The sequence below is a fragment of the Pelodiscus sinensis genome, chromosome 8 (genome assembly GCF_049634645.1).
Source record: "Pelodiscus sinensis isolate JC-2024 chromosome 8, ASM4963464v1, whole genome shotgun sequence".
Lineage (NCBI taxonomy): Eukaryota > Metazoa > Chordata > Testudines > Trionychidae > Pelodiscus > Pelodiscus sinensis.
Window position 1 is genome coordinate 52,689,464 of NC_134718.1, and position 496,920 is coordinate 53,186,383.

Sequence of the window (496,920 nt, forward strand, 5' to 3'; positions counted from 1 at the left end):
CTGGCCAGTCTGTTAAAAAAATTTACTAGACAAGGGATTGGGGGGAACGTGTGTAGTCTATAATATTAACCTATAAGCTTTTGCGTATTGGCTAATCAGCTAATCAACTACACTACTACATCCCTAGTAAGAAAAGGTACTTTATGTGAAACAAAGGGTGCCAAAACTGACAGGGGGGAAGAATAAGAGAATAAAATCAGTGTGAGAAGACATGACTGGAAAAAGAACCACAAAGAATTAAAAAACACAGATGCCTTTAAAAGGAATATCATTTTAAAAAATTCAAAATATGACTAGACAGGCATTGGCTTACATGGAACAATCTGCAGCAGCAGGGCCTATCTTTGAAATACCCAGGGAGTCTAACAACAGCAATTTGATTTGCCACAGTACCACCACATCCTTTCTTTCATCTAAGGTAGATACATTGAGTTTTATAAAATTGATTGAGAGTCATCAGTGAGAAACCAAGATTTGTTTTGTTTGAAGGTAATGAGCTTTAATGTTTAATGGAAAACTTGTTGTAGACCTTTGGCCAGAACAACATGCACTACGTTTTTGCAAGTTTGCTGCTGTCCTCTATCCAAGAAGTGATTAACAGAGCACTCTGGATTTCTTGGGAAATAAGACCTCCATTAAAATAGATTCACTTTAACCTCCATTAAAATAAACTGAATGGACAGGCATGATCATATTCTCAGTTCACTCATTTGTATACTTTGGAGGGAATGTGGTGGATTCGCATGTGGTTCTCTCTATCCAACATGGTGAAAACAAAAAATAGAGCAAGTGGAGAGTACTTAAATGCATGATGCACATCACAGCATTGAAATGCATTGCCAGCAGCATACAGGAGCATAAAGAGGAGCTGTGTAAAAGGCATTACTTTTTACTTTTGTACCCTATGTTTGGGAAAAAAAAACTTTCAAAGGACTGAAAAGCTATACCTTCTACTGACTTATTGGGGCGCTATCAAAGAACTTTTTGCTTTTTGGACACATGTAGATTGATGTTTTTAACCTTCATTGTGAAGTTATTGGGATACATAAAATAAATCATCCCGTCAAAAAACAAAAACAAAACAGTGATATCCCTGATTGAATTTTTAAAAGGTTGAAATGATCAGAGAGTCAATAAAAACTCCACGAAAGAAGAGCCAGGGGATCAGGAATAATCATAGCATAAAGAAATATAAAGCTACTTGGACAATCTTAACACCCACCTGAAAAGTGTAGTTGTACTTAGATGAGGATATATTGATTCAGAAGTTTTCTGTTTTTAGGATATTTTCCCCAAATACTACTTCATCTTAACAACCCTACATAATAATTCTATAGTAGGGATGGGAAGCCAGACAAGATCTGGCTATTTTGGATTGTGATAACTTGCAAATTCCAAAAATCATTTTCTGTTATTGGGTTAGCTTATTTAGTGTGCTTCATGCTGTATAATACATGGAAATAAAAGACCCAGCCTAAAGTGGTTTATCAAACTGTGTAAGTTGGGATAAGGTATCCACTAATGACATACAATTTAGATAAAGGGCAAGCAAAATACAGCCCATGTGCTGGATCCAGCTTCTTACCATCCCACAGCCCAGCAGGACCTTTGGGAAATGGGTGCTGCCTGGACTGTGTTTGTGGCACAGGCAACAGGTGCAGAGGGGTGCAGAGAGAGCACATGGCCCCTGGAGCCAGCTGCTCTGAGCAGCATGTGGAGGTGTGGCACATGCCTGAGGCTTCTGCTGGTCTGTTAGCTGGGGCTGCCTAAGGTAAACATCTCCTGGCCAGAGCCTGCACTTGGCACCCCAACCCTCTGCACCTTTGCCCCAAGTAACAACTCAAGCCCTATACAACCCTACTCCTGGCACCCATACTCCATCCCAGATCCTGCACCTGAATCCCCACCCCAGAGCACAATCTCATCCTACATCCTGCATCCCCTCCTAAATGCCTCCTCCAGGTCAGAATCCTATCCTGTATACCTTCCCAGACCCTGCACCTGATCCTGCATCCCAATCCACTATCCCAAGTCACAACGCCTTTGTTCACCCAAATTCCCTCCCAGCCTCAACAACTTCTTCTGCACCCCAATCACCTACCCCAAACTTCTGCACAAAATCTCCATCCCAGACCCCCCCCCCCACCTTCTCCATCAATATCATAGAAGAGTGTGGCCCTTGACCATTTACCAACTTCGTAGAGTGCCCCCTCATATAAAAAATTATTGCCCACCCCTGGTTTAGATACAACTGAAATTTATCCAGATTTCACCTGAACAAAAAAGAAAAATGGACAAAACAAAACTATATTAAAATTGGTGACATTCTATCTGAAACACATCCTTGCTCAACTTTTCAAGTGCTCTCCTTGTCTGTGACTCCTTCAGAGAATTTTTTAATGGGGGTGAGAAGTGCAAATTAAAACTCTGAAAATGAGTGAAACAGAATTCTGCAAGTGTTTTGACATCTTTTTATGGTGATGGGGGAATATCTTAAGTCTGAGGAGACTAAAAGTACTAGTCCAATCCCATTTCTTATCAGACTGTACAAATTTCTCAAACCCAGGTGAAGAAGATGCCCTTCATGGCATAATTACTGTCTTTAAACCCACTAGAACAATGGTGCTCAACCAGGCATATGATGTTCTCTGGGGGCTGTAAGTAGGTTTCAGGTGGTCCACCAGCATTAGAATCAATAGGGCTCGGGGCAGAAAGCCAAAGCTGCCCTGTGAGGGAGTGCAGTCTGAGGCCCATGAGCCTCATGGCTACATCTGCACTACGAGTTTTCTCTGCAAAAAATATGCTTATAAGGGACTCATTAGCATGAGTCACGATCTCATTTGAATATTTTCTGCTGATCTGTTTTTGTGCTGGGATTTTTGTGCAAAAACAAGCAGTGTGGACATTTTCTTTTTGCGCAAAACCCCCATTTTCCGCAAGGTCTGTATACCTCCTTTTTAGGGCATAAGGAAAAAGCAAAAGCCTCTTGCGCAAAAAGTGGCTGCTCATTAATTATGCAAATGAGGCACAGCGATATTCCACACTTTGCCTCATTTGCATATTTATTGGCCAAAATAGTGCAGTGTAGACATAGCCATGTATGTTTCCAGGAACAGGGTCTTTCTTTCTCCCTTTCCTGGGAATCCATGGGACCCATCAATCACTGTCTGTATGTGTTTCAGTACTGGATTCGGGGTTTGATGGGCATGGAAAACTGTCTCTTTGTTGTTTCTTAGTCAACTGCTGACAGTTTGAAGGAGGATCTTTGTAAAAGACAAACTATTTTGTTTGTTAAATTTTTAAACATTACAAAGTAACAGCCCAGATGATCAGCAGTAACCTACAATAATTACGAAACCAATGAAGAATGTATCTGTTCTTATCACCTTGCTTTCCAGAATAAGACGCCACCATACTATGTGCAACAGAAATCACTAACACGCATACACAATGCAACCCTCCATGAGCTCGGAGAAGCTTAACCCATATCACTTATCATAAGAGGGAGAGCTTTTTAACACATGTACTAATCCCTCCAGCAAAAGAGGGGGAGATTTTAAAGCCAGCAAAACTTAAAATTAATCCCATAGGAGGAAGCCTTCTTTGAACTAAAGGAGAGGTCTGGGAACGGGGATGTCGTTTTTTTCAGGACCACGTCCCCGTGCTCGAGTAACCTCTCCTCAATAGATGAACTGTTGGCGTATGCACGAGGGAAGCGGAGGGCGGTAGGACCCCGCGGAGACGCCGAGGGGGGAGGCAGGAGGACAATAATTTGTTCCATTGTAATGAGAACTGTAAATGTTGGCACGGGGCAGATTTCACAGGCAGGCCTGCCTTCTTTCTCCAACGATCTTTAGTGCCTCCCGCTAGCCAACTCGGACAGGCTGCTCATTTATTGCAACGGTCAACAGATTTTTCTTGCCAAAAAAAAGCCAAACCCCAAACAACTTTTTTTTTTTTTGAAAAAAATATATAAAAGCAAAGCCCCGCTCATCAGCAACCCATGCAGGAGCAGGAGGGGTTTGGGAGTTAACTGCATGCAGGAAATCTCTCACATCCTGAATCCCAGCTCTCTCCTCTCTGTTACTGTATATGATGGTGCTAGTCTCCAGCCCCAGCTGATGAAAGTTTGTCTCTTGCAGGCTGGGCTAAGATGTCAAAGCGTCTCCATGCAGAGCACCGGCGCTTCCCTCTTCCTCACCCCCCAGCCCAGATATTTTCGCTGCTGCTGAGCCTGGGCTGGCTCTTTATAGCATCAGCCAGGGCGCAAGGTAAGTGGACGGTGCTTTTCTATACAGCCGCACACATTGCAAGGGGCACGAAGCAGCACAGGGCCAAGTGTGGAGCCCGCGCCGACGCGGTGAGGAGCAGTTTCCCTTGGCATTGCCCCACCACCCTGGGGCTTTTGCATAGTTGTATTTCTCACCCCCCCCCCAACCCCCGCCTCTCCTTACTGCTTTGCAAACGTTGCAGCCTTCCCCTCCCAGTTCCCATCCCCTCCCGTCCGCTCTGCAAATCCAGCTCCTCCCTGCGAGCTGCAGCCGCCTCGCGTTCTCCAGGCTCCCCGGCTCCCTTTTCCTCCGCTGCTGTGTTTGCGTGTGAGGGGGAGTTCGCTAGTCCAAGCTGCGCCGGCTGCTTGTGGCAGCCCAGCGAGCTCGGGCTGGAGGATTCCTGCTGCTTTGCTGCAGCGCCCGCTCTCCGGGCGTCAGGCACCCGGGTTTGTATTGTCCTGACGCCTCTCCTGCCCCACCCCCCTCCTGGCAGTGTGGCCGGCGAGACTTTGACATGCAGAGGACCCCGGGAAGAGCCCCCCACCCCACCCCTCACACACACGCCGTGCCAAAAAGTGAATCTACCGGGAGACCGAGTTCTGTCTTTGCTTTCAAGGGTTGCCTTGACAAACTCTAGCCGCTCCTTAAACAAACCAGACCTAGTCTCACCTAGCTGGGGGCCGGGGGAGATCTTTAGAAAAAGCCTCTCTCTTATTTTTGGGACTGACAGGTTTGCTATGTGACAATACCGATTCCACGCGAGATTACTTTGAAATCTCATCTCGTTTAAATTGCTCTAGTATCTTGAAATACAGACCTGCAAAAATTAGCTCAAGGAGAGTGAATGTAGTCACACCATAGTCTCTTTCTTTTGGGTCCTTTTCCACTATGTAGGGAAACTTCAAACTTTCCATCCTCCCGCTTAAGCCTGTTCCTATGGGTTATTTGCCTGGTTTCTGTTTATTTTATAATGAGCCCTCACATAGTTAGTGTTCAGTTAAGGATTTAAAAGAACTTTTTATGGAAACTTTAGCCGTACAACATCCCAAATGAGTTAAGTAAGAATTATGTAGTGAAGGACAAACAATCTTTAATGAGTAATATATTCAGAATACTTTGGTTCTCTATTTATGAATTTTCTGCACTTAAATTGGTAGGGGAATGGATTCTTCACTTAAAATCAGTTGTGACTTCAGCTATTAATGCTGTGTCTGTAGAATCAGTGGAGGACAGTTCCACCTGAATATCTGAAAGTGGTTATTTATGCTTTGCTGGTTAGTTTCCTGGGTCATGTGGTATTGTTTCTGGTCTCTGAATGGATAATTTCTGTAAGTAACCACCAACAGTAAGAATTTTGAATTGCATGTTACTGTAGAATTTGAAATCTGAACTGTTGGTCAGCTGTGATTCATAATCCACTTTAGATTACTATTTGGCTAGTTCAGGCTTCACATCTGTTTTTTTCCTCATTAGTGAAAGCTTTTATTTTCTAGCTAGAATATTTATGCTAAGTGAACACAGAATTTATTTAAATATTTGAATAAATATTTGCTTAAAAGGTTTAAAGTATTGGCTTAGTTCTTATGCACATGTCACAGATATCCTTGGAGTCATCTTGTCCCCAATTCACTGAATCCTGGTTCCCACTAGGGAGTTGTTTTGAAAGAACTGGCTAGTTATTCTGAAATTTTTACTCTTGCTTTTCTCAGGGAATAACGCTTATTTAAAAATTATTATTTTCAAAATAGCATTAGTGTGGACACTCCGCTGCTGCTATTTTGAAATAACTATTCCCTAGTGCTTCCTGGAGCTCTATGTCAAGGTGGTGCATCCACAACAGAGGCTTCCTTGTGGTGTGGATATGCTATTTCAATTTTTTTATTCTGGGAGTTAATAAATCAATTTTCGTTATTTCAAAATAATTTTCTAGTGTAGCCATGCCTCATTGAGTTAGTGGCAGAGTTTGGAATCAAACCCAGAAGGCTGACTCTGTTCCCTGTTTTAACTAGTTGCTGATACTATGTAATTTATGAGAGGTTTTTTTTTAATTGCATAAATACATAGCACAACAATGAAAGAAGCACCTGTTTCTTCAGACCTGCATGTGACTACAGTTCCAATTTGAAATTTAGCTTTTGTAGTCTCTAAATGTATGCATTTATACTAGGTTGATGGCTTTGCCTTTGCTAGGCAAAATAAAGATATGTTATTTTATGAGGATTGACCCACATTAGTTAATGTGTTAAGAAAACATGCCTTTATCCACACAGTTAACAAAGGTTAACCCATGTTAGTTAACATCTTTTCCTAGTGAAGATAGAACCATAAGTCCAGCATAAATAGAGCTTCATGATCCACTTCATTGGAGAACACACATATTCTATGTAATTATATATAAGGGAACTGGGGTCACTATTTTAGCCAGCTGACATCTGATAGTGAGCTAGGAAGACACCAACTGGTCACTGTCAACTGGCAGTATACAAATACATCAGATGTGAGAACTAAGGCCCTAATTCTTGTGTTCAGCTGATCTCTCTGTTGTCCCAAGGGACAATAATGCATATGAATTTGTGAGATTAAGAGCATGTCTAGAGCATACATTGTGTTGCATCTGGGCTGAAAACTTGCTTTGCAGGGTTCATAATATAACCTGCTTGATTTTGGTATTTTGAGGAGGGAACGATTGATACATCTGGGATATTAAACCATATATAGTGGTTTCTGTGCCAGTGGTACTTCACATGGACATTTTATGAGACTTTAAGTGCCTAAAAATTTATACAATGAAAGTTATGTCTCTGAGAGTTTAAGAATATGGATGAATAGCAATAAAGTAAAACTTCTCTTAAACATCTGTGAAGAGCCACTTATTGGATTTGGCTCTTTCCTTGTAGCTTCCCAATTCCAATCCTAACCCTTCTATTTTAATAACCATTCTTACAATTTCCAGTCTCTTACAGCTGCTGTTTTCATGTGTCCTTCTCCCACTTCTACCCCCAATCACATTTTATCATACGTTCTCTTCTTTCTTAAATCTTATCCTCTTCTGTGTTGATAACTTTGGATGAAATTTATCCTTTCTCTTGGTCCTTAGCATGGGAACTGGATTTTGTCCTTAAACCTGAAAAATTACACACTGTTACCCTATTGTTATATTATTCAGTCTAGAGTCTTTTTGGAGTCAGTAGAGAAACGCCTTTAGAGTGAGCCTTGCTTGATTCCCATGTGACCTAAAAGTTTTTAGTGTCTTTTTCTGAAACTCTTGTTGAGTTTGAGGAGGGATAAGCTTGGACACTGTACAACCACTTGAGTCTTGTCTACACTATGGAGAAAATTGATGCTGCCACAGTCCATCATCCAGGGTTTGAATTAGCATAGAGGTGGGGAACCTTTTTTGTGTCACAGGCCACTGACCTACAATAAAATCAGTCAGGGGGCTGCACACAAGTGAAAAGAAAACCCTCACTGATTTGGCCCCTGACTGAGAAGCTGAAAAACACTTCTCACATTCCCCTCATACACCAGAGCCTTGAGGGGCCCAGGCGAGTAGATTTTGTGTGCCCAGGGATGGCGTGGGACTGGAGCACCAGCACAGGCTCCCCAATGGTGGGACGGAGCGTGGAGTCCTGAGCCTCAGGGGCCTGATACAAGGAAGCTCAGGGCTGCATCCTGCCCCCAGGCCTTAGGTGCCACACCCCGAAGTAGCAGGTCTGGTGAAGACCTGCTAATTCGAACTGGGAGGATACTCCCATCAGCACCAGTAGTCCTGCTCCTCATGAGGAGTAAGGGACATCAACAAGAGCATATGCTCCTGTTGACCTCCTGCTGTGTGGATGGCGCCAACACGTGATTTAAGATACTTCAACTCCTGCAACATAATTAACGTAGCTTGGAATTGTGTATCTCAAGTCGACTTTCCCCTTTAGTCTAAGCCTGGCCTGGCTGATTTGACTGTTGGCCAAACTGACTTTCCTACAGATATCTTGGCCACCCTGGATAAGATCTTTAACTGGTGTACACAGGCTCGGCTCCCTGATCTTTAATGGAACTTTGCCATCTTACACCAGCTCAGGATGTTTTCCTTTCTGTCCCTGTCCTGAAAATGCTCTGTTCCAACTGATCTGGTTTGTTTCCTCTACTTACAGGGGAGATAGCCAATTTGTTTGTTTTGTCAAGTTTCTGATCTCCCTTTTTCCCTGAAGGTTGTTGGAAAGGTTGCTACCTCGCTATAAGGAACAACTTCTAACTAATGATCTATCGCATACATTTCAGACTCCTTGTCATCCTGCTCACAGCGCTGAGACTGCCTCAGTGGCAGTTCTCTAATGATCTGTGAGTGACTGCAACAGATCAGGGTTATGTTTATCTGTTATTCCTACTGAAGCTGTCAGCTGGAGTTGACACATCATTGATCACAAAATTCTGTTTAAAAAGTCTGAATTCCTGTAATAGTTTATTTGGCTCTTCACCAGCCTGGTTCAGTTCTCACATTTCCTAATCCTGACAGTTTTATCACTAGTGGCCCTTATACTTCTAACATATCTCAAATTGCCAGTGCAAATTGTCCCTGGAGTTTGCCAGGGTTTCATTTTATTCAGTATTTGTGTGCTCCCTTTTGGGCAGTATCGTTTGTATTAAAGGACTTCCTTGCAACATGCAAATTGACAAAAGTGAGGTCTATTTTTCAAGCAGTGTGTCGCTTTCAATCCCTTGCTAGTTCATAGCCAGTAGGGGCAATGGAGCAGTGTGCATGTTCTGTATCTATGACAAACCTTGGGTTTTTTGTTGTTATTGCCAAGCCTTGAATCTGAGAATCTGTTAGAGCCTGTGTCCCTTAAGGACCAACAGGATGATTTTGTTCTTGGCTTTTTAGAAAAAGGGCGTCAAACTTCAAAATGCCATTTCTAGGGGGTGCTTTTAGTTTAGATTTGAAATATTCTAATGCTTGCAAGGTCTTGCTGCGTTACGTGGACAAGATTTCTTTGTTGCTCTCATGCAACAACCACTTCTGTTCATAAGGTCTGATTCTCTCCTTGGTATTCATATTGGAGGAATTTCTTGTGTGCTCCGATTCCTTTATCTATTTTCGTTTTTTTCTTATTCTGTTTTTGCTTTTTACCAAAAGCCTACCTCAAATATTGGGATTTTTTTTAAGTTTTACATTCAGCTGTATGTAAACATATACATTATATATAGAAGTTTATCATTTTTATGTCACATTTGATATCTCTAAAAATACAGGTTGGATCTCTCTGGTCCGGAAAGCTCAGGACCTGACCAGTCCCGAATGAGGGAATTTGCCAGACCAGGGGAGGTCCCCTGCTTACCAGACCCCCAGCCCACCTCCCCTCCCCCCTGCTGGCCTAACCACGGCCCTAGACTGCCATGTTGCTGCGGCCCTGGCAGCCTGGACTGCCCCATCGCTGACCCCTCTACTGGGGCTGCCACAGCTGCCACATCCTCAGCCCCGCCTCTTCTGCCAGGGCTGCTGTGGCTGCTGCATCCCCAGCCCTGCTACTGGGGCTGCCATGGCCCTGGCTGTGCTATCGGTCCCAGGCCCAGTGCCACCGGTCTCCGAGCCACCAGTCCCCTTGCTCTGGGGCTCCCACCCAGGACTTCGTGGTCCAGGAATATCCGTGGTCCTGCTGGATCACGGATGTTGCCAGATGAGGGAGTCACGTGTTTTTTGGAAGTTCAACCAGTAATATTAAAAGGGACCTCGATCACAAAAAATCTCTAAGTAGGGTCCGAATTGTGCCTGATAGGCAGAAACTTTCATTTGGGTACTAGCGAGTCTCCAACAGAAGCTCCAGGAGAATTGGATCAAAATCGCAACCTTCTGAATTCATTGAGAGTGTTGCTATTGACTTCAATGGATATTGAACAACAGGTTGGACTTCCCTGGTCTAGCACCCTCAGCATCTGACCAGTCCTGAATGAGGGATTTTGATGGACAAGAATTTTGTCCAGGCAGCTATGCGCTGGGTCTCCCAGCCCCTCTGGTTAAACCCTAGAATGCTAATTAGCTTCTAGTTTATGTGTCAAATGGCTGTTATTAATTACATTAACTTTTGTTTTAAGCAGAGATGTAAAAATATGTTTAAAAAGGTAACTGTAATTGCTAAAAATCATATTGGTTACGTGGGCTTATTTAAGCTTTATACTGCAGAGCCTACAGTGAAGCCTCCCTGGGTGCAGGACCAGCAGCAGCCCTGACCCGTCTCCCAGGGAGGCGGCTTCGCTGTGGGCTCTGCAACTGGCTCCCAGAGAGCCAGCATGTAATCTGCGGCAGGGAAGGTGGAGACAGCCAGGCCTACCATGGACGAGAGCTGCTCCATTAGACCCCACGGAATTAGAGCAGCTCCCTGCCCAGGTTGGGTGGAGAGCTGCTCCAGCCCTACTGGGTAATTGGAACCAGTAAGCATCATCCATGAAGGGTGAAGCTTACTGGTTAGCCTTTTACATCCCTAGTTTAAAGGACTACAGGGAATTAGAAAAATGCTGTTGTCTCTCAGAAGAATCCAAATCTCTTGGTCACAGTTTTAACCCAGATTACATTTAGAAAAACTAACCAGGGATCTTCAGCTGCAAAATTTCCTGCATATAACAATCTGGTGACGTTTGTAATTGTGATCCTTTATACATCTGTCCCTATCATAAGCACAAACAAAATACCTTTCTTCTCTGCAATAGCTGCATTTCATAGTGACAAAAGTTCAAGATAACTTCCAAGAGTTCTAATGCCAATTTTAATAGTTAACTCTCCTGATGGCCATTGGAAGGTTCTAAAGCTTGTGATCATCTTGTGTGGTAGGCCAGCTGATAATCATTCTTTGTGGAGACTTGGGCCTTGTGTAGTTCAAACTTAAATTGAATTTGAGGCCAGGATGTTTGGATGAAATACTATATCCTGTGTCATGCAAGACATTAGATGAGATGGTGACAGTTGTTCTTTCTGCCAGAGATGTAGTGAGGGGAAAGCGGGGGGCAGGGGACACAGTTGCCCCTGGGCGCCACGCTAGGGGAGTGCCAGGCTGGGCTGTGGTGAGGGGGGAGAAGGAGGTGCGGAGTGCTGGGCTCACCTGGGCTGCAGGAGGAAGGAGGTGCCGGGAACCTGGCGCTGGACTCAAGGGAAGGGAGGGAAGGGCAGGGAATTAATGCTGGCAAGGGCGGATATAGGGCAGGGCGAGCGCCGTGGCAAAGGGGGACCCTGCGAAATTGTGCTGCCCTGGGCCCCGCAAAATGGTCATCTGCCCCTGAGTGCTGGGCTCAGCATGTCTGCGCAGTTTGGGGGGAGGTGCAGGGAAACGGATCTCAGCGGGGCTGCGGGAGTGGGGAAGTGCAGGGGGCTGGGCTGGGTTGCAGAGGTGGGGCGGAGGTTACTCCCGGGAACCAGGGTTAGACCTAAGGTGAAGGAGGGGCAGGAAATCAGAGCTGGGCTCAGCAGTTTTGTGGGGTTTTGGGGGAGGTGCAGAGAAACGGGGCTCAGCTGTGCTGTGGGGGGCAGGCATGCAGGGAACCAGTGCAGGGCTCAACTGGGCTGAGGTGGATGGGGGAAGGCATAGGGAACTGAAGGGCATCTCAGCTAGGCTGTAAGGGGCTGCAGGGAACTGGGGCTGCACTCCCTTGGATTGTGGGGGATGGTTTGGGAGGAGGTGCAGGGAATCAGCGGGGGTGGGTAGCTCAGTTGGGTTGCAGGCGAGGGAGGTGCAAAGAAGCCTAGTGGGGAGGGGGGGGAACCAGGAGCCCTGAAATGACCTCCCCTGGTCCAAAAAATCCCTCATCTGGGACCAGTCCAGAGGGTGCCAGACCAGGGAGGTCCAACTCCTACTCAAGTCCCCTCCTTGCACCCTCGCTCCTAGCCAGATATACTACCCCCAATCTGGTCCTGCTCCCTCCCCCTGGCCAGACACCGTACATCCAGCCTGCTTCTGCACCCTACCAACTACCCAGACCTTGTCCCCTTCCGCCCCCACCTCCCTCCCAGATCCTGTCTCTATCCCGCTCATTGGCAGCCCTCTCTCACACACTGCATCCCTTATTTTTGTCCCCACTTTAGAACCTCAGGGGTCCATAAAATTCATAAGAAAAGCAAAACTAGCCTATGGAAAGCCCTGAACCTCAGTCCTGCCTGTCCCTTCCCCTAGCCCCTTGGGGCTGGAATGCCAGAGGAGTGAGGTGTCTCAGTTGGGGCCACCTAAGTGAGGGTTGGGGTTTTGGGAGGAGTGTTTTTGTTTCTCACTTGTGTGGTTCCCATCTGATTTTTACGTGGATCAGTGGCCCCTGATCCAAAAAAGGTTGCCTACCCTTGCCATAAGTAAAGAAAGCATTGAGACCTTTTGTATTGGACATAAATTAATATTTTACTTCATTTAAAATGAAGTTTGATGAACGAACATGAGAAAGTTAACATTTACTCTGTTTAATAATTGAAATTAAACCTTTCTCTCCAGCTGCAGCACTAGCAAAATGGCTTGGGCATAATTGTGTAATTTAAGGTGGGTTTCCATTAGCAACTGGCCGTCTGCAGAAAGTTTTATATTGAGTCATGTGGTCCACGGGCCAAAAAGCTTGAGAACCACTGGAATAGAGGCACCCCTGGACTCTGCCCCCAAGAGACTGCTGCAGGCTCCCTGCTGCTCCACAAGAGCCCAGAGAGAGATAAGGTCTGTTACCAAGTGGTAAATCACCATGTTGCTCCAGTGTGGATGATGGACAGACTCTTTGTGAGTCTTCCTCATCCAAGAAGTCGATTTAAACAGCATGGTAAGATGCTACATTAAAACATTTGGTATGTCCACCGAGAGGCAGGACGTTTTGTCTCTCTTCAGAGAGAGTTGTCATGACTTGTGTCTCTGGGTGAACAAGACCCTTTGTGAGCTCTGTGAAGAGGTGCGATGTTTTGACTTCCAGCTTCAAGGGATTTGTTCTTCTGTCTTTGGGATGAAAGTTGCTTTGACCTGAATGGAGTTAGCAGTGACAATGCATTTCTGTGTTATTCTGACACAAAGTGAAACCTGTGCTGAAGACCCCACATGCAGTGAGAGAAAGCACTGCTGTCAGAAAAAGTAAATTCAAAGTCTCTCCAATTTTCTTCAAAGATCACCTCTACCAGGCAGTGGGGCTTTTACTGATTGGTCCTTTATATGTTTGAAGGGTGACTAAATGTTATCTGGATCTTTTGGGGTCATATCAACAGATTGTTTTGGGCTCAATCCTAGATTAAAATTTAAATTGTATTAGGCCCTTTGTAAGCAGGTTGGGAAGTGGTCTCATTTGTCAAGTATTATTCGGTATTATTTACATAATATACACATTGCCATTTTGGTATTGACATAGACATTTCTCAGTACCTTTACATATAAAATAGCCCAGCCCCATTGACCTCCATGGGCAATGTACCTAGTAAGGAGTGATGGGGAGATGATGAAGTTGTTTAAACAAATATGTTGCAATTGTAGAAAAAAAATTGTGTCTGAAAACTGTAGGTACTGGGGGTACTTATAATTTTTTTAAGTGATATTTTATTTTAAAAAAAGGTTGAGAAACACTGCTCTAAACCATTCCTTTTGGCCTCCCTGTTTCCTTTATCCTTTGACAAGTTGGACATGAAGCAGTTTTGGTAAAAAATATATCAGACATGTGCATGCAGTGCCCACTCGATCTCAGCTGGTGCTGGATAATCAGAGCCTCAATTTAAAATAGTTGGCACTACCAAGGTGATCAATCCTCCCATGTTTTGTTGTGGATTTTCCAAAGAAAATGCTGGTGTTTTCTATAGGTCACCCACATCTCTCAGTCATAGCAGAGACTTGGGATTAAACATGGCTTTCTCAACTAAAACTCTTACACATGTTTGGACGTTGTGATTGTGAATACCTGGTGAGGCAGTCTGCCAAAGGCAAGGCTGGCCTTGAATCTTGATATCAATGGCTTCAGTTGAATGGCTTGTGTGAAATTTGGAAGAGCAGCTCAGAGAGACCTCTCTCTCCTTTACTTAAGGATAAAATCTCACAGCAGCCTGAAGGAAAAAGTCCTCATGGCAGACTGAAAGCCTCGCTTGTAGTGTATCCTCAGTCTTAGGCTATTTATTGCTTCAAGAAAGCGAGGGCGATTCTCGTGTTGTGTGTTAGTTTTATTTGAAAGTTTTTTTTCTGAGTGTTATTTTAACAGGTAAGTTAATCTCTTATGTTCACTGACATAGCAAAGAAGGTGTGTGTATGTGTGTGGGGAGGGTAATTGCCTTTCTGCTCCCCCTATCATACCTCTGCTCGCCTGCTCCTCCTCTATCCAGCACCGCCTGCTGAAGCCTCCTTCCTGCCTCTGCACCCCCAGCCCAACCTTCTTCCCTCTTCAACAGTGGGATAATGCCCACCCCAAACTGGAGGGGGTGGGGGAAGACACGGTACAAGCTACCCCGCCCCTGTCGGGCTCAGCTGTGCCCCAGGTTCAGGGTCCTGTCACGTGGTGGCAGGTTGTGGTGGGGGGCGCAAATTTTGCTTTTGCCCCCGGCGCATAACACCCTTGCTACGCCTCTGCTTTCTGCCTTTAAAAATCTATGATTCTACATTGGTTTGTACCTGTTCTGTATTGGTGCAAACCCCTAGTGTAAATATAATTTACACTAGCGTAGCATAAAACAATATTACTGTAGGACAGGAAAGAACCTCAAAGTCATCTAGTCCTTTCCCCCTTCCTTGCCAGACATATTTAATCCTAATTAGGACCAGGGCATGAATTCTTCAGGTGCATAAGATGCAACAATATAAATCGTTGTCCAGGTGGAAAGTATTAATTGATCCTGTCCATGTGGCAAGTTTCTCTAAATTAGTCACAGGTTTAAAAAGTTGTTTGTGTTTTCCTCTCTCATGGGTTTCTGTTTAATTAAAGGGATCTGTTTTAATGTTTTTACTCAATCTTATGAGATCTTTATGACCTAGTAACTAAAGTCATTGGTCAGATAAGATTTTCTTTACTAGATTTTTTTTTTTTTTACCTTCAGTTATCTACCCATTCACTAGATGTAGTTAACAACTGTAGAGGCTAGTCTGCCATTCTAGAAACTTCTCTACTAGATAACAAATGCTTGTAGTTTACTCTTTATTGATCCGGGGATAAACCACAACTGTTTGGGCAGTATCTAGACTAGGTTATGCAAAGTTGCTAACTCTTAGTGAAGTAACTTGAGGTAAAAATTATAGTACAGATACACCCTAAGGTAATTCAAATTTTATTTTACTTTACACAGTTTTAATTTTAGTAGCAATTTCTTTTTTATTGTCAAACAAATGTAAGAAATAATTATACTTACCTGGCAAAATGGTTTGCCCCTACAGAATCAATTGCTGGTACTTTCAGGATCAGAGTCCTCAGGACTCTGGGAAAGAGATTACAGATCACTTTGAGACTCATTAGGTAAACTTTACAGTAGATGTCTGCATAATAATATAGCATAAGGAAGCCATTTATTTGGCTGAGAGCATTTGTCACTGGAATAAATGTTATCATGAGACTCGAGTCCTGAAGTTCTGATTCTTACTCTGCAATTGCCTTGTTTTGTGACCTTACCTAAGTCACTTAGCTTTTGCCTCAGCTTGTCATTTGTGAAATGGGCAAAATTATACTTATCATAGAGGACTGTTGTCAGAAGAAATGTATCTAATGTTTACACATTACTTTGAAAACACACTGCTATCTAAAGTGAAATACTAGTGTCCAAGGTTCAGTGAGTGACTTAACAACTTCTGAATCTAGTCTGTAAAAGCTGGGCCCACTGTTCCACATAAAATCTTTAAGCAAAATTGACCAGTGCTCAAGGTAATTCAAAAGCCAAAAATGCACAAAAATGACTTAATTTAAGTTGCCTCCCTGGTTTGGAACTTGAATAAATATGAAAGAACTGTGGTTTGATTTTTGCTTGTTTGCCCATCCAAAAGTTCAGCATCATGAACCCATAGATTGGATAAATGCATTCTTTCTTGAACCAAATATATGATCTAATATGGTAACAATGGAACATTTCATGGCCTGTTAACCATGCTGGCTATTATACAATGAGGCATACAAAAGCTGGATGCAGAACTTGGCAAAAAAAAGGGCCCTCAGATAGTTTATTCCGCAAAATATTTGTTAACAGTTAACATTTGTCATTGTTAAAAGTATGTTGTAGTTGTAAGTATGCATTAAGGGAAAAGGTCTTTTCTGACAAAATGGTAGCAGTTTGCTATTTTCTATGTGTTTTTACAGTTTCTTGTTATGCTATAGAGAACAGCTGATGGGGTCTGTGAGGGAAGGGGGTGGGGAGAGAAAGCTCACGTGGCAGCTTATCCATGAAAGAAGTGTGGTCTTGAGTATTCATTAATTTCTTAGTGTGCCTAACTCTGTGGTACTTTTGCTAGTTCATTAAATATGAGCATGGTGCATGTATTATTTATTTAGGGTCTCAATTTTGTCATTGGTTTTATCCATTAAAACTGCTAACACTGCACAACCATTCATCCATCCATCCAAAGATATCTTAAAAGTCCAATCACCAGACTTGGGTAAATGCTTCCCCCTCAAAAAAAATTCTCTTTAACATTTACTTGAATTAATGCTGAAATGTGCTTCAGCCATTTTTCTCTCCTTTCGGTGTGCTTTCTGGGAACAGTGGAGCACGTGATTTTCATGCACACGAATGTATGTGAGAAACACATCTGAAGCTCACACTAAGTATTCCTCACTGCTAGTGGTATATGGATTAGAATGCTGCCTGTTACAGAGGAGGTCAAGGTTCACTTCATCCCTCAACAGCGGGGGAAGAGGGTAGTATCCTTCAGGGAAAATCTCACTGAGATTTCCTCCCTGTTAGTATTTTTCTGGTGTTTTGTTTTGTTTTGTTTTGTTGGATGGGACAATCTGGGACCAGCCCCTGTGTCAAATCCTGTTTTTTAACTCTGTTTTCTCTAAGATCCCATATGCTGCTTTCTTTGCAGGCCTCCTTGGTTTTGAATCTTGTACTTCAGATTCATCTGAGAGAGACTGAACTCCAGGAGGTGGAGCTCTTAATTCTTCCATGTAATGGGAAGCACTGCACACGTGGAACACTTTACAAACAATAACTCGGTTTACTGAACATATTCTATTTCAAACTCTTTATAGTCTTTCCCTCTCACTCAATTCTGAAATGCTCAATCCAGAAAGAACCAGAATTCTGTTCTTTCACTGATCTTGATTCAGAATTCCTTTGTCAATCACAACCATGTTGCAAACAGGAATGGGCAACAGTTTCCATGCGTGTATTTGTGTGTTTTCTCACTATACAAGGAAACTAAGCATAGTTCTTATTTGAACTATTACACCACTGACTCCAAGCAAATAAATGACAAAATGTTATTCTCAAAACCTCATTTGTCACAATTAATTGTGATGAACAGACAGGATATTGAAATATACAAGACTTTTTCTGTTTGAGTGCAGTAGAATAGGATTTTTGTGCATTTCAGTATCCATTCTTCATACTTACATTACTTTTGTTTTAATCACTGCAAACACTCCTGTTTGCTTTATTTAATTGAACGACTAATTGTATAAGGTGAACATTGTTTTGTCTGAGAACAAAGAAGAGAATCAGTGCACTGTACTGACATTCAACTGAAATATTAGCGTTTGTAATTGTCCTGGCTTTACTATACAGCCATCTAGCAGAGAGCCAAAATTTGAATTTTAGCCATATTAAGGATTTGAGGAAAAAAATAGACTTTCTGGAATCAGAACAGTAGGGTGATCAAAAGTTATTGTTAAAGTTGTTTACATGTGAGGGCTGTCAACTTCAATAGTTCCTTTTAATTGTCTTTAATTTTGGGGGCATGTATTAACTTCGAAAAAGTCTCATGTAGTCTAGTGCAATAAAGATTACTTTGTAGTTTAACAATGACATGATATGAGAACTGAAAAGTTATATAGCTATTACACCAATATATAAACCATGTGTGTTAGAAAGACAAGTTCAGTTTTGAAATATTTGACTTAAGTATGCTTTTCACTTTCAATCTGTGCCAAACATGTGCTTGAATGACTGATGGAGTCATATGGTTCCCTGAATAAAGCACTTTATTGTGCACAGACTTAGAGCCTTCCAACTGTTGTATTACAGAAGCTGGGAGATTAAGATGATCCAACGTCTTAGGAGGCACGTTCCACAATGAACATTTTATTTTTCTGGAAAGGTATTTCCCCCGTCTTTTAAACTGTCATTGGTTTGTTCAGCTGGCCAGTCCAGTGACACTGACCACACTGCTCTTCAGCTTAGAAGAATAGCAAGTACTTATAAGCTTTCATTTCCATATTCATGCTAATTTTTTGAACACATGACATTTTACACAAAATGTATGGGACTGTGTTGGGGTGCTTTTCTCTTTTCCAGACTATGTCATTGGCAAAAGTTAAATTTAGGAAGCGCGAGTGGTAACAGGAAATATTTCTTAGAATTAGAAAAACTGAAATATGGATGGTAATGTTTTAAATGCTGCATTTGTTAAAGAGTTAACTCATATTTCTCATCCAAGCAGTCAAATCTCATGAAACTGAGCGGTGTGAAAGATCAAGTGGACATGCTACAAAACCATACGCAGATTAGTTCAAAGTTGGCAGACCTGTCAAGTTAGAGAGAGGATCTTTTTTGATTAGAAGCAGAAGGAACAGAAAATTAAATTCAAAAGTGCATGGAGTCCATCTCTCTGCTGATTGTCCTGAGGCTTATCAGAGGTCTTTGACTTTTTTCCCCCCCATTTTTATTCCAAAGTGATTAGTTTGCAGGGGAAAGGAAAGAAGACAGGATTGATGCACAAGACAATTTACAAAATTGTTTCTCAGAAGGTGCTGATACTCAAATGCCTTAGGGGAGGAGAAAGAGAATTTTACAAATCAATACAGTTCTGTGTGTGGTAGATTTTTTTAAATGTGTCTGAATACTGCTAATAGGGTAACTGGAAGTACCACAGCAGACTGATAGGTCTCTATTGTTTAAGCTAGCTGAATAGTGTATATTTGGGCTGGTGGTTAGAAAAAATATTAGATGGGTTGTAATCCAAGCCAAACTACTGATCATTTGACTCTGTTATCTGTGCCTCTGAAACTGAAGACAAATATGCACAAGAATTGTTACACTATTTTGTTGTACAGGCAGTCCCCGACTTACGCGGATCCGACTTATGTCGGATCCGCACTTACGAACGGAGCTTTCTCGCCCCGGAAGTCGGGGCGAGAAAGCCCCGTTCGTAAGCTGCTCCGATGCCCCTGGTCTGCTGGGGCATGATTCTGTATGTAAGTCAGAACTGGCGGTCAGTTTCAGCAGTGTCTGAATCTGGACGCCAGTTCCGACTTACATACAGATTCAACTTAAGAACAAACCTACAGTCCCTATCTTGTACGTAACCCGGGGACTGCCTGTACTGTATTTTCTAGTGAATCTTATCTCTCAGAGAATGAGTGCCATCTTTAAAGCTAATCTGTGACATACTCTTCCTATCTGTCATGATGACCATTTGGTTCTTATTTCAAGATACAGTGAAATCTTTATATACAGGCAGTCCCCGGGTTACGTACAAGATAGGGACCGTAGGTTTGTTCTTAAGTTGAATCTGTATGTAAGTTGGAACTGGCGTCCAGATTCAGCGGCTGCTGAAACTGACCGCCAGTTCTGACTTAGATACAGAATCAACTTAAGAACCCCAGGCGTCCCCAAGTCAGCTGCTGCTGAAACTGATCAGCAGCTGATTCCAGGAAGCCCGGGGCAGAGCAACTCTGCCTCGGGCTTCCTGTAGTCAGCGCTGGTCAGTTTCAGCAGAAGCTGACTTGGGGACGCCTGGGGCAGAGCAGCTGGGGTGCTGCTGGGTTGCTCCAGTAGCGCCGCTCCTCGGTGCTACTGGACCAACCCAGCAGCACCCCATCTGCTCTGCCCCAGGAGTCCTGATTCAGCCGCTGCTGAAACTGACCAGCAGCGGCTGAATCAGGACCTGGGGCAGAGCAGCTGGGGTGCTGCCGGGTTGGTCCAGTAGTGGCCAGAGCGGCGCTGCAGGACCAATTGGCAGCGCCCCAGCTGCTCTGCCCCAGGGTCCAAAACAAAAGCCTGGTCTGCTGGGGGGGGCACACTAGCTGCGCCCCCCCCCCCAGCAGACCAGGGACACGGGAAGCAGAGCCACAGCGGCAGCGGGGTGCCGCGCCTCTGAGGCTTTGCTCTGGCAAAGTCTCAGAGGCGCGGGACCAGCCGCGGCTGCCGCTTCAGTCCTGGTGCCTGTGGTCTGCTGGGGACTGTCCCCAGCAGACCACAGGCACTGGGACTGAAGCGGCAGCAGCAGCGGGTTCCCGCGCTTCTGAGGCTTTGCCAGAGCAAAGCCTTAGAAGCACGGGAACCGCCGCTGCTGCCGCTTCAGTCCCGGTGCCTGTGGTCTGCTGGGGACCATCCCCAGCAGACCACAGGCACCGGGACTGAAGCGGCAGCCGCGGCGGGTTCCCGCGCTTCTGAAGCTTTGCTCTGGCAAAGCCTCAGAAGTGCGGGAACCCGCCTGGTGCCCCTGGTCTGCTGGAGACAGTCTCCAGCAGACCAGGGGCACCGGAGCAGCTTACGAACGGGGTTTTCTCGCCCTGGAGCTTGCAGGTAGCAATCTGCCACCTCGACCTCCGGGGCGAGAAAGCCCCGTTCATAAGTGCGGATCTGACATAAGTCGGATCCGCGTAAGTCGGGGACTGCCTGTATATCCATTTCACGTGTTCCATGAGTTAGCGATATTTTACAAATAGACTTTGTTCTACCTTAATGTCAGGAAAGCATCATTCCCTCATAAAGTCTGTATGGCCAGTATGAAAAAGCTGAGTCATCTTCTCAAGAGCAAAAACCATAAGGGCCTTATTCTGATCTCACCAAAATAACTTGTGCAATTCCATTGAAGTTGGTAAAGTAATAACCAGTACAAGTGAGATAAGAATCAGGGCTTTAATTATCAAAAAGCGAATCAGCTCTGAAATGTGACTATATAAAAATGGCTCCTTTTTACTCATTAGAACTTCCTCCTTTGTGTATTCAGGATCATGTCTGCTGACTTTCATGGTTAAAATAACATTTTACTTATTTTCACTCTTGTCAGTCCTGGAGAGTCAATCTTATAGAGAACATAATTGGAGATGAGTAGGCTGGGCTGAGTTGTGAAGGGCCAGGAAGGTGAGGTCAAGAAATTTTAATTTTCTTCTGATGGCCAAGGGGAATCCAGTGAGGCAATTTAAACTGTGGGATGGGTGACAAGGTGGAGCTAATAGATGAGGAAATGTTTTTGGCTGTGGCATTTTGGAGGACTGGAAGACAGTGAATTTGTTATTTAGGAGGCAAGAGAGAAAGGTCATAGTAGTCAAGTGGCAGATGACACTGGGGTGGAAGAGAGTTTTACCTTTGGGGATAGAAAGTAATACTGTGGAAAAAGTAGGATCAATATTTATGAATATATGAGAAGAGGGAGAGGTCAAAGGTGAGGCTGTGGTTGTGAGCCTGAGAGACAAGGAGAATAGTGGTGACAAGGACTGAGAATAAAAAAAAAAGTTCCATTTTGGTCATATTGAGCATCAGCTGATAGTAGCTGTCAAAGGTAAACATATTAAAGAGATGTAGGCCTGAATGCAGAAGAACAGGACAGGCTCAGAGAGGTAGACTCCTCTCTATGCTGCCAACTCACAATAGTAGAAACAGTGGGAGCAGGTGAAGTCTGCAAGGAATAAGATGCAGAGTGCAGAAAAGGCAGAAGCAGGGAGAGAGCCCTGTATGGCTTCTATGGAGACAGAAGAAGGAAGAAGAAGAAACACTACCAAAGGAAGCAGTAAAAAGGATAGGAGGAGTAGAGAAAGAAAGAGAACAATGTGGGGACTGGATTACAAAAGTGAAAGGAAGATGAGGAGTTCCCAAACTATATGGCTACGTCTACACTGGCCCCTTTTCCGGAAGGGGCATGTAAATTTCATGAGTCGTAGTAGGGAAATGCGCGGGGGATTTAAATATCCCCCGCGGCATTTAAATAAAAATGTCCGCCGCTTTTTTCCGGCTTTTAAAAAAGCCGGAAAAGAGCGTCTACACTGGCCCCGATCCTCCGGAAAAAGGGTCTCACCAGGAAACTATCACATCAGTGGATACTACATTTCAGACTTTTTCTCCACTGTAATCACTTTGCTCAGACCTGTATGTAAAGACTGGATTTGGCTGTGAAATGTTCAGGGATAACTTTATATATGGATGATTCTGTATAAAAACAACATGTGCTGGAATCTATAGAATACTATATGCATGATTCTTATGTCCAATCCAATAGTTTAATTCTGTTGATGTTGGGAGAGAAGAATGCAGTCATTTGTCTAGCACTGTTATGGGTTCTGGTTTCATGTTGACTGCATTAAGATCTGGAGTGTTTTGTTTTTTTTACCTTTACTATTGTGCATTTTTTATTATAGGCTAATGAGTTATGGGAGAAGGTTTGTCTTTTACTGGTTGCACAGGGGCACGCAGACAAGTGACTGACTGAGTTTATTAGAGATCTTGAGCACAAGTGAATATGAAACACATCTGTATTTCTTCAAGGGACAGCAACCATTAAAAATGTCAAACTACTTGCTTAGAAAGATGATTATTTTTAACAGAGGTTTATAGTTCAGCTTCTATAAATAATACAAAAGAAAAGTCCCTTTTAAACTTGTGCAATCATTAAATGCCTTTTTTTTTGGTGTTGTGGAAAGAAAAAAAGAGCTGTAATAGTATAGTACAGATTAATATAATTTGAATGTTAACTGCTCCAAAGTTGTGCATGTGGAGGAGAGGATGAACTGATTTTTTCCCTTCTATCTGTAGCTTATTATCCACTTGTAGAAAATACTTTATCTCTTGGCTTTTATGTAACTGAAAAAAGAATAAAGGGGCACTGCATCAGGTTGTGGGTTGAATAAGGATCATAAGAGTTACCTTCAGTGCATGCTGAAAATAGAAAATAAAGTTAGCTATGACTGTGACACTTTTCTTCATGAACAATGTGAGACATAAGCCTCAGTGAAGTAGAAATAAAGAGAATCCTGCTAAAAAGGAAAATAGGTGGGTTGTTATAACAAAAGGAAACTAGATCTAATGAAGGCTTAGGGAGATAGAAAGCGCCTATGAAAGCTTAGGGAGATACAAAGGGTCTGGTCTCTCCTTTCATGCAGTTTACCCCAGTCTAAGTTTGCTGACTTATTTTATTCTTTTGTGTTACCGTGACACAGAGGGTACGTCTAAACTACATGGCTCCGTCAACGGAGCCATGTAGATGAGTTTACTCGAAAAAGGGAAATGAAGCGGCGATTTAAATAATTGCCACTTCATTTAAATCAAAATGGCCACCAGACTATGCCAATCAGCTTTTTGTCCGCACCGTGCGGCAGTCTAGACGGGGATCTGCCAACCCCAGAAGCCTTCGTCGGCAGATCCTTTATGCCTCGTGAAACGAGGCTTACAAGATCTGCTGATGAAGGGTTCTGGGGTCGGCAGATCCTCGTCTAGACTGCCGTGCTGTGCTGACAAACAGCTGATTGGTACAGTGTGGCAGCCATTTTGATTTAAATGAAGCGGCGATTATTTAAATCGTCGCTTCATTTCCCTTTATCATCCTGCCTTATATACATGGCTCTGTCGATGGAGCCATGTAGTTTAGACACACCCAGAGAGTCCCTCAATGAAGATCAGAACTTGTTGTGCTAGGCACTGCAGAAACCCAATGATAGTCCTGGTCCTAGAAACTTTACAATCTAAATAGACAGAGCAGCCAAAGAATGGAAGAAAAGAATGATAATGAGAAACTGAGCTACAGAGTGATGAAGTTACTTGGACATAGTTGCACTGGCATTCTGTAGCAGGTCTACTTGGGGCTAAAGCCCAAGGGTAGTGGGACTCAGGGGATAGGCCTTCTACGTGGGGCTGAAGTCCTGGGATTTCAGTTCTCCCTGCTCAGGCTTTGCACCCCCTCATCCACAGGCCACAGGGCTCAGGCTTAAACTTTGGTCCCCCCTTTCTGGAGTCAGAAGGGGGTCGGGGGGGTCACAGTGGAATGAAGTTTGAGAGTCTTTGGATTAGGCTAACTAAAGAAAGCAAGCTCTGGGAGTCTTCTATCGTACAGTAGATTTTCCATTCCTTGGACCATACTAGTAGCCCTTCTCTGCACCTGTTCCAGTTTGAATTCATCTTTCTTAAACATGGGAGGCCAGAATTGAACACAATATTCCAGATGAGGTATCACCAGTGTCTCATATCACAATACTAATACTTCCCTGTATTTACTGGAAATACCTTGCCTGCTGCATCATAGGACTGCCAGGGCTGGATTAAGGGGGAGGCTAGCCAGGCAGGTGCCCGGGGTGCCAACCTATGGGGGGCGCCTGATGGCAGCTGTAAGGGGCGCCACGCACCCGGGGCCGGGGCCACGCATGTGCCGTGCGCCCGGGGGCTGAGCCGTGCATGCGTCGCGCGCCCGCAGCTCAGGGCAGAGGAATGGCTCGAGCCGGCCCTGAGGACTGCATTAATCTTTTTCACAGCCACATCATATTGGTGGGTCATAATCATCCTGTGATCAACCCATTCATCCAAGTCTTTCTCCCTTCTCTGTCACTTCCAATGATAAGTCCCCAATTTACACCAAAAATTCTTGTTAATCCCTAACTATACGACTTTGCACTTCTAATTTTTATCCCATTTCTTTTACTCTTGTTTTCAAGGTCCTCCAGATCCTCTTCTATAATATTCTGGTCCTCCTGTATATTAGCGATACCTCCCAATTTTGTATCATCCTCAATTTTTTTTTAGCACAGTCACTCTTTTTATGCCAAGACCACTGATGAAAATGTTAAATAAGATTGTTCCCAAGAAAGATCCCTGAGGAACTCCACTCTCTAGCATGACACATCACCTTTCAGTATGACCAGTTGTTGTCTCCTCTTTAACCAGTTCCTTATCTGCCTTTCAGTCTTCTCCAGTGTAGCTAATAGTTTCCCATGTGGAACTGTATGAAATCATTGAAATCCAGATAGAAAGGATCTCCTGCATTTTCTATATCTAAAAAAATTAATTATCTTCTCAGAGGAGGAGAGGACATTGGTCTGGCACAATCTAGCTTTTGTAAAATCGTATTGTATTTTATCCCAATTCTTGTGTACCTCCACTATGTCCGAAATCTTTGTTCCAAGACCTTGAATGCAATTGAGATAAAACTATATGGCCTGTGGTTTTCTGGGTCACTCTTTCCCCCTTTCTTAAAAATAAGAACGGTATTGGCAGTTTAATCACAGTATATGAGCCCCAAGCTTACAGATTTTTAAATAAATCTTTGCTATTGAACTTGCAATTTCATATGTCAGTTCCTTTAATATTCTTGAATGGAGATGATGTAGGCCTCTTATTTCAGTCCCATTAAGCTATTTGAATTTAACTACCACTTAGCCACCCTTATCATCCCATGATGAGCCATGCCTAGATTATCTTTAATCATCACTCCATTAATAGATTTAGGAGAATGCCAGGTAAATCAATAAAAAACATACATATCTCCTGATGTTTTTTTCTATTTAAGCTAGCTAATGATTGTGTTACCCTTATACACAGATTCTCTCATTACTCCACTCATGGCAAAATCAGCCAAATACTCCTTGACTTTTGTCTGCACCCCCTTTGTATTGGATTGTTATGGACTCTATTTACCCATCTCTCCACCAGACACCCTACTTACATCTATAGCCCTTTATTCAATACAAGCACCAGAGCTCATTTTCATAGCCACACTGTTTCTCCTCTTATAAATACCTCCGCTCCCTCTACTTTCTTCATTAGCTCATTTTGTGTCTGTCCAGGTTATACTTTAAAGCACTGCAGTTGCCTGCCTGCTACTGGAAGGAGGCTACTCTAGCCCTATGGGGCCCATAGCAGGCAGTGGCACTCCAGCCAGCCCCAATCCACAGCACAGTGGGGTACTCCAACCTGTCTGCAGTGGGTTGGGGGCAGTGCTCCAGCCCAGCTGCCTGACTGCCCCATCTTATATCAGTTTAGATTTATTTTTAGCACCAATACAGAGCTTTACAGGGATTTTTAGAGCTGTTCTCTCTGGTAAGCATAATGCCATTAGTATATTCAGAGAAAAAAATGCCCAGTAAATAAATAGTGTTGCATGCACATAGCTTTTTTATTTTTTTACAGTATATTATGAATCTGAGTAATTGGACAGTGTCGGTCGAGCACTAACTCAGGACTTATGTTTTCTCAGCTCTTTTCTTCCCTAATGTGCATCCTGGGCACCTCAGGATGAAATACTTTGTAACCTGCATGAGTGTCTAGATAGAAGAATTTGAGACCACTGCAGTAAACGAGTATGAAGGCCTTTGGTGAACAAAACTCATATTAACTTGTTAAGTGGAGCACAACTAGAGATTTCCACATGGAGAAGGATAACATGGTGTAGATTAAAAAGTATTGAGGGAATAATAAAAAGTCTAGGATTAAAATTGCTAAACCCCTTTGCTCACAATAAATGTAGAGGCTTCAGTAACCTAAAACTGTAGCATTATGTCTGTGCAATGACTCAAATGTTCAAACTATGAGGACGAACTGTCTCAGCCAAAAAAATGGAAAGAATATAAGAGGAAATCTGTGTTCATCATCTATCTTTTAGGGAACTAACACTATGTAACAAGCATAGTCGGAAGGTTAAATTACTCAAGAGAAATCATGGATCTGGTTGTACAGAAGAGACATGACAACTACAGGTCAGACCTCTCTAGTCTGAAACTCTCTGGCCTCGCAACATTCATGGTCCAGCAGGACCTCAGATGTTGCTGGGCCAGAGAGCTCTGGCAGCTTGGAGTGAGGGCTGGCTGGGAGTCTGATGACATTGTGGTCCGTGGCTGGGAGCAGAGCTGGGGCCAGGAGCACGGCTGGAGCTAGGAGCGTGGCCAAACCTGGGATTCAGGCCAAGGAGTGTGGCTGGACTTGGTGGCCAGGAACATGACTGGGGCCTGTGGCCAGGGTCAGGGCTGGCAGCCAGGGCTGGGGCCAGGGCCAGAAGCACAGCTGGGAGAGGAGCCTGGTGGCCAAGAGGCTGGTGGCCCCCCGGGAGAGCTTAGTGGCCAGCAGCAAGGATCAGAATTGACCTCACTTGGTTTGGCAAACTCCCTTATTCAGGATCAGTTAGGTCCCAAAGGTGCTGGACCAGGAAGGTTCAACCTGTACTTTTTTTATGTCGACTGTGGGTCTGATCATGACAACATGCTGCTGAAGGGCAGTGAACCATGCCCCTGTTACCTTCTTATCTTGGATATGGGATAAAAATCCATCGATCACTACTTCATTCTTCACACCCCTCTTTAAGACTTTCCTTAGCCATGAGATCTGCCGAGCCCAATCTATTGCTGGTGGCTAGACAGACCTGCTATGCCTATTCCACTTGCCCTTCTTTCCTTCTCCTATTCCAAATTCAACGAGACGAAAAATAAGTACAATATATGTAACTAACAAAGCTGTGCCAATCCTTTACTGGATTCATTGCTCTTCATGTTGTATCTCCAGTCCCTATCCTTTGTCTTTGTTAGACGGTAAGCCTTTAATGTTAGGGATTGTCTCTTTTCTGTGTTTGTGTGGCATCCACCACAACAGGGCCTCAAAACTGATTGGGATCTTTGAATGCAACCCTAATATAAATATTTATTATAACTACTACCTCTGTGTTATGTTAAATAGAGGCTGCTGTTAATAATTTTTTGCAGTGTGGAGTGGGGGGTACAAATGATGTTATGGTACCAGAGTTACACTTTGGGTTTTAAGATTGGGAGTTTCAATGGCACATTAGCTACTACTGCTCTTGCTCTGCTACCTCGAGCCACTGAATCCTTCTTTTTACTCTCCCATCCAGCCTACATTTTCATTAAATTTTTTAAAGAGTGCAGAGTTTGCTGAAAAGTAGAAGTAGTAACAGCCAGAGGGTTCTGTCCCCTGTTCTCTTAGAAGTCAATGAGGGTTTTGTCATTGATTTGAATGGGAAGAAGCATCTGCCCATTATGTTGTAATGTTTCATTCTTCCTTGAACTTACTGTGCTTTGAAATATTCTACCAAGTCACCTTAATAAGGATTATGTTGTCAGATGCTATTTCCTATTAACATACAACTTTTCTTTTCTACCCCAGGAGAGAATGCAGACAGTAAATTGGAGTCCTCCAGGCAACAGATGTTAAAGAACCAGTCAGAACATTATGAGATAATAGTTCCCTACATTTTGAATGGAGAACAATGGAAACCAATACAAAGTATTGATTCAGAGGTTAGTTTTTTATTTTGCTAACTATTATAGTACAACATTATGCAGCAACTGGAAGATTTTAAATGAAAACAGATGACTGTGCTTCATCATCACTGTATCATCTTCCCATTTATTATATTTTAATAAAATGTCTGCCAGCAAGACATGATTATTCACCTAATTTGAATTAATTCTTTTTTTAAAGGTGAGATCTTTGAGTGGTTAAAATGAACACTTGCCTGAGTTCAAAGTTATATTTTATTTTTGATAGAAAAATACATTTAAAAAAAATAGATATTCTGAGAGAAGTTAATGTTAATTGCTTGAACTCTGTTGACAAACTGTGACAAACATTTGTGGGGGTTTTGTTCCTCAGATAGGAATCTTGAGGAAAAGGCATAGGGATGACTTTGGAACAGAAGACTCTTGAAAGGTTGCTTAAGGAAGATTATAGGAAGGTTATAGAAAATATTTTAAAAAAAAGACAAGAATGGGTTTAGTAAAAAGTCAGTGTAGGCAACTTACTATATGCTATTTTTATGTACCCGCTCCCTCACTAAGCCTGGGACCATTAACCCTGGAGTAATTTAGAACATTTATGTAGATATTCTGTAACAAGGACTGCTCTCTGTAGCTTACAGTAATATTGCTTGTTAGGGCCCATAAGAAGGGGTTGCACTGAGTCGTGTTGCCCAAGGAGCAGTCAAGGGAAGGAATTCTGACAGTCACTTTGTTCCCTGCTTTCCTGTTTAAGGGACGAAATAATCTACAACTGGCTGTAACCAGTTAGATTGCTTCCTTCTCAAAGGTTGCTCAGATCTGTTGGTCAGTACTATAGAGGAAGGTGGAGACAAGCCACTGTCTATTTCTACTTCACCCACATTTCACCCTCCTATATGGTGGAGGAGGACCAGCCCAACTGAGTTTTCTCTCCCCTCTGGTGATGCAGGTGGACTGCAGAAAGGAATGAGAGGATATTTTATGTCCCCTTTGTCTTCCATCTGGGCATATAGATCAAGTGCCAAACTTGCTATCTAAGGCTATGTCTACACTATTTCCCTCTTTCAAAAGACAGATGTGAATTAGACAGATCAAAATTGTAAATGAAGCTGGGATTTGAATTTCCTGTGCTTCATTTGCATAATGGTGGCTGCGCATTCTTTCGAAAATGGGTGTTTCAAAAGTGAAACCACCATCTAGATGTGGTTCTTTCAAAAAAAAAACAAACAAACCCTTTTTCGAAAGATCCTGTACTTCTCAAAAAATGAGATTTACAGGATCTTTCAAAAAAGGTGGGTTTTTTTTTCAAAAGAACCACGTCTAGACGGTGGTTTCACTTTCGAAATACCCATTTTCGAAAGAACGCATGGCCGCCGTTATGCAAATGAAATGCAGGAAATTCAAACCTCAGCCACATTTGCAATTTCAATCTTTCTAATTTACATCCCTCTTTCAAAAGAGGGATGTAGTTTAGACATGCCCTAAATTTCACATGCAAATTTTTGTTTTCTTCCAATTCCCTTTTTGAATTATTCTAAAAGTCATGTATCAAAAATGTGTAAAATGAAACAGAAGCTTAGCCAAAAAAGTAGACCTGTACTGTAATTTAATAACCCTTTACAGCAAAATCATATTAAATTACTGTAAGTGCTCTCCTTTTGAGGGATATTGCTTTTGAGTTATGCTAAGTAGCAATTGACAGAAGTGATGTGAACAGATTTTAAAGTCATGGATGAGACTTATTTTAAAAATTCATATTTAAATTTTGCTTCATATTTTTTCAAATTAAAAGGGAAAAAAGTCATATTTTTTTTAATTTGAATTTCTGTCCTGATAAGACTATTGTTATCGTGATTCTATAAAAACGTGCAATATTATGATAGAGAGCTCTGATGGCTTTGTCCTAAATGTATGTGCAAGTCTATTTTTAGAACATTTAATTGGAAACAGACATTCTCCTTGCAGAGTACTTTAGACTGCTGAAACCCACTGTAGTTTTCTGCAAAGGTTACAATGGAATACCTTTTATGTAATGATAATGATTTATATTATTAATTTGTTTCCCAGATTTTCTTGCAGTTTAAGATGAACATTAGAAAAGATTTGTGGTTTGGTAGGGAGATCCATTTGCTGTGTCAGCACTTCTTAAAAAATATTGCTCTTCCATGGAAACTGTTATAAATTAAATACGTAAGTGCAGATCAAACTGTGGGAAGAACAACAATGTTAAACTGGTTGAGGGAGAAAAATTATGAATAGCTTGTCATGTTGTTGATCAAAAGCAGGAAAGTTAAACAATGTGTTGGAAGTTAAATAAGATCTTTTGGTTTCAAAAGAGGTAAAGAACATTTTTGTTTTGTTTTTTACTGAATATTGTGAGAAATAACCAGGGAGTTACACTGTAGTAGAAAATTAGAAAGGTAAACCAGTATTGTGTGTGTAATGCTGGCATATTAGTTACTTGGGTATGTAAATAGATACTTACTTTCCACTGAATTCATCCAGGCAGTAATGTATTTTGATCTCTCAAACTTTAAGGTAGGTTGATCCTGCTTATCACTTGTATGGAAGACTTTTGAATTAAAAACGGAATTGCGTTGGTCATTCAGTAGATTGCATTAGCTCCATCCTCTTAAGGAAAGATTCTCTTCTCAGTTATTCCAGTGCTTGGTGGAGATATTCATGAATTAGAGTGCTGAGATCAGAATCTGGTGCTGAATTAATACTGAAGCAGTGTCTGCATGCAAGGGATCAACCATGCAGAATAACAGCAGAACTTGAACGATAGTCAGACTAGATGATCATAATGGTCCCTTCTGACCTTAAAGTCTATGAGTCTATGAATCTTGATTTAGTGAAATCAGTTATGCTGTTATTGACATTGGGACTATATTTTCAGCAACAAAATATGTCATTGCAGCCTATTTTATATAAATATAAGTAACACATGACCTTTCAAGGATACTTAACTATATGGGAAGTTCGGGAGGCTGAGGGGGGATTATCTGCCATTTTCAAACAAGAGGGGATTTTAAAAAGTGTGGGGGGGAAAAATTTCAAATCAGGATAATTTGAAATGACCTATAATTCAAAATTAATTCACTGATTTTTTTTCAAACTGTGCAGAAATAAACTAAATGGAAACGGGAACATTTATATGGATATATATATATATATATATATATATATATGCACACCCACAAACTAACATCATTTTATATTTAAAAAAATAAACTAGGTATCTTTGATATAAGTTATATCTTATATTAGACGTATATCTGTGATTTTGAATATACAGCTCTCTATGTTTGTGATTGTTAGAGAGCTCCAATGCTGTATGCATTGTTGTTGGCGCGGTTTTGGTCCCAGGATATAAGAAAGACAAAGTGGGTGAGGCAGTATTTGTTATTAGACCAACTTCTGAAGTTAGTCCAAAAAAAGATTTTACCTTATCCACCTTGTCTCTCTAAAGATTCACAAGACATTTTTGATAAAGCTGTTTGTTAGCCCCACTGTTTTCACTAATCTCCAGTTTGAGTATTTAATGTGGCCCACCGAAATTCCTTTCTTAGTTTTAAGTAGACATAGTATTTAATTTCTTGTACTGCCCTGTGACTCAGTTGTGGAAAAGCTTATTTCCAGGAGTAGTGTCTGCTATTGTGAGTAATTCAGTTATCCTCAGTGGAATTACCGATGAGTAAGGTTGTTCTTGTGTGTATTTACAAAATCAGGCCTCTAAACAGTTGTTAGGCATTGATAAATGCTTTTAAGCAGCTTTTACGTTACGCCCAGATATGGCTGCTTTTTAGTGTGTGACAAAATTGTTCTTATATATGTGTGCAGTAAAGAAGGTGCCGATAGGTATTATATTTTAAGGCTGACTTCCAACTTCCATTCTAACTTCCCCTTTTTAGTTCTTCATAACTTTTCCTATCAAATCCATTTTAGTGCGGACATTTTCCATGCTTGGTCTCACTCCAAAAGGTGTTAGTAAAATCATTTCAGGTGCTTTTGTTTTTATGCAAGTGAAGAAAAAAAACCCCTCTCTTCCCAGTTATTTCAGGCTGAATTTTTCCTTCCAATCTGCTTTGAGACTTAAAAATCATGCCAATTTTGATTAAAGTTGGACCAATAACTTTACCATGCACAGTAGGAATTTTAAAATAAGGTCTCCCTCAGAACTTTTATTTATGCTAAAATTCAACATGTTGCGAATGGGCCTTAATAGAGATGATAATTATCTTACACATTACAAAGACAGCCTTCCCACCTTTTGATATTCGTAGTGTCCCCAGATAAGCCACTTAATTGGCTCTCACAGTAAGCAATTTCCTCCTTCCTTGTCCCTTTCCTCTCTGACCCCACCTTCTGTTCTATGCAGCTGATTTGTTAGTTTATAATTTTTTTACCTTCTTTCAGTGTATCCCTCTGTTATATAATGGTCATGCCTATTCACTTGCAGAATTTGATCTGAAGAAGTGGGTCTGCCCCACGAAAGCTCATCATCTAATAAAACTATTTTGTTAGTCTTTAAAGTGCTACATGACTGCTTGTTTTTGTTTTACAAAAGAGTGTATGGTCTGCTTAGTTTGCATTTAAGCAGTAAATAGAGCCATCCAGCAGGAAGGGAAACTCATTATAGGTGAGTAAAAACCTGCAGGGAACATCCTTCCTCATTAACGTTTTGTCTCCTGGTATCTAGCCAGACATATTTTTCAAAAGGGGGACTGAAACTATAAAAAGGAAGAGTAAACACTGCATGGTACCCTGCCCCTCCTGTTTGTGGCATTTTCTATATCTGAAGCAAGAAAGGAAGCCTTTATTGGTTCTGGGAGAAGAGGTCCAAAGGGTTTGGTCAGTAAGACTGCTGAAATAATATGGTGAGAAATTTTGCCTAAATCTCTTAAAGTTGAAGTTAGGCATCAGTAGTATATTAAGGTTTTCTTATAACCATTTCTGATTTTTATGCCTCACACCCTGTTATGTTTCAAACCCATATTTGCAAATCAGTTGCCGCTTGTGACCCATAATGAAAGTAAGTCAGTATCAAACTTCAGAACCAATAGAGAATCCGGTTTGGCTTAGCAGGCAGAGCAGTGGACTGATTGTTTTTCCTGGTTTTGCTAGTGGCCTTTTGGGGGGACCTTGGGCAACTCACTTGTCCTCTCCATGCCTCAGTTTCTCTTTTGTAAAATGGGATAATGATATTCGATCTCCTTTGCACAGCATTCTGATATTTACTGATTAAAAGTGCTATTCTAAAGTATTCTCAGTGTTTAAAAGTGCCTAATGCAGTACTTCCGATATTAAACTGCAAAAAAATGCATTCTTTAATACCTATGTGCTAAGATCCCTTTAGATCAGTGTTTCTCAAAGTGGTCCTCAAAACCAATTTGAGAGACCTGGTAACTGACTGTTCTGGTATGTTTACTAACTTGTTCCATGGCCATGGAGCCTCGTGGCTCCCATTGGCTTCGATTTGCCATTTACAGCCAAAAGGAGCTGTGGGAAGTGGCAGCCTGGCCCACACCACTTCTTGCGGCTCTCCTTGGCTACAAGAAGTGAAATGGAGTAAACGGGAACCAGAAGGCTCCATGGCCGTGGTGTCAGTAAGTAAATACACCGGCATGGCTAGTTAGCAGGTTTCTCAAAGTGGTTTCACAGACCACTTTGAGAAACACTGCTTTAGATTTAACAAGTTATGGAGTGTTGGACTTGTGTTCTTAAAATGGAAATATCAGAGACTATTAAGAAGTGGTGTTCGTAATTCAGTAGGGGATATTGTTTTCCATGAATCAATCCTGAACCAATGCCCCAATTTCAACTGGATATAGTGTTCATTTCCTGCCTCTGAACTGCTGGGGTACCGAGAGGTGTTAAAGTGTTGTTGAGTTTCATTCTACAGCATGATGCAATGTGTTAAGTTTGTGAAGTTCTGTGGGATGCTTAAGCTTTTCATAAAAAGATCTTGCCATTAAGAAGCCTTGCTGATTTAATATACAGAAAATAGGGAGAGGGGAGTTAAATTACATAATTTCTCAGTCTCTTCATCAGCATTTAGCAGGCCCCTGTAGGGTGAAAATCTCTTCCATAAGAGAGATGTCATGCTGAGAAACTTGGCTGGAACTTCGTCCTACTTGGCCAGTGAAGGTTGGCAGTGGTATAATGATCTTGGCCAACTCAGTCTTCCCACTGATCCTACTACCCCAGCTGAATCTGCCAGAGATTGTTATATCTAATGGCGTTCCTCAGAGAGTCTTTGTCACATTTGTTGCCTCTGACCCACCAGCTATGAGGTAGTGTCTCAGTCGTAGGGCTCAGAATCTGTTAATACATTCCTATGTAACATGATGTAGTCTAAAGAACATCACATTAATGTGAATTTTCAGACTGGTATTAAAAAAATCCCCAACTCATATTTTCCATGATCTTACTTAGAAATACAGTTCATGCCTGTAACCCAATAAACCTTTAACATCATATTAAAAGCTTCAGCTAATTTGCTGCAATTTTGTTGTATTATTCTGAGTGTGTTAAAAGGCTTGTACTGAGACATTTTCATATTGAATTAATTTAGCCCATTCTTGGCGATTTCTTTCTTGTAGCAGACTCTATGAACATAAAGCATGAATTTTGATTCTGGAAAGTAAAGTCTTATTTTATTCCAGCTGTGAAAATGTGATCTGTCCTCTATAGGCAAAAAGGAATGTCTCCATTCATGGCAGCATACTTTTAGTGCTTGGTGGTAATAAAACACATGGGCCACCTCTAATAAAACTGAATTCATTCTGCGTAAGATTCCTGCCTGTACTAATGAAGTTTAGAGATCATAAATGTCCTAAGTGCCATTGCAGCTGAGTAATAATACACATCTCACAGAATTGGACCCTTATCTCAGAGCATCCCACAGATTAAGCTCAATACAATGCAGCTGCCTATCTTTGAAGAATGAAGGGTGGAATTGAACTTGTAGCTCCAGTAAATCCAGCTACTATAATAATAGAAATGTAGCCGTGTTAATCTGGTGTAGCTGAAGCAAAATGCAGGACTATGTAGCACTTTAAAGACTAACAAGATGGTTTATTAGATGATGAGCTTTCGTGGGCCAGACCCACTTCTTCAGATCAAATAGTGGAAGAAAATAGTCACAACCATATATACCAAAGGATACAATTAAAAAAAATGAACACATGAAAAGGACAAATCACATTTCAGAACAGAAGGAGGATGCGGGGGAGGGGGGCGGGCGGGAAGGAAGGTAAGTGTCTGTGAGCTAATGGTATTAGAGGTGATAATTGGGGAAGCTATCTTTGTAATGGGTAAGGTAGTTGGGGTCTTTGTTCAATCCCCCCGGAGAGTGTCGAATTTTAGCATGAATGACAGTTCAGAGGATTCCCTTTCAAGTGCAGATGTAAAAGGTCTTTGTAGCAGAATGCAGGTAGTTAAGTCGTTGAGACAGTGTCCTTTCTGGTTGAAATGGCAAGAAATTGTTTTTTCTTTACAAAGAAAATTTCTTTAAAAACAATTTCTTGCCATTTCAACCAGAAAGGACACTGTCTCAATGACTTAACTACCTTCCTCCCCCCCCCCCTGCATCCCCCATCTGTTCTGAAATGTGATTTGTCCTTTTCATATGTGTTCCTTTTTTTTAAATTGTATCCTTTGGTATATATGGTTGTGACTATTTTCTTCCACTATTTGATCTGAGGAAGTGGGTCTGGCCCACGAAAGCTCATCATCTAATAAACCATCTTGTTAGTCTTTAAAGTGCTACATAGTCCAGCTACTATAAATGTGATATCTGTCTGATTTACAAGTCCTATAACATCATCCCTGGTTTCTGAAAGCAGCGTAAGAAAAAACAGGCATGGTATATGCAGTTAATGGCTTAATCATGGTAGTAAATGACAGTCAATGGATGAGAATAAGGTTATTTTTACAATAGAACACTTATTTTTTAATTAATTGGAGACTAATATCTCCAGTCCAAAGTATAATGGTACCGCACATGAAGCTGCAATATCATCCACGGCATCCTTGTCTTCTCATCCTTCAAACTACTTCAGAGTGGTTTCCAGTTCATTGAAAGGATCAAAACGTGAAAGGATGTGAACTTTATCTTTAGCAGCAATATTTTATGGGATTTTTTTTTAAATTCAAGCCCTCACAGTGTGTAGACAAGTCTGAGCTATGTTCTAAAATGGCTTAAAAACTCCATATAGCTTAGATCCTAGTTTGGTGAGCCATTTTATAACACAATTAAACTTGGTTGAGTGTTTAAATCATATTAAAACTTTTCTAGGAGAAACTGGTTTTGCAAAACTGATTCCAAGGAAGCTGCTAACACAATTAGTACAGTTTTTATGTACATGGTTTAAATGTGGTGTTGTTCCATGTGTTGGGGGAGGGGAGAGGGCACTTTTAATTGTACACGGTTTCTGCCTTGAAGGAATTCTGTGTCTTTTTTTTTCTCCCCAAGGATGTAATTTCAGAATATGCTTAAGCTTTAAAAGTTCAAACTATAGCAAACTAAAGAGCAATAGATCCTGTGGAGCAATGAGACTTAATGAACATAAAATATGCTAATATAATTCAACTTAATAGGAGTTGTGGGTTTTTTAAAATACTTCTGCCTTATTTCACTTACAATGTCTTTTTTACTGCTTACTTTCAAGGATTCAAAGGCCTTGAAGGGACACCAGCCCACAGTCACTAATTTTCACATTATTTCCAAACTGAATTTGCTTCATTTAAACTTTCAGCATGTAAATTATATTATTCTTTCCTCTGCTAAATAGAAAAGCCTGTTATCAAACAGTTGTTCCCCATATAGGTACTTATGGACTGTGTTCATGTCACCCTTTAACTTTTTCTTTGTTCAGATAAATAGATTAAGCTCTTTGAGTCTCTCCTTATAAGAAGGCAGGTTTTCTAGCTCTTTAATAATTTCTGTGGCTCTTCTCTGAACCCTCTTTTTATATCTACATCCTTCTTGAATTGTGGATTCAACAAATGAACACAATATTCCAGTAGTGGTCTCACCACTGGCTGAACAGAGATAAAATAACCTCTCCGCTTCTACTCAAGAGTCCCCTCTTTACATACACAAGGCTCTTTTGGCTCTAGAGCCACATAAGAGGTTCATGTTCGAGTGGTTATCCATTGCAACTCCTCAAATATTTTTCAGAGTTGCTGGTTCCCAGGATGGGATCCTCCATTGTGTAATCATGGCACACATTCTTTGTTCCCCGATGTACATATTAGGGATGTGAAAGGTTAACCCGCGATGGGCAATAATTGTTGCTGGAAGCCACTCCAAGAATTTGGAAAGTAGGCAAGGGCCGCACTCTTCCATGATATTAATGGAGGTGTGAGGCCTGGAATGGAGGTTGGGTGCAGAAGGTAGCATGCAGTAAGGAATTGGGGTGCAGGAGAGAGCGTGGTGTCTGGAAAGAAATTTGGGAATAAGAGGTGGTTATGACCTAGGACAGGGGACTGGAGAGCAGTGGTTTAGATTGTGACCTGGGGCAGGGGATTAGGGTGCAGGAAGGAGTGCAGGAATTTGGGTTATAACCTTGGGCAGGAGATTGGGGAGCATGAAGGAGTGCAGGGGTTTAGGTAATGACCCAGGGCAGGAGATTGCGGTGCAGGATCTAGGAGGAGGTATAAATGCAGGAGGAGAGGAGAGGGTTTGGGTTATGTGGGGTAGGGGAGGCAAAAGGTTGGGGTGCCAGAGGCAGGCTCTGGTTGGGAGACTTACCTGCCTGACTCCCTGCTAGCAGCCTTCTAAGGCTGACTCCCTGCCTGTCCTGCCCCTGCACTGACTGCAGGGTCCAAGAGGACTTTGAATAGCTACAAACCTAAGAGGAGAGGGGAGGACGGTGCTTTGCAAGCTGCCTGTTAACAACAGGCAGCTCCCATTGGCTGTGCTTAGAACCGTGGATAATGCCATTAAAATCCTTTTGATTTTTTTATGGAAGTTACAGAACAGAAGGGGAAAAGGTTAAAGCATTTGAAATGTAAACTGTTAAGTAAGGCTTTCATTTTAACATCCCAGGTTCCCGTTTTCACTAAAGACAGAGGTTTTTAAAAGGAACACCATCAGCCCCACCCTGCTGACTTGACACTCTTAGATTGTATTACTAATGGTAATAATGGTCCCTTTTGAGCAGGGGAAGAAAAAATAAGTTGAGATGGGCTGGAGCTGGTTAGTAAGGTTTGGTCCTGTTTCCTAGAGGATGAAACAAGACAATATAAACAAAAGGGGAAAGAAGAGAACAACAAAGATTTAACACACAACTTCTGTCTCTGGTGTATGTTGACTTTCACTTGCAATCTGACAGGTGGAAAAACACAAGCAGAGCTCACAGTTTTAACAACTGCTCTAAGACCTGCAAACTTTTATATGCATTGCGCTGTGTTAGGTCATTGCTTTTAGCTGCCTTTTCTGGTCACTGGCTCAAGGATGTGTTGCAAAAGATGTAGTATGACTAAGCCCAGACTCCTATTAGACAGAAAGAGAAAGGAGAGGCATAGGAAAGATAAGAAGTAAGGTGGAGGAAGGGAAAGAGGACCTGGGGAGGGTAGGAGGGCAAAGCCCAACTTCCCAGAGAGTGTTCAGGGTAGTGATGTTAAATTTCGGTTATCTGACTAATGTAGTCAATACAATTTGTATCGACTACATGATTAGTCGATAAGGACCCCCTCTGAGTAGTCCCAGCTCGTGCTGGCTCTGGGAGCCACCTGCACTGTGGTTCTGCATTTTAAACATAGTAAGGGCTGCCAGGCTCTTGCTTCATTTAAAATGCAGAGGTGCAGCATCCCAGAGCAGCATGAGCTGGAACTGTTTGGTCCTGGCTCGCACTGAGTCCAGCAACCCCTATTCGCGGCAACCAGCCCTGCAGTGGCCATCAAGAGATGCTTCCCACCTGGCCCCTATCTGCTGCAGTTATATAGGCCTGGGGTAGTCCATTCTCAACAGGGCAGACTGCATACTGACCCCCTTATCCCCATATCCATCTCAGAGCAATGACCGAAATGAAGGAAAACAAACCTTTTTTGAGTTAAGGACCTGAGCCATTCCAGGTAAATCTTTCAGTCTCTCCATATATTTTAGAGTGTGACTGTGAGTCCGACTGTCTATGTTTCTGTGAAATCCATTTGTTTAAGAATTCCTCCTAAACAATAGGAGTTAGGGCCACCAAATTCAGTATGCAGCTTCCTCTTATCCTAACTTAAAGCAAGGAGAGGATTTCATCGTGCCAGGAAAACGAGAAATCCCTGGAATGGGACTGTTTTCTATAACTTGGGCTATGTCTAGACTGCAGGCTTCTTTCGAAAGAGGCTCTTTCGAAAGATCGCGTCTAGACTGCAGGCGGATCTTTCGAAAGAGAAATCCGCTTTTTTGAAAGAGAGCACCCAGTGAGTCTGGATGCTCTCTTTCGAAGACGGCCTCTTTACATTGAAGAACGCCTTCTTTCAAAAGAGGAACTTTCGAAAGAAGGCGTTCTTCCTCGTGAAATGAGGTTTACCGCCATCGAAAGAAAAGCCGCGTTCTTTCGAAATAATTTTGAAAGAACGCGGCTTGAGTCTGGACGCAGGGGAAGTTTTTTCGGGAAAAGGCTACTTTTCCCGAAAAAACCCCTGAGTCTGGACACGGCCTTGGAAAGGGAGGGGGCAGAGAGGAGGGATGTGATACTAACAATGGTCCCTGGAGGCACTGAGCGCAGAGGGGAGCTATACTGCAGAGTGACAACTGGGGGCAGCTGCACCACCAAGAGAGTGGCCAACTGGGGCTGGGGCTTGCCATCTTGCCCACCATCAGACCAAGTTAGCAGCCCTCCTGCCCCAAACTCTTCCCCACCCTGGCCTGTGGCTGCAGTGTTGGAGGGGAGGGAGCCCTGTCAGATGGGGGGAAATGCCCCAGAGGGGCTGAGGGGAGAAGGCGGCCTCTGGGGGAAGAAAAGAGGCCCGTGCCAGATAGGACCCTCCCCCCAACCCTCACTCTTGCACCCCCATTTCCTCAGCCCTCTACCCTGAGCTCCTCCTCAACTTTCCACCCTGACTCCTGCCCCCCCAGCACCTCCATTCTCCTGCCCTGCCCCTCACATTCCCAGGGCCATGCCCTGATTTCTACACCTCCACACTACTAGCCTTCTGTCCTGAAGGAACCAAGGAGTGCTGGATAAATCTCAAATTTTAACAAATAAGAATGAGACCAAAGGTCATACAGTCATCAAATAGCATTAGCAACATTTCCCACTTAACAGGGCTGTTTTTCATTGTCAGGTATTGCACTTCTGCCTTTTTCAAACTGGAAAGGAGTTTCTGGAAATGAATCTGTCACAGGAAAAGGTGCAGAATAATTCTATCCTCCTTTGAGCGCCACACAATTATACTCCCATTTTAAATACTGCATCCTCCACTTATGTTGACACGGTCACGTACATTTAAAGTTAGAGAGAACAGGAGAGGTACATTGAAATCAAATACTATAACCAAATACAGTTTTGTTGGTGACAATATACACGGTATAAAACAGGAGGGGTGGGTTTGGGGTTTGGGTTTTTTTTTTGCATTTATGAACATTACTATGGAAGAGTTGGCAAGGAAAATTGACAGATGGAAATAAGTTGGAGAAGCTTTAATCATATGTTTTCTGTAAAATAAATGTCCAGAACCTGTGTAAATGTACTCTTCTTAGTTAAACAAATTCCTGAAACACAAAAAATGTACATTTTTTACTGAAACCATAACAGTAACAACTGTACATGTCCTTACTCAAATTGACTCAGCAAACAGACCCCTGCATTGCATTCAGACTAGCCTATTTTATATTAGCTTGAAAGAAAACTCTTTCAAATCAGGGCAGAATAGACTTAACCATTTATTGCCAAAAGGTTGGGATGCCCTCAGAGTGCTAGTACTGAAGCGTAGACATGCCCTCAGAGTGCTAGTACTGAAGCTGTTGGAATATAGGGGAGAACATCTGCAGTGAAAATGCAGCATAAAAACTAATAATTCTCTTTTCAGGGAAATAAAATATTTCATTGATACTTAATTTGGCAATACCTGGGTGAATTTTAGAGATTCATAGTCTCTTGAAAATTAGAAGAAAATCAGCACAAGTATGTTCTTCAAATTATTTTTCTTGGATAGCTATTCTCTGATCTCACTCATGCAGCTCCCTGTTTTCTGTTTACTATGAGCAAACTCTTGTTTTCAGTACAAATACTGAATGAGCAGGCTGAATAACTGGGGTGTGGAGGGAAATAGGGGTTCAGAGGAGTTATGTGACGAGTTACACAGGGCAAAACATTGGTGAAGTAATCAAAGGACTTAGATTACTATGGTGATTGTGTTTCCTGCTGCTTTTTATTGTTAGTTCTAACATGGTGATTGAGTTTTCTTCTAACTACTGTATACAAAATTCAGAGCGGCTCCAGAATCCTGACTCCTTTACAGATGTGCATGCTTTTTAGCATACTGAATTGCAATAGGTATTATGGTACAATACAAAGATAGTAATGTCAGACTGTATTGATCTTCATTTTACCAGTCTAAGTTTAACCAATAAGAGCAACAAAGACCAGTGAGCTGTGAAGCTTAAAGTATAGTGTAGCATTTCCGCAGCACCAAGATGTGTTGATATTGAGCAAAATGTGTGCTCTAGAGTCTATTGCTGGAATGGCTTAGCCCCTGATTGTGAAAGCTATCTATGAAAGACTCTCCCCTCCAAAAGATCAAACCCAGAAAGGCCAGTTTAACGAAAGGATAAAATATTTTACTATGTAATTTTATTATTTAGGTATCTGGATTTTAGGAATAGCAAGTTCTGTGCTTTGTTTAAAAGCTGTGCATTTGGACAAGTCGCAAAAGAGGATTTTCAAAGACACAATGGCAGTTGGATGCCCTAATTCCATTGATGTTGAAATTGGGCACCTAACTCCTATCTATGACTTTGATTTTCCGTGGTGGTCTCTTTGCCTCCAATTGTAAAATTGAAATTTCATTTAATTGCTTTCTGGAGTTCTGTACAAATCAATGTTTATAAATGGCTTTTAAAATTAAAAGTATTATGAAACTATATTATTTTTTATGCTCAGAATATCGAGGTGGCCAGGAATATGTGTTAGTTCTGGGTAAATGAGAGATATTTTGCAAGGACAGGGAAAACTGTGTGTGCTATAGGGATGTTAATTTATGTGTCTGAAGAGTTCAATGAGTGTTGTGTGCATTGTGTTGCATGCAAATAATTCAATATTAAATTATGAAACAGTTTGTTTTATAGACAGTTAGTACCAGGAAGAATGTTAATTGGAAAGTTATAGTATAGGCGGACCCCTGTACTTGTTGATTAGGGTTGTAATAGTCTAGTTGATTAATCGATTAACTGATAAGCAAAAGCTTATGGGTTAATGCTATAGACTACACACATTTCCCTCCCCCCACTCTTGCCAGTACATTTTTTAGCAGGCTGGCCAGCAGCCTGGCTCAGTTCTGGCTCGTGCTGGGTCTCCGTGCTCAGACCCCCTGTAGGTAGGGGCTGCTGCCACCCCATGCCGCTGCCTCTTTATCAGATGCAGCAGCACTGGATGACAGGCAGCTGGTCCACAAGGGGCGCTGGCTTGTAAACTGGCTCCCCTCATGGACCAGCTCCCGCCTGGCACCCTGCACTGCTGCCTCTGATACAGTGGCTGCTGGCCCTGCCCCAAAGAACTATAGAATAGACAACTAACTGATAAAGATTCATAAGGTTACTCGACTATTCAATTAACCGATATTTAACATCCCTAATGTTGATATGGGCTCCCCTGTAAAATCCTTCAGTTGAGCTCCATTCTCTCCTCCAAGGTCCAGGGCTCAGTATGAACCTTTCCTGTGGTCTGTCTTTGACTGCTATGTTATGCAGGTTAGGATGGTCCACTCAGGGAAACAAGAGGAGCAGGGAAAGTCAATAGAGAATATGCCTGCAATGGAATATGCTGGAAATGATGTGTAGAGATTTGTTAGAAAGGTGTCATTTTCCCATCAAGGGCTGTGTTAAGAGGTCAACATTCTGATTTTGCTGGGCTCTCAAACTGTAGGGTCTTCAGATTGAAAAGTTTTATTGATCAAATGTTTCAGAATCAAAGCACATGTTTAAGAGGAATAGAGTGAATGTGGAAATCTGGGGACAAGCATGGGGTTGGGAGAGGTTACAGGGGTTGGAGTACATGACAAACATGATCAGTTACATGGTGCCTCAGTTCAGTGCATGCAAGTGCTTTACACATGTCCCCAGACTGTTTTGCATACAATAGAAGATCTAGAGATCCTGCATTGCCCCAATATATAAGTTGTAGGTTAACAAGGTATATATGCATATTCTGATGGGTGACAAGTTCAGGGTGGGTGAGTGGGGAAGTTACATGGGGTATCTGGTAGGATTCCCAAAGAGTATATAGAATGTAGCCCACATTGCCCTGGATTGAGGTGGCTAGGTGTTGGAAGAAACTTAGATTATATGAAGTTTTGGGGGATCTTGCAGCTTGACCTAGCTGAAAATTAGGGTACGTCTACACTGCACAGCTATTTTGGGATAGTAGAGGTATCCCAAAATAGCTACCCCACATCTACACAAGCCAACTATTATTTTGAAATATGTTTCAAAATAACAGGCACACTATTTCGCCATCCTGGTACACCTCGTTGCATGAGGGATAAGGGATGGCCCAAAATAGCACATTATTTCAAAATTTGGTGCTATGTAGACACCAAATTTCAAAATAAGCTATTTTGAAATACATTTGAAATAAGATACACAATTGGCATAGCGCAAATTGTGTATCTTATTTCGAGTTTAGGACGTACCTTTAATCTCACCCATTCTATCTGTGTCCTGGAACTAAGATTCCATATTTAAAGTGCTTTTTGAGCCTCCTTAAGAGCTTCCCTTTTGTTTTATGCTCACTTTAACAAGCAAAGCATTTTATTTGTTTATATCATGAGGGTAGAGCTATAGAAAGGTGACTGAGCTTTTAGAACATGATTGCAAAAGACGAGATATTTTTCCTTCTGTTATCTCAGACTGCTGTAGTGTATTGATTTTTGTTTTTCCTCTACGGGGCTAAAAAGTTTCAGCAGTGACACCGAAGCTAGCTCTGATAATTGATGATCCATTACCTGCTTATTGGTTATTTTCCCTCATGCCCTTCAAATGGAGGAAGGATGTGCTATTTGAGTTGGTTTAGCATGAAGGGCTCTTTTCTGATCTACAATATATTAGTTTCCATAACCTTACTACAAGGACTTACTTTTGTATGTACAAACTTTTCTGATATGTCATGTGAGAAAGCTTGTCCTAGAAAATACTATTTTGTAGGTTTTGTCTTTGAGATTTGTGGTCTATTTTAAAATATGTATTAAAATAGAATCTCACTCGTAAAACTTTAGGAAGATATTTATTGCACTGTAACACTTTTTGATGTACTGATAGAATAATAGAACACTAGAACTGGAAGGGACCTCAAGAGGTCATTGAGTCCAGTCCCCTGCCCTCACAGCAGGACCACATATTGTCTAGGACATCCCTGAGAGGTATCTGTCTAACCTGCTCTTAAATATCTCCAGTAATGGAGATGCCAAACCCCCCTTGGCAATTTCAGTGTTTAACCACCCTGACAGTTATGAAGTTTTTTGTGATGTCCAACCTAAACCTCCCTTGCTGCAATTTAAGCCCATTGCTTCTTGTCCTATCATCAGAGGCCACAGAGAACAATTTTTCTCCCTCCTCCTCATAACACCCTTTTACATACTTGAAAACCACTATCACATCCCCACGCAGCCTTCTCTTTTCTAAACTAAACAAGCCTAGTTCTTTCAGTCTTCCCTCATAGGTCATGTGCTCTAGACCTTGAATCATTTTTGTTGCTCTTCTCTGGACCTTCTCCAATTTCTCTACATCTTTCTTGAAATGTGGTGCCCAGAATTGGACACAATACTCCAAATGAAGCCTAATCAGCGCAGAGTAGAGAGGAAGAATGACTTCTTGTGTCTTGCTCACAACACTCGTATTAATGCATCCCAGAATCATGTTTGCTTTTTTTGCAACAGTGTCACACTGTTGACCCATGTTTCCATTTCCACTAGCACTCACTAAGGGTATGTCTACACTACAATGCTAATTCGAACTTAGTTCGAATTAGTTAATTCGAACTAAGCTAATTCGAACTAACGCATCTAGAACTAAAAACTAGCTCGAATTAGCGTTTTGCTAATTCGAACTAGCGCGTCCACATTAAGTGGACCCTGAGGCGGGGTTAAGGATGGCCGGAAGCAGTGCCGGCAGGGCATCAGAGGAGGACTTAGAGCGTGGAGATGCTGTCTCAGGCTAGCCGAGGGCTGTGCTTAAAGGGTCCCGACCCCCACCCCGGACAGACAGTTCTCAGGGGTGCCCCGCTTGCAAAGCAGTCCTGGCTTGGAGTGCCCGGAGTGCCAACACTGGGCACATCACAGCACTCGGCCATCAGCCCGGTTGCACTTGCCGCAGGCTGCCATCTGGGGAGAGGGGGCTGTTGGGGGGCTGAAGGAGAGCTTCCACCCCCAGAAGCCTGCAGAGCCAGCCCAGTCCTCCCCATCGGGGGCTCGTGTCCCATTCCACCCTCACCTCCTTCCACTTACCTTTCCCTAACCTTCTTCTTGATGTACAAAATAAAGATAACGTGTCTCCCAAAATGGAATCTGTCTTTATTAAACAAAACTGGGGGAGACTGGGAAAAGGAGGTGGGAGAGGGGAAGAGAGGCTGGGAGAGGGGAGGGCAACTAAAATGATCAGGGGTTGGGAACAGGTCCCATATGAAGAGAGACTAAAGAGACTGGGACTTTTCAGCTTAGAAAAGAGGAGACGGAGGGGGGACAGGATAGAGGTCTCTAAAAGCAGGAGTTGGGTGGAGACGGTGCATACAGAAAAGTTCTTCATTAGTTCCCATAAAGGAGGACTAGAGGACACCAAAGGAAAGGAATGGGTAGCAGGCTTCAAACTAGTAACAAAGTTGTTCTTCACAAAGCAAAGAGTCAACATGTGGAACTCCTTGCTGCAGGAGGCTGTGAAGGCTGGAACTAGAACAGAGTTTAAAGGGAAGTGAGATCAAGTCATGGAGGTTGGGTTCATGGAGTGGTATTAGCCAGGGGGTAGGAGTGGTGTCCCTGCCCAAGGTTTGTGGAAGGCTGGAGAGGGATGGTACGAGACAAATGGCTTGGTCACTGTCTTCGGTCCATCCCCTCCAGGATCCCTAGGGTTGGCCGCTGTCGGCAGACAGGCTACTGGGCTAGATGGACCTTTGGTCTGACCCAGGACGGCCATTGTAAGCTCAGGGCTCAGGGTCGGGGGTCTCAGTGGACCCCCTTGATTCTCTTGCACACCTGCTCATGGGTGGCCAGGCTGGCAGCTCTCCTGCCCTAGACGGCCACTTTCCTGTGCCTAGTGCGGAGATCGTGGACAAGGTCCACGATCTCCGCACTAGCCCAGGCAGTTGCCCGCCTCTTGCGGTCCCGAGCAAGCTCCCGGGAGCCACCAGCCTGGTCCCGGGAAGAGGGGGAAGGCTGGGGGGCATCGGGTGGGTGGCTCGATCTGTGCCAGGTGCAGGGTCTACTGGCTGGGTGCTGGCAGGCTTGCACCTGGCACGGGCACCGTAGCCAACCCGTGCCCCTTTAAGGGATCCGGGGCCGGGAGGGGGGCAGACGAGTTTCCCTGGTGTTGGCCAGAGTGGCCACCAGGGAAAGCTGGGGAGGGCTAGCCTCCCACTAGTTCGAATTAAGGGGCTACACACCCCTTAATTTGAACTAGCTAGTTCGAACTAGGCTTAATCCTCGTGGAATGAGGATTACCTAGTTCGAACTAAGCGCTCCATTAGTTCGAATTAAATTTGAACTTACGGAGCGCTGGTGTAGTGCCTATGAAAGTTAGTTCGAACTAACGTTGTAGTGTAGACATACCCTATGTTAGGCATTCCATCAACATCCATCTTCTTGACGAAAACCAAAACAAAGTAATTAAACACCTCTGCCATTTCCAAGTTTCCTGCTATTATTTCTCCCTTTTCACTGAGCAGTGGGCCTACCCTGTCCTTGGTCTTCCTGTTGCTCCTAATATACTTGTAGACCTAGTGTGAAGGGGTTCACTCACCACCATAGCACCCCCTGCCATCTGTCCTAGGAATTAGCTCTTTCTGCAGGCAGGGTACCTTCCCTCAGGTGATGTTTCCCCTCTTTTCTCCAGGTCGCGGCGTTCTCTTCAGGACACTGCCCTCCAGCAGTGCCCACGTCAGTCTCTGAGCCCCCCTTCCGGGGGTGGTTGTTTCTTCAGCGGGCTGTTCTTCAGGCCCTGCAGTCTGGGGGTTTGCTTGCCTTGCCCTGCCCTGCCCTAGCTCCAGGAACCTCCTACTTCCCCAGCAGCCAGGCTCTCACTGGGAGTAGTAGCCCATCCTCTTATATAGCTCCCAGCTGGGCCCTAATCAACTAATGCAGCCTCAGCTGGGGCTAAACTCCCAGGCCCTGCTCCAGGCTGGGGTTTGCCCTTAAAGGGCCAGTGCAGGGCGAACGCCCTGTCACACCTAGTTTCCACTTTTTGTATGACTCCTTTTTAATTTTTAGATCATGTAAGAGCTCCTAGTTGATCCAAGGTGATCTCCTGTCATACTTTGTATCTTTCCTATGCAGTGGATATTGTACAATGGTTTGAAAAGTCTGAGGGAAATCTCTACTTAAAATACCTCAATAGTGCACCTGTAGCTTTTCAGTAAAGATACTACAATGCCAACAAGAGACCTTCTCCTATCAGCATAGTTAATGAACAGCTATCAGTAGCTGTGACTACAAGAGATGCCCTCTCATCAACATAGCCCTGTCTACACTCGGAATATAGTTGCGTTGCTGAGATGTGTGGATTTTTCACACTCCTGAAATTATGTAGTTATATCAATGTAAGTTTTTAGTGTAGATGTGGCCTGATAAAGTGGTGTCCTTTCCATGACATTAATTTATGATTAAAGTAATGTTCAAGTTATTTTTTACTAGCTCATTTAGCACTTTAAAATGATTTGAGAACTTCTCTAAAGCAAACATATTTATGTGTTACTGCTACAAAAGCTGCCCTTAAAGATAATTTCTACATATGTTACCCCTTTTTTCACCCATGTGGCTAGCCAAAAGTTCGATGCAGTTTGGTTTATTTATGAAGAGTGTGAAAAGTGATGTGTCCCTGAACAGAGAAGGGCTCAAATAGTGAGAAACACAGCATAGACCCAAGAGCACTCTCACCAGCCTGTACCCCAAACCCAACAACCTTTTTCCAGGTTTACTCCAGGTTCATACACCATCCTTTCAGCAACTCTTTCAGGTTGTCTTTGTGTTTTCTTGGTCCTCTGTCTTTTTACACACAACACAAGCCCCTTTCCTGCACACACATAAAAAATCTCCTGGATGGATTCACTTAACTCTTGGGTCTTAGGTGGGGGCTTGTGAATAATTTATTCTTAGTTATATTAAATGAAGGCTGCATTCCCACTATCAATTTCAGCAAGTGTTTAAGTGGACCCATAACGGGTTTTGTCTAGGGATGTGAAGAGGCAACAGGTTAAATGGTTATTCACTAAGCATCACCCTTAATGGTTAACTGGTTCCCCAGGGAATGGCCCCACTACCCATGACCTGCCACAAGCGGAGGGCTGCTCCACTCCTGCGTGGCAGACAGCTGGGGCTTGAAGTTGGCCCCGGCAGCCAGCCCTATCTGATTGGAGTGGGAGCCAGCAGCCGGCCCTGCCCCAGCACGGGAGCTGAGAGTTAGCAGAGCCAGCCCCAATGCAGGGGATAGCTGGGGAGACTGGAGTGGTGAGAACCCACTAGTCATTTAATGATTAAACATTAGGTTAACCTGCCATTTAACTAGTTAACTGATTAACTAGGATTTTACATCCCTAGTTTTGCCCAGCTCATAACATTATTAATGACTGGAAGACACACAAATTGTCAAAAGAAAATTAATATTGAAAGATAACAAAAAATGTGTATCCAGGTCTTTTGTGAAACCATAATTCTCCTATGATGGCCACTAACATTTTGAGATATGGGATATTTCTCAGAAGAGAACAGTGTTTGTTTTCTTTACTGAAAGAATCCAGACTCTGCCCTTTTATCCTAAGGAATGTTCTTTTGGACAACAGTTTCTGAGCTGTCTAGGTTAGTTAGTGTCAGTGATTCATTTTGTACATTTTGTATGAAGATGTACAAATGAGTAATTTCGAAATGAAACCCATTTCTAATTACTCAGAAAAATGTGGGACTACAGTTCATGGAATGGTATAGCCATTCATTTTCCTAGAAAAGCTACAGATCTTTTTTTCTAGTAGAGCACAGTCAAGGATATGAAATGATTCATTGACCTTAGGAATGGAGCTTTGGAAAGTTCCTCGATGTAGCCTGAGATGAGAGGTGAAATCTCCTCTTCCATTAGCTTATAAAAAATACATCATCTTTTTTTTTTTTGGTAGTAACTCATTTATCATCTTTAAAAGATCATCAAAGACAAACTGCAATTTAAAGGAGGAGGAATTAGATACTGACTCTTCTCTTCTGGCTCACATTCCATTATTTCTCATGCAAAAAAGAACATTAATCCAGAAGCACATCTGTGATTGCAAAAACAAATTAGCAAGGAAGATTTAATCTAAGCCACGTAGTATAGAGGGATGTTTAAAGAGCATGAAGTCTGAATTAAGGGATTTTTGGCACACAACTGGTGACTGAAACAGTGACTGGTCTGGAGTGAGGAGGATCCAAAGGGGGCAAACAACATACAAATTGTGCCAAATGATTAAACAATTGAAGGATTCATCTGGGCAACCTTAAGAGTTCATTCAGAGAAACCAACTGTGTGTTATTGCTACTCCAGGGACTGTTGAACAGTTAAGTGTATTCAGGATATTAAATGCATCTATTTGGGTATGTGAGATTTCTTAAATTTCTCAGAGTTAGTCTTTTGTTACACTACTCAGACCCCAAAATCTTAAAATCAAATGATTTAACCTTTATAATATTGATGGTTGGTATTCCAGTGGTATTTTAAACCATAGTGACCTGAGCCAAAGGTTCACATTCCCTAACGCAAAAGTGGACAATAATTTTTAAAAAGGGGCCACTTCAGAAATTTCAGTGGCCACCCTGGAAGGGGTGGGGCTTCATGCAGAAGGGGCGGGGCCAGGAGACTTCTTGTGCTTCCTCCACCTCACTGATTGGCCTGAGGTGGGAGAGTGTGAGAAGTCTTCCCTCTTCCTTCCCTGCCCCGCACCCTAGAGAGACACGCCAGCTGTTTTAAAACAGCTGGCAGTTCCCTGTAGATGCCTAGCGGGCGGAGACCTCACACGCTCTCCCTGCCCCCAGGCCAATCAGGGTCTGGGGGTGGGAGAGCGCGCAAAGTCTCCTTGCCGCTCCACGTATGCATAGCAGCTACAGAGTTACGCCAGCTGTTTTAAAACAGCCGGGGTGTCTCTCTAGCCCAAGGGTGGGAAAAGGGCCCCCTGTGGACCAAATCTGGCCTGCGGCTGTCCTGCCAATCCCCCACCCCCAAGCCAATCAGGGCCTGGGGGACGGGAGAGTGCCCAGTGGCAAGAGAGACACACCGGTTGTTTGAAAACAGCCGGTATGTCTTTCCAGCTGCTATGCACCCCTGGCAGGGAAGGACGTGAGAGACTTCATGCTCTCCCCACCCCCAGGCCTTAATTGGCCTGGGGGTGGGAAGTGGGCAAAGCTCCCCCCGCCAAAGGTGTAAGGAATAAGAGCCCTAACCACAACAACATTAATAAGTTATCAATTATCCTTTTATTAACCATCATTTTAAGCAGATAGACGAAATCTCAACCTGACATCAAAGCTTTCATACACCCATTTCTGTTATACCTTTGTTATACCTATCTCTCCACAGGCAGAGGGTTTCCTAATAGATTCTTCCTCTCTATTCATCTTGGGGAGAACCCCTTTTATTCTGTTACACACATGCCTATAACCCTTATGCAGAGGCATGAAGGTTGAAACATGTTTTCTGGACTTCCCAGAAATGTTGAAATATCCTGCTTCTCCTTGGCTATCCTGTTTGTTCCCCATATCTTTATTAACATTTATGTCAATAAGTCTCATGGTAATTTATGATCATTGCAGGATTTCCCATATTGTTATAATCTGGCATTTTGTGGAAGTGACAGATATATTATAGTGCACTTTCCTAAACATTACCCATTGACATGGCTGTTATGAAACTTGCAATTTTGCTGGTACAGAGTTAGCCCTGTGTCAGCTAACACAGGCCTGAAAGCAATTACCATAAGCCCTGATATATTAAGCTGAAATTTGACAGACCTCAAGCGTGCTTTACAGGCTGAGTTCTATCCCTTGCCAATAATATATCCTCATCAATCCTATACACCTATAATATATTTCATATTGCTACACTTATACCTACCACTTAAATCTATTCATAACACATAGATTACATCTGAATTAATCACAACAATAGGTAACACAATTAAATTATTATATAAGAAGATGAGTTACAGTGAATTAATGCAAATGGCAACATTGGAACACCTTCCTAATTAGGAACTGTATGTTTTGAGGAATACAAAAGGACCTAATTTAGAGAATGATGTTTGGAGAGCATGAAATGTGGCGTGAACAAAATATGTGTGTAGTTCATAAAGACTCCTGAGCCCAGCCAAATTTTGGGTTTGTGGGAGAGGTGACAAAGTGTCTGCAATCCTACCCCCGTGGTTTTAAAAAAAAAAGTTATATTGCTCTTTTGAAATATTCTGTATGGATCATTAGGACTCTTCTCCATCTTGGAATGAGTAGCGGACTTCAGTCCAGTTCCTACTGGCCATGGGTCCATATCCTTGAATCACTTGTGCAGTAATCACCATAGCACCACTAATTAGCAGCTAAAGGTAGTTGATCATTTTTTTTATCAAAATTCTGTTTTTCTGACCCCACCTTCTGCTTCGTTCCCTCCAGCCACTTTGGTTCTCTACCCTTGGAGTGGAGAAACTGCTGTGTTAACACAGAAGAGGGAAAAAGAGTGTGAGGATCAGTGGGCTGATAAGAAGTGGACAGACTTCAAAGATGATATCACAGTCTACTGATCCCACCCCTCTGTTTTCCCCCATGTGTGCAAGTGTGCGCCCATTGACCTGACCCCCATCTCCCAAGCCAGCTCCCCACTACGGCCAGGCCCCCGCAGCAGCTCATTTCTTTTGATGTTCTGCTATCTTCCATCTGTTTGTGGCTTCTTCCTCCTTCCCAACACAGTGTATGAGTTACATAGAAAGGTATTCTTCTCTCCCCTGTTAGGATATGTCGGGCAGATAAGAACTCAGCACTCTGAAAAATGATTAAGAAAGTGTGTTATTCTTACACGTGCGAACCTTCAATGAGTGTAATTTACATCGTAAGCCTTTTCCCTTACCATGCCCACATGCTAAAGGGATGTGTGTGCAATGATAAGCATGCTTGTAGGGTGCTGATGTTATTGTCCCATTCACTATTCAGTTACCGGTTTGTGAAAGTGTGTTGGATTCCTGGCGATGTGGAGGTCTAGGAGTGACAGGGTGCGCTAAAGGATTTTGGATTGCAAGATGTGTGGTGAATACTAGCGAATGCTCCTCGGATAGTCAAGTAGCGTCTCAGGTAGCCTCTTCCCTGCCCCCCTTGTTGCCTCTGTCAGAGAGGGGTATCAAGGTGGGGGAGCAGGCGCCCGTCTCAGCGGGGAAGGCAGGGGCTGCAGAGGCACAGCGGGGAAATGGCATGAATGAGGACTGCTTCAACCTCTCTTACACCAGTTCCCACTGCAGGCACGTCTGCTTTTGAAATTTACAAGAGCCCTGTGGGCTCAAGCAGTCCCCGCTTGCCCTGTGCTGCCTCTATGAGAGGCAGCAAGAGTGGGTACAAGAGCCGGTGCTGGGGGAAGCTGGCATAAAAGCGAAGCAGCCCCTGTCTGCAGGGGTCCCAGTGGGGATTTGGGCCCCCCCACAAATAGCCTTGACTGCCACGAACAGGGGCTGGTGCTGGAGCAGTCTTCCGCAAATGGACGGATTCAGCATGAGCCAGGACTGAGCAATCCTGGCTCACGCTGATTGCTGCACCTCTACATTTTAAATGTAGTAAGAGTCCAGCAGTTCTTACTGGCTGTGTCTACATTGGCCCCTATTCCGTAATAGGGATGCTAATGTAGCACTTGGGAATAGGCAATTCCGCGGGGGATTTAAATATCCCCCGCGGGATTTGCATTTTCATGGCTGCCGCCAGTCTGGACGCGATCCTCTGGAAAATAAGCTCTTTTCCGGAGGATCTCTTATTCCTACTTTCAAATGCAAATCCCGCGGGGGATATTTAAATCCCCCGCAGATTTGCCTATTCCCAAGTGCTACATTAGCATCCCTATTACGGAATAGGGGCCAATGTAGACGTAGCCACTATGTTTACAATGCAGGGCCACAGTGTGGGTGGCTCCGGAGCTGGTAGGAGCCAGGCCTGCTCAGTCTGAGCTCAAGTCGGCTCCTGGAGGAACCCCTCTGTGGCTATGCAAAGGGGGCACTATTGTATCGACTACACAGTTAGCCCGATAATCACATTTTAACATTCTTAGTGAATACTATTAGTAGGGTGTTAGAAGCTGCTCTCCATAGCCCTTGACTTGCCTAGTCAGTGTTTGAATTTGATTTACTGTGTTCATTTTTACACTGATGACCCTTCTTTGTGCAGAAGGAAGCATTAGAAATGGATCACAGTATCTTTTGTCACTAGAGGAAGGGAAATGAACTTTTAACATTCTGCATGATGGATCATCTATTAAATGTGAATCTTTATATTAAAGATTTTATGAAAGAAGTTAGTCAGATTTTAAATAAGTGGTTATCATCAGCTGCTTGTTCCCATTACAGTTACTCAGGTTGCAGTGGTCCTTGTATATCAAGTTCTGTTTAATAACTGACAGATAGAAAACTCTGGCTTTCTCACTGCCTGCTCGGTTAAGTTTTTGTGTTGTTCAATTTCACTATAAAATAACATATTTTTTCCCCTGTACTGGCTTATTCAGAGCATTGTATAAGAAGGCAAAACATGTTTCAGCAAAGATGTATGTTTGTCTGTTTGATAGCAAAGTGAAGAAGTGTGAGTCAAACATGCAGTTTATAAATATTGAATAATACCCATGAATTTTACTTAATAAAAACAAAGTCTTGAGAAGCCCCTCCCTGTAGCGGATTTCACTTCTCTCACATGAGGCTGAAGTTTGTCAGAATTCAGACTGGGCACAGTGCCTTCTGCGTGCTCTCTCTCTCTCTCTCTCTCTCTCTCTGTCACACACACACTCACACAGAGGCTACGTCTAGACTGCACGCCTTTTTCAACAGAGGCTTTGTCAACAGATACTGTCAACAAAGCCTCTGTCGAAAAAGCGTCTAGACTACGATCAGTATTGTCAACAAAGCAAGCCGCTTTTTCAAAAGAGAGTCTAGACCAGTGGTACCCAACGCGGTGCCTACGGGCGCCATGGCACCCGCTGGGGCATTTGTATGCGCCCACCGACAACCTGGGCCGGCCCCGCCCCGCCGCGCGGCGCACTGGAGGCACCGGCCCCAGGCGTGCGACACGCACCGGCGCCTGGTGCGCGGCGCTCAGGCGGCCCCAGCCCCGGGGCATATGCGGGCGCGCAGCGCCAGTGCCGGCCCCAGGCACGCGGCTCGGGCGGTGGCGCCAGTCCCGGGCCCACGGCACAAAGCACTCGGGCGGCCCCGGCCCTGAGGCACATGCTGGCGCCAGGTGCAAGGACATCCCCGCCCCTGGCATGCCCCAGGACGCGCAGCCCTGCCCCCGGGTGCCTGGTGCATGAGTGGCCCCACCCCCCCGGGCGCCCGGCGCGTGAGTGGCCCCGCCCCCGGGTGCCCGGCGCGTGAGTTGCCCCGCCCCCAGGCGCCCGGGAGCCTCTAAAGGTTGGGGACCACTGGTCTAGACACTTTCTTTTGAAAAAGCACAGCTTGCATGCAATAGCTCCTTTTTTCAAAAGAATACTTTTGAAAAAAGGTGTTATTCCTCATAGAATGAGGTTTACTGCTGTCGACAAAACTGCTGTGTTCTGTTGACTTACTGTCGATAGAATGCAGCGGTAGTTTAGACGCAGGTATAGTTTTGTCGACAAAACCCTGTAGTCTAGACACACCCCGGGTATGTCTACATTACAGCACTAATTCGAACTAACTTAATTTGAATTAGTTAATTTGAACTAAACTAATTCAAATTAGTGCATCTAGACCTAAAAACTAATTCAAATTAGTGTTTTGCTAATTTGAAATAGCATGTCCACATTGAGTGGACCCTGAACCGAAGTTAAGGCTGGCCGGAACCAGTGCTGGCAGGGCATCAGGTTAGCAGTGTGGAGCTGCTGCCTCAGGCTAGCCAAGGGCTATGCGTAAAGGGACCAGACCCTCCCACTCCGGACAGACAGTTCTCAGGGTACCCCACTTGCTTGTCTACCTCGATGAGGGACAGCAAAGCAGTCCTTTCTTGGAGTGCCCTGAGTGCCCTCACTCGGCACATCACAGCACTCAGCCATCAGCCCGGCTGCACTTGCCGCAGGCTGCCATCTGGGGGGGGGGGGTCAGTCGTGGGGCTGTCAGGATCCAGGAGGCACTGCAGGAAAGCTTCCACCCCGAGGAGCCCACAGAGCCACCCCAGTCCTCCCCATCAGGGGCTCGTGCCCCATTCCTTCCTCACCTCCTTCCACTTACCCTTCCCTAGCCCCCCTTCCTGATGTAAAAAATAAAGGACACGTGTGTTCAAAAATAGAAACTCTCTTTATTTAACAAAACTGGGGGGGGGGGAATTAACCTCTGGGGAGACTGGGAAAAGGAGGTGGGAGAGGGTAAGAGAGAGGGTGGGAGAGGGGAGGGGGAAACCTAGGAGGAGAGAGCTGGAAGGGGGAAGCCAGGGGAAGAAGGAGGAGGGGAAGTCTAAAACTATGGTACGCCATATCTTCAGTACTGTGTACAGATGTGGTCTCTTCACCTCAAGAAAGATATTTTGGCCTTGGAAAGGGTTCAGAAAAGGGCAACTACAATTATTAGGGTTTTGGAACAGGTACCATATGAAGAGAGGCTAAAGAGACTGGGACTTTTCAGCTTAGAAAAGAGAAGATTGGGGGGGGGGTATGATAGAGGTCTATAAAATCATGAGTGGTGTGGAAAGGGTGAATAAAGAAAAGTTCTTCATTGGTTCCCATAATAGAAGGACTAGAGGACACCAAATGAAATGAATGGACAGCAGGTTTAAAACTAATAAGCGAAAGTTCCACATAGTCAACCTGTGGAACTCCTTGCCACAGGAGGCTGTGAAGGCTAGCACTATAACAGAGTTTAAAGGGAAGTTAGTTAAATTCATGGAGGTTGGGTCCATGGAGTGCTATTAGCCACGGGGTAGGAACGGTGTCCCTGGCCTCTGTTTGTGGAAGGCTGGAGATGGATGGCACGAGAAAAATTGCTTGGTCATTGTCTTTGGTCCATCCCCTCTGGGGCACCTGGTGTTGGCCGCTGTCGGCAGACAGGCTACTGAGCTAGATGGACCTTTGGTCTGACCCAGTATGGCCATTCTTATGTTCTAAGCTCAGGGCTTAGGGTCACGGGTCTTACTGGACCAACTTGATTTTCATGCAAACCTGCTCCTGGGTTCGCATGTGGCCTTTGGTGGCCAGGCTGGCAGCTATCCTGTCCTAGACAGCCGCATTCCTGTGCCTAGTGCGGAGGTCGTGGACGTTGGAGGCCTCCCCCCAAACCTCGATGAGGTCCACGATCTCTGCACTAGACCAGGCGGGTGCCCGCCTCTTGTGGCCCTGGGCAGGCTTCTGGGAGCTGCCAGCCTGGTCCTGGGAAGAAGTGGAGGGCTGGGTGGCAGCAGGTGGCTGGCTCATCTTGTACCAGGTGCAGGATCTGCTGGCTGGGTGCTGGCAGGCTTGCAACTGGCACAAGCACCGTACCCAGACCATGGCCCTTTAAGGGCTCCGGGGCTGGGATGGGGGCAGAAGAGTTTCCCTGGTTTGGCCCAGAATGGCCACCGGGGCAAGCTGGAAAGGGCTAGCCTCCAACTAGTTCAAATTAAGTGGCTACACAGCCCTTAATTCAAACTACTTAATTCGAACTAGGCGTTAGACCTTGTAGAATGAGGTTTACCTTGTTCAAATTAAGCGCTCCGCTAGTTCGAATTTAATTCGAACTAGCGGTTTGTATGTGTATATGCTATTAAAGTTAATTCGAACTAACGGCTGTTAGTTCAAATTAACTTTGTAGTGTAGACATACACCCAGAGAAAGACACTCTCTCTGTCTCTCTTTTCCGGTTTCCAGGTACCAGTGGTTGTCCCACTGCCATAGTTTCATAGAGTTCATTCAGCAACTGAGACAAATGTCCCTCTCCTTGGTTATGGTGGTTTCACAGGATGGCTATGTCTAGACTGCAGGCTTCTTTCGAAAGAGGCTCTTTCGAAAGCATCTTTCGAAAGAGCCTCTTTCGAAAGATCGCGTCTAGACTGCAGGCGGATCTTTCGAAAGAGAAATCCGCTTTTTCGAAAGAGAGCACCCAGCGAGTCTGGATGCTCTCTTTCGAAGACGGCCTCTTTACATTGAAGAACGCCTTCTTTCGAAAGAGGAACTTTCGAAAGAAGGCGTTCTTCCTCGTAAATTGAGGTTTACCACCATCGAAAGAAAAGCCGCGTTCTTTCGAAATAATTTCGAAAGAACGCGGCTTGAGTCTGGACGCAGGGGAAGTTTTTTCGGGAAAAGGCTACTTTTCCCGAAAAAAACCCTGAGTCTGGACACGGCCGATGTGTCTACACAGCAAGGCTTAACTCAAAATGATCTATGCAAATTGAGCTACGTAATTGCAAAGCTTGTTTCAAAATAGCTTATTTTGAAATTGGGACCATCTACACAGCACTTATTTCAAAATAGAGCACTCTTCCTCTGACTTCCCTTATTCCTCATACAATGAGGCTACGTCTACACTGGCACCCTTTTACGGAAATGCTTAAAACGGAACAGTTTTCCGTTATAAGTATTTCCGGAAAAAGCACTTCTACATTGGCAGGCTGCTTTTCCGGAAAAGCACTTTTCCCGGAAAAGCGTCCATGGCCAATGTAAACGCGCTTTTCCGGAAAAAAGCCCCGATTGTCATTTTCGCGATCGGGGCTTTTTTGCGGAAAAGACTACTGTGCTGTCTACACTGGCCCTTTTCCAGAATAGTTTTTCTGGGAAAGGACTTTTGCCCGAATGGGAGCAGCATAGTTTTTCCGGAAAAACACTGACAATTTTACAGTAGATCGTCATTGCTTTTCCGGAAAAGCAAGCGGCCAGTGTAGACAGCTGGCAAGTTATTCCGGAAAAGCGGCTTCTTTTCCGGAATAAGTGGCCCAGTGTAGACACAGCCTGAGGGTTACAGGAGTTGGAGTAAGAAGTCCTTCAGCTTGACAGTATTTCAACATTATTTTGAAATAACTGACTGCTCTATTGACGCAGACTAAGTTATTTTGAAATAACGCTAGTTGCTGTGTAGACGTAGCCTCAGTGATAGTCCTTCAATGAGGCTACATTGCTATTGACTGTTGTATGTATGTTCAGCACATAGTGGAGGTTACAATACAAAGTGGAGTTCACAATTCAGTGCAGACACATTCTTCTCTGTCACAAATATATGCCTTTTTTCCTCAGTCTTGGCAAACCTGAATTGTCTTCTCCATAAAACTCGTGTGCAATTCATCTTTGAAGTAGCTGCCTATTGAAAATGAATGCAGTGAACTATATTTTTCTCTAAAGGTATTCTGTCCTCTGTAGCTTATGCTCTTTAGCACTGGCCACTGGGACCATAACATAAGCAACTGGGAAATAAAGAAAAACTTGGAAGGAATACACTAAAATGAACGATGGGATTGTAGGTGACATTGGGTTATTTCACTTGCATCTTGAGATAACTATTACAGCTTTATCATCCTCTTTGGAAGGCTTCATTTCCACTGCAGCTCATAAACTACTGTCATTTTTCTGTTTTTACAACCAAATGAACATTGTGAAGGAATATCTGTAGCTGTTCACAGAAGCCTAAAGATTTTGTCATAAAATAAGTAAACATCTAACTCTTTATTCTGGAAATAATTTCTTTTAAGTGGTCTCTAGTAAAGGTAAATGTCTATAACTTGTCCTTTTTGGTTATCACTGGAAAATGAACCCTTCAATCCTGGAAGCTGTAGCGGACTCATTGTACTTTTTGCACAAAGCGGGACAGATAGGACATACTGAACAATGGGTTATGTTTATAATTATTGCAAGGATGGATGTGGGGTTTCCTTTATCTCTGACCGGATGTTTTATATTGTTATAGCAGATCATAGGATTGGACCCTACCCTATGGAAGGTGAGCACTCCTAATCATAGTGCTTATTAGACTAAGGCTACATCTACAATGGCATGCTACAGCGCTGTAACTTTCTGGCTCAGGGGTGGGGGAAAAAAATCCTCCCCCTTCGCCCCCCCAAAGGGAACCAAGTTACAGTGTTGTAAAACACCAATTTGACAAGAGTGCTGTTAGCTACTCCCCTCATTGAGGTGGTTTACATAGAGAGCTAGGTGAGCTCTCTCCCAGTGCTCATGCTATGACCACACTTTCAGTTTAAAGTGGAGGTGAGGGGTTGGAGTTGAAGATGGCGTTACCACTGACAAGTCAAATTTTGTTTGGAAATCTGAGGAGAAGCGAGGTGAATTCAGCATCTCTTCACTGGCTCCTCTCACACGCTCCCCTTCTGAATCATGGACTCCCAATCCATAGCAGGGCTACTGTGGTGTGTGAAAAGCACAGGGAACGGGGTCAGAGTTGCTGCTTGCCCTCCCTCACTGCTTTGGGCCCTAATATGCCATGAGTTGTTAGTGTGTACATCACATAATAGGGGGGTAGCATGTGGCTCACATCATGTGCACAACCCTTAGCTGTTATCTGTGGTGCGCTTACAGTTTGGGAAGCAGAAAAGGAAGCGGAAAAGCTATGAATGTTTGTCGACTTCAAGTTGCCTAAGTATAATAGGAGAGGAGGAAGTTCTAGACTGGATATGATGGTTTTCCAGTCATTAAGAAAAAATATTGTAAATGTTTTACTGTGCATGTTTGTGTACATTTATCATTCCATACGTTTTGGAATTGAAAGTATTTTTAATATCTCTGAAAGAAAAAAATTGGGAGAGGGGTTGTGAAGAACTTCTTCAGGTTCCTACATTGTCTATAGGACTGCCACTTCCTTTAAAATGAATTCTATTTAAAAATGCTGTGTTCTCTTTTGGTATTAGTTATTTACTTCCAGATACATGAGTGCATTGCACTTCACCAAACACAGTAGAGTTCCCTATGCTGAGGAACTTGCAAAATAATATAAACCTAAATATTTATATTATTTATGTCTGCTTGAAATATCATTTGGTTCTATAGGTGTTTGCAGGGAGAGTACTCTGTCTGTGTTTGTTTAATTTTCTGTGGTTTTAGTTTTGAAAGAAGTTTTAATGGGAGAGTGAAATAATGTCTAGGGTGGAAAATATTGCAAGCCATTTGTGATACTCTGTTGTAATTATCTTAAACACATTCTTGTTAGATAACTTGTATTTGTGTGGTTGCATTTTATTATTACTTAGCAAAGCACTGCAGCTGCTCTACCTCAGTTTCTCACAGTGGCGGCCTGTCAGTACAGGAGAACTAGGCGGTCACCTAGGGCACCAAGATAAACGGCCATTGAGGGCTTTGGAGGCGGGGGCGCCAATCGTGCTCTTATTGCGCATTTCGCCTAGGGCGCCAGTTGCCAGCAGCTCGTCTAGGGCTGCTCCTGGTTTCTCACATAGGATTTCTAGCATAAGCTGGTAATTTGTGGCTCTGCCTGCCATCTTTGTCACAATGAAAAATCAACCCACTTCTGAGGTAGCGGAGGCCAAAGCCATACTCCCAAAGAAACACAAAATAATGGAGTCTTTGTCCTAGATTAAATGAATTCTCAGCCCTTCTGGTGGTGTTTGTCCATTCCTTTCCTGTGCTCAACTCTGTTCCCTCACTTCCCTTCAGGTGGATCGCACACTGCTGAATCCCGCTTAACAGCTGATAGATCCAGATACATACAAAGTCCAAAGTCAAGAGACTGCCTTCCTTTCAGGAAGGCAATGACAGGCTGGAATTGTATCCGTTCCTGGACCCAGCCAGGCTTCTCACTGCAAGTTAGAGTTGTTGGTCTTCTCCCTTTGCCTGCCAGCTCCAAACTAAGGAGAGTGTTCCCTTTTTAATCCCATTCTTCAGGCCTGATGTAGTGGGTGTGGGCTGATAGAACTCACAGCAGTTCCTTGACCTTTTCCAAGCCAGTGTAATGTTTGTAAACCCATCACAGTGCTTTTCCCCCTTACTCTCAAACTTCCTTGTTGTATAATATTTTACTTTGACCATCAGACTGTCAATTAGATTGTGATCTTGGTAAGTACTTGCTAAAAGTATTTGCCAATTGGTGTCCTGTCATAGTTGAAATGGAATAGGGGAAAGGGTGTCACAGTCTAGTTCCTGGTCAACAGATGTCCATGTTAAAATTGACACAAATTGTCACTGTTACTGGCAATCTCAGCAGAGTTTCAGAGGATCGGCATAGATGCTCAGCTTGTTCACTATTAGAGGTGTACTCTCAGGTCAGATTGTAGGAAGTCTTGTAAGATGGTGTTTGGGATTGTTGTTCCAGGCATATAGTCCCCATCCAGCAAACACAAAGACATCTGCTTTCTTCAAAGCTTTTAGCAGGGACCTAAGTGTTTTGTTGGGTGAGAGCTATAAGATTTGATTTAGAGTTAACGGCAATTTTCCATTTTGAATCAGGATTACATAACTTTAGGCTGGTATTTTCAAAGAAAACTGATGAAGTTAAATCCCCAACTCACACTGAAAATAAATGCCCAATATTTAATTAATTCTCATAAGGCACACCTACACTGCACAGCTATTTTGGGATATCAGAGGGTTAAGGGATGTCTTGAAATAGCACATTATTTCAAAATTTGGTGCTGTGCAGATGAGCCAAATTTCAAAATAAACTGTTTCGAAATAGATTTGAAATGTGATATGCAATTTTCATAGTGCAAATTATGTATCTTTTTTCGAGTTTAGGGTGCTGTGTAGACGCACCCATAAGAACTACATCACTTGCTTTCCACTAAGGTCAAACATGGGAGAAAACAAAGTGTTCATTACCATTATTGAGGTGATAGGCAGATTCTTGCGATGGGTTAGGGATCTAAACCACCTTCAACTCAAAACAGGAAAGACTCTGAGTTGAATATACACTAGAGGAGCATTAGAGAGTCCATGATGAAACCAAAGAGATGTCTGCAAATCATAGAAGTAGAGCCAATTTCTAAATAATGTCTTCAGTGATTTATGCCCCAGTGAGAAATTAACTTCTGACTATAGTTTAAATTATATTTCTATATGGTTTTATTCTAAAGATTTTTGTTAATTTAGATTTTTATGCTAGTTTATTTAAGATTGTTGCTTCTCCCTCTTTTTATTTCTAAACTTCCATTAAACACACACTATTTTACTTTGCACCAATCATGTTGCTATATTACAAATATTGCACATGACTACAACCCCTCTTGATTGGCTCTTTTTTAACACACAAACCATTCTCCAGTCTCATATGAATGCTAGTTGTGTACTGGAAAAAAGGATGTATTGGTGAGATATTTTAGTAGAATAGGTCAGAAAGCAGTAGGCTACTTGGAAAAGCAGTTATAGACTTGACCGGTCTATAGTGTTTTGTTGTAGTGTAAGTAATGTTGCTTTAATAAAAGCATTTTAGTTTTACATTTTGTAACATTGAAGGTTCTTGCACAGGGAATAAGTGGTGTCCACATGGAAATTAATGGTCTATATCCATCGTTATTTTTGCTTGTGCTTTACGACAAATGACTGCAAACATTTTTTAGTGTTTTCTAAAAGAGACTACATAACACTCTTTATATACCACATTGGTGTGGGCTTTGGGTTTTAAGCAGAAAATATATAGCATTTAACTGACACCAGCATTTATCGAGAGTGGGATTGCTAATGAATCTTGCAGCCCACTTTCAAAAAGTTGTCTCAAAGTGGAAATTATTATGCTGTGCAAGAAGCAAACACAATTTTAAAAGATGTGCAACAACAAATACACAAATAGTTTTGGGAACATTAGTATAAGATCCTAAAAACAATAATGTTAAACATATTTCAGAGGTTTATACATTCAACCCCCTCTTTCTCAGAATAATATCTGATTCTCTTGCACATTTGAAATATATCTATATAAGATGCTTGTATAGCCTCTGTTATCTTAATATCTGAACACCTTACATCTCCAGCCTAGTTATCCTCTCAACATCCCTGTGAGACAGGGAAGTGCTGTTATCTACATTTATTTTCCATATCAGGAGGAAAGCCATAAGGCACTCTGGACACACAGGAAGCCTATAGAGGAGTTGGGAATTGAGCCATTGTCACCGATGTCCCAGTGAGAACCCAAACCACTGCACCATCCTTCTCTAGCAGTGACAGAAGGACTCAATATTATGGATGAAATATTATTTTAAATTAGCCGTGCGCCTTTTGAAGAGTACCACATTTATCTTTTGATGGTATATTCTCTTTTGCCTCATTTTTATATTACAGCTTGCTAATGTTAATTGACTGTCAATGAAATTTTATTATGAACTCATGAATAAACATATCTGTCATTTACATATTAACTAAAGAGCCTTAAGGCTAGGAGAACACATTATGCTGCTGCAATATCTTAATTCTTTAGTGTGTAACATTATAGTTAATTCTGTTTTGTCCTTTTTAAATTCGGTATCTTCTGGGTGTTGGAATCAGTGCACTAATATTAGAGTTGTAATCAAAATTACCTCTAAATATTCATGCAAATAAATGATTCCCATGCATCTGGTGAATGCCAAGGCTGCGATCAGAAGCATTTATTTGGTATTCTAAAGGGATCTACTTATTGCAAAGTACACTAGGATAGAGCACTTTCATATTGTTACTGTTTTGAAAGGGAGGGAGGGGGAAAGCTGCATGTGAATCTGCACTAGTGATATTTAAAATAAATAATTTAAGATTTAAAGGAGTAATACCTTTTGAAAGTAAAGTCTGTACTTAACAGTATGTTTGAGAGAGTTGGAGTTTTGCCACATTTTTAATATAGTTAATTTGTCACTCCACCACAGCCTCCCAGATGCACACATACAGCAATTTTACCATCATGATTTTAATTTTCATGAAGAGTTGTGATTGTCTAGATCACTTATAAATTATCATACTTCAAGGACACGTTGTCATTCAGTGAATCTGAGACAGAACAGACTCTCTGGCCAATAAATCAGAAATTTAGAAGCATTTCAATATAAATCAGTGAAATGCTAAATCACGTAAATTCAAGTGTTTTAGGTCAGCCAATCACAGCTGAATTTTGCCAGTTTTCAAAAAGTAAATTAATTGTGCAGGGGACCCACTGACCCTTTTAAATTGCAAAGAGAATTTCAAAACAATGTCTAGCCTAACAGCTCATCTAAGGTTATTTGTTAAAGCACAAATTGAGCATCAATGGTCTGTGATGGGTATACCAACCTGACACGTGGCAACAAGAAGTTAAGGAATGCTCTGGACTGTGTCAGCTCTGCCCCACTGCACTTGTAAGAGATGCATAGAAAGCTGGAGGAGAAGATAAAAGGGAGCAGTATAGTTCACTTGCAAGCCGAGGCATAGCCATGGAGGGCCTGAGTGGGCTGTGACCACCTCTCTTAGCATCCAGGGCCACCCAAATCACTGCTGGAGCCCACTCCATCAACAGACTGGGACTCCCAAACCCAGCTTGATGTCCATCAGCCAAGCAGTGTCCCTGCCAGGACTGTGCACTGCTGCTCCAGTCTCTACCCCCAGTGCTAGCCTTATGGTGGTATCCTTCATGGGGACGGGTGTGGGTGGGGCTAGCCCTGGGGCCAGAGACTGGAGCAGAAAAATATGGCACTTAACAGGATGGGGGGGACACATCCTGGCTGAAGACACCAAGCTGGGTTTGGGCGGGGTGGCAGGAACTTGAGCCCCTGCACTGCCCCTCCCTGTGTATGCCTACCACAACTGTGTCCTGCGTGCTTGCAGAGTAGTAAGTGGCGTGAGGGGATATGGGCCCCTCATCTCTCTTGCCCCCTCCCCAGGGCACCAGGTCTCTCCTGCCTGCTTAACATCCTACACTCCTCCCTGGTGCCTTCCCCACATGGTTGCCCACTCCCCCAAAAACTGGATCCCACCCAGTTTTCCTGACCTAGCTATGCCACTCTTTGCAGGTAAACAAGGGAAGAGAAAGGACCTCTGCCTTGCAGCTTCTGAGGAAAGGGTTGAGGGAAGGGAGCACCTGTTTCCATTATTCTTGCGTGGGAGGCATTTCCTCCTTTTGCATACTGACTGTGTTTGTGTTACTTTCCTTTGTGTTGTGTATGGACTATCTGGAAAGGGGATAGGCTTAGAACAGATCTGGCCACCCCAAGAGGGAGAAAGCTACCACAGCACCCCCAGCTGAGAAGAGGCACCAAACGATGATTTGATTCCGCCTTTCCACCTTCCTCTTACAGGCTGTAAACTTGGATGCTAGAGGAGTGGTAGGGAGTAACCCAGGGAGGGCAGCCTTAAGGTACTCCCTGAGCATCTGTCCCTTTGATCTCCCTCACAGAACCCTCAGATGGAGCCTGGTGGAAGGGGAGGACCTTGGCTCCCCTGCCATAACCCCCCTCTGCACATCCAAGGGCCTAAAGCCCTGATGAGTAGGCAACATTCCTCACAAATGGGATGGTAACATGTTCCTTAAAATAAATGTGGGCTTTGTATTAGGAATAACTTTGTATATGTTAACTGTAATTCAGCATTCAAGTGCAGCATTCATGAATTACTGGATTGGCTCACTAGGCAAAGACGTGTTTTAATGTCCTCTCCTCCGCACTCCTAGAAGCTTATAATAGTTTATTTTTCAGGCCTTATTTAACCTTTCATCTAGAATCTCTTTTTAAGGGTATGTCTACACAGTAGCACGTACCTCAAAATAAGCGATGCAAATTGAGTTATGCAAATTACGTAGCTTATTTTGATATAGCTTATTTTGAAATTTGGCACTGTCTCCGCAGCACTAAATTTTCAAATAAATCGCTATTCGGGCATCTTCCTTAATCCTTGTGCAACAAGGTTTACAGGAAGCCAGAATAAGAAGCCCATTATTTTGAATGTATTTCAAAATAATGGGCACAGAATGCTATTTCAGAATAACAGACGTTATCCCAAAATAGTGCCACTGTAAAGGTGTACCTTCAATGAATTTAACCTCACATTACCTTGATAAAGGAAAAATTATGATTTGGAAAGCGGGGAACAGAGAATTAAAGATTTTGCCCAGTATCAAACAGAAATTGTGTCAGAGCTGGTCATAAAATCTAGGCATCCTGATTCCCAGTCCCACAGTGGAATTTTTAATTTTTTTTGGTGCTCTTTTCCAGTGGACATCTACAGAAAGTTCTCCTAAATATTTGTGCACTCTCAGTGGTGCTCTATAACTAGTGAGATCAAAGAGTTTGTTTTCACTGAGGGTATGTCTACACTACAGCGCTAATTCGAACTAACTTAGTTAGAACTAAGCTAATTCGAACTAACGTATCCAGACTGAAAAACTAGTTCGAATTAGCGTTTTGCTAATTCGAACTAGCATGTCCACATTAAGTGGACCCTGAACCGGGGTTAAGGATGGCCGGAAGCAGTGCCGGCAGGGCATCAGATGAGGACTTAGAGCGTGGAGCTGCTGCCTCAGGCTAGCCGAGGGCTGTGCTTAAAGGGACCCGACCCCCACCCCGGACAGACAGTTCTCAGGGGTTCCCCGCTTGCAAAGCAGTCCTGGCTTGGAGTGCCCTGAGTGCCCACATTGGGCACATCACAGCACTCGGCCATCAGACCTGCTGCACTTGCCGCAGGCTGCCATCTGGGGAGAGGGGGCAATTGGGGGGCTGCAGGAGAGCTTCCACCCCCAGAAGTCCACAGAGCCAGCCCAGTCCTCCCCATCGAGGGCTGGTACCCCATTCCTCCCTCACCTCCTTCCACTTACCCTTCCCTAGCCCCCCTTCCTGGTGTACAAAATAAAGAAAACGTGTGGTCAAAAATAGAATCTCTCTTTATTGAACAAAACTCGGGGAGACTGCGAAAAGGAGGTGGGAGAGGGGAAGAGAAAGGCTGGGAGAGGGGAGGGCAACTAAAATGATCAGAGGTTTGGAACAGGTCCCATATGAAGAGAGGCTAAAGAGACTGGGACTTCTCAGCTTAGAAAAGAGGAGACTGAGGGGGGATAGGATAGAGGTCTATAAAAGCATGAATGGGGTGGAGAGGGTGAATAAAGAAAAGTTCTTCATTAGTTCCCATAATAGAAGGACTAGAGGACACCAAAGGAAAGGAATGGGTAGCAGGCTTCAAACTAGTAACAGAAAGTTGTTCTTCACAAAGCAAAGAGTCAACCTGTGGAACTCCTTGCTGCAGGAGGCTGTGAAGGCTACAACTAGAACAGAGTTTAAAGAGAAGTGAGATAAAGTGATGGAGGTTGGGTCCATAGAGTGGTATTAGCCAGGGGGTAGGAGTGGTGTCCCTGCCCAAAGTTTGTGGATGCTGGAGAGGGATGGCACGAGACAAATGGCTTGGTCGCTGTCTTCGGTCCATCCCCTCCAGAGTTCCTAGGGTTGGCCGCTATTGGCAGACAGGCTACTGAGCTAGATGGACCTTTGGTCTGACCCAGGACGGCCATTGTAAGCTCAGGGCTCAGGGTCGGGGGTCTCAGTGGACCACCTTGATTTTCATGCACACCTGCTCCTGGGTGGTCAGGCTGGCAGCTATCCTGCCCTAGACGGCCGCTTTCCTGTGCCTAGTGCGGAGGTCGTGGACGAGGTCCACGATGTCTGCACTAGACCAGGCGGGTGCCCGCCTCTTGCGGTCCCGAGCAAGCTCCCGGGAGCCGCCAGCCTGGTCCCGGGAAGAGGGGGAGGGCTGGGGGGCATCGGGTGGCTGGCTCGAGCCGTGCCAGGTGCAGGGTCTGCTAGCTGGGTGCTGGCAGGTTTGAACCTGGCACGGGTACCGTACACAGCCCCTTTAAGGGGTCCGGGTCCGGGAGGGGAGCAATAGAGTTTCCCTGGTGTTGGCCAGAGTGGCCACCAGGGAAAGTTGGGGAGGGCTAGCCTCTCACTAGTTCAAATTAAGGGGCTACACACCCCTTAATTCGAACTAGTAAGTTCGAACTAGGCTTAGTCCTCGTAAAATGAGGTTTACCTATTTCGAACTAAGCGCTCCGCTAGTTCGAATTAAGTTCGAACTAGTGGAGCGCTAGTGTAGCGCCTATCAAAGTTAATTCGAACTAACGTCCATTAGTTCGAATTAACTTTGTAGTGTAGACATACCCAGAGACTGTTGTGATTATTATTTTGTTTATTCATGATCACTCTGCCCAGAATGGTGATGGTGATGGTGCTTGATTTTTTTTTTTAAGTTAAAAACCTTCAGTGGCAGCGGTTGGGTTTTTCATTTGTTTTTTTTTTAAATAGAAAGCTTACAAAAATACCTGTTAAAATTTACAAATATTCCTAGGGGAAAAATAAAATAATTCAGCAGTGTTGCACTTCCCTCTGGAATTTGAGCAATAGCCATAGGTCCATGCAGCCCAGGTATTCTGCAATATAAGATCTGATTCAGCACAGTACTTTAGCACAAGCTTCAAGTACATAAGTATTTTGTCTGGAGCCATATAGCCTACTTCCCAATCTCAGAATCACAGATTTCATTACAGGTGAGGAGGGAACTAGATGTGACTATGAACATCTTAATTGCAAACTGCCCTACAAGGCCTAAGGCTGGTAGCTCATTTTAAAAATGATACAGAGAGTGAGAGCTTTTCATGAGTCATTTGTGGCAAGATGTTGTTACATCAGTATTCGTAGAAGAAAAAGACTGTTTCTATGTGCTGCTGTAGTTCTGTTTTACACAGTGAATCAGAGCTATATTCCTGCCACAGTTTGATTGCTTAACAAGCATAGAGTCTTTCCTCTTTGTGAATTAAGTGCGATACCTTACCACTACTGATGCTGCCATTCTATCTGTTTATTAAGAGAGAAATATTGCTTCTGTGATTTTGCATTGCAAAGAGTTTATGTTCTCTCAACTTTACATTGTCTGTTTTAACAACAAGGACCCTATCGTACCAGGTCCTGACTTGCCATTACATACAGCGGGATTTGCATGCTCAGCACATTGCAGCATCCGACTCTAAAAGAATATTATTGGCATTAAACTTAGTTGTCATCTTTTTCATTTTTCAGAGTCACCCAGCACTGCTGAAGTTTCTAATACAAGCTGAAAGTAAGCAACTAGTCATCAGTCTGGAGAGAAATGAGTAAGTAGAGCTGATTCATATTCCTTGCACACAGAAGGTGCTAGTGGAGGGATTATAGTCTTAAAACTGATGGGGTGTGTAATGCTTGGATCTGTGGGAAAGTCTACCTCCTAGTGCTTATGGAAACAAACTCCTGCCAATAGTGTTTCATTCCAGTTTGTATTTTGGCTCTTATAAATAATTCTGGTTACTATATGGTATGAATCTAGTATCTCTGTATATAACATTGAAAAGAAAACCATCCCCTCTCAGTGTTTTCCTTGTTATCAGCCTTTTGTTTTTCCTGTGGTAACTCCCTCTATTTACATATTAAAGGGAACCCTGCAGGTCCTGGAGCATCTTCCTGGAGGGTCTGTTCTTTCCTGATTCTCCCTGTTGCCATTGGCTGACTGCCAGTGCACACACACCCTACCCCTGAGATGCAGAGCATGAGTCAAACAGTCAGTATTATCCCCTGCTGGAATTTTCAATGGAGGTTCCACGGATTTCTTGGAGGGGGAGGCAAGATGAGGCCACATAAAGCAGTTATCCTCTCTCTTATCCCTGGCAAGATGATACTCCCAAACTGCAAAGCTCCAGCTGTGTGGTGTTCATGCAGTATAGCCTCTTTAGGGGTGGTTAATTATTCCTGTTCAACTCAGTTCTCTTTAATCTGCGCTTACCAGCCACATCGACTGTATTTGTGAAAGTTTCACCTGCACTTGCAGGTAGTTGTACTATGTGCTCATAAGTAAGTAGGACAGAACTGTGTGGTTTTCCTTGGTACTGCTAGTTCAGTCCATTATTATGAAACTGAGGTCAGGGCCCCCTGGTGCTGGGTACCCCCCTACACACACACACATGGTCCCTGTCCTGAAGAATTTACAGTCTAATTAGACAGAGACAGACAAGGGGTGAGGAGCAGAAGTACAGAGGAATTAATGGACTTGCCCAGAGTCACTGAGGAAGTCAGAGCCGGTAATTAAGCACAGCTCACCCAAGTTTTAATCCTTTACTTTAACCATGAGGTCACACTTCCTCTTTCTTCTCATGCCAACAGTAACAACCACATTCTGGGAAGCAGACAGAGGTGGAATGATCCAAGTTATCAGAAAACATCCTATGTGTCTCATACAAAATGCTATACAGTATGTGTAACATTGCAGATCAGGGTTCTGATGCTTTCTGTGATCACATTTTCTTAAAACTATCGAGTGGGGAAAAGGATTTGTTGCAGGAGAACTCTAGCAATAAAAGTTTCTTGTCATTGAGCAGCGAAGCTGTGAGCACAGACATACAGTGGCTGTATAAACTTTTTTGGGGGGTGCACGGAGAGTGTGGGGAATAAAATCAAATGTCCACATTACAAAGCATGTGTTGTGCTGAAGCTGGTAACAAGTAACCAGCATGGATTTCAGTGAGAACACCTCTATTACTTCATGGTAAAACCAGGAATAAGGCATTGGTTGACCTGAACACCATCCCTCTGTGGCACAGTGTCAACTTTGCTTTCCTAGTCAGTATTATACCAAATCACAATGGTCATTGATTTTCAGCACTTCTTACTAGTTCCTTTTCTCTGTGTGCAACAAAGATGCAGATTGCAGCATTTTGAGATTATTCGGTTCCAATTGTTCCTTGCAGCTAAGAGAAGACTGAATTTGCTCAGTAAATATGGAATTACTTTAATATTATTATAATCTTTGACAAAGGGGATGCCTAGTTTCCTAAATGTAGAATATGCTGCAATTGAGGAAGCTATTCATATTATCTGTCAAAGATGTAAAAGAACATAAAACCACTAATACTGACATTAGTGGATGTATTAAATCCTGTTTTACTTATAATTAACAACTAGATTTAGATGTCTTCAGGACTGCAAGTCATGTTGACTTTAACAGATAAGCACATGAAAGGACTCATTTGCAGCACTCAAGCTCGGAGAAGGAGGGGGAGGAGCACAGACTGAGGATGCTCTGAGGAAGAGGCAGGGAGCTGTGGAGCACCTTCCCCTGAGCTCCACTCTCTCCAGTTCCAGTTGGCCAATGCTGGCCCCTCTGTAGCTGCCGGAGCAGAGCCCCTCAGCTGGTAGCAGCAGAGGAGCTAGCATTGTCTCTCCTTGATATGGCAGATTCCCTGGTTCAGGACTGGTCAGATTCTGAGAGTGCTGGACCATCGAGGTACAACCTGTAACTTGATCCTATAGTTCCAGAAAGGGGTAAACTAATTCTCAGAGTCTGAACCCAAGGTTGGGTCTCTGGGGGTCACATCTAACATCCATAAAGAGTCTGACTTAAAGGGAGATATGAGAATTATCCAAGTTGGGAAGACAAAATCCAACCAGAGATAAGGGGAGCAGTACTTCGTTCAGAGCTAGACTAGGTTTCTTATCTACACCCCAAAGGAACAGTCTGAAAACATTTGAAATTCTTAAAATAACTTTTGAGGAACAGAAATAGGGAGGCCCTGCTGGACATACAGAATTCTGAGAAAGACATTCATTTTCATTATATTAAGTTTATCTCTCAAACTGAGGGTTAATGAATGCCAGTTCCTCAAATTGTTAGCCAAATGGTGATTATTTGGTTGTGTATTTATCTTAGGGATGTTCTGAATGGGTATGTCTACACTACCCTCCTAGTTCGAACTAGCGAGGTAATGTAGGCATACCGCACTTACAAATGAAGCCCAGGATTTGAATTTCCCGGGCTTCATTTGCATAAGCGGGGAACCGCCATTTTTAAAACCCCGCTGGTTCGAACCCCATGCAGCGCAGCTACACGGGGCACGAACTAGGTAGTTCGAATTAGGTTTCCTAGTTCGAACTACCGTTACTCCTCATGGAATGTTACTTCCACGAGGAGTAACGGTAGTTCGAACTAGGAAGCCTAGTTCGAACTACCTAGTTCGTGCCCCGTGTAGCCACGCTGCACAGGGTTTGAACGAGCGGGGTTTTAAAAATGGCAGCGCCCCGCTTATGCAAATGAAGCCCGGGAAATTCAAATCCCGGGCTTCATTTGCAAGTGTGGCATGCCTACATTACCCTCCTAGTTCGAACTAGGAGGGTAGTATAGACATACCCAATATGTCTTCAAATCAGTATTCCTTTCTGAGAACTGGAATGCATGTGAGTCTGGGGGTGAGTGGGAGAGTGGTTAGTACATGTGTGTACAGCACCGTCACAGTAAGTTCCTAATCATAACTGAATCTCCAGCACGACTGCAATACAATACATAAATATTACTACTTATCCTCACTTCTGGAATTTGTAACATTCTAAGCTGTTGAGAGACCCCAGACCACATAAATAGCTGGCCATAGATCTTGCAAGTGTTACTTTTTCCTTCTTTCTGCTATTGACTTACTTAAAGACAAATAACTGAGTCTTAATGATTTTTTTGTTTAATTCATATTTATATTTTTACTCTTATTCAGGAAATGAAAAAGTTAAGAATACAGCAGCAAAATTAATGCTACTCACCTCTTATGAGCTCCTCCTGACGGAGTGCACTTGCCTACAGCCTCTCTCTCAGTTTGTGGTGGATCTTTGATCCACACAGTCTACAAAAACAAAGCAAATCCCTTCTGAGGTACTAGTTCAACAGGGGCCTCTAAGGGATCTTTCGGAAAAGGCTTTATTTTCTGAAAGATCCGCATCTAGACTGGCGCTTTTTTCCGGCAAAGCTCCGAGCCGAAAAAAAGTGGCAGCCATTTTTATGCTAATGAAGCGGGGGGGATTTAAATCCCCGCTTCATTAGCAATTGCGATATGTCTAATTTGCATCCCTTTTACGAAAAAGGGATGCAATCTAGACGTAGTCTTTCAGTTTATCCCTGTTCTGGAACAGAGTGGTGCCTTAGGGGTCTGTGTATGGAGGCAATGTCTTTGCCCTCTTAAGGCCTTTCTGGCTTGGCCACTGCAGTTCATTTCCCCTTCTGGGGTGCCTCAAAGTCCAGGCTTCCTCCCTGCAGGAGCTAATGAGAGCTATGGGGAACCCAGGCATCCCGCATAACTCAGTCCCACCCTATGGACCCTGTTAATAGCAGCTGTCTGCTTCGTCCATTCATTTAAACCCCTCTGCTGCTCTAATTCCCTGGAACACTACCCCATGGCCCTGAGCCATCTTTTCCCTTACCTCAGGGTTTTATCCAAATAGAGTTCCAGCAACTACCTCAGGGCTTCTTCTCAGTCTCTTCAACTCCTGGCAATGGACACTTTGGATGGGGCTCTGCAGCTTTTCTGACCAGCTGCACTATCTACACTCCTACAGCTCCATTCAGGGGCTGAACTGGGTCTGGCCCAGCTTCTCGCACAGCTTCTCCAGGGAGCTTGACGGAGTCATGGGGTCGGTAAGTGGCCTTGGGGCTAGTTCATCCCACCACACTTGGTTCAAATACATATTGGTGACCACCGGTTGCTTCTCAGTGTGGATACTGGATGAATATGTGTGTGCTATTCAGTATTACTGCTGACATGCATGGCACTATGCGGATATATAAGAAGAAATAACCTATGCTTCCCAGAGTTTGCAATCTAAGGAGCTGATGTTTTCCCCACAGACATCAGTGGCTACATTTCCACTGGTGTTAGTGGCAAACACGGAGTCAGGACCAGTGTGGCAATATATAGCTATGAAAATGGTGGGAGAGAATGTAACACGCGCTCTTGAAATGTGTATTGTTTAGAAGCTGCCATCTTGCTTACCTTTGTTTCCAATAATTTTGGGAGGCTGTTGTGGCTGGGTCATGAAAAGAAGACGTTAGAAAAAAAGAATAGCATAGGCAGGATGTTTAACTAGGGCCAGAGCATACCCTAGGCAAATTATTGCCATTAGAATTATTTTGTGGGGATAAACCCACCCATCTCCACAGAGCTGGTTGGGGTTTCATTTCATCTGTCTCCCCTAAGGATCTGCAAAGGCAAAATGCAGCTGCTATACTTGGTCTGTCCTTCTCCCCTTATGCATTTCAGATCCTTGACAGCACAGCTTCCTGTACAATCCATGCATCTAAGAACCCCTTCACTGTCCTAGGATCTCCCTGAAAGGGCATTTCCAGCTGCAGACATGAAACCTAGTCTTATTTAAAATAGGTACAGTAAACTTCCAATAATCCAGCACCTTTAGGACCCAGGGGGTGCCAGATTATCAAATATGCCAGACTATCAGAAGGGGGGGCTATGAGGGGTCTGGGGTGGGGTGGGGGAGGGGATTCCACCCCAGAGCCCTCATAGCCTCCCCTTACGGTAGTCCGGCTCTGCCCCAGGCATCTCTGATTCAGCTGCTGCTGGTCAGTTTCAGCAGTGGCTGAATCGGGGAAGCCTGGGGCAGAGCAGCGGGGGTGCTACTGGGTTGGTCCGGTAGTGCCGCCCCTCGGCGCTGCGAGACCAACCTGGCAGCACCCCAGCTGCTCTTGAGGACGCCTGGGACATAGCAGGTAGTGTGCTGCCGGGTTGGTCCTGCAGCGCCGAGGGGCGGCACTACGGGACCAACCCGGCAGCACCCCAGCTGCTCTGCCCCAGGCGTCCCGATTCAGCCACTGCTGAAACTGACCAGCGGCTGACCAGAATCAGCCGCTGGTCAGTTTCAGCAGCGGCTGACTTGGGGATGCCTGGGGCAGAGCAGCTCCAACTGTCCAGCAGCTAGAGCACTTCCGGGTTCCTGATGGTGACCATCAGGAGTGCCGGAGCATTGGATGCCGGACCAATGGAGTTTTACTGTATATGGGTTGATAGGACATGACGCCCTTGACTCATTCCCAGGATTGCCGACGGTGGGGGGGGGGGGGGGGGGAGGAGTGGTGGAGGGGTCAGCTGTCCCAGGACCTGGCAGCTTAAAAGGGTTTGGGGCTCCCAGCTGCTGCTAGTGCAGCAGCAGCCAGAACACTGGGCCCTTTAAATCACCAGAGGAGCCCCACGCAGTGCACTCTGGGCATCCTGAATGGCTGGCTGGGGGAGGCTAGCCCCAGCCACGCCCCTTCCACCTGAGGTCCCACTGTTCTGGCCATACAGAACTGGGCCCTCTCCCACTTTGCCCAGGGGCCTACCAAGTTTCTGTGCAGCCATGTTTGTTCCACCCCTTTTCTAGCAGCACAGCCATAACCCAGTAGAAGGGTTTCTGTGTGCTGAGAATAGGAGGTGCGGAACAATGTAGGTCAGCAGCACCGTTCCCTCCCACTCTCTCCCAGTCTGGGATGTAATGGTTTCCCTGTAACTTCTACTTGTGGATATGAAACACATGATACAGCTTTCAGTGTTTATAACTGCTGGGGACTAGGAGCTGGGTGACTTGGATTCTATTCCTAGCTGTGCCCCAGACTCACTCACTCTAATAGTGATTTAAATCACTTAGCCCAGGGGTAACCCTTTTTTGGGTCATGGGTAACTGACCCACAGAAAAATCAATCGGGGGTTGGGGGTTGTGGGAAGCAGTGATGGGGGAACTGGAGTGCCGGCACGGACTCTCCAATGCTGGGGGAGGCGCTAAGCCTCATGGAGCAGATCCAGACAATCCAGGGGCTCCATTCGGCCCCCAGGCCTTAGGTTCTCCACCCCTAACTTAACCCCTCTGTTTCCATTTACAATATGGAGATAAAGCCACTTGCTTCAAGCAGGCATTGAGGCTTAATTGACTAATACATATAAAGCATTTTGAAATCCTTAGTTGAGAGGCACTAAAGAAACAGCAAGTAGAAAGTACCAAAATTAGCCTTTTGGAAAATGCAGTTTAATATATGAAACACAAATTGCTTCCTACAAACATGGGCATTCGGAAAAAAAAAAACCATTGCTGGTATACTTGAGATAAAGTGGAATGCTAAGTACAATTACCTTTACAATTTGTCATTAAACAAAATGCAAAGTCCCGACAAGTATGTTCTGTAATGTTACTGTCTATAGTTTCATGTAAAATGTGCTATCCCTTGGAGAATTGGGAGGCAAAAACCTAAAAGACATAAGTTCTGCATTGGACTATACAAAAACCGAATACAGTTTTCCATACTTAGCAAAAACAGCTGCTTTGCTTAGCCTTCGCATTAAAACCCACTTACTGAAAACTATAGAGATTTTCCAAAGCTAGAGTTGTATTTCAAAAAATGATTTCAGATGCATTAGCTGACCCCACTGGGGAATGACGTGTTAAACCATCTGTTATCAGTGAAATATTTAATCTGAATTAAATAGTTTGTTGATCTTTTGTGGTTCTTTTTTTATGTAGCATTTATAGTTGGCACTGGGAGGGATTATTTAAATACATATAGTAAGATCAGGGCCTAAGGCATAAGCCTGGTATAAGGCCTAAGGCCTGGCCAACAATAGCCAAGACTTTGCTAATATAAACAAAGCAAAGTCATGCGAGGCAGGGATGATAGTGCAAAAACAGTAATTGGTACCAGGCACAGGCTGGAAGCACATTCTAGAAGGAAGGTAAGAATACCTCGTTAAGAAGCATTTTGGTACGAACACACACCCCACAGATAATATGGACACACCAACCCAGGTACAGGACAGGATCTAAATTGCCAGCATGATGGATAGAGATGTTTTTGATCAAACCACAGGTGCAAGGTAATGGGTGGTATCTAAGTAACATCTGAGGGTGGCAACCTGATAAGTCAGGAGTGATGGGTAACTTCTTTGTACCTGTGTATAGAGATGTGTTTTGTAGGGGCTGTCTTTGTCCAGCATAGGTTAGCAGGACCACCTTCTGACTGAGCTAAGACTATTGTAGGGAGCATGCCTGTGGTAGTCTAACTGTAGATGTCTGATCCAGGGAAGCTGAGACTATGCTTCGTTTACAACAAACCTAGCCTGCTGCCTTGTCTGATTTTGTGCTTTGTTAGCGCTCTCGGAGTCTGCTATCCTGGCTACCTGTGCAGAGCCAGTGCAACACACAGGGGGAGCAAATGCACGCAGCCAAACAGTTATCATCACTGAATGGAGCAGAATATCTGTCAGGACACCCCACTGGTGACTTCTGACCACAATACGTATTCTTGGATTTCAGATTTTGTGGATGTTCTTCAACTGTTAAGTATAATTTAAATCTTCCTACATAAATGTTTGCTCGGTATTTGAGAACTTTTAATTTAGTGACTAGTCTGTAGACAGAAGTCATAATTGCTAAAAGCAGAATTATTTGCAATAAATTCTGTCTTAGAGGATTAACTTGGGAATGCATTTTGCAGGCACATCATTATTTAGTTCCAGAATATGACTGCACTCCTGGGTGCTTTAGAGTTATGCAATACTTCAAAATGTTTTAGAAATACTTGTCATCTGAGGAGACTTTCAAAATCAGCAAATCATCTACCAGCTATGAAATAAAATTTCCCTTGAAGTACCTCTCACTGTATTATACTGCATTACATGAAATAGTACCAATGCCGTTTTATTGTGGAAGCTACAATAATTTATGCACTTGCAAATTCCATTAAAGTTAATGGAAGTTATGCATGTGGTTTAAAGGGAGAGCAAACTTAATCTATTAAATGAAACTAGAAAAAATAAAATTTAATCTGGGTTTGTCAGTGGAGTGGTATGTGGCAAATCTGTAACTATTTTCTAAGTGCACTTGTACACTGACAGCAGAAACACACTGTATGCCTATGAAAAAATAGGCCTCTATTCAGCAAACCATTTAAGCACATGCTTAATTTGAAGCATGTGAATAATCCAGTAGAAGTTATTCTAAATTCTTTGCTAGCTTGGGTCATAATTAAGTAACATAGCTTTGAACAGATGTTAGCACTTTTAACTTTGAAGCACATGTAGTTAAATGGCCTATCAGACAAAGATGGAAGCTTAAAAGAGGGTGGTAATTATATAATAAACTAGAGAGCATTTCAGGGAAGAGTGGGGAAGAAGGATGGCTTTGTACTGAGGCCCCTCCCCTAAGGCTCAGGATATCTACAGCCACTTCCCAGCTTTACTACAGACTTCCAGCTTGACTTTGAGCACCTCACTTATTATGGGAATGATAATTCTCCCTGATCTTAGAAGCATGCTGTGAGGCTAAACCTCTCCGTGATTGAGAATCACTTATGTAATAAGACACATCTAAATGGAGATATGGAACATACGGATTTCACTGTCCATTTCCCTTCAAGTCTGTGTTGTGTTAAGACCAATGTTTCCCTTCAAGTCTGTGTGTTAAACCAATGTTTAAAGTATTTTAACAAGGAAAAAACAAAAAAGAGATCAGTTCCTTTACAAATTTCCCAATGTCTTTCGTATGATGGGGTGTAGTCTTCCCCACTACAGAAGAAACCAACCATCTAATCCTTGGAAGTCTAGATACCCAGAAATCTAGGGCCATCTCTTGACTATTCAGCTTCACTGTGTCCTTGGCAGTAATACTATAATGGAGACACAATCCCAGGGATTCCTCTTGTCTGTGAATACCACAAGGGTCCCAGAGCAGAAGTTTCTCATAGAAAAGACAGTTCAACCCTGGTATGTGTTAACTTTTCCCCTGTCAGCTACTAGGGTCTGGAAAGAGGACAATGTTTACGTCCCCATTATTAATATAATTTATTATCATTTGTCCTTGCCAGGCACAGCTTGGAGGCACACTCCTTCCCTGAGATTCATTGGATATAGGATGCTATTACTATATGTATATGGGTGTTTTTATGGTTAAAATACAGGCCTAAAAGGCTGTAGCTAGGCTGTAGACTTCCTCTGTTACCTTGGGCAAATCACTGACCTTGACTATGCCTACCTTTCTTCATCTATAAAATGGAACATTTGGGAAGGAAGAAAAAAACTAAACCAGAAATGAAATACCCTCTTGAAAGACTAACACTAGGCACATAAATCCATATTTGAACTCTTGCATTTGAGATTTTGGCCTAACCCATCCATAGAATCATTTTGTACTCCTAGAAATACTTTGTACTTTTGTAGGCAAAAAATTCCTCTGTTCCTCCCAACCTGTCCTTTCTGAATAGGAGTCATGACTGGCCTGCTGACAACTCTCTGTCTGGCATGATTTAAAAGAAAATAAAGCACTTCCACTGCCAAAAAAAACCAAAAACTGACAATATTTGTTAATGAATTGACATATTTGTATATAATCATTGACTTATAATGTGGATAAAGAAAATGAGTCAAAACAAACAAAATAATTGAATGGAGAAATAGGGCCTCCCGGAATATATTTACTATCATAATTCACTGCTTAATTTGGTCAAAGAGATTGTATTTCCCTGATTATTTACCTACAAGTACTGAAGGTAGGAGCCATGCTGCAGTATTTCAGAGCATGATGACAATTGGAGTTACACTTCAGTGACAGTAAAATATTCTGAAAGTCAAATGCAATTCACTTTCACACTGGTACCAGTTTAAATGTGTGTACCCCATTCAACTATTGGGAGTCAGTTATTACCAGTTAGTGGGAAAGGGTAGCATTTATACCATTGTTTTATAATTTTTTACTTTAACGGAAGGTCACCTCTTCTTAACATATGTACAACATCCTCAGGAGTCATGTGAGCAGGATTCATCTCTGGTTTGCTTGTTTAATCATTGGCTTCACCAGCCCAGGCTGGGTACTGATGGGTAATACAACATGAACACTGATCCATGCCCCCAATAAAGTCACTTGCAACAGTTGTTTGGTTGTATAATGATTGTGTGTTGCTAAAAGTAAACCACATAGTTGTTTTCTAAAGTTAACAATTATTCATTGATGTTAAAATGTGTGCTTTGATCTTTTCTGAAGGTGGGGTTTTTTAATTAAAAATGGGAATAGTCTCAGAGAAAAAAGCCCAAAGTATGTCTACATTACAGAGTTTTGTCGCAAAAACGGCCGTTTTTCTGACAAAACTTGAGGAATGTCCACACTGCATATGTGTTCTTCCACAAGAAAATCGAAAGAACAGAGGCGGTTTTCCGACATTGGTAATCCTCATTCTATGAGAGAGAAGCCTTTTTGCGAAAGAGTTCTTTCGCAAAAAGGCATGTATGGACGAGGAAGAAGGAGTTCTTTTGGAAGAAGAAGAAAGAGGAAAAAGCACAGGTGCCCTGGTGGCCATTCCGTCTATTGCAATCACAGCTTACATGCGAGAGAGCGTCCATTCAGTCTGGATGCTCTCTTTCGAAAAAGCAGATTGCTCTTTTGATGCACTTTTACAGTGTAGACGCTCTTCTTTGGAAGAAGTTTTTTTTGGAAGATCTCTTCCAAAAACAGCTTCTTCCGAAAGAAGCCTGTTGTCTAGAGCCCCAGAGAGGTATCTTTCCTGATCAGATGGCTAATGATGATTACAAGTTTCACTAGTCTCATTAGCAACTGGGATAAAGTTGTTAATTATCCTGTAAAATTATCTAGCATAAGAACTGGCAAACAATTTACTAACTGTAGGCAAAACTGATCATAAAGGATAGAGTAAGACTTCTCATATAATGACTGTATGAGAAAGTCTCATAACTTTCTGAAAGAAAAAAAACTTTTTGATGAAATTGTTTGTTCTTGATCTCAGCCCATAGATTATATTTTGCAGGATCTGAGCAAAATCTAATTTACCAATTTTTGTTTTATGGGGAAGAAAATATATATATTACTTCTGCTGTGTTAAAACATTTCTCCCCATATACTAGAAGAGTGTCTGGATTTTACACAATGAAACTTCGCAGGTGGCCATTCTTCCCCAAGTCTTTGTACAAATAATGAATGACTAAATATTGGGGTTCCAAGTAACATGGAATTTGTACATGCATAATTTGAAATTTCCTTCAGTTTCATGGCCAGATTATTCCACAGTCCTATAAATAATATTGTAAATTGGTAGTAGCCACATGGATTTGGCTGCTACTTTGCTGTGTAGTTCCATTATTATATCAGTTTTGGACTATGTCAAAATACAGTTACCCAGGAGAGAGATCTGTGGTGGTTTGATGTGTCTCCTCTTACCCCCCCCCCCCTTTTTTAAATCCACAACAAGGCAAGCTGGGGAAAAGATTATTTGCAAATATTTTCATTAATGTATCACTAAGAATGGGAAGGTGAAAAGAACCAAACTGCTGTTCCAGTGCCACTGTTGTGACTCTCCTGGGTGATTGCAAGCTACCATGCCATGAACACATTCATGCTTTCTTTATCGCATGTCCTCCAATATCCTGGGAGACAGCTGGACTGTTTCACACAATGAATTTATGGCAGTACATGCTTACACTAACCCTAGGCCAAAAGATTGTGGAGCCAGCTAGGGTATGAAGACATTTTCTATCCCAGGATGATTCATTAAGAACATTAATTTTAGATGTTGCAACCAGATAGTATTTTTGAATCAAGACAACACAAGTTATTAATTTGTGCAAAGTTTCTCTGTCACACAAGTATCAGAATATTGCAGAGTTGTATCTGCTAATAGCATTATAAAAAGTATGAGGAGAATATACTTGCTAGTGTGTTTAACAAGATAAAGGAATGTTAGCTTTAAATTCTTACTTCCTGTCCTTTTTGGAACAGCAGAATATCATGTTTTCAGATAACTTTATTCTAACATCACTTAGTAGGGAAGCTAGAGAAGAGAATCAGCTGTAATAATGCTAGAGGAATGTCTGCTCCCCCTCCTGTGGTTTGTCAAGAATCATCACTGATGGTGATGTTAATAAAAACATAGAAAAATAGAAAAATCCGTGACTTCAAAATAAATAACTAGGAAAGAGGCGTAGGATAAATATATCTTTGCTTAAACCTTATAAACATCAAACTAATTATTATGTTCCAATATGTGTTATATGAGCACCAGAATTTACATGAAGGCCACTGAGACACCACCAAAATCATTTTTCATTTAGGCAGTTGACACGTTAATGTTTCCAACTAGCACCACGCTTGTTTGAAAAACTTCCAGATGACTTTTTGATTATTTCCTCAGACCCTTGCCATCTCTCAACCACATAGATCTCAGTGTTTGGAATCATTTGGATTAAAGTAGAAATCAAGCAAGCTACTTTTGCTTAGGTGTTCAATGTTTTAGTGGCACTCAAAGTTAGGTGGCAACTTTGTCTTGCATTGTCTAGTGTGTTAAAATGTTATGCTGAAACTAAACAGTCATCTGCATCTCAGAAAAGTTGGCGGGTACTACATTTTTGCTCTGAAAAGACAAAGAGAAGTGTAAACATTCAGCTCTGTTTTTGAAAACATTTTAATTAATTTACTACTGGGTATTTTTATTTTGATGCTCAGTTCTTATTTAGATTCCTGGGACAGATATGACAATAAGTCCAGTGGCCTCTAGAATTTATCTTCTCTTTGCTCCTAGTGACACTCTCCCTGGGCTTGTATTCAGTTTATTAGAATTGTTAGCCTCTTCCAAAAGTTCATAGAAAAACAATGAATCTTGCTGACTTTATAAAAAGAAAGATGCCAGCTGCTTAATTATCTTTTATTATTCACTGTTGAATTTTGTATATGTATTTTAAAGGTGTTAGTGAATACAAAATGCACTGAAGTGCAGTCCATCAAGGGAATTTTCCCATTATTTTATGTAACATCAGGAGAATTAAGGAATCAAATAGAATATTTCAATTCACCCCCCATGCCTTCTCCTGGAACCCAAGCTACAGCTACACCATGTGTGGAACTCCAGTGAGTTTATCTGGAAACTAAATGCAGTTTCACTCTTGTGCCCAGGAGGACAACAGCAGCTAAATTACACTAAGCTAGTAGCTGTTGGTCTTTTTGTCCATGTCTGATTTCAGTAGTTTCCCCACTGTCAGCAAGGGATTTGCTGTTGCTGATTTTTTTAGTTATGTTGCTTAAGACTGAGTGGATGCACTTGCTCTTCCACATACCTTTCTTCCCCAACTATCATTCGTACTTTATCATATGTATTTGTTAATGTAGCCAGAATCATGTTCTAGATTGTACATCATTTTAAATATCTGTGCATACATGTGCTACAGGATATGTCCACCTTAAAATTCAAAACAAAGTGCAACTCAAAGATTTCTGTAAATAAGTAGTGAACTTTATAGTCTTCCTAAAACTGCATATTTTAATACAGTATGTGGTTCAATCCATTTATTTTATCATAATATTATGGCTACAACACCCATAAATATTCTAGATCTGTTCATTTCCAATTACAATCATGCTCCCTCACGTCAAAGCTTAAATACATTTTGTGTTTGAGTAACCAGGTGGAGGTAACACCACAGAAGAGAGAGGATAGCTGAGGAAGGATGAGAGCTATAGTAACTAACACTACCGTGTTGCCAACCTCATGTTGTTCTACTATTAAGCAAGACCGCTAACATCACAAGCTTGCTTTAAAAATAGGAACTTTAAAAAAATAACAAACATTTAGCTCTTTTTAGTGCCTTCTCAGTTTTGAGCCTGAGGGTACATGTTTTAAAGCTTGTCTCACAATCATGAGCAGAACCCTGCAAATCCTCAGATAACCACTTTATATCCATGGGTATCCTCATCAGCAAATGTCAATGCAGATATCTGCAGCTCATTTACATGAATATGCACGTGGATATTGTATCTAGAACCTAGCAAATTTGCAGATATCCTCTTTATATCTGCAGGTATTTGCATCCAGGATGTCAGTGCAGATATCTGTGGCTCATTTTTGTGGAAACAGATGCAGATACAGATACAAAATTTTTTATCTGCACAGGACTTATAACCATGAGGGCTGGAAAATTAGTTGTGTCTTTGAATGGGATTGTTCCTGGCCATTTATTTTTTCTCAGACCTCAGTGGATTAGATCAGGGATTGCCTGTTCTTTGCCCTGACCCACATATTTAATCTGTCTAATTATTGTTTAGTTATAGATAAGGGGTACATTGCCATACTCCTACTTTGTGTTTAAGAAAGCACAGCTAGGGATGGTTAGTGCACTATGCAGCTTTGATGTAGTATTTTACCTGACTGCTGTGGCAGATAATATTTTTCTAAACTTTCACTGTTGTTTTTAAAATGATGTTCAAATGTCAATAAAACAAGTTTCTAAAACATGTGACATTGGAATGATATGTGTCAAGCTCTCCTAACAAAATAAGGGTCTCCTGTCTAGATAAGTTATACTTGGCCTAACTTTTATAGAGCTGTTTTGTAGAGCCAAATTTTAATCATAGAAACACATATTGACTTCCGTGGGAATGGTGTGCTGTTCTGGAAGGCGTTATTCCTCATGGAATGAGGTTTACAGAAGTCAGAATAAGCCATCTGTTATTTCAAATGTATTTCAAAATAATGAAATTGCTATGTAGACGCTCGCATTATTATTTCAGAATAACGGCCGAAATAATGCAGCTGTGTAGATGCACTCTAAGACTGTTACAGTGCTTCTATTATAAAATAAATGGCAAGATTATGTCTAGGATTGAAAGAGAATTATGGCTCTTTGAATGTTGAGATTTTTGAAAGCTGCATCTTTTTTTTTTTTTTTTTTTTTTTTTATCATAGTCTTACCAGGAATGCTGCTTCTTCCTCAGTTTTCAAAGATGTAGTTTTCATCACACTACCACAATTCTTCATATAAGGCTTGGGATTTCATTCTGTTTCCTTCACTATTCATTTTGTCAACATAGTTTTCAGGGATTGTAGTTGGCCAAGGGGATTGTTCTCTATTAACTCAGTATAGAACACACTCCAGGACAATGTTTTTCTTCTCTCCCCGTTAGATAAAGCAGGTCCTATATTTCTCAAAAAAACATGCTTGTTGTAATTCTAATACTATGGCAAGAAGGGCCTTATCAGTTCTAAAACAGCAGTCTGGATAATTCTAAGCAGATGTTTCTCTCTCTTTAATCATAACATCATTTATTTCTTGGACAGTCCTGATTAGCTGATTTTTACATAATGAAAAAGGATAGTTAATGGCCACTCTTATGTGGGGGTGAATGTGCTAAAAAGAACAACTTACCCCCTTGAGAACAAAAGACTGATGAGCCAGTAAAATTAAACTAAATAGAATGTGTCTTCATTCTGAGTCATTAGAAAAGATGACACTTTGGAAAAGAGATGAAAAATCTTTGAAGACCTGTTGTAAAAGCACAATCTGATTCTTAATAAATACATCATGGAGAGACACACATTCTATGTATGCATTTATTTCTTTGCAGTAAATGTCAGGTTTGATGAAATAACATCTTCTATATTAGATATGATTCCAGCTGAGTATTGGTTTCGAAGAAACACTTTTAAAATTTATTGGCTGCAAAGATTAGTTTAACACTGTAATTTAGTAACTATATCAAAAGCTGGAATAACCGTGTTTAGACCCCTCTATATTCTGTTGGAAACAGGACATTACAAATACCCATTAATAGGCAAAGTTTTGCATTATGGATCTGCTGTTTCAGGGTTTGATAGAGAGAGAGAGAGAGAGAGAGTGTGTGTGTGTGTGTGTGTGTGTGTGTGTGTGTGTGTGTGTGTGTGTGTTAATTTGATTTACATTTTCAAATGCATCTAACTGCATTTTTTAGTGGTGGAGGTGATGATAGAATGGTTGATTTGATAGCCCTTAACTGGCTTTAAATGGGATTTTTTTACTTTTTATCTTTTTCAATTAATTGTATTTATGAAATGCCAAATATTCAGGGTGCTACACAAGGAATTAAAACAGAATATATTTCAAATTATCCTAATTCAGATTGGATAAAACCAGTTAAAATAATATAGAACCACAAATGGCCTCATTAGTAGGGGTTTGGAGTAGGGTCAACACAGCACTGATAGTAATTATGATGGAAAATACTTCTGAAACAAACTTCTGCATGTGTGTGAGATATTGAGAAGGAGTGGGAGCATGAGGGGTTTTTATGAAATTGAATGTCAAATGTAGCATCTACTATTTCCAAAGACTCATTCACTTGCCAAACTAAAGTGTAATGTTGCGGCCCCTAAAATGTAATGTGTCTAGTACATAGTTTTAAGATGTGGCTAATAAATTGTAGTGAAAGATTAATCAGCTATAGCATATACTGGATAATATTTTGTTTTGGAAGGATGACTGGGGAATCACTGGTTAAAACTTGCTCTGATTTGATCAAGACTCGACTTATACTTTAAATGAAAAACACTATTTAAAAACAGAAAAATGTTTAATTTGTTAAATATATAAGTATATCATTGCTGGTCTGTCCTAATTTGAATAATAATCTCTTATTCCATTTGTGTATCTCAAAGTACTTTACACACCAATTTACATAGCAGGGTCCATGTTTTAGAGATGAAGAATATGAGACTGGAAGGGGAAAAATTATTAGTCTAGGTGAGAGTATAACCAAGGTCTCCTGACTCCCAGTCCAGTACTATTTCTACTGGATAATATTTTGCTGTAGTGTCCTATTTCAGCAATTTTCTAAATTATCACGAAAGAAAGCAATGCTTAACTAAGACATGTACTTGATTTCCTGTAAATTCACAGGTATATTGATTTAGAGTGCAATAATAAGGCTTATTTGAAATCGACTTTTCATAGTTATTACTGAAAGGGTTTCAGCTCAAAGCCATTTTCTGGTCTTTTTAAGAATAATTGGTATTATTTTCAGAAGAGACATGGTTGTGTACATATATGGAGCCTTTTCCATCAAAATTGTAAGTGAATTCTTCTAAGAGGGTCACAAATGCATGACCATGAAAATGGCTTTGTATTAGGGAAGTTTGATGGAGTGGTATTATTATCAGAGCAAAGATGTTGTTCTCAATCTGACAATTCTTAGAGGAAATATACATAAACATTCTCTTGGCAACACCAGAACTGTGGCACTTCAGTGTGCTTGGAGGCAGGGGGATATGCTACTTTTGTTTTCAGGGTGGAGAAGTTGGCTTGCATTGCAATGTGTAGTAACAGACTATGGATTAATGTCACAATTTCAGGAGATATCTGTTTCCTTGCTGCTGAGAATGTAGCTGCTGTGAATTAAAGGAGTCATGCTAATTTTAAAAAAATACCCTGAATGAGGGGATGTGACACCCCCCAAAAAAAATTATCTAAGAAAGGGTTATTGCCATGAAGAAGTCAGCGATTATCCTCCACCACAACTGAACATGCATGTTAGTGACTAGCAGTGGACATAAATGGCATGAAAAAGGACCAGCAATAACTTTATGCAGATAATGAATTCACTTAGTAGGAAAGGGCAGAGTAGGGATTGAATTGTTTAGTGTACTAATGTTAATGCTTTTCACTCCTTGCTTATAAGCCTTTTGAATCCAGAGCGTGCAGTTCATGTGCTGACCAGAGCCACATTTTGTTTATGTACATGGAATATATTTCGTGTAAGATTTTTCCAATTCCCATGCAGATAGCACTGGTTTACTTAGCATGTAACGAGAGGCTTCTCTGATGTGCACGGAGGAGAAGGGGAGCCCACACAAATCAAAAGAACTGCTGTACCAGCACAATTTTTTGGAACAAAGTAATAATCCCTCTCTCTGTCTTCTGTAAGCTCTCCACGAAGAGCTGGATTCCAGTAATCTTACTCATGCTAAATAACACCTTTCTTCCCAATAGCCCTGCTGGCATCTCTGTTTTCCTAGGGAGTATTGCATTACAGTATCAGAATCTGGCCTTCACTATGTAGGAGCTGCTTCAACTGAATTAGGCCAGCTACGTTTGCTGTGTTTCGATATGTTTAGGAGGGCAGAATGGCCGCCCCCTGAACTGGAGGCAGAGGAGACCCTCCGGGAGCCATTTTGGGCAGAGCCTAACACCTCCCAGTCATCTGACCAGAAACCAGGAGGCATGGCCAGGACTATACAAGCCCAGCCTGAGGGTTCAATCTGGGCCCAGCTTCTGGAGGAACCAGAGTTTTGCCCTGCACTCCCTGCTTGGGAGGCTGGGGTTTGGCCGGGACTACCAGATGTTCTTGACCTGGAGGATGGACCTGAAACCCCGAGCTGACCTGCACCCAAAGGCATGTCAGGACCCTCAGCCATGCCTGACCTGGAGGACCGGCCTGACCGCTTAGTCCGACCTGCACCTGAGGACTGGCTGGGACCAGTGGACCTGCAAGTGACTGAGAACCGGCATGGACCACCGGGACCCAGCTGGACCTGACCACCCTCAACTCCCCAAGAGACCTGCTGGAAGCCCAGGTATGCGCTGAGGGGGAGAAGGGATGTGGCCCTGGGAATACTGAGGACAGTGAAGTGCCTCGGGTCAGCGCGTTGCAGGCTGGAGCCTTGCTGACCCAGCAGCAGACTGCGCTGCTGCTATTAGGGCCCTGGACTGGGACGCAGTGGAGTGGGTATGCCTGTGTCTCCCCCACCCCCGCCACCCACTTACTTGGTGGCAGTCTTTCTCCGCCACCACAGGCGAGTTGCCTGAACCTCTCCTGAACAAGGAGACAACCCACCTGCTACTAAACTGCTAAGCTGTTTGTTTGCTTCTCCGCCCTGACCTAGGGCCAGAGCTCTTTGAACCAACTATGTGTGTTTGCTGCCCTGCCTGAAACAAGGCTTGGGCTCCTGAACTGCTGAATTGACTATGTTTAGATGCTGTCCCGCCTGAAACAAGGCCTGGAACTACTGTTTATACTGACTGGAAGGGGAAAAAAGGCTGTTTGTTTACTGCCCAGCCCTGACCTAGGGCCAGGGCTTCCTGAACTAACTATGTTTGGTTGCTTCCCTGCCCTGAACCAGGGCCAGGGACTCTGAACTGTGTTTGTTTGCCACCTCACAAGAAGCAAGTCCTGGGCTACTGAACTTCTGTACTAATTATGTTTATTTGCTGCTCCGCCCTGACCTAGGGCCAGAGCTCTCTGAACTGACTGTATTGCTTACTACCCCACCCTGACTCAGGACTAGGTCTTCTGAACTGACTGCTTGTTTGTCACCCCGCTTGGAACAAGGCCAGAGACACGGGACTACCAATTGGCCCCTCTTTGTTGTTGCCGCTTGAGACCCGGGGTTGGACTATTGACTTGGAGGTTTGTTTTAGTGCCCGCAGTCATGGGGCAGAGTGGCCGCCCACCGACCTGAAGACGGAGAAGCCCCTCTGGAAGCCCTAACTGGCAACAATATCCAAGGAAAGAGAGCCCTGAAACCCAGATGGTGCCTGTGTATAAAAGCTGGGGAGCCACGAATGCTACAGGCAGAGTTTCACTTCCCCTTTGAGAGCTGGTGGAGAAAGATCATGATCTGGGCCCTGAAACTCTTTCCCTAAGCTAGTGCCTGGAAGGGAGAGGAAGGCAACCACTAGAGGCTTGATTGTAACAGCCTGACTCAATTGCTCAGGGAAAAAAGCTCATTTGCTTGGCCTCACTCATGGGAGTGAGGCTCCCATGATGGTGAGGAGATCAGGAGCTACATGCCTGTTATTATTCATTGTGAGCCCTGGCTCCATTTCTTTATTTACAACCTATTGCCGCTGACTGGGGCTACATTTAGACTGCAGGCTTCTTTCGGAAGAAGCTTTTTCTGGAAGAGATCTTCTGAAAAACTTCAGAAAGAGAGCATCCACACTGGCCAAGTGCATCGAAAAAGCGATCTGCTTTTTCGAAAGGTAGTATCTAATCAGTCTGGACTCTATCTCGCATAAAAGGCCACCCGGAACCACTTCAGGTGGTGCTTTAGGTTCACCAGTTGCCTCCGAGTGCTGGTGCCAGAGTCTAGCACAGACACATGCTTAAAGGGACACGCCTGGACAGCCGTTTCTCTGCTTCTGCTGCGTGCTTGCTACCTCTTCGAGGGACAGCAAAGCTCTCGCAGTGCCTGCTGTGGTTGCCCAGCTTTTTTGGATGCCACAGCTTTTGTCTTGGTTCCATGGAGCTGGAGCTGCCCCTGGGCATGTGATGGCCCCACACGGCCATGTTGCAGTTTCTGCAGCACTTTGTGCCAGCTGCCTTCCTGGTCCTGCAGGAGCTCAACCCTGAGCTCATTTTTTGGACTGTCTGCCTGGATGCGGGAGCAACACCCTCGCAACCACAACCCAGAGTGGAGAGGTGTTTCTGGAGGCAGGACATCAGTTCCGACTGGTGGAACCAGCTGGTCATAGAGCAGTGGGATGACCAGGAGTGGCTCCAAAACTTCTGCATGCGGAAGGCCACCATTTTGAAGCTGTGTGCCTGGATTGCTCCTGCCCTCTGACGATGACACTGACCTGTGGCCCGCCATCCCCCTGACGAAACGGGTCGCCATCACCATATGGAAGCTTGCCACCCTTGACAATTATCAGTCTGTGAGCAACCAGTTCCACGTAGAGAAGTCCACTGTTGGGGTAAGGCACTCTGAGGGTTCAGTCCCTTCCGGGGGAGGGGGAGTAGAGTCTAGGAAAAGGGGGACCCTTGGGAAAGGGGGGTTGAGGGGTGTGGGAGAAGCCCCATCCCCAGGGGGTTGTGCCGTCCCGCCCTCACACAGTCCTGCTCCTGGGAGGGGGGGCTCCTGAGGTGTTAGGGGGGAGGGCATAGGAAGGGTACGGGCACCTCCCAAGGGTTCAGGCACCCTTTTCTCATTCTCTGTTTTGTGTGCTTGTTTGTCTCCTTCTGCAGATTGTGAGGGCCATTAACTCAACTTGGGTATGTCTACACTACCACCCTAGTTCGACGAGGTGTACAGATAGTTCGGAATAGGAAGCCTAGTCCGAACTATCTAGTTCATGCCGCGTGTAGCCACGGGCACGGAGTCCGCACTAGCGGACATTTAAAAATGGTGGCGCCTGGCAACATGCAAATGAAGCCCGGGAAATTCAAATCCCAGGCTTCATTTGCAAGTTCGTATGACTACATTAACCACCCTAGTTCGAAGTAGGGTGGTAGTGTAAACATACCCCTTGAGAGTTTCTCTCAAGAGCCCCAGTAACTCTCCCGAGGGCCTCCCCACTATGGGCCTGTGGCTTGCTGCAGTATCCCTTTCACATCACAACTCCACCCTTCACCCCTTCCCTGACCTCTCAATAAAGACATCTGTTTGGTTTTGAACAAAACAAACTCTATATTGATCTTTCATTAAAAAAAGCTGGGGGGGGGATGAGGACTCATAACCTGGAGGGGGAGGGGGACGCGAAGTGGCATATGGGGCAGATGGATGTGCCACCTCGGTGCAGGGACCTTTTTGGACTTGGGGTTGGGTGAGTCCTGGGACAACAGAGGCTGGGCACGAGGGACGGCTGGAGTGGGATGGCAGGGGCGTCAGGGGAAGGGGACATAGACACCACTTGAGGAGGGGTATGGGCATTACTTAGGGAAGGAGCAGAGGCATTGCTTGAGGAGGGAGCAGAGGCATAGCGGGGTGGGGACAGGAGGGAGGTAAGCAAGAGCAGCGACAGCAGTTGGGTGTGCCATCATGTCATGCATCATGTCCACGTTCTGCGCTTGGAGCGGAGATCCTGCAGTGTCTTGTCCTCTCCCCAGAGCTTGAGGAGGGACACGCTCTCTGCTCCAGACCAGGAGGATGCCCATCTCTTGGTCCCCCTTATGGGTCCTGGGAGCCCTGCTTATGCTCCCTTCAAGGGCCAGGGGAATCTCAGGGGGACTTGTGTCTCCGCCATTACTCACAGTCTAGGATAGCAGGGAGAGCCACTCGGTCAGGTGCTGCTCCCCAACGCTTATCCAGGGTGCCTGCAGCTTTAAGAGAGGCCAGGAGGCAGGAACTATAGAGATGCGATTACTTTGGATGGAGTGGCCACCAGGGCACCTGTATTATTTCGTGGAGGCTTCTTCTTTTGAAAGAAAACCTTCTTCCCCGTCCACACACGCCTTTTTCCAAAAGAGCTCTTTCAGAAAAAGGCTTTTTCCTCGTAGAAAAAGGATTACCGCTGTTGGAAAAACCCCTCTTTTTGTTCGATTTTCTTTTGAAAGAACGCAATTGCAGCGTGGATGAAATTCAAGGGTGTATTTGAAAAATGGCCGTTTTTCTGAAAAAAACTCTGTAGTGTAGGCATAGCCTGGGTCTGCATGGTGAAGAAGCTGCTTCACAAAGCAAAAGGGGTAGTGCAGCTACCTGCAGATCTTATGCAGGGCAGATTTTAAGGTTACTGTGTAGCTTCATAAGTAATGATTTTGGGTGAGATAGTGATTCATTTGGGATTACTCAAGGTATGGGGTCCAACTGAATATGAGGAAGGTTGGCAGGATCTAGTTCAAGCTGAATATTGCTTCATCTGCAGTCCCCACTGTAGTACAGGTTGGGCTTCCCTGGTCCAGCACCCACCAGGTCCCACTGGTCCCGAACGAGGAATTTTGCTGGATCAGGGGATATCCCCTGCCACCAGCCTCCCAGCTCGCCTCCCTCCCTGCTGCCAGCCCCGCTGGGGATCTAGTATTATCTAGTATAATTGTTCTTAAACTTTTTTTTTCATGGCCTACTTCAAAATTACTCAGATCTTGATGGATCACTTAATGATCTTTCCAAAAGTTTGTACCATTAGCTATATTGTAGAGTGTTTTGGATGAAACTGCTGTATAAAAACAAACCTTACTGATAATTAATGATTTTTTGTTCTACGCACAACTCATATTTTAATATCAATAGGAGTCTCTCCCCTGCCACAGCAGCCACAGAGCTGAGGCTGGGAAGGAGAACATCTCTCCCCGGCAGCCACAGCCCTAGAGCTGGGGAAAGTCACTTCTTTCTCTGGCTGCCACAGCCCTGCATATCCCAAATTCCCCACCCCCTCTTCTCACCCCACTGTCCCCTTTATTTTCCCCAAGGCCACCATCTCGACATACATGTGAGGGTCCAAGGTCTAGGTACCTAATTAGTGGAGCCACACCTGCAAGCCACTAATTAGTGTGGCAGCCCTTCATTCTCTTGTGTGCAGCTGCCCACGTACACACCTGAGAGAGAAATATTCCACAAACCACAGTTTGAGAACCTCTGATCTAGTGGATAAATAGTTGAAAGCACATAATTCCTAAGAAAGTCATGAATGTGATAAGTGGTGTTCTCAGTTAAAGAGCGGGAGTAGCTCTTCTCTCTCCCCAAAATAGTAGGAGGCATTAGACAGCTCAGAAATTCTAAAACTGGGAATGTTTTTCACATAACCAATGAATAACCATATTATATTAAGTAGTTTTGCATTTTAAACCACTAGTAGTATTGCTACTGAGTATGTTAAACAGAACTAATGCAAACATTACATAAATATTTTAATAGTTTTTTAACTGCATTTCTTTAGAAAATATTTAAAGAACCAACTAACGTATGGCAGTAACACTTCATCTCCTTCTCCCTCTTGGTTCTTTCTTAATGGCTTTATTAACACTGTTAAATTGAATATTGACACATGGCACATTTCTGCACAAATGTTATTTTATGTAGGGCTTTCACATGAGCCATTCAGATGTTAAGTAGGACAGCAGAAGATGTTGATTTATTGCATGTATATTTAATTGTATTTTAACCAGTTCACTATATAAGGTAAAACACTGATGTTGATATTATTCCTAGGGGTTTCTTTTCTGATTAATTTTCACTGTTTTATATGTATACTTTATACCTCTTAATTTAAGTACATTTCGGTTTACAAGATGCCCAGTTAGCCTGTGTGGTCAAACTCAGAGGCAGGGGTCTAAATATTTTAGTTTATTAAATTTTCTCCCTTTTATCGCTCCTGTAATTCACTTGCCTGCTTATCTTCAAAGGTGGATCCTGGTCTGAATTAAAAAGATGGGGGGAAGGGGAAGGAGAGGAGAAATGTATACAGGGAAAAGTAAGTGCTACAGTAGTGTTAACTTTGCCCTTAAAAGCCATTCACGCAGTATAAAGGGATGTAGATAGACAGATGCATTGTCTTATGTCAGCTGGTTCAGTAGTTTCCTCTTGTGGATGTCCTTTGCATGCTAAAAGAGGAAAGACTGTCAAGACCATATATATTTAACCATATTAACTTGATTGCTTTTTTCAGGTTAAATGGATTTTCTTGCTCTTTTGCTCAAATCTTTGTAGAAACTTCAGATAGGATAAAAGTCAGTCCAGCAGCAAGGGGACCATCCAAAATCATATGCAACCTTTAAGCTGCTCATTAAGAACATAAGAACAGTCATACTGGGTCAGACCAAAGGTTGATCTAGGCCACTATCGTGTCTTCCAACAGTGGCCAATGCCAGGTGCCATAGAGGGAGTGAACAGAACAGGGAATCATCATTCCACCCCATCACCTATTCCCAGCCTCTGACAAACAGACTAGAGACACCATTCCTACCCATCCTGGCTAATAAGCATTGATGGACCTATCCTCCACAAATGTATATAGTTCTTCTTTGAACCCTGTTAAAGTCCTGATCTCCAGAACATCCTCTGTCAAGGAGTTCCACAGATTGACTGTACATTGCATGAAGCATTTCAGAGTTTGTATTATGGAGTATCTTGCATGGGCCCTCTGCACTGGGGTGAATGTTACCTTTTTTAGAAGAATTTTTGAGCCCCTGAAAATGAATTTTGTCATGCTTAGCAAGAAGGTTGAAATCATGATCCTCCCTCCCCTTGAGTGGTCATATCAGTCACCGGACATGTGCATTCTGCATTTTCAGCTTTTAGTAATGTGTAATTAGGACCCTCAACATGTTCTTTGGGAGGATTCAACTGCCAAATCTTGTCAACCTCTATGATTTTGGTCCTGTGTTAGATAATATACCTGGGGCATATTTTCTAGAAATTTGGTGAGAGCATATGCACCTATACAAATTCTGCACACACAGGTAGAAAGCTCATGAGAGCAGCAAATCCCATAAAACTTCCAACACTTTAGACTGAGAAGTTTCTTGAGAAGCCTTTGGAGTTTCAGTGATGCTGAATTTGAACCTGAAATCATGCTAAGCTGGTTCCTGAAATATAAAATGTACCCTAACCCTGACCTACCTGCATTCCTGGCCCCTAATCCAGTTGTTTTAATTCAGTCAACCAAAAGACTAAATTATTACTTATGATGCTGATATTTTGTGCATTGTTTTAATGCTCTTGGGAGATTGTAAAGAATACCATAACTTTGCTGAATAGTGATATAAATGTAGCCGTGTTAGTCTGGTGTAGCTGAAACAAAATACAGGACTATGTAGCACTTTAAAGACTAACAAGATGGTTTATTAGATGATGAGCTTTCGTGGGCCAGACCCACTTCCTCAGATCAAATAGTGGAAGAAAATAGTCACAACCATATATACCAAAGGATACAATTTAAAAAAATGAACACATATGAAAAGGACAAATAAAATTTCAGAACAGAAGGGGGATTCGGGGGGAGGGGGGAGAGAGGGAGGTAAATGTCTGTGAGCTAATGGTATTAGAGGTGAAAATTGGGGAAGCTATCTTTGTAATGGATAAGACAGCTAGAGTCTTTGTTGAGCCCCCTGTGTAGAGTGTCGAATTTGTTGGAGGAGGGTATTGATGGGTAGAATTTAAGGCCATACAAAAGCATTAGGTCATCTAGTCTGCCTTCCAATATATCACAGACCCTTAAATGCCTTCCTATTATTCCTGTATTGAGCTCTGTAATTTGTGTTGGACTAAAACACAACTACAAGAAAAATATCCAGTCTGGTTTGAAGACATCAAGAAATGGAGACTCCACCACTTACCCTTGGTAGCTGAATAGGAGCAGAGTAGCAAACAATTTCTGCTCCCAAAGAGTTTACCATCTAAATATACAAGACACAACCCTTCCCCCAATGTGGATATAGGTAGAAACAGAGAGAAAAAATGTGATGTCAGTAAATGTCATGTTACAGCCATAATTTTGTGGGTTTATGAAAAAGTTGATGAACTATAAGGAAAGAACAGGGAAGGGGAGGGGAAGGGAGCGCATGAGTGGTGAGTGTGGAGTGAACATAAGAACATAACATCAAAGCGGCCATATTGGCTCAGACCAGCTAGCCCAGTATCCTGTCTTCTGACAGTGTCCAGTGTCAGATACCCTAGAGAGAACAGGTAATCAGCAAGTGATCCATCCCTTGTTTCCCATTCCCAGCTTATTTATTCCTCTTTTTTCATTTATTCCTTATTTATTTTACTATCGGTGTCGGTTGGATCTTTAAGCAAAGTAATGGATTTTTGGGTTTGTGTGGAAAATAAAAGGAAAATGAACATGGTTTAGATAAATGATTGTAGTTTTCAAAAATGAAGGGAAAAGGAAGATTGTATTAATAAAAGGAAACAGTTCTTGCGCAAGCCTGCAGTGTAGACATAGCCCAAGAGAGCTGAAGGCAATCCAGAAGTCTGAATGAATAGATTAGCGATAGGGGCAATTCACTGTTGGGGAAGGATAAGAGAAGCAAGAGATAGTAGAAGATTCAGGCACTGAGACTATTGACAGCTGGATTTGTGGGAGCCAGAACACAGGAGTGTCTTTCATATGGGGCACGAGGCTATGAGGTCTCATCAGATTAACATATATCCTTGTAAGAAGTGCTCAGAAGAAACCCAGGACTGTGGCTCATCTTGGCAATAAAAGGAAAATTGTAGAAATAGATCGTGGAAACTAACTTTAGATTTTTAGGTTTAGTCTTTCTGGAAGTGGTATCTGTCCTAAATGTATGACCATCTAGACTAAAGAATACGAGTATATTAGACAAGACTATAAAGAGGAGAGGTTCAAATTCATTACTACATTCAGGAATATTTTGAGAAAGGGAGGACTTTTCTGAGGGAGATGGTTTCCACCAGGAAATGCTGGCCAAAGAAATATGTCAGTTTGGTGGAAAGGTGCATATTTTAAACCTAGAAGTGATATCATCATGTAATCCACCCAGTCTGCCTACACAAAAATGTTGTTGACTATGTGGTATCCTGCAGGGCAGTTTGGAAAGAATTTGATAGGAATCTCATAATCCAGCAGTCAGACTACGTCTAGACTGCAGCACTTTTCTGGGATAATGGAGGTATCCCAGAAAAGCAATGCCGCATCCAAGACACGCGTCCACTTTTCAAAAAAACATTTCGGAAAAGCAGATGCGCTCTTTCCCCATCCCTGTAAACCTCATTCTGCGAGGAAGAAGGGATGTGTCAAAAGAGCAGGTTTTTCCAAAATATGCCACCGGGTAGATGAACCAAATTTTGGAAAAGCCTTTTTCAACAGAAAAGCAGAAAAAGATACACAAATTGCAAACTGCAGTTTGCATATCTTTTTCTGACTTACCTTTGTAGTCTAGATGTAGCCTAAGAAAAAAGAGGATTATGAATTGTATACATCATTTCAAGAAAAAGTGGAATCTCATTTCAATAAAACTAGTGGGTATGGAGGTATTGTTTGGATTAAAATGTGAAAAATATTTTTCTGCTGAATGTTGCAGACGAAAATAAGGTAAGAATGTAAGCTGATTTTGGAAGATTGACATAATTTCTCAGAGATGTGATGAGATGAAATCAACCTGAAATGATGATTCCTGACTTCAAGTTGAACAGGAAGGATGCTCAGTCATATGGAAGCATTACTAATTCAGAAGACCATATATGGTAATAAAAAAGTTGACCATGGGACAGAATCTGTTAGTTTATAAACCCCAAGTAACATAAAAACACAACTGGGATATTGGTGCCTACTGCCTATCTCAGAAAAAAATAAATAAAACCTAGTAGGTTTCCTGTCAGAGCCCCTACAAGACAAGAGGCAAGTCTGCTTTGGCGTGTAAGATGCACAGTTTTTTTAACAGGACATGAATGTACATGTTTGTAACAGGGTGGCACAGTTCCTCTGTTGACCCACTCTATTAAAAAGTGTTAGAACCTATGGGAGAAGTGACTGAGTAAATTCTGCTGACTTTTTGTTGCGAGTGTGTCTTGTTAATTTCCCCAGGCTGTAAAGGAGAAAAAAGGAGACTGGGTACTGGGGCGGAGGGGAGGCGGAGACAGAGATTTTTGCAAGGAAGCACTGGGAGCATCCAGACTTATGAAGAAGGATTAGTTTGAGTTTTATGATGTGCCATTGTTGCGTTAACTATTGATAAATCCAAATGTCAAGAAGTAGGCAAGTTTGGACTGTATAGTAAGTGTATTCTAAATATTTACTATATATTCCAGAGGGGTATGTCAAGATGACATCCCTCTTTCGACAGAGGGAAGTAAATTAGACACTTTGAAATTGCAAATGAAGCTGGGATTTGAATTTCCCATGCTTCATTTCCATAATCTCTCTTTCGAAAAAGTGCTATTTCGAAATTTAAACCGCAGTCCAGATGCAGTACTTTCGAAAATAGAAGTCTTTTTCGAAAGATCCTGTAAACCTCAAAAAGGGTGTGACTAGACTACACCTCTCTGTCGACAGAGAGATGTAGATTAAGCACATCGAAATTGCTAATGAACCAGGGATTTAAATATCCCGTGCCTCATTAGCATAAACATGGCTACCGCTTTTTTTAAAGGGAGGTTTTCTTTAAAAAAAAAGGCAGTCTAGATGCAGCTCTGTTGAAAAATGCTTTATTTTCGACAGATCTGCGTCTAGACTGCCATTTTTTTCCAAAAAAACGCCATTTAAAAAAAAAAGTGGCAGCCATGTTTATGCTAATGAAGCGTGGGATATTTAAATCCCTGGTTCATTAGCAATTTCGATGTGCCTAATCTACATCTCTCTGTCGACAGAGGGATGCAGTCTAGACGTAGCCATAATGAGGTTTGCAGTATCTTTCGAAACCTCATTTTTTGAAGTTTACAGGATCTTTTGAAAAAGGCTTCTATTTTTGAAAGAACCGTGTCTAGACTGCGGTTTCAATTTCAAAATAGCGCTTTTTCGAAAGAGCACCATGACATGATTATGCAAATGAAGTGCAGGATATTTAAATTCCAGCTTCATTTGCACTTTCGAAGTGCTTCATTTACATCCCTCTTCCGACAGAGGGATGTAGTCTAGACCAGTGGTCCCCAACGTTGCGTGGCTTCCGGGCGCCTGGGGGCAGGGCCACGCACGTGCCGCGCACCCGGGGGCAGGGCCATGCACGTGCCGCGCGCTTGGGGCAGGGGCCGGCAACGCACCCCCGGCCGGCACCGCGCATGGGCCGCGTGCCCGGGGCCGCCCACGAGCCACGCGCCTCAGGCCGGTACCGCACATGTGCCCTGGGGCCGGGGCTGGGCATGTGCCGCGCGCCCAGGGGAGGGGCCGCCCGTGCGTCCCGCGCCTGGAGCCGGCACCATGCATGTGCTGCGCGCCGGGGGCGGGGCCAGCCCAGATGTTTCAGCGGGCGCCCAGAAATCCCTCAGCGGGCGCCATGGCGCCCGCGGGCACCGCGTTGGGGACCACGGGTCTAGACATAGCCGAGGTGACCAGACTTACTGGCCCTCTGGGCCGCATATGACAAATCTTTACAAGTTCAAGAGCTGTGGCACACCTAGCAGGGCTCAGGGCTTCCGCCCCATGGGAGGTGCTTGCTGAGACTTCAGCCCCACTCCTGCTGAAGCTCCAAGCCCCAGCAGATGCGCCCCATGGGGCAGAAGTCTCTACCCCACCACTCCACTGCAAAGCCCAAACTGGTAGATGAAGAATGGGGGGATGTCATGGGAGTCTCCATGAACCTCAGTTTAATGGTAAAAGATCCACAGTTTAGCCATCCTTGGTATATTCTGTACAGAGCAAAGTGGCAATTCCACTTACTGGGCTTCAGGGGAAAACTGTGATCATTGTACAATTAGATGAGAGCTACTTTATTATTTAGATAAGGTTTATATCACTATAGTAAATGGAGGCACTCAAAGTGACATTTCAGTCCTATTTAAATCAATGACAAAACTCCTATTAACTTCAGTGAAGCCATGATTTACCTTCATATGTTTTAGTGCCCTTTTCAAGCTAATACATCTAAACTGCTACAAATTACCTTTAAAACATTGTATGAAGGCTTAAACTGATGTTTATTTCCACAGTTTTTGTCAGTGTTGTTTATAAAATATATTTTTATTATATTTTGTTTGACTGTTCCTCAGAATTCACCCCCAACAGATTTATATAAAGAAAAAATGAAAAGTCAGTGACATTTCGTTCCTATAAATGAGGAATGTTTTTTCTATATCATTTTAAAAACAATCTCAGAAGTAATATAAAAGAAACATAATTTACTACTGCATCTTATAGGTTGGATTAACCATGTGATATAAAGGATATAAATTGCATGGTGGGATTTTCAAATAATTTCTATAAAACCCTTCAGTTTTTGAGAAAATATTCAAAGGCAAAACGGATAGTTGGGCACTAAAAGTCTCATTTGTGCCTTTTGAAAATCTTTTCCTTCATCACATACACTATATTTTTTTTGTAAGGAAAATTACAAAATGTGCTGTAAACAGTAGTTGTGGTAGTTAAACTTCACTAGATCCCTGTGAGGTAGGTAAATTTCATATCTCTTTTCAGATGGATAAAGAGAAACAAAGGTGAAGTGATTTGTCCAGCATTACAGAGTAAATGTGGCAGAACTAGGAATAAAACCCACAAGAACTTGCTCCTAGTGACACTGCTCTCACTACTAACCAATGCTTCCCTTTGTGGCTAGATTTTTATAGAAATAAGATGATATTGCAGCTTACTTGAAGGTAGCATATAGTGAATGTATTTTAACAGGAGGCTATCCTGACTTCCATGTATAATCAATGCCAGTGTAATAACCACTGGCAAAAAGTAGGAAGTGCTAAGAGGATTTTTTAAAGCAAAAACAAACAAAAGCCTATTATTTTTCACATCCTCTCAGCTACAACATTTAATCTTAGCTGTGTCTGAATTTGACTGATTTTATTCAGTTGCCCCAGCTTAGCAAGAGTATGTTGTTGCTAGGACACAGCTACTCCATGTGGTACTGCTATAATCTGTGTAAAATATTAATTCTAAAATTGATTGGCATATTTACACTCTCAAAGATATTTTGTGGTGGTGTCTTAAAGACATATGAGCACTGTCACCATTCTAATTTTGCAATGAAAGCTTCCATAGACAGTGGAGAGAAGCTCCTTTTTGGAGTGGGGATGGGGGAAAAAAAAGTTCCCTGATAAATATAATTAATTCTTCTACTGCTTAGAGCACATTAACGTATACAGTACATCATTATCTAGATATTATTATTTGGGGAAATTAATATAATTTAATATTGCTTCCATTTCACTGTATTTGAAGGATCTCTTAATATTATTCATTTCTTCTACAGATCTCTCTTCTTATGACAATAAACTGTTTATTTCCAAGAAATGACTCATCGATACTGGCTATGCATTCCCTTGTAAAATAGCAGTGACCTCATACAGCTTACTCCTTTTTCTGTTATCACCCAAAGAACTTGGCTGCATGTGCATGTACACATACACATACACGCGCACACACACTTATTACACGTATTAATCTATTTATGCTGATTTTCATTTCCAGTTTTGTAAACTGTGGAGAGATTTTGAAGCAAGCACTGAATCTGGGATTGTTAAAAAGTCTGATGGGAGTTTGGTGCCCAAATCACATTGAAATTCAGCTGGGAGCCTGACTCCTGTAAATGCCTTTGCAAATACCAGTCACAATAAATAAAACCTGTTTACAAAGCAAAGTACCATTTTCAACATAATGACACTCTATGCAGGCCATGGGAATTATACACATGGTCATTCTGGGGAATCAGTGTCTGTGTATCCAGAGGAAATAAGATTATCTACTATTGTTTGGTTTGAACTGTCACTCAAATTCTTGATAGTATAAATAGCTAGATGGGGTGCTCGATATTTCATTTAAATTCAGGCTTATCTTGCTTCCATTTTTTTTAAACGTCTGATCTAGTTACAAAGTTACAATACATTTTGAGCTAGCTTCGTTTCAGGATTGATATCCTTACCTCAGTAATCAGACTTTTTCACCTGAGGAACAAGTGACTTTTAATATTGATTCATTAAGACTCTATGCATTAGTGAGGAGTCTGCCAAAATGATGGTCCTTCTTGAAGATCTGATAACTTATTGTGAGGCCTGCATTGTCATACAAAATATTTTGTTTTAAGCTCAGTCTTGATTTAGCATATTTTACGTTGTTAATATATAGTAAGATGGCAGCACAGTTACAACAGTGAAAACTTTTATATACTAGCATTTTTTTTATTATCTAATCCAAATGTATTTTGTCCACCTAACCCAATCCATCCAACTACCTGAAGCATCCTGATCTAATCTCTGCATTTATCTTTTATTTACACTAATGGTATCAGAATACCTTAGAAAACAGCAAAGTCAAAATTCCATTTGCAGTTGATTTTCTTGCCCCTTCTCTGTTTTCCATGCAAGTATGTTATTTTGCTCTCTTTCACTGTTGTCTCTTCAGGAACCTCTGTTAATCTGGTGGAATATTGGGCCAACTTCTCACCTGTCCTGAAGTCTCATTCAGATGAGATTTTGTTCTTTTACCTCTCTTGGGCAGTGTGTAAAATGGGGCGGTTAGTAGAACTGGGCCATAAAATGTGGGGTGGTGGCTTGTTTGTTTTTGGTTTTCTGTTATCTTTTGCATTCCTGCAGAAAACTTATTTTTTGATGAAAAATTGAAATCCAAAATATTTCAGCTGAAAACCAAAATATTTTTATTCTGAATCAAATGCTTCTGAGTGAAATTATTTGATCTGACTGGAAGATCCAGTTTCATCAGGTTTTGTTTAATTTTTTCCAAGACCAATGTGAATTCCACCAGGCTATGTGGTTCAGTTGCTGCTGACAACTAACAGAGAAGTAGAGGTAAGAAATAGGTAGGGAAATATTTCAGAAACATCATAACTTTGTTTATGTTTGCATGAATTTTGGGATAATAATATAATGATACATGGGGTTCCTTCTGCACTATCAGTACTCCACATAAAATATCTAACTACACCTTGTATCTTTGCATATAGTTCTGGAGGACCTGGCACTAGTACCCTACAGACTCTGCCACTCTGCTGTTCCATTTCCTGTTCTGGGATTGCTCCGCCCATCACATTGTGTTAAATGCCCTTCAAATACGACAATAAAATATTTAGTGATGCATTGATTCCAACCTATGATATAATTAAATAATATGTGTGATATACATTAGCTTCATTCAAATTAGGGTACTGTGACGTAGTGGGGGTACTTGCTGGGCTGTGGTGACCCCTGCTGTCTGGAGCAAGACACAGCAGGGAAAATCTCGCTAGGCAGAGATAAGGCCAAACTTGTCGAACCAGTGGCCAGACACCCCCCATGGAGAGGAACAAAGGAAGGTGAATGCTGCCCTGGACTGGGGGGCAGGGCTGCAAGGGAATTTAGTTGTTACTGTGGGAGAGCATGGAGGAGACAGCCTAGGGAGAGGAGCTGGAGTTTAGGGGCCCAGTCTCCCCCCAACTCAAGGGGGCCTGAGGCATCCTAGCCCAGTTCTGTGACCAGACTACATCTGTGCTGTGCTGTATCCTGGAGAGGCAATAAACTTCCTCTATTCCACTGGCTGGTGCAGTCTGTTTGTGCCATCTCGGGGTGCAGGAGACGTGGAACCCCCAACACGCCGTCACAGGTACAAATCCAGATGACAAGTGCTGTTGAATTTGTGCCAAATTACAATTTAAAACTTACAACATTTTGTTATGTAATTGATACAAAACAACAGGAGTTCATATGTCTTACAAATGCTGCCAAAATACAGATTTTGCCTGCTATGTTTGTTTCTTGAGTTTGGGAGTCGTTTTCACTTGCTTAGTCTCATAGTGGACAATAAATACTTTTCCTCTTAGCCGCCTCTAGTTTCCACTTCTTTCTTTCACTGCCCTGTCCTCCATAAATGTGTTTCCTCGGGATAATTTTCAGCCACGTGACTCTTAGTCTTTGGTTATTATTATTAAGGCTGAATCTAATATATAGCTATAAAACAGAGATGGATTCAGACTATAAAGGTTAGATTTAGATCTAGTTTTAAACACCCCTAACATTTTGGACATGTTTGAGTCTGAAAAATTGGGTTTGGCATGTTAAAAAGACAGAGGCCATTTGGAAAATTGAGATCTAGATTGAAATTTGGATTTTGATCATATCCCTAAAGTTTGGGAACTGTTTACAGGCAGTCCCCGGGTTACATGGATCCGACTTCCATCAGATCCCTACTTACAAACGGGGTGAGGCAACCCTGCACTAGCTGCTTTCCCCCAGAAGACCAGGGAGACGTGAAGCTAGCGCCCCCCACAGCAGACCAGGGAGACGCAGAGCGGCTTTTCTCAGCAAACACCTCAGCTTGAGAATAAAGGACTGAGGGAAGTGAGGTGTGGGAGAATAAAACTGAGCTCTGGAGAAATGTTTGGCTAGAGTTTCCCCTACAATATGTACCAGTTCCGACTTACATACAAATTCAACTTAAGAACAAACCTACAGTCCCTATCTTGTATGTAACCCGGGGACTGCCTGTATTTGTGTCCATTCCTATTTAAAAGTAAAACCCAACCCAACAAAAAATAATTTAACGAAATTGTAAAAATTTATTGGCATACGTAGAAACTGATACTGCAGTATGCTGCACAAGGGTGGACCCCTGTTCCCACGCATGTGCAATGTATGATAGGATCAAGGCCTTAGGACTTACCTACATGGGCAGTTATTATGGAATAGTTGTTCCTAATTAATTCCCTGTATGGATGTTCTTCCAGAATAAGAGTATTGTATTCCAAATTAAATTAATGAAGTTTATAAGTGGAGTAAGCTAATTTGGAATAAGGTACTTTTATTCTGTAATAAGGGTACTTTTATACTGTAATAAAAAAACCTCCACACAAAGAATTGGCCAGAAATTGTCCTGTCACAACCAGTAGTGAGGAAGTTTGATTAACTGCAGGGGAAGGACACAGCACTCAAGTGTATGTGTGTTGGAGGGATGTGTGTGCATGTCTCAGGCTGTGTCTAGACTACATGCCTCTGTCGGCAGAGGCATGTAGATTAGACACATAGGCAAAGGCAAATGAAGCCGCGATTTAAATGATCACGGCTTCATTTACATTTACATGGCTGCCACGCTGAGCTGACAAACAGCTGATCAGCTGTTTGTAGGCTCGCGCACTAGTCTGATCGCTCCCCTGCCGACATCAAAGCCCTTTGTCGGCAGCCCCGTTATTCCTCGTGGAATGAGGTTTACCGGGGCTGCTGACAAAGGGCTTTGATGTCGACAGGGGGAACGTCCAGACTAGCGCGCGAGCCGACAAACAGCTGATCAGCTGTTTGTCGGCTCAGCGCGGCAGCCATGTAAATGTAAATGAAGCTGCGATCATTTAAATCGTGGCTTCATTTGCCTTTGCTGAACAAACAAATCTACATGCCTCTGCCGACAGAGGCATGTAGTTTAGACGTACCCTCAGAGTGCAGCAGTACTACTTTCTCATTGCTTGAAGATGTGACAGTTGGCTAACTGAGGGTATGTCTACACTTGCACCCTAGTTCAAACTAGGGATGAAAATGCAGGCATTCAAAATCGCTAATGAAGTGGGGATTTAAATATCCCGTGCTTCATTGGCATGATCTTGTCAGCACACTAGTTCGAATCACAGCTGATTCGAACCAGGAAGTGCGCACCAGGACGCGTTAGTTTGAACCAAACCCCTTGGTTCGAATTAACGGTACTCCTCAAAAAATGCTAATAATCATGCCAATGAAGCGTGAGATCATGCTAATGAAGCGTGGGATATTTAAATACCTGCATTTGCATCCCCAGTTTGAACTAGGGTGCAGGTGTAGGCATACCCTGATTGATTGGGTCCAAGGTCTCCCCTTGCTATTTGTCAAAAGCCTCTTGTTCTGGCCAATTACCTCCCCATCCCCCCTTTCGGTATGAAGTCAGTACTCTTGTTTATGATGTTGGCGATCTTACCAAATGTCTGTTTTGAATCACAAAAGAATTTTTCCTGTTGGCAAAATGCATGGTGGGCTTTTTCGCCTTCCTTTCAGCAGCTTGGAGAGACAGCTGTGTTACAACACTGTTTTAGCTTGTTGCAACTTATGTCCAGTGAGGATAAGGAAAAAAGCAGTACAGTTACCCGAAGTAAATGAACCTTGTGATTGCACTAGTGGTCACATTAGTGATTAGAAAAGGAGAGACTTGAATTGTTCATAGTCTGAGATCTTCCCTTAGGAACTTTATAAGAGACCCTAAGTGGGAGCCCTGGGGACTCTGCTACAAATTGTTGGTTGCATGGCAGAAGTCCTGACCAACAAATTGGATCCAGTTACATGCCTGGGAATGCCTCTCCCAGTGTTAAATCATCAAATTGTGGAGTGCCATTTAAATCCATCCCATGTTATTCTCTTGCATGTCTGATCCATAATTATTCTGCTTTAAATTCACACCCTATCTTTATCCTAATAAATTTACCTGTATAGACAAGCTTTTAGTAATGTAAAATAAGAGCATTTAGTATATTGTCCGGCTGTAGATTTCATGTAATACTGGCAGAAATTAAAGATATATGATAGTGAAAGCAATGGGAATTTATTAGAACCATTCACATTCGTCAGTTGCCTGAAATTAAGGATGTTCTCTTATAAAGTGTGAATTATGTTGGAAGCTCTGACAGCCCACATCTTGTTAGAGATAAAAGACTTAGAACGTGATAATGGAATAGTATTTCAGAGAGATATGACGAGATGAGAATCTATTGATTTTAATATCAAATCTCAGTTTTCTTTATCTTTTACAAGAGGTAATTTCTTTGATTTTCTGTGAGCCATATTCCACAACTCCGTTATTTCTTTGGATTTTTGTGTAACCCTTGCAGGAAATGTTGGGATGCATTTTTAATATGCTTGAACCACTTTTTGACATGTTTAGATGAGTTCTTTAAGCAGGCACATTTCAGATAGATTGCCAGGTGTCTAGTTTCAATTGGAATGCCGAGTTGAAAAGGGAGCCAGGGGCTCCATTCAGTACTGCTGACTGGACTGTTGAAAGTCTGGTCAGTGGATGCCAGGAGATAAGGCAGGCTTCCTATATGCTCTGGTTCCATGGGGCTCCCAGAAGAGGCTGCCAGCCCCTTTGCACAGGAAGGTCTCTGCATTGTCCCCACCCCAGTGCTGGCTCTGTAGCTCCTATTGGCCAGGAACCACAACCAATTAGGGACGCTAAATATCAGTTAATTGAATAGTCAAGTACCCTCATGAATTTTTATCGGTTAGTCGACTATTCTGTAGTCCCCAGGGGTGGGGCCAGCAGCCACTGTATTAGAGGCAGCAGTGCAGGGTGCCATGCAGGAGCTCGTCCACAAGGGGAGCCAGTTTAAAAGCCTGATAGAGGCAGAGACCTGGTGTTGCAGCAGCCCCTATCTGGGGAGGGAAGGGGGAGCAGGAGGTCTGAGCTCTGGACTCAGCGTGAGCCAGAACTGAGCCAGGCTGTTGGCCACCCCGCTAAAAAGTTTCCTGGCAAGAGTGCAGGGAGGGAAATGCATGTAGTCTATAGCATTAACCTATAAGCTTTTGCTTATCGGTTCATCGGTTAATCAACTACACTATTACATCCCTACAATCAATAGGAAATGCAGAGGTGGCACCTGAGAGCATAAGGGTAGTGCACAGATGCTCCTGGGCTACGTAGGGGTTCAGGGACCTGGCAACCACCTCCTAGGAGCCACAGCAAGCAATGGTGGGGGGGAGATGGATTGAGTGGCAGGCAGGCCCTCAGGGAAGGGGCGGGGCAGGGTGTTTGGTTTTATGCAATTAGAAAGTTGGCAGCCCTACATTCAGATGCAGGATTTTGTGTAAAAGTCGGGTGTTTCTCTTCCAGCATGTAAGACAGATGTACTGAAGGGAGAAAGGGACAATTTATATTCCAAGAAGCTCTTATTTCTTGAGGGTGGAGTAACATCTGGGACTACAATACAGATTCAGAAGTTTTGAAAGAATACAAGCAGTAATGGTTTTATCCAGAAAAAATTAAACTGATGTATTGCTAATAAAAAAAATATTTGTGTTATCACCCTTGGCTAACATCCTGACTTATTTTATACCCATTATTGAAAATGGTGTTTTTGTGTATTATCCCTGAAGAACACTGTTTATTATTCAGAAGATAGCTAACATATGTACAGCTGCCAGCATCATCTTTAGAAGATATCATCTTTTTACTCTTGCTGTGTCCTTAATACAGTGTGACACGTATTAGGGAGAGAACAGTATATCAGATACTTTACATTCCATACCATGCTACCTTTGTAGACTGGCACTAAATAGCACTTCCTAGGATGTTACTTGTTCTTTATTGACACAGGAAGAATTTACTAACAGAAGGCTGACAAAATGTAAGAAGCATGCTGTTCTCTGGGCAAGATACTTAGTTGGTGTAAATCAGTGTAGCTTGATTGACTTTAATTGAGCTGTGCCAATTTACATTAGCTGGGGATCTGGCCTAATAGATATTAAAATAAACCTAGGCAAAAGCAAGCAGATATCCTCTAGCAGTTGTTTGCTAGAGAGAAATGACCTGCTCCGAAGAACATTCAGGCTCATCATTAGCTGAACTGATGCATGCATTGGGTCAGTCATGCAAGTACTGAGTCAATATCATGACCTCCATATTATGACCTGAGTAAATGTTACGCATTGCCATCTAGACTGACATGTCAGAGAATAGCTATCCCTGAATATATGCTGCTACCAGTGTGGTCATACATGCAGTTCCCTGCATCATAATTTGCTTATTAGAAGGATTATTAGGACCACCATATTCACCTCTTTAAAATAGTAAAACAATGTACACCAGAATAAAGCATTTTGCACATAAGAAATGAATGGTTGTAATGGAGAGATTGTCAGGTGGTTCAGATGGAAATATCCTGAGTTCTTTTGTAACAATAAATGATGCATTATGAAAATTTGATCCAAAAGAGTCTGAAGCTGTTAACCTTCACAACATGGTGCAAGGCTTATCACTTTAAGAGGGCAGCTAAACAAGCACATGTTGTTCTGAAGTGATGTAAAGGGAAAATGGTGTCAGGGTTGGGAGAGTGTTTTGTACTGCATGGCTTTTCATCCCTGTTAATTGTGGAGATGCTATTTATTTTTATTATACTGATTTGATGTATTTTTAAAATATTATCAGCATTCTGATAAGCACCTCTCAATATTTTAGAAATCTAAATAATCATCTCTGTGTTTTGAGGGTCAGATTGTGAAACTTTTATTCCCATCATGAGTCATTACTCACATGAGTAGTTTATCTGCCATCAATGGGTCTGCCTTTGTGAGTAACTTTTCACCAAAGTGAGTAAGGTGTTCACAATCTGTCCCTGAGTGAAATATCAGGATTTATTGTTTGTATGTATAAATATTTCTGTTTAGGGTAAATACAGATTAATATTAACTTCGACAGATATCAGTAGTTGTTAATAGTTAATGTGGACCTGATCCTGCAAATGGCTTTGGAAGTTTTGTATCCCAAATTAACTATTGGAATAATTTATCAAGGGCTAGTGTTGCCAGCCTTCCAGGATTGTTCCTGGACTCTGCAGGAATTAAAGATTATTCTTTAAGTAAAGATTATATTATGTGTTGAAACCTTCAGGAATTTTCCAGACAGATTTGGCAACCCTACCAAGGGTGAGGGAGGATTCTCCAACACTGACACATTTTAAATTAAGATTGATTTTTTCCCCTAACAGATCAGCTTGAGAAATTATTTTGGGGAAGTTGTCTGGCCTGTGGATATATAGGAGGCCAGACTAGATGATCACAGTTGTCCCTTCTGGCCTTGAAATCTTGGAATCTATGGCCCTTCCATTAATGTTATTGGGTGTGTTGCATGTGGAATGAGTAAACAATGAGGCTATATTTTTATTAGGTCATCTTGGGGGAACAATAACTTGTAGGAAAAAGTCACATGGATTTGTATAACAATGTTTGCTGTATAATAAGATGGGCCTGGAAACTGCCACATCTCATGTTCTTCCCTGGTAACAGTGGAATTTATCTATTTGAGGGTGAGATTTTTAAAACAGGTACCTAATTCCTACTGAAGTTCAATCAGATTTAGACATCTTTAGGTCTCCTTGAAAATCCCAGCTTTAGGCATTTTTAATAAGGAACTGGTAGGCTTTTTCTACTACATAGATTAATGTCCATTAGAGAGTAGGGATGTAAAAAGTTAACTGGTTAACTAGTAGGGGCTGGAGGAGCTCCCACCTGCTCTGGGCAGGGAGCTGCTCCAGGCCTGCAGGGCCCACTGCAGGTGGGAGGGAGCATCCCTTGTCTGTGACGTGGCTGGATTGGCCTCCCCATTGAAGGTTACATGCTGTGGCTCCCCAGGAGTGGGGCCTGCAGGGATTCTGGCTCACTCCCGGGGAGCTGGCTGCAGAACCTGCAGCAAAGCCTCCTCAAGAGGGAAGCCAGTAGCACTTGCCAGCCCCACACCCAGGGAGGTGGCTTTGCTGTGGGCTCTGCAGTATAAAGCTTAGCTGCAGAGCCCGCAGTGCATGTAACCACTAACATTTTAGCGGTTATACGGTTACCTTTTTAAATGACTTTTTGCATCCCTATTAGAAGCTCAATTCTGCTATAACATGTAATATTTTTTCCTAAAGGTGTACTTTGCACTTAATTTTTCAGAATATTATTTATACAGTAAGCCAGTGATGGGCAACCTAGGCTAGTGTGTGGGCCACATGAGTGGCCCTCCTTTATCTCAGTGAGTAGCAAGATTGTCATAACCAAAAGACAGGACTATGCAGCACTTTAAAGACTACTAACAAGATGGTTTATTAGGTGATGAGCTTTCGTGGGCCAGACCCACTTCCTCAGAATAAATTGTGGAAGAAAATTGGCACGACCATATATACCAAAGGGATACAATCAAAAAAAGTGAACACATATGAAATTGACAAATCAGATTTTAGAACAGAGGGGGGATGAGGGAGGGAGGTTAGTGTCTATGAAATAATGATATTAGGGGTGATAATTGGGGAAGCTATTTTTGTAAAGCTCATCACCTAATAAACCATCTTGTTAGTCTTTAAAGTGCTGCATAGTCCTGTCTTTTGTTTCAGCAAGACCAGACTAACACGGCTACATCTCTATTAATGTCATAACCAAGACAGTCTCCTGAGACCAGGTGGTTTTGCTAACTGCATGTGTGTTCCTAGAATTTGCGGGGTGCCAACTGAACTGTAGCAGCGCTTTTATTGGCTACAAAGGGTGCACGCAACTCTCACCATCAATGTTGGGTATATACAGCATGCACCTCATTTCACGTACCCTTGCTTTACATGTGTTTCACTTTAATAATACCAGTTGGGGGAAAACACCCTACACAGATGGAAACCAGTGGAATCTGATACCTCTGTGGTGTGGGCCACACATAGAACCCTGATAGGCCACATTTGGTTCCGGGCCACACACAGCCCACCACTGAACTAAGCTCACACTGACAAACAATGTGTATATGAATATTTCCACTCCAGTTCATCTAATGAAGTGGAGTTTACCTATAAAAGCTCATGATTCTATATATTTTTTTTAGTCTCTAAGGCTAAGTCTACACAGCAGCATTATATCGGAATAACTAATGTTATTCCAAAATGACATAGTCTGCATCTACACAATAAGCAGTTATTTTGACATAATGTTGAAATAACATTGAGCTGGAGGACTTCTTACTCCAACTCCTGTAACCCTCATTTTACAAGGAGTAAGGGAAGTTGGAAGAAGAGTGCTCTTCCTCGGACTTCTGCTGTGTAGAAAGTGCCTAAACCCAAAATAAGCTATTTCGACTGAAGCTACACAATTGACGTAGCTTTAGCCCTGCTGTGTAGACATACTGTAAGGTGCCACAGGACTACTCATTTTTTTTAAAGTTACAGATTAACACGGCTGCCTCTCTGAGACTTTTTAATATGTGTATGAGTTTGGATTGGCAGTTGCAGTATTGATCAGTACTTTTGCACCCAACACATAAGGATTTCAAAATAAATGTTAAATTTGTGTGTGTATGCATGCACTGCCTATGTAAGTTTTTGTATGCAGCAATGCAAAGATGTCTTCAGGGTGAAAAATCAGTGAATGTAAAATTCAGGGTCAGCTTCCTAAATTATATATCTATATCAATAATATTTGCAAGCAGCTTTGAATGAAATACATGGCCTCCCAATAGATCAGCTTTTTCTGCTTATTGACATAATGCTTTTATTTAATAATTAGTCATATTTAGCCAATCTCCAGTGAAATGTAGATGTTCTGCTATGCTTTTCTCATTATTTTGAAGCTAGATGTTTTCAGCTTTATACAAGATGAAACCAATCACTTTTCCTTTCTAAAACAGAACTTCAAACATGTCAGGTTTCCTTTTTTTTCTTTCAGTTTTTAATAAGTGATCAATTGGACTGAGCATGACATCAGATTTCTTGGTCGTGCTACAGGAGGTGTAAGTCTTTCAAATAACTGGCTGTAGTTTTGGATAACTGCAGGCAAACATGGATTTTCTGTGGAGCCAAATGAGATTCATTGGCAACACAGTGATCAGAATATTGTCAGCAGAAACATGTTGTTGTGCAACAGCATCTTGCAGGGTTTGGGCAAGCATGGCCTGAAGAGGAAATGTTTATTTTTAAAGTGATTTTAGTCTTTGAAACTAAATTGCATCTTAACAAGCCTGTTCCTAGATTCATAAGGCTGAAAGAGACCTCTGAAGCTTGCGTCCAACTCCCTGCTAAAAGCCTCTTTATATATTGATATAACACCAGCTAGTTACTTTGAAAGGTATCTCAGTGCCTGCTGCTAAGCATACCAATGCCTTGCATCCATTCAAAGTAGGCATTAGTGAAAATCAAACTATAAGTTTTTCAGCCTAAATGGTAAAACAAAGACCTTCCTGTTCCAAACCTAAAACCTTAGAATGGTGGGTACATTAGACTGCATACAGGTCAAAAGCTTGATCCAATGGTTAAGATTCATGTTGTATGTGGTCTCCACGGAGAACAGTCTATGACTGGGCCCAACAATTGGATTCCAAGAACCGGCAACTGGAGCAACAAGGCAGAGTGTGACTTCTGCAGGAGGGGATGTGGGGGCGGAGGGAGGAGGGGAATCTCTTATATAACTAGTTCTCAGGCCATTAAAGCCCTTGCTTGTAGCCAACACTTTGAAAAGCTAGCCAGTACAAAGTACAGATCATCTGTGCTGTATGCTCAGAATAGCTCACCCAATTTTGAAGGACACACTGCTATATTTTGCCTTCGCAAATACACTGGGTATCTTGCAAGGATAGCTTCAAGAGGCGTATAATACAGCAATGGAGATTTGAGATAAAAAAAAACTCAATTCACTGTGACAAAAGTTTTCAACCATTGTTGGGGAAAGTTACTATGTGCTATATTCCAGTGGTAGTAATGGACCTGATTTAAACTTAAAACTTCAGACCCGGACTGTCACCTCCAAATAGCTCTGCTGTGTACACATACTCACAGTTTCCATTCCACACTACGGTCTGATCCATTTTGCAACCATCCATTTCTCTACCTTTATCAGGCATTAAGTTGTGCATAGGTCTTGTACCTGGCCCTCAACAGTGGTGAATTTTAGCTCAAGAGAGCATGGAAACCACAATATCTGATTCTATGGAAATGAGATATAAAGCTGGATGCCATTGCCTGTGGATGAAGTGACATAGCAGGCCAAAGTGTAACAGAGTTCCCATGAAAGCTTTGGAAGCCTGGATCTAATCTGCAGATGAGTTTTGCTATGTAATGGATTATTTGTAATTTAACAGTTTTTCATGGTTGATTATGCTAAAATGTTTTGGATTTTAGTGCTTTTAAATTTTGCTGAAAAATTGAATGGAAGAGCATGTGTAGAACTGAAATGACTTGAAAGATTAACTATCAGTGATGGTCTAGACAGTACTAGGTCCTGCCATCAGAAGAGGGGACTGGACTTGATGACCTCTCAAGGTCCCTTCCAGTTCTACTGTTCTATGAATCTATGATTATTTGACTGTTCAGTACCCAATCAGAATCATTACCCATGCAGCCTTTCATTTGCCTACAAAGGGAATAAATATCAGATGAATAAAGAAAGCACTCAAGGTTCGGGGTTAACAGTGCTGTAGCATTTGGTAAGAAAAAGATTCTAGACCTAGACAGATCAAGACTGTAAAAGGAGCTGAGAGAACTATGCAGATAACATGGTCTGTGTTTATAATCTGGTTTGGCTTCAGGGAATTAAGAATTGATCCATTTGGAAATTCATCTGAAACTGATAATATTACTTATATAATAAAATTTCATCCAAGTGGGTGTTATTACTTAATATATTGCATGGCAAAATACCTTCATTTGAAGTTCTGTAATGATAATTGAATATGTGATTTTAAGGAAATATGCTGTAGTGTGTTGAAGCACGGTATACAATAAGACTGTTGGTTTGGAACTCTTGCAAACAATAAATAAATGTGAATCAGGAAACCTATGCAGCAAAATGGACATTTCTCAGTTTGGCCTGTGAACCTTCAGAATATGCTTCTTTTACGTGGACCAAACGAGAGCAGTAACATGATAGATGAGTGTTTCCAAAATATTCGTCACTGACCTACCTTATCTTCAGTTGAAGTCAGGCCACATCTTCACTATGTGGAAGATTGACACTGCCATGGTCAATTTTCTGGAGTACGATTTAGTAGGTTTAGTGAAGACCCGCTAAATCAAACTCTGAGGGCGCACCTGTCAGTGCTGGTACTCCTGTTCCTCCCATTGTGTGGATGGCACAGAAATTTAATTTAAGATACGTTGACTCCGGCTACATAATTAATGTAGCTGAAGTTGCGTATCTTAATTTGAACTTCCGTAGTAGTGTAGATCAGGCCTTTGAGTTTTACTATTGCTTCTAGTGGGGCATCCAGTAGTTTTTGGAATAGTAGTATGGAAGACCCAGGGCCAAACAGATTGTTTCTAGAAGGTCAGAGAGCCACCATCAGTATGTTAGTATAGATTATCTGGCATTTGCATTACTCTGACGGTGCAAAAACCTCCCATGAGTCCCCTGCTGCTCATTCGCCCAGTAAATCTGGCTTGCTACAGCCTCTCATGTGGGAGGCATGTTAGAGGGTAGAGATAGGGACAGGAAGTGACTGGTGTGTGCCATTCTGCAGCTATCTCTAGCTAACATAGTAATGTTACCATAGGCAGCTAGTACAAGTGCAGGAGGTGAAACTAGTTTTGTTCTCAGCTTCTCCTCCTCCTCTTCCTCCCCCTTAGCTGGGACTCCCTGAGAGACTGAGTAGAAGTGATGGGGGCAGACTTTGATAGGGCTGTCCCTAGAGTCAGTGAGGGTATGTCTACCAGAGCCATGTAGATTAGTGTACTCGAAAAAGAAATGGAGCGACGATTTAAATAATCGCCGCTTCATTTACATCAAAATGGCTGCTGTGCTGTGCCGATCAGCTGTTTGATCCATGAGGCATAACGGGGCGGTCAACAAGGGGTTCCCTTGTTGACCGCGGAGCGTCCAGACTACCAGCTGTGCCACCAAACAACTGATCAGCACAGCGTGGCAGCCATTTTGATGTAAATGAAGCGACGATTATTTAAATCGCCACTTCATTTCCCTCTGTCTAGAAATCTAATCTACATGGCTTCATCAACGGAGCCACGTAGTCTAGACAAACCCTAAGAGCCAACCTACTTTCCTTGGGACCGTTACAGACTGGCAAGGAAGCAGACAATGAAACCAGCCAGAGTGACACTGTTCTGTCTTTATTGGCCACCTGCTTCATCGCAAAGGGGGAGCTGCTGTGCAGCTGCAGCAGAGAAGGAACAGCAGCTCCTTTCTCTCCCCAGAGTTGTTCCTGGAAAGGAAGACAGAGCCGTCTTCTGTTTCCTTTCAGTGACCCTTCAAATGGTTCAAGACAGAGTTGCAGGGTGCAGAACAGGAAACAAATGTTCAATTCATAATCAAATCAAATGTCCTTGTTTGTCTAGTCACCCTTCTGGACCTCAGTTAGTAGCCTCAGTGTGTCCCACAGACCACAGGTTGGAAACCATCTTTTAGAGCTCTAAGAGTGGCATCATCAGTACCGTGAGCATGGAAAGACCATTTCAAATCCATTTTCCACCCGCAACTGTGAAACCAGCCAGCTCCTGCTCTCTACTGTCCCTATGTGAGCTGATTCAGTGTTTATGTAATGTACTCAGGGTTGAAATTTGTGCAGCTCTTTGATATGATTAACAAAAGGGAAATCCTTCTGATATTTGTATCTGAACATAACAGAGTATAGTTGGTCAAATCAGTCAATATTTTGCTAGGTTTTGAACATCCTCTGGTTTGGAGCTTAGATGGGCAAAGTGTATCAATTTGAAGGCACGGTTACATAAATTCAATACTGAGAAGCCAAGGGGTCAAAGTAAACTCTGTGCAGAGATAAGTGTGGAACTTGCTTTGTAAGAGTATTTCCTGGATCCTCTCTGCCGCTGAGAACATTTCCTGTGTATCGTATAGTATGTTGTGTGTCAGCCTTTTGCAGCTATTGGCAGGATGCAGCTGATACAAGAGATGTAGAGTGGGTTATAAACTCCAGAATAAGCATTGTCTGACATTAAAAAAGTGTTTGTATAAAAAGAATTAAAATGCAATACAGTTCCCCCCCCCCCCCCAGCAAACCTTTGTCCTTGTGTGCATGATCACATGGGAGAATGGGGGCAGCTGTCTTTGCCCTCACCTCCCTGTGCCCTACCTTAGAAACAATGTTTTGTGTCCCACAATTGTTTATCCCTTAACATTTCAGTAAACTGGAAGGGACATAGCCCAGACTACAATAGGCTGGTCTGTCTGTGGTACTTGCATGGTTCCTGTTACTGTAGTAAAGGTTGGACATCTCTTACCTGACACCCTTGGGACCTGACCAGTCTCAAACCAGGGAATTTGCAGAACTAAAGAAGGTTCCCTGCCACAGCCTCCAGCCACCAACTCTGCAGTTCTGAGGGTGGGGAGGAGAAGTGGGGGAATAACTCTAGCCCCTGCCTGGCTGGGCTGCCTGCTGGGTAGCTGCCCCTGCTCCGGCCACACTACCTACGATGCTCCAGCAGCCCACACAACTGCAGGCTGTCATAGGCTCCAGCCCTGCCCTGCTGGTGGCTGGCTCTGGCCTTGGTCAGACCCCTGGAGATACAGGCAAAGTGGAGCCATTTATCAACCCTTAAATAAAGATTTGGCTTGCAATGGTGATTTGGATGATTTTCATTGGAGTAGGGAAGGCAGTTGTTACTGTTACATTCACACCTCTCCACCCATCTCTACTGAGAGACACATAGATGTTAATTTAGGGACAGAGTTAAGTAGCTCTGAAATACTTTAATGACCTTTGCCTTCAGGAAGAGTGGGGTGATCCTCATTGCAATTTTGAAAGAAATTGTAATTTCTGATAATAGTGAAGAAAATTGGTTATTTTTATGGGTTTTACTACAAATCAATAAAAAGCTAAACTTAAAATAAATTAAACGTTATGCTGAAACTGTTATTTTACTAGCTAATTAAAATGTTAATTAAATCAGCATTATCAAATCAGAATTAAAATAGAATTAATACATTAATGAGTTAGCAATAATGTGAAATGCAATAAACAATTGAGCAAATCATTAGCTGACTACAATCAAGATTTAAATCATGACATTAACATGACATTCTATCCTGGAAACATTCTATAGTCTACTTCTCAGCCCTCAGTATCAGTATCTAGACTCCTTCAAGGTTGGTGTTTACTAGGTGACTTCCACAGTTGACTCTTTCTCTAATGAATTTATGTCTGCTATAATACAGAATGATTAAGCACCCATAATTTCCCTTGTGAGAGTGAAGTGATTTCCGCACACAAATTTTTATATTTTAAGTAATGATGATTTAAGATAGTGTTTACTTAGAATCTGGATGTGCCTGTCCAATTTCTTTCTCTCTCACTCTCTCACGTACATTAACATCCCTTAAAAATGTTGAAGAAAAAATATTAATATGGGTGACAAGCAAGCCACAACATAGAAAAAAAAAGAGAGAAAAATTATTTTAAGAGAAAACTGGTAACTCTTGTGCTTGCATGTCTTTGGAACATCAGAGTCAGGACTACAGTTCAGGTAACCAAGTGATGTCATCTCTTGTTTGTACTTTATGCTAGTCAACGGACATCCTCTTGGCACTTGGATGGTCAAGCTGGGATAGTTTATAGTAATCTTTATCTCTTCCTTCCTGAGGGCAAGTGGAGGGCAGTAGCCCTTCTTGGTGTTGTGGTAGTCTCAGAGGATCACATTTCTCTTTCTCTTTAAGGGTATGTCTAAACTACATGGCTTCGTCGACGGAGCCATGTAGATGAGTTTACTAGACATAGGAAAATGAAGCGGCGATTTAAATAATCGCCGCTTCATTTACATCAAAATGGCCGCTGCGCTGTGCCGATCAGATGTTTGGCGGCACAGCGTGGTAGTCTAGATGCGCCATGGTCGACAAGGGAAGCCTTTGTCAACCGCCCCAGTATGCCTAGTGAAATGAGGCTTGTCGATGGAACCATGTAGCCTAGACATACCCCTAGCTTGCAACTCCAGCTTAGCCCGCCCCATGATATCTCCCCAGAGATCTCTTGAGCAAATCAGAGGATCCCAATAGTATGGTCAAATCCATATTGAGGCAGACAGGATGGAGCTTTGGTCAGTCATAGAATCATAGGGTTGGAAGAGGCCTCAGGAGGTCATTGAGTCCAATCCCCTGCTGAAAGTCCAATCCCATCTGGAAAGTCCCCTCTCTTCTGAGCACTTCTGTAACCAGATGTACTTCACAAATATGGAGAACATGGAATTAACAGAAGATGTCTCCATGGATGCAGTTTTAGAACGCTTCCCTCTGTACAGGAGTACAGATAGGTGAAGTTTCTCTAATCCTCCACACATTCTGAATGTGATCAGTTTCCCTAATCATTCTATTATTATTTCTTATTTGAGTGATACTTCTACTCATCCATATTTCATTTTCTGCATTTCTTAAAGTATTTTTGGATTTTACTGGCAAAGAATTGGGGGGCTATATGTTCATAACCTGACTGGGTGAAGGGTCATATCCTAGCAAATGTTCTTAGAAGACTATATTGATGTAAACCTTACATAAGCTAAAGAAAAATTAAGGGGTTGCAGAACAAGAAAATTGAGATGTATACACTAGGTTTTACTCACATAAACCCATTTCTCACATACTAGTAATAATTCATATTTCTAAGAATAGTTAGTGCTTTACATTGAAGCTCTGAAGGAAATGTAAAGTTATTCAGGCAGACTCCTTGTCACTTAAACTTTTAAGTGTCAAAGTTGTGAAAAAGTGTCAAAGAATACACATATATCACTAATTTGTTTCAGCCAATTGAATTGAACACTTTCAGTATTATCATTTCTGAAGCCTGTATTGATTCTTTAAACTTTATTTGGTTGGATATACATATTCTCGTTCTTGGAGGAATCATAAGAACTATTTATGCTAAAATTGATCTGGTAATGTGTCATCTAAGTCCTTGTCCTGTTAGAAATTTCTTGTATATCTAAGGACTTGCCTACATGAGAAAGTTACACTGCATAACAGGATGTGAATTTAAACTGCTATAGTTATATCAGTATAACTCACCTGTAGGTCAATCTTTTTTTCTGAATAAGAAGGCCTTTTTCCAGGATAGTTTGTCATTTTGGAGTAACTGAAAAAAGCTACATGTGTACTATAAGGCTTTGTCTGCACTATGAGTTTTTTCGCAAGAGGCAATGCAAATGAAGCACAGATTAGCATTTTCTCACGCTTCATTTGCATACTCTCTTTCGTTCCATTTTTGTGCAAAAACAGACAGTGTGGCCATGGCTGTTTTGCACAAAACCCCCTTTTTCTGCTAGATCCTTATGCCTCTCTGGGACAAGCATAAGGATCTTGCAGAAAAAGGGGTTTTTGAGCAAAATGACCACAGCCACACTGCCTATTTTTGTGCAAAAACCCCTAGCACAAAAATGGAACGAAAGAGAGTATGCAAATGAACCGTGAGAAAATGCTAATCTGCACTTCATTTGTATTGCCTCTTGAGGAAAAACTCATAGTGTAGCCGTAGCCCAAGAGTATACACATGAGGAACTGTACTGGTACAACTGTAGTTGTTCAACAATGCCAGTATATGTATAGTAGTATAATTGGAAACACTCCCTTTTAGGTAAGCCCTAAAAGTTCTTGACCTGCCTTTTGTATTGCATAGTCAAAATTTGTAATTCAGGAGGCTGGGATATTTTAAAAAGTTTCTTTATTGATTTTCTGAAACAAGTTTAAAAGAGAACTGATTCAGTAGGTTAGTTTTTTTCACTTTCAAGTTCAGATCAAATTGCACATTCTAATCAATGCACCTAGAATTTTTAAGCATAGGAGAGATCAGATTTTCACCTCGACCTTGGTGGAAGGACACGAGACATCCAAAACATATAATATGATGTAGTGTTTTAAATCTAACACATTTTTTCTAAAAAATCCACCCTGAAACAAATGGGGTGGTGGTGAGGGGAGAGAGGTAATCATATTTTTAAGTCAGCCATAAACATTTTAGATTCATGTTGACCTTGAATTAGTAACCTATACTAAATATCACAGATTGATCTCTGTTGTAATGGGGCATTCCATATTCTTTATGGGAATTTGCTAATTAATATAAATATGCCATAACTTGACTATGTTTGGATGAGATACTTCATGTGAGGGCATGTCTACACTAGTGAGAAGATTAATCCACTAGAGGACCCTTAAATCCAATGCTGAGGGTAGACCCCTCTGATGTCTGGTACTCCCATTCTACAAGGAGTAAGAGAAGCTATTAATTCTGTACTTGGCCACAAGCAAGATTCAAGCTCAGATGGAAGATGGTCTGTGGTCCATGACAGTGGTGCACTGAGCACTCATTACCTATTTTCATGACCTTCAAATCTCTACCCTCACATCTTCTATGTGGGTCATTTCATTATTTTATTATTGCAAATCAAATAATCAAATATTATATTCATCATTTTATTTCATTATTGCAAATCAAATACTATAATCAAATGTGTTTTATTGTTCACTTGGGATCGCAGCTTAGGTGTTGACTGAAGCCATTTGTGATAATATTTACTGGGCCCTTGGTCTTTTTGCGATGTCCTTAGTCACTAATATAAACATTATGGACTCAACACCAGATTCTAAAGCTGTAAACATTTAATACAACTAATTTGCAGTGAGGAACAGGGTTTGAACAAATATAAAGAACTGCGACTAACACAGTTGATACATAATAACATCAGAAGTAATTTGTGTTTAGTGTTTGTATCATGTCACATTGAAATATTCATTTGTAACTTACACCTTCTCAAATGGTAAGCATTCCACCCTGTATAATTGATGCACAGGGCTGATATATCAAATGAATAAAAACAGGAAGAACGATTAATTTCTTCATAGGTAAAATTCTGGCCCCACTAAAGTCAGTCTGAGTTTTGCCATTGACATTGGTAAAGGCAGTATTTCACCCCAGGCATCTTAACAAGAATCAGAATAAGCAAAATAAACTGGTCTTCAAGATGTGCAGGTCCCAATCCAAATTTTTCTATAGGCAAGGGGCCAGGGTTTTGGGCTGGGTCTAACTGAAAACTAAGACGAAAAGAAAAGCAGTATTTTAATGCTTTAATGTCAATGCACAGTTAAGCTGCAGGGAAAACTACACAGAAAATATAAGTCTATTTTTTACAGAAATAGGCCATCAAGGAAAGATACATAAAAGAAGCAACTTGTGCACTCAGGTAGATTGAGTGATAAAATATCTTATTTTTCAAAAGAAAAAGATCAATTGCCCAAAAAATGTGTGGTGAGCTGATCTGAAAGCCTGTCAAAGCAACAGCTTGTCCTCCAGTTATAGAAGGAGCTGCAAGAGCAGCAGGAATTATGGAATTGGGAGTGTGGTGCAGAGCCCATGTAATAAGATAGCATCACAAAATGGGTAAAATTCTCTCCTGAGATCATGCAACAGGTCTCAGCTCTCTTCTTCCTGTAATCTTGTATGAGTTTTATTCAGTAAAAGAGAAGAACAGGGTATCTGAGCCAAGATCCACTATGGATGTCTGAGAGGAAATTTTGCCTATAAAGAATTATCATTAACCAGTGCTTAAATAAGCAAGGATTTTTCTCTATGGTTTGCCACCAATCTCTCATAAATAAGCCATCTTATAATAGGCCATTAATAAAAAGTGCAGATTCTTACTAGTGAAAAGTAACTGCTTTTGCATGATCGTACATACAATATGAAATTGGCAGTAATATGCCTAGGTAAACTTTCTAGATCTCTGTGCACATTCACAGAATTGCTTGCCTTGTACAATAAAACATATGTGATGAAGAGTGGATTAGTTTGTGCATATATAAAAAAAATCACAATGTACCTTTCTGAGGGAATGTCTTTCTCAGTGGAAATTTAGTCACACATTTGCATTCAGGGAAAGCCCACTGTACTGTGTAATAGAGTAGTCTTAAATTAGGCATCTATGCCCCATAATTTATGCAACAGGCGTGCACTGAATTATATGGCTATGTTCATTAATTAGACAATCATTCAATAGCTTTCAGTTTTATTGAAACACTTCCCAAAATTTATCCCGAAGTGAAAACAGAACCAAATGTGTGTTGTTATCAGAACAAAGATTTCCTGGTATTTCTACAATGGATAGGTCAAAACACCATTCAAAAACAAGTTCTCCTGTCCATATATGTTCAGTAAATTAGGTACTGTATTGAGTCCAAACAGAAGTTTGTGAGGAATTGAGAGTCAGTGTTTCTAACAGCACTTAAAGTTAACTTTGGATTTTATTGCTTACTCTGGCAGTGTTGCCAACTTTTGTGATTTTATTGAGTGTGTCATTTGGTTTAGTGTAGTATCTTAAATCTCCATGAGAAATTCAACTCTATTTAATTATTTATCATTTTTAGAGTAAGCTTCTAGCCCTTGTAGTTGTGGAGGACATTTGGAAAATGTGAACCGACTATACCATCAAGACCCAGAAGCCAAAAGACAAATAAAATGTATTAAAAAAAACCCCTCATAATTTTAAAGACAATCTCATGATTTTGGGTTGTGATTTTTTAATTTATTTTTTTTTAATGCTGAAGGTTTGGAACACTATTGGGTGATTGGGACACTGCAGTGAGATTAATTGTGGTCACTTTCCAAAGTTCATGTTTTATTCTATGGCATGTGAAAAGAAGGGAAATTCACACTGGCTTCTGTTACCCTGGAGATGTGTTGTATTGTGCAAGGGCCAGAGAGTAGGGGAATGGAATGTAGGCAAATTCAGAGGGAGGGCAGCCTGGCATCCACATAAAACTCTGTAACTTGACTTCCCTCATCTGACAACACCCCCAGTATGGCATCGTCAGGGTGAACCCGTGAGAGCACTCATGGTTGGGGCCAGCAGGTTGGGGCCAGGAGCGTTGCCAAACTAGGGGGCCAAGAAGGCACCCTGGGGGCAGCAGAGCTGCTGGGAGGAATGCAGAACCCTCGGTTGCAGGGGGAGGGAGGGGACTGGAGAGCTAAGCTCCCTATCTCTTGGGGGAGGGCAGCAGTAGGACTGCGGGGGGTGAGCGCAGAGACCCGCAAGTGGCAGTAGAGCCACTAGGTGGAGTGTGGTGCTCTCTGGGTGGCAGCAGAGATGCTGGGGGGAGCATAGAGCCCTCCCCCCCAGATGGCAGCAAAGCCACTGGGTGAAGCGTGCAGCCCTGGGTAGCAGCAGGGCACTGGAGAGAGCGCAGAGCTGCCCGGCAGTAGCGGAGCCCCCCGGCAGCAGCAGAGCCCAGCCACCAATGGGAGCACAGAGCTCTGGGCAACAGAAAAACCACCTGGGAGAGGGTAGAGCCCTCACCAGGAGGAGACCGGAGCTCCAGATGTCAGCGGAGCTCCCTGGCCACTGCAGGAAGGATGGAGCCCCAGTGGGTGAGTGGAACCCTGGGCAACAGCAAAGTAGAGTTCCCCCCACTGCAGTGGAGAGAGCAGAGCCCTGGATGGCAGAGGAGCTGCCTCAGTAAAAGCAGGGGTCTGGGTAGCCAGAAGGAAAGTGGACCCCTTGCTGCTTTGACCTCCCCCGGTCCAGCAAATTCCCTGGTTTGGGACCAGTCAGGTCTCAATGGTGCCAGACCAGGAAGATACAATCTGTCTCACCTTCAGCAAGCCTCTCCCATGCCTACAAACACAGCTATCACTTCATGCCCTCCTGCAGCTGGCCACAGAGCCCTCTCTCTTGTAGAGCTGTTGGAGGGGAGCATTGTGAAAAGATGGCTCATCTCTCTCTGACACAGAAAGTAAATCCTGCTGGACCATTCCTACCAGCACCTACCTAGATCCCTGACTGGAGGCTTGAGCTCTCTGTTGGCGGCTAGTCATAGCAGCTTTTTGAAGTGGGGAAGGAGCTCCGTCTCACAGGGCTCTGCTCTCTTGTGTTAGAGGCAGAAGTGAGGAAGTGGACACAAGAAACCCATCAGCTTTCTCTGGTGGGTGAAAGGAGGAGTCCCAGAACAAAAAGAAAAACAGACCAGGGTGAAAAAAAGCAGAAAAGCTGCATGAGAAGTGGAGACCCTCAAGTGCCAGGACAGCCTTTTGTTGACCTGTGTGACACAAACAGAGCTGCCGCTTGAGCAAAAAATGAAGTATGTCTCCATTTGCACTGTTCAACAAATCACATTGACAGTAGGGCCCTGACTTAAGCAATGGAGAATCCTTTTTGTTTGTAAAATAACTGATTGTATGGCAAACAGCTCACATTTAGTTAAATGCTGATTTAACAAAACAATAGTAGCAGCTCATACTGTAGTCACAAATAAATATCTGGAGTGACACATACAAAGCTGTCATCTGGCATCACTGGGTTTTTTATTATCTCTTTCTATGTCTTTTTTTTAATGGAAAAAGTACAAAAGGGACTACAGCTTGTGTAGCTTTTTAACAATTACTCTTAGATAAAAATATGCAATCTGGCCAAAATGTACTACTATGGTAGCAGATTCTTAGCAGATACTGTATATTTTTTCAAAATCTCAAGTACAGATGGTCACATGTTGTTTCAATGCTCCTATGATTTTTGCAAAGGTATTGTTTCTTGTAAAGCAGTGGTTGCAGAGTAGATCTGAATGTTCATTAAGCATAAACTGTTTAGTAAAAGACTTAATAGAATCATAAAAGATTAGAGTTGGAAGAGACTTCAGAACGCTAATCTGACTTGGTCATCGCGTCCAGCTCCCTTCTCAAAGTAGTACCATCCCCAACTTGGTATGCATACTTAACGTAAACTCAACTTTGCTCTGAAGGACACAGTGAGGCTATGTCTAGACTGCACTATTAAATTGGAAAAAGATATGCAATTTGTGGTACGCAAATTGTGTATCTTTGTTCGATTTACTTTTGAAAGAGGCTCTTTTGAAATGTGGTGCATCTACACAGTGCCAAATTCAGAAAGAAAGTGCTCTTTTGAGTCATCCCTTATTCCTTGTAAAACAAGGTTTACAGGAATGGTGAAAGAGTGCAACTTTTTTTATTTTTATTTTTTTGAAAAAGCGGATGTGTTCCTTGGATGTGGATTCCTTTTTTGGGATACTTCTGGTATTGTGATAACACCGAGAAGACTCAATTATGGACCAGAACCCACTTGTGCTAAGTGCTGTATATTTCTTCTATCCCGAAAAAGCAATGCAGTCTAGTCATAGCCTGAGTGATGGAGCTACCTTGACCCTTTTGAAGATTTTTTTAAAAAAGAACTTGAGTTCTAGTACTGTATGTCATAAAATACAGGATGGAAGTCCCCATTAGTGACTAGAATTGTCTTCTTTTGTAATGGGAGGGTTCTCCATTACAAATATGAAAGGAGAGTTTGCTTATTGATGATGAAATAAAGCACAGTGATGTACAGTGTAATTTTTGTGAGACAGGGGACTAGCTTTCTGTTCAATGTTTGTAGAGCACTTAGCACAAGTGGGTTCTGGTCCATAATTGAGTCTTCTAGGTGTTTTCACAATACGAATAATAACACTAATAAAATATTAACTCCATAGAGAAGGAAAATTATAAACTCAGTATTTTCCTATCTGTGGCACTTTATCTTGGTATCTCCTAATTCAGGAATTCTCAAACATTACCATAGCATAGGCCACAGTTTAATAGAGTGTTTGCCTAATTCACCATTGCAGTCTTAAAATCATAGACCTGACTTCTTGTCATGTCATTTATGAGTTGGAAAGAAGGAATAGAATCAGAACCACAAGTCCGTACCCTTCTATTAAACTTTCTTTTAGAAGCAGTAAAACCCCAGAACTCTTCAGTAAAATAAACCCCCAAAATAAAATCAGAGCCGTGAGGTTAAACATGGTTTTTCTGCTTAGTGGTTTGAGGTATTGAGTCTCATTCTGACCTTTTGAATAATTACAGAGAATCATTTCTAAGAGACCTAGCCTAGCAAATGTGAAGGAGTTTGGGACCTCAGACAATTTTAAACCCAGATGAGTCTTGTACAGTTATTTCTGTGATGACAAAAGTCCTGTTAAAGAAAATGCTTTTTTCTTTTGGCACATATAAAATGTAACATTCATATATTACACTGAACTTTTGTTTTCAGTTGAGGCTTTAGCTATGAAGGTTTAAGTGCAACTTTGATTTTATTTGTTATAAATCTGTCTTTTTTTAAATTAGTCTTTGAAGACAACCCACTGCTGATGTAATTATGATTCTGCCTAAAGTACCCTTATTTGTCATGATTCCAGAAGGCCATGATGTTTCTCATTGTGCTAGTTCTGAAATTACAGGGCGGAGTGTTTTATGATGAAAAAGCACATTTTCAGACTAAAATAGTGTTATAGACATTAACATTTTTCCAGTATAAGCCAGCAGTGGGTCATATAGCTGGAACAGGCAAAAAGAGGGGAAGAAGTAAAAAAATTAGATGACCTACAACAACAATAACAACCCCTCTTAATTGCTCCCAAAATTAAACCTCATCAAATAACAATCATGATAGACATTATCCTGTTTATGGCCCTGATGACATGAAAATAAAACACAAGAAGTCCTTGGCAGATGTTATCACCAGGAGGGAACCTTAAAACTATAAACCAACTGATTAACATTTTTATAAGCCAAAAATCTACACACTGTGTTCTGGTTTCAAGTTTCACGTTAGTTACACAACATCTAAACTAAAATAAACACATATTGTCCTGTGTATTTTATGACTTATCTAACCTCCGGCTGTTTAGCTGAAAAATATATACTGTTGTATGAAATAGCAACTCAGACTACCATAAAAATATATTACTTTAAAATCTATGCCCCACATATGAAGATGGTTAAGACACTGTCTGACTAAACAGGTGAAAAATGACAAAGGCAAAATTCATGCTCTAGAAATAACACAATTAGTTTACAAATATGTACAATGTGCAAAACACTGATGACTTACAATATATACTTCATTTATATTGTTCTTCAGAATGTACTATGTTTTAATGCCAGATGTTCTACTTCTTGCATCTGTTATTGTACCAAATAGCTTAAAAGTTGCTGTACACTACAGTCTTGTCTAGACGAGTATAATGGTATATGTTTCAAACACGTTAGCTAAAATATTTTAACCCCAATATTTTAAAAGTTTGGTACAGACAGGATGAGTTGCATTTTAACACATGCTACTTGGTCAATATGACCTCTGGAGTCTCCTGTAAGGTTTCACCTTTGTAAACTAATGTCCTGTTTGCACTTGAAAAACGAGAACTCCTGTGGCATCTTAGAGACTCAATCTACATCCTGTCCTGGAAAACAGTCCCTCACTCTCACGTCTCTGGGTGATAGGGCCATCCCCTAACCTTAAGCAAATTCTTTCTAGCAGCCACACATCACACCTCAGACACACTCACCCAGGAACCTACCCCTGCAATAAAACCCCGTTGGCAACTCTGTCTACACATCTATACTAGTGACACCATCACAGGACCTAACCACATATGCCACCACATCAGAAGTTCATACAACTGCACATCCACTAATGTGGTATATGCCATCGAGTACCAGCATTGCCCCTTTGCCATGTATATTAGCCAACCTAGACAGTCTCTGCAATGAAGGATTAATGGACACAAAACAGATATTAAGAATGGTAACACAGGGAAACCTGTAGGGGAACATTATAATCTGCCTGGGTTCTCGTTATAATCTTCCTGGGCACATTTCAAGAAAGATGTGGAGAAATTGGAGAAGGTCCAGCGAACAGCAACAAAAATGATTAAAGGACTAGAAAACATGACCTATGAGGGAAAACTGAAAGAACTGGGCTTGTTTAGTTTAGAAAAGAGAGGACTGAGAGGGGACATCATAACAGTTTTCAAGTATCTAAAAGGGTGTTACAAGGAGGAGGGAGAAAATTTGTTCTCCTTGGCTTCTGAAGATAGGGCAAGAAGCAATGGGCTTAAACCGCAGCAAGGGAGGTTTAGGTTGGACTGTCAGGGTGGTTAGACACTGGAATAAATTTCCTAGGGAGGTAATGGAATCTCCATCACTGGAGATATTTAAGAGCAGGTTAGACAGACACCTGTCAAGGATGATCTAGACAGTGGTTGGTCCTGCTGTGAGCTCTTGAATTTGCACTTGGGTTTAAAACATGTTGTTAATATTGTTTTAGGTAATACATTTTTAAAATACAACTTTTATCCTAATCCAGACACCTAATCCAGACAAGTACACAAGAGTCTGAGCCAATGCTGACTAAAATGAATTAGAGTTTTTCCATTATCTGGAAATAGCACTGCATCTAGGCATCAAGGGACAGATTCTTGGAAATACAGATGCCTAATGCCTATTCATTTGATGCATTAAAGGTGTAAAGCTGTAAATTTAGCCCGTATTCTTTCCCTGAGTAATCTCACTGATGGCAATAAGATTGTCCGGGTAAGAATTTGCCCCCTTACAGACTACAGGTTGGACCTCTCTGGTCCGGCACCCTCAGGATCTGACCTATCCTGCATGAGGGAATTTGCTGGATTCCAAGAGGAGTAACGGTAGTTCGAATTAGAGATCCTAATTCGAACTACCAACTCCGTGCCGTGCGTAGCCGCGGGCATGGAGTTCGGACTAAGGGGGATTTAAAAATGGCGGTGCCCGGGAAGATGCAAATGAAACCTGGGATATTTAAATATTTGCAACTTCGAATGCCTACATTAGCCTCCCTAGTTCGAACTAGTGTAGATATACCCTTAGATCCTTTCTTTATGTGGGACCTTTACTGAAGGGACAGCATTCATATTGTTTCACTTTAGCTGTAAGTTATGTCATACAGAACAGAGATTTGCAAATGCCTCAGCAGTCCCATTTTTATGGAATGTAGTTAAAAAAGTGATTCTTTTAGTTAAATCCAAAAGCTATACAATGAATTTCTTGGGTTTTCTTTCTTGGTGAAGACAGCTTTTTCTAAATTTTATAAAGCACAAGTAAATACTGGAGGCACACAAGAGGATTTTTATTGTGGTTTAAATCTCTTTGAGTTGTTATCTTTTATCCTTATTCGTGAGTCACTTAAACTGCAATTTTCAAGAGCTACCATAACAGTAGTAACTGTCGAAGTCATTACAGTTATCAGGAGCCATCAACTCTCCATTCGAATAAAATGTTAGTGTTCCTGTTAATTTGCCAGACATTTTTTTAAATGCCAAATGCTACTAGCAGTGTATTGCCCTTAGTATTCCATAACTGAAGTAAATCTCTCTCTAAACAACTATGGGCTAAAACTGTGAGTGTTGTCTGGACTCTAATGCATTTTCTGCATAAATATATATATATTTAAAGCCAGTATATATATAAATATATATATATATATATTTAAAGCCAGGTTTAACAGGCATGTGACAATACCCCACATTTTAGTATGCGGAGATAATTATTTTCTACAAAAATACTCATCTTTTTCTAGCCACAGCTGTGACTTTTGCATATGTATTAAGACAGACAAAGATAGCTAAGCCAGGAATTTGGCAATGATAGTATATTCATAAATATACATGAAATGTGAAGAGAGGAAAACATTACAGAATTGAAAGGGCACATTGTAAAGGGTAAGCATACTTACCTTGAGAAAAAATTGGGAGCCGCTACCATAATATACAACTTTTGCTTTAAATGACTGAATATTAGTTATCATTAGATTTCCTCACATTCCTGATATTCAGAAGGTGTTAAGAATGTAACAGTTGTTTAAAAGAACATACAGGATCCTGGACCTGGACAGTTTAAGCTATTTTATATGCACCTACCATGGTGAAACATCTTCAGTCTAAATACTCTGCTGCAGCAGCAACACATTTAACATTCAGTGAGGGAGCTTGGGTTTTTCTATCCACTAATTTCAGCTCAGCAAACCAGGTGACAAGTATTTCAATGAAAGAGCCAGGGAAGCTAGTGGGAACATCTGGCCATGCCTGATGTCTTCCTTGTGGGGATGGGAGAAAATGGCACAGAGACTAAGGCTATGGGCAGACCCTTCTGGACACATGCCTGCTTTTATTCATTTTGCATTCTGACACTTCATTAGACTCCATTTTCCTTATTCTGGAAATCTCTAGCAGGGTAGAGATTAAATCATTGAAATGTGTTTGTTAACATGCTGTTTCATGTGGCATCTGTCAACAGCAACTGAATGGATCTTCAGCCAATATTTGTAAATTATATTAATACAAGCTTGCCAGTGTTTCACTGATGTCTGTTCCCCTTCATAGGCATCAGTTATGACTAAAAGCCAGAGCTGTTGTATAAAGAGATGCTGAGTTTGCATCTTCCAATTTCTTATGGGACAGAACCATTTGTTTGATTAGCTAATTTTAAGTAAGAGTTTTAAATCAAATCAGCACTTCCAGGCTATGTCTACATTGGCCCCTTCTCCGGAAGAGGCATGTTAATTTCCAACTTCAGAATAGGGAAATCCACGGGGGATTTAAATATCCCCCGCGGGATTTAAATAAACATGGCCACCACTTTTTTTCTGGCTTGGGGAAAAGCCGGAAAAAAGCGTCTAGACTGGCGCGATCCTCCGGAATAAAGCCCTTTTCTGGAGAATCTCTTATTCCGGAGGATCTCTTTATTCCGGAGGATCGTGCCAGTCTAGACACTTTTTTCCGGCTTTTCCCCAAGCGGGAAAAAAAGCGGCGGCCATTTTATTTAAATCCCGTGGGGGATATTTAAATCCCCCGCGAATTTCCCTATTCTGAAGTTGGAAATTAACATGCCTCTTCCGGAGAGGGGGGCCAATGTAGACGTAGCCCCAGTGTTTATCAGCACACCACTGAACTGGCTAAGTCATGTTTTGAGATTTTATTGTTAGCTTTACAGTTTGGAGCTCCATGGTCCGGCACTCTCAAGGCCTGACCAGTTTGGGATGAGAGATTTTGCCGGACCAGGTGAGGTCATATCTGGTTCCCCTGCTACTGGTCCCCCCCCCCCATTCCTGGCCCAGCACACAAACACCCCACCCTGCCGACCCTCTCTTCCCCTATCATGCCAGGCAGCCCAGCTGTGGCTCACTGGGCTCCAGTGCACCCAGCCGCTAGCCTTCTACCAGGTCTCACCGGTCCTGGAACATCAGTGGTCCTGCTGGACCATGGATGTTGCCAGACCAGAGAGTTTCAGTTTAGAGAGATTTAAACTGTACTACCAAAAGCATTTTTAAATTAAAAAATAAATTAACATATTTTCTGAAGGATTTTATTATTGTTTTCCTTCTGCTTCAGTAGCTCACTTGAAACAGTCAAGAAACAGGGAAAATAGAGTTTGAAAATTGGCTTTTACATCTCATCCTGTGAGATCTATTTGGCATTGCTGCTTACTATGATCACACATTAAAATTTTGACTTATGAACCAGCTAACTGTGAGCTATAGTCAGGATAGCTAATAAATCATGCCTGTGTGGTATTTTTTATGGTAGAGTCTCATGAAATGGAAAAATATTTCCTTTATTCCATTTATTCTCTCATTTGAAAAAAAAAATCTATTTTTCTGTTCTCTCAGTAGGTACTAGCAGCTCTGGATTATTCGCAATACAAAGAGCCCTGTTTTGTACTTAGTTGAAGTGTCATCCATTACTAAAGTAATCTGCATGTCATTAGTTGAGTGACTTTTCTTTGTTTCTTAGCAACCTATCCATGAAAGCATCCCTGCTTTGGAACTGAGGAAAGTGTGGGCAGTGAGTGAAGCTTCCACTTGGGGAAGCAAACTCCCCGCCCACACTCCACCCCTGGTCTGACCTAGGTCCCACCCCTGTTCTGACCCAGGCCACATTCCCTCCTCAGAGTCTCCCTCTCCTCTTCCCTCCTCCTCCCTGCTCACCCACTTAAAGCCAAATCCCTGAACTCAAATTAGCAAGTGACATTTGAAAATACATGCTTCTACAATTTCTTTCTAAAGAAAATAGAGCATGTTTTCCATTACATGCCAGATTATGAAGACTGGACATGCAGATGTTACCTAATTAAAACCACTAAAATAGGGAATAAAAATGTCAGTCACAGCTTTCTTTTATATACCCTGAAGTTTGTCAAAGATTTATTTACAAAAACTTTGGGTTAGGGTAAGTCTGCTGTCCTGCTGAATACCCCATTAAATATAATGGAATAGCAGCTCTTCTCTGTTTTATATTTTCTTAATCTGTATTTCTAAACTGATTTATATTTTAAATGTACTCTTACACGTTCAGAAAGCAATCACTCTAGATTACTGCATATTTAACACAGTGAAACTTATTTTAAATTAATCAATCAGAGCAGTTTAGTGTGTTCATAACAATGTTCCTAGCTTTTAGAAAAAAGGACATTTATTTTGTGATTTCCATAACAATAGACATGTTTATGCAATTTCATCATATGTTTCTATTAAATGTTTTTTCACAGATTTTAGGCATAATAAAATTTTTTATATCTTACTAAGTTACTGGTTTTGGTGCAGGTCTTCCAATAACCAGAAGTATAGAAAGGGGGGCTCATTTGTCCAGCTATCTGGAAGAAAAGAGATGTCCCTTTAAAGCAGGCATGAGGAACCTATGGCCTCTGTGCTGGATCCAGTCCTGGCTTAAATTGATCTGTCCCACAGCCAGGCTTGGTGCTTCCCCCTGCAGTGGGGTGGGCCAGTGCTTGTGCTCTAGCCCCTCCAGAAAGCCTCCAAGTCATGGGGCTGAAGCATGAGCAGAGCCCCAGTGCCCTGAGATGAGTGTGAAGGAGGTGTGTGTCTTATTTTTCCTTCTCCGTTGGGAACCAGCTTAGTGAGGCCTTTGTTTTGTTTTTTGCTCTTTCCTTCTTGGAAGCCAGGTCAGCGAGTTTTAGGGGAGGGGAAGTTCATTTGCTTTTGTTGTTGTTGTTTGTTTGTGTTTTGTTTCTTGCTTGTGTGTGGTCCCCGACTGATTTTTCTGTGAGTCAGTGGTCCCCCACCGGAAAAAGTTTCTCCACCTCTGCTTCAGTGGCGGGGGTGGAGGGGAGTGAAGGGAGAAAGATTACGGCAGGGATGAAAAGAAAGGACAGGAAGACTTTGGAAGAAAGTGTGCGTTCTATAGTAATTAAAATTTAAAATATGTAGTTTAGATAAGGGTGTTTTTTGGAAGACTATTTTAAAGACTATATGTCTGAAGGCTAAAGATGAAAACTCTTGTATCATGCAGCTAAAAATCCATGCAAGGTTTTTTTTAGAGATGTGCTTTTATAATCTTTCACAACAAAGTAATGAAATATTTAATGCGACTTTTAAAGTAAGGTCCTGTAGACTTATTACAATAATGCACAACTATTCTTGTCAGTAAATTCAGAAACTGACATTATATATCTCTGGGTTGGTACCTGCCTGTTAAATGGCTTCATTACCACTTAGTGGCTCTTTCTCAGGCCCAGTGTTAAGCTAATAGCTCTAGCAAGCTGCAAGGGTTTTCACTTTTAAATTCACTTTTAAATTTCACTCTGGAGGAAGACTCACCAGGGCTGCAAGAGCCTGCTGTGCCAGCCTGCAGGAACATTCAGAACAGGAGAAAAGGAGACAGTTTGTGCACTATAACCCAGGAGAGGAAATTCTTTCCCTTGCCTCTTACACCCACTGCCCACGGAGGAAAGACACACTGCACCTTACTGTGATGCTTGTGGGTTTGGAACTTGTTATTGCCGTATGTGTGGACATGCTACAAACCTGCAGTGAAAATTCCATGTTAAAGTATGGATTTGGGGATTTTCTGTATGTTTCAAGTTTTTTTTTTTTTTTTCAAAATTTAAAGATAAGTCTATATTGCAAAGACAAACTCCATAAGTGAGCATAATTGTTGTACTGACAATTCAGGCTGATAGACTGTAACAGTAGGTCTGTATTCCCTTCATTCATCTTAGCTGCTTGCTAACTCTCAATCATAATGATAACAACTTTAATTTGTTGTTATTTGTTATTTTGTGCTGATCCTCTTATTAGAAGGCAACAGCTAATATGTTTCATCCAGTTTGGCTTTGATTCTACCAGCAAAGATTTTAAAAGATTTGAACATTTTCATTAATATTTTTGGGTCAGGGGAGGGGACAGAGTGGAAGGAATTGTTTTGTTTTGTCTTGCTAATCCTATATCCTGTTATAAAAGAATTGACAATTATATTTAGCAGTGAGCTAGGACATATATGCTTTCTAAAGATACAGCCAGTGAGACAAAATCTCTTCTGGGTTCAACTTTGCTGGCTTCACTGGAACTTCACCCAATTATGCCATCTTAGACAAAGGCCACCAACTCCTCTAGAACAGCAAAAGTGCATCCAGTGCTCTTGTAGCAGCAGGCTTGGATACTGCTGTTCCTTTTCATATTTCATCCTGCTGCTCTCCTTTGGCAGGTAGCATGTGTTGGAAAGCGAAAATGATTTGAATGAAAGGAAGGCGAAGCTAGGTGAGATTTCCCTGTGGAGTCATTCCCTTCTATTAACAATTGTCTACTATGTTAAAAGCTTTACATTCTATTATTATATTAGGGCTAAATTATATATTTTAGAAATTATCTCACATGGTAACATTGTAGCTATATGTACCCTGTCATCTTGTTAGGCAAATATAAATTTGGTCAAATATGAAATCTTTGTAACACTCTGAGGTAATAAGAGAACAAAATTAGAGCAACAAGTAGTTGGTAAAATAAAATGAATACTGGGATGCTGGTGTTGACACATGAAATGAATTCAAGGTAAAATCTTTATGTTGGGATTTTCAAAAGTAGTTTTGGCCTAATTCTGCTTCTATTGAAATCAATGGGAGCCCTTTTGAAAATTGTACATTAAGAGTATCCTGAAACTAAAGTCATATGTGATTCTGTCTGAGAAGGTTTGCTTAGGGTTCATTTATGAAAATAAAAAACGTCCTTTGCCTATATTTTTAAAATAATACAGCTTTTTTTATTATCAGTTCAGTTTCTTGTTTTCCTGAATCAACATGCACTGACATGTATATTTTATCCTGGATAGGGAGAGCTGCTTGTAGTGAGAAGCCTGATAATATAATGGTAAAATGGTGTTCAGCTAACAGGAAAATGTGATTTGAAGTCAAAATCTGTATTCCTTATTTCCTTGCCACCAGCAGCCAGCTGGTAAGTGGAGGAAGGGGGCAGAGGAACAAAAGAATTAAGTGAAATACATACTGAAAATAAATACCTCACACCACAAAACGGTGACTTTGATATCACCTTAAAGAATAAGCAGTAAATAAAAATAGACGTAGGTTCTAGGGAGCTTGGAGGTGCTGGAGGAGCAGAGCTGTGCCCTCAGAGGTCACGTCCAGACCCTGGTGGACAGGTACCTTCCCCCTCCTGCTCTACCCCCTGCGGCTCCCCAGCTCTCACTCCTCCTCCCACCCCTGCTCCCCCTCCCGCTTCCTCCGCCCCCCCCATCCCTCCTGGGTGTTCCGGCCCCACCCTCCACACTCACTCCCCTCCGACGCCTCTGCACCCGCCGTGCTGAGAGATGGGAGAGCCAGCAGGACCCCCAAGCCTGAGCTTTCCCTTCCCTTCCTCCCCTTCCACCCCTTTCCAGCTTCCTCCTCCCAGGTTTCCCCCTCCTTTCTCCCACCCTCATGCCTCTCTCCCCCTACCCCAGTTATGTAAAATAAAAAGAGATTTTTGTTGGAAAAACAGGTGTCTTTATTTGACATTAGGAAGAGAGGTTAGGGAGGGGAAAGGGTAAGGAGGTGAGGGTGGAAGAAGGCCCCAGTGGGGCATACAGGGAGAATTCAGTCCTCCTCCTCCACATGGAAGCTCTCCCACAGGGCTTCCCGGATCCGGACGGCCCCCCGCTATGCCTCCTAGACGGCAGCGGTGCAGGGCTGCACATACTGACCAGCCATGCGCTCAGCCTCAGCCATCCAGGCTTGCAGGAAAGCCTCCCCCTTCCATTCACATAAATTGTGCAGCACACAACATGCTGCCACCACGGGAGGGATATTGTGCTCAGCAAGGTTGAGGCGGGTGAGGAGGCACCTAAATCGTGCTTTCAGTCGGCCAAAGGCCCCCTCGACCACGATGCAGGCCCTACTGAGCCTGGCATTGAAGGCCTGCCGGGAGGGCTTGAGATGCCCTGTGTAGGGCTTCATCAGCCAGGGCTGTAGGGGGTAGGCCGCATCCCCCACCAGGCAGATGGGCATGTCCACGTCCCCGACCCTAATGTGGCGGTCGGGAAAGAAGGTCCCAACCTGCAGCCTCTGGCACACGGAGGAGTTCCGGAACACCCTGGCGTCGTGTGCCTTGCCAGACCAACCCACATCAATGTCCGTGAACTGGCCCCGGTGGTCACACATGGCCTGCGGGAGGTTTACAGGATCTTGTGCAAAGGTGTTTTTTTCCCCGAAAAATGGCCCCATCTACACTGCAGGTTTTTTCGCAAAAACCTCTTCCGCAAAAAGGATCAGGTGAGAATATGCAAATGAGAGCGCCAGATTTCAAATGAGCGCTTCATTTGCATTTCCTTTACCGAAAAACTGCCATAGTGTAGACATAGCCTCAGGCTATACTATCCCTTTCCTCTCCATTTCCCCCCACTTCCATGCTTTTTCTGGGGCCCTCCTCACAAACTCTTGTTATACCAAGAGGCAGAACACCTTCTCCTTTGGGGGACTGTAGAGTCAGTTTCCACACAGCACAAAGGGAAAGGGTTTTACTCACTTCTTTTTAACACAAATGAAAAGCAGGAGTTGGTGTCACATCCTTGATCTCTAAAGAAGACTAAAGAAGTTTTTACACAAACAAAGGTTTCAGATGGTTGCCCTAACAACTGTCATACCAGTGTTAGAACAGGGGAGTTGGTTTTCAGCCCTTGACCTCCAAGATGCCTAGCTGCATGTGACAATTCACCCTGCTCACAGGCGTTTTCTCAGATTCACATTGGGCATAGATCATTGTCAATATCAAATATTACCCTCTGGCCTTGCCACAGCACCCTGTGTCTTTTCTAAGATATGGTGGTGCTGGTTGAGCAAACCATATTAAAATTACAAGTAATTCAGGGAACATCTCTCTCAAGAAATAAATTACTTTGAAAGGTCACCTTTCTTCTAATATTTTATGGTATTAAGTATTTTTTTTATGGTTGGAACAAATATCAACACTTCCTCCTAGTAACTCATTCTGTGAATCAGAGGTTTTTCTTGTAAAAAAAAATGGGACATAGAGGGTCGCTGAGAATGTAAGTAAAATAATAACATCCTCAGACAGATGCTTGGAGTTCACCAGCTACTGAAAACAAAGTACAGGTTGTTCTTTGCTAGCGCTATGTGTCTGTGCTCAGACTGTTCCAACTATTGTTTTCTTACTCGCTAAATTACTTTTCTCAATGGTAATAGGTTCTAAGTATTTAAATAGAATATCAGAGCCCTAAAGGAATTGTCTAAAGTTACTGTAGCATGAATGCCTGACAGCAGAACATTGTACAGTATATTGTTTGAAGACAAAAGTCAAATAAGGTTATAGAGTAGAGTTTAGTGATGCAAACTTAAAACCAATTAACAATAAAATAATTTGTATAAACCATAGCTATCCAGTAATTGTATTTTTAGACAATTACAAACATACCTAAGTGTACTTACTGAGGAAATGATTTCTCTCTTTCCATTTTCTCATTACTTTTTTCCTACTGATAGTGGCACAGTTTTAATAATGGGGATGCTGAGAGCCATTGAACAAAACTGTAAATTCTGTTTATGATAGAAAATACTTCAACTTCAAGTCAGAGGGTGCTGCAGCATCCCCACTACCCTATGTACCAGTATCCCTGCCATCTGATGCTAATACATCTTAATGTTTCCTTCCATTTCTTGAATTGGTGAAAGCTGAAAGGTCCTGTGTCATGGTCTTAAAATATTTTTGCTACATGTTTCTCTTAAACCTCTGTATTCCAGGTGACCCTAATCTGGGAACACTTCTGTTATGAAAATCCACGTCCAAACATTTAGCCCCTCCTATAAAAGGTGCCAGTGGTTAATGAAGAAGAGGAAACCTAAGAATATTTAAATATTAGTGTAAGGACAAATGCCTTGTACTTTGAAGCACTCATGTAGTAGACTTAGGAAGAAAAAGAGAGAAGATAAACTAATCAAAGCAAAAGAGACAGAGAACTTTCTTTGTTTGTACTTTATTTTTGTGAAATAGCCTGTTTTCTTTTATGTAGTTGTATGTTACCTAGGGCTGTGAAAACACATTTATTTTGTATTTCTTGCTTCAAGAAGTCAGTGATAATAAAGTTAAAAATAATAAGGGAAGGAAAGGAGTTATACAGATTCTTTTATCAAGCAATTTTCCCACTGTGTCTGCTCAGCAGCTGTGTTTAACAGTAAATCATACACGTTCTCTGCATTAGTAGAAGAGGTTGGCATTTGCCATGTTCTGTCATCTTGATATTTATTGTGCATTCAGACTGTTCTTCTCAAAGCAGTAAGTGGGCCAAACTTATGTGGATGGTTGGGATATGTGCTCTAGTCTAGCACAGGGGTCAGCATCCTATAGCTCACAAGCCAAATAGGGCTCTCTAGGGAGCTAGATATGGCTCTTCTGGAGCCCCAATTCAGTACCTCTAGATCCCCCCGCAGCAGGGAGCCAGCACTGGTGCTACCGCCTTAAGGCCCCCTGCAAGATTGTAATGCCAGCGCTGGCTTCCTGTGAGGAGAGAGAGCCCGGATCCAGCATGCGGGGAACAAGCAAAGCAAAAATGGCTCTGTGCACTACCTTTTTCCTTCCCCCAGCATGTAGGGAACAAGCAGCCAAAAATGGTTCCACATGTTGCCATTTTCCTTCTCCTGGGAACACACTTCCTGGAGGCTTCCCCTGAGAATCCTTCCAGGAGGCCTCCTTCCGGCAAATGGGAGCCGCTGGAGGCCGTGTTACACAGTGCCTGTGATGCAGCATGAAAACTGGTGCCCTCCACCCTCTCATGTCCACACCCCTGACCCTTACTTCCTCACTCACCCCCGCCCCCGGCCAGAGAGCTTGCTCCCAGCCTGCTCCTGCCCCCAAACAGCCTGCCCCCTAGCCAGATAGCCTGCCCCTAGCTTCCTGGCCAGGCACCCTGGCCCCAGTCCACTCCTGCCCCCGGTACCCTGGCCAGACACCCTGACCCCAGCCTGTCCCTTCCCCTTGGCTGGACACCATGCCCCAGCCCACTCCTGCTCCCTGTACCCCGGACAGACACCCTGACCCCAGCCCACTCCTGTCCCTAGGCTGCTGCCCAGATACCATGCCCCCAGCCTGATCCTGTTCCCTGGCCAGATACTTTGTCCCCAGCCCACTCCTGCCCCCTGGCCAAACACCCTGCCCCCACCCTTCTTCTGCCACCTGGTCAGACAGCTTGCCCCATTCCACACATGCCCCTTGGCCAGACACCCTACCTTGCACCCTCACCCCCTCCAACACCTCACCTCCCACCCAGATCCTGCACCCCCTTCCCTGTCCCATTTACTGGTAGCCCTGCCCACTTAACCCCTCATTTTGGCCCTACCTCAGAGCCTAGGGGGGCCCACAAAATCCACTAATCCTGAAACTCCGGAGGGCCCCCCCACCATGGGGCTGGAGCACCAGCGGAGTGAAGTATTTCAGTTGGAGGCCACATCAGTGAGGGCTGGGCATTCCCCACTCCTGCCATAAATAAAAATAATATTGAAACCTTTTGTGTTGGACATGATATTCTACTTTATTTAAAAATGAAGCCTGGCCAACAAGCCCCCAATTGGGGCCCAGCCCCCATCTGGCCACAGCATCATAACACTTGTGGAAGAAAACATTGTCCTCACTCTGAGTTTGTAAGCAACAAGTAGCCAGAGGCAGTTTTATTACGATCTGCAGCAAGGGAAAAACTGGTTCGGACGGGGGGAGCTCCCCTCCCCCTTCTGAGGCAGATCTTCGAATACAAGCAATTATGAAGCAGTTTATATACTGTCTATTAAATATAATAACAATAACAATTAGTTTCCTTCCCATTACAAACACCAATGGTTAACAGTTATTTAGTTCCACCCAGATGCTCCTTATCTCAAGGTCCCTGCCAGAGTCAGCATTCTATCCTTTTCTCCGTATGGAGGCGAGAGGCAAAGGCAGCGTCTAATTACAGATCTCACGTTGTCAGGCCACGGACTTAGCCTGACTCTTGCTCTCTTGTTAACAAGACCAAGATGGCTGCACACAAATTCCCTTATTCCTTTTTCCTGCCTCCATACACTCCTGCACCCCCCAACATCAACCTTGAGCCCATTATATACTTGAACCCCATGACATGAGCCCCTCATACACCTGAACCCCATGCCCTGAGCCCATCATACCCCACATCCCCAAACTCCTGCACCCCTACCTCCCCAGGCTCCTTTACCCCCACATCCTGAGTCCCCTGCCATAACACTCCTGCACCCCCACACAGTCCAATCTTAATCCCCGAGACCGTCATACACCCAAATTTCCTCCCCTGAGCACTTCATACATCCCAACCCAGTCTCCTGCAGCCCCAGCCCCCTACCATAAAATTGACAGAAGACAGCCTGAATGCGCGCATGTAACTGGATTTGACCAGTTATGATGTAAACTTCAAAAAGATGCAGCAGCAGAAGTCCCATTAAAGTCTGTGAGTACAATGTTTAATTTATGCTATTATTAATTGTGTAAATAATAATATTAAGTTGTATATTTTCAACCATGCAAATGGGCATTCTTATACCATTCTTTGTTGACCATTTGTTCTAAATTTTGATGTAGTTTGGCTCTTTGGTTTGAAAACGTTGCAGACGCCCTGTTCTAACGCGTGTAGTGCTTTTCTTTTTCCCCAGATGAGCAGTGAGTCCTGAGTATGAGTTCTGCTGCAGGCATTTCTTTTTTCTGTTTTGGAGAGGTTGTTCTGTTTGTTTAACAGACCACGGTTGAATTAAGATTTTTTTTGTCTGAGTTTTATGTTATTACTACAACTGAATGACTTCCATACTCAGTCACTATTTCCCCTATAAAGGACCCCCTTCAGCTGGTTATTTATGTACTTGTATCTGTCCGATTGTGCAAAGCATTTCAGTACATGCTTAACTTTAATCAGGTGGTTATGAGTATGTTTACATGAACTGTATACTTTCAGCATGAGGAGACATGCCTACACTAGCTCTGACTGACCTAACATGCTAACAAATGGAGAGAAGCCACAGTGGTGCAAGCAGTGAGTGGGACTAGCTGTAGTCCCACTAGTAGTGTAGACATATTATTAACAGAGGGTATGTCTACACTATGGCGTTATTTCAAAATATCTTATTTCAAAATAGTTAATTTGAAATATCTTATTTTGAAATAGTTAATTCTACACACAAAATGCATTTCAAAATAGTGTTTTGCTATTTCGAAATAGCACGTCCACACTGAGTGGACACTGAATCGCATTTAAGGCCAGCCGGAACTAGGTCCGGCAGGGCATCAGGTCAGGAGTTACTTTGTGTGGCTGCTGCCTGAGGCTATCTGAGGCCTGTGCTTAAAGGGCCCCTCCCTCCTCCCCCCCCCCCCCCCGGACAGCCAGTTCTTAGCTTTCCCTGCTTGCTTGCCTACCTTGATGAGGGACAGCAAAGCATTTTGTCTCTGTGTGCTCTGGTTGCCCTCACTCGGGACACCACAGCACTCTGCAGCATGGAGCCAGAGCTGCCCCTGGGCATTCTGGTGCTTCTCGTGGACGCATTGCTGCGAGCCTGGATGCACTTTCTGGAGGCTGCCATCCGGGAAGTCCATTGGGGGGCTGTCAGTATCCAGGGGGCCCTGCGGGAGAGCTTCCACCCTGAGGAGCACTAAGAGCCTCCCTGGTCTGCCCCACTGGGGGCTTGTGCCTCATTCCTCCCTCATGTCCTTCCACTTACCCCTCCCTAACCCCCCTTCCTGATGTCAAATAAAATACATGTATTTTCATGAACACAAACTCTCTTTATTTAATAAAACTGAAGGGGGATGAAACTCTGGTGAGACTAGGGAAAGGAGATGGGAGAGGGGAGATGACAGGAGAGGGGGAAACCTTGGAGGAGGGAGCTGGAAGGGAGAAGCAAGGGGAAGAAGGGGGAGGGGAAGCTCAGGGTTCAGGGTTGAGGGTCTCGCCGGAACAACTTGATTTTCATGCAAACCTGCTCCTGAGTTTGCATATGGCCTTCGTTGACCAGGCTGGCAGCTATCCTGCCATAGACGGCCGCATTCCTCCATCTAGTGCGGAGATCATGGATGTTGGGGGAATCCCCCCCAAACCTGAATAAGGTCCATGATCTCCACCCTGGACCAGGAAGGCGCCCGCCTTCTCCAGCCCGTCAGGCTCCTGGGAGCTGGCAGACTGCTCCTGGGGAGCGGTGGAGGGCTGGCTGCCAGCGGCTTCCTGGCTCATGTTTTGGGGTAGGAATAAGACCCTCCGGAAAAGGGCACTTTTTCCGGAGGATCGGGGCCAGTGTAGATGCTCTTTTCCGGCTTTTTTAAAAGCCAGAAAAAAGCGGCGGACATTTTTATTTAAATGCCGCGGGGGATATTTAAATCCCCCGCGGATTTCCCTACGACGACTGGTGAAATTTACATGCCCCTTCCGGAAAAGGGGCCAGTGTAGACATAGCCAGAGAGTAATTACCAGTTGGAACACTTGACCTAGGGTGAGTCTACACTGAAGCGTTTTTCCGGAAAAACTTTCATTTTTCTGGAAAAACAAAACATGTCCACACTGCCATTGACTTCTTTCAACAGAAAGTCAAAAGAGCAGAGGGTTTTCTTCTGACGGCGGTAAACCTCATTCTACAAGGAAGAACCCTTTTTCCAAAAAAGTTTTTTGGAAAAAGGCATGTGTGGACGCAGAAGAGGGAGTTTTTTCGAAAGAAGAGGCCTCCAGGAAATAACACAGGTGCCCTGTTGGGCACTCCATCCAGATTAATCACAACTTAAACGCGAGATAGTGTCCAATCAATGTGAATGCTATCTTTTGAAAAAGCATATTGCTTTTTTGTTGCGCTTTTGCTGTGTGGCTGCTCTCTTTCAAAATAAGCTTTTCCAGAAGATCTCTTCTGGAAAAGCTTCTTCCAAAAGAAGTTTGCAGTCTAGATGTAGCCCAAGAGTCATAATGGATTCTCCATCTCTGTTTTTAAATGAAGATTGAATGTTTTCTAAAAGTTATGGTCCAGGAATTCTTTTGGATGAGTTCTATGGTCTGTGTTGTACAGGAGTTCAGACTATAAGATCAAAGTGGTACCTTCTGGCTAAAACAATATGTTATAGGTCTCTTTAAAATCAGTGTTATTATCTATATTACCCTAGCACTTAGGAGCCTTATTAACTGAAGCTTATGTTTACGTACTTTGCTGAATAGTGTAGGATTTAAGCACACACTTAAACAGGTGCTGAAGTGCTTTGCTGAATCAGGACCTGACTCGGTTTCCTCTTGTTTAGTTGGGTCTGTCACTCACTTATGGATGGGATCTTTTTTTAAAAAAGATCAATGTAATTTTGAAATGGCAGGAAAGTGTCAGAAGAGCAAAGAGTCATGAGCATACTTGAACTGCTTTAAACTATGTATGTTAAATGCACTATATTTCACGTTCATGGCATGTTTTATGTAGATCTTCTTCTTTGAAGATATTGCCACTCTGCCACTCCTTCTCCTGGGTGTTGTCTGTTTACATACACCCAAGAATAAACATCTTCTATCAAATTCTGTCTTCTTGCTCTGTCCAACTATTAGCTAATTCACTTTTCTTATTAAAATATTATGAGTAAAATCCTGGCCCTATTGAAATAGATGGGTGTTTTATGAGGTCAAGATTTCTGTAGAGAAACATCCTAATAAAACCAGTTTCAGAATTAACTGCAGGGTTAGAGTAAATAATCAGAGGAACAAAACTGCTACCAGCTTCTAATGAGAAGAACAGTATCTCACTGGAAATAAAATTAAATCATACTATGGTATGTCTAGTTTTAAAGAAAGAGATGTAGAGCACAGGGAAGAGATTTGTCTAACTTTCATCTTCAGGGCTGCCACAATTGACACTTTATAACAACTATATATTAGTTTCAAGGTTCTGATGTAAGAAGAGCTGCACCTTTTATGGACAATTATGATTCCCAGACATGGACAATGGCAAAGTATTTCCTAGCGGAGTCCAGACTCCATGAAAAGCTGTAGCCGTGAATATGGATCAACATGTAATGTATATATTACAAGCATCAGCGGCTCTGATTCTGTACTTCACATCTTCCCTTGCTATTTACATACCTACCTATACACATTTTAGGTGGTTTTAATAGGGAATCTATAAATCTATGCAACTAATTAGACTGTTCTGTTGAGAATCTCTCTTTAAGATTTCCTCCCATTGGTGATTCAAAAGACAGAATAATCTCCTTATGGGAAAACAATATAGACCTTTAAAGAATCACTGGTACATTTTAGATTTGACAGATTTGTGCAAAAGTATGTAGTTAGAATGTCATTATGCATTATATAACTATTCATCTAAATATTTCATGCAAATCTATGTCTGAGACCGTGAGTTAAGGCAAAATTCCCTCCCTCTTTCTGTTAGTTCATTTGTATCTGGCTTCAGCAGCTGGCGGAATGAATTGTTCCTCTGGCTTGACTACTTACCGCAGATCCTCCCCAACCAGTGCAGCGTATTCGCAGTTTTGGACTGCCTCTTGGACTGATCCATCTTAAATTTGGTGATAAATGGGAATGATACACAGAATATTGGTGTGCAGTGAATTAGTTCTGTCCTAGTGCATTGACTTTGAGGAATCCGATTCATGCCTTCCAGAAATCAGAAGAGGAACATGTTGGGAAGTAATTTGGACTGATATTGTGGGGATGGTGAAGTTGCCTGATGTATCTGTTGTGACAGCTGAAGATGTGTGGAAGTAAAAAGTGGAAAAGAAAGATAGTTTTGAGGCCAACAACCAGATGAATCCATCCTATTTATGACAGCTGTTGGCAACCATGATATCACTTTACTCATGCAGTCTAATGATACTCTGGAACATTACAGACTTCAGGATCATGTTTTTAGACAACTTGTTAGAGGTAATGGATTTTGGCAGCTGCATGTAGTATTCGCCAATCTAGATGCAGCCAAGGCTTTTCTCCAAATATAGGCCCATGTAACCTTAGCAGCATTTTGTTGAACTTTTATTTCACCATTTGGTCACCTCTTCCATTCTGGTACTAATTATACCCCTTATACTTCTTTGCCTCCAGCCTTTCAAAAACCAAAAGCACACGATGAAATAAAACCAGAAACATCAGAGTTGTCTAAGATGAAGAGTGATTTTTGTTGCCTTTCTTTTGGTGAAGCTCAATGCCACAGACCAATTGGTGTGTTATATACTGTGTCAACTTAGAGAGCTTTTCCAAAAAACAATGCCTTAACATAAGCCTAAAGACAACAGCAGATGTTCCAGATGCAGAAAACTGTTGAAAACTGACATGAATGTGGTGTTTCCTCCCTACTGCCTTGCTGTTTTTCTGCCACCTGGGCTTTCAAGATATATTAGCCAGGATACCTTTACCTTTCCAACTTTTAACCATCAGGAAGCTGAGACAGGCCAAATACTCTCTGGTTAGATATTGCTAATGTTTAAATTGTGTTTTGTTGGCAGGCCACTCTGTAACTTGGCAGATTTGGCTCCCTGTAGCTGCACTCATTTTGCTGTTTAAATGACATTTTAAACTGAGCCTTTCACCCATCTGAGAGGATAAGAAAAATTTCCTCCAATGATAGCATATTTCAGGAATTCCACAATAGCTTGCAATTTTTTTTTTCCGTTCACAAGCTGAGATTAGTCTCTTGCATTGTTTTCAACGCTGCAGTTGTTTTGTTTGCTGCCTGGTTTTAATTCAAAGAACAGATCCTTTTGTGTTCTGTTTGTTTGTTTTTTCAGGACTGTATCCTCAGCTGTGTGAAATGGTGTAGCTGAAGAGCTAATAAAGGAGCTATGCTAATTTATCCCAGCTGCGGAACTGGCTTTGAGTTGATAATATGTACTTCAGTCACTGAGTATGTGTATAAAAGTATCAGCTAATGATAATTAAACTCTGTACTCCTAAACACACACAGCCATGGAGACTTACTTCCCTTTTTTCCCCAAATACACACATTTGAATTATCTTAAGGAAAGTTTAAATGGATAGTTGGACTATGAAATGTGCCTAGAAGATCAATGTTCTTTTTATTAAAAATAAAATTGCAGCTCTTTCGGATCAAGACAAAGAAACTGCTGTTAAAGATAAGTCTGTCTTCTGAGAAAGTTGTTCTCACTGTCCAAGGCAAGAAAGCCACTGCTGATCTCAATCATTAAGTTACATCCTGAAAAGGCAATCTGTCTCAAAAAGACAACAGGCCCAAACAATAAAAAACAAAAAACAGGGAGACGCTGCTCTTCTGGAGCACAGTTGGAATATTCATGCTGTTTGAAACATCACAAGGTGGGTAAGGGAAACATCTGGAAGTTTCCAAGGGACCTTCAACTGCCGTCTCGAGTAGAGTAACTCTCCATAGTCCAGCATGGAGGGAACAAAGTTGTGGACAAAAATGCTCTCTATACAACCCTCTCTTCTTCATTAAAAAACATAAGATTTGTTAAGTCTATTAGAGTACGTATACACTGCAACACTATTTTGAAATAACTAGTGCTATTCCAAAACAACTTGGTCTGCCTCTACACAGCAGGCAGTTATTTTGAAATAGTGTCAAAATACTGTCAAGCTGGAGGACTTTTTACTCCAACTCCTGTAACCCTCATTGTATGACGAATAAGGGAAGTCAGAGGAAGAGTGCTCTATTTCGAAATAAGTGCTGTGTAGATGCTCCCTATTTCGAAATAAGCTATTTCGAAATAAGATATGCAATTGACGTAGCTCAATTAGAGTAGCTTATTTTGAGTTAAGCCCTGCAGTGTACCTGCACTCTTGGTGAAGCTTAGGAGCTGGCTCGCAGATGAAAAATTAGCTCCAAATGAGAATAAAATGGAGATGAGTGGGTTCCTTTTTCTTCAGTGAGAGACATTAGGAAAAGGCAGCCAACTGGTACACAAAATAAATAAAAGGGAGGATGTCAAACCAGAAGATGAAGTGTATGTTATGTTAGAGTCATATAAAATACCTACTTTAGGTAAGGAGCAATATCCTAATATTTCTACTGCACGCTTATTTCAAAATAACTCATGTTATTTCAAAATACCAGTGTGCATCTACACAGCAATCCCATTATTTAAAAATAATTTTGAAATAACGGGCTTCTTACTCTGACGTCTGTAACCCTCAATTTATGAGGAGTATGGTAAGTTGAAGGAAGACTGTTCTTCCTTCAAATTCCTGCTGTGCAGAATGCGCCTAAAGCCAAGTTAAGCTACTTCCACTTCAGGAACTCAATTAATGTAGCTACTGGGCTAAAAATATTTCTGTTTTTTTTCTTTGCATTTATTTCATTGCATTGTTTATTGCTGTAGGTTCTGTCCGAACAGTCTTGGAAACTGAAGAGTTCTGTTCATCTACAGAACAGGTAGAGCATAGGTCAACTTCAGTCCAAGCATCTCCACACTGTCCTGTTAACGTGCCTCAGCTCTGACTTGAGTAATGGGGCCTTATCTGGCTTTCATTGACACCAGCTGGAGGCATCAGGGCCCCGATATACCCCAGCCAAGAAAAATATTCCTCAACCAAGTGACCAACAAAACAGCCCTCTGACAGCATAGGGAGGCCAGGCAGCAATAGAATCAGGACTGGAATGAACCTTAAGAGTCCAGTTCTCTGCACTCATGATAGGATCAAGCTCCAACTAGGTCATCCCTCACAGGTGTTACAAATACTGGAAAACACTGATCAATCAAGAACCAGCAGGCCAGTTAAAAAGACTTGCCTGCTTTTGCTCAGGGGCAGAGCTGGGTGACATTGGGACAGAGGAGAAGCACCTCAGGGCTAATACAAGTCCAGGCCATGGTCTCACATAAATGGAGCAACTTAGTGTTTCCTTTTGAAGTTTTTTTAACTCTCTGTTTAAAGGCACAGACAACCAAATCCTGAGTTGGTGTTTTGTTTTTTTTGTTTCTTAAGAGAATGATGCCAAAGTTATGACCAGGCCCATCAATGAGAAGTGAAGGAGAGATGGCACTCTGGGTAGTTGCCTTGGGGTCCAGCAATTCAAAAGGGCCTGGAGCTCACAGCCACCGCCGCTGCTACCACAAGAGTGGTACACTCCAAGAAGCTCTGAGTTTGGGGAGGAGGGGCAGGTGCTGCACACTCTGGGCAGCGCTGATGACTGGCTGCCCAAACCTCACCCCTTCCACCCACAGCCCCCTTGCCCAGAAGCCCAGCAAGTCTCTCAAGGGCCCTGCTTATAATACATGCTACCCTGCTCTAAGCAGTCAGCCTAACCTTGCAGACAAAAGTGGGGAGTGACTGCAGTATCGCACCTTGGCTCTGAAGAGATGCCTTATCTCCTACAACTGCCTTCTGACTGACTGCTGTTGAAAGAGTAGTCTGGGATTCACTCTTCTTTTAACCTCCTTGATAACCAGGATGCCGGTTATTTTACAGAACAAAGAATGTGTGGTTGGTTGGAAGCAGGTTGGGTGTCCTTTCCTCATCTCCGACCAGAAATCCATTTGTCATAGCAGCTATCAGACGCTAGAAAACTTACCGTTTATACAGACAAAGACTAATTCAAACCAGAGATGTAGAGATGAAAAGCTCAGTTACTATTACTAGTTCTCCAAAGCACTGGGTTTCCTCTGCAGTTTTAACTTTGATAGTATCTTCAGTTTCTTCAACGGTGTAAAAGTGTTCATTGTATCTAAATCTCCTTGGCAACCTGGCATCTATTTTTATATTGTCTGTGTTCTCATAATCTTTATCTACAATGCCGGTGTTGACATCTACAAATGTCATACAGACCCAGTAGTAGTAAAACCCTTCACTATACCCTTTTGCTATGTGTATAGTTATTTGGGAAGCTAGTAAGATGCCGACAAAATCTTATCCTGTACTTTGCTGCAGTTTATTCCTTTTGTGCAGCACTGTGGCACATAAATGATCAAACAAGATATGGCCACAGTAGCCTTTTATTTTATTTAAAGTGCATTGGTGATCTTTTATTACAATGACCTGCGTTCAGCTTCAATTGCTACAGTTTTTTTCTCAGATGTGGAGACTCTAGAAACACATGAAATCCAACAATAATGACCCTAGACACAATCACAAGTACAAAGACTTATCTGTACTACAAGTTTTATTAATGCAATTAATAAAGTTACACATTCCCCATGCATATGGAAATCTTACAAAAACCTGTAAAATTATTGTAGCTGCAGTCATTCTCTCATCCTCAAAGATATTCTTGGCTCTGATGGACCTCTCAGTAGATGATCATCAGTAGAAGAACAGTTGCTGCTGGGGTTTTCCTTAGGATCTTCCTACTCTTACTCAGCCAAGAAACCCTCTTTTATATTGCAATTCTGACTACTCATAATACCTTATGCCTATGCATGAAGGTGTCATACTCTTTTTCTTTTCTGTATTTCCATACCCCGTGAATACTGGAATGCCCCATTTTTCAGAGGTTGTTTATAGTGCCTCTTATTCCCATTAACATCAATGCATGATGCATATTTTGCGGCCAAGACAGACATGCAGATATGTACAATCAGGTGTCTTGCAGTCTTGGACAATAATTTGCAGTCCATTGCAATCTGTTTTTCCATAATCTCACCTATTGGCACAACTTATGCAGTAACCTTGTAACCTTAGGGCCATAGCGGTAACTCACTCATGTCAAGAACTCTAAAGCCTATGGCCTAGCATAGCTAAGCTAAAGTCTTACATGTCTCAATTTGCAGGCCTTGTTTTTCAGTCATGCTTTATTTATATACCTAATACATGCTCATCACTCCTAAACACTTAAGAATCCTATACTTCTATAATCCAAGATCTTAAATCTGTTTAACATACATTGATTATTTATGATATAGCATATACATTGATAATATCATTTAATACAACGATAAAGAGATGATAACATGAACTAATTGGCTACAGCACGGAATCCATATCAGCCTTTTAACTTAGCTGTCAGACTTTTGCTTAAATAAAAGCTGCCCCTTCGTTAGAGTCTAAGTCGCTAAAAATAAAATATACTGTGTATTCTCTTGAATGTTGGTTTAAGGAATAAATGCTTAGCACTGTGTGTGAAGAAGTAAACATGAAGCTCCTTTTGTTGACAATAATACAAATTGCAAATCTGTTTCCTTGAACACCATATTGAAAAGGAATTCTCTCTCTGTGACTCTAAATTCTCAGAGCATCACACAAAGTGACTTGTATCTATTGAGGAGACTATAGAGTTGGGTTTCTCTCTTTTTTTTTTTTTTTTGGATGAGGTAGTTTCTTAGCTCATCTGATATCTCCATGTGGACTGAGAAATGGAGGAAAAACTAGCTGGCAGGAGGTCAACTGAAATACAACAAAGGAAATGTATAAGTACTAAGAGGAACAGCCAGAAGAAAGAGAAAGGATATGATATCTGGCTTTCAGCAGAAGGATGTGCCTGCCTTTTGTTAGCCTGGATCTTTAGATTGCAACCTTTATTTTTGGACATACACCTTGGCCTGTTAATGTATGCCTTTGTAGGTCTGTTATGATGATCAACTAATGTCTGGGAAGCTTTTTGTAAACTTAAAGTGCTATAGCAATGAGTAGGATTATTGCAGTATGGTTTGCATAGGTTTTTTGTTTGTGGGTTTGTTTGTGTTGTTTTTATGTTGTTAGTTTTTTTTTTAGAATGATGCAGTTCAAGTCTAGGTTTTGAGAAAATTTAAGTGGGATTTTATTGTTGCTTGGAAATTTGGGAGTTCTTTTTGGCAGATTATTATATTTTTATATGTAAATGTAAATATTTTTGTAAGCATATTTAAATGTCATATTTTTGCATTAAATGTCTGAGAAAAATAAATCTGTAATTATCTGTTTTGAAAACAAACTGTTGAAACTCTTAAATCAAGTGACTTTAACCCATCCATGTATATGAGGCTAGAAATACCTTTATTCTGCTTTTCTTCTAAGCTCCTCCCCTCCAATATCTTACTACTGCTTCTAAATTCCCAGTAATCCCTTCCTTTGATTTATAGATTCTTGGATTTGAGAAGACAAACTTTGTTCATACTATCGTATTCTTCTAATAATAATAATCTACCAGTCTTAAGGGCACCTCCTTATAATTTTTCAAGTACTTTTTCTGGCACGTTATATATGTAATATGAATGTCATTGTTGCTCAAACATAGTTTTGAATTTGTGGATGCTTTCTCTAAGGTTGTTACAGAGTTTTAGAACATATATACAGGTGAACTGTCCTGGAGATCTATATCTATGGGGCCATAGAGCATGGCCTAATACAGTAGTCTCCTGTTCATTTTGTTGTCATGAAGAGTCAAGTTTATAGTAAAGAATTACATTAACTTATCTTTTTTGACAGCCAGACAAAATTCCATTCTGTAGTCCATGGAGTGAGACAGCATCCTTCTCTCTGTCTGCCGTATACTTTCCTGATTCCATCATGATAATGGTTTCCTTGAGTAATGCCAGTAGGTGTAGGAGTTTTTTATGTAGCTGATAGAGCACTGTGAAAAATCTATTTTAAAAATAAAATAGTTCACATAAAATCTTAATGTACATGTGAAGTATTTAAATAAATGTAGAATTGAGGAGCATTCTCTCTCTCTGAATTTATTTCTTGGGAATGGAAGGAAATCTATGTGGGTATGTCTACACTTGCAGCCTATTTCGGAATAGGGCTGCAAATGTAAGCATTCGGAATTGCAAATCAAGCCCGGGATTTAAATATCCCGCGCTTGATTTGCATCTTCCCGGCCAGGCGCCATTTTTTGAAATTTACAAGCCCGGAATAACTGCCCGCGTCTACACGAGGCAGTGAAACGGGCATTTGAAATAAAAGCCCTATTTTGAACTACCTGTTAAACCTCATTGCAGGAGGAATAACAGGTAGTTCGAAATAGGGCTTTATTTTGCACGCATGTTTCACTGCTGCGTGTAGACGCGGGCAGTTATTCCAGGCTTGTAAATTTCAAAAAATGGCACCCGGCCAGGAAGATGCAAATCAAGCGTGGGATATTTAAATCCTGAGCTTGATTTGCAATTCTGAATGCCTACATTTGCAGCCCTATTCCGAAATAAGCTGCAAGTGTAGACACACCCTGTGTAATTTTCTCTTATTTTATATCCAGTTTCCAGACTGAAGTGATATGTTTAAAATATTGATCTTTTCATAGAATTATAGAATATTAGAACTGGATGGGATCTCAAGAGGTCATCAAATCCAGTCCCCTGCCCTCATGGCAGGAAAAAGCATCATCTAGATCATTCCTGATTTGTGTCTATCTAACCTGCTCCTAAATCTCTCCAGTGATGGAGATTCCACAGCCTCCCTAGGCAATTTATTCCAGTGTTTAATCACCCTGACTGTTAGGTAGTATTTCTTGCGGAAATGCGGTGCCGATGCTCTGGGGTGGGGAGCAGGGGAATGCTTTTCAGTTCTGCATGGAGAACAAGGGGGTTGCCATCACCTGGCAACAGCTGCATGGAGTCACGTCTGCTGACTGGTCTTCTTACGTAGGGGACAGGGAACATTCTGTGTAGGGTTTGATCTCTAGAAGCCATTGTCTCCTCCTGTTACCTTGAACATGCTTCTGTAGAGGCTGGAAAAATGGAGGTCTCTGAACTTTTCCATAATATTTATCAGCTTTCGGTTTCTGGGTCAGATTCTAGCCACTTTGATTTTCTTTTTTTCTCTTATCTGACCCAGGCGTGTTTGTCCTATCCCTTGTTGTTACTTATGTATCCTATCTGTACTAACACTAAATCATCTGAATTATATTCATGCACATAGTCATTAACAACAGCTACTATCTGATTAACTAGAATGTAGAGATTATAATGAGGGCATTAAAAACACATATGTGTATAATGTTTTTTTAATGTCATCACTATTTACTTCTAGTTTTGGTTTTAAAGTGAAAATCTTGTACAAATATAGGAATCTGATAGGTCTGACAATTTCTGAGTCAAGGATCATCTATGAGAGACAGTTTTTTCTAATCAAAATACAATGAAATGCTCCAAAATTGAGCAGACCTCCATGTGAAATTTTCTACTTCAGCAAACCAAGCTAAGAAGCTCTAGAGACAACCTGAATCTCAGGACACTATGGGTATATCTAGACTGCACGCGCCTAATTTGCATAAAAATGGCTGCAGCGTTTTGTCGACTCAGCTTTTTGTCGGCAAAAAGTGGCAGTCTAGAGGGGGATCTGTCAAGAAAATAAGCCTTTTTCGACAGATCCCTTATGCCTCCTGCAAGGAGATTTACAGGATCTGTCGAAAAAGGCTTTCTTTCTTGACAGATCCCCCTCTAGACTGCCACTTTTCGCCAACAAAGTGCTGAGTCGGAAAAATGTGGCGGACATTTTTATGCAAATTAGGCACGGGCTATTTAAATGCCCCATTTGCAATGTCGACCTGCCTAATCTACATCCCTCTGCTGACAGAGGGATACAGTCTAGACATACCCCAGACTTGTTAATAAATTGTTGCCTTAACTTTTATCCTTGTAACTGTTTTACAGATAATTTTATATAAATTCCATTATGCTTGACTTATCATAGCATAGAAACATTAGAAGACAATATATCTGATTGCTAACCCTGCTGTTTTTAAATTACGGCTATTAAGTCAATAGTTTCCCCTGAAAATGTATGGCTTAAATTTACATTCCAATGCAGCTTTTTCTTACTACAAATCATATAGTTCCTGATGCTGAGAAATCCAAATTAGTTCAGAAATCTTTTGAAACAGATTTTACAGCTCAAAAGATGTTTCAGTATAAATTATTTAAAGAGCGTTGCCAAATCTCCTGGACTGGATGGACCAAATGCCTTTGTTGTGAATAGTGTCCAGTCCCCATCCAATTGAGAGTGTTGGCAACCCTAAATATAAAACTTAGTTCAGTCAGAATGACACTGTATAATTGTGTCCAAGTGGCTTTCCATGTATAGTCATGGTTTTTCACTGCATTATGTCTTGTGTTGTTATTTACACTTGTGCAAAATGAGGTACAGGTTGCACCTCCCAAAACTGGAATTCTCTAGTCTGGATCAGAGAATCCCAGTAGTCTAGTGGCAAGAAGGCATTCCAGGAGATGCTGGGCTGAAGCAGTGGGATAGGGCAGGGGCTGGAGTTGACAGCAGCCCTTGACGACCTGCAGCACTGGGAACGGACCCTGGAAGTGCAGGATCGGGCCAATGACAGCTTGTGTCAGCACAGCCTGTAGGGCCAGAGCCTTGGGCAGCCCAGAGCAGTGGGACCTGGATCGGGGCTGGTGGCAGCCCCAGCAGCCCATGGCAGCATGGATCCAGTTCCCCAGGCAGCCTGCACAAACAGGACCAACGTCTACGGGCTGCCATGGGACTGGAACCAGACCCTGATTCCTCAGCAGCCCCTAGCAACCTGACCAAGACCAGAACTAGCCCATGGCAGCCCACAGCAGCACGGGGTACAGCCTGTGACAGCCCACTGGATTATGGCTAGCTGTCTTGCTGGGGCAGCAGCAGCGGGTCCAGCAACCCAGTAGGCAGCTCTGCCTGGCAAGGGCTGGAAATATTCTTCCTGCTTCCCTCCTGCCTGGCCCTTCTCCCCTAGAGCTGGCTGAGTTGGTGGCTGGGGGCTGTGGCGGGGAACCTTTTCTATTCCAGCAAATTCTCTGGTTCAGGACTGGTCAGGTCCTGAGGGTGTTGGATAAGAGATGTCCAATCTGTAATAAACTACCTGATTATATTTTGCCACTTATGCTGGCAGTAGTGTTGTTATACCTACTTTCCACAAGTATGACTGTATGTGGTGGGGAATCAGATGCATATATATTTTATTATAGAAACCTGTCTAAAAATACACATGGCCAAGATTTTCAAAAGTTACTAGAGATTTTGGATGCCCAGTTGAGACAACTTAAAGAAGCCTGATTTTCAGAAGGTGGGTACTCAGCTGCTGAAAATCAGGCTTCCTTAAGATGTCTCGATTTGGCATTCAAAATTACCATCACTTTTGAATATCTTGGCCATGTGTGTATACACCGTGTGTGTGTTAGTGAATGTGAGAGAATATCTGTATACAATTTATTTAAAGTGTATTTTCTAGCAGATGAGTCAACACAACATTCCAGGTCTCTAAACTATAACTGACAGATTTTACTGTGTTAGGGAAAAACACATTGCAATCAAAATGAAGCATACTTTTAATTATCTGTAGTAATTTAGATGAAATGTGTAATGAGCTTGATAAATGCAAAGGCTTTAGGCATCAATTCTTCAAGATGAAATAAAACCAAAAGTGTCTGAAAATGCAGGCATCTGATAGGTCACAAATCACAATATTTTTGAGCTATTGGTTACCAGAAATGATTAAAATGACTTATGTAAGATAACTGTCATCTGTGTCAGTGACTAAATGTTAAATGTTATTATAAACTAATTGCTTCCTCGAGTTGAAAAGAAAATTATGTTCTGCTGCTGAAAGTGCTGAAGGATATAAGGACTTATCCTCCTCTCACATGGGCTTTACACCAGTGTGTCTCCATTGATTTCAGTGAAGTTATTCCTAATATAGCACACTGTGAGAGGGAATATTGGGCCTTTAGGACCTGGAGCAATAAACTACTCAGCCAAAAACCCTGAATAGGTGAAACTCTCATAGAAACCCTGATTAACTGAGGTTAATGGCAAAATTCTGATTGATTTCAACAGAACCAGAGTGCCACCCACTACGTTTAAGAAGATAATTTAGTATTCTGCATATATATTTTTTCCTGGATGTTCATCTGTTTAAAGTTGTATTGAAGACAAGTGCCAACCACCTCTCAGTTCTCAGACCAATACTGTCTAAATAGTTTCACAGCTTTTATGAACTCTGCATTTAGCAAGACCATGTTTTTTCCCTGATAGAAAGCATCAGTCTGCAATTAATATCGAGCCAATTTTGTCTCCCTCTTTGCCTGTCTGCCCCACCCCCAAATACCTCTTTCCTTGCACTTTCAACTGTGCTCTATCCCCTGCTCTAAATATGATTCTTTTGGTGCCTTTCAGCCTATTCTGCCTCCAAAGCCGCCATCTCTGCTCGTCAAGTGGTATCTGAACCTTGGGCTACGCTACTCAAAACTAGTCGGAGGCAGGCTGACTTAATGTGGACGTGCTACCTCGATTTAGAGCCCCAGGAAGCACTGGGAAGAAATGGCTTTAAATGAGTCTGGGAAGTAGTTATTTCAAAATAGCACCAGTGGAGTGTCCACACTACCGTTATTTCAAAATAACTTTAATTAATTCCTATGGAAAGCAGGAGTTATGATGTTGAAATAACCAGCCCCTTATTTCAAAATAACAATTGGAGAATCCACACTACCAAGCCCGTTATTTTGAAATAAGGGGCTGGTTATTTCAACATCATAACTCCTGCTTTCCACAGGAATTAATTAAAGTTATTTTGAAATAGCGGTAGTGTGGACACTCCACTGGTGCTATTTTGAAATAACTTCTCCCCAGACTCATTTAAAGCCATTACTCCCCAGTGCTTCCTGGGGCTCTAAGTTGAGGTAGCACGTCCACATTAAGTCAGCCTGCCTCCGACTAGTTTTGAGACTTCCCTGTAGTGTGGACATGCTGTTTTGAAATAGTTATTTCAGGAGCAATTAGTTCAAAACAAGTAATTTTGAAATAATTTCCTAGTGTAGACATGCCCTGAGAAATCAGTGGTTTTGCAGGGCCAGGTTTTCCCTGAATACTGGCACTCCTAAGCCCAGTGAGCTCTGAAGGGAAGCGCCAGTAGTGGGGATATTTCTGTTGCTGATTTTGTGCCTTACATGTAGAGCAGAATCTACAACCTGAATAATGGCAGAATGAGGAAACAAAAGGCAAAACGGGAAGAATGGGGGGAAAGTAAGGAATGGACAGGACAAAGTGAAAAATCAGTTTTGGGGATGGGGATAGGGAAGATCGGCATCTTGATGGAATTTGTCAGGATATATATAATAGTAAAATGTGTGCTCCTCCATCCCCTTATAGAATGGCTGCATGTGGTCACTGGTCTTTAGTAGTGTTTTGCTTGCATACAAGAATAGTACATTTTTCCAGTTTCAAGTCTAAGTTAGAGGAAAACCACCCATTATCTTCTCAGAATGAAGCATTATTACTGGAAAGCCACAAGTGATTTTCCTTAGCCATTTGAAATGTTCTTTGCAAAAGGCTGACACAACAGCTTCGATACATTGTGGTGGCTACAGAGGGAGTGGATATGAAAACAAGTTGAGATTTCCAGATTCTGAAGCATTGGAAGCTGAAAGGGGTGGTGAATTCCAGCCAGTGGTGTCAGGAAATTTGCAGCTACAGCTGTGCACAGAAGTTGATGCCATTAATGAAACTAGAAAATAATCCAATTTTTGCTGAATGGGAGAAACATTTTAAAATTCTGTAATTTCACACTGCAAAGAGAAACCACTTGAAAACTACAGGAGCCCTGCCCCAACTCAGAATAAAGTACATTTAGGTCCTGTCTACAGTACAATCAACCCTCTGTGGCTAGCCATTGCTAGCTGACTCAGGCTAAGGGGCTGTTTAATTGTGCCATAGACCAGAGGTGGGCAATCATTTTTTAAGGGAGGGACACTTCGCAAATTTCTGACGTGGTCGCGGGGGGCGCCCCAGAAGGGACGGGGCCTTGAGCGGAAGGGCCAGGGCCAGCAGACTTCACTGCCAACAGACCCTGATTGGCTTGGGGTTGGAGAGCATGTGAAGTCTTAACATTACCTGTCCCCTGCACCTGCCCTGCCAGTGGCGCACAGCACCTAGAGAGAACCACCAGCTGTTTTGAATGGCTGGCAGTTCCCTCTGATTCCATGTGCCCTTGGCGGAGGGAGGAAACTTCGCACACTCCCTCATCCCGTGGTCTCGGTTGGTCTGGGGCTGGGAGAACAGCAGGGTGGCCACAGGTCAGGACCCCTTTCAATTGCTGCTATTAAAGAGCTCATAGCTCTAGTTCCAGGAGCTGCAAGCCCTTTAAATAGGAGCAATTTAAAGGATTTTCACCTGCTGGGTGGCTGCTACCACATTGCCTGGCAGCTGCCCGGAACATGCAAGCCCTTTAAATGGCAGGAATTGAAAGAGCTCGTGTGTAGCAGCCGCCTGGCAGGCGCAAGCCCTTGAAATAGAAGCAGTTGAAAGGATTCATTCCTCCCTGCCTCCACTGCTAATGCCTTGCCTGGGAGCCACTGTGGAGGCATGAGCCCTTTCAATTCCTGCTATTTAAAGGGCTTGTGACTTTTGGGCAGCTGCTATGCATTGCCTGACAACTGCCCAGAAGTCGTGAGCCTTTTAAACAGCAGCAATTGAAAGGGCTCGTACCTCCCGGTGGCTTCCAGGCAATGCATTAGAAGCGGAGCCGGGAGCTACCACGGGCCGGATCAAAGTGCGAGGCAGGCCAGATCCGGCCTGCTGACAGCCTCTTGCCCAGTGCTGATATGGACATTTTGGTTTGTGCTGATTCTGAGCTCTGGGACTTTATGTGCTTGCCGGGTTCTAGAGCTCAGCCAAAGCTTCAATTTCTACATTAAACAGCCTGTCAGCCTGAGCCCCACAAACCTATGTCAGCTGGCATGGACCAGCCATGAGTCTGTTAGGGAGCGAGAGCAAAGTGTACAGCTCACCAACTCCTGAACTCCCCAGACAAAGCGAGGAATGCAGCAAACTGTGCACTTTCCCCTCGCTCCTTGATGAAAGGGAACAGCCAGCAACATCCCTGTATGAATTGGGGGGGAACTTCAGCCCCCTTATACTCCCGGTAAAGGGTGCTGAGTTTTGGGGCATGCCCCCAGGAAGGCTCTTTCACTTGCCTGGCAATTCTGTCTTTTCTGTATGGTTTTATGAGAAGCAATCTCATTCCAGACACAGCCTATTTTCCTGGCACAGCCAAACCTTTATGTTGCTTCAAATTATGATAAGAGGAATCTCTATACCAAATTTGGTGATCCTAGCTCTTACTATTTGGAAGGAGTTTTTGAACGGACAGATAGACTCACAGACAAACTCTTTCAAATATATAGTGGATAATTACAAATTTGTTCATTGGAGTTATTTAAATTTCTGTTTTATAGATTTTTTTTCCCACATGCTATGGATAGTTTTCATGGATCCTTTGAGTTCTGGGCTATTTTGAAAGTGTTTAGATAAAACTAAAATTTCCGGCATTAAGATAACGTCTCTTCAGCAGCATGAGTTTATGTGGACAAAAAGTACATCTTTAATCGAATGAACTCTTTCAAGTCTAGTTCATCAGCTTTTCAGCCTAGTATCTCACATCTCAACTTATCTTAGGAACATCATACTGTTACTATGGGACAATGTTTATAAGGAAGGTCAATACAAGTGATGTTAAAATATCATAGGAAAATACTACTTTTACCTCAGGTAATAGTGCCACCTATTAAAGCATGTTGAAACATCTGAACATATTCTGATTAACTGTTTTTAGTCATGACTGTATTGTATTGTCTGAGTAGCATGTATATTTAATTCGGTATTGTATTCTGCATGAAATATGAGTATGGGTTTTAGTATATGTTTTATAAAAGGAAGTATACATTTCATATGAAACCACGGAGTTGTCATCTGAGGAATAGATCTGCAGATCTATGGCAGGTGAGCCAGAAGTTTTAGAGTTGTGTTAGTTTTTAGTCTAGCCAAAGCCAATTCAGAGAAATGAAGTAATACTCTGGATTGTCTAAATCTGTCTGATTTCAATGCATATTACAGCAATGAACATTACTTTTTGCTCTGTGCCTTGGATACCTCAGAGATGTAATGGTTTGGTAATTATCTCTAGCGTGATACTTTAAGTTTTAGCACATTCCTTCAGAATTTCAGTCACTATCATTATGGTAAGTTTTAAAAAATAATTTAATGTAACTCATATAATAAAATCACTTGAAAGCAGTCTGACTGTAAGACTTGTCTAAATATATGGAATTATATTTTCAATCAAATTTGAATTAGTAATAATCCCTGATATTCTTTTATACTAATATTTCAGTCTATGGCTAGTGGTGTTCTGTAGCCTTTACTGAAGATTTCTGCTTTTCATGGCATAGCATAATATTCTATTACTTAGCTAAACTGATAAGGTGGTGTGTATTTTACTGTTCTACTCTCAAGACTGTGGAGGCTTCATAAAATATTCCAAGCTGTCAGTTTGAATAGGATAACTGTCTATTAGAGGGAGTCAGAAAATTAACTACCAGATTCTTTAATTTGTCTTGAAATCTGATGTACTTGAATTAGAATGAAGAAAAAGTTTTAGAGCATCTGTGAAAGGTTAACAAAGAATAGATGCTGAGAGAGGCATTCTGACTTGTCCTGTGTGATAATGCATGGGAGTAAGGAGATAATGAATGCTCTTCCACGCCTGTCCAGACGATCTCAACCAGATATGGATGTAAGCAGGGCTACTCACTCTTTGTTTGGAGAAGTCTCATTACCTCTAGAACTTACCTCACGTAGATATTGAAGAAGAGCATGTTTGTGCAAAACTGTTGCGCGTAAGTATTGCAGAATTCCAAATGTAAAATCTACTAAAATATAAATTTCTCGGCCACCTATTCACTATCTACATTTTTGGTTAGTCTCTAAGATGCCACAGGACCATTCATTTTTTAAGTTTATTCAATAGCAGTTCAACTTGTAGGAAATAGTCTGGGAGACGATTTTCACCATAAAAGTCTGCTGTGTAGTTGTAGTAGAGGAATGGAGTTCCGGATCTCACTGACTCCACTGGTTATGCTGTGGGAAATTCACATCTGTCTGTTTTGATTTGAGTATCAGTCACATTCATTATGAAAATTCTTCAGGATGTTAAAATGGTTACTGCTGTTATGGTCATGGGACAAATCCGCAGTAATTATCCTGGATTATGGGCAGGTAGTCATTATCCCACACCTTTAATAGCTCATAGCTTGATTCAGCAGATATTAGTATTTTTAGGCTTCCAGGATTTGGCATAGGCACAGGTTATTATCCATGAGACACATTCTCAAATTGAGTACAATATAGTGAATACCATTTCTGTTGTTCCTTTCATTCCTTCATAGCCCACCCTGCAGATCTATTGGGTTTTCCTTTGCCCTTTCCGTAATGGCTATATAAGGCATATGCTCACTAATAACATCCCACTGTGTCTCTCAGAATGCTCAAAACAAGTGAAAAAAAAAAGAAGATGGATCAAGGCCTATTGAAGAGGCTTGCCCAACCATAGATTGTTGCAGAGAGAACTTAGCTGGCCATCTCTAAGCATTTAGGAAATATTAGGCTGAGATGTGAGGGGGTGGGAGAAGGGGAACTCATGATGGAAAAAGTAATTTTTGCCACATTCTCAATTAACAGTAGATCTCTTCATCACTGATTTGGAAATGTAATGAGAAGCAGCTGCTGCAGTTGTCATGCTTTCTTTGAAATAGTTTAGCATCCATGAAACCCGGATATTTGACACAGAGCTGTGATCAGAATGGAAGGCTATAAATGTTTTTCAGTTAATCAATCACTAACCAGTACAGCATAAAGGTGCAAAAAATAGCTGTTACTTGGGTTAAGGTTTTGCACAACTCAGATGTATGTCTCTGGGATGAAAGATAACATACACCACTCTGCCATAATTGCTGCTGATTCTGCAGAGGGTATTTTTTGTCATTATTGTTCCAAAATTTCTTTGGTGAGATGGGACATGAGAAACCATAATCCTTAGGTTTCATATCATCCACTGATTATCAGCTATAGTTAGAAAGGATTTTTCCCCTATAGTAGTGCACATTTGTAGTGCACAAACTTCATCCAGGCTTCTTCACTTGGCCTTACATTTTGCACATTACAGTCAATAGAGAACCTTAGCATTGACTGCAAAGCATGCTGGATCACTCCTGTGTACATAATATAACAGGTAGAAATATGAAGGCCTGTTTTTTTAAATGCTAATCGTGGTGGACTCAAAAGTTTCACCTGTTGGCTGTGTAAGAATGAAAGGAATTGCTATTACCATATATGCAGCATTGTTTTCCTAGTTCTGTATATGCCTTTCTTTTTTCTCACAATCACTGTGCTAATTAAGCATTGTAAATTTCAATCTCTCTTTAATTATGACGTTTCAGTTCTTCCATAGTAACACACTGGAGTGTACCAGATAGGATACTATGAAGTGGGGCTATTCAGTGGGCAAATGTCCAAAAGTATTCCAAATCACTTAAGATAATTAAATGGAGGGAAAGGATATGGTGTGTTTAAAGAATAAGGAGTGATTGTATGACTATAGTGATGTTAGATGCATGAGCATGGGAAACTCATTACCATACATCATTCAGTCTGTAGATTGTAATGAAAAAAAGAGTTGAAAAATGCCACTGTCAAGCTAGCCCAGCTGAATATTTGAAGATATTTTCACTAGAGTCCTGCTGCAGAAAACAGTTTTAATAGACTTGTTTATTTCAGTGAATGTGTATGGTAATCCAAATGGTTACCAATTGGGGAAACAACTAATTTAATGTAAATGTCAAGATGACCAACGAGATGCTGCAGTATTAATAGATTATGATGGTATCAACAGCAATTTAGTTATATTTTAGTATATCTGCCTGCACCCCGATCCCCCCCAATATTTATGGAAGAGTTCAACATGCATATCAAGAATTGTTATAAGAATACCCTAACCAAGACTGAGAGCAAAATAGGGAAAAAGAATATTTTATCATTCAGAATCTTTATCTGGGAGAGGAGTAGAAGCAGCAACCTTAAATAAAGATACAGGGCCAGTGCCATGATTGCATGAAAGCACCTGCAGCACATCTAAAGTGAACCCAGAAGATAGCTCTGAGATACCTTTCCAGTGCTCTGTGTCTGGTCAATTTCAGCTCCTGGAATTCATTAGACAGCCGGAGATACTGTTTTGGCAGCCAACGTTGGCCACAGTGGAAGGTGTTCTGGACATTGCCCCAGAACATGCCCTTCTTTCACAGACATGCCCCTTTACTCAGGAATGGAGGAATAAGTGGCATAAACCGGGTATGCCAGGTTTACACTATCCTGGGGCTTGCCAGCTGTTTTATGCTTGAGCAATTAGATGAAGGTCCAGAGATCACTCTCACTGAATAGTTATTAGTATTACCAACTCTCATGATTTCATCATGAATCCTATGATATGTAGTGGTGTTTGTAAAGTTCCAGATCCTGGAATCCTGTGATTACAGAAGACTCTGATTTCATTTAAAAAAAAGATGGAAATTGCGGAGAAATTCTTGAAATCATGAGCTCTGAAACCTCAAAAATCAGAAGGCAAATAAAAAGGACCCCAAATATACTATTTTAAGACAAATTCATGATATGGTTGGCTTGTGAGTTTTGTATGTTTGGGGCTGGCAATACTGTAGGGTATTAGTTAAAAGGTTACAATTATAAATAAGAAAATAAAGAAGATAATTGGCATAGCAAGATTTAATTAGATACATAAAAAGAAACTAATGGGCTGCATTTTGAATCGCTTTTCTGTGTGGGTGTAAGGCTGGAAGGGGAAGTTTTCTGTTATTGCAGAATAAATCAGAAACAGATCCTACATCTCACTGTTTTTAGATTAATGTAATCTATATGTTGGATGTCCAAGCTTTATTCCCAGGCCTGTCAGCCCTAAAAATCAAAGTAACTGTCAACAATGGATTTGTGTGCAGTGGAGGAGAGAGGCTAAGTCTCAGCTTTCCTGGTTACTTTCCGCCCACAGGAGATTTTATTTATTTATTGACTTATTTTGAAGAGCAGTTTTTAAAGAGTTTTGGGAAATTGCTGAGAGTACTTCTATTTTAGGACGAATGTGGGATATCTCCTATTCCCTCAGTTCCTGCTTCACTTCATCACATCTCAGAGTTCTGATCTAATCCTTAATGGAACTAACCTGAAAAATGACCACTCATGGGCTGTGTCTACATTGGCACCCCTTTCCGGAAAAGGGATGCTAATGTAGACTTTGGAATAGGCAAATCCGCGGGGCATTTGCATTAACATGGGTGCCGCTTTTTTCCGGCTTGGGGATAAGCCGGAGAAAAGCACCAGTCTAGACGTGATTCTCCGGAAAATAAACCCTTTTCCGGAGAATTTCTTATTCCTACTTGAAAGTATTTCTTATTCCTACTTGAAAGTAGGAATAAGAAATCCTCCGGAAAAGGGTTTATTTTCCAGAGAATAACGTCTAGACTGGCGCTTTTCTCCGGCTTTTCCCCAAGCCGGAAAAAAGCGGCAGCCATGTTAATGCAAATGCCGCGGGGGTTATTTAAATCCCCCGCGGATTTGCCTATTCCAAGTCTACATTAGCATCCCTTTTCCGGAAAGGGGTGCCAATGTAGACACAGCCCTGGTGTTCTCAGCCAGACTAGGCAGCATGCCACAGTGCACGATTTGGAGACCGGAAACCCAGATTCGCAACTTTGCTTTTGAATGCAGGCTATTACACAGTGTTGTCAGAAGCAGCCCAATATATGGGTTAGTTTTAAAAGCCTCTTTTCCTTCTTTCCCACAAGCCACTGTTCCTCTGAACTCTAGAAAAACCCACCAAACTGACACTGTGGGTCAGTTTTGGGACTGGTTCTGTTCAGTGATTTAGATAATGGCATAGAGAGTACGCATATTAAGCTTACAGATTATATGAAGCTGGGAGGGATTGCAAATGCTTTGAAGCTTAGGGTCATAATTCAAAACAATCTGGAAAAACTGGAGAAATGGTCTGAAGTAAATAGAATGAGGTTTTATCAGGACAAATGCAAAGTACTCCACTTAGAAAGGAACAGGATGAAGTTTAATAAAGACAAATGTAAAGTGCTCCACTTAGGAAGGAACAATCAGTTTCACACATACAGAATGGGAAGCAACTGTCTAGGAAAGAGTACTGCATAAAGGGATCTAGTGGTCATAGTGGACCACAAACTAAATATAAGTCAACAGTGTGACACTGTTGCAAAAAAAGCAAACGTGATTCTGGGATGCATTAACAGGAGTGTTGTGAGCAAGACACAAGAAGTCATTCTTCCCCTCTACTTTGTGGTGATTAGGCCTCAGTTGGAGTATTGTTTCCAGTTCAGTGCACCACATTTCAAGAAAGATGTGGAGAAATGAGAGAAAGTCCAGAGAAGAGCATCAAAAATGATTAAGGCCTAGAAAACATGAGCTATGAAGGAAGACTGAAAGAATTGGCCTTGTTTAGTTTGGAAAAGGGAAGACTGAGAGGGGACATGATAGCAGTTTTCATGTATCTAAAAGGGTGTTACAAGGAGGAGGGAGAGAAATTGTTCTCTTTTATCTATGATGATAGGCCAAGAAGCAATGTGCTTAAATTGTCCCCCTCCTGAACCCATACCCTCCCTCTGACCCTATACTCCAATACCCTGCCCAAAGTCACATCCCAAACCCCTGCACCCCAATCCTTTGCCCTAGGTCACAGTCCAACCACCTGTACTTCTTCCAGTGCTGCAAGTCACCACTGCCTTCTTCACCCAAACTCCCTCCTGCACCCCAGTCCCTTACCACAAGCTCCCTTCTGCACCCAGCCTCCATCCCAGACCCTGCACCTCCTCTATTCATATCATGGAAGAGTGTAGTCCTTGACCACTTTCCAAAATGATGCAGTGGCCCTCCCGTCAAAAATTATTGCCCACCCCTGGTCTAGATGGTACTTGGTCCTGCTGTGAGGGCAGGGGACTGGACATGATGACATTTTGAGATTCCTTCCAGTTCTAGTGTTCTATGATTCTATGTAGCAGTGGCAGCAGCATCATACTGCCGTGCCAATGAGTTCTGTTCCAGAAGACATCTATGTGCTGAAATTTATCAACAAGACACGACTTAGTGCCAATAGTAGTAGCTATTTTTTGTAATGAGGACTCTTATCCATTGAGTTTGAATGAAGCCCACAACCATGTTCATGTAACCTGTTAAATCAGAAGTGCAGGACTAGAAGGGACATTGCTAAGTCAATCAGTCCAGTCCTGGCACTGTTTGTTTAACCTCTTCTTAAACACCTCGGCTACGTCTACACTGGCACCCTTTTCCGGAAATGCTTAAAACAGAACAGTTTTCCGTTATAAGTATTTCTGGAAAAAGCGCGTCTACATTGGCAGGATGCTTTTCCGGAAAAGTACATTTTCCGGAAAAGCGTCCGTGGCCAATGTAGACGTGCTTTTCCGGAAAAAAGCCCCAATCGTCATTTTCGCGATCGGGGCTTTTTTGCGGAAAAGAGTACTGTGCTGTCTACACTGGCCCTTTTCCAAAATAGTTTTTCCGGAAAAGGACTTTTGCCCGAACGGGAGCAGCATAGTTTTTCTGGAAAAACACTGACAATTTTACAGTAGATCGTCATTGCTTTTCCGGAAAAGCAAGTGGCCAGTGTAGACAGCTGGCAAGTTATTCCGGAAAAGTGGCTGCTTTTCCGGAATAAGTGGCTCAGTGTTGACACAGCCCCACACTGGTGGAGAGTCCACAGCCTTCCTTGGTAATTTGTTCCAGTGCTTAACTACCTTGACAGGAAGTATTTCCTCAAGTCTGACCTAAATCTCTATTGCTGCAATTTAAGCCCATTGCTTCTTGTTAGCCTCATAGGTAAATGAGAACAGTTTTTCACTCTCCTTCTTGTGAAAACCATGTATATACTTGAAAAGTGTTATGTCTGTCTTCAGTCTTCTTAAGATTATTAAGATAATTAATCCAATTTTTTTCAATCTTTTCTCCATAAGCCATGTTTTCTAAACCTTTAACCATTTTTGTCGTTCTCCTCTGGACTTTCTCTGTTGTTCCTCAAGTGCTTTGTGCCACTCTGGTTTAGAAAATAATTTTTTACCCATTTCCATTGCCTTTATCACAAAAAAGATGTAGTGACACTGGAAAAGATTCAGAGGGAGACAACAAAGATGATCAAGGGTATGGCACATGAAAAAGATTAGGGCTGCTCATTTGTCAAGTGATGGCCCTATTATAGTCCGCTGTGGATTATGCTTGTGCCCACAGTCAGGGCATTTAAAAGTAGTACTTATTGATCCACATGTGTGTCCTGGCTCACCTTGGACCAGTGGGCAAAAGGGCATGGCTGATGGCTTGCCTCTCCAATTCCTTCTCACCAAAGTTTAATCCTGGTCAGCATCTATGTGTGTCCATTGTTTTTGCTTCATGCCTTAAGGTACAATTTAGTTGTGGAAGTCGTTTTTGCCATCCTGTACAGTTAATACTTTTAGACTATGTCTACCCTGCCAGCTTTTGCCAGCAGAGAGTATGGTAATGAACTGCTCATTAGCATTTGTCGTCCTGTCATTAGCATATTTTCTGCCCAAGGCTTTTTGCTCAAAAACAAGCATTGTACACGGATCCGTATTGCGCAAAAGGGAGTTTTTGTGCAAAACGGATCCATCTATACTGCTTGATTTTGTGCAAAAACCTCTTGTGCAAAAAGCCTCGGGCAGAGAATATGCTAATGACAATGCGACAAATGCTAATGAGTGCTTCATTAGCATATTCTCTGCCAGCAAAAGCCGGCAGTATAGACATAGCCTTAGTGTTTCCGTAATTTTAGTACTAGATAGATCTTCAGTGTCGACTTCCTCCCCCCATCTGTACCTCATGAGGTACTGGACTGTGCCCAGGACTCTGGGCATTGGAGTCCAGAATTCCTACCCATGAGTCAGCAACAACCCCCAGCACTGTTTGTATTGCCTCGGGGAAGCTCAGATCTTAGTGAGGAGCAGTATTGCTGCTCATTTCTCAGCTGTAGTCAAGAAGAGCAGGAATTTCACCTTCAAAAACATCTCATGGAAAAGACCAGGAGGACTCAGTTGGACCCAGGTGAGGGAACCCTTCACTTCCTTCCCCCTCGTACATCGGCTGGACGCAGCAAGGTGTCAGCCTCCTGCTGCTAAGTCTGACACTGATGCCATCAAATCTACTCTCATAAGCCCTCTGGCAAGATTGTCTCAGGAACGAAGGAATCACTTTCATATCTGTGAGTCTAAGTCTTCCTCAAAAGTCACTTAAAAGAAATCAGATTTGCCTCTGAGCACACCCAGCACTTTTTCTCTTAGTAAGTCACTTAGTTGCCTGAGTATGTCCTAAGTCCCAGAAGCTTGACAAGAAAACCTATAAACACTTGGCTCTGTTGGTACGGGAACATGATCCATCAGTATCATCATCCCCAGCACTTTACATATACATTTTTGGAGCATGGATCATGAGCAGCCTATCGCCCATAAAGCGGAGCATTAAGTACAAATAGTGAATGACATAGTCAAAGCTCTATTGTCACATATCTTCATTTTAGTAAAGCATTTGATACATTGTTTTATGAGACCTTATTCTCAAAATTAATTCAGATTGGCTTGAATATGAACTCTGCCTGAGAGCTCGGACTGAGAACTGCCTAAATAAAATGTCAGGGGCAAAAAAAGCATAAAGAGATGGAACAGAGGTAGAATGGAAAAATCTACTAGGGGTGGCTTGTATCTACCAGATGCCAGTTAACTAGAGGACTAGCCACAGGTCCACCAAGGTCCAAAAGTGATGCCCATCTCCACTGCTACCTCTGCTATTGGGAGGGAGGGTGATGGTTAGTCTTTCTATCAGGCTGCTCTCCATGGGATTTCTACCTTTTGTATGTTACCTAGTGGGTCTTTTCATTGAATTTCAAAACTCTCCCTTGCTTCCTCAGCTACTGAAGAGAAAAGGAACTTTCTTCCCTGCCTATCCCTCCAGGGAAAGGCTGGTTAGAAATAGCTAATTTTACAGGAATTTCCCAAAATGTTTCTTTATAAAAGCGTGTCAACATTTTCTTATTTGGAAAACCTGAACATTTTTATGGGAACAAACTTTTTTGCTCAACATCCTCCTTCCCCCCCGCCCCGACTGCATCCCAAAGGCAGGGTGAGGGACATGTCAACCAACATTAACATTTAATTTCAGTCAAAAGCCATTTTTCGTTCAACCAAAAAAAATCAGCCTGCTTGTTCTACTCCATGGCCTCATAGCTTCAACATGATGTAGAAAGAGGTCACTGCTGCTCTCTCTCTACCTCTAGTACCTTGCTCCCTGAGAATGATTCCATTACCACGCATTTCCCATGTAGCAGTAGTATAAAATGTGCATGATTCTTGGCACTTCCATATCCTCATGGGAGTATTACTTGGTTAAGTAATGGTTCAAGGGCCGACATGATAATGATCTACATTTTTGAAGGATGCATGCACCAAAGAGAGGAATTATTTAAGCTAATAAAAGGGGTGTACCTTGGAGAAATTAAAACACGGAAAATCTATGCTGAATATCACAAATCATGACAGTCACATCTGTAAAACAATAAAGGCTGTATTGCTTGTGGCATTTGAAACTAGACAAGGCAAAAATTAGTTGCTGTACAACATCCTGCATATGCAGAGAGATTTGACTGTTCCATCTTTAGCTTCTCTGATTTTATATCTGTTTGGCATTCCCTAACTGATGGAAGGATCATTATGACCTTTGGAGATAATGTATAACTGCTTGAGAACACAGTGGTTTTATATTGGAAATAGGAAGCTAAACTGTGCTGCACCATCATACCTGTTAGAGAGCGGATTGAAAAAAGATCCTGTTTGTGAATAGGGGTGTTAAAATGTGTGTAACTGATTTAATCATGAAACTGCTGAAAATTTCAGCGATTACACACGGGGTAGCAGGTGGCTCCCCAGGAGTTGCGTGTAGCCACGTAGCTGTTTGGGTAACCGATAAGCTTATGCTTATCGGTTACCTACTTAAACGGCTATTCTCTTACATCCCTATTTGTGTATTTGAATGCAAGGTTGGCATTTTTTAAAAATCAACATGTCAAGTTTTTGGGTCCTTTAGCTTTTTTGTTAATGTAACTCTGGGTCTTAGACTAATGGAGGCAGCTGACACCTGAAAGTTTGTAGGCAAAAACTGATAGAGAAGTATAGAACTAATTTATAACTGCACTATATTTGACTTACCTCGGGGTAGGCAAAGCTTATTCTTCCCTGAGAAGCCTCCACTTGTTTGTTCAAAGAGACAGAAAAGCAAAAGCTGTCTTTGAGCGTACGTCTATACTGCACAGCTATTTTGGGATACTGGAGGTACCCCAAAATTGCTATCCCGTGTCTACACAAGCAACCCATAATTTCTAATATTTTTCGAAATAATGGTCACACTATTTCACCATCCCAGTAAACCTCGTTGCATGAGAGTTAAGGGATGGCTCAAAATAGTGTATTATTTCGAAATCTGGCACTGCGTAGACATGCCAAATTTTAAAATAAGCTATTTCGAAATAGATTCGTAAATTTTGCTTATATTATTTTGAGTTTAGGGTGCTGTGTAGACACACCATGACTGTGCTGCAGCACATATGCAGTTTAGCTCAGGTGGTGAATGTTTCTTATCTTCAAAGAATTAATTAGGAACGTCTGATGTTCCATTAGTTTTCTTTCTGTTTTGGGGGGAGGGGTTCATATGTTCAGCAGTGCGATGCCTGATATATTTTATTTCCTTTGTTTCCACTGCTTCTTGCAGTGCAAGAAATTGATAATCATTTGGCCCTCTTGAACATTGTGGATTGATAGTGCTTGGAATTTCAGATGTGGGCTTAAACTGAACCAGAGCTCCTGCACTAGGATGTATTAATGTTATTTTGATCCATGTTCTTTCTGAATTAAATTGATCCAATTAGGTTAAGTAGCTTGCCATCTAAATTGATTTACTTTCCTGTATTAATCTCCTTTGCTATGAGACGGAAAAGAAAATGTAAATCAATTTAGTGAATTACATCTCTTTCTGAGGGAGACAATTAAATTACCTAATGGATATATATGTTAAATTTGTTGTTTAATAACTTTAATATTAGTGCAGTAATAGGAAGTTCAAACACACCTTTCCTGATTTTTTAACCTGAGTGCCTGTTACACTTATTTTTATAAGCTTTCAAGAAATGCCCTTACATGACTTAGTCTCTTGATACTAATGCTAAATGCTTATTCTACTAGACAGCTTTTAAGGCATTAGATGTTTTGAAAGAGGGGATAACAGCTTTTCCTGCCAAGAAATATTGGGTACCCTACAGGCTGTTGTATTAATTTAGATGGACTATATGGTCCTAAGGTGTTAACATAAACCAATCTCTGGCCAACATTAAACAAGATATATTGAGACCTTACCCTGCTTAGTCCTATCGAACAAACACCATTCAAATTCTTAACCTCTTATTAAAAATACATAAAAGAAGGAAAAATAGTTAAAGCATTTGAAATGTTATGTAAGGCTTTCATTTTAACAACATTCCTTGTTCCCTTTCCTTTCAGCAAACCTCTAGAAGAGAATTTCCCTTCAGCTGGGGAGAGTTTTTAGAAGGAAAAAAATCCCTTGACAGCCTTTCCTCATTTCCCTTGACAGCCTTTTAGGTAGCATTAAAGATGATAATCACTATCCTTTTGGGACACTAGTTTTCAACCTTTTCTCATTTGTTGTTCTCCATTTCAAATGGAGGCACAAATGCCTTTGCAAATCTTAGACATAATTTATGGAACCTCAGGGACCCAGGAACCACAGGATGAAACCGACCATTTTGGGGAAAAGAGCAGAAGTAGAGATGGGACAGGAGCTATCATTGTTGCTGCTGATAAAACAAATTAAAAGAGAAAAGATGGATGAGGAAATATCTTTTATTGGACCGGCTTCTATTGGTGAGAAAGACAAGCTCTGTTGTATCCTGGTGTTTGACTTTCACTTTCAACCTTCTTACTCAAATATCATCTTGTCCAAGACCTGGCAACTTAATATCAACATTGGACTGTTTAGGGCATTGCTTTGATTTGCCCCTTCCTGTTCACAGGCTTACACTGTGCCACAAAATATGAAGTTTTGGCTGGCTAAGCTAGACTCTGATTCAACAGTTGGAATATAGGAAAGAGCAGAAATAAGATGGTAAAGGACAAGGACACACATGTGAGAGAGAGAGCTTTCACATCACATTAAGATTTTATCAGGACCCAGTACAGGTGTCAAATGTCATCACCTTAGTGGGGGACAACCAGAGGGCACTCAGCATGTTCTGCTGCTTCCCATCTAGCCATCTCTGGACCCACTGCTGCTTCTAGTGCCAGAGTTCTGCTTTGCAGGGGCAGATGACAGTTTTGGGGGGCCCCGGGCAGTGTAATTCCAGGGGGCCCCCCCTTTGCCACAGCACACGTGCAGCAACACCATGGCACATGTGTGGGGCTTTTTGAAGCGTGGGGCCTGGGGCGGCTGCCCTGTTTGCCCTGCCCTATATCTGCCCCTGCTGCTTTGCCTTTGTAACCTGGGACCTCAGTGTAGGAGCTGCTACAGCTTGAGCTATGAAGCCAGTTGTGTCTCAGCTTAGGCTGTAGAGCTCACTCAATCTTATTGTCTCAGTGAGCCACTTCATTTGGTGTATGGGTTACATATTTGCCCTAGCTGAGGCAGCACATTCCAAGCTTCAGAGATGAAGTTGAGATCCCAGATGAGCCCTCGCTTCTGTAATCACCACTGAGTGGATTTGAACCTGGGACCTTTGGAATGTAGGGTAGGCGCCTCTACAGCTTGTGCTGTAAAGCCAGCTGTTTCACAGCCTAGGCTGTAAAACTCACTCATTCTTATCTCTCGCTGTAAGTGGTCTAAGTGCCACTACATGGGACAGCGAACCGCACCCACTATAGCTACATCTATGCAAATGAAGTGCGAATTAGCATATTGCCGCATGTCATTTGCATAATTAATTAGGAGCCATTTTTGCGCAAGAGGTCAGTAGCCCCCATCTGGCCGTAGCATCCTGTCCCCAGCCCCGATCCTTACCATCTTATTTCAGCCCCCATATGGCTGCAGGAAGGGCTGGTGGTGGACCTCCTCTGGCTGTGGCACAAGTTGGAGGGGACTTAATATGACTGCAGTAGACAGAGGGGGGATTGGTTAGCACAGTGAGCAAGGGGTGCAATTCCCTAGTTACTATTATTGATTGTTTTATTTTACCTGGTATACTTTCTTAATCCAGGAGTTGAAATTTTCCAGGAAACACAGAAGATAAATGAAACCAGTGATGCCAGAGAATAAGATCCAATGGCTGGAAGCTGAAGCTAGATAAATTCAGACTAGAAATAAAATAAGACACTTTTTTGATCGTGAAGCTCATTAACCAGCAGGCACAGGTTTGTGGTAGATTCTCCATCACTAGAAATTTTTAAATCAAGATTAGATATTTTTTCTAGAAGAGGTAAACAGTCTCAACCACAGATACTGGACTTAAAACAGGAATTACTGCAAGGAACTCCATGGCCTGTGTTAAGCAAGAGGTCAGACAAAGGGCATATCTACACTTACACAGCCATGTAGTGCTTTGTGAAGATTCTACCTATGCCAATGGGAGAACTTCTTCCGTCAGGGTATGTCTAGACTACATGCCTCTGGTGACAGAGGCATGTAAATTAGGCTACCTGGCATAGGAAAATGAAACAGCGATTTAAATAATCACCGCTTCATTTAAATTTAAATGGCTGCCGCACTGATCTGATAAGCTGTTTGTTGGCTCAGCGCTGTAGTCTGGACGCTCCACGGTCAACATCAAAGGCATTTGTCAACCTCCCCAGTATGCCTCATGGGAGGCAGTAGCTATTTCAATGGCAGAATTCTTTCCACTGATGTAGTACTGCCTACAGTCGGGGTTAGGTCTGTACAATTACATTACTTAGAGTGTGGATTTTCCTCACATGATCACAATGGTCCTTGCTGGAGTTAAAATCTATTTAGCATTTTCTGAGCTGTCTCTTCTAGGTGGAATGAATGGAAGTGTAAAGGCTGCCCTAATCATCATCACCTTTGTTATTATTCTCAGAGTTTGAGAGCCATCATGATGATATCAACATGAACAGTCTCCCTCCTCCAGGACCCAAGGAAATCAACTTTCCTCTCCTGTCTCTTCCTCAAAATTCCCTTCTGCAGGCTAGCACTGACTCACCTCCCCTGCTTCCTTCTCTCACCTCATAAGATCATTAAGTTTGGAAAAAAGAAGATTAAGGGGGGACATGATAGCGGTTTTCAAATATCTAAAAGGGTGTCACAAGGAGGAAGGAGAAAATTTGTTCCTCTTGGTTTCTGAGGACAGGACAAGGAGTAATGGGCTTAAAGTGCAGCAGGGGAGGTTTAGATTGGACATTAGGAAAAAATTCCTAACTGTCAGGGTGGTCAAATATTGGAATAAATTGCCAAGGGAGGTGGTGGAATCTCCCTCTCTGGAGATATTTAAGAACAGGTTAGATAGACATCTGTCAGGGATGGTGTAGGTGGAGCTAGGTCCTGCCTTGAGGGCGGGGGGCTGGACTCGATGACCTCTTGAGGTCCCTTCCAGTCATATGATTCTATGATAAGTTATTGTGAAAACCTTGGGAATAACAGGGCACATGCCAAGAGAACTGTTCATCGACTTTGCCTCTCGGTTACATCTTCTTGCCAATTGTGGGGGTTCGTACTGCTACCTCTCCTTTTTCTCCCCTTTTTGTCCCCAGTCCCAGTCCCCTTTCTCCGTGTCGTTGTGCTTACAGCCACGGAAGTGCGGGGAGGGGGGTCCGGGCCCACCCTCTCTCCCGGACCCCAGCCCAGGGCCCTAAAGACAGGGTCACCAGGACCTGTCCCACCGGAGGGGTAAAGACCCTAAACCCACCGGTGCGCCGGCTCCTTACCCTGCCCTGGGCTACTTCCACCCCGCCTTCGTTTGTCTCGGAGCAAGGGCTCCCCCCCGGCTCCTCCGTCGCGCCATTTAAACCTCCCGCGGCCGAGCCGGAGACGTCTGACGTCACCGGCGTCGACCAGCACCAACTCCTGCGGTCCCACCCCCCCTCGCCACCCGCCAGCTGTTTCCTTGCGGCTCCGCCGCTCAGCTGAGCCGCCGCCGCGCTACACTGCGCGCACGTAGTTAACGAGCCCTGCGCTGCCCCCATTAGAGTAAAGGCGATCGCGGGGTCAGTGCAGGGTGGGCCTGCTTCCCTGGGGTATGCGGGTCCCGCCCCGTCACACCAATATTTTGTCTATTTAAATAATAAACCCTCTAATGCAAGCATCTTGGGTGAAATCCTGGCCCTGTTGAAGTAAATGGCAAAACTCTCATTAACAGCAATGGAAACAGGATTTTACTTTGTCCTTACATAAAATGCTAAATAAATGGTAACAATAGCAAACAGCTGCTCTTTATGAGGATGCTTTCAGAAGTGTTGGCAGTAAGGGAATGTAGATACCCTATTCTTTCCCTTAAATTAGCAGCCATTCCCAAAGACTGAAATTGCGTGGTGCATGTCTGCACTGCAATTAAAAAAGCCCAGGCCAGCTGACTCAGGCGACCAAGGTTAAGGGGCTGTTCAATTACAGGGTCCAGGATAGAGTCCAAGCTCTAGGATTCTGCAAAGTGGGAGGTCTTTCTTAAGAACATCACAATGTATTAACCCCTTTGCCCAAGTCACGTGAGCATGAGCCAGCTGGCACTGGTCAGCTTCAGGTGTCTAATTGCAGTGCAGACATATCCTTGGTGTGGTCATAATATCTGCTGTTTTGCTCCTACCCAAATTGCCTCATGTACAATCCAGTGAACCACTGAAAAATATTACTGGTTTTTAATATAAAATATGACTTTATACAAAGAAAAGTACAACACGTGCTGAAATTTCAGATAAGATCCATGATTAAAACTTGGGGTGCAAAGATCTGCTGTCTTTCGTGTTACCTCATGTTCCATTTCCCGTCATTTGCTTGATTTCTCCACTTGTCATTTTCTACTTTAATTGAGGTTGTAAGCTCTTTGGGAAAGGGACTTTCATTTTTTTAAAAAACATTTGTAGAGTGCATCCTTCTAGTGCAAAGGATCCCTGCTCACGATTGGGCATTTAGGAACCACCATAAAATGAATAATGAAATAATGATAATAACAAATATTAATCTATCAGAGATGTTCATTTGTGTACAAGTTGAAAGAAATGGGTTAATTGAGAGGCAAAAAATCACCAATTTTGGAAAATATATATTAATTTCCAGAACAATACAGTCCATACTTTGCAATATAGAGATGTACCAGGTTGGACAAATGAACTTCCCAAATGAAAAATACATTTTTTGAAAGAAAGCAGAACATTTCAGAAGTCTATACCAATGAGATATTCTGTAATCTCAGTTCTCTGGTCCATTGCAGGTCTGCAGATGATACTGACATTTAGTTTTGATATCATCATTTGTCTGGAGCTTTCATATTTCACTAAAATGTTTGTCAAAACCTTAAACACTCACAGATGGTATTTTTGCACCTGTGTTGAGAGCCAATGTAAATATATATTCCCCTTTCTGACCTTGTTAGAAATGCTCTCTAGCTGAAAAATTGAAAAACAGATCAATATCTTGATTTGAAGGAAGACAGTTCCTTGTCAGAGAGTGCATTCAAAAGTAATGATTCCCCAACTCTATGGGCTTTTAGCAAGGGGAAACTTTACACGCATGCACACGTGCACATTCTCACACACACACAGTTGTACTGTTTAGAAAATAGCAGTTGTGAACTCTATAAAACTGTGCCAAAAATCTCTGTTCTCATTGTAGTTTAAAAGAAGATACAGTTAGCATTGGACATTTACAAGGTTTGGACATTCTTTTGCAAAACACCTTCGATCACTTATATTTCCTCACTGACATTGCATCATCCAGGAATCTTTTAAGTGCCATTATTATATATCTTCCTGAGAACTTGAGTCAGAAGTGGAAAGTCTTTTATTAATAATAATTCTTTCTTCAAGCAGTTGTTGTATGTGTACCCATAGTATAATCTTCAGATTTTTTTAATATTCTGGGTACAAAAGGGTTAATTTTATCAAACATGCCTCTCAATTATTGAAAACCAGTCTAATGCAACTGACAGTCTCATGGGACAAGTTTCTCTGTCCTCATCACAACTGCTTTCCATATACTTTTCCCTGCAAAGTGAACTGCCCAGATAGCTGTTACATTACTTTCTACCCATTTTACTTAGAAGCATGTTTTCATAACAATTAATTTCTCGTTTCTCTTTGTTTACTTGGGTAAACTACTAAGATGTTGTCTGAGTCCCTAAACAAAGGGAGGCCAACCTCATAAATGTTGCATTAAGAGAACTTTTAAAAGTGCCCAAGTGACCAAGAAGCTTAAGATTCAATAAAAATAAATGGGGCTTGTACTCGTATGTTGCTTAGGTATTTCTGATAAGGTATGGTGGGGAAGAAAGAATTCCATTATGAACATGGTCTTTGTCACTCTCTTGAATTATTCTTGCAAATTATTGACTGCTGTGTACGGGGGCAGATGACCATTTCGTGGGGCCCAGGGCAGCACAATTTCGCGGGGCCCCCCTTTGCCACGGCACATGCGCGGGGCTTCTTGAAGCGCGGGGCCCCGGGTGACCGCCCCGCTCGCCCTGCCCTATATCCACCCCTGGCTGTGTATGTTAATCCAGTTTATCAAGAAGAATTCTTTCATTTCCTCTTAGTCTCTCAAGCCTTTTCTATCAATGGAACAAGTTTGTTTCTTCTATTCTCATGTAAATTAACCTTAGTGCCTGGAGGTCATGTTGCTTTTGCCTAAAATAATCAATTATCCTATCATTACAGGAAGAGAGAACCGCTAATATTTTAGCTAGAAGGCACAGCAGTGCCTTGATGAGTACATTATCTTATTATGGCATAAAATATACCCCTCCTACAGAATATGGCTGCTACTTGCACCATGAAAAATAGTGACAATGTTAGGATAGGTTTTCTGCTTATAATTACAATTTTTTAATTATTGGGGAAATCTTTGATGATGGGAGCTAAATACTGTTTGAATGTAGATGTCTCTGAATTTCAAAAACAACTGATATTGCCCTTGCTATACAGTAGCATTGGTCAGTCGTACTATGTTTAATACAATCAGATGCTGTATAAATCACAAGGTGCATCAGTTGTTAGATTAAAGAATGTAGCAAAAGTTAAATGGACACCGACAGATCCTTCGAGGTACAAACAAATAATCCCCTTCCATGAACTGCTTGAAACATTCAAAGTTCTAAAAGGTTTGTGCTCCTTGAAGTTGTAGGGTAAAATTTTCAAAAGCATTCATCACTGGCCTAACTCTGCTCCAGTAGCATCCAGTGGGAGTACCATTGACTTCTCAGGAAGCAGAATTACACTACAGCTGAACATTCATGAAAATCCCATTAATGATATTTCAGTGACCTCATTTCTCCCATCTCCCTGTTACCCAGATTGCCCACACAGACCTAATTAATTACACTAGTCCAATAAATCCATGGTTTGTTTTCAAACCTATGTTTTACATTTCTGTGAGCATGTAAATGTGGCAGCTGTGGCTGGCCATTGGCTGATGTACATAGTACATTAAATAACAAAATGATGGATAGAATGTGGGACAAATTACCTTTTTTCTAATGTGAATCATTTTTGCAGCCTCTTTACCATGACTAAATTACTCTTAAAATATTTCAAATGTCTAGATTTTCAGTTTGCTTGGAAAGATACTGAAACTGACATAAGGGATTCAATATTGCACTGGGTTTATTTGTACTCTTCATAGAAAGAACGTCAGGCAGCTTCTAGTCAAATTCAGTCTGAATAAAGACTTTATTGTTAATCAGGAAACTTTAGCCTGCTAACCTTCTAGGTTCCTTTGCTGTTTTGAGTGATTACCAGTTCCATGTTTCCTGATCTTGTGCCTAGTTCTACACTAGTCCATACTTTAATAATGGTGACCTGTAATAAGGCATTCTGTTTCCATACTTTTTTAGTTTTAAATTTCTTGTTCTATCTCAGATGGAATCATGGAAGAACAAAAGTTGTGATTATTTGATCCTAACATTACAGGTGTGTGTTTTTGTTTTTGTTTTTTCTAGGGGCCTCTTAGCTGATAGCTTCACAGAAACACACTATTTGAAAGACGGCACTGATGTCATTCTCACACGCAATTACACGGTAAGGTTTGTGTCTTGAGGAATAGATAAAACTTTTCCATTAAAATACCACAAGTGCTGCCAGGATGGGAAATGGACAGTGAAATAAAGTAGATAGCTGGGTATTCTTTTTAGATTGTTGCGTTTGGTAACTTCTTATCCCTGTGTTCCTAAGCCAGAACTTTGAGGAAGGAATTTTCAAAGTGAGACACAGGGAATTTCACCAGTGACTGTCATTGAAGCCCATAAGAATTTTGCTTGTAAAGCCTTATACAGCTCTTTGCAAATGCACGTGTTATGTAGTTTGTTAATAGGCCACAAACAGCCATTGTTGCACAGAAAAGAAGTGAAGACCTTATTCAGTTAAAAAGAAAGCCCAATAAAGATGGCTTTCACAGTGCCATGTGGAAGGTTGGATAAAGGCATTTCAAGGTCTGTGTGGATTTCCACAATGCAAAAGCCAGATGCAGTGGGACTAACATGACACCAGAAGGGGTGGGGCCTCGGGCAGAAGGGCTGAAGCCTTGGGCAGTCAGCCCTTAGCACTGCCCAGACTGCAGGCACCCCCAGCCCTCAGAGCTGTGCAGGGCAGCACTCCTGCAGCAATACAATGGGACCCACAGCAGCAGGGCTGGGAACTTCAGTCCCCTTTAAATTTCCATGTCCCAGGCCAATTGCCCATTTCCCTCTCCCTCCCCCTCCACTTCACCCTTGTTGTCAGCTGAGCCCGATGTATCTTGTTATTTTTTTAATCAGGTTCTTAGATTTTTTTTATATCAAGCTAACTTTAAAATCACCACAAAATACCTATTTTCTCTTTTTAAAATGCTTTTTATAAATAAAGTACTGTTTTAAGGCACTCGCTTTTTTGTCCTCTGACAGCAAATATCAATTCCTTAATTAAAAACAGTGCACTAATTGATTTTAATTATAAAGTTCATCTTTTATCTGGCTGAGTAGATCCAGCTCAGATGGAATATGGAATATGTATTTATTATTTACTTACTGTATCAGCAGAAGCATCTCGCTCCATATTGTCAGTGATGAGTCTAAATGACAAAAAGGAAGTGTTTTCATTCACATATTTTTAATACTAAGAAATATCTTCAATATGAAAAGCCAGACATATCCAGAATAAAGCAATCCATTTGTACAGTTGTCAACTTCTTTCTGTGTGCACGCACATGCTTATGTGTGTCCATTTGCATAGCATGCATGCATGTGGTTATATCTTGTTGCGAATTAGTGCAATGGACAATAGTTGATCACTTCTTTTGAAAGATTGTGTAATATCAATACCTCTCCCATAAGCTACCTGAATAAAAGGAGGAGTCTATCGTCTATGCTGGTGATTTGCTGTAAGTAAACAATGAAAAGTCAGGTAGATGAGAAAATTCAAAATGGTCTAAAAATTCTTAATATTCACACAAGGAAAGGATATGCAACCTTTGTGGTTAACTGTTGAAGCAAACTAATCTCAGCTATGTGTACTGCTGACTATAGAATTTATTCCTCTTCACAAATTCATTTTAAAGGAAAGTTTTAAGTAGACAATGTACTTTGGTACAATGATGTCAGAAAGACCTCAAATGAATAGTACTAATGGTGCAGTTTGTGTCCTAAAATAGTTTCAAGAGACCAATACAACACATTTTTTATCAAAAGCAACTGCAGTATTGTCTAAAAGAAATGACCAGAGATTCTGTAATTTGATTTTATATCTTTTTCACTCAGTATGGCTAAGTACCTTTATGGTGGACTCTAATCTAATTCACTTTTCTGATTTATAGTTACCTGGCTGTAGAAATGAAATTGGGTTTTGGTCATTGTGTTATTTGGAGTCCTAAATCTGAGCACTTGCTTGGTGCAGATGTTACTATTGTATTTTCATAACCTTTATAGTAAATACTCCTCTAAAAAAACCCTAGTATTGTCAAACTTAACCACTGCTTTATTACTTAATGGTATGAAATAAAGCCAGAGCACAGCTTTAAATACGACAAATCAGTTAACTGTAGAAATGATTCATTTTTAGGGGGATTAGCTACTTGTACAGTAATTTAAAATAACAAATTTTTTGGATGGGTGAAAAATACTGTAACTCAGCTGAGTTACTGAGCTAGAAATCAATTTTCCACTAGTTCAATCACAGGATATGATCTGATAGGTTTCCTGTTTTCAATATTGAATTTGAAGGAATCTTACCTTCTTGTAGCATGTGGATCTTGAAGAAGTTATGAAACTGAATAGACGAGGAGTTCAAAGTTAATGAAATATCAAGTGTGTCTGGAGTGAGAAAGAATAAGAACCATTTCTATAATACACTGTTTGATAATGTCAGTTACATCAGCCTAGGAATCATCTTCCCCCTTCCTGTTTCACCAGACACTTTCACAGTCCAGGCAAGTCTAAACTTAAAATACTGCATCAGCGCAACTGTGCCACAGTGGCATTTTATGAAGATGTTATGAGCCAATGGGAGAAATTGCCTGGGGAGGTGTCATTGGAGATTTTTAAGAGCTGGTTAGACAAACACCTGTTGGGGTGGTCTAGATGATGCTTGGTCCAGCCATGGAGGAGAGACTGAACTTCATGACCTCTTGACGTTCCGTACAGTCCTGTGATTTTGTGTAATGTCATTGAATGATAGCCCAGGTTTTTCTCCGGTTAAGGACTGGGTGAGTTTAATTGATCATTGTCTTTAAAGCAGAAATATTATTGTCATGTCTAACAGTTGCATGTTTTTAATTGTTAGTAAAGCAGTCCTTTAGAAGATAATTTAATGTGTGGAATTGTTCCACTTGTTTGTGATTTTCTTTCTCATCAGAGTGTTACTAGCACTTTACTGAGTCAAATAATGAAGACACAGTAACATTAAGTCACTTACACACAGTTTTTTCATTGTATTTCATGGCCAACCATATAAATTTAATTCAGAGTATAACCCACTATTCTCTATTTTGTCACATTCTCATGTTTAAAAAATACTCCAAATAAACATTTTCTCATGAAGTAACCTAATTGGCTTAGGATTTATATCTCAGCTATTCCATCGCTTTCTTTAAGAAATCAAGGTGGGCTTTTAGAAGTATGTTGTGTGAGGATCTGTAATTGAAAACCATTCCCTGACATTGAAAAGGTTAATTAATGCAGCTAAATGTGAACGAACCAAGTAATAAAAAGGCATAGTGAGATGACTGTCAGTTGAAACATGAGTGATAACTTTCCTTTGCACTAATAAGATAGCAACCTTTTACAATAGTATTTTTAGCTTCCAGATAGCATTTAAAGAATCTGTGAAAAAAAAAGATGTAACACAATAACTGTGAAAGAAATGCTGGATGTAACACAATAATAATTTCTAGCCAGTCACATAATTGGGGATGTAGTGTAACCTTTAATCAACAATAACATTAATTTTGATTGCAGAGAGATATGTATCTTTATTGAGTCAGTATCTGTGTTGTGGTTGCCTTTTGCAAGCAGTTGGATTATTAAAGAAATACAATAACACTGCCATTACACAAAAAAGGATTGTTGCCTTTCAAAATAGAAGACCCTTTTAGTTTTCTTGTTGCTAATAATGTGCTGCTATTCAGCTAGTTAATTTAATAAGCTGCTTCCCTACCAACCCACTTTTCATTAATCCTATGAGTTTTTCAAGCCATAGATTTGAGACAAGTTTTAATATACCTCACAGTATGCTTAATTACCTCCTATGAATTTACATAATCTTACTAAAGAAAATTTATATCTAAGCAAAATGTTGATGTCAGTGTGATTTGTTCCAATGCTTAATTTTGTAAAATGCCCATATCCTAGCTAATATAAAACATAACCAAGGAGAAAAAACTTATTACATTTTAATAAGTTATTGTCTGTTAGTAAGTAGGGATGTCATAGGTACTTGTGTGTGGACTCCTTTGGTCAAACATTAAACTTTGAAAATGCTCATGACAATATTTCATTGAGACAGAAAGGTTACTATAAATGGAATTCTGGATGCTGCAGCTTGATATCAGAGGAAAGGTTTAGATAGAGAGACCCTCATAAAACAAGGCATAGAACAGAATTTATGATTACCTAAATGATTTCTCCTTCCTTCCTTTTTTCAATTAGGGTCACTGCTATTATCATGGTACCGTGCTAGGGTATCCTGACTCTGCAGTCAGTGTCAGTATCTGCTCTGGACTCAGGTAAGTGAATTTGCCAAAGCTATTATCGACATTTAAATATATATATATATATAATGATTTCAATCAAATCACATGTATCAGGGCTTTGGTTAGTTTCCTGCGGGGGTCAGGAAGGATTTTTTCACAATACAAAATTAGTTAGCTGTATTCTAGATTGGTGTTTTTTCCATCTTCCTCTGAACTATCAAAGCTTGGCCAAACCTGTAGTTTGTGTGTCTTGTCCAGAGTCATACTGTTCTCCAGATTTGGAATAAGGAATTTTCCTCCAGATCAGATTGGATAGACCTTGGAGTTTGCTCTCTTAGCATCTTAGTCGATCGTGTTCTTTGGCTATGGCACTCAATTTAGTCCCTGAATGAATGACATTCTGTTATCTCTAACTAGATTCTTTTGGCTCAATATATGGGAATGTGACTGAAATATAAAGACCTATGATATACAAGAGGTCATAATTTGTGTGTGATTTGTGCAACCCCAGTATTAAAATTGAATGTGGGGACTAGGAATGAGAATTCATAGAATTTAAGGTGAGGAAGTCCATATATTCTTACCATATATATAAAACCATTAAAATTCACCAAGTTATCCCTTTATTGACTCCAATAAATTAGTTTTGGTAAAAGTATACCAATAGGAAAGGCATATCATCATGCTTTGAAGACATTAAGAGATGGAGAATCTATCACTTCCATTGATGGTTTGTTCCAGTGGTTAAATTCATTCCTTTTTTAATTCAGCTTCCAGCCATTCTTTTTTCTTTAAGTAATGGCCTACTGTCGGTGCACACATGCTCCATGCACCAGAGATGGGAAGATTTTTGCTAGCGGTTCTATTGGCCCATGCCTGTGTCTTTCTCCTCTTCGTGCTACAAAAGAAGGGTATAAGTCAGTGATTGGCAGACAGGGTTCCACGTGTGGTCCGTGAGGCATTTTGTTTACTGTTGCCCACATTCAGGGTTACAAGATTCCGATGATCTCTGTCCACATTGTTTTTTTCCTACTGGTATTGCTAAAGTGACATGTACGTGAAGTGAGATGTGTGCTGATTGCACACAACAGTGATCGTGGGAGCCATGCACTCCTGCTGCATCCAATCAACGCACTGCTATGGTTCAGTTAGCACACTGAAAATTCTAGGAATGCAAGCACAGTTTGGAACATAATTGTCTGTAGTCTTTATATAGTTGTAGATGTCATCTTAGTTCTTAGCTAGTTGGGACATAAGTACCCCCACACACATATCCCGTTATGAGATCATGACCAAGTTCCCAGGATTCAAGAACTGTGTTTTCAGACCTCTTCCCCCCCCCTCCCAACGTGATTGGTCAGCAATTACCACCTGAAGCACTTCTGCTACTTTGGGTATAGTCACATCTACTTTGAAGTGCAGCATTTGCCAATTGTTTCCTAACAGAACCCATCAAACCTATGAGTACAGGCTTCAAAGATCTTGTTATGAATTCAGCAGTCTGACCCAGGGCAAAGTAGAGGCACAGAAGAACTTGCCTTCAGTTCTGGGGCTCAGAGGAGAGACCTGAAGATATTTCCTCATAGTGGCGTCAAAAGGTCAAGAAATGCTGTCATAACAAATGAGGGAAATCCTCCTCTAGATACACCTCAAAAAAGACTTCTTTACCAACACCATCTAAGTTGCATCCCAGTGCAGGAGGCTAAGATGGTCACAAGAGGCATGGTGCAAGTCTCCAAGATCCTAAGCACAAGAGCATTCTGAGGCTGCTACCACCCACAGGAGAAGGATCATGTTTTGTTAACAAAGGAAAAGCACCAAGCACCCTTGCATTGGCAGTACCATTGCACTCCAATGAGGAATGATCAGCACCTAGAGTTCTGGCCACAGTGATTTTGTCTGTAAGAAAAAATCAGCCTCATCGTCCCTCATTGTCTAGGTCAGGAGAGATACATTCCCTTAAGGCTGTAGTAATCCTTCCCAGATCCCAAGTATCCCATCCTTGCAGATCCAATCATTTCAAGAGACATCCTGATGCCAGTGGTCTGGGGATGGCAGAAGAGAGCACAAAAGCTGCTTTCTAATATGTTCCACTACTAAGGAATTACAATGTCTGCTTTAGTGGCAATGAAGGCCATGGAATCGGAGCCTATAAATTTGTAAGATAGTGAACTAACTTTGGTACCTGTGACACACAATGTCATCAAGACCTACTGAGCCACCTTTTGTGTCCACTTGCCAGTCTTTTTATGGGACCCATACAAGCACAGTCCAGAATCAATTAGATCTCTTTGAGAATCATATCATTCCTCTCTTACAGGGAGGAGATGGAAACTCAGGAAATGGATAAAGAGGTAAGAACTAAAATCAATGGAACTACCTGCTCCGATGGGACTATATCATATTCGTCCCCTGATTCAGCATGGTGCCAGCCTCGTCTTCTCTGCCTAATGATTACAAACAAATCCGAGACTCACTAAACAGGGTGGCAAAAGTACTCCAGATTCCCCAGCAGAGGTACCAGAGGCACTTCATAAACTCGTGGGCATCCTACAGAGTGTGAACCCAGCAAGGCGCTGCTTTCTGTTTTGCAGGCTGCAAGGTGATCTGGCATACCTCAGCCACATGTTCTCCCATGCCAAAAAATACAGAAAAGAAATACTTCATACCAGAAAGGGGTGCAGAGATTTTATTTACACCCCTTATCCTGAACTCCTTAGAAATCCAGCCTGCCACAAATAGGCAACATCCTCATTACAGAAGGGATGGATCCTGAAAGCTAAGCATTTGGATCTATTTGCAATGAAGTTTTTTACTGCAACCCACCTGCAATTCCACATAGCAAATTGTCATGCATTAATGCCTAAATATGATTTTGTTCATTATTCCAAGTTCACGGAATTCACCGACAAACTCATGCAACAAGAATGAGTGCCGTTCCAAGCACTTACTGAGATAGGTACACTGATTGCCAGATCATCCCTTCAAGTTCACTCAGCGCAGCTGACACAGCTTCCTAGTCGATAACTTTGGCTTTTTTATTCAACCATAATTCTCATAATTCCCTGGGAAAATCAACTCTATAATGAAAGGAGTTGCCCTAAGGGAATGGCCTGTTCAGTGAGCATATGGGTGATCATTTATGCTCATTGAAGGACTCAAAGGAACCCTCCACTCCATAAGAATTCACTTCACTATCCAGGAGGAAATTCCATAGACCACAGTCTTATAAGCAGCATTCAACATCTCAACCCTTTTCCATCAAAGGGGCTTTAAGCCACTATAGAAATGGCAGAGGATGGAGGGAACAAGTATAATGTTTTCACCTCTTTCTCTTTCAAACCCCAGCCTTGAGCTAACAAACACTTTTGAGAGATCTGAATCAAACCAGTTGCCAGTCTATCTACCCAATTGGTCACCCATTTTGGTGACTGCCTAGCTCATTTCTCCCAAGCCTAGCAAATGATAATAGAAAAATGGGCTCGTCACATCATTCATATCTTCTTTGCCATAGTGTTCTTCTGTTCCACTCCAACCTTCCCTCCCCCATGGGCATCCATCTTCAGAGACCACTCCCATGAAAGGATGCTCATTCAGAAAGTAGACTCTCTTAATCAATAGGGAGCCATAAAACTGGGATATTCCCAGCACAAAGGAAAAGGGTCTTTCTCATATCCAAAAGAAGAAAGAATGGAGACCCATCTCAGACAGCAGGTAGCTTCATGTCTTTATCTGGAAAAACAAGGTTCAGGAGAGTCACCCTAGCATCAGTAATTCTTCCTCTGAACAACTGCATCTGGTTTACCACTCTTGACATGAAGGACGCCTGTACTCACATGGACATCCATCCCACACACAGACGATTCCTGAGTTCACTGAAGGTTCAAATCATTGTCATTACGGCATGCTCCCCTTTGGCCTCACAACTGTGGCAAGAGTATTCACAAAGGTGCTATTAGTTGTGGTCTCCTACTTTCACTGTTACAGATCATCACTATTCCCCTTCATGAACTGGTTATTGATAGGGAGCTCTCATCAGGAGATTCTGAGAGTGATCTCATATCTGCCTAATCTTTTGTGCTCACTGGGACTTGATATAAATATAGAAAAGTCTGATTTAGTTCTACGTAGACTATAAAGTTTACTGAGGCAACACTGGACTCTATCAGTGGCAACATATCCCTTCTTTGGATCCGATTCCAGTCATCTTGGTATCCAGCCTTTTCATTCTGTTCATGTGTCGTCCTTCTAGGTCTTATGGCATCCTGTACCTATATGAATCCCTTTGTTGCCTACACACTTGGCTCAAACAGCATACATGTCAAGAAGAAGACACCATATGGAAAAACTCGACTCTGTCTCCCACAAAGTGTGGACTTCTCTAATCTCTTGGGAGAAAATTTTGTGTTTGAGTTCCCTTCCTTTCCTCCTCCCTATCCAAGAAGACATTGATCATAGATATTTCCTTGTTAGGATGGGACATTTTCTCTAGCCCAGAAATAATTTTTTCTGCTCTTTCTCCAATTTTTTAAAACATGCTTCTAAAACTACAGACACCAGAACTACATATGGTATCCCACTATCAGTCTCACCTATAGAGCTGGCTGAAATGTGAATTGGCGGTTTATGAGAAATGCTGACTTTCTGAAATTTAGTTTTGGTCCAATTTGGAGTTAAACCTTTCATTTCAGAAACACATCCACATGGTGTTTCCTCAACAAAATATGCTCCTGGGACTAGAATCTGCTGATTGAATTGACTCTAATGTTAGTCTGTAAGGGCCACTGATCTCAGCAGCTGAGGTGGCTGGAGCTCCTGGCCATTTAAATCGCTACTGAAGCTGCAGACACACCCCTTCTGTCTGAGGCCCCATCCTTTCCTCTCTCCCCAAGCACATTCCCAGAAATATCTGTCCTCAGTTGTGTTGCCCACAGTTGCTGGGATTACCAAATGTGAGGCTCTAGAGCAGGACATGCACTTGGAGCAGAAAATGTTGAGGTTTGTAATGGTCCTTTGTTCCTGGAGGGATCTCTGTCCCAGAGTTTTGGATGATCTTGTTTGATATCCTGGTACCATGGATCCCTCTGAAGATAAGGGCCTAGACCTTGAACTTGATTCAAAATTCTGTGACAATCCAGTGTAGGCAGTGGTTTCCCCATGACAGCATGTGTTAGATCTATTAGTTAGCTGGTTCTTAATCCATTATTAATGTGTGCTTTATTGATATTGTACAGTGCTATGTTTTTAAAGAAAGTGCCATGCAGTACCAAGTCAAACGCCTTACAAAAGTACCTACAGTTACTTTTATCAACCAAACTTAATGTCCTCAAAAAATGAAATCAGCTTTGTGTGAAAAAAGTGATTTTATACCAATGTGTGTCCACTGGGATTGATTATATTCCCACCCTTAATCCTTTATTAATGGAGAATGCATATAATCTGCAGCTGTTTCCAGGGGGACATCAATAGGACTGTACAATTTTGGGAAATCTTTGATTCCTGTTTTCCCATGGCAATTGTAGCCATGCAGGCCTGCCGACAGAGGGGGTAGCATAAAGGGGGCAATTGCTCTAGGGCTTGGAGATTTAAAGGAGCCAGGAACTCCTGGCCACTGCTGCTACTGCAGCAGTTTCCAGAGCCCTAAGACCCTTTGAATTGCTGCTGGAGTTCCAATCCATGGAGCCACAATGCTCTGCACAAATCCAGGCCTCGGGGTGTGATCTGGGCATCGCTAAGGACTGACTGCCTTCAACCTGCCCCTTCCGCCTGAAGCCCTGCTCCTTCCCCTGAGGTACTGCCCCTTCTTGGGGTGCAGACTGGACCTCCCACACACCTTGCCCCAGGACCTGTGGTGGCTGTTGGCCCCACTTTGCCCATGTGATGCTATATTTTATTCTCACGGTACACTGGTTGGCATATTTATTAGGTTGTGACAGGACCTGGTTGCCTTCCAGTTCTCATTTAGCTCTGGAGTCTTCAAAGATGTCTCCCTGTGCTAGTGAGCAGTGGTATACACTGGCAGTGACAGAACTGCAGCTGCTAACTCCTACGTCGTCCAACAGCCCAGCAGTTCTGAGAATTTTCTTCTTAATGTGGCTGTGATCCTCAAAAAATTGTGGCTGTGAAAGATATGACACGTAGCAAGTAGCATAGATACAAATGTTAACACACACCAAAAGAAAAAAAAGACACACACACACCACGTCAAGAAAACAATTAAATTTACCAATTTAATCATTTCTTAGTTACCTTGCAGAAAGGCACTGACTGATGGTAATTTTTAAATACACTATGGACACAGATCAGAAAACAATTACCTTCCTAGTTGGTCAATCACATAGTGGTATTTACTCACAAAGCAGCTCCAAATCACAGCAATTAACTGTAAATTGGCTCTAGTGTTCTCCCTGGAAAACCAGTTTTCCTGTCAAATTTCCAGCTGTCTCAGACTTTTCTGGGTTTGTTTAATTTATCTACAAACAGCATGACTGTTTGGAGCCTTTCCTGCCTCTGTTTTACATTTTCTATGGTGGTGGTATTGTCAAGGCTTTTGTATTGTAGCCATGAAAGTAATAGGAGCAGAGGAGTAAGAAAACACAGTGAATAAGCAATTTGTTACCAAAATTCTTATCCCTATTAAAAGGGCAACTTTGACCATAGTTATTAGGATTCCACTGGTGTCTTCCAGCAAGAAAACATTTTATGGGTGCTTTTTATGGATGTGTTTTTCCTCTTTTATTCATTCTCTCACTTTTGGTGAATTTTGTGCTCATGGCTGAATGACAAGCCTAGTCCTCTCTTTGGGTCCAGTCCACAGCTCCTTACAAAGTCATTTACACCAGTGCAAAGGGGATGTAAAACCTTATCCAGTCAGAATAGAACCATTTTTCACTCAAATTACACTGGTGCAAGTAACAGGATAAGTTGTTGATAAACTGGACCTCTGGCTCATAAGATTGGTGTAGCATCTTCTTTTGCCATGGCTGGCTTTCTCAATTCCTGCTGGTGTGGTCCAACCTTAGCTTATAGGAGAATATCTAGGGGGAGGGATGTATCTCAATATCCATAGTTGTTTAACCTCTGCATTCTCTGTTGGAACTGGCCATACGAGCATCCATGTGTGATAGTGGTTTTGTGATAGGAACTCCTGTTGACTTAGAGCCCAAAACTCATTTCACAGCCTGGTGACAGATAATAACTTTGTCAGTATCTGAGTTTGAACAGAAACATACAGTTGAAAGGTTACATACTGCACTACCAGTTCCCAGAACCATACACTTCCTCTCATTAAGATAAGTTAGGAATAAAAGCCCAGATGATGCAAAATGCATGGGCCTGCTGTGAAATACTAAGTGTGCTGAGGACCTCACAGGTTTGGAAGAACAGTTCACCTACTACCTCTTTCACAAATAATAATCTATTTTGACCAAAATGTTAAATACATTAAATGAATGTTTTACTAGTGTGCACAAAAATAGTTTAAAACAGTGCAGGAAATTCAGAGCTCAAGCAACCACTTGGTCCTTGACACATTCCATTGTGGCTGAGCACTGTAGAAAATTAATGTTTAATGGATAACATTGCAAAGCTACGGTGCTGCAGCTTCCTTATTTATGTTGCTTTTCTTTCCAGAGCTCTGTTTTGATCTGATATAGTCCCAGGAATCCTAACTCCACACAGAATTTCACAAGAAAGTTTTCCATCTGTGTAAAAGAAAATCATGTGCCTTTCCTAGGTACCAAAAGAATTCATGAAAAGGCATTAAAGTGACCCAAAAGAGAAGGTTACATTTCTTTAGGAAGCTGTGAAGCTTATAGGGTATGTCTACACTACCCCGCTAGTTCGAACTAGCGGGGTAATGTATGCATACCGAACTTGCTAATGAAGCCCAGGATTTGAATTTCCCGGGCTTCATTAGCATAAAGCCGGCGCCGCCATTTTTAAAAGCCGGCTAGTGCGAACCCCGTGCCGCGCAGCTACGCGCGGCTACACGCGGCACGGGCTAGATAGTTCGAACTACGTAGCCATTCCGAACTATCTGTACTCCTCGTGGAACGAGGAGTACAGATAGTTTGGAATGGCTACGTAGTTCGAACTATCTAGCCCGTGCCGCATGTAGCCGCGCGGCACGGGGTTCGCACTAGCCGGCTTTTAAAAATGGCGGCTCCGGCTTTATGCTAATGAAGCCCGGGAAATTCAAATCCCGGGCTTCATTAGCAAGTTCGGTATGCATACATTACCCCGCTAGTTCGAACTAGCGGGGTAGTGTAGACATACCCATAGATACAATACAACCATATGGCTAAATGTAATACCAAAAGGCAGAATCAAACCAGAGACCTCTGAAGCTTAGTGCATGACCCTCTAATGACTGAGCTAACACTTTCTTAAGGCTGTAGAGGAAACTCATTCTTTTTCCCTGTAAGTGGTGTAAGTGCCACTACATGGGACAGTACACCAAACCCAGTAGGTGTGTGGGTTACATAAGCATTGAAGACACATTATTGCCCAACCTGTATTGCATAAGGAATGGTATAAAATCTGAACATTAATTTGGATTTGAAAAAGTGTTGCTCATGCATGTGGAGGAAGTTTGATTTAGACAAAACTGAATCACATAGATATAGAAAAACTTAATTTTCTTCTACATAAAACGTTTTTGTATTCCCCTATAATACTTCCTCTCAGACATAAATTAGAATATCTGCTTCGCTTAGGCCTACAATGGCATAAACTGAGTTCAATTGACACTGATAGCTGCCTAAAATGCAGGTTATAAGAGAGTGTAATCATGCCCTTGTCTGCATATTTCTTAACTCCTTTGCATATTTCTTAACTCCTTTGGAGGAAGAAGAGTTGAGTGGCAGGAGAGTGGCTGTACCTTCTGAATGCATGAAATAGGGATGATGGATAATCAGCACTTCCATCTGGAAGAGCAAACCAATTAGATAGTTTTGACTACTTGGGAGGTGCTGGTTTGGCTGAGGCAAGGTCATTTTCCCATGCTGTGGAAAATACTCTGCTTTTTTTCCTAGGCAGTCATCCCATTTAGTAACAAAAATGACAGTCTTCTGGGCATAATAATTCAAATAATTTGTATATTTGTGCAACCTTATGTTTGTACATGTCTGTTTTCTCTCTTTTCTGGTACTTACCCTTTTGCGTGCAGGATATAGAATATACACACATACAACTCATTTGTGTGAAGAGGATTTGTATGCACAAACCTCTTTACCTGAATGCACAGCTGCAGGTGCTGAAAAGAGAAGCGCATATGCAAGTACATGTGCATGCATTAGAAGAAGCCATACACAGAACCTAGGTGGGATTTTAAAAAGTGCCTCTGTAATTTAGGAGCACATGTCTCATTGCAAGTCAGTGATCCTTTTGCTCCTAACTTACGCATTTTGAAAATCTTTCCCCATCTGTCCAGGTGCAGTGCATATTTGCTTAATAATAAGCACAACAGTCATACATACATGAAAATTTCAGTCATTTCACAGCAGAAAATGGACAGTAAAATCATTTCTGTAGGTCCTATGGTATTTATAACCCCCTCCTTTTCAACCCCAAATTTGGGGCCAAGTTTGACTTCCATGTCTCTTTACTGTTTCCATATATTATTTACAGTAGGCTTCTGATAATCCAGCACTTTGGGACCTAGGTGGTGCCGGATTATCAGATATGCCGGAGTACCAGGAGGTACTCCAGCGGGGGGCTGTGAAGGGTCTGCCGGGACCAGCACTGCATCCGGGGGGTGGGCAGGGAATGGCACGGCGAGGGGCGAACCCTCCACCATTTTGCAGTGGTGGTGGCGGACTTGGGGAAGCAGCGGAGCAGAGCAGCTGGGGTGCTGCCGGATTGGTCCCGCAGCGCCGCCCCTCACCCCCCTGCTTGGCAATAACTACTGCAGTCTGGGGGGTGGGGAGCCCGCTCCCTTCCTGGAAACTCTCAGCAGCTGCGCGGGGCTTCCCCCGCCTTCCTGCAAAACAGCAGAGGGTTTGCCCCTCACCGCGCTATTCCCCACCCACTCTCCACCCTCCGGCCGGACACACTGCGGGTCCCAGCAGACCCATCACAGGGGTATAATTCTCTTCTCCTCTTCCCTTTACCAGCCACGAGTGCCCATGAGGCTCATAGCAAGTCTAATTGTCCAGCTGGCCAGAGCAGTTCCGGGTTCCAGTTGGTGCCGGACTGTCGGGAGTTCCGGACCACTGGATACCGGACAATTGGATTTTTGCTGTATTATACAGTGCTACCAAATAACACACTAAAATGTTATTGACGTTAACTGCACCCTCTTTTCTTTCTCTAGTTCCTTTGCTATCTTCCCTGGTCTGTCTTGCTATTCTAATGGTGAAGCTCACTCTTAATATTTTTTCTGATAACACAGTTACTGGGCCGTGACTCCCAAGTAGGGGACATTACATTCTATTATCACTTTCTGTAATTCCATCCTTGAATTCTGGGAACCAAGATTTCAGACCAATAAGTGATCACACAGGATAAATCTGATTTGCAATATGAAAGGATTAACCTGCCTAACTCTGTGTTACAGTAGTCTCTGGACACAGGTAATTTTTATACACTGTACTATGGAATAGATTTTACATTGATTAAGGATGCTTTGCTAGTATAAAGCAGGTCCATGTGAACATGGCGTATGTCCAAGTGAGAAATCCCTTATTATGTTTCAGTACCATAAAACAACACAGCCAGGCTACGTCCACACTGCGGAAGAGGAAATGCAAATGGAGCGCTCGTTTGTATATCTCATGCTCTCATTTGCATATCTTCCAAACCTTTTTGAGGAAGAGGGTTCTGTGATAAAAAGCCCTGTGTAGAGGGGGCCATTTGTTGGAAAAAAATCCTTTTGTGCAAGAGCCTGTAGACCTAATTTTTTGAGGAATAAGGGATCTTGCGCGAAAGGGTTTTTTTCTGACAAATGGCCCTATCTACAAAGGGCTTTTTATCGCAAAAACCTCTTCCACAAAAAGGATCAGAAGAAGATATGCAAATGAGAGCGTGAGATATGCAAATGAGTGCTCCATTTGCATTTCCTCTTCCGTAAAAAACCTGCAGTGTAGACACAGCCCCATTGCTTCAGTCGTCAGTTTGAATTCTGTCCATTATCTGTTTGAGTCAGGCACTAGGTTCTTAGATTCTGCTTTTCATCGATGCAACCTAAAGCGGGAAGTTTCATTACCTGAGTGAGACACAGAAAGGTGAAGTAAATTGTCCAGGTGGGGTAATCCAGCAGGCTGGTGGCAGAGCCTGAAATAGTTGAGTCCCAATCCTATAATATGTCCAGTGGGCCATACTAGTACAAAGAGGTAGGATATAATGCTCTTCAGGTGTTGTATGTCAAAACCTGAACCACTTACTCAGTCATTAAAGCTAATATAATGGTTGTAGGATTGGACTTCACATTTGGAAAATTGAGGCATATAAACAAAATAAAGGTCACATTTCTTACTTCTTTCAGACTGTCTCCATGTCATACCCATCCAAAACTTGAGCAAACTCCACATTTGTGCCCCCACACGGGCAGTTGCCTTTGTGCACTGTGCAATTGTCTGGACATTTACTTGATTGGCTTGCACCCTTTCACAGTGCTCATAAAATGGAGTCTGGAAGAGCCTTTTCCCTTAGAAATATAATTTTAAAAAGCTCAGCCAGTTCTATAATACTCTTTCCATTTGCAACTTAGTTTGTCTGTACAGTTGTGAACCTTTGAGAACAGTTATACAGAGGAAATACACAGGCCCGCCAACAGGGAGGCGAAGGGGGCAGTTGCCCCGGGACTGGCGATTCAAAGGGGTTCAGCAGCAGCCTGAGCCTCGGGCCCCTTAAATTGCCTCTGGAGTGATGTTATGCCATACATTATGGGCGGCCTTTAGGGCTGGTGGGGAAAGCACCTCAGGTCCAGGTATTGCTGAGGACCAGCTTCCCTCAGCCCTGACCCTTCCATCTGAGACCCCTTCTGGGTGTCACTCGCACACACACACATACACACACACACATGCACACACTAGTGGCTGCATCTAGACTGGCATGATTTTGCGGAAATACTTTTAACGGAAAAGTTTTTCCGTTAAAAGTATTTCTGCAAAAGAGCATCTAGATTGGCAAGTGCCTTTGCGCAAAAGATTTGCTTTTGCGCAAAAGCATCTGTGCCCAGTATAGAAGCGATTTTGCGCAAGAAAGCTCCGGCGGCCATTTTCGCCATTGGGGCTTTCTTACGCAAAAAATTCCTGTCCCTGTCTACACTGTCCCTCTTGCGCAAGATCACTTGCACAAGAGGGCTTTTTCCCGAGCGGGAGCATCAGAGTTCTTGCGCAAGAACACTGACAATCTTACATTAGATCATTAGTGTTCTTGTGCAAATTCTCGCAGCCAGTTTAGACAGCTGGCAAGAATTTGCTCAAAATCTTGCCAGTCTAGATGCACCCACTGTGTCCAGAGCTCACACAGGTTTATGAATAGTGCTGTTTCCAGAACTAGGATGATATGTGGACCTAGGGGATAGATAATGAGCATGCACAACTGAAGGCATATAATCCTACCTAGTTTAATTCAGCCCTGAACAGAGGGGCATCGTGAGAACTTCTCGAAATTTAAATCACTTTGACTTAAGTGGCACTTCACTGGTACATAGGGGTTGCATTGAACCTGTGCATAGGTTTGAATTTCACCCAGCATGAACACACAGTATACACAAATGTGATAGCCTTCTATTTCAGTACATTTCTCATGTACTAAGGCAAATTACATATACGTTTGTCTTATAATAGGATTTTTAATTGTTTTTATTTAGAAATGAGAATAACTTTGAGCTTCATTAAAACCAAATGTTTATTTGCGTTCATGGGTATCAGATTTATTAATTTACCTAACTCTCCACTTGTAATTCGGCAGAATAATATACCATCAGATAATGCCATCCGAGCCAAGTTTTTCTTTAGCATCACAGTTTCTAAGACAAGTATGCATCAGTGGTTTATATTGTCAGGGCCCACTCTTCTGCTGACAGGTTGGAAAAGAAAAATCTCATTTGTATTTTAAAATTTCCAAAAGCCTGTTGATTTATGAAATATTACTGGCTTTGCATTATGTTTTGTTTCTTAAAAAAGTGAAGGGGAAATGGAATAGACCATTTCACTTTGTCATGTATTAAGTTAAGTTATTCCCTTTAATTACACTTCCCCTCAGGAGGTTCCTGGCAAGTTAACCAGCAATTAATAACTGCATTTGTTATTTTATGTTTTAAGTTTCCTTTCAGTGGGATGAAGAGAGAAATCCACATTGTATTCTCCTCCACTCCAAGTTCCCTTTTGCTAGTGACAGAAGGGGATCTGCCCAATCTGAGGGAGGATCAATTCTTTGCAGACTTGTTTGCCTTGTCAGGGAGTAGTGAAGTCTAACTGGGCTGGAGCTGCTACTTTTTAGGGTTGTGGGCAATGGACTCTTTCTCTTGTGGGCAGAGAAAGGGGAAAATTAACCATGGGAACAAGGAACCTCTTCTTTTCTGGAGGAAGGAGTGGGAGTATGGGGATTACTGGGCAGAGAGAAGAAATGGAGAAAGGGTGATGGTATGAGGAGATGAGGAGGTGAGAGTAGGCATACCATATTACAGATGCTAGTGGTGTCACTTAATGTACCACTGGAAGGTGCTCAGATATTAGGGTGATGAGGGGCTCCTATTTTGCTTATGCTGTCACATAGCTATTCAAGAGGAAGGCCCTTTGGTATGCAAACTTCCATCTAAAAAGCACAGCTTCTTCCAGCTCTCTCTTTGGACCTTCACAGACTTCTTCCAAATTCAGCCTGGAAGACTTGGGAAGAAAATGAAGAGGCACAGAGCCTGTGTGTAAATAGCACCAGCCTTTTGGTAGATCTCAGGAGATCCATGATGGGCCCCCATTAGCTGTAGGAGCCCTCCCTTTTTTTGCACCTTCACTCTCTAATGCTGTCATGTATGCACCTTTTATGAGCACAAATGCCTTGTCCACACTTTTGGCAGCATGGAGAGGGGAGTGAAAGGCCCTGACAGGAGAGCCAATGATGAAAGGTTTCAGCAGTTGCCCCCTCTATTAGTCCCCCGCCACTGTGAAAGGCTACGGATCAATGACCCTTAGTGCTGGCTGGGAAATGGAGAACAAAACAATAAAAATTACAATCTACTCTACCTGACATCCTAGCCCTGTACAGTTGGTGGTCTAAAATAAAGCTCCAAACAGACTGCCATCCAAAATCAAGCCAAAAACCACAGCTACCCCTCCCCGCAAGCAAACAGGAACATTCCCAGTTAATATAACATTTCTGGAACAAAAAGTTGTTCTGGAGCATGTATAGAAATGAAAAAGAATGGACGGAACCTAAAAGCAGTCACGGGTATACATTGGAATCAGTGGATCATTTATGTGAGCAAGGGACCATGGCTTAGCCCACAGAACATAGGCCTACGGCACAGAAGACTTGTGTTCTATTCCCACTTTCTCTGTGTGTTGCTGAGTGATCAGAAGCAGATATAGCATTTTCTTGTGCCTCAGTTTCTCCATGTGTGAAATGAAGTTGCAGAGACTGCTCTCCTGCATAAAGCTCTACAGAGGCAAATAACTAAATAATTGTATTATTATTTAACGTCATTTCCTAAATGCAGCAAGCAAGGATTTCCAGCGAGAGGACTGCCAGAGAGGACTCTGAACTAGGAAAACTTTTCTTACTTCAGCTTGGATACAAAATCCTGATACAAAACTCACTGAAGTCAATTACATTCTCTCCATTAACTTCAGAGTGCCCTGGATTAAATCCAGAAATCCAGCTCACCCCATTAAATCATAACTGCTGGGCTAGGGCATAGGGTGAGAGGCTTTTTCACAGGTAATCAGAAACTAGGTTATGGAAGAGTTCATATTCTAACACTGAGGCTATGTCTAGACTGCGGAGTTAAATCAGAAAAAGATACGCGAATTGCAAGCCACAATTCGCGTATCTTTTTCCGCTTTTTTTTTCTGATGAGGCTTTTCCAAAATTTGGCCCATCTACCCAGGGCTAAATTTCGGTAAAACCTCCTCTTTCAGAACATCCCTTATGCCTCATGTAATGAGGAATACAGGGATGCCAAAAGAACATGTCCGCTTTTTTGGAAACTTTTGAAAAAGCGGACACGTTTCTTGGACACAGCAGAGCTTTTCCGGGATACCTCCCTTATCCCGCAAAAGGTCTGCAGTGTAGACATAGCCTGAGTGAGTAATAAAAATGTGGACTATTTTTCTTAACTGATCTAGAGTAATACTTCCTCAGCTGTTTTCTAATATTTGAAAGGCTTTTGGTAAAAACTATTAAATATACAATGCAGCAGTGGTAAAATCAGTAAATGTCTCACTGCATTGACTATTTTTTATTCTTTACAACAAAAAGCTATTCAGCAAAAACATCCCAACTGTTGGCTCCTTTGCTTTGGAAGTAAACATCCCAGCTGAGCTATATCCTGTCTTGGCCTTTGAGAATGTGTACGCTATGGAGGAGTGGGAGAAACTCATGTTCATGAGGAAGAGGCAAAAGCAGTGTGGGAGTAATCAAGCTTGTTTGACAAAAATGTGCGAGGAAAAGAGTAATTTTGGATTTATTTTATTTGCATCAGATTCTAAACACTGAAAGGCTATAAGGTACAATTACTGTCATCTCCACTCCACCAAAAGAAGTAAAGAAATAGAAGTTTTCATCTAGCTACATTTTTAAGGTGCTGTATTTGGCACTGATTATTGTAAAAAATGCATTTGTAGCAAAAGGAAATTAGTGAGAAAACAGAGAACCAGCCAAGATAATGCATATTTGATATTCATTATCTTATTACAGATGGTCAAAAGCAGGTGCTGATATCCTGTAGGCAATACTCAAAGAATAACAGTACATTAAACAGAAAGTTATATTTTCTTCTATGTTGAATTTGCAGATTTTTGTATAGCATGATGGCCTATATGCAAAGGTAGAGCTGTTCTTAAAAGCTTTTACTCTCATTCAAGATGGGAATTTCAGTGTCAGTGAATTGAAGGTTCCAGTCTCAGTACTGTAGTTGGAGAATAAAATTAGTCACTTAATAAAAATATCTTCTCTTTACTTGCATCCATATTTCCTGCTTCTGGGGAAAAGATCATGGAAGGGAAATAGTAGTTATGGAGTGACTTTGGACAGTGGTTGAGATTACAAAATGATACGCTGGAGAAGCTGTAGTAATGATACTATCGCTTGCAACTTGTACATTGTACAATGTAAGCAATTTCTTTTATAAACTCCTGTGACCATGACACTGATGAAGCAGCGAGAGGTTTTTAACCAAATGTATAGTATAAATAAGGAGGAATATGAAATATGTATTATCTTATTTTTAGTAAACTGTACAATTTAAGAAACAACACCTAAATGTTATGTATTTAGTGTTGCCTACCTGTCAATGCTGTAAAAATGTCAGAATTGCTTGACTCCATCAATGAAGCATCAGCATGGAATTCTGTTTCCATTGTTGCTCTAGCTGCCTTCAGAGTTTAATGATTAGTTATACCAGAAAAAGGCTACAACCATTATTTAATTAAGTTGCGTTCTAGACTTGCCAATTGTTGGTGCAAAGGGGATGTTGTCCCATGTTTCCTAGCCTCTTAGACTTTTTGTAGATGACTTAAAAGACTAGCCAAGAATGGAGAACTATTAATTGGTTGTTGGGAATTTTTCCGATGACTCATAATAGTTAGTAAATTTTTCTCGGCCTTTTATGCTTCATCTTACTCTACATTTTTCCTGTTCCATTTTGGCACTGTAAGGAAGATAATTTAATATTTAATGTAAAAATATAATATCAGTGGGTCATTATGGTTTTGATGTTTAAATTTAGTAAAAGCAGAAAACCACACTGCAATTGTGCCACTTCCTCTTCTCTTTTAGACCTTGCTTGTTCTCTGTCTCTTCCCACATTACTTTTCTTCTGGATTTATCTGGCTTTCTCCTTCTCTTTTTAGCTAGTGAAAAAACTTATTCACACTTTTAACTGGTATACACTTAGGGCATGTCTATAGTTGCCAGAGAATCAACGCACAAGAGTTCAATCTTCTGACATTCAATTTAGCAGGTCTAGTATAGATACTCCTCTAGTACTGGAATCCAGTACTCCTCCTTTTGCAAGCAGTAAGGGAAACCAATGGGATCATTTGCTCCTATCAGCTTCCTGCAGTGTGGACACTACTACGGTTCGGCTTATGGTAAGCCAACTCGGCATATGATAAACAACTATGATTGTACATAGCTTGAGTTGCATACCTTAAGCCAGCCATCCTGGTCTAGTATAGACCAGGCCTAAGTGTAAAGCTCTTGGAGGAAATGGTTATCTGAACTGAATTATGAATGCTCCAAAACCATGCAGCACCGCCTCAGTTATTTGGGCTGTAGCAGAAATTTGATACCTATATCTGATTGTTTTAATTTTCAAAATATCTGTATAAATGTTTAACAATCCACAAAACACGGCTGTGTAGTGGGTAAATATGGGCCTGAAGTGACTTGTCAAAGGCTGCTGAGGGAGTGGCAAATGAAGGATTTATTGGACCCTGGTTTTGTTCAGAGCTGTAAATTATGGCCCTCTCTCGTAAAGATCTTCTTGTGGAGGGTATTGCAGACCACTTTGAGAAACATTGCTCTAGTGCTTTTCAGCTGAAGTTCTAATTAAGGAACCCTCCCCATACTTGGCTAGATAGGTAAATGTCATCCCCACTTTACAGAAGAAGAAACAGGTGGCATGAACTGATTTGTTTGTGTTGCGTTGTAACCCAATGAAACCTGATCTCCCTCATGTGCTGTAACTTTTCAACAGTCTCTCTGCTGCCTTCTGATATTTTCTGACAGGTTGTCCCTTTCTGTAACCCTTCATTACCAAAGGGGCCTCAGAAAGGAAGAAACTGTCTCCACTGTGCTGCCTAGCATGGCCTATCTCAGTAAAAGCAGGTTCAAATGGCCAAAGCTTCGCATTCACTGTTTCAGTGTATTCAACTGGTGGTTTGTTTGGGGTTTTTTTGCTTACCATTATGTAGTCACTGCACTAAGGATGAGACTCGTTGACTTGTAAAGCACTTTGCAGTGATCCTCCGCTATGAAAAGTCACTAAATGTCATATTCTCTCCTCCCACTTTAACTTCCATGTTGATGCTGGAGACCTGGCTTCTAAGACATCATTATGGCCATCTGTGCCTGTTCCATGCCAGTGTGGTGTGGTCCATAATAAAAATGAGAGCAGCCTTTTGATTCTGTGGAACAGCGCTTTAAATGGGGAGCTTTGACTATTAGTGGAAATATTATCATACCATGAGCTGCAGTACTTTAGGCCAGCCGTCAATAGCCCCCGAGGAACTGGTCCAGCAACTAGGGATTGCAGGGGCATTGGCACACTCCCTGGGCTTGTGGGGAGTAAGTGGGACAGGTGGTAAGAGTGCTACCATGGCATTGTGATAGCGCTCTGGCATGAGAGGCTTTGCTTTACTTTAGCAGTGAATGCAGCAGGACAGTATCCAGTGTGATAATCCTTTTAATGTGAGCTGTCAGAAGTGTAAAGAGAGATTGGTTTTCTGGCCAGGGCCCAGGATTGGAAGCCAGGAAAGAATGCACCTGCTCCAAATTCTCCCATAGACTTCTTGAGTGACTTCATCAAGTTACTTGTTTTCTGAGCCTCTTTTTCTCCTTTACAGGCAGTAGATCTCAGGTGTTTAGCAACGATTCCTTTATTAATGTTTGTAAAGCTCTTTGAGATCCCTAAGTGGCAAGTAATATTGCAGTACACATTATTATTCTTGGAGTCAATTGAATTAAACAGAAATCCAGTGGTTAATGAAGCTGGGCTCCATTATAATTCGGTATTATACAGTGTCCAATAATTAAGTTTGATATTGTAGTGTGGTGTTTCTCAAACTTTTTTTAAGTACCCCTTTAAAAAAAATTATAAGTACCCCCTTTTTTAAAAAAAAAGTACCCCCAGTACCTACAGTTTTAAGACACGCATATTTTTTTTCTACCATTGCAACACATTTGTTTAAACAACTTAATCGTAGCTGGGTGGGCGATGACATTTTTGGGTGTAAAAAGTACAAAAATAATAAAGCGCTATAAAACTTAAAACAAAAATTCAGTTTTCTTCAAATTTTGGTTGTGTTGATGTACCCCTCAGACTTCTCTCAAGTACCCCTAAGGCTACTCGTACCACAGGTTGATGTGCGCAACAGCATTCAGTTTAAAAGTTATAATATATATTTCTGATCATAAGGAATTCAAGGTTTTTTTTTAATTGCTCACTTCATTCTTGTTGGTTAATATTTGCTAAGAGTCATTCCAAGCAGATGCATTCTAACTCCTCTCAGCAGTGGTACTGCATCACTGGAAGAATGGAAAATACATCAAACACAAATGTAATTTTGCTGTACTCCACAATATTTCAAAGGAGGAATATTTTCTCTCTGCCTTTGGTTCTTGTAAAGTACAGTATGTCTAGATGACGCATACATCACTGATGTCTCCGACCCCAGCAGGTTTTGACGTTAGAAATCAGCATTTTACTGCTTCATATTTCATCATGATTATTAAAACCTCTATGTTGGCTGAAAACAAACACATCAGCACTTAAAAGCAATACATCATTTTTTGATCTTTTATAAAACAGGGGACTTATTTTATTTGAAAATAAAACCTACATTCTGGAGCCATTGGAAAATGCTACGAGTGAACACAAGATCTACCGAGCAGAGAACCTGAAAATAACCTCCGGATCTTGTGGCAACCAATTCAATGTCTCTGGCATCACTGTTGATGACACTCCACAGTCTTCTCAAGCATTCACTAGCAGGGTATGTGGAAAGATAGTTTTATGTTTCTGGATTGTTGATAATCTCTTTATGTTAATTTCCAGAAATTGATCAAATATCTACATCAAAACTAATTGCTGAGATACATGTGTATCATTTGAAATGGTGCATAGATGGTGAAATTGTGACTCTATTGAGTGGGGCCAAGATTTCACCTTGTGTTTGTGGTCATCATGAAATCGAGTAAAATAGCGATGGAAAATACCCTGCTAAATTTTCCCCTCTTTACTGCTACCTGATGGTTACAGTACTAGGTAGTTAGCCCAGATGACTTCTAAACAGCCCAGCAAATGAAGATTCTGCCTTTTCTCTTGAGATTGAGTTCCCAGTTTTAAAAGATCCCACTGTAGAGAGATTTTTCAATTTCTAAATTTCATCATATCGCTTCCAGTAGATCCTCTCTGGATCTACCTAAATAACTGTTCTTTACCCTCTTCCAGGACATATGGGTTAGGACAGTGGTTTTCAACCTTTTTCATTTATAGAACCCTAAACATTAAATCTTAGTCATAGTCTGCGAACCCTTGGGGATCTGTGGGCCACAGGGGGAAAGCCACTGGTTTAGAAGGCTATCGTGTATCTTCCCTTATTTAGGTCAAAATGTGACTTTTTACAAGGAGGAGCACTGGGGAAATTGTGCATAGCCAAGGGTACAGTCTGTCTTGCTACTCCTCCCTCTGCAAAGTCAGAGCACAGTTTATTGCTTGAAGTAGGCAGAACGCTCCCTGTGGTGTGCCAGCCCTGCTCCATTGGCCTTGCACACTCCAACAAAGTGTTGGGAGTTTCTTGCTCATCCTTCCAGCCCTGTGCAGGAGCCATTCACAAGCTGAGTCTTATTGCTTTGACGTTCAGTATTTGTTTAGTTCTTTTACATTTTGTCTGTGACTTAATCTCTCCAGTTTCTTAAGCTTCTATTCATCAAAGCATCTAACCACATGGTAAGTTCTCTTAAAGACAGTGGAACATAAGCATGTCTTTGAAGTTAAAATGTGTTTAAATGCTTTGTTAAATCAAGACCTTTAATCATTTTTCTTGCTTGTATTTTAATTCTTCTCTGTTTTCATTAATGAAGTGGTACAGAATTTTAGGCAGATTACAAATTCTGGTAATATATTTTGATTCCTGTGCCACTTGCAATTCAGTCTTAAAGAGAGCTGGCAATGTCTAGAATATCTTTTTGCCCACCCAGGGAGGAAAGGAGAATGTTATAGCCATGTTACTTTCCTAATAATACATGTTGAAATTTAAACACACCTTTAAATTGTAATAGGAAAGTATCTTGTGCACACAGAACACATTCTTAGCATTTTGGTTTTAGGGATATATCATGTGTAATTGTTTTTATGTAGGAGGAAAGGCACTTGACATGCAATGCATCTAGCTAATGAAAATTGTATACAATAAATGACTTTTAAATCAGACAGAAAAATTACTACCACAGATTCACGTGTCTCTTGGATTGGGATTTTGTAGAAGGGACTGTATAATATGATCAAGAATAACATAGCAGCACAAAGGTGTGTGCAGTTTTTATTAAATGTGAAATATATAATATGTATAGAGCCACACAGCCAATCTAGTTCATATATGTTAAGTTCAGTGTTAAGAAAAACAGCATCAAGGGATGTTATTTATGTACTGGAACAAATTGATTTGCCTTGGAGGAGCATTAAACAGTACTTTTCCAAATGTCTTTTCTCCAAATGCATGTACATTTGTTGTTATAGATACGTTGGTATAGATATGCAACTAGATATGTTGCTAGTTCTTTTTGTAATGCTGTAAGTATGGGTAAATCAGGACATAGATTGCACTACAATGCAATTAGCTGCAGAGGGCTAGATGAAAGGAGTGATTATTAAGTCCTTTTTATAAATAAATAAATATTGTATCTGAAGAACACATACAGCCTCTGGCCTCATCACAGGAATAGATTCAATATACTAGGTCACCACAGGCTCATATGATTAGGCCCCTCCAGCCAGCTGTTGAGTTTCTAAATCTCCCCTGTTCCAAGCAGTTCTATTTTGAGATGGCTTAAATTGATGGCCATGCCCAAGAATTTCTCACATGTATACATTTATGTTGTCATCAACGGTCTGAATATTAGGTTTGGGGAAAAGCAAAGTATAGCACAATTCTGTAATTTTCTGAAACACAGCTCGGAATAAGTGTCAGGTGTCTATTAAAAACTACTGTGGCAGAGAAACCATAGGAATGTGTTGTCATTTGTTTATTTCAGTGATGTAGTGTTTCACCCCTGCCCAGTATTTGTGGCTAGACATTTTTAAAGGAAGGTAAATCAGGATGCTTAATCATATGACTCTCCACCAGACTTTCCACCAAAGGTGCACTCAGCCATTGTTTCTCCAGCCCAGCCAGTTCAGCAGATTTGCTGTGTGTGTAGTTTGATTATTATACAGATCCTGTGATTTATTATTATTATACAAAATGTAAATATGTTTTCTTTAGTCTTTATAATGACTCTTTTCTGAATACTCTCCTATTCATCTACATCCTTCTTGAACCTTGAAAACTAGAACTAGATTCAATATTCCAGCAGTGGTTGCAATGGTACCAAATTCAGAAGCAAAATAACTTCTCTATTCCTAATCAAGAGTCCTCTGTTTATGCATCCCAGGATCTCGTTAGCTTTTTTGGCTACAGCATCTCAGTGAGAGATCATGTTCAACCAATTATCCAACACAATCCCAAAATCTTTTTCAGAGGCAATGCTTTCTAGGTTAGAAGCCTCCTGCCTCAGTGGGTCACAACTAGGAATATCAGATTCAGAATAAAATGCTGAGAAATGGGGCAGACTCACCCCAGATTGGTGGTTATTCTTCCATAAAATATAACATACCAACAGCAAAAGTAAACTGCTGTATCACTGCATTAGTTAACAAGAAGTTGGAAATGCAATCTCCCACAAACCTTGTTTCAGCACCCAAACACTAGACGTAATGATGAATGGTTAGTAGAAACCAGTTTCATCAGCTAAAGGTATCTTCTGATCCCAAAAAATCAGTCATATACACAACTCAAATCTTACCCAATAATTATGCTGTTGACAATCCTTTAGTATCTAGTATCTAAGGGTATGTCTACACTACCCCCCTAGTTCAAACTAGGGGGGTAGTGTAGACATACCCTCTAGGCTTATTATAAGAGAAAAGAAAGAGGTGGGAGTTAAAATGGTCAAAGGGAATCAAATACATAAAAAATAAGATCAGTTTGACAAGTTTTATTTTTCATAAACCCATGTTGGTTTCTATTAATTATATTACCCTCCTTTGTTCTTTATTAATCAAGTCCCATATCAACTGCTTCATTATCTTGCCTGGGGTCGATGTCAGGCTGACAAGGCTATAATTACCCAGGTCATCCTTTTACCCTTTTTAAACACTTGCAACACATTAGCTTTCTTTCAGTCTTCTGGCACTTCCTCTGTCATCCAAGATTTATTAAAATTAACCTCAATAATCCAGCAAGTTGTTCAGCGAACTCTCTTAAAACTCCTGAATGCAATTTATCTGGACTTGCTGCTTTAAAATGGTCTAAATTTAGCAGCTTCTGTTTAACATCCTCTTGAAGATAGAATGGAAAGTGTGTTATCATCACCATGTGATGAAACCACATCATCTCTTCTCCCCCCCCTCCCCCCCCCAATACAGAACAGGAACATTTAGTGAACACTTCTGGCTTTTCTGCAATATTATTGATAATTCTACAATTTCCATCTAGTGGACAATATCATTGTCAGAAATATTTTTGTTCCTATTATATTTAACAAACTCCCTCTTATTGTCCTTATTTCTATAGGCCATAGATTTTTCCTGCCTCTTTTCTCTTCCTTTATCAATTTTTTACAATTCCTGACTTCTGATTTATGTTCATTACTACCACCTTCCCCTTTCTTCCATTTGTTACATACTATTGTATATAGCTGCCTTCACTTCCTGTCTAAACCAAGTTGGGTTTTTTTAGTCAATATAACCATTCTTGCTCAACTGTGAGAATGTGGCTTTGAGAGCATTTGGTAAGATGTTCTTAAATTATTCCCAGTTATCATTTACAGTTTCCTGATTAAATTTTTCCTTCCAGCTTATTTGACTCATAAATGTTTTCAGTTTTGTAAAACTGGCTCTATTAAAGCAGCAAACATATTATTACTGGTCTGGACATTATTCTGCTTGCACATTATAAATGTGATCAAGTCATGATTAGATATACTTAAGCTACAATTAAATTTTATTTCTTTTGTCATTTCTTCTTTATCTGTTATGACAAAGTCTAATGCAGAATCATCCCATGCTGATTGCAACACTTTTTGAGTTAGGGAATTGTCATCTATAATATTTTAAAATTCCAAGGACGCTTTAGTACCAGTAGGATAAGACTTCCAGCAGATGTCATTCAATGTGAAGTCCCTTATGACCATTTAGTTCTTTTTTCCTGTACATTATAGATAGATATGTAAGGAGGTAGTTACCCTCTTCCTATGATTTGGTGGTCTGTAGCAATCACCAGTTAGTATCCTATCTTCAGCTTTATTTGTTAGGACATTGATCCATGAGCATTTGAGATCATTTTCTTCTGAGTCATCAGTGACCTAGAAATAAGTAATGTCATATTTTGACATAGAGTGCCATTCCCAATCCCTTTTCTCACTCAATCCTTACTAAATAGGTTACAATCAATTCCAGCAAGATGCAGTAATACCATAACAAATTTATGCTGATAATAAACAATTCTAATTCCTCTTGTTTGCTACCCAGTCTCCTGGTTGGACAAGCAATTCAGGAATTTCTTCTCTTCATGTGCTTTTGTTCCTTGATTAAGTTTGTTCTCAACATCGCATTTGTGTACTAAGTGGTCAGTTGACTATTATGTGAATTATTACACGTTGTCACTGTAGTGTTTCTCTGAAAGCATAGGAAGAAACAGGTGGAGTCTTCTCACCAAAAAGATGTTCATCTTCAGGTGGCACCTTGAAGGTTACAAGTTACAGAAATGCCATTTGCCTGCCTATATTGCACAGCTTTCTTAATGATAGGGTGAGTGCCAGGTAAACTCCTGTCCTCTGATGGAAGAGGGAGAGAATTATGTGAGGAGAAAAAAGACCACAGGAAATATTTACTCTATTTGACTGTGTTGGGGTGAGCTGGAGCTGATAGTCAGGTGTTTAAGATCATCTGAGGCAAAAACAGATTTCTATTTATATTTGTTTTTGCAGCACAAGAGGGAGACTCTGAAGATAACAAAATATGTGGAGCTTGTTATTGTTGCAGATAATCGAGAGGTAAGAAAGCTTTAAAGAAAAGATACAAGGAGTACTGGAGGGAAAGTGATTGTTTAGTTGTGTTTTCATGGTTCTGCTAACCTTTGTGCTTCAGAGAGTAACAAAATTAGGGCTACAGTAACAGAAAGGATCATTTAAAAACAGTGTAAGGGTGAAAAGTATTTGTTCCAAGTCTAAAATGTTCCCTGCAACACTTTGGAAGGAATTTAATGCTCACAAACATCTGGGACCTCTTGCAGTAACTGATGTGGACGCCAGTAAGTATTCACTGGTCATGACCCAGTGATGTGGTTGAAACCCCATTGCACTATTTAACTCTGACCTCTGGAGACCATCACTGGCTAGAGTAAACAGCAGAATTTAGTGTTGTTGGTTCTTCAGTTGTAGTTTTGCAATTATGCTGAATTAAGCAAGACTATATGCAGTGTTTGCAAAGCGGGTTTCAAAACAAATAAACGAGACAGATTGTCGAAAAGGTATCTCAGCAGGCTGTAGTGAAACCAAAGATGTGAAATCTTGGTATGAATTATTTTACAATTTACATTTTTTCTTTCAAAATGTGACAGACTCCACTTATGCTGGTTACATAGCCAAAATCACTTTCTTGAAAAAACAGAGGCAGATAAAAGAAGAATCTTTCTATTTTTGCAATTAAGTCAATCCTAGGGAGATTCTGTGTAGGAGTATAAGGGATTTTAGAATCTTTTTTAAAAACAAAATCCTTTTGCCCAATTTGTGCTCATTTTGAACTAAATCCTGTTCCTGTGGAAGTCAGTAGATTTCTGGCCATTTATGCATTTAAGCCCAAATGTCAAGGTTAATGTCAGCGTGGCAATGAAAGGTTATTTTGCAGGCAAATGTTATAATACTAATGTTGATCATGCATTATTCTTTTACATTTTAAGTTTCAGAGACAAGGCAAAGATGTGGAAAAAGTTAAGCAGAGGCTGATAGAAATTGCAAACTATGTCGATAAGGTAAGAACATGAACAATATTTCACTCTCTCAAACCTCACAAATATATCCAAGAGATATTGCCGTGAAATCTATGCCATCTAGGCTTACTGGGAAGAAAAGCCTTCTGAAATTCAAACATCATTATACACTATTATTTCAAGGAAAAACAAGATAATGGCTTCTCAGTGAAAATGTGCAAGCCACTGAGAATAGCAAGACCTAGATATTCAGCACTGCAGAATTTTTACTAGGAACATTTTGGGGGTTCTGTGTGTGTGGCAAGGAAAGGAAATAAAGTTCTGTTAATACAATGTTTGAGGCAGATATTAACCTAAACCTCACCCATATCTTTCTAAGTGCAAGAGAATAATCACTTAACTTAGACAAAGATACTTTGTTTAGGTGTTGACCAACTAGGGTAGAGGTGGGCAATAGTTTTTGATGGGGTCCACTCTAAGATTTTGGTAACTGGTCAAGAGGGGTGTGTGTGTGTGTGTGTGTGTGTGTGTGTGTGTGTGTAAAAAAGAGGCATGGGATCTGGGACAGAGGTTGAGTGCAGGAGAAAGCTCAGGGTAGGAGACTGGAGTGCAGGAGAGGATGTGGGGTCTGAGAGGGAGTTTGGGTGAAGGAGGGGACTGTGATCTGGGGCAGGCGCTGAGGGTGCAGAATCAGGGGGTGCAGGACAGTATTTTAGCCTGAGGGAAATGTGTAGGACAGGGTGCAGGGTCTGAAAGGGAGTTGTGACCCGGAGGAGGGGGGCTGCAGAGAGTTTAGGTGATGACCTGGGACAGGAGGGAGCGTGGCCTACAAGACCCTGAGGCAGACTCCCTGCCTGCCACAGCCCTGGGCTGCTCAAAATGGCTGGCTGCTCCCTTTGGTTCTCTACTTCAGGCACCAAGGGAAGGGAGAGGCTTCACACAATGACCCCCGCCTCCTAGAAAAATCTCTCAGCTTCCATTGGCCAGTTTCCAGCCAACAGGAGCTGAGAGATTTTGCTGGGAGAGATACTGGGGCCGAGCACAAAGCCTCTCCTTTTCTCTCAGCAACCAGAGTAGAGAGCCACAGGGAGCAGCCAGCAGCTTAAAGTGGTGTGAGCTTCTCTTTGCCTGAGGGTCCTGGCGGGGTGGCATACAGGCCATATCTTGCCCATCCCTGAACTAGGGCATTCTTGTGGTGGGGATGAAAATGTATTGCATTCTCAGGCCTGGTCTACACTAGGACATTTGTGTGTTGCCAGCACCATTGCAACTCCTCTGCATGCCTGTTACACACCACATGTACATAAATAGAAGTGCCTTCACCACTATGCAAGAATGCACACAACTTCCGTGGTAGTCCTTGCTTTGAGCAAGGCTGAGCACTATATGATCAACCAATGTGTCACTCTGTACTGCTGCAATGCTAATGTACTACTTGAAAGATTGCACTGGTGCAATTAGCCGTCCTAGTATAGTTCCATCATGTTCCAGGAGGCTGCTTCCTCAGCTCACAGCACTGAATTTGTCACCTCTCAATCCACCCACTAGCCCACTCCATGCAGTTCTTAAATTATCCTTTGCAGTACTTGGCTGTTGTTGATTATCTAGACAAGGCAGGTTCACTGGCAGCTATAGCTTCTCTGTTTCTACTGTTCTTATGTGTTGACTTCTCAAATGTGGTGCACACCCAGTACTCCAATCTTGTAGAAAAATGTCCCTGGCCAAACAAAAGCAGCAGCAGCAGTAAAAGTAAAAAGTTAACCCACTATGTCCTGTTCGAATCACTAAGTTGTGAACACAGTGCCCTTAATACTTCAGTATGACGTGACCTTCAAAGACTCGCTAGAACCATCATACTCTTTGAGGCATGATTTCTTTCTTGCAATGCTTGTAGGGCATTTCACCCATGTGCAGCCTCCTACATAGGACTAGTGAGACAACCACAATTTAAGTATTGGACTTTATTAGGCCCCTCTGAGAATCTGGGTCATTGTGGAGCAGAGTGTGGGAAAGAGGTAGGTTTTAAGGAAGAATTAAAGAAAGGGTGGTTGATTGAAGGAGCAGCAAGAATTCTCCAAATGTAAGAACCAGCAAAGAAGAAAGCCATAAGGTCCTTGTGGAAGTAAGCTAGGGTATGTCTACACTACAAAGTTAATTCGAACTAACGGCCGTTAGTTCAAATTAACTTTGATAGGCGCTACACACGTGATCCGCTAGTTTGAACTTAATTCGAACTAGGTAAACCTCATTCTACGAGGACTAAAGCCTAGTTCGAATTAAGTAGTTCGAATTAAGGGCTGTGTAGCCACTTAATTCGAACTAGTGGGAGGCTAGCCCTCTCCAGCTTGCCCTGGTGGCCACTCTGGGCACAACCAGGAAAACTCCTCTGCTCTCCCCCAGCCCCAGGTCCTTAAAGGGGTAGACTGTGGCCAGATGGCACTTGACACAGCCAGCCCTGCCAGCAGTCTGTACCCCGAACCAGTGGCCCCAGGATGAGCCAAGGAGCCAGTGCCAGCGAGCCATCCCCTGCCCAGTCCCCCAGCACCCAGGGGCCAGCCAGGGGCCATAGATGGCGTGCACCCTCCTGGACTAGTGCGGAGGTCATGGACCTCATTGAGGTTTGGGGGCAGGCCCCCAACATCCATGATCTCCGCACTAGGAGGAGGAACGCAGCTGTCTACAGCCGCATAGCAGCTGCCATGGCCCTAAAGGGACACAGGCGCACCCAGGGGCAGGTGTGCCTGAAAGTAAAGCAGCTGCGGCAGGTGTATGCCAGGGCCACCAGGGGCGGCGCCGCAACAGGGGCTGCCACCTGCCCCTACTTCCCCGCCCTCGACCGACTCTTGGGGGTCGGTGCGGTCTTTGCCAGCCTGGGGGACAGAGAGCCGGGACTGGAGGGCCCTGACCCGTGCACGCCGGAGGGGCCACCGCAAGCAGTTCCAGCACCAGAGTTGGCAGGGTCGTCCAGGGAGACCGTACCGGGTAAGTAGTTCGAATTAAGTAGTTCGGGGTGGGGGGAGGCGGGAGGGAGACCAGAGACCACGTGCATGGGCCAGGCATTCCACGGATCATGCAGACACCTGTGCATGTGCGAGCACGTGCCATGCCACCCTTGGGCAGGTGGCTCCAGCTGCGTGACACCCAGGGGCCATGGCCCAATAGGCATATGCATGTGTGAAGAGACCTGACATGCTCCTGACCCCGGGGCGGGACACAGCAGGATGCTTTCCCTTCACATGTCCCCTCTACACAGAGGCAGGGGACATATCCCCCCCCACCACCACCCCAGCCACACTATACACAGTACAGGGACATGGGTGCGGTCTTGGGGCAGCTCCCAGTCCCGGGGAGAGCCAGACATCCTGACCATGGCCTCTGTACAAGCACAGCGGCTCTGACGGTGCAGGGCATGGTTGCCCTCACGTCGCGGGGGGGGGGGGGGAAGGGGGCTGGGCATCATCCGCTGCATCCCCAGGGAGAACTGACCACTTCTCTTCTTTCTCTACAGCTGCACCAGCTGCTCATGCAGGGCGCACCACCCCGCCCGGGACATGCTCCCGCACCCGTGGCCTGCTCCGGACCACCACCACGGAGCAGGAGTACTGGGACCAGCACCTGGGGTCCTTGTGAGCCCTGCACCGCACAGTGGAGGCCTGGATGCGGGCAGACCTCCAGCTCCGCCAGGAGCAGCTGGCTGAGGTCCGAGGGCTGGACTCAAACCTGCAGGCCCTGCTGCAGAGCATGGTGCCCCGTGCTGGTCCTGCGCCTGCTGCCCCCCCAACGACTGTCCCTCCTCCCACTCCTGCCCCCTCCCACCTCTTCCTCCTCAACCCCCACACCCTCTTCCTCAATGTCCACACCCCCCACCTCAACCTCTGCACCCTCCACCCCATCCCCCCAGGGACGCCGAGGCCCCCTCCCTCGCCGTGCTGGGAGGCGGTTGGCCCGGCAAGACCCCCTGAGTTTCCCCTCCCCCTCCTTTCCCTTGACTCCTCCTTCCAGCTCCCTCCTCCCAGTTTTCCCCCTCCCGTCTCCCACACTCTCTCCTGCCCTTTCCCGCCTCCTCTCCCCCATCTTCCCACAGTTTTATTCCCCTCCCCCCCAGTTTTGTGAAATAAAGAGAGTTTCTATTTTTGAACACGTGTCCTTTATTTTGTACATCAGGAAGGGGGGCTAGGGAGGGGTAAGTGGAAGGAGGTGAAGGAGGAATGGGGTACGAGCCCCTGATGGGGAAGACTGGGTTGACTCTGCAGGCTCCTCGGGGTGGAAGGTCTCCTGAAGCCCCTCAATTGACACCCCCCCCCCCCCCGGATGGCAGCCTGCGGCAAGTGCAGCCGGGCTGATGGCCGAGTGCTGTGATGTGCCCAGTGTGGGCACTCAGGACACTCCAAGCCAGGACTGCTTTGCAAGCGGGGCACCCCTGAGAACTGTCTGTCCGGGGTGGGGGTCATGTCCCTTTAAGCACAGCCCTCGGCTAGCCTGAGACAGCAGCTCCACGCTCTTAAGTCCTAACCTGATGCCCTGCCGGCACTGCTTCCGGCCATCCTTAACCTCGGTTCAGGGTCCACTCAGTGTGGACATTCTAGTTCGAATTAGCAAAACACTAATTCGAACTAGTTTTTAAGTCTAGATGCACTAATTCGAATTAGCTTAGTTCAAATTAACTAATTTGAATTAAGTTAGTTCGAATTAGTGCTGTAGTGTAGACATACCCCTAGAAAGAAGCAAGAAGCAAAGCAAAATTAGCAGCACATTGATCCCAAGTTGTGAGAGTGTCAGAAAACAAAAGTTGAGATGTGGGGAAGGGCAGAGTCATGTGGCAGTTTGAAGCTGAGGAAGAGGAATGATATATAGAGCTAGACTTTTTGCATTTAATGTGGTTTCTTTGAAATATGTTGTATGCACCAGGATTCTTCAGGGTGAAAGGCATTGTATATAATGTTCAAGGCTGTTAATAAGAGTTTCTTGAACACAAACCAACCAGCATGTAAAATGAGATTAAAGCTTATTACACTGTGCCATATGTTCGAAAAACCTGTGAGAGTCCTGTAATGGAATTGTGATTGAAAGCATCTGATTTAACTGAGAATATATCAACTAGTAGTATCTCAGAGGCTCTGACTCAAGGTCAGGCAATTCTAGATTAAACACATGCTGTTGGACAGAAAGAACTCTGCTTATTCTGTAACTGTGTTGCTGATCTAGTAAAAAAAGAAGGGAGTTTATTTGCTACCTATTTGAAATAAATTGTGCATGTTATATTCACTTTGGCTTCAGTTTATGCTCTCAGGTAATTGCACTGCTATCCAAATAACTGCAAAACATACAATTAGGCGATGATGCAGCATATGCCTCATTTGGACTGGACTGAAAACCATACAACAGCTAGAATGGTCCCTGCCCTACTATATATTCTCCACACTACACCTATTTTCCTAAAATTTCCTGCCATTGCTAGCACTAGTACATCAGTGGTGAGGTCTCTATTATAGATAAGGTAACCATTGGTATTAGAACCACTTTGTCATCTAGACTTGCTATGACAGCATTAGGTGACGCTGCCATTTTAATTATAAGTCTATACTAGCATATTTCCACCAGTTGTATTGCACTGTTCATAACAATGAAGGGACATTTTAGGACTCACTTGCAATGAATCTGTATGGATGGACATTCATAGGTATAGAAGTTGTTACATCTTGGAGGAATGTACCAGTTAGGGATGTGAAAGTATAATCGTGTACATAGTTATCAGTTAACATTCACAGTTACACGCAGGTTCCTGGAGCTGAACGACACCCACGTGTAACCATGTAACTGCTGAAATTTTCAGCGGTTACACATTTACTTGATTACCCACAATTTAACATCCCTAATACCAATCCTGGTCAGGACCACAGAGGCCTTCTGAGATTTTTAATGTTTTTCCTGAACATTTCCTGGTTAGATAGCCATGGTCAGATCACTTTTTCTGGGTCGTGGCAATGTTATGTGTGAGGCCAGTGATTTCAGGTGTTTGTTTATGTGGAGACACATGGAACTCTTCTCTTTCATCCTAGGAGGAGAGTTTTTTTCTGAGAACCAAATAGATTTCTGAGAGGCTTATGTGACCATTATGATTTTGTTAAAATGCAATGATTTAACAGGGCCTTCTAAATAGATTTGTTTGTCTCAATAGTTCTACAGGCCACTAAATATTCGAGTAGCCTTGGTTGGAGTGGAGGTGTGGAATGACATGGATAAGTGCTCTATAACACAAGACCCCTTCACCAGCCTCCATGAGTTTCTGGATTGGAGAAAACTGAAACTACTACCTCGTAAACCCCATGACAATGCACAACTAGTGAGGTATAGCCAGCAATGTATTTAATATGTGAATGACTTTTGGCTGGAGTTTCCAGGAACTGAGATAATCATACAAAGCTCTTTTTCTCTTTTTATTTGGGTGATTGTGTTTTTTAAAGCAAAAAGCAGCCCTCTATCACAGTCTCTTTCCAGGACCCTACATATAGTATGGGAAGGTGATATGTCAGTTTCCCTCCACAGTTCTGTAAAAAACAGTTACTCATGGGCTTCCTCTGAGCAGAGTCAGTAAGTGGAATTATGTCTAGCTCACAATCCTACAAACACTTAAGCACATGTCTAACATTGAGCATGTGAGTAATCTCACTGAAGTTAATGGAACCGCTCATATGCTAAAAATTAAGCATGTGTGTAAATGTTCACAGAACTGGTGCCTGGTTTTATCAGTTTTAGCAGACAAGGGACTTGATCCAAAGCCTATTGAAATCAATTAAAAAATCCTATTATTATTATTATTATTATTATTATTATTATTATTATTATTAATGGCATTAATCATTATTTATTTGTATTATTGTAGCACCTAAAAGGCCTTACCCTAGACCAGGACCTAGTATGCTAGGAACTGTACAAACACAGAACAAAAAGACATTCCCTGCCACTAGACCTAGGTTGAGGTCATCAAATTCATTTTTACAGTAGAACCTGGATATACAGTAGAAACACCATCCTTGTGAATAACCAGTTTTCCTAACCATTTTTGCAGAGAGAAAAAAATATCACATAACAAAAGTGTTGTCTACAAAGAACAAGTGGACAACCCTTTGCATTCCATTGCCTTCAATACATTGGAAGTTACTTTACAAGTGGTCTGATAGAGAGAATAGAATGATTCATTCGACTATTCTGCAATTTATGCACCATTCCTATTGTAATTTTGATATTCAATTTTATCAACTTTTCAATGTTTAAGAACTCTCCAGTTCATAATGCAAGGGTTATACTGCATTCGTGGCTTAAATAAAATGAGAAATTGGATAGCTTAACAAAGAGAAACAAAGTGGATGAGGTAATATCCTGGGACCACCGTGGCTACAACAACACGGTAAAAATTATATGCCTTAGACTGATTTTATTTATTTATTGTTCATAGGTATAATTACAAAATCTTTCACTGGCCATGATGACAGTCAGTTTAAGCAAGTTTATTTTTACAGAGAGTATTTATTCTTGACTAGAGCTAGAATATGTTTTTTCTTGTTTTAATTTAGTAGACAACAATAAGTTGAAAGATCAAACATTCACTGTGCAATGACTCTTAGCAATTAAAACAAAAATGTATCGAGGCATTTAGTATCCTACTTAAAGTAGAATAGGAGGTCTTTCAAATTGTTGCAATATCATTCATTGCTCTGTATATACAAAAATATTTCTATTGGATGAATGACTTAATGTACACTTTATAACTAATACGTTCTAAGCTTGCACTGTGTTGTATTAACACCTGCATGAGCTGCAAGAATGTCTATGTTTGCAAGTGCATTTCCCAAGTTAAATGGAAATGGCAGTTTTCAATGGTTGGTATGGGTGTAATATATTGCATTCCAAAATAAGAAAAAGTCCTACTACGGCAGAAACTCCAGAGGAAGCTCAAATGCGGCTTTTAATAGAGCCGGGATTCTGTCATTTTCAGTTCCACAGATTTGCGTAATTAATTTATGACCCTCATGGTTTTTAACTGCAAGTGAATGGAGATTGTTGTCCAATATAGAGAGGGAAAAGAAGTTGTAAAGTATTAATTCTGCATGTTCATTTTCAAGCATTAGTTCATTTTGTATTAAATGGTGATTCTGTGGTTTGTCTTCTTCTCTATTCCCCTTCCCTCCATCAGTGGGGTATACTTCCAAGGGACTACCATTGGCATGGCACCTATAATGAGCATGTGCACTGCAGAACAATCTGGGGGAGTTGTTATGGTAAGTATTGGGAGCACAGGAGTTGAATTTGGTCCATCTTGTGCAAAAAGTTTTCATGAGTTATATAATACTTGTCTCTTGTAGTGGAAAGTCTGCTTTTAGTAGTATTTTCAACCTAAAATATTGCTTTTTCTCTATCTAACTATTGTGTATGTGTAATTTTTTAAAGTGTCATTTTTCATAGTGAATGAAATAATACTTTCCATTACAATATAGTTAAGCCTCTGTTGGAATTCCTTATATCCATGGGATGTGCACTATGAATGTTGAATAGTGGTTAGGAAGCTAATTGAGTAGTAGATGCAATTTCCATCGACTACTTGATTAGTCGATAAGAGGGTTCGCTGCGGCTCTGCTTTTTAAATGTAGTAAGAGCCACCAGGTTCTTACTATATTTAAAAAGCAGAGCTGCAGCATCTGGGACCCGATGCAAGTCAGGACTTCTTAGTCCCAGCTCATGCCGTTTCTCCTGCTGCGCTTCTACCTCTCCTGTCCCCCAATGGAGGCAGTTCTGGGGAGAGCCCGGTTTAAGCCGGTTCCCCCCAGCACCACCTCCTGTTCCCTCTCCTTGCTGCCTCTGATACAGAGGCAGCACGAGGGGAAGTGACTAGTTGACTAGTCGCTTACATCCCTAATGCACATGAACATTTGCAGGATCAGAATCCAAATGAACAAGTTTGCTATGCACATTTGGATACCAGTGCTATATGCAATGAAAGACTCTCATAAATCTTTTATAAGAAGTAATAGTTTAAAATACTGTATTTACCATGCACCATGGATATACATTTACAAAGCCTTGTGTATTTTGCATGTTTCGAGTATAATGGTTTTATTACATTGTCAGACTTCAAGCACAAGCTACACTAGTAACAGTGGCAGCATTCATTTTAACTACATTTCTCTCACAAAGGGCATTACTCCAGCCATGTGATTAATTCATATAATCCATGAGTTAGAATATTTTGTCCTTTATCAGAACTTGTCTCTAGTGATAAATTCAATGTAATTACATATCCAAATAAAGAAAAGACACATCGAAACCAACACAAACAATTCAAATTCTGACTTAAGCTAGCTACTCAGTTCATAACATCCCCTGTTGTGTTGAGTTAAATAAGGATCTTAAACTAAAATATTATTTTATATGCTTGGCATATACAGTAGATTCTGTACTGGCATGCAGAACTATTATCAATTTCGCTGAAAGTTACATGCATAGAGAATATTGGTATAGTGGGAGCTGCTAAGTTTGAGAGCCATCCTCAGCTGAATTCCATGATTTCTTCCTTTGGAATATTTCATCCCCATAATCCCATACTGTGTTACATTGTGGTTTAATATAAAGTTTTACTTTGTTTGCTATGAAATTTGATTCTTTGAATGAAAAATAAATTCCTTTATTCAACTGAGTGTCTCTTTAAAATGTTTGTAGGATTACGGGTTTTAGGCTGATAAATTAGGTTTGATGTTTTCTAGAGTTGTGCAATGAATGCCCAAGAAACCATGGCCCAGATTGTGCAGCTTGACTCACATTGAGGATTCATCTAGACTGCGGAGTTTTTCCAGGATACTATCCCAGAAAAACTCTGCTGCGTACAGGGGACGCGTTTGCTCTTCTGCTTTTTTCCGCTTTTTTCCCTGTTCCACGAGGCATAAGGGCTCCTCTGAAAGAGGAGGCTTTTCCGCCATTTGGCCCTATCTACTCAGGGCTAAATGATGGAAAAGCCTCTTCCAAAAAAGCAATTGGAAAAGGCTATAGTGTAGACCTAGTCTGAGTAGCAACCTGACTCTTAAGGAGTCCCATTTAAATGAATGGGAGCACTTAAAGTCCTATTTAATGTAAAGCTTGCACAATCTTGGCCACATGTGCTCTTTTAAGTGCTTAGCTAAATCTTCCTGAGAAACAGACAGTTGGCCCAAAACAAACCCCCACAACCAAATCAAATCACAAATCATGCAATTTAATTCCTGTATAAAAATGAAATATGCCAAAAACAAGCCTTCAGAAAGGAGGATGTATAGGTGAATGAATCAGTCATTTCTAACCCTTGTCTGCAGTACTCAAAACCCTGACACATAGCACATATTCATGTACATGCTCTTTGGTATGCTACGTACCCTACTCCAAAAGAATTCCCACCACTCTGGAAGTACATTTCTAAAGAATGGGGCCATCCCTAGTCTGGTGCAAGGCCCAGGACATAAATGCCAAATTTCTAATCTACTGGGGACTTCTTCCTCAGCTCTGCCCAGGCCCTTCCCTTTCCAACTCTTCCCCCAAGGTCCACCTCTACCATGCTTCTTCCTATCCTTGCTCTGCTGCTGCCCCTCCTTTTCCTGGTCCTGTCTCTTTCTGCTCCCACATCGCCTCTTGCTCACCCAGTTCTGCCCCTTCCCCTGAGCATGCAGTGCCCTCAATCATCTCCCTTTCCTTCCCCTCCAGGACTTCCTGATGATGCTGAGCAGGAGAAGGAATTGCTCATCAGTGGGGCCCACTGGTGAGCAGGGAGCCCGGAGGGAAAAGGAGGTTCTGGAGGGCCTCCCCAAAGTTTAGGCCACAAGACAGTTTTCCCAATTTGCCATATTGAAGGGATAGTTCTACTAACCACAGGGGGTGGAAGTCACTCCATACCAAATAATCTGTGAATATCAAAAGAGAGAAGGATCTTCCTTGTCACCGCTGATTTTCTTGTCTGCACTCTTATTCTAATTAAGTATCTAATCTATTTTGGTTCTTTTAACATGCCTCCTTGAACTCCTGTCCTGTTAAATACCCTCTCTTTGTGATGAATGAGGCTCACATTTCCATGAATATTAATGCTAGTTAAGTGAGGGCAGAAGAGACCTCTGAAAATGGGGGAAAATTTAGATTTATCAATAGGCATCATAGCTGCATAAAATATGTGACACATACCTTGTTTTATTTAGTCAGATTTATATGTTGTATTTGAATAAAATAAGTATCCCGTAAAAGAAAAATTCTTTGTCAAAATATGACAACTAGCTTGAGTGTGATGCTAATTGTTGGCTGGTATTTAAAGTAATCACTCACTATCTCCATAAATGTAAAGATAAAATGCTGCTTTCTGGCTCAGATATATTCTGCTGTACACATTTGGGCTTTTGACTTTCATGGCAGGTTCACTTGAGTGAGGAGTACAGAACTGAGCCTCTGAAATTTATTAACTTAGGAAACACCTCAATGCAAAGGGTTATTTAAAAAAAAATATCCCCGTTCTGCAACTTGATGAGAGTGGAGTGGGGTAGTAGATTGCAGCTGCATGGACAGTTGTTGTTTTTTATCAATAATGTTCAAGCTGTATCTCAAAGGAATGCAGCAGAGTTTAGTTGAAAGCGACTGCATATTTGGTATAACAGCCTATAACGTCTTCAACATGGGAAGATTTCCTGTTTGGCGATTGTAAAAACTGTTTGCTAATGACTTTTACTACTGAACTTAACTTAAAAAAATGTAGCGGAATAAATCAAAGCCTCATTCCTCGTAAGTCTGTTCATTTCTCAAGAGCTGCTGAGCTTAAATAGTCTCACTATCAAACTGGGCATGTTACTGCTTGTTTTGATAGTCTTAATTTATGCTGTCTTCCAAAAACCTCTTTTGCTGAGACATCACATTCTTTGTCTTTAAAAGCCCACTCTAGAAACCTGATAGCGTTCAGAATGATCCAAGCAAGTAATGAGAACCGCATGTGTTGTAGTAATTGCATTTCAGATCATTTCTTGCTCTAATTTTGCCACAGTCTGTGCAAATCATTATTTTAAAATTATCGTTGTAGGGGATGCTGGACTAAGAATGTCACTGCTGGTACAGAAAAATGGCTGTGAGCATGAAACTAACAGCTGGGATATGTAACAGAATCAGCTGCCCCTTACCAGGCACCCCCACATGGCAAGGGGTGACCATGTAGAGCTTTGCATCTGTTTCCCCCTTGTCAGGATCTCTTACACAGGCTCTCCACACTTTTTCTGTAACCAGAGAACGATCCATGCAGGTAGAGATTTTTTCACAGAAAGTCAGGGGCAGCCTGTCCATATAGGCAAACTGGGCAGTCGCCTAGGACGCCAAGTTAAATGGGGTGCCAAATGGTGGCGCAATATCCTTGAGGGGTTTGGAGGTAGGAGCGCCGATTGCATGGTTCGCCTAGGGCACCAGTTGCTGGCAGCTAGTCTAGGGCCACCCCTGCAGAGAGTAATTCAAAATAAAATTCAAACTCCCAAATTGACTTCCAACAGACAAAAGTTTCTTTTCCTGCTTCCAGGTCTCCCAGCCTGGAGAATTTTTGTCCCCTCTCCCCTGCTTGCTCAAGGTCTCTCCTGACTGAACATGCTACTACCAGCACCTCCTGGCTGGAGTTTTAGTTCTAAAACCCAGAAATGTGCACTGTCCTTAAACATTTTCCCTCTGCCCCCGCTGTAACTTCTGGCTGGTCTTTATAGGAAAATCACCTGGTTCCTCTCAGGTGAGGCTCATGTAAATATTATGGGGGCTCATCTTAAGGTAAGCCGAATCCAGCTATGTATTTTGCATAGCTGTATGGCATACCTTAAGCCGACCTGCCTGGTCCAGTGCAGACCAGGCTTTAGAGAGCTGAAAAGGGAATTTATAAAATCGAAACTAAATAATTTATTAAAGGCTTTTCTTATATAAGACTGTTATTTTGGGCACTTTTACCTCTCACTTTTTTTTTAAGTCCTAAGAATGGCTAAGACAGAAGAGTTATTTAAGCTGAATATATTAATTTATGCTTTTAAAGCAGGCAGCTGTACATACTAATTCCATTTACTGACTTATAAAACTGTAGATCATGCATTTCTATTACATGTTTTATGCCTTTTGGGAAAGCTTTTATAAGAAATATGCTTTTTTTCCCAAGGAAAGTGATTGATGTCGAACAGAGCTTTGTGGAAAGATCTGTTTTATTCATGGCCAGGCCAAAACATTAATCTGATCAGTAGCCCCTAATCAAACCACATAGTGCATTTCTCAGAAACATTTGTTTTAGAAAACAACATTCCTACAAGAATCAGTGCCAGTGTTTCTATTTTTTACATTTACACCAAGCAAGCCATGCATATGAATTAACTATAGGCTACCTGAGGACTTTGTCTTTTTTACTTTTTTAATTAAAAATTAAGTCCTGTAAAGTGGTTGCTTGAGCTCATTGCCACTGTAAGTTCTGCTTCAGACTTAGTAGGGGATGTTAAGAGACAAAGCCAAACCTCTTCACTGCACTGAGGCATTGAGCTGCTTAAGTGAAGGACAGGCGGCCCCCAACTTGCTACGCAATCGGTTCCTGGGGAAGCATTGCAAGTCGGTGGCATCGTAACTCGAACCCTCATTTACGATAGGTGTTGTGCGCAGTCATAAATGCAGGCCAAGGACGTAAGTTGGGAGGTTTTGGCCCCTTCCGTACTTACAAAAATGGTTGTAAGTGGGGTGCGGGGGTCGCAACTCAGACGGTCTCATCTCGGGGGTTTCCTGAATTTTCTGTCCCCTTTCTCCCATTCTCTCCTCTTAGAAATATATGCGAATCATTTACTTCTGTTTAAGTGTCCAAGTTCTTGGACATAAACTGGGTCAGGGTTACGAGAGAATTTCTAACTATAGAAGAGAGAAAGTGAACATAGTCAAAGCTGCCTAAGATAATTGAATGCCTAGTTGCCACAAGGAATTGGGAATCCAGCTGCCACAGGCTACTTTGATGATCCCAGCCTAAATGACTTGTTGATGGTATGAGGGAGGATATTGATAATTTGTGATTTTATCCATTTGGCATCAATATATAGCTGTAGCTATAATGGAGAGGCCTATAAAATAATTTAGGATATTGGAGATGGATCAATAGCAAAAGTGTATTCTTTTATGAGTCATTCATTTTTGTAATTGGGCTTTGCTCTTTATTTTTTTTTTCTTTGAGGATCATTCAGACAGCCCTCTTGGTGCAGCAGTAACCCTGGCTCATGAACTGGGCCACAACTTTGGGATGAATCATGATACGCTGGAGAGGGGCTGTACCTGCAAAGCATCTACTGATAAAGGTGGCTGTATCATGAACCCCTCTACTGGGTAAGTGCTAACATTAATAAGTGTTAGTTAATTGGGAGGAAATTATAGTATAGTTTATCAGCTTGGGAAGCTTTTGAGCACTCTTATAATATTTCAAATAATATTTTATTATTCTAAAATTACCAGTTTGAGTATTTACCAAAATATTTAATCTCTGGGACGATTCTTATCCCTGCACCCTGAAATATTTTAAAGCTTTGAGGCTGTGGATGGTAGATGAATGATCCCTACTTGGAAAATATTCTTGGAACAATAGAAATATCAAAAGAAAGAGTATACAAAGAAGCACAGAGACATTCCTTAGGCTTGCAGTATATGTATTCTCTTCCCATCCATGCCATCTAATTTCTGTTAGTTTAAGCACGGTGTTACAAAACTATAAAGGAAGAAAAGAACTACAAAAGGATAAAAAATATAAGCTTTAAAAAAGGATCAGCCCCAAAGAAGTCTTTATTCAAGAGATACAAAGGGTAGGAAAAACATGGGTTGGAATGGACAGGCTCCTGCAGCCTTTACTTTGGGGTCACTAATGTAGGTGTATAAGGAAGGAAAATGTTTGAGGCTTTTTTGCTTAAAGTGATTTAATTAATTATTGCCATCTTCTTACCTTGAAGAGTTTAACATTAAAAACTTGTCTTGGAAATTATTTCTTAGTGGAAGCAGTCTCCTGGGATCAGAAACTTAAACTCTGTTGGATCTATCGTTAATGAGCTTCCCGTAGCTTTTAGTCTTCAAAGGTGCCTGAAAGATGTGTATGCCCCTTTTGTATGATCAAGAAATGCTTTTTAAAGAGTCAAACACTTCAGTAAAGTATATTTAGCTTAATATTTAATATAGAATTATGGAGCAAAAGAACAACATGCTACCTCTGCTTCTCTGGAGATTCAAATATAATCTAGGAAAAATATATGTCCCAAGAGTGGGGCTTTTTGTGATAAATTGTATCAACAGAAAGTGTCTAATAATGAGGCATAATTTCCTTTCTAAGTTTGTCTTTTAATTATACTGTTTTGCCTTTTTCAGTTCTTTTAGGCTATGTCTAGACTGCAGGCTTCTTTCGAAAGAGGCTCTTTTGAAAGCATCTTTCGAAAGAGCCTCTTTCAAAAGATCGCGTCTAGACTGCAGGCGGATCTTTCGAAAGAGAAATCCGCTTTTTCGAAAGAGAGCACCCAGCGAGTCTGGATGCTCTCTTTCGAAGACGGCCTCTTTACATTGAAGAACGCCTTCTTTCGAAAGAGGAACTTTCGAAAGAAGGCGTTCTTCCTCGTAAATTGAGGTTTACCGCCATCGAAAGAAAAGCCGCGTTCTTTCGAAATAATTTCGAAAGAACGCGGCTTGAGTCTGGACGCAGGGGAAGTTTTTTCGGGAAAAGGCTACTTTTCCCGAAAAAAACCCTGAGTCTGGACACGGCCTCTAAGATAAGTCCTTTTGAGACAGGAAAAATGATAAAAGGCCGTGTGATGTGGGGCTGCAGAGAAGTGGCCCAGAGAAGCAGGCAGTGTTAGAGTAGGTGGATGAGCAGTGAGAGGCTGCCTCAGCCCCAAGTAGCGGGCGGGCCCCGGTCCCCCACTTTTCCCCCCCTGTGTTTCACAGTGATGAAAATGGTCTGGATAGACTATTGCTTGCCTCTGGAATAAGAGGCTAGATTGAGGACTGCAGTGAACTCCTGAGGCAAGTGGCAAGACAGTGGGTTGCTGTTCCCCTGGGAGAGGAGGGGCAATAGCACTGTAGCTCAGTCAGAGGGCTGTGCCCCAAAGCCGATGCCAGGGATCAGGACAGACAAAGAACCAAACAGGGATCAGACAGAAGTGACGGTGGTGAGACACCCAGTAGTAGAGGGAGTCATGGGAAGTCAGTAGAGCTAATTACCACCATGACTGGCAGGAGGCACCATAGCAGTGAGTTGAACCCTGTGACAGGCCCAGATAGCAGATCTGGAGTTTTAGTGAGTGCTGGGCATAACAAGAATGTGCTGGAGCCAAAAGGATAGAAATAATTGTGCGGCCATTCCTGTGCTCTAACTTTATCGACTTTAATGCCACTGGCATAATTATAAATTGGAAGACAAAGCATTGTATAGTTAATTTTCCTCAGTGTTTCAGTGTTTAACCATGCACAGCAAACCCACCTTTGCCCTATATCCATAAGGAGGTATTCACTATGGGGGCATGTCAATGACAGAAAGGGGAAAAGGTCTAAAAAGTGACCACCTTCAAGTCTACAATCCACTTCTCTTTGTGTCCTTCTATAGGAGAGGTACAGTTCACTTTATAGTCTGCCCCCCAGTCCGCTATCAACTTGTTTGGTATTCAAGTAACTTTACTACAAAAATTAATTATTTGGGGCCTGGAAATGTCTCGAGTTTCAAGAATAAGGCATAAAAAGCCTTCACGGTTGGCAAAAAAAAAAAGCTGGCATATGCAGCAACCTAGCCACTTCATCAGTCTGTGCTAACCACATCACTTTCACCACAGGGAGTGCAGGTGGGGATCAAGAACCTTCAAGCAGCAGATTAGTACCTACCCTGTACAATAGTAGCCAACATCAGAGGGAAGAGTTGTATTGGGGAATTTTCAGGGGTGCTACTACTGCTGTCTGGTGCTGATTCTTGAAAAACCAATGTTAGCTCCTCTGTGGCATGAGCTGATCTTAACTTAATAAATAAGTGACTAAAAGGGGATTCAGAGAAGAGTGATGAAGCAGATCAGGAGGCTGAAGTGATTGGCTTGTGAAAAGAAAGGATTGAAGTGGGTAAGTACATATCACCTGGCTAACAGGAAGTGGTTTAACATCAAAGAAGACCAGGGCTGAACACAAGGGTACAGCACGAAGAAAAGGATGAAATCAAGAAAGGGGACAATCATTGAGTTGTATGTGTCTGTGGCTTTGTCTCCACTTTGTGGAAGTGTTTGAATCCTCAGCTTTTGTAAATCTGAAAAAATGGAGATTATGAAACAAGGCAGCATACTGTCCGAATTCTACATGAGGTTTGAAAAAAATATGTTGATTGCATATTCATTTACTGCTCAGGTTTGGAGAAAACTTAAAAAAAAATCCATCCCCTATCATGAACACAATTTAACTAAGATTGAAACCTATTACAATAAGACAAGAAAGAAGGTGAATTATGGGAAGAAACAGATGGTGTAACCCGGGAGAGATCAAAATATTACTGGGTTAGAATCTGTTTAAGTTACTCTCCCAAATCAATTTAATTGGCTCAGTCTCGATTTTGTTGAAAGAAAAAACTCTCAGGAGGGATTCTTTAAAATGCTGTTTAAAAAGAGCATCAGAAATGCAAAGTATGTTTTCATTTCCTCTAGGCACAATTAGATATTCCTCACTCAGCACTGGGATGCATTGATAATAATTAAGGTTAAATAAAATTTTAAAGTGAAAACATAATACATTTCTGTGTTGATACTGCCAGGTTTCCATAACTCGCCTCTCTCCCCCTGCTTTTTCATGAGAGGCTAAAAGAGACTTTGCTATGAAGATTTCATGAATACAGGTTCCCCCTGTTCGCGCCACTACTGTTAAAATTGACTGATTTCTTTATATCATTAGCCTGACTGTCCAAGTTTTATTAGATCTAGAAAAATTTGCTCTGGCTGAATGTTGCAAATGAATTTTCAGTGTAGAAATAAAGTTGTTTTGAAAATGTAACCCTGTTGTGTATTTTGAGAGTGGGATTTATTTTGGTTTGGTTTTGGCGGGGCAGCTCCCATATGACTGAAAAACAGCTAAGTTAACCTGCTGCAATAGAGAGGGATTATAATGACTCCCTGCTCTAACTTTGGTGTCCAAGTTTAAACACTGGGTCCTATATTATTCTTTCTTTTTTTTATTGGTTACGTGTCTGTATTTCTGCTGCTGAGAGGAAATTTGTTGTGGTTTATATGCATACATCTAGCCTGCATTCTGCATTCTGATTATTGATGCAGTTTGTTGCAATGTTCTCTGTGAGGCTCTAACGTGCAATTTAGATTTATTTTCACTTTTTTTTTTTTTTAACAAATCTTGCCACATTTTTGCATTGATAATTCTCATACGTTGTGGTCTCTCTCTTTAAACTGGGTCATTCTGTGTTTTTATTAAAAGCCATAGAAATGTAGCCGTGTTAGTCTGGGGTAGTTGAAGCAAAATGCAGGACAATGTAGCACTTTAAAGACTAACAAGATGGTTTATTAGATGATGAGCTTTCGTGGGCCAGACCCACTTCCTCAGATCAAATAGTGGAAGAAAGTAGTCACAACCATATATACCAAAGGATACAATTAAAAAAAATGAACACATATGAAAAGGACAAATCACATTGCAGAACAGAAGGGGGATGCGGGGGGGTGGGAAGGGGGAGGAAGGAAGGTAAGTGTCTGAGAATTGCTGATATTAAAGGTAGGGAGAGTGGGATGTTTGTGAGTTAATGGTATTACAGGTGATAATTGGGGAAACTGTCTTGGTAATGGGTGAGAAAGTTCAAAGACTTGTTAAGTCCTTGTTGGCAAGTGTCGAATTTTAACATGAATGACAGTTCAGAGGATTCCCTTTCAAGTGCAGATGTAAAAGGTCTTTGTAGCAGAATGCAGGTGGCTAAGTCATTTAGAAAGTGTCCTTTCTGGTTAAAGTGGCAAGAAACTGTTTTCTCTTTGTGATCTTGTCTGATATCTGTTTTGTGGGCATTAATCCTTTGGCGAAGTGTCTGAGATGTTTGTCCAATGTACATAGCAGACGGACACTTTCGGCACATGATAGCATAGATTATATTTCTGGATGCGCAGGAATATGTGTTCTTGATCTTATAACTCACTTGGTTAGGTCCAATAATGGTATCAGCAGAATGAATATGTGGACAAAGCTGGCAACGGGGTTTGTTGCAAGGGAAGGTACCAGGGTTGGTATTAGTGTGGTATGTCCTGTGGTGGTTGGTAAGAATCATCTTGAGGTTAGGTGGTTGTCTATGGGAGACTATGGATTAATGCCCACAAAACAGATATCAGACAAGATCACAAAGAGAAAACAGTTTCTTGCCACTTTAACCAGAAAGGACACTCTCTAAATGACTTAGCCACCTGCATTCTGCTACAAAGACCTTTTACATCTGCACTTGAAAGGGAATCCTCTGAACTGTCATTCATGTTAAAATTCGACACTTGCCAACAAGGACTTAACAAGTCTTTGAACTTTCTCACCCATTACCAAGACAGTTTCCCCAATTATCACCTGTAATACCATTAACTCACAAACATCCCACTCTCCCTACCTTTAATATCAGCAATTCTCAGACACTTACCTTCCTTCCTCCCCCTTCCCACCCCCCCGCATCCCCCTTCTGTTCTGCAATGTGATTTGTCCTTTTCATATGTGTTCATTTTTTTTAATTGTATCCTTTGGTATATATGGTTGTGACTACTTTCTTCCACTATTTGATCTGAGGAAGTGGGTCTGGCCCACGAAAGCTCATCATCTAATAAACCATCTTGTTAGTCTTTAAAGTGCTACATTGTCCTGCATTTTATTAAAAGCCAGATTTTCAAGTGCTCAGTGCCTGCCATTTGGGGCCTGATTTGCAAAAGTTCTCAGCATGCAGTAGTTCCCAGAGTGACACTTCTGGCCATATTTTCAAAAGAGGATCGCACCCAACATGAACCTACCTTGCTGAACTTTTCTGGCCTTTTATTTAGGTATTTAAATGGAAGTTGAGCCCTTTGAAAAATTCTAGCCACAGTTACTAAGGCTAATTATTACACTTGTTCTCTTAAAAATGATGACATGGATAGCAATATGAATTATAAAGGTGGCATGTTTGCCTGATGAACTATCTGAATATCAGATTCACTGTTGTTACATAATACGTCTTATGTTCTCTTATTTCCGATAATGTGCTGGCGGGGGGAGGGGGCTGCTCTTCCCCTCTTTTCTATTGCCTGCTAGTATTAATGAGAATGTGCATCAGAAGAAGTCTGGTAATAATATAGAATTTATAACTCATCTAAATATATATTTGCATGATAAATTGTTGGTTAAGCTCACTGGAGGATCCATTCTGCTCAGTAGTGTCAACTCAGAAATTTCGAGGGGAGCCTTCTTAGTTTGTCATCTGGGTTTTGTTTTTATGACTGACATAGAACAATAAAAATTAAATAAAAAAACTACACTACTACTGCTAAAACATTTAAATTAAAACTCATTATCAATAATAATCTAGAAATGCTTAAGACTGTACAGGCAGTCCCCGACTTACGCGGATCCGACTTATGTCGGATCCGCACTTACGAACGGGGCTTTTCTCGCCCCGGAGCTCACGGGCGGCGGGTCGCCGCCCGTGTCCTCTGGGGCGAGAAAAGCTTCTCCCGGTCTCTCTGGTCTGCTGGGGGGGGTCCAGCAAAGCCGCTGGACCCCTCCCCCCCCCAGCAGACCAGGGGGACAGGAGCAAAGCCGCCCAGGCGGCAGGAGTCCCGCTGCCTGGGCGGCTTTACTCCCGGGCAAACGAGCAAAGCTGCCCAGGCGGCAGCTTTGCTCAGGTGTCCCTGGTCTGCTGGGGGGGTCCAGCGGCTTTTCTGGACCCCCCCATCAGACCAGGGAGACAGGAGCAAAGCCGCACAGGCGGCATCTTGCCGCCTGTGCGGCTTTGCTCAGGGGCAAAGGAGCAAAGCCGCACGGGCAGCGGGGTCCCTCCGCCTGTGCGGCTTTGCTCGGGTCTCCCTGGTCTGCTGGGGGGGGGAGGGGGTGCAGCTAGTGCCCCCCCCCCCCAGCAGACCAGGCTTTTGTTGTGGGATGCCTCGGGTAGAGCAGCTGGGGTGCTGCCGGGTTGGTCCTGTGGGAACCTACCGGGCAGTGCCCCAGCTGTTCTGTCCCAGTCTCCAGATTCAGCAGCTGTTGAAACTGATCAGGCTGATTCCAGGAAGCTGGGGGCAGAGCAACTCTGCCTCCGGCTTCCTGTAGTCAGCCTCTGGTCAGTTTCAGTGGCAGCAGCTGAATCTGGAGCCAGTTCTGACTTACATACAAATTCAACTTAAGAACAAACCTATAGTCCCTATCTTGTACGTAACCTGGGGACTGCCTGTACTTAACTTGCCCTCATATGTATTAGGTGTTCCAACACAATACCACTTGTTGGAAGAAAGAAAAATGAACCTCAAGAGAATCAGAGCAAGGGGTCAGTTTTGATTCTGTAGCTACAAACATGTACACTTCTTCAAGCTTTCTGAATCTCTTGAGTCTGTAGAACTGAGCTATGAAAATATTCTTTCTCGTGAGATTTCCAGCAAGATGTGCCATGAAAAAGCATTTTAGCTTTGGTACCAATCTCGGCTTGAATCTGGAAGTGAAAAACCGTTTATCCCGACACTAAAGAATTTTTTTTAAATTTGGTCTGAAGTTTAGTGCTAGAACATGCGAAGAGTAATAATGGAAGTGGGACACAAATCAGCAGTTATGAATTAACTCTGAATTTCCTGACCTCCCTTGGGTTGTTTTCTATTGAGAAGATTTTGCTTTGCATTTCTCAGACCTGCTGTTTACAGACTCATAGACTCTAAGGTCAGAAGGATGTTACATTGCAGAGTCAGCGGACCCATCTGGAATGATATCTTTAACCATTTGAAGAAAATAAAATTATCTTTTAGATGTAAACAGACCCTAATTAAATTCTGGAACTGTTTATGTCTCCAGCACAGTCCTACCTGAGCTCTGCACGGAAGCAGACTTTTTTTTTAAAGTTGAATTACTGATTTAATAAATTGCTTGTGACAAAACTAGCTTTTTTTTGCCAGCAGTATAACTGCTGTTTTAAAATCTTGAGCAACATATTCTTATGCCTAGTAATTTAGTACATTGTATTCTAGATCTTCCTTTAGTAGGAAACAACCATGAGATTACAGCATAGACTTTTATCAGCATTTCTTTTAGCTTCCAGAAAATCTCTGTATACAACCATGAGACTATCAGTGCTCATTTGGCATCCTTATTATTAATTCATATTGCTGTCAAGCGATCAAAAAAATGAATCGTGATTAATCGTTCAATTAAAAAATGTAATCACAATTAATCGCGTGTGCTGCCCCTTTGAAATGCTGCGGCGGTGTTTCAGAGGGACAGCATTGTGGAAGCCCGGGATCAGCTGGAGTCCTCAGCTGACCAGGCTCAGTGCAGCTGCCCCTTTGAAATGAAGTGGCATTTCAAAGGGGCAGCACCGCAGAAGCCTGGGATCTGCTAGCACTGCCCCTTTGAAACACACCAGTGACGTTTCAAAGGAGCAGCGCTGCACAGAGCCCACAATCAGCTGGAGTCCCCAGCTGACCCCAGCTCCATGCTGCGCTGCCCCTTGGAAATGCTGCCCCAACGTTTCCAAGGGGCAGCACTGTGGGAATCTGGGATCAGCTGGAGTCCCCAGTTGACCCCGGCTCCGTGCAGCACTGCCCCTTAGAAATGCCACCCCAGCACCTCAAAGGGGCAGCGCATTAGAAGCCTGGGATCAGCTGGAGTGCCCAGCTTATCTCCAGCTCCGCATTGCGCTGCCCCTTTGAAGTGCCGCTCCAGCGTTTCAAAGGGGCAGTGCTGCACAGAGCCCAGGGTCAGCTGGGGACTCCTGCTGATCCCAGGCTCCTCATGCACTACCCCTTTGATGCACCAGGGCGGTGCTTCAAGGGGCAATGCAGCATTAATGCCTGCGATTAGTGCGTTAAAAAAATTAACGCATTAATCCTGCCGAGCATTAATCGCAGGCATTAAAACACATCAATTGACAGCCCTAATAATTCAATTATATTATAGATACATTTCATTGGCTTGGGCAGGTTACAGTTCAAGTGCTAGTAGCATTAATTATAACAGGCTCTAGATTTTCCATTCCTCCTCAGCAATTTGTCACTGTCAGTGGTTAAAACACAGCACTGTGTAGCAGACAGTCTTTTAAATCAATTTAGTAGACAACATTTGTGTTGCTAGAGACCACAGTATTTTACTTATATGGTGCATTCCACATCAGAACCAGATTTATCCAGAATCAGATCATATCCAGATTCACAGCAGTGATTTTCTATAATTGCTTTGTCATGGACAAACATAAAACAAAGCCCCTAATATTGGGATGGTCTTGATAATATGGGGACTTTTCATCACCCTAGTGTAACCAAATCTGTACTGTTTTGCTAGCAGAGAGACAGTTATGTAAAAGTATAACTACATTTTGTCTTGTCAATATAGTGTACATACATAAAATAGCTTTGTTAGAGACACTTTTCCCCATGAAAGGTCATGATACAATATCTATATCTATATGCTAGTCTCTAAGGGTACGTCTACACAGCAACATTATTATGAAAAAACTAGCCGCATTTCAAAATAATTTAGTCCACATATATACAGTAGGCAATTATTTTGAAATAAAGTTGAAATACTGTCAAGCTGGAGGACTTCTTACTCACTCTCCTGTAACCCTCATTGTATGAGGAGTAAGGGAAGTTGGAGGAAGAATAAATAAGTGCTGTATAGACACTCAGAATTTTGAAATAAGCTATCCAATTGACATATCTCAGTTTGCATAGCTTATTTCGAGTTAAGCCCTCCTGTGTAAATACACCCTAAGGCTATACCTACACTGCACGGCTATTTCAAAATAAGCTTTTCCTAAATAGTTATTCCGGAATAACTTATTTCGAAATAGCACATCTACATTGCAGGGAAGCCTCAAAATTAGTCCAAGGCAGGCTTCCCTAATGTAAGTGTGCTATCTGCAAGGCACTGGGAAGGGGCTATTTTGAAATAGCAGCAGTGAAGCATCTACACACACCTTATTTCAGAATAGCTATTTCAGAATTGGTGTTATTCCTCGTAGAATGAGGTTTACAGATTTTGGAATAAGCTATCCATTATTTCAAAATAGTTTTGAAATAACGGAATGGCTGTGTAGATGCTCACATTGTTACTTCAGAATACTGCTAGTTATCTCAAAAAATGGTACAGTGTAGATGCACCCTTAGGTGTTACAGGACTATTTTTTTTAAAGTCACAGACTTCCACAGCTACCCCTCTGAGACTTTTTCCCCTACTTAGCGCTGCAACCGATATGAACAAATCATATAAAATTTCCATTTACCTTTGTCTTGGCTTTACATTTCATCAGTGGAACATTTCAATCTGAAGGGATAAATATGCAGTGCAGTGCACTGAGAAATAATCACACAATTTCAGTTGTTAATTGGTATTGGTGATTGCCGAATTCTCTATGTAGCAGTGGAAATTTACCCTAAAGGGTATATCCTTAAGGTCATTCAGATGCTCCTTTCTTGGATGTATGCTGTATGCCCTGAATTACTTATGGAGTTGATGTTGACTTGGATGTCTGAATCAAAATAATTAAATGATATTTAAGGCTGTGGGTTTGTTTTGTTTTGTTTTGTTTTGTTTTTTTGCTACAGATGTCATGGGAATCAGATTCCATTGTGTCTGAGAGAGATTTTTTAAAATTGGAGAGAGATGTCCATTTTGCCCATATTACAGCCACCAAAGTTGCACAAGGGTCTTTTTCTTTTCTAATGGCAAAGTATTGTAGTCTCAGTGTGTGCTTGTAGAAGTTTTCTAATTGTAAAAATGTGAGGGCTTTCCATTTCAGCAATTTAAAGATTACAGAGAATAAAAATGGTCTCCTCCTTTTGGATAAAATTACTGAGAATATAGTGGCAAATATCTGGAATCCAATGGAATGCCCAAATTTTACTTATCTCTTTTAATATGCCATGGAGACTGCAATAATCTTGGTCAGTAATATCCTCCTGGCAATGGATAAAAGTCCAAGTGTGAAATCCTGGCTCCAATTAAGTCAATAACAAAAGTCACAAACTCTATGAGATCACGATTTCTCCCCAGATGTCCATGCTGATCCTCTTTAGATCTTTGAGAAGCATTTGATTCCTTTTGAGTGCAATGTTTTGTTTGGCCCACCCAAGGACCCAGATGGGATTGTTCTCAACTCGATTCATTCCTCTCCTCTTAAGCTACATCTGCACTGCAGTGGGAAAGGTTGCTTTTAGCATGGGTGGACATACCTAAACTAGTTTGATCTAACTGCTCAAGCATGCATCCATGGTCCTGGGCAGGTACGACAAGTCCATACTGCCTTGACATCACTGCTTAGATCTAGCACAGGTATTCTACATTTACTGCTATCAGACCTCCCATCTGCAATGTAAATATGCCCCAAGATTGATCCTAGAAATGGGTGATGACTTCATGCTGACTAAATACAAAACTAAAACTAACTAGCCTATTTTCATCATCCTAGATAAGTGAAGAGCAAACTAGAAGTAATAATAAATGGTGAGAGATAAATTAGATTTGGACAGTTCTTCTAATTTCACTAATCTGAGGCTTTTATGGGTTATTCATGTGAAAACCTTTATTTTAACTGTCTGGCTAAAAATATAGATGCCCACACCTATTTTTAGTGTTGACTTGATTGCTGCTAAGTTGACAGAGACTCATATTTCCCCCTGCTGCTCTCTTACTTTCCCCTTTTTGACCTTCTCAAGGCTGTATGAAGTAATTTACTAATCAAATAACATTCTTTTTTGGAGTCTGGTTTATTAAGAGAATGTAGTAGTTCAAGTGTCAACTGAAAACAAGTTTTCCTGGAACTCTACAATTTGTTCAGCCCCTGGCTGGGCTCAGCAGTTCTTTTCCAAACCCAGATCCTACCGCCTGGAATTTCCTTGAGCCTCTTCCTGTTAAGGCTTGTGCTCATGTCCCTCACTGCAGGTCACTTCAGCCAGGCTTTGTCATCTACATAGTGTTGAGATGTCTTTCCCCAGTCCTCTCTGTCCATAGGGAATTCTTTAAATTCCCAGCAGGTCCCTCTCCTTTTTATGGATGGAGCAGGTTCCTTCTTGCAGGAAGTCTTGTCCTTTCCCCATTCCCTCAAGCCACTATTGGATGATCAACTGTTCTGAAGGCTAGGCTCAAGCCAACTATGGTCAAATAGCTAGGGATAAACCCAGTTCTCTTAAAAAAACTAACTCTCCCAAGGCATTGTCACAGCTGAGTTTGAAATAGTCCACTCTGGCATTTTGTGCTATTAACAGAATGTACATCTCTCTCCTTTAGAGAATTTGCTGAAGCACAACCAGAAATAATAGATTGGATCCAAGAATCATTTAGTCAAATACTGTGGCTTCTCTTATGCACATTAAAAGGCCATAGTAATTCCCTCTGACCTTAACCTGTAAGTCTTACTAGGAACATCAATCACGGCATTAGTCATCTGGCATTATTTTAAATGTTCTGCTCTTTTCAGAACCTAGTGCAGTTATGTCTTCCCCATGAACCTCCACATGGCATCCACTCTACTCTGCAATGATTAGGCGTCAGTTGAAGTATTATGTTCAGTTCTGGGCACCACATTTCAAGAAAGATGTGGAGAAATTGGAGAAGGTCCAGAGAAGAGCAACAAAAATAATTAAAGGTCTAGAGAACATGACCTATGAAGGAAGACTGAAAGAATTGGGCTTGTTTAGTTTGGAAAGGAGAAGACTGAGAGGGGACATGCTAGTGGTTTTCAGGTATCTAAAAGGGTATCACAAGGTGGAGGGAAAAAATTGTTCTGCTTGGCCTCTAAGGATAGGACAAGAAGCTATGGGCTTAAACTGCAGCAAGGGAGGCTTAGGTTGGACATTAGGAAAAACTTCCTAACTGTCAGGGTGGTTAAAACACTGGAATATGTTGCCTAGGGAGGTTGTGGAATTTCCATCCCTGGAGATATTTAAGAGCAGGTTAGATAGACATCTATCAGGGATGGTCTAGATGGTACTGGGTCCTGCCGTGAGGGCAGGGGACTGGACTCAATGACCTTTCAAGGTCCCTTCTAGTTCTAGTGTTCTATGATTCTATGATCTGCAGAGCACCATTCCACAAATGCAATTGTAAGTCCATAAATCATGTCAATACCTCCTCTAGGATGTTGTGGATATCCAATTCACCCTTGAGTGCTTATGTGGGATATTCTGTTATGAGGAATTTGATGGTTTGGATGTTCTCACCACAGTCACACAAAGAGCTGTTGATTTTCAACTTGTGGGTCAAGTAGCTGCATCTTCCATGGTTTGGTCAGATGTAGTTCAGTGTGATTCAAAATCTGCATTTCAGGTCAAAATTGGGAAGATCGCTTTTTGGTACAGTAATAATGTGCTAATTTGGAATGGTAGATGAAGTCCAGACATTTTGCCATTTCCTGGCCAGATGCAGAGACATGAGTTGATTGCGTGTGGCCAAACGTGGTTTTTATGATTTCAGGTATTGTTGAGGTAGATGGCGGTTTAATGTTTGCTGATACAAAAGCCACAGCAGAGGTATTGATTTTTAAAGTTCCCATGATAATTCACATGGCCTGATGCAGCTTCCTGTGCACAAGTTGATTAGGGCAATTTCTTATCTACACTGATGCACAGTACTCTGCAACTGACTACAGCAGAACCAAGGCCAGTGTTTGTAGGACAGGGCCCTTGATCATCAGCTTATTCCAAATAACTTTTGAATAATTTGAAATGAGACTTCACCTTAGATTGGGGTGGGTAATAATTTTTGATGGGAGAATTGGTAAATGGTCATGGGCCGCAGTCTTCCATGAAGGAGGTGTGGGAACCAGGATGGAGGTTGGCTGCAGAAGGGAACTTGTGGTAAGGGATGGGGACAAGAGGGGATGTGGGATCTGGGAGGGAGTTTGGGTGAAGGAGAGGGTTGTGACCTGGGGAAGGGGACTGGGATGCAGGGACCAGTAGGAAGTACGGGTGTAGGAGAGGATTTTGACTATGAGGAGAAGTGCAGGAGGGGGTGAAAGGTCTAGGAGGGTGTTGTGACCTTAGGCAGGGGTTTGGGTTGTGATCTGGGGCAGGGGATTGGGATGCAGGGTCGGGGTCAGAGGTTGTGATCTGGGGCAGGAGTGCAGGAGAAGGTGCAGGGTCTGGGAGGAGAATAGGTGCAGGGGAGGATTCTAATCTGGAAGAAGGGTGTAGGAGGAGATGCGGGATCTGTGACCTGGGGCAGAGATGCAGGAGCGAGTGCAGGGATTCGGGTCATGACTGAGGGCAGGGGTTTGGAGTGCAGGGTGTGGGAGGGGTATGGGTGCAGGAGTGGCAGTGTAGGGTATGGGTTATGTGGGGCAGGATTCTGACTTTGGCTGGGAGGTGCTTACCTGGCAGGCTCCTCAGCCAGGCTCCCTACCTGCCCCACTTCCATACACTGTTCAGAGCAGCTGGCTGCAGGGGCCATGTGTGCTTCTCTGAAGGTGGCAAGATGGGGGAAAGGAGCAATGTGATGCCTGTCCTGTTAACAGATAGCTCCCATTACCTGGAAACCAGACAATGGGCGCTGCAAGATTATTCTGGGAGCATGGGCATCACGAGAAGCCTCTCTCCCCTCCCCTTAGGCTCACAGCATTCAGAGATGCACACACAGTCCCTGAAGCCAGCTACTTGAGTGCCATGTGGGGGAGGGACAGGCAGGGAGTCTGGCTGAGGCTCCTGCTGGGCTGTGGGCCAGATCCTGTAGGTCATATTTTGCCTGCCCTTGCTTTAGAGGCTCCTTTCTTGAAGTGATCATGACAGGTCAATGTGTAGTCAAAAATAGCCCCAAGATACATTTTCTTTGAATCAAGTGCAGTTTTACCACAAAACTTGATAGCTAGAGTGTACTGTGAAATTCTAATCTCAGGGTGGAAAGCAAAGGCTACCGATTTGCCTAGATTTGGTTTCAGGCACCACTTCTGGAAGTACTCCACCATCATCTTAATGTCAAACATGGGGGTTACTTCAAGTTCATTAAAGCTATGGGCCGGAGGTGCATCACTGCGAATAGCTAACAAAATAAGCTACTAGCAATGGTGCCTGGGTGTACATTTGCAGGACAGGAACATCCTTCACTGGAAATAGGGAATGAATGTGTTTGAGTTTAAGCTTCATGGATTTATTTTGCTTGGTTTGCAAACTTGGTATGGTAATCCCAGTTTTCTGGGATTCTTCTGCATCACCCTGGGTCCATCCCTGTTCAGCATTTCTGGGGGCTGACGTAATCAACCAGTGATTTCCTACATTCAATTACACTTTTGCCCCCAATTGGCTCCCACTGTCTGGTATGAAAACCTATTTCCGTGGTCCCTCACAGGACAAAACCACATTATAAATGGATTTTTTAAAGTCTGAGTTCTGAAATCATATCATGACCTAATGCAATTCCATCGTCAGGAAATACAGACCTGGCACTTCTCTGAGACACGTGTAAGCCATTCCAGACAGGGTCCCTGTAATCTAACCAAAAAGTCAGTAGGAAACAGAATGTCAGCAGTGTATTTTGAATAACATTAGTCATTGTCTTCATTCACTTATCACTTAGTGAGGATGTTCCGTTTTGTGCAACAAATTTAAACAAATTTAATCTAGTTTGGCTTCCTAGCTACAATTTCGTTGGATGCTGGTAAACACTATAGGGCACAACATGACTGCTACAGTTTTTCTCCACACCATAACATCATCATTGGTCTGGCCTTTTCATCTCTTTCTCTGGTATTTGTTGCCTTTTTAATTTTTTCTGTAGTCAGCATTGGATTAGCATCAAGTTCTAAATTATAAATTGTGTAACCTAAACTCTCAACAATCTGGTGAATTTTTATTGATGAGGTAGCAGACTGAAGGGAAACAGTAAATGATGAGCCAGAGGCAAATTCAAACTGATTATAGCTACTTTCCATGGCTGTCTGGTTCCAACAGGAAATGCAGTTGTTTGAGCACAATTCCCGAAGAGCTTTTGCGAGGCAGATAACTCCAGAATACAGTTAGAATACTGTCAAGATTGATAAATTGGTTAGTATTGCTTCACCTCTAGACTACAGGAATGAAAATCACAATAGGCCTCTCATCAAGAAAAAAACTTTTCTGACTGTACATTTGTCAAAGTAAAAGTAACTCATAATAATGTGTTTTACTTGGCAGTTTTGTGACTGCAAAAATATTAAGCCATGACAGTGTATACTATACAAAATCATAAGTGTTATTCCTTTGCTGAAAAGTATTTTTCAGAATCACTGAACCATGTTTCATTACTACTTTTTACACCAAAGACTTGCATTCAGCATTGTAAATCTGCCCTTCAGAATATTTCTGGTAGGTGAATTCTCACCTTGAGTTTTCTCGGGAGAAGTCAGATCTACCAGAGGTTCTGAAAATCCAATATAGACTCCTGAGATTATTATTTGAATATAGACTGGAAATCTAATTTAAACATTTTGGTGAAAAGGCTTTCTTTTTATAATCCCTAAAGTTTCATATTAATGCCACAAGCGGTTATTGCCACATAGCAATTCAATTAACCACTAGCTTGATCATCACAATTACATATTGGGAGTGTAAAAGCTATATTGTAAAGAACATGCCAAAAGCTATATAAGAATTCTAGGCTTACTTTTAAACTACTGACCATGAACTATACAAGTGAGAGCTTTGATGTTATGTGTAACAACATGGCCCAATTTTGTGTGCTACTTTATTGATGCCCCAGGGATTAAAACTATAAAAGAGCGAGTGAGAGAGAGAGTAAAAAATAAGCTAGAAAAGCGAGTCACTTGTCACAGACTGGGTTACTTTGAAGCAAAATTTGTAGTTTAATATTGTATAAAAGAAAAGCTCTATCCCTTAGCCAAATACAGGACAAAGATGCCCCATGCACCAATCACTCCTGGGACTATGTGGTTGCAGAGTTAGTCTATAGCAGGCTGCTTTAATTCATGCAACCTGCCTATGCCCCATTGCAGCAGCCAGGAATCAGTGGAGTTCAGGAATGTTCCAGCCTCTCAACCTTTCCCCAGCTTCTTCCCTGTCCCTACCATAGGGAGTGGGATTGCATAAGAGAGGGTTCTGTAGTGGCAGATGCGTCTGCAATGTCTACGTATGCCTGTTAAGGAATGCATTTCTCTGCTTGAGCTACATAAAGCTGCCTTAGTACCCAGCAAGATCTGGCCCCTGATATTCAAGCTATTTGCTTGCATTGGACTTGTGGGATCTATTTTTATTACATGGTTCTGATATTTTTTAAGGAAATACATGAATGGATTTGCAACTGGATCCATCAGTTAAATGGAAGACTGCAACATAACATCCCCCTTAAAGCACTTGTCAAACTTGAGACGATTTCTGTGAAAATTGAAGTTATACAAAGTCAGACATAATGTTCTTGATGAAAATCTATAGTATTTAAACATCTGTCTAGATATCAGATAAGGTTGGGTTTTTATCTCATGCTTAGTGCATAACGGCTTTTATGCATTCCCTGTGCTTATTTAGTTCATTACCATAAGATGCTATATACAGGACACTTGGAGCCTGAGAGATTCAAATAATAGCAAATGCAGTTTCATCCTGCTATGTTCAGACATCTCAAATGAGGCCTTGAAAAGTTAGTTTGGAAAGAGCTCACTAAAGGAGAAGAACATTGTCGTGAAGGCTAAACTAAACCCAAGTTGACTTTTTACTGAAAGGGAATGTTGCCTAGTGGGTCAGGGGGTTGCGTGTTTGGAAGCAGATCCTCAGCTATTTCATAGTTCCATTGAAATCAACACCCTGATGGAGTCATTGGCATAAGGACTATTTACACCAGCTGAGGATCTGCCCCTAGTAATTGTGAATTCTGTTTCTCTCTCTGTCATTGATTTTTGCTGTGTGAAGGTATTTAAGCACCTAGTTCCTATTGATTTCAATGGGATCTAGATATCTAAATACCTTAAATAATCTGACCACTAAGCCTACATTAAACTCAGCATGGTTACTCAGCTCATTCTCTGTGAAGAGGGTGGTGATATTTAAGCCATCTTCATAAGGGTGATGTGCATTTTAATTAATTGTTTGCTTGTAAAATTCTTCAGGTCCCTGGCTGAAAGATTCCGTATAAACCTTATTAGAATATCGGACATCAGTAAGGACTGAGAGAGAACTGGATTAAAAAGCAGCATATAGGTTCTGGAATCATGATGAGGAAAACTGTTATGGCGATGTTCTAAAATTCATAGAAATAAAAACACTATGGAATATGATTCTAAGCAGTGATAGTCAGAATATTCTGAATGCTCCTGTATGGGGGATTTAAGAAGGTTTTTAAGAATAAATGGAGCACAGAAAATAAATCTGTTCAGAACAAATGCATCCATGTAACATAAAATTGCTGCAAAGGAAACCAACTAAAGTTCAAAATGTTACACAGCAGTACAAGAGTTTAGGGGCATTGGTGACTGGTAAAGCAAGGAAAGAAAATCACAATTTACTGAAATGAGAAGCCAGGAGAATCTGAAGAGAGCTGGGGCTTTATCCTGGAAGGCATGCTTATGTGTGATGCTGAGTATCCTGTGCTCACACAGAAGTCAATGTGACTTAAGCGTGTCCATTGTGGTATCTGGGAGAATCAAGCCTATAGAGTCACAGGATCAGATACCATCTTGGCATGGGACTGTTGACCTCAATTAGATGTGGAGTAACACCTGAGCTGAACAGTGTCCATTTTTTTCTAGAAATGTGTGATAATGCATACACATGCCCAGGGCCAGATTAGCTCTTCTGTGGGCCTGGGGGTATTAGATTGTGTGGGACTCTTGTTGCAAGTCTTTTTCCTAATATAATGAAGGAGGCTGATGGAGATGCAGGTTCTGGGTAGAAGTCAGGTTGCAGGAGGGGGCTTAGGGCTGGGGGTTGTGGTGTGGGTACTGAGAGAGAATTAGGGTGTGGGTGGGGGGCCAAGACAGGCCAAAGTGCAGGAGCAGATTCATGGCATGGACAGGCGGTTGGAGGGCAAGGAATTTACCTTGGACAGCTCCTGTTTGGTGGCCCAGCAGGGCTCAGGCAGGCTTCCTGCCTGTCCTGGTCCTGCACCACTCCTGGAAGCTGCCTCCATGTCCCTGGCTATGGCCCATGGGGGAGGAGGTGACTTTGCACACTGTCCTCACCTGCAGGACCAATTGGCCACAATTCTTGGCCAATGGGAGCTTCAGTGGCTGCGCCTGCTGGTGAGGGCATCGCATGAATGGAGCTTCCTCCTGAACACTGTGAACCAGCAGTTGCAGCTACAGCCCAACTGAGGGGGAACAGCAGCACACCAGGCAGGAATGGATTATCACAGGCTTTAGTTGCTACAGACCATGTCCCTGGTCTAAGAACCCTCCCCTCCCCCCCAAAAAAAAAGTTTTGGACTTTTTGGCAGCCCAGGGATGTTTTTGAAGGGACTCCATAGCCTGGGATGCTGGACTCTAGCTCCAAAAGCCCCTGGGTTAATTGAGCCCTGTACATGCTGTTACCCGCTGTTCCAGGTTTCACGTCGTGCATTGATAATTTCCTTTATTGCCTTGATGTAACTGATCCATGGACTTGAGTCTTAACTAGTACCTCGTATAGCCAACTGGAAATGGCTGCAAAAATGGTGGAATTCATTAAGCAGATTATTTATCAAATAAAGGGGCACACTGATTAGGAAAAGACTGGGGAAGACAGAGACTTTGAATTTGACATGCTATGGACTTGATTAGAATATAAGAGAATCCAACTGTCTAGCGATTAGATAGATAGATCCAGTCTAGCTTTATCAACAATCCATGTAGGACCCTCATACACAGCTCCCCAAAGCACTGAGGGGCCATGGTGTTGGGATTCAGGCAGTAGTGAGAGAAGCCTGGTCATGCTGGTGTAGCTCTTCTCTCTGGTGTTTTCTCTGCAGCTTTTCACAGTATCTTCCATTCTAGAAGATTTTCTAAGAAGGACCTGAGCCACATAGATAATAAGACTTGTCACACAAGGGAGGTTTGCTAGGAGTCTCCATTGTCCAGGGACAGTCCTCAGGAGGATGGCTTAGGAGTGCCACTCATTGGAAAGTGACTGACGTTTTCCCTGGACAAGAGCACTGGTGGACACTGTGGTGAAATCTAAGGATTTGTAAGGGTATGAATTGAGGTCCAGCCTTCTGCTAGAACTACCAGAACAAACACATGATCTTGTCACTGTGACCCTTGCCTTCCTCTATCCATTCTCTTTGCGTGCGTTCTCCCTTGTCTTTATTGTGAATGTAAGTTGTATGGGGACAGGACCTCTTAGCAAGGTTCAACAGGTCTGGTGTACACAGTAAAGAGTCTTCAGGACATCATGAGCAAGGATGCTATGAATTATAAGATGCAACATGCTATGAATTATAAGATATTTTAATAATAGTATCTCATATGGCAGTTTTTAGTGACTGATTTAGAAACCGTTTACAAAGGAGATGTCATTATCCTAATTTTACAGTGGGGAAATGGAAGCATATGGAGCAGAACCAGAGTTTTCAAGTTCTTGTGTGCCTAAAAGATACTCACAGGAATCTCGTGTGATTTTTCAGAAGCACCTTGATTTCCCAATGTGGCTTGCCCAAGATCACCCACAGGCTGGTGGCAGAGCTCAGAATAAAATAGAGGTCTCTGTAGTCCCTGTCCCATGCTCTATCTAGTAAGCCACACTGCCTGTTGTGATATTCAGTGGTGTGGACAGCCTCTCAGCAGTGTGGTCTGGTGGCTAGGACACTGTACTAGGAGTGAGGCGATCTGGAGTCTGCTCTCTTCTCTGCAACTGACGTGCTGCATGGCCTTCTATGAGCTCCTTCACCTTTTGTCTTTCTTATCTATTCAGACTATAAGCTGAGTGGAAAAGGGTCTGTCTCTTATACTGTATTGTGCACAGTGCCTACCACAATATTCCTCAGCCCTGTTCTAGCAGGTCTACTCCTGAAATGGAAAAGATAAGTTTGAACTCATGCAAAACTCTCTTGCCTGCACATCTATATAGGGCACTATATAGACAACAGTCGTATTAGCAGAAAATTCTGTGTTCCTTAAAGGCCACTTGATGCCACTTCACTTAGTTAATGAAAAGAACAAACTGTCAAGGGCTAAACTTAAAAGCAGATGTATAGAAAAAGAGATGGCATTTATGTGGCTTTTATATTTGAAATAATGAACGGAACAAAACCCAGCACTGTCGCTAATAGGATCACTTACTACTAAAAGCATCATCTTGCTACAGTGAATGTCTCATTACAGTAGCAGGGGGCCTAGAAATGACCTCTCCTGGTCCAGCAACATCCCTCATACAAGACTGGTCAAGTCCCGAGGGTGCTGGACTATGGAGGTCCAACCTGTATCTTCTCATATGTAGCAGTGGTTGCTCTAGAACAGGTTTGAAGCATTGTGGCAGAGCAGCATGGAGAAGCCTGCTGTATGTGTTCTCTGGAGGTCTTCAGTCCCATGAGATGACTCCCTCAGCAACTGTCACAAACTTTAAATTCATTTAAACTAATAATATGCCTAATGCTCTTAATCCCGCCCCCATCAAGTAGTTAATGTTGCTGCTGAAACAATTTAAAAATAACACAGCCAAAACATCATAACATAACAGCAGAAATATTAAATGATTTGTTGTATCATCAATGGAAGGAGAGTGATGTCAGAGACCAGTCCTCCTTCCACAGAAAATTCCCAGTGTCTTCAGTGGATGTAGGATCCTCCCCTCCACAGATGAATTAATTCTTCAAATGCTCAGTTTCCAGTTGTTGTGATTGTCTTATTGTTTGTTTATTTTTGGATTATGTGGTTGAAGAATAAATATTTTCAAAAAGTTATTCATTTATTTAGTAAATAACATGTGCACTACTGATTTCAGCTGAGGAAATGATTGTCAAGAGCAGGAAAAGCCAGAAGATGAATGGGTCTCTTACTTAAAAATAGGAAACAGCTTGAAGTTCCTTTTGGGGTGGGGGGGAGATAGCTCATCTATTAACAATTACATTATTTTGTCACTGATACGAAATAAGGATTGTGTTCTACCAGTGCTGGACGCATGCACCTCCTATTCATGTGAACAATTCTGGGCCTTCGTGGAGGGAAATATAATAATCCTAAATATTCAGAGTTTTGACCAGCATCCTGCTGTAGCAAATTTACCATGCTATTGAAACTATGTTTATAAAAAAGCAGAGAGGAAAATAAAATGTATTATCCAGATTCCCACATCAAATTTTGATTGAATATATATGTCCTTATATGTCTCTGTCTTCACGTTGGTGGGTTTCAGATAAAGCCTTACCAGAAAATGCAGGATCAAGAATTCAGACATTCACAGCTTGAGGCAAGTATCATGCCTAGTTAAATATCCTTCCGTGTTCCATACAGAGTCTGTGAATCATGTGTCATGCTTGCATTTATACCAGGATTTGGAAATGCTGTAAGTCTGCCTACCTGTTTGCATTCACATACACAGGATGTTCTGTGCAACAGGATGTTTTTCCAACCAAACTAAGAGTTGTCAAGAATCACCAGTCAAGACAGTGTGCCTCAAAAAGCGTGCCTCTGTCACAAACAGAAGATGGTCCATTTTGTCTCTCTAATATCTTGTGAACCACACAGCTGTAACCACACTACATACAGTCAAGCATCTGCAGTTATGCTCATCTCTCCTAGTTCTATGCAAGGATAGGTAGGAATATTTCCAAAATGTCCTTAATTTCTTCCCCCATTACCTCCAGTTCCCTTCCATGTTTTCCCTAAGGATACGTCAACACTACTGCATTATTTTGGAATAACTAATGTTATTTTGAAATAACAAAATGCGCATCTATATAGCAAGCCATTACTATGAAATAATGTTGAGATGGAGGACTTCTTACTCCAACTCCTATGACCCTCATTTCACAAGGAGTAAGGGAAGTCAAAGGCTACATCTACACAGTTTCCTTCTTCCGCAAAAGCCTATGCAAATGGAGCATGGATTAGCATATTGCCATGCTTCATTTGCATAATTAATTAGGAGCCATTTTTGCTCAAAAAGGCACCAACTATACAGCGCCTTTTTGCACCAAAAAAACCCTTTTCTGTAAGAGCCGTTCTTCCTGAAAAAATGAGGAAGAACGGCTCTTGTGCAAGAGGGGGCTTTTGCGCAAAAAGGCACTGTGTAGACGGCATCTTTTTGCATAAAAACCTGTTGCGCAAAAATGGCTCCTAATTAATTATGCAAATGAAGTGTAGCAATATGCTATTCCTCACTTCATTTGCATAGGCTTTTGCAGAAGAAGGAAGCTATAGAGACGTAGCCAAAGAAAGAGAGTTCTTCCTTTGATTTCCTGCTGCGTAGACAATGCCAAAAGCCAAATTAAGCTATTTCGACATCAGCTACGCAATTGACATATCTGAAGTTGTGTATCTTAATTTAACTTTTGCCCTGCTGTGTAGATGTGCCCTTAAGAGTCCAAAGCTTCTGAAAAGTAGCCTGACTCCTCTCTCATGCTCTTTTCAAAGTTGATAGTTTCTCTTTGGCACCATTATCCTGTTAGACATTAACATTTTCCAGAGACCAACTCCTTAAGTGAAGATGCCTCTTAACTTATTAAAATCATGTGTTAGTGAACCACAGCATTTAGTTTAGCAAGTCAAGCCCCATAAGTGTTCTGTAAAAATTATTTTCTTATTCAGAAGCACATCTGCATCCTGTGCTACAGAGATGATTGTTTTATTTCAAAAGAATCTATGAATAGGTAATTTTAAATTGAAGCAAATTAATTCTTTGTGGAAGGTACTCAGCACCTTACTTAAGATCCTAATTAACCTTTCTGAATAAACATAGAAACTTAAACGTCCATTACATTTACATCTGTTGCAGTTTTTTTTCTTTAACTAGAAAGGATCCTCTCTCTGGCATCTCTGGGCATGGTCTCACCAGGCTCTGAGAACACTTTCTACTTTGCATTATTGGAAATCATGATTAATTACATTCTGTAATTCAGTAGCACGGGACTTTCATTTAATATCTTATTTGCCAATTAAGATTATACCCTGTTCTTAATAATATGTGGTTGATAGAAAGCATTTAGGGAACAAAGCCCAGTTATTATCAGTCCGGCTCCCTGTGCTGCCGTAATGCTGAATTACTGCCTAATTGCAGAGTGATGCCATATAGAGTCCAAAGTCTTAAGAGAAATAAGGCAGCTTGCATGTCATTTGGCTCCTGGTTACAATCCAGATCTAGTGTAATCATGCACATGTCCCAGTGGAGAAAAGGTGCTTTTGTATTCTTTATGGGGTGATAACATGATTTCCACAGTCATGTACCAGTGACCAGATCCAAATACCATGGAAGTCAGTGAGCCTCAGGGGTCAGAACCTGCTCTCTTTGAAACAAGCAGTAAACATCCATTGACATCAGTGGGTGCAGAGTTGAATCCCCTCAAGTAAAAGCAGAGGATTGCAGAGCATGTTTGTGGACTTGTTTGCTAACACTGTGAGTAGTTTAAGGAAGTAAAAATATTCATGCCCACAAACAATAATCAGGGCAGACAAATTCTCATATTATAGCAATGTAAATCCATGATAAGATGGCTTCAGTATTTACTTTGGCTTCATCCTGGTATAAAATGAGAACAGACTCGTGGTCCCTAGGCCTGGACTTCAGTGAAGAGTTTTGCTTTCCTGCGGATGGCAAGAATTGGCTGTAACCAAAATCATTTGGTATTTTTCTCCTTTGTTTTCCTTAAGAAAACTATGAGACCACCATGATGAAGGCAAAGAGACCTACAACTTCTTTCTAATAAAATGAGGTGTGTGTTAATTTTAAAATGAGAGTAACAGCAATAATTTTGGGTCAGATTTTCAAAGAGCCCTTAAACTAGCACCTAACAACCTGCCAATTCAAGAAATTCTGCAATGTCAATACTGGAGGATCATGGCCTAAATATGCCCTCACAATTTTGCATGTGTAATCAGCTATGTAGACATTCAGTTCCTGATTTACAGGCACAAGTTTTGTTTTCAGCCACGAATTAGGTGACTAAGCATGGAAATTCTCTTGGAAATGACTGTGTCTAGTCTCAGAATGTTTCTTAGAATAGTTCAACCTACAGTGAATTTTTGCAGCTGAATCTTCTGTGGAATGCCCTGGTGCTTGCTTGTGTATGGATGTACTGGAAGGTCACCAGAATAATAGAGATTTTTTTTTTCATCTCAGGATGCTAAACTTTCTCTTTTTTCAATTTTTTTCTTTCCCAGCTATCCATTCCCCATGGTATTCAGCAGCTGTAGTAAAAAGGATCTGGAAAATAGCCTGGAAAAAGGAGTGGGGATGTGTCTCTTTAACCTGCCCGAAGTTAAGGAATCATTTGGTGGACAGAAGTGTGGGAATGGCTATGTGGAAGATGGAGAAGAGTGTGACTGTGGGGAACCTGATGTAAGACTATCTCTCTATCTATTTCAGAATTATTATTTTATCTCCTTGCTATAGATTGATCCTCTCTAGTCCAGCAATCTTGGGACCTGATGGGTGCCGAACCAGAGAATTTGCTGAACAAGAGGAGATTAATGTTGTAGTGAATGGGTCTTTTTTTTTTTTTTTTTTTTTTTTTTGCCGAGGAGAATAATTGGAACAATGCTTGCAATACTGCTTAATAATGTATGACTGTACTGATACACCCTATATAAACTTGTGCCTGCCTATCCAAGGCTTATCAGCTCTCTTCATACCAACGTGTTAGTGTTGTTACACAATTTTATTATAATGGCATAAGGAAATATGTAGATAAAGCATAAGAAACATGCTAATTCTTAGCAGCATTACCTACCCTTTCACTGTTTACTGGAGTCTTAGAAGACATTTAGGAGTAAATTAGAGCTAAGTGACAGCACAGAACACTGAGAACCAGGACTAGTGGCTGTAAACACACTTTATAGGGACACAGGAAACTTGGCTATACTCAAAAGTGGACATCTTGCTAACTAAAATCATGGCAGATCACGGATGTTGCTGGACAAGAGAGTGACGGCCTAGAGAGGTTCAACTGTACAAACCTTATATAGAAGAGGGCAAAAGTGCTTGCAAATTAGTCAAAGTTTTTTTTCAGACTGCTCTGTATTAAATAAAACTCTCTCCTTCCTTCATTTTTCAATCTTAAACTTTAATTAAATTCCCCAAGATAGCTGTTCATCTCTGCTTACTTTTCATTGTGCCTTATTGCAGTGCAGTAGGCAGGTCTAAGTGTCATCTTAGTGTGGGTTTTACAAACTACCTGTATCTCTTAAAATTAGTGCTGGAGAACTTTAACTGAGTTCCTATTGGGATTTACAACATGGGAATCCCTTTCAGCATTAGTTAATTACCTGAAACCAATACAAATTAGTTAAAATAATTCAGATTTCCCAAGATACCATATAATAGCTGGAGAATTCTTTCCTTGGATTTGGAGCTACTTGTTTTTATAGATTACATAATATCAAAAATATTGCTCCTAAGGAAACCTGCTTCCATTTTCATGCACAATACATTTTCCCTCTTGGTTTGAATTTTTTCTTTGCAGATTTCTGATTCAGTTGCCTTAATAATAGAAATAACCTACATTACATCCAAAAAGGATGCTGCTACTACCAAGCTGATTTACTTTAATTTAGTGCATGTGTCAAAGGACTGCTAGAATGAGAAGAGAAAATGCAGAATACGGGGAGTAAAATGATATCTGATCAGACACACATACTTCTTTTGGCCTCTCTATTCATTGGTCATATTGAACTTCTCTGAGATTAACCAAATTGAACTCATCAACAGAGGTGGCATTTGTCTCCTCTGATAAATATTGAACTGCCAACAAAATAGACTCAGGGCAGTAAAAATGGCAAGAGTTTGCTGTAGCCTTTCTATACAATATATTGAATTTATACAAACCATAAGTATTTCCTGACAGCACACTCATTATTTGGGGTAACAGGGTTGTAGAAGTAGGCTTGTCTTCTTGTTTAATGCCAGCAGAGTGTCAATGGCTTGCAAATATGTTTCTAATCCAGTTATCTTTCTCATTTTTACTCAAGTGTTAATAACACCTTTTTAAAGTCAAAGCCCCTTAATACCATTGAATGGTACCTTAAGCTGTCTCATCTCTTTCTCTTTTCTTAAATATCTTAAACTATGATTCAGGTATGAGGAATTTAACTTGCTCCCACTGTGGTCAGAGAGGTATCAGCAAATCTCTTACATTATTTAACGTTTCATTAGCCAAGTTGTTTAGACCAATGTCAGTACATCAGTGCTGCATATGACCTTGTAGCACATGATAGTTGCACATGATAGTTTTACCAACTTTCAAGATTAAATATCACTGCAAACATATGTATGTATAACAAGTGGTTTGTCAGATGGACCTTTGATCTGACCCAGTATGGCCATTCTTCCGTGTTAGGGTATGTCTAGACTACGGCGCTATTTCTGGATGCCAGAAGTATCCTGAAATAGCAACATTGTGTCTTTAAACGCTCCCGCTATTTCCTGAAATAGCAGGCATGCTATTCCTGTGTCCCTGTAATCCTCGTTCCACGAGGGTTAAGAGATTTGTCGGAATAGTGCCTTATTTTGAAATTAGGTGCTGTCTACACAGCGCCAAATTTCAAAATAAGCTCTTTCGACCCAGACTTTCAAGATTAAATATCACTGCAAACATATGTATGTATAACAAGTGGTTTGTCAGATGGACCTTTGATCTGACCCAGTATGGCCATTCTTCCGTGTTAGGGTATGTCTAGACTACGGCGCTATTTCTGGATGCCAGAAGTATCCTGAAATAGCAACATTGTGTCTTTAAACGCTCCCGCTATTTCCTGAAATAGCAGGCATGCTATTCCTGTGTCCCTGTAATCCTCGTTCCACGAGGGTTAAGAGATTTGTCGGAATAGTGCCTTATTTTGAAATTAGGTGCTGTCTACACAGCGCCAAATTTCAAAATAAGCTCTTTCGACCCAGACTCGAAATAATCATCACAGTTTATCCGACAGAAGGGTGCTGTCTAGATATATCCTAGAATAATGGTTTATAACTCTCTTTGCTGTACTCATATCAAGAAGTAGAGAGCTGTATTTAATGTCCAGGTTTAAGAAGTTTGTACACAGTATGATGACTTCACAATAGACCCGAAAAATGAAGGAGTAACATTAGTTCGAACCAAGGGGTTTGGTTTGAACGAACGTGTCCTGGAGCACATTTTCACTTTCAAAACAGCTGTTGATTGGAGTAACACACTGGCGAGATCATGCTAATGAAGCACGGGATATATAAATCCCCGCTTCATTGACTATTTCGAATGCCTACATTTGCATCCCTAGTTCGAACTAGGGTTCAAGTGTAGACATACCCTGAGTCATTGAGAAGTATGCATCTCAGTATAAGGCTCAGTTAAGACAGGATAAGATTAACACTGATATCAATGCAAAACACCAGTTAAGTTCAGTATTCCCCATCATGGCCCACATTAAAGCTTCAGACAGACAGAAGGGAGGGGTGTGCTGCAGTCATACTCTTTAGCACCTGCTTCCTCCTTTTATTTCGAATTTAAACAGTTTTGAAACAAATCCCAGAAAAAGCGTAAAGAGCTGTAACATCTCTTGGACAGCAGAGAGGCTCACTCTACACTCCACATCCTGCCAGTAATGGAAGAAATTATGAGAGATGCTGGAGCCTTGTGATAACAAGCTGTTCCATATATCAGTAACTTACAGGAGTTGTAATTTGTTTGGCTGAAATGCAGTCATAGGCCAGGCAACCTACTCTAAGAAACCTAAGCCCTACTTTTTCTGTTCCTGTGAACAAGAAAAATTTAAAGTAGCTGGACCTGTGATTATCCATATCCTCTCTCTTGCCTCATTTTAAAAAAATTATAACAATTTACAAAGCACAACATCTATTTGCCTGCCTTTTTCCATGCTGAGTAATAGGAGAGTGAGTGATTAGAATTCTGCAAGAGTGCTATTGAATTTTGGTTGGAATTTCATTCATAGCCTACATCCTACCTTTGAACATACTGTAGCATGGATAGATGGCAAACTGACAACACTACTGAACAGCAGTTTTATCTGATGCTATGTTTTTTAGATCTTAGAGGCCTGTGATTTAGCTTGGAACTCATTACTACAATCTCAGAAGCAAATCCACTATTTTCTTAAAGTTTTTATTGACTCAGTCTAAGAAAATAAATTTTATAAAAACCCACATACATGGGAAGTGCCATAGTCTAATGCACCAACATAAACCGAGAATGTTTCAGTTAGTGATAATGCGGTTCATATTTTCTGCAAAGCTCTCTATCAGAATAGTTCCGATAACACTATTGCAGTTGCACTCAGCTATACTGAACAATATCTCATTCTTTATACCATCCACCAATCCCATTACAATACAGAATTCTGATGATAAACTTTCTTAAAATGGAGAACTTTCTGGTGTTATATTTAATGACACTATAAAGCCCTTCTGTCAGACCATTTAATTGTGCAGAAAGAATAGTAGATATGGCAGGTTACCAGCTTGGCTTAACAGAGAAATCTTCAGTGAGCTTAAACACAAAAAGGAAGCCTACAAGAAGTGGAAACTTGGACAGATGAGGAATATAAAAATATTGCTTGAGCATGCAGCGGTGTAATCAAGAAGGCCAAAGCACGATGGGAGTTGCAGCTAGCAAGGGATGTTAAGGTTACAAAAACGTTTTGTACAGGTATGTTAGCAACAAAAAGGTGGTCAGGGAAGTGTCTGTCTATACTACAGAGTTCTGTCAGAAAAACTACCGTTTTTCTGACAAAGCTCGAGGAACGTCCACAGTGCAATTGTGTTCTTCTGCAAGAAAAGCGAAAGAACAGAGGAGTTTTTCTGACATTGGTAATATTCATTTTATGAGGAAGAAGCCTTTTTGCAAAAGAGCTCTTTCTCAAAAAGGCATGTGTGGATGGGGAAAAGAAAGTCCTTTCAGAAGAAGAGGAAAAAGCACCAGAGCCCTGGTGGCCATTTCATCCATAGCAATCACAGCTTACATGCGAGAGAGCATCCATTCAGTCTGGACGGTCTCTTTTGAAAAAAGCAGATCGCTTTTTTGATGCACTTTTGCAGAGTGGACACTCTCTTTCGAAAGAAGATTTTTCAGAGGATCTCTTCCGAAAAAAGCTTCTTCCAAAAGAAGCCTGTAGTCTAGATGTACCCTCACTCAGTGGGGAAGGTAACCTAGTAACAGATGTGGAGAAAGTTGAAGTAGTCAAGGTTTTGTTGTTGTGTTTGTTTGTTTGTTTGTTTGTTTGTTTGGCCTCAGTCTTCAGACAAGGTCAGTTCCCATAATGCTGCAGTGGACAGCACAGTATAGGGAGGAGGTGAGAATCCATCAGTAGTGCAAGAAGAGGTAAAGGACTATTCCAAAGAGCTGATCCATGCACATATCCGTGGGGCTGGATGTGATGCATTTAGGGGTGCTGAGTTAGCTGAGGTAATTGCAGTTCAATAGACATTCTGTTTGAATATTTGTGGCAATTAGGGGAGATCTCAGATGAACAGAAAAAGGCAAATGTAGTGCCCATCTTTAAAAAGGGGAAGAAGGAGAGACTGAGGAACTACAGACCAGTCAGCCTCCTCAAGAAATCCATTTTGAAAAACTTAGAGGAAAGGAAGATGGTCAGGGACAGTAAACATGGATTCACCAAGGGCAAGTCATGTCTAACTAACTTATTTGCTTTTTATGATGAGATAACTGTCTCCTGAGATATGAGGAAAGTAGTGAATGTGATACACCTTGACTTCAGCAAAGGTTTTGATATGGTCTCTCACTGTATTCTTCCCAGCAAGTTAAGGAAGTATGGCTTGAATGAATGTACCCACAGGCATGAGCGGTGAGTTATGTGGTCTTGTAGTGCCCTGGCTCCAGCAATATCCAGAGTCGGGGGCCCTGCTTCACCAATATTTGGAGCTGGGTCTATCCGCTGGCCCTGCCTGGAGCGGGCCCCGGCTCCCCCTGTAAGCCTCCCCCCCCCATGCGTCCGTCCCCAGAGCATCTCTGTGATGGGGTCCTCACCCCGCCACACACACTAGCCCTGCTGGCGGTGTTGTGCTCGCGGCTGGCAGGCTGACGCCATTTTGGGCTTGCGGCTCATGCGCAGGGGTGGCCAGCGGAGACCACCCCCGGTCTGGTGCATGCGCAAGCCAGCTGGGCCAGAAACTGGCAGGCTGACGGACCCAGGGGAGACCTGGCCAGCCGAGGGCATGCCGGTGCTGGAAGAAGGCGCCAGTATTTAAAAACAGCGGAGTCAGACAAAAGGGGGAAGGCAGAGAGTGAGCAGCCAGCTCACCCGCAGGAGCCCCCTTCTTACCCCAGAAGGCTGCCAGAACACCTGGGGAGGGCAGACGCGCCGGAAGAGGAGGCCGTGCTCCAGGGGTCTGGCACCGATCAGTAGGGTTACCCTTAAAATATACTGGCCACATCTCATGGGCCACACCTTGTGGAACGAGGTGTATAGCTAGTTCGGATTAGGAAGCCTAATCCGAACTAGCTAGTCCGTGCCGCATGGCTACATGTGGCACGGGATTCGAACTAGCCGGCATTTAAAAATGGCGCCGGCTGGCTTTATGCAAATGAAGCCCGGGAAATTCAAATCCCGGGCTTCATTTGCAACTCCGTATGACTACATTTCCCCCCCCAGTTCGAACTAGGGGGGTAGTGTAGACATACCCAGATACTGCTACAGGCTGGGGACCAACTTGCTAAGTGGCAGTTCTGCAGAAAAGGACCCAGGAATTACAGATGACAAGAAGCTGGATATAAGTCAACAGTGTGTCCTTGTTGCCAAGCAGTCTAACGGCATATTGGGCTGCATTATTAGGAGAATTGCCAGCAGATGGAGAGAAGTGATTATTCCTTTCTATTTGACACTGATAAGGCTACATCTGCAGCATTGCATCCAATTTTGAGCGGGCCCCCACTACAGAAAAATGCAGAAAAACTGGAAAGAGTCCAGTGGAGGGCAAGAAAAATAATTAGGGGGCTGAAGCACATGACTTATGAGGTGAGGCTGATGGAATTGGGTTTATTTAGTTGAAGTAAAGAGGAGGAGGATGTGATAGCAGCCTCCAATTACCTGAAGAGGAGTTCCAAAGAGACTGGAAGTAGACTATTTTCTGTGGTGGCAGATGACAGAACAAGAACCAGTGGTCTCAAGTTGCACAAAGAGAATGATGAAGCACTGGAATGAGTTGCTTGATGGAATCTCCATCCTTAGGGGTGTTTTTTAAGGCCAGGCTTGACATCGCCCTGGCTGGAATTATTTGGAGTTGAACTAGATGACCTCCTGAAGTCTCTTCCAACCCTAGTCTTCTATGATTCTCAGTTGGAGTAAATCAGTAAACTCAGTGAAACTGTGTTGATTTACACCACTGAGAATATGGCCTCTAATCTATTCTGTATTCTACCTATAAGTAACTAACAATGAGGGTGGGATAAATTCTTTTTTTTTCTAGGATTCGCTAAATTCATTTTTTCATATAATGTTTTTGATAAGTCAGATATCTTTAGGGTCTGATTCTGTTATCAGTGATCCAGTGCAGCCTCATTGATAACAGTGTCACTGACCACACATAGCTGTGGACAGAATTTGACACTAAGGATTTGATTCACTATTACATTCCTGGAGCCTGATTCACTATTACATTCCTTGAGCTTCATACTACAGGCAGTCCCCGGGTTACGTACAAGATAGGGACTGTAGGTTTATTCTTAAGTTGAATTTGTATGTAAGTCGGAACTGGCGTCCAGATTCAGCTGCTGTTGAAACTGACCAGTGGCTGACTACAGGAAGCCCGAGGCAGAGCTGCTCTGCCCCGGGCTTCCTGGAATCAGCCGCTGATCAGTTTCAACAGCGGCTGAATCTGGACGCCTGGGACACAGCAGCTGGGGTGCTGCCGGGTTGGTCCCCGCAGCGCCGAGGAGCGGCGCTGCGGGACCAACCCGGCAGCACCCCAGCTGCTCTACCCCAGGCGACGGCGAAAAAAGTCTGGACTGCTGGGGGGGCGGGGAATGCACTAGCTGCACCCCCCCCCCCCCCCAGCAGACCAGGGAGACACGGAGCAACTTTTCTCGCCGCGGAGGACGCGGGCGGCGGGACCTCCCAGATGCACCGCAGTCCTGCCGCCCGCGTCCTCCGTGGCGAGAAAAGCCTGGTCTGCTGGGGGGGGGGGACGCACTAGTAGGGCCCCCCTCACCCCAGCAGACCAGGGAGACGCGGAGCAGCTTTTCTCGCCGCGGAGGACACGGGCGGCGGGACCATGGCGCATCTGGGCGGTCCTGCCGCCCTCGTCCTCCGGGGCGAGAAAAGCTCCGTTCGTATGTAGGGATCCGACGTAAGTCGGATCCACGTAACTCGGGGACTGCCTGTAGTGTAACTCCATTTATTTCAGTGGAACTAAAACCTTGGGTGAATCTTACATGCTTATACTGTACATATTAATATTTAGGCATGGCCCTTGGAAGTTTACTACAGTTACTTATAGGGTCACAAATGTAAAGGCCAAAAGGTCACCTTCTTTGACCTTTTACATGTAATTTCATAGTATTTCCTGTACAAACCCATAACTTGTTTGAGCTCTAGAGCATGCCTCTTAGAAAGACTTTTGATTTAAAGTTGTTCAATGTTAATTCACTCCCTTTCAAGGAATGTACAAATCGTTGCTGTAACGCTACTACCTGCACTTTGAAATCAGAAGCAGTGTGTGCACATGGACTTTGCTGTGAAGACTGTAAGGTAAATTTATAGAAAGGTTTCTTATTTCTGTGAGATGGCAGAATTCCATAATCATCTTAACTGCAGATTAGTGAACAAGGAGGCAGAACAAACAAATTAGTATAATTAAGCATTAAGACACTTGTGGTGTTTCATGTAAGTAGTTAAAAAACTATCTACCAGAAACAGCAGTTGAAGGTACTAGGCCAAATCAATAGGGACAATATTAATTTGTGCCTGCAGTATTGGTGGCTGTTTCCACTCACTCATACACCCTGAATGTATATGAACTTCTACATGCAAATTTCTGCAGACATTTCTGGGTGCTATGCCATGGCAAGCAGTCAAGATACACTAGACATGCTTCATATGCCCTGTCTGGAGGGGTTCTTAAAGAAGATGAATGTTAATTCTTTAAAACAAACTTTTTTGTTGACAAGTCCCAAGTGACAGTAGATCTTCAGGCTTGTGGCTACGTTTATGAACAGCCAGACAGGGCTGCCACAGACAGTAACATTCCTAAGGCCTCAAAACAGCTTTTGGATAAGAGCTAGTAAAGTATCTAGGCAGGGTTTCACGGAAGCTAGCAGGCACTGTTTTAAGCCTGTTTAGATGCTTTTCTAACACGTACAGTTTATCAGAGTCAGTATGTTTGTTGCCTAGAATACCTTCTGGATGCAGTTAAAAATTTAGTGCTCCAGTGCATAACCATTGTCAAGCTGTTGATAAGTAAGTACTCAGAATGGCTAGCTATGCAGTTGCTGACTGCTTTCAACTCTGAAGAGAATGGGGGGAAGGTCGTGAAACATCTGTTATGATACAAAGGCCACCCAGTTCAGTATGCAGGAAAGGGGAAGAATCCACATCCAAATAGGGATAATCTGCTCCTGAGTTAATTCTGTTAATTAAGGCCAGTTCATGTAATCATATGTGGTTAATTTGCTGACTCGGTAGTTAGAGCCCTGCACAGATATAAAATTTGTATCTTCATCCACATCTGTATACACAAAAATGAACCGTAGAGATCCGCATTGACATCCATGCATGTGGATACCTGCAGGTATAAAGTGGATATTTGCAAATATTCAGCGTTCTAAATACAAAATTTGTATCTGCATCCACATCCATATCTGCAAAAATGAGCTATGGCTATGCACGTCCACATCCATGGATGTAATTACCCATGGATGTAAAGTGGATATTCGTGGATTTGCAGGCCTCTGTTGATAGTTATGTCATTACAGTCATCTTGAGCATGTAATGTAGACCCAATATCAATAGTGAACCACTGAAAATATTTTCAGCCTCACATTTGATCCACATATACAGTTGCCCTTTTCCATTAAACATGACATACTTTTATGTCTATGGAAGCAATTTTTAAAAACTCCTTGAAAAGTGATGCTAGCTCTTTATCTTTTCATGGCTCTCCCACCCAATAAAACCAGTACTATTTTAGGTGATACCAGGATATTGTCTTTCTTAAAATTCATTATGTTTTCCCAGAGTCAATTTCATCTTTGTAAATTAAATAACACAAGACCAAATCCTGATTCACTGTGTATCCACAGAGTAGAGCCCTAAAGAGCTGCCTAGGTGCCACGGAAACTTGCACCCATCTTTAGGACATTATTTAGTGCTTGCATGGCTAACCATCCCCATATGCATTCCCCAAAGACAGAATATGATTATGTCTAAACTACAAGACTCTTCCACAAGAGGACATTCAAATGGAGCGCTCATTTGCATATGTCATGCTCTCATTTGCATTTCCTCTTCTGTCCATTTAAAAACCAAACCAGTGTTAATTAAAGGTCAGGTTTTATTCTGAGGTGTACCACCTGATCCATACATTTTCATCCAGGAGCAAAGTCGTACTCTAGCTTTCTGTCAACAACCTTTACACAATATAGCAGGTAAATATATATTACGTACTCTATTGTTTTTATATTGTGCTTAATGGTCAATTGATGCAGAGCTACCCAAACATTACTATGTAGCATAAATTATCCTGCTTTGTATCTTTTATTGATTGGAATTACAACAGCTTTTTTCTTCCTTCAGTTGAAGCCAGCAGGGATTTCTTGCAGAGACTCAAGTAACTCCTGTGATCTGCCAGAGTTCTGCACTGGAGCCAGTCCTCACTGCCCAGCTAATGTATATTTACATGATGGACATCCATGCTACAGAGTAGATGGGTATTGTTATAATGGCATATGTCAGACCCATGAACAACAATGTGTCACACTCTGGGGAAAAGGTAAGTTCTGGATACAAGGAGCTAGTATTACAGCATTTTTTAATAAAATATCAAATCTCATGTGACTTTGAAAGAATGAGCAAGAGAATGTATAACGCAATATGTATCCATTTTAATCAGAAATACACCTAAAGAAGTTGTGCCAGTTTTTTGTTCATGCTCACATTCATAGATCTTAAGGCCTCCTTATTAATAAAAAGTTCAGATTAGTTTTAAAAAAGTTGTCTTTTAGGTAGGCTCTGAGTTCTCATTTTGCTGGGGATACTTGACCCCCTTTGCCCCAGGCCCTTCCCCATGCCACCCTTTCTCCTAAGCCCTGGCCCTGCCTCCTCCCCCAAGCATGCCCCATCCCCACACCTCCTCTTCCCTCCCAGAGCTTGAATGCTGCAAATCAGCTGTTCAAGGCACTCTGGAAGCACTGGGAAGGACAGGATGGAGTTGGTAAGCCCGGGGCCATCAGTGTGTGAGAGGTGTGGGGAGAGGGGGCAGAGCTTGGCACCAGTGGGAGCTCTGCACCCACTAATTTTCCCCTGTATGTACTGCAGCCCAGAAGCAACCATGCAATCAGTGCCTTTGATGTTAGGCATTTGGGGTCAGATCCTCAGCTGGTGTAAATCAACATAGCTTCATTGAAGTCAATGGAGTTACTCCAGTATACACTCTCTGAGGATCTGGCAAATAATATTCTTATTCTGACGGAACAATTTTAGGATATTTATATGATGGATTTTATTTTAGGATTCCTCTTAAATAATGTCTAGTGGTTATAGCAGAAGATTGAAAGACAGTGTTCCTGGCTGCTACTTACTGGCTATGTGGCTTGAGGCAAATTACTGTATTTAAGCCCTGATTCTGTCATGACTTCACTGGGACATAAAAACATGTTTAAAGTTAAACATGTGCTTAAATACTTTGCTGAACTGGTGCCTGGAGCCATTCTGCAAGGTGCTGAGAACTCTCAACTCTACTTGAAGTCATTAATGCAAAATGAAATAAGATATTAAGGTCTCAGGAGTTAATTGCCTGATTTGTGTGTGTGTGCTGTGTGTACACAATCCCATGCAAAATTGCATCTGAACTACTCCACCAGTACACTAGCAGCCTTACTTACAAACCATAGACATAGTCAGGGATAAAACCCACTCTTAAATGCATGGGTACGGGAAGTTTTGTACAAAACAAAAACACTTTTCAAAACAGTTTTCCATACAATGGTACATTATTCAGTTGGATTGTTAGTAATTCCTGTTAGTGAGATACATTCAGATAAAGGTCAGGAAGCTGAATTCCCACGGCTCCATAGTTATCTTCATTTCCTGAGGAAGAGGTTCCTCTGGAAGATCCAGAGCTCACTGCCAGTTTCCTCACACCCATCTTTAAACTTCTGTTCAACATGGGCTGTACTGTGTGGCAAGACTGTAGTAGATACCAGGGCACATTTATTGTTAAAAATGGTCAGAGGTCTTGTTGAGTTCAGGAAACTGTAATTACTTCATTTGTCTCATGCTTAGTTTCAATACCATGTGCAGGCACATGCACATCCACATCCACCCCGTTCCAGGCCCATACTAGGAATGTAAAAAGTCATTTAAAAATGTAACTGTGTAACCACTAAAAATCCTAGCAGTTACATGATTACACGTGCTGTGGGCTCTGTAGTATAAGGCTTTATAAGCTTTATACTGCAGAGCCCTCCTGGAAGTGGGGCTGGAGGGATTCCCCGGGAGGCTTCGCTGCAACTCTGCAGCCAGATCCTGGGAGCAGATTGCTGGCCCTGCTCCCGGGGAGTCAGGGTGTGTAACCTGCGGTGGGAGGGCCAGACCAGGCACACTACAGACAGAGGCTGCTCTTGCTAGCTGGCCAAGGGTGGACAGGGAGCTGGTCCAGCCCCCGCTGGTTAACAGGAACTGGTAAGCCTCGCCTATTAACGGTGCGGTTTACCAGTTAATCTTTTAGGGTACATCTGCACAGAAACATTATTTCAAAATAACTAGTGCTATTCTGAAATAACTTAGTCTGTGTCTACACAGTAGGCAGTTATTCCAAAATAGTGTCAAAACACTGTCAAGCTGGAGGACTTCTTACTCTGACTCCTGTGACCCTCATTGTACACGGAATAAGGGAAGCCAGAGGAAGAGTGCACTATTTCAAAATAAGTGCTGTGTAAATGCTCCCTATTGCAAAATAAGCTGTGCAATTGACGTAGCTCAATTTGTATAGCTTATTTAAGTTAAGCTCTGTTGTATAGATATACCCTTACATCCCTAGTCCACACTAAAACAATGGCTCTCTGAGTTGCAGTAGCAGCCAGAAATGGTGCAGCTAAACAGAAGGGTGTGACAGCATACAGTTTTTATAGTATGGTGACAGAATCTCTAGAGAGTCTTAGCATTTGCAAAGTTGAACTGTTTCTAGCTCCTGCTGTATTAAAGGTGCTAATTTTCCTACTGTTGTTGCCCCTACAATATGAACAGTCACTTCTCATCTGTGGTAGCTTCTGAGACTACATTTCTGAGGGAGAGGAGATTACCAAACCAAAATCGAGGGGTTTGAGTCTTCTACCACTAACATCTTTGTAAATCAGATATAACCGCATTGAAGTCACAGAGCTATACTGGTGTAAATTCTCTCCATGTAAGATCAGAATCTGCCTCCTTTTTATCTTAATAATAAAGCAAAGAAGCCTGAATCTTAAATGAAATTACTAATATCAGTAGCTGCAATGGCTCTGTTGTTTTTAAGGCATAAGGCCCGTACCTACTCCTGAATACAGTTGTGTTTGTGAGAATCAAGGCCAGATCCTCAGTTGGTAAAAAATGACAAAGCTTTGTTGATTTCACCAGACTTACCCCCAATTTATACCAGCTGGCCCACAGCATTTAAATAATTGTTCAATCAAAAATCCAACACTGAAAGAGACAAAAAAAAGCCCAGCATATATCAGTACAGCAATTGGAAGTAAAACAATATGCAAAACCATTATAGTGAGTTTAAGAGACCAGTCTTCAACTAGACCCCTCTTACTACACAGGAGAGTCACATTTTGGGCAGAGAGTGGTGATTTCATAATAACCATCAGTGAAAAGTGGAGCATTTGGTAATGAGAACATTGTATATTCTAGGTATTTTGGTGTCCCCGGTTACTGTAGTAGTGAGTGCCTCATAATCTTTTTGCATGTATTTATATACACAGCTGAGGTATGAAAGTGCATTTTAGCCCCATTGTTCAAGTGGGGATACTGAAATATAGAGAAACAATTGGTAAAATAATTAGCATGAACCAAGCTTTTGAAAAGCATTTAAATGATTTAGGAGCCTTCGTCCCAATTTTAAAAGGAATTTCAGCTCTTGGCAGCATAAGTCCCTTTGACTTTCAGTGACATTAGTCTCCTAAGAAGATGTCTACATGGCAAAAAATAAACAAATGAAAGTGGCAGTGAGTCTCAGCGCCTGGGTTTAGAGACTCACACTTACAGGGCTTGTGCTCTGGTGTTATAAGTAGCAGGAAGTCATGTGGGATAAAACATAGTAAAGTTTCCTGTACAAAAGAAGTCCTTATGTGAGTGTCCTTTGTACACTCCTGACTCCTGTCTCCTGACAAAGGCCAAGTATCCCCTGTAATAAACGTCAACCCTACCTTTGTAGCTCTAGTTAAAGAAAAGCAATGAGATATTTGAATTTGTGTAAATTATGGAGACCAATGAGAATCTGTTTCAGGGAAACGAGAACTACATTTAATGTTTCTTCATTGCTCCAAGCAGATAAGTCTAGTTCACACATAGAAATACTTTTCATGGCTCTCTCACCCAATAAAACCAGTAGTATTTTAGGTGATACCAGGATATTGTCTTTCTTAAAAATCATTATGTTTTCCCAGAGTCAATTTCATCTTTGTAAATTAAATAACACAAGACCAAATCCTGATTCACTGTGTATCCACAGAGTAGAGCCCTAAAGAGCTGCCTAGGTGCCACGGAAACTTGCACCCATCTTTAGGACATTATTTAGTGCTTGCATGGCTAACCATCCCCATATGCATTCCCCAAGGACAGAATATGATTATGTCTAAACTACAAGACTCTTCCACAAGAGGACATTCAAATGGAGCGCTCATTTGCATATGTCACGCTCTCATTTGCATTTCCTCTTCCTTTCCCTTTTGCACAAGAGGTTTTTGCACAAGAAAGTGCTGTGTAGATGGCGCCTTTTTGCGCAAAAAAACCTTTGTACAAAAAATGAGGAAGAACGGCTCTTGCACAAAAGGGGGGGTTTGTGCAAAAAGGCACTGTCTTCACAGCGCTTTTTTGTGCAAAAACCTCTTGCGCAACAGGGAAAGGAAGAGGAAATGCAAATGAGAGTGATGTATGCAAAAGAGTGCTCCATTTGAATTTCCTCTTGCAGAAGAAGCTCGTAGTTTAGATGTAGCCTAGGTCTCTCTTCAACCTGTGGTCCTCCACCATACATGGTAGTTGAGTAGTAGGGTATAATCTCAGGGGACAATCCCTGAGTGGCAGCCAGGGAAACTCAGTGGCACATCTAAGACAGGACCTGAATGACAATTTAGCATTAGAGCTATCAGACAAAGTAAGGGCATATTTAGGAGAAGATACAATACCTACTGGCAATCAGGATGGAAGGAGTCTTGCAACACTAATTGAGCTTCAGAACCATTTAATTCAATCTTTTGTGCACAGGACCTCAGATCAGAGAATGACATGGAACTCTTGCCTTTCTGCATTCAGTCACTTGCAGCAAAAGCCAAATAATAATAATTATTATTATTATTATAATAAGAGTGTCTGAAAGAAATAATATAATAATAATTATAAGAGTGTCTGAAAGAAAAGGCCAAGCAGCCTTCTCCCTTGCACCTATACACACATGGGGAAAGTGCATAACATATTTGATGCTTTGAAGGCCTCCACAGCTAGAGTTTGATCCTGGATTGAAGCCACTTAAAAACATATGGTGTGTTTCACCAAGCATTTGGCTAGCTAGAAAGCTCCGGGGACAGTCTCTAAAGAGCATCATTACTGTGCTCTGCTCCCAGTGCAGATTTTTCTTCTGTTTTATGCTTGCATGTGCAGAAGATAAGTTAGGTCAGGTAGTATTCTTCTGCAGAGCTCTGTGTAACACAAAAGCTTGTCTCTCAGGCCAATAAAAAATATTACCTCACCTGTTTTGTCTCTAATATCTTGAGACCCACATGGCTACAGCAATACTGCATACTCTTGCATGTGTATCATGTTTATACTAAAAGAGTAAAATGCTTCCACTTGAAACATTTTTTTTATATTTCCATTTCTAAAAAGTTATATTGCCATTTGTTTGACCTACCAACAGTAATATGACTGAAGGATACATCAATCGTAAATGCATTTGTATAATGTCTGCAGCTCCATTGGCATTTTCAGGATAAACTACATATGCAGAAAACTATGAGAAACAGACAAATTATTGATTTCCTGGGAGTGTGGAGAATGTTAACCTTTAGACTGCTGGCATTTTCCACACTGACAGGCAAATAAATCTTTCAGAAGAGGAGCAGAGGGTGTGCATCTACATTCATTTGTTCCTGTGTGAATAACGTGGGACAGCTCATGCAGCCAAATGTCAGATGGCCTTCTTGTTGGGTGGAGTCTGTCTGTTGGTTCTATCACAGAATAGAATCATAGAACACTAGAACTGGAAGGGACCTCAAGAGATCATCAAGTCCAGTCCCCTGCTCTCACAGAAGGACCAAGCACAGTTTATATCATCCCTGATAGATGTCTGTCTAACCTGCTGTTAAATATATCCAGTGATGGAGATTCCACAACCTCCCTAGTACGGATTTTAAGGACTAGTCGAATATGCTTATTGGATAGTCAGTCGATTAGTTGATTTCCCCTCACTCCCCCCCCCCCCCCGCCCCTTGCTGCCTCTATCAGGTAGAGGCAGCAAAGGGAGAAGAAGAGGGGGGTACTTGAATGCGGCAGTGCCGCACAGCTGAGCTGGGAATTAGTTGTGTGGTGCTGCGCACGTGGATCCTGGGGTCAGCTGGGGACTCCCCAGCTGATCTCCTGCTCCAGTGTGGCATTTCCACGGAGCCCAAGATCAGCTGGAGAGTCCCCAGGTGATCAGCGCTCGGCATTTCAAAGGGGCAGTTGCATAGCTGATGCCTGGCTCAGCTGTGTGGCGCTGTCCCTTTCAAATGCTGAGTCAGTCAAAGGGGCAGCCCCGCACAGCTGTGCGGTGCTGCCGCACATGGAGCGTGAGGTCAGCTAAGGACTCACCAGCTGATCCAATGCTCCAGCACAGCATTTCCACGGAACCCGGGATCAGCTGGGGAGTTCCCAGCTGACCCTGGGCTCCACGTGGTATTTCAAAGCAGCAGCGCAACATGGAGCCCGGGTCAGCGCTTCTGCTTTGAAATGCACAAGGGGCATGTTTTAATGTGATGTGAATTTCAGATGATTTAATTGCGTAAAAAATAAGATTTGGAAGGCAAAGACTGATAGGACCTTAATTATAGGGTTGCAGTGTTGTAACTGTCAATAGCTAAGTTAAATAAACTCTTGCTCATCCAATATCAAGGCACTTAATATCCATTGGAAATCTTTTCGCAAATCATTTTGTTTCTTCTTCTTGAAGTAGCAAAATAGAGAAAGCACTTTCTCCTTCAGTTTGTGTGCTGAAATTGTGATAAATGAGCTTCCTCAAGAAACATAACATTATGAATTTCTTACGTAAGTCCTTTGAGAGCTCTGTCTTTTAACCTAGGAACTCCATCTGTTCAGTTTCCTCATATATTTTCATGCTTGTAGCTAAAATAAAATCCAAAGTTGGAAAAATGGCCAATCTGATGGAGGTTGCAATCATCTGAATCCCAAGCCAATGAATGTTATGCTTTCAATTAGGTAACAGAAATTTAGAGCTAAGCTTTGGTTTCCAGACCACAATTGACCAATGTGAGTCAGGTGCTTTTACATGCAGTGTACGCAGAGCCTGGTAGGAATGGACTGTCTGTCCACTTAAAGGTCTGGTCTCTTAATAAGTAACATCAGTTGGAGTTGAATGTGCCTGTGGAGCTAAAAGAGATAGATGAGCTCCCTAGACAACAAAGCCTACTTTGTCATCTTTAACATGCTGGCTGCTTCGACATTCAAAAATATAGGTGAGTATCTAAAGGCTCCTTCAGTAAATGAAAATCCACCCGTCTACTCTCCTTCATATCGCTCCTTATCCAAGTAATGGCCATGTCCTTAATCAATCTTGATTGATGGTCTTGAGGCAATGTAGGCACACACACACAAGCAATGTGTTTGCTGTTATAGACACACATAACGTTCTGTGCAAACATTTGTATTTGGACTGTCACAGTGACACGTTCTCTTGGTACTCTTTTAGAGGATGTGTTCATTACTGTATAAGATAACCTACTGGGTAAGAGTTTTCCCAGTTGAGAAAACGACACCAGAAGCAGGTGCACAAGTAGGTGCACAAGTGCTGCATTCCTTAGGCTAGTTATGAAAGTTGAGGCTAAATAATTAGGTCTCTGTAAATGTAAGAAGGAACGGAATTAGGTTTACTTGATCGTCAAGCTTATTTCCACTTATTCCTTCTACCACTTTAATTTAAAAAAATAGTACTAGCTTGTGCATGTTTAAAATTTAAATCTGATGCTGAATCTTGGCCCTGAACTGGAAAGTCAAGACAGAAACCTCATAGAAAGTGAAGTTTGAATTTTGGCTTTCATCTGGATAGTTTGGTTTTTTTTAAGATGCCTCCGTTAATTTATAATTATTGCTTGTGGTTTCCTGAAAAAAGTATAACGATCTTGTGTGATTCCTGTTTAATAGTCTCAGATTTGAGAAGTATCCTGAATTCAGCAAGCTTGATAGTAATCAGTCAAAGAACTTCAGGCTCTTGTCCTTCTCTCCAGGAGAGAAGCAGCTCATATTTTGTTCCCTCTTAGCCTTATTTTCTGAGTTTTCCAGTGTCAATCTGTAAAACGTTAGGGAGAGTTAAGGAAGCCATCTAAAACCTTTCCCTAAGATTGAACATTTTGTCCATGGTAGCATTAGCTTGCTGCTTAGTTAAGAACATTCTATTAGTCAAGCTTCTGACTGTGAAATATATATAATAAATTGAGTTTTTAATCTCTGCATTATTAATGAAAAGATTTACACTAACCGTAACTCTCTTTTACCATGTTTAATTTTATTCTTCAGGAATATGAAGCCCTTTTTTCACCTTTCTCTTTTTAGAAATTTTATCAAGCACTACAAAATTATTACTATATACACATGCTTGGAAACAGCTCAAATATTTGGAAATTATAATGCTCACTAGGAGTAAGTCTACACAGCAGGGCTAAAGTCAAATTAAGCTACGCAACTTTAGCTACATCAATTGTGTAGCTTACGTCGAAATAGCTATTTCAGAATAGGCATTATTCCTCATGGAATGAGGTTTACAGAAGTCAGAATAAGCCGGCTGTTACTTCAAATTTATTTCGAAATAACAGAATTACTGTGTAAACACTCACATTGTTATTTCGAAATAACGCTAGTTATCTCAAAATAATGGTGCAATGTAGACACACCCTCAGTGACCTAGCACTGCTCTTTGGCTATTCTTTAGCTCTTAGGTTCTCACTTACCTACTCTAGAGGTAACTTACCTACTCTGAAGACAACTGGTAAACTATTCATTATCTTTCTTGGCCAAACTAGTTACAGTTATGTTTAAAGAGGATATATGAGGGACACCATCTAGAAATCGTGGAGAATTAAGCCTAATTCGTTTATCAATTCACTTAGCCAAGAGAGACCACCAACTGTGGACAATCCATACATTCAGGTTGCTCAGTTAGCATGCTGAGTAAGCAGAACTGTTTTGATGGGCTTGATCTGCATGCAGGCCACATCTCACCTTCCACTAAAATACAAGTGGAGCTCAAAGAAACTTATTAAAAACTGTGTCAGATGAAAATCCTGATTTGTTTTTATTTCAGGTGCTAAACCTGCTCCTGGGATCTGCTTTGAGAGAGTCAATTCTGCAGGTGATCCTTATGGCAACTGTGGCAAGGACTCCAAAAGTTCCTTTGCTAAATGTGAACCCAGGTAGTCTCTCTCTTTTCATCCAGAACTACTGATGTTGCAACACAAGCCACAGTTTTTGGATATCTTTAAAACTGTTGAAATCATTTTTCCCTTCAGAGATGCTAAATGTGGAAAAATTCAGTGTCAAGGGGGAGCAAATCGACCTGTAATTGGTACCAATGCTGTTTCCATAGAAACTAATATCCCGCTGCAGGAAGGAGGCAAGATTCTATGTCGTGGTACCCATGTGTACTTGGGTGATGATATGCCTGATCCCGGTCTCGTTTTGGCAGGCACAAAATGTGAAGATGGAAAAGTAAGATTCAAAAATAATCTCCAAACAGCCAATTCTCAATGTATAAAAGTGGAACTTTATTATCCTTATGTCTCAAATCTCTGTGTACTAAAATAAGTGTCTTTTTTCACAAAGAAGTATGTGATTTTGCATGGTTTTCCACAGCCTCATAGGGAGCCATGTTTTTACCTGCTTCTTCACTTGGCTTCTGTTTTTGAACCCACATTTTTGTAGGTATAATGTAAATTGCTTAGATGTATGTTTCATTAGTACTTTTTCTACTTTTTATACAAATCCATTTTTTTCTCTTGTAAAATAATTCCAAAAGCCAAAATAAAGACCAGCTATTGAAAATCTGACAAAGTATTTTTATTGTTTGGTGTTATACCTGGGCATTAGGATTGTAATTAAATAGGTTTGTGTATTGTCTTGAGTCAGAATTTGTTGTTTATTCTATTGTACAGGATTAATTAATTAGGTCAACAGATTTACATAAACAGATTACCCAGGATTTGTTGAATATTCTTTGGATCCATTCAGAAAATGGCCATTTTTGCACAAAAACCTTGCAGTGTAGACGTAGCCTTTGTGTTTAATAAAATATAAGATTCAAAATATAAAGGTCTATGAATTTTTATACCAATACCCAAAATGATGAGTATCCATGGAGTTTTCTGATATTTCTACATGAGCTTCTTAATGTGTTCATAAGATTTTGCTAATCACTACTTGCATTTCCATTTTTCACTTCCAAAAAAGCTGCTTATTGAAATTGAAGCATCTGAAATGAACAATCTTTCACTTTAAAGGAAAACAAACCAATGGTTGTGTAGACGCCGAAGCTAAATTTTACACACACACACACACACACACACACACTGCAAAAATTACTACTTGTCTTCCACATGTGTAGTACAGTTTCCATCTTGGCACCATATCCATAGTTTTAACTGGAGGGGAAAAAAGCAGACAGGGCAGTGGGAGAGAGAAGAGCCGTTGGCCACAGGAGGGCTTTAAATTTATGGAGTTGAGGGACGTTGAGCCTTTGCACTACTGAGGAGGAGAGGAGAGGGCAGGCATGTGATTAGAGGTTTGTGGACAGAAAGGAAGAAGGGGAAGAGTCTAGGAAAGTTTAGGGTAGTTGCAAGAAAACCATTCATGTATCCAAATGTTTGAATGTTGCTGAATTACCACATTTGTTACACATATTAGCAACAGATTTTAAAAATGTCTTATTACTACAAAAGCTATAAGAAAACACACCACCCTCCATAAATGTAAAATAATTCTGTGATAAAATGGTCTATAAAATGGCTATTCGTAGAGAAAACTAGTGAGTAATCCAGTGGTATAGAAGCCCCCCCCCCCATTCCAGTTCAGTAGTGAGTATTTAATCTTTCTAATCTGTCTAATTGTACTCCGCATAAACATGCTCTATAGACTAGACTGCCTAATACTCATGAAATTATATTTTCAAGGCATTACCATATTTGTATTACGGATTCAGAATATGAATTTAAATATTCTTGATTTTTTATGCTGAAGATTTAAAGTTTGAAATGCAGCCATTTTTATGTGATCAGAATTCTCTGTGCTAGTACACTCTAAATATCTGAATTGTGAACACTGCTGTAATCAGAGCATATTCCCCACACGCATGCAGGTTGATGCCTATTCACTCTAATTTGCTTCCCAATTTTTCCCCCCAGGGGATAACTGCCCTGATTAGACATCCCTTTTGTCTACTGCCATCACTTTTTCCCAGCCTGCTGCTAATTATTGTGACTGCCCTGTAATCCTACTAAACTGAATTAGAGTTTTAAAGGAGAGCATAATTTATACACTGGGTTTTTTATTGCTGAGCTCGTATAGTAATAGTCATTCCAATCTTAATGTTTTTTCAGTTAGAATTGGATAACTTATTACCATCAGTTCCATCAGTCATTTCCATTTGTATTGGTGCTTTTATTAGATTGTTTTATCCCAACCTTCAGCTGTGCGGGAAGAGTGAAGTTAACTCTCTGTAATGATTATAAAACAAAGAACTTTGAACATGATTGGATGACACTCTATATTTGTTAATTTCCACTTAACAAAAGGGTAAAAGCTCTTCCTCTATGCTAATGCTAATCTGTAATTTCCTGTGAAATTAGGTTATTTTACCTAATATGCAACTCTATTTATGGTTGATTTAAAAATAATTTAGTTTAAAAAACTTTCACTGTTAGAATGGTTTAGATTTATCCAATCAGATGAAATTTGCCATTTTTCCTCCATCCTTGTTCCACATCAGCATTTATCAGTGTTCTTTCGAAAATATTCAAGAATTTCAGATATCCAAAGCACTTTTTGCAGCAAAGCGTCCGTGCCAATCTAGACGGGGTTTTGCGCAAGAAACCCCCGATCGCCATTTTTGCCATCGGGGCTTTTTTGCGCAAAACGGTTCTCAGTTGTCTACACTGGCCTTCTTGCGCAAAAGTATTTGCACAAGAGGGCTTTTTCCCGAACGGGAGAGTCATTGTATTTGCGGAAGAACACTGACGATCATACATTAGATCATCAGTGTTCTTGCGCAAATTCAAGTGGCCAGTGTAGATAGTTGGCAAGTTTTTCCACAAAAGCATCTGCTTTTGCGGAAAAACTTGCCTGTCTAGGTGCAGCCCTGGTGTAAATTGAACTATGTCCATTTATACCAGCAGAGGATCTGACCTTTTAATTCAGAAAGTGGCTTGTGAGAATTCTAATGCAGCCAGTTCAAGTACATGAAAGAATAGGGTTTTGACATGTTCACTGTTCTAAAAGAGTAAGAACCCAATTATGTAAATAGAGTGTTTTAATAATTATTAGTTTGCAGAAACTAAAAGCCAGATCCTCATCTAATGTAAACTACTGTAGCTCCATTGAAGTCAATGGTGCTAGGCAGATTTACAATAGCACGGTATATAGTCTTTGATATCACATATACCTGAAATTCAATCTTGCAGTACTCTGCATAGCTAGTCAAGTGTAACATTGACCTTTACCCAGCCTAGGATTGAATGTGGATTTGAATCCAAAATGGTTATAATATAAAGAATGTACTTTTAAAAAGTATTTAGGCATTGCTGTGCTCAGTGTTGCAATGCCTAACTGACTTGGGAACCTAGGTATTGTTTTCAAAAGTGAGTTGGGCATATAAGCACAAATCCCCCTGATTGCCAATGCTCAGTATATAAATCCCCTTTGAAAATGAAACTTCAGCTCCTGAATCAGTTACATGTTGAAAGACTGAGTGCAGCAAACATCTAAGTATCTTTAAAAATCTGGACTATAGCTTCTGATTGTGATCTTCTCTACATTGCTGAAAATCAGGGTTAACTCTACTGATGTGTAATCAGTTACTGGATAGGCAAATCAGCACAAATGTTACTGGAAAGGTGGAAGATGAATAAATATAGTTGTAAAGTTGTAATGGTTTTTTGGGGGGGAATATAAATCTGTTCTCCTAATTTTGCAGATCTGTCTCAATCGCCAGTGCCAAAATACTAGTATATTTGGTGTTCATGAATGTGCAACAAAATGCCATGGACATGGAGTAAGTATTACAGAAATTTTTTTGTAGTCAGTCAATACCCAGTTGAGCAATAAATCATTCACTGATAACAACTCTAGAATCTACAATTCTTTGCAATATATCGGTTAAAGTCTCTTCAACATTTCCCTCTACAGATATCAATTTGCAGTGCCCTTTCTGCACCATGAGAAATTAAATATGATTTTACTTAACAAAGAAAAATGTGATCAAATAGTAATTTATTTTTTTAACATTCTGAGATGAAAAGGAATTGTTTCATCTTCAAAGTGATTTTAAGCCTACCCTTCCTTCTTAAAGAATTTGCTATTAACATTTCAAATAAGTTTCTCTGTGGTCACAGATGTGAGTTAAGAGTTTGCATCTGAATTCGTGTTTTTCAAAAAGCACTTTCAAAAGGTTTAAAATAAAAAAGTAAAACCATGCTGATTGCAGTGTATGAATTACAGGCCAGGCATCTTAACTTCAGTACTGGGAAAGATACGAGAGCATATAATTAAACAAATCAATTTGTGAGCAACCTAGAAGATAACAAGATAAGTGGTAGTCAGCACAGGCTTATCAAGAACAAATTGTGTCAAACCAACCTAATAGCTTTTTTGACAGGGTAACAAGCCTTGTGAATAGAGCAGAAGCAGTAGATGTGGTATATCTTGAATTCAGTAAGTACTGTCTCACATGACCTTCTCTTAAACAAACTTTGGAAATAACTGGTAGGTAGAGCTACTATAAGGTCAGTGCATACATAACTGGTGGGAAAACTATTTCCAGAGAGTAGTTCACAGTAGAGATGTTAAATTGCAGTCATCTGACTAATCATGTAGTCTATACAAATTGTATCGACTAAGGACCATTGTGCAGAGCAACAGCAGAGGTAGCTCCAGGATGGCTACTTAGCCATTCGGTCCCTAGCCTGTAACAATGCTTGAGAGTCTTCTGTCCCAAGTGCAGGACTCTACACTTGTCCTTTGTGAACCTCATCAGATTTCTTTTGGCCCAATCCTCCAATTTGTCTAGGTCACTCTGGACCCTGTCCCTGCCCTCCAATGTATCTATTTCTCCCCTTAGATTAGTATTATCCGCAAACTTGCTGATGGTGCAATCCATCTCCTCATCCAGGTCATTAATAAAGATGTTGAACAAAACCAGCCCTAGAACTGATCCTTGGGGCACTTGCCTGAAACTGACTACCAACCAGACATTGAGCCGTTGATCGCTACCCATTGGGCCCGACAATCTAGCCAGCTTTCTATCCACCTTACAGTCCATTTATCCAATCCACACTTCCTTAACTTGCTGGCAAGAATATTGTGGGAGACCGTTATCAAAAGCTTTGCTAAAGTCAAGGCATATCACTTCCATGACTTCCCCATGTCCACAGAGCCAGTTACTTCATCACAAAATCTAATCAGATTGGTCAGGCTTGCCCTTGGTGAATCCATGTTGACTATTCCTGATCACTTTCCCCTCTTCCGAGTGCTTCAAAATGGATTTCTTGAGGATCCCCTCCTTGATTTTTCCGGGGACTGAGGTAAGGCTGACTGGTCTGTAGTTCCCTAGATTGTCCTTCTTCCCTTTTTAAAGATGGTTACTACATTTGCCTTTTTCCAATCATCCGGGCCCTTTCCCAATCTCCATGAGTTTTCAAAGATAATGGCCAAAGGCTCTGCAATGACATTTGCCAACTCCCTCAGTACCGTCAGCTGCCTTAAATCCAGATCCATGAATTTGTATATGTCTAGCTTTTCTAAATAGTTCTTAACCTGTTCTTTCTCCACTGAGGGCTTCCCACCTCCTTCCCATACTGCATTGCCTAGTGCAGTAGTCTGGGAGCTGACCTTATCTCTCATCCTTGCCAATATCCTTCTTCCTCCAAATTGTACACACAGTGTGACCAATTCCCTTTGGCTGGGAATGTTGGTCACCCTTACAGCTGAGGCCTGCGAAGTGCCAGAATCAGTAGTCAGTCCAACATAGGGAAGTTAGGACTCAGACCAGAAAGTAAGCAGCTCAGGCACTGCTGGGGCTTTAAGAAGGTGAGAGGACTCTCGTTCTTTTCAAGGGAGAAGTAATAGGAGTTGTGAGTGAGGCTCCTGATGGAGAGGAGAAAGAGAAACATTGAAGACAAGTGAGTGTAGTGAATGTTAGTTCAGATGATTGAAGATGAACACCACTCTTCTTTCATGCCCTGAGTTTCATAGTTTCAGCAGAGGTACAAAATGGCACTTACAGTTTAAGTTATTACACGCGCAACTTGAATAGTGATTTAGGTTCCACATTGCTATTAGGATATAAACATTTTGAAAAACGTGTTAAGTAATTGTATTGAATCGAGGTAATTACAGTATGCTGATTTGGAAGTGTCCCTGTTATGTGCTCTGATAAGATTCAACTCTGAATTAACTTCATTTTACTTCATTTGTCATAATTTTATATTGAAGGTCTGTAACAATAAAAAAAATTGTCACTGCGAACCTGACTGGGCCCCTCCCCATTGCGACAAGCCAGGTTTTGGTGGCAGCATGGACAGTGGACCAACTAGACAAGCAGGTTAGTAATAGCTAGCACTTTCCTGCCATTCTATGATAGAAAGTGAAAATCCACATGGGTTTTTATTGAAAATGTGCATTGAGAGTGCAAAACTGTCAATTAATTGGACAAGCTAGTTCAAATGAATTGGCACCAATTAAAATTTAGTGAAGCAAAATCACTGTCAGTTGACTGTAGCTATATTATTGCATAATTAAGAACACAAACAATTTGTTTTTAAAAGTAAGCTGCCTAATTCAGTAATTGGGGATATGTGGGGCCATGGTATATTGGTGAGAGTGCAATTTTAGGAACCAGGAACTTGAGTTTTAACCCTAACTCAGTATGTGGAAATGAGCAAGTTACTTAACTGACTTGTGGTGTTTACGTAAATGTAAGCTCTGGGAGGTAGGGGGAGGATTTGAGACAGGTATAAATCAGCCAGTTCATGGTACTCCAGAAGTGCTGGGAGGGAGAGAAAGGAGCAGGGAACGTGCTAGGGAGAGGAGGCAGTGATTTGATATTGTAAAGTAAGTGTAATATTTTAAACTATTGTTTGAAGTTGATAGTTTTATTACTATATGAATGATTTCTACTTCTTTTGAAATATTCAGCATGCCATGTATTAAGGTACTCAATCTTTTTTGGTCATGGTTATTGCACATGACTAATTTTAGTCTTGCAAAACACTGAGACTAGGGAGGGCCATCCACGTGGCCCACTCAATAGAGTTGGTTGCCCATTACTGACTTGTACTCTGTAACAGTTTGCACCTATCTATTTAGTCCTTCTAGCATATCACCATGTAAGAGATAGTGTTTCTGATGTACCTTGAGATATATCAAATGCCAAAATATCTGCCAGTGACTACAGCATCATTGTTAAAGGAGGGTAGTAAAATTAATGCCAATCAGCACTAGTTTATGGAAAATAAATCAGCTCAAACTAACTTGATATTTTTTCTGGATGAGATTATGAGTTTGGATGATAAAGGTAACAGTATTGATGTAATTTACATAAACTTCGGTAAGGCATTTGACTTGATACCATACAACATTTTCATTAAACTAGAAATACAAAATTATTACACTTATTAAATGTTTTAAAAACTGGCTAATGAGGAGATCTGAAAACATAAGTGTAAACACAAAATCATCATTGCCTAGATGTGTTTCTACTGGGTCTCACAGAGATTGTTTTTTCATTCTACGCTACAGGTATTTAAAAATGTTATCAGTGGCCTAGAAGAAAATTTAATATTCACTTATGACACATAAGAACAGAGGAGTGGTAAATAATGAAAGTGAAAGGTCACTGATGCAGAATGAACTGGATCACTTTTGCAATTCATATGTTTTTCAAAATGTTCAAGTGTAAACAAACAAACATAGAATGCAGGCTATATTTACAGAATGGGGAACTCTGACCTGGAAAGCACTGGAAAGCAGTGAAAAAATAGTCTTGGTCATGGCAGATAATCAGCTCTACATGCACACGCCTTGGATGCACAACCAGAGAATCTTAAGTAGTAGTAAGAATATTCGCTCAGTATTTGGTATTGGTGTAACCACTGTTGGAATACAGTATTCAATTCTGATGTCTTTAATTCAAGAAGGATCTTGATGATAAATTGGAGAGAGTTAACAACATAGTGACCAAAATTATTAGTGGATTGGGAAAGTTGTCTTACCGGTGATAAACACAAGGGCTGTGTCTACACTGGCCACATAACCCGTAATAGCTATGGAAATGAGAGAAGTCAGAATAGGGAAATGCGCGGGGGATTTAAATATCCCCCGTGGGATTTAAATAAATATAGCCGCCGCTTTTTTCTGACTTGGGGAAAAGCCGGAAAAGAGCGTCCAGACTGCCGCGATCCTCTGGAATAAAGCCCTATTCCTGAGGATCTCTTATTCCTACTTGCAAGGATCGCGCCAGTCTGGACGCTCTTTTCCGGCTTTTCCCCAAGCCAGAAAAAAGCGGCGGCTATATTTATTTAAATCCCACGGGGGATATTTAAATCCCCCGCGCATTTCCCTATTCTGACTTCTCTTATTTCCATAGCTATTACGGGTTATGTGGCCAGTGTAGACACAGCCAAGGAGTTCAATTTAACTTAAAGAGAAAGTTAACAGATTTCTTGGTCACAGTTTATAAGAACCTATGTAAAGAACAAAAAATCGGCAATGTGCTTTTCAATCTTGCAGACAAGAATATAAAAGATTCAAAGACTGGACATTTAAACTAGACAAATTCAGTCTAGAGTTGAAGTGCAGATTTTTGACAGCGAGGGTAATTACCACTGGAACAATTTAGCAAAGATCATGGTGGATTCTCACTAGCAATTTTTTCTCTGAAAGATGTGCTCTTGTTCAAAAGTTACTCTCAAATTTGATATTGATACAGTAACTTTTAAAAATGTGAAAGTTAAAAATGGATTTTATGTTTAACTGTGACCTATTCAGAAGTTTTCCCCACTACAAAACATTTTCTTATAAGTCACCATATCACATTTACTTAATTTTCTAAATTTGTCATATTATGAGGTTTTGATTTGTAAAAGTAAATGCCTGTAAATCAATACCTTATTTTGATAATCTTTAGATACAAGTTATATTTCAGAGTACAATAACGTTAGTGATTTAAATGGAGTTCTGATTTATATCAGTGACAGGAGAACTAGGCCCATAGTCTGCTCACATTTGTATGTATGGCATATGATTTTCTGGAAAGTAATCTGAACTCTTTTCACATGAAAAATGCTACTCAGTATAAATTGGCTTGTAGACTCTACATACTGAATCCTACATTAAATTGTAATGCTGAACTAGTGACCTCACAATCATATCCACGGCAACAAAAAACAGCTACTCACCTTTGTAACTGTTCTTCGGAATGTGTTGCTCATATTTATTCTAAGTAAATTTGCGTGCACCACATGTATGATGGCCAGAAAGTTTTACCTGAGCAGCTACCTATCGGGTTGGCTGTGGAAGTCCCCTGGAGTGGCACCAGCATGGCGCGTTATATGTGTCTCTGCTGACCTGAACGTACAAGTCAGTTCCTTCAGGCTGGCTACTCTGACTGTGAAGAAAGAGTGTGGGTATGGATATGAGCAACACATCTCAAACAACAACAGTTACAAAGGTGAATAACTTTTTTTCCCCTCTTCAAGTGCTTGCTCATATCTGTTCTAAGTAGGTATTTCACAAGCCTTACCCAGGAGGAGGAGGTCAGAGTCAGGGCGTGGATGACTTGAGAACCACGGTACCAAAGGCTGCATCCTGTCTTGATTGTTGCACAATGGCATAGTGCAATGTGAAGGTATGCACCAAAGACCAAGTTGCAGCTTTACAGATTTCTTGAAGCAGTACATGAGCCAGGAAAGCCTCTGAAGAGGCCTGCACTAGCATAGAATGCACCATGAGAGGCAGTGGGAAGATCTGGGCAAAATCATAACATGCATGGATACACACTGTGATCCAGAAAGAGCTTGATCGAGATGAAACTGGACCTTATCCTTGTGTATGGGGGTTCTGACTGATGTCAGGGCACAAAGCTCCAACACCTGTCGAGTGGAGGTAATGGCAACCAGAAAAGCCCTGATAGGTAAAGCAGGGAGCATTTGGCCATAGGCCTTGAACATGTCCAGCATGGAGGACAAGCTGACCAACATTACTTCTACCTTTGGAGAGTGCAAGACAGTTGAGCTCGGGACATGTGAGGAGCTCAGCATCTCTGTGCCTCAGGGCCAAAGACCGTCAGGACCTGTGGGCATGGAGGACGTGGAGGGCTTGGCTGCCTTAGAAGGCCATGCCAGAGAGTGAGACCAGCACCAGGTGGAGGGCTTTGGTGAATAGCAGTTCTGAATGTCCTTTTTCAGTGCCAGGCCCAGAACCAAAGGTGATATGCTACACATCAGAGCACTTGATGCTATATCCTGCCCTAGTGGCTACAGGGTAGACTCCATGAGGTGCTGCTTCAGATGAGAATCCCATTCCTTTATGGTCCAAGGCTTGAAGTCCTTGCATATCATGCTCTTATCTGCTTGGTGGGATTCCCCCAAACACCAAAGAAGGGGAATCATGGGAGCTACTTGTTGCCATAGCCTTTTGGCCAGAGCTGCAGGGTTTGAATCCCTGGGACCTTGGCATGCCCCAGGTCCCAGAGGGAATACAGGCAAGAAGGAGAAACACCTTCACTTCCGCTGCTACAATGCTAACTAACTGTTAACTGTTATCAAGAAAACTAACTTTAAACTCTAGGGATGTGTGATGACTGCAATGCAAGAGAGCTACAGTTCTAACAGCCGCCACTGGCGGCAAGAAGGAACTCTTAGGGGGCTCCACAACTGACCCAAAGGATAGCAGCTAGAGTAATACTTTCTGGCAACCATGCACGCAGCATGTGCACACCAAATTGGAATAAATATGAGCAAGCACTCAAAGAACTAATTTTCTTTCCCTGACACTTTTGATTTAAATGTGAGCACTTGATATGTTTTGGAATGTGATCTGAATAGTTTGCACAGCTATAATTCAAACTGTAGGATTAGCTCACTAAAGAACACAACAATATTTATGTTAGTTAAATGTGACAAATGGCTTGATTTGTCTTTAGTAATGGATTTTACCTAGATTACTTTTACTAGATCCATGTGCATAGCACACTATATATATTTTTAAGTAGCAGCATTAAATATTTAACAGAATTGCAATGTAAAGATAAATTAAATATAATTGCCTACTCTTGAATTACTAATTTTATTTAGCTTTTAGTACTGGAAAAAGATTTATTACTGTTACTATGAGCTAGTGTCCTATATTGCTGACGCACAATGCAACCAATCCTGTCAGTTGCACTGGCCAATATCTATGTGAAGCTGGGGTAGGCTGAAGATCTAGCCAGCTGAAATTCCATTAGGATAAGACTGAGATGATGGTGGGAGGTTGCCATTGTAAGTATTATAACTGTACCTTTTACTGAGGAAGAGAGATACCTTACATCATTACAGTTCTGCAGTATTAATGCATCCCCAGCTACTGCTAGATGATCATATACCAAAGCTAACTACCCAAGTTTTCCCAATCTTTTCCTGACCACAACATTGTGACTGTTTTGGTTTTTTAAATGCAAAACTTCCTGGCTTGATTGATTCGTATCTTTGTTACCTTTAGATTAGGCTATTGCAATGTGATCTTCACATAACTGCAACTTAAATCATTCTGGAACTTAAGCCAGTATAGAAAACAGCAGCCTGCATATTAAATGGAGTATCTCATCACAAGCACATGATATCAATGCTTCATATTCTTACATTGCATGGTCCTTTATTTCCAAATGTTAGCTTTGACATATTAACTATATAGACTAGAGACCTTCCTGCTCTCCCATCATATTACCAGAGCTACAGTTAACAGAGACTCTTCAGCTGCAAACTCCCTTGGTATACGAGAGAGAGCTCCCAGCACGTGGTTTTTACCCTGGCTTAGGTTGGGTAGAATCTTTTATTGATTGTTTTCTGGTTTTGGAAGAGCAGAAGTTGGTAGCATTTTTAATTATTGTATATCACTGAATTTAAAGCAAAGGCCATGATTATTCCATTCTATCTGCTGTTACTGAGCTCAAGGAGCATAACCATTGTCACAACGGTTTTCAACCTCAATGTAAAGGGCTGACATTTGGATTGTAAAATCCAAATAATGCAATGAAGTTGTCCACTGGAGTACCATGAACCCTGGTATAGAGATTGCAATTCTGTAATGGCTTGTTATTTAATTTCCCCTACAAAACAACTGATTTTTACCCTTTCACTCATATCCATTTACAATGGAGAAAATGTTGGTGATCTGAGACACAACCATTTTGCTATCAGCTGTTGGGTTTTAAGTAATAAATCAAAGCTAACAAATAAACTATCATGATTTAGTACTTATATCACAGAGTTGATATTTAATTACCTCTTCCATATTTTAGTGCACCCCTTTGTATTTAAGTTTTCTGCTTTGGAACAGTTTATACAGTTGAAGAATGAACTGAATCTCTATCAGCTTGTATTTAACCATTTTATTTTTGGAGCTGACAGAAACAAATGATGGGAGAATTAAGTTCAAGCATAAGCAAAGCCAAAATACTACCTTATCAGATCCCTAATAAATTATTTACTAATTTCATTTTGTAAATTTCTAGAAAGCAGGTCTAGCCAGCAACATGCCACTCTTGATATCACACAAATTTCACCATAACTGACCCTTATCACAAGTCCAAAACATGTGTTTTATTTCAGATAATAGAAGTTTAACCATAGGAATACTCGTAACCATTCTGTGCCTTTTTGCTGCTGGTTTAATCATGTATCTCAAAAGGAAGACTTTGATTAGACTGCTATTTACAAATAAAAAGACAACAATTGAGAAATTAAGGTATTATATTTTTCTTAACTATCTGTTCATTATAATAAAGTTCAGTAGAAACTGACCATACACATTATCTCTCTCAGTGTTTGTGGTGCATATTTGAGCTGTTATGAGTCAAGTTTACTGAAATGCATCATTAATTAAGAGGAGTCTGTCAGCAGTGTTCTTTCTTCTTTACTTCAACTTCATTGACTTCAGTAAATAAAATGGGGTTTGACCATATGCCTTTTTATTATACTTTTTGTGCTAAGCAATTAAAATGTAAAAGAAACTTTGCCTTGATTTTGGGTTGCTTGAAATATTTTCATTATCTGGCTTGACCTTTTATCTAAACTCAGTCAAGTGAGCAAAGACTTCCATATTTGGGGTCATCACTACTTAAATGCTAGACTCATTAGAACAGTCTCTTGGGTGCTATAAAGCTGCATTTCCACAGATTGCAACAGCTAATTTAACAGACTAGTGGCTTCAAAAAAATCAATATTTATTTTTATTCATGCAAGACTTTAAGATCATTTTTACATTCCCTTGTTTTCCGTAGAGAGCAAAAAATGAGAAAGCCCTTTCAAAGTGTTATTTTGAGAAAGTTACTGTGAAAAAATAAAGCTGTAAGAACAAAGTTGCATTCAATAAGTGTATACTTGTATTGCAGGTCTGTGAGTCCCGCAAGGCCTTCCAGTTCATTTGAGCCTAATCATGTTCATACCACAACTCTCAGTAAAAATCTAGTCATAAAGCCACAAAATTTAAACATACATAAGGTGGGTTCTTAAACAGTCAAAATATCATTATTAGAATTTGATATACATTTCCCGTATGTTTGCAGTAATTATGACACTTCTTATTTAAATTATATAAAACTCTGAACAAGTTAAACAAGAGCAGAAAAAGTGGGTCCAAAATGCACTTTTCCTTCCAAGTTCCAGACAGATAGAGACTTCAAATGTTGAAAAGAAATACAATTAATGTCTGGGATACAGCCAGCCATCTCAGACAAAAGTACTACTTTCTGAATTAGATTAGTGTTTGAAAAAGCTTCTAGAAGTTGCTCATTGCTTGTTCTCTGGCTACATGTAAGGACTTTAGGAGTATGTTAAAACAGGGAGGGAAGGAAGGGGAAAGCAAGTGCAGAACAAGAATGATTACAATGTGTCAAGCATTATTTGTTTCCATAATATTCATTGGGATTTTTTAAACTATCAGTTTTATTATTTTATGGCTCTATAGAGAGATGGTGCAAGAAGATTGCTACCGTATCAAACTATTGACATCAGTAACCCTGTAAAGACGCTTGATTTACCGTGGTCAAAAACACCCCAGCGAGTCCTACCCCCCCTTCATCAGTTGCCTTGTCATCAAGCTGTACCTGTACGACCACTGCCAGCTAACCCAGCCCTTAGGCTTGCTCAGGTAAATCTGCATTTTCTGTCTTTCTTATAATTACATAGTGATGGCAGGCTATAAACTGCAGCATGAATAACTACATCTAATAAATAAAAACAAAATGTTATAAATCACTTTTTATATATGGATTCTCTCACAGCATTTTCTGTGTGACTGATAGTGTGATGAGTGGATAGGAAGAAAGCAGTCTTTCCTGGGCAAGAAGTGGTCTTCAGCAGTTCATCCTCAGCTCTGAAGTTTATTATAGTGGCATTATGGAGGGATGATTGCTAATGCCCATGGCATAGCCAACTCCTTTTCTTCAGCAGTTCAAGGTTTGACCCTGGTGCCGAGAATATTTACAAGAAAATGAGCTGGAGATAGTGCTTGTCCCATTTTTTAAAAAAAGCTTGTTTTTAACTCTGTCATAATATATTTCTCTTTTTAAGAAATCAGCAATAAAACAGCTGTTTCTCTATATTTTGTTCTAGGCTAAAGAAATAAGCTTCTGGGTAGTCAGCACGTGTTCAACATTTCTTTTAGTCCCAATGTTGAGAACTTTAACTGTGACAGTGCCATCATTTTTTTTCCACAATTTTAATTCATAAAATTATCATCAGATTAGGCCTGTTCTTCATACAGTACTCAAAACCATCCACTACTGAGTTCCATCATATGTCTTGTGGGAGAGTTAGCTTGATTCCTCCCACCTTTTTCAGAGCAGCTCTTGCAAAGTGTTTATTAGGGAAGTATTTTGCAATTTCAATATTCACCTTTATTTCTGGAACACCGAAATCTTTGGCTAGGAGGTGCCTCAAATGAGCAGCACCACCATATGTTATTAGCTTGGGACGCTTCACTCTCTTCTAAATTTCTTCTCCTCTTGGATACATTTGTAGCATTGTCTGGGACAAAGCTACATACTAGACATTTGATTTTTTTTCAGTTTCTTACAGTTTTTATTGGTACTTCTGGTAAATATTCTGGTGTGTGAGCATTTCTTGATGTTCTGTTGACACATAAGCACACACAACAGGATAATTGTGGACATTACTCTACCCATCAAGACTCATGTTAACAATTTTACCCTTTAGACATTTTGCACACTGGTCAATTTCTCTTCCATAAACTATATCCAGCAATTTGCTGGTGACATCTGCCCTGTTTGGAGGACTGTATCTTGGTCTTAATGACTGACCCATGTTAATGGTATGTGGGTTCTCAATCGTACGAAAAGGAGAGTTTGTTTATGCAACAAACTGGGCAATTTTTTCATCAGTTACCACTTTTTGTAATCAGCTGGTTTTTATCACCAACTTATCTATGGTTGTTTCTGGATGATGGAGATTTTTTTTTCTTTTCGCTACTGTGGCTATGTGACATACATGATGTGACTGAAATCCTATCATTGACAGCTAACTCTGAAACTATAGAAAATGTTGGTGATCTTGAAGATGGATAGTCTTTGGAATCCTGTATGTTGAGAATGGATTCTCCTAAACAAAATAAGTCAGTGGAGTTATTTAATTATTACCGCCATACTGCTCATTTAGTATTACTCATTACTTTCACTGACACACATTACTACTTTAAAGGGGTAATTTTAAAATGAAGCTATGCCTATATCAGCTATTTATTTTTTATCACAACTGCATCAAAAATTATAATATCAGAGTAACATCTATTTTTTTCCTCAAACATAATAATTCAATAATAGTCTAGATGGAAGACAGGCAGTCCTTTAAAAAGATGCATGAAATAAAATAGTTTACCAACCTGATGATCCTGCACGTTCAGATATGTGCCATTCATCATCTTCAGCGTAGCTTCCTCTTAAGAAGGAACACTTATCATGGTATTGTTTCATTCAGGCAACCAGGCCTTGTATTTCTTTGTTGCTCTGTTTGCATTTTGTCTGACCCATAGGTGGAGGAACTTTATTAAAATATTCCCAAACTCGATCTTTTTTACAGCCTGCTGCCATTATAGATTTTCCCTTCTAGTGAGATAATGGTATGGTAGATCTCAAATCGATGAAAGCTATACTCAGAAAGACCTCAAGATTCTGGAATATGCTACTCAAATAGTTTTACTTCCGTTTCTGTCTTCAGACTTCCCCTTGTTCATATCTATTCTGCCCCAACAATATTCTATTCATTGAACTTTGTAAAGCTTTGCACTTTTAGAGAGAGGTAAGGGACTGACACTGTACACAAATTTGCAAAGCGGCCAATAGGATTTAGGTCTATTCTCTTTCATCTCTAATAATTATGTATTTTTTAAAATACGTTTTTGCAGTTGACAAGCATTTTAGCTGTAGAAACACAAATCCACAGTTTGAGAACTGAAAAACAAAGCATCTCTAATAGTATCTTCTAGACTGAGCACTTAGTCCTATTAGATAGATAGATAGAATAATTAACTTAAATAATTCATACAGAAGCCTCTGGAAGATTGGGTGCCTATTGAAACTCATTTTAAAAAATGTTCTTAAACATTACATGAATATATTGTCTCATACTTTAGAATTTATAATCCCTATTCCATGATGAGATATTTTTGAGCTATAATGTATCTTAATTAAAAATATCCTTAGATACATTTTCTCCTCAAAAAGCATTTTATAAAAAAAAATCTGATTTAAATAAAAAATGTGATGATAAATAAAACATTGATTTTATCCACCCTGGTCCTAAAAGATAAAGGGCTTGTCTACATATGGAAGATATTTAGGAATAAGACCCTATGTGAATTACAAGTGTATTTGTTATTCCCAAATAACTCCTAATATTCCTTTTCTTTCCAGTGCAGCTCAGTCCATTTTCATATTTCCTCATCAAGCTCCACTGCCAATGTGCATTAGGCTAAAACCCAGAAAAGACACTTGAGTGGAATGACTATTCTGGAATAATTTTCCCATGGTGGCAAGTCCAAAGGCTGATGATCTGCTCCATAGGTGCTGGCATGTCCTTGTTTTGTGCCCCTTGGCTATGCAGTAAGCAGTTTCATTCCCTACTAGTGGACTGGCAGGAATTGCTAGGGGAAAGGAAAGTACAACTAGGCTGTGTCTACACTGGCATGATCTTGCGCAAAAGCGGCCGCTCTTGCGCAAAAACTTGCTGCCTGTCTACACTGGCCGCATGTTCTTGTGCAAGTAAACTGACGTTCTAATGTATGAAATCAGGGCTTCTTGCGCAAGAACTATGATGCTCCCACTCAGGAATAAGCCCTCTTGCACAAGAGCTCTTCCAAAAGAGGCCAGTGTAGACAGGCAACATGAATTTCTTGCTCAAGAAAGCCCTATGGTTAAAATGGCCATCAGAGCTTTCTTGCGCAAAAGAGTGTCTACACTGGCATGGATGCTCTTGCGCAAAAACACATCTCTTCCGCAAAAGCACATGCCAGTGTAGACGCTCTCTTCTGGAAGAGTTTTTGCAGAAGTACTCTTCGGCAAAAGAGTTTTTGCGCAAGATCACGCCAGTGTAGATGTAGCCCTAGTAGAAAGCCAAGGGAGAAGAAAGCTACGGCTACACTGTAGCTTTCTTGTGGAAAAGCTTATGCAAATGAAGCATGGCATGAAATATCATCATGCTTCATTTGCATAATTAACTACCGGGTTTTGCACAAAAAGGAGCCATCTACACAGCTAATTAATTAATTATGTAAATGAAGTGCATCAATATTCCACACCGTGCTTCATTTGCATAAGCTTTTCCTCAAGAAGGCTACAGTGTCGCTGTAGCCGAAATGTGAAATAGTAGCTAGCTGCCACTTGAATAGCTAAAATGAAAATAGTAACCTTCCTTTCTTCTTGCCCTTTGTCGCTCTTGCCCATTTAGATTGTAAGCTCTTCAGGCCAGGGACCGTCTGTTCTTTAGTGTGCATGGCACACTCAGATCCTCATCTTCAGTGAGGCATCTAGGTATTACCATGTACAACTAAATAAAAATGTTCCTTAGGGCCTTCCGCCTCCAAATACAAGTGAATAAGTAACTTTATGTAGATGAGTTACAATGCTCTTCTAAATAACATTAATTGCATGCATAGGTACTTGCAGAAGGAGATCACTTTGGGTATGTCTACACTACCCCGCTAGTGCGAACTAGCGGGGTAATGTATGCATACCGAACGTGCAAATGAAGCCCGGGATTTGAATTTCCCGGGCTTTATTTGCATAAGCCGGCTGGCGCCATTTTTAAATGCCGGCTTGTTCGAACCCCGTGCCCCGTGCCCCGTGGAACGAGGCGTACAGATAGTTCGGAATGGCTTGCTAGTCCGAACTATCTAGCCTGTGCCGCGTGTAGCCGCGCGGCACGGGGTTCGAACAAGCCGGCATTTAAAAATGGCGCCAGCCGGCTTATGCAAATAAAGCCCGGGAAATTCAAATCCCGGGCTTCATTTGCACGTTCGGTATGCATACATTACCCCGCTAGTTCGCACTAGCGGGGTAGTGTAGACATACCCATACATATTACTGTAGACAAGAAATGGAACAGAATTTTACAATGCAAGAAGGCCAAATTCTTTGTAATTACTCGCCATCTTTATAATGCTGATTTTTATTTATTTTGTCATTAACGCTTTAGCAAAAAAAGACTAATGGCAACCAAATACGATATAATAAAATTGTGCACAGTCTCTGATGTGCCAACCAGATTGAAAGGGCCAGATTTTTTAATCCATTACTGATTAAAACAAGAAAACATCTTTAGGGAACCAATATTCATAATCATAACTCAATGTAGTATGTCACTAAGGGGCAATTCCATATAATCAAACATTGTTTCATATATATAGTTCAGTTGCAATCTTCCTTATTCCAAAATGGCATAGAATACTTTAAATACAGATGTATACATGGAAAATTTATTCCTCAAGAAATCTATCACCGTAGTTTATTTGAATAGCAAGGATGCTTGTCACTCAGGTTGTACATTTTATATCCACTGAAAATTACCAAATTTTGAACAATTTTATTTGCTCTTCTCTATAATTGATTCCATAAACTTCATCATTATATTCCTATCACATAGAAATATATTTACAAGAAACTGCTGTTTTTTCCCCACTGTGGCTGATTACTTCATGAATATTTGCAAAATCCCTCATATTTTCCTGATAAAAGATAGGGATGTTCTTATTTTTTTAATCAAGGGGGAACTTGTTAAGGGATCAAAATTCTTTTGGCTGATGGTCAAGATGGACTTGTATGGACTGAGAAATTTGACTACTATGTTAAGTTAAACAGAAGAAGAATTGTATTTCATATTGTCATTCTCACACACAGCATGAGTAGTTGTTATGCAGTAAATGCAAGCAAGGAGAGGAGAGACAAAAAACTTTAGTTTTAAACACTGAAACTGTTCTAAACTTCAGCTGACTGAATCCAGAGTTTACCCAAAGTTCAGCTTCCTCTTTCTTTGTGACCAGCAGGTTCAGTAGTGGCCATTACACATTTCCTTTTGAAAGTGCAATGTTTATATTGAAAATAAGATTCTTAAACAAATCATGAATATTCTGTATCTCTTTGTAAAAAAATACTGAAGGCACCTAATATTTTCTGTCAAATTTTTCATTGGTTCCCAACTTTTAGTATCTGTCTAAACTGCTCTTTTTCTATTTAGTCAACTATACTTGTGTGTTTTGCTCTGTTTTTAGTAGTGGGGAGTTAGTTGGATGTAAATTTCAATTCTTTAAACCATTAGGGGAATTTTGAAGAGGAAGGAGGGTTCTGTGGTTAAGAGCTGAGTCAATTTCCAGACTATTTCAAGTTTTTTCCCCCTTTCTCTGTAAATTGGGGATGTTTCCCAACATTGCTGGGATGAGGCATGGATAAATTCATTATCCGGCAGATGATCAGATATTATTGCAAAGAAGTCCATAGACACCTAGCTATTTTTAACACACATTTTAATTTTTCTATAATAAACAAACATTTAGTAAATTAATTTGTATAGTTGAAGCCCGGGTTGCACAGATTCATTAAGTTCACACTAACTGAAAATCACTTAGAAGTTTTTGATTCTGGAATTACTCTTGATATTTGGTGCTCAAAAATCCTTTTTTCTCAGCTGGACACATGCCAAATTACAAACAACATTAATTGGTGGTAGTTTTTTGCATCATAAGCTGCAACAAAGCATTGTTTTCTTTTACTTCCTAAGACCAATAAAACAATGTTACCATCTTTGCACCAGCTTGAGGACCACACAGTAATGACATTAATTAATGCCTTGCAGCAAGCTTACTGCTGTTTTGTATTAAAGAACTACTTAATTCCACAATTCTTTTGGCGGAAAGAAATTTCAGCAGCATTTATAACAATTCCATGAATGCTGACAAGTCAAACTGGAATCAGGAAATTTGATTCTAGGGTCATCTAAGATTTACATTTTGAAGTCATTTCTGCTTTTGTCATCTCCTTCAGGAATCCTTGCATGTATTTACTATATTTTATATTTTAGTAAGTATAAATTGACTAGGGCAAAAGCACTGCGCCTGGAAACCATGGATAGTAGAAACTCATTCTGGGGACCTGGATATGCAAATGGATGCAACTACATCTAGACATGCAGAGGAACAGGGTTATAAGAAAATAAAAGTTGAGCTTGCATTTTTTCTCATTTTGATGTGTAAAGAAGACCTGAAAGTGTTTCTTTAAATAATTAAAAAAATATGTTTGCATTTAAAAATAGTTTAATACTAGAAATTCAGGCTCTGAAAGGCACTCTGCCTGGAGAGCTAGTGAAATTATGACATCATGAGTTAAACAAATGAAAATAGAACTGAAAAAGGAGGGGATGTTTAGTCAAGTTTAAAACTTTGTTTTACATGGACACCTAACTTTCAATGACTAATTATAATTTTGGACAAAAGATGTCTTTTTTTTTAAACATCACTGCTTCTTCAATAATGGAGTAAGGTCAGAATACATATGCAATGACACCAATTGGAAGTTCACCCATAAAAGCAGAGAAGATCAGATTTGTTATTCTCTATATTTTGAAGTAAAAATAAACAGAAGGAAAAAGCCTATACAGTCTTCTTTATGTATCATAAGATAATAAAAACAGTAGCTCATTTATGGAAAAATATCTTTACAGTTCACCCTTATAAACATATATGGTCATAGTGGACTCAATTCATCCTTGACTTAATTGCACTGTTGTTACCTTTCCCCCCCTCTCCCCCCATAAACTACTCTCTTTTGTACCGCATCAGCCTGAGGGCAGAATATGTCTCACCAGTGTTCCCTCCAAGCTGCAAGGCAGCACAGCTTCACAGGTGATTAATCAGCTCCACCCAGTTAGTCAGCTCTGTGCAAGGAGCCCTAAGCCTCTGTCTGGGCGGGGCTGATAAACCACCTGTGAAGCTGTGCTGCAGTGCATTTTAGAGGGAACACTGTGTTGCACAGTCCAAAATACAGATTAAGGAATTACCAAATTTGCAATAAGAAATTTACAAGTGAGTTTTATCTAAAGGGTTCTTGGCATAAGCACATACACCATGGTTCTAAAAATATGCAATACTGTATAAAGATTTGGAAATTTTCAATTACATTCGAAGTGTGAAAATTACATACTATAATTTGAGCCTTGTATATGATCCTGTAAGATTAAAATGTACCTCTCTGAGCATTTAAGAGCAATAATAGAAAGACAAGAAACCATTGTGTGCCATGTGTTTGATGTATGGCATATAAAATAGTTTAAAACAATTATGTTTAAAAATCAACGGTATTTTTTTCCATCTTGTTTCTAAAGAGTACATGATCTGCTATCTTTTTTAGGAAACTCTCAAACCAAGCCCTCCTCAAAAGCCTTTACCAGCAAATCCTCTGAACAAAACTGCTCGGTTTAACAATGCCTCCAGCCAAACACTTGGACATCAGAAACATGTGCCTCACATTACTCCTGTAAGGTTAGTTTTGCTACTCAACATTTTTTTTATGAGCTATAGCAAATAATTTATTGGAATGTTTAGACTATCCCTTAGAACCATGGTCCCCAACCCGGTGCCCGTGGGCGCCATGGCGCCCGCCTGGCTCTTTACATGCGCCCGCAGAGCAATCTGGGCTGGCAGGTGCCAGCCCCGGGCGCATGGCTGGTCCCGGCCCCGGGGGCGCCGCGCGTGCCCTTGCCAGCTCCGGCACTGGCCTTGGCCCCCCCCCCCGGGGCAGCTCCGGCACCGATGCCGACCTTGGCCCCGCCCCTGGGGGCGCCGCGCGTGCCCTGGCCCCGGCCCCGGCCTTGGCCCCGCGGCGCTTACGGGGGGAGTGCTGCCCCGGGCGTGCGGCGCTTACGGGGGGGGGCGCCTTCCCCAGGTGCGTGGCTATGGGGGGGGGCCCCGGCCCCGGGCGCATGGCTATGGGGGGGCCCTGCCCCCAGGCATGCGGCTGGGGGGGGCCGCCCCCGGGTGGGCAAGTGTACCCGCCCCCTGGCGCCCAGCGGGCAAACAGCTACGCCCCCTGGCGCCCGCCAACCTGAAAAGGTTGGGGACCACTGCCTTAGAACCATTTTACTATATTTTTTGAAAAACCAACATTCTCTCCATTTAAATGGTTTGTCACCAAATAAGGTTCCCTGCAACTACCTTACATATATAGATATATTAGAATTATGTGTATACCTTACTCTGGTAATAAGCAAGTACTGTATCACAGAAGAGATGAAAATGAAACCATCTAATATATAGCAATGAGATATACCATCGTGAGTTATATTCTAATTACACATAAAATACCATTGTACAGAACCTTAATTACCAAGATAATTAGGAATCTTTCACTATATTTGCCAAATATGAGGCTATTGCAAAGTGGGGGTATAACTGGAGGGACAATAACTACTCTCTGAAAATGGTTAACGGTACACAAGCATGCTGGAAGGGCATGACAAGTGAAGTTCCACAAGGGTCTATTTTGGGGCCAGTTCTCTTTAATATCTTCCTCAACCATTTAGATGATGGCATAGAGAGTATGCTTCTTAAGTTTTCAGATGTACCAAGCTTGCAGTGCTTTGGAGGATAGGGTCATAATTCAAAATGGTCTGGACAAACTGGAGAAATGGTCTGAGGTAAATAGGATGACGTTTAAAAAGGACAAATACAAAGTACTCCACTTAGGAAGGAACAATCAGTTTCATACATACAGAATGGCAAGTGACTGTCTAGGAAGAGGTATTGTAGAAAAGAATATAGGGGTCATAGTGGACCACAAACTTAATATGAGTCAACAGTGTGACACTGTTTAAAAAAAAAAAACTAAACATGATTCTGGAATGCATTAACAAGAGGAGTGTTGTGAGCATGACACGAAAAATCATTCTTCCACTCTACTCTGTGCTGATTAGGCCTCATTTGATGTACTGTGTCCAGTTCTGGGTACCACATTTCAAAAAAGATGAGTTGAAATTGAGACATTCCAGAGAATAGCAACAAAAATGATTAAAGGTCTAGAAAACATGACCTATGAGGGAAGACTGAAATAATTGGAAAGGAGAAGACTGAGAGGTGACATGACAGTTGTTTTGAAGTATTTAAAAGGGTGTTATGAAGAAGAGGGAGAAAAATTGTTCTTCTTGGCCTCTGATGATAGGAAAAGAATCAATGGGCTTAAAACTGCAGCAAGGAAGGTTTCGATTGGACATTAGGAAAAACTTCCTAACTGTCAGGGTGCTTAAACACTGAAATAAATTGCCTAGTGAGGTTGTGGATTATGCATCACTGGAGATATTCAAGCACAGGTTAGGTACGCATCTGTCAGGGATGATCTAGATGGTATTTGGTCCTGCTGTGAGGGCAGGGGACTGGACTCAATGACTTCTAGACATCCCTTCCAGTTTTAGGATTCTATGATTTTATGAATAATATGGTAATAATTTGTATGGTACTAAGCAGGAAGAACTGGAAGTGCTAATAAATAAGTACAATCATGACATTGTACAGCTTGCTCAGGAAGGATAGACAGGGAAAAAAGGGGGGAGGTGTTGCCTTATATATTAAAAATGAACACACTTGGAGTGAGGTGGAGATGGACATAGGAGACAGAAGTGTTGAGAGTCTCTGTGTTAGGCTAAAAGGGGTTAAAAACAAGGGTGATGTCATGTTAGGAGTCTACTACAGGCCACCTACCCAGGTGGAAGAAGTGGATGAGGCTTTTTTTAAACAACTAAAAATATTATCCAAAACTCAAGATTTGGTGGTGATGGGGGACTTCAACTATCCAGATATATGTTGGGAAAATAACACAGAGTGGCACAGACTATCCAATAAGTTCTTGGACTGCATTGGAGACAACTTTTTATTTCAGAAGGTTGAAAAAGCTATTGGGGGGGGAAGCTGTTCTAGATTTGATCCTAACAAATAGGGAGGAACTGGTTGAGAATTTGAAAGTGGAAGGCAGCTTGGGTGAAAGTGATAATGAAATCATAGAGTTCGCAATTCTAAGGAAGGATAGAAGGGAGAACAGCAAAATAGAGACAATGGATTTTGGGAAGGCAGATTTTGGTAAGCTCAGAGAGCTGATAGGTAAGGTCCCACAGGAATCAAGACTGAGGGGAAAAACAACCGAGGAGAGTTGGCAGTTTTTCAAAGGGACATTGTTAACGGCCCAAAAGCAAGCTATTCCGCTGCGTCAGAAAGGTAGAAAATATGGCAAAAGACCTCCTTGGCTTAACCACAAGATCTTGCATGATTGTCAGCCGATGGTCAGGGCAGGGTGTGTCCTATACCTGTCCCTTATGACCGGCTGAAGTTCTTTTAAATTGTTCTTGGTTCTGTTACAGCAACTGGAGGAGTCAGGTTAAAGCTTAAACAGTTACAGGTTTATTAAAGAAGCTTATAAATCATATGGTTACAATGGCTATTGCTCTCTTTCTTAACTGTTAACAAATATATATATAGATCTTAAAAAGTGGTTACAGGAAAAAGGTAAAGATAGAAAATAGAAATAATGGTACCAAATGACAGCTTAATCTTTAAAGAGCTCTAACACTATGTATATATATACTTAAGCAAAGGACCATATCCAGGTACAATTTTTACCCCTTTCTGTGCCTCTCGACTCCAGCATGTCAGGCCAGGGCCGGTCTCTCAATTCCTAGGAAAGACGAATACGAGGTGGGCATCCCCTCTGGAACCTCGGGAGATCAAACACCTAACCCGACCAGCAGATAGATGGTAGATTGACACTCAGAGAAAATGTGCTGCTAGACCCATCTATATACCCCTGGGGGCCCGTATCCTCTTTCTTATCTAAGATGCCGAATTGTACTGGTCCGTTTTGTGGCGCCAGTTCTTACAAGCAAGTTTCAAATTAATTTACACTTGCAAGAGAGATAACTAAATTGTGAGTACTAGACATTTTTTTTTTTACTGGGCGAGAGATTCCTCCCCCCGCGGATGGCTGTGTGTTCGTATCAATATAGGTTAAGTCAAGGACACTCCTTGGCAGCCTCTTGGTCAGCAATTGGCATATATCTGTTTACAGCCATTCACGGTCACACAGCCTGGGCCTTCTGCTCTGTGTGCCCTGCATGCTCCAGGCAAGCAAAAATGGATGTTACAAGGGGGAGGGAGGTTCCTGTCTGGCTACAATGATCTAAAATTTAAAAAGGAGTCATATAAAAAACGGAAAGTAGGACAAATTACAAAGAATGAATGTAGGCAAACAACACAGGAATGCAGGGGCAAGATTAGAAAGGCAAAGGCACAAAATGAGCTCAAACTAGCTACAAGAATAAGAGGAAACAGGAAGACTTTTTATAAATACATTAGAAGCAAGAGGAAGACCAAGGACAGGGTAGGCCTGCTGGTCAGTGAGGAGGGAGAAACAGTAACAGGAAACTTGGAAATGGCAGAGATGCTTAATGGCTTCTTTGTTTCGGTCTTCACCAAGAAGTCTGAAGGAATGCCTAACATAGTGAATGCTAGTGGGAAGGGGAGAGGTTTAGAAGATAAAATAAAAAAAGAACAAGTTAAAAATCACCTAGAAAAGTTAAATGCCTGCAAGTCACCAGGACCTGATGAAATGTATCCTAGAATACTCAAGGAGCTGATAGAGGAGGTATCTGAGACTCTAGCTATCATCTTAGGAAAATCATAGGAGACAGCAGAGATTCCAGAAGACTGGAAAAGGGCAAATATAGTGCCCATTTATAAAAAGGGAAATAAGAACAACTCAGGAAACTACAGACGAGTTAGTTTAACTTCTGTGCCAGGGAAGATAATGGAGCAAATAATTAAGGAAATCATCTGTAAACACTTGGAAGGTGGCAAGGTGATAGGGAACATCCAGAATGGATTTGTAAAGAACAAATCATGTCAAACCAATCTGACAGCTTTCTTTGATAGGATAATGAGTCTTGTGGATAAGGGAGAAGCAGTGGATGTGGTATACCTAGACGTTAGTAAGGCGTTTGATACGGTCTCGCATGATATTCTTATCAATAAACTAGGCAAATACAATTTAGATGGGGCTACTATAAGTTGGGAGCATAACTGGCTGGATAACAGTACTCAGAGAGTAGTTATTAATGGTTCACAATTCTGCTGGAAAGGTATAACAAGTGCGGTTCCGCAGGGGTCAATTTTGGGACCGGCTCTGTTCAACATCTTCATCAACAATTTACATAGTGGCATAGAAAGTACGCTTATTAAGTTTGCAGATGATACCAAGCTGAGAGGGGTTGCGACTGCTCTTGAGGATAGTGTCATAATTCAAAATGATCTGAACAAATTGGAGAAATGGTCTGAGGTAAACAGGATGAAGTTTAATAAAGACAAATGTAAAGTGCTCCACTTAGAGATTAAGAGATTTTCTGTCTTCTTTTCTATTATTTCTTAATGATTCCTAACATTCTGTTTGTTTGACTACTGCTGCACATTGAGTGGATGTTTTCAGAGAACTATCCACAATGACTCCAAGAACTCTCTCTCAAATGGTAATAGCTTATTTAGTCCCCATCATATTATACATATAGTTGGGATTATGTTTTTCAATATGTATTACTTTGCATTTATCAACATTAAAATTCATCTGTCATTTTGTTGCCCAGTCACTTAGTTTTGTGAGATCCTTCTGAAGCTCTTCACAGTCTGCTTTGGACTAAACTGTCTTGAGCAGTTTTGTATCATCTGCAAATTTTGTCACATCACTATTTACCTTTTTTTTTTAGATCTTTTATGAATATATTGAACAGGACTGCTCCCAGTACAGAACCCTGGGGGACACCACTAGTTACCTCTCTCCATTCTGAAAACCTTTTACTCCTACCCTTTGTTTCCTATCTTTTAATCAGTTATCAATCCATGACAAGGCCTTCCCTCTTTTCCCATGACAGCTTACTTTGCTTATGCACGATCTGTATGATTTTATCTAATGTATGAAAGATTGCATCCAGTAACTTTGCACACTGAGTGATAGTCTACTGGATCAGTAATGCCATATTGGCAGGTACGTCCTGTAAGGAAGCTTGCTATTATTTTGCAGTTTCAACATTACCAGAAAGTAATACAGTTGGCAGTGATTCTGAAATTTAGTATCACAAAGGATGCAAGGATTTCATTACATTACTTGAGAAGAATGCTTGGTAAATAAAACAGAGAACTAATAAAACTAAAAACATAAAAGATAAATACGTTGAAACAAATATAGCAATATTTTCAATAAATCAGCCATACTGTGGATACAGAAAATTGTTTGTAAAATTCAGTACTTTATGGTTTCAGTGCAACATGTAATTTAATCAGAGCCCATCCAGGGCATTCGTTACTTTTAATATGGAAAACAGTGTGGAAAGATTTGTTTTTGTTTTTACAATGTACAAATTTTGTGCCTCCCTCCCCCCAGGAAAAAAACAAGGTGATATTGGTGCTGCAGCACAAACACACACTGAAGTAAGGTTCTGAACATTTTTCAATAGCACAAAAGAGGTGTCTTTCAACTTCAAAGAATCCTGTATCTAGCCTTTTCAGACAGCATAGTACTGCTGCAGACAACTAGACCTAAGCAAGATAGGACTGCCACCTTTTTGAAAGATAGCAGTTTAACAGAGTCTCTTCCAATGCTCTTTTTATAACATCTTTGCAAGTTTTTCCATTACAATTTTTTGTTTTTCCTTGTGATGACTAACTCATATTTGATTGGAGGTTTTTTTTAACTTGACTCATCTAGCCCTGAACATAAGAAATGTACAATGAGAATCTTCATGATATTCCTCCCCGAACCATCTGAGCCCCATACCTCCTCCACACATCTGATTTTTTTGTGTGCTATTTTAAAGGGTGCCTCCTAAATCTTATCTTCATTAGGAAGTTTTATCACCCTTTATCTAGAAATTACTCGTTTTAACACTGGTTCATCTCCAACAATGATAGCACCAGTGGGAGAGCTAGTATAAACAAGGCTCCATTGACTTCCACATTTCCATTTTATTATTGTATCATCTAACTCTAGCATTTAAATCTTCTATTAATTAAAAAGCATCTCAAAGAAATTAAAATTGAGTTGAAAGCAATAGCAGTTCTACCCTAAGGCACTGTGTCCGATGCTCTGCTCAGAAAATTGACATTAAAACCAAAATAACAATTTACTTTCTTAATAATTCTGTATGTTATGCATAGCTTTAACTAACCAGTAACTCTTCCATGTGGCGAATCCCCATGGGAAGGGGAGAAGAGTTCCTCTTAGACACTGTATTTTGAAGTATGCATTCCAGTAGGATACTCCCAAGAAGCAGGAGTAGTACTTCAAGATGGCCACCCGCATGTCTTTGAACCAGTAGCTACAGTACGGGATTGAAAGGCAATAAAGTATCCTAAACTAAACTAAGGAAGGTTATAACACACATCTAAAATTTAAACCTAATTCTGCCACTGGTCAGAGGGCAATATTTTAACAGCTGAAAGAACTCGTACGAAGGTCACAACACAAATCTGTTTATCACTAAAGCAGATCTGATGGTGGCGTCAAAAGAAGTTGGACAGCCTACCTTTTTCCAACAAAAAAGTTCTGTACTGCTGCTTTGCAAAGTAAAGATAAGATGGGTAAATCCCTGTATTGCTGAATGAAATTAAGCCACACATCACAATGCCAAAATTAAAAAGAGAAGTTTAACAATTTCTGGTATTTTCATTTATGTATGTGTCATTTTTTTAAAACAGACCTGCACCTAAACATCTGCAAGTGCCCAGATCCAGTAACACTGCCTTTGTGAAATGACGAAAATCTGACATCTTTCTGAAAAAAGTGAAGACAGAAGTTTGCACTATCTTTAAACTCCAAGTGAAGTGGGTTTAAGAAACAATACTTAGAATTTTTAATCTTTAAAACATCATTTTAAAGAACTGAGCTACTGCTTTTGGTGCTGTGCTGTGCTATGGTGCTCTATGTACTTGCTCAGGTACTTGTAAATTATTAATTTATGATCAATATTTATTACAGTGCAGCGCACTGTAGTAGATATTTTTACCATAGCTGAGTTTTCCTAGGAAGGAAGCCCTTTTTATATTTTAGTGAACTTGAAACATTCTGCTTTATGTCTTGGAGTGTTTAGTTTTGATCTATTCTTTATAGAGTACTGATACTTTATGGATAAATCAATCAATAAACTGTAGTGATCTCAATGGTTTTTCAGAAACCTTTGAATGATTACATCAGGGTGAGCCATGTTTTCTGGAATACAGTGAAATGCCCGATATCTGCACACAAATGTATATACCATGTCTGGTTAACCAAAATAGCTGTTATTGGTTGTACTGTAATTTCAAGAGGCTTGATATCACTGTTTGAAATTATCAGGAAATCTGTGCTTAAAGAGCATATTGGTTTTGGACAAGTACTGTATATCATAAAACTGTATTTTAGCTCACTGTTTTATCAGACGCAGCTCAATCATTCTGTATCAAAGAAGATTCAGGTCTTCCAATATGATTACATTTTTGATGCTTTGGTAATTATTCATTCAATATCTTACAAGGTAATGACATCTTACTATGCAGTATAGCTATACAGTCAAATACATTGAAAATACTACGATGCTATATTTACAAAGAATAGTTTTAAAACAGATTACATGTATTTCTGATTCCTTACCTCTGCTTATCAACTATATTTTACATATTTACTACTGTTTTGTATCTAACTTGTACAATTTTTTTTCTCTCTCTGATGGATTTTTCCCCTTGTTAATCTGCATAATACTCATACTTCTATGAATGAAGTGCTCAAAAGATATACTTTAAAATTCATTAGGAAGTGGAAAATATGCACAGGAACTTCATATTGGTTGAGCACCATACTGTGTAAGAAGAAAAACTACTTTTGCACTTCATCTGTGCATCAATCTTCATCAAAAAGCAGAGGTTGAAAACCAATATTTTCTGATTTCTGTGTTGTACTTCTTATTTTTCATTGGTGAAATTGTTATTGGAGTATTTTAAGTTCTGCTTTAGTGGCCTCAAATTACTATGTAGTGGGTCATCTCTTTCACAATGATAAACAATCAAACTACTACTACTGACCATTGTTCCACATTTGGAATAAACTACCTTAGGAAAATGGCCATATGTTGACAAAAGCCCCCCAAGTGACAGCTCCTCCCTAGCTTTTACCACCACCCTAACCCAATCCAAGTAGTCTTGTAAACACTTTCAGTGTGAGTGTAGATGCAACAAACACTTTTCAGCATTGCTACAGGAAACGTGTGCATTATGTGAGATCTCTCTCTCTCTAACCGCACTAAAATAATTTCACTTACACTATCAACCAATTGTTCTTTTCAATACAAGTCAAATGGGAACTAAGTGGAAGCCATTACTAACATTATTGTCAGCAATATGTTAGTTTTTTGTTTGTTCATAAATGTTGTTTCTTCAAGCAGAAAGAAATGTACAAAGACCCCTGGATACAGTGTTCCCTCTAAGATTTTCCGTCCATCAGCGGAGTGAGTTTTGTCTTATGCACCAATATTGACATCATGTGCACTTGTTTGGATGTATGCCACTGTGGCATCCACCAGTTATTAACAAAATTACATATACAGCCGCTCCCCAAGTTACGAACAAGTTACAGACCAACACTTGGCCCGTAACTCTAAGGCTACATCTACATTGGCCCCTATTCCGTAATAGGCATGCTAATGTAGCATTTGGGAATAGGCAAATCCGCGGGGGATTTAAATATCCCCCACGGCATTTGCATTTTCATGGCCGCCGCTTTTTTCCGGCTTGGAGATAAGCCGGAGAAAAGCGTCCAGACTGGCGCGATCCTCTGGAATAAAGCCCAATTCCGGAGGATCTCTTATTCCTACTTTCAATATTACGTAATAGGCGGCCAGTGTAGACACAGCCAAAGTGTTTGTAACTCGGATCCCATAGAGTTACATGGCAACCGTGCTGTTCGTAACTCAGATTCGCATTTACGACTGCTTTGGTTGTAAGTGCGGATGGTCGTAACTTGGGGAGCAGCTGTATACATACACACACATATACAATTTAAATTGTTATGCAAGAAAAAATACTTAAAACCAGATAATTAACAAGGCGCATGACCCTGCACCCACCCATCCTGAAAACCACACAGCTTACTGGCCACGGCCCCCAACATACACTGTGTGTGCCTATTGCTTGTGCCTCCCTCAGGACCATACACAGCCGTCTGGTACCTGTACAGGACTTGCTAACTGCCCACCCCCCCCAATGCCCTCTAATTGTGCCCAACCTTGCAATCTGCTCCCCCACCCACCCATATGCCACCAGTATATATGCCAGGGCCGTACTATCTGTTCCCCAAACACAAACAGCCAGTACCTGGGCCTACGGCCCAGAGCCCAAGCACCACTGTCCAGAGACCTGTACCCGGACTAGGGCTTCACCACCCTCCTAGTGAAATAGTTTTTCCTAATATCCAACCTGAACCTCTCCCACTGTAACTTGAGACCATTGTTCCTTGTTCTGCCATCCGTCACTACTGAGAAGATTCAGACAGCCAGATTCTGTGTTGGGCCCCGCTGTTTTTGGCCCCACTGCCTCCCCCACTAGTTCAGACCCTGGAACCTGCCCTGCTGCTCTCCTGCCCAGTATCCTGTGTGGTGGCTTGGACCCAGCTGCCAGAGCAGCCTCCTGCTGTCTGCCATACTGGTTGCGGCTCCTGTGGCCCCGGCTACCGAAGCAGCCTTCTGCCGCCCCCCACACAGCATACAGGACCTTTGGTCCTGGACACTAGAGCAGCTACCAGCTGCCCACCACGTGGTTCCTCTGGCCCCAGCCACTGAAACAGCAGCCTACTGTCCACTAAGTGACTGTGCAACTCTGCAGAAGAGGTGGGTGGGGTGGAATTTTTTTTTTTTTTTTTTTTTTTGTGCACCCTATGCAACTACACAGCTTAGAGGGAACCCTGCTTGGATCGCTACTTAACTTTCTCAATTAGGGTGTGTCTACACAGCAGGACTTAACTCAAAATAAGTTATGCAAATTGAGCTACATCAATTGTGTAGCTTATTTCAGAATTGGGAGCAGCTATACAGCACTTATTTTGAAATAGAGCATTCTTCCTCCAACTTCCCTTACTCCTCGTACCATGAGGGTTATAGGAGTAAGAAGTCCTCCAGATTGACAGTATTTTGACATTATTTTGAAATAATTGCCTCCTGTGTAGACCCAGACGAAGTTATTTCAAAATAACGTTTCTGTGTAGACGTACCCTTAGTTTTCACTGTATCAAGGAACAAGATAGCAGCCAGATTTATAGATGTAATAAATAGCCAAATCCACATTACCAACAAAATAAACAAAAAGTAGAATCCTCCTCAAATACATTTCAGTTCCTAAAACATGCATATGTTGTAATAAAGTTAACAGTGCTTTAATTTACAAAACATTCTGGAAAACACCAAAACCATTTACTTTTGTTAGCATTTAAACAACATTTTTATTAATTGTAGATAAGGCATTTAAAAACAGAATACCTAACTCCTTACTGCTAGCAGAGGCATTTATTCTGTTACCAGAATTAGGAAACTCCAACACTTTCAAAACATACTGTATTTCATTTAGCTACTTCATTCTTTTAATAGTCCTTTTTCAGGCTCCCATTGATGACACAGTGTCAAAACATTTCTGTATTCCTGATAACATTTAAAGACTATGTGTAAAACCTCTGGCCCCACTGAAGTCAATGGTCTTACTCCCACTTACTTTAATGGGGCTAGAATTTTACCTAGGGGTTATTTCCTCAGCTGGTGTACATCACAGCAGTGTTGTTGATATCAATAGAACTATAATAATTCATAGCAGCTTGGAACTTGACCTCTTAGATTATCCTGGAGTAGGTATTCAGTATGACATGCAGGGACTTAGCCCTAAAACTTCTGTTAACATTAACAGGACACAAAATCTTATGTATTTTTTGTTTGTAATAACACTCCTATAAGGTAAGAAAGTTAGTGGTTGTGCAAATCTTTGCACGTGTAAAGTACTCTATGAAAGTATTTTAGTTTTATAACATCCCAATAACATTATTTAAAAGTAAATATTTTTTCTTCATTAGCCTCTGGAAAATATTAAACATTCCCCTTTTTTAATATAACAGAAGACAATATAGCTTTCTTTTGTCTAGTTCCTTATTTATGGATTAAACTTCCCTACATAATGGTGCAGTGATGAAAATACTGTTTAATTTCTGCTTCAAAGCCTGCAAAGCAAGCATAGATAGTACTAAAATGATTGCTGAGAGCCCTATAAAAGAGGTATTGATGGGACTGGGGTTTTTAGTTTTGGCAACTCTTTCTTAATTTTTCAATGGAAAAGTATGTTTAGTAGCTTCACACCATTTTCCACCTAGATCCCTCCAGCAGATCCATTGCCAGAACCTTACTATCAGCCCAGGCCAGGCTCCAACTCACTACCCACTCCCCTCCTTTACATCCAGATCCCTCCAGCAACTCTGGGACTCCATTGCTGGGACCTTACCAATCATCTCTCCTCTTAGAAGTAGGTATGTAAAATCCCATTTAATTAATTAACCAGTTAAACATTTAAACGGTTAACTGATTAAATGGGAACAGGCAGGCTGGAGTGGTCCCTGCACCACAGGCAGGGGCTGCTCCATCCTGGCTGCTTTGATCCTGTACTGGGTGGCAACAGGGGGCAAGCAGAGGGGCTGCCAGTTCCCATCTGGCCGCTGCTTCCAGCCCCACACAAGGCTGCTGACTCCTAACCCGTTAGCATGCATGGGTTGGCAGCTGGCAGCTCCCTGTTACCGCTTTCAGCCCCTGCACAGGCTGGGAGCCAGCAGCTCCCATGGGGTTGAAGCAGTGTTACACCTGCAGTCACAGTTAACCAGTTACCTGTTCACATCCCTACTTAGGAGAGGCAAGGTGGACTATAATGCTGGGAGTTGACTCCATGCTGTACTAATCATATGAGCCCTCAACTATCCCTAGATCGTTCAATTATTGAGCACCTCTCCATTAAGACCTTTCCCCAAGACATTTATCCATAACGGTATGCCTTCTTTTATGGAGTACCTGCACTGAACATCCACTAAATAATGAATTGTGACATATGGCCTAGTGCCTGTCATGTTCTTCATGAACAAAGCCCATCTGAACCTGCTGTGAGGAAGGCAAAAAACCTCCCAAGTGCACCTGGGCCAATATCGTGGAAATGGAAAAATACCTTCCCAGCCCCCCCCCTCCCACACACACACCCTTCAACTGCAAAAATAGCTATTAACCTGGTATATTTACCACCAGAGAGAGGATTGGTGTTGCTGTCTCTGCTCTGTGAACAAGAGGGAAGTGTCCCAATACAGCTGACATTTTAAAACTGCTCTTTCCTGGGTGATGAATTAGCCTCCATGCTGGCCTCTTTTCCAGCAGTTTTACATCTCCCTCACCTCCTCCCAAATCATCAAAAATCACTCTCTTCTTCTGGCCAGCCAACCATACAACACCCCACCCCCACCCCTCCAGCTTAAGATGCAAGGTAGTGAATAGTTGTAAAGCACAAGTAACTATTAACCTGTTGCATTCTATAACAACTGATTAACCATTTATCAAAGCATCTCATAATCACCCAATAACCCTTTCAAACCTATTTATAAATGGAACCTTTACGTGTAACCAGCATCTCTAACCAATACCCTTTTAGCAAACTGGAATCCCTAGCATGTATCTTGCAATACCAAAGTTCTGAAAGCTTCATTAATCCAGTGAGTTTATGTGGATCCCATTTATTACAGGCTTAGATCCTCAGTCAGAACCCACAGTAGTTTCTAACTACTTACAACAGCTGACTAAGCCAGGGGACTCTCTCTATATAACAGAGGTTATTGAACATTTAAACTTCTTAAAGCAAAACAGATCAAGCATATGTAATGATTTTTAAATTAATTTTATAGCTAGAGGCTATGATATAAGTACATATGACCTACTTGAGACTTGCTGACTTATGTCCTGGTTGAGGAGAGTCAAAGATATCTGGACCCTTAAAAGCATTCCCTCATTCTGTCTCAGAGGTGAAAGCTTTGTTGCTGTTTTTACTGGTAAACAACACTCTGGGAACATGTACATCCTGGGAACATGTACAGCAGCTCTCTGCAAAGCAATGCCTAAAGGTGTACTATGTTAGTGTATGGGACAGGAAGTATAAATGAACATCAATCAGCAAATTAGTGAAACTTACTAAATATACAAAACAAAAACTGAATAAAACAGAGATGGATACGGGTTTTTCCTATCTAAAGTTTTTCAGTTTTTGTAATCATGGGTGTTGCTTTTATAGAGGTACAAGTTTTCATATACAAGTGTGATTTATTTCAGCTGTGTCTTCTTTAAAATGCCTAATTAATTCCAAGCTGCAGCACATGGCTTTTTTCCTGGCAGCTACTTTTTTAGCATCCATTCTTTTTGGTTCTGAATATTTGAAAATGTAATGTTATTGTACTATTTGCTAACTCCCGATAAATGTTGCTAATTATAGTTTGCTTTCAATGCATTTAGACATTTACAATAAAGTTGAAGGAGTTTTCATTCAATTCATTCATTCATTATCTTTTGATACACTAGGAAATGTACTTTTGTAAAGTGATCAGTGCCAGAACTCACACTACATACAAATTATCCCTTCTGAACAGCAACCAAATAAATCTTTCCGCAAGAGATATGCCCCTATGAATCATCATTACATTTCACAAAATATTGCTAAATATTAATTTAGTTAACTGTAAAAAAAATGAAACTACTACAGCTTTAAAAGCACTTGGGGGTCTAATGGTTTAAATATGGGATTTGGAATTGGGAGATCCTGAATTTTCCTCTCTTTAAACAGATTTCTCTTTTTGATCTTGTACAAGTCTCTTAACCTCTCAATATCAAAGTTTTCTCCACCTGTGAAATTAATATAACACTTATTTACCCAGTGCATAAGGTGACTTTGAAGTTTAGATAGTATTTACACAAAGCATTTTAAAATGCTACACATTACCTCAGTAACCTCATAAACTTTCATCTCACTGTCAAATTCTTGCTTTCGCATGCTCTGTATAGTGTTTGCTTCTCCAACATACCTGATCATTCTTTTCCAATATACATTCACATCTATTTCACACCAACACAGACTTTTGTATGTATTAATTTATGTTATTAAACAAAGCATTAAAAAGTATGACCAGTGACTTTAAACAACCATTAACTAAGAAGTCACAGAAAAAAGTATTTTAAAAGCACTTTAATGCAAGATATATAAAAATACAAGGCGTGTTTTTAGTACTGTAGATTAGACTCTGGAAAAATATGCTATTTTTCTTTAAAAATGTAGCAACTGATAAGCAACTAAATGTTTAAATTGCAGACCATTTAGCACAGTATGATCAGAGATTAAAGCTACATAAACCAGCAGACTATTTTTATGAACCATTCATTTATCATGCTTCTGTTAAATTTAAATGTGCTTAATTATTCTTCACACTGTTAGTTACGAAACATTTTATTACTTTTTTAAACACATTTCCTATAAATTTTATTATTTTAAGGTATTACAAGTAAACATAATGTAATGTTGCAATAGCAGGGCAATCTATTTGTTAAGAATATTATATTCAATAAACAGCAAATATTTGTTTTGTTTTGTCTTATGCAATTAATTACCAAAATTATTTTGTAAAATGCAAGCACTACATCAAAAAAAAAAAAGCTAACTCCTAAAAAATCAGTACAATAGCATCACTCTTTTCTAGGTAAGTCAGTTATTTCACGATGGCACTCTAAATAACCATAAAATTTTACCATTACCATATAACAGGTATATGGTTGGCCTTCGGCCAACTGAAAGCACACTTTAGGTGCCTCCTCACCCGCCTCAACCTCACCGAGCACAATATCCCTCCCATGGAGGCAGCATGTTGTGTGCTGCACAATTGATGTGAGCAGAAGGGGGAGGCTTTCCTGCCAGGCTGGATGGCTGAGGCTGAGCGCATGGCTGGCCAGTACGCACAGCCCAGCACCGCCACCATCCGGGAGGCCCAGCAAGGGGCCGTCCAAATCCAGTAAGCCCTGCGGCAGAGCTTCCAGGTGGAGAAGGACTGAACTCTCCCTGCATGCCCCACTGGGGCCTTCTTCCACCCTCCCCTTCTTCCCCTTTCTCTTCCCTAACTCCCCTTCTTAATGTAAAATAAAACACCTGTTTTGCCAAAAAAATCCTCTCTTTATTGTACATAACTGGGGTGGGGGAATGGAGAAATGAGGGTGCGAGAGGGGAGGGAGAAACCTGGGAGGAGGGAGTTGGAAGGGGGAGGAAGGGGAGGAAGGTAAGGGAAAGCTCAGGGTTGGGGGTCCTGCTGGCTCTCCCATCTCACAGCACTGCAGGTGTGGAGTGAGTGTGGAGGGTGGGGAAGGAAGGACGGGAGGGTGCAGAGGAAGCAGGAGAGGGAGCAGGGGTGAGAGGAGCAAGAGCTGGGGCAGCCGCAGAGGCTGGAGCAGGAGGAGGCAGGAACCTGTACACCAAGGTCTGGAGGTGACCTCTGAGGGCATGGCCCGGCTCCTCCAGTGCCTCCAAGCTCTGCTGCCGCACATCCTCCTGAACCCAGTGGTCCTGGGTGCGGAGCTGGTGCTCCAGTAGCTGGAGGTGCCGCCGCTGGTAGTCCTCCAGGTTCCTGGTGCGCCTGCTGGCCCGAGTGCTGGTGGCTGTTGCAGGCAAGGTTGTGTGCCCTGCAGTCCCAGGTGTTACAGCTGTGGTGAAACAAGAGCTGTGATCAGTTCTCTCTGGGGACACAGTGGCTGTGTCTAGACTGGCCAGTTTTCTGGAAAAACTTGCCAGCTGTCTACACTGGCCGCTCGAATTTCCGCAAAAGTACTGACTTCCTACTGCAAGAAATCAGTGCTTTTTGCAGAAATACTATGCTGCTCCCATTTGGGCAAAAGTCCCTTTTGCGCAAAAGGGCCAGTGTAGACAGCTGAGATTTGTTTTGCACAAAAAAAGCCCCGACTGTGAAAATGGCGATTGGGGCTTTTTTGCACAAAAGCGCGTCTAGATTGGCCATGGATGCTTTTCCGCAAAAAGTGCTTTTGCGGAAAAGCATCTGTGCCACTCTAGACGCTCTTTTCCGAAAATGCTTTTAACAGAAAACTTTTCCAGTTTAACGGAAAATCATGCCAGTCTAGACGTAGCCAGTGGGTGAAACCCAGCCCCACTCTGCAGGGCGAGGTCGGCATGTGGGGAACGGGCCAGGGCCCCTGCATGACACCCAGCTGCTGCTCCATGGTGGGCAAGGCCCAGGCACACGGTCCCTGGGCTCCCTCTCCCCTCACCCCCCACCCCATACACATAAGGGTAGCATGATGACACTCACATGTGGAGCCCTCCCCGGCCTCGGGGGTCCTGGGCAGGCTCTTTGCAGGCTCCTGGCTCTTGGCATCCTCCTCTGTGTCAGGGACAGGTCCCTCTGCCCCGGGGTCGATCACCACCCGGGAAGCATGGACTGTGTGAGTCCCCAGGATGCGGTCCAGGGCCTCGTAATGAGGGCATGCCTCCAGGTCGGCCCCTGGCTGGGAGGCCCTGGAGTAGGCCTGCCGCAGGTCCTTGATCTTGCAATGGACCTGCTCCTGGGTCCGCATGTGTCCTCTGGTGGCCAGGCCGGCAGCCATGCAGCTGTAGACGACCGCGTTCCTGTGCCTAGTGCGTAGATCGTGGACGTTGGAGGCATCCCCCCAAACCTTGATGAGGTCCATGATCTCCGCACTAGACCAGGCAGGCGCCCACCTTTTGTGGCCCTGGGCAGGCTTTTGGGAGCTGCCAGTCTGGTCCTGGGAAGAGGCGGAGGGCTGGGTGGCAGCGGGTGGCTGGCTCATGCCGTGCCAGGTGCAGGGTCTGCTGGCTGGGTGCTGGCAGGCTTGCAACTGACACAAGCACTGTAGCCAGACCGTGGCCCTTTAAGGGCTCTGGGGCCGGGACGGGGGGGCAGAAGAGTTTCCCTGGTTTGGCCCAGAGTGGCCACCAGGGCAAGCTGGGAAAGGCTATCCTCCAACTAGTTCAAATTAAGTGGTTACACAGCCCTTAATTTGAACTACTTAATTTGAACTAGGCGTTACTCCTCGTAGAATGAGGTTTACCTAGTTCGAATTAAGCGCTCCGCTATTTTGAATTAAATTGGAAATAGCGGTTTGCATGTGTAGCCCCTATGAAAGTTAATTCAAACTAATGGCTGTTAGTTCGAATTAACTTTGTAGTGCAGACATACTCATACTGTTTAGCCACTCCCATAAAAGGAAAGTTGCTTCTTTTTAAAGCATGCTTTGTGTTGCTATGTAAAGATAAATTGAAAATAAGTGCAATTTATGATTTAAGGCATAATACAGCATATTATCAACAAGACAGAAAGTACGGTGATTGACATTTAAAAGTAAACACCTGAAAGAACCGATTTGCCCCATCACAATATTTCATTGTAGAAAAAAAAAGCATTGTAACATACCCTGATAAAGGAAAACATCTACACTTTAATGTCAAGCAGTGTATATTTTAAAAAAAGAGACAGCATACAGAAGATTATCAAAATATAGTTATGTGGATGTACTTTATACATAAAAAATTGACTATCATTACCATAATGAAATACGGCACTTGTCAATACTATTGATGTACACTCTCCCCTCTACAAATTTAAGAATACTTTAATATTTAAAAGGTTTTCCCATTGTGCAAATTTAAAGCATTCAAACTGTATAAAACTCTCGTGACTTGTGTTCTCACTGTTGATAATAAAAAAGCATTTATCTTATCATTTGTATAGTTTACATTCGCTGATACTAAAATTGTGTTGATTTTTATGTTTTATTATTCATGTTTAAAATGGATCACCATTTAGCCATTTCTAGATTTATTAATACCTTGTACATTAGACTGTGAATACAAGAGTTACAAGCAAATTTTTAAAATAAAACATTTGGTGACCAGGCCAGGTTAAATGTTGCACTACCACTTTGGAATTCTTTATGTTTGAAGTCCAAGAAGTTGATAAACTGTAACTTATGGTGATTTTCTCTTGCCTTCCTAATATAAGCCTTGTCTTCTCTACTGAAAAAGGTAACTAACATGCATGAGCTATCCCAAGGTGAAGACCTGACTCTTAAATTTTACCATACAAAGTGAACTCAGTGAGATCAACATCATTCCCTTGTAGTGTGTATAAGCTTTTTTACTTTGTGATAGAATGAACACTCCAGGATTACTGTGTATTTTTACCACAGGATAGAATCGTGCTTGCATGTTAATTGCCCCTTATGCCACAAGACCTTTTACAAGGAAAGCTCTGATTATTTACAAAATATGATATAGTTAAAGTCGCAACTCTGCTTACACCCTGAAATCCACCTTTCAACTTTATTACATACACCTTCCTAAATTAACAAATTATCCTGACAGGATATTATAGTCCTCAAGACTTAAACTAAGTCCAACACTCCTATTGCTAAGTCTGGGCATGTTGCACATGTAAGGTGAGTGTTTCCTGGGGGGATAAAAGGGACTTCTAGGCTGTGTCTAGACTGGCCAGTTTTTCCAGAAAATCAGCCACTTTTCTGGAAAAACTTGCCAGCTGTCTACACTGGCCACTTGAATTTCCACAAAAGCACTGACTTCCTACTGTAAGAAATCAGTGCTTTTTGCGGATATACTATGCTGCTCCCGTTCGGGCAAAAGTCCCTTTTGCGCAAAACTTTTGCGCAAAAGGGCCAGTGTAGCCAGCTGAGATTTATTTTCCGCAAAAAAGTCCCGATCGTGAAAATGGCCATTGGGGCTTTTTTGCACAAAAGCGCATCTAGATTGGCCACGGACGCTTTTCCACAAAAAGTGCTTTTGCGGAAAAGCATCCATGCCAATATAGACGCTCTTTTCCGAAAATGCTTTTAACGGAAAACATTTCCGTTAAAAGCATTTCCGGAAAATCAAGCCAGTCTAGACGTAGCCCTAGGTTATATTAAGAGTAACACTAACAGGCATCAGTGGAAGCTAGTGAACATTCTTTAGCCAGAGGAAAAGCCACTAGGGGTACGTCTATACTGGGTGGCTATTTTGGGATTCCGGTAACCCTCATGGAACGAGGGTTAAGAGATGTCTCAACATAGCAACCCCGAATCTTTTTCGAAATAACGGGCACGCTATTTCGGCATTCCGGTAACCCTCATGGAACGAGGGTTAAGGGATATCTCAAATAGCATGTTATTTTGAATTTTGTCACTGTGTAGACCCACCAAATTTTGAAATAGCCTATTTCAAAATTCAATTGAAATAAGATATGCAATTTGCATAGTGCAAATTGAGTATCTTATTTCAAGCTTAGGGTGCCGTGTCGATGCATCCTGTGACACAAAGGAAAAGAAAAAGAAGGAAATAATTTAAAAAAAATACGTGAAAAGTAATCATTGTCATGAAGTCTGAGAAAGGCTTGGAATAGGAAGGGGAATGATATACAAACTACATGTAAAACCATTATTTTGCTTTGCATCTAATTCTAAATGGAAGAGAATATGAAGAAGAGTTAGGGAACAATGGCAATACAGCATACGTACATATTTAGATACAAGACAACATCTTCAAGAGGAAGCAGAGCTACACATTTTAATGAGTGTCCAAGAATCTGTAACAACTGACCAATATAAAGTAAAACAAAGGAGTTCTAGTGCTTAACTGAAGGCCAGTCTTCATGTTTTCACCTTATTGGTAGAAAAACACTCCTTTTCTTTTATTTAGTTGCCTCACGTGCCTGTGACTCAAGAGTCGGTGGAGGAAGATTGGTGTTGTCACGTAATTGTCTCATCTTTTCTTCTAACATGGTGACCACACTCTAAACCAAAAAAAATTAGGAAGATTAAAGGAAATGGATAGATTAAAAAAAAACCTAAAACAAGTAGGAACCAGGAAATAAATAAGTAAATAATTATTCATACGTGTCTGTGGAAACCTCTAGCCATTTCTAGGAGACCCTTGCCATACTGAAAAACAAAACAATGGCATATTTAAAATCTTTTTTAGTTTTTTTTTTTAATCTTTTTTTCCCAAAAACATTATTGCTTTTAGTTACCTCATTTTTAACAGTAGGGTCTGCTCCTTTTTCCAGCAGCAACTGAATCAGGTCCTCGTGATTATTTAATACTGCCACCTGTAATATAATTAGAACAACACTATAATACACAGCCTCATATTACAATACTGTTATCTGCCACAGGTTACTGTATGTATATTACATTATACAGGCCTCAGTCTTGTACTAGGGTCTGTTAATGTGGACTCTAGCACCCCTGCACCCATGCAGCTTTCCATGCCTTCAGAGATTCCAAATGAGTGCAGAGATCACCAGTAGCTGATCCTGAGGCTGGATCCGGGCTGTTTAGACAGCAGAGATGGCTCTGCTATGACACTATGTAAACTTACAAAGATCAAAATATCATGCACACCTATTATAAATGTTATGAATTAAAATGTACAGGCTATGGTACTCTGTGATGACTGAAATGAAAACATAGATAGAACTTTTACCATCTTTATCCAATATACAGCAGACTTCTGATAATCCGGCACCTTTGGGACACAGGGGGTGCTGGATTATCTGATATGCCGGAGTATCAGGAGGTACTCCGGTAGGGGGGCTGTGACGGGTCTGGGGGGGAGGTCGGGTGGGGAACGGCGCGGCGTGAGGCCAACCCAGCAGCACCCCAACCCAGCAGCCGTTGGGCCAACCTGAGCGGCGCTGTGGGACCAAACCGGCAGCACCCCAGCTGCTCTGCCCCACAGCTTCCCCAAGTCTGCCGCTGCTGAAACTGACCAGGGGCGGACTTGGGGAAGCCATGGGGCAGAGCAGCTGGGGTGCTGCTGGGTTAGTCCCACAGCGCTGCCCCTTACCCCCCTGCTCGGTGCCCAGCAGTACCCCAGCTGCTCTGCTCTGCAGCTTCCCCAAGTCCGCCGCTCATCAGTTTCAGCAGCGGCAGTGGCGTGGAGCAGAGCAGCTGGGGTGCTGCCAGGCGCTGAGCAGGGGGGTGAGGAGCGGCGCTGCGGGACCAACCCGTCAGCACCCCAGTTGCTCTGCTCTGCACCGCTTCCCCAAGTCCACAGCTGGTCAGTTTCAGCAACGGCAGCAGCGGACTTGTGGAAGCGGTGCAGAGCAGCTCCAATTGTCTGGCTGGCCAGAGCACTTCTGGGTTCCAGTTGGTGCCGGACTATCCGGAGTGCCAGACCACTGAATGCCAGACAATTGGAGTTTTACTGTAATAAATATAGTACTTCAGAAAGATAAATTCTGAAAGAGTGAGAGAATCAGAGGATTTATCCTAATAAACATACATTTGAATCTATGAAGTCTACTCAAACTAAGTACTTTTATTCCACAAATCAAACCAAGAAGTTTTTTAATGTACAATGTGTTAATAAAGGAATAGTAGTAGGTTGTTTTTCTTGAATAAAGCCCTGTAGAAGTAAATGTATAACAATTTCTGTCCTAATGCATATCCAAGTTAAGAATAATTTTTAATTGTAATAAAATTACACAGGTTAATTGTAAGTATATAATTAAACTGTTTATTGATAAAGGCTTACCATTAAAGGTGTCTTGCCATCTTTATCTTTCACATTCACATCTGCTCCTGCATCAATTAAAAGAGATGCCACATCCTTATTCCCTGTTACTGCAGAAACTCTCATCAACGGTGTCCATTCTAAGCATGTGTCTTTAACTTCTACCTATTGAAGAAAGGAAGAAATTTCTTAAACTTGAAAAATAAAAACCCTATTTAAGTAAACAAAGATTTTTCACGATTGCTGAATAATTGCTGATTTGAACAAACTCACAGCCACTGTGAGGATCCCATATTTTTATCATGTGGAATCACTAACAGGGACTAACTCATATATTTTAAATGAACTACATGCTGAAGTGCTTTGCTGGATCATGGCCACAGTACTCAGTACTTTCCTTGCTGGATCAAGCTCATAGGAGTTAAGATTCTGGATTGGCCTCTCAGAGGATATTAGAAGTACTTAGTGTACATATTTTAACTAGAGCCCCAAGAAGTTTCTCCTGCAGGCTACAGCAAGTGCATGCTCCTTTTAAGAGGAGGCAATGTATTCCTTGCTTTGCACCCAAGTCACATGGTAACTGCTTTAAAAAAGAACACATTTGAAGTGACTCCTATATGGTTTGAGGACTTTGAAGCTCATGCACTAACTGATATCTTCCTCATCCAAAAGAACCAATCATCATGTATTTATTATTCATTTCAATTTAAAATACCAAAATTAAATGCACCCTAAACATATCATTAATATTATTATAAAATATAAGCAGTACTGAACCAATCATTTAAATGAGAAATTTTCTAGTAAGTCACCTACAATTAAAAAAAAATTCCTTTCTACCTCTGTATCCTTGGTAATACTACAAGTAAATGCTTCAGTAGTAAACCTGAACATGACTGGATATCTAATAAAAGGGAGTTACTCACTTCATGTAGTAACGACTGTTCTTCAAGATGTGTGTCTCCATAAGTGCTCCACTGTTGGTGGCGGGTTGCCCGGAGCTGCAGATCAGAGCCTTGCAAAGTAATTTCCCCCAATGGGCCATGCATGCTCTGGAGGCATCTCGCGGCGTTTGCGCCTGGGTGTCTGACGTGCATGACCCCTCCCTTTCAGTTCCTTTTCTACACCAAGTAGAGGGGAGGAAGGGAAGGTTGTGGAGCACCCATGGGGACACACATCTTGAAGAACAGTTGTTACTGTACAAAGTGAGTAACTCCCTTTTCTTCAACATGTGATATCCCTGGTGCCTACAGAGCAGTATTTGGTTTGGATGGAGAGAGTCAGAGTCATCGTTTGGCAGTGGAGGACAAGATTGCAGTAGCCACCACTGAATCAGATGCGAGTTATAGTAGTATTGCATAATGTTTGGCAAAGGTATGGTCTGATTACCAAGTGGCAGCTTAGTAAATATCTCTTAGAGGAACATTATTCAAGAAGACCATGGAGGCAGCAGTAGCATGAGTGGAATGTGCTCATGGTGGGTTCTGTAGGGGTCTATTAGCCAGAGTGTGACATCTGACTATACAGATAGATATCCATTTTGAGATCTGCTGGGATGAAATAGGTGTACCTCTCAAGCGTTCAGCAATAGAAATAAAAAGTAATTGCGATTTATGAAAGGCTCGTGTTCTATCTAGGAAGAAGGCCATTGCTTGTTGGATATCCAGAGTGTGCACGGTGACACGTGGGGCTTTGGAAAAAAGACAGGTAAAACAATGTATTCATTCATGTGGAATGCTGTACAAACTAGATTTAAAGCCCTAAATTGAATTAGCTGTTATTCCTCCTGCAATGAGGTTTACCAGCTAATTCGATTTAGGGCTTTAATTCAGAATCCTGTTTCACTGCCACGTGTAGACGCGGGCAGTTACTTCGGGCTAGTCAATTTCTAAAATGGCGACCGGCTGGGAACATGCTAATGAAGCGCGGGATATTTAAATCCCATGCTTCATTTGCAATTTCGATGGTCCTCATTAGCCTCCCTAGATCTAAGTAGGGGGCTAGTGTAGACATACCCTTAGAGAAGAGAGTGACAGTGTCTTGAGCTCTAGAATGTAGTCCAAGATGGTGCTCAGTGGAGATGTGCAAAGGTCTATAAGTGACCTCTGGCACCATTGAGAGAAACGGGCCCATTTTTGTAAGTAAACCCTTCTAGTGGGAGGTCTCCTGCTGTGGAGGAGAATATCTTTCACTTGCTGAGAACATCAGGCATCTAGTTGCCTGAACCAAATAGGGGCCATGCTTAAAGATGGAGAGTGTGCAGCTGGGGATGCAGCATCATCCCAGGATTCTGGGAGAGAAGGTCATGTTGGTGTGGCAATGGGTAGAGAGGTTGAACTGATAGCCAGTGCAGGTATGGGAACCAGATTTGCCGTGACCAAGATGGAGCTATTAGAATATGTGCCCTGTCTGTGTGGATTTTGTGTAGGACTCTGGGAATAAGCAATACAGGGGGAAAGGCATAATGTAGAGAGGCCTAAGGAACACATTCTGAGGGAGCCTTTGCCAAGTCCTGCTTGGGAGCAGAATTGGGGGCATTTGGTGTTCTGGGGAAAAGCAAAGAGGCTTATGGGTAGCCAACCCCATTAGGAGATAATTGAATTCATGACCTCCCAATGCAACTCCCATTCATGATCCGCAGAAAAATTGAGGCTCAAAGAGTCCAAAGTGGTGTTGCTGGCACGTGGTATGATGCTACAAGTATAACCTGACTGTGGAGGGACTAACTGCACAAGCAGATGGCCTCTGCACATAGGAAGTGAGAACGGGCACGGCTTTGCCTGTTTATGTAAAACATTGTGGTGATATTGTCCATCAGGATCCGGACTGTGTAGTTGGAAATTCCGGGAGCAAAGTATGCACAGGCATTTCTTACTGCTCTGAGCTCCAGCAGATTGATGTGCAATGATGTCTTGTGCAGAGACCATTTGCCTTGGACCTCATGGTCATGCAGATGTACACCGCAGCCCAGGAGGGATGCGTCCGTTGTAATTTGCACTGTGGGCTGGAGTTGGTGGAAGGGAACCCCAGCTAGAAGATTTGCTGCTGACGACCACTAGAGTAAAGAAAGAACATCTGGGGGCTTATTAACTCTCTTGTATAAAGGGTGGCGGAATGGATTACAGATAGATGCTATCCAAAGTTGAAAGCATCAGAAATGCAAGCGGGCACGTCAAACCATGTAAGTAGTTGCAGCCATATGGCACATCAACCAGAGACAGGTAAATATGTTGGTGGAAGGGCTCATGGATAGGCTCCTCATCAGATCTTGTATAGTTATGAATTGTCGTTGAGGTAAGTATGTGTGGGCTGAGATTGAGTTAAGGTGGGTGCCTATGAACTCTGTATCTTGGACAGGGTATTACATTGATTTTTGTTCGTTGATGAGAAGACAGAGACAACTGAAGAGGGCTTTGGTCTTGTTTATCATGGTGTTTTCCTCCCGTGACCTTCCTCTTATCAAACAGTTGTTGAGGTATGGAAAAATGACTACATGTTGTCACAGGTATGCAGTGGTCACAGCTAACGCTTTCGAAAATACTTGAGGAGCTGAGGAAAGGCCAAAGAGTAGGACTTTGTATTGATAGTGATCTGCCCCCAGTGTGAAGCGGAGGTAACGTCTGTGTGCTGGATGAATGGCAATGTGAAAGTAGGCATCCAGTAGGTCAAGAGCTGCGAACCAGTCCCCTTGAGCCAATGCTGGAATGATTGTGTTTAGCATGACAATTGTGAAGCGGTGCTTTCTGAGAAATTTATTGAATTTGCAGAGATCAAGGATCGGTCTCCAACCTCGTTCTTTTTTCAGGAAGTATTTGAAATAGAACCCTCTTCTGTGGAATTCCTTGGATACCTTCTCTATGGCCCACAGCAGCAGGAGTCGATTGATCTCCTGTCTTAGTAGGTTGTCATGAGAGGGGTCCCTGAGGAGACATGGAGTAGAAAGTGGGGTAGGGGGATTAAGGTAAAGGGGTAACATATCCCATATGGATTATCTCCAGCACCCAGTGTCTGATGTTATGACCTCTCAGTATGGCAGAAAGGGAAGTATCCAGTGGGTAAAAAGATGGCACTGCTGTGACAGCACTGAATCATGAAGGAGGTCCCTTGACCATACCCTCAAACCAACTGTTTTGAGGACTGAGTAATAGAGGGGTGGCCATGGTTGGAGCACCTCCTCTTGGTTGGGCATCTTTGTATGGTCTTTGCGGTGGCTGATTATATTGTCCATTTCCATTGTGGTTGTATAGGGTGTACCACTTGTGCTGATAAGGCAGGGTATACATGCCAAGAGTACATAATGTGGCTCTTGAATCTTTGCTGCTGTGTAGTATTTTGTCAGTTTTGGCTGCAAAAAGTTTTTGTTTATCAAATGGGAGGTCCTCCACTTTGGCCTGAAGTTCACAGGGAACCGCCAAGGACTATAACCAGGATGCACTTCACATGTCCACTGCTGTGGTTGTTGCTCCAGCTGCAGTGTCAACAACATTCACCATTTGTAGGGCAGTATGGGCGATGGTATGGCACTCACACACTATTGCCTTCAGGATAGGCCTCTTTGAATCCAGGAGGTGTTCAATGAGTTCACCCAACTTTGAATAATTATCGAAGTAATGATTTGCCAAAAGGGCAAAATAATTCGCAATTCTCAGTTGTAGTGCGGAGGAAGAGTAGATCTTTCTCCCCAAAAGATCCAATTTCTTATGGTCCTTGTCTTGATTTCTTGCCCTATACGGCGGCAGTTTGAATCGTTGCTGAGCCAACTCCACAACCAAAGAATTTGGTTGGGGGTGTGTGAATAAAAATTCCATGTCTTTGGGAGGGACAAAGTATTTTCTGTCTGCCCTTTTACAGGTAGGCTGGATGGATGCAGGCATTTGCCCTAGTTCATCCTAGGTCTCCATAACTGCCTCATTTATAGGCAAGGCAACCTTCCCCTGCAACGTGGGGTGTAAACTTTTCAAAAAGCGGTGCTCTTTTAATTGCACTTCTTGAAGTGGGACTTGTTGGCTTGCCACCACTTTTTTAAATAGCTTTTGAAATTTATTAAGATAATCAGGGTATGTCTACACTAGAAAGTTAGTTCGAACTAACGGACGTTAGTTCGAACTAACTTTCCTATGCGCTACACTAGCGCTCCGCTAGTTCGAATTTGAATCGAACTAGCGGAGCGCTTAGTTCGAACTAGGTAAACCTCATTTTACGAGGACTAACGCCTAGTTCGAACTAGCTAGTTCGAACTAAGGGCTGTGTAGCCCTTTAGTTCGAACTAGTGGGAGGCTAGCCCTCCCCAGGTTTCCCTGGTGGCCACTCTGGCCAACACCAGGGAAACTCTATGCCCCCCTCCCGGCCCCGGACCCCTTAAAGGGGCACGGGCTGGCTACGGTGCCCGTGCCAGGTGCAAGCCTGCCAGCACCCAGCTAGCAGACCCTGCACCTGGCACGGCACAGAGCCACCCACCCGATGCCCCCCAGCCCACCCCCTCTTGCCGGGACCAGGCTGGCGGCTCCCAGGAGCTTGCCCTGGACCGCAAGAGGCGGGCACCTTCCTGGGCTAGTGCGGACATCGTGGACCTCGTCCACGATCTCCGCACTAGGCACAGGAAAGTGGCCGTCTAGGGCAGGAGAGCTGCCAGCCTGGCCACCCAGGACCAGGTGTGCATGAAAATCAAGGGGGTCCACTGAGACCCCCGACACTGAGCCCTGAGCTTACAATGGCCGTACTGGGTCAGACCAAAGGTCCATCTAGCCCAGTAGCCTGTCTGCCAACAGCGGCCAACCCTAGGGACCCTGGAGGGGATGGACCGAAGACAATGACCAAGCCATTTGTCTCGTGCCATCCCTCTCCAGCCTTCCACAAACTTTGGGCAGGGATACCACTCCTACCCTCTGGCTAATAGGACTCCATGGACCCAACCTCCATCACTTTATCTCACTTCCCTTTAAACTCTGTTCTAGTTCTAGCCTTCACAGCCTCCTGCAGCAAGGAGTTCCACAGGTTAACTATTTGCTTTGTCAAGAACAACAACTTTCTCTTACTAGTTTCAAGCCTGCTACCCATTCCTTTCCTTTGGTGTCCTCTAGTCCTTCTTTATGGGAACTCAGGAAGAACTTTTCTGAATGCACCCTCTCCACCCAACCCCTGCTTTTAGAGACCTCTATCCTGTCCCCCCTCCGTCTCCTCTTTTCTAAGCTGAACAGTCCCAGTCTCTGTAGCCTCTCTTCATCTGGGACCTGTTCCCAACCCCTGATCATGTTAGTTGCCCTCCCCTCTCCCAGCCTTTCTCTTCCCCTCTCCCACCTCCTTTTCCCAGTCTCCCCCAGTTTTGTTCAATAAAGACAGAGTCAATGTTGGAAGAAACGTTATCTTTATTTTGTACATCAATAAGAAGGGGGGCTAGGGAAGGGCAAGTGGAAGGAGGTGAGGGAGGAATGGGGTACGAGCCCCCGATGGGGAGGACTGGGCTGGCTCTGCGGGCTTCTGGGGGTGGAAGCTCTCCTGCAGCCCCCCAATTACTCCCTCTCCCCAGATGGCAGCCTGCGGCAAGTGCAGCCGGGCTGATGGCCGAGTGGTGTGATGTGCCCAGTGTGGGCACTCAGGGCACTCCAAGCCAGAACTTCTTTGCAAGCGGGGCACCCCTTAGAACTGTGTGTCCGGGGTGGGGGTCGGGACCCTTTAAGCGCAGCCCTCGGCTAGCCTGAGACAGCATCTCCATGCTCTAAGTCCTCCTTTTATGCCCTGCCGGCACTGCTTCCGGCCATCATTAAGCCCTGTTCAGAGTCCACTCAATGTGGACTTACTAGTTCGAACTAGCAAAACGCTAGTTCGAACTAGTTTTTAGTTCTAGATGCGTTAGTTCGAACTAGCTTAGTTCGAATTAACTAATTCGAACTAAGTTAGTTCGAACTAGCGCTGTAGTGTAGACGTACCCTCAGTTGGGCATGTGTCAGATGGTATGACCACCTCTTTGGGCAATGATGAAAAGTTATCTGCTGGAGACATGATTGGTACATGAGAATCCGGTCCCTATCATTTAACTGTCCCTCCTCCTCCTCCTCGGAGTTTTCAAGCAGAGGAAGGATTTAGGGTGGGAGAGGTGTCTTTTAACTGGTTAGAGGGGGCTGTAGACCACTGTCTATATGGGTGCTAATGCTCCCAAGGAATCCACTGCGGTAGATAGTGTGGAGGGGGTAAGCTCAATGTGGGTACTGAGAGGGCTGATGGGGTCTTTCTCTGTAATAATGTGACCATGAACCCATCACTGATGGGTGCTGTGATGAGAATGCACTTCTTTGGTCATCATCAGCTAAAAGGCTATGTTGAAAGAGTACTGGAGATCTAATTAGAGATGGAGAGTTGTGTACTGGAGATAACGCCGGTGATAAGACTTGTAGAGGTAGGGCGCAAATGATTATGTTTGCCTTGACTGTCAAGTGCTGAACTGTGCTCTTTCCGTTGTTGCCCATGTCAGCTGTGGGTCTGTTTCTAGTGGCAGTGAGGCTGGAACTGACAGCAGTGGCATTGGAGCCGGTGACGCTTTATTTGAACATGCCATTTTTGCTTGTGGTGCTGCGACTTTTGGCAATGCCAGGTTCTTATGCAGTGCCACGATTGCAGAATGCTTATGAGCTCCTGCTGGCACCGAGGAGGTGTGCACCAGTGCTGGTGCTGTTGTATGAGCCCTGTCCACATTTTTCAGTGCCACTGGTCCAGATGTGCTTGGCCTCTCTCCCCTGCTGACTCTAGGAGAAGAGAAAGAGAGCGTGCTGGCGAAGCTTTCTTTTTAGAAGCCTTTCTGGTAGGCAGGGAAGTGGCTCTTTTCTTTGGGGAGCTCTCTTGTGCTTGGAGACATTTCACCCCTTTCTAGGCTGCATAGCTTTATAGAATAGCATCATTCTGAGGTGGAGCTCTCTCTCTTTTCTGGCTCTCACCATCAGACTGCAGCAGTGATCACATTTTTGTGGGACACGGGCTTCCCCCAAACAACAAATGCATAGGGAGTGGCCATCTGACACTGACATGGGCTCTCAGCACTTGTCCCATTTCTTGAAGCCCGAAGAGCCTGTTGATACATCTGTGGTATTACTTTTGATTTTCTTTTTTTTTTTAAATGAGGTAAAGTTGAACAAGGGAAGCTATATACATCAATTTCTAACACAAACAACATAAAGTGACTATTAAAACACCAAAGTAATGTCTGAGGTAAATAGCTGAAAGAGTAGTTGACCACAACCAACGGTGGTTAAGAAGAACTGAAAGGGAAGCGTCTGGCCACACGCATCAGGCGCTCAGGCATGAACACCGTGAGATGCCTCCTGCACATGTATGGCTCAGTGTGGGAAACTGCTTTGCGCGGCTACACGGGGCACATCACCATCAGTGGAGCACCCACAGGGACATCACTTGAAGAATTTAAATATTCCCAGTCCATACTCTTTTATGGTAAAATAAAACCACTTTTTATGACAAAGACAAATATGATAATAACCTAGATAAAATTTATTTTAAACCAGAAAAAATAGAAACACGCCACTTCTATTTTAATATTTATATTTTTAAGATTGCATATACAATTTTATGTCCTGAAAATATGTAACTAATTTTCCTTTAGATTGGATTCACTGTGGAATGCAACAGGATCAAGCATCACTCTAAGATCTGGAGATTTTTTTCAGCTATCAGCAAGGCCCTATTAAATTCATGGCTATGAAAAACATGTCACAGATGGTGAAATCCAGTTTCCCTCCATGACATCTGATCTTTTATGTTCTTTTATCCAATTCTATATAGATTTCACAGGAGAAACCCAAAATTTTCAAATTGGGGATCCTGACTCAAAAGGGAGTGGCAGGGCTCACAAGATTATTTTAGGGGATCACAGTATTGTCACACTTACTTCTGGGCTGACTTCAGAGCTGGGCAGCCAGGCCGCTGTTGGCCAGGCACCCAGCTCTGAAGACAGCACCCACCAGCATCAGCACAAAAGAGTGGCAATACCATACATGCCACCCTTACTTCTGCACTGTTGCATTCGGAGCTGGGTGGTCAGAGAGACACGACTGTTGGCTGGGCATCCAGCTGTGAAAGCAGCCCCCCACAAGCAACAACACTGAAATAAGGGTGGCAATACCATACCATGGTAGCCTTACTTCTGCCATGCTGCCTTCAGGGGTGGGCGGCTGGGTAGTGACAGTTGCTGACTAAGGGACCGGCTCTACAGGCTATGCTTACTTTTTCATTACTGCTAGTGGTGGCTCTGCCTTTAGAGCTGGGCCCCTGACCAGCAGCCATTGCTCTCCAGTTTCTGAGCTCTGCAAGCACTGCTACCGCTAGCAGCATTGCAGAAGTAAGGTTAGCAGTATCACAATCCTCCCACAATAACCTTGCAAGCCCCCACACAAGTCCTTTTTGGGTGAGGACCCCTACAATAAAAACACCATGAAATTTTATATCTAAATAGCTGAAATCTTGAAAATTATGATTTTTAAAATCATATGGCAGTGAAATGGACCATGAATTTGGTGGGGCTCTAGATATCAGTAACTTCCACTATCCTACTCCCTGCACTAAGAATGCTTATGTGGCAATGAATTTGCAATGTGGGGTTTAATTTTGACCTAATCACCTTCTCTCTTACTTTCCAATCTTACAGGAGCCTCTATCAACATGACTTTCCTTAATCCGAAATTATTTTACAGGTCATTTCTCAGTGCTTTACTGTTCTAGTATTCTCAATTAGAATAAAATTATTCCCATCAATCCTTATCTCCATAACTTCAACTTCATTTAGCTTCCCTGCAGTCTTAAACCAGAGTTTTTGAACATCCTATCAACTGCAACCACTCGATTAAATTGTATCCACCAATTTGCTAATATTTGCTGAGCTGTTCCTAAGCATATCCTATTTTGTTCACTAATGCAAGTTTGAGTCTCCAAATGGTGCAAAATCAAAAGTAGGCAAGACTGCCGGTCTCTAATTTCACGGCTTGAGAGAAAATTTTTTATTAAAACTACAAAACTTTCAATTTTGAGCACTGTGGGATCTATTTCCATATTAACTATCTACAAAACAATTCTCTAATAATAGTAATTTAATTATAAAACAACAGAACTAAGGGCAGCACTACCCAGCTTCCTATAGCAGATTCTCAATGTTCCTAACAGAACTCTGACGACCTTCCCCTTTTCTCATTTTTTCTTTAGTTTAACAGTTCCTAGATATTCAGGACTTACGTCACAGTCACTATCCTTCCAGCTGAAGGGGCTTCCACTGAGCAATAAGATACACTCCTTTGTTTCAAGAGGCTCAGATAGGGTATGTCTACACAGCAAAGTTATTTCAAAATAACTTTACCAGTATCTACACAGCCAAACCGCTATTTCAAAATTAAATTTTTCAAAATTAAATTATTTTCAAAATTAGCGGAGGGCTTATTTCGAAATTGGTAAACCTCATTCCACGAGGAATAGCGCCTATTTTGAAATTACTATTTCGAAATAAGCGTTGTGTAGATGCTTATTTCGAAATAGGGGGCCTCCAGACCTTCCCAGGGTGACCTGGTGGCTACTCTGGACACAACCAGGAAAACTCCTATCCTTCCCCCCCCCCCCCCGAGCCCTTAAAGGGGTAGACTCTGGCCAAAGTGCCTGTGCCAGCTCCAAGCCTACCAGCCAAGAGCCAGCAGTCGCTGCACCTGACCCAGTGGCCCCAGCATGAGCTAGGCAGCCAGCCCTCCACCGCTTCCCAGGACCAGTCTGCCAGCTCCCAGGAGCCTGCCAGGGGCAGGAAAAGGCGGGCGCCTGTCTGATCCAGTGCAGAGATCAGGGACCTAATTCAGGTTTGGGGGGATGCTTCCAACGTCCATGATCTCCGCACTAAATGGGGGAACGCAACCATCTACAGGCAGATGGCTGCCAGCCTGGCCACCAAAGGCCACATGCAAACCCAGGGGCAGGTTTGCATGAAAATAAAGGAGCTGCAGCAGGCCTATGAAAGGGCCATAGGGGGCAGCTCCCAACCAGGGGCAGACCCAGATCCCTGTCCCTATTTTGATGTCCTGGACTACATCTTGGGGGGTGGGACAGTCCATGTTCCCCACGTGGTCATTGACCCTGCGACATAGCTTGCTGCCTCCTGCCGTTCCAGCACCTGCAGCCTCCCCAGCTACCTCTCCTCCTCCCACTCCTTCTCCCCCTCACGTTTCTTCCTCCACACCCTCCCCAGATCCCCAGGGATGCTGAGGCCCCCACACCCGTGGTGCTAGGAGACAGTTGGTCTGGTGAGACCCCCAACCCTGAGCCCTGAGCTTCTCTTCCTCCTTCCTCCCCTTGCCTCCCCCTGCCAGCTCCCTCCTCCCAGGTTTTCCCTCTCCCAACCTCCCTCCTCCCTTCTCCCACCTTCTTTCCCCAGTCTCGCTTCTCCCCCCACTGCAGTTTTGCTCAATAAAGAGACTTTGTTGTAATGAACACGTGTCTTTTAATGTACAGCAGGAAGTGGGGTTAGGGAGGGGTATGTGGAAGGTCGTGAGGGAGGAATGAGGCACATTCTAGTAGGGCACACTAGAGAGATTGTTACTGCCTGCAGAACGTGCTGCCAGGTTCACAGCAACACGTCCAGGAGAAGCACCAGAGTGCCCAGGGGTGGCTCCGGCTCCATACTGCAGAGTGATGTGGTGTCCTGAGGGAGGGCAACCAGAACACACAAAGAAAAAAATGCTTTGCTGTCCCGCAGCAAGGTAGGCAAGCAAGCACGGAAACCTGCGAACCAGGTGCTTAGGGGGGAGGGTCCCTTTAAGCACAGGCCTCCAATAGCCTCAGGCAGCAGACATACAAGGTAACTCCTGATCTGATGCCCTGCCAGAACCAGTTCCGGCGGCCTTAAATGCGATTCAGCATCCTATCAGTGTGGACACACTATTTTGAAATAGCAAAATGCTATTTCGAATTGCATTTTGTGTCTAGACGCATTATTTCAAAATAAGCTATTTTGAAATAATGCTGTAGTGTAGATATACCCCATATGCTTGACAGAGCACTAAAATTCCCAAAGTATCACCAGGATACCAGGCAACCTCTTTATGTCCCATAACAATGTTGTTTTCCATTAAAAATTCAGATAAATAATCCATACCTGACAGCCATCGTTAATCAGCCATTCAATAACTTCACAATGTCCTCCATCCACAGCCCAGTGCAAAGCTGTACAACCTCCCAGATCTCTGACTTTCCAAGAAGCTCCTTGTTCTTTGAGATATTTAATAATATCCAGGTGACCAGCAAAACAAGCTAACATTAGGCTGTAACATGAAAAGAATTATTTTGCTGGAAGAATGGGGCATCATTATTATTCATACATTAGTGACTTACTTTAATTTGGGTAGGTTTTTCTTCTCAACTATTAATTCTGAGCTGAAAACCACAAATTTTACTGATATTTAATGCACAGCTATGCTGTAGCTATCCTTGAGAGAAGATGAAAGGCAGGCATAAGGAGTCCCACACCTACTGCTGTACCACACTTTAGCTTCAGTGCTTCAAAACAAAAGATCATCATAATGCTACAGCCAGCATAAGCAAACTACAGAGGAGAGCACTTCTAGTATTGAACACCACAGTACAACCTTCCTGCACATAGACAAGCATATGAAGGCCAGGGTCCAAGCTAAACTTTTATTATAGGTATAGAAATGGTAATCAATAAGTTCATCATCAGACAGCGATGCTGGAAGCATTATGCTTTCTCCAACCCTACATAAGCAGAAAAGGCAGTATGTTTCTCAACCTTCTCAAACTGACAATCCCTTATTCAAAATAAAAAATGATTGAGACTCCTTTACATTTACTATAAATGGCACAGTAAAAAATGTATCAATAATAATCCTATTAATCTATGTTTGTATGCAAAGTTAACAGAGAACACTAGACCTTAAAGCAGGGATGGGCAATAATTTTTGATGCAGGGGCCACTCCCAGATTTGGAAAGTGGTTGAGGGCCACACTCTTCCATGATATTAATGGAGGAAGTTCAGGGTCTGGGATGGAGGTTGGGTGCAGAAGGGCCTGTGAGGTCTGGGAGTGAGTTTGGGTGAAGAGGAGGAGGCAGTTGTGACCCGGGGCATGGGATTGGAGTGCAGGGATCTGGGTTGTGACCTAGGGCTGGGGATCATAGTGCCAGGGTTTGGGTTGTGATGTAGGTCAGGAGGGGACTGTGATCTGGGACATGGGATTGGGGAGCCGGGTCTGGGAGTGGGTATGGGCTCAGGAGGGTTTGGATTATGTGGGGTAGAGGGACAGAGGGCTGGGGGTACGTGAGGGGCTTGTATACCACAGGCAGGCTCTGGCCAGGAGACTTGCCAGTGAGAGATTCCCAGCCAGCAGCCCAGCACATTTCTTAGGCAGGAACCTGCTCCAGCCCCACACAGGCTACAGGGCCATGTGCTCTGTGAATGAGAGCCTGAGGGGAGGGGGGATTGGTGCTTCACGTGCTGCCTGTTCTTTGAAACAGACAGATCCCATTGACCAGAAACTGGCCAATGGGATTGTGCTGGGGACGGGAGCAGCTCGTGAAGCACCACTCCCCCCTCCTCCCTGCTCACAGTTTGTGAAAAATGAACAGCCCAGCAGCTGCTTTTCTGTGCAGCATGCAGGGGTGGGGCAAACAGGGGCATCTTCCTGAGCCTCCCTGCTGCGTCCATGGGCTGGATCCGGTGGTTTGCTGGGCTGGGTCTGGCCCATCGAGAGTATTTTGCCCAGGCCAGCCTTAAAGAGTAAGGGTGTACAGAAAGCAAGGGAGATTATTTTTGCTTTAGATTGTAATACAATCAGTGCCTCGTGATCAGTGCCTCGTGATCATCTTGACTGCCAATCATGATCCCCACTGAAAAATACTTATTTAATTAATGAAAGCAATGGACTAGGACTCAAAGAATATGGTTTCTATTCCCTGCTCTAACAGTGCCCTACTGAGTGACACTGAGCAAATCACTTAATCTTTCTGTCCCTCATTTTCCCTCTCATCCTTTGTTTGTCTATTTAGATTATCAACTTTTCAGGGAAGAAACTGTCTCCTCCTATATTTTACTATATCCTAATACACTGGGGCACCTAATGTCAGCTGGGGCATGCAGGCACTATTATAATATTAATAACAGTAACACTATAAATCAGAAACACAAGATATTATCATCTTATTACCTCACCCACCTTGTCTCTCTAATATCCCGAGACAGAAATGGCTACAACTATACTGCACAGAATAACATTATTATTCATGTGATGCACTCCTACCTTAACACTGTTCTGGCTCTCAAACCTTAATTAAGTCCATAATGTGAAATGAAAATATAAACACATTTTTAATCAGACAAAGCTCTGGCTGGGATGATTTAGTTAGGGTTGATCCTGCTTTGAGCAGGGATTTGCACTAGATGACCTCCTGAGATCTCCTCCAACCCCAATCTTCTATGATACTATGAGTCAATGTGTTAAAATTAAAACATAATTAGGCTGTGGTGATGATGATGATGATGATACCAAGATGATTTTAACTAGCCATCTGCCTAGGTAATGTCTAGACCAGGGTGGGCAATAATTTTTGATGGGGGGGCCACTCCAAGAATTTGGTACGTTACTGAGGGCTGCACTCTTTCATTATATTGATAGAGTAGGTACAGGGGTCTGGAATGAAGCTGAGTGCAAAAGGGATTGGGGTTGTGGGATATGGGAGAAAGTCTGGGCGAAGGAGGGGATTGTGACCTGGAACAGCAGACTAGAGGTGCAATATGGCGTGCAGGGTCTGGTAGGGGGTTGTAACCTGGGATGGGATGCAGGGTCTCGGAGAGGATTATAATCTGGAGCAGGCGTGGAGAAGGAGATGCAGGTATTTGGGTTGTGGGAGCGATAGAGAACTGAGGTGCAAGGTCTGGGAGGGGGTTGTGACTTGAGGAGTGGTGTAGGAGTGGATGCAGTGTCTGGGAAGGTGTTTGGGGAGGGTGCAGGAGAGGGGCAGAGGGTTGCAGGAGGGAGGGGCTGGTTTGCCAGAGGCAGGCTCGGGCTGGGAGACTACCTGGGTGGCTCCCAGCAAGCAGCCCAGCAGGTTCCTTAGCCCGGATCCCTGCCTTCCATGCCCCTATACAAGCTAAAAGCAGCTGCAGGGGCCATGTTTACTCCTGCGGGCACTGTGAGCTTGCGAGTGAGGGAGGAGGGGCACTTTACATGCTGCCTACCCTGCAAACAGGCATCTGCTATTGGCTGGAAATCAGCCAATGGGAGGTAGTGGGGGTGGGGGCAGCATGAAAAGACTCTCACCTTCCCTCCTCCCCGAGCTCTCAGCATTCAGGGATGCACACATGGCCCTGCAGCTGGCTTTACTGAGTGCCAAGCGGGGGAAAGGAAAGCAGGGAGCTGGCAGAGGCTCTCGTGGGCCAGATCTGGCTTGCAGATCATAGTTTGCCCAGCCTTGGTCTAGACATTTGTCTCATTAGTGATTCATTAATCTCTCTCTTTTTCTGGCTAATCTCTTTTAAATAAAATTACTATGTGGCTTCCAAACTATACATTCAGATAACATACTCACACTTTGTATTTCTATTACCCTTGCCTTCTTTTTTCCACAAAATTGGGTTCTATACCCACCTTTCCTGCCTTGTTCCTATTTAGACTGTAAACAATTAGGATAAGGATTGTCTTATTTTATTTTTGAATATCACCTGTCACATACCACCTGTTGCTACTCCGATCTATGCTAGTATACAAATAATGAAATCACAGATTTACTTTTTGAGCACTTAAATTCATTGTCATCCATAATAAGTTTATGTTAATCATACAAGAAACAGTAACCAATTGTCAAAATTTTCCCTATATTTTTAATTGCAAAAAATCTCATGTATATCTGTCTTTCATAGTGTTGTGTATATACACTTGCTAATCTCAGATGATACATTTGATCTTAGCCCTTAAAAGGCTTGATCTAAGCCTTCAGTCTTTCCCAAACCCATGAACCCTGGCATCAAATGTCTGCATGGATAGAGATGGAAAACATGCTTTACCAATGCATAGGAAATCAAGATAATTACACTTCTTTGGAAAATGTGGAATAAATTTAATTGAATATTGGTGCCTGTGTATAAGGAAGTATATAGATAATATTGAGCCTTCTAGTTCATTACCAGGCCAAACACACTCATATGTGCACACTACGACACCAAGAAAGCCATAACTGGCCCATTGATCTTTCAAGGAGGCAGATAACCAGATTTGTGATCTCACAAATAAAAGAAGCAAATGGACAAATATCTAGGATACTAATAGGTTCATTACGGGGAGCAACTGCCTTTTGGATCATATGTGAAACTAGGTAACTCTACCTCTCGTTGTCTGATTTACTAAGTACCACACACAGTAGCCCAGTTATGAGTGGAGAGGAAAAGCAGGAGCACCGAACTGTCAGAAAGGATTGCCTAGAGCTAACAGTACAATGGGGAAATCAAAGTGGCTGCACTAGAAACTGAAGTAGCTCTACAAATGGTCTGGGCTACCTGAATGCTTCAGGGTGACAGCTTTAACGGATCCTAGCAGACAGGCACAGTAAGGACTAAACCAGAAGGAAATCACTGGGGAAGCCAAGTTCCAGGGAAGACATTTATGTAGAACACAAATGAGACCAGATTAGAAAAAGCCCTGAGAGTATCACAATAATGACACAGATAATGACAAAGTCCAGGAGAAACAGCAGCCTAGAAAGCTTAACTAGGTTTTAGGATGTGCCACCTTATGCAAATCACTTGTTTGACTAATTTTCATATTTAAATTCAAGTATTACCATACATTTGATTTTAAAAGTTATGCGCTGAATTAGTGATGACAAAAGGCAATGTCATGACAGTCCTGGTAAATGATACCTTATGTTTATCTCCAGGGCGGCTGAAGCCTCCACTGTCCACACATTTATCAGTCTCTCTGATGAGTCTGCCCATTATTACAAACTGTTAAGGTGAATTTGTGAGATGGGAGCAGACATGCATCAAATCCATCTCATATAGGAGTTATCAAACAGTCACTAGATGGGATCAATTTTCAGTTGAATATGAATTTTGTGAAGAGGCTCTAATACAGAACAATGTAAGGTGCTTAAAAATTGCACATCAGCTATTCCTTAAATATATTTTTGTCTCTTTTTTTTACAAATATGGCTGTGTCTAGACTGGCAAGTTGCCAGCTGTCTACACTGGCCGCTTGAATTTCCGCAACAACACTGACGATCTCATGTAAGAAATCAGCACTTCTTGCGGAAATACTATGCTGCTCCTGTTCGGGCAAAAGTCCTTTTGCGCAAAAGCTTTTGCGCAAAAGGGCCAGTGTAGACAGCTCAGATTTGTTTTGCACAAAAAAGCCCCGATCGTGCAAATGGCGATTGGGGCTTTCTTGTGCAAAAGCACATCTAGATTGGCACGGATGCTTTTCCGCAAAAAATGCTTTTGCGGAAAAGCATCCGTGCCAATCTAGATGCTCTTTTCCGCAAATGCTTTTAACAGAAAACTTTTCCGTTAAAAGCATTTGCAGAAAATCATGCCAGTCTAGACGTAGCCATATGATCATAGAGATAGTAAAGTGAAAAATCAATTGCACTGGCTAGAGCCATGCAATGAGAGTAAATCCTGTGCAAGCTTCCTCTCTTCCTCTTCAGATCTCTGCCAGTGTAGCTGATTACTGATCTACAATTCTCTTTTCTATTGCAGTACTCTCTTCTTCCTGAGCAAAGCTTGAGTTTACTGAATTCTGTGGTAATTTTATGGTGTTTTTAAACGGAAACTAAAATTAAATCAACAAAACTTATTTTCACTTATAACTAAAACTAGAATTTGAATACTAGTTTCCAGAACTGAACAAAATAATGATGCAGTAATCCATAATACCAGTTACCCCAAATCTCTCATGGCACAGTATATCCACGCAGTACCTGTCCTTTCCACTTCCATTCTTCTCGTTTACATCTGTTCCATGCTCTACCAGTATTTTCACAAGTCTAGATAATATAAAATATTTTCATCAAGAAAAGTACCACTAAACTAACATTTATTATTAAAATGGAAACTTTGAAAGAGTAAATAAAAACGTAGTTTTGCACGCAAAATCTATTACTGATAGGTTCATTTTTTTTTTATTTTTTAACTAAAAGCCTTTTTTTGATTTTCAACAACAAATACACAGAAGAATAAAATAATCACTGTATTAATTTTATAAATTGTCAAGTTGCCTTTATATTATGAAATTTATAAATTATCAAAGTTGCCTTTATGTTATGAAAAAAGCAACGTCAATAATATTCTATTGCATGTTTCTTAAATTGATTATCTATTATTCTGCTCCTAATATAGCAAAGAAATGTAAAAATCAATTATATACAATGAAGAGGTAAAAGAAAAGCAGTAATACCCATCATATCCTTTCTGCGAAGCAACCATCAGAGCAGTAAATCCTAGTTTATCAGGAACATCCACCTTCACATGTCTTACAGGAGAAAAGAAAATGTTACAAACTAGTGTATCTCAAATATTTTCAGAAACAACTACAAATCTTTCTACAACATATTTCTAAATACAATGAGTAGTCCTGTGGCACCTGAGAAACTAACAAAAACATATAAAATCATGAGCTTTTGTGGGTAAAACCCATTACAAATTCAAAGCATTATAAATACCTAGCGTATTTTCCAGCGTATAAGACGACTTTTTATACTAAAAAACATCCCCCAAAAATCGGGGGTCGTCTTATACGCCGGGTATAGAACATCCCTGTGCTGATACTGTATGTCCGTGGTCCCCAACACAGTGCTCGGGGCTGGCCCCGGGCACATGGTGCACGGTGAGTGCCGGCCCGGGCGCGCAGCGCTTGGCGGGGGGAGCGCCAGCCCAGGGCGCGCGGCGCTTGCGGGGGGGAGCGCCAGCCCCGGGCGTGCGGCGCTTGAGGGTGGGTGTGCCGGCCCCGGGAGCGCAGCCCTTGGAGGGGGCACCAGCCCCGGGCGCATGGCTATGGGGGGGGCCACCCCCGGGCGCGCAATTGTCCCCGCCCCCAGGTTGACAAAGCAAAGAGTCAACCTGTGGAACTCCTTGCTGCAGGAGGCTGTGAAGGCTAGAACTGGAACAGAGTTTAAAGGGAAGTGAGATAAAGTGATGGAGGTGGTAAAGTGAGATAAAGTGGTTGGGTCCATGGAGTGCTATTAGCCAGGGGGTAGGAGTGGTGTCCCTGCCCAAGGTTTGTGGAAAGCTGGAGAGGGATGGCACGAGACAAATGGCTCGGTCACTGTCTTCGGTCCATCCCCTCCAGGGTCCCTAGGGTTGGCCGCTGTCGGCAGACAGGCTACTGGGCTACATGGACCTTCGGTCTGACCCAGGACGGTCATTGTAAGCTCAGGGCTCAGGGTCGGGGGTCTCAGAGGACCCCATTGATTCTCTTGCACACCTGCTCCTGGGTGGCCAGGCTGGCAGCTCTCCTGCCTAAGCCGGCCACTTTCCTGTGCCTAGTGTGGAGATCGTGGACGAGGTCCACGATGTCCGCACTAGCCCAGGCGGGTGACCGCCTCTTGCGGTACCGGGCAAGCTCCCAGGAGCCGCCAGCCTGGTCCCGGGAAGAGGGGGTGGGCTGGGGGGCATCAGGTGGGTGGCTCTGTGCCGTGCCAGGTGCAGGGTCTGCTGGCTGGGTGCTGGCAGGCTTGCACCTGGCACGGGCACCGTAGCCAGCCCGTGCCCCTTTAAGGGGTCCGGGGCCGGGAGGGGGGCAGTAGAGTTTCCCTGGTTTTGGCCAGAGTGGCCACCAGGGAAACCTGGGGAGGGCTAGCTTCCCACTAGTTCGAATTAAGGGGCTACACACCCCTTAATTCGAACTAGCTAGTTCGAACTAGGCTTAATCCTTGTGGAATGAGGATTACCTAGTTCGAACTAAGTGCTCCGTTAGTTCGAATTAAATTCGAACTAACGGAGCGCTAGTGTAGCGCCTATGAAAGTTAGTTCGAACTAACGTCCGTTAGTTCGAACTAACTTTGTAGTGTAGACATACCCTGAATTAGTCTGAGTGCATCTCTATGGTTATGGTATTCTTTGGCATTTGTGGTCAATTTGTGAAGAACAGATGAGAGATATGTGCTTATCATATTCATATAAGGAGGATGGATGAGCTTGATACAATGGGTGAAGTAGAATGGATTACTTTACTTTCACTGGGTTGCTAAAAAGGGATGGTATTGCTGCACATGAAAATAGCTGTGGAGCTCAATCCTGGTATGGGAACCCATTACCCTTTTTTCATGCAACAAACAGATTAGGTATACCTCTATATGGGCAACACATGAAGCCTTTTTCCCTTGCTCTGTCCGATACAGTAGTCTCAGGCCACCACATTCTGGCCTTCTGTCATGGATTTGAGGGATGGCCAAGAGTCTGGGGAGTAAGGGGTTAACTGTACCTAGCCAGGTAGCAGTCAGCCAATAGAAATGCAGATAGGGATTTCAAACTGAGACAAAGGAATTTTGGGGTTTTCCCTCCTTTGTCTCTGAGCCAGTTTTGCTCTAGATACTGAGGGAGACAGAAGACATGTCTCTCTCCAAGGCTGTGTCCAGACTCAGGGTTTTTTTCGGGAAAAGTAGCCTTTTCCCGAAAAAACTTCCCCTGCGTCCAGACTCAAGCCGCGTTCTTTCGAAATTATTTCAAAAGAACGCGGCTTTTCTTTCGATGGCGGTAAACCTCGTTTCACGAGGAAGAACGCCTTCTTTCGAAAGTTCCTCTTTCGAAAGAAGGCGTTCTTCAATGTAAATGGGGCTTCCTCGAAAGAGAGCATCCAGACTCGCTGGGTGCTCTCTTTCGAAAAAGCGGATTGCTCTTTCGAAAGATCCGCCTGCAGTCTAGACGCAATCTTTTGAAAGAGGCTCTTTCAAAAGATGCTTTCGAAAGAGCCTCTTTCGAAAGAAGCCTGCAGTCTAGACATAGCCCAAGAAAAAGACTCTTCATTATGTGTAAGTAGGGTAAAGTTTAGATAACTCCATTAGGTTTTATTGTTTTCTGTTGTGGGACTTTGGATCTGATGTCTGTGCTGTTAGAAATGGGTTTCCCTCCCTTTTGTAACTAAGTCCTGAGTCCATGGGAGTCCCCATTAGTATATTAATTAGTGACTTTTTCCATCTAATCATTATGCTTGCAACAGGAGTATTGTTTTGATAATAAAAGTTCTTTCTTTTTATTAACCTGGTATTGGTTCAGTTCTGTGCCCTGGAAAATCTGTATGTGGGATCCACATGCTCTGACTAGGGGCCAGCAGCCACAGACTGCAGTTTATATTTTCTCTTTCATTTTATAGCTCTTTGGAGAAAAGAGCTTGGGGTGCCCTGGGGTTGGTTTCAAAAGCACTTGATGGTGGCAGCAGATTTTTATCCCCAAAATCTAGGTTTTTAAGATTTTTGGGGGAAGCTTTATACCAAAGCCTGGAAAGATAAGGTTTTGGGGTTGCTTTTTGCAGGCCCCCATTTCTACATTCATCGTGCCAGAGTGGGGAATAAACCTTGATACCTTCTCTCTCAGCTTTCTCAAAAAACTTTGCTCCTGCTGATACATCCAATACTTTCTACTCTGCAGTATACACCTGTCAAAAGTTGTACAAGATTTTAATCAGCTAGGGTATGTCTACACTACCCCGCTAGTTCGAACTAGTGGGGTAATGTAGGCATACCGCACTTGCAAATGAAGCCCAGGATTTGAATTTCCCGGGCTTCATTTGCATAAGCGGGGAGCCGCCATTTTAAAAACCCCTCTGGTTCGAACCCCATGCAGCGCGGCTACACGGGGCACAAACTAGGTAGTTCGAACTAGGCTTCCTAGTTCGAACTACTGTTACTCCTCGTGAAATGAGGAGTAACGGTAGTTCGGAATAGGAAGCCTAGTTCGAACTACCTAGTTCGTGTCCCGTGTAGCCGCGCTGCACGGGGTTCGAACCAGCGGGGTTTTAAAAATGGCGGCTCCCCGCTTATGCAAATGAAGCCCGGGAAATTCAAATCCCGGGCTTCATTTGCAAGTGCGGTATGCCTACATTACCCTCCTAGTTCGAACTAGGAGGGTAGTGTAGACATACCCCTAATTACTAGCACCTCCCAAAACAAATCACGTTTCTCAGGCACTAAATAGAGAGAGTGATAAAAACCTATTGTCCCAGCTGTGGTACAACCAGCAGAAAGTTGGGTCCTGGGTCCACCAAATCTCATCCTATAGAAGCCATTCCCTAATTATCAGACAAAAGCCATAGACCTCCATCTAGTATGGGGAGAAGGTGACATTCTAAGACAGTGGTCTCCAACCTTTTTAAGCATGAGATCACTTTTTGAATTTAAGTGCAATCAAAGATCTACCTCACACCCAAATACCCTTGCCCCACCTCCAGTGTGCCCCTTCTCTGAGGCCCCACTCCTGCTTACTCCATCCTCCCTCCCTCCCCCATTTTCACCAGGCTGGAGCTGTGGGTTGGGGTGCAGACTCTGGTCTTGGATTAAAGGATCTGGAGTGTGAGAGGCGCTCTGAGCTGAGCTTGGGGCAGGCAGTTGGGGTTTTGGAGGGTATTCTAGGTGCAGGCTTTGGGAAGGTGTTGGGACGTAGGAGTGCTCAGAGCTAGGGCAGGGGCTTGAGGTGCTGGAGGGGGTTCATGACTAGGGTAGGGTTTCAGGATGTGGGCTCTGGCTGGGCCCTGCTGACCTCAGATGGCTCCTAGGTGGTGGTGCAGTGGGGCTAAGGTAGGCTCACCCCTGCCCTGGCCCTGCATCACTCCAAAAAGCAGCCAGCAAACTCCCTCCATCCCAAGCCCTATTGTGTCCCCTCTCTGCTCTGTGGAGATGAGATACATAGTGGGGAGGGGTACCCTGACATCAGCACCTTCCTCTCCCTCCACTGCCAAGCTAGCAGGAGGCTACTGAGAGGACAGCTCCAAGAACAGAGCAGGAGCTACGCAGCAGTGCAGGGAGAGGCAGCTGAAGTGCTGGCCCTAGATAGCCTCCTGGCCAAACCTGTCAGGATCACCTGTCAGAGGCTCCAAGATCTACCAGTAGATCCTGATCTACTGGTTGGTGACCACTGTTCTAAGACTACATCTACACTGCCTCGGGGATCAACACTGAGATTGATCCATTGGCAACTGATTTATCAGTGAAGACCATTTAATAAGACCTGCCAAATCGACCGCAAATCACTCTCCAGTTGATTTTTTTACTCTACTCCAGACAAGAAGTATAAGGGAAATTGACAGGAGAGTTTCTCCTGACCTTCTCCTGCAGCACAGATCTCTATGGTAACTCAAGGCACATCAAGTCCAGATACATTATTCATGTAGCTGGAGTTGCATAACTTAAGTCAACTTTGTGCAGTTGCACAGACGTAGTCTGAGCTCTAGACATACAGATGTAAGGTTTGTGTTATGGTTACTACTAGAAGTGCCAATAAGCATGAAAGTTTGTCATCTATAGGTAACATACAAAAGTTGATCTGTGTTTAATGTTCAGATTGTCTTCAGAATTTGAATTTTACATTTCCTAGCATTGTGTAGACACTTATTTCAAACTAGGGGGCCTCCAGACATTCCCAGGGTGCCCTGGTGGCCACTCTGGGCACAACCAAGAAAACTCCTCTCTGTCCCCCTCTCTCCCGAGCCCTTAAAAGGGTAGATTCCAGTGCCTGTGCCAGCTCCAAGCCTGCCAGCCCAGAGCCAGCAGTCGCTGCACCTGACCCAGTGGCCCCAGCATGAGCTAGGCAGCCGGTGCCAGCCAGCTCTCCACCGCTCCCCAGGACCAGTCTGCCAGCTCCCAGGAGCCTTCCAGGGGCTAGAAAAGGTGGGCACCTGCCTGGTCCAGTGCGGAGATCAGGGACCTAATTCAGGTTTGGGGGGATGCCTCCAACGTCCATGATCTCCACACTAAACCGAGGAACACAACCGTCTATAGGCGGATGGCTGCCAGCCTGGCCACCAAAGGCCACATGCAAACCCAGGGGCAGGTTTGCATGAAAATAAAGGAGCTGCAGCTAGTGTAGGCAAGTGCCATAGGGGGCAGCTCCCAACCAGGGGCAGTCCCAGACCCCTGCCCCTATTTTGATGCTGTGAACCACAACCTGGGGGGCAGGACACTCCGTGCTCCCCAGGTGTTCATCGACCCTGGGCAGAGCTTGCTGCCTCCTGCTGCTCCAGCACCTACTGCCTCCCTAGCTACTGTTCCTCCTCCCACTCCTTCTCCCCCTCCTGTTCCTTCCTCCACACCCTCCCCACACTCCCAGGGGTGCCAAGGCCCCCACACCCATGGTGCTAGGAGACAGTTGGTCTGGTGAGACTCCCAACCTTGAGCCCTGTGCTTCTCTTCCTCCTTCCTCCCCTTGCCTCCCCCTGCCAGCTCCCTCCTCCCAGGTTTCCTCTTCCCCTCTCCAACCCTCTCTCCTCGCCTCTCCCTCCTTCTTTCCCCAGTCTCACCTCAGTTTCATTCCCCCCCCCCCCAGTTTTGTTCAATAAAGAGGCTTTGTTGTAATGAACACGTGTCTTTTAATGTACAGCAGGAAGGGGGGTTAGGGAAGAGTAAGTAGAAGGACGTGAGGGAGGAATGAGGAACAAGTGGGGCACAATAGGGCGACTGTTACTGCCTGCAGAAAATGCTGCCTGGCTCGCAGCAACACGTCCAGAAGAAGCACCAGATTGCCCAAGGGTGGCTCCAGCTCCATGCTGCAGAGTGCTGTGGTGTCCTGAGTGAGGGCAACCAGAACACACAGAGAAAAAAATGCTTTGCTTTCCCTCAGCGAGGTAGGCAAGCAAGCAGGGAAACCTTAGAACTGGCTGTCCAGTGGGTTCCTTTAAGCACAGGTCTCAGACAGCCTCAGGCATCAGCCACACAAGATAACTCCTGACCTGATGCCCTGCCAGGACCGGTTCCGGCCGGCCTTAAATGCGCTTCAGTGTCCAACTTAAATGTATACCCCAAATTAAAAAACATAGCGAGAGACCTAAAAAAGAGTCACTGTGGCTTAACCACCATGTAAAAGAAGCAGTGAGGGACAAAAAGGCATCTTTTAAGAAGTGGAAGTCCAATCCTAGTGAGATAAATAGAAAGGAACATAAACACTGTCAAAGCAAGTGTAAAAATGTAATAAGAAAAGCAAAAAAAGAGTTTGAGGAACAGCTAGCCAAAAACTCAAAAAGAAATAACAAAACATTTTTAAGTACATTAGAAGCAGGAAGCCTAATAAAAACCCTGTGGGTTCCCTAGATGACCGAGATATAAAAGGAGCAATCAAGGACGATAAAGACATTGCGGATAAACTAAATAATTTCTTTGCTTCAGTCTTTATGGCTGAGGTCGTTAGGGAGATTCCCAAATCTGCACCATTCTTTGTAGGTGATGAATCTGAGGAACTGTCCCAGATTGAAGTGTCATTTAGAGGAGGTTTTGGAACAAATAGAAAAGCTTAATGTTAACAAATCTCCAGGACCAGATGGCATTCATCCAAGGGTTCTAAAAGAACTCAAATGGGAAATTGCTGAACTATTATCTGTGGTTTGTAACCTATCCTTTAAATCGGCTTCCGTACCTACTGACTGGAAGGTAGCCAATGTGACACCAATATTTAAAAAGAGCTCTAGAGGTGATCCTGGCAATTACAGACCAGTAAGTCTAACTTCAGTACCAGGCAAATTAGTCGAAACAATAGTAAAGAATAAAATTGTGAGGCATGTAGAAGAAAAGAACGGTTACTTACCTGTAATTGTTGTTCTTCGAGATGTGTTGCTCATGTCCATTCGAAGTAGGTGTGCGCGCCGCGTGCACCATGTCTTCCGGAGCATTTTCCCTAGCGGTACCCGTAGCTCCGGCAGGGCACCCCCTGGAGTGGCGCCGCCATGGCGGGGCATAAGTACCCCTGCCGGCGCTGCCCCACCTCAGTTCCTTCTTGCCGGATACTCCGACGAAGGGGAGGTACGGTGGGAGTCGAATGGACATGAGCAACACATCTTGAAGAACAACAGTTAAAGGTAAGTAACCGTTCTTTTCTTCTTCGAGTGGTTGCTCATGTCCATTCGAAGTAGGTGACTACCAAGCTAACCCCAAGGAGGAGGGGTCGGAACAGTCAACGCACCAGAGCCATAAAGGAAGGTGAACAATAAATAGATTTATTTGAACAAGTAAACAGTGACAAGTCACCAACCCGGAACAAAGACAACGAGATCTATATATTTACATATTTACATCACAGATTCTAGGACTGCAGAGCCCACCCTTGCATCCTCCCTGGCCTGTTGAGGTAGCGCATAATGCATTGTAAACGTGTGGAGGGAAGACCAGGTGGCTGATCTGCAGATTTCTGTGATAGGTACCTGGGCACTGAAGGCTACCGAGGACGCCTGCGCCCTAGTAGAGTGTGCCTTCACCCTGGGTGGGGTTTTACCAGCCATCTGATAACACTCTGCTATACATTGCACCACCCATCTTGATAACCTTTGGGTAGAAACAGGTGAACCTTTTCCCTTTCCCCCAAATGTGACAAACAACTGTCGGGATTTACGGAAGGGCTTGGTTCGGTCGATATAAAAAGCCAGCGCTCGCTTGCCATCCAGGGAGTGTAGAACACGCTCCTTAGGGGATGCGTGAGGTTTAGGGAAGAACACTGGTAAATAAATCTCCTCGGATAGGTGAAAAGGGGAAACCACCTTCGGGAGGAAGGTTGGATGAGGTCGTAGCCTCACATTATCACGAGAAAAAACAAGGTAGGGAGGCTCTATGGTCAGCACCCTTAACTCTGATACCCTTCTAGCAGACATAATGGCTACTATGAAAGCAACCTTCAATGAAAGGTGCTTCAGCGAACAGGTAGCCAAGGGTTCGAAGGGATGGGACATAAGCCTGTGAAGAACCAGGTTGAGATTCCATTCAGGGTATGGAGCCCTCACCGAGGGATACAATTTCTCCAAACCCGTAAGAAACCTTTTGACCACCTGGTTAGAAAAGAGAGAGGCCCCTGCCGTACCCACATGGAAGGCGGAGAGAGATGCCACATGGACTTTAATAGACGAAAAAGACAAGCCAGAAGAACAAAGTTGAAAGAGATAGTCAAGAATAGCTGGAATAGGAGCCGAGGACGGCTGTACTCCTCTCCGGGACGCCCAAGACGAGAAGCGCCGCCACTTGGCAGCGTACGACCGTCTAGTAGAGGGTTTCCTGCTACTAAGGAGCACCATCTGTACCTGTCGGGAACATTCCCTTTCCAGTTGGTTCAACCACGGATAAACCAGGCCGTCAGGTGGAGAGACCGGAGATCCGGGTGAACCATTATTCCTCCGTCCCAAGGTTGGGTTAGCAGGTCCCGAACTGGAGGGAGTGCTATGGGGTCCTGGGCCAGCATGTCCACCAGGATGGGGAACCAGAACTGTCTGGGCCACCTGGGGGCTATGAGGATGATCGAGGACCTGAAAGTTCTCGCTCTGGTCAACACCCTGGAGATTAGTGGAAATGGGGGAAAAGCGTAGAAGACGCCCTTTGGCCACGTGGTCGTTAGGGCATCTCCCTTGGAAAATTTACCCAGCCCCAGCAGGGAACAGTAGTTCCTGCATTTTGTATTGCGTGCCGAGGCAAACAGGTCCAGGTGGGGATAGCCCCACCTGTGGAAAACCTGGCTGAGTACAGAATCCTTGAGCGACCACTCGTGGACTCCAAAGGATCTGCTCAGTGTGTCTGCAAGCAGGTTCTTGCACCCAGGGAGGTATTCCGCCTGGGGCGAGATGTTGTGCGTGATGCATAGATGCCATAACAGCAGGGCCTCCTTGCACAGAGGTGGGGAACGTGCCCCACCCTGCTTGTTGAGGTAGAAAACCGCTGCAGTGTTGTCCATACGTACCAGGATGGAGCAGTGGGAGAGCCTCGGCAGGAATGCTTCGCAGGCTTTCCTCACTGCTCGCAGTTCCCGGACGTTGATGTGCAGGGACCGTTCAGACGGGGACCAGAGGCCCTGAGTTCTATGGCCCCCGAGGTGTGCACCCCACCCTAGGTCGGATGCATCGGTGACCAGGGTCAGCGAGGGGGGAGGGGCATTGAAGGGAACCCCGCTGCACACCACGGATTCCTGGGTCCACCAGAGTAGGGAGTCCAGAACGTCCGGGGGCACTGTGACTATGGAGTCCCATAGGCCCTTGGACTGGCAGAAGGCCTTCGCCAGCCAAGCCTGCAGAGGTCTCATCCTCAACCTGGCATGTCGCACCGTGTAAGTGCATGCTGCCATGTATCCCAGGAGCCTGGAGCAGACCCGAGGAGTCGTGATGGGGGACCGGGTTAGCTGTGAAATCAGCTCCCCTATTGCGAGGAACCTGCTGTGGGGCAGGAACGCTCTGGCCACCTTCGCATCGAGGAGGGCTCCCACGAACTCTATGATCTGGGAGGGGGTCAGGGATGACTTCTCGACATTCACCAAGAGCCCCAGTCTTAAGAAGAGAGCTCTTATGAGTGACACGTGAGCTTCTTCTTGCTCGTACGAGCGACCTCGGATTAACCAATCGTTGAGGTAGGGGAACACAAGCACCCCTTGATTGCGCAGAAAGGCGGCAACCACAGCCATGCATTTTATGACACCCTTGGCACAGTACACAACCCAAAGGGGAGTACCGTAAACTGAAAATGGTGGCAGCCCACCATAAACCGAAGGAACCTCCTGTGACTGGGCCTGATAGCCACATGGAAGTAGGCGTCCTTTAGATCGAGAGTCACGTACCAGTCACCCAGTTGTAGTACTGGGATGACCGAGGCTAAAGTTACCATTCTGAACTTTTGTTTCACCACCGCCTTGTTTAAGAACCGGAGGTCCAAGAAAGGGCGGATACCCCCCTTTGGTTTTGGGACAACAAAATAACGGGAGTAAAACCCCTTGCCCCGCAGGTGCGGGAAAACCCTTTCTATTGCCCCTTTTTCGAGGAGTGCCCCCACTTCCTGAAGCAGGATGTGTTCGTGAGGGGTGTCCCTTATTAGGGACAAGGTAGGGGGTTTTGAAGGTGGCGGGCCCAGGAATGGAATAGAATAGCCCGAATGTACAATGTTGAGGACCCAGGCATCTGATGTTATTTGGGCCCATGCCTGGGCAAAACGGGAAAGCCGGGCCCCGAACGGGGGGCCTGGGTAGCAGACTGGTACGGGACTCTCTAGCTCTAAGTCAAAATTGCGGCTTGCCCTGATTGGAAGGGCCGTGAGGGCCTGCCCGTTGGGGATCTGACCTGGGGCGACGACGTCGACCCCTGGACCCTTGGGGGTGTGCAGCAGCCCCGGAACCTCCACCGGAGGCCCAGTAGCGGCGCCTCCAGAAGTCCCCATGGGGGATCTGGGGCTGCGCTCTACCCTGCTGCCTAAACGGCAGTTGACGCCACTGAGTAGCTGGCGTATGTATGCCCAAGGACTTCAGGGTCAACCTAGTATCCTTTAGGGTATGGAGCCTGGAATCTGTGTGCTCCGAGAGCAAGGTCTTTCCTTCGAAAGGAAAGTCCTGGATGGTATGCTGGACATCTGTGGGGATCCCCGAAACATGGAACCACGCCCCACGGCGCATAACGACACCTGTCGCCATGGTGCGGGCTGCCGAGTCCATGGTGTCCAAAGCCGCTTGGAGGGCAGTTCTTGTGATGATTTTACCCTTGGAGGCCATAGCCAGGAACTCCTGGCGGTCCTCCACCGGGAGTCGGTCCTTAAATTTCTCGACTGCCCGCCAGGTGTTGAAGGCGTACCTGCTCAGCATCGCCTGCTGATTAGCGATACGGAGCTGCAGAGCACCCATAGCGTATACTTTGCAGCCCAGCAAGTCCAGCTTCTTAGGTTCCCTTGCCTTCAGTGAAGGACCGGGTTGGGGAAGCTTCTCCTTTTGGGCCGCAGCTTGCATGACCAATGATCCCAGAATGGGTTGGGAGTACAGAAAATCGTGACCCGACTGCGGGACGAAATAACACCTCTCTACCCCTTTTTGGGTAGGAGTCAGAGTTGCTGGCGTTTGCCACAGTGCATTAGTAATTTTCGAAACCGTCTTGTTAAGTGGTAGCGCGTATTGTGCAGGGGTGTCCTCAGTGAGGATGTCTACCATCGGGTCGGTATCCTCAATTATGGGCTCAACTGGAACCGCCAGGTTGGAAGCCATGCGCCGCAGTAGGTCTTGATGCGCTCTGGCATCCACTGATGGCAGCTCGGGCGCCGGGTCTGCCAGTGCCTCATCGGGGGAAGACGACGACGATGACTCCTGGACCAACAGGGGTGCCGTCGCGGTCAACTGCAGTGCCAATTGGGCGGCCCGAGCTTCCGTAGGGGCTGTTCCCGGCACCGATGGCTGCGGTGCCGCTGGGTCTTGTGGCACCAGGAGAGGGGAGGTGGGCGCCCTGGACAGGGACACAGAGGGACGAGAGCGGTGCCCTGAAGCCTCCGATGCCATAGAAGGTGGTGGTTGGCCCTGCCACTGATGATAGGCCCAGGGAGTCCAAAAGGGCCACTGCGGATGCGGGGGCCACACCTGCTGGTTGTGGTCCCTTCTGTGCCTGGATCTAGATCTGTGCGTCGAAGAAGCTCCCGAAGACCCTGAGTGCACCGACACCGCGTCCGAGTCCGAAGAGTAATCGGATTCCGGCCACGGTGGAGCCGACGAGGAGTGCGGCGCAAACCTGGCCATCGACTCCGGCTTGCCTGCATGCGCACGGCGCGGACGGGCCGTCTGCGGTGCCAGGGGACCCAGACCCAGTGCAGCGAACACCGATGGCACCAACAGCTGCGGCACCGGGGTGCCTAGGCCCGGTGCCGGTTCCCCAGTAAGTAACTGCGGCACCGGGGTGCCCAAGCCCGGTGCCATTGGAGGCGGCATTTGCGGCACCGAGGTACCCAGGCTCGGTGCCGTGTACGCCATTTGCGGCACCGAGGTGCTCAGGCTCAGTGCCGTGTGCGCCAATTGCGGCACCGGGGTGCCTAGGCCCGGTGCCAGCTGCGTTGCTAGTAACTGCGGTACCAAGGTGCTCAAGCTCGGTGCCGGTTGCGATGGCTGAAAAAGTGGAAGCGGTGCCGTCTGGGGCTGCGGTACCGGGGTGCCCAGGGCCGGTGCCGATTGCGCCGGCTGTAGCTTTGGCACCGGGGTGTCCAGGCCCGGTGCCTGTTGCGTGGCCAATAGGTACGGCACCGAGGTGCTCAGGCTCGATGCCGACCGAGTTGTGTCCAACTGGCACGGTACCGGGGTGCCCATGCCCGGTACTGGGATGGACCACTGAGTCAAAGCCGGTGCCGATGACGGCACGGAGACGGACATCGACTCTTGGGAAGCCAGATAGCCTTGGGAGCATGGCACCGGTATGGCCAAGCGGGGCTCTGGCAACTCAGAGAGCAACGGCCTGCCATGGCTCGAGGCTCCTTGGGAATGACAACCCGGCGTTGTGAAGGAGCCCGTAGAAGCAGTGGGAGCCAAACCCAGCGTGGTTGGTCCCGACGCATATGCCACTGTAGCATGCCGACCCTGGTCATGCAAGGGCGATAGCGGTGCCCTTGGGGCTTGCCCCGTGGGCAACCTCGACCCGTCCGAGTCAACCAACGACGGCGGGGAGGTGGTAAGGCTGATTAAGTCTTGTGCCACTTCAAATGTGTCCGGCGTAGACGGACGATGAGAGGGCAAGTGGCCCGGGCTCGCTAGCTCCCCTCAGTGCCGACGGTGCACTAGAGGGGAGGCGCGCACCGGTGAGCTAGTGGTGCGGTGTCCAGCCGACGCCGGCTTCTTGGACGGGGACCTGCCCCGGGACTTCTTCACCCTCTTAGAAGGGGGAGAGTGAGACCGGTGCCAGGAGCCTGCCGCCGACGCCCGAGGCCGGTGTGCTGTGCACCGCAGGCTGGTCCAGCGGTGCCGGTTGAAGCGCCGTTTCCATAAGGAGAAGCTTCAAGCAGGAAACTCTGTCCTTTCTCGTACGAGGCTTGAAAGACTTGCAGATCTTGCAGGCTACTGCCAAATGGGCCTCACCCAGACACTTAAGGCAGCTGTCGTGTGGGTCGCCCCTGGGCATAAACTTCCTGCAGTCAGCGCACGTTTTAAAGCCTCGCGGCCCTGGCATTCCTCACCCCCAACGGGGGGAAGGAACAAAACAAAAAACCTAACTATCAAACTACACAACTATTTACAAAGTGAAAAATGGGAACCATTAAACTATCTAAGCCTAACAGCTATAGAGAGAGAGACACGCTCCAACGACCGACACGGCGGTAAGAAGGAAGTGAGGAGGGGCAGCGCCGGCAGGGGTACTTATGCCCTGCCATGGCGGCGCCACTCCAGGGGGCGCTCTGCCGGCGCTAAGGGTACCGCTAGGGAAAACGCTCCGGAAGACGTGGTGCATGCGGCGCGCACACCTACTTCGAATAGACATGAGCAACCACTCAAAGAAGAACATAATTTGTTGGACAAAAGTCAACATGGTTTCTGTAAAGGGAAATCATGTCTTACTAATCTATTAGGGTATGTCTACACTACCCCGCTAGTGCGAACTAGCGGGGTAATGTATGCATACCGAACGTGTAAATGAAGCCCGGGATTTGAATTTCCTGGGCTTTATTTGCATAAGCCGGCCGGCGCCATTTTTAAATGCCGGCTTGTTCGAACCCCGTGCCGCGCGGCTACACGCGGCACGGGCTAGATAGTTCGGACTAGCAAGCCATTCCAAACTATCTGTACACCTCGTACCCCTTCTTTGAAGGGGTTAACAAACATTCAGACAAGGGGGACCCAGTAGATATAGTATACTTAGATTTTCAGAAAGCCTTTGACAAGGTCCCTCGCCAAAGGCTCTTGTGTAAATTACATGGCCATGGGATAAGAGGGAAAGTCCTTTCTTGGATTGAGAACTGGTTAAAAGACAGGAGACAAATGGTAGGAATAAATGGTAAATGTTCAGAATGGAGAGGGGTAACTAGTGGTGACCCCCCAAGGGTCAGTCCTGGGACCAATCCTTTTCAACTTATTCATAAATGATCTGGAGAAAGGGGTAGGCAGTGAGGTGGCAAAGTTTGCGGATGATACCAAATTGTTTAGGTTAGTCAAGACAGACTATGAGGGACTCTAACAAGATCTCACCAAACTGAGCAATTGGGCAACAAAATGGCAAATGAAAATTAATGTGGATAAGTGTAAAGTAATGCACATCGGGAAAAATAACCCCAACTATATGTACAGTATGATGGGGGCTAATTTAGATATGACAAATCAGGAAAGATCTTGGAGGTATCATGGGTAGTTCTCTGAAAACTTCCACACAGTGTGCAGCGGCGGTCAAAAAGGCAAATAGGATGGTAGGAATTATTAAGAAAGGTATAGAAAATAAGACACAGAATATCTTACTGCCCCTGTATAAAACTATGGTACACCCACATCTTGAATACTGTGTACAGATGTGGTCTCCTCACCTCAAAAAAGATATTTTGGCCTTGGAAAGGGTTCAGAAAAGGGCAACTAAAATGATTAGGGGTTTGGAACGGGTCCCATATGAGGAGAGGTTAAAGCGACTGGGACTTTTCAGTTTAGAAAAAAGGAGACTGAGAGGGGATATGATAGAGGTATATAAAATCATGAGTAGTGTGCAGAGGGCGGATAAAGAAAAGTTATTTATTAGTTCCCATAATAGAAGAACTAGAGGACACCAAATGAAATTAATGGGTAGCAGGTTTAAAACGAATAAAAGAAAGTTCTTCTTCACACAGCGTGTAGTCAACCTGTGGAACTCCTTGCCAGAGGAGGCTGTGAAGGCTAGGACTATAACAGAGTTTAAAGAGACGCTAGATAATTTCATGGAGGTTAGGTCCATAAAAGGCTATTAGCCAGGGGATAGAAATGATGTCCCTGGCCTCTGTTTGTCAGAGGCTGGAGAAGGATGGCAGGAGACAAATCGCTTGATCATTGTCTTCAGTCCACCATTTCTGAGGCACCTGGTACTGGCCACTGTTGGCAGACAGGCTACTGGGCTAGATGGACCTTTGGTCTGACCCAATACGACCATTCTTATGTTCTTATGTTATCAGTGTGGACACGCTATTTCAAAATAGCAAAAAGCTATTTCGAAATGCATTTTGTGTCTAGACATGTTATTTTGAAATAAGCTATACTATATTTTGTAGATATATCCTTACCCAGTAAGCATTAGGCTTAGCAGAATGCTTACTGGGTAACCAGTTAACTAGACTTATAGCCACACCAGGCCATAGCAGCCCTGGCTGCCACAAGCCATGTCAGGGCACCAGGCAGGGACATGTGGCAGGAGAAGGGACCCAGTTCAATGGCTGCAGAGCATCCCAACAGGCAGAAGGGATCCAAGCAGCGCTGGAACAAGGATGCAGGCAGGCAAGCAGGACACCAGTTGCAGCTACGCTAGAGTGACTATAGTGGGCAGGCAGGATCCTGCCTGCACTGGAATGGCCCCAGCAACAAGGTGGAAACCTGATCACACTGGAGCCAGAATGCATGAACTCAGTCCCAGCCACACCAGAGCAGCTCTGATGGACAGACGGGACCCTATTCACAACCATCCTGGTGCGACCAAGTGGGACACTGGCTGCTAGAGCAGGCCAAGCAGGGAGGCAGATCCTGAGCTACACCAGCATAGTCAGGCAGGACCCCAGCCCAGGCCACACCAGAGTGGCCTTGATGAGCAGGCTGGTATGCAGCAGAACCCACCCTACAGACACAGAAGGACGGCAGTCCTTGTGAGGCTCCCCGTCCCAGCTGCTCTGCACTGGCACACCAATGGTTAATTGGTTAACAATATAATCATTTAACTGGCTGACTTTTTAAAATCAATATTAAAGAAATACATCCCTAGCCTAAAGCCTAAAGCATTAGATGTTATATTCCTTCCAGTACTTGGGTGAGGGTTGTTTTCTCCTTATTTTTGAATCTCTGTATGTTCTCATTATCCATAAAAAATATCTTTTTTGAATTCTGCTAAACTCGTCGTATCAGTGATATCTTGAGACAATTAGCTCCACAAGCTACCTCTGCATTATAAGAAAAGAGAGTGTTTCTTTTCATCTGTTTTGAAAACTCTACCTTTCTATTTCATCACAAGTCCCCTTTTTCTTGTGTTACAAAAAGGGGTGAATGCACGTGCCGGATTAATTTTCTTTGTTGTATCCTCTTTAGGATATTCCCCCTGCTTAATATGTCAATGCTGTAAAATAAATATTCCCAATTTCTTCAATTTCATTTCACATGGAAGTGTTTCCATGCCTCTGATCATTTCCCATTGCATGAATTTGGATACCTTCTATTTTTGATATACAGTTTTTAAGGAAAAATGACCAAAACCAAATCGCATATTCCATTTGTAAAATGACAGAACACAGAAAGCAAATTTGTGTTGTTTTACCATAAAATGAACAGTCTAATTTTAGGGCATGAGGAAACTAGTTCATTGAAACAAAACACAATAGCATCATGCAGTTTATATGATTTCATGTCCATTTTAACACTATAGACATTTTATAATCTGAGTATTTCCTCACCCTCCCTGAAGAATGTTAAGAACTCCTTCTACATCATTCATACTGACAGCTCTATGAAGTTGCTCTCCGCTCATTGGCTCTCCTATAGAAAACAAAATAGGAAAATATTTACAAAACAGTTCAGAGATTCATTCTAGTGATGCTGCTGAGTATTTAAATATTGCAAATAATAGATTATCTTTAATATTTTCAGTACCACTTTTGGATATTTTCTAAATTACTAAATTAAACAACAGAACCTGTGTCAGTTTTACATAGCTGTTTTTGTTTAAGTGGTAACTCTTGGTTATATTCAGAGGCATCACTCTCACAATATAGTATGCTCATTACTAATCTTTGTCATTTTCATTACCATTTTATTTTGGTGGAATTCTAATCTCTTGATATATTTCTGTAATAGAGACGAACCTGTATCTCAGAACTACCATGTTGGAGATGAACCACATGCATGACCTACTGTTCAGTCAACACAGTGCAGTCCTTCACATGCTGTAGTGACTGTGAGAGATCTGGCTTCCAGTTATCTCTACATTTTCTCTTGAAGGGAAAAACTGCTGTGTCTGGGTTTGGACTATGAGCAGTCTACTTTTACTTACCAAGATATCCTTCTACAGCCCATTTGTCAAAATAAAAATAAGAACCAAACACTGCCTCTGAAATGGATTCACATCTGTTGTTGATATAATTTTACAACTGGCTTTTGCTATGAGAATATATTTCCTAAACAAATCAAAATATATTGTTCCTCATGCCCATAAATGTTCCCAGTTTCAGTTGGTTGCCTTTAAAGGACATTAGTTCCTGTGGTATTTAGTAAGGACCACATTTCTAATCCATGTGCCGTAATGTGGGAGTTAGTTTAATGATGAAAATGAACAAAGAAGTTACCGTGCATAGTAACAATGATTCTTCAAGATGTGCCTCTCTGCCAGTGCTACACCCTATGTATCAGTGCATCCTTGCACCGGCAATCAGAGATTTTTCCTAGCAGTACCTAACCCTACTGCGCATGAGCACTCATCATCTTGTGGTGCCACTGGTGCCCAACTCTTGCCTAGACTTCGTAGCTCCCTCTGTTCCTTCTCTACTATATAGTTCAGTAGGAGAACTCCAAAGTAGAAGGGAGGAGGATGATAGTGGATCACCCACAGGAACACATATGTCAAAGAACCGTTATTATTGCACAAGGTAACTTCTCCTTTGAGTGCTGTTCCTGTGAGTGCTCCACTCTAGGCTTCTGTAGAATGGAATCTGTTACACCTTGGTTCAGTGATGTGGTGGGAGCCTCAAGGGTTAAAGCCAACTACCCAGTGAAAACTACTGGATGATGGTGAAACAAATTATTTTTTATTAAATGGAATGATTCTTTTATCAAAACCAAATAACTTTCAAATGATTTTAAAAAACAAGCAATTACCTAATGCTTATACAGGGTGGAAAAACCTAAACTTAGCTATATTAACTAATTACAAACTTCTTTTATTACAATGTAACTATACCAAATGACTGTTTCTAATTCTCTTAAGGCAGCGCAGCATGCAAGCAAAAAATACAAAAACAAAGCCAATATAATGATAATAAAAACTTTGTCCACAGCCAGCCCCTCTATGGTTATTTTAGGCAGTAGGTAGAGTTAGTTATTAATCTACCTTTATAACTTAACAACTCCTGGGTTACTATTTCTAACACTTATACTTAGCGTAAATACAACACCACTACACAACACAAGATTATACAATTTACACAGTGTGGTTAATAGAATTCAGTTACACTTTACAGAATTACACAGTGAAATTAACACGATTCATCTGTTAACTAAACCAATAACTAATATATTTATACAATACTTACAAATCCAGCAACGATAACAACATAAAGACACACTAAAACTCGGAGCATGCTCAGGACTCGCACACCCCTATCTTTGACTCGAGGGGAGGCAGCCTCAGGGTGATCAATCCTTCAGCTGGGCAAAAAAAAACGTGCCCTCAACACTCAGAACCTCGCTGAACAAAGGGGTTGAGGGTCTTTTATAACATAACCTGATATCCGGTATCTTATTAGGATTTGTTCCCTGACTGGGCCTGATAGGCTGGTAATAAGATAACGTAAAATACTGCCCTATAGGATTTTTCATGATGCCCGCCTGACGGCCCCGTGGACAGTGACGGGTGTGGGCATGGTCAGTGTGCATGGCAGTTGCGTCTTATCTTCCTATGCCTACCTCCCTACCTTCAAGGACCGGTCAAGAGAGTCTTATTTATCTCTTGCAGCTGTGTTCTATCTTTTCATGCTCACCTCCCTATTTTTCAGAGCCTGTAAGTTCCGGGATGCCTGTAAGGTTAAATTTTGTTTACAGAAAGCTGCATTGTGCTCCCCATGCTCTGAGTATCTCACGGTCTGGTTTCATTGAGGGGCCTAGTATGGCAGGATGGGCTATACGCGAAGGCCATGGTCTGGATATGAAAAACATGCTCTGGATATGAAAAACAGAATAGCCAGACTGACTGAACTAGTAGGAATTGTGATGGTGGAACGTTTTGCAAAGTTGTGTTGGGAGGACCAAGTTGCAGCTTTGCTTATGTCGCTTAGGGTATGTCTACACTGCCACCCTAGTTCGAACTAGGGTGGCTAATGTAGGCATTCGAACTTTCCCGGCCCGAGGAGGAAGAGGGCGGTGGGTAGGTGGGCCTCCACTGTACAGGGAGGAAGAAAGACTAGTCACTGCCAAAACAGAGGCCTCGGGGACTGGAAAAGGAGCTCGGGGGATGAGGGTAGACGTAGCCCGATGCGAGGTGGAGGAACCAGAGGGTGTTGTTATGAATGTAGCCAAGAGGGGCACTTCCAAAGAGACTGTCCCTATATGGACTGTTCATACAGCCAAGTGGTGCCCTTAGCTCCCGGAGCCTGCCCCAGGGACTTGGGAAAGCTGATGGTCCGGGTAAAAATAGAAGGAACCCTAATAACCGCCCTGGTGGATTCAGGGTGTGGGCAAATGATTGTTAGGGCCGATCTGGTTACTGAACATGAACTGGCGGGGGCGCTAGCATGGATGCGGTGCATTCATGGGGACGTGCAGCCCTACCCCACGGCGTAGGTACAGATAGAGGATGAGCTAGACGAGGTAATATGCCAAGTGACCCTATCTCCAAAGTTGGCATACCCCATGCTGTTGGGGCGGGACTGGCCGGGGTGCCAACAAATTGTAGGGACTTGGAGTCAACAGGCAGTTCGGGAGAAAGACGCCAGCAAGCCTACGGGTGCCTTAGCTGCTCAGAAGCTGGCAATCGGAAAAGACAAGACCCTTGACACGAGCCAAGGGGCGGCATCTCGGGGAGGCCTGAACAACCCAACTGACTGGGTGACGGGCAAAGACTTCCTGCAGGAGCAGAAACAGGATCCCTCCCTATCGAGGGCCTGGGAGCAAGCCGGGATAGGTGACTGAGAGCAAGGCACCGTGCAAGAATGTCCCCAAGGGCGTTATTTTGAAGTATGAGGGGACCGCCTATATTGGGTAACGGCGGCAGGAGGTGGACGGGGACCCCTATGTCAACTATTAGTACCAAAGGCACATATTGCAGCTAGCTCATGCTAATCCCTGGGCCGGCCACCTGGGGAGGGAAAAGACCCTTCAATGAATTACCCAAAGGTTTTTTTGGCCCGGGGTACATAGGAAGGTGCAGGACTTTTGCAGCTCCTACCCAAAGTGCCAGCTGGCCCAGCCCCAGTCAGGGCCAAAAGCATCTCTGGTACCATTACCAGTGGTCAGCGTACCCTTCGATCAGGTAGCTATGGACCTCATTGGTCCCTTAGAAAGGTCTAAGGCAGACTATCAATACATATTAGTCCTGGTGGACTATGCCACGAGGTACCCTGAGGCTGTTCCTTTAAAGAATACTAGAGCCCCCACGCTAGCCAGGGAATTGGTGAAGATCTTCTCTCAGGTGGGGATCCCCCAAGAGATATTGACCCACCAGCAGACCAATGTGTCTTCTAGATTGATGGCAGAATTATGTAGGTTGCTATGCATTAACACCTTGCATCTGTCCGTCTACCACCTGCAGACGGACAGGCTAGCTGAATGATTTAACTGAACACTTAAAAAGTATGCTTAGGTGTTTTACGGATGAGGCCCCCAGGAATGGGATAAGTTGGTATCAGCTTTACTGTTTTCGGTAAGGGAAGTTCCACAATTGTCCACGGGGTTTCCCCCTTTTGAGCTTTTATATGGGCGGCAATCAAGGGGTATTCTGGATCTAGTTAAGGAAGAATGGGAGGAACAAGAATCATGGGACCAGGGTTCGATTCCCTATGTGTTACACCTAAGGGAAAGGCTGTGGTGGTTAGGGGATTTTGCCAAGGCCAATCTGCTGCAGGCTCAGGAGAAACAGGCAGAGTATTACAGCCAGGAGGCTAAGTTGAGAGAGTTCAAACCAGGGGATAAAGTCGTACTTTTCCTGCCCACGAAGGAGTCAAAATTGTTGGAAAAGGAGCAGGGCCCTTTTGAGATTATCCGTAAGGTAGGAACTGTAGATTATGAGGTCCGGTTGGTAGGTGAGGGGCCGGGGAAGCAGGTCTACCACCTCAATTTATTAAAATAAATGGAACCCATGAGAGAGCCTGTTAATAAACCCCTCCTCACCCTCTGTCGACTTGGGGCCCTGGGCAGGGGAGTTGGAAGGACCCAAAGTAGTAGGGTTAGGAGATGAGCTGAGGGCGAATCAGTGGCAGGAGGTGTTGGCAGTCCTCAGGGATTATCCAAAAGTACTATCGGCGGTCTCGGGGTGTAGCTGGCCAGAGCAAGTCTCAGGTCTGACACTGGGCTCTCAAGGTACAAAATACGCCACACAAGTATCTGTCAAACACAAGTAGTTTATTTCCTGACAGCTAACAGCTGTGCCCCATAACTAGAAGAACAACATAACAAAGAAGCAGCATATCTTATGTCCCTTCCTGCAAGCCTGGAACCCCGGGTACGCTGTGGATGAAGTGGGAAGTTGTCTCAGATTCCGAGGCGCTGGTACCCAAAGCCCCTCATTCAGGTTAGATTTGTTAGGCTCTGAGGTAGCCTTAAATACTGTTTTCCCTGCCTTGCTTTGCAGTTTGGAAATTTCCAGGGATTACTCATTACATGCTGATGTAGGGCTTAGCTGTTCGTTATCGATCTGGTTCTGATCTGGATCAACTTGTTCTTTGGCCCTGTTTATGTGATCATTACGTTAGAGTAAACAGAATTGTTTATGCGTTCTTGCCCTTTACCGTTATCTTATACTTGTTCCTGCTATACTGGCAACAATACTTATCTTAAGTGGCGTATGTTCCCAAAGACTAACTTCTGGCTCATCAGATGTAGGGAAAAAGGGGGAAAGAATGCAGGCTTCACCACCCCTAAACTAGCATGTACAAAATTCTTCCACAATTGACCACTACACGGGGCGTACTTCCTTAGTATTCCATCATATCGCCACGAATCCGGGGCATAAAGTATGGGAACATATTCGCCCACTACCGCAAAAGATGTGGGACACGGTGCGAGAAGAAGTGAAGAATATGTTGCAATTAGGAGTGATTGAAGAATCCCATAGCGAGTGGTGAAGTTCCATCATCTTAGTATCGAAATTGAACGGGGCTGTCTGGTTCTGCATAGACTTTCTCAAGGTAAATGCAATTTTGCAATTCAATGCATACCCGATGCCTCGAGTAGATGAACTTTTGGAGAGGCTAGGACAAGCCCAGTTTATTTCAACGTTAGATTTAACAAAGGGATATTGGCAAATCCCACTAACACCTAAGTCTAGAGAGAAAACCGCTTTTTCCGCCCTCCTCGGGTTATTTCCGTTTAAGACGATGCCTTTCAGGTTACATGGCACAGCAGCGACATTTCAGAGACTAATGGACCCAGTATTAAGAGCACATCAACAATACGTCACAGCCTATATTGACGACATCGTCATTAATAGCCTAACATGGCCGGAGCATTTACAAAATTTACGAGCGGTCCTAGAGGCGCTACAAGATGCGGGACTCTCGGCCAACCCTGAAAGGTGTCATATAGGACAACGCAAGATTACATACTTGGGCTATATGGTAGGAAGAGGGAAGCTAAAGCCCTTAGTAAGCAAAATCCAAGCCCTCTTAGAATACTGTACCCTCACAACCAAAAAGCAAGTACGTCAGTTCCTAGGATTGGTTGGCTACTATAGGAGATTTATACCCGATTTCATGACAATAGTGGTCCCGTTGACAGATTTGACCAAGGGGACGCAACCTAAGAAGGTGTGTTGGTCGGAACAGTGTGGACAGGCGTTCGACCAATTGAGAGGGTGTCTGGTATGGGCGCCGGTTCTGTTACAACCTGATTTTTCAAAAAGGTTTATTTTACAGACCGACGTGTCAGTTGTAGGGCTGGGCGCAGTCCTGATGCGAGAGACCCAAGGGGAAGAACACCCAGTACTATATTTGAGCCGGAAGCTATTTCCCAGGGAGCAAGCTTATGCAACCATAGAGAAAGAAGTGCTGGCAGTGAAGTGGGCAATAGAGGTGCTATTTACTGGGCAACCCTTTTAAGCTTATAACAGATTACACCTGCGCTGGATTCAATCAATGAAAGAAAGAAGAGGTTACTCACCTTGTGTAGTAACGATGGTTCTTTGAGATGTGTCCCCGTGAGTGCTCCACTCAAGGTGTCGGGTTCCGACCTGGTGCCGCTAGTCGGAGATTTCCAGAGCTGTAGCCCGGCCGGTCCGCGGATGCCTGAGAACAGCGCGCGGCATTCACGCCTTTCCAACGGTCCGGCCCCTCCCTCATCAGTTCCTCTCACCGCTCGGTCTCTGAAAGAGTCTCCTGCGGTGCCAGCTTGTCATGATCTATCGGTGCCGCTTGCGGTGCCGCTGTAGATTGCAGCTGTGCAGTCAGTCCCTGTTCAAGCACCTCTGGCAGTGCCGATTGCTCTCGGTGAGCCGAACGCTTAGAGGCGTTCAGAGCCGGTGCCGATGACGATCGGCTCGGAGGTGCGGGCATCACTGATAGTGCCCAGTGTGGCATTTCTTGGTGCCCTATCCCTCCAGACGTACCCGGCTTGTGTCCCTGACAGGTCTAGGACAATGAAGTGCCTGGAAGAGAGCGTGACGGAGACACTCTCTTTCTCTTTGACCCCATCACCGCGGGTGATCACGATCTCCTTTTCTGCCCTGCGGGGGTTTCTGACACCTGGTCATTAGAAGGCTGTAAAGCCTTATCGCACAGCAGGAGTTTCAATCTCATGTCTCTCTCCCTGCGTGCTCTAGGTGTCAATTTCACGCAATGGGCGCATTTCTGTGGTACGTGCGACTCTCCTAGGCATCTGATACAGGTTGCATGCCCGTCAGATGCCGGCATTGTTTCCTTACATTGTGCACAATGTTTAAACCCGGGTGAGCCGGGCATGATGGTAACCACTTAACTATATACAAGTAAACTAATAACTTTTTCTTCTTTTTTTTTATACTAACAATTGAACTACTAACTACTAACTCTGGGTATGTCTACACTACAGCGCTAGTTCGAACTAACTTAGTTCGAATTAGTTAATTCGAACAAAGCTAATTCGAACTAACGCATCTAGAACTAAAAACTAGTTCGAATTAGCGTTTTGCTAATTCGAACTAGCAAGTCCACATTGAGTGGACTCTGAACAGGGCTTAAGGATGGCCGGAAGCAGTGCCGGCAGGGCATCAGAGGAGGACTTAGAGCATGGAGATGCTGTCTCAGGCTAGCCGAGGGCTGCGCTTAAAGGGTCCCGACCCCCACCCCGGACACACAGTTCTAAGGGGTGCCCCGCTTGAAAACCAGTCCTGGCTTGGAGTGCCCGGAGTGCCCACACTGGGCACATCACACCACTCGGCCATCAGACCGGCTGCACTTGCCGCAGGCTGCCATCTGGGGAGTGGAGGCAATCAGGGGGCTGCAAGAGAGCTTCCACCCCCAGAAGCCCGCAGAGCCAGCCCAGTCCTCCCCATCGGGGGCTCGTGCCCCATTCCTCCCTCACCTCCTTCCACTTACCCTTCCCTAGCCCCTCTTCTTGAAGTACAAAATAAAGGAAAATTGTGTTCAAAAATGGAATCTGTCTTTATTGAACAAAACTGGGGGAGACTGGGATAAGGAGGTGGGAGAGGGGAAGAGAAAGGCTGGGAGAGGGGAGGGCAACTAACATGATCAGGGGTTGGGAACAGGTCCCAGATGAAGAGAGGCTACAGAGACTGGGACTGTTCAGCTTAGAAAAGAGGAGACGGAGGGGGGACAGAATAGAGGTCTCTAAAAGCAGGGGTTGGGTGGCGAGGGTGCATTCAGAAAAGTTCTTCATTAGTTCCCATAAAGAAGGACTAGAGGACACCAAAAGAAAGGAATGGGTAGCAGGCTTGAAACTAGTAAGAGAAAGTTGTTCTTGACAAAGCAAATAGTTAACCTGCGGAACTCCTTGCTGCAGGAGGCTGTGAAGGCTGGAACTAGAACAGAGTTTAAAGGGAAGTGAGATCAAGTCATGGAGGTTGGGTCCATGGAGTAGTCTTAGCCAGGGGGTAGGAGTGGTGTCCCTGCCCAAAGTTTGTGGAAGGCTGGAGAGGGATGGCACGAGACAAATGGCTTGGTCACTGTCTTCGGTCCATCCCCTCCAGGGTCCCTAGGGTTGGCCGCTGTCGGCAGACAGGCTACTGGGCTAGATGGACCTTTGGTCTGACCCAGGACGGCCATTGTAAGCTCAGAGCTCAGGGTCGGGGGTCTCAGTGGACCCCCTTGATTTTCATGCACACCTGCTCCTGGGTGGCAAGGCTGGCAGCTCTCCTGCCCTAGACGGCCACTTTCCTGTGCCTAGTGCGGAGATCGTGGACGAGGTCCACAATGTCCGCACTAGCCCAGGAAGGTGCCCGCCTCTTGCGGTCCAGGGCAAGCTCCCAGGAGCCGCCAGCCTGGTCCCGGGAAGAGGGGGTGGGCTGGGGGACATTGGGTGGGTGGCTCTGTGTCGTGCCAGGTGCAGGGTCTGCTGGCTGGGTGCTGGCAGGCTTGCACCTGGCACAGGCACCGTATCCAGCCCGTGCCCCTTTAAGGGGTCCGGGGCCGGGAGGGGGGCATAGAGTTTCCCTGGTGTTGGCCAGAGTGGCCACCAGGGAAACCTGGGGAGGGCTAGCCTCTCACTAGTTCGAATTAAGGGGCTACACACCCCTTAATTCGAACTAGCTAGTTCGAACTAGGCTTAATCCTCGTAAAATGAGGTTTACCTAGTTCGAACTAAGCGCTCCGCTAGTTCGATTCAAATTCGAAGTAGCGGAGCGCTAGTGTAGCGGCTATGAATGTTAGTTCGAACTAACGTCCGTTAGTTCGAACTAACATTGTAGTGTAGACATACCCTCTACTAGAATACCAACTGTGTATAATAAGTTTTTCTCTCTCTTTTTTTTTTTCAGAATGGCTTTTCTCTAAGGAGATAAACGGCGCTCCACCAGCAACCACAGGCGGTTGAGAGGAACTGACGAGGGGGGGGGGCCGGACTGTTGCAAAGGCACGAACGCCTCACGCTGTTCTCAGGCATGTGCGGTCCGGCCCGGCTACGGCTCTAGAAATCTCTGACTAGCAGCGCTGGGTCGGGACCCGACACCTTGAGTGGAGCACCCACGGGGACCACTCGAAGAAGAACCAACCCTTGTATAATGAGATGGTATTTATCCTTGCAGCCCTACAAGTTTGAGGTGCTACATCGGGCAGGAACAAAACACCTTAATACGGATTTCTTCTCGCATGTAAAAGAAGAGGACGACGATGAACCAGAGGCTAAAATAAGATACCGGGGCTCACCAGCTCCCGCACTCACCCCCAGGGAGTGGAAGCCCTCAGCGGCGAGAGAGCCGCCCAGGGACTGAGGCAGGACGGAGCCTGCTCGGCCGTGATATACAGCGCATATGCACAGCCCTTGCCGACGGCTACGTGCACAGGCATGCAGGGAGGCACCAGGGATGGAGGAAGGGCAGAGCCAGGGAAGTGAGGGACTTCAAAGGGTGAGACGCCAAATGCCAGAGAAGGGGGGAAGGATTGAGGATCGGTGCGGCCGAAGAGGAGGCTAAAGATCTGGAAAAGGGACGGACAGACTGGAGGAAGTAGCCCAGGAAGGGGCATTCGGGCCCATGGGTTGGTGAGTTAAGGGGCAGCCCCCCCCACCAACTGGACAGGAACAAGGGTTCCTATCCTTAGGGTCCTGGGATGCGGCATAGAGTGAGGGCGGGCCTACGCCCCCCTCCTATCATTCCAGGAGAGGCGCTAGTTGCAGCTGACTGCCGCGGGTGACACGAGCGCATTAAAGACTGGTCAGTGGTTGGGGGAAAAGGACTCCGATGAAGGACACGGGGAGGACTGGTGTCAGGGTAGATAAGAAGCATAGGGTGCAGGGGACTCAGCCCGATGATGAGACCCTCTGGGAGCTGAGGGCAATACCCCTGTACACCAAGACAGAAGGCAACAGCCCTTCTGATGCTGAGCATGAAGGAATGCTTTGAAGCTGTCATTGTGTGATTTAGGAAAGAATGAAGGTAAATGTATGGGCTCATTAACATGGAAAGTGAAAGCCAAAAGCAAACATTTTGTGTCTGGCCGTAATGTGATTCTATCTTTTGTGAAGATGGTGTAAATAGGGTTCATTATAAGGGCTGCTATTTCCCACCTGTCTAGGTGACATGATTGCCACCAGGAATGCTACCTTCATGAACATGTAGAAAAGAGAGTATGAAACTAAGGGTCTGAATGGAGTTCTTGTAATTCTTAAGGACATAGTTAAGGTCCCAAGGTGCTGTAAGGTCCCATATTTCGAGGTACATTATGGATCCCTATAGGAAAATGTTTGGAGATTGTGTGGGGAAAAGATGCCATCTACTATTTTGTGGAAGGTTGTGATAGCTGCTAAGTGAACTTTAAGAGAGCTCAGGAATAGGCTGGATTTCTTGAGGTTCAACATGCAGTTGAGTATTGTTGAAAGGGGCACCTGGTAGGAGTCAGTTGGTGTTATTGGCATCCTAGAGAGAACCTTTTCCACTTATTCACATAACCATATCTTGTGGGACAATGGCTATTTAGTAATATTTATTTTACTCTGTCATAACAGGTTTCTTCTCCATGCTGGAACCATGGAGCAGCCATGCGTTGAGTTGGATAATCACTGGGTTTGGGTACAACATGTGACCCTGGTGTTGCAACAGGTGATCCAGTTGTTTGGGGTAGTGTGTGTGGATAACACAATGTGAGTCATATTAGGGAAGAAAACAAGGTCTGTATGGGCCATGTCGGTGTCATGAGGATAATATATGTCTGAACTGTGTGTATCTTTTGTATGACTCATGAGATCAGAGGTATGGATGGGGGAAGGCAGAGAGGAATGATGTGTTCCTCATAATAAGAAAAGTGTTCCCTAGTGACTCTGGAAAAAGAATTCCCAGCATTTGCAGTTCTTTGGGTTGCAAAGAGGTCAATCAGAGGGTATCCCCATTTGTGGAATATTGTCTCAAGGATGGTGGGACTGACCTCCCATTTGTGTTGCTCCGAGAAGTAATGGCTGAAGTTCTCTACTATGGTATTTGGGAACCTGGAAGATAGGAGGAAGTTGAGATTATGTTCTGGCAGATACACCAGTTCCATAGTTTGAAGGCCTCTGTGCACAGGAGATGACAGTCACTGAACATCCCTCATTGATTGATGTAGAATATGCATGCAATGTTGTTTTGTATTAAGTGGTGGTATGCATTCTACACTGCACAGAATACTAAGAGGCTGATGTGCAGCCAGAACTCTTGAAAGGAATATTTGGTTGGTGCAGAGGTCTAGGTAAACTTAAAATATTGACAGTCATTTTCACCTTCATTTTCTTGTCTGTTCATAATTGGGAAAAGATTAGTCCAAAGGAAAAAAAATATTCTTTCTACATCGGAAGAAGCAGCTATTGCTCTGTTAAAACTGAGATTACCACTTCAAAAATCTCTGAATCCAAGTGCTTAAGTGACTTCTCCCAGGTTCACTGGTGTGACTTTGTTTAAAACATTATCAGATAGCATATATTTCTTCAGTGCTTCACCCTCAGTTTATTACAGTTGGCATTATGGATGGATGGTTGCTGGATGCCCTTATCTTAGCCAACTCCTCTTCTTCAGCAGTTACGGTTTGACCCTGATACTGAGTATGGAGAATATTTACAAGAAAATTAACTGGAGATAATGCTCATCCCATTTTTTTAAATGCTTGTTATTTAACTCTGTCATTGTATGTGTCTCTTTTAAAGCTCTCACTTGGTTCCTTCTAAATTTCAACATCATCAGCAATAAAACAGCTATTTCCCCACATATTGTTCAAGGCTACATAAATATGCTTCAGGGTAGTCAGCATGTGTTCAACATTTCTTTTAAGATCAATGATGAGAACTTTAACTGTGACAGAGACATCTTTTTTCCCCTGTGGTCAGATTAGGCCACTTCTTGATACAGTACTCAAAACCATCCACTACTGAGTTCCAGCGTATGTCTTGTGGGAAAGTTTGCTTGGTTCCTCCCACTTTTTTCAGAGCAGCTCCTGCAACGTAGTTGTTAGGGAAGTATTTTGCAGTTTCAATATTAGCCTTTATTTCTGGAACACCAAAATCTTCATCTAGGAAGTGCATTAAATAAGCACTGACAAGCGTATGCTATTAGCTTGTGACTCTTTTCACTCTCTTCTTCTCATCTTGGATACATTTGAAGCATTGTCTGTGACCAAGCTGTGTACTAGGCAGTTGAAATTCTTTCCACGGTTTGTTATAGCTTTTATTGCTACTACTTACAAGATTCTTCTATGTGTGCAGACATTCTCACACAAGCACATGCAACAGGATCATTGTGGACATTGCTTCACCCAGCAAAACTCAGGTTAACAATTTTATCCTCTAGACTTTTTGCACAGTGCTTAATTTCTCTTTCAAACACTTTATCCAGCAATTTGCCTGCAACATCCACTCTGTTGGATGGACTGTATTTTAGTTTTAATGGCTGAACCATATTAATGAAGTCTGGGTTCTCAATCATACAGGAAGGAGAGTTTGTTACATAAACTGGGCAATTTTTCATCAGTTACATCTTTCTGTAATAGGCTGGTTCTTATCACAAACTTATCTACGGTTGTTTCTGGATGATGGAGTTTTTTTTTCTTTTAGCTACTGTGATTATATGACATACATAATGTGACTGAAACTCTATCATTGGCAGCTAACTGAAACTATAAAAATGATGGTGATTTTGAAGGTGGATAGTCTTTAAGATGCTATATGTTGAGGATGAATTCTCCTAAACAAAATAAGTCAGTGCAGTTATTTAATTATTACCACCATACTGCTCATTTAGTATTATTCATTGCATTCACTAATACTTATTTCAAAGGGATCATTATAAAAGGAAGATCTGCCTATGCCAGCTATTTATTTTTTATCACAACTGCATCAAAAATTATAGTATAGAGTAACATCTATATTTCGTTGTTCAAACATAAGAATTTAAGAATAGTCCAGAAGGAAGAAAACAGGCAGTCCTTAAGAAAGAAGTGTGAAATACAAAAATTTACCAACCTGAAGACCCTGCATTTTAAGACATGTGCCTTTCATCCTGAGAAGGAAAACTTCTCATGGCATTGTTTAATTGGGGCAACCAGGCCTTGTATTTCTTTGTTGCTCGGTTTGCATTTTGCACACATGCTTGTCTTAACCCACAGGAACTTTATTAAAATATTCCTGAACTTGGTCTCATTTACAGCCTGTTGCCATTACAAATTTTCCCTTCTAGTGAGAGAATGGTATGGTAGATCTCAAATCAATGAAGGCTACACTCAGAAAGACCTCAAGATTTTGGAATATGCTGTTCAATTACTTTCACTTTTTTATCTACTGTCTGTACCTCCCTTCTCACATTAATCTCATGCCTTCTTCTCCTTGTCTGATCTTGGAGCTGATCCTGATTGTGTGACAGGCAGGGAAAACAGAGACTCATTTGGCATGCCGTCAGTGCCAAATAATGGCGTTCCCGGCACTGAGGTTACTATAAGATCCACAGCTGCGGTGAACTACTGTGATGCCTGTGGACTCGGTGCTGGCCCCGACTCGAGCCTGTGGGCTCGGTGTGGCAGGGTCTTAGCTGACTGAGCCAATCTCTTGCTCAGCACCATTGGTGCTGCTTGCTTGGCTTGAGCCTGTGTAGCGGAATGCTTGGTCTGAGGAGGCAGTGCCTTCTGCATAACCTGCACCAAAGGTGTGGTTAGTGGAAGCATTTTGCTTGGTGCTGAAGCTGAGCGCTGGTCTGTCAGTACTGTGGATCATTTTTTCAGTGCCAATGAAAATGACTTCAGCTAGGAACATGCCACGTCTTAGAGTTAGACCAATTTTGGTCTTTTGTCCCTCACGTAGTCTCAGTACTGGACGTGCCCAATGTCAAAATTATTTTCTTTGAATGTGAGTGCTTTTTTCTCAGGAGACTTGCCCTAGAAGAGGAATGAGACTGTTTTTTGGCTTGATCAGCCATATTATCTGAGGGTCTCACCCCGAGGGAGCCGACTTCTCAGAGTTCACAACAGGCAAAATCTGCCTGGGTGGCAAGCAATGTTCAGGACCAGATGCGGGACATGCCACTTTCTCCATTGACATAAGTTTAAGCTGGAGTTCTTTGGCCTTTCTGGTTCTCACAGTCAATTTCTTGCAGTGAGGGCACTTGACCATGGAGTGACCCTGCCCAAGGCATCACACACACTGAGCATGGCCATCTGATATGGGTGTACACAATCTATATATCAGACACCACTTAAAGCCTGATGAACCAGGCATATCCCTAGACCATGTTTAAAAAAACAGTTCCCTAACTATCTAAAGAACTTTAAAAAAACCCTGTAACACTGAACTACTAACTGGTAACTTGTAAGCACTAAATAACTACCTACTAAACTAATCTAGCTAATAAATTTTGAAAATTTTCCAAAGAGTATGCAGGGCAACTTCAGGTTCTGACTATGGCCAATAGTAGCAGAGAAGGAGGGTCAGTTGGCTGTGCATGTGCAGTAGCCATTATGAGCAGTGCGTGTCAGCCATCTGCATGTGCAGCCAACTGAGGGCATTGCTGTCTTAAATCTCTGACTATAGGGGTTGAGGTGCTGAAAATACCTAAGGTGGAGCACCCATGGGGACACTCCTCAAAGGAGCAGCTTTGGTATCCAGCACATTCCATTAACCAGCAACCTCCATTCCCCATGAATGCTGGATAGCAAAGCTTTAATTGTAGTAATTTTTGAGGCAGATATCTCTGTCGTGCGTAGCTCTCACCTTAATGTTGTTATAGTGTGAGCAATTCTGAAGGATATGCACTTCCCACGGGCACTGGACATAAGAAGAGTGTCCATCAGAGACAGGCATCTTAACAAGTGTTGCATTTTTTTAAACCAGGACAGCCTGGCATGATGACCATTGTTGAATAGGATTGCATAAGAAGGGTGCATAAAGGAAAATTTATATTTTTTTAAATAAGGAAGTTAGGGTTATAATTACAAAGCTTTTTTCACTATTTTCAGGGTGAAGCAGTCAGGGTCTCCATCTGCTGCCAATGATGATAGAGAAGGAACTGAGGGGGCTGGGTCACATGTGCGAGAAGCGGGCACCAACAGCGCCACGAGATGAGGAATGTGCATGCACAACATAGCCAGGAACTGCTAGGAATAAATCCACAAATCGCTGGTTTGAGGACACACCAACACCTAAAGTAGAGTTCCCACAGGGACAGCACTCTAAGAAAATTTTTATAAATGACCATATTTTGGATGCAGAACCATCTCTTTCCCATTTGTAAACTTCAAAAAGTGGAAGATTTTCACTAATTATTGGATAGACAGCTGATGACAGCATGCAAAGTGAGGCAAATCCTGTTGCCAATTAAGCAACTAAAGGTTAGTCACATTTCAGTATAAAAGGCTACAGACTGTACATTTTCAAGTAACTGAATGTGTTGCATTTTTGGAAACTATATGTTAATATTTCAAGGGTTAGTTAATTTCCTTGAGAGAGACCTGCAACACTTTGTTCTGGACCTAGTGACTGAATAGTCAAAGCTATTTGCGAAATTCTTTATAAATAGGAAAAAGATTATTCTGAATCCAAATGAAAACTGCTATTTTGGGGGTTCATTCATACCCATGTTCATCATTAAAGTAATCCAAAAAATATGGCATATAGATTAAACTTGCATTTTTTACTGACTACCACAGAAACTGATATGGTTTAGAATGTTAGAATGCAGTACTAATTAAAAGCAAGATTAAAATTATTCTGATGAGAGACTGGAAGTATGTAAACAAAGAAAATGTGGAGCAGTGGTCCCCAACACGGTGCCCGGGGGCGCCATGGCGCACGGTGAGCGCCGGCCCCGGGGGTGCCGCGGATTGGCCGCCCGCGCTCTGGGCACGCAGCACATGGGGGGAGCGCAGGCCCCGGGCACGCGGTGCTTCGGGGGGGGAAGCGCCAACGCCAGCCCCGGGCGCGTGGCGCTTGCAGGGTGCACCGGGCGCGCAGCACTTGGAGAGCGCTGGCCCCAGGCGCGCGGTGCTTGGGGGAGGAGGGAGAGAGCGAGCGCCAGTGCCGGCCCCGGGCACGCAGCGCTTGAGGAGAGAGCGCCAGTGCCAGCCCCGGGCGCACGGCGCTTGGGGGGAAAGCGCCGGACCCGGGCTCGTGGCGCTTGGGGGGAGAGCGCCGGCCCCGGGAATGCGGCTATGGGGGGGGCCCCAGCCCTGGGAATGCGGCTATGGGGGGGCCCCGCCCCAGGCGCCCGGCGGGCGAACGGCCACGCCCCCTGGCGCCCGGCAACCTACAATGGTTGGGGACCACTGATGTGGAGGGTGCATATGAAAATACTGTGTTTTTATCCTTTGAGATTTTACAATATAGCTACAGACTTGATGAGCTAAATAACTGGTTTTCAAACTTTTTTTCTCATGACCCAGATGAACAAAATTGTTGATGCCCACAACCCAACATAATTTGACTAGAGTTCAGGCTCTGCAGTGGGGCTGAAGATATGATCTTTGAGGTGAAGGAGGGGATTCCAGCTTTGTGGGGGATGAGGCTTCTGGTAGGAGGAGCTTACCTAGAGCGGCTTCCAGTCAGCAAGCAGCAAGGCAGCAAGCCTCTCCTGGCTACCTGCAAGCTACCAGCCTCTCCTGGCTCCACGGACCATGCTCTGCCCCAGAAGCAGCCAGCAGCAGGTTCTCAGCCACTGGAAGTGCAGAGCTAGTGTTTAGGGCAGAGGTAGTGCATGGAACCTTATGTGCTCCCCTCCACCACCACACAGACACACATATACATAGGAGCCAGGCCAGCTGCTTGTGGGGTGTAGTATAGTCTGCATAGAATCATAGAATACTAGGACTGGAAGGGATCTCGGGAGGTCATCGAGTCCAGTCCCCTGACCCCATGGCAGGACCAAATACTGTCTAAACCATCCCTGATAGACATTTATCTAACCTACTCTTAAATATCTCCAGAGATGGGGATTCCACAACCTCACTGGGCAATTTATTCCAGTGTTTAACTACCCTGATAGTTAGGAACTTTTTCCTAATGTCCAACCTAAACCTCCCTTGCTGCAGTTTAAGCCCATTGCTTCTTGTTCTATCATCAGAGGCCAAGATGAACAAGTTTTCTCCCTCCTCCTTATGACACCCTTTTAGATACCTGAAAATGGCTATCATGCCCCCTCTCAATCTTCTCTTTTCTAAACTGAACAAACCCAATTCTTTCAGCCTTCCTTCATAGGTCATGTTCTCTAGACCTTTAATCATTCTTGTTGCTCTTCTCTACACCCTTTCCAATTTCTCCACATCTTTCTTGCAATGCAGTGCACAGAACTGGACACAATACTCCAACTGAGGACTAACCCAGCGCAGAGTAGAGCGGAAGAATGACTTCTCGTGTCTTGCTCACAACACACCTGCTAATGCATCCCAGAATCATGTTTGCTTTTTTTGCAACAGCATCACACTGCTGATTCATATTCAGCTTCTGGTCCACTATAACCCCTAGATCCCTTTCTGCCGTACTCCTTCCTAGACAGTCGCTTCCCATTCTGTATGTATGAAACTGATTGTTCCTTCCTAAGTGGAGCACTTTACATTTGTCTTTATGGGTATGTCTACACTACAATGTTAATTCGAACTAACTTAGTTCAAATTAGTTAATTCGAACTAAGCTAATTCGAACTAACGCATCTAGAACTAAAAACTAGTTCGAATTAGCGTTTTGCTAATTCGAACTAGCATGTCCACATTAAGTGGACCCTGAACCGGGCTTAAGAATGGCCGGAAGCAGTGCCGGCAGGGCATCAGAGGAGGACTTAGAACGTGGAGATGCTGTCTCAGGCTAGCTGAGGGCTGCGCTTAAAGGGTCCCGACCACCACCCCAGACAGACAGTTCTCAGGGGTGCCCCGCTTGCAAAGCAGTCCTGGCTTGGAGTGCCCTGAGTGCCCACACTGGGCACATCACACCACTCGGCCATCAGCCCGGCTGCACTTGCCGCAGGCTGCCATCTGGGGAGAGCGGGCAATTTGGGGGCTGCAGGGGAGCTTCCACCCCCAGAAGCCCGCAGAGCCAGCCCAGTCCTCCCCATCGGGGGCTCGTGCCCCATTCCTCCCTCACCTCCTTCCACTTACCCTTCCCTAGCCCCTTTTCTTGATGTACAAAATAAAGATAACGTGTCTTCCAAAACGGAATCTGTCTTTATTGAACAAAACTGGGGGAGACTGGGAAAAGGAGGTGGGAGAGGGGAAGAGAGAGGCTGGGAGAGGGGAGGGCAACTAAAATGATCAGGGGTTGGGAACAGGTCCCATATGAAGAGAGGCTAAAGAGACTGGGACTTTTCAGCTTAGAAAAGAGGAGACGGAGGGGGGACAGGATAGAGGTCTCTAAAAGCAGGAGTTGGGTGGAGACGGTGCATACAGAAAAGTTCTTCATTAGTTCCCGTAATAGAAGGACTAGAGGACACCAAAGGAAAGGAATGGGTAGCAGGCTTCAAACTAGTAACAGAAAGTTGTTCTTCACAAAGCAAAGAGTCAACCTGTGGAACTCCTCGCTGCAGGAGGCTGTGAAGGCTACAACTAGAACAGAGTTTAAAGGGAAGTGAGATCAAGTCATGGAGGTTGGGTCTATGGAGTGCTATTAGCCAGGAGGTAGGAGTGGTGTCCCTGCCCAAGGTTTGTGGAAGGCTGGAGAGGGATGGCACGAGACAAATGGCTTGGTCACTGTCTTCGGTCCATCCCCTCCAGAGTCCCTAGGGTTGGCTGCTGTCGGCAGACAGGCTACTGGGCTAGATGGACCTTTGGTCTGACCCAGTACGGCCATTGTAAGCTCAGGGCTCAGGGTCGGGGGTCTCAGTGGACCCCCTTGATTTTCATGCACACCTGCTCCTGGGTGGCCAGGCTGGCAGCTCTCCTGCCCTAGCTGGCCACTTTCCTGTGCCTAGTGTGAAGATCGTGGACGAGGTCCACGATGTCCGCACTAGCCCAGGCGGGTGCCCGCCTCTTGCGGTCCCGGGCAAGCTCCCGGGAGCCGCCAGCCTGGTCCCGGGAAGAGGGGGAGGGCTGGGGGGCATCGGGTGGGTGGCTCGATCCGTGCCAGGTGCAGGCGTCCGGGGCCGGGAGGGGGGCAGACGAGTTTCCCTGGTGTTGGCCAGAGTCGCCACCAGGGAAACCTGGGGAGGGCTAGCCTCCGAATTAAGGAATGAGGATTACCTAGTTCGAACTAAGCGCTCCGTTAGTTCGAATTAAATTCGAACTAATGGAGCGCTAGTGTAGCGCCTATGAAAGTTAGTTCAAACTAACGTCCATTAGTTCGAACTAACTTTGTAGTGTAGACATACCCTATTAAACTTCATCTTGTTTATCTCAGACCATTTCTCCAATTTGTCCAGATCATTTTGAATTATGACCCTAGCCTCCAGAGCAGTTGCAACCCCTCCCAGCTTGGTATCATCTGCAAAATTAATAAGCGTACTTTCTATGCCAATATCTAAATCGTTGATGAGGATATTGAACAGAGCCGGTCCCAAACAGACCTCTGCGGAACTCCACTTGTTATACCTTTCCAGCAGGATTGAGAAACATTAATAACTACTCTCTGAGGGTATGTCTACACTACCCCACTAGTTCGAACTAGCGGGGTAATGTAGGCATACCGCACTTGCGAATGAAGCCCGGGATTTGAATTTCCCGGGCTACATTTGCATAAGCCGGGCGCCGCCATTTTTAAATCCCGGCTAGTTCGAACCCCGTGCCACGCGGCTACACGCGGCACGGAGTAGCTAGTTCGGATTAGGCTTCTAATCCGAACTAGCTGTACTCCTCGTGGAATGAGGAGTACAGCTAGTTCGGATTAGGAAGCCTAATCCGAACTAGCTACTCCGTGCCGCGTGTAGCCGCGCGGCACGGGGTTCGAACTAGCCGGGATTTAAAAATGGCGGCGCCCGGCTTATGCAAATGAAGCCCGGGAAATTCAAATCCCGGGCTTCATTCGCAAGTGCAGTATGCCTACATTACCCCGCTAGTTCGAACTAGCGGGGTAGAGTAGACATACCCTGAGTACGGTTATCCAGCCAGTTATGTACCCACCTTATAGTAGCCCCATCTAAGTTGTATTTGCCTAGTTTATTGATAAGAATATCATGCGAGACCGTATCAAATGCCTTACTAAAGGTAGCCTGCCTTACCCTGCAGCAACGAGATTACCCTGCAGCAACAAGATTACCCAGTGCCTAACTGTGATGGGGCACCATTGCTCCGCACTGCGACTCCCGCCAAGCAGGCTTTGCTCGGCACCAGGGTGGAGGAAGCCCGGCGGTGCACGGCGTGCTCCCACGCTACACAATGGCTAGCCGAGCCGGGCAACCCACGGGCGGCGGGCTGGGAGTGTGGAGACAGGAGCGGGGACGACATGGAGGCATTCCCCCGCCCCGTGAGCTCAGCACGGGGAAGCCGGAATGCCTTGCCAACCCACGACAGCTCCGCCCCCATGATGTCAGGTAGGGCGGAAGCAGTGCAGCGTTTAGAAGCACCGCCGCCATAACCCCGAGAGGGGGGTGGAGAGAGTAGCCGGGGCTGGGGAGCACCGGGAGAAACCTCGGAGAATGGCTGGGGGTAGAGGGGTGCTAAGAGGCCAGCGATTCCGGTCTGCCGACCCTTTTTTTGCTTCGGCAGCTTGTCCGCCAAAGGGAAGGTGAGCCTGACAGCGGTGAAAAGCCGCGGGTGGGGAAAGGAAGCAGCCCAGGGCAGAACCTATTAGGGGTGGTGGGCTGATGAGTTACGGCGGGATGCCCCGTCAGCCGGACCGGATCCAGACAAATCTGTGTCCTTAGGGCCCTGGGCTGGGGCCCGTGAGTGAGGGTGGGCCCGGGCCCTTCTTTCCCCCACCCCCGCTGCCTTGGTGAAGGCGGTAGTTTGTCCGCGCCACTGAAGGTACCGCAGCCGAGGCGGGAGGATCGACCAAGCGGCCGCCAAGGAGGGCGTCCGAATGACAATAGTCCCCCCCCAGGAAGGGGGGGGCACAGGGTACACTAACATTACCCTGGGCCCAGTACCTAACATTCCATATGGCCCAGTACCAGGTTGCAATCTGTAATTTGAAAACCATTGAGCTAACTTGCTTATAGCAGACATTTGTTAGCATTTTTCGGTTGTCAGAATTTGCTTATTTTATTTACCTGAGAACCTGCTTCAATACAAATTGTAGAATTTGGCATATTACTTTAAATCTTAGTTCTGCACTCTTTAGTGTTTGATGCTCTTATTAGCTAGATATTTCAAAAGTCATGAGAGTCATCTAATAAGGCTCCAAAGTCAGACACTGCATCAAGACGACCAAACATAAGCCAAGAGTGTGGAAACTACTAAAGGGAGTGATGCAGACATAGCTAATAAAATTGAGCTGAAAATAGAAAAAAAAGAATAAAGAAACATTAGAAAGAAAATACAGAAATCAAAAGAAAATAAAGAGAAAAAACATATTAGCATTTTGACGATGAGTCACATTTAATTCCCGTACCTCACTTCTTACATTTCACTTTACTTCTTTGGAAAACACCTCATGGTTCTATTAGGGACTGTGACATTTAGCCACAATTGTGCATTATGGGTAGTAAAGAGCCATACCACTCCTGGAGAAGAGCACTGTGAGGAAGAATTTAAGTCTTGCAGTTTCTTGGCATAGTCCAGATACAGAGGCAGCAGTGCAGGCGGGGGCTCATTGGTTAACTGTTACATTATCACATCCCTAGTAAGATATGAGAGAATTCTGTCTTGCTCTAATCTGCACTGGTGAAACCTCAGATGGAGGAGAGTGTCCAGTTCTGGATGCCACACTTTATGAAAGATATGGACAAATTAGAGAAAGTCCAGAGGACAACAAAAATGAAAAAAAGTTTTGAAAACGTAAACTATGAGGAAAGGTTAAATTGAACTGGACATGTTTAGTACTGAGAAAAGACAACTGAGGGTAGAAACTGATAACAGTCTTTAAATATGTTCAGAGCTATTAGAAGAGGAAGGTGATACATTTTTCTTATCTGCTAAAGGTAGAACAAGAAGTAATCAATTTAATCTGTAGCAAGGGAAGTTTATCTTAAATGTTTGGGAAAACTATCTAACTATACAGATAATTAAAGACTGAAATAGACTTCTAAGGAAGGTTGTGGAATCCCCTGCTATTGGAGGTTTTTAAGAACAGGTTAGACAAAACATCTTTCAGGGATGACCTAGGTATACATGTCCCTGCCTTAGCACAATGGGGATGGACTAGTGCAGTGGTCCCCAAAATGGTGCCCGCGGGGGAATTTGTGTGCGCCCGCCAAGTGCTCGGGGCTAGCCTGGCCCCGGGCACATGGCGCACGGTGAGCGCCGGCCCTGGGTGCGCCGCGGATTGGCCGCCCGCACTCTGGGCACGCAGCGCATGGGGGAGCGCTGGCCCCGGGTGCGTGGCGCTTGGGGGGGCGCCAGCCCCGGGTACGCGGCGCTTGGGGGGGGCGGGTGTGCGGCGCTTGGAGGGGGCCCTGCCCCCCGGCGCCCGGAGGGTGAACGGCCACGCCCCCTGGCACCCAGCAACCTTAAATGGTTGGGGACCACGGGACTAGTGACTCTCAAGGTCTCTTCAAGACCTGCATTTCTATGAGAGTAAAGTTAAACAAATATAAAAAGTCAGGAATATTTAAAATGGTATGCCATATTAGCATATAATTTCTCACTGAATTTCAAGAACAAAGCACCAGTGACCCATTAGTATGTACACCAAAAATACAGTGAGAGCTATTTAGTTTACAAATAACATATATTACAAATATTCTGAGGATATCTGACTTCAATTAAAATAATTTTCTAAATTATAAATCAAAACTGAGAGATATTATATAAAAATACAATATATACATTTTTTCAGACAGAAAACAATAAAATAGTAGAAACATTTAAATATATTTTAATCCATTATATGGAAGGAGTGTTTGCAAGGGTACCAAATGCTTATGCCCTTTTACCAGTTAGATTTCTTGAAAAACATGAAAGCTATTAATTGTGTACTTTAAAGTCTAATATAACACAGATAAACATACATCTAATTGTTTACAGTCTTGTATAACTGGCATAAATTACTAGAAAATCAACTATTATTAATGTTGACTACCTGCATTCATCACTGTAAGTTTCCTGTTCACACTACTGAAACATGCGTATTTTAAAATAATCTTCTAAAAATCTAAATTCTTCCTTGTTATGGTCTCTGCAAAACCTCCCTGTCAAGGTTACATATCCACATGGCAGGGCATCTAGTTCCCAAGGTAACCACTGTGTGAATCTATAGCGCCAATTTATTTGAAAAAGAACAATTATCTGGTTATGTATGGGGCCAATGGTAAGGGCCTGGGGAAATAAAAAGTGAGATATATAAATTTTTAGTGCTGTTCCAAAATTTATGTAAATATTTTAAAAATTAAATATTTCATACGGTGAATTTAAAGATGCATGCCTGTGCTTTCATATGAGAGTTTGTGTCTACTCACAATAAACCATAGTAATTAGACAAGCACAATGAATCTGCACAGGAGAAGGTCATACACTTCTGAAATAAATCCTTCATGTTTTATAAATGAGCCATTTGGTTATAGATGTGCAGGCAGTCATACTATAATGTGGTCATAACACCTTTATTTATGAAATTTAAGGCTTCAATGAAAGTTGTGAATAAATGATGAGCTGGTAAAGACATTTACCAATTAACAAGCAGCAGCTGTTTGTCCTTTTTTGATGGGGGAGGGAGGGTGGATTAAAATTGCACACCTCATTTAATCAGTATTTTCTTGTACTTTTTCTGGAAGGGAGGAGGGGGAAAGCAAAAAACCCTTTTTTCAAAAAAGAGTAATTGCTTTTCTAATTTATTAAACCCTTAATCAACTGAATGCAAATTAAAAATCTAGAGACATTCTGTTTTCATATATGTTATATAATGTGGAGACTCCTTTACAAATCAATGAATGGAAATATTTACATGTAACTACAACAGTTAAAGGAAACAGTTTGTATAGCACGTTATTCAGGCTTAAGCCATATATGCTTCATTATTTAGTAAAACTGATTATTTTTATAAAAATAGCCACATCACAATGAAGAGTGAAGATTCCAAAAGTGCAGTTATTATGTTACATTTACCACAGAACTACAAAATTAACCTGAATGTGACACAAATATGTCAAATATTAAGCATCACAACAGGTATTATTTTTAATATTTTGTGATTTTAAGCTAATTTCATGATTTTGAGGGACTGACTCATGATTGTTGAGCACTTGGGGATCGTAATACTGCATCTTCCTTTGCTTTTCTACGTTCAAGAATCACACATGTGCATTTGGTTTCTCCTGATGAACAGTAAATTGTATCTCTTCAGCTTTCGTTTTTAGAACGACAGAGAAACACAACTTGTTCAGAGCACACAATACACAGATATGATGCTCGGGCACACACATAAAATAAAGAAAACTAATATTCTCAATAAAAAAGAATATGCCAGAAAACATGAAGAATCTGTTATCAGGAATAGTTTTGTTCAGTCAAAATGTATTGCACCACCTGTAGTCCTGTCTTGTCACTCATAAATTTGGAATATATCTCTCACTGCTTCAAGGATTTTTGATATCACTCTCACTGACATGTTTCCTTTCTAAACACAGGAAAAGAGACAGATTATGCCATGAGTGTTTGCTGTTCCTTCTCCCTTTGAATCTTCTTTCAAAAGTCCAAATCTGCTCTCTCCATTTCAAACCCCAATACATACCATCTATGCTCCTAAAGTCATCACCTCCCCTATGATCCTGTCTCTTCCACATTGAAGTTCAATCTCACCATATTCCTGCTTACACCTCCTAAACAGAATCCAAAAACACCTATATCCTTCCATCCCTGAGACAGTTCTCCCACACAAAACCCTCAGTCTCCCGATATTTTATCTTCTGCTGTTCCCTAGGGAGATAATCCAAACTTCAGAGTTCTATGACCCACTCTCTCTGGAACACAGACAGTTTCTAGTCTCTCTTGAAATCTGTGGCTGACAGTCTCAAATGTATTTTCTGTTCTTCCTCTTTAAGGGACAGACCTTTATTTCAGCTTGGGAATAAGCCTGGTTTTGAATTTAAGTGAAGCGAGTAAAAAAAAAAATGAAATCACAGTAGCATTTGATGGAACTAGTAATACTCCTGGCCTATTTTCTACTTCAATATTTGGGATTTGAATAACATGAAGAGGAAATTGAAAAAGCACACTGCATTTTGTAAAATAAAACTACTATTTTAGAGAATAAAGTACTACAGTCTGACTCATAACCCATAATACCTTTAGAATAAGTAATAAACATGTGCAATAGTATTTGTATGCAAAATATACATTTCAATTTTTGTGATTTCCTAACTCTAGTTTTCAATTCAACAACTAATTTTATATTCATTTTTTAAATGGTAAAGAATTTTGTAATTTTTGTTATTTTATTATAAAGTCTGTACTTACTAGTAGTGGATACAGAGATAGCTGGGCTATAAGCCCACTCCCCTGTAGGATGTGTGACTTTCAGGCGAAATCTGTAGGTTGTTCTTGGCTCAAGACTTTCCACAACATGTTGTCTACCATATCCCCTAAAAAAAATCTCTTATATAATAATTCAGATAGTATTTTTCAAAATTTTGGCATAAAACATAAACATAATGTTCTGATGCATAGGTGCTCAAGCAAAAACGAATATACAATTTTACACTGCTCTCATGTTGTTCTGTTTACAGGAACTACATCTTATGTCTATGTCTACATTGGGAAAGTTGTTGCAGTACAAGCCAATTTGTGAATTTTAAACCAATAAAGTTATTCCAATATAAATCCAGTGAGGACACTCTTATTCCAGAATCAGAATGACTTTTTTCAGTTTATTTTATGTCACTTGGGAAAGGATTTAAACTAAACTAAAAAACCCATTCTTACTCTGGACCAAAAGCATTCATTTAAGAGGATGACTATACCTATATAACTACATCAGTATAGTCGGTAAAAAAAACCTCTCCAATAATGATAAAGCTTAATTTATATGCCTAATTTAGATTAAGTGAGCATGTATACGAGACATTTTCAGATGGAAATGTCCCATTAGAAGTATGACCAGCCATTTACCTATACTCTGCATACAGTTGCTGCAACTGTATCTGAAAATTAGACACAGATCTAAGCATGTTTAAAAACATGCAATGAATTATAGAATGTTATTGTCATTTATTACTTAAATACAAATACATTTTACAGCTGTAATACCCCCAAGTTTCAGGTTTTTTACATAAATCACAAAGTAAAAGGGTTATTTAACCATTTACAAGAATTCTACAGAGCCTACCCTCGGACACATACAGCATTCAAGATGCACATTTTCTTCTTCTAAAAAGGATACATTTATTAATTTTTTTCCCCAAAACCCAGTGTGTTAAAACATTTTCATTTTAAAATAATAAATAAAAAGGGAAGGAAACTGATTTGAAAGCTTATAAATTAGTATTAATACAGTCTAATTCTGCCACCTAGTGACAAATCTTATATTGTAAAATTTTCTAATGACTGGGAACCATATTATGCATTACTGAAGAATCTGAAGTAATCAGAACAGCATTCCAAACAACAATGTAACTATGCAATGCACAAGGACTGACTTAGGTGACTTGTCTAAAGAAGTTTAAATCTCCTGGGTCCTTAGAAGAAGACAAGTTGCACTGCAAAGCACAGCATAGAACATCAGTTCATGGACTACTTCACAAACATGCTGCTCATCTTATAGATACATCTGCATATCAACAGACACCAAGATAAGAGGGCAAAAGTGAAGGGATGGAGCAGATTCTGCAGCCTCTACCTTCCAACCCTAACATTCTTAATAATTTTTAGCATCATCTGAGCTCCTTATTCTTTGTTCAGGTTAGGCGCAATGTGGAATGAAAATAGAGAGTCTCGGTGCTCATTTTATGGAAATAAGGAATGAAATCACTTTGTGGGGTGGCTAGTGCCTCTCTCTGCCACATTTTGCTTATAGAGACCATAATCCCTGGAAAGAAGAGAGAGGAAAACAGAAGTCATCCCTAGTAATATTAAATATATTCTTTTAGGATCTGGCCACCTTCTCTAAAATGACTGTGTCACTCTGGTGCTCTCAGCGAGCTGCAAGATAGGTTTAGATTTCTTACAGTTATTAGTCAGCCAAGCAGAATCTACACCTCACACACGCATACTATGTAAAATTCTGGCCCCATTAAAGTCAATGGGAGTTTGCCATTGACTGTATGGGAGCCAGGATTTCAATCACTGTCTCACAACATCATCACCCAGAATACTGACAGCCATATATAGCTATTATGGGGATAGTCACTATGGGTATGTCTACTCTACAATGCTATTAAGATGAGAAAGGCAAAGGCACAAAATGAGCTCAAACTAGCTACGGGAATAAAGGGAAACAAGAAGACTTTTTAAAAATACATTAGAAGCAAGAAGAAGACCAAGAACAGGGTAGGCCCACTGGTCAGTGAGGAGGGAGAAACAGTAACAGGAAACTTGGAAGTGGCAGAAATGCTTAATGGCTTCTTTGTTGCGGTCTTCACCGAGAAGTCTGAAGGAATACCTACCTAACATAGTGAATGCTAGTGGGAAGGAGGTAGGTTTAGAAGATAAAATAAAAAAAGAACCAGTTAAAAATCACCTAGAAAAGTTAGATGCCTGTAAGTCACTAGGGCCTGATGAAATGCATCCTAGAATATTCAAGGAGCTGATAGAAGAGGTATCTGAGCCTCTAGCTATCTGGCTGGTGTGTCTTGCCCACATGCTCAGGCTTCAGCTGATCACCATATTTGGGGTTGGGAAGAAATTTTCCTCCACGGTAGATTGGCAAAGGCCCTGAAGGTTTTTCGCGTTCCTCTGTAGCATGGGGCACGGATCACTTGCTGGAGGATTCTCTGCATCTTGAGGTCTTTAAGCCATTTGAGGACTTCAATATCTGAGATATAGGTGAGAGGATTATTCTGGGAGAGGGTGGGTGAGATTCTGTGGCCTGCATTGTTCAGGGGGTCAAACTAGATTATCATAATGGTCCCCTCTGATCTTAAAGTCTATGAGTCTAGCTATCATCTTTGGAAAATCATGGGAGACAGGAGAGATTCCAGAAGACTGGAAGAGGGCAAATATAGTGCCCATTTAGACCAGTTAGTTTAAATTCTGTGCCAGGGAAGATAATGGAGCAAGTAATTAAGGAAATCATCTGTAAACACTTGGAAGGTGGCAAGGTGATAGGGAACACCCAGCATGGATTTGTAAAGAACAAATCATGTCAAACCAATCTGATAGCTTTCTTTGATAGGATAACGAGTCTTGTGGATAAGGGAGAAGCAGTGGATGTGGTATACCTAGACTTTAGTAAGGCATTTGATACGGTCTCGCATGATATTCTTACCAATAAGCTAGGCAAATACAACTTAGATGGGGCTACTATAAGGTGGGTGCATAACTGGTTGGATAACTGTACTCAAAGAGTAGTTATTAATGGTTCACAATCCTGCTGGAAAGGTATAACAAGTGGGGTTCCGCAGGGGTCTGTTTTAGGACTGGTTCTGTTCAATATCCGCATCAACGATTTAGATATTGGCATAGAAAGTACGCTTATTAAGTTTGCAGATGATACCAAGGTGGGAGGGGTTGTGACTGCTCTGGAGGACAGGGTCATAATTCAAAATGATCAGGACAAATTAGACAAATGGTCTGAGGTAAACAGGATGAAGTTTAATAAAGACAAAATCAAAGTGCTCCACTTAGGAAGGAACAATCCGTTTCACACATAGGCTACGTCTACACTGGCATGATTTTCCGGAAATGTTTTTAACGGAAAAGTTTTCCGTTTAAAGCATTTTTGGAAAAGCGCGTCTAGATTGGCAGGACGCTTTTCCGCAAAAGCATTTTTTGCGGAAAAGCGTCCTTGGCCAATCTAGACACGCTTTTCTGCCAAAAAGCCCCAATCGCCATTTTTGCAAACGGGGCTTTTTTGTGGAAAACAAGTCTCTGCTGTCTACAATGGCCCTTTTGCACAAAAGTTTTTCGGAAAAAGACTTTTGCCCAAACGGGAGCAGCATAGTATTTCCGCAAAAGCACTGACAATCTTACATGAGATCGTCAGTGCTTTTGCAGAAATTCAAGCGGCCAGTGTAGACAGCTGACAAGTTTTTCCGGAAAAGCGGCTGCTTTTGTGGAAAAAGGGGCCAGTCTAGACACAGCCATGCAGAATGGGAAGTGACTGTCTAGGAAGGAGTACAGCAGAAAGGGCTCTAGGGGTTATAGTGGACCACACGCTGAATATGAGTCAGCAGTGTGATGCTGTTACAAAAAAAGCAAACATGATTCTGGGATGCATTAGCAGGTGTGTTGTGAGCAAGACACGAGAAGTCATTCTTCCGCTCTACTCTGCGCTGGGTTAGTCCTCAGTTGGAGTATTGTGTCCAGTTCTGGGCACCGTATTTCAAGAAAGGTGTGAAGAAACTGGAGAGGGTCCAGAGAAGAATGATTAAAGGTCTAGAGAACATGACTTATGAAGGAAGGCTGAAAGAATTGGGTTTGTTCAGTTTAGAAAAGAGAAGATTGAGGGGGGACATGATAGCAATTTTCAGGTATCTAAAATGGTGTCATAAGGAGGAGGGAGAAAACTTGTTTATCTTGGCCTCTGAGGATAGAACGAGAAGCAATTGGTTTAAACTGCAGCAAGGGAGGTTTAGGATGGACATTAGGAAAAAGTTCCTAACTGTCAGGGTAGTCAAACACTGGAATAAATTGCCCAGGGAGGTTGTGGAATCCCCATCTCTGGAGATATTTATGTGTAGGTTAGATAAATGTCTATCAGGGATGGCCTAGACCAGTGGTCTCCAACCTTTTTACACCCAAGATCACTTTTTAAGTCTCAGAATAGGTGAAGATCTACTGCCCCGCCCCTTCCTTGAAGCTCCGCCTACATTACATGAGGAAATCTAATGTAAATGTACTGCGCAGGTGCGCAGTTCAGAGAGGGCTCAAGAGCTACTCTTAGAGCCCCTGAGATCTACCGGTAGATCGCAATCTACAGGTTGGTGACCACGGGTCTAGACAGTATTTGGTCCTGCCGTGAGGGCAGGGGACTGGACTCGACCTCTCGAGGTCCCTTCCAGTCCTAGTATTCTATGATTCTATGATTCGGGATATTAAAGATATCCCGAAATAGCTACCCTGCGTCTTTTGAACGCATCCGCTATTTTGAAATATAGTGGACGTGCTATTTCACTATCCTTGTAAACCTCATTCTATGAGGCATAAGAGATGGCTCAAAATAGTGCTTTATTTTGAAATTTGGCACTGTATAGACTTGAAATTAGCTACACAATTTGCGTAACACAAACTGTATATCTTATTTTGAGTTTCAGGTGCTGTGTAGATGCACCCTAACAGTGACCAAGGAAGTGAATGGAAATTAACAGGCACATCAGTGTTATTTGGTTGTCTTAGGTATGCATCCCTCAGGATCAAAGCAGGATGGAGCAGGAAAACAACATATAACCTATAATTGTTGTAAAAAAGGAGTAAGTAGTGTTTCTTCAAAAACTGTGCATATGCTAAGTAATTTAATTATTTCGAAATAAATTTATTTTAAAAATTGAATTAAAAATAATGTAGCAGTTTTCAGAAGAAAAACAATACTGCCATCATAAAAAAGTTTATAATTTCATCACTTTTCATCTTCAAAATGCTTAGCATGGCTTAACTAAGATAAAACTTCATTTACATTGCACTTACGAATAAATGGTACCATAAGTATGTAATTTGGGGTCCTCTTCTTCAATAGATATCTTTAGCCATTGTTCTTGGGGTCTTTTTCTTTGTTCTGTAGTTTCCACATTCCAAGAGAGCTGAATGCTGTGATGGGTCACCTCACCTACAACTGGAGGGTTTGGTTTGGGGATAGTAAGTTTTCCTAAAAAAAAAAAGTATTTCAAAATGTTATTTCTATAACATAAAATGTAAAAAGATTTTCATATATGTGAAACTCCATTTTCAATGTTCATTTATTAGTTTTTTTATTCCTATTTTGATTAAGAGCTTGCATTTTTAAAATATTTTTGATGGATATCATATTTACCCATGAGCACACTCTCATGTATACAGAAGGGCATTCTTTTAAATTTTGCATCCCTTTATCTTGCTAGTATATTTTAGCTCACAATTTGACAAGAAAACACTACACATTTACTGTGCAAAGATTAATTTAAAAATATAGGCTATGTCTAGACTGCACTGTTTTTCCAGGATACTGGAGGTATCCTGAAAAAGTAATGCCTCGTCCAATTTTCAAAAAAACTTCAAAAGAATCAGATGCGCTCTTTTGCCATCCTTGTAAACCTCATGTTATGAGGAATAGGGGATGTGTCGAAAGAGCACTTTTTTCTGAAATGTGACACTTTGTAGATGCTCCAAATTTCGGAAAAGCCTCTTTCAACAATAAAGCGGAAAAAACCACGAAATTTGCATACCGCAAATTGCATTTCTTTTTCCGACTTACCATTGCAATGTAGACCTAGCCATAATGCTGTGTTAGTTCGGGGGGCACATATATATAATTTTCAATGTGTAGCAAATATGTTTTAAGTGCACTACATTTTGTACATGAAAAGAAATCCAAGAAAGAGAGTTTTTAATAACATCCAAAATGCTACAAGTTTTGGAACACAAAGCTACAGTTTATCAATAGTGAAGTATCCCAAGTCACAGAACAAAAAGTCTAGGAATAAAAACATAATAACGGCTAAATTAGGCTAAGATTTCAGAAGTTACATACAGTTAGTCAATATAATGCTCATTTAAATTAATCAATGAATGCTTGCACCCTGTCTTCATGCCATGGTGACAAGATAATGTCTTATGAGGCTATGCACAGAGGACCAAATTGCAGCCCTGCAGCTATCCCCCCGTGAGTACCAGCTCCTGTCTGCTCCCGATCCCAGCCTCTGTGGGAGCAGAGGGGTGGGGAAAGCAACTCTGCAGGAGCCAATGTGCATGGGGAGCCAGCTTGAAAACTGGCTTCCTGCATGTACCGGCTCCCACCTGCCCCCCTGTCACCTTTCGCGCTGCTGCCTCTCTATCAGTGGTAGCAGCATGGAGGCTGAGGGCAGGTGGCTCTGTGGGATCTGGTGCTTGTGGGAAGCTAATTTCAAAGCTGTCTCCTCACAGCATCAGCTGCTGCCTCCCCTCGCCCTCCATTTTGGTGCCTCTGATACAGAGGCAGGAAGCAGGGGAATGTATACAGCCGACTACACATTGACATCCCTACTCAGGAGTCACTGCTGTTGCAGCAGGTATGGACTCTGAGGACTCTAAAAACAACAGAGGAGGTTTCTCATCACATTTGTGGAAAGAGGTTTTATTCTTGCTACTTTCTGATCCTCAAATCTAAGGGAAGAATGGGTACATCTACACTGTGGTGCTATTTTGGAATACTTCCAGTTTCCCAAAATAGCTATTCATCTCGACAGTGCATCCATTCTTTTAAAATATCTTTCAAAATAATGGGTGCGCTATTCCGACAGCCCTGTAAACCTCATTCCACAAGGATTAAAGGACATTTCAAAATAGCAGTTTATTTCAAAATTACAAAATAAGCTATTTTGAAATACATTCAAAATAAGGTACACAATTTGTGTAGCTTATTTCAAGCTAAGGGTGCAGTATAGACACACTCTCAACAAATACTTCAAGTATATAAGATTCCATATCATTACCTGTGAGCAGCACAGGGTAGCAAGGGACTCCCCAGGACGGGGGGCCAAGAGCGAACTGGCTGCTAGCCCCACCTCCAGGGACTATTGAATAGTCACGTAACTACTAAAATTTAATGCAGTTATATGATTATTCAATTACATAGTATCTAACATCCGTACACCTGAGAGGGGTGCCTGAAGAGGGAGAGCGTAGAGGGATGGAAGCAGGGAATGGGTAGGAACAGAATGGCATAACCCAATCACACGATGCTTAGGACCCATTTGTCCATAGTTATTGTCTCCCAAACACCATAGAAGTCGTACAACCTGCTCCCAAATAGCTTGCGAATGAATACAGGCAGTCCCCGGGTTACATGGATCCAACTTACATCGGATCCCTACTTACAAACGGGGTGAGGCAACCCCGCACTAGCTGCTTCCCCCCAGCAGACCAGGGAAACGCGAAGCTAGCGCGCGCCCCCCTCCCCCCCCCAGCAGACCAGGGAGACGCGCTTTTCTCAGCAGACACCTCAGCTTGAGAATAAAGGACTGAGGGAAGTGAGGTGTGGGAGAATAAAACTGAGCTCTGGAGAAATGTTTAGCTAGAGTTTCCCCTACAATATGTACCAGTTCCGACTTACATACAAATTCAACTTAAGAACAAACCTACAGTCCCTATCTTGTACGTAACCCGGGGACTGCCTGTATAACACTGGCAACTGCAGGGATGCTCTTGAAATGCCTATCAGACTACCAAGCTGAAGCAACAAGAGGAGGGTGGGCCTTTTGACTAAAACTTGACAAAAAAGATTTCTTTCTGTGTGATTTGTGCCCTTTTCTTAGGAAATCTTATTTCCATCATTTACCCTGTGAAGCAGCATCCTTGAGGACACTATTGTTGTTGCTCATCAGAGTACAGTTTCTTTGTGACCTTTGCATAAATCCCCAATGAGCATAATGTGGTCTGGGAGTCCTTGAAAGAATGTAATGTCTCCTCAGATTCCCAAATAAATAGCAAGCAATCAAATGACAATTCCTCTATGCTTCTCTGGATTTCAAGTGCTATGCAAGAGTTTTATGACCATGATGAGATTCCTCTCATTGTTACAGGTCAGGCCAAGAGCCCAGATGAAGCATCTGCTATAACTAGGACTGACTAAAAGGATGTATTGGCTACAAAAAAGGCTTTCTATAACAAAGGCCATGCATTTTTCTCTAGGGGATTTTGACAACTTGTTCACAACTTTGGATGTGGTATCCCAGTTCACAAAATCCCATTTCAATAACAGCTTGCTGGCTTGCAATACACATCTGCAAAGAGGAAGTCAGATAGAGCATCCTTCCCATTACATCTAGCCTTATCATAGAATCATAGAATCATAGGACTGGAAGGGACCTCGAGAGGTCATCGAGTCCAGCCCCCTGCCCTCAAGGCAGGATCAAGCTCCGTCTACACCATCCCTGACAGATGTCTATCTAACCTGTTCTTAAATATCTCCAGAGAGGGAGATTCCACCACCTCCCTTGGCAATTTATTCCAATATTTGACCACCCTGACAGTTAGGAATTTTTTCCTAATGTCCAATCTAAACCTCCCCTGCTGCACTTTAAGCCCATTACTCCTTGTCCTGTCCTCAGAAACCAAGAGGAACAAATTTTCTCCTTCCTCCTTGTGACACCCTTTTAGATATGTGACACCCTTTTATGAGCTCCTTTTCTTCAGGTGCAGATTTATATCTTCCCTTGCTTGCTTGTTCATGTGCCACTGTAATAACCAAAGAATTTGGAGATGTATGAGAGGAAAAAAAAGACTCAAACCCCTGCACTGGCACATAGTACACTTTGTTGTAGGTTTTATCAAGTGGGTGATTTTTACAAACTCTCTACTCAGCGGCTGTAACTATGTAACTATGGTCAAGTGGGTAACAATTTGCTTTCATTTTCTCCAGGAAAAACTTAAAAAACAACAAATAGTCTGGTAGCACTTTAATTACTAACAAAACATGTAGATGATATGTGCTTCCGTGGGCACAGACCACTTCTTCAGATGACTCTAGAGTTATCACCAATTAATTGGTACAGAGTAAAAATCCAAAGTCCAAAATTAAAAAAAATTAACTCAAAAAGGAATGTGAGTTAAGATATAAAGGATGGATAAGCAAACATACAGAGACCTAAGGGGATATGTTAAGAGACTGACATCCCAGAAATTCAATATATATTCAGTGTTTAACCAGCATGTCAAGAAGATTGTCACCACTCCTATATCAAAGCATCACCAGTTGTGGTTTCTTTAATACTTGGGACTGTGCTGTCCTGGGATAGGGTTGCCAGATGGTTTCAACAAAAATACCGGACACACTTGACGTTACATCACAATCTACATTACATCTTATTTAGAAAATACCAGACATTTATATTTTCACAATTTGTTTCCCGAACAAGAAGCTCAAATACAGGGCTGTCTGGTTCGAAACCGGACACCTGGCAACCCTCTCCTGGGATGCCAGTTTTAATCTAATCTGTTTTAAAATTAATATATAATCAAAAGAAACCCAATCTGTAATTAGATATATTACAAGCCAGTAAAAGTTATGGAGGGGAGGGGAACAAGCAATTCTTCCCCATAAGCACAATTACTATTTCCCTAACTTATAAGCAAATGTTAAAAAAAGGTAGCTTGGCACCTTCATCAAACAGAACAGAATAATAAAGAAAAGGCCACCATCTCTTGACTAAAACTGGAATCTCTTACATTTTCACCAGCCTCTATTCAGCTATTCATTACAACTCTAAGAATCTGAGAAGAGCCTAGAAAAAGTTTGACATTCTGAAAGACAATTCATCTCCTCTCACTTCTGAAAGGAACCATCCCAATCCAGAAGAGCTATACCTATTTTTAAATTATGAACATTTAAAACAATTCTTTTAAAATAAATAAATCAATCAAGTAGCAACTTCGAGAGAACACTCTCCATTGATGCTGGACATTCCATGTAAACTTTCACATTGGTCCTGGTATTGTCATTGGTAACTAACAAAAGCAATTGTATTACTTATTTTTCACTGCCCAAAAGAACATTTTCCGGGCCTCATTTATCTCTAGGTATGAGAGCAAGTGATACTACAGTTTTACTGGATGGATTTTTAGTAAAAAAAAAAAAAACTCAACCCAGACAAACAGCAACACATAGGGGTCTTTTACACCATCTTCTGAGAAATCTATATTGAGTAAGCAACGCAGCCAGAAACAGGATTTGTAATATGCATGATGAGTATTGATTTGTGTAATGCTTATCACTACCATAGATAAAAGTATAATCTATAACAGTTAATCTCCATATATTGATTTACTTTGTGCTCTATTTAATACCTAATGATGCGTTTTTCTCTCTTTCCCTCTCCTCCTTCCTCCATATACATATAAAACACACACACACAGCTATGCATATAAATATATATATTTCCAATACAAATATAAAAAAAAACAATATCACAATGTAAATATAGCAAATTCTGTTTTCCATACTGTTAGTCAAAAAACTAAAACTCAGCAAAGTAGGTGGAAAGCAAAATAGGTCAATATTCATCAGCATCCCACTTAAATACTTAAATGAAGTGGTCAGATTTTCAACAGAGCTCAGCCTAGACAGCTCCCACTGGTCTTTAGCTACTGCTAGTAGGCCAACAAATACACTAACTGAAACTCACTCTCAGTGACAAAAATAAAGGTGGCTGCAATTTCTGAGAGCAAATAATAAGCAATAAAGTTTCTTTCACTGGACCTAGTGATAGATTTGCAGTAGTATCCTGATTAATATCTCTGTTTTCAATCAAAGCTGAGCTCTGACCGTAACTTAAAGTAACATAGGGTATGTCTACACTACCACCCTAGTTCGAACTAGGGTGGTAATGTAGGCAACCGAAGTTGCAAATAAAGCCCGGGATTTGAATTTCCCGGGCTTCATTTGCAGAAAGCCGGGCGCCGCCATTTTTAAATGTCCGCTAGTGCGGACTCCGTGCTGCGCAGCTACACGCGGCACGGACTAGGTAGTTCCGGACTAGGCTTCCTAGTCCGAACTACCGTTACTCCTCGTGAAACTAGGAAGCCTAGTCCGAACTACCTAGTCCGTGCCGCGTGTAGCCGCGCAGCACAGAGTCCGCACTAGCGGACATTTAAAAATGGCGGCGCCCGGCTTTATGCAAATGAAGCCCGGGAAATTCAAATCCCGGGCTTCATTTGCAACTCCGGTTGCCTACATTACCACCCTAGTTCGAACTAGGGTGGTAGTGTAGACATACCCTATGTTACTTTAAGTTACGATCAGAGGAAGCTGTATACTGAATGTGGTGGTCCTAGTCCTTACTGCTTAAGAGGAGTTCTTGAACAAACAGACAAACTCTCTCAAATATATAACAGATTGTAAGCAATTTGGGGCAGGGATCATCTTTTTGCTCTGTCTGTACAGTACCTATACAGCCAAATTATGGCCTGCCAAGACACCATATCCAGCCTGCGGGCACAGTGGGGAGCCCCAGGCAGGCTCCTGACTTGCCTCGCCCCACTCACACTCCACTCAGAAAAGCGGTTGCCGGGCCATTTTTCTTTCCATACTATGAGCCCAGAAGGGGAAGAGGGAAAGAGAGGCTTCAGTCACTGCCCCAATCACCAGCACAATACCATTGGCCAATTTCTGGCCAGAAAACAGCCAATGGGAGTTGCCTGTTTGAATAAGACAGACAGACACAAAGTACCACACCCTCTCTCCTCTGGCTCGTGCTAATTCATACACACACACACACACACACACACACACACTGGGCCCTGCAGCCTGTGCAAAGGTAGGCAGGGCAGGTAGGCAGACTCTTGAGAAATGTTCTGGGCTGCTGGCCGGGAGTCACCCAGGTAAGTCTCCTCACCAGAGTCTGCGTCTGGCACACCAGCCCCTCCCTTCCTCAATCCTCTGCCCCCTCCTGAACCCATATCCACTCCCAGACATAGCAGCCCAATCCCCTGCCCCAGATAACAATCCCCTCATGCCCTAGGTAACAACCCAAACTCCTCTACCTCCAATCCCCTGCCCTACGTCACAACCCCTTCCTTTACTAGGTCACAACCCAAACCCCTGGATGCCAGTCCGGTGCCCCAGGTCACAATCACCTTCTTCACCCAAACCCCACATTCCTTTCTACACTCAAATGCCTTATCCCGACTCCCTTCTGCACCCAACCTCCATCCCAGACCCCACACTTCTTCCATCAATATCATAAAAAAGTGCAGCCCTCAACCACTTTACAAATTCTTGGAGTGGGCCCCCATAAAAAATTATTGCCTACCTCTAGCCTAGAACAATAGTATGATGGTCCAAGATTAGGGCATCTAGGAGCTAGAGTAATATGAACTAAAAAAACCATGACAATCATCACTCAATTCTGCATGATTATTCTGTTCAAATAGGCCTACCAAAGGTGATGCTGGTCAAGGTTAAGATGAACTGGGAACAAATAAACTACATGATATCATGAGCTTTCATGGGCACAGCCCACTTCTTCAGATGACCACAAAAGCTCATGATACCATCTACATGTTTTGTTAGTCTATAAAGTGCCACCAGAGCATTTCTTGTTTTTTTCTGTAACAGACTAACTCTGCTATACCCTGAAGCTACAGAAACTTAAGTGAGACTTTTCCAGGCCACAAGCAGAAATTCTCCTACTGTAAATAAACTAAAATTAAAAAATCCACTCCACATAGAAGTTTTCTTAAATTCTCAGAAAAAAAAAATAATTCTCTCCATTTCCTCAGACACATACTGTGAAAAAAAAAGACTTTATGAAACACTATTTTCTAGGGAGAACTGTACTAGCAAGCATCAGATCATTCTTTCAAAAGATTTTGTTTTAAATCTGTCGGCCAGAATCTAAAATTACTCACCTTTGTCTCTTGCTGCAAATTAAATGCTGGAGTTTACTTTAACTTCTCTGGAGACAGTTGAAAATCATGAACAATCTAAAATAAAATAGACCTGAGCCTCCCTTTTGGTGAAAATCTTTTTAATTGTTTAAACCAAATACTTTAGCAGAATTACTCAGCATATACAAATTTCCTTGCTTTATAACAGCAGTTATTCCTCCTTTGAAAAATCTGATATATAAATCAGGAACAGAAAAACAAGATGGAAAAAAATCAAGACTAAGGGACTAGACTTTCATATACTTATGACTGGTATAGAAAAGGTGAATAAGGAAAAGTTATTTACTTATTCCCATAGTATAAGAACTAGGGGGTCACCAAATAAAATTAATATGCAGCAGGTTTAAAACAAACAAAAGGAAGTTTTTCTTCACTCAGCACACAGTCAACCTATGGAACTCTTTGCCAGAGGATACTGTGAAGGCTAGAACTTTAATAGGGTTCAAAAAAAGAGCTAGATAGATTCATGGTTAGGTTCATCAATGGCGATTAGCCAGGATGGGTAGGAATGGTGTCCCTAGCTTCTGTTTCTCTGGAAGTGGGAGACAGGGGAGGGATCACATGAGGATTACCTGTTGTGATCCCTCCCTCTGGGGTATCTGATATTGGCCACTGTCGGCAGACAGGATACTGGGCTAGATGGACCTTTGGTCTGACCCAATATGGCTGTTCTTATGTTGGCAAATTTCTGCCATCCTTACCCAAGTTCATTTCAATGGAACTTTTGCAGAGTACACATTGCAAAGGTGCAAAGATATTCAAATTAAAGTTTAGTCTCAAAATATTATAAATACAAACATATAGGCTGTGTCTTCATTGGCATCCCTTTCCGGAAAAGGGATGCTAATGAGACACTTCGGAATTGCAAATCCGCAGGGGATTTAAATATCCCCCGCGGCATTTGCATTTACATGGCTGCCGCTTTTTTCCGGCTCAGGGTTTTTGCCGGAGAAAAGCGCCAATCTAGACTCGATTCTCCGGAAAATAAGCACTTTTCCGGAAGATCCCTTATTCCTGCTTTCAAGTAGGAATAAGGGATCCTCCGGAAAAGGGCTTATTTTCTGGAGAATCGCGTCTAGACTGGCGCTTTTCTCCGGCATATCCCCAAGCTGGAAAAAAGCGGCAGCCATGTAAATGCAAATGCTGTGGGGGATATTTAAATCCTCCGCGGATTTGCAATTCCGAAGTGTCTCATTAGCATCCCTTTTCCAGAAAGGGATGCCAGTGTAGACACAGTCATACAGGAAAACTATTTTAGAACAGAAAACTATTCCCTTAGTTTAAAAAAAATTATGTATAATGGAATAAAAGGTCTGAAATTGCAGGGACTGAAGGTATTGTTGCCCACTAAAGATAAGTGTTTTCGACCCAAGAGGAAAACAGCTTTATACATATAGTAAAAACGTTATTTTTGGGACAAACATGCTGTTTCAGCTTGCTACTGTGCAAAAATTATAAAAACTGTGCAAGAAAAAATTAAAAATTCTACATACAGTATTTTCAAATTCTGTAAAATGTTGCATATTTTGTCAAAATAACACACTATAAAATCACACCAATTTCAATGATTTTTAGTCATTTATTTCAAAATACCTGCCAATGTATTGACAATGAAAGTTACAGGAAGTGTTTTTGACAAATAGATTCCTTTGTAATCATGTTAATAAATAACGCTGATTAAAAATTCATTTAAACTACAATACAGAACTATGTTTCCTGAACTCTTCAGAAGCAATGCAAAAGCTTGGACGAACTAAGGGAAAGGGAAGTAACTGATGGGAAAGAGCCTGGCTATGCATTTGGATGTTTGTTGAGTATGGATGGGAAAAGTATGGAACAGAATTGGGAGGGGGGGATTATTGGAGAACTTCCCCTGTGCAGATCCTGGCTGACTCGTGGATTCTCCCATTCACTCAGGCACATGTGCCACGTCCCCATTAGGGATGCAAAATGCTGTTTAAATAAACAGGGCAAGTTGGAGGGGGGGTTGGAGCACCCCTCCACCCTATCTCCACCACAGAGATGGGGGTCTGCTCAAGCCAGGCTTGAATACCCCTGCCTGCGGTGTACTCAGGGCAAGCCCACCTCAGACCTGGACTTCTCCAGCTGGGTTGGAACCCCCCCGCTCCGAGTCATGTGGGGGACTGCTAACCAGTTAACAGTAGCATGTAAGCCTCACCTGTTTAGGGTGAGTCTTACCAGTTAACCAATTAAAAAGTCAATATCAGAGTCCTAATTAGTCAACTTATGAACTCTTTGTTTCTTCCAGTAGGTTTTCAATTGATACCTCTCTGATTCAAAGGTAGCTTCCATTGCTATACAGAGATCTTCTACTGTTTAATGACCCCAAATGGTTTCAACAGTAGACTTGCAAGAGAATGGAGATTGTCTTCTCTGAACTTAGTAACAAAGGTAGTCCACGAGCCTCACTATATAGATCTGTCCCTTCTTGGTACATACTTTCCAAAGCCAATAATAATGGTCGTAGTAATTTTAAGACAACAGGCAAGGTCACTCATGAGAAAGCCAGCAGGTTTTCTCAAGTTGGACTAATATGAACTTCTGACCTAATGTAACTTCTGTATTTTCCAAGACGTTCAGTCCTTTTGTACTCTTGCTGAAAAAGAGTATAATGACATTATATTTATAGCTTTCAAAATGCCTTTTGAAGATGCCTCTTTGTACTTGTGCTAGTTGGAGTTAAGGACTTATGCATTGTTTCTATGAGCAAAGCTTATACTCCACTGGCTGTGTCTAGACTGCATCCCTTTTCCGTAAAAGGGATGCAAATTAGACACATCGCAATTGCAAATGAAGTGGGGATTTAAATCCCCCCCGCTTCATTTGCATAAACATGGCTGCCGCTTTTTTCCGGCTCAGAGCTTTGCTGGAAAAAAGCGCCAGTCTAGACGGGGATCTTTCGGAAAATAAAGCCTTTTCCGAAAGATCCCTTATTCCTCTTAAAATAAGGAATAAGGGATCTTTTGGAAAAGGCTTTATTTTCCGAAAGATCCCCGTCTGGACTGGCGCTTTTTTCCGGCAAAGCTCCGAGACGAAAAAAGCGGCAGCCATGTTTATGCAAATGAAGCAGGGGGGATTTAAATCCCCGCTTCATTTGCAATTGTGATGTGTCTAATTTGCATCCCTTTTACGGAAAAGGGATGCAGTCTAGACACAGCCCCACTACGTCTTCCAGAGAAGTTTGCAGCTCCATCAAATTCACAAGCAACCAACTGTATTTGTTTCAATTGACAATGATTTAACACTTTTAAAATATGGTTGTCAGATATGCAACTGATGTGTCTTCTATAACTGAACATCTAGAAATTAACCTATTGACCTACCTCTGGGTATGTCTACACTGCCCTCCTAGTTCGAACTAGGAGGGTAATGTAGGCATACCGCACTTGCAAATGAAGCCCGGGATTTGAATTTCCCGGACTTCATTTGCATAAGCGGGGAGCTGCCATTTTTAAAACCCCGCTGGTTCGAACCCCGTGTAGCCGCGCTGCACGGGGTTCGAACCAGCGGGGTTTTAAAAATGGCGGCTCCCCGCTTATGCAAATGAAGCCCGGGAAATTCAAATCCCGGGCTTCATTTGCAAGTGCGGTATGCCTACATTACCCCGCTAGTTTGAACTAGCGGGGTAGTGTAGACATACCCTCTGATATTAAGATAACATATACAGTGGCTTAATACTTCACAGCCAGGTTCACTGAAGCATTCTTCAGCCATATATTCACATTTTATGAATGTGGTGATAGAGTTCTTTGCTTTTCCAACTGCTGAGTCTTTCACTGTTGCTCTACATGCTTTTATGGCTTGCGGGTGGGATAGCTCAGTAGTCTGAGCATTAGCTTACTAAATGCTGGGTTATGAGCTCAATATTTGAGGGGGCCATTTAGGGATCTGGGGTAAATCTGTCAGGGATGGTACTTGGTCCTGCTGTGAGGACAGGGGACTGTTGATGACCTCTTAAGGTCCCCTCTAGCTCCATGAGATTGATATCAATATATGGAGATATACCTGTCAGTTGAGTTTCTTGCAGAAAGATAGTGAGAATTCACTGATGTTGGTCAGAACCATTGTCCCAATTTCAGGAATAACAAATGGCAATGTATTTAACATTAGCCTCCAGTTTGTAGCATGTTGTATCTCTTATAAAGAGAAAATATGATGTGACAGCTATGTTTATTCACATAAATTGTGTTGTGTCTCTAGCATACTTAGCAGTCTCACTAATTACTTCTAAATTTTGATCTGACAATGAGTGACTTATAAGGTTTTCTGCATGTCACTGCAGTCCAGAGGATTTGTGTTTTGCAGCCTTTTCACATAGTTTCTCAGCATTAGCTTTGCTGATCAGTCTGGCAAACCAAGCTTCTCCACTTTTGCTATATAGATCCACAGTATGCTCACAGTTTGAATACTGCATTCACTTCTGGTCAATGCATCTAAAAAAGATATACTGGAGTTGCAAAAACTGCTGAGAAGGGAAACCTGGGAAGGGGATTTGATGGAGTGGAGGTGTGGCACTCCCTGGTTTCAGCACCTTGCCTGCAGGACAGCACCTGGTTCCCTGCCCCACCTCAACCAGGGCAGCTCCCCCTCAACTCCCCACCCCACTTGAGCCAGGGCAGGTCCTCCCAGCTCCCGCTGCCCCCCTCTACCCCAGTGCTCTCAGGCACCAAGTCATACCTTCCCCTGCAGCTAGGAACAATGCTGGCTCAGGTTTGCCCAGTCCTCTGGCCAGGCCATGAAGTACAGAAGAACAGCTCAGCTCTCATCCCCCGGCTGATCCCACTGGGACAGAGCTCTGCCTGCAGAGCAGGGACCCCCGAATCCTAACTCCAGTGTCTGTAATAAGGTTTATTTATTGTAACAGTTGCTCGCATATGGCAGCCAGACGTTGCTCCAAACAGAGAGTAGGTTAGTGACCCATGGGCCAAGTGTGTCACTTGCCAGGAGTGCAGGGAGCCTGGCCAGTGGGTTCAGGCAGACTCAGCAGGATCTAGCCCACCGGCACCTGAATGATGGACTCCAGTGGCCTCATGGCACTCTCCCATGGGTATGAGTGCACGGTGCACACAGAGGGTGTGAGGTGTCAATGGAGCAGCAGGGACACAGCCGTGGGGTCCTTCATGGGCAAGATGGCAGCCAGGTCTGCTTTTGCCTCCTGCACCAGGCCAACCTGAGTGTACATCTACCATCACAACAGGACAGGTAATGCTAGCATTAATAACAAAAATACTATTGACGTAATGCTCAAATATATTTTGAAGTATTTTCATTTTATTAAATGGTATTTATTTATTTATACATTGCTCCTCATTAAACAGGTAAGGCATAGGTTATAGGTAGTTGGCCTGCGCTCCAGGAGACAGAAACTTAGAAAAGCATTATTCTTACACTACCCTACAGACATTTGCAAACAAGTAATCTTTTTTTTCCTCACAAATATTTCCACGCTAACAATGCAACATATTATTTACTGACATACTCAGTTAGCAGCAGCTATGACAAGCAAACAATTAAATATATAGATACGAAAAGTAGGGATTTTAAAGATCAGTTGACCAGTCGACTATCTGATAAGCAAATAATCGCTGGAGAGTCGACATGCTAGTTGACTAATTTGTTCCCCCTCCCTTGCTGCCTCTATCTGATCCGGGATCTCCCTGGCTCCGTGCGGTGCTGCTGCTTTGAAATGCGGCTATGGCATTTCAAAACAGCAGCACCACTTGAAGCCCGGGATCAGCTGGGGACTCCCCCGCTGACCCCGGGCTCCACATGGCGGTGCCCCTTTGAAACACTGCAGCCGCATTTCAAAGGAGGCAGCTCCGTCCTATCAACTAACTGAATAATCGATGCAAAAATGCATCAACTATTCAATTAGTCAATTACGCAATACTTAACATCCTTAATCAAAATCAGTCAAAAACACAACAGGTCATTTTTTAAGAAGCTCTGAGAGGATTGTGGTTTGCTGAGGCCTTCAGTAATACTGGTGATATTATTCACAATGGGTAGTCACCATAAAAATCTATCAGTTACAAAATTACAGGCAACCTTTAAACATGAGCAATAAAATTTGTGTGTATTTTATTACCACCTTCCATAAACTCTGTTCATCTGAAAACATACACAAGTTTTTGTGTTATAAAAACTCTCTTGAAGTTACTAGTTTGGTTTGACGCAAATTGACTATTTTCGGCCAAGCACAGAGCAAAGGCGACTTTAACATTTTTCCTGCTCCTTGCAACACATGGCCAGAAGAGCGGGTTAGTGGGGTTGTGAAACTATCTGCCAAATCTAACTTTCCACTGACTTTTCCATCCAGAATGAAGATATATGTATGGCATCACTGCACTATTATTTATCAGCTCAGGTTTTCAACTGACATTATAATATTTAAGTGGTATATCTGACTTCTATGAGTGATGAAACTTTCCTTTTATTTATCTTAAATCATTGAACAATGAAGAGGCCAAATCCTGTTGTTACATCCAGAAATCATTGCACTCAACACTTTGGCCATGATCCTGCAAAGACGTAGTAATGTGTTTAAAGCTAGGCATATGTTTATTTCCACTGACTTCAATAATATGGGGCTTCTCACATGCCCAGGGCAAGGACTTCTTCACTCCGCTGGCTCTCTCGAGACCTTCGAGGGGCAGTGCGCGCTGTCCGGGGTCCTCTGCTCGGTGTCCCAATCCGGTTCCCTTGTTTTAGCCCTTTGACCCTCACACCCGTCCCTGTTTTCCTTTTATTTGTCCCAAGTAATTACAGGCAGTCCCCGGGTTACATGGATCCGACTTACATCGGATCCCTACTTACAAACGGGGTGAGGCAACCCCGCACTAGCTGCTTTCCCCCAGCAGACCAGGGAGACGCGAAGCTAGCGCCCCCCCCCCCCCAGCAGACCAGGGAGATGCGGAGCGGCTTTTCTCAGCAGACACCTCAGCTTGAGAATAAAGGACTGAGGGAAGTGAGGTGTGGGAGAATAAAACTGAGCTCTGGAGAAATGTTTGGCTAGAGTTTCCCCTACAATATGTACCAGTTCCAACTTACATACAAATTCAACTTAAGAACAAACCTACAGTCCCTATCTTGTACGTAACCCGGGGACTGCCTGTACTTGGTTTCCTGGGCTCAGTGGACCCTCCCCATAGGCTGGGGGAGGTCCTTTAGATGTGGACGGGCTAACGCCTGCCCACCTCCCAGATTCCAATAGGCAAGGACTTCTTCACAAGACTGAGGGCACAGTTTCCCCTAGGGAACTAAGGCTGTGTCTAGACTGCAGGGTTTTTTCGAAAAAAGTAGCCTTTTTTCGAAAAAACTTCACCTGAATCTTGACTACAGTCGCGTTCTTTCGAAATTAAATAGAAAGAAAGCGGCTTTTCTTTCGACGGGGGTACTCCTCATTTCATGAGGAAGAACGCCTTTTTTCGAAAGTGCTCTTTCGAAAAAAAGGCATTCTTGAATGCAAACAGGGCTTTTTCGAAAGAGAGCATCCAGACTTGCCTGGGTGCTCTCTTTCGAAAAAGCGGCTCACTTTTTCGAAAGAAGAGGTTGCAGTCTAGACGTAGCCAAAGTGTGCAACTGGTTCTACACACTATTCATTGCTAATGCCTGGATTAACTGCCAGACTTTGCAAAATCTGGGTGTATGTCTAATGATTTAGTTAATAAAGGTTATGCCTAAAAGTAACAGAAAATTAAAGGTGTGGGAGTAATAGGTCAGACCCATTCGATTATATTAATTATTTCGTGCCGTTATAAAATATGCTCATGCACTCCCAGCCGTCCCACTGCTTCCCCTCTGTCAGCTCCCCAGCCATCCCACTGCCTCAGCCCCTTCCCCGGCGACCCCCCCTTGCACGCGCTGTTGTCCCGCCTCTGCCCCTCGGGGCTCCCTCACCCTTGCTCGCCTCCATGGCGTTCGGAGCCGCCCTTCACCTCTGGGCGGAGCCCGGCGTCCCGTCCCCAGGGCAACTCGGAGGCGGAGCTAGTGGGCCACAGCTAGATTGGCCCAGCGGACTCCTCAAACGTGGACGGGGCACGGCGCCGCCCTCCCACCGGGGGTTGCGCCGCTGCTGGGACAGAGGGAAAACAACAACCTGCTCAACTCCGGGTATTCCTCCGCCTGAGGCTTCTAGAGCCGAACTTCAAAAGCCCACGCACCAGTGTGTATCCATGCGCCCGGCGGGCCCCCTTTCTTCTCTCCCCCCCCAGCCATCAACCAACAGTGCCCTAGGTCCGAGGCTCATCCCTCCCAGCCAGGTCCCCTTCCCCTACCCTGATTGTGGTTGCGAAGTGTTTCAAGGCCTCTGGCCAACCCTGTATCCCTCCACTCGCAGGGTTACAGAGCGAGGGGCCCAGTAGGTAACACCTGTGGGGTGGGGGATCTCAGCGGGCATGGGGTGGGGGTGGCTCCTTGTGGAGTGAGTCACTGGCCTTGGTGCAAAGGGCTCGTTAGGTTCCTGGGGAAAGCTAAGCAGAGGCTATGGCAGGCAGGGGGTTGTTGCCAGAAAAATACGCAGTTCCTAAGGGCTGCAGTGGTTTATGGTGAAAGATACTAAAGGTTGAAGGGATTCCGTGGCAGAGGGGAAGCAGGGGATTGGCGGAGAGATGGGCAGTGGTGGGTGATGCTAGAACAGGGTATTTCTCAGATGCGGCCACTGAGGGCTTTTCTTGCTCCCACAGCTTCTGCTAGTGACTGGGAGGTGGAGAAAGCAACTGCTCAGCCCTCCCTCTCTGAAGCCACAGTTTTACAAACTCCAGAGGAGCAAGCAGCAGGTGTGAGTTCCCTACCTTCCTGGGGGCAGCAGGGCTCAGGCTTTTGGCTTCGGCCCTGGGGTAGCAGACCGTAGACACCATCAATGGAGCTTCAGGCTCCAGTTGCAGACACTGGCCCCAACTAGCCCAGGCTCACTACCCTCATTTACCCCTGGCCCGCACTGCCAGCCTACCCACCTTTCCATCCAGGGTTTAATTTGTCCTCCATGTTGTTGAGGCTGAGTAAGTCTGCTGTGGTATTTGTATGTTTGCTAGTATTGTTTTTCATGGCCTCTCAGCTAGGTAGCAAATTTGCTTTTGTGAAGTGATATAACACAAATACCACTTTTTGCAGCAACAGATGTATTAGCTAGCAAGTATAATTTATTAAAAAGCAAAAACAGCTAACAAGATATAACAACATGCAAAGTACTTTATTTGTGTTTCTATTCTGTGTAGTCTAGTTAAGAATAAAGACAGTTACATTATTTTTATTTGAGTTTTCAACCAAGAAACCCCTTACATGTCCAAATCATTTAATTCATTTATGTATGTGTATATTATTTTTCCTAAAGTTGATATACATATTTTAGGAAAAATTGTTAGAGTGAAAGCGGGTGGCCACACTCTGAGGCAAAAATTTATTGCAAGAACCCCTGTGCCAGAAGGATAGCTGGCATAGAGGAAATAACCATGTCTCCTACCAGAGGAATATATCTGCTTTGAGTGAGGTGGCCTAGGTGGAACCTAAGAATCTGTGATGAACAAAGGGGACATAATGGCTCCCGGCAGAGGGATATGTACTGAATGAGGTGGTGTCTTGTAGTTCTAGTGCAATGTTCTGTGGTAGGTCAGAAGCGCATCATAGTTCCTGGCAGAGGAATGGCTGTATCTATAAAGAAAGCTAATTTTTTTCCCCCCCATGTCTGACCATTTTGGATTAAGAAAGTGTGTGCATGCCACAATATAATGTGAATCAAACCAAATTTTAATGAGGTATAAGATGCATTTTTATTTAAACAAAAGTATTTAAGAGAGGAAGAAGAATGGGAGGCTGTTGAATTTGTTAGGAGGTGACAGAACTGAGCAATTCCTAAAATTTGGATCTTTAATAGATAACACCTCAAAAAATGATCAAACAGATTTTTCTAAAACAAGTCTGGAAGACATCTTAAGCAATTTGAAAAAGAGGATTTTGTTGTACTTCGAGAAGAGCTCTGTATGTACTCAAAGTTGCTTTTTAATTTCATTGGGTGACCATTAGTTCTTGTGTTGCTTATTCATTTTCTCCATACCAATCTGGATTTTATAGACCTCTTTCATATTCCCCCGTTAGCTGTCTCTTGTCCAAGCTGAAAAGTCAGTTTTTTAAAACTCTTCTCATATGGAAGCTGTTCCATACTCCTAATCATTTTAATTGCCCTTCTCTGTACCCTCTCCAACTCAGTATATGTATGTGTATATATTATTTATTATTTAGATGGTACAACCAGAACTGCACACAGTATTCAAGATGAGAGCATACCATGGAATTATATAATAAAAGTGGAGAAGTTTTGTTTGCTAGCCAATGCAGGCAACCTATGTAAAGAGGCTACAAAGCACCAGTCCTTTAGACTGCATCAACATGCAGAAAGCCTTATAAGCCAATGACTGTCAAAGCCAATTTTAGAAGTACTTAAAAGGCTGTTAAAAATGCTGGAGGCACAGTTTATTTCAACACACATGGCTGTCACATCATACTTTCTCTTTAAGCAAGAGATACTATATCTACAAACTAGAGGCCAATGTTAAATGTATTGTCATTTGTTAATCCTAAAGTTAGACATTGCTTCCAACCAAGATGATCAAATACTGCAAGAAACTCAACTGATTGGTTAGAAACATATAGTTAAACAGTGAAAGTCTCACACCACATTCAGAAAATGTGCCCAAAATGGCCAATGAATGCATCGTTGCAAAGGGGTATCAAGCATTAAGACACTGAATATGTTATGTTGCTATCAATGATAGGTAGGTTAATTACTAGATAGTCAGGTTAAATAGAACACATCAACTGTATCTCTGACAACCCACACCATAGAAGAGAGTTAAATCATTGTCAATTAAACCCCAAACAGATAGCTGCTTGTGCATGTGATGGAGTTTCAAACTTTTCTGGAAGACATAGTGGAGTATAAACTTTGCTCAGAGAAAAGCATAACTCTAATCTCTCCTACTGCAGAGGCTATATATATTCCAACTAAGGATGTTAAATATTGGTTAATTTACTAGTTGATTAAATTTCCATCAACTAGTCGATAGGCACTTCCGCATTCCTCCTTTGAAATGTACAAGAGCCCCCGAGGAATGTGGAACTCCACGTGCAGCCCAGGACCAGATGGAAGTACTGCTGACTTGGGGCTGCACGCAGGCATGCCAGTTTTGAAATGTAGAAGAGTCCCCAGCTGGGGGCTATTGTGCATTTCAAAGTGGAAGCGCCCTCAAGGACCCCGGGCTCCATATTGTGCTGCCAATTTGAAATGCCATGCAGAGCCCAGGGAATCCCCAGCTGACCCCGGGCTCTGCGCTCCGCGCGTAATTTCAGCAGAGCCAGGGCTCAGCTATGTGGCATTGCTGCTTTGAAGTACCCTCTTTCCCCTTCCCCCCCATATAATAGAGGCAGCAAGGGGAGGGGGAATCGACTAGTCAACTCAACTATCTGATAAGCATTTGCTTATCAGATAGTCGACTAGTCTTTAACATCCTTAACTCCAACTAGTACAAGTACAAAGTGTTGAATCTTCAAAGGGCATTTAAAAAGCTATACATTTAATGTCTTCATTATACTCTTTCAACAAGAGTGCAAAAGGATTCAATGTTTTGGAAAATACAGAAGGCACATTGTCAAAAGTTCATTAGTTCAACTTGGGAAAAACTTGCTGGCTTTCTCATGAGTGATCCTTGGCTGTTGTCTTAAAATTACTGGAACCATTATTATTGGCTTTGGAAAGTATGTACCAAGAAGGGACAGATCTATATAGTGAAGTTCATGGACTACTTTTGTTACTAAGTTCAGAGAAGACAATCGCCATTCTCTTGCAAGTCTATTATTGAAACCAGCTGGGTCAATTAAACAGTAGAGGATCTTTGTAGAGCAATGGAAGCTGCTCTTGGATCAGAGAAGTAGCCATTGAAAACTTACTGGAAGAAACCAAGACTTCAGTTCAGAAGTTGACTAATTAGAACTCTGATATTGACTCCTTAATGAAGAGGACAAAAGGTGTTTGCCAAGCCATATGAAAAAGTAAAGTACCCAGATTGGATTCTTACAGCTCTATAACATCTGTCACATGTAGTAGACAAATGTGTCTAAGTTTTATGTGTGTGATCATTTAGAAACATGTTAGAGCTAATAAAATCATCATGAAGCATTTTTCTTTTTTACTTTGGTGTCCTACCACCCACCTTCATCCTAACAGTCTCACCTTCCCCTCCCCTGTATTTTTGAGCACACACACGAGGGATGTTAAATTGCAAGTAATCAGCTAATCAAGTAGTCAATGGAATTTCCTTCGACTGCTTGGATAAACTTAAACAAAAATGGTCTGGTAGCACTTTATAGACCAACAAAACATGTACGTGGTATCATGAGCTTTCGTGGGCACAGCCCACTTCTTCAGATGACAGGAGTTTTGAGTTTAGACTATGCAGACCCAAAAATTAGTCTACTTGATTAGTCAATGGGGGGAACTGCAGAGCCGCAGCTAGGAGCTAATCACACTGCAGCTCTGCCTTTTAAATGTTTGTGGTGTTTTCCCAAATTAATGCTGAGTTATTTTCCTCCTTTTATTAATTTTTTTTGCTACACTCAGGCTTTGTGCTTGTGAGAGGGGAAGTATTGCCTCTTAGAGGTGCCCAGGAGTGGTATGTAATTGCTCCAGGTTACTGGGTAGGAGTTCACACTTGTTTAGTAGCATATTGTTGAAAAGGAACCCCTACATACTGAAACTGGCCCTGATTGCTGCCAGCTGTGACTGTGAAGGGTTACAGTAACGATAGTCACACCTATAACTTTCTATTCAGTCATGATGCAGACATGTGTGATGGTTAGACTTGGCATACACTTTGCCTAATCATTCTCAGCTGATCTCAGAGCCATAGACAACAGTGCAATGAAACAAACCAACTATTATTAATTATCTGACATCAGTAAATAGGCTGGTAAAATACAGAAAGTAATTGGCTTGTGTTTAAAATACCTTTTGGCTGAACCATCTTAGCTGTATTTTAGTTTTTAGGATTTTTTGAAATATATATTGCTACCGTAGAGTTAGAGCCTTCTTTACTCTCAGACTCAACATAAAATGCTTTGAGCAACTTGGTCAAGTAGCTGCATAGAGGCACTACATTAATTTTCCTATCAGCTTAGATGGTATGAACCCCATTTATGAGAACCCTAACCAATTTATGGGCGCAGATGTGGCTTAATGGGTTGTCAGCATCAGCAAAGTTGAAGGGTGCCACATGTAGGTCATCCAAGGAGAGTTAGTGGCAGTGCTCTAATTTGTAAATGCTGATTTTTCTACATTAGTTGAGTTGCAGCCGCTGGCTGAAAGCAGCATGATGGTCTCTTCACAGCTCCAATGTTTTCCTAGCTTGGGAGAGTGAGTGATGAGACAGTTTGAAATAAGAAGAGGTTTTAATTGCACATTTTATGGTAGCTAAAAATCCCCCCGAGCCAAACCGTCTGCCTGCTGTAGTGACAGAGTGCTGTGTTCAGATGCTGGGCTGAGCCATTGTTTATAGAATGAGTTGTGAAGGAACACTTGCAAATAAATTCTATCCTGGTGTTTCAGTAGCAGATTTACCAGGCCATTAAGATCTCTAGCATAAACCCTTTGGCTACATCTACACTACAAGTTTTTTCGGCAGAAAATATGCTAAAGTCGCGACATCATTAGCATATTTTCTGCCATTTCTTTTTGTGCAAGGGGTTTTTGCGCATAAGGATCTTGTGCAAAATGGAAGCGGCTACACTGCTTCTTTTTGCGCAAAACCTCTTGCTCAAAAAGAAATGGCAGAAAATACGCTAATTATGTCACAACTTATGCCAATGAGCATATTTTCTGCTGAAAAAAAACTTATAATGTAGATGTAGCCTTTGACATGGAGATTAACTTGTCCCATAGCAAGAAACTGATTGAGCAAAACTGCGGAGACATAGATCAAAAAATCCCTACAAGCATAGACAGTTCATTCAGACATGTTCTTTGTCAAGGCCCAGGCTAGTTATGTTAGAAGTAAGAATGGTGTGACAAGGTGCTGGACAAGGAGTTGCTGATTTAGCCCTCTGTTGTGCCAGCTCTTATTTAGGGGAAAAAAATAAAGCTGGCTGGAAACAACCTGGCCCTAATTGGGGGAGCAGAGACAATTGCCATCTAATTACCCTGGGGCTGTATAAAAGCTTCCTGGAAGGAAACCAAGGCAGACACAGAAAGAAAGGGAAAAGGTGGGGGACTAGGAACAGGGAGGTAGTGTTTCCCTCCATGTCCCTTCCTCCTAACGAAGGTGAAATGCCAACTCTTCATAGTGGAAACTATGGTGGGAACAAGCTTGTGAATAACTTGCACTAGTGAATACTAACCCTGCAGTCTCAGAGTGACTGTGTGGTCCTAGTAGAGGCAAGAGCTAAGGGGGCCTTGTCATGCTGTGTTATGTGTGGCATTACTATTATTCTATCCTTATTTTTGTGCTACTCTTGGAGAGGTGCTAACTTCAAAGCTAGGCACCCTAGCAAGCAGTTGATGCTCTCCATTGCCCAGTTATGAAGGCAGACACAATCACATGGTGTCCCCTGCTGATTCTTTTGTTCTGTTTGTGCATACCTGTGTCCTTAGAAGATCAATAGTTTGTGTATGGTTGTTTGCTATAAAAATGTCTAGGAATGTCTGTGTAATTTTAATTAAGACCTCCAAAAAACAGTTCATAAAAAAAAACCCCAGATGCTTTAACATTGGACAGCAGCCAAGTTGTATGCAAGACCTGAGTACGTTTCTTCATTGCCTATAGCAGTTGAAGTGACATTATCCAACACCTTCAAAGCAAGAAGCACAGATATGCTGATAAACATTTACTTTTAACAGCAAGTATTTCAGGATTTATCTGACGCAAGACATAGAAGCTGAAAAAGTTTTTGCCAGTGAGGGATGTTTGCTTACCATTCAGTGCAGCACAGACACAGTTCTGGTTTAGCAACTGTACATCAAAATTAATTAGGAAATGGTACCAACATTTTTCATTGTTCGCACAAAATCTGAGGCAATCATTGGCAACATCTTAGCCCCTTTATCCAGTGACGTACAGCTTGAATTAGGAAAAAAAGTTTGTTACACTTATTGTGGATGTGTCAAACAGGAGCAAAAACTATTCCTTGTTCTTACAGTGTTTCCCACCAGGTTGTGTTTGCACAAAAATTGTTTTTTCATCTCTACCTTGAGAAACATCAAATTTGCAGTGTGCATTCATCCAGCAAGTAACTGAGAAGTATTCATAGTGACAAGTTTGTTGGAATGTATGCGGACACTTCCAATACTAATTTTGGGGGTGCCAGATGTGAAATGCGGTGAAAACTCCAGACCAGCTTATGAAAAGTTTTGGATGTAGTGCACATAAGTTAAATGCATAATTGCCTCTAAACTGTAAAATCAACTATCTTCCTCTGGATGTAGAGAGCTTTGCTATAAAGATTTACACATACTTTCATATCTGCACAGTGCATGTTAAAAAGCTGAAAGGCTTCTGTCAATTTGTTGAAAATTGACAATAGAAAAATTACTAGAGCACAGCAGCACATGATTCCTCTCGCTGGGACCAGCAATACACAGAATGTTGTTGATTTTCACTTAGAGTATTTTTTCTCAAGATAAATACCTGAGACTGCTGAAGAAACTATTTGATGATCCTGTCACACAACTGTGACTTCTATTTGCCAGTAAACAAACTGCCATGTTTCAAAAATAACGGAGACAATAGAGGAAAAATGATTCAGTGACAGAAGTTCCCTTCATGTTAACTTATTGAAAAGGTTTGGAGAAAGATTTGTCACAGCAGAAGAGGAGAACCTGCTGTACACGCTTGTAGAATGCAGGCAATTGAAAGAAAAGAAGTTTTACAATGTAGCTGACAATTTTTACATAGCATGCTTGTCCTATTTAGAGCACTGGAAATCTGCCTTTGAGTGCACTGAAAAGTTTGAGTGGACTCTGCTGAGGAATAAGCTGCAGTGAGAACAAATGCAAGACGGACTCAATGCATACCACACCAGAATTTCTACCTTGAATATGTTGGATGAGAATTGGCTCTTTGATGAGTGGTCTAATGCAAAAATCAATTGTCTCCACTCTCCAGTTGTCTTTCAGACTGGAACCATCAGAAATCACCCATCAATGAAAGGTGGCAAAATTGAGAGGTGCAGTACAATACACAGACCTAGCCAAGGCTGTGGAATTTGTGCTAAATCTGCCAGCTACTACAGCACAGATTGAACATGTCCTTTCAGTTGTGAACATGGGCAGTTGGTGAAGGGAAGGCTGGGGGAGGCAAGTCCCCAGCCCCACCTCCGCCGCCCCTCCCCCCCATCAGGAGGCAGGGCAGTGCGCCACACATGCCTCCTCTACTGAGGGGAGGGACCAGGCACACACTCGCCTCAGCCCTGGAGCACCAGGGGAGGGAGGAGGGTGCACACCATGGCCCCAGCCTTACTTGTCTTGGAGCACAAGGAGGGAGGATGGTGGGGGCAGCAACACTCTGCCCCAAGAACTCCTATAGCAGGCATTCTGGGGACAGAGAGTATGGTCGGGACCATGTCTGGTGGTTTGGGAAGGCAAAGCCTTCCCCCACCTAGGCTCCCGGATGCCCATGATTGCAAATGATGTGTGGTCTCCTGAAAATCATATCTAAATGTCTCCACCATGAAGGCCGTCTTATGTGTGAGAGTTTACGTTTCTCAGGACTATACTGCATTCCTTGACAAGTTTGCTGAAAGACAAGCAAACCCTGTAGAAAAACAGCATCCTCAGTGAAATATAACTGGTGTCAAGCAGCTTCACACCCTGAAAAATGGCAAGACAGGGAACAATGCCAGTAACTACTAGGGATGTTAAAATGCATTTATTTAAGTAAACATGTAACTGCTGAAAATTTCAGTGGTTACACAGGGCTGTGGCGAGGAAGTGGCTCCCCAGGAGCCAATGCGGTGGGGAGCTAGCTTGTAAGATGGCTCCCTGCATACACTCTCTCTCACCTCCCCCTCCCACACTGCTGCCTCTGTAACTCATCCCTATCCCAGGACAAGCTTATTCCAGTCCCACTCTCTCCCTACCCAGGCCAAGTCTATGTCTACGCTCCCACGTTTTGTCACCAAAAATGGCCTTTTGGCAACAAATCTGTGATAGCGGTCACACTGCCATGTGACAAAAAACTGCCACTGAACTGTAGCACAACTGACCAAAAAACTCTCCACCAAACCCCCACACACTCAAAAAGTAGACTTCCTATTTCATTCTTATATGAACACTGGAACAATATATATAAGTTGCGCTCTCATAAATTTTCACAGCATTGCTATTTCAGTAGCATGTTGATATATTGTATTAGAATAAGCTACCATCACCCTGAAATTGGTTCAGATATGATTAAGTGTCAGGTGGGAGAAATATGCATGAAAGAAAAGTACATTTTTAAAAAAGCACAACTGTTCCTGGACTACAGGAAAAAAACATATGGCCTTAGCAACTATAGTTATCAGTGTTTAAAGAATGCTATGTTCTGTCATATAATTCAGTTCAATTTCTTTTCTCCTTTAATCAATATCATCCATATGATAAGTAAATGTCACTATTTTTATATCATTAAAATCCATTCATAAATTGATACAAGGTTATCAAATTGAATTTGTTTTAACACTCATAAAAAAGATTTTACAACTATAGGAAACCTAACAAAAAAACCCAGATTATCTCACAAGAGGGATCTAATTTAACTCCTGATCTTTGGTCCTTGTTTTTCTATATAATTCATCCACAAAGACATAATCCTCAAATCAAGGGAAGATAAAAATTACAAAAAAGTTACCCATTCCCTGCCCTCTCTTCCAGGCAAACTCTTCTGCTTGTACCCTGAATAATTTACATACAAGGAAATGAAACCACACCTGCCAGTCAGAATGTAGGGATCAAAAGTAAGGTCATGTCTGCATTGGAGGGAAAGGTCAAATTAAGATATGCAATTCCAGCTACATTAATTATGTAGGTGGAGTTGATGTACCTTAATTCTAGTTTCCACACGGTCTCCACAGCAGGAGGCAGGCAGGAGCAAATGCTCCTGTTGGCTTTTACTCCTTGTGAAGAGTAAGAGTATCAGCACCATTGGGAGCACCCTCTGAGTTTGATTTATTGGGTCTTTACTAGACCCGCTAAATTGAACTCTGGAAGATCTATTGTGGCCACGTCAATCTTCCCCATAGTGAAGACAAGACCTAACTAGCTTGGTTTAGGCCACAGATTTCATAAGCAGGTCAGGTAATACTATACATACCAGTTTTCTTTCTGTATCTTATTACACAGGCTATTACATTGCCCTTAACATTAATTTTATTTTTCTCTGTCATTCACAAGGCTGATTTTAACAATAGGCTCACACATCTGCTACTGAAGATACAATTTTATGGATCGATTGGCCTTTAGAACTAGCACTTTTTGATACTTTAATTCACAAATAGCTGCAGTTGGTGAAATGCTTAGACAAAGAAAGAATAAAATCTCAGCAAAAGAAAATGAGTAACATAGTGAACTCAAAGTCAATATTCAAAAACATCCTAAATGGGGTTCTTCAGTATTTATATTACAGTAGGCCCATGAGGCCCCAACAAAGCTTGGGGTTCCATTGTGCTAGACACTGCACAAACATGATTCAGTTCTTAAACACAAGAGTTGACCACTTAAAATGGACAAATGTGGTTAATTAATGGGTACATTTGCAGGTGATCAGTTTTGTCCTTACTTCTGTGATGCATTAGAGAACATTACTCAGTTCCAGTCCAACATTTAAGAAAAATGTGGTATGAAAATTACTTGAGATCTCAAACCTCTCCAGTATTGAACAGAAGACTTCCATTTCTTTTCTTTCCCTCAGTATTCTTGTCTTATGTAGAATGACTTCTGTTTTGAGAGTAGTAATAAATTCACCATAATGTCAATAAAAAAGTCAAGAGAAATAAAGCAGACAGCTTCTGCCTGCACCACTAGAGCAGCTACTTTCAACATTTATTCAGTTCACACCTCTTCTGGTGTTATATCTCTCTTCAGTACCGACTAAGGTAATACAAAAGGAATTTTGTCTTTTTCATTTTAAAGAGAAGCAAGTCAGCTGCAGAGGAAAAAGCTTAACAGTGTAGTGCTAACACGATTATATTTTTACCCCATCCCTTCATCATTTCCACAGCCAATCATTTTAGCAATATAGAACCATATCCTTGAAATAAGGACTCTGATTGGTTTCCCTTTCAATGACTGGTGCCTCATCAGATATTTTCTTTAAATAGACAAGATCAGTCCCTAGGTGAGTGGGGCTTTCAATATGGGCACAAGTTTTTAATGTCAACCCGTGCCAACCAAGGTATCTAATATCTTCCCACATACCAGGACAAACGGTAAACTCACTGGAACTGAACTGAGGTGAGACAGAGTTTGAATTTCAGCCCTCATGAGGTTCAGAACAGAGTATGGAGCTCATGTTCAAAGCTGGCAGTACTGCAATTTCATCAGTTATTCTCAGGAGATGTTAGCAAATGGTGAAGATCTCAGCTAATTTTATTAGATTTTTCTAACTCACTATTATAACCTAATGTCTTCAAGGGAAGTCCTCACTGAGATGATCGATTTCATCAGTCTGTCAGAAGGCAAGTCACTCAACCTGCTCTACAGTGTACTTTATGTTGTCTAAGTCAGGAGTGGGGACCTTAAAGGTCTATGTGCTGGGTCCAGCCCACTGCTCATTTCATCCGGCCCACAGCAAGTCTCACGCCATCGGCTGGAAGCCCCAAACCTATCCATGAGGCCCCTACATACAGAGGTGATTAGGGAGCCTTTATATGCTGCCTTGGCCCCCAGTGCTGGCTCTGCAGCTCCCATTGGCCAGGAACCATGGCCAATAAGGAGTTGAAGGGGCAAACCTGTAGGTGCAGGTAACACATAGACTACGTCTAGACTGGCCACAAATTCCGGAAAAGGGATGCAAATCAGGTAAGTCAGCATAGGGAAATCCGCGGGGGATTTAAATATCCCCCGGGGATTTAAATAAACATGTCCGCCGCTTTTTTTCCGGCTTGGGGAAAAGCCGGAAAAAAAGCGTCTAGACTGGCGCGATCCTCCGGAATAAAGCCCTTTTCCGGAGGATCTCTTATTCCTACCTGAAGGAATAAGAGATCCTCCGGAAAAGGGCTTTATTCCGGAGGATCGCGCCAGTCTAGACGCTTTTTTTCCGGCTTTTCCCCAAGCCGGAAAAAAAGCGGCGGACATGTTTATTTAAATCCCCGGGGGATATTTAAATCCCCCGCGGATTTCCCTATGCTGACTTACCTGATTTGCATCCCTTTTCCGGAATTTGTGGCCAGTCTAGACGTAGCCATACTGTGCAGAGCTACCTGGCCCCTTTGCCCAGAGGCCAAACACACTGGCTACTTCCAGGAGCACTACAAAGCCAGGGCAGACAGGGAGCCTGCTGTAGCCCTGCTATGCTGCCAACCAGGAGCTACCTGAGGTAAATGCTGCCTGGCTAGAGTCTGCACCTCAAGCCTCCTCCTGTACCCCAAGTCCTGTGTCTCCTTCCATTCCAGACTCCATTCTGGAGCCAGCACATGAACCTTTTCCCATACCCCAACTTCTTGTCTTAGACCTCAGTCTACTTTCAAGCCCATAGTCCCAGCCCAGAGCCCCCCGCCTCCATCATAGCTTTCCCTAGGCCATTTCTAGGTCTAGCTTGTTTAAGTTCTCCTCTAGATCTCTGATTCATCCCTTCTTTAGACAGAGTCTCTCCCAGACCTTATTACCTGGAGAGATATAGAGATAGCTTTCCTTTCTGCTCTGCATATCTGGTTTTCATTGTCATTCTATTCCCGGCTTGGCTTTGTTACCACTTTCACCTCAAACTCACAATCATCTTGTGCTCTTTATGGGAAAGTGCCTGATTCCTATCAGGTGAGGCTCATTCTGTAATCAAGTTGGTTTAGCCCCAGGCTTTCCAGCCCTGGGGCAAGTCAATGTGTTACACAGTCCTCAAAATTTGAATGTTATAAGTTCTTCCCTTAGCCTTTTTTCCTAAAGACTAAACATAACCACTTTTAAAAAAAAAGTCTTTACTCATGTCAGGTTTTTTAAATCTTTTATCATTTTTGTTGTTCTCCAGTATACTGTCTTCCATTTGTCCATCTCTCTTGAACTGGACTCAGTAATCCAACTGAGACCTTACCTGTGCCAGGTAGGACAGAACCTTCTGTGTCTTACAAACCACTCTTAAGTTAGTGCTTCCAGAAATATTAGCCTTTCCCCCTCCAACTGGATCACATTGTTGACTCATATTTAATTTATGATCCATTATAAATAACCCTTAAATCATTTTCTGGAGTATTACTGTCCAGACAGTCATTCCCCATTTTGTATTAGTGCATTTGATTTTTCCTTTAAGTGTAGAACTTTGCTCTTGTCTTTATTAAATTCCATCTTGCTAATCTCAGACCAATTCTCTGTTTATCAAGGTCATTTTGAATTCTAATTCTGTCCTCCAAAGTGTTTGCAACCCACCCATTTCTCACTTGATATCATTCATAAATTTTGGAAGCATACTCCTCACTGCATTATCCAGACCATTCGTCAACATTTTGACTAGTACTGGACCTAGAACACGTCCCTGTGGCACTCCTCTAGACTAGTGTTTCTCAAAGTGGGCTGTGGGCCATTTGCAGATGAAGGGAATGGTGTGGCTTGGGCCACTGCTTCCCGCGGTTCCCTTTGGCTGCAAACAGCAGACCAGAGCCAATGGGAGCCACAAGGCTCTGTGGCTGCGGAGCAGTAAGTAAACAAACCGATGTGGCCCATTAGCTCTCTCAGAGTGGCCCGTGACCCACTTTGAGAAACACTGCTTGAGACACACTGCTTTAGACACATCCTCCTATTTTGACTGCAAACCACTGAGAACTACCCTGAGTACTGTTTTTCAACCGGTGTTGCACCCACCTTATAATAATTTAATCTAAACCATATTTCCCTAGTTGCTTTATAAGACTGTCATGTTGGACTGTGTCAAAAGCCTTACTAAAATAAAGGTATGTCATGTCTACAGCTTCCCTTCTATCCACCAGGCTCGTAACTTTGTCAAAGAAGGAAATTAGATTGGATGATTTGTTCTTGACATATTCATGTTGGCTATTACTGATTATTACCCTACTAGCCAATTAGCCCATCATAAGACGGGATTTTCAGGTCTCTCCTCCACGTCTGTCTTCTCACCTGAGCCTCCGGTCTTTCACGCCGTGTCTCTTTTTCTCTCTCTCTCCTTGTCCTCCTACTGTCTCCCCCCCCCTCTCAGCTCTCCTCTGCCTTCTGCCTCTCTCTCCGTCTCTTCTCCCCCTCCTGCCTCTCACTCTCTCTCCGCTCTCCTCTGTCTCCGTTGGGGATGCACGCTCATCCAGGCCCCTCCCCCTGGGCATGCACATCACTGCTCCGCCCCCCTTTGCCTCCCACTGTGGCACTTGGCTGACTTCTGCACCGCTCAGCCAGGCTGTCTGGCACAGGAGCAAACAGCACAAACGGCCTCTCTCTCTCCTCCTACTGCCTCACCCTCTCTCAGCTCTTGTCCGCCTTTTGCCTCTCTCTGTTTCTCTCTCTTTCTCTTCTCCCCCTCCCACCTCTCACTCTGTGTTTCTCTTCTTCTCCTGCTGTGTTTCTCTCACTCTCTCTCTTGATGTCCTCCGCCTCCTCCGTTCTCCTCCGCATCCTCTGTGTCTGCTCTGCTTCGTCCAGTCCCCGCCCCCTGGTTGTTCCCTCTGGGTGGTGCTGTTGCCTCCCGCCGTGGCTCTCGGCTGACTTCTGTGCCACTCAGTTGGATTCATTTCTGCATCATAGAGCTCAGATTTAAAAACAATGAAACCTGAGATTCTACAGAACAAAATAGTATCTTCAGAAAAGTGTTGGTATGGTATATGGACACATAGGGTAAATCTACACAGCAGGGCTAAAGTTGAATTAAGCTACACAACTTCAGCTATGTCAATTGCGTAGCTTAAGTTGAAATAGCTTAATTTGTCTTTTGGTGCTGTCTACACAGTAGGAAGTCAAAGGAAGAACCCTCATGAAATGAGGGTTACCGTGAGTCGGAGCAAGAAGTCCTCCAGCTCAACATTATTTTGAAATAAAGACTTGTAGTGCAGATGCACACTATGTTATTTCAGAATAATGTCAGTTATTCTGAAATAATGCTGCTGCGTAGATGTACCCATAGTGGCTGTTTCCAATCCCTGGCAGCTGGAAAAGAAATTCAGTCTTTCACTGAGATCCTGCAAAAGAATGCAATATTCATAATAACAGAAATTCAATAAAGAGCATTCTCCTATAATATATCCTCCGTGATCAACTAGAAAGCATCCACTAGATCTGGCTTAAATAGACAACTAAAGGAACAAAATTGAAAAAGTAACACATTGTTTCACACACAATATGCACATATGTTTTCTGCTATTCTTTGGGGCAGAAATAAAAGTGTAGATTAACTACAGCTCATCACTTTATTATAGAAGCAACAAACATCATGCTTATAGCTGCTGCATTTAATTCATGTTATAATTAAAATGAGCAAATGCAGCAAACTTGTTACCCTTTTTAGAATTCATGAACCAGGTGAAAATGGATTTGGCATTGCTGATCTGAAGTATACTATCTGAATTTCTGCACCACTCTAATACTGAGATCTTTACATTTTTATCTGTTAATCAGCTGGGTCTTCAGAGCCTTATATAATGAGAGGGGAAAAAGTGCCTGTAGATTATAGCAGTAAGTCTACTCATTTATAAATCATTTGAAAATCCTTGCTGGGGTATGAATATAGTATAATGGTTTTACAATTTTAAAGCCACACTGATATTATATAAAGAAAGTGGGAGATACACAACAGTTGATAGATTCTGCATTTGTACGGTGGATAACAATTTCATGTTACAGTCTCATGTTAATGGACAATAATTTATGCTGCTTGATCCCACAATATATGAGAGAGCTGTGCTGTTATTGTAACACTCTGTGCACTGAGAATATATTCCTACATTTCTATGTTAAGAAGGGTTGAACAAATGTGCCTCACTGCAAATTCCTTTGTAGACCAATTTTTACTTAGAAAACAAATTGTAACAGACAGAATAAAAAAAATAAAAATGAAAGGATTGTAACAGATTGCCATATAACAAGGGCTTCTCCTCAAAGATCAAATCACAAATCTGACATAAAGTGGTAATGCTGTAGCCATGTCAGTTCCAGTGGGGTGTCGGAAGCTGTGGAGGGGGTGAGTGTAAATCTGACTAAACAGCTATTACATATATCCTAACAACCTCCTGACCAAAAGCGCATACATTAGATTATATGCTGGATATTGTAGTGGGGAGAAGGGAGGTAAAGCAAAGCAGATGTGAAGGAGTGGAAGAGATAAGAAACCGATTATAGGCAAACATGCAGGTGAGAGATGGACCAGGCAGCAGGGAAACATACAGAGAAGGAAACCCGACAGCAGAGAGTACTGAAAGAGAACCAAATAGAACAGGAAGGAAGGAAGAATGAGGCTGGCTTTGAGGGAGAGGCAGTCAGACTGGTGGTTCGACCAGTGGCTTAGAATAGATATCAAGGATTAAACCCAAACAGAGTTGGGATTAGGCTGAGGACCACGCTGAAACTGGGATCCAGCTGTGCATCAGAACCAGGGACAGAGTTTGAGGACAAGCCAAATCAAGAAGACTGAAGATCAAAGACAGACTTGAGTTGGTCCAAATGTCTGGGGTTTAGGAGCTAGGTGAAGGGGTAGAGCAGATCAGAAACAGGACTGAAAGCTGGACCAGAATACACCATGGACAAAGCTATATCAGGTTGGAACATGACTCAGGCAAGGCTAGGGCAAGAAAAAGGAGATGATCCAAAGCATGATGGATGCCTGGCGAGTCTAACACCACGAAACAGTAGGAACATTCCTAGACAAGTGATGATGCTGCACAGACCATCTGGTGGTGAAGGTGAAATACCTGTGCCAGGGGAGGGGAGTCATCTGACCTGGGTGCTGCCCAGGGATAGACTACTGCACTATGCCCAGCAGATGAGACACAGCAGGCTCTTCTGGAAGGGCGAATCACTGTAGCTGATTCAGCAGCCTTGGTCCTGTAGTGGATTTACCTCATATTGTCTCCTACTCCCATCATGGGATCTTCAGGCTTCTCTGGGCAGGGTTTCTCAATATGAAACTGGTGAAGCTTACAGAGCAGGTTAGGTGCCTGGGTACTGTTCATTGGCTCCTATGAATGCTTGATTGCTTCTTGGGCAAATCAATTTCCCAGTCCATCAGGTACAGGAGCTTTCCTCAGAGGATGCTGGAATCAAGGATTTGATGCACAAGATATTCTTCCTAACCTTGCATCATGAGTGGAAGAGAAAAAGCTTGCATTATCCCATTAAGGAGTGGGGGTATGCTTTTTAGGCAGAGAGATGAGGAACATGGGCTGTACTTACATCATGAGGGTCAGGCAGAGCCAGAAAGAAAGAGACTGGGTTAATTTGGTGGGTGAAAAGGACAAGCTGAGTTACTTGTGAGTTTGAAGGAGGGATGCAAGGTGTCCAAGTGTTGCATGAAGAGCTATACCTTAGCCTGGCTGTGGCTATCAGTGACCCACTTATATAGTTTGCCTTAGTGGCATCCAGTTGGGATATTAGCTCCTCCTGGTTATGATGGAGATATTCCACCAGTTCAGAGATGGCAGGAATATTGAGGGTAGGGATGGGTGGAACAGGGAGTGTAAACCATAGGTAGATAAAAAGGGGCTCTGGGAGGTGGATTTTTCCTCAGAATTGTTATAGGCAAACTCCAGGAAGAGCAGAAGTTAGGTATTTTAGAAATCCAGTAATACTTTGCTCAGTGTTTTATTAATTTCCAGCAGGCCCCAGTTACACAACTCCTCTTGACCCAGAGTAGGTGGAGATTATTGATACAGTATGTTGAGCTCTAGGCCTCTTTCTGACAAGATCACACCTCTCTAAATTGAAATCTGGGATCACTATAAGATTATGCTGGTTGACTTGAAAGTACAGCAAAAGGATCAAGTCATATTAGGACTCTCCTAGCTCTCACTCCACAACCTGAGCACTTCCTGGGTAATGCAAGGAATATAGTTAGACTCCTGGTTTTGCCTGCTGTGGTGCCTAGGAAGATCCAGCACAAGAGAACACAGAACTGGTCCCTGGGAAAGTATCCTTCTGCTTGGTTCTACATCAGCATCAAGAGATAGTGATTCCTTGATTCCCACCAAGTATTGCAGTCTTGCAAACATGTTCAATAAAAACAACTGCCCTGTAGACTTTCAGCCAGAGGAAAATATTCATTTTGGGCATATTTATTCCTTATCACAACTGAGTTCAAGATCCTATGAAAGTACCTGGATGAGAATCTGGATAAGAACTTTGATCCTTCACATCCCCTGCTGGCTCCTCTATCCTGTTGGTTAAAAAGGATGGAACATTGTGCCTCTTTGGTGACTATCAGGCCTCAGGCCTTAATTAGTAATCCATCAAGAACAAACACCCTCTCCCTCTACTTCTAGAATGGGTTGGTGCAACAACAGTCTTCACAAAACTCAGTCTACATGGTGCCTACAATTTGAATTGCAATGTTCAGACTTATGGGCTTCATAGTTTAGGGATCTGCATCGCACACTTAAGGCTACTTAGACAGATTATGGGGTCTCTATCATGGCCTGTTGGAATTCCCTGCCTTTGAAATTTGACTGCTTGAAGAAAGTAGCATTTTCACTGCGCTCAGCCTTTGGATCTACATACCTTTGTGAACAGGAATTTTCACATATGAAGACTGTTGTTTATTCAGTTGTTAACCAGCTCTGGGATGGACAGTCAGAGGCTTGTGTGCTGCTTAAAGCATCAGACTACAAGCCTGAGATCAGAGAACTGAGAAAGGCATAGCAGGGCCAAGAACCACACTAAGATCTGCATCTTAATTTATTTATTTATTAATGAAGCTGCTGTAAGTAGGACTATTATTGACTTTAAAAAGTATCACCGGCACTCGGACCTGAGTGAATGAGTCAAAGAGGTGAATAAGTCAAACTTTGGCACTCTACCTCTGAAACTTTGCTGACCCTTGTTATAGGTCATTCATATATATGTATCCATGTATGTTTAACACATTTAACATTATTTGTTCCCCTTTTACTAGCTCCTGAAAATATGGTGCAGGCTTTAGAAGATCTTGATTATTTGGCATCCCTGGATAATGGTGGAAACTGTTTTGAATTTCCTCTGGATCCACCGCTGTCAAAGTCCATTTTAGCTTCATGCGAATTTGACTGTGTAGATGAAATGTTCATTATTGCTGCCATGATAACAGGTATTCCTAAATAATATTTTAGTGCTTGACATTTAACTCCCTAGCCTAAGTCAATACAGGCTCCTTTTAAGTCCAGCATTGTCATAAAGGCCATAGAATACTCCCACATAAGAACGGCCATACTGGGTCAGACAAAAAGTATGTCTAGCTTAGTATTCTATCTTCCAACAGATGGAATGAACAGATGGAATGAACAGAACAGGTAATCATCAAGTGATCCATTGCCAGTCACCCTTTCCCAGATTCTGACAGAGGCTAGGAACACCATCCCTGCCCAGACTGGCTAATAGCCATTGATGGACCTACCCTCCATAAATTTATTTAGCATTTATTTAACTGTATTATAGTCTTAGACTTCACAACATCCTCTGCAAGGAGTTCCAAAGGTTAGCTGTGCATTATATGAAGAAAGTACTTCCTTTTGTTTGTTTTAAACCTGGTATCTATTAACTTCATTTGGTGACCCCCTAGTTCTTCTTTTATGGGAAGGAATAAAAAACTCTTCTTTATTCACTTTCTTCACATTAGTCATGATTTAATAAATCTCTATCATATCGCCCCTTTGTCTTCTTTTTCTAAGCTGAAAAGTTCGTTTTATTATCTCTCCTCAGCCTTCCATAGCCCTAATCATTTTTGTTGCCCTTCTCTGAGCCTTTTCCAATGCCAATATATGTTTTTGAAATGAGGAAACCACATTTGCATATGATATTCAAGATATGGGCATACCAAGAATTTATTTAGAGGCAATAAGATAGTCTCTGTCTTAGGCTATGTCTACACTACAGAGGTTTTTTTTTCCCCCCAGAAAAACGACAATTTTTTCCAAAACTTTATGTCCACATTGCAGTTGCGTTCTTTTGAAAGAAAATCAAAAGAACAGAGGGGTTTTTCCAACAGCGGTAAACTTTTTTCTACAAGGAGGAAGCCTTTTTCTGAAAGAGCTCTTTCAGAAAATGGCATGTGTGGACGGGGAGGAGGGTTTTCTTTCGAAAGAAGAGGCCTCCAGGAAATAACACAGATGCCCTGTTGGACACTCTGTCCAAAGTAATCACAACTCTATAGTTCCTGTCTCCTGGCCCCTCTTAAAGCTGCAGGCACCCCAGACAAGCCTTGTGGCAGGAAGCTAGCCTTGGAACAGCACCCTGACCATGTGGCTCTCCCTGCCACAGGCCTGCTCACTGATGGCACAGCCAGAAACCTCCCGGAGACCCTCTGGGCCCTCTCAGGCCCGCAAGCAGCAGGCGCCCTCCTGGCCCGGAGCAGAGATCCTGACCCTCCTCAATCTGTGGGGCAAGGAGGAGACACTACAGGATCTCCGCTCCAAGTTCCAGAATGCCAATATTTATGGGTGCATGTCCGAGTCCCTAGTGGTGCATGGACACCCATCCCGGAGCCTGGAACAGGTCCAGAGTAAGATTAAAGAGCTCCGCCAGGGATACGTGAGGACCAGAAAGCACAGCTCGTGCTCCGGGACAGGAACCTACACCTGCCCTTACCATGCAGAGCACCACCAAATCGTGGAGGGTGGGGAAGCTGTTGTGATGGACTCTGGGCTCGACACACCCATCGTCACCCAGCCGGAGGTCACAGCGGCAGAGGAGGACAAGGGACAGCAGCAGGATAAGGACAAGATGGCCACCATCACGCTGTGCTTGGAGCCGGTTGCCGTGAACCCAGGACATCTCCCAGGAATTGTCTGATGCTGGGGAAGGATTTTCAGGTAAGTGCTCTCAGTTTGTCACAAACACAGGGCAGGAGAGGTGGGCACAGAGGGGAAGGGCTGAGAGCGTCGCTCTGCCTGCTCAGGCTGGACATTGTTGCAGTCTGTGCATATGGGACCACATGTAGCATTAGTATGCACCACACGGACTCAGCAGGCAACCCCTGAGCACACCTGGGATCCTACTACCAGGCTCAGGGAGGCCACACCCACGTCTAGCCCCAGGGGACACCCTCCCACTACCTGCCACAGCTGGAAGCAGACTAGCCACAAGGGTGCAGGCACGACCCCAGACACACCGAGGAGTGCCGCACAGAGCACACAGACATGCCTGCATGTGCGAGGCACTACACACTCCCACGGGCAGCACTGTGAGGTGCAGGTGTGTGTGCGGGCCCCAGGGAGGGACAGGCTGCTCCCTGCTTCTCTGCCGATCATGGGGGGATCCCACTGTGGCCAGACACTTCCCTTGCCTGCTTGTCCGGGGCCCAGAGGGAGGAAGAGGGCAGCATGGTCTCCTGGGCACATTGGGCCCCTGTGAGGCAGGGCCTGCTATGCAGGCCACACATGGCCTTGCTCTTGGGACATCCCCCTCCTTTGGACCAAGGACTGTTGGTCGCTGCTCAGAGGAGGGCATAGCCTCAGAGACAGTGTCTGCATGGATGATTGACCGCCTCTCCCTCTTTGTATTCTCCACAGCCAGACCAGTCGGGACCGAGGGGCGAGCCATGCTACCGCAGCCAGCCGCCAGAGCCCAGGGACCCGAAAGTGCACCAGGTTCCATGAAGACCCTGATGTGACAGCAAGTCAGCATCCTGCGCAATGTGCAGCAGACCTTGGTGCAGATGACCTCGGAGGACGCAGTGTGGTGGAACTGCACGTGGGACTAGCTCATGCAACGGTGCAATAGCATGTGTGCCATCACGCACGACATGAAGGCACACCTGGCTGCTGTCACTGCTCCTGCCTACCACCCTCCTGCCCCCCCACTATACCTATTCCCCCTCCCTCTGTCCCCTAAGTGATGCCTCTGCTCTGTCCTCAAGCAATGCCCATGCTCCCTCCCTGTGTTCCCCCTGCCATCGCTGACCCTGCTCCAGCGCCCGCTCCTGCCCACACCCCTGTGGTCCCAGGACCCACCCAACCCCAAGTCCAACAAGGTCCCTGAACCCAAGGTGGCACATCCAGCCACTCTGAGCTTCGCCCCCCCCCCACCTTCTCAGTTTTTTTTTTTAACGAAAGATCAATACAGAGTTAAGTTTGTTCAAAACCAAACAGGTGCCTTTATTGAGGTCAGGGAAGGGGTGAAAGGAGGGGTTGTGATGTGAAAGGGATACTGCAGCAAGCCAGAGGCCCATAGCGGGGAGGCCCTGGGGAGAGTTACTGGGGTCCTTGAGAGAAACTCTCCCTCAGGACCTCCCAGATGTGCACCATGGCCTGATGGACCTGGCAGATGGTAGCTGTATGCAGGTGCTCAAAGGGTCTCTCCTCGCGGCTGGCCTCTGCCCCTCACCGCGGGAGGAAAGCCTCCCTCTTCCTCTCCACAATGCTGTGGAGGATACAACATGCTGACACCACCTTGGGGATGTTGTGCTCCCCCACGTCCAGGCGGGTCAGGAGGCACCTGAACTGCACTTCGAAGTGGCCAAAGGCGCACTTGACCTGAATCCTGGCCCGGTTGAGATGGGCATTAAATTGGTCTCTGCTGGGGTCCAGGTGGCCAGTATAAGGTTTCATAAGCCATGGCATGAGGAGGTAGGCCATGTCCTCCACAATGTACAATGGCATTTGCACGTCCCCAACCACACTCACGGCAGGGGAGAATGTGCCCACCTCCAGCTTCCAGTACAGGCTGGAGTTGTGGAAAATGCAGGTGTCATGTGCCGTGCCCTGCCCTGCCCTACCACCCGACAAAAATGTCCCTGAACTGTCCATGAAGGTCAGCTAGGGCCTGCCGCACCATTGAGATGTAGCCCTTGCAGTTGATATACTGAGCCTCTCGATGTTGAAGTTCACAGATTGGGATGTGGGTCCCATCAATTGCTCCACCACAGTTTGGGAACCCCAGGGCAGCAAATCTGACCATGATGGGGTCCAGGTCTCCCAGGAAGATGACCCTCTGCAGCAGGATGGAGTTGATGACCCTCACAACCTGCAGGAGACAAACAAACACATAAAACAGAGAATGAGAGGGGTGCCTGAGCCCCTGGGAGGTGCCCGTCCCCCTCCCATTCGCTCCCCCCTCAAACACCTCTTGAGCCACCCTGAGGACACCCTCCCTCCGCCAACAGCAGTGCTGTGTGAGGGTAGGATGGCACAACCCCCCGGGATGGGGCTTCCCTCCTATCCCCCTTCACCTTCCCCACTCCCCAACCCTCTTTTCCCAAAGGTCCCCCTTTTCCCCTGCAGGGACTGCAGCCCCAGAGTGCCTTGCCTTCATGAGGAGGGCTCCGACAGTGGACTCCCCCACACCAAACTGGTTGCCCACCAACCAGTAGCTGTCTGGGGTGGCATGCTTCCATACAGCAATGGCAACCCACTTCTCTAGGGGGATGGTGGGGCACAGGTGGGTGTCGCGTCGGAGAAGGGTAGAAGCGAGCCAGGCACACAGCTCCAAAAAGGTGGCCTTCTGCATGCAGAAGTTTTGGAGCCACTGCTGGTCGTCCCACCGCTCCATAATCAGCAGGTGCCAACAGTCAGAACTAGTGTCCAGCTCCAGAAATGCCTCTCCACTGTGGATTGTGGTTGCAAGGGTGTTGTTTCTGCACACAGGAACAGGGTCCCAAGAACGAGCTCTGAGTCAAGCTCATGCAGGACTAGGAAGGCATCTGGCACAAAGTGCTGCAGAAATTGCAGCCTGGCCGTGTGGGGCCACTGCATGCCCAGAGACAGCTCTGGCTCTATGGCACAAAGACAAAAGTTATGGCATCCAAAAGAGCTGGGCAACCACAGCAGACACTGCGAGAGCTTTGCTGTTCCTCTAAGAGGTAAGCAAGTACACAGCAGAAGCAGAGAAATGTCTGTCCGGTGGGGGGGGGGGGGGTCCCCGTTAAGTGCGTGTCTGAGCTAGGCTCCGGCAGCACTCGGAAGCAACTGGTGACCTAAAGCCCTGCCTGAAGTAATTCCAGGTGGCCTTATATGAAAGATAGCATCCAATCAGTCTGAACTTTATCTTTCAAAAAAGCAAATCGCTTTTTCGACGCACTTGGCCTGAGTGGATGCTCTCTTTTAGAAGAAGTTTTTTTGGCCTGCGTGGATGCTCTCTTTTAGAAGAAGTTTTTTTGGAAGATCTCTTCAGGAAAAGCTTCTTCCGAAAGAAGCCTGCAGTCGAGACGTAGCCTCAATCTCTATATCTTTCTTAATGATTTTCAACTTTGCTTTTTTTTGACTAATGCTGCACACTGAGTAGATGTTTACAGAGAACTATCCATGACGACTCCAAGCTGTCTTTTGACTAGCAACAGCTAATTTAGTCCCTATCATATTAGACATTTTATTTCAATATGCATTATTTTGCATTTATCAATATTAAATTTATCTGCCATTTTGTTGCGCAGTCATTGAGTTTTGTGAGATTTTTTGAAGATCTTCAAGTCTGCTTTGGACTTCGCTATCTTGAGCAGTTTTGTATTGTCTGCAAATTTTGCCTCCTTCCTGTTTTCCCTTTTCCCCAGATCATTTATGAATATGTATAGACCACTAGGGAGACATCACTAGTTACCTCTTTCTATTCCAAAAACTGACCATTTATTCCTATCCTGCTTCCTATTTTTAACCAGTTATCAGTCCATGAGATGATCTTTCCTCTTATCCCATGATAGATTACTTTGCTTAAGAGCCTCTGGTTGGGTACCTTGTCAAAGGCTTTCTGGAAATCTAAGTACACTATATACCCTCATCCACATGCTTGTTGACCACCTCAAAGAATTCTAGTAGATTTGACGCATGATTTTCCTTTACAAAAAAAAATCATGTTTAAGCCACAATTTAGATATTGAGAGACTCTTCAAATTCTTGTTTACTCAGAGTAAAGATTTCTGCAGCCCAGTTTTGAGAATGCAGTAACAGCACCCTTGCATGAATTTCAGTGAAGTAATAAGAATCACTGACCTATTCTTTAATTCTATGCTCAAAACACAGCATTGATTTCCAATGTATAAGAAAGAGAAAACACAATTAATATTGAATGGAGATTTTGTCATCTCATTATATTTACCTTTATTTAGCAGAGACCATATTAGGAAGATGGTCTTGTGAAAAATATTATTGGACTATTGACCTACAAAGAATTCTTTTGTCAATTTATTTCACCACTTGGAAAACAAAATTAATTATAAATTCCATCACATTGCTTTACTGAAACATTAGTCTGGTGTTCAATCAATGCCATTCCAATGGATCAGTGTGTCCCTGTATGGCAGTGGAGCCTAATTTTGAACACATAACATCTGGAAATTGAGCATTTGCATTAGAGGGCTGTTAACTCTAGAATTTGCTTTCAGTGTTGGCTTTATAGAGCCTACTGTTGATCCATAACAACATAATGGAAGGCATACTTATTCTATGTTACCCTGCAGATGTGGTATACGTGAGATATATGGACAATTTATTTTACTGTTTGTGCTCTTTTGGCTTTTAATACTCTCTAGATATGCACACTTTTGATGTTATCCAGTTGTATATTTTAGAAACATGCATCTGTCTGCCCGTCTGTGAGTCCGTTTGTTCCAGAACTCCTAAGCGATAAGAGCTAGGACCATCAAATTTGGTGTGTTTAGTTTAATACACTGCAACAAGGTAGATGCTGACCGAAAGAGATGGCACATGCAAACTATCAAATTTTCCATCATTCCACACATTTAAAGGTCACATATAAATAGCTTTCTTTTTACAATTTAGATTGTTCACGATGTGGAGGACTCAGGAAACTATTTAAGTAACTCAGCTTCATCCCTTTTTTTGACATATTTACCAGGAGAATAACTGAGTTGGTTGTGTCAATTCCAAAAATTCAGTATATGAGACTAAAATTCTATCAGTCGTCTCCTGACCTGTAAGTTAAGGAGAGATGGACAGAAATCACTTAACTGAAATTCATGCAAAGGTGGTTTTACTGCATTCTCAAAACTGGGCTGCAGAGATCTTCATTATGTTTCTGTCATAAAAATGTAACAATAGTAAACAACATTAAGGATTGAGGGAGGGGAATTGTGTTATACTTATGAATTAAGCAGAAGCTAGTTCCTGGTCTCGCCTCATCAAAGCTACGTCTCCACAGACTGGTTAGCAAAGCAGAATCTGCTATAAGGAGACAAGAGATGTCTTCACTGCAAAAGCAACAAGCTCCTGGTCTCTCTATGAATTCCCAGCCCACCTGCATCTATACTACTCCGCAATCATCAGATCAATTGCTGAGACTCTGATGTCTACTTTGCTTGAGTTGGATTCTTGAAGGATGGCAGGACATATGCATGTGGAAGGGGAAGTGTTCTACTAAGTAGATAGTACTCTACCTATAAGCCTAGCAACATTGGGCGTATCAGCTCAGGAGTCTTTCCTATCTTGCTTTCCAAACCCAGAAATGCCAAAGCAGAAGCTGAAGGCGACATTTAACAGAAGCTCATAGAATCATAGAAATGTAGAACTAGAATGGACCTTGGTAGATCACCTAGTCCAATGTCCTGCATTGAGGCAAGACAAATACAATGAACGAAGCTGAAAAACTGAATTAAGTCCCCCCTCAAGCTGTGTATTAACTATATACAATACACATGAAGAGCTGAGGGAGAATATCTTGACAATGGTGTAAGAAAGTTAGGATCTAGTTAATGATCTACAATTATTTCTATGACAGTTGCTTCCTAAGTATGTACTAGGTCCTGTCCAGTTATACCACACTGGTAAACCAACCCCTTCCACACTGTGCTCCTAACCTAAAAAACAAACTAACAAAGGCCAGGTCTACACTAGACCTGGAAGATCAGATTAAGGTATGCAACTTCAACTACAAAAAGAGTAAGTGGAGTCAGCTTACCTTATCCCAACCTTTGTGCAGTCTTTACAGAGGGAGGATGATGGGAACAAACATTGGCTTCTCTTACTCCTCGCGACTATAGGAGTACTGGTACCAGCCAGAGTTGCCCTCAGAGTTTGATTTATGGGTTTTAACTAGACATGCTAAATCAAATGCTAGGAGAGTGATCTCCGGTGTAGTGAGTGAAGATGTACCCAAGGTTTGGATGAAAGACAAAGTAGTCACCAGATATTTATAGATGGGGAAACAATTAACATAAAATGGCCGAGCTTTCACTGGGTTCAGTTCTGTTTTGTTTATATTTACCAGTCTATGCTTTGACTTTGCATAACACTGTCTGGTATATTGTATGTATACCAACCTTTTATTGAGTTTTCACTAAAAAACACTAGGATAGCTGTAAATTACCTAAATCAGGCTGTACATTCCATAAGCCACACTGTACCTTCCTGTATATTCAATGGCAGAACAAGGAGCAATGGTCTCAAGTTGTGGTGGGAGAGGTCCAGGTTGAATATTAGGAAAAACTATTTCACTAAGAGGGTAGTGAAGCACTGGAATGGGTTACCTAGGGAAGTAGTGGAGTCTCCATCCCTAGAGGTGTTTAAGTCTCGGCTTGACAAAGCCCTGGCTGGGTTGATTTAGTTGGGATTGGTCCTGCTTAGAGCAGGGGGCTGGACTTGATGACCTTCTGAGGTCTCTTCCAGCTCTATGGTTCTATGAATGCATCTCAAAGTCTGTTATTGTAACTATGCTCAATCTATTAAAAACGAATGTCCCTAAAATGATTAAAAATTAATGCTAAAATATAATTTCTGATTTTAGAAATTAACACCAAAAAGGAGCAAAAGCAGCAAGATTCCTCTATTAAATAAATTGAGAAAGTTAACCAGTTTGTTTTTTTTTCCAAAAGACATTTCTGGCAAATGCTTTTTATATGCTTCTGCAACCATCCCATACAACTGCCTTCATCTACAAACAGCCCAGCCTGTTCTGACATCTGCTCTTCTACTGGGCACACATATCACCAGGAAAGTTTCCCTCCGATTTCTCCTTCTCAGAGCTCTTCAGAATGCCTCTTTATATTTTGTAGCGCATGCTGTGCACTCAAATACAGAAAAACGCTGCAATTCATATTTAATGTGATTTGCAGCACTGGGAACTGAACCCAATCACTCCAAGTGCAGGCTGAGCATGTTAATTTGCAAGTCTGCTTAGAGCACAAAAGTAGTAGTTTTTTCTCACTGAACCCTAATACTAATTGTTCAGGTATTAAATATGCAGTTGCACATACCACTGGCTCTGAGCACCTTTTCTGCCAGGAATGTAAAAGATTAGTTGATTAGTCAACTCCTCAATAAGCTTAAGATAATCGGGTAGTTGAGTCGACTACTCACATTATCACCCTCCCAATGCCTCTATATCAGAGATAGCAAGGCAGGGGAAACAGGAGCCCCCAGCACTGTCTCCACCTCTATCAGAGGCAGCGGGGATGGGTGGAGCACCGGAGGAGAGGGGGGTTGGTCCCCGACCTGGCATGAGCAGGGACTGAGCTGGGGTGCCTGCCCTCCCGGCTCCTAAATTTAGTGGGAGCCGGGCAGGCAGGTAACCTGGCTCAGTCCCTGCTCACACCGGGTTGGGGGGCGGGGAGGGAGGGCTAACCCTGCTGCAGCTCTGCAATTTAAAATGCAGTAGGAGCCATGGGGCAGCTGCAAGCCAGGACTGAGCAGAGCAGCCTTCCCCTGTCAAGTGTAATCGAGTAGCCGATAAAAATTCTTTCAACTACTTGATTACTAAAATAACCTAAATTTAACATCCCTATTTTTGCACAAATCATGAAATGTATATATAAAGCATTTAAAATTTCATCTTTCAAAAATATGTTTTATTCTGTTTCTCACCAGATTTGTGGAACTGGCATCTCACTAATATTTTAGCAATCTGCCTCCTAGAAAAAGCAAGGAGATTCTGCAGGAAGTAATCATTTATCACCCGTTTCAACAATGAAAAAGACGCTAAATAAAACATTAAGAAAGAATATGAAGAATATCCCCAAACTCCTGCTTAACAAAAATGAATTATTCAATGCCTTTTATGTCCAACTACTTTCAATCAAACAAAACAAGTATGTGTAATAGGTCCCAAAATTATTCCATTAATTAATGTTTTTTTCAACTTGAAATATAAGATATTTAACAGGAGAGAAAAGAAAAATTAACTTCTTTAGAAATCTTAGAGATGTAGGGCTTTTTTAATTGTATGCTTAATGGTGACTCCAAAGACTACTAGGCTATAGTATTTTAAAGTAACAGTGTGACTCACATTATTAGTTGTACAACCTACACATTTCACCAGTATACAAACTTTTGAGAAGCTATTCAAAAGGCATGTCATTTTTCCACAGTTGCTTTATAAAACATTATCCAAGGAAACCTATCTAGATTGACAGATACTCTTTGAGTTTATCCATGATTGCATTCATCCTATCAGATGGAATCAACATAACAGTTCTCAGAGGTTTCATTGGTACATCATCAAAGGACCATCTGCCTCCCAAACACGAGTCACTCTCCTCTTGCACAGAATAGCTGAACGTCAGAAGGGCTTTCTAAAGGAGAAATAAATAAATATATGTAAATAAATAAAACTTCACAAATTAGAGAACTGGTCTGAAGTAAACCATATGGAATTCAACTAAAGAGCACAAAATATTTTGGGAGGAGAAATCAGATGCACAAATACACGATAGGGATAACTGTTTCTTAAGCTTTTTGAGACCATGGAATACCAAACAATAATATTTTTTTAAATGAGGAACACCTATGAAAATTTTCTTAAAACAAAACGAAACAAAACAAAAAAAAAAGATGTAACGAAAACAAAGAAAAGGTCACAGCACACCTGCAAAGTTGTTCACGGAACACCAGTGTTCCATGGAACATAGTTTAAGAAACACAGGGTTAAATGATAATTCTTCTGAAAAGGTTCTAAAGATTATAGTAGATCACAAATTGACTATAAGTGAACAGTGAGAAGCAATGTCGAAAAAGGCTAATATTCTGGGGTGTATTAAGAGGAATTTTCTAAGTAGGACATGGGAGGGAGCTACCCAACTCCTGAGTTGGAGTACTCTCTAATTCTGGGTGCAGCCTCTAATTTGCCTGGGGAAAAAATTAACAAGTATTATCCAAAACTTAAGAGGAAAAACAACCTAACCTCCTTCCAGGGCTTCCTACATAACTGCTGTATTATACTTGTGTTTCAAGGATGTAATATTTCAATTTTGGGAGAGCCATAAAACTAATCCAGAGATGTTGTTCAAGAATAAATAGTTTGAAGAACTGGAGCTTAAATGTTTAATTGAGTCTAAGTTTGGGTACATTTGAAGCTTTTTTCCCTATTCCTTCAATGGCATGTTAAGGATGACAATAGCACAGTGAGTTAGTTGATGGGGTGGGAGTTGACTCCCCCCCACTTATTCAATTCTCAGCTGCCCATTGTATTTAATGTTAGATTGCTACAAACTACTGTTATGTGCGATCAGGAAAGGATACACAGACAGTTAATTTGGTGCATATCCACATATGGGCAGAAGAGAGCAGAAGCATATACAGAAATGGTAAAATGGTCTGAGGTAAACAGGATGAAGTTTAATAAAGACAAATGCAAAGTGCTCCACTTAGGAAGGAACAATCAGTTTCACACATACAGAATGGGAAGCGACTGTCTAGGAAGGAGTTCGGCAGAAATGGATCTAGGGGTTATAGTGGATCACAAGCTGAGTATGAGTCAGCAGTGTGAAGCTGTTACCAAAAAAAAGCAAACGTGATTCTGGGATGCATTAACAGGTGTGTTATGAGCAAGACACAAGAAGTCATTCTTCTGCTCTACTCTGCGCTGGTTAGGCCTCAGTTGGAGTATTGTGTCCAGTTCTGAGCACCACATTTCAAGAAAGATGTGGAGAAATCGGAGAGGGTCCAGAGAAGAGCAACAAGAATGATTAAAGGTTTAAGAGAACATGACCTATGAAGGAAGGCTGAAAGAATTGGGTTTGTTTAGTTTACAAAAGAGAAGATTGAGGGGGGACATGATAGCAGTTTTCAGGTATCTAAAAGTGTGTCATAAGGAGGAGGGAGAAAACTTGTTCATCTTGGCCTCTGAGGATAGAACAAGAAGCAATGGGCTTAAACTGCAGCAAGGGAGGTTTAGGTTGGACATTAGGAAAAAGTTCCTAACTGTCAGGGTAGTCAAACACTGGAATAAATTGCCCAGCGAGGTTGTGGAATCTCCATCTCTGGAGATATTTAAGAGTAGGTTAGATAAATGTCTATCAGCGATGGTGTAGACAGTATTTGGTCCTGCTATGAGGGTAGGGGACTGGACTCGATGACCTCTCAAGGTCCCTTCCAGTCCTAGTATTCTATGATATACATATATCACAGGCAAGAACAGCCCCCTATCTGGGATGGGTGGGAAACTGCTGCAGCCCCTGCGGTTAACTGGAATCAGTAAGCATTACCCATTGAGGGTGACATTTACCAGTTATCCAGCTAATCCTTTCACATTCCTAGTGTGCACAAAGTTCAAATTCAGGTGCTGAGTCATTGCTACAAGAACCAAAAGAAAAACCCTTAGGCTCCTTGTTATTTTTACACCCCCACAGCAGAATTCTCTGTAGCTTCATAACGAATACACACAGACTTTTAATTGACCACTATTAAAATGATAGCCATTAAGTGACCACTCTCACAAGGATAGACATTTCATAGTCAGTGCTAGAGAAAGATGCTGAAGAGCAACATTTTATCCTGTGTGCACTGCCATCACACAGGAAGAACAGGGGACTCTTAACATAGCAACAGTGCTATGGAATAATGTTTTTAAAGCTCTGAAAAAAGTAAAGAACACTGAGAAATTCCATGCATTTCAAATTACATGTTATATTTAATTTTCTGCATCCTCCTCTCTCTGTGTGGCCTGGGACTAGCAGAATTTAGTGGCAAGGTTCCCTGAGAAAATTATAACTAATACTTTCAGCTCAAAATTTCAGTGCTTTTTATTAATGTGTGTGTCCCAAACTGAACATACAAAACAAATGGGATAGTGACATCCATACATCTGGCTCTTCAGAAGATTTGTTCTGAATAGTTTTTTAAATAAAAAGAACGCAAAAAAAAAAAAGAATTATTTTCCCCAGAAGCCTGAAAGATGCAATTGCTCTGATTCTTTGAATTATGCTCTTCCAAAGTTGTAATTTTATACAGCTTGAAATAGAAAATTAAACAGAGGGTACAACTGCCCCTGAACTAAAAGGGCTCTCTCTACCTATAAGATTAAAAACCTTGAAGGGTCAATTCATAATGTTAAACTGTGCGTCTGCTCTCTTCTGTCCATTCTTTTCAAAATTCTTTGTTAAATCCCTTCACTACAACCCTCAAGACAAACCGTTAATTACTTGTGAAGGTACAGCTGATCTTTCCCCCTACACCAAGCAATGGTGGGAGGCCCTCTGTAAAGAGGCTAGGCACATGCCAGTGCTTTTAATACAATGTCTTTGAGACTTGCTGTAAATAATATGAATAAATTACTACAAAAAAAGCAGAATGCCATTTTAAAATCTGTAGTAGTGCAGCTCTCAGTGCTTCTAACAAGGCAAACCTTGTTCATCTTGGTCAAGAGTTAGTAAGTATATTCTACTTCAGCAAAAACTGTTTATACATCTTTCAATAGTAATTACACAAAAAGCAGCTGGATTTATATAACAAGATCATTTTACCACCTTTTCATAATCACTGCACATCTGGTTTCTAAAGTAGCTCAGTAAGAATGGCCATTACTATTACTTGAAAAACAAGTAGAGTCAGAACTGAGGTTTAACTGGTTAACTGATTAACTAGGATTTTACATACCTAGTCAGAATCTCCATTTCTCTGCTTTAAAGAAAAGGCAAACAATTGGATTTAATGATATCAGAAGTCTGTTACCTCATAAAAGAATTCTTCCTCTGCATTTGCAAACATTAATTCCTCTCTCTGCTGTGTGCCCTCTCCTCTTCTTTTAGAGCTGCGTTTTGCTGTTTCTGTAAAGGTCTTGCTGATGAGAAGGTAGTAGTAGCACTTTCCACATGGCTTGTTTGTTCTTTGAGTTTCAGCCAATTCTTTCCTAAATACAAATATTTACATAAAGAATATTTTTCATGCACCATGAACTGTACATAAATCTCCCAAATAGGAATACTGACTTTGTATAGGCATTTATGGCAGTAATTTTCTTTGAAGAGTTCTCAACAGTCATTCTTAAAATCATCACCAACAAAACCAGCCCCTACCAGGGTTCCCTCTAAGATGCACAGCTGGCAGCTCCTTGGTGTGGCTGGGGAAGAGAGGAGCTCCTTTGGCCCCAGCAGCAGGTCCGGATTAAGAAAGGGGCTACAGCCAGGGGTCCCCTTAGCCTGCTGCACAGGGCAGTAGCTTCTAAACCCCTGTGGTCTGGGGCAGCCCTTCCTGGTGAGACAGAAGGAGGTAGCTCCATACCCTGCAGTTTCTTCCCTCCCAGCTAGAGCTGCATTCCCGCCAGTGCCAGGAAGCTCTGTCCCTGCACTGCTCTAGTCTGGAGGTTACGCCAGGGGGGAGCGGGAAGACGATGTGCCTGCAGGTGAGTGTGGGGCAGCACATGCCACAGGAAGTTACCCCTTCCCCTCTATCCCCCACCAAATGGGAGCTGCCCCCATGAAAGTGACCTCCACCCCAATCCCATACCCCATCCGTGAGCCCCGTCCCACATCCTAACTCCCACCCAGACCCTGTGCCCCAACTCGGAGCATGCTCAGTACTAGTACTCTATCACCCTAGCTTCCTGCTAGACCCCCACATCCAAACCCTGAACTAGGGATGTTAAATTGTGTTTTATCAGCTAATCAAGCAGTTGATGGAATTTCACTGACTACTCAATTAGTCAATAGGGGGAGGAAGGGGGCGGGTCTGCAGATTTAGGTCCCGGCCCCGGGAGCTAACTCCGCTGCTGCTCTGCCTTTCAAATGTATTCAGAGCCTAATGGATCAGGTGCAAACTGGGACATCTGATTCCTGGCTCGCGCCTGGTCCCCACCTCTACCTTTTAAAGGTATTAAGAGCTTGGCAGCTCTTAATACATTTAAAAAGCAGAGGCACAGTGCCTGGTCCCTGCTGCATCTCCTCCTCCCCTGTCCCCCGCGGCAATGGTGCTGGGGGGAAACAAGTTTTTAAGCCAGCTCCCGCTCTGATTACCTTGCTGCCTGTCTCCGATAAGAGGCAGCAAAGGGAGGGGGAAGCAACTAATCAATCATTAATTAAGCATATGTTTATTGGATAGTCAAGTAGTCGCTTACATCCCTACCCTGAACCCTCTCCTCTACCCTAACTCCTGCTCAAACCAACCCCAACTTCCTGCCCTGAGTATGCTCCCACACTCCAAACCCCTTGGCCCTAGTCTGGAGCCCCTTCCTGCACACCAAATCTCTCATCCCCAACCCCACCATAGAGCCTGCACCCCCAGCCAAAGCCTTCATCTCTTCCAACCCTGAATCCCTTCCCACCCTCTGAACTGCTCAGCCTCACTCCATGGGCAGAATGGATTTTGTTATGTGCACCAATATGTAGAGGCCTGTGTGGACACAAAATTTGTATCTATATCCGTATCCACAAAAATGAGCTGCAGATGTCCATATCCACATATGCATATATCCACAAGTTTTAGGGCTCTACTAGTATGGAGAGGCTGTGTCACATATCTCCATACCGATGCACACAACAAAATTCATTCTGCACAAAGAGATAAAAGTAAGAGGGAACATATATCCTAGTCATAATCACCATCATAGTCTACTCAAAACACTTGGATTCCACATATATTAAAATGAATTCTATAGTTAAAAATTTAGCATGCAACTAAAATGGGATCTAAACCCGTGCAACTTTGGAATCTCCATTTCTTTCCTAATTTCATACATTAGATTAACAGAATTACCATCTGAACTCTTATTTTCTGTTTCTCCTCCCAGTTCAGAGTATACCAAACAGAAAGCCAGGAGAGTTCATTCTGTGAGACTTCCCTCTCAGTATCCTCCCTCCCATCTCACCACTGAAGAAGTTGCTAGACTGCCAAGCCACTCAGAGGAGTGGCTGGATTCTTGTTGGAGGAGCCCCCAGAAGAGAGGCAGGATACAGAACTGGATGATGAAACAGTCAGAGGGCTGTGTCACAAAGCAGACACTAAGAGAAGGGAGCTGTAATACGTCTGCAAGTGGAGGTTAGGATGGGACAGCCACCTAAGATCACTGGGACTAAGCTAATTTCCAATATATGCAGCATGAAATGCTAGGGTGGAGAGTAGAAAAAGAATCTCTTCTGAGTAATAAAAGCAGGAGAAGTGACAGAAATGAAAAGGCAAATCTAAATGAATGAAAATCCATCCGGAGAGTCAAAACCACAAGCAAATTTTAGATTCTTTCACTTCCTTCACATCTCTGCTTATTTTTTTCCAAATTACCTGTCTTGATATCCCTGAAAGGCTACGTCTAGACTGCAAGCCTTTTTCGAAAGTATCTTTAGAAAAGACCTCTTTCGAAAAGAGCATCTACACTACAAGTAGATTTTTCGAAAAAGCGAGCCACTTTTTTGAAAGTCTAGACACTCTCTTTTGAAAAAGCAGTTTGCATTCAATAGCACCTTTTTTGGAAAGAGTACTTTCAAAAAAAGGCATTCCTCGTAAAATGAGGTTTACCGCTATCGAAAAAACTGTCGCGTTCTTTCGATTTACTTTCGAAAGAACACGACTGCAGTCTAGACGCAGGTGAAGTTTCTTCGAAAAAAGGCTACTTTTTTCGAAAAAACCCTGTAGTCTAGACACACCCAAAGAGCCTTGACACTGCACCCTTATAGGTAGAGAAAGTAGTGCCTAACCCTCTGCACTAATCCCAGTCACTGATTTTAAAAAGGTTTCAATGACTCATCTACTGACCATGCACTTACAAATAAATCTGCGGAAGCCAAGATTTCCATTCCAAAGCCTGAGTTAAGCACAAATACAAATACCTCAGTTGCGCATTATAATAATGCTGTAAATGGTATAATTTTTATAAGTTTGCTCATTTTCAAAACAAATATCAACTACAATTCATACATTTTTCCTGTTCTAGTAATATGTGGCATAATTTTAAAGTGGTTTCCTATTCAAGAAACAATGATTAGGAATTTTAATGCATAAAAAAGTAACATCAAACGTAATTAAAAGTTGGTAACAAGGACCTTATATAAAACAATTGTATTTTTTCTTTGATCTGTTTCTTACTTAAAACTGTAGTATCATTCCCTTAGCATTATAACACATTTCCATTTAAATAAGTTTTCTGAAGACATCTGAAGGAAAAAATTACTGTTCAAAATCATTTTTAGAATGACTCTTACTGAAGTTGCTGGTGCATGGGCAGAGCAATCTGTGGTGGCACATTGATGAATCTTTCATTTAGTAGGAAGCCCACAGGCTTGGTGGTGTCATTTAGGAGTTTATCCAGCTGTTCAACCATACTCTGTTCACAGTTCTTCTCACACAGGCTTAGAATCAGTTCTTTTATTTGTTCAGCACACTCAGTACCCTAGAAATCAAAGGGTACACTTTCTTTACATTCCAGAATGGTTATTTAAGTAAGAAAACCTGAAAGTGAACTTCAAAAGAGTATTCAACAGGTCTGTAGGCAATTCCCTGCAATGGTCTCTAAGAACTTTCAAACAAGTTCTACAATACCTTTATTCAACAACCCTTAAGATGGTCATAGAATCATAGAATAATAGGACTGGAAGGGACCTCGAGAGGTCATCGAGTCCAGCCCCCCGCCCTCAAGGCAGGACCAAGCTCCGTCTACACCATCCCTGACAGATGTCTATCTAACCTGTTCTTAAATATCTTCAGAGAGGGAGATTCCACCACCTCCCTTGGCAATTTATTCCAATATTTGACCACCCTGACAGTTAGGAATTTTTTCCTAATGTTCAATCTAAACCTCCCCTGCTGCACTTTAAGCCCATTACTCCTTGTCCTGTCCTCAGAAACCAAGAGGAACAAATTTTCTCCTTCCTCCTTGTGACACCCTTTTAGATATTTGAAAACCGCTATCATGTCCCCCCTTAATCTTCTTTTTTCCAAACTAAACAAGCCCAGTTCATGAAGCCTGGCTTCATAAGTCATGTTCTCTAAACCTTTAATCATTCTTGTCGCTCTTCTCTGTACCCTTTCCAATTTCTCCACATCTTTCTTGAAATGTGGCGCCCAGAACTGGACACAGTACTCCAGCTGAGGCCTAACTAGTGCAGAGTAGAGCGGCAGAATGACTTCACGAATTTTGCTTACAACACACCTGTTGATACAACCTAGAATCATATTTGCTTTTTTTGCAACAGCATCACACTGTTGACTCATATTCAACTTGTGGTCCACTATGACCCCTAGATCCCTTTCTGCCATGCTCCTTCCTAGACAGTCGCTTCCCATCTTGTATGTATGGAACTGATTGTTCCTTCCTAAGTGGAGCACTTTGCATTTCTCTTTATTAAACCTCATCCTGTTTACCTCTGATCATTTCTCTAACTTGCTAAGGTCATTTTGAATTATGTCCCTATCCTCCAAAGAAGTTGCAACCCCACCCAGTTTGGTATCAAATGCAAACTTAATAAGCGTACTCTCTATCCCAATATCTACATCATTGATGAAGATATTGAACAGTACGGGTCCCAAAACAGACCCTTGAGGAACTCCACTTGTTATCCCTTTCCAGCAGGATTTAGAACCGTTAACAACAACTCTCTGACTACGGTTTTCCAGCCAATTATGCACCCACCTTATCGTGGCCCTATCTAAGTTATATTTGCCTAGTTTATCAATAAGAATATCATGCGAGACCGTATCAAATGCCTTACTAAAGTCTAGGTATATGACATCCACCGCTTCTCTCTTATCCACAAGGCTCGTTATCCTATTAAAGAAAGCTATCAGATTAGTTTGGCATGACTTGTTCTTCACAAACCCATGCTGGCTATTCCCTATCACTTTATTACCTTCCAAGTGTTTGCATATGATTTCCTTAATTACCTGCTCCATTATCTTCCCTGGGTCAAACGTTAAACTGACCGGTCTGTAGTTTCCTGGGTTGTTCTTATTCCCCTTTTTATAGATGGGCACTATATTTGCCCTTTTTCAGTGTTCTTCAATCTCTCCCAACTTCTATGACTTTTAAAAGATGATAGCTAAAGGCTCAGATACCTTCTCTATCAGCTCCTTGAGTATCCTGGGATGCATTTCATCAGGACCTGGTGACTTGCTGACATCTACCTTTCCTAAGTGATTTTTAACTTGTTCTTTGTGTATCTTCTAAACTTACCCTCTCTCTGCTTGTATTCACTACGTTAGGCACACCTCCAGACTTCTCGGTGAAGACCGAAACAAAGAAGTCATTGAGCATCTCTGCCATTTCCAAGTTTCCTGTTACTGCTTCTCCCTCCTCACTAAGCAGTGGGCCTACCCTGTCCTTGGTCTTCCTCTTGCTTTTAATGTATTTATAAAAGGTCTTCTTGTTTCCCTTTATGCCTGTAGCTAGTTTGATCTCATTTTGTGCCTTTGCCTTTCTAATCTTGCCCCTGCATTCCCGTGTTGCTTGCCTATATTCATCCTTTGTTATTTGTCCTAGTTTCCATTTTTTATATGACTCCTTTTTTATTTTGAGATCATGCAAGATCTCCTTGTTAAGCCAAGCTGGTCTTTTGCCATATTTTCTATCTTTCCTACACAGCAGAATTGTTTGCTTTTGGGCCCTTAACAACGTCCCTTTGAAATACTTCCAACTCTCCTCAGTTGTTTTTCCCTTCAGTCTTGCTTCCCATGGGACCTTACCTACAAGTTCTCTGAGCTTATCAAAATCTGCCTTCCTGAAATCCATTACCTCAATTGTGCTGGTCTCCCTTCTACCTTTCCTTAAGATCATGAACTCTATTATTTCATGATCACTGTCCCCTATACTGTCTTCCACTTTCAAGTTCTCAACTAGTTCCTCCCTATTTGTTAAAACCAAATCCAGAACAGCTTCTCCTCTGGTAGCTTTTTCAACCTTCTGAAACAGAAAGTTGTCTCCAATGCAGTCCAGAAACTTATTGGATAGCCTGTGCCCCGCTGTGTTAGTTTCCCAACATATGTCTGGATAGTTGAAGTCCCCCATCACCACCAAATCTTGGGCTTTGGATAGTTTTGTTAATTGTTTAAAAAAGGCCTCATCCACCTCTTCCACCTGGCTAGGTGGCCTGTAGTAGACTCCTAGCATGATATCACCCTCGTTTTTTACCCCTTTTAGCTTAACCCAGAGACTCTCTACACAGCTATCTCCTACGTTCATCTCCACTTCAGTCCAAGTGTGTACATTTTTAATATACAAGGCAACTCAGGCTTTGTACAACTCAGACTTTGATGTCAGGCTGAAGTACATATGAAAACAATACATCTACCAGTTACAACTCCACTCTGCATAACAGCCACAAAAAAGGGCAACAATCCCAACAAATGAGAAACATGAGAAATGAGATGACAAATGGTCCAGTTGTTACTAGCCGGGCACTTGCATGACCTGAACTGATTTTCCTATTCCATCACAGACTTCACGTGTGACTTTGGGTAAGACATTTAGTCTTTCAGTTCTCCATCTGTAAAATGGGAATAGTAGGATTTCTCTACCTAATATAGTAGCCTCACTAAAGACCGTGGGACATTCAGATACCATGTTAATGAAGGCACAGATGCACTTACACGTTGGATTTCGTTACCATTTTCATCTAAATATAGTAAACACATTTTATATGCAAAGATATCAAGTTAGCAGAAAAAATTAACTCAAAGCACTAAAACAAACTAATAATGTAAATCAAAAGGTTAGATTAATCCAAAACCCAAGATGAGTTTATAGAATAAAAAAGGGAATATAATTGGAAATATTAAAAATTGTTTCCTTGGAGTTCGCATTTAGTGGCCTCTTTTCCATCCCTATTCTCTGAACATATTTTATGCCTTTTGACTGGCGCAGAAGTCTGTCAGAGAATCATCAGGTACAAGGTGCCACATCTAGTTCATACTGTTTGAATAGTTAGTGTAATTACTTTTACTTTATGGTACAGGTAACATGAAGGCCTTGCAAATTGCTTTATAAATGCATTAAATACATTTTAGAAGACTGTAAGATATCGTGACATGACCTGTACGATAAGGTCTCACAGAAATATAAGCTTTATTGGGAAATTCTTAGTGGCCTGTCTAGAACTTAACTGTACTTTTTCATTATTACCATAAAATGCAGCCTAACTGCTTGGCCACACAATGTAGAGATACTTTACAGAGTAACCTTACAGAAGCAGAACCCCATTTCAGAACAATTAAATTAGTGATAGTATAAAAGGCATTTGAGTAGAGTGACAGGGGAAAAAAGAACTATCTGGCACTTGACTTAATGTCTACAATGGAATCTTTAATGAGGTAAGCTGAATAGAAAATATTTTATTTTCTATAAATTACCATCCAGAAGTTAACTAGTATTACTCACCTTCCTTTCAGTTAAGTTTAAGAGGCTTATGAAGCCAAAGACTTCATCCTCATCTTCATCCTCACCACTTTCTTCTTGAACTTCTGCTTGCTATTTAACAAAAGTAAAAAGGAAAGCTAATACTAAGCCACTTTTTTTTAAAATAAAGCCATTAGTCTATGTCCAGGATGCTTTATGCACATCTAAAAAAATCTAAGTCCATTGTATTGCTTAACAGACAAGAACATTAAAAGTGAGGAAATTATAAGTTGTCTAAATAATTTATTCTGTCAAACCTCTGTAAGAATATTTTATACCCTTCAATTTTTACTTACTTCCAAGCAGATCACTAATTCAAACAAATGACTGAGACTCCCCCATATTCATCTCCTTGCAATAGAATTGAGTAAAAATAAATTTTACAAAACCAAGAAAATGCATAATAAAGATACTTTATTTGACCAGAGTAATTCAGTTCTATTCATAATACTTCATAGTGATAAATAGTAATAGCAATAAATATTCTGGGACAGGAATGTAAAATCCCATTTAATCAGTTAACTGGTTAAACATTACGTTTAATGGGTTAAGTGCTTAAATGGAACCCCACAGGGCTCCTGCCTGACAGGGCCTGTAGTTAACCGGTAACCATCTCCCAGTAAGGGTCATGCTCACTCGTATCTGCTCATTGCTGATCTACCTGGACACCAAGGTTCACTCCTGGAGTTGTATGGGCTGGGAAAGTGCAAGTCTTCATTTGTTTGGGATGAGGTTGTCTTGCAAGGCAGGGTCAAAAATGAAAGTCACAGTATTTTTCCTTTGCATTAGAAATATAAATGCTTTTAAATGTAAATGTATTTAGAAGAACATAGCAGTATGAAGACCAAACAAGTTTAAAAAAATCACACTTTTTTTCCCCAGGGAAGGAGCATAGTAGAGCAAGATTGTTTTTTTGTTTTTTACATTTTAGAGACTGTTAATGTGTTTCAGTGAGCCATTTACATGCTCTCTAACTCAAGCAGTCCTAACAGCACCACTTATTCCTACCCAAGCCCCTAGTCATGATATGAAGCAAGAGTATGAAGTTCTTCCTGCTTGCTACGTCATCTCACAAGTTGATTTTAGGGATGAGTTTTCATTAGGTTCCGCTAAGTTCTTAAGAGATGCAATTTTTTACAAGCTTATAATTATTTTCTTCCAAAAAGAAACAAAAGCCAGAAATGTGTTTGGCTTGCAGTTTTAGACAATTTTACATTTGGCGGGAACAAAAAGTCACTTTTTTATAATTAATGCTTCCTCTTCTATCTCACCTATGCAACAAAATTATTTCTTAGTTACACCAGAATTCAAAATTAGCCAGATAAATTTCCCTCAGATTTCATAACCTCTCCACACTCCTCCAAAAAAACCAAAAAAGTTCCTCATTTGTTTGAAATGAACAGAAAATTTCAGTCTCAAAAGGAGAATTGTTAACAAAGTTATATGGAAGAGAAGAGATATGTAACAAGATGTTACAAATAATGTTCAATGCAGTATTTGCTACTACTGGTGCCACACCACCACAACTTTTCCAGTCAGTTAATTAGAGGCACTGTCTGGAGAGTCTGCAACACTTTGACTTCAGGAAATTGAACATTTACCTCATCATGTTAAGAGCTGAGGTTATCTGAAAACTCCACTTTGAGGAATCAGAACATGAAAATACAACTAACAGCTAAATGCTTTATGTTGCCACAGACTGAGCTCTAGAATTCTTCATTTAATGTATATTATGAAGGGGATCACAATTGTTCCATTCCAATATAAAATATTACACTGTGTTCGATTAGCAAGTCTGGAAGCCCTTACCTTGATAACACTCCCAATGTGATTCTGTTGTATTAATATGTCAGTTAACTCAGCGATATTAATTGGAGCTTTTAGAAACAGCTATAAAAAAAAAGAACAAGTACTGTGAAAACAGTCTAAAAATTTCCTGTTGTGAGCTACTTATTAAAATGGTGATCCTTCTTGTCGACCTCCTCCCAGCCTGGTTACCTTAATCTCTGTGGCAGCTACTGTGCATTACATGAAAATGTTAGGACAGCACTAAAACAAGATTAAAATACATTCTCTTTAAATTATCTGTTTACTTTCCTTTACCATGCTCTTAACTTCCTCCCCCTTATATTCAGTCTATTTATCATTTATTTCCTTTCCCTGAGTGTAGGACTTTGAAGCACTAACAAACCTCATCTCTCCTAGTTGCCTGCAGTATCAACTACTCTAATGTCTCCATATTACTTTGCATGTGTTTTCTCCTCTTCTGTATTTTACCCTTCCAATTTTGACACAGTCTGCAAATGTATTTGAAATTGAATTTGAAAAAAAAGGAACCGCTAATCAAAAGAGGCATGAAGCAGCCAAATAGGGAGCAGTTAGTAAAAAAAACAACTAGAAACCCAAAGCACTGAGATATAAATCCCAGGAAGCCTCACTGCTCGAAGATCGAGACCAGAGGCGGTCCAAGGTGGGCTGCGGCAGCTGGCGCCCCAGGCGGAATGCACGATTGGCGCCCCCACCTGCACGGCCATCAATGGTGTGACGTCATCATTGGGCGCCCCGTTGAAGGCAGCGCCATAGGCGACAGCCGAGTCGGCCTATACTCATGGGCCGCCCCAATTGAGATAAGACAACAGATATGGTCTACCAGAATGTGTTGTGGAACTGCTGCATTTAATCATGTGCATGTTGTAACTAATTATTCATGCCTTCGTCAACTGAATAGTAACAGAAATGTAGCCGTGTTAGTCTGGTGTAGCTGAAGCAAAATACAGGACTATGTAGCACTTTAAAGACTAAGAAGATGGTTTATTAGATGATGAGCTTTCGTGGGCCAGACCCACTTCCTCAGATCCACTATTTGATCTGAAGAAGTGGGTCTGGCCCACGAAAGCTCATCATCTAATAAACCATCTTGTTAGTCTTTAAAGTGCTACATAGTCCTGTATTTTGCTTCGTCAACTGAGGCATAGTAAAACACTGAATCAATAATAGTAATGGTGACTGATGACAGTTTAAGGCTGTAGAAGCTATTTATGTATGACAGAAATCCAAGTAGGAGCAACAAAGAATATTCTGAATTTACCTGTTGCAGTAATTTCTTTATCCCATCATAATCATTATCTGAAATTGAATGTGCTTCAAATTCAACATTCACTTCCTGTGAACAAGCAGAAAACAGCAAGTATCACACATATGGTTGGTAAGTGAAATATATTTTAAAGCAAAGTTAAAGAAAAATTGTGTAACATGAAGTAGAGAAAAAAGTATCAGCTTAATCTAAAGTTTTATTTCTATCACTTTATTCATACATCTCTTTTGTAACCTTTAGAGACTCTTGGTCATATTAACATTTTAAACAAACAATGGTCTTAAAAATAACAACATAGACATTGCTACATGGGCTAGCGATCAGGTTCTGAAGCCTGGCTAGGGGAGTGGATCTCAGAGCCCAAGTGGGAACATCTCCACTGCTATTTGTGCAGGTCCCCCACAAGAACAAGTCTGTGCACCCAAACTCTAAAATTTGCCATCACAAGGTTGGCTTTTTTTTATTTTTGTTGTTTTTTTGGAGGGTGGGGGACAGCGTTGTTATACTCAAGAGGTCTATCCCATCATATAAAGCTAATTCATTGTTAACATGATTGAAACTTACTTCTCTTTCCCAATCAAGACGGGGTGTTAGGTTGTGTCTTAATTAGGAAAACAGGTGTCTTCCCAACTCAAAGTACAATGCTACAAGACAAGGCAGTTTGTAGTTTTCACATGTGTCAGCAGATCAAGCTTAAGACTCCATGGGAATTTTCTCTGTAACCTAACATACTAACTCGTATGAAAACTATAAACTGCTTTACCTCTAAGATTTGACTTCTGAGTTAACTAACTATAAACACACAGTTTTCCTAAGGTGCCGTTTGCTGATTTCAGTGTACCTCCAGAGCTGCTGGAATCTGAAAGTATGCTCAGCTAAGAAATAACAAATGTTCCGATATATCCTATCAGGGGTCTCAAACTCAATTTACCTTAGAGTCAGGGCCAGGCCTCAAATCCTCCTAGTGGTCCAGCAGGCACCTGTCTCTGGCAGGGATCAGGGGGTCCTCCATGCATTTCCCTTCTCCCTGCATTTCTCCCAGCCCAGGCAAATTTTAAAATCACTAGGGACCCTAGCTACCACCACAGACAGCGCTGGTCAGCTAAAATGGCTTCTGGCTGCTAGCTCCACACCACCACACATCCATGTGGTCTGGCAGGAGGTGTCCTGTACAGAGGTACAAGCTGTGAAACAATGAACTCATTTTGTGAAACTGATTAGATATTAGTGATGCCAACTCTCCTGATTTGATCACAATCCTCCTGATAACAGGGGCTTTTTTTTTTGCCCTCCTGCTGGGATCTCCTGTCCCTGCTTGGGATAACCAAAAGCAAAACCCACCAGCTCTGCTCTGCTGACTGCAAAAGCATGTCAGCTTGAGCAGCTCTCTGGCCAACATGGTTCACATTGTGGCGGAGACAGCCAGCACAGCTTCCTGGACCAAGCAAAGCCCTCTGGAGGTGGGACTATGTGTACACAGGAGGTCTGAGTGCTGCTGGGAGCCATGTGTGCAGGTGAGCCCCTGCATGCTGCCCTCACCCCCATTCCTCAGGCTGGCAGCAGTGCAGGTCTATTAAATAACTTTTTTTAAATATTTGGTGGGCCAGACTGAGGAAGTGCTTGGGCCATATATGGCCCAGAGGCTAGGAGTTGAGACCCCTGTCCTATGTGTTTCTTCTCTTCCTGATTTGTTCCACGATAGAAGAAATTGTATTTTCAATAAGTTGTCATCCATGATCCTACAGCCTGAATCCACCTGGGCAGTCCCTTACTCTTGTGTTGCTTCTACGGGGTTCTACATAGATGTAGGAGTTTACTCATGTAGAATTTACTGCAGCTTTGGAGATATAAACAAGTTAAAATACACAAAAGTTAAGGCTCTAGCAGTAACCAACTCTCAGCATGCACATTTCATTGTAGATTATTATTTAAACTTATAGATGTATACTTTAATATAGAGGTCGCAATCCTGTGGGCCTAACGCGGGCCTTCTTGACACTACAGTGCTTCTGCATTGCAAGACTGAGACCAAAGAAAACATCCAATTTCTTAAAGTTGCATGCAGTCAAGCCCAGTATATGCCATACAAACAAATGTTGGTACTAATATCTTACTGCTACTATAAAATCGCTCACATTTCCTAACTTTCAGCTGTTCAAACTTTTTAACTCAAACATTGCATGTAAGCTTTCACAATTAGTGTTTTTACCAGAATTAAAATAACACTATCAAATGTTGATAAGTAGTAGATTATTATCAATAAACATGGACATCACAGTCCCCCAGCATAAGCACTTAAGCCTGTTTGCTGGCCTTTCTTGACTTTGTAGTTATGCTAAAATAACTTTACTCCAGCAAAAACTAAAATAAATAAATAAATACTAGCCTAAAAATACAGCACCTTGCCTGAAAACTTCATTTAATTCCAAGCATTGGGAGGACGGGGGGGGGGGGGGGGGGGGGGGGGGGGCGGCAAGATGGGCAGAGATACTAAATCAGAGTTACTCTGCTGGGCACAAAAATAAGAAGTAGATTAACATGTAGAAAGTCAAACTCCAGGAAAGAAAGGTTAGAAATGAGAGGGACAGCGAGGGATAAGCATACCTTCCGGCTGCCAGCACACTTCAGTGTTTTTCAACCTTTTTTTATAACGTACCCCTTTAAAAAATTATAAGTATCTCCAGTATTTACAGTTTTCGGACACATTTTTTTTCCTACCATTGCAACACATTTGTTTAAACAACTTAATCGTAGCTGGGCAGGTGATGACATTTTGGGGTATAAAAAGTACAATAAAAAAAAGCTGTAAAACTTAAGACAAAAATTCCGTTTTCTCCAAATTCCAGATCTGTTGACATATCCCCCCCTCCCCCGACTTCTCTGGAGTACCCCTAAGAGTGCTTGTACCACTAGTTGAGAGACACTGAAGGACCCAAGTTTCTCCCCCACACAGGGAGGAATCGGGCTGGGGCGTAAGGGGCTGGGATTAAGGGGACAGGGCGAAGAGAAGCGCGGCCCCGGGACTGCAGGAAGGCGGCCGAGGAGGGAAAGAGCGCGGCAATGCAAGAGGCCAGGCGGCAGCAGGGGAGAAGGACCCCGCGACGGGCGGGAGGGGAAGCCGGCGCGGGCTCCAGGCCCACGCGGTTGAAGCGGCTCTAGCTAGACCTGGAGCTCCGGGCCTCTCGCCAGTCACCTCGTTGAGCTCTTCTTCCTCCTCGGAAGCCGAGTCCTCCTGCTCCGAGGCGGAGTCCTGCTCGTCCCCGTCCGGCTCCCGGGGCTCGGGCGGCGCCGGCGCCCTCCGTTTAGCCCGGCTGGCCATGCCTCGTCCCGCCGCCGCGCGCAGGCGCCCCGGAGCCGGAAGGCCGGGGCGCGGCGGCGGAGGAGGGAGAGGAGCGGGGCGGTCTCCGCCGGCCCCCCGCAGGCAGGTGAGCGGCGGGAGGGGCCCGGCCGCTGCCCAGCCTGGGGTGACAGAGCGGGCCGGGGAACCTGTGTGAGCTCGGCGGCGGGCAGTTAAACGGCGTCCCCGCGGCGGTTGAGGGGCAGGGCAATGTGGCCGAGGCTCTTGGTGCGCAGGGAAACATGGAGCGGGGGGGGAGGGGGCACGGTCTGCGGGACATGGCAGCAGAAGTACCGGCTGGGCATGTGTGTGGGGAGCTCGGGAACGTAACAGCAGGCGAAGCCCCGCCGACCTCTCTGCCTCAAGCTCGTCTCATCTGAAGAAGTGGGTTTTGTCCAGGAAAGCTCCTGATACTCTCTCTTGATAGCTAGTTGGTAACATAGATATTTGTCTCTAAGGTGCGACAGGACTGTTCGTTTTTAAAGTTGCAGACAAACACAGCTGCCCTTCTGCGACTGTTACAAGGGGTTTGTGAAACCAAGGGGTGTGAATAAAAAACCCATCATTTTTAAAGTTTCGTTTTTGTGTGTTTGCTTCTGTGATTTTGTAATCCTGTGAGGTTTCTATTGGTTCTTGGCATTTTACATGGTAGAAAAAAACCTGAATTACTAATTTAATAATCCAGCAGAACCCTTCTCCTCACCCTCACTTTTTAGGCCTCTTTTATACATCATGAAGGAGCAAAAAAGGGCACAAGTCCCCTTCCTGCAGGTACAATTTCCATCAGCATTGAAGAACCAAAGACTTCGCAATGTTGGAACACCTGAAGGAGGGACTCTGAATTAGCCTAGTACATTGGCTTTAGTTACTTGTTTTAAGGCAGCAGTAGTCAATAATTTTTGACAAAGTCAAAACTTTTTGGTCAAGTTATAGTCAAGCGTCCAGACTCCAGAGAAAATAACAAAAAAAAAATGAATAAATAAAAAGATTTAGGGTAGGGGCTGTAACCAGAGCATCCAGTGGTCCATGTTTGGCCTATGATTTGCCTAGTGACTGTCTGGCTATGTCTGCAGGATTTTTGTGCAAGAACAATTGTTCTTGTGCAAAAACTTGCAGAGTGTCTACACTGCACACGTGTTCTTGTGCAAGTAAATTTACAGTACAGCGTCAGAAAACAGGGCTTCTTCTGGAAGAGTTATTCTTCTCCCCATGAGGAATAAGCCCACTTGCGCATGAGCTCTTCCACAAGAAGGCAGTGTAGACAGGCAAAATGAATCTCTTGCGCAAGAAGCTCCTATGGCTAAAATGGCCATCTGAGCTTTCTTGCGCAAGAGAGCGCCCACACAGCCAAGGACCCTCTTGCACAAAAGCACATGGCAGTGTGGACACGCTCTTGTGGAAGACTTTTTGCACAAGAACTCTTCTGCAAAACAGTTCTTGCACGAGAAGCCTGCAGTGTAGATGTAGCTTCTCTGTTTTGTGACTTTGACTTTCAAAGAATTGGCCATAGGAACATTTCTGCTTCACAGATCTAAATCAACAGCAAGGGGAGCTGACAGGATTGCTGGACCCTTGGGCAATGTGGGGGTGCCTAGCTTGGCATGCCCAGAAGGGATGGGGTTAGGGCAGCCAGCTCACAACATCACCCAGAAGCGTGGTCCTGCTGTCAGCTCTCAAAGTTGGCCAGAGTGCATGTAGAGCTCTACAGCGTGCCGTACGGCACTTCTGTGGCAATTTAAAGCACCTGGAGCTGTGGCCACTGTCACAGAAGTAGCAGCAGCCAGGAACCCTGGCCCTTTAGAAGGGCCAGGCCCTAGGGTAAATTACCCTCCATCGGGGGGCTTGTCAACAGCTACTTCATTGGAAATTGGACTTCATTTTCCTTTTCTATACAGAATTTTTTTTAAATGTTAGTCACAAGTTTGTGTATACTGCATGAGAAATATATAACGTGTTTAATTGTATTTGGGAACTCACTGTACATTGCAAGGAAGTTGAGTGTAATATTCTTGTATTTTCACCATTACTAGAATGCATAGCACTCTTTTATGCAGCAGAAATGTCTCACACAGTGTCCTATACCCTTTCAATTTATTCAGCAGGAATCCAGCTGTTCAGAATAATAATTCATTAGCCAATTTCAGGGGGCACCTTTTCAGTCTCAAGGGCTTGAAGAATCCATTATAAATATAGATTATTATTCCTGATTCTGTAGTGCCTATAACACATTGTAATACGCTGCAAAAGCTGTAAGTATTATTTCTAAAGAAAATCCAATTTATAGTTGAAGGATGGTATATTCCCTTAGTCATGAGAGTACACGTTCAGCAATAACATCTGTTTCAACATTTCTGGTTTGGGAATATGATGTTCAACATACATATTTGCCCATACTCAGCTTCTTGGCTGTCAGTACTCATCCCCATCTGTTAGGGTGGCATTATGCCTACATTCACAGTGATGTCAGTTTTCCTAAAGCATAATTAGTAAGAAAAATGGGGTTTTGAGAGGTTGTAGTAAAAACAATGCAAGATTTTTCTCTTCTATAAGATATCCCTGCTGTGTGAGAGCATTGCCATACTGGTGCATTATATCACTACACATTTGATCACACATGCCAACATATCTGCCAAATAAAGCTGCCAGAACTGTGAAAGAAAAGATGGCTCAAGTTTCAGAGAGATTTGAAGTTGCTAAAAAGCCCGGTAAATTTTACAGGAGGTGAAAGGACACTAGCATGGCCATTACATGAGTGCACAAACCTGCAGCCACTCTGTCCCAAATTCTGCTTTGTCACATACTTTGCAATGCCTTTGAAATCAATAAAGTAGTTGCCTTCTGGAAGAAATTAAAACAAGCCAAAGATGTTCATGGTATCGGGAGCAAACTGGCTTACTCAGAGTAAACCAGATGAGCCGCGTCCAAAATATAGGTTGTGTGATTTCTGTTTATAGTGGGCATTCAGCTAATTCCATATTAAAGTAGTGTGTGATATTAAAAGACTTTTACCTATAATTTTACTTTAGTTTTAATATGGATTTTGCTCATAAGAACTAATCAGTAGACTTCATTTGTTGTTGGAATCTTATAATAACTTTTATAAGTATGGATAAGTTTTACCAGTTTATTAGTATTCAGTATTTGACACACAACAAGGATACATAATGGGGAGATAATTTAGTTCTGACTACAGCCGGTCCCTGAGTTGCGAATGGTCGACTTACGACCGTTCGCATTTACGACCAAAGCTGTCGTAAATGTGGACCCTGACTTTCGAACGCAATCTGCGCTTATGAACAGCGCGTTCGCGTGTAACTATAAGGGGTCTGACTTACGAACAAACCGAGTTATGACCAATTGCTTGGTCCGTAACCGGTTCGTAAGCTGGGGAGAGGCTGTACACACAAAACATCAGTGACAACTCCCCTCCTTTCAGAATGCACCTGAATCAACAGTTATTTCATTCTGAGGTTTTGTAACTCTGGTTTGGCTTTTTTTGCTCTTCCCTAGTAGAATTATCAACTTGTGATACACAGTTTGGGAGGGTTTTTGTTTTTTTTCTTAGATTCACATTTTTTACTATTTCATTCTTAGTATTATTAAACATTATACTTCTATCTTCAAAGAGTTTAAATGATTTTTTTAAAATGTCCTTATTATATGTATGTTGTCTATTTCATATAATTAGTATATCTATTGTCTGTAATTAGTGATTAAGTTGCAGAGGGGAAGCCATATTAGTCTGTAATTGAAAAATCTTTAAAAACACTGATTTGTCCTGCAGCACCTTAGACACTAACAAAAAACATAGTGGTATGAGCTTTCGTGGGCGCAGCCCACTTCTTCAGATGAATGGAGTTTAAGGGGTCCAGGTTCTAAATAACCTGGTCCCCTTAAACTCCATTCATCTTAAGAAGTGGGTTGCGCCCAGGAAATCTCATGATACCATAATTAGTGATGTATATTTTGGAAGAGTTTGTAAGTTCATGTTTCAGACAGAGCTAGCAGTTGTAGTAATTACTGAAACAACTTTTAAGAGTAAGTTACAGTTTTTCTATTTAAATTTCCTTTAAAAAAAGTATGAAATAAAATCAGCAACATGTATATACTCAGAGACAGGCAGATATGAACATACCTCTTGAGGACTTGATAAAGTAGATCAAAGTTGAGACCTTATACAGCTGCTTCTATGTCTGTCTGTCCATCCATCTTTGAGTCCATTTGTTCAAGAACTCACCCTGCATGGTAAGAGCTAGGACTACCAGCTTCCTCTTATCATAACTTAAAGCAAGGTCAAGGTTTGGTTGTGCCAGGATAATGGACAGAATGTAGGGAGGTTGGAGGACTATTCCAGTGGCACAATTGATAAGGTACCCCCCCTCTGAAGCCAGAGGTCAAGGGCTCAAGCCCTGCCTCCCCCTGGGGACAGCCAACCCAGGCTCCCAAGGGACAGAGCTAGCACCCTTGGGACATACATAGGACAGATAAGGGGGGACCCAGAATATAGGGCATTCAGGGGCTACTCCAGTACCTGCCTCCAGAGGTTGAGGGTTCAAGCCCCACCCACCCAACCTGGGGTCATCCAATACAAGTATGGTGATGGATGGACCTGGCACCCTTGGGACATAGGACAGATAAGAGGGGTTGGTCAGATAGTTAGTTAATTGCCTCCCCCCCTCCCCTGCTTGTTGCCTCCATCAGATAGAGGCAGAAAAGAGGGTACTTCAAAGCACAGCACTGTACAGCTGAGCCCAGGATCAGCTGTGCAGTACTACCACACATGGGGCCCAGGTTGAGCTGGGGACTCCCCTTTTACATTTCAAAGAAGGAATGCTGAAGTGCCTATCCAGTAGTTGATGGAAATTCCATCAACTACTTGACCAGTCTATTAACCATTACTTAACATCCTTAAAGGGGATGTGCGTGGAATGTGGGGGGTTTTTTGGAGGGGAGGGCATCAAACAGAAAGGGAAGGTTGTGATAGCAGGGACAGTTATACTCACATGACCACAAAGGGGCAGCAAGCTCCCCAGCAAGCAGCCACTGGCTGGGAGCACAGCTCTGCAACCCCAGCCTGCCCCAGAGAGCAGCTGCCGCATGGCCCCTGCTGTCCTGGTCTGGCCCCAAGGAGCACCAGCAGATGGCCTATGCGACCCTCCCTATCCTTAGGCTGGCCCTGGGGAGAAGGAAGTAGAGAGAAGCAACAGGCAGCCTATGTGGCCCCCTCCCCTATCTCAGGCCAGCCCTGGGAAGAAGCCTGCGGGCAGGGAGTGTGGCCCTGGAGGGAGTGTGCGGCCCCTCACTGCCCAGGTATGGCCCCAAGGAGAAGCTGGTGGTTGGGGGTGCATCCAGGGAGAAACCAGTGTCCAACCCCTACCCTGAGCCTCCCATCTCCTTCCCCGGAAGCCCCCTTCTCCCAACACCCTGCCTTGACGCCTGCGCCTCCACCCTGACTTGAGCCCCTCCTCACCCCCAGCCCTGATTCTTGCACCTCCTACATCCCCAGTCTCTTGCCCTGACCGCCCCTCCTCCCGCCCACTCCCCTAAGCCCCTGCCCTGATTCCTGCACCCCGCACGCTGTCATCCTCTGGCTTGAAAGAACCTGAGCAACAAACAAAAGCCTATTCTAGATAGTCTATATCCGTGGTGTCCAATCAGTTCTGAAGCAGTAGCCACTATAGCAAAATGGCCACACTCAATCGGCCCAATAGTCGCATGTGGCTAGTGGCTAGCATGCCACAGGTCTATATAATGGAATTTGGAGCAAAGTTGTCCTCCTGTGTATCTTATCAGGTGTATTAGCCACAGGGAGGCACCTTGGACTTAGATCAGTGTTTCTCAATGTGATGCGTAGACCCACTCTGAGAAAGCTGCTACCAGGCCAATCTGGTTTGTATCCTTACCGACTCCACAGCCATGGAGCTGGTAAGTAAGCAAACTGGAGTGGCCTCTTAGCAGCTTTCTTAGAGTGGATCCATGGTTCACTTTGAGAAACACTGATTTAGATCTACCCTGGCTCCTGTGGACTTGCTGACTTCTACAAGAGGAGAACTGTGCCGTAGTACATTTCACACATTCTTCCAAAAATGGATTTTCCTTCAGTGACTCTTAACTTTGCCAGTTCCACACTGAACTGCAGTGCTTTAAGTTCATTGTTCTTAAGTGTTAAATCATTAACTGGTTGAAGTTTTGAAATGCTTAAATCTTATAGTCTCGCATGACCTTATCAATAAACTGCAAATATAGTTGCTCCATCTAAGCTGTAAGGTGGATGCATAACTGACTGGATAACCATTCTAAGAGAGTAGTTATTAAAGGTTCACAGTCATGCTGTAAGAGGGGTTATTCAAGGGTCTGTTTTGGGACTTGTTCTATTCATTATCTTCATCAACAATTTAGAGTACTCTTATTAAGTTTGCAGATGATACCATGCTGGGAGGGGTTGCAACTACTTTGGAGAACAGGGTCATAATTCAAAATGATCTGGACAAACTGGAGAAATGGTCTGAGGTAAGCAGGATGAAGTTTAATAAGGACAAATGCAAAGTACCCCACTTAGGAAGGAACAAATCATTTCACACGTACAGAATGGGAAGCGACTGTCTTGGAAGGAGTACTGCAGAAAGGGATCTAGTGGTCATAGTGGACTACAAGCTACATATGAGTCAACAGTATGACACTGTTGCAAAAAAAGCAAACATGATTCTGGGATGCATCAACAGGAGTGTTGTGAGCAAGACACAAGCAGTAATTCTTCCTCTCTACTCTGTGCTGATTAGGCCTCAATTGGAGTATTGTGTCTATTTCTGGGCACCACATTTCAAGAAAGATGTGGAAAACTGGAGAAGGTCCAGAGAAGATCAACAAAAATGATTAAAGGTCTAGAAAACAGCTATGAGGCAAGGCTGAAAGAACTGGGCTTGTTTAGTTTGGAAGAGAGAAGACTAAGAGGGGACATGGTAGCGGGTTTTAGATATTAATAGGATGTCACAGGAGGAGGGGGGAAATTGTTCTTCTTGGCCGCTGATGATAGCACAAGAAGCAATGGGCTTAAACTGCAGCACAGGAGATTTGAGTTGTACATTAGGAAAACTTTCCTGTCAGCCTGTGTCTAGACTGTATCCCTTTTCTGTAAAAGGGATGCAAATTAGACACATCGCAATTGTAAATGAAGCAGGGATTTAAATCCCCCCCGCTTCATTTGCATAAACATGGCTGCCACTTTTTTCCGGCCCGGCGCTTTGCTGGAAAAAAGCGCCAGTCTAGACGGGGATCTTTCAGAAAATAAAGCCTTTTCCGAAAGATCCTTTATTCCTTATTTTAAGAGGAATAAGGGATCTTTCGGAAAAGGCTTTATTTTCTGAAAGATCCTCATCTAGACTGGTGCTTTTTTCCGGCAAAGCTCGAGCCGGAAAAAAGCGGCAGCCATGTTTATGCAAATTAAGCGGGGGGGATTTAAATCCCTGCTTCATTTGCAATTGCGATGTGTCTAATTTGCATCCCTTTTACGGAAAAGGGATGCAGTCTAGACAGCCTCAGAGTGGTTAAACACTGGAATAAATTGCCTAGGGAGGTTGTGGAATGAGATAATTTAAGATCAGGTTAGACAGACATCTATGAAGGATGATTTAGATGGTTCTTGGTCCTTATATGAGGGTAGGGGACTGGACTTGATGATCTCTCGAGGTCCCTTCCTGTTTTAGTATTTTATGATTCTACATGGTAGGGTGACTAGTGGAGATATAGTAAATAGGAAAAGTGAATGCCTTTTGTTTCAAAATCAAAATTCTAATATCATATATCCTGCCAAGAGGGTATGCCATTCTTTGTTTAGTTTGACTTTATAGTTTATGGAATTTTATTTCAAAGTTATAAATGTCTGAAAAATGATAAATATATTTATTTCCGAGGGGAAAAAAAGCTCTATTACAACTCCCAAAATATTTGCTGCCTCTTTAAATTAAGTATAAAAATGTTCATGGGAATATCTTCCTCAGATGAAAATGTAAGAGGATATGTGTGTCAAAATCAGACTTACTATCATGCAGCTTTCATCACAACCTTATCTCAGCTTTTCTACTCCAGCTCATCTTCTGAAGAAGTGGATTTTGCCCTCGAAAGCTCAGGACACTATATTTTTGTTAGTCTCTAAGGTGCCACAGGCCTACTCATTATTTTCAAGTTACAGACTAACACTGTTACCCCTCCGAGACTTATCTCAGGTGACATGATCAACACTTCAACAATAGGAAGTATTATTATGAATTCTACTGACAGCTCTGATATTGCATCCTCCTGTAGCAGAGATGTCACTTTCATGTCTCATACCTAATTTTAAGTATGAATAGCTGGTCTTATTGACTTCAGTGGGGCCTGATTTTCAGACATATTGAGCTCTCAAAGTTTCTGTTGACTTCATTTCTAAATGTGTGCTCTGAAATGTACATATTTTAAAAATAAATTCCAAGATAAAACACTCTACTACAGATACTTTTTTTTCTCTGGGAGAGGACAAAAGAATAAATGTGACAGATGTTAGTCATGTCACTTAGTGCACCTTTGGATGCTGCTTAAATAGCATGTAATGAGGTAGGTATAGGAACCGATATAGGATAAAATAGCAAAAGCTGTAAGTTCATTATGTTACTTTGTTAATATAGAGGTTATTATTCCTTTTATTAGAAAGTGTTTTCTTTTAAAGTGCAATCTTTTGTTCATTTTTATTGTTTGTTTCTCTGTAAGATATATCATCCAAAACCAACATGCTTTCTGCTGGCCTTATCAGGGTGGATATTCACTCCCAGAGAATGTTCGTTAACTGCTTACTCATCATGTAAACCATAGTGCATCTCTCAATTATCCTGTTTCTTCTGGTGTATGACTTTTACTGCCATTGTACAGAGAAATGTCCTCTAGATCTAACTGAGATATTTCTTTGTTGTGTTTCAGTGTTCTTTAGCCATTCTTTGGTAAACAATGAAGGTTCTGTTACTGAAGGAGCCCAAAGACAGAGACTCAGGACCAGATCCTTATATTCAAGTAAGTGACATTGGGGGTGGGGGCAAAAAGGTTATCCCTTGCATTGTTTCTTAATTTTCAATATTATAATTAATATGAATAATTAGCAATTAAACAAGATAGATATGTTTGGGTGTTACAATCAAAAGCCTATTCAGTCAAAAAGCTAGGGGAAAAGTGTTTGAAATGTTAGCATCTAATGAGAAAACTTACTTACCAGTATAACTTGACAATTATAAAAAATAGTTTTAGCTGAGTAATCATCCATTGTGAGGCTGAAAGAGGGGTTGTTATTGAACTTAGTTTTTAACTGGGTAAATGAATGAATGTCAGTTTGCTTTCAAGTAGATCATAATTACGATTACAATATTTTATAATTGTTGCAAAAAATTTTAACTGTCAGTTGAGAGTCCAATAACATAATTGGATACAGAAATACCTATTACCCTTAGAATTGGCCTTTTCTCTGCAGACTCTGTTCATGAGGCAGTTTTTACTTATGCAGATAGTCCCACTAGCTTTAAAGAACCTTCGTATGTATTTACCAATTTGCAGGATTGAGCTTTTAGGTACAGTACTAAGGCACATCAATGATGTAAGACAGTTTATACTATACTTCTTCAATAGATAAATAGAAGGGCTGTCCATTCAGTATCTTTCAGCAGCACTAAATTCACCAACAAATAAAAAAATCCATAAACTGTTGGATTTTAGTTCAGAAAAGTAGTTGAATAATTCTGCTACTAAATAGCCCATTATTTTAAATATAAATAATCAGTATTTGTAATGCGTTCCAATGACTAGATACACTTTTATCCACAGGAATTGGGATTATATGGATTTGAGGCAACCTTAATCCCTGTTTTGTCATTTGAATTTGTGTCTCTTCAAAGTTTCTTTGAGAAGGTAAGATTTAAACCTTTTAATAGTTCTGTTGAAGAAATTATGCCCCATGACTGCCAAACTACAGAGACTAATCCTGCTTTAATAATATCCCCTCCGTGCTGTTTCTTTCTTGAATTGATAGGGAGCTAAAGAACTTTTCCTCAACTCCAGTCCCCTCCATAAGTATGTATCTTGTTAGTCTCATCTCTCAAAACTGCTACTGTTTTTTTAAAATATTTTCACAAGTTTTAAACATATTTATCTTTTCATTTCAAATTGTATCACTGTAATAACTAGAATGACAATGAAGAACTTCACTGAACATGCTAACCTAGCCTCCTACCCTTGAAATCCTAAGATGGTGTGTAGTCCCGTCTAATGTAACTAACCTGACCGATTCAACTGGGATGATCTATGTCCAGTCTTGCAATGGCTATAATACTAGTCCATAGTCGCTAGAGGCCTTTGCCATGGATGTGTATCTGCTGCCTTGCAAGAAAATAGTCTAGAATTTAGGACTCTTAATAGGTCAGGAAAAAAACCAGAAAAAAATGGTGGTGTTTTTTGCATAGACAGCCAGTGATCTGAATTATTCTTCATCCTGGCAGTGAGTCAAGTCCTGACCTCATGCTACTTTCTGGGTTACTGCTAGTAATAATTATTAACTTTCCCTATAAGAATTTCATATCCACCATACACTATTCTCACATTTTAGTCTGATGAAAAGAATCTGTCTGTTCCTAAATTCAGGTTTTCAGAGTTAACATCTTGTTTGAAAGTTTGTTCACCTTTTTGTTATCAATCTGATTAATATTTCTGCTATTTTTATTAAGTGATCAAAATATTTGATTGTAAAATTCATGCTGTAAACATGTAATATTTACTGTAACTTACCAGAGGTTATCTAAATATATTTTTTAAATTGTGTGTTGGTAGCTTTCTCATCCAGATTGTTATGGGGGATTAATTTTTACCAGTCCAAGAGCAGTAGAAGCTGCCAAGTTATGTTTGGGAGAGAACAGTAAAAATGAAAGTAAGTGCAAATTTATATACTACACTGCTTTGTGCAGAGATGAACTTTCACATTAGATATACTATTGTTTTCCCCCTTCCAGTAATAATTTTTCTGGTCATCATAAAAAAAAATCTGAGTGCAAGATACTCATTAGAATACATTTTCCCCTATAAAAGTGAATGCAGTTTTTCTTACTAATGTTAGGACAACTAAGGGCGCTATTTCCATTTTTAATACATAAAGTATATTCTGGGGATCTGCATAAGTGTCTGCTGACAATTCTCTGGTTCACAAAGGAAGCATACACTAGAAACAGGCCATTCCCATAATCATGCTTGTATGAGTCTCATGAAATGTTAGTTGACAGTTTTTTTCAAATCTTGAATATAGAATCTGTCATGTTTATTGAAAATCAGCAAAAAGACAATGGACAATTGATAATTAAAGGATAAACAGCAATGTTTATGGTGGAAAAGAGTCTTGTGGAACATTACATAGAAATGTGTCATACCAGATTAGATTAATAGTCTGCCTATCTAGTCAGGTATTCTGTCTCTAACAATGGTTAGTACCAGATGTTTCAGAGTAAGGATCAAGAAAGTATATAAATGGAAAATTATTTAATGGCCTGCATATATAGAGAGGGTTTTTTTGGTAATACCAGACAGTTAGTAATTAGTTAATTCTCTATAGAACAAGGATTTATGCTGTTAAATACTTTTATCTAAATGGCCTGGGGTTCTTTACTCACTGATGGGAATTACCTCTGCCAGGCCAATGCCTCTTCCTGTAGTTGCACTCCATCACTCTCTGTGCCTCACTCCCTCAGTATTCAGCTTCTCTCCAAGTTCTCCAGCCAGGTCAATGTAGTCCTTCTTCCTGTAGTATCAGAGTGTCTTGGATCTCACTGTCTCAGGGTGTGTCTAGACTACTGAGTTTTGTCGACAAAAGTGGACTTTTGTTGACAAAACTATACCAGCGTCTACACTACCGCTGAGTTCTGTCGACATAACGTCGACAGAACTCAGCAGTTTTGTCGACGCTGGTATACCTCATTTTACGAGGCATAACACCTTCTGTCGACAGAGTTCTGTCGACAGAAGATGTTAATGCCTGTAGGGTTGCGTCTAGACTACAGGGTTCTGTCGACAAAGCAGCTTGCTTTGTCGACAGAACTCAATGTGTCTGGATGCTCTTTGTCGACAAAACTTCTGTCGACAAAACCCGGTAGTCTAGATGTACCCTCAAACATTCCTCCCATTCACTGCCTTTTAGGAGTGCCACTTCCCCCGTGACTGATAGAGTAACCTGGGCCCACTCTTTAGCCCAGAACCCTACAACAAGCAGTCAGTGTCAGACATTGCTAAACCTTACTGTTGTATCCCTGGGCTCCATCATATCTTTAGAGCCCTGCACGGATACAAAATTTGTATCCACATCTGTATCTGCAAAAATGAGACGCGGATATCCACACTGACATCCGTGGATGCAGATACCCACAAATTTGCTGGGTTCTAGATACAAAAGTGAGCTGCAGATATCTGCAGATGTGGATGTCCAGGGCTTTACATATATCTTACCTTCTCTCACCCAGAGAGTGACTGTGGGTCTCTCTTTCTATAACGACCAGCTTCTTGGCTTTATACAATACCAGTCTTTATCTGTGCAGCTGACTCTCATCTCTAATTAGTCCTTGCCATCTCCTCCAGATGCAGCTTAGATAGTTAATTGGCCCATTGAGTCATCTAAACCCTTCACACTAACATAACCGTGAAAGTTCTCATTAACTATAAAACTATCCTACCCTTTTTAAAATCCTACTCAACTCTAGGAATCTACGTATCTTCTGGTAATGAGTTCCACAGTTAAGTGCACACTTTAAAAAAAAAAAATTTCACCACTTTTAAATCCATTTATCTTTTCATTTCAAATTGTATCCCAGTAATAGCTAAAAACACCTGATTTACCTTCTCCATATTCAGGTTCTGATCATGCAAATGTGTACATGAGTAATTTTAGGTACATATACCTCTATCTTGTTATGGATCAGTGTGCAATGCACATTAGTTTGGGGGAGAGGTTGTATCGCTATTTGCCCTGCAATCTGCATTTTACAATGCTTTGCTACTGTAGCAACTTGGGATTCTCACAGCCAGTCTACAGGTATGCAGGTCACACCCTGAAATTCCTGTGTTCTAGACAGCCTTATTTCAGCAGTTCTGATCCCTGTATGCAGTTCCACTCTGGCTTCCACCAGACTTGGTTACAACCAGCAAAGGGACCCCAACACACTTCCAATCCCAAATTTTCACAGAAACATAAGCTGTGTACCGTCCATCCCTTTCTGGGGCAACTTAGAGAACAAATGAACTATGTTATTTCTTTGAACACACAACATCATCTTACAGCTTTTCAACTTAACTGGGGTAAACAACCCTTCCATTTAAACACAACACCGAGTTGGTTTATAGTAAAAATAAAACAAATGTATTAACATGGGATGTATGTCAAGTGATACCAAGGAATAAAACAAATAAAAGTGAAAACATACATGTAATCTAGCAGGGTACAGGCCTTGTTCAACAGGGTTTCTCACCTATATTCGGTTTCCAGAAACTTTCGGTCCTTTCTTCCTCCTTTCCCTCTTCTCCCATCTTTGGTGGAAGGACACAGGTTTTTCCAAGAGCTCTATTTCCTTTTGTCTGTCTGGTAATGGATGCCAAAGATGGTGTAAGTCCTTGCTTTTATCTTCCAAAGTTCAGTTAACTTCTTTTCAAGAGGCAGCAGGACCTCATGCTGTTTTTCTTTCTTGTGGTCTTCACTTCCCCCTATTGGTCTCTGTGTAAATACAGCTTCCAGTATTTTTGGTCGGATAATTTCCATAGTTTCATTGGAGGCAGATGGACAGCTGCCTTCCCTCCTATCTGTAGGAAAGCTTGTTTTTCCACTTAGTCACAGAAAGGAAAGACTAATATCAATGAGTATTCATAATTTCCTGTTCAGTGTTAACACATGCAGTTCATCCTGTTATTAATCACTATTGTGTCATAGGGTTTCATAAAAGATCTCTCTCTTACAATGTAATAATATTATATACAGTTAATTCAATTGTTTACCACTTGAGGTTCACACACCCCTTCTATATAGACTAATAAACCTTTTAAATGGATTCTTCTGAGGCTCACACCTCAAAATAAAGTTTATTCAAACTGCAAGGCAACATAAAGTCTGGTGATAAAGGAAGCTCTGAGTTTTTTACTCTCTTGTTACTTAACAGTTAATTGTATTTGTCTGAAGAACAAGCTGGTCAGAGAATCAAATACACATTCCTTTGTCTAAGACAGATCTGTTTACCATCTCCCCTAAAATGCCTGGTTTGAACAAATTGTAGTAATATTTCCAGCATGTATTTATAACTGTTTGTACACACCCTGGGCATACATCATGCAAAAATGCTAGGCTGTGTCCACACTGGGCCACTTATTCCGGAAAAGCAGCCACTTTCCGGAATAAGCTGCGAGCTGTCTACACTGGCCGCTTGAATTTCCGGAAAAGCATCGACGCTGTACTGTACAAAATCAGCCGCTTTTCCGGAAACGCTACGCTGCTCCCACTCGGGCAAAAGTCCTTTTTCCGGAAAAGCTTTTCCGGAAAAGGGCCAGTGTAGACAGCTTTTCCGGAAAAGCAGAAGAAACGGAAAAAAGCGGTTTGGACAGCGGGAGACACCGTAGAAGCCGCGGACTTCTGTGTAACCCGAGGGCTTAAAGAGCGCGCACGCTACTGGCCGCACGTGGCAGGAGCCCCCCAGAGACCACCCTTCCCAGCTCTGCCACGTGGCAACTGTGCTGCCCAGCCACCTCAGCACAGGCATGGCAGCTCCAGGTGGTCGTCAGCCACCGTCACCCGGGGCAGGGGAGGAAGCCCCCAGGGGCCGGAAACGTAGGGCCCCATCCTGGACCCCCAGGGAGCTGGAGACCCTCCTGGACTTGTGGGAGGAGGAGGAGGGTCTCCATGACCTACAGTCCCGCCGCCGGAACGCCGAGCTGTACACCCGTCTGGCATGGAACCTGGCCCAGCAAGGCCACCCCAGCCGCAACTGCGAGCAGGTGCTCTCCAAGGTGAAGGAGCTGCGGCTGGGGTACGTGTGGGCCACGGAGGGGAGGGGAGAAGGACCCGATGCCTGCCCCTATTTTGCGAGGCTGCACTCTTTTCTGGGCGAGCCAGCCCCGCAAGCCCCAGCTGTCCCTGTAGACACCTGCCAGCACCCCCCCATCAACCGTCCCACCGAGCCGGAGGAGGGAGACGACAGTGGTGGCGTGTCGGGAGAGGAGGCCAGCTTTGCCACCCAGCAGGCCCCCTCCAGCAGCTCCTCTGTGGCCGGGGAGGAACCCACTGGTGAGTTTTTGCAGGTTACACTTCCAAAGGGCGGGGGGCGGAGGGCGGGAGGGAGGGAGAGCCAGGTGCCCGGAGGAGGGAGGGGTAGAGTATGTCATTCAGGCCACGTGAGCTGCACGCTGCGTAGCATGAGGCAGTTAGCAGCACGTGCAACCACGTGCAGCCTGGTGACCGAGCGGCAGGTGGCCGTGGCAGGCAGCTGCAGGGCACGCCTGGGACCGTGCTCCTCGCACACATTCGGCAGGACCGGGGGAAGGGTGGATGCCGGCTGGAACCGGCCAGGGCCCCAGGGACTCAGCCCAGAGCCCACAGCTCCACCAAGGGGTGCAGCACAGGGAACGGCACACTGTCCCATGCCTGGCTGTGAGGCACAGCCAGCTGCTCCTGGGATAAGCGCAGCGTCACAGTCCTGTGACCGTGGACCCCCACCGAGTACTTCACCTGCTCCCAGTGCCTTGGCAGGTTCCCCGAGGGAAGTCCCCACTGTGGCCACACCTGTCCCTGGGCTACCAGGTTTGCGGGAGGGATAGTGAGAGGGAGAAGGGCCCCTGAATTTTGCTGCAAGGATGGGACATCCCCCCACCCAGTCACCCTTCTGGTTCTGTCCAGGAGATATCCCACGCGAGGGGATCTGAGAGCCCAGACTGCCACTGATAGGTGTGCTCCCAGGCACTGCTGTGGGGATGCATCTCGCTCCCTGTCAAACACCACTGATTAGCCCTAAGCTTTTCACAGTGTCCACCGGCAGGGAGTTCCACAGGTGAACACAGCACAAGCACCCTCCCGCCCTGCACGGGGCCAGGATACAGACCGGTGCTTACAATACTGGAGGGAGGACCCTACTCCAGGGGCGGTCCTCCTTGCCAACATACAACACGGGAGCAGGAGGGGAACCGAGTGGGCCCAAGCCACAACTGTGCGGTCACCTGGGCTCCGGGGTGGAGGGCATGGAGGTGTGGGGACAGTGGACGGCCTGCCTGACTGACCCGTCCTTTCTTCTCTTCCCTGCAGCGGGACCCAGCACCAGACCCGCGACTCCAGCAGCAGCGGCACCACCAGCTGCCCAAGCCCGGAGGCCCAGGCTCCGACACCGGGACCAGCTGCTTCGGCGTCACGTCACCGCGGTGGAGGGGATCCAGACCTCCATTGCGGAGCGTGTGCAGGGGGACCAGGAGTGGCGTCAGGAGGGATGGGCTGCGTTCCTGGAGGAATGCCGCGAGATGCGCGCCACAATGGGCACCCTGACGGCACATTTAATACATGCCATCCACTACGGCATGGCCGGACCGCATGCCCCCGCCATCCCTCCCGGAGCACAGCCCATGCCCCCTCCTATCCCTGCTCCTCTCCCAGCTCCTGCTCCTGCTCCTGCTCCTGCCCCTGCCCCTGCCCCTGCCCCTGCTCCTGACCCTGACCGTGCTCCTACTCGTGCTCCTACTCGTGGCCACCTCACCGTACAGGCTGCCCCGACGCGGTCTGCCCAGCATGGGCAGGTCCGCCCCCAGAGGGGCGCTCGCAGGGGCCACCCGTCCCAGTAACTGCCCCCCTCCTTTTCCCAGTTAAAGGTCCCCTCCCTCCTTCTCCCAGTTAAAGGTCCCCCCCCTCCTTTTGTAAATAAAAAGTTATGTTTTCACTTGACTCTTGTGTGGTTATTGTGTTCCTCTAGTAACTGTAAAGAAATTGAAGCAAAATGCAGGACAATGTAGCACTTTAAAGACTAACAAGATGGTTTATTAGATGATGAGCTTTCGTGGGCCAGACCCACTTCCTCAGATCAAATAGTGGATTTGATCTGAGGAAGTGGGTCTGGCCCACGAAAGCTCATCATCTAATAAACCATCTTGTTAGTCTTTAAAGTGCTACATTGTCCTGCATTTTGCTTCAACTACCCCAGACTAACACGGCTACATTTCTATCACTGTAAAGAAATTATGTGAGATGCCAATTAGCCACTTCAATTTAACAGGGTTACAAACTGTGGACAACAAATTCGTGACTCTATCACCGGGGGGGGGCCCTTTTTCAGTGGTCATTGGTTTGCGGCGCATAAAGAAATACTGAGACTTTTCAGTAAAGATGTAAACCACAAACTATATTTACATAGCAACAAACAAGCACAAATGGTTAAAAGATGCAGCACAGTACAGATTCTAAAACATAGTCTAGGTGCAGGGAGGACGATTGTGGTGTTGCTGGCTACCTCAATCCTTTGGTCCTTCTGGGCCTCAGGAGAGGAAGAGCCAGGAGATCCATCGAAGATGGCACTGACGTGAGCCTTCCGCACAAGTCCCAAATCCTGTTGGCTGTTCTTCAGGACAGGCGATGGTGGCCTAAACCCTAGCCTAACTTAAAAGAAAAACCCTAACTACGCCCGACGAACAGACCCGATGACGGCCGATGTGCTGTGACCCGACGCTTTACTATACTATTGGGGGGGGGGGAGGTAAGGGAAGGAGGTGGGGAAGGGTAGGAGCTGGGATGGAGTAGTCTGGGGTGACCCAAGCGTCCCTGCTACGGGGCTTGGGCAAACATGTCCACCAGGGCCTTTCTAATGCGCACCGCCTCCTGGCGCACCTGGCGGATGGCAGCTGTGTCGGGCTGGTCCAAGGTCTGTGCCTCAGCTGCCACCCATGCAGGGAGGAAGGCCTCCCCACTGCGCTCCACAATATTGTGGAGCACGCAGCACGCGGCCAGCACCTCTGTTGCATTCTGCTCACCCATGTCAAGACGGGTGAGCAAACAACGGAAGCGGGCTTTTAAGCGTCCAAACGCCAGCTCCACTGGGTTTCGGGCCCGGTTGAGGCGGTCGTTGAACCGGGCCTGGTTCTGGTCCGGCTGCCCCGTGTAGGGCCGCATGAGCCAGGGCATCAGGGGGTAGGCCGCGTCCCCGACGATGCAGATGGGCATTGGCACATCCCCGATAGTCAAGTCCCGCCGGGGGAAGTAGGTGCCCGCCTCCAACCTCTGAAATAGTCCTGAGTTCCGGAGGATGTGGGCGTCGTGTGCCCGGCTGGACCAGCCGCCGTAGATGTCCAAGAAGCGGCCCCGGTGATCCACGAGGGCCTGCAGGACGATGGAGCAGTACCCCTTTCGGTTCATAAAGTGGGCTGCTCGATGCTGCGGGGCCCGGATGGCAATGTGGGTAGCGTCCAGGGCTCCCCCGCAGTTGGGGAACCCGAGGGCAGTGAAGCCGGCCATGGTCTCATTGACGTCGCGCAGGCAGATGATTCTCGGGAGCAGGACATCATTGATGGTGTGGACAACCTGCAGAAGGGTGCAGAGAAACACAAGGGAACACATTACATACAGCCAGGGGTGAGTGTGCGCTCCCTTGGGTCCCCCCCCTTGATTCCCTCTGTCCTCACACACACACACACACACACACAGACACACACCCCAGAGCCCCCTAAGCCCCCCCCCCCACCAGCGGGCCTGTGCAAGGGAGGGACGGCCGAAACCCCTGGGCGACCCAGCCTGGAGTCTTGGGTGTCCCTGGGCCTGGAGTGGAGCACCCCCCCCCCCATCCCACTCCCCCTGGGACTTACCTGGATGACAATCACTCCAACGGTGGATCTTCCCACCCCGAACTGGTGTGCCACCGAGCGGTAGCTGTCCGGTGTGGCCAGCTTCCACAGCGCGATGGCAACCCTCTTGTTGACAGGGATGGGTGCCCGCAGCCGGGTGGCGGTTCTCTGCAGTGCGGGGGTGAGCCAGGTGCACAGCGTCATGAAGGTCCGCTTCCTCATCCAAAAATTCCGGATCCACTGGTGGTCGTCCCATTGTCCGAGGACCACACAGTCCCACCAGTCGGTGCTCGTCTCCAAAGTCCAGATGGGCCGGTCTATGGTCGGGTGCTGATGCCACGCGGTTGCCAGGACCTCCCTGGTGAGGGAGTCCAAGGCGATCTCTGCCTCCTGGTATATGAACGCCAGGGCACCAGCCTGCAGCACGAGCTCCAGGCACCTGTACAGGTCCAACAGGGGCCCGAGCAGGTACATGGCCACCCACGGCTCCATGGCAGATAGAGCAGGGCAGACAAAAGAAGACGCTGGGAAAAGCAGTTGGGGGCCAAAGGGTGGTGTCCCCAAAACTCGCAGGGCAACCACCGACCCTGTGAAGGGTGCCAATCCCTGGCAGAGGTCCCAAGGCATGGGAGCACAAGACCAACGGCTGCCCGGCGAGACCCATTTAACCACGCGTCTGGACGGAGCTCCGGCCCCGCCCCCGGAAAGGTCTGGTGGCCTTTGCCCTTTTCAAAATGGTTCTGGGTTTTTGCTTTTCCGGAAAAGCGCGCCGCCAATGTAGACGCGCTTTTCCGGAAAAGCACATCGTTATCACAGAAACTCCGCGGCCAATGTAAACGCTCCTTTTCCGGAAAAGCTGAAAATGGAATAGTATTCCGTTTTAAGCATTTCCGGAAATTCATGCCAGTGTAGACGTAGCTTCAGTGTTTAACCACCCTGACAGTTAGGAATTTTTTCCTAATATCAAACTCAAATCTCCTTTGCTGAAATTTAAGCCCGTTGCTTCTTGTCCTATCATCAAAGGCCAAGGAGAACAATTTTTTTCCCTCCTCCTTGTAAGACACTTTTAGATACTTGAAAACCACTATCATATCCCCTCTCAGTCTTCTTTTTTCAAAATGAAACAAGCCCAATTCATTCAGCCTTGCCTCATAGGTCATGTTTTCTAGACGTTAAATCATTTTTGTTGCTCTTCTCTGGACTTTCTTGAAATGTGGCACCAAGAACTGGACACAATACTTCAACTGAAGCCTAATCAGTGCTGAGTAGAGCAGAAGAATGACTTCTTGTGTCTTGCTCACAACACTCCTGTTAATTCTTCCCAGAATCATGTTTGGTTTTTTTTGCAAGTGTCACACTGTTGACTCATATTTAGCCTGTGGTCCAGTATGACTCCCTAGATCCTTTTGCAGTACTCCTTCCTAGACAGTCACTTCCCATTCTGTATGTATGAAACTGATTGTTCTTTCCTAGGTGGGGTACTTTGCATTTGTCCTTATTAAACTTTATTCTATTTACCTTTGACCATTTCTCTAGTTTGTCCAGATCATTTTGAATTATGACCTTACTATTCTCCAAAGCTTGGTATCATCTGGAAACATAGTAAGAGTACTCTATGCCATCATAATATTGTTGATGAAGATATTTAACAGAACTGGTTCCATAAGAGACCCCTGCAAAACCCCACTTGTTATTCCCTTCTAGAATGACTGTGAATTAACATTAATAACTACTCTCTCAGAAATGTTATGCAGCCAACTTATAGTAGCCCCATCTAAATTATATTTATGTAGTTTATTGATAAGATCATGTGAGACCATATAAGCCTTACTAAAGTGTAGGTATACCACGTCCACCACTTCTCCCTTATCCACAAGGATTGATATCGTATCAAAGAAAGCTGTCAGATTGGTTTGACATGATTTGTTCTTTACACATACATGCTGGCTATTACCTATCACCTTATTATCTTCCAGATGTTTGCAGATGAATTCCTTAATTCCTTGCTCCCTTATCTTCCCTGGCGCAGATGTTAAACTGGCTGGTCTGTAGTTTCCTGGGTTGTTCTTATTTCCCTTTTTATAGATGGGCGCTATATTTGCCCTTTTTCAGTGTTCTTCAATCTCCTCAACTTCTATGACTTTTAAAAGATGATAGCTAAAAGCTCAGATACCTCCTCTATCAGCTCCTTGAGTATTCTCGGATGCATTTCATCAGGGCCTGGTGACTTGGAGACATCTAACTTTTCTAAGAAATTTCTAATTTGTTCTTTTCCTATTTTAACTTCTAAACCTACCCCATTTCCACTAGTATTCACTATGTTAGGCATCCTGTCAGCATCAAACTTCTTGGTAAAAACCAAAACAAAGGAGTCATTAAACAAACATCTCTGCCATTTCCAATTTTCCTGTTATTGTGTGTCCCTCTTCACTGAGCAATTGGCCTACATTGTCCTTGGTCGTCTTCTTGGTTCTAATATATTTGTAGAATGTTGTCTTGTTACCACTAACTTGATTAAACTTGTTTTTGTGCCTTTGCTTTTCTAATCTTGCCCCTGCATTCTTGTGTTGTTTGTAATTTCATCTAGTTTCCACTTTTTATGAGATTCCTTTTTGAAAGGAATGAGGAGTACAGGATCTTTCGAAACAGGGTATTTCTGTTGAAAATGGCCCATCTAATCTGCCACGGGGAGGGCGGGTTTCTTCCGAAAAGCCCCATTTCGAAAAAAAGCGGCAGCCACTATTATGCAAATGAAGCACGGAATATTTAAATCCCGCTTCATTTGCACTTTTGATACATCTAATTTACATCCCTCTGCCAACAGTGGGGTATAGTTTCGACGCAGCCTTAGTCTTGCTTCCCTGGGGTCCTTTCCTACCAGCTCTCTGGGCTTACCAAAATCTGCTTTCCTGAAATCCACTGTCTGTATTTTGCTGTTCTCCCTTCTACCATTCCTTAGAATCATGAACTCTATGAATTCATGATCACGTTCACCCAAGTCTGTAGTACACCCCTAGCATGACGTCAGTCTTGTTTTTTACCCCTTTTAACTTAACCCAGAGACACTCAGCAGGTGTGTCTCCTATGTCCATTTTAACTTCAGTCCAAGTGTATGCACTTTTAATATATAAGGCAACACCTCCTCCTTTTTTTCCCCTGCCTCTTCTTCTGAGCAAACTGTACCCTGCTATACCAATATTCCAATCACGTGTATTATCCCACCAAGTCTCTGTGATACCAACTATGTCATAGTTTTGTGCGTTTATTAGCACTTCAAATTCTTCCTTATTTTATTTACAAACTTCTTGCATTTGTATATAGGCATCTAAGATACGGATTTGATTTTGCCCCCCATTTATGCCTTGTCTGCTGTTATAGCCCATGCGCTCTCTCATTTCTGACCCATCTCCCAGGTCTCCATGTTTTTCACTTACCTGTGGGCTTTGGTCATTCTTCTTTCTATTCTTTTTTCATGCCTCTCAGGACCTTTCTATTTCTATTAAGCATTTCAAAAAAACTGAAGGGCAGAAATGAACTCAGTATATATATTAATGTGAGTCTCGACTATTGTTTTATATAAGGTATTATAATAGGAGACCTATCAGATCCATCTTTGCTCTGTCACTTTCTCAGGAATTGGAAGGAGGAGGCTGGAGCTGAAAAACATTGTTCAGTGTGAAGCTATAATTTAGCAAATACTTTCAGTAAGAAAAACTATTTCCCTGCCATTTCATTTTTGTGTCTGCTTCTCTGGTATAATATTTTCCCCATATTGATAGATTTGTTGTTTCTTTTTTATTCACATCACAGTTGCGTTTGTTTTATTATTTTTATAAAATAACATAGCTGTATATGAAAGTATTCCAGTGCATGAATATAGGATTTATTTACCATTCTTTGATTTGTTGACAGAAATCTTGCATTTATTCTCTGGCTAAGCTTTCAGTTTTAAGACTGAATTTAGATGCAATAGGGATATTCCATAATACGAAATTATCATATTAATTTATTATACACTTTTTGCTTTGGAATTCTTTTTCTTCTGCACATTCAAATGTGATTTTATTCCTAATTAATGTCAAAATATAAATGAGCATTACCAGTTACAGATTATCTGGTACTGTGCAAGTATGCATTAAAAATACTACTTAGCCAAGTAATTGAAAACAGTATTTGTTCAACCAAAGCTTTTTGAAGCATTTTATAGACAATTTTATATGGAACAGTATAACTAATTTAAAATCTTTATTTTGTGCATGTAGAATTGCTGACTTTTTATAGTGTAGTATTCATTATTATTTTGGTAAACTTACATATTTCTCAAGATAAATAAGCAGTCTTTTGGGCAGAAGTCCAAATACTCTGCTATTTATGCTTTATTGCCAAATGCTTACACATAATGTAATGTTTTACAGCCTGGAGAAATTCTTTCAAAGAAAAATGGAACACAAAATCAACATATGTCGTAGGAAAAGCTACGGCTTCTCTAGGTAAGCAGACTAAACAATAAACCTTTATACAAAACAGCCTCTTCAGTACAATTCTTGAAGCCTTAATTTCAGTTCAAGATTGCCCAGAAGAAAAATATAAAAAGCTCCTTTTAATTAATAAGTGAACATTTCTAAAAAGTTAGCTTTATACACAAAGCAACACCAGCTGTGGAGCTAGCATCAAGATGGACATTCTTTTCCCTATTATAATGCAATTGTAATTATGTTCCTTGTGATTTAAAAGGTTAGTCAAAGAAAAGAAAAAAAACAGTTACTGAATTTATATATCTTTTCTGTTTCTTTATATTATGGATGAAATGATGGTATAATTGAGTCAATGGCAAAATTCCCATTGACTTCAAGGTGGCAGGATTTAACCTGTTGTTTCTGTGCTGTGATCCACCATCAAAGAGTTAAAGAAATCATATACACTCTTATAACTCTTCACGTCTTTAAATCTGTGTTCATGTTTAAGTCTGACCTACATGTCCCGTGCTAGTTTTGTTAATTTCTACATCACAGAGGTAAACAAGATATAAGAGAGGCTGTAAAGAGACAAGAGCACAATTTAATTCTCATTTTTTTCTGCTACTGTTAGCAGTTATCGGTGTTATTTTTAGTTTTATGAGCAACCAAAATCTAAATCAGATAGTGCAGAACATTTGCCATTTTGCTAGGAGATTGCTGGATAAATCAATACTGTGTTATTTAAAGTGTACACAACTGGAGGTTTTCCCTCCTATTAACTTGGCACATTTTTAATGATATGTTAATTTCATTTAAACTCTATCTGTTTGTAAACTACAGCATGCTAGATTACATTATACTGTTTGAATTAGAAGAGAAATTTATATGGCATCTGTTCTGTTACAAGTCACATGGTGTTCTTCTTTAGCAGGTGTCAGTAGCTATGTGATGTGATTGCTCGTACCTGTCTCATTGCCTATTCCACCATTATTTGGCTTAAGTACATAGCCTGAGCAATTGTTCAGTTCCCTGCAAAAATATCTTCTAATTACATGCTAGTGAGGACAAGCAAGACCAGAGCTAGATATGGGTTTTATTTCCCTCAGTATGAATTGATAAATCTCACCATGACTATGAAGCTGCATGAGAGCCTCAAGGAGACAATAGATCAGTTAGCTTTGTGTCAGATGTTTTGCTTTTGTTCAAGAGACCTAACATGTTTGGTGATATTTAGAGTATATGTATTAAGTAAAGACTGATACAGTTGCTGAATGGTTGCTTAGCATGGACATATTTTGGAATTAATGGCTAGAAGTATAAATGAGATTTATTTAACTTCAAATAGAAGGTCACAATTAACAATACCCGTCAAGATAAAGAAAATAATATGGATTGAAAGGAGGCCTGAGTCAATTGCATCTGACCCTGTTTAATTAACTTCTTGGGATTTCCACTATCTATGCCTTATGGTAAATAAGAGACATTGTTCTCTTGGATTTTCAGCTTTTGTCCTTCATCACAGAGGGGAGATGCACACTAATAAGCTCCATCCATATCCTCAGCAGAAATGCAAGTGCAGTCACAGGGAGTATATCCTGCTTTGTGCAGGAAGCCAGCAGTAGCACCTTTACCCTCCTGTAAATTTGGGGCCCATGATGCTCCAGCAACAGGTTCCATGATGAAATTTAGATACTCCATAATGCCCCATGTTGCTCTCCTAATATAGTTCCCTTGGTATGATCAAAGATCAAATCCTTAGCTGGTACAAAATACAGGACTAACAAGATGGTTTATTAGATGATGAGCTTTCGTGGGCCAGACCCACTTCCTCAGATCAAGTAGTGGAAGAAAATAGTCACAACCATATATACAAAGGATACAATTTAAAAAAATGAACACATATGAAAAGGACAAATCAAATTTCAGAACAGAAGGGGGATGGGTGGGGGAGAAGGTGAATGTCTGTGGGCTAATGATATTAGAGGTGATAATTGGGGAAGCTATCTTTGTAATGGGTAAGATAACTAGATCCTTTGTTTAAACTCAGATGTAGAGTGTCGAATTTTAGCATGAATGACAGTTCAGAGGATTCCCTTTCAAGTGCAGATTTGAAAGGTGTTTGTAGTAGGATGCAGGTAGTTAAGTCGTTGAGACAGTGTCCTTTCTAGTTGAAATGGCAAGAAACTGTTTTTTCTTTGTGATCCTGTCTGATATCTGTTTTGTGGGCATTGATCCTTTGGCGAAGTGTCTGAGACGTCTGTCCAATGTACATAGCAGACGGACACTTTCGGCACATGATAGCATAAATTATATTTCTGGATGCGCAGGAATATGTGTTCTTGATCTTATAACTTATCAAGTTGATAACTTATCAAGTTGATAAGTTATAAGATCAAGAACACATATTCCTGCGCATCCAGAAATATAATTTATGCTATCATGTGCCGAAAGTGTCCGTCTGCTATGTACATTGGACAGACGTCTCAGACACTTCGCCAAAGGATCAATGCCCACAAAACAGATATCAGACAGGATCACAAAGAAAAAACAGTTTCTTGCCATTTCAACTAGAAAGGACACTGTCTCAACGACTTAACTACCTGCATCCTACTACAAACACCTTTCAAATCTGCACTTGAAAGGGAATCCTCTGAACTGTCATTCATGCTAAAATTCGACACTCTACATCTGAGTTTAAACAAAGGATCTAGTTATCTTACCCATTACAAAGATAGCTTCCCCAATTATCACCTCTAATATCATTAGCCCACAGACATTCACCTTCTCCCCCACCCATCCCCCTTCTGTTCTGAAATTTGATTTGTCCTTTTCATATGTGTTCATTTTTTTAAATTGTATCCTTTGGTATATATGGTTGTGACTATTTTCTTCCACTACTTGATCTGAGGAAGTGGGTCTGGCCCACGAAAGCTCATCATCTAATAAACCATCTTGTTAGTCTTTAAAGTGCTACATAGTCCTGTATTTTGCTTCAGTTACACCAGACTAACACGGCTACATTTCTATTACTATTCTTAGCTGGTACCTTACTTTAAAAAATGATTCAATTAAATCTAAAGAAAGTTCATAAAAGATTGATTAAGTTGGATCTTCTTTTTCTATTCACGTGTTTCTGAAAATAAATTCAGATTGTCACATTCTGTGAAACAGTATATGTTGTTATTACTTTTCATATAGTGGAAGAAATTGGCCTTATTCCACAAGGAGAAAAGTGTGGAAATGCTGAAAAACTAGCCAGATACATTTGTGCAAGTAAGTATGCAGAAATCTTTCAATTAAGGGAAATTTATTTTAAACTTGCTTCAAAGCCTACCATAGACAATCTGAATATAGTGCATGTAGAGGTTTTCAGTAGAATCCTGAAACTCCATTTATTGGAATGCTTCAGATGTCACCAAAACGTAAAAAGGTTTGTGCTATACAGTATCCAAACAGTATAGTAGTTTATATGGAATAAACTGTACATTTTAATAATAAAATACATATATTATGGTTCAGACAAAGTGGCATTTATTAGTTCAGTTAGCCATGATATTTGTAATGTAATGAAAGCCAGAGCTGCAGCCTATAGCCTGTTTTTGTATCTTGATGCAACTGATATTCTGTGTCCCTTGTCACTGACTTTCCTTGCTTCAGGATTAGACTTAACCCCAAACCAAATAAGGTTGATCTGTTCCCTAAATCCATTGAATACTGAGTTAGTCTCTCCTTGCAGGTATCAGAATATTAAGGAAACTGCATTACACGGTCTCAAAGAGACAGAGAAAGTGCAGGTTTAGGGAGATATCTGGCCTATAAAAGGCAATTCTACAGTTGAATGCTTTCTGCTGCAAACAAATAGGGTAAAAAAGAAAAGTTTCGTTTTAAGGACGTAGGCAGTGTCCGTCAATAGAATAGAGTGACCCAAGTATTTGAAAAGCCATTTTATCTAACCAATAAAATGAAAATTGTCCACCAGAAGCCACATGCAAAAATGCAGATGGTGATCAAAGCAGTTATTCTAGCTGTTAGGTGAATTACTATAGCTGCTGTCTTCAATACTTTATTACTTGACCCTATTTCATCATTCAGCTAGAAGATACACGTAGTCAGCAAAGTGCTCAGATACTAACTATAATGATGGATCAGGTCAGAACCTAGATAGGATTATGTTTTGGCCATTGGACATAACATTTGTTATGGGGAGAGGGTTGTTATTATTACAGTCTTTATGTATAATAGAGATTTGTATATTTAAATGAAAAAGTAGAATTAGTACAGCCAAATTTTTTTATTAATGGAGAGGTTGCATGATTTCTTTTAAAAAAATGAATAAGCAAAATTGGATCATCTTAATAATCAAGAATGAAAACTGCTAACTTAAATGAAAAAATTACGCAAATGAAAAATATAGTCTTGACATAAAGGCAAGACTGCAGAGGCATAAAAGAACAATTCACAATCCCTGTCATAAAGATCATATAAAACAGAAGGTTTTCTCTGATTTTTTTTAATGTGGGTAACTGTGTAATTTTGGGATAAAGGTTAGTATTTAGGGGTTTTGCAGAAAAGGTATATTTTGAGGAGGATTTGAAAGAAGAGAGAACAGATGTCTGAGCTATGTAATCTCTTGATTTCCCCCTCTCCCCCTCCTCCCCCCAACACACACATTCTCAGAAAAAAAATGTAATACCAAGGATTACTTTCCAGTGAATGGAATTGTTACATTTTTAGGAAATCCGATAATAAGAAAAGACATGAATTGTGCTAAAGAAAAATGACCTTTAAGAGCTCTGTTGATTGCTCCAAGACAGTTCTGTATTATGGAAGTGGAAGTCTTTATCTGATCCAAATAAATGACTGTACTGTTGCAGTGACTACAACAGCAGCCCTGGAAAAAAATAGAGGATTACCTACTTTGCAGGTTCATAAGTAATGAAAAGCATGGAGGGCAAACTGGCCCTTTGTTTCAAATCAAATCTTTTTTGTTTTGTTTTGTTTTAGTGCTTCTTATTTTACTTTTAGGGGGATAACTTGCCCCCATCTGGGTGTGTGTATTAAAAGCACTGGCCACTCCCTGATAAGCTTAATTTCACTGCCCTTCTCCCTAAAAAGTTATGTAAGTACCTTGTCTTCCCCTACATGTGTTCTCCATGGTTTGGACAGACAGTGGTCTTCTGGTAAAATATATCCCAGCTCTTATTGTTCACTCTGCTTGAGCCAGCAAGGAGGGAGCTGGTGCTGATGTAGGCAGCCAGATAAGGAACAGTACCTTCTGGTGAGAACAAGGGGAATTACATCCAACAGCATCCTCTGGAAGCCACCAGCCAGACAGCAGGATCTTCACCCTTTATAGCAATTTGAGAAAAATTTCTGGGCTGAGGGCAGCTTCTTTTTAGATCACAGGCAACATTTTAGATTAATATAGAATTTCAGGACTCTCAGGGCATGACTACACTGCAGCATTATTTTGAAATAACATAGTCCGCGTCTATATAGCAGGCAGTTATTTTGGAATAATGTTGAAATACTGTCAAGCTGGAGGACTTCTTACTCCGACTCCTGTAACCCTAATTGTACGAGGAGTAAGAGAAGTCAGAGAAAGAATGCTCTATTTCAAAATAAGTGCAGTTTAGATGTTCCCAGTTTCAAAATAAGGTATTTCGAAGTAGGCTACACCATTGACATAGCTCAATTTGCGTAGCTAATTTTGAGTTAGGCCCTGCTGTGTAGATGCACCCTCAGTGTAATTCCAAGAAATGCAATCCTGAGTGTATCACAGCAATACAGAAAATTTCAATCAGTAGGGACTTCTGTTGTGGATACGAACATAATCAAATTCGGACTTGTCACTTTGGGGATTAAGAGGAACAATCAATATATCAAATTATTTATAACAATATCTCAAGTAAGAGATAAATTATAATAATATCCTGAATTAATGTTTTCCATTATGCACTTATTGATCAGCCATTTCTTTTTGCTTATACATCAAATTAAAAATAAGGAATTAAAATGAGAAAACTAAATCTAGATGGAACAGGAAGTTGTATGTCATTAATATTTTCTGCCATCATGGAAAAAATATACTCTAGAAGTGGTGACATTTCTTTTTATTATTTACTTTCCATGTTTTTGGTGATGACTTTGGCTTAGCTAATCAGGAAAATAGATCAGTTGACTGCTTAATTAAATGTTTAGTTTTGGTCTTTTTTAAAGAAAAATCCTTTTAACTTAATTAGAATTTAATGTCTTTGTAGTGTTGATTATGTAAGTTAGAGGATGCTTTTGGGGCCCGTGCTTGTTACATTGTATATTGATACAAAGCTATTGAACTATTAATCTTTGCTTTGTAAACACAAGTCAAAAAGGATTAGTGTTACTTTCTAGATATCACATTGGCATTTCAGTTAACTGACATGAGCTTTGGTTGGGCCAATATTAATTTATTTTGTCTTTATCTCACAGAATGCTTTTCTGTTTTTTATCTCAATTTGTTGTCGTTTCCTGTAATTTATTACTAACATGTCTCTGTGTCCTAATAAAACTTCAGATTGCAATTAGGATATTCAGATCAATCTGTGTTGACTGCTAAGAAGGTCCTTCACTTAGATTTTTACTATAGTGTCTGTTTTTTCCCTGAAGGCAACTTTGGTGCTTAATTCTGAAAACCAAAAATCTCCTTTCAGTGCTTAAAATAAACAACCCAGTCTGTGGTTTATTGTTCTGAAAGACTCCTGGAAAAACTCTTTAAGAGGAAATTGAATTATCAATTAATACATTTTGAAAGACCCCACATTTAAAAAAGAATAATATAATTGTACTGAATTTTGGCTCAGACCTTTGTGTGCCTTGAAATATATTTTACACTAAGGGTACGTCTACACTGCCACACTATTTCGAAATAACTAGTGTTATTTCGAAATAACTTAGTCCGCGTCTACGTAACAGGCAGTTATTTCAAAATACTGTCAAGCTGGAGGACTTCTTACTCTTACTCCTGTAACTCTTATTTTATGAGGAGTAAGGGAAGTTGGAGGAAGAGTGCTCTATTTCAAAATAAGTGCTGTGTAGATGCTCCAAATTTCAAAATAAGCTATTTCGAAGTAAGCTATGCAAATTGACCTAGCTCAATTTGCATAGCTTATTTTAAGTTAAGCCCTTCTATATAGACGCACCCTAAGTATCCTATAAAAAGAAAATGTATGCACAGACTTTATTAGAATATGTCCACTGCTCAGATGTTTAGTTCTGAAAAGTCTCAAAGGGTTTCTTGTTCCATTTAGGATCAAAGAAAGATTGATTTCCATCGTTTCATTTGCTTCTGATATATACCCCCATTTCATGAAAATAAGAATTCCCATGTTGGGATCTCTTTTGGGTGGTAAAAATAACAGTTGCAAAAGCCTTTAAAAATACCTGCTACTTGAAGTTTGATTAGAATATCAAGTATGGTGTAGTATTTCAAGTTGAAATATATTTGAGGGAGCTTTGTTATTTCTTATGCTAAAAGTAGACTCAAAATATTAACTAAACATTAGCCAAACCACTGTTTTGTTTTAACAGCACACAGTGTTGGGCAGCTGCATAGAAAAAAGATTGTGAAGACTATTCATATATGCCTGTCTTCAGGTGGACCTTTAAATAAATAGTGATCCAGATTAAGGATGTTAAAGACTAGTCAACTATCTGACAAGGTGGGTGTTTCAAAGCAGCAGCTCTGCCTGAAGCCCAGGGTCAGCTGAGGACTCCCCAGCTGATCCCGGGCTCCGCGCAGCATTTCCACAGAATCCAGGATCAGCTTGGGAGTCCCCAGCTAACCCCGAGTTCTGGGGAAATGCCGTGCAGAACTCGCGATCAGCTGAGGAGTCCTCAGCTGATTCCAAGTTCCGCTGAAATGCTGAGTGGAGCCGGAATCAGCTGGAGAGTCCCCAGCTGACTCCGGGCTCTGCGTGTCATTTCAAATCGGCAGCACAACAAGGAGCCCAGGGTCAGCGGGGGCCTCTGTGAGAGCGCTTCCACTTTGAAATGCACAAGAGCTCCCGCTGGGGACGCTTGTACATTAAAGCTGGCATCCCACATGCAGCCTGGAGTCAGCGGGACTTCCCACTTGCCCTGGGCTGCACGCTGTGTTCCGCATTCCTCCTTTGAGCCCAGCAGGAAATTCCATCGACTACTTGACTAGTAAATTAACCGCAATTTACATCCTTAATCCAGCTTGGCATCTGAAGAATTAGATGACATTGTTTTTCTCCCTCCATCATCCCCCCTCACCATCTAGCTCAATGAGGTCCTGATCCTGATTGGTGCTAACATTTTACAGGTAAATGTAATCATATCCTTCCTTCCTGTATTATCTTTCACCCTTATTTTCTAAGTATACAATCCACTTGCAATAAATAATAATTATTGCAAGAATTTTCTGAAGCAATGGCCTAAATTAATAATTTTAAAAATCCCTAAAATCCAGCAAAAGAGTTAACACACTCCCAAAATATAGTTAGTGCTATTGCATTCCCATCCAATGGGGAGCTTCAATTCGCAAACACTGCAGTCATTCTTGTTGGAATTAGGGTCTTCATTTCCATGACTGCCATATTAAATAGGGTATATAGATACAGAGATTCCAGTGATAGACCCCTTTAAAAATGCCAAAATAGAAATCTGAAATACCATCCCCACAGCTGTCGTTAGGATTCATGGGGCCCTATGCAGTACTATTAAATTGGCGTCCATATTTCCCCAGGCATCCAGGAGTGGGTCATTTTTTAGAGATGAGGTTTTATATCTTCAGCAAAACACTAATGAGTTATTTTAAAGCAAATTTTAAACTAAGGACCTGTAGACTGACACAAATTCAAAAGTTGACAGTACAGGTTGGACCTTTCTGGTACAGCTTTCTGAACATTCCCAACTGGTCCTGAATGAGGGAATTTGCTAGACCGGGGAGGTCCCCTGCTACCAGCCCCCCAACCCACTGCCCCTCCCTACTTCTGGTCCCATCTGCCTACCCCCCTGCTGAGCTGCTGTGCTGCTTTAGCCCCAGCACCCAGACTGCCGCATTCCCGGCCCCACTACCGGAGTTGCCGTATCTGCCATGTGCCTAACCCGAGCTCTACTGCTAGGACTGCCACATCCCCTGCCTTGGCTCCACTGCCGGGGTTGCCGCATCCCTGGTCCCAGCCCTGCTGGGCTCTAACCCACCAAACCTCTTGCCACTGGGGCTCCCAGCCAGCACTCCCTGGTCCAGGAACATCTATGGTCCTGCTGGTCCATGGATGTTACCAGACCAAAGAGTCCCGGTTTTGGGGAGATCCAACCTGGGGTTGGCAAATGCCTGTTGAATGGCTTCATTACCACTTGAATATCTCTTTCACGGGTTCAGTGTTATGCTAATAGGTCTGGAAGGCTTTTTAACTTTTAAATTAACTAGATCTTCTCCAGCCTTCCCATTCTTTCAGCTGACGTCAGCAAGCTCTTCCCTACATTACAGCAATAAGGGATGAGGGCCATCCAACTCAATGGGTAAGGATGGGTGGGGAGGCTCTTTTGAGACACCATGGTAATAGGAATTAGAGTCTCTCCTTCCCCACAAGTAAGGAAATAAAGTTGCTAGAGGTAACTCTGGAACATCTTTGCAAGGTGTCAGGGCCGATCCCCTCTCTGGCACTCCAAGTGCAGAAGATGAGGGCCTGCAAAGAACCTTAAATACCTTGCCTCGATAGCAATGGTCACCAACCAGTAGATCAGGATCTCCTGGTAGATCTTGGAACCTTTGCCAGGAGATCCTAACTGGTACGGCCAACAGGCTATCAAGTGCCAGTATTTCAGTGCTCCTGCCCCCATTGCTGCACATCACCTGCCCTTTGCTTTGGAGCTGTCCCCTCAGGAGCCTCCTGCTTTCTGTGTAGGGCAGGGGAAGCAGAGGATGTCAAGGTGCCCCCTTTTCCCACTCTATATCCTCTCTCACCAGAGCAGAGAGGGGCACAGCAGGATTTGGGATGGAGTTTGGGTGAGCCTGCCTTAGCCCCACTGCACCACCACCCAGGAGCCACATGAAGCAAGCAGTGCCCAGTTGGAGCCCATATCCCAAAACCCTACCCCAGTCGTGACCCCCCTCTTACACCTCAAGCTCCTGTCCTAGCCCCGAGCACCCCTGCATCCAAACACCCTCCCAAAGGCTGCACCTAGAACCCCCTCTGGTACCCCAACTGCCTGCCTGTCCCAAGTTCAGCTCAGAGCCAATCTCACACTCCAAATCCCTTAATCCAAGACCAAAGCCTGCACCCCAACCCTCTGCCCCAGCCTAGTGAGAGTGAGGGAGAATGGGGAAGGGAGAGAGGATGGAGTGAGCAGTGGTGGGGCCTCAGAGAAGGCTCAAAAAGGAGGTGGGGCAAACGGCATTTTGAGGTAGATCTTGGATTGAACTTAAATTCAAAAAGTGATCTTGTGCTTAAGAAGGTTGGAGATCACTGCTCTATAGGCTCTGCTTACAAAAACTCCCCAGAGTTATAGATGCACTGGCTCTGAGGGAAAAAAACCTCAAAAGCTGCAACCGTCAAGTGATTTACTCTAAAAAGAAAACGGGGGAATACTTGAATTCCTCCCCTGGGGGTACCCCAAGCTCTTTTGTCCCAAAAGAGCTTGAAAAAAAAGACAAAAACAAGCTACCATGGTCTGGTACTGACCACTCAATCTAGGCAGGCAGACACGCACACACACAGACCCTCTTACTTTCCAGGACACAAGAATCAAACCATCACCTTAGAAAGATCATCACCTTTTATTAACAAAACAAAAGATATACTTGATAAAGTTTACTTGATTGCTAGGTGTTACAGAGCAACCAAGTAAAACTAAAACACAGAGGGTATGTCTAGACTACAGGGTTTTTTTTGAAAAAAGTGGCCTTTTTTTGAAAAAACTGTACCTGCGTCTAGACTACCACTGTGTTCTGTCAACAGTAAATTGAAAGAATGCAGCAGTTTTGTCGATGGTGGTAAACCTCATTCTAGAAGGAATAACGCCTTTTTTCCAAAGTCATCTTTTGAAAAAAGGCGCTATTGCATGAAAACTGGGCTTTTTCGAAAGACAGCATCTAGACTCTCTTTCGAAAAAGTAAGCCGCTTTTTTGAAAAATCTTCTTGTTCTCTAGATGCTCTTTTTCAAAAGAGGCTTTTTCGAAAGATACTTTCAAAAAAGCCTCTTTCGAAAGAGGTTTGCAGTCTAGACATAGCCAGAGAAAATCTGTGGGAACAACTCTTAGATAGTGAATGGGGGAGGGAAGGCATTGATTCACACAGAGAAGTTCAAATAACTAAAATAAAGAAAAATACTGTTATCGTGACTAGATACTTCATGACTAGATACCTCTACTTGTGATTCATGCTGATCTGTATTTCCAGGTCTAGTTCACTCCCATGTCCAATATTTCTTATAGGCATGGTAATTCTGATTTCTGCATCTGCTCCCTCCAGCCCTTAGCTTAGAATCACACACAAAGGAAGAGCAGACCAGGTATCTATATTTAATTCCAATTTCAGCACTGTAACCCCATTGGTTCTTCTGGTCCCCTGCCAACACCCTTTCTAGCTACCTAAGTTTAACCTCTGAGTCACTGGATGCTGGTCAATATTTCTACTATCCATCACACAAGCATTCTGTCCCTTTCTTCAGTTGCCTGTTCTGTCCTCCACATATCATGACATGTCATGGAGATATCCACAGCTCGTACGGCAGCTATATTCTGTCTGATTAAGCCTTTGAATAGGAAATCAAGTGTGTGCCTGAAAATTGGGGAGAGACTGATGAGGAGATAACTTACATTTTACTTGGTATTCTCTTGGCAAAGGAAATAGAATATAGAAATGCAATTTATCTTTTTGCCAGATCTTTTTAACCAATGTATTCATACTGTAGCAATGGAATCATTTTTAATTTACATGCTAAATAGACTCTGCCTTCTGAATTGCAGATGTAGCTGGAACTGCAAATGTTTTCAGTGATCTTAGTTTTGTACGTGCTTAAGATGAAGAATACTGGATTTTCAGTATATATTCAAAATTTTGAACTTTTTAAGTGTCATTTGTGCTCACAGTCAAAAATGTAACCATGATTTAATTTCGCTAATATGTTTGTTTACAGGGGAAGCACCTAATTCATCACCTCTTCTTTTTCCTTGTGGGTCTCTGAAAAGAGAAGTTCTTCCAACAATACTCAAAGAAAAAGGTGGTCACAGCCTTTAGAGTTTAATATTAATGTGTTAACTTATTGTTGAAATCCTCATCCTTTCTCAAAATAATGGTAAAAGATTAAAGACTTATTCTTCATTGTGAACCATCCATGGATCTGTATATATTGGATTGTACTGTGAGGCTCTGAGAAAGGACTGAGAATCAGGAGAACTGAGTTCTACTCCCACCTCTACTACTGAAGCTATCTCTGGCATAGGGAAGATAATTTGATTTTGCTCTTTAGCTTAGTTCCCCATTTATTTTATTCACAGTGAGATTGTGAGGCTTAAATGGTGTTTGTAAAGTGCTTTGAGATCTTCTGATTAAAGATAGCTCTAGATATGTAAAGTACTTTAATTGACTTTTATAACTCAAAGTGCTCAGGAATCTTTTGAAAGAAATATTCTTACATCTTAGTCTTTAAAGTAATTTATTTTTAATGCAATTAATATTATAGTGATATTGCAATGGAATAATGGGAGTTATTAATATCCTGTTTATTTGCTGGCATATTTTCTCTTTTAATTACAGATATTTCCCTGGAATGCCTTACTGTTTATCAAACTGCTCAACATCCCAGTCTCCAAGAATCCTTGAAGAATTATTTCTCAGAACAGGTATTGCACCATCAAAGGTCACCAGCATAAATGTAAAACTTTCTGATATATACACAAAACTTGATAAAAAACTGCTTTTTCCCCTCAGTTATCTGCATAAGATATTGTTGTGATGACGCAAAACCTAAGGCCAACAAACAAGCTTCCTATATTCTGTTCTGACACTGAAAAGAATCCCTTGGCTATAGTTTTAATCTTTTGGATACAATGAATTAGTCCTTAAAATTGGAAAAAGCACCCAAAAAATTTTAGTAAATACATTGCCTTTTAAATATTATAGTAACAGATGTTAAAAGTCCTAAAATATATAGATAATAATGCCTCTGTGGGAGAAAAAAACCCAACCTTTGATGTTAGACTTTTCAAATTTTTTTCTAGTTTGCAAGTTGTGGTTTTTGTTAGGATTACTGGAAACAGCAATTATATATTCATCTTGTTCTTTTTTATATGTTTAACAAAAATGAAATTTTGAAAAAAAAATTGGTTTTAGATCATGTTACATCAGAGACAAAATTACTAAAGGCATTTAATGATTTACTTACTCATGACCATAATTGTAGGATCTCTGTCATGGAATGTGTTTACCACAACTTCATGAATCTGAGTCCAGCACTAATTATCAGCTCTGCATGATTGCTGAGCCAAGTTCTTATGCTGAATTTGTATTTGAGAATGTGTTACTGATTCCATTTTAAGTGTAAAAATTTTGGATGATAGGCTATCCTCACATATATCAGTTTCTTAAAATCCATTCTAAAAGTGTCTTTTTGCCATCTAATAAAGGTTGAGGCTAAGGTCAGTGGATAGCAAAATAAATCTGGAGCCGCTGGTACACACTTTTGTTTTCTCAATATTAGATTATTAGAATGTTCTTATTTGCAGGAACCTGCATTATAGTTATGATTTAGCTTATTCAGAATGCAGCTTTGCATACTTACAGATGCTTGCCTGAGCATGTTATTTTTGATTTAAAGTCTCTGCATTGACTTCCTGTTAAATTACATATTGATTTTGAAGTTCTGACATTCAGAGTCCTGAATCACTGTGGCCCCACCAGCCTTGTTGTTATGCTGTGCTATCTGTATGTTTCCAGATGAATATTAAAGTTATAATTCTCAAATTATATGGCTTCCCCAGGTCATAAATGTGAGTAAGTAGCAGCCAGGTCATCTTGTAATTTTATATCTTTGTTATGGAATTCATTGCTTGTTGTCATTCAAGGCAAAGCAAATACAATGTTTATTATAAGCTTCTAGTTCTTATGTTTTGATATTTCTATTGTGGTTAACTATACAGTGCCCTGCATAAATATAGGCTGGTGGTGAGAGGGGTGAATCTATCTTAAAGTGTATAAATGCACTTGGGCACTGATGCCTAATTTTAGGCTCTCTGCCTTTTACTGGAGTTCATAACCCTAAGTTAGGTATCCAGGCTTCCTGTGCAATGAATGGGGAGAGTCAGATACCTATTAAGGAATTCACCAAAGCCAGCATGCTGAGTGGGGATCTGCCTAAGTTTAGTAAGCAATGCTGTAAAAGGTAAGTCTTAAGCCCCACCCTCAAAGGGAGTTAGGTTTCTAACTTTGCTCAGGATTCACAGCTGTGAACTTTCCTCTCAAATTAGGCACCCTTCCATATGAAAAATATAGGAGGTAGTATTTTCCTTACAGCAGTAGTCCAGTAGTCATATCTTCCAGGAGAGTGCCCTAAACACTGGGCTGTAGATACTCTTGGTGAGTCTCTCTCTCTCCTGTTGAAGCAATTACATTTTGTTGGGTGTGAGAAACTGAGTGGCTGAGAGAGTTTAGGATGAAGAGGGAGAATATGCAGGGTGGGAGGGACCCAGAATATATCCAGAACTGAGACATGTCTGCGGAGAAAGTTAGGAGAGTAGTGTGTGGAGGTTTCCTGTTTTTCAGGAGTAAGAGAATATAAAGAATGCCCCATCTGGTTCATTAATATAGAAAACATCTTGGTCCCCATTAAGGATGTTAAGAGGTGGGTAATTGGTAATCATGTAGTCGATTCAATTTGCATTGACCACACAATTAGTCGATAAGGGAAGGTGCTTCCCTGCTGTGGCTCTCCAGTTTAAATGTAGTAAGAGCCAGGCATACAGGCAGCCCTGCTCTGACTACATTTAAATTGCAGAGCCGCAGCAGGGGTAGTTCCTGGACCCGATGCAACCCGGGACTGAGCTGGGCTTACTCAGTCTTGACTCGTGCCGGGTCCAGCAGTCCCAGTGGGGACCTGGGACCCCCTCCCATGGACAGGAGCTGCTGCCAGAGCAGGCATCCCTGCCTATCCCTCCTCCCCCACACACACTGCTGCTTCTCATGGGGAAGGGATTCTTGCTCTGGCAGCAGCTCCTGTCCATGGGAGGGAGCAAGTGGCACCATGGAGACAGTGCTGTGGGAAGCCGGCTCCCCCCAGAACTGGCTTCTGCTCCCCCTTCCCCTTACTGCCTCTGATATAGAGGCAGCATGGGGCGGGGGGAAAGCAAGTACAGCCGCTCTCCAAGTTACGAATGAGTTACGGACCAACACTCGGTCCGTAACTCCAACTGTTCGTAACTCGGATCCCATAGAGTTACATGGCAACCGTGCTGTTCGAAAGCGCGAATCGCCGTTTGTAACTCGGATCCTCATTTACGACCGCTTTGGTCGTAAGTGCGGATGGTCGTAAGTGGAGGTGGCCAAAAGCCGGGGAGCGGCTATAGTCAGAGTACCCTATAAGCCTAGGCTTATCGGGTAGTCAATTAATCGACTACTCTTTACATCCTTAGTCCAAATCCTTACTCTTTACATCCTTAGCACCAAAGAACACTCAATTTTCACATGACCTTGGAAAATGGATGGTAGAAAAAACAACACCACACACACACATGAAATTCAGTTGGTCCCTTGTGTAGCGCAGGCTAGGCACCATAATAAATCCCTCTATAAATCCCTCCTGTTAGCTGACTTGAGCACTTTTCGGTTGACAACACGGTATCTATACGGAGACTGCTAAGGAGATTGATATGAGTCAAGAGAAACATGTTCCAACCTGTTGTTCCGTCTTTACTTTTATACAGGGTATTCCAGAAAGCATCACATTTTTTAGTCCATCTGGTGTCAGATTTTGTCTTCAGCACATTCAGAAGTTTTCTGGTGATTTTATTAATCAAATTAAGGTAAAGTATCCAATAAGTATCCGATCGAGCTAAATTTAGCTAGATACATAAATCTAGCTAGAAACATAAAGGTTAAAAAGATGACATTCTACAAATATATTAGAAGCAAGAAGACGACCAAGGACAGGATAGGCCAATTGCTCAGTGAAGAGGAGGAAACTTAGAAATGACAGAGGTGCTTAATGACTTCTATATTTTGGTTTTCACCAAGAAGTTTAATGGTGATGGGATGCCTAATATAGTGAATTCTAGTGGAAATGGGGTAGGTTTAGAAGTTAAACTTAAAAGAAAAACAAGTTAAAATTACTTAGAAAAGTTAGTTGTCTTCAAATCACCAGGGGCTGATGAAATGCATCCGAGAATACTCAAAGAGCTGATAGAGGAGGCCTTTAGCTGTCATCTTTGAAAAAAACATGGAAGTCGAGGGAGATTCCAGAAGACTGGAAAAGGGCAAATATAGTGCCCATCTATAAAAAGGGAAATAAGAACAATCCAGAAAACTACAAACCAGGCAGTTTAACATCTGTGCCAGGGAAGATAATGGAGCAAGTAATTAAGGAATTCATCTGCAAACATCAGGAAGAAAATAAGATGACAGGTAACAGCCAGCATGGATGTGTAAAGAACAAATCATGTCAAACCAATCTGATAGCTTTCTTTGATACGATATCAAGTCTTGTGGATAAGGGAGAAGTGGTGGACGTATACTTCAGTAAGGCATTTGACACTGTCTTGCATGACCTTCTTATCAATAAACTAGGGAAACCCAATCTAGATAGTACTACTATAAGTTGGGTGCATAACTGGCTGAATAACTGTTCTTAGAGAGTAGTTAACAACTGTCCATGATCATGCTGGAAGGGCATAACAAGTGGGGTTCCACAGGGGTCTGTTTGGGGACAGATTCTGTTGAATATCTTCCTCAACAATTTAGATGGTGGCATAGACAGTTCGATTATTAAGTTTGCAGATGATACCAAGCTCTGGTGAATAGGGTCATAATTCAAAATGATCTGGACAAACTGAGAAATGGTGCAAAGTAAATAGGACAAATGCCAAGTACCCCACTTAGGAAAGAACAATCCATTCCACAAATACAGAATGAGAAGTGACGGTCTAGGTTGGAGTACTGCTGAAAAGGATCTAGGGGGTCATAGCGGACCACAGGCTAAATATGAATCAACAGTGTGACACTGTTGCAAAAAAAACCAAAATATGATTCTGGCATGCATTAGCAGGAGTGTTGTGAGCAAGATTCAATAGTCATTCTTCTACTCTGTACTGATTAGGCCTTAGTTGGAGTACTGTGTCCAGTTCTGGGTACAGTTCAAGAAAGATGTGGAGAAATTGGAGAAGGTCCAGAGAAGAGCAACAAGAATGATTGAAGGCCTAGAAAACATGACCTATGAGGAAAGACTGAAATAATTGGGCTTGCTTAGTTTAGAAAAGAGAAGACTGAGAGGGGAAATGATAGCAGTGTTCAAGTATCTAAAAGGGTGTTACAAGGAGGAGGGAGAAAAAATGTTCTCCTTGGCCTCTGATGATAGGACAAGAAGCATTGGGCTTAAATTGCAGCAAGGGAGGTTTAGGTTGGACATTAGGAAAAACTTCCTTATTGTCAGGGTGGTTAAACACTGGAATAGAAGACCTAGGGAGGTTGTGGAATCTCCATCACTGAACATATTTAAGAGCAGTTTGGATAGACATCTATCAGGGATGATCTAGACAGTGGTTGGTCCTTTTGTGAGGGCGCTGGACTGGACTTTAGTAAGGCAACTTGAGGTCCCTTCCAGTTCTAGTATTCTATGATTCTAAGTGTTAAAACATAGTGAAGAGGAATGTGGTCTATTTGTTTGATCAAGAGATGGGGAATCAGACCATTTAAATTGTTTTCCTTAGTACCACTAAGTTACTCTTGTACAAGTCATCAGGGTTTTCTGCTTAGCTGTCTGCTTACTGGCCATTGTAAAGGACTTTGAGTTTTTCAACTGTGTGTGACTAATTAGTTCAAAGATGTATTTCTTTTATTTTTTAATTAAATGTCTTAGATGACTAGTGCTAGTTAAAATAGCTACCTCTTTCTTTCATAAATCACCTGTTGACATCTGTTTTTATAAGGTATTAGAAATGAGTAATTCATTAGACTTTTAATTTTTGATTTCTTCGGTTTGAAAATTCTTACTACCACAGCGCTTTAACTAGATGATAATGAATATGATCAGTTTTTGAAACTATTTTTTTAATTAAAAGTTCTACCCTCACATTTATTCATTTAAGATCATCTGTAGCCAGTCAGAGCTCACTGAGAGGCTGTTCCCCATCTGGGTCAGTGAGCAGCCACTCCACTTACATCCACTGGCCCCCGGTAGTCCTGGGACTCGGGCCTATGATCAGCCCAGTTCAGTGGTTAACAAGCCAGTCTAGGTATTTAGGAGCCCAGGCCTTGGTTCTGGGCAGGGTGATAAAACAAACAGTCTATACAGTTAGCAGTTCACACTAGCAGTCAGATCTCCTTGTTCAGGAGGAGATCCGGCAAACACAGGCGTTTGGCCTGAAGTGATGGAGAGGAGTAGACTGTCGCCCAGGGACTAGGTATCAGAGGAGGATGCAGGCCCAACCACTCTACTGCGTCCCAGCCCAGAGCCCCAACAACAGCAGAGCTGTCTGACCTGTCCAGACCAGTCCTCTGCCTCCCAGCCCAGATCACAGGGCAGGCATCTGACAGCTGGTCCCTGACTGAACTCCTGGCCTGACTTCACCTTCTGGTCAGATGAAGGGTTGGGGTCAGGCTCACAATGGGGCTTTTCCTGCTCCGGGTCAGTGAGCTGCCACTCCACCTCACTACTTATCACACAAATTAAACTAATATGCTGGGAAACAGAGGTACCTTGTTAAAGTATCAATTAGGTGGTTGGTACCTTCAAAAATTCAAATGGTCACAAGCTGCAGCTGTTATGGAGATGGTTCTCCATCTTGTGGACAGGTAGAAATGAGGTTCAATTTACCACAAATACAAAGCTTCTTCTGTTTGAATTTGAGCAGTGTCTCTGTGGTAATCTGTTTTCAAATGAATCATTTATTATTCAGGATTATGTCCTTAGTTGAGAAACAGGGCCGCGTACTTTTCTGGACCACTTTCTGATACAATGTGAAAGATATTTGAGCTGATGGGAAATTTCTCTTCAATTCCCCACATTCTCATATAGTTCTTTCTCTTGTGGCAGAAGAAATGTCTTCCTACAGGAGTTTGAAATCACACTAGAAATGACGTGTAAAATTCAGATCAGAATATGAACTTTTCCATAATTTCACTCTTCAAATTAGGGACCAGCGAAAGAGGTTGGATTTGTAGCAGTGATTCTCAAATTTTTTGGCCTGTGACCCACCTGGCTCAATGCAAACCTTTCCACAGCCCACCAGTTGCTAATGGAAACTCGCCGTTAATTATATAATAATGCCCGAGCCATTTTGCTAGAGCTGTAGCTAGGGAGACTGTTTTAATTTAACCAGTAAGAAAAGAAATATTAAATAGATTAAATACTTTAACTTTCTCATGTTAGTTTATCCTGGCTTCACATGAGGCCACTTCAGGCCTGACTAAGGACGGTGTACAGGCTGTATATAGTACCATATAAACAAATGCCTTACCACGCCAAGCAAAATAAAAACAACTCACGTGGTAGATACAACATCACAATGTGTGCAAATGGGTCTCTTTCCAGCAGCTCCCTGCAACACTGACAATCACTATGAATGCCCCGTTAATAAGTTGGAGAGCCCATTTGGGCAAGCATATCGTCCAAACCCAGTGGGACAAGGAGGAGACCAACAGACATATCAACTTGCTCGAACTCAGGGCAGTACGCAATGCTTACATACATTTCCTCCCACTGATTCAGAACAAAAAAATACAAATACTTACAGAGAATGTCACCACAATGTATTATATCAATCGACACGGGGGGGGGGGGAGGACCCCGATCTTACCAGCTCGGCCAGGAAGCGGTCCAGTTGTGGAAATAGTGCATTCCACAAAACATAAGCCTGATCGCAACCTGCCTCCCAGGCAAAGACAGCATCCTGGCAGACAGCCTCAGCAGAAACTTCCACAGAATCACGAGTGGGAAATCAACCCCACAATGCTGAAGCACCTATTTCAGAAGTGGGGATTCCCAGTGGAGGACCTATTTGCCAGCCATGAAAACACACAGTTCCCATACTACTGCTCCAGAGTGGGCATAGGCCCCCGCTTGTTTGGAGATGCATTCAGCATAAAATGGGAAGTACCCCTCCTATATGCATTTCGACCTTTTCCACTTATTCAATACAACATCCTGAAAATCAAACAGAACAGAGCCAAAGTCATACTCAGAGCTGCAAGTTGGCCCAGACAGATGTGGTATCCTTACCTGTTGCAGATGATTGCCTTCTTCCAGTCTGGTCCCTGCTCACACAACAGAAGTAGCAGATCCACCATTCAGCCGTCTATACACTCTGTCTTCATGTGTGGATGATAGTTGTCTGACTCCTGTGGAAACGGAGTAACCCAACACAGTATAGCAAATCCTGATGAGCTCCTGCAGACCTGCAACCAGGAAAATATACAAACAAAAATGGAACCATTTTACTGTGAGGTGCTCAAAACAGAAATGCATTCCAATGGAGGCCAGAGTTTCACATATACTTAGTTACCTATTACACCTACATTAAACTAGACTGTCACTGAGGCTATGTCTAGACTGCAAGCCCCTTTCGAAAAAGCCTTTCAAAAAAGAGCATCTATACTACAACCAGTACTTTTGAAAAAGCAAGCCACTTTTTCAAAAGAGCGCACCCAGGCAGTCTGGATGCTCTCTTTTGAAAAAGCAGAGTTTGCATTACATAGCGCCTTTTTTCAAAAGAGCACTTTTGAAAAAGGCGTTCTTCCTTGTAAACGAGGTTTTCTGCGGTCAAAAAAACCTGCCACATTCTTTCGATTTACTTTCCAAAGAATGCAGCAGCAGTCTAGACACAGGGGGAGTTTTTTGTGAAAAAAGGCCACTTAAAAAACAAAACAAAACCTGTAGTCCAGACACACCCTTAGCTCCATTAAGGTACATGTCACTGTCCTCACGACTCTACATCCTCCTCTACAGGGTCACTCCTCTTTTACTCACCCTTCCATTGAAAGGTTCCTCCGGGACTTACACAATATTTTCCCACCAAGAAAAGCGTCAATTCCCATGTGGACTTTAACCTTGTACTTAGGGTGCTAATAGGCAAGCCCTTCGAACCAAAAGCTACCTGTTCCCTTCTACATCCATCATTGAAGGTTGCCTTTTTGGTTGCAATTACCTCCGCAAGAAGGGTGGGTGAGTTAGGGGCAAACCCCCCATATACAATATTTCATAAGGACAGAGTGGTCCTACATACTCATCCAAAATTTCTCCCAAAAGGTCTTACCTCATTCCACTGTAATTAATCCATTTATTTACTGTGAAAGGAGGGCCCTCGATAAGTCTTTACTGTTGCCAGACTTGCAGTGCAGACTAACAATCATACCTTGTGAAACTTGACCATGAAAATAAAGCCTTTTACTTTATTATGTTTGACAACCTTTGTGATATCTTTCACAGAGTTACATGGTGATATTTACATATAGCAAAAAGTAAGGGGGATGGGAATTCATAATATTTATGTAGGCTAAAAGCATCAGTAGGCTGTATCTGGGAATCAGGAGCAGTTTGTGGATTGAGTTGAACAGCAGGAAAGTAAGGACTTGATCATCATTTTTATGTAGCACAGCAGTTGCTGAGAATTACTACAGAGTTTCCAGGGACTGTGGAAATAAATCACCAACCAACTGAAATTATTAATTTAAAAAGCAGTTGAATGGTGATGCAAACAGTTCTTTCAATATCTCATGTGCTTTATAGTTTTGAATATAGCATCATATTTCTTATTATGGCATGAAGAACAAGAGAGACATTAGATCAACCATAGGTGCTACTGTTCTTGGAGTTAATAACTACAAAATTAATTACAGTTTCTGGGCTTTGCATTTAAGGAAGTACAAATTCTCTTATGTGTAATAATCTTAAACTCTGTCCTTCCTGTTAAATTTTTAAATTATTCTTTGGATTTAGTGAAAATTATATTAAAGCTGATGCTGGCAGTTTCTGATCATATACTTTAGGTGAATGACTGACATGATGATTCCAGTATATTCCATAATATAGAGTAACATGAACTTGCTCAAAAAGGCCACATAATTTTCTCTCTAGCAAAGTTGTCAGCATTGTGGAATGTATGCACAAGGCGAGTTACTCACATATAGTAGGATTTTAGGATTCTTACATCCCTCATGAGTATATTAGCCGTGTCCTCCTTTCCTATTATTGACCGATACTCACTTGTTGCGTCTTACTAGTAAGCTAAGAACCTGCAACAGAATCGCCTAACGTGAATTACAGTGTTACGAGCTTTGCAGAAACTTTTTGCCTCAGAAGGAGGTTTTGGTCTGACTTCCCTAATCCATTTCCTCGTTTGGGTAGAATTAGATTTTCTCATGATTATGATGAGCCAAGAAGAGTGCCTGCTTGAATTGGCAATGACAAGGCGGATGCATGTTAGAATCTATCTTCCTTGAGCAAGAAAACAATAGGATTTTTAAGATACTTGGACCAGTGAACTAAGCCATAAGCTTTACTTAGTCATTACAAAGCAGCTAAATTGATGCATTACTTTAATATAGAAAACCCTCAGCCCCAAACAGCCTTTACAGTTACGTTCCCAAGTTGGATATGTTCATTAAGTTTGATCAGAGGCAGGACAGGATGATAGAAGATACTGAAGTAATGTAGCAAGAGCTTATGCTAACACCACATCTGATTATATTAGATACAAGTATAAATATTATTTGTCATTTCAGTTTGCTGCTATCGGTCCAACAACAGCAGAAGCAATAGAAGTTGAAGGAATCCCAGTGAGCTGCACTGCAGAGAACCCTACTCCCCAAGACCTCGCTGCTGGACTCAAAAAAGCCCTTCACCTATAGAATTGCCGTTTATTGAGAAGCACCACGTGTTGCTATAATCCTCCTCCAGAAATCTAAGGCAATTCATCACTGTTTAACAGGGATATTAATTTTGATTTTTTTGTTAAAAAACAAACAAACAAACAAGCGCTTTCCCTTATCATTCAATACTTCCTTGACCATCAGTCTGCTTAACATCACTGTGTGGTGGGAGTGGAAAAGACAGATTAATCGATTCAGATCAACTTTATGGCTAATACACATACACAAAACCACATTGCTCTTTAGCTTCAATATCGTATTGTTTGTGAGTATGTGTTGGGGCTTAAAGAGATTATGGTAAATAATTATAGTTACAATAAAAAGTCTATTGTAAAAGTTGTTTTAGAACTCTGTTCCCTATTTACTTCAATAAGCACATATATTTGCTTAGATAATGGTTATAGAGCGTGGTACTAAAATATTAAGAAGCTTTTTATTTACAAAGCTTGTATCAGTCATGGACCTTAACATTACAGAACAACACATAAATGTCTCATTTGCTGAAGGCTTCTATTGGTTTAAGTCAAAATGAACTGAATGAAGTTATTTAAACAAGAAATTCCTTGCCCAAGATAGTAGTTTAAAATCAGATTCTAATTCTGCTCTGCTGCTCACCTTGAAATTGTATATTTGGGTGTCGGACTCCAGCCCAGTTATCATATAGGAGTCCAGAGTGGCTCAGTAACTTAGGCTGAGATAGAATTGCAGTATAAGAGCTGTGGGAATTTGTATCTGTTTTTGCCTGTGTGTATTGAAAATCCTGACAGTGTGCAATCTTTAATTACTCTGCTCAAGAATAATGGTCAATACTGGTAGCAGAACTTCAACATAAAAATCTGCTAAAACTCTCTGGTGCTGCTGTGTTCACTGAATGTAGCTGCAAGTCTGTATATAGACATGTCCCAAAGGAAAAATGAAAGAGAATGAATAGAAAACAATTGTTGACATTCTCTCTCCCAGTTTTCTTTAGCATGATTGAGTGTATGCTAAGCCCAACTGTATAGTGTTCAGATTCAACTATCATTTTATCATGCCATAGAAAATATGCAGCTCGTGCCTTCACTCAAAAATAAAACCATTGCTGGCGGAGGATTTGGAAATCTGCTTAGGTTCCGTGCAATATACCACTCGGAAAGCTTTGAACTTTCAGCAGGTTCATGGTCTGAAATATGTCAGACACCTGAGAGCAGATTTATATGACAGTTACAGTTCGAGGGGAGGGGAGGCAGAAAAATGAACTGGAAACAGAGAGACGAGCATAAGTGTTTCTCATGGTTACTTTTATATCTGAACAGCATGGCTGTGTCTAGACTGGCAAGTTTTTCCGCAAAAGCAGCTGCTTTTGCGGAAAAACTTGCCAGCTGTCTACACTGGCCGCTTGAATTTCTGCAAGAACACTGACTTCCTACTGTCTGAAATCAGTGCTTCTTGCGATAAAAATACTATGCTCCTCCCGTTCGGGCAAAAGTCCTTTTGCACAAAAGGGCCAGTGTGGACAGCTCAGATTTGTTTTGCGCAAAAAAGCCCCGATTGTGAAAATGGCGATCGGGGCTTTCTTGCGCAAAAGTGCGTCTAGACTGGCACGGACGCTTTTCTGCAAAAGCACTTTTTGCGGAGAAGCGTCCGTGCCAATCTAGACGCACTTTTCCACAAATGCTTTTAACGGAAAACTTTTCTGTTAAAAGCATTTGTGGAAAATCATGCCAGTCTAGATGCAGCCCATTAGTATAAGGTGAATCCAATTATTTACCTATTACTAAATTTAGACGTTTCTGATACACACCAATATCTATAAATCCCATATAAGTAACATATTTAGTGCACAATCTGGTATAAAAAAAGTGGAGAAAGTATAGTCCAGAAACATCCATTACTTGCTGGTAAACAGGAAATATTGACTGATTCACTAGAAGTTGCAATCTGTATACTGTATTTATTAATATTACTGTGCAGTGTGTTGCAGGATCTTTTAAAGACTATGAATAAAACCCAAACAGGTTCTGTTCTTAAAGAACTTACACTCTGAAGACAACAAGCACCTAATGATTTACCAAATAGCCCTTTTAGTGTCTATTGGCAAGTAACTTAAAACTCAGTTACACCACCTGCAAGAAAACTCCAAGGATGTGGTGACAGGGATGTAAAGGAAGTTTGTCCCCAGTTATTCTGTTAGGGAGTTTTCTCTCCTGATTGTTCAAGACCCAGAGTTGGCCTCCAAGCCCTGTGGTCACAGGAAATCAGCAGGACCCTAAGGGTCATCAACATGGAGGCCCTTGTATGAGTTATGTAGCCTTGATATCACTTAGGGCTGCTGCAATCAGCAGCCACTTAGGTTCCCAACACTGGAGGGGGAGCATCATGGAAAGATAATAATATGGGGCTAAATACTCTTGCTCTTTGCAGGACTAGTAAGGGTACATGCGTACTCCTCCTAGTTCCTGGGATTCCCTGACACAGTTGTAATGGTGTTTGTAATAGAGTGACAATGGTGCCTAAAACAAGGAACTCTTGAGTAGTCTGGATCTTCATGGAGGGTTTGTTTGAGCAACTCACTGATTAACACTGTTATGGAAGCTCTGTGGACCCAGCCAGGCCAGCACTTAGTTAAGCTTCTGTGCAATTTCAGAGAGTTGCCGCTGGGTAGGCTCCAGTACCCTGGCTGGGACCATGTAAACAAATTGTTGATAACCTCAACACCCACAATGAAGCACAGACCAGTCTGTTTATTCTGTCCCGCCCAGGAGCTACAATCTATGGCCCTTTAGCCTCCTGGCTGGGATAGGCAGTGGGAGAATCAGCTGAGTAGGGGGCAGGGCAGCTCGTAATTCCTGAGCCTTTGGGCTGGGACTGAGCATAGACAGCAGCCACACCTAGTGGTCCATTGGGTGTGGTAGGATAAGCTGGCCTCTAGCCTCCCACTCTACCAGGTTCAGTTCTGACTCAGGCCCTATGAAGCCAGGACTTTCCTGCTAAAGGGTTAGGCAGCAAATTCTACCACCTCCCACTGGGTCACTTCCTACCACAAGTTGCATTCCAGGCATCTCCTCAGCTGGTAGCAGTCTGGTGTCCCCGTTAGCTCCCGTAGTTGGTGAGTCAGCCACAGTGTGATCTGGGTACATGGGCTCTGCAGCACTTCTGCTACCTTTGGAGGAGCTTCCAATCCTTGTCCTTCCTCCTCCACAGCTAGGCCTGACTGAGCTGGGCTGCCTCATTTTATCTGCCTCTTCCAGGTAGAGCATACACATTAGGGAAAAGGGGTGTGGCCTCCCTACAATGATTGATCCAACTCCATTGACTGAGTGCAGGGATAGTACACCCTGCCACAAGCATACTTCAGGTTGCTGAAAAGTATTTTATACATCTTTATTTGAAGGCTTATTGGCAGCCACACTGACAGACTGTTTCGAGTCAGTAACATGCCACTAGCAGGATACACTCAGATGTACATTAAGGACCTCGGTCAATGGATCTCCACTACAGGAAACAGGACAGCATCAGATGGATTAGCTTGTCTTCCAGCAGATTGTGCTGGCTTACAAGGCCCAGCTATGGTTACTCTAAGAAACTATTCCTCAGGTGAGATCTTAGTGATGGATCTATTGTTACTGAACCCTATTCTGCCCAGGTAAGAGGAAATCACACCTTTTTGTCTCCATAAGAACCACCATGCATTAAGATGAAACACTTCAGGTATTTTTTTTTAACTTTCTTGTTTATTCAAAGGGCTCGATCCAGTCAGACTTGCCTTTACAGCTTCTAGGGATAAGACACACCTCACATCACGTCCTGTCTGCCACAGCCACAAAACCTAATTCAACGGTGAACTCAGTCTCCAGGCTGTACGAGTGCTGGAAAAAATTACCACTCTCTTTTCCAAAGCTCTCACTGAATTACCAGACTTGACAGGTGCACTGTTGGATGTGAAATTAAATGATAGGAATCTAATATATGGCAGGTGCTTCTCAGACAGTGCTAACATTCCTATATTGAGGATAAGGTTCTGGACTATTAATTAACAACAATGGCATATTTACTGTGACATTTGGAAATGCTGAGGCTACATGTTCCCTACAGCTTGGCTCTGTATGGGATGGAATATGTGTGGTTCATTTACTAGCTACCTCTCCTTGCTAGGGATGTCTAATATCAATTAATTGAAGTGTCAAGTAACCTCATGAATTCTTATCGGTTAGTCAACTATTCTATAGTCCCCAGGGGCAGGGCTGACAGCCAGTGTGTTCTGGCCTCACTCCTAAGGAGCCCTCTCCTACTCCACACTGCTGCCTCTGATATAAAGGAAGCAGCACGGGGTGCCAGACAAGACTTGGTCTGTAAGGGAGCCAGTTTAAAAATCAGCTCCCCTCATGGATTGGCTGCCTGGCACCCTGTGCTACTGCTTCTGATGAAGAGGCAGTAATGCGGGGGTGGCAGCAGCCCTTATATAGAGGGTGGGGTCTGAGTTCTTAGATCTGGCATGCTCTTGGTTGCCTGCCCACCCGCCCAGCTCATAATACACTTTAAATGCAGAGCTGCAGTGGGGGTAGGTCCCGGACCTGGCACAAGCCAGGCTGTTGGTCAACCTGCTGTTCACCAACCTGAGGGGGGTGAAAGGGAATACATATAGTCTTTTGCTTATCAGTTAATCGACTACACTATTCCTACTCCTTGCAGCCTTGCTGCAGTGTCTCTTTACCCCAGAGGCTGCTGGGTCCATGTTAAAGAATCAGTCTGCAAGAGACTGTACTTCACAAACATTAAATTGTACTCAGAACACTTTCTGAGCAGTATGGCAGTATTATTATACCTAGCTCACAGGGGGGTACTTAAGGGCAGAGGCTAATGACTTAGCATCGCAGAGGAATTGGCATTAATGGGAATAGACTCCCTCTTAGGTTTTTATGAGAGAGAAAAAGGCAAGAGATAAAGGGAAAAAATTGAAGTCAATGGAGACTCTGACACCTGTGCTCAAGCCACTAATACCCATTTTCTTCCCTGTCATGCCCTTACTATTGTAATCCTGTCCAGCTTGTTACAATTCCTCTACTGCACAGAGGCTTCCTTAAGTATTGATGCCTTCCCACCTCCCTCCAGCCCCGCACTCAATTGAAGACTGCTGGAAGCCACCTAGAAATAAGGGGTTACTAATTTAATTGAAATGACAAAAATATGGACCCATAAATTAGAATCAGTTGGCATACTGAATGATCCCCCTTACCATCACTTGAGTAATGTCATAATGAGGCCACATCGCAGTAACCTGGTCTAAAAAGCAAAAGTAACCTAACCAGATCAACAGCTATTGTTAGAAACAAAGGGAAATAAAGATACAGGCAATTCTTAAAGACATGGAGCAATGCAGTTGTAGGGTTACAGGCCTGGTGCTTTGCTGAGTTCCCTTCTTTTCTCCATGGCCAAAGAATGGCTGGTACACACTTGTGAAAGCCCCCAAAACCTGCTGAACAAATGGGCTTGCTCCTGTGATGACTGACATATAGTGACGCTTGAGTTTGGGCGTTCTAAGATGCAACTTGTGTGCGCAACGTCTGATTTTGCACTACCATTTAGAGAATTTCTAAGCAATGTCAGACAATTTCTTCTTGTTTGAAGTGAATATGGAGTAGACAAACAAATAGTAAAGGGAGGTGCTGTCCAACACTAATACCACAAGTACACAGATTGCAGGGAATCAAGATTAATGACAAATGAATGTGTGTGTGTGATTTAACTTGTGTTACTTCAAATAAAAAGGAGAGAGAGAGACGGCTTCAAATTCTATTTTGATTCAAGCGAATCAAGAACATAGTATCTGTTCATCAAAATAAAATCTTGCATCTAAGAATGTCTCAAATAAGATGACAAATAGTTACTGTACATATGTACTTATAATACTTCTAACTATTACAGCAAGATTAGTAAAAAC

General features: G+C 42.5%; 5 protein-coding genes and 1 long non-coding RNA gene across 10 annotated transcripts; 3 read left to right on the forward strand and 3 right to left on the reverse strand.

Moving 5' to 3' along the window:
- Nucleotides 1-3,791: 3,791 nt before the first annotated feature.
- Nucleotides 3,792-307,540, forward strand: ADAM12 (ADAM metallopeptidase domain 12). 3 transcript variants are annotated; one of them, XM_025188248.2, is made up of 23 exons: nucleotides 3,795-4,271; nucleotides 28,477-28,610; nucleotides 70,080-70,153; nucleotides 180,569-180,647; nucleotides 184,745-184,821; nucleotides 204,485-204,668; nucleotides 209,923-209,988; nucleotides 210,894-210,965; nucleotides 217,102-217,271; nucleotides 219,118-219,202; nucleotides 225,142-225,290; nucleotides 250,369-250,546; nucleotides 258,811-258,900; nucleotides 260,944-261,139; nucleotides 270,137-270,245; nucleotides 270,342-270,540; nucleotides 274,016-274,093; nucleotides 276,532-276,640; nucleotides 282,906-283,041; nucleotides 283,688-283,796; nucleotides 284,263-284,445; nucleotides 292,208-292,338; nucleotides 299,581-307,540. In XM_025188248.2, exons 1-23 carry the CDS (start codon nucleotides 4,154-4,156, stop codon nucleotides 299,636-299,638), a joined length of 2,784 nt encoding a protein of 927 aa, XP_025044033.1. In that variant the 5' UTR covers nucleotides 3,795-4,153; the 3' UTR covers nucleotides 299,639-307,540. The 3 variants fall into 3 exon arrangements, 2 of the variants coding, with proteins under 2 accessions (XP_025044033.1, XP_075791400.1); XM_075935285.1 differs by having other exon boundaries at nucleotides 292,208-292,333; XR_012905666.1 differs by lacking the exons at nucleotides 283,688-283,796; nucleotides 299,581-307,540 and having other exon boundaries at nucleotides 3,792-4,271; nucleotides 292,208-292,333.
- On the reverse strand, nucleotides 173,322-176,434 carry LOC142830434 (uncharacterized). Its single transcript, XR_012905667.1, has 4 exons — nucleotides 176,352-176,434; nucleotides 174,649-174,767; nucleotides 174,475-174,563; nucleotides 173,322-173,434 (listed from the first exon to the last, which is right to left on the reverse strand). It is a non-coding gene; the product is annotated as an uncharacterized LOC142830434 (long non-coding RNA).
- A 4,965-nt stretch (nucleotides 307,541-312,505) lies between the features above and the next one.
- On the reverse strand, nucleotides 312,506-397,475 carry FANK1 (fibronectin type III and ankyrin repeat domains 1). Its single transcript, XM_075935286.1, has 11 exons — nucleotides 397,277-397,475; nucleotides 381,425-381,602; nucleotides 376,103-376,227; nucleotides 350,012-350,093; nucleotides 332,914-332,988; nucleotides 332,438-332,503; nucleotides 326,609-326,774; nucleotides 314,503-314,646; nucleotides 312,995-313,072; nucleotides 312,861-312,905; nucleotides 312,506-312,757 (listed from the first exon to the last, which is right to left on the reverse strand). The coding sequence occupies exons 1-11, from the start codon at nucleotides 397,290-397,292 to the stop codon at nucleotides 312,656-312,658; spliced, it is 1,077 nt and encodes a 358-aa protein (XP_075791401.1). The 5' UTR covers nucleotides 397,293-397,475; the 3' UTR covers nucleotides 312,506-312,655.
- Nucleotides 397,476-426,431: 28,956 nt separating this feature from the next.
- On the reverse strand, nucleotides 426,432-444,615 carry BCCIP (BRCA2 and CDKN1A interacting protein). The gene is made up of 7 exons (XM_075935288.1): nucleotides 444,482-444,615; nucleotides 441,283-441,357; nucleotides 440,004-440,084; nucleotides 438,177-438,266; nucleotides 434,011-434,198; nucleotides 430,553-430,730; nucleotides 426,432-427,176 (listed from the first exon to the last, which is right to left on the reverse strand). Exons 1-7 carry the CDS (start codon nucleotides 444,605-444,607, stop codon nucleotides 427,006-427,008), a joined length of 909 nt encoding a protein of 302 aa, XP_075791403.1. The 5' UTR covers nucleotides 444,608-444,615; the 3' UTR covers nucleotides 426,432-427,005.
- Nucleotides 444,577-491,340, forward strand: UROS (uroporphyrinogen III synthase). Of its 3 annotated transcripts, none has more exons than XM_075935289.1 (10): nucleotides 444,577-444,713; nucleotides 453,575-453,664; nucleotides 454,466-454,549; nucleotides 455,465-455,561; nucleotides 467,878-467,952; nucleotides 471,118-471,192; nucleotides 480,064-480,147; nucleotides 480,684-480,769; nucleotides 483,845-483,943; nucleotides 490,854-491,340. In XM_075935289.1, the coding sequence occupies exons 2-10, from the start codon at nucleotides 453,602-453,604 to the stop codon at nucleotides 490,977-490,979; spliced, it is 789 nt and encodes a 262-aa protein (XP_075791404.1). In that variant the 5' UTR covers nucleotides 444,577-444,713; nucleotides 453,575-453,601; the 3' UTR covers nucleotides 490,980-491,340. The 3 variants fall into 3 exon arrangements, with proteins under 3 accessions (XP_075791404.1, XP_075791406.1, XP_075791405.1); XM_075935290.1 differs by lacking the exon at nucleotides 444,577-444,713 and adding an exon at nucleotides 444,856-445,009; XM_075935291.1 differs by lacking the exon at nucleotides 483,845-483,943.
- LOC142830433 (uncharacterized) lies at nucleotides 456,638-461,535 on the forward strand. The gene is made up of 2 exons (XM_075935287.1): nucleotides 456,638-459,938; nucleotides 460,950-461,535. The coding sequence occupies exons 1-2, from the start codon at nucleotides 459,413-459,415 to the stop codon at nucleotides 461,474-461,476; spliced, it is 1,053 nt and encodes a 350-aa protein (XP_075791402.1). The 5' UTR covers nucleotides 456,638-459,412; the 3' UTR covers nucleotides 461,477-461,535.
- Nucleotides 491,341-496,920: the final 5,580 nt, after the last annotated feature.

Excerpts from the sequence above, each read along its gene's own strand:
- LOC142830433 (XM_075935287.1), top strand. The coding sequence starts at position 459,413 with ATGGCAGCTCCAGGTGGTCGTCAGCCACCGTCACCCGGGGCAGGGGAG. Across the intron at positions 459,939-460,949 it reads GGCCGGGGAGGAACCCACTG|CGGGACCCAGCACCAGACCC; the intron begins GTGAGTTTTTGC and ends TCTTCCCTGCAG.
- FANK1 (XM_075935286.1), bottom strand. Across the intron at positions 332,989-350,011 it reads CTTAACATTCTTCAGGGAGG|ACATGTGAAGGTGGATGTTC; the intron begins GTGAGGAAATAC and ends TTCTCCTGTAAG. Across the intron at positions 313,073-314,502 it reads ATGGCAAGACACCTTTAATG|GTGGCAGTATTAAATAATCA; the intron begins GTAAGCCTTTAT and ends ATTATATTACAG.
- ADAM12 (XM_025188248.2), top strand. The coding sequence starts at position 4,154 with ATGTCAAAGCGTCTCCATGCAGAGCACCGGCGCTTCCCTCTTCCTCAC. Across the intron at positions 180,648-184,744 it reads TTCTCACACGCAATTACACG|GGTCACTGCTATTATCATGG; the intron begins GTAAGGTTTGTG and ends TTTTTCAATTAG. Across the intron at positions 219,203-225,141 it reads AATCTGGGGGAGTTGTTATG|GATCATTCAGACAGCCCTCT; the intron begins GTAAGTATTGGG and ends TTTTTCTTTGAG.
- UROS (XM_075935289.1), top strand. The coding sequence starts at position 453,602 with ATGAAGGTTCTGTTACTGAAGGAGCCCAAAGACAGAGACTCAGGACCA. Across the intron at positions 454,550-455,464 it reads TTCAAAGTTTCTTTGAGAAG|CTTTCTCATCCAGATTGTTA; the intron begins GTAAGATTTAAA and ends GTGTGTTGGTAG. Across the intron at positions 455,562-467,877 it reads AGAGAACAGTAAAAATGAAA|CCTGGAGAAATTCTTTCAAA; the intron begins GTAAGTGCAAAT and ends AATGTTTTACAG.
- BCCIP (XM_075935288.1), bottom strand. The coding sequence starts at position 444,607 with ATGGCCAGCCGGGCTAAACGGAGGGCGCCGGCGCCGCCCGAGCCCCGG. Across the intron at positions 440,085-441,282 it reads TAAAGAAATTACTGCAACAG|CTGTTTCTAAAAGCTCCAAT; the intron begins GTAAATTCAGAA and ends TTTTTTTTATAG. Across the intron at positions 430,731-434,010 it reads CCCATGCACCAGCAACTTCA|GAAAGAATTGGCTGAAACTC; the intron begins GTAAGAGTCATT and ends ATTTGTATTTAG.